A 576,716-nucleotide genomic window follows, 5' to 3' on the forward strand; every position below is an offset into this window, starting at 1 on the left:
AATATTTTAGTTAATTGTGTACAGTGTGGGAATTATTAAAATTTAATTGATTTTCAGAGAAATACCTGTTTATCTTGCTGTTTGATTTTCATAAAACCACAGAACTGAAGTTTTCAATGCTGATGCTGTACGTTCAGTAGCAGTGATATGGCTGTTCTTCCCTTTTCCTGGCTTTTACCAACCTGATCCTTTTTCTGTTAGGCAAACATTCCTCCCTCTCGTTCTGTAGGATGCTGATCAGAATGTTCATATTCATTAGACATTTAAATTATTTTGAACTTTTGCAAGCAAACAAAATATCTTACCATAATGAAGTACTAAGATAGAGTTGGGAGTTTATTTCAATTAGAGTTTATTTCAATTATATGAACTTTTGCAGTAATTGTATTTTTTAGATCTGTAAATTTAGTCCAACCCACATGAAGAAAAAATATGCCCATCTTACATATTTCTTAATAAAGTCTTGACTATGCCAATGAAAAGAAATAGTGTGGGAAAATCTTGGTGTGTGTATTTTTTTAAGTACTTTGCAAGCACAAACAGTAATTACATCCAGACAAAAGTTGAGACCAATTAGCTGGTTTAAATATATAAAAAAAAAAGGTAACAAAACAAACTATCACCTTTTTTTTTTTTTAAAATACTGTTTGGTCAGATAAACTGTGATAACTAGCTATGAAATCTATTAAGGATAGCTTTTGGGGGACAAATTTCACTTAAGACTTTTATTTTATTTTTATAAATGAAATACGTTTACTCTGTAAACTGAGTTTATAAGGGAGGAGGAAGAAATCCAATCTACATTAGAATGTAAATCCATAATTTGTGAGACTGTGTGGAGTGTTGGGGTAATATTTCTGTAATACAATAAGAATTAAATGAAAGACTCTTTTGGCTCAGACACCAGGGGCCTATGTGCTCCTGGGGAAACTCCAGCATTTTATCTCAGTTGCAGCCTAGATGACCAGAAAGTTACTCATTTTATATATATTCAGTACATCTCTCTCCTATTTATGCAAGCATAGAACAGTTTTAGTGCAGAATTTGTCATCTTAAAAAAGACAATTCCTGTAATCTACAAGAATGAAGCAAAATTTTGGTATTGCCCCACTAAAATTTGGAGAAGAATTCAAACAATAACTGGATTTGTCCTCCCTGAGGTCTGAATGAAAGGAATGTTCTTAATTCTCTAAAACACCTGGATTTTTAAGTATTAGTGACAAAGAAATCACAAGGAAACCATAGAGATGCCCTAACTCAGACAGCCCTTTCTTAGTACTAACTTAAGGATAGTTCTGTACTATACTCATAGCTCTTCTCTTTTCTAGAACTGTATTTTATTTTAAATGAATCCAAATACCTAATATGAGTGACCCTTTTACACTACATCTCCATTTACTAAAGGTATATGAGATAACATTAACATGTATCTTTTCTTTAGGACACATACAAACAGCTATGTTAACTATAAGAAAACCTGTGGCTTCTATTCTGTCCTCCAAGAAGGGGAAGCACAAGTTATTTTTGTAAGACTAGTGCTGAATAGCAATACAACTAAATTAAAATGGAATGGAAAATTTTAATAAAATAAAAATACCGTCCTAATACAATACATACATTGACATATATTTAATTCTATACATACAGCTAGAAAATTTTCAGTTTAAAATAGCAATTTTTCTTTGATTTAAATATTAAAAAAAAAAAATCCAGCTTTACTGCAAGAAAAGGAAATACACATTCTTGTTCTGTCAGCTATAACCCTGTCAAATTTCATGGGAATTCTGCCAGAGTAACAGTTGCAAGACTAGTTTCCTCAATCTTACATTTGTCCCAAATGACCTTTTAAATCTCACCTGCAAACTCAGAAGCAAAGTGGAAGAAATTTCATGGCTTAGCATGAAATGCCAACTGCTGGGTGTATTCTGGGGCCAAGACATTAAGCAAAACGGATACAACTTTTTATGAGAATTAGTACATTCCAAGTGGGTGGAAATCAGTAACTAGGAGCCTCTTCTTGTAGCTCTCATTTATGCACAACTCCCTACTGACTTGAACAAAGACAGCTGAATCAGGCCCTACATTCCTTCAGACATTGTGTCAGCAAGCGATTGGGTGGCTCTGCCTCTGTTTTCCATCCCAGTGTTCCTCTAGCTATGAGATGTCTCAGTTCATAGGGAGTTCCCCCATGATGCAGTTGAAATAATAAAATAGGTAATAAGAGACCAGGGATTAGACTCAACCCACCGCATTCCATTTACAAAGCCCTTCCGTTGAGAAATAACACTATCATAGCATCACTTAGGGACCTCTCGTAGAATCAAATATGAATTTAGATGGTAGTGACTTGTGGAGGTCACCTGGTCCAGATCCCTGCAAAGAGCAGGCCCAAATCAAGAGCAGGCCATTCAGGCCCAATCCAGCCAAGTTCTGAGCATCTCCAAGGATGGAGACTCCACAGCCTCTCTGGCAGAACCTATTACAGTGTTTGACAGCTCTTACTGTGATGAATTTTCCTCATTATAACTTGTGCCTGTGGCCTCTCATCCTATCACTGCTCACAATCACCCAGAAGGCAGGCTCTGTCTCCTCTAAAGGCATCACTAAGATCCTCCTTAACCTTTGCTTCTTAATGTTGAATGAGCCCTCCCCTAAGAGGTTCTTGCTTTAGCTCCTAACCATCCTGGTGGCCCTCCACAAGGCTCACTCCAGGTGCCAATGCTTTTGTTTTGTTCTGTATTACTGGGGTGCCCAGCACTGAGTGCACTACTGCAGATACCACTGCAGATCCCAAAAGCCAAAGGAGGGGAAGAATCAATTCTCTCCACCACCTGGTTATGTTCCCGCTAACACAGCCCTGTCTGCAGTTGGCCTTCTTCACTGCAAGGGCACACTGCTGACTCACGTATGAGTGACTCCAGCCAGTGAAAAGTTCAGTACAGCTCTGCTCTGCACTTTCCTTTATTCAGTAACTTTCCAAAAGGCTGACTTCATTTCCTCGGGTTTTCTAGATACCAGTAAACTAAATGAGACAACCTCATCTGGAGTCTGTGACTCCTTACAGGGTATAATATCATTCAGGAATTACTTTTTTTTCCACCCTGTCCATTCAAAGTACTAAGATTTACTTACTGAGAATCATTGAGGCAGCTGCTCACAAGTAGCAGCAGCCAGTCTTCATTGCTTCAAAATGCCCACCAGCTGTAAAGTCTTTTATACATCACACTGTATAGAACACAATCCATTTGTTAGCGTATACTTCTTTAATATATTGCATGCCACAGTTCCAGCACTATTACTTGGGTATATTCAGCCCACAAAAGTCAATAGAAAACATCCTATTACCTTTAAAATTATTTCATTATAAGCCCCTTCTCATTTATGTACTGGCTCAGCGGGCAACAAGCTGATCATGTCCTAAGCAATCAGCTATAAAGCACATAAATAATGCAAATAATCTAGTTGCCTTTCCTTGTAAGGAAACACAGGAAATAATAATTTCAGTTAAGTCAAAACCATATTCATTTTCCAAGTAACCAAAAGAAGTTAAGGAAGCCATTTGAGTAGGAAATTGCAATAAATTCCAAATACTGCAGCTCAAATTGGAAACAAGAAGGGACAGGAGGAAAGCTCTGTATGTTTTTGAAATAATTTTTTCCTTTCCTACAAGGAGGATTAAGATAGAAGGATAATTTAAAATTCATTATTTACAACACTTGAAAGTGAATGTTTACTTACGTTTCTAGTATCAATTACAATAGACTACAATTTAAAAAGGGGAAGCAATTCTAATATTAAAAAAAAAAATCTTTAAAGCTTCTTTTGTTTGTTTGCGAGTTATCAACACCAGTCCACCCAAATTTGTTTGCTACTGTGGTGAATGGGGTGGAGTTTAGAAAAGATTGATTTGCTACTTTTTTTTTTTTTTTAATAAGGTACAAGCTTTTGACACTACAAATTTTAAGTAAAAATGTTGAAAACCATTTTTAGCTATGTGAACCACACAAAAAAAAATCCACACAACTTCAGACAAATAAGAACAGAGGTCGAACAGGCACACAGTCAAGTAGAGGAAATGTCATCTGACACCCATAAGGGAGAGCCAAGGAAAAATATTCATGGACAGGAGATGCTTGGGAAAAAATGGTATCTATATCTATCTATCTAGAGATACATGGATATATAGTAAGGCTGACTTTTCCCACTCCTGTTCATCAGTAAGAGGAAGGAAGTCTAATTTTATGGATGAAACAGTGAGTGATGTAAATAAGGAGATTCGTGCTGCCTTTTCAAGATAAGGAAATCTTTCAGAGGCTCCAGCCTAGATGCATTTTATGATAAACTATTGGGAAAACAGTTCCCCTGCACTGCAATGATCTGGAGAAACTTCCGTTGACAGTACAAGCCTAGTCCAAAGCCTGAGATCATTTTTTTCCCTCCATTTATTTCAGTGGACTACAGAGAATGCCCTGACTTCAGTGTGGTGAATGCCATTCCATCCAGTTAAGCTAAAATACAGCAGTAAAGTTTCTGAAAACAGCATTACATGGATTCTGATGCATTACGGAGAACTGGAAAAAATTCCCTTCACACAATTGGCTACAAAATCTTTCTTCCTTTTCAAAATATGCATTTCTCTACATTTTTTGGTCTACAGATGAGACTCTTTACCTACCTGACTTTTTGTCACTAATAGCAAAATAGCAACAAATCCACACAGTCCTGCTGACTAAATATTGAGAGTTCTGCATGGTGAAAATACAGAGAGAAATATTTGCAATGTTGTCTAAAACAATAAATTAATTTTTTTTTTGAATTTACTCCAACTCATAAAACTCAAGTCTTTAGAGCATGATACATACGCACATTCTAATACATGTTTGACAATAACAAATTCAGAGCTAAATGTGTTATAAAAACAACTGCACCTTTATATCAGTTGGATGGATCTCTGATAAGCATATGTGTTGACAATGATCATTCCCCATGGAAAGCTGAAAAGGGTTGCTTTTTCTAGGGAATCTCAGCATTTGAAATCTTATTAGCGTTTTCCCATTTCTGTTTGCTTATTTTCCCCGCCTTTTTTTTTGGGGGGGGGGGGGGGGGCAGGTATTGTTATTCTCCCAACAGTACAATAAATTGCATTTTAAGGGTAAGTTAGCCTAAGCAATACCGGTAAGCTGCTTACCCTCCTTTGATATGTTTGTTTCACAAATTGTCCTTCCTCTTCCTGTGGTGAAGAACTTTATCATGCTATTTGCAAGAGAAGGATGAAAAACAAAAATTAAATGTTTTCAATAAATTATTGTAATTTATGGCACTAGCTAAACCCCATTGCAAGGGAAAGGTTAGCCCCATGCTTAACCCCAGTAACATTCTGGAGAAGACAGCTCTTCTAGCTTATTTAGAACTAAGTTCTGTGTTCTGTTAACTGTGGTAGAAGGATTGTAATAGAAAATGTATGGAACTTCTTCCACTTATGTGAAATGCATGTGAGATTTAGCCCAGGAAGATGCTAGGAAGTGCAACAATGTGTTAATCTGCAAATCCCAGCTATAAACCTGTTGAGTCTGCTTTGTTCAACCCTACCACGGAGCCATCAGCAAATAGCCATGTTTCAAGAAAACCAGCTGCCAGGTGTATAAGTTGCTGTTCTTCAGGTGATCAGCAAAATACATTCCACAGTTGCCAGCACTTCTGCAAGAAAGCATTTAGCAGGCAGTGTGGAGATTTAATTTATAGGGTTGTTCATATTCCAGAAGCTCTAGGAAACCCCAAGTGAAACTGTGACTCTATTGTATTATACCAGTACCATGGAAAGGAAGCTCCAAGTAGCAATTGCTGTTTGATACCAGGTCTAGGCAAACTGTAGCAGTGGTGGAAAGACACTTCGACAGCAAGGCAGAAGCATATGCAGTCACCTCTAGCACGACTACAGAATTCATTTACCATAACTAGATCTTACAGCTTTAGGAAATAAGGACTTGCAAAGTCATTTTTAAAACCTGCTTTCCTTATCAGCAGTCTCATTCCTCTGAAACTACAGAAAAGGATGAGAATACTCAGCTTTTTATGTTGCTCCTTTTTCCCCTCTTCTGGTAGCAAGAATTTTAGCAAGTGTTTTGTAACATATTTTTCCCCCACAATTGTTTTCTCCTCATTCCTCCCCTCTACTTTCTAAGTTTAAGGTCAGCTTAATCCATACTTCAACAGCAGGAAACATGGTGACCTAAGTCATAATCTGTAGGAATAAGGTATAAACTGCTGGGGGTTGGACAAGGTGACTTCTTGAGGTCCCTTCCAACCTCAACCATTCTGTGACTCTGTGAATCTGGTAGGAACTCATTTGATAAATCTAAGTCTGCCCAAAATAAAAGAAACCCACCTTACAACTCACATATATCTGACAGGTGGTTTCTTAGCCCAGATGAAACCTTCCTTAACTATTACAGAGATATGAGAAGGTGACTGAGCACTGGATCAGGGCGCATCAGAAAGGCTGTATAGTATCCATCCTTGGAGATATTCAAAAGCCTGTACAACTGGCTCTGGATGGCCCTGCTTGAGCAGGGGGTTGGACCAGATGACCTCCAGAGCTCCCTGCCAACCTCAACCATTCTGTGATTGCGACCTGACAAGCAAGGTTACAGGGATTATGAGCTTCATACTTCCTCTTTGATACTTCTAAGGCACAGCGTTTCAGTAGATTTTTCTCTCCTTTGGAGGCCTAGAGTCACTGAGTCTGAATCCATACTGACCAAGTTCCCACTTCTATCTAAGCACAGAAACCCAAAAGTCCTACTTGGACTTGTGTGCAGAGCTCTTAAGTAACCATTTGTTTCTAGGAAGAGGGTAACTGGAGCACATGTGTGCCTGAAATTGCAATGTTATGGAACTCCTACATGGATTTGATGCAGAAAGCTGCAGAGAATAACAGCAGCACTACCAAAGGAGACAGGGAAACTTGTTTCAGCTGTCAAGCCCAAGTGCCCACACTGCAACATTGGAGTGGCACAGCTAGGACTAGCCCATCTGCAGAATTGCCAGGTGTCAGGCAGGACACACCACGTGGCCATGGACCTTTCTCTACACAGACTTCTGCACATCCTTCAGCTAGACCCCAGCAGCTAATTTGAGTAAAAAAATCTTATGTATCAGCTGCCTGCTTGTGTGGTTTCTACAGATGTAGATATGATTTTATTTAATATGAAATATCTTACCTGCTTTCTACATGCAAACGTGAATGATTTTTATTTCGTTTGAAGAAGAGTTGAGAACAAGTTAAAATCCCTGGCTGGTGAATCGGTCACAACTTCCCCCAGGGACTGCTCAGGCGTCCACAACAATAAATAGAGTCAAAGCCTCTACTTGCTCAGCTCATGTTTATTAGAACTATCTGCTAATGACCTAAAGGCAACAATGTCGAGAAACGTAGGAAATAGCTTCACCAGCTATTGGATATTATAACATACATCACTGATAGGCAAAGCATCTCTTGCAAGAGCAGGGCAGGAAGACAGAAGTTACGTTTTATGATGAATTTTACTTTCTACATTTGATTTCCTTCCACCTTGGAAGGAAACTGAGGTATTTAAGTTTTCCACAAAAGAAAAATCATGAAGGAAAAGAAGATGGCTGTGGGTCTCTTAAACTGACTCATTTCAATTTTGACTTTTTTAAATTTGCAAAAGTTTACAAGTTGAGACTCATTTTAAAACAAAAGGTTTCACTCAGATCACGTTAAAATGTTTTGATACTTGGAATGTTTCAATTTTTTTCATAACTAAATATGAAGACAAACAATTTTGTGAAGTATTTTAAGAGAACTGTATTTTCTATTGCTAAACTGACAACATTTTCTTTATTGACACGATGCCCCTTTAATGCCCCCATATTTTCTTCCAAATAATAGTCCAAGACAGTCTAGAAAAAAATGGAAAAGTTCCAAATGGATAGTTTGAAAAGAGCAGCTAACTTCTGAAAACCAATCCTCTACATACATTTTTCTTAATATATTCCTGATCAGAAAAAGGAGAAAAGAGACAAATGTTTGATGACGTACCCTATCCTGTAATAGCAAGTCATTTCAAAGCCTTTAAAAAACAGACTCTAGAATGCAAAGCACTTAACCATTAACTATTGCTTAATTAAGTCTGTGCTGCAGAACTCCATCGTGTTGATTACAACATCAGCAACCTGAACAAAGAGCAGCAGTTTCCATTCTGATCTCAGCTGTTTTCCAGCTAGTAGAAGCGACATCCTACATGAAAATAGCTATTGGGTAGCTTAAAGGCAGATCCCACTCCTTCAACAGCCTCTATATGTCCCACAACTTGCACAGGCCCAAACAGTATTGGGTGCACCACAGAACTGGCATGTCCCTCAGAACAACCGTACAGCACTACAGATGTGATTAGTTTCAGCTGATGTAAATCCTTGGCTGCAGTTTGAGTAACTAACACGGACACCAACACCCCTTTGGAACAGGTTTGAGGGCACAGAAAGAAATAAAATAAAATAAAATAAAATAAAATAAAATAAAATAAAATAAAATAAAATAAAATAAAATAAAATAAAATAAAATAAAATAAAATAAAATAAAATAAAATGTTTAGTACACAGATTTAAGATATTTTAATACATTTATTTTAAGGCTATGGGTATAGTTTGGCCTTTAACTAAAGTCAACATATAAAGAACAGTTAGGTTTAGTGATTTACAGTGGCAAGAAATCCTGTCACTATGAACTGGTTTCTCTATTGAAAGAGAAGATGAGTGGAAGGAAGAAGTTACCAGAAGACTTTTTTTTTTCTTAACAGATTATTAACACTGTCCTTAAACCTATTGTGATGAAGTGTTATATAAAAGTACATATGGTAAAAGACCACTAGAGGGGAGTAAAGTAACTTAAAAGTGAGTATTTCCTCTACTCGGTTTTGCTGTACAAATTGCATTTGCACATGTTAATTAACAGCTATAGTAAAACCAGAGTATTAAAGAACTGCATTTGCTTAACATTTTAAAGCACAGTTGATTAGATAATTACAGTATTTCTGTACCTCTGTCCCTTCTCACTAGGCTGCGGGCTGACAGGGAACATTCATCATCTGGATGAAGCCAGAACACCAGGGATGGCATTGAGCCAGAACATTTGGCAATAGACATGAATTTCTTTATTTGTATTCAGATTTACAAAGGAGCATCATTACATGATGGAAACAGGCTCATTTTTATCAAGTGTTAAAAAGGCACTGAGCTTAAAAGCTCTCTTGGTAGGTAAGCATGTACAAGAGGCAGGAAAACAAGAACCTTGGTTCTCACATAGATCACTGCCCCAAATCTATACAACACTGAAATATTTGCCCAAGCAAAAGGAACAGAGAGAGAAGCATGATTAATTTTAAAGTGTGAAGTATTCTGCATCAGAATGCTGGGTGAAATCTCACTACAGCTGCAAGTAATGTGCTCCTGTATCACTGCCAGGTTACCATAGTCTGTCTCCATTGTAACCCATCTACACCGTGGGAGACAAGACTGTGCAGTGAATCTGCACAAAAGAGAAAATGTTTAAAATAAATTTCAATGGGAAATCTTAGCAACTCCTGCAGAACAAAGGGAAACATGAGAACAGAGTTCCAAAAGCAGAAGAATGGCTTTGACAGCAAATTTTAAGCATGAATGACTGAAATATATATATGTGACTGTGTATCTTACTACTGCTGGGAAGTATACCCAGCTTGAGATTTTATGGGAAAAGAGATACTGTATGGTATTAAGTAGATCTCCAAACTTCACTGGAAAGTACCAACTTACCAATAAAAAAGTAAAATAAATGATGAGGGGGCAATGAGATACAAAATTCCAAAGGTGCTAAGAAAAGCCTGTAAATGCAAGCTGGAGTTCTCCTTAGTCACATACCCACAGATAATACTTACTGAACCTTGATTTAATCATAGCAATCTTGAAAGATTTTCATCATCACAGATGGGTGTTTTTCTAGCATTGTAGTAATTCTGCAGAAGAACTGACCATCAGTTGAAACAGTCTGAAAACTATCAAGCATGGCTGGATCAATACTGTTGGGTCTAATTTTTTTCCATTTACTCTTTGCTGTCATTTGGACTCTTTCCACATTTGCGTGCAACAACAGACCTATACATCTTAAAAGCTGACTTACGCAATAAAGATTGATGTTACTTAAGTGAAAGAAAACTGAGGAGAGTAACAGCAGTTTTTAAACATGTGACATACTGACATATAAAAGAAATCCCTATTCCTTGTACTTGGTACATTGCAGAAGTAGTAACAGGCTTAAACTGCAGTGGAAGAGCTCAGGTAAGACACAAAGGGAAAGGGGAAGCAGAGGCAGCCTTCCAGCATTAAGGATAATGAGATACTGAAAAGCATTTGTCTGGGCAGTTGTAGAGTCTCCGTTACTGGAGAACTTGAACACCATATTGGACAAACATCCATTAGGACCAACATAACAACAGCTGATTAAGTATTGTGGCAGGAAAAAGGACTGGACAACTCTTTCAGTATGCTAAAGGTAGAAATCTGTGATATGTAATCATAATTCATGAATATGACAAATCATGAATCTTTTAAGACAAGAAAAAATGGTATCTATCACTCTGGTGAAGAAGTTTATAATGATGAATGTATTTCCCACAACAAAAGGTGGAACAAGAGGATGAGGAGGGGGCCAGAGAAGGAGGAGCAGGGGGCAAGAAATTTTAGAAACTACACGATGTTCAAGCAAACTAAAAAAAAGAGTCCATACAAAGCCAAAGACAGGCTAAGATTAAAATTAGAAAAGAAAAAAAAAAAGAGGGTAACAAAAAAAAGAGCCAAATAAAACTGGCAGATGTAAGGTCTAAGAATTAATAAAAAGTAAAGAAGATAAACTCAAATAGAACAGAATATGAATCAAAGAAATATAAAAGCATAGTTAAGTGTTGAAGAAATTAAAAAATGAAGGTAATTTAGTGGTTAAAGCACTAACCTACAATTTAAAATACCTGTTTTTAATTCCCTGTTCAGGCTTCCTAACTTTCTGAACAAGCTACCTAAATTCTCATGGCCTCAGTTCCTACTGAGGCTACTGCCGTTAAAGACAACAAAAAATCCTTTTACAAATATATCAACGCGAAACGGAGGACTAAGGAGAATCTCCATCCTTCACTGGATGCAAGGGGAAACCTAGTTACTAAGGATGAGGAAAAGGCTGAGGTGCTTAATGCCGCCTTTGCCTCAGTCTTTAGCGGCAATACCGGTTGTTCTCTGGATACCCAGTGCCCTGAGCTGGTGGAAGGGGATGGGGAGCAGGATGTGGCCTTCGCTATCCATGAGGAAATGGTTGGCGACCTGCTACGGAGCTTGGATGTGCACAAGTCGATGGGGCTGGATGGGATGCACCCGAGGGTACTGAAAGAACTGGCGGAGGAGCTGGCCGAGCCGCTTTCCATCATTTATTGGCAGTCCTGGCTATCGGGGGAGGTCCCAGTTGACTGGCGGCTAGCCAATGTGACACCCATCTATAAGAAGGGCTGGAGGGCAGACCCGGGGAACTATAGGCCTGTTAGTTTGACCTCAGTGCCAGGGAAGCTCATGGAGCAGATTATCTTGAGGGTCATCACGCGGCACTTGCAGGGCAAGCAGGCGATCAGGCCCAGTCAGCATGGGTTTATGAAAGGCAGGTCCTGCTTGACGAACCTGATCTCCTTCTATGACAAAGTGACGCGCTTGGTGGATGAGGGAAAGGCTGTGGATGTGGTTTACCTTGACCTCAGTAAGGCTTTTGACACCGTTCCCCACAACATTCTCCTCAAGAAACTGGCTGCTCGGGGCTTGAACTGGCGTACGCTTCGCTGGGTTAGAAACTGGCTGGATAGCCGGGCCCAGAGAGTTGTGGTGAATGGAGTCAAATCTGGTTGGAGGCCAGTCACTAGTGGTGTCCCCCAGGGCTCGGTACTGGGGCCGGTCCTCTTTAATATCTTTATCGATGATCTGGATGAGGGTGTCCAGTGCACCCTCAGTAAGTTTGCAGATGACACCAAGCTAAGTGCGTGTGTCGATCTGCTCGAGGGCAGGAAGGCTCTGCAGGAGGATCTGGATAGGCTGGAGCGATGGGCTGAGGCCAACTGTATGAAGTTCAACAAGGCCAAGTGCCGGGTCCTGCACCTGGGGCGCAACAACACCAAGCAGAGCTACAGGCTGGGAGATGAGTGGTTGGAAAGCTTCCTGGCCGAGAAGGACCTGGGAGTATTGGTTGATAGTCGGCTGAATATGAGCCAGCAGTGTGCCCAGGTGGCCAAGAAGGCCAACAGCATCCTGGCCTGCATAAGAAGCAGTGTGGCCAGCAGGTCTAGGGGAGTGATTGTCCCCCTGTACTCGGCTCTGGTGAGGCCGCACCTTGAGTACTGTGTTCAGTTTTGGGCCCCTCGCTACAAGAAGGACATGGAGGTGCTCGAGCGAGTCCAGAGAAGGGCGACCAAGCTGGTGAGGGGTCTTGAGAACAAGTCTTACGAGGAGCGGCTGAGGGAGCTGGGGTTGTTCAGCCTGGAGAAGAGGAGGCTCAGGGTCGACCTTATCGCTCTCTACAGTTACCTTAAAGGAGGCTGTAGAGAGGTGGGGGTTGGTCTGTTCTCCCACGTGCCTGGTGACAGGACGAGGGGGAATGGGCAAAAGTTGCGACAGGGGAGTTTTAGGTTGGATGTTAGGAAGTACTTCTTTACCGAAAGGGTTATTAAGCATTGGAACGGGCTGCCCAGGGAAGTGGTGGAGTCACAATCCCTGGAGGTCTTTAAAAGACGTTTAGATGTAGAGCTTAGCGATATGGTTTAGTGGAGTACTTAGTGTTAGGTCGGAGGTTGGACTCGATGATCTTGAGGTCTCTTCCAACCTAGAAATCTGTGATACTGTGATACTCATAACTACTCTTGTACATAGAAACTTGCTGCGGTAGGAGACAAGGTTTCAGTTGTGCACAACTGTTAAAACTTGAGTAAAATAGTATTGAATTGCAACATCATTAGAATAAAAACAGAACTCAAGCTAATGCAGCATAAATACAATATTAAAACAAGGAACCATCTGAATGAAAAAGACATAATAATATATGATGAATTCTTGAACAAAATAGGTAAGTTCTTTTAGAGTATGACTGAGTTTGTGAAAATAAATGGCAAATTTATTTTAAAATATTTATTTAGTGGCTATGTTACAGTCCTGAGTCAACTACACAAGTCCAACAACATAGCTTGTGAAAGTACACATCCCCCATTCCTAATGTCAGCTATCCAATTTCAGGAGTTGCCACCCCTTATGCTAGCCTGTCCTAGCTTCGTTCTCTCCTACTGATGTTAGAAGAAGGAGGGTTGAGAAATGCTTTTGACTAAGTTGTTGATTCTTGGGCTAAGTAACTAAAACTTAACTCACCAGAGAAAGACTGACAAAGTTTGGGTATGGATCTTCCCATCAGGCATCTGGAGATGATTTTCATTTTGAAATTCCCTCTGCAACTTCAGAGCTCTCTGCAGACAGACAATAAATATTAGGTGAGCAAGGATTTAACTGTTTTTTGCAATCTACATCCACATTCTCACATGCATTGATGCACTGGTCACTGATGTTGCCTGGTACTGTGATGCAATACAAATAAAACAGCAAGTGTCTAGATTTAAACATTATCCCTTTTACTAGGTGGGAGTGGAAGGACTCCACCCCTCCTCCCTCCTTCACGTGTCTGTTTAACATCTTCTACCTGTCCCACAGGAGAGGAAGGGACCACAAACCCAGCAAGTTTTTTAAAAGCTACAGTGAAACAACAAAATAAAGACACACTTACAAAGAACACTGAGCAAGACAACAGACGGAAAACATACAAAGGAAAACGTACCTTAAAAGGTTACGTTCCAGAAAAATTTTAAGAGCAGTTCATGTATAGGCACAAAGCTCGGCACATTATGGAGCAGCTACAGAGAAGCTACTGAACCCATCTGGGGTGAAGGATTACATGGAAAAGTGTGCTCTGTACACACCAGAGAGATCTGGGGGCCTCAGCTGCTCCATCTGAGCCATCGGTGGTGTCTGACAGGATGGCTGCATGGTTTCTTCTGCAAGCTTTCTTCACCTGGCAAAGGTTTCTGGACAAGGCCAAAGGAATGAGTCTGTCTGATCAGTTCAAGCACCTGTTCAAGCACCTCTTAAACAGCAATAAAAGCGTCTCTTTTCCTTAGCTTCTGCTACTCGGAAAAATGCTTGAGCAAACCAGAAAAGCCATTCCACGTTGGAAAAAGAAGCCTCCACTCAGGGATTAGAGGACAACCAGCAAAAGCTTCCCCCTGCACACAAGGCCACAGCTATTTCCTCAACTTAGAGCTGGGAATTTGGCCCTTGAACTTAACCACTGCCCGTGTTTGTTCAGGTACGAGCCGTCTCTCGTGGCCTTGTTTTGCTCCCACTGATGATGACAAACCCCACCTTCACTAAAGAGGAAGTGGGGTTGCATTTATTGGCAACATTAAAGGCCACCAAGAAATGCAGAGCTCTCTCACTCGATCACCTTACAAAGTCTCCAGACACAAACCAGTCTTGCAGACCAAGAGCTGTAACGCATTCTGTCTTGCCAGCTGGCCTAAAATATAAACAGGCAAGGCAGTTTGGTAAAGGAAGTTAAATACATTTTTCTCCATATGATCTCTCCTCAGTCTTGCTCTGTTTTCCTCTTAAAGGAAAAGGTAAACAGAAGTCTGCATTGCTATTTCAAGGGATAGCAAAGAATTTATTTCATGCAGCAGTCTCAAATTTTGTAACATGAATCATGAAATGGAGTCAGTAAAACAGATTTCCAGCATTTCCTCAGATTTTTATGTAATATTTCTTTTCCTTCAAACATGGGATTGCTGGTATTGCTTCAGGATGGAAAAAGGCACATCAAACAATGTTGCTGAAGTGACTTGGGATCACACATCATTCTTCTCCAAATATTTGTTGCAGCATTTTCCTACGTTTGAGTTCGGTGATACACTGAGTTGTGCAACAGCAGAATTTAATTTCTCAGAGTAGAGGCATGAATTAGGCTCTTGGTTTGTTAACAGTTGGCCCCCATTGCCAACATTAATACTATGTTTTGTGCTGAGTATCTTCCCTTTGCTGTTATTAAGTTCTCTCCAAGAAAGAACAAAATTTTCAACTGCAGTAGAAAATGACTTCACTTAAGGAACCACTTGCAGCATACATCTGTTGAAGAGACTTTATTTACTTTTATTTATAACTTTTATTCCCATTCTGAATATTTGAAGCATCTGTTTCAGGAAGCATATGTTGTGTTTCAGTCTGCATTGCATCAAATTGCTGTCTCAAGTCACGTGAAACGCACTTATGAACAACTTTATCATTAGCTTTCTCGGTAATACTTTCGCCACAAGATTTGCTTTCCATGCGGTTTAGCCGACTTTGAGATAGGCCATCTCTTTTTGAGTACTCTCCTCTGGTTGGCAGATCAGAATTTAGCAGCAGAGCTACAAGGCCAGGGAAGGAAACAGATTAACGGAAGGAAATGTTAACACTGGAAGAAAAAAAGGGCAGGGGGTTATTTGTTTGTATGCCTTTTTAAATAAAGATTTGTCAGTATTAGCACTGTCAAAATGAGCAGCATATGTTTACATATCTGTTCAGAGGCTTGTCGAGAACCAGTGCATCACCATACGCCTGCCTTTTCATTACTGCATCCATTAAATGTGCATTGTTAAGAAGGAAACAGCTATAAATCGCGACTAACCTGAGCGGGTAGTTTTGCTCTGGGATGTGTGTTGAAGAGGTGTTTCAAGTCCTTTAGCCATTGTAACAAGCTTGCTGGCAGCGTTCATTATTTTCTCCTCAGCTCTGACGAGAATCACAGAACATGAGAAAAAACTAAAAACCAATTCCTTTCAGATTGTACTTGAAAGTATTGCTAGCAAGAGCCAACAAACACTGAGAAGACAATATGTCAGACTGCTCAGCAATTCTCAGGCATCAAGCTCGGCAGTGACCCCGTGCCAGCCTCACCAGACCGGCAGCACTTCAGGCTGCACCACTGATGCTCCAACATAGCCCGAATTGCCAGTGGACTAACAGCATTATGCTAAAATTTACATAGCTCTTTCAAAAATAAATTTCCAAACATGCTTAAGCTTACCCTTCATAGTTCCCATTATCAGTGAGAAGTTGCTGAAGACATGTCAAATAGTATTTCCGCATTTTCCGTGCTGTCTCTTGGCGCGCTCTTAAAACCTCCGCTCTAATCATAGCGGCAGCCCTCTCCTTACTTCCATGGATATAATTAAGCATATCACCTACACAAACACACTTCATTAGCGCTAGTTTAACCCAGGATGGGAAGGGAACAAAAAACAAGCAAACAAAGAGGACATTTGAGCCAGTACCAAATATCAGACACAGGAATTTAATTGGCTCGCTCCGCATCTTCAGCACTATTTCACCAGCAGAAGGGGCAGGGACCAGAGAGGAATGTTGGCTGGCATATCCAGCACCAGGAATTCTTCCACAGAGGTACAGCTGGCACTCGGGGACCCACTGCCCTCCAGTAAGAGTTGGAGCTGCACTCGAATCCTCTCCTCAGCCAGATGCCTGCTGACTAAGCCAAAAGGGCCAGAAAGCAGGACACAGCACAAGAGAAAAGCAGGTGCTCCCTCACAACAAGTTGCTGGGCTGGCAGCTGCTTTGCGGGAGAAACAAGGTCAGCGCTCCAAATTGCCTTTACCATTTAACAACACATAATGTAGTACTACAAAGAAATTAAGGCAAAACGAGGCTTCGCCCCTCCAAATGAAGCTTGCCCAGCATCATGCCAACAACTCCATTTCTCACATTCACTCCAGCAAGAAAGCAAACAGCAGTTCTTAGGTGACTTGGCTGTCAGACTCCTGTGCGAGCTGGCTCAAGGACGAGGAAGCAACTGAGGGAATTATTTTGCTCTCTTAACATTTTAGCTAAGACTCTAGAACTTAACTCTTAATCTTGCTCACGGTTGTAATGTACAGAGCACGCACTTCTTCCAGCCCTTTCACAGAGCAGCAGGACGTACAGGGTTTTGAGACACCTCCATCGGACAGTGACCTGAAAAGCATACAAGTCACACACCACAATATGAGTAGCTTAGACCTGGTGAGCATCAGCTATTAAATCCCTTAAAAAGATCCCTTTTAAATACCTTGGCGGTGTTCCCAGGTCTCTCAGTTTAGCCTTCACCTCAGAGTTTTTGACAGTTAGAGCTTCAAGAAACTTCTCATTTCCTAGAAAAGCAAGTAACAAACCATAAAACACTGTACTTGCCTACACTCCAGTCAAGTTCAACATCGGACATCACAAAAACTGCTGCCTCTGGTAGAAGAGCTCCAGGTCACAAAGCTTCACCAGACAACATTCAGCTATGGCAGTAACTACCATGCAGAAATCAAACATAACACATTTTAGTAAAGCCTCAATACAAAATCATCTCAGACTAATTGTCACTGGCCCTCAGCACGCAGCCAGCACAGCCAAGCCGTTCTGAACTTCCCTTAGCTGACTCCCAGTGTGAACCTTTGCACCGTGCTGATCTTCAACAGCAATTCCTAAACGTCACACATCACCCACGTGCCCAAAATGAATCTAACCCAACCCGCGTACTTCCAGAGCTCTACTGCGACCTCCTTTTGCTGAGAAAGCATGCGCTGTCTTCAGCTAATTAAACTAACCACATGAGGCTGGAACCCCGTTACAGAATGGGGCGGCAGCACCGATCGAGTCACTGACCCCTCGCAGTCTCAGCAAACTCCCGTCCGCGATCATCTGAGTCTCCACAGAGGTCTCCAAACAGGCAGCAGCAGGAGACTCCTAGGCTGAATTCTCAACTGTTCACTTATTTATTTATTTTCCAAACCAACAGCCAAACAGGGGCTTCTGGAGTCAGCTGAAGGAAACTCTCCCAGCTGGGAAGACTCACATGCGGCTGACTTAAGTTAAGAAACTCACAAAGACTGGGCCACTTCCAGGAGAGCAACGGCTTCTTTCCATAGCCAGGACAGGGAGCTCTAGAGACAGAAGGGCTGCACTGCTTGCATTGTTTGGTGTTTAATAGATGGTTTGTTATTTTGGTGTTGAAGGAATTCAAGCCACATTACAGGCATAAAGCCAAAGGCTCTCTTGGGCTTTCTCACTCGATGTTTTGTGGTTGCACAAGAACTCAAACTAAACAGAAAGCCCCAGAGAGACTTTCATGCCTCCCATGAAGTTTTGCCACAGCTACACAGTCTCTGGCTTAGCCGTAGCACGTGACAGCTTTGAGAACAGCTACAACGCTCAACCATACACAGATTACACAGATTACAAAAGAGAAGGGAACAGGGGAAGGTGAAAGGGAGAAGCATTGCCCAGGCGAGTCACATTTCCTCAACTAAACTCTTCATCAAAACAATCAGAAAAACTACCAGGCCAGGTGAAGTACCATTCCCAATACAACCGTGTCCTTGACATGATGGCAGAATTCCCTGTCTTGTCTAACAGCAGCAGCAGCAGCAGCAGCAAGGAGTACGATTTGGTCGTCAAAGCTCTTGCTGAGTACTTACCCATTTCAAGACAGCATCTAGACCATACCCTGCTCAGCAGTCTCAACACCGGCTTGCTCACGGAACTATCACACCCCAAAGGTTGTCACATTCCTCCATCTACAACGTTAGTCGGAACAGCTACCTCTCCCTCTACCAGCCAGAGGCTCACCAGCCAAGACTGCTACTAACAAGCTTAGTTGGATGGCACAATCTGCCAGAGTGAAAACAAGCCCAATACCTCCATCTGTTCCAGCTCTCTGCAGGGGTGGACATCTTCTCGGCTTTCTTTGTGTTTCTGCCTGCTGACCAATGCCGTACGAAGGAGGTGTTGCCAGGTCTCCAGTTTCTCCTGTGTCTCGGGGCATGCTAGGGTATGCATTTTTATTGACGCTACTCAGTAGCTCTTCATATTTCTGCAATTGAAAAACACCCTCTGAAAACCCAGCACAGAGCCACACAAAGAAGAAATAAAGGCGTGCCACAGCATACTGCTTAATTGCTTTAACTTAGCAGGAATAAAAGCAAGCAACCCAAAGGAGACCAGTAGACCTAGTAATTGCATCCCAGGTGCTTTAGCCCTGCAAAAGAACTGAAGACAGCAGCTCAAATCAGGACATGATGAGTTTTGAACAGGCTCCCAGACTTAAGATGGCAGGTGCACCTCCTTAATTTATCTGTCTCGGTGCTAAAAAGGAATGCTCCTAACCTGCTATTCCTCTTCTTCAAACACTGAGAGTGTTAGAGATATGCTTAGCCTCTTCCTTTTCACTTGCTAGCCGTGCCTTAGCCCTCCCTCACAGGTCTAAAGGACTCTTCCTACCAGTAAACGTAGGTAGGAGTCTGACTTCTCAAAACCCTCTTCTGGTTGGCACTTACCACTTACAGAAAAATTACCTCTTTCCGTTCTTGCTTGTCCTTTTCCAGAATTGTGTGAACTGTTCTTCTGTAGGCTTTCTGTAAGCATGCCTTCAGTTTGCCTTTGCATCGATTATTTAATTGATCGGGAGCATCAGAACACCTGTCCTCCCAGGAACACTTACTAGCTGCGCACTCAACTAGCTCTTCATGGACTTCTTGCAACAAGTGCTCAAGCTCAACCAGAATCTTCTCCTCACAACGACTGATCTCATCCTGAAGTCTCTTCGTTTCCTGAGCCTCCCACTCCCGATGCTTCTGGTCTAGTAACATCTTCATTTCCGCCTCTTTCTGGGCGGAGAGATTGTTCTTCTGCTTTGCAAGATCCTCCTTTGCGGTGGCAAGTACCTCGTTAATCTTGTTTCTGTGGTCATCCAAGAAAAAACGGTAGTCTCTCTCATTCTGCTCTTGTATCCGCAAGATTTCTTCTTGCTTTTCTTTGTTCCACTGAGCACGGGCTCTGGCTAGTTCTGCTTTGATAGCCGCAGGCATTTCTTCTTTCTTTAGCTCCAACTCCTTCCTGAGAGAAACCACCTTTTCCTCCAGTTCTTTCATTCTTGCTCCAGACCTCTCTGTATTCTCATGTTCTTTCTTCCACTTCTCTTCGGCAGCTGAGAGAATCAGGGCTAACTGATCAACATATAAAACAGACCCGATCAACAAACACAGAATTCATATTAAAGCGTAACTGAGTAAATAATTAAGTGTACCTCAAAGTAAAGGAATAGCTCAATACCACCACCCATATGAAAGTGTTTTCAGCTACCTGCTTTGCTGCAGTCCCTTGGTGTTCCCTTTCACATTTTTCTTGTTCCGTCTTTACATTTACTTTATACTCTCTGAGGTCTCTTAATACTTGCAGCCACTTGTCACGAGCTTGGGTTAAAGCTTCCTCTACCTGTAAACAGGTAAAGAGCCTGCTTCAGTCACCATCCCTGGGAACATTTTTATTATTACTTTCACATGGCAGTGAAAGTTGTGCATGGCAGTTACAATGGATCCAGGCAAACTGAACTATTTTTTTGTTACCTGGATGGCAAGGTGTTTACAGTATTTATTTTCCAGTTCTATTTCAAATTCTCTTAAGGCCTCTCCGGAGGACATATTTTCTTTCAGAGCCTTCTCGATCTGCAGCTTCTGATCTGCAATGATCCCTGCTAACTCTTTGAATGAATCATCATCCACTACTGTCACTCTGTCAGTTTGGCTGCCGCAGTCATTGCAGTCAGCTACAGTTCTTCTCATTTCTTCCAGCCTATTTCGCCATTCTCTTTCTATCTCTCCAATGACTTGTTCTATATTCTAAGGAAAAAAATACATATATTTTTAAGACAATCTGCCCATTGTTCAAATATAAACACAGCTGCACTGGCATTTAACAAGCAAAAGTCAGCTTACACTAGTAAGCTTCCCTGATAGCAGAACACCAAAACCATGCTCTGAGAGCACCGAGGTTCTTCCAAGCCACGTCTCTACATTTCTGAAAAGCATCAAAACCTAACGCTTTGAGGTGCTTCTTAGTCAGTGGGTCCCCTCACGCTCTCCCACTCCCCTGCACCCTCCAAATACACACTTCCCACTATCTGTTTGTTAAAGGAGATGATTTTTCTTCCTCCTCCCAGCTTTATTCTGCATGGAAGGAGACAAAAGAAGACGTTCTCAGGATGACCAAATCAAACAGAATACAAAGCATAAACATTCAACACCCAATTAGTGTGGAAAACTCCAGCATGCTGTAGCTGTGATTACGGTCTGTATGCTGCTTTACAAGGTCTAATTTTGCAAAGATCCCAAGCATACGTCATACCTACTGACTTCATCAGAAGCGCCTGAAACAGCAGACCCTTAACAACCACCTCAAATGGCAGAAGCACAATGAGTAAGTCTAGTGTACATACATACAAGTCCTCCTTCTGAAAATAAATTGGTTGCTTCACTTGGTTCATTTGAAATCCCCAGGTAAAAGCTCCATACCTTTTTTTCTTCCTTCTCCCAGTGGACTTTGGCTAACGCGACTTCCTTTTCAACCTGCTCTCCTTTTTCTTTCAGCCACTGCTGCTTTGCTGCTCTCATAGAATCACTGTATTTCTCTTCAAGCTTGCTCCTCAGAAGGTTAAGAGACTCTTCTTTTTCTTCTAGAAGCCATTTCTTGAGCTTGGCCAAAAAAAAAAAAAGTGGCAATAATACTAAAAACACACCACGGATGAAGCATTCTCCAACATACAGGATGAAGCATTCTCCAACATACAGCAAATTGCCAAATTGCTCTGGTACAAAGCAATGAGAATGCATGAGATGCACGATGCACTCTCTAGAGCCTGACTTTACCAACAACCCCTAGGACAGGAGATTTAGCTCTCAGAAAGAGGTGTTGTAAGGCACAATATCAGAGGTTACTACAGCCTATTGCTCTAAAGCACATTCTCTTATCTAGCATCCGCATCTCCCAGCACTTTTTCAGCTGCATCTCTTTGCTGTGCTGGACTAAGCAAGACAGCTGACCTCCCTTCAGTCATTCTGCACTCATAGCTTCAGGAAAGCAACGCTCTTAATCAATGCTGCAGACTCCATTCGTTATTACTTAAAAAGAAAAAAAAAAAAACACAGCATTTGCACATCAGGTTTCTACAGGGAGAAGAAAACTTGCACTGTCACTAAGGTCTTTTGGAAACAAGCTCGAGATTGCAATAGCTCACGCTGCTGGCTGAATGGTCTCCAGGAGTCCACTTTATAAGAAGGACAACTGCGGGAAAAGGCATTGCCATTGGAAAGGGTTACTGCCACTGTATGTTAAACCACACAACACAGCAGTAGGCTAACTTAACAATCAATAGGTCACACTGCTTATCTTTCTGATACGGCTGCATCTCTTCCAAGGTTCTGCTCCAGACAAAGTTCAAGCCACTCCTGCACATTACATTTTTAAAACACGATGAACTGAGAGTGGTGTGTAGGTATGTCCAGTAGTACCTTCTCTTCTTTCAGCTGCTGCTCTTGCTCAAATTTCTGCCTTAAAGTAGCTTCCAAGGTGTCCTTCTCACCACAGACCGCTATGTAACATTCCTTCACCGCAGTCATCTCTCTGTTCAGCTCCTCTATGGTAGCCCTTCACAGCACAGATTACTCATTAGCAAACAGTCTTTACACTCACAGGACACTCAGTCTGTTTTAAAAAAGCATAACTGGCACCAAGGGCCAGACAGGAGCGGGAATGCTTCAGGAACAATGACAAAAAAGAAGAAAAAGAAAAGAAAAAGAAAAGCCTTACTTCAGCTGCGAGACCCTCTCTTCGTGACTTTGTAGAAGCTGCTGGTTTTCTGCAGCATACTTCTCGATCAGCTCTTTCTCAAACTGGGCTTTCATATCCTCATGATGGCGCTGATACGTTCTTTCACACCTACAGTTCCAGGAAAGGAAAGGAAAACACTCTTTAGTCCCCCTTGTAAATGGAGTTCTGCTCTTCTTTAAGCAAGAAACCAGATTTCCAGTGCAGACCCCTCCCCACAAACAGCTGGTACACAAACACACATGCAGGATAAAAATATCACAAAAGAAACAAAACAGAGTTAACAGACCTACCTGTCAAGCGCTTCTTGCTTATTCTCATCAAAATCTTGAACAATCTTTCTCATCTGACAGCAGAGATCCAGGTTTGAGTTTTTCAGTTTTTTCTCATTTTCTTTCAGTTCTTCAATAGTCAAAGTATGTTTCTGAACAAAGAGAAGTCAAGTAACAGGCAGGTTTTAAGGAACCTTTTATAATGCAGGCTTTGGCACTTTTTTTTTTGGGGTGGGGGAGTAAGGAGAGGGATGCTACTTAGAAAAAACAAAATGGAGAAAAGAACAAAGAAGAAAATTACTGCTGTGCAAAACATAAGCGGTATAATTAAATATTCTCTTTCAAAACTTATATTTTTTTTTTCTTTGTGGAGTTACCAGCCCTCAAGGTCAAAATACTTCAGATAAATAGCAAAGTATGCCACCAACATAAGAACTCCTCTAGTGAATTCAGAGAATATTTAGCATGTTACTACTGACAAGCAGTTCCTACTCATTACACCTCTATTTAGACAAACTTACGTTTTGAGGATCAACGATATCAACGATCAATGGATGATCATTCCACCGTCCATCAGGCTTCTGAGGCTCAACTGATCTAGAGAAAGAGAAGACGCTTACCTAGGGTACTCACGACCTCAATCAAGCAAAACAAACAAACAAACAAAAAACTACTTCATTAAAGTAACTGGCATCTACTTTATTTCTCAAAGAGCCCCTGCCATACTGCCTACTGCAGTACAGCACGCCTTTTACGTGGATTACTCTCATTTACCCCATCAGCTGAGATTTGGCTCTGCTCTCAACAGCACAACTTAAGTAAGAATAACAAAAAATAAAGTACAAAGGGACTTACTGCTCCTCACTCTCGTGAATGCTACAGTCTGAATAGCTGGAGAGCTGGTCTCCACTGTCCTCCAGCATATCATGGGGAAGGTCTGTCAAGAGTTGTTGCAGCTGAAGCAGAACAAACCATATGCATTAGACGCTTTTCAAAAGAACCCATAGGACTTCATGCAAAGACAGGCAGACACAGATGAAAGAGGCCACTTGCACAAAACCCTGACTTTCTTCCTCCATTGAAAAGGACATCATTCCTTGACAACACTGGAATTCACAGAGATTTGCACCACGCAATGCTTAAGAGACTACAGTTACCAACCTAGGAATTTTTCTGGGAAAAACAAACAAACAAACAAAAAAAACTTATCTAATGTTCCCTGGTGTATAAGAAACAGGCAGGATTTCTCTGAAGGGTCATATTATATAAATAACATCTATATGGCCTGAAACTCCATTTTAGACTTTGGTGAGGGCAAAAACAACGGTCACAAATTGACTGGCTACCTTTACTAGTTCAAATGGATTTTATAGTCAATATGCACAGTGACTGGTGAATAATCAATTTGATTATTTGATTAAACTAACAACGTAAACTAGGATAAAGGAATTTTATTTTCATATGAACGTATATAGCAGCCTAACCAAAAGTATACTTCAAAACTATTAATTCATGGCTTTTGTATTAGTGCAGAGTTCAGGACTGATAAACACTCATGCAGTGCTTTAAAACTACTAGAAGCACATCTGAATGACTGCACTGAAATAAGACAATTCCTTTTTTTAAAAACTGTTGCCATCTTTGGGATCATGGGAACATTCTGGAGGAAACGTTTCGAGCAAATCTATTTCAAAGCTTTTTAAGAAAAGGAACCAAATCATATTTTTGCATGCTAACATACACTATTCCAGAGTAGTTTAAACTGCCTTACAGAAAGCTAGTCATATTTTTTTTTGCTTAGAAAGTTATTTTAGAATATAAAGATAGCAATAATAATTTAAAAAAGCAACAATCAAAAAGACTTCTCAACTTACTTGTTGTAATGACTCCTGTATAGTATGTACCTCTTCTTCCAGGTTTTCATAGAGGCTTTGATATGGGGCCACGTGCTGCACTTCTAGACCTGAGTAGTCCATTCCATTTTTCTCATTGGGCAACTCAGGATCTACACAATATATTCAGTTATTACATGCAATGTCTGTGACCCAACCCAGTTTTTCTCTGAAGTTTCAGGCAAAGCACATGTTCATTAGAGCAAAAACATGAACTGCCTCTTCTTAAATATTCCTTTAGTTTTTCAGTTGCAACTATGTCAGAACATAAATTATCATCTACAAAAACTTTATCTTAAAAGTATCATATTTTCTCAGATGCTACAGTAGATAATCTCTAAAAATCAAAGAATAGACTACGAGTTAAAGACATTTTTTCTAAACATCTACAGAACACCACCAGAGCACCAAAGGTTTGTTCCTAGAAATTTACCAGCAGCAAAAAGTCATTACTTTGGGGATGCGAGCTAGAGAGAGAACAAGAATAAATACACAAACACTTTCCACCACATAGTTACAACATTTCGGTCTAAACTTGTTGGCACAGCTGTTACAATACCAAAGAACAGGAGAAGAAATTAAATTGTTATCTACAGAGTTTTAATGTATTTGACAAGTTTTTCCCAATCATTAGGGTATTCCCTAGATTTACTATATCTCAGCTCCAGGAAGCAGGAAAGGAAAGGCAACATCACTCGCTGAAGACCACCTCTCCTTTGTGCTACTAGCAACTAAAGACACATGAAATCATAGGTTTCACTCCTCCACTGCCTTGGAATGAGTCAAAAAGAAAGCAGCACATCCACATCATCAGGAGGGGTCGTATTTAAACTGAGCTCAGTCTACCAGTTTAGCTAGCAGGACTCCAAGTGTGGGTAAGGGCTAAGCACTTCTAAAAGTGACATCAAATCACTCTTCTAATATGTAAATCTCTTCAATTTCCAGGAAAACAAATTGTTTTACTGTAACAGAAGACTTAAATGAATGCAAAAAGTCTTAAAACATCTTGACCAGTGAACACAGCATAGCCTCCATTCAGTGAGCTTAATAAACATCACATCCCACTGATGCTGTCTCCACATCTGCTCTTCCTCATGAGGAAAACACACAAAATGTTTTTCCATAGACAAAGGTGACACAGATCCTGAACTTTTTTTAATAGGTGATTAAGTTTTAACTTGCACAAATGTACTTCAATCATTCCATGTTTGCTCTCAGCAGAAGCCTTGACAGGCTGGGCAAGCAGCCCTGTTCCCAAACCATTCAGTTCCCCATTCCATCAAAAGCAACAAACCTTCAGCAGAAGTGCATTTTCCAGTTCAGTCCAACCATACAAGTAAGACTTTAGAGGCTGCTCTGATTGCAGCAGAGGGTCAGCTCCCGCTGACCCCAGCACTCCGAAGGCTCCTCAAGCAGTTGGTGAGGTCGCTAAGGACTCTCCCCCCTCACGGCAACACGGAATGTTTCCGTGCGCACCCACGGCCTCTTGTCCCACCACTGGGCACCACTAAGAAGAGCGTGGCTTTGGCTTCTTTACACCCTCCCTCCGTACATATTGGCAGTACATGTTTGGCCTCTTTACACCTCCCCATCCATACATATTTATGTACGTGGATAAGATCACCCCTGAGCCTTCTCTTCTCCCGGCTAAACTGGCCCACCTCATGGCCTTTCCTCACAGGAGAGATGTTCCTCTCAACTCCCTAAACTTATAATCCTACTTACGCACATATACTTTCTCTTTCCCTCTCTCTGAGCAATAACTCCACAATTATTCACTGCTTGTTCACTGTTGTGTGCACAAGCACAACGTTCTTCATCCAAGTAGAAAGTTTTGGAACAGATATCAGATCCCACACCACGTTTGCAACAACATCTTAACAAGTCCTACAGCTGTTGTTCTACAACACATTTTTGCAAATATTTTTTACGTTACCTATGCTCCAGAAAGTGATCTGTTAAGTCAATGTTGGGCAGATTACTGTACAAGAAAATGATTTTATCAACCTATAGGAAACCACTCTGAACAGTCACATTAAACACATTTTTGCAAATTCCCTTGACAAAACAATAGGAACATCCAAAAAAAAATCTACTAAAAAAAGAACATCAGCTTTTGTAGATATTAAAATTTGTAATTTATAATCCAAAGTGTTCCTCGTTCTTTTCGAAATTAGACGGATTTTTGAAGAAAGACAGCTGTTGCTTTCTAATTAAAAAAAAAAATAAATTACAAGGCTGAGAAATAAATGTCTCAGCAGCTGCAGAGCTCTCTGGAGTTGTAAGCGCACCTAGATATAAAATAAATATTAGGTGAGCAAGGATTTAACTGTTTTTTGCAATCTACATCCACATTCTCACATGCATTGATGCACTGGTCACTGATGTTGCCTGGTACTGTGATGCAATACAAATAAAACAGCAAGTGTCTAGATTTAAACATTATCCCTTTTACTAGGTGGGATTGGAAGGACTCCACCCCTCCTCCCTCCTTCACGTGTCTGTTTAACATCTTCTACCTGTCCCACAGGAGAGGAAGGGACCACAAACCCAGCAAGTTTTTTAAAAGCTACAGTGAAACAACAAAATAAAGACACACTTACAAAGAACACTGAGCAAGACAACAGACGGAAAACATACAAAGGAAAACGTACCGTAAAAGGTTACGTTCCAGAAAAATTTTAAGAGCAGTTCATGTATAGGCACAAAGCTCAGCACATTATGGAGCAGCTACAGCGAAGCTACTGAACCCATCTGGGGTGAAGGATTACATGGAAAAGTGTGCTCTGTACACACCAGAGAGATCTGGGGGCCTCAGCTGCTCCATCTGAGCCATCGGTGGTGTCTGACAGGATGGCTGCATGGTTTCTTCTGCAAGCTTTCTTCACCTGGCAAAGGTTTCTGGATGAGGCCAAGGAATGAGTCTGTCTGATCAGTTGGTTCAAGCACCTGTTCAAGCACCTCTTAAACAGCAATAAAAGCGTCTCTTTTCCTTAGCTTCTGCTACTCGGAAAAATGCTTGAGCAAACCAGAAAAGCCATTCCACGTTGGAAAAAGAAGCCTCCACTCAGGGATTAGAGGACAACCAGCAAAAGCCTTCCCCTGCACACTAGGCCACAGCTATTTCCTCAACTTAGGGCGGGGAATTTGGATCCCCCACAGCCAGCAGCAGCTCCTGCCAGGTCACCTGCTCCCACATGGTCTCCTCTGCATGGGCTACAGCTCCAGCCTGGGGTCTGCTCTGGTGGGGGTCCTCCACAGGCCGCAGCCTCCGTCAGTGCAGGTCCACCTGCTCCACCGTGGTGTCCTCCACGGACTGCAGCATGGAACCCTGCTCCACCGTGGTACTCCATGGACTGCAGGGGGACAGTCTGCTTCACCATGGTCCTCACCCACAGGCCGCAGGGGACTTCTGCTCTGGTGCCTGGCGCACCTCTCCCCCTCCCTCTTCACTGACCTTGGTGCCTGCAAGGCTGTTTCTCACGCCTCTCTCTCTCCCAGCTGCTGATCCCTAGCATTTTTTTTCTCCTTTCTTAAAAATGCTCACACAGAGGCACAGATGTTGCTTATTGGCTCAGCTCTGGCCAACAGCAGGGCCCTTATCTAACATGGGGCAGCTTTTGGATTCTTCTCGCAGAATCCACCGCTATGGCCCCCCCCCGCTACCAAAACCTTGCCATGTAAACCCACTACACCTGCACACAAGGCCACAGCTATTTCCTCAACTTAGAGCTGGGAATTTGGCCCTTGAACTTAACCACTGCCCGTGTTTGTTCAGGTACGAGCAGTCTCTCGTGGCCTTGTTTTGCTCCCACTGATGATGACAAACCCCACCTTCACTAAAGAGGAAGTGGGGTTGCATTTATTGGCAACATTAAAGGCCACCAAGAAATGCAGAGCTCTCTCACTCGATCACCTTACAAAGTCTCCAGACACAAACCAGTCTTGCAGACCAAGAGCTGTAACGCATTCTGTCTTGCCAGCTGGCCTAAAATATAAACAGGCAAGGCAGTTTGGTAAAGGAAGTTAAATACATTTTTCTCCATATGATCTCTCCTCAATCTTGCTCTGTTTTCCTCTTAAACACTGAGAAGATTCTCCGATTAAGCGTTGCTGTTTGACTGTGAGAGACCATCCTTATAAGAGTTAAACGTTGTCACACATGAAATGCTTATGTATCATGGAGGAGAATATTGTGGAAGAAGTAAGGCTAGTAGCAGGATTGCTACCCTGGACTTTCAAAGAGCCAACTTCGACCTCTTCCGGTACCTGCTTGGGAGTATCTCATGGGCTAGGTTGCTAGAAGGCAAGAGTACTTGTGAGAGCTGGGCTACATTTAAACAGCACTTCTTCCAAGCTCAGGATCGGTGCATCCCTAAGAGTAGGAAATCAGGAAAGGGGGGCAGGAAACCTGCATGGATGAGCAAGGAGCTCATCGATAAGATCAAAAGGAAGAGGAAGGTCTATGAAATGTGGAAAAAGGGCCTGTCCTCTTGGGAGGAGTATAGAAGTGTTGTCAGGGCCTGCAGGGACTCGATGAGGAAGGCTAAAGCCCACCTAGAGATGAGGCTTTCAAAAGAGATAAAAGATAATAAGTTTTTTTTTAAGTATGTAAACAGTAAAAGGAAGACTAGGGATAATGTGGGTCCCTTGCTGAATGAGCGGGGTGTCCTGGTAACGGGAGACGCCGAGAAGCCGGAGATACTGAATGCTTTCTTTGCTTCAGTCTTTGCTTCCGGGACTCCCCCCCAGGACTCCTCAACCCTGGCGGGAAGAGAAAGGGTCTGGGAAATGGAGGGCTCCCCCCTGTTTGACAAGAGAGTGGTTTGGGAGCGCTTGAGTGGGCTCGACGCACACAGATCCATGGGTCCTGATGGGATGCATCTGCGTGTGCTAAGGGAGTTGGTAGAAGTGATCGCTGAACCACTCTATCATCTTTGAAAGGTCCTGGAGAACAGGAGAGGTGCCTGAAGGTTGGAGGATAGCCAATGTCACTCCGGTCTTCAAGAAGGGCAAGAAGGAGGATCCAGGAAACTATAGGCCAGTCAGTCTCACCTCTGTCCCTGGAAAGGTGTTGGAACAGTTTGTTCTGGATGCCATCTCCAAGCAAGTGGAAGAGAAGAATGTTATGAGGAGTAGTCAGCATGGATTCACCAAGGGGAAGTTGTGCTCAACCAACCTCGTTGCCTTCTATGATGGCATCACCAGCTGGGTAGATGGCAGGAGAGCAATGGATGTCATCTACCTTGACTTTAGCAAGGCTTTCGATACTGTCTCCCATGACATCCTGATAGCAAAGCTGAGAAAGTGTGGGATGGAGGAGTGGACAGTAAGGTGGGTTGAGAACTGGCTGACTGGCCGAGCTCAGAAAGTGGTGATCGGCAGCGCAGAGTCTGACTGGAGACCTGTGACTAGCAGTGTTCCCCAGGGGTCGGTGCTGGGTCCGGTCTTGTTCAACATCTTCATCGACAATCTTGATGAGGGAATAGTGTCTGCCCTCAGCAAGTACGCCGATGACACAAAGCTGGGAGGAGTGGCTGACATGCCAGAAGGCTGTGCTGCCATTCAGCAAGACCTGGACCAGCTGGAGAGATGGGCAGGAAGAAACCAAATGAGGTTTAATAAGAGCAAGCGTAGAGTCCTGCACCTGGGAAGGAACAACCGCACGTATCAGTACAGGCTGGGGGACGACCTGCTGAAGAGGAGCTCTGAGGAGAAGGACCCAGGGGTCCTGGTGGACGACAGGTTGACCATGAGTCAGCAGTGTGCCCTCGTGGCCAAGAGGGCCAATGGGATGCATGGGATGCATTAAAAGGAGTGTGGCCAGCAGGTCAAAGGAGGTGATCCTCCCCCTCTACTCTGCCCTGGTCAGGCCTCACCTGGAGTACTGTGCCCAGTTCTGGGCTCCCCGGTACAAAAAAGACAGGGATCTCCTGGAAAGAGTCCAGTGGAGGGCCACAAAGATGATAGGGGGCCTGGAGCATCTTCCCTATGAAGAAAGGCTGAGACCTGGGTCTGTTCAGCCTGGAGAAAAGAAGACAGAGAGGGGATCTCATCAACATGTATAAATACCTGAGGTGTGGGAGACAGAGGGATTTGGCCAACCTCTTTTCAGTGGTTTGTGGGGACAGGACAAAGGGTAATGGCCACAAGATGGAACACAGGAAGTTCCGCACCAACATGCAAAAGAACTTCTTCACGCTGACGGTGACGGAGCACTAGAACAGGCTGCCCAGGGAGGTTGTGGAGTCTCCTTCTCTGGAGATACTCAAGGCCCCTCTGGACACCTACCTGGGCAGCCTGCTCTAAGGAACCTGCTTTAGCAGGGGGGTTGGACCCGATGATCTCTGGAGGTCCCTTCCAACCCCTTCGATTCTGTGATTCAACCTTGGTTTTGTTTCTTCTAATAACACACAAGTATAACAGGCCAAATAGGAGGATGGTTTTTTTTGTGTGTGTTGTATTACCGGTGATGTGATTTGCTGAGCCATAACCATACAATTAATTGCAACAAGCTTTAACCACACCTTGTGCAAGCAACACAGACGGAGCCAATAAAGAAAGCAGAAAAATGCTTGTTTTCATTACTGTATCCCTAGAAATGAAATCCCACTCCAAGAAAAATAGTGTTAAGACACAGGCAAAACATCTAAAACACCCATCTCTTCTCTCAAATATGAACAGGCTTTTAAAGGGAAGTTTTGAAACCATCAAAAGAAAAATTACTACATTTTCAGTTTAAATTGATAGCTATTTAAGAAACACCTCCTTGTGGTTAATTTAACCTATACTTTCTTTCATCCAGTAGAAGCTTTTTTTTTTGTTGTATCCAACAGAAGAATACATGACAGTTTACTTGATAGTTGATTTGTTTTAATAATTTAAGGTAAGTATTTACACTTTTATTATGAAGAGACATACAGAGGAACAAGGGGGGGTTCTCCAAAATGGAAAGCTCCATTGAAAAACTTGTTTCAAACATTTCTCATTGAGCACTGAAGGAATTTTCACAAGCATTTAAAAAGATTACCACAAGTTAAAGTAGCTTTGTTTTATATAAACACTGCACACTTAATATAAAAATAGATTCTATTTAATAAACATACATAATACACTATAAACAGCTGTGAAAGTGTTATTCCAAAAGTAAACAGAAGTCTGCATTTATATTTCAAGCAATTGCATAGAATTTGTTCATGCAACACTCAAATTCTGTAACATTGATCATGAAACAGTTTTTTCCCCTTTCCTCACACTTACATATATATTTTTTCCTTCAAATGAGGAATCATTGTTATTGGCTCAAGTTAAAAAAAATCAAAACCACTATCTTGCTGAAGAGACTGGGGATCCCATGACATTCTTTTCCAAGTATTTCTTGCAGCATTTTCGTGCATTTGAGTTTGGCAACACGCTGAGCTGTGTGACAGCAGAATTTGATTTGTCAGACCCAAGGAATGAAGTACGCTCTGGATTTGTTTTCATCTGGCCTCTACTGTAAAACTTACTACTGTTTTTCACTTTGAGATTCTTGACACGGCCATTGGTAAGTTCTCTCCAAGTACCACGAACACTTTCATCGACAGTGGAAAAAGATTCTTCACAGGATACAAACTTTGCCTGGACATTCGCATTGGGTTTTTGTTCAGGATGCACCACAGGCATATTACTACTATCCAGACACAGACTTCCATTCACAGAATTCCATTTACTGCAGCTACTTTCATCCCTTCCAGGGATTTTGTGAAAATCTGAGTCTTGAGTTCTTTCAGCTGTAGTTTTCCAGTTTCCACACGATGGTATACATTCATCTTCTTTCAAAACTAATCTTTCATTTTGATTCTTCAGCATGTGATGAGATGGCCCTGAGACACCAAGGCCATCTGTAAGGCTGACTGCATGCATATTTTCTAACTTGACATGAAAGGCAGATGGAGAGGCATTCTGATGTCCTAAATTACTAGTTGCACACAGGAGTGGTTTACTTACATTTATGATGGGGCTGTATTCTTCTCTGCTTCCATCTTCATTTAGATAAAACTCTAACAGATGATCTCTTGTAAAGTCAACCAGATTTTTAGTATTATTCCCATTCTGAATATTTGAAGCATCTGTTTCAGGAAGCATATGTTGTGTTTCAGTCTGCATTGCATCAAATTGCTGTCTCAAGTCACGTGAAACGCACTTATGAACAACTTTATCATTAGCTTTCTCGGTAATACTTTCGCCACAAGATTTGCTTTCCATGCGGTTTAGCCGACTTTGAGATAGGCCATCTCTTTTTGAGTACTCTCCTCTGGTTGGCAGATCAGAATTTAGCAGCAGAGCTACAAGGCCAGGGAAGGAAACAGATTAACGGAAGGAAATGTTAACACTGGAAGAAAAAAAGGGCAGGGGGTTATTTGTTTGTATGCCTTTTTAAATAAAGATTTGTCAGTATTAGCACTGTCAAAATGAGCAGCATATGTTTACATATCTGTTCAGAGGCTTGTCGAGAACCAGTGCATCACCATACGCCTGCCTTTTCATTACTGCATCCATTAAATGTGCATTGTTAAGAAGGAAACAGCTATAAATCGCGACTAACCTGAGCGGGTAGTTTTGCTCTGGGATGTGTGTTGAAGAGGTGTTTCAAGTCCTTTAGCCATTGTAACAAGCTTGCTGGCAGCGTTCATTATTTTCTCCTCAGCTCTGACGAGAATCACAGAACATGAGAAAAAACTAAAAACCAATTCCTTTCAGATTGTACTTGAAAGTATTGCTAGCAAGAGCCAACAAACACTGAGAAGACAATATGTCAGACTGCTCAGCAATTCTCAGGCATCAAGCTCGGCAGTGACCCCGTGCCAGCCTCACCAGACCGGCAGCACTTCAGGCTGCACCACTGATGCTCCAACATAGCCCGAATTGCCAGTGGACTAACAGCATTATGCTAAAATTTACATAGCTCTTTCAAAAATAAATTTCCAAACATGCTTAAGCTTACCCTTCATAGTTCCCATTATCAGTGAGAAGTTGCTGAAGACATGTCAAATAGTATTTCCGCATTTTCCGTGCTGTCTCTTGGCGCGCTCTTAAAACCTCCGCTCTAATCATAGCGGCAGCCCTCTCCTTACTTCCATGGATATAATTAAGCATATCACCTACACAAACACACTTCATTAGCGCTAGTTTAACCCAGGATGGGAAGGGAACAAAAAACAAGCAAACAAAGAGGACATTTGAGCCAGTACCAAATATCAGACACAGGAATTTAATTGGCTCGCTCCGCATCTTCAGCACTATTTCGCCAGCAGAAGAGGCAGGGACCAGAGAGGAATGTTGGCTGGCATATCCAGCACCAGGAATTCTTCCACAGAGGTACAGCTGGCACTCGGGGACCCACTGCCCTCCAGTAAGAGTTGGAGCTGCACTCGAATCCTCTCCTCAGCCAGATGCCTGCTGACTAAGCCAAAAGGGCCAGAAAGCAGGACACAGCACAAGAGAAAAGCAGGTGCTCCCTCACAACAAGTTGCTGGGCTGGCAGCTGCTTTGCGGGAGAAACAAGGTCAGCGCTCCAAATTGCCTTTACCATTTAACAACACATAATGTAGTACTACAAAGAAATTAAGGCAAAACGAGGCTTCGCCCCTCCAAATGAAGCTTGCCCAGCATCATGCCAACAACTCCATTTCTCACATTCACTCCAGCAAGAAAGCAAACAGCAGTTCTTAGGTGACTTGGCTGTCAGACTCCTGTGCGAGCTGGCTCAAGGACGAGGAAGCAACTGAGGGAATTATTTTGCTCTCTTAACATTTTAGCTAAGACTCTAGAACTTAACTCTTAATCTTGCTCACGGTTGTAATGTACAGAGCACGCACTTCTTCCAGCCCTTTCACAGAGCAGCAGGACGTACAGGGTTTTGAGACACCTCCATCGGACAGTGACCTGAAAAGCATACAAGTCACACACCACAATATGAGTAGCTTAGACCTGGTGAGCATCAGCTATTAAATCCCTTAAAAAGATCCCTTTTAAATACCTTGGCGGTGTTCCCAGGTCTCTCAGTTTAGCCTTCACCTCAGAGTTTTTGACAGTTAGAGCTTCAAGAAACTTCTCATTTCCTAGAAAAGCAAGTAACAAACCATAAAACACTGTACTTGCCTACACTCCAGTCAAGTTCAACATCGGACATCACAAAAACTGCTGCCTCTGGTAGAAGAGCTCCAGGTCACAAAGCTTCACCAGACAACATTCAGCTATGGCAGTAACTACCATGCAGAAATCAAACATAACACATTTTAGTAAAGCCTCAATACAAAATCATCTCAGACTAATTGTCACTGGCCCTCAGCACGCAGCCAGCACAGCCAAGCCGTTCTGAACTTCCCTTAGCTGACTCCCAGTGTGAACCTTTGCACCGTGCTGATCTTCAACAGCAATTCCTAAACGTCACACATCACCCACGTGCCCAAAATGAATCTAACCCAACCCGCGTACTTCCAGAGCTCTACTGCGACCTCCTTTTGCTGAGAAAGCATGCGCTGTCTTCAGCTAATTAAACTAACCACATGAGGCTGGAACCCCGTTACAGAATGGGGCGGCAGCACCGATCGAGTCACTGACCCCTCGCAGTCTCAGCAAACTCCCGTCCGCGATCATCTGAGTCTCCACAGAGGTCTCCAAACAGGCAGCAGCAGGAGACTCCTAGGCTGAATTCTCAACTGTTCACTTATTTATTTATTTTCCAAACCAACAGCCAAACAGGGGCTTCTGGAGTCAGCTGAAGGAAACTCTCCCAGCTGGGAAGACTCACATGCGGCTGACTTAAGTTAAGAAACTCACAAAGACTGGGCCACTTCCAGGAGAGCAACGGCTTCTTTCCATAGCCAGGACAGGGAGCTCTAGAGACAGAAGGGCTGCACTGCTTGCATTGTTTGGTGTTTAATAGATGGTTTGTTATTTTGGTGTTGAAGGAATTCAAGCCACATTACAGGCATAAAGCCAAAGGCTCTCTTGGGCTTTCTCACTCGATGTTTTGTGGTTGCACAAGAACTCAAACTAAACAGAAAGCCCCAGAGAGACTTTCATGCCTCCCATGAAGTTTTGCCACAGCTACACAGTCTCTGGCTTAGCCGTAGCACGTGACAGCTTTGAGAACAGCTACAACGCTCAACCATACACAGATTACACAGATTACAAAAGAGAAGGGAACAGGGGAAGGTGAAAGGGAGAAGCATTGCCCAGGCGAGTCACATTTCCTCAACTAAACTCTTCATCAAAACAATCAGAAAAACTACCAGGCCAGGTGAAGTACCATTCCCAATACAACCGTGTCCTTGACATGATGGCAGAATTCCCTGTCTTGTCTAACAGCAGCAGCAGCAGCAGCAGCAAGGAGTACGATTTGGTCGTCAAAGCTCTTGCTGAGTACTTACCCATTTCAAGACAGCATCTAGACCATACCCTGCTCAGCAGTCTCAACACCGGCTTGCTCACGGAACTATCACACCCCAAAGGTTGTCACATTCCTCCATCTACAACGTTAGTCGGAACAGCTACCTCTCCCTCTACCAGCCAGAGGCTCACCAGCCAAGACTGCTACTAACAAGCTTAGTTGGATGGCACAATCTGCCAGAGTGAAAACAAGCCCAATACCTCCATCTGTTCCAGCTCTCTGCAGGGGTGGACATCTTCTCGGCTTTCTTTGTGTTTCTGCCTGCTGACCAATGCCGTACGAAGGAGGTGTTGCCAGGTCTCCAGTTTCTCCTGTGTCTCGGGGCATGCTAGGGTATGCATTTTTATTGACGCTACTCAGTAGCTCTTCATATTTCTGCAATTGAAAAACACCCTCTGAAAACCCAGCACAGAGCCACACAAAGAAGAAATAAAGGCGTGCCACAGCATACTGCTTAATTGCTTTAACTTAGCAGGAATAAAAGCAAGCAACCCAAAGGAGACCAGTAGACCTAGTAATTGCATCCCAGGTGCTTTAGCCCTGCAAAAGAACTGAAGACAGCAGCTCAAATCAGGACATGATGAGTTTTGAACAGGCTCCCAGACTTAAGATGGCAGGTGCACCTCCTTAATTTATCTGTCTCGGTGCTAAAAAGGAATGCTCCTAACCTGCTATTCCTCTTCTTCAAACACTGAGAGTGTTAGAGATATGCTTAGCCTCTTCCTTTTCACTTGCTAGCCGTGCCTTAGCCCTCCCTCACAGGTCTAAAGGACTCTTCCTACCAGTAAACGTAGGTAGGAGTCTGACTTCTCAAAACCCTCTTCTGGTTGGCACTTACCACTTACAGAAAAATTACCTCTTTCCGTTCTTGCTTGTCCTTTTCCAGAATTGTGTGAACTGTTCTTCTGTAGGCTTTCTGTAAGCATGCCTTCAGCTTGCCTTTGCATCGATTATTTAATTGATCGGGAGCATCAGAACACCTGTCCTCCCAGGAACACTTACTAGCTGCGCACTCAACTAGCTCTTCATGGACTTCTTGCAACAAGTGCTCAAGCTCAACCAGAATCTTCTCCTCACAACGACTGATCTCATCCTGAAGTCTCTTCGTTTCCTGAGCCTCCCACTCCCGATGCTTCTGGTCTAGTAACATCTTCATTTCCGCCTCTTTCTGGGCGGAGAGATTGTTCTTCTGCTTTGCAAGATCCTCCTTTGCGGTGGCAAGTACCTCGTTAATCTTGTTTCTGTGGTCATCCAAGAAAAAACGGTAGTCTCTCTCATTCTGCTCTTGTATCCGCAAGATTTCTTCTTGCTTTTCTTTGTTCCACTGAGCACGGGCTCTGGCTAGTTCTGCTTTGATAGCTGCAGGCATTTCTTCTTTCTTTAGCTCCAACTCCTTCCTGAGAGAAACCACCTTTTCCTCCAGTTCTTTCATTCTTGCTCCAGACCTCTCTGTATTCTCATGTTCTTTCTTCCACTTCTCTTCGGCAGCTGAGAGAATCAGGGCTAACTGATCAACATATAAAACAGACCCGATCAACAAACACAGAATTCATATTAAAGCGTAACTGAGTAAATAATTAAGTGTACCTCAAAGTAAAGGAATAGCTCAATACCACCACCCATATGAAAGTGTTTTCAGCTACCTGCTTTGCTGCAGTCCCTTGGTGTTCCCTTTCACATTTTTCTTGTTCCGTCTTTACATTTACTTTATACTCTCTGAGGTCTCTTAATACTTGCAGCCACTTGTCACGAGCTTGGGTTAAAGCTTCCTCTACCTGTAAACAGGTAAAGAGCCTGCTTCAGTCACCATCCCTGGGAACATTTTTATTATTACTTTCACATGGCAGTGAAAGTTGTGCATGGCAGTTACAATGGATCCAGGCAAACTGAACTATTTTTTTGTTACCTGGATGGCAAGGTGTTTACAGTATTTATTTTCCAGTTCTATTTCAAATTCTCTTAAGGCCTCTCCGGAGGACATATTTTCTTTCAGAGCCTTCTCGATCTGCAGCTTCTGATCTGCAATGATCCCTGCTAACTCTTTGAATGAATCATCATCCACTACTGTCACTCTGTCAGTTTGGCTGCCGCAGTCATTGCAGTCAGCTACAGTTCTTCTCATTTCTTCCAGCCTATTTCGCCATTCTCTTTCTATCTCTCCAATGACTTGTTCTATATTCTAAGGAAAAAAATACATATATTTTTAAGACAATCTGCCCATTGTTCAAATATAAACACAGCTGCACTGGCATTTAACAAGCAAAAGTCAGCTTACACTAGTAAGCTTCCCTGATAGCAGAACACCAAAACCATGCTCTGAGAGCACCGAGGTTCTTCCAAGCCACGTCTCTACATTTCTGAAAAGCATCAAAACCTAACGCTTTGAGGCGCTTCTTAGTCAGTGGGTCCCCTCACGCTCTCCCACTCCCCTGCACCCTCCAAATACACACTTCCCACTATCTGTTTGTTAAAGGAGATGATTTTTCTTCCTCCTCCCAGCTTTATTCTGCATGGAAGGAGACAAAAGAAGACGTTCTCAGGATGACCAAATCAAACAGAATACAAAGCATAAACATTCAACACCCAATTAGTGTGGAAAACTCCAGCATGCTGTAGCTGTGATTACGGTCTGTATGCTGCTTTACAAGGTCTAATTTTGCAAAGATCCCAAGCATACGTCATACCTACTGACTTCATCAGAAGCGCCTGAAACAGCAGACCCTTAACAACCACCTCAAATGGCAGAAGCACAATGAGTAAGTCTAGTGTACATACATACAAGTCCTCCTTCTGAAAATAAATTGGTTGCTTCACTTGGTTCATTTGAAATCCCCAGGTAAAAGCTCCATACCTTTTTTTCTTCCTTCTCCCAGTGGACTTTGGCTAACGCGACTTCCTTTTCAACCTGCTCTCCTTTTTCTTTCAGCCACTGCTGCTTTGCTGCTCTCATAGAATCACTGTATTTCTCTTCAAGCTTGCTCCTCAGAAGGTTAAGAGACTCTTCTTTTTCTTCTAGAAGCCATTTCTTGAGCTTGGCCAAAAAAAAAAAAGTGGCAATAATACTAAAAACACACCACGGATGAAGCATTCTCCAACATACAGGATGAAGCATTCTCCAACATACAGCAAATTGCCAAATTGCTCTGGTACAAAGCAATGAGAATGCATGAGATGCACGATGCACTCTCTAGAGCCTGACTTTACCAACAACCCCTAGGACAGGAGATTTAGCTCTCAGAAAGAGGTGTTGTAAGGCACAATATCAGAGGTTACTACAGCCTATTGCTCTAAAGCACATTCTCTTATCTAGCATCCGCATCTCCCAGCACTTTTTCAGCTGCATCTCTTTGCTGTGCTGGACTAAGCAAGACAGCTGACCTCCCTTCAGTCATTCGGCACTCATAGCTTCAGGAAAGCAACGCTCTTAATCAATGCTGCAGACTCCATTCGTTATTACTTAAAAAGAAAAAAAAAAAAACACAGCATTTGCACATCAGGTTTCTACAGGGAGAAGAAAACTTGCACTGTCACTAAGGTCTTTTGGAAACAAGCTCGAGATTGCAATAGCTCACGCTGCTGGCTGAATGGTCTCCAGGAGTCCACTTTATAAGAAGGACAACTGCGGGAAAAGGCATTGCCATTGGAAAGGGTTACTGCCACTGTATGTTAAACCACACAACACAGCAGTAGGCTAACTTAACAATCAATAGGTCACAATGCTTATCTTTCTGATACGGCTGCATCTCTTCCAAGGTTCTGCTCCAGACAAAGTTCAAGCCACTCCTGCACATTACATTTTTAAAACACGATGAACTGAGAGTGGTGTGTAGGTATGTCCAGTAGTACCTTCTCTTCTTTCAGCTGCTGCTCTTGCTCAAATTTCTGCCTTAAAGTAGCTTCCAAGGTGTCCTTCTCACCACAGACCGCTATGTAACATTCCTTCACCGCAGTCATCTCTCTGTTCAGCTCCTCTATGGTAGCCCTTCACAGCACAGATTACTCATTAGCAAACAGTCTTTACACTCACAGGACACTCAGTCTGTTTTAAAAAAGCATAACTGGCACCAAGGGCCAGACAGGAGCGGGAATGCTTCAGGAACAATGACAAAAAAGAAGAAAAAGAAAAGAAAAAGAAAAGCCTTACTTCAGCTGCGAGACCCTCTCTTCGTGACTTTGTAGAAGCTGCTGGTTTTCTGCAGCATACTTCTCGATCAGCTCTTTCTCAAACTGGGCTTTCATATCCTCATGATGGCGCTGATACGTTCTTTCACACCTACAGTTCCAGGAAAGGAAAGGAAAACACTCTTTAGTCCCCCTTGTAAATGGAGTTCTGCTCTTCTTTAAGCAAGAAACCAGATTTCCAGTGCAGACCCCTCCCCACAAACAGCTGGTACACAAACACACATGCAGGATAAAAATATCACAAAAGAAACAAAACAGAGTTAACAGACCTACCTGTCAAGCGCTTCTTGCTTATTCTCATCAAAATCTTGAACAATCTTTCTCATCTGACAGCAGAGATCCAGGTTTGAGTTTTTCAGTTTTTCCTCATTTTCTTTCAGTTCTTCAATAGTCAAAGTATGTTTCTGAACAAAGAGAAGTCAAGTAACAGGCAGGTTTTAAGGAACCTTTTATAATGCAGGCTTTGGCACTTTTTTTTTTTAATGGAATACACAACATTTTTGTCTCACCTGAACTTCTTGCAGCAAAGTTTCATTTTCCTTTCTGAGTCTCCAAACTTCTTCTTTAAGATTATCAAGAACTAACGGATTGGCCACCAAAGGATCATTTGTATTCTTCACTGCCTAAAAGTAAAAAAAACATTATTATGATAACTTTCAAGATTTATATGCTTTGAAAATTGATACTTTAAAAACAGTTACAACTGTTGAATAAGTATTTTACTTAGAGAAACTAAAAAACAAAAAACCCGAAGTAAAGTATTGCCGTGCAAATATAACAGCATCACTGTTATCTTTGAGAAACAGCACTACAAAATTTTTTTTAAAAAGCACGTACTGAACATTGAGCTCAATGAGTGTTGCTATCCAATCAAGAGAGTATGCCTATGAAGCATACTATATTCCTGTCCCACATCCCGGTCACAATGTACAGATTACAAACGCAGAAATTATGAATCCAATCATATTACAGTTGGAATTAATTAAGTGGTCAAGAGGGGCATAGTATCAGTGATTTTTCATGGATCACAGAATGGTTTGCATTAGAAGGGACCTTTAAAGATCATCTAGTCCAACCTGCTGCCATGAGCAGGGACACCTTCCACTAGACCAGGCGGCTCAAATCACAGCACTCTCAGACGTAATAGTTTGATTTTGGGGTGGTCTTGTTTGGAGTTGGATTTCATGATCCTTGTGGGTTCCTTCCAACTCAGGATATTCTGTGACTTCCAAGGATGAGACATCCACAACTTTCTGGGGCAACCTGTTCCAGTGCCTCTCCACCTTCATAAACAGAGAATTTCTTCATTACATCTAACCTCAGTCAACCCTCTTTCCAGTTCAAAACAGTTATCCCTTGTCCTATCACTACATACCCTTGTAAAAAGTCTCTCCATCTTTCTTATGAGCTCCCTTTATGTATTTGGAAGGCTCCAATAAGGTTTCCCTGGAGCCTTCTCTGCTCCAGGCTAGGAATTGCCAGCTCGCTCAGCCCTTCTTCATAGGAGAGGTGCTCCAGGCCTCTGAGCATTTTTGTGGCCCACCCTAACAGGTTCGCATCTTTCTCGTGCTGGGGGCCCCAGAGCTGGATCCAGTACTTCATCCAGTAGTGGAGCAGAGGGGGAGAATCACCTCCTGGGACCTGCTGGCCACACTTTTTATGCAGCCCAGCATATGATTGATCAAATTACGGCGTGAATGCAATGAGAAGGCAATCTATTTAATGTCTCATCCATGATACCATCGGCTTTCTCAAAGAAATTACAAGTCTTTTGGGATAAAGAAAACCTACTTTCTCCAGTGAAATACAGTTCTTGAAGAAAAGCAAAGTGGTTATTAAGTGTTATCAAGCAAATAATCCATCATATCAGAACTGACCTAGTAAGATATATTCTGCCCAAGTTCTGCTATTCAATTCGTTTCTTTTTCACCAAAGATACGAAACAAGACATCATGAAAATGACTATTTTCCTTAAGATCAAAGACAGATCTGCTTAATTGCTGTGACCACAGCTCTCATTAAATTCTTTTACCTGTTTTCATAGTAAGTTTAAATGATGGTTTGGCTTGCTAAAACCCAGTACATCTTTACAAGGACTTAAAAACGTGTAAAAAGAACAAACCTCTGATTCTTTTGATGCTTTTTCTGCTTTCAACAACTGCTTGAATTCCTCTAATGTCTTCTGGCAATCCTTAAGATCATTTTGTAATTGAGTAATCTGGTTTCTCTTCATTTTATTACTGCTCAATAAGCGTTCCAATTCAGCTTTTAATTCTACAATAATTTCGTCTTTAGAGAGTTCTTCGTCCATGCCTCTGTTCTGTATTATACTATTAGGAAAGACATAACCAGATCAGCATTTAAAAGACAAAACACACTTATCTGAAAGGTAGTGCTAGCAGAAGAGCAACTAACAGTACCAGAAATACAGAGGAAAAAAGAATGAAGGAACACAAATACAAAAGCCATATGTTTTCTCATCAAGCTGCAATTAACAGCAGAAAGAACAAACTTTCTGTATGTTTCCACAAAAGATCCATTCTCACATGACAAAGTACTTCAAGACAACTTGATCGGTTGTTTTAAAAACAGCTTGAGCATTAAGTAACTATGTGGAATCTTTGAGCAAATAGGTATCCATGCAATAACCCCTACAACCAGCAAGAAAATCAAGTATTTCCACAGGCAAAGATATGGCTGCTTCTTATTGAGAAATTACGTTACACTCCATATGCAGTTAAATTGCCCAAATATATATACATATATATCATCGAATATATATATATATACACATACACACACACATATATGTATGTTCTCTACTACATTCCAGATTTTACCCACATAGAGCTACAGTTAAAGCAGGGTTCAAGTCTTGAAGAACACCAGGCTATTCTCACATGCCATGCAATGCTGACTAGGCATAGTAAGTGAAAGTCCTCCTTACTTTGCTACACATGTTAAATGCTTTCTAATGTATTCTCATGGCAATTGGTTAAAAAAAAATGGTTAGGGGTGTTGTTTCTTAGCATAGGCTTCTAACTTATACCATGAAGACAAATCTATTTCATTTCTACAACTTCCCCTTCGCTCCAGAAAAACACCAAAAAGGAACAATAACATAGTCCTTATGAAACCTGAAAATTTATTAAAGCAGAAATTAGGTATCTAATTTATGGTATTAGTTCAGTTTCCTATTGCCCAGATTACCTGGCAATACAAGCAGTATTTCAAGTATTTACCAGGAAACCTACATATTGATCCAGTAACACCATCTTTTACTAAAGAAACTGAACTCGCGCATTACTTGCATAATTTCTTGGGGATTTTAGATTTGTCTTTCAGTAAGAATCATTCAATACCTGCAGAACCTTGAGTTTTTCTGGGTGATTTTTTTAATTCCCAAATCTACACAGGAATCACTGAGGTTTGTATGCAGCTCTCCACCTGCATCATTCAAAAATACTCCATATTTGGCAGCAGATTCATAAAAAGTTATTTCTTCTTTCAGTTCCATTAATTCTTCCTTAAAGTAAGAGACAGAAAAAATGATACTCAAAGAAACTACAAGTAAACATATTAAGACCATGGTAACTCTTCTACAGAAAACAAATACATGGAGCTATTCTTTCTAAATATTACCTAATTATTATTCATTACTTGAATGATCTAGCTTTAGGTGGTGTTTTTTTTACACCATTATTGTTAATACCTCTAGCAATGCATATGTTAAGACTACAAATTAATTAGGTAATATTTTCTGTCAATTAGTACATACTATTGTTTCTTTCACAGTTGATACATGAAACGATTATTTTTTCTTCCCTCCTGACACCCTGTTGTCATCCATTTTATTATACCAGAAACATATATAGCTTATTACTCTAGCACATACTAGGATTCATTACTTCAAGATGATAGATTTAGACAAGTCAAATACCTGAGCTGAACTGGAAAAACAGATTTTCACTGATATTTTAGAGGACTCCCTAGCATTCCCTCTTGTTGGCAAAAGGTAAGGTTCAGAAGGTAATAACTCCAAACATCCGTATAGGCCCCCTATATGATATCCAGCACACTGAATTTACATTCTTTTTTCAGAAGCAAGTTAGACAGATGTATGATATGATTTGTGCTGATATACTCCCCCACGTTTTAATTACAAAAATAAAAAATAGAGTTCCAGACATAATACTGGGAGATAAAGTAGTAGGTAGTTGTTTACTGAAGGGAGTTGTGCTAGCTTCCCCAACAAATGAATAAGAATTTCAACTACCAACCTGTTAGCTATAACGCCCTTCCCTCTAAAATCCAAACCAAATTAAAATCAAACTAAACATTACATATTTTATAAAATAAATTAACCTGCAAAGCCTTGTTCATGTTATTGCTTATCATATGCGCAGACTGAGCTTGTTGCAGCTGAAACCGTAACTGATTTGTCTCCTGTATTGAGCCTATTGCAAGGGGGGAAAAAAGGAGAGAGAAGGTAAATCGAAAACTTGCAAGAAAGACTATGCAATCTGAAAAAAGATCACTGTTAAAAATAGCCACGTTGACTCTGGTAGTAAGTGTTACTCTTTCTCTTTCCCTGAACTCGCTAATACAAAATACAAAGAACAAAGGCAAGAATACTTCTCACTATATCAAACAGGTGAACTTGGATTACTACAGTTCTCCAATTTAAACAGCAATTTGTTTTAAACTTTGGGAACTATGGTAACTCTGTTTTTTCAAAAATTTTATAGTCACTTTAAAATTAATGACATCAGGAACAAGATTTGCCAGATGTTTGGTGTACCAGGAAGTTAGCAAAAACAGGACCATCTTAGAAAACAGGCCACTTTCACTTCCTCCACAGGCAAGGAGTTTAGCTTTATGAGTTTGCAAATTTATTATTGGTCTAAGGCATTTGATAAATATAGCATGGAGAAAAGTCATGGTGATTGGACAATTGGCAGCTATATCTTAAATATCATATGTATTACTTATTTGCTACATAGTACAGATCTAATAAGATTTTTCTCCTCCTTTCTCACTACCAGGCTCTCTCTAGAGACTTTTCTTCTAGACTACCACAGTTCTCAAGCAGAACACACACTTAATCCAGGATCCATTAAGAAAGACATTTTATTTACTTAAGATGTTTGGATTCTAAGAAAGGACATACCTAACTATTAGAAGACTTCAGTGTCTAAAGGTAGGCACAAGTCCCATACAAAAATCAGCAAAAAATCCCACACACTATTGCTACTGATATAAATTCTCAAGAACCAGTCTCCGTCCACAAAAGCAATTATTTTCAAATTCAAATCTCTCAGATTTGAATTTTGAATGGCAATTCAGGGTTGTTTTTTTACTGTACAAGAAAACAGCAAAGCTCTGCTTCTCAAAGACCTATCTATTGAAAACCACTTTATGTCTGTTTATACTGAAACTTCACAAAATTAGGAGCTTTAATTCTGCTACTGCTGTATTTAAATTGTTGGTTTCCTATTTCAATAGGAACACAGATTTGCAGTTTCATACTTCAGAAAACTTGAGTCATATCTGCAAGAAAAGATAAGGTATGAGTACAAGGCTGACCTGTTTGCAGTAAGTTTGCACACTGCTTTTGGCTTTCTTCTAGACTTCTTGTCAATCTATTTATTATTTCAGTTTTTTCACATTTGGTTTCTTCAAGCATTTTCTCAAGTTGCTTAATGTGCTCTCCTAGATTTTTGCAGAGTTCTTTCTAGGAAGAAACATTATTTTTATTCATGTTATAAACATCTACCCATCCAGGACAGCTCCAGATACAGAGAAAGAGGCAACACACAAAAGACGTGAGAAAAAAAATATCAGTCCTAAGGGGAAAGAAAGGCCAGCCAAATTAACCACAGCAGAAATGCTATCCTTGGCTGACAAGTCATCTCTTACAGCATCTAAGTTTTCACTAAGAGACAGTAAGTATACCCATATATAAACATACATGGATGTGAACCATTTTGTGCTTCCTAGAGCAGTTCGTTTTCGACATGTCGGATAGGCCCTGCAATTAGTGACGTATACTTAGCTCACTGCAGAGAAATCAAGCCTTCACATTATTTACCTTAAGCCTGAGCTTAAATCATCTTGTGTCTACTGAGCTTAAGACAAGCTAGTAAGTTTCAATGCTCCCACAAGAGGAATTGTAGTTTTTTACACGATATTAAAGTAGACATTCATCTAGCACTGCTTAGCTAGGTGTAAAGATGAGGTATTCTATTTCCTTCTGACTTTTCTATTTTCTTTTAAAATCAGGAGTTCTCCCTCTAAAGACCCCAAACATAACACCATAAAAACATTTTTTTTTTAGTAGTTGTATAAGCAGTGCTAAAAAGTAGTGCTTAAAGACAGAAATTTAGCAGTGTTTTCTCATTTGCAAAGATGATTCAATTCAAACATACAGCCCATTTATTTTTATGCATATTTATGTTACGACAAAAAATTATAGAAAGTTCTTTAATTCTATTTCTTTCATGGGAAAGAAGATGACAATTTGTCAAGGTCTGCCGACAGTACATTGTTTAAATATATTAAATAGCATGATGGACTCTTATGACATAAGAGGTAGAGTAAGTTGTATAACTATGTGACACAAGGTTAATTCTTTTCTTTCCCGGAGAGATTCCTAGGTAGTCAATTCAAGAAAAGTTGCTCACAGAATGAAAGCTCAAGAGGGATGCTAAAACACTGAATTCTTGCCTCCTCCAGTAAAACAGAGCCTCTTTTGCATCTGCTATATTAACAGTTTCAAGTTGCAACTGCCTGGAGATGTTTACAAACACATACACATAGACTTCATAATATTGAGACTTACATAGAATCTTCTTCCCATTCAGCAAACACCTTCCATAAGGAGTTATTTGGATTATAGGCCAAGAAGTGCGGTTTTGGAAATGTGGAGTTCTGCAGCTTCTGCCGCAAAGTACTCAGTGTCCTATAACAATTTCTCACCTGCTCTTGGAGTGCAGATTTTGTAGCATCAAGGTTCTGCTCTAATGACAATACTTGCTTTTCATGCTTCTGCTTGAGTGCTGAAATAATGGCGTCATGCTGTTCTCTGGCTCGCTGAAGGGCATCTGATCGCTGAAGTTCTAGCAGCTGCTTCTGCATGCTTTCCATGGCTACCTCTGCCACTTTGGATTGCTTCAATATCTGTATGAAGAGTATTAGAGTAGCTCCCAATTACATTTATTTCACCTTTGCTCCAATATTCTGTATGTCAAATCAGTTTTTCATGCAAGAGTTGCTAAAAATCCTCAGATACTGCCTGGATTTTAATACAAGTTATTTTTCCACCAATACATTCCATTCATTCACCATATATTCATGCTTCTGCAAGGATTATGAACAGTGTGCTGTGAGATTAGCAATGATATTTAATGCAAATGCACTACAAATATCCTGTATAGATCTTCTACAATAAACAGTTTAAAAATATTTATAGTACCTGCTCTTCCTTGGCAGTAAGAGTCTGAATTTGAGTCTCAAGTGCCTTTATTTGACCTTCAAGATGCACTTCCCGTTCTTTTCCATTCTGATAGAGTTTTTGAGATTCAAGAAGGCTAACAGCCAAACCATCCTTTTCATCTGCAGTGAGAAACATAGTAATTGCGTGAGAAACACAACCACACACACAGCAACTACATGGAACATGACTGTTCAGTATCCTTGCTCTACAGAACTATTCTGTGAGCCCTCTGTCTCATACTATAGGCAACAAGCAGAAAACAGAACACAGAGGTTCATTTAGTCTCCATCTAGCAACCACTTTCTTCCTCTGATAGCTGGAAGCACTCTGATACGTTGTACCCTCAGAAGTCAGGTGGAAACCGTCCTGTTAGCACTCAGAACTATCATCATCCCTTAACACTTCTTAAGGGAGAAATAAAATAATTCCCCCACAGAAACAGTCAAGACATCAAAGTGGTTGACAAATAAAGTCTTCTCTCTCCTGCACTCTAAAAATTACATTCTTAATTCTATAAGATCTTAGCATGTTTCTGTAAGAAAACAAGAGAACAAGACAACCACTAATCTCCACTATAGCTCTGATCACTTCGGAAGGCACATTTCTCCTGTTCTTTGTTGTTGTTGTTTCTTTGTACTTTTAGCACATTACTTTTGCAAACTTCTCATTTTTCTGAGAATTTCTGATGCCAAACACATGGGAACTCTGAAGTACAATGGTAGTCTTGAGAAACAACGCATTATAAGTTCAGACAGTTACGCAGCCAAGCACTAATGAAGGGAATTTTCTTTAAAATAGTGTTGTGCGAGAGGGTTAGGTCCCCATAATCCTGAGTTGAGTTTGTAAACATGATCAATACTTGCAGAGACACTATGTAAATCATAGTTGCTAGATATAATAAATAAGTTCACTATAAAAAAGTTGCTAGATATGGATAAAAGCTAAAAATCAGAGATCAGTACAATATTTTACCTTTGACCATTGAAAGCTGATGACTCAGATACCTAATCTGCTGTGCACTCTTTTCTAGCTTTTCATTAAGTTCTTCCAGTTGTCTTTCTCTTGCTTTATTTAGAGCTCGAAGCTGAAGAATCTGCATATTCTCTGAAGAATCTGCCAAATTTCAAATACAGTATTCTGACAAGTCAGCACAGTCAATGAGCCAACCAAGTTGTGACCATAAGTAATTATTGCCCCAAGGTATTTCTTCCACGTAGTGCCAAATTCAATGTTAGTTCACAGCAGTATATCATGTTTTATACACGTTTGATTCACATCACCTGAGTTGCTCTGTTAGGTTTGAATTTCTTTGTTAGCACCTACAATTCTCCAGCCATCAATAACAACAAACCCAGAAAAATGTTTGCATGATGTGAATTCATGCCCAGTTTAGTGGCAACTGTAAATTTTCAAGATGGCCAACAAGCAAAGTAGTTCTGTCATTTTAAGTGGACTTAGCAGAAAAGCCTCAATCTGGTGTCGATCAACGCATGACTCATACGGTACAGCACTTCATTATTTTCCAGTATTATCAAGACATAGAGCACCAGCACAACTTGAGATCAAGCCATCAGAAGGATGAAATGTGTTGTTTTTTGTTCTTGGTCTTTTTTGTTCTTGTTGTTCAGTCTCACCAGTCAAAACTACATTTAAGTTGTCTGAAATTCAAATACCCCAAAGAAAAGCTGATTTCTAAATAAAGAGGAAAAAATCAAATAAAAATAGGCTATCCCAATATAAGTCCAGAACAAAATAAAAGATCATATATATACACACATATCTCAAAATACTGCTAGCTGTTCTCTAAAATTTACTGAAACCAACAGGTTTTCTGCTGATGATTTCCCATGGACTTTTCACACAAGCTTATTTCAAGTCTAAATAAGAAGCACTTACTTTCATCATTGCCCAAGAATTCATTCTGCAAATCTTCAAACATTTCATTTCTTCTCATTCCTTCCGAGGTTACTGGAATTTTTTGGTGAATTCCATTTTGGTATGGTTTATATGTTACTTTGTAAGTTTCCGCTGACTGGCCGCTAACAACTTCAGATGCAATGAACTGCTGTTTTGACAATATATAAGAACAAAGAAATGAAAGCTACAACTGTAGTTTTCCATCAATGAAAATATTTTTCCTTTTTGCTTTACAGGCTGACATTAAAAGCAGCTCTATTAACTCCTCTTCCTATTTTCAGGCTCCAATTCAGCACACATCATTCAACTGAGATGGAAATTTCAATGAAGGTTTCTGCTTTAGCAGATTGGTGAGGCATCAGCTTCAAAGTCATCACACACTTAAGTGCATCACATTCATTCTACCTCATGGACTTTTAGCTAGCCAAAAAGAGCAATAAAAAAATAACACAAACACACACACACAAATCTAGATATCTAATGCTTTCTTGTTTTCATACACAAAATTAATTACAGAAGCCTCCCATTGCTGTTTTAACTGATAACAACAGACTGAAAACATTTGGAAATATTACTACCAGCAGCTAAAGACCTATGAAAATTTTCACAAGGACAGAAAAATACACAAGCTTCTGAAATACCTTAAGATGTTCCTTTGAAGCATCTGGAAAGTTTATTATTTTACTTTGTTGACAGTTAAATTCTGGTTTATGGCCATTTGTATACTGTCTAAAGTTTTCAGGAAGATGATACAAATTGTTCTGTTGGTAGCACCTTGGACCATTAAACCCATCTCTACCAAGAAAGACATTATCTGGATCCTCTTGACTGTTCTGGCCACAGTAATCTTCTTTAGCATCATATAAACGTTTCTTCTCTTCATTATGTAGGCCATTCCAATTCTTGGCACGTTTTTCAGCATGATCATCTTGCTGGTCACACAGAAATTGCTCAGGATACAGATTTTGTCCTTCCTTATAATTCTATAAATGAATAAGGGGTTTAGAATTTGCTCTCTGAAAACTCAGATTTTTCTTTGTGGAGTTACCAGCCCTCAAGGTCAAAATACTTCAGATAAATAGCAAAGTATGCCACCAACATAAGAACTCCTCTAGTGAATTCAGAGAATATTTAGCATGTTACTACTGACAAGCAGTTCCTACTCATTACACCTCTATTTAGACAAACTTACGTTTTGAGGATCAACGATATCAACGATCAATGGATGATCATTCCACCGTCCATCAGGCTTCTGAGGCTCAACTGATCTAGAGAAAGAGAAGACGCTTACCTAGGGTACTCACGACCTCAATCAAGCAAAACAAACAAACAAACAAAAAACTACTTCATTAAAGTAACTGGCATCTACTTTATTTCTCAAAGAGCCCCTGCCATACTGCCTACTGCAGTACAGCACGCCTTTTACGTGGATTACTCTCATTTACCCCATCAGCTGAGATTTGGCTCTGCTCTCAACAGCACAACTTAAGTAAGAATAACAAAAAATAAAGTACAAAGGGACTTACTGCTCCTCACTCTCGTGAATGCTACAGTCTGAATAGCTGGAGAGCTGGTCTCCACTGTCCTCCAGCATATCATGGGGAAGGTCTGTCAAGAGTTGTTGCAGCTGAAGCAGAACAAACCATATGCATTAGACGCTTTTCAAAAGAACCCATAGGACTTCATGCAAAGACAGGCAGACACAGATGAAAGAGGCCACTTGCACAAAACCCTGACTTTCTTCCTCCATTGAAAAGGACATCATTCCTTGACAACACTGGAATTCACAGAGATTTGCACCACGCAATGCTTAAGAGACTACAGTTACCAACCTAGGAATTTTTCTGGGAAAATCCTGTGACAAAAAGAACCACACCCAGAACAGTTAAGGGAGAGGCTACTGGACAGATGTGTCCTAGGATAATCTGTTACTTATCATGCTGAGATTTCTCCTCCCTATACACCAGGTAAGAGGTACTGGACATTCAAAACCTGCTCTTACTGAGAGAAATACACATGTAAAAAAACATTTCCTTACTCTTAGAAACTCATGTGCTTCAGTTTGTGCTCATTGCCTCTTGTTCTGTCACTGGGCAGCACTAAGAGCGCGGCTATGTCTTCTTTACACCTTCCCTTCAGGTATTTACGAACACTGATGAGATCTTTCTCATCCAAAACTTTCTCATCCAAAACTTTCCCAAACTTTCTCCTCTCCAGGCTGAACACTCTGCTCCCAGCATTTCCTCACAGGGGAGCTGCTTCTCTCAACTCCCTGAACAACATTCTTTATCTGAGTAGAATGTTTTGGATCTGAAGTAAGGTTCTCTACTATATTTGCAATAGCAACTTTACAAGTTATGCATCTATTGTTCTGCTACATGTTTTTGTGAATTTGTCTTTACATTACCTATGCTAAAGAAAGGGATACCTTAAGCAGATCTCAGGGAAGTTACCTCATGTGAACATGATTTACCAACCCACACAAAACCACTCTGCACATTCATATCAAATGCACATTTTTGCTAGTTTCCTTTATGAAACAAAGAGTATAGAAACACCTAAAATATTTCCACTAAAAAAAAAGGAATATATTTTTCTAGGTATTAGAGTATCTATTTTATAATCAGTAGCTTATAAAAGTGGTTCCTTGTTCTTTTCTGGGCTAAGTAGATTGTCATAGAGAGCAACAGTTTTCTTTCATAAATAATTACAGTAAGTATAAAAGCTGTAAAAAAAAAAGACCAGAAAAAGTAAGTGACTGCACCTTTTGGCACTCTATCTACTGCCTCAGCAACAGATCACAGACTTTCAGCCTCTACATATGCCATTGCTTAAAATGCACCATCTTATCATCTCATACTTTATATGCTGCTTTTGCAAAAGTCTGTACCCTGTGTTTTGCTCATATCAAAGAGAATATAAATCTAAACCAAAATGGTGGTACACTAGTTATGAAAACCTTCACATAAACTTTCTTTTTTTTTCAACCTCTTGTTCTCTTGCATAGTCCTCTTGGTCATAGTCTTCTTCATCATGTTGAGTTTGTAGAGCTCCACTATCAAAGTCAAGGGACATCGTGGTCTAGCAGTGTTTTTGGGCATCCAGCAAAGCCTATCACAAGACAAGAAAACATCATACACGAGTAAAAGTAGGGAGGAAGAAGGTGTATACCGTAAAGTACCACGCTCCCTTCCTAAATTAAGGAACCAAACACGAATATTTTTGGCGCAAACGCTGCAAGTTATCTGTGTGGTTCGCTTGAGTGACTTTTTGTTTCTAGGTGAGAGGGGTATTTTTCGTTTCTAAGCACCTTCTAGGTGACGCCATGAAACGACGCCAACTCGCGTAAGGCGCGGTACCTCACTTGGTGCCCTAACGCTGCGTTACAGGAGCCCTGCGGTGACGACCACGGCCCCTTCCCGCCTTGCCCCGCATGGAGCTGTGAGAACACAAGCGCCGGGCCGGCTCCCCACCGAGCTGTGTGACGACGAGGCTCTGCCTCCCGGGAGCTCGCTCACCCCCGCCGGCAGCGCCCTCCTCACGGCACCGGGAGCAGCGCGGGGCGGCGACAGCCTCAGACCCGTCCCCTCAGCGCGGCCCCCGCCGGCCATACCCGCCGGCCATACCCGCCGGCCATACCCGCCGGCCATACCCGCCGGCCATACCCGCCGGCCATACCCGCCGGCCATACCCGCCGGCCATACCCGCCGGCCATACCCGCCGGCCATACCCGCCGGCCATACCCGCCGGCCATACCCGCCGGCCATACCCGCCGGCCATACCCGCCGGGCCTCACAGCCGCCGCCAGCCCCGCCGCTCTTCCGCGTGACAACCTGCCATGCGCCCTCCGCCTCGACTGACAGGCGAGCGGGCCAATCACCGCCAGGCTGCGCAGGAAGGAGGCGGGCACACGCGCCCGCCCCCAGTAGAGTTGGGCTGCGCCGCAGAGCTCCCGCCCCGCTCGTTCGAAAGCAGGCGCGGAAGGAGGCGGGAAGGAGGACGGCGCGCCGATTGGCTACGCGGTCGGCCAATGGCTCGTGGCGGTTTGCGGAGGGGGCGGGGCTTTTGCGGTGCGCGCGCGCGTGGTGCGGGGCTTTGGGGGGGGGGCCGGGCGCCATCTCGCAGCGAGCCGGGGTGGTTGCCTGGCAACGCGCCATGGCGTCGCCGGAGCGCAGCTCCCGGAGCCTCCAGGCAGGCCCAACGGCGCTATCGCGACTTATGTCGTGACGGCAGCGCAGCCCCGAGGGGGGATCTGGAGGGCCTGTCGTCGTCCCGCTCCTTGCACGGGCGTGCCAGAGCCGTCCTCTGGCCGTGCCCGCGCCCACAGAGCGCGGCGGGCACAAGATGGCCGCGGCGCCCGGCGGGGGGAGCAGGCCCCTGCCCCCCCAAGCCCCAGCCGGGGGGCCTGTGTGGGCTCCCAGGCTTCCCAGTATTGTAATCTGCTTCAAATAAAATAAAATAAAATAATAAAATAAAGTTTCTGGGCTCCCAAACTCCTTCCACAGAATAGCCTGTAGCAAACATTCAGAAAAAAAAAAATCAGGAAGGTTTCTCAAACAATGAGCGTTTGTTCAGTGATGAGGAAGATATGTAACAGCTCCATCTGGTGACAGCCTCAGCTCTAAAAGTGCTTCCTGCCCTAGCAGCTGAAAATGGAAGTTCTGGTTGGAGAGAGGCGATTGAATCATTTGTTGTAATGTTTTTATTCATGGGAGCAAACAGATACGTGTGATAATGCGTTTCAGTGAAATTTCTAGGCGCCTTGAAAAAGAATTAACATGCTAAGCCTTGTAAATGTGGCAAAATTTCCCACAGCATTCTCCTCAAGAAACTGGCTGCTCGGGGCTTGGACTGGCGTATGCTTCGTTGGGTTAGAAACTGGCTGGGTAGTTGGGCCCAAAGAGTCGTGGTGAATGGAGTTAAATCCAGTTGGAGGCCGGTCACTAGTGGAGTCCCCCAGGGCTCAGTACTGGGGCCAGTCCTCTTTAATATCTTTATCGATGAGCTGGATGAGGGCGTCCAGTGCACCCTCAGTAAGTTTGCAGGTGACACCAAGTTAGGTGCGTGTGTCGACCTGCTCGAGGGCAGGAAGGCTCTGCAGGAGGATCTGGATAGGATGAGGCCAACTGTATGAAGTTCAACAAGGCCAAGTGCCGGGTCCTGCACCTGGGACACAACAACCCCAAGTAGCACTACAGGCTGGGAGATGAGTGGTTGGAAAGCTGCCTGGCAGAGAAGGACCTGGGAGTGTTGGTTGATAGTCAACTGAATATGAGCCAGCAGTGTGCTCAGGTGGCCAAGAAGGCCAACAGCATCCTGGCTTGCATAAGAAGCAGTGTGGCCAGCAGGTCTAGGGAAGTGATTGTGCCCCTGTACTCGGCTCTGGTGAGGCCGCACCTTGAGTACTGTGTTCAGTTTTGGGCCCCTCACTACAAGAAGGACATGGAGGTGCTCGAGAGAGTCCAGAGAAGGGCGATCAAGCTGGTGAGGGGTCTGGAGAACAAGTCTTACTTGTTACAGGAGCAGCTGAGGGAGCTGGGATTGTTCAGCCTGGAGAAGAGGAGGCTCAGGGGCGACCTTATCGCACTCTACAGATATCTTAAAGGAGGCTGTAGCGAGGTGGGGGTTGGTATATTCTCCCACGTGCCTGGTGACAGGACGAGGGGGAATGGGCTAAAGTTGCGCCAGGGGAGGTTTAGGTTGGATATTAGGAAGAACTTCTTTACTGAAAGGGTTGTTAGACATTGGAATAGGCTGCCCAGGGAAGTGGTTGAGTCACCATCCCTGGAGGTCTTTGAAAGACGTTTAGATGTAGAGCTTAGTGATACAGTTTAGTGGAGGACTTCTTAGTGTTAGGTCAGAGGTTGGACTAGGTGATCTTGGAGGTCTCTTCCAACCTAGATGATTCTGTGATTCTGTGAAATTAGCTATTATTCCCAGGGTGTACTAGTAACCAGTACAACTGAGATTAACCAGTTCTTACTATTTCCTCAACATCTTCACAAGCATTTTTAAATGAAGTTTAAATTGTTTTTAAAAGAAGTCTATATGTGCCTGAAGGTCATATTAACCTTCTCAAAACCAATACTTTTTTAAACTTTTCAGAATTGAAAGTATTTTAATATAGCATGATTAATTCTAAGACTTCCACATGGGAGATAAGATAGTGTAGTTTACATGAGATGGCTGGTCCATGGAGAAGAAGCTGAGTAAAGGTGAAGCCAGGGATAGAAGAATGGGGGCTTGTTTAATCACATTAATGATTTCTAAATAAAACAATCATTATTATTAAAGCCAGGAATGGAAGAATGGGAGCTTGCTTAATCGCATTAAAATAGATGTTGCTGAGTGTCTTTGCTTACTACTGTGCAAATTAACCGAAACAAGGAGTCACGGGGCCCCTCACAGAGGATGTTTCCTGACAAAAATGGGGGACCTGTCTCAAAAACCAGCTGAGACCGACCTTGTGGTTTGGGCAAGAGCCAAGGAGCAGCTGAGTCTGGTGGGGGGTCAACTAGTGGTGATGAAGAAAAGTTATCAGCCTTCATCCCCATGACCCTCCGACAACCACCACCAGAAGGCACTGTGCAAGTACCAACGGGAGGAGTTTATGGAAATGACTTCTTGGAGCTAATTTTAATACAAAGCGGGGATAGGTTATGCATATATATAGGTGTATTGGGAAACATCATGCATATGTAACTCTTTACTGCATGTAACCAAAGCAAGTTGCCACGTTAGGGTGTGCATGCCTTTGGGAGCTATCCCACATGCGCCCAGCGCTGAAATAAACCATATACCTACTTTATAACTCATTTGCTTTGAATTGTAGAGTTCTTCCATGAATCAAAGGCACATAAAAGTTAGAAACTCCAAACCAAGTTCCTAGTTCCATTCCAGAAAAAAATGGATGGAATTTAGTCTAGGAGAATGCCTGTAATTGTTTGGATTCTTTGCTTTCTCTCTTTTGCATCAAGAGATTTTGAGTTACTTGTTTATTTGTATTGGGTTTATGTGGTAAGGTTCTGGTAGCAGGAGGTTGCAGGTGTTGCCTCCGTGAGAAGAGTCCAGAAGCTGCCCCATGTCAGATCAGAGCCAGCTCCAAAAGGAACCCACCACTAGCCAAAGTTGAGCCAGTGAGCAATGCTGTTTGCACCTCTGTGAGAGCAGATTTAAGAAAGGGAAATGGCACTGTGCAACAGCAGCTAGGAGAGAGGAGTGAGAAACTCTAGAGAAACAACCCTGCAGTCACCAAGCAGGGCAGGAGGTGCTGCAGATGTTGGAGCAGAAGTTCCCCTGCAGCCCATGGGTCCCACATGGAGCAGATCTCCACGCTGCAGCCCGTGGAGGAGCCCCTGGTGGAGCAGGTGGATGTGGCCTGGAGGAGGCTGCGACCCATGGAGAGCCCCCGCAGAAGCACACCCCAGGCCATAGTTGCAGCCTGTGGAGAAGAGCCCCCACACAGGCAGGGAATCTGGGGGGAGCTGTGGCCCATGGGGGAACTCATGCCGGAGCAGTTTGCTCCTGAATGATGGACCCTGTGGTGTGGACGCATACGGGAGCAGCTCTTGAAGAGCTGCTGCCTGTGGGAAGCCTCCGCAGGATTAGTTCATGAAGGACAGCATCCTGTGGGAGGAATTGCATGCTGGAACAGGGGCAGAGAGTGACCACAAAGGAGCAGCACAGATGAAGTGTTATGGACTGACTGTAACCACCATTTCCCAACATCAGACAGGGATGTAGAAGAGGGCAGATGGAAGGAAGGCGTTTTTAGTTTGCTTTTAGTTCTCACTGCTGTAGCCTGTTATGAACAGGCAATAAATTACATTAATCTCCCTTATGTTGAGTCTGTTTTGCCCATGACAGTAATTGGTGAGCAGTTTCCCTCTCCTTATCTCAATCCATGAGCTTTTTTTTCCATTGATTTTTTTTTCATTCCCTCATTCTGTTGAGGAGGAGTGAGAGAGCAGCAAGATGGTGTTTAGCTGCCCATCAGTTAAATCACCACATTATTACATTAGCACCCAGTTAATTCATTTTTCTTCCCTTTTTCCTTCAGCGTGTTACTTCACATACAAAAGAATTGGGAACAAAACAAAGATTCCGGTCTTGCTTCTGTTAAAGTTAGTGATATTCAAAGAGAGAGACTTGGACTGTATTGTACTGTAATCCAAACATCACATAATTGCTGTGGCTGTTTTTACCCATTGGTAAACTGAAAATGGTGAAATGAAAAAAGTCAGTATCAGCCAAATTCATACAACTTCGATCTCATGCTATCACAACTCCAAACACTATTATTCTAGTTGTCAGTAGCTTTGATTTATACTAAAAATAGAGATGGAGTTTCATACATTTGCTTTCTATGACCTGTCATAAAATTCAGCTTTGATGAAAATATCAAAACTACCTTATGCAAGTCATTCTCTTCCCTTGACATGCCAGAGAAATAGCTATTTTTGTTTCATAGTTTGCTCAATAAAGTCATGTCAAGCGTTGTACACTATATGAAGTTTGGTAAGATGTATGAAAATGTATACTATGCAGGCACTTTGTATTCCACTCACTTACAGTTTCTTGCCACCTGTCCTTGCAGTGGCACAAAATTTGAACATGAATTTCTACTGGGGGCCTTTTTTGCAGGTGGGAACCTTGGATATGATGGAACAGGCATAAGCTTAATCTGTTCTAAAGCCTTGAAATATCAGTAATGCCAGACTATTATCAAGGGAATGAGTTACCAACGTTTTAGAGCTTCTCACCACTTCAGTATATGTAATTGAGTATTTTAATCATGTTGTTATTAAAGAATGAAATATATTTTGTGCGTATTAGCTAAGGAAGAGAATAAAGCTGGTTTTAGACAGCTCTGAATGTGGCTCTTTACATCATATTCTCCCCTCTAAGAAAGCATGTGTCTTAAATTATTTTATTTTATGCGTATGACCCCTTTTGTTTTCCAGAGGAAAGAGCTCTTACTATACTATCCCATGTAACATGAACACAGGCAAAATAACAGAATTTATTCTTTTACAGTCAAATCTTTTCTTCCAGCAATTGGTGACTATCCACAATTGTCTGCCTTATGGAACTAAGTTGGTGGGCTGGGAGACAGAGAGAATGTCCCTGCTGGTGCCAGAAGACATCACTTATCTTAAAGGGACAACTTTCTCAGGATATCACCCAGGCTACCAGTCTCATTCTCCAGATCCTCCTTCCCTTTCTTAAGCTACTTACTAAATCACCGTTTCTTCAACAGGAAGCCCAAGAAACCTCTGTTAACTCTGAATATAGGATTGTTCATATTGAGAGTATTTATTGTGACCAAACAATTCATAGGTTTCCTTTAAAAGGCTTTTTGGGAACAAATGGACTCCACATGATTACAAGTAAAATCATATATTGTTTTGGAAAGAACACTGAATAAGGGCACATGCGAAATTCAAACAGTCTTTTAAATAGGTTTCTCTCAAAATGTATCATTAGTTTTGTTCAGCTTTTCTAGTTTGTAAACAACTATTTAAGCAGTGAAAATATATTTTAGCCTACCTTTAAAAAGGGATGTCTCCAGTATTAATTAGTAGTAATACTAAAATCATATGCAAGACAAAAATATTAGGATCTAGCATGCTTGTCCTTGTAACAAGTTCTATTCCAAAATTATATTACATGTATTAATTTCAACTTCGTAAATGTTGCATAATCTCAAATTTTTGAGTAGTCAGCGATAAAAAAACAATTAAGAAACCAGACAAACCTTTCTGTATTGTGAATGCCATTCATTTCAAACATTACTTGCTAGTAAAGTGCTGTTACAAGCAAAGTGAAATTGTTAGTGTCTCTCGAAAGCAGGTGACATTTTAGTAATATTCAAATCGTATTTGTTTTTGGCAAACAGTTAAAAGCTTTGACATGTTTGTTTAACCACCCAAAATTAATTCAGTATAAATAATATTGGTTTCCAATAATTCTATGCTAAAAGGCACATACTAATGTTCCAGTAGTTCATTCAAGTGAGCTTTTGCATGTAGAGGTTTAATTGTGCTTTTAAATAGTTACTGATTCAGTATGACCTTGAAAGTGACATTTGTGCATGTCTAAAATACCTTCTCACAAATGAATCTCACACTCTGAAGGTGTAATTTTGTTAAGATTATATATATCTATATAACTATGCTTATTGATCTCTATAGATCTACATAGATATACACATATACATATATTCATACATACATACACAAAAGAATACCTTCTGGAACAGCAGCAAAAAATGCAGTCTATACTTTTTGAATTGGCTTCATAATATAAAGTTTTATAATAGTCAATGCAATTTTCAGATACAAATTGTCTTGGGATTTGTGAGATCCAAGGGATCATAGGTGATATTGCATGTGTCCCATATTATTCTCTTTCCTTACAGGCTGTTTCAAGCTCACTTCACTTCCAGAAGAGATGATTGGCAAATTATTTTCCATGTGATACTGAATAAGATGACTCACACTATCAAATATATGGTCTTTGGTTCTCACCTAATGAAAGAAGCAAAAGAATTTAAGGTTATATTGTGCTTGTAAGTAGTTGGACATGAGCCTAGCCCATTGAAGTCAAAAAAACATTTAAGCTACTGAATTCAATGGAGCAGGATCATTAGGCTATAGCAGTAATTCAGACTTATCCTTTGACTTACCATTAACTGACGTGAAAATTGGAGGACCAAGTTAAAGGAAACAAAACCTTTTTTTTTTCTTCCTCCACAGAAGAGAGATATTTTTCCCTAAATCCTACTAAGAATTTTGTTTTCTGATTTACTGTCTCCTCTGAGAAACGTCACTCAAGAGCGCTCTTCTAGTCCTGAGCAGAAGCAGGTAGAATATAAAAGACATCAAACCTCCTCTACCTTTTCTGTATCCAGAAGCATGTTAGTAAATCAACTTCATTATTTAACATTAGGGCTATTTTTCCGGAAATTTAATAATGAATCAAAGGATATATTAAGTTTGTACACTAATTATCAGCACCTGGACTAACAATTATATTTAAGCACCTCACTTCTATTTCCACGGTGCTTAGGTGCTTGTAAGTTCTTGAATTGAACTTTTAAACCTACTTTAGTCACTGGCTCAATTTAAATTAACCTGAAGGGAATCAGATCAGTTCCACGTCCAGAAATGCACCCATGCATTCTGACTGAAATACCTCAGCAGCCTTGAAATTTCCATGTATGAAATGTTCATACCTTGCCCTCAGGATCCACCAAGAGAAGATGCTTTGCTTGCCCTCCCTGAAGCCCACTGAGGACGTACTGCCCAGGTGATGTTGCGCTCTCTCGCACCAAAAAATCCCCATCGTTGACTAAGAGGCTCTCTGCTGCTTTCCTGTTTAATTTGCCATGGTAACAATCTTCATTCTTTAGCTGTTTTTTTATTTGTGGCAGAACACAGGCACCAGCTGTGTTGCTTGTGGCACTCTGCTGAACAGCTTCTGGTAACTCTGAAATGAAAGGGAACATACTGGATACTTCACCTAGAACTTCACCCTAAAAGGAAGTAAGAGGATATTTCTGTAGCTTTTAAAAATTCAAATAATTCAGTCTTGAAGCTGTGATCAGGCCAACCATACAGCCTGTAATAATACACATACATGAATGCTCACAACCCTCCAGAGCATTAGGTAATGTTATCATAAGATCTCCTCCCATACCTTAGATGGGTAAACCTTGGGTTGCTAGGCAACAGGGATTGGAAAAAATTTTTTTTCTGATGCTCTCATGCTTTGGTTTTGTATTTCTTTGGTTTTATTAAAAAGTCAAATCTTCCCCATAAAAACCAAGACTGCTGTTGTTTTTAGCCTTTAAGATCTAGTTTTTCCTTCTTCCTTAACAAGCTCTGAAGAGATTGTCACGGCTCATTGGGAGAGTTGTGTTGAGTGGCTCCAGCTATGTGCAGGAATGTCAGACAACATGGCCAGTGTAGCCAGAAGGGAAGGATTACAGCATGATGCATCTGCTGTGAAAAAACGAACAATTACTGAATGTACTAACAAAACTGGGTGGTTTGGGATATAGCCAGTCAGACTGCAAATGATTCACAGGCAGGATTTTTCTGAGGAAAATAAGAGGATACCACTTCTTCAATGAAATTGTGCAACATAAGGCTCCTCAGGATATAGCCAGTTCCTTTTAGAGCGTAATACAGCCCTGGGTTGGAAATGTCTCAGTGGTCACAGATTTCCTTTGCTGTAGATAGATCTGTCCAGTCCTTAGCCCACTGTTTTGTACGGAGCCAACTCTGACAGAGAAAACACTCAGTGGGAAACCATAAAAGGTAAAAGCTCTTTCAAAAAGTGTTTTCAATAATAAGAAAAATCAGTAGCAACGGTATAGTCACCTAATGGATATCCACCACTTGGAATCTTTAAATCAAGACTTAATCGGACATATATTTAATAGATACTGCTGATCAAACAATTTGATTTAGAAGTTATTGGATGAGATTCAATGGTCACTTATGCAAGAATTGAGATCAAGTGTTCATAACAATCCCATATTGACCTTGCATGCTATTGCCTGGGAAACAAAAGAATCTGAGGTCATTTCCAGATTACAACAGGTGAGATAAGCACAGAGGGGAGCCCTCTCCCTTAAAGCACAGTGCAGTCCTAAGCTTCCATAATATCTTAAATACTTGCTTATTACCACCTGTGGAATATGTGACACTATTTGTTGTCATCAAGCAACTACAGATGATGAAAGGTTATTCTACATGCTCACGCTCGCTGTCAGCACTTTTCATCTTTGCCTTGAATTTAAGAAGCGAAAAAAGAAGAAAAAAACAGGAAGGACCCTTTCCACACACAAACTCTGTATTTCTTATGGGAAAACCAAAAGCTTTCTCTTTGCCCATGGCTGACAAGTCCCCTCTTTTCAAAGCATAGAAAGATACCATATAGCAACAAGCACCTACTTCCATGATGCAGTGGGCTCCCGTGGCCATGTGCTGCTGCTGTACCACGGGCTGTACAGGCTGCAGACTGCAGGGCCTGTGTGTTGATGTAACACGGATCATCAAAAAGATCTGTTTTGTAGGCAGGCTTCAATAATGTCGCATCTCTCTTTGTCTTCTGTGATCTTTCACCACAATGACCTGCAATTAATAAACAGTATGCATAGATTTAAAAAAAAAAACTCAAAATAACTGCAAAAGCTGAAATATGAATACTGTTGTTCTTGTATATCCTATTAAAATCACTCAGAAGGGAAACAGAAATTGGCAGATGAACTGTTCTTTTCTTTCCTTTTTTCCCCCCTTATGGCTACAAGGCACAAGGTACGCTATTCAGAATCAGTTAAAATGATGTTTTCAAAAATGTTCCACACTGGTTCAGTTCTGCTTCAATTAATGTCAGCAGTAAAACCCCCACTGATTGAAAAGAAATTAATACATACGACTCTACAGAGACACAAGCTGTAAGCATTGTTTGTTGCAAAACCCCTTCCTTCCCCTCTGCACCACAAGCTTCGTGGGAAGCTGAACAATTCTCTCTCTTGCTGTTCTGGTGGAGCATGGAGATGGAGGAGGTTGGTGCTTTGCGGCTCTGTCTACAGAGCCAGAGCCACATCTGTCAGGTTAGGATCCAAGCCTAGGAAGAGACTAACAGAATATCCCCTGCAGTGTATGAAAATAATGCCGCTTCAGCTAGCCAAATACACACATACTTTTGCTCTTTAGCAAACATTTTAGTCATAGATCTATTCATTCATTCATTATTTGTTCACCCTCTCTTTGTAGAAACCATTTGATTTTTCCTTTCCTTAAATCAGAAATAACACAAGAAATTGCAGTATCCCCTGTAGACAGTGTAATTGATCTCCTTATAATAGTGGAGGTGGGAATTCAAAAAAGGATGTCATTTTGCAGTGAGAGAGATGAGCTGAGGAAACATGCTTAGGGCATTAGCTGTGGCAGGCAAAGTCCAGAAAGGGATGTAGGGTGGTAATCCCTTGGGGACCCAGAGAGCAGATTTTGCTAAAGCAGGATTGGGGGCACAAAGCTCCCCAAGGGAAGGGAAGGACACGGTTAAACGCAGAAGCCAGTGACACTGGAATCAAGGCCACAGACTCCACTGGAACAGCAACCCAACGCTGACAGCTGGGTCTCCTAGTGTATTTGTAGGGGGAAGGGGTATTTTCAGAGACTGTTAAAGCAAAGAAATATCCTCCTTCTTCAAAGAGTGGGAAAGAATAAAACAACAAAGAGCTACTGTACAGTATCATGACAAGTAAAATGAGTAAGTCTGCCAGAAGACATGAAGACAGATTAGTGCCCTTTTGAAAAGCTGTAAGGCTTTGTTGTCCGCCCTTCATCTAGGAAACCAGAAATGACCCACTAAGCAGGACACTTTTCACCATTGTATGGAAAGCAAAGGCACAGCCCTTCCAGTCAGGTTGCCTTGGTTACTTTTTGCATACACAAGTGAAGGAAAATAGAGTACATACCCACAGTTTTGTTTTCTTCTGGGCAATTTTCATATATATTGATGAATGTTGGGCTGCCTGTCTGCACAAAAATCATAAAAAGAGTCACATACAATAGTCCCTTGGAAACCTCCGATAACTTCATAACATCCATGTACTAGTTAACTGTGATCCAGTTAACAAATCTTCACAAAAAAATCCCATCTCCTCAATATTTCATGCTGATACTTTCTCCAGGATATCACATCTGGACATACTCAACCCCCACTGAGACTGTTAATTGCCCAGTAATGTATCTACGGCTTAATGTACCTAAATCCTATGCCCTAACTGCCAGTCCTGTGCAGATGCACCAGGTGTGGGTTTCAGCAGCTGAACTGAGCCCCAATTCTTTAATGGACAACTCATTTTTTCACTGTCATTTCTACAGATGTTATCATGAAGGTGAACTCTGACGCCAGGTCTGATTGAGCTGGAGGCACTTTTTTTTTTTTTAATCAAAGTCACAAAAGTAACAGTTTCAAGGGAGATAGTTTTGAAGTCATAAACTGAAATATGATGATGACGTATAAAGAACATGCAGCAGGAACAGATTAACTCCTAGGTAAAGTTCATATTTCCTTATAACTGTTCCTTGCAATAAAAAAACAAGGAAGAAGAACTACAGACATCATGGTAAAACAGTCACCAAGAATCCCTAAAAGAACTGAAGGGAACTAAGAAGAAAAAGTTAACACCCCATGGAAAGAAGACAATTGCAATTACATGTTGCAGGGTAGTTTCTTGCAACCCTGGAGAGCTTTGAATGCAAACTCAGGATAGAGCCACATACCATTTAGAGAATTGTTTGGGGGCCAGGGATGGAGTCTACCAGACCCACAGCAGACGTGGACTATGGTTTAAATTAACATACTCGAAAATTGATGGAGTGGTTGCTGCCAGAGACAAACCACCACTGGGAGAAGCAACTTCTGAAGTGGCACCAACTTGCTGCCGGCAGGCATGGCTGAGTGTACACCCCCTTAGCAAAGTGATAGTGCCTGCCTGCTTCCCTGAATGAGGAAATGACGGTGTTTCCTGATTTATTTATTTTTTAATTTGTGACTATCCCAGGCAAAAGCCATGGATATTTGCATTTTTGCTGTCCTTGAAAGCTGTGGCTAATTTGACAGAATCTCTTCAAACATTCCAAATGTAATTAATGTTGCATATACATTGCAATCAGTTAATGTTGCATGTATAGATTGTAGAACATAATGGACAAGATGAAATACTTATCAGATCACAGAATTTGGAGCCAGGAAGTCCCAGATTTTATAAATGTTCTGTTAGATAAGCTATTCAAGTCTGTATCTATTTCCTTCTCACAACTAAAAAGTGAACAAGGGAATCCTTGGTCTCCTAAAAGTACTCTAAAGACAAACCAGTTAATCTTCAGAAAGTGCTTTGGGATTTAATTATGTACTAAGCATCATTAAATCTTGCCTAAAAAACCTTTCCCAGGATAATCAGGACCTGGTTCTGATGTTAACACCATGCTTTATACCACAATAACACTTTATTATTCATTCCCATAATAGGTAGTGAATAGTTATTCCAGAAGATGATGTACTTACTGAGCAAGGCTGCTTTCTGCACTGTATAAGACAGCAAGCCCTTTGGCCTGTTTGCACTTTCATTCGCATGTCTAATACTCCACCAGTGGGAGGCTCTTTCCCTGGAATTTCATTGTAATATTCATGATCTTCCCTCTCCTGTAAATTCCCAGCTGATCCATTAGTATTCGCTGCCTCACTGAAAAAATATGGGAAAAAAAAGAAACTAATGTTACCAACTGCTTTCTAATGCAGGCAAACATCCCAAGTGTTTGTGCATCACACGATATACAGATTAGCCATACAGAGGCTATAAAGGGGTTTGGGTCTAAACTTTTAGAGTTGTTTATTTTTCCAGGTACGTCTCTCCAGATTAAAAATGGAGTCACCATAGTTCAGGCTGCCATGAGATGATCTTAGCACCAGACAGCCCAGATCCCTGAGATGCCAATGTGTTGTTCATTAAGGTATCCAAATTGTTGACCATAAAATTGATTCCTCTGGCTTCTCATCTCACCTGTATAAATCTAGGGATTGGGGGACGGGAGAGAGACATGACTTACAAAAGAAAATTAAAACCTCATGCATTTAGGCATGACACTGTTTTAGAAAAATCAAACATTGCTACAAAAAAAAAAGTTTTCCCAAGTGGAATGCACTCTGATTTTAATAATCAGAATCAATACAACTATTCTGTTTCTGCTTGAAGAAAACACTGAATGACATGAAGGATGGTGGCCGAAGTTTTTCTTGAGCTAAAACAGAATGATGATAGCTTAAATGTACAGCTGATACACTGCAAAATAACTAGGCGCTTCCTGTACTGTCTCCGGTCCCGAAATAAAAAGCTCATCTCAAATCTTACTTCTCTGTTTAACAAGAATATAATTGGATAAAAGGCCTCGAGCAGGAAAGAGATAAAGTTCAAGTAGCTGATTATGTGATATGCAGTGCAAGTATTTGATTATGTGATTCATAGTAGTTTGGAGGTGGGTGACTCATTCACACAGCAATATCCGAGTTCTCTGTCTGAGGACCACTCTCCAAGAATGGCTGTGGTTTTGGCTCAAGGAGGGAATTTAATTAGCATCTTCCATTTCTCCTTTCTGCAATTTACTTGTGGCATAACCTAGCAGACTTTCATAGCACAGACTCTTCCTCTGGCTATTGTCTCCAGTGTAAACAGACTAGTATTAGCAGTTGAATGGCTAGAAACACTATATAATGAGATAAATATAACCTGAAGGTGGTACCACTGTCATGGAATAAAACCAGTTTTGTTCCATTGTGTCAGGTGCTGTAGCAGTGACACCACCTGCACACTGACTCCAGGGTTTCAGGAAGCAGCTAAGCAGCTTTACAGGTTTACCTGCTTGTGGGAGGTAGCAAGGGATCCAATTCAGCATCACTAAAGAAAAGCCTGAGAAAAATAGACATGGCTAACCTGTGAGGATAGCCATAAGTCAAAGCAAGAATTGTGTGTCCAGTGCAATGGGAAAAGGGTAGTTGAAATGGGGAATTGCAGTCTGAAATTTAATGTAGGTCCTGTAATTTGAACAATGTGCAGAGGACAGGACTGCATACTTTAAAATGCCAAATAGTGGCTGGGCTTATTTCAGTAGGTGATGCTGATTCAAGTCATACCAGGTGGAACTGCAGGCCCCTGCCAGGACACAAGCAGAACAGCACAAAGGTGAACTACAACTGCTTTTTTCCCCCACCACATAATTTCCACAGCTGCAGTGAATTTAAACTTGGCATGGCTCGGGACTGAGCTCAGTGTGTGTTCATCATATTTATACAGCAGAACTTCTCCACTTCATTTACTCTGCCCTTGCTTGGGCAGAATAATTTGAACATTTGCTCAATTTACTTGCATCATTTAAAATAAGGCTGTTCCAGCTAAGAAACAATACAGCTGAATTCTATCTTGTTATGCACCTGTACAAATGTCACTGGAATCAGTGGCATTTACTGGAATAAGCTAATTTTCATCTATTATACTCTGTACATGCAGCATATATTACAATTAGCATATGTCCAGAATGCATATCCAAAGCATCTTATATATGGAGTATACTGTTTTCTTGAAAAGTAGTAAGAGAAGAAAATTGCCAGTGAAGTGACTGAGAATATACTGACCTTTCATTAGAAGTAACCAGGCTGGAGGGATTCTTCAGGTACTGCTTAAACCGGAGCTCAAAAGCCTGCCCTATGGTGTTTATTACTTCCTGTGCCATCCTGTTGGGACATTCCAGTATGTGGCATGCTGCAAAGAGACACCTTGCTTTAATTAGGTAAATGCACTTTATACCAGAAAATAGAGCCAAGCTGTAATGCTTACAGCAGAAAAGCTGAGCGTGAAATTATGCATCTGGATAACTTTAGGACATTATGTGCTAAGGAAGTTGCACTGGGGGTATTTTAATCATAATACCAACTTATACCTCAATAAAAGAAACTCTCCGTTTATGGTTTCTTCATGGAGTGCTCCTGCACCTTCCTCCCCAAGCAAGGCAGAGCCCTGATTTTTGGCTGCCTGGGGAAGAATCCTGCCCCAGCGCAGGGCCAGCACCTGGCACAGGTGTATCCTGTGTATCTGACCCATGGATCCTCACTTAATTGCACAAAGAGTATGACATCTAAAGCCACAGTCTGCATACCATCACTCCCATCCATACATGGAAGATGGAAACTGTATAGACTATTGGGCTATTCAGTAGTTCTGATTTTAAAACTCAAGCAATTCCTTGGTACAGATAAAGCAATTGTAAAAACATGCATAACAATCTGGAAATTGTTTCCATACCTCTCTGATTAACGGGATCTTTTGCTACGTATGCAACATAGTCTGTCGTATCCTTTAGGAAAGAAGAACACAAATATTTTAAAATTATCATCATGGACAGTAGGATTGTTCAGCTACCGCCATAACAAAGCAACTGAGTGTACACAGAGAGATTTTCAGCTTTCAAAAAATACTTCATTCAGGAAAAATTAGAGGTTCTAGCAAAGGGGGCTAAGGATTAGTGATACACTGGTGGATATTGACACAGTCATTGTGCAGGAATGTTTTTCTTGTAATAAATGCAGTAGACCATTTTGCATTCTTTGGGTTTCCAATAAACTGTGTTTTCAGTTCCAAACTCTGCAACAGAAGAAACTCAGCTGGTGCCTCATCAGCAGACAATACTGCTCTCTTCTGCTGCTCCCACAAAGCTCAAAGCCTCTCCTGTGGAAAGCATCAGAGCTGCGTGACTTCCAGTCACATCTTTTAGCTGGAACAGTCCTTATCAATATCTATGGAATATTAAAAAGTGCAAAAATAATGCAAAGGGCAAGTTAGAATTTTCCCAATCTGTAGCCTGAAGATTGACTTTCAAAGGCATCTTAGAGAAAAAGCTGATCTTTACAAAGTTGCAGAACACAATAGGGATCTGATCTCAATCACTGCTGCCTGATTTTAGTCTGGCTAACATCAGGTTAAATTACTCTGGACCTCAAGGCTGCCGCTGAGATCAGACAACCTCAGTATAATCAGTTGTCTGTTTCAGATTTCTTTTTCCAGCCAGCACTGAAATAATGATCACTTTTTCTTGTGAAACTGAAAAGGGAACTGGCATGGAAAAAATAAAATTTCTGGTCATATTGCAAAAGCAAAGAGTCACTTGATGATTTAGTGTTATAGTAAAAATGGAGAGGTAATGAATAACATTCTTTTAATAATTAAAGATGCATTTTGTTATTTTGGATCTTTAAGGCGGAATGGGGAAAGCGCAATTCGCAGCTTAAAGGCATGGCTCTCTTGAGGGAAGATGCAATCAGCTGGCAGGAAACAAAGGCAATTTGCAATATGCACAAGAACAATCATTTAATAATTCACAATGAATGACACAGGAGGCAGATCTCAGGGTCAGCAGATCTTGTCCTAGATCATTAAAAGAAAAAAAATCTCCAAACTTAATATCATTAAAGCAAAGAAAGCTAAATATTTCTCATGCATTTATTGAGCTCAATTTCCTTCCTTTTCCTCTCAGGTTTTTCTTAAGGCTCATAAATATTTTAGCATACACTTTCAAAATAAATTAGATCTTGAGAGCAACTGGAAAACTAAAGCAACTACAGTAGTACCTGCTATTTTTATATCTTTACAATGTTTAAGTACTTGCATGGATGGCTTTGCTTTAAAATAAAGCCCCCTCTAGAGCAGAATACTGCCATTCCGTAACAGTGAAGAGCAACACTGAACTGTGTTCAGGCCGTGAATGTGGAGACAGGTGGAGAGACATGTCCTATGGAAACCATAGCACATTTTATATGTAAGGGGAATTTCTGAAAAAAGCTCAACAAGCCACCAGGATTGCCCTGTGTGAAGTGCCACTAGATTCATAGTTCCCGCCCATACCGAGACCTCTGTTTTACACATTCTCTCAGCTGCACCACCAAGAGCAATCCCTGCAGCACATTGTTGTGCTAGCACATTCCTTGGAGGTCCTACCACTTAAGCACTGACCCAGCCCTTGTGTATCCTGTGAGATCTGATGGGATCACTATGTAGGACCGGTGCAGGATAATGATAACAATAATAGTAATAAAAACACCACCACTAAAAAAAGGTAAACAAGCCCTGTGGAATTACCCATCCAGCCCACTGCGCATAAGTCACTAAGCGTAAGTCTGAAAATGTATCCCTGAATTTTCCAAAGTGGAGATGGTACATAAAGACAAACTATTTACACAGCCAGCATCTAGGACATAGTACATACTTCAGAGGCAAGACAGATTAAGTGACTGCACACATGCTCCCTCCTCACTTCCCACCCCAGCTCCAGAAAGCTCCTGTTTTCAGGCAACTTTGGGCAAAACCTCTCAGAGGGCTTCTTACATCACCACGATGGCCCTCCAGAGAAGATCCATCAGTCACACAGGCCTGGTTCCCAGCTATTTTCCCTTGGTTGGTCCCAAATCCAGAGGGGCCGATTTGCTATTTTCCACTCAAAGCTAGGCCTGGCGTCAGCCCCCACGTTATCAAGAACATGACCCAGAGCCTTCTATATTCCCTGTTTCATAACACAAGAACAAGGAGACATTTCACAAAACTGAAGGGCAGAAAATTCAAAACTGATTAAAAAAATACTGTTTTCACAGCACATGGAGTATGAAATTTAGAACACTGGCAGGGCTAGGAACTTGCTGACATTGGAGGAGTGAATAGGTCATGTTTATGGATGACAGATTCCTCACTTACAATCATTTCCAATAAAGGATTTGGAAGAGAATAGAAAACTTCTTGCATGACATCAATGAGTTTGTAACTATAATACTAGGAGAAAACTGCATGTCTGCAAGCAAAATAATGCCATGCTTGTCTTGTAGGAGCTTTGTCTGACTTAAAATATGTTTAAAATTTACAGGCACTGGTGCTGACCACTTTTGTGACTCAGCATGGGATTACATAGAACTGATATAATTCCTATGTTTGTGTGTTCTTACACTTCGGTCCCCAGGTCTGGGGACTTCTGAGTGAACTGAGGCTCACTGATGGACAGTGAGAAAAGTAACTCTACCTAGCTATCAAACAGCCACTGAATCTCTGTTCCAAGCGTCCTTTCCCATCTCAGGCCCACTGTTTTATTGTTATCCTAGTCACGATGCAGAAGCATGGCATACTGTTAGTGCTTGTGGATAGGACAGGATGAAATAAAGTATTTGCAGGTACTTCTGTTCTGATAATAATTTCATTATACCTGCGGAAGTATATCTTATAAATCAATACTTACTGGGTCACCTCCAGAAGCAAATGAGATGGACTGCATGTGATGGTTGGCAATAATCTGAAAAGCATGACAAAGTAGTTAAACATGCTTATGTGCCACGCATTTGGAAAACAGCAGAGCAAGCAATTAAGTTCATCACAACCCAATCTATTAATACATGGACACATCATTTGTGAATGAAGAAACTAAAAATAGGAGTATTTTTAGAGACAACCTGTTCACGCTTGGAAACATCTGATCAAACTTCCTTAAAGGGTTTTCAGAATGAATTCAGCCAACAGCTTCTAACCTGGTCTGTATAAAGCTACATGAGTCTCTGACAGGAGAAAACTGGAAACACTGGATGCTTTTACAAATTCTTGAGAAATTAATTCAGTTTAAAATGACCAAAATTTTTGTTTAAATGCATGAAGTATATAACAGTTGCATTTTTACAAACAGTAACTGACAGTAACAGTACAAATACTGATACTCTGATCACGTTCTCTCTCAGCACTAGCACCAAACTGTTATCTGGTAGAAATGTTGGTGGCCAGATCATGCATCAACTTTTCTTCATTTCAAACACTACCTCATCTCTGGAGACAAACTGCAATTTATTATAAAATCAAGTGCACAAGATTACACAAGTGGGAACACAATGAAATATGGCAGCAGTGCAGGAACGGAATAAACAGGATTTCCAACTTGCAAAGGCATAGCAAGAAAAGATCTAGAAAGAGCTTTAAGACAGTCCCCCGAACACCCCCATCTGCAGCAACAGGGCACGCGAGTGCATTTGCAAAGAGATCCGTCTGTCCGGTTTAGTCCTGTATCAAACAGGAACAGCTTAGAAGGCCATACGTTAGCTGCCAGCCCCCAGAGCTTTGTCTGGCATAGGGAAGCCCTTTGCTGCTATAGCTGAAAGGAGGGGAAGCCTCAGGCCATGGACCCTTGCTCCTCCTAGCACAGGAGAGCTCAGTGCTGCAGGAAAGTCCCAAGAGCTGCCCGATGCTCGGCCTGGCCTCGGGGCCGTGCAACAGGTCCTTAGAGTCAGTGAATCAAAACTACCTCCCCGATGCTCCCCTGCTCCAGCTTGGAAGGAAACCCGCTGCTGGCCCTGGGTGAGATCATGCTGGGAGCTGAAGCCAGCAGCTGAAGGAGGAATTAGGTGGGCAACGCGAAGCTCCCAGCTGCATCTGCCACGAAGGGTGCACGCCCCAGTCCCAGGGCAGACCCAGGCTCTCAGGAACATGCCTCAACAGAGCCCAGGGAATCTGTGTAGTGTAACTGATATATGCACATATATTACCCAGCTGTAAAATAGCTTTGAACCACTGCAAAGCCAAGCTCTGACTCATAATTTATGTCAATTTTTTCTTTCCCCTAGGATTTGTCAGAAACTCCAGTCAGGACTAGTGCCTTGTTTATTAGGCACAGTACAGACAGTGACACATGGAGAGAAACAGTTTGCCAAGTGCTTAGAGATCCCTGGGCACAAAGGACACTATCACAAACAAAAAGAGCATGTGCCATATCTTGAATTCCTCCAAAATACTCTAATTTTTAAATTCAGAGGAATCACACAGTTCAGCTTTATCAGGCATACATGGGAAGACTAGAGGGTGCTGCTTTCCACTCAAGCACCCAGCCTTTCTTACAGATATCACAAAAAGAGGAGAATATGGTAGCACAGAGAGAAGGACACTGATTTACATGTATCCTACCTGCTGTGTGTCAACATTAATCAACGTGAGGCTGTTTGTTGAAATGGTCAGCTTTATATTCATGCCAGAAAACTGAAGGTTACTTTTGCCAAGTACAGGAGACAGAAACTTAACTGGAGGCTTTGAACATAAACAAAAGAAAGAGACTGTCAACTGGGTTTGTCAGGGGCAGAAGTATATCAGAGTCAAGTAGATTTTATAGCATTTTGTTGAGAATTTAAAGGGAACAGGGATAATGTCATGATCAAACACAAGTAGACTTTCTAACAAATATCAGCTTTGAGTATGACTCATGTACATGTTTATTATGTCAATAATGTGGAAAAGTGTTAAAGAAACAAAAACCCAGGGAGCTAAATATTATAGCTGGCTCAGGAGCTCAGAATGTGTAACTTTCCCACCAAACTCCGCTTCGTTTCCTGAGGATGAAGTGTTTCGGAGTAAATCAAGACACTCTCTCATGCATTCATTTTTCAGGAGCATGTTGGTTCACCTTGAGCTCCACGGTTACACAAGGAAACCAATAACCTCCCGTGAACACTGCCCCACAGCAGCCACTTGCATTGACCCCCTCTGCATGCCAGCTATTAAATAAATGACAGGCCCATTAAACACTGCCTTTCTCATTGTGCTTATTTTTTTCAATATAAATAAAAATCGGGTATTCCTCCAGTGAAGGACCTCCCTTTCACTATTCAAAAGACCTCCTACATCTTACCTGCCAGAACCTAGGATTTGCTAAGCACTGAGCACTGCAAAGGCTGGTAGGAACAGGAGCGCTGGGCAGAGCACTAACCCTGGTGAGAAGAGGTCCAGCGCAACCTGAGCACCCAGAACAAGCAGGCTATGCATCCTGCTACAAACGCTTTTGTGTTATACCAAGCTCAGATGAATTAACATGCACTCCACCATGGGCTGAATCCTGTTGGGGAATCATGTATCAGGCTTATCAGAAGCAGATATAAAAAAATAATCATTCAGCTAAAACTGTATTTACCTTCCGCTTCTTTATCGCTCCATTTGTACCTGATACGGCTTCACACAGTCGACTTATTGCTTCCCTACAAATAGAAAAATACAGCACAAACTGTTGGATCATTTAACATGCATCAGCTGTAACAGGGCCAGCAACCTTGTGATTTATTGTTATAATTCCACTTAGAAACACTTAAATCTTCCGGAAAGCCTTTCACAGTTGTTTTTCCATTTTTATCCCTCCCAGTGTTAAAAAAGGAAAAAAAAAAAAAAAAGTATTTAATGAAACACAATAATTCAACAGCCTGCTTTGGGTTGATTCTTTTTCTTCACAAAATGTACCAGCGTCACCTAATGAAAATTATTTGTTTAAAAAAAATAAAATAAAATCAGCTAACCACAATGAAACTCCAAGGACCTCATGCCTTCAAGTCCTTTTTCTCAGTAAGGTTGGCAGGGCTCTTATTGGCAGGGAGGGCTCCTACCTGCCTTAATCCATTTTATTTAGAGCACCAGGGGTGTGCTGAGTGAGGCCAGCTGGGTGCTCTTATAGGCTTCCTGGTGTTTGGGGGTTCTCTTTAAAAAAAATAAATATTTCATCTGCACTTCAGCCAATTTCCCACACTTTTCTCTCACAGGAACATTCTTGCTTCCCAGCCTACCCTGTTTGGGAGTTATGCATGGACATTTCCCAGCACTGCCCTTGCTAGGCGTGACAGTCATTCCAGGATTTGGTACCTGGGCTGCTGATAACACATCTCTTTGCCAAACTGTGACATTCTTGGTCAAACCACTGGTTAGACATATACATGCACACAAAAAAAAGATCTTTGAGTGTTGCTGTCAACAGTTCTGTATCCCTCCATGCAGAAGGCTTTTCTCGGGGAATACTGCATAAATCTTTCCCTTTTTAAGGTGCAGGTGCATGGTTTGCTCAGCTGAAGCTGGATTTCAAGGCCACTTCTCGTAGGCAAGGGGTTTTATCATAGTGTTTTGGAAAGTCATGGTTCAGGGGAGAAGTTTGGTGCTGTAATCAGCTTCGCAACTTCTTTTCCAAATCTGAGGTCTCAGTTTCATATCTTTCCATCTCTAGCAGGTATTTCCCAAATCAGATGTCCTTTCCCAGACACACAGTCATCTCTGTGGTGCTTCTTACTTAGGAAAACAGAAGCGTAAGGCATAAAGTACCAATGGTCTGTATCAGAGACAGCTAAATTACTCAATATAACCAAGTGTCGTGCTGCATCTATTTCCCACACTTCATGAAAGCAAGTTCTGATATACAATCAGTCAGGTGACTGGTTTCCACATATAGAGCACATATAGAGCACTCAACAGTCCTGATGGAGGTTAGCATGGCAGCTGGGAAAAAAATCTTTTATTGGCAGCCATAGACTTTTCCCTGACTGACACTTACTGTTTTGAAGCCAATGGAAAAATGGTGACTGACTGGGTTGGGATGTGCTTAGCAGATTTCCTTAACTTTCCTGGACATCCTGGAGATAAGGAAAGGCCAGGTCTGCTGCAGCATGCCACGAATTCCAGGATCCAACCCGATAGCCTTATCTTGATAATCCAGCAATCGCAGGTGTTACTGGCGCAAATTTTCCATTTTCCAAATTTTCCCTTGGACGATGTCCTGGGGAGCCAGACACACTGCTAACAGCACAAAGCCACCGTGCAGGGTCTGGCCTGCAGCCCGTAACCCTTCTGGCCACCCGGGACCTGTGCCGGGGGTGTGGGGGGCATCCCTCAGCCCCATCCCGCAGCCAGCGCTTCACGCTGTACCTCCTGTATGGGCCGCCTTGGCCTGAGTTCAGACTTGGGCTTTCAAGGGTTTGGATTTCATTTAATGCTTGAGGGGAAAGGAATTAATTTGTTTAATTTTTTGCTTATTTTACTGCGTTATTACCCAACGAGCTAATTAGGAAACAAGCTAGTTAAGAAAGTCCGTCTATTTTCAGATACTGGCGGGTGTGTGGGTGGAACACGCTGCTGGGCTTTAATTCCAGAGAAAGTTTCCTTCAGAAAGGCTAAAAATTGCCAGAGACAGAGCCGGGACAGGAGGCTCCCAGCCAGGTACATCCCAAGCAGCACAGTCAGCCTGGGGCCTGTGCTGGGCCTGAGGAGCAGGGGTGGGCCGCAAGCACCCAGCATGGCGCCGCTGACCCCTGGCATCTCTGCTGGCCCCAGCATGGTGCCCCACAGATGTTGCTGAATTATGTGAGCATAAAGCACTGGAGATTGCTGATATTAAATGGAGTCTTCCTGTCAGACAAAGTCCTGAGAACCTGGAGACCTCACCAAGGGCAAAGTAACAAAAATGTAGTGAATATGTTCTGAGTGAAACCAGCAGGGAAGAAGACGAGCATTATAGTGGGCTACACAAGATGTTTCAGATTCAGTTTACAAACACAGCCTTTTTTTACCCTTTCAAAGCAAAGCATTTCCCCCTGCACAACTAAAAATATGCTTTTGAAATGAAATCCTGGCATCCCTCATTTAGCTCCTTTTTTATTTCAGTGTTACCCATAGAAAGGCCAAAGCTAAACAAAATGGGAACGGCATCCTGCAGGATGATCTTGCAGATTCCAATGATTCGTTTGGAAAATGAGAGCTCATCTTCTCATTCAATATTAAAGGAAATTAAAATTAGAGCCAAGACATTAAGGCTACCTGGAGCCTTCAAGTCTAGCTCTACCTAGAAAGAAAACCAGATACCGAAAAAATTGGAAAAACAGGGAAGTCTTCTATTTTGGTGACAAATGAGTTCCTGCATGCTTCAAGCAGCCTGTGCGGAAAAAGTAGTTGCAGGCAAAGCTGTCCACAGCGGATTCCATTCTGCTACAAGCACATCTTGTCACTGCCCACTTCACCCTGCTCTGAAGCAATTGTCCAGCAAACAGGAACAAAAACATAGGCAACTCATTTCTACTTAATAGTTTCTATTTCCTCTCTTTAGTAGGGGAAGTCATCTTCTCACAGCTATTCCTTCCTATGTATCTCTGGATGGTTTTCCAGATGATCTAACAAACCTCAAATATTATTTTAAAGATGTGAGGAGCAGCCATTTGATAACACCTTGCTGCTATAACTGAACACCTCTACATTTCAGTCACTCCTATGGGGCAGGCAGACCTGACCTGGAAACTGCACACTAGGAAGAAAAGAAACTCTGGAAATAACCGTGATAAACTGAAATAGGATTTTCTGTATCTGTGCCTTCTTCCTGTAAACCTGCTATTAACTCCTTCGTACAGCTGTTCGTTTTCAGTCACTTGCTTGGGCAAGTCTCTGCTTTCAGATCTGCCAGACGGCATAGACCTGTGTAGGCCTTGTAGTTAATCTTGTTCTCAGATGAATGTGCAGCTTCATGCGTTCAGGCATTTGCTTGTCCATTTTACACTTGCCATTCCAGTCATGTTGTTATTCCAGTCATGTTGCTGCTTTTCATTTCTCTCCTCCTTGTCACTCATCCCAAAGCAAAGCACTTTGGGTTTGTTTGTTTGTTTTTCTTTTAAATCACACTGAATTAGATAACTCCACTGCCATACTCTGTGGCAATTCCTCTTGACCCTGGGAGCCACAGAATGAAATCAGGAGAGCTGTGAGGAATTTAAATCGTTCTTCTCGGCTTAGGCTAAGAAAACCTTGCTCCTCGACACCTCAGGCATCTCTTGCCATGTGAAGTGGCATCACTGTCTGTCAGTCTTGTGGTGCCCGTGCAGAAACCATAAACCAACCACTGGTAATTTGCACGGAAAGTTTTTGCTTTCCATAACAAAAGGGAGAGATTTGGGTCAGCTCCTGAGCAAGCAGCCATGGTCAGCTCCACAGCTCCGGGGCTGGGCTGGACCAGCACCACAACCCCTTACAGCCAGTGGGTGCTGCAGAAGCCGAGGACAGAGGGGACTTGTGGTTGCTCGCCCAGGCCCAAGGGCTCTGTGGCCCTTGTCACCCCCATTTTTGGCACCCGTAACCTTTAAATCAGCTCAGCTGTACAGTCAAATCCAGACTTCTTCTCTGGGCCTGCACCTCTGGAATAAGCCCCACCACAGATGCTCCTTCGAGTGTGCGTGCAGGAGGGGAAGCACAGCGCTGACAGAGAGACGCTTTGTTGATTATTTCCCCAAATGAGAGCAAAAGAAGAGCGAGGGGCTGATGTAAGCAAGTAAGCATGCTGCTGAAGATTTGCTTTTAAGCATCAAGGGCTCTGCCTACACTATCTAACAGAAGGGGATTGTGTGTCTCAACAAAGTTGAAATTAATCTCCCAAACAAAGTCAGCCTTCTTCGACCGGCTGCCCCACCAGCCCATTTCAGACACCCCTCGCCCCAGCCTCGCTGCCTGACCACTTCCAAGTTTGCAAGTCAGTGCCCTGACCTGGGATACAGAATCCCCTTTCCCATAAATGTCCAGACACCAAGCTTGATTTAACAGAACTGGAAGATGTGTAAAAGGAAAAAAGCCAAGGGGCTGGACAAGGGGAGGACAGGTCAGGGTCCAGTGCAGGCGTGGGACCGGCAGAGCTGCCACCTCCACAGTACAGGGGCTCCAGCCCCAGCGCCTCGTGCTGTCAGCAGCAAGCACGGCGTGCTCACAATAAACACCCTGTTGTGGTTTAACCCGGCTGGCAGCTAAACACCACACAGCCGTTCGCTCACCCTCCCCCCTCCCTCTCTGGGATGGGGGAGAGAAACGGGAAAGTGAAGCCGGTGAGTTGAGATAAAGACAGTTTATTAAGACAGGAATATAAGGAATATAAGGAATATAATAATAACAATAATAATAATAATAGTGATAATGATAATAGTATTAACAATAATAATGTGTAAGAAAACAAGTGATGCACAACGCAATTGCTCACCACCCGCTGACCGATGCCCAGCCTATTCCCGAGCAGCCGGCCCCCCCACCCCGGCCAGCCACCCCTATATATTGTTTAGCATGAGGTCAGATGGTATGGAATAACCCTTTGGCCAGTTTGGGTCAGCTGTCCTGGGTCTGTCCCCTCCCAGCTCCTGCTGCACCCCCAGCCTGCTCGCTGGCAGGACAGAGCAAGAAGCCGAAAAGTCCTTGGCCTGGTGTAAACACTGCTCTGCAACAATTAAAACATCAGCATGTTATCAGCGCTCTTCTCATCCTAATCCAAAACATAGCACCCTACCAGCTACTATGAGCTACTTAACTCTGTCCTAACTGGAACCAGGACACACCCTTAAAAATAAAAAGTCTCTCGAGCAGAGGAGCCTGCTACCCTTACTGTTATTTGTTGGCATTGCTCTTGTCATCTCCATGTAACTTGGGATCACACATTTCTGAGAAACGGAAGGGATATAATAAGAGCAAGAGAGTGCTATGATGAGTCTCCCACCCCCTGGTTAAACAAAGATGTGTGGCACAGTGAAGATGTCAGCAAACCGCCTGGGCAGGGCTGACCTGGAAAATCGACAGCATCAGCTCCACATCGTAGCCCTGGGAACCAAGCACACAACTCGTGGCTGGTTTTGACATGGTGTCTCCCTGCACAGCACTCAGCAGTGCTACATGTGGGTCTAGCCCACCCCAGCAAGGCTTCAGCTGAATGCAAATGACCCTGAGTTTACTACAGACTGGATTTAAAACCAGCTGATTCAACTGGTGCAGAAGGGAGCAGGGACTTTCTTAAATTCATCTCAATCTGGATTATATTTTCCCACAATGGACAACAGCGAGGTATACATCACAGCGAGATGATTCAGAGCCACCCACCCTTGTCATTAGGTCTTGCAGCACTGGCGGGTGAGTTCTGTGAGCTTTAGCTGCAGGACTTCAGGATGTTGTCACCCCAGTGCTTGGACCAGCCTGTCTGCCAGAAGTCACCAGCCCAGACTGCAGCTCTCCTGCACCACAGGTGAGGGCAGCATCTCAGTACTGCATTAACCTGCTAATTTGGGTTGCAGACTGTCAGAAAGCTAGAAGAGAAAACTGCTGCAGCGAAACCTCCTCTGCCAAGCTCCTCACCACACAACTGCCAGGGCCAAGGGTAAAGAGCACCCCAGTGCCTGGCTCTTCCCTTGCTGTGCTGCGGTCATTCAGCCTGAAGGCCCCTACGGTCTCACAAGTCATTCACAGTGCTGGGGAGGCCACTTCTACCTTCCCCAGCCCCATGCCAGGTCTGAAGGACCTCTCCAGGTCAGCCGTACGGGTGGTAGGTCTGCATGCTGCCTGAAACATCACACTTATGTGCCCAGACAGAACACATTTTGGAAGCCCCAGTTCTTACCATCTCTGGTAAGTGACTCTGAAAGTGCAAGTATGGCAATAAACTGGAAAATAAATCCTTCACACTCAACTCCTTTGACTCCTCACAGCACTTCGACAAACATCAGCTTGTTGATTTTTCCAACATGCATGTGAGGTAGGTAAAAAATAGCTTTAATTTTAGAGATCAGGAGACTAAGAATGCAAATAGACATGCAGCAGGACAGGGAAGAGACATAATTAGAGATCTTGTCTGCATCGCTTTAAAACAGAGCATGGCCCTTTGTTTACTGAAATGCCATCAGAGAAAAATATGGTTTTCCCCCAGTACAAATAACACAGATTATTAAAATGGAACAATTTCCAATAAGTCTTTGGTTGTTGTATTGAGCAGGCCATCTATAAAGTTACTCGCCTGGGAGAACAATAGAATAATCAATGCTATTGTCACTTAGTTTGTAATCGATCAAACTTTAAAGTTCACATGCATGAGCTCAGCACTTCAACATTCAGTTTGCAAACAGTTTAATTTTGAATTTCTCATACACAAAAGAGCCTCTTAAGGTCAGCAGTGGCATTTTTTTTAGGTGATGGAAATATTTCCATTGTTAAGTTTTCACATAGCCCTGGTTAACAAAACCTTATTATTTGGGCCAAATTTAAGTTGGCAACTTCTCTTTAGGCAGTAATTCATACTCATTATTTTCCAGACAAACCGTCCAAATCTCTGTTTTGTAAGTCTAGCAACACACAGAGTCAATATCTTACAAACAGGAGATAACCTCACTTTCTGGCTGATGCTGTTGATGAATACGAGTGGGTCTGAACACGCCAGCCTGATTACTCTGGGCAAAAAAATACCACATTTCTGGTTTTGGTCAGTAAACAATTAGGGTGAGGGACATATATTTGTATCTCAGGCACTTCTTTGTACACACGTGCAGGAACTGGGTGAGTGTGTGCTTGTGCTGATTTTAATTGTCAACAACTGCTGATTGAGTGCAATATATAGGCATTTAAGGACTCCAGTTTTTCTGTTTCTTCATTTTAGCTGATAACTCAGGGAGCCAATAGGTAGAAGTTTAACGCTTATCTCTTCGTGCTCCATTCCTGTCTCCAGACAGTTTGATATGAACACTTCAGGAAGCAAAAGAGCATCTGTAAATCATCTGCCAGCAGGAAGGAAGAGCTGGGCAGCCACAAGAAGCCTAAACCACACTTCTGGCATCCTCAGCATGAGCCATGCCAGAAAAATGGCTGAGGGGAGGAGGGAACACATCCAAGGCAGGGCAAAAATACTCTGCATGCAGACAGCCCTCCAAGAGGCATTTGGAGGCACAGGGGCCAGGGTGCTGGGAGCCATGCTGCAGGACCATGAGTGCACCCCAGCAGCACGCAGCTCTGAGCTGGGAAGAAGGTGTTTCTTTGGAAAAGCACTATTGCACGCACTTACAGACACAAGGACTATATGGGTAAAAATAAAGCTGGGCTGTTCTGTTCCTGACAGGACGTTTCAACAACCCCACACATGCATATATTGATAGTCTACACCCAACGACTGGCAGCGATGCAATCTGCAGCAGAAGTAGCAAGCTTCTTTAAAGACCACCAAAATATTTCATGTTTAAACTAATTTCCATTGTATCTGAGACCAAAATATTCATCTTTTTCTGATTTGCAGCCTGGAAGCTTAGGCTCAAAGTACTGCTGGAAATGACTGCATTTCAGCATGTTTTCCCTGTGTCTCCACTTCCAGCTGAGCCTGGCCTTGGTGCAAACAGGGCCAAGCAATGTCACATCTGACAAAAATTCATTAGCCACTCTGCATCAGGTGTGAAGCAGAGAGAAGGCAGCAGAAGAGATGCCTGTGAGCACCCAGGCTCACTGCCTTGGCCACCCACAGCAGCAGCGGGGCTGTAGCGGCACCCACAAATTCACCCTGCACCCTGGGTGAGCCAAGGGGCAGTGCTGAGCCCACGCTCACGGCCTGGCTGCCGCCAGAACCCAAGTCGCTGGGGATGTCTGTACCGTGCTGCGACTGCAGGGGCATTCTCTCTGCATCCAAAGCAAGAACTGAGAGAGAAATGAGGTCTGTGGCTGAAACAATTCAGTCCCCAATGCAAATAGCCTATTGTAATGATCAAATATTTCAAGTCATCACTTGGGAAAAAGAAAAACAAAGCATGCAAACTCCTATTCAAAAGAGTATATGAGCTTGGCATGAGCCTGTGGCTTTGTATAGAAATCAGCACTCAGGCTTTTAATTCTTGTGCTGAATTTCAGTTTGACAGTGCCTACCTGGTGACCTGCGTTCGTGTGCCAAAGTCCAGGGACCTCATTGACTGCAGCACTTCAATGCAGCCCATGTACTAGGGAAAACAAAGAGACAGAGAGAAATGATGACTGTGTTTATATCTGCAAAACAGGCAAGAGGAGGGTCACAGAAGAAAGCAAATGTGATTTCAGTCCACTGACTATATGCAGAATCAGAGTCTAAATGGAAAATCAAATCAGCCATTCTAAAGCAACTTCCTAAACCTATCTAGTTTTACTGAAAAGTGTACAGAACAGCAATGAAGATATCAGCAACTTCAACAACATAGCACAAAAAAGAAGAGGTAAAGCACTCTGGATACACAAAATTCAATCCTTCCTTTTTCCTAATTCAGGTTATTCTCACTGATTAGCCTGTGTCACTGAGCTGGGAGGAATACATGAACGCTGGAGTGAAATTCTCCCACGAGCAGAGGATGCCTGGGTGTCTGCAGGAACACTGCACTCAGCCTCTGTGCACAAGAGCTGAACGTCCCTTTGGGCAGCTTACTAGGCATGACGAAAACCACTGGCTCCATGCTGCTGCAGGTCTGATGACAAATAACCTCTGCAGAAGATGAAGGAGGTAGGGTTGCAATTCAGGATCACAGTAACAGCTCTTAAGAGCCTGCACTATAAACCAACAACCTGCTTTGAATTAGAGGCTGAGTCCCACACTTCTCTTGTATGGGGCACAGCTGGGGGCTCTTTCTATACTCATTTGGGATTTGCATAGGACAAATTTTCAGAAACATTGAGACTGTGACGATGTGTGAGCCCAGACTCCTTTGACATTATGCACAAACCTGTGGAACATTTTCATCTCAATGAAGTGCACCAGGCTAAATCTATGTGCTGAGTTTACCTCTCCTAAAGCATAGCTTACTAGTTCCTTCAGCATTTTTGTTGATAGCCATCTCTGTTATTAAAGTGCTCATATGTCTCCATTCCACAGGGTCGACATAGATCTGTGCTTCCCAGTTGGCATCCCCTGCTCCATTATGAAATATTTGCCTGGGAATGGAGCTTTGGGGAGCATCCCATCCTGACCGTGGGCTGCAGCAACAGCCCACCCCTGCAGACCTGTCCTGCAGAGAGTCAAAGCTTCTGGGATACATCAGAGAGACTGGAAATCCCAGGCAGGCATGTGCACACTCCATCCTCTTGTTTTGAATGGACAGAGGAAGCACTGTCTGTCCAGAGAAAGGCCCTGTATCTACCTCCTCTGCACCAGGCTGCCCGTGAATTGATTCTTTTGCTGGGGCATTCGGGGGGGTTGGATTTAGGTATCTGTTTCAGCTTTGGAGATTTTCAGAAATGACTGTGTTAAAAAGAGAACGTATGTGTGCAGTCAAGCAGGGATTCCACAACAATGGTATTATCCCTGTTTTGGTTTCTTTCCAAATAGCAATGCAACCCTTGGGAGAACTCCAGAATTAGGTCAGAGCCCTGGAAGGACATCAATAAGAATCTGAAGGGTTTGCAGAACTGCTTCCCTAATGAACATTTAATGACTTTGTAAAGGACTCGGAGAGCTATCTTACTTGTTAAAGATATTCCTGCTTAATGGGAACAAAGCAAACATGGAAAATACGTCTAGAGCCTCAGCTTATAGCATGGCAGAGACCTCTGATCCTACAGGATAAGGTCAAGCATCCTGTGAGCTGGTTGGGTGCTCCTTGAGAACAGAAAGATTTAGAGGATTAGGTGAGTCATATGCTGATAAGTGAGTCCCCACTGCAGCCTGAGCAGATGCGTGGGAAGCTACTCTAAGCAAAGACATAAAATCGATATTGTTTTTTTTGCATAAGTGACCCTTAGTGAAGCTGAACTTATCAATGATTCACAGAAGACCTTTTTTTTTTTCCCCTTAAAAGCCTAAGTAGGGGAGTGCATTAACATGGCACCTCACTGCATCTCTCATTTATTTTTGTTGCCACCGGTTATCTAAACCAGCACAGCCAGTAACAGCCGCAGCTCCCCATCCCAGCAGAAGGGGTACAGCAGAACCACAGAGCCCTGCGCAGGGGGAAACCGGGCTCACAGAGCTGGGGAGATGCCTGGGGAGAGCTTAGAAAACACAATGGGATACTGGAAGCCTATTAAAGAAAACAAAAGACATCTCTGAGGAAGAAAGAAGAATTAAAAAACACAGAAGGACAAGATTAACCCCGCTGCAGAAGGCCCTGCAGAGACCAGCAACACGACCAACGTACCAGAGCGGGGCAGGCAGATGCAGCAGTGCTCAGCCGCACAAGAGCCGTCTGCCCCATGAGGGGCCACAGCTACCTGCAAGGCATTTTTGTAACACGGGGACAGCGGTATCGAGGGTTCGACCATGGTTTGAGAGGGGAGGGAAAGGTGACTCGTGCCTGGGCTCCTGAGCACATGAAGTGTGGTGTCCAAGCAAGGTGTTTTGCCTTCCAAAGCCCACAGATCTGACAGCAGTGGGATCAAGAGGTCTTGCCAGGATGAGCGATGGCTCTCAGGAGAGAGAGGAGACACTCACTGGTCCCTGCTGGCAAGGGAACAGCTCCTCTAATGGCGACATGTGCCAAGCTCTGTTCCCCGTCTCCCTGCAGGGGCTGGGGAGAGCATCTGCACTGGGGGAGCTTCGTCTCTCAGGCTCTGAAGGGGAGGATGATCTGGGGATGTTTCTGTTTCATCATGCTGCAGGGTCGAGGGGGGAGCAGGGTGGTTCCTGGAGATGTACATCTTTTCACATCTCTTTGCAAGAGATGACAGAGAGTGACTGCAGGCAGGATGAGGGCTGTGTGGGAGGAGATGTGAATGCACCAGGCACGGCTCGTGTGAATAAGCTCTTGAGGCACCCTCTAATAGAGCCCCACATCTCGTTTCATTCCTTTCCATAACACAGTGGCTCCAGCTCCAGCCCAAATGTCAGCCAGTGATTCACCAGCACCAACGATACTGGGAGCAGCTCACGGAGCTCCTGATTAAACAACACGGCTGCAGCCGTGCAATTAGACCTACTAGTTAACAGGCGCTAATTCATAAGTAATGCCTACGGCAGGTCCTACAGACCCCAGAGCCATCTAACGAGGAATCCAGGTGATAGGATTTGCTAGCAGAGGCAACGAGGTAACACACTGCTGCTAAACAGCCTCTGCCCAAATGTAGGTTAGGCTGCAGTCAAATTCCCTAAAAACAGTACAGATGCCAGGGCAGAAACCCATCTCAAGCAGCAGCACTGTGTGCAAATGAGCATAGCAGGAATCCCACTCCCATCCAAACATTTCTTTTCCCAGCACTGCTTCAACAAGGCACTTCTGAAGTAATGGGACAGGATTTCTGAGCCACCTACCCTCCTTTTTCCTTGCAGGGTGAGGGCTGCCAGGTGGGGAGCGCCTGGGGGTGCCCCTGGGCAGGGGCTCTCTGCTTTCCAGGGCTGGGCCTGTGTTCTGCTGTGATGTTTTTGGGCAACTCACCGAGCTTGTAATGGATCCGGCAGGAAGGGAAACCGGGCATAAACGAGCAGCAGCCAGCAGCACATGGCAGGAGCGTGGTGCTGGAATTGAGACTGGCCTCTGCCTCTCACACCAAGGAGAAATGGCCCGTGCCTCTAACAGTAAGAGTGTGGCATGCTTGGTTCACTTTGGCACTTGCTGCTGGCGTGAATCCCACCACGCTTCTGCCTCCGTTTCCCTTCCTTCTGATGGGGTGCCCCAGGTCGTGGAGGGGCCGGCTGCCAGCTGGGGAGCAACACAAATTGCTGCATACGAGCACCTCGCTCCCCGGCATCAAGCACACTGCCTTCCCCCAGCAGGCAGCAACCCCTCCCCGAGCTGGGAGCAAACTCTGCTCTCCCATCCCTCCTGAAACCACCGGAGAGGAAAAGGCAGCCCAGGGCAGCAGCCATGCACAGCAGGGCATTGGTACCCTCTGGGACAGAGAGCATGAAAACTCTAGCAGAAAGAGATGGGAAACAGCCTGGACAATGTCATGGGAGAAAAAAGCCCATTAAACACACCAAAAGCCACAAACTGGTTTGTCAGTGTTGGCTTAAGCTCCTGCACTACAGAAGTTTCTGGGGCTGGCGACTGCTGAAGGACCGCCTTGCGTGCCTGTCCTGTGTTCATCTTCTTCCTGCTAGCAGCACGTGTGGACAGACAGACAGACAGGTCTGTCCCACTCCTCCTGGCCATGCAGCACTCTTTCTTCAGGGGCAGCAAGCTGCAGCTTTTTTATCAAAGAGTGGCTTTTGCTAAACAGAAAATTTGCTGGAGAGTTTGACCCTTCCGTTCAAGGGTTTTCAATTTTTAAATAAGTGTTGAGAAAAAAAACAGGGAAATTTTCATGAATGCATATATGTGTGTGTGCGCATATATATACACACACATTTTAAATGTATGCACACACTTTTTTTTTTTTAATATACACAAACACATTTTTCCCTTTCTTCTTAGTTTTGTGCTGAAAAAGCACTTTCTGCACTGGGGCCAGGCTGTGACAGACGTGGTTCAAAAGGAACCTGACCCAGCAAATGAGCATGGGCTATGAAGGTGCTGTTTGCTGTTAAGGAACGATTACCCAGAGAAGAGCATCAGTCTTGGAGGCGGTTACGGCTGTGTGATGCGGGGTGCCCCGGCGAGTGCTGCACCCCTGAGCCCCCAGCCTAGCCCAGCATCACTGTCCCAGCACCCCGAGCCCACGGCTCACGATTCACGGCTGCGGCCCTGAAGCCACAAGCCAGCAGAGCTGATCCTTCCTGCAAGAGGAGCACAAGCACAAGTCCAAGATCTGTTTTTAAAGGTAACTGCACGGGGATAACTGCACTGGCTCTGTTAAAATACCGATATTTGGGCTCTTTATTATTCACACGAGCGGTTCAGGGGAGCAGGCACAGTCAGGGGTCTCGACATCCTTGCCAGAGCCCAGGTGACATGTGGCCAAAACACAAGGGGCCAAGACACCGGTGGCCATCTCCACCTGCCCCGCACAGCTGCAGCCGCCTCTTGGGGAATACAACAAATCCAGTCACCGCCACCCCTCAAAACCAGCCCCAGAAAGATGATTTCTGCTTCGCTCTAGTCTGTAGGTGACAGCTTTTGATCTTTTTGTTACTTCAGCAGATCATTGTTTTTCCAAGATACCTACAGATGCTCTCCCTGTAAGTGCCAAATCCTCTTCAGACTCCACTCAAGCTTCTAAAGCCAAAGATCTCTGGGGAAAGGAAGCTCGGGGAAAGGAGTTTAGCATCCCTTGCTGTGATGCTACGGCCCTGAAGCCCCCAAGCTGCTTCCTTACCTAGCTGCTTGTCATTAAAGGGGCTGGTTGAAAAACCACAGTGTTTTGCCACAATGCATTTTGACGCACATTAGCAGTGCTCCTGCAGCTCTCCTGGGCTGGCTCGTGCAGCCCCGCGCCATCCCCCTAGCAGCAGCAGCAAGTTGCAGCAGAGCTGCAGGAAAACATTTCCCTGCTGTCCTGGGAGGTCCCTGCCAGCAAAACCCCTTCAGAGAGATTTCCCCATGAAACATCATGACCCCAGAAAGACCAGCAGAAAAACGTACTGGAACTGCAGCCTGGGGAGCAGCAGGAGGGGATGACCCCCTTCCCCACATCTCTTGACCTTCCTGTGAAGCTAGGCTCTGTTTTTGCTTCTCCTTCTGCCGTTTTTTGTTTGCGTGGTCCCCCGCGGGTAACACCTCACTACCTCTGCTCTCGGGTCTGGGCCACCACAGAGATCTGGGAAATCCCCCTGTGTGTTACCTTCTCCTCCCCGCGCCAGAAACCTCTTTCTGTAGGTGCGCCTGTGCCAGTAGCACCTCAGCATCTGAATCCCTGCAGCTACTTCAAAGCCTCAGTTGCGACCGCTGCAATATCCACATCACGGACAGGCAGGTGCCACAAGCTGGGCATCGTGACACCACGACACGACACCGTGACACCACTCGGCAGCACAATACTTCTGGTCAGCTGAGCGAAAGCCCAGCACCAGGAGCCACGTTTGGCACTTGTGCTGTCAAGTCAAGTATTAGACTTTAAAGAAAAATAAACACAAGAGGACAACCACGATGATAGTTCAGTTCGTGAGAGACTCCCCCCAAGCGCAGGCTCTCTCCTACTTCTGTCTTTAACAAGAAGACAAATGCAAACGACAGCGCTTTATTTGCCATTTCCCATGGCTGGTTTTCTGCTGGTGCCAGTCTCACAACTAACGCAAACCAGAGCGACAGGAGCCTTTGGCCTGCCTAGCCATTACGCTGGTATTTCTGAAGTAGTTTCAGACCACGCTCTCTGTGCCGCACTGGCTCCAATTCCCCCATGTGAGCAGCAGGCAGTTTTCACCTGGCAGTGCCTTTGTCAGATGAGGCACAAGCACTGAAGTGTGCAGGGTTGGACGTTCCAAGCACAGAGCACGGGCAGTGGTTTTCCAAATGGTCAGTTCTGGATGCAGAAACGTAAAGCCCAGTGAGAAGAAAACAAGAAAGCTCCTGAGTGTCGCATGGGCAGAGGGAGTGAAACCCTGAGCCCAGGGACTCATTCAGGCAACCTGGTCCCCTCTTGGGCAGCCACTGCTGCTCAGAAGGTGGCACGTACCAGTGCCAGCACACGGTGTGAGAAATAACCAGGAAGTCTATTCCAGGGTGTCTCATGAAGGAACAGGCAGGGTTTTCCATACTCGGAGAATCAGACGCAGCCCTACAACACCAAAGGAGGTGGGCAGCTGGGGCACCCTGCACCCCAGGAAGGTGCTGCAGGGAACAGCAAGGGCCCTAGAACCCGCCCTGACAAACATTTCAGTGCTGCCAGCCAGCACCCACCTGGTGCCTTGGAGCTGCTGGAAGGGCTGGGAAGCCCTCACTGCAGTCCTTTCCACTCCAACATGCATTTTATGTCAGAGCAACCCCAGTCTGAGCTGCAGCTTGGCTGTGTTCCTCAAAGAGTCTGAGGATATTCTTTTGGAAATGGATGTGGTGTTAGCTCTGGGGGTGACCGCTCCTTTTAACTCCATCACGTCAATGACATAGCCCTACATCCATCAGGAAACAGGAGATACAAGGGATGGGGCAGTGGCTTGGGGCTGCAGATGTGGGAACACAGAGTTCACAGTGCAGCCTCCTGCCACGTTTGCCCCAGAGAATGGCAACCCCATGCCAAGTACTCACCCGCACGCTGTACGTCGCACCTGGCTCCCCCGTGTTCTCACTGCTGCACACGAGGGCCCCATCCTGCCTGCCCGCAGGAGTGGCCTCCTCCGCTCCCCGCCCGGCGCAGTCCCCCGCAGGCTTTGGGTCCGGGTGCAGCTTGTCCAGGTCAGGCTGCGGGTACGATGCTGAGAGGCAGCTGATCTCGGGTGAGGTGGGGCTGCTGGGGATGGTAACGCACTCCGTGAGCTTAATCCTTGGCACCTCTTTCATTCCCAGGCAGAAGCTTTTCAGCACGGGCAGGCTGGAGGGGTTGGCGAGTTTAATGTTCGCCATGCGGGGGATCAGCGTGCACAGGGTGGTGCAGGTGTCCTGCGGCCCCAGAAGGCCATCTTCCGCCAGCAAGTTAGGTGATGAAGAATGGGAAGAGGAGGAAGAACCTTTGATGTTTAAAGATGTATTTTGTGGGCCTTCATCTAGAGATGTTATCGAGTCATTCCTGAATCGGCTGTACTTAGCCCTGTGCAGCATTCCTGAATGTCTGAACAGTCCTACATACAGGACGTGTCCACTGAGGCTCTGCTGGCTGCGTTCTCTCATAGCCTTGACAGTTCTGTAACTGGACACTTTTGCATAAATTGCTCTTGTAGATAAATGATATGGAAATTAGGCAAGTCAACCAATTTTAAAAACAGAAACCTATTGGATATTTTTGCTGACTCCCTCTTGAGTGGCTTATTTTCCTCAATGCGCGAGGCTTAAAACTGCACAGACATCTGGTATTCTGTAAGCAGGAATAAAAGCAGTGTACAGGAAAGCACATCGGTGGCACCACAGCTTAAGCCAAAGTGCTGCTACCCCAACCTGCCTTCGTTCCTGCCTCAAGCCGGACACTAAAATCACAGCCAGCTCTGGAGACTCACAGTTGTAGCTTCACTGATCGCGGAGTCCTGGCTGCAGCCCAAGCATATTCCACACAACGCAGAGCAAGACTACAAGCTACAAGCTCAAACACATTTTCAGACCAGCAAGAACCCCAGAAGGTACCCAGTTCTTGGCATCTTCAACCTCGGCTGCCCCAATGGAAAAAAAAAAAAAAAAAGAAAAGCAAGCATCCGTGTGCTGCATTGCTCCCGCCTGGCAGGCAAGCAGCAAGCCGGGTGTATTTCAAGAGAGGCACTGGTGTGAGCAGCGGCAGCGCTTCTCAGCATCGCCCTCACTAATTCTTGCTCCAAAGTCCTTCAGCGCCGGAATCCGGAGCGCAGGGACCGGCGCCGGGACCATCGCTGTCCTGTCCCGTGCTCTCCTATCCCGTGCTGGCCCGGCCCGGCCCGCCCGAGGCAGCAGCTCCGCAGCGCGGGGCCGCCGCGGCTTTTATGAATGAAGTTGTTGGGTTTTTTTATGAATGAGCCTCGGCGCGTGCAGGCGAGCAGCGCCGTGAATGGCGCTCGGCGGGCAGCCGGGCCCGGCGGCCCCTGGGGTGCTGCCGGCAGCCAATCGCCGCCCGCCGCCGGCTCACGCGCCCTTGGCGCGCGCGGGTTTTGGGGAGGGGGAGAGCGGGCGGGGCCCCGCGGGGGGCGCTGCAGGGTTCGGGCCCGGCCCCGGCGGAGCGGCGGCCGTGGGGCCGTTGGGCTTGGTTCGGCCCCGCCTCTGCCATGCAGGCACCGGGGGGCCCCGCACCTGCCGCCCCCCCCGCCCGCAGCCTTAAGCCTCAGCCTTGCAGTTTCCACGGCCCGGATGCGCGCAGAGGGGCTGAGCGAGGCCGCGGTGTCCGTGCAGGTGAGCGGGGCCTGGGGCTCGGCTGCTGCCAGCAGGGGTGCAGGTTGCTCAGGGAAGCCCGAAAGACTGCAGCCAGCCCGCCCAGGCCTCTGCTTCCTGCGAGACTGGCCTCCCCGTCCTTCCCACCAGTGAGGGGCTTCCTGCCTTCCAGCAGCCCCCCAGTGTAGACGATGGCACCAGGAAAGGGGCTCGGGGACTGGGATGCTGCCCCGTGCCTTCGCTCAGGCAGGGATGGATCCATGGGCCATGGGATGGCCTTAGCCAGTGCTGGTCCTCATCTCAGCCCTCCCTCCTGCTGCCTGGGGAGACTGGAGCACCTTAAACCAGCCTTTCTGGGATGCAACTGGAGCACCTTACTGAGGTGTGAGGTCCTTGCGTGCTGCAGCAGAGGTGCATGAACACCTCCAACCCTGCTAATGGAGGCTGGGGAACCTGGAAGTTGAAAGTGCTGACAGGACTGGCCCTAAACCAGTGTGGCAGAAGGGGACACTCTCAAGAAAAAGATCCCCCAATGCTGCAGCCCACCCGTTATGAGGAGCCTGAGATCTGTGTCCCAAGGCATGCCTGGGGCTGGGGGCTCCCCATGGAGGTGCAATGTAGCACTTGGCAGCCCACCAGTGTGGTGGTGGTGTGGGAGGCAAAGAACGCGGCGTGGCTGTTTTACAGCAAGTCCCGGCCGTGCAAAGCTCTGGTTTCAGCAGCACTACAGAAACACAAGCTCGAGAACAGAAGCCAGCAAAGAGCAGCATTGTCCAAGGAATATTAGCAATGGCAGGGAGGGGGAGGAGGAAGAAAGAAAAACGCCGTGCCTTTGTAAATTAAAAAGCTTTTTCTTGAGGCTAAAAACAAGATTTCTGTTTAAGATACTGGGAAATCAGCCTCTAACCAGCACAGAGAACAAAGCTCCTTTATGCACTGGTGAAACTGAGCCTACAGCCTTGCATGAAGCCCACAAGGAGCCTGTGTTCCTTGCTCATGGCTTCAGTTCCCGGTTGACCCAGGGCCTGGGAGCTTCAGGTGCTGCCCCAGCTCGCTGCCCAGCCCCGTGCTGCCAGGAAAGCACGAGGAAGCAGCATTTTGCCCCTTTGCACAGGTGTTGATGTGCAATATGCGTGCTCCTAAGAGGCTGGAGTCTGTGTGTTTTCTCAGGCTACGGGAACTGCCTCCTGGCATGCAGATAGGAACCCAAACCTCCCTTGGTTAAGAGTGGCAGCAGCCCCAACACACCCCGCAGCGGCTACAGCCCCAAGCCCCCGAATACCCTGCAAGAAAAAAACTGTGAGCAGCCCCCACCGCATGTCACTGCGGGGACCAGGAGCTTTGGCAGGTGCCACCACATCGAGAGGGGCAGCAGCGTTCAGGGGAGGGACCAGGCACCAACGCCAGGCACCTCCATCATCCCTCCACAACAGCTGCAGAGGCGGCAGCGAGACAGCATGGAGCAAACAGTGCTCACAGGAGCCAGGAGGAAGCTGCTACGTGCTTCTTGCACCTGGCAGCCTGCCCACCAGAGCTCTGCATTTCTGTCAGAACATGGAATATATGGGGGATGTTTTTTCCCCTGTATAAATAGCAGCAGCAGCATTAATTGGTGCTGAGGTGCACCGAGCTCACCCGCTCGCTTCCTCTTTGACATGCCTGGCTGGTGCAGGCAGAAAGCAGCCAAGTGCTGCGGGGTGGCAGGAAAGCCCCCAGCCCAGCAGCCTGGGCGCAGGGAGCTTTGGGAAGCCCTGGAGCTCACTTTGCATGAGCGAGAGTCACGTACTACCACTGCACCCCTTCAGTCGAGAGAAATGGGTTTTCCCACCTACTGACTCATTCCCACTGCTTTATCTTCTACAAGCACCTTGGTCGTGGTGTCAAAGGCCAAGCCCAGGCACCTTTGCCAGCTGCAGCCCACTTCCCTCGTTTCGGAGGGGTCAAAAGAGGGGTGTGGGTTGAAGACAGGGAGCTGAGAGCTGGCGGGCTGGAGGAGGGCAGAGGCAGGGCTGCCAACATGTCCCACCATGCAGGAGGGGAGCCAGGGATGAGGCTGTCACTGCTCTTCTGCTCCAGCTCTGGAGGGTCTGCCCCAGGAAACACCTCCTGGGGGAGTTAAGGACAAGTTGCCCTTCTAGAGCACCACACTGCGTTACCCAGCCCTGTGTAACCAGTCACAGCAACGCTGCCTTGCCCCAAACCAGGCGGTCCCTGTGGCACAGCCATCCCTTCTGCGAGGGGGCAATGCCAGCCTCTGCAAGGCCCTACAAGGGAGCCGCACCAAAGGGATCTGAGTTACAGGCAAGCTGCTGCGAGCCTTCAGGAACCCAGCGTACCCAAAGGGCAGGCACAGTGCCCAAGCTGCTGCTTTCTGAAAGGGGAGATGCAGCCAAGGAGCCCCAAGGGGTGTCCTGTGGCACTTGCTGGCCTGCCCAGCACTGCTTGCAAGGACAAGCCCACGAGAAGTCATGAGAAGCCCACCAGGCAAACAGCTCAAGATTAAAACAGTTTCTGATGGCCGTTGTCCCACAAAGTGCTGGCAGCAAAGCAGATGCAGCATCGCCTGCCTGGCTCTGGCTGCCAGCACAGCCCTGCAGCAGGAAGGATGCGAAGACAAATCTTGGCTGATCCTAAAATAGCCTAAAGCTCCAGCTCTGCACAACCACCCTCCATGTGAACCAAGTTTCAGCAGCAGCACCACAAAACTGCAGTCAGCTCTCAAGGAAGTTGGAAATAATCGTGCTTTAGCAGCATCAGGCGGGTGGTATCTCTGCGATAGTGTGCAGGGAACATTCCTTCCTGCACTGCAGCTTGTAAGTGGATTTTTGTAGGGCAATTCACGAGCACATGTTTGGAGAGAATAACTCCGGCAACAAGTTGAACCTCTCCCAGTAGCTCCTCAGCATGCAGAGGCTACCCAAGGAACCACCAAGATCGTACCCGCGCTATCTCCCACCTCCACCTTCAGTGGTTGGTTAGCTGTAATTTGGCATTATGTTGTCATAGCAAATCTGAAAGGAAACTGTGACGCAGGGACATTTCTTATTGCTTTTTTCCTGTCAGTTTGCTCTGTTCTCTACCACCATCTGAAGATGTGTCCTTCCCTTGCTTGAAATGCATTATAAGGATTTCAGTGCTCTAAATGCCTTTTGTCTATTTTTTTTAATGTAAGATGCCACCCAACAGAACTTTTACTGCAGGTGTTGTTTTCTATTATTTTTTATTTTTAAATGTACAAACCCCCCACCAGTTTAGAAGGCCTATATTTAGCACTGCTTTATGCCTCTGCAAGAAATGTGTAGCCTACTACATAAGCACGCAACACATAAAAACACAAAGTTGGTTTAAATTTAGCATGGACATACGTTAGCTCTCCCTATAAATACAAACTGCCTGCATGAATGGTGTCACCGCATCCTCCAGGGGAAGCCGAGCACAAACAGAGCTGTGACACCGATAACTGCAGGAAATGCAGCTTGCTCCAGCCCCCCGCTCCTGCTTGTCTTTATATAACAGTAAGTCTGTTATCAGTGTTAGATGATTACTAAATTCCTCGTTACTCATTTAAGCGCTATCCTTGGAAAAAAAAGGACATGATAGATAGCTGAGCATTTCAGAGAGCGCCCAGATGGACACCCACACACATCCACCTCTCAGCCAGCGCTCACCAAACCTCAGTGGAAAACTGCAAGGAACCAGCTATGAGCACACCAGCGTCCTGTTGCTGTTGCCAGAAGGCACGTTCCTGCTCAGGTTTGCCTGATTTTTGTACTGTTTGCTAAGTCATAAAACACCTGGGAAGGTACAGTCTTCAGTTGCAGTATTGCCTTTGTCCAACACTACCAAAAAAATCCCAACCAAAAGCAAAAATCCAAACAAACATCTCTTAAAAAAAAAATAATTGTACCTTTCTACACTGTGATCCTAAAAATCTGAAAGCAAATCTGAAGAGCAGTCTTTGTTGCCCTGAGTGCAATTTGAGTGGCTGGGGTCTTTTCTGATGCAGATTCTTCAGCTCCCACCATTAAACCTGGTGTCTGAGAGTTCAGGTCGCTCTGCATGTGTGGGCAGCGCTAGTGCTTGCTCCCACGAACTTCAGTGCAGCAGAGCAGGAAAACAAACTTGCATATGACACTGTGTAGCAGTGCAAAATGTAGTTGCCATCTATAGTTTCATTGACGAAACTTTTCAACGGAAGCTGGGAAATTTCCTCAGGGGAACTACAAATTGTGCAATGCTTTTTCTACAGTAGAGAAATGGGGATGGAGAGAAAAAAATCATAAGGCTTTAGGGTAATTAATTATTACTTTCATAGCACATCACACAATGCCACCTGATTCTTCTTGTACTTTCCAGAATTCGCATCAGGTTGAGATGTGTGCAAAACTCAGACATGAAGAGTGATTTTGAGGTAATCTCACCTGCTGTGCTGTCTAAGGCAGATCACAAAAGCACTTTCTATGGAGACGACAACGCCAATAGCAGAATTCAAACATGAAGCTAAGGCACAGAAATAGAAAACTCAAAATTAGAGGATGAAGCTGCATCCTTTTTGAGTTGCTCCAAATATTCTCACCTGTAGGAGTTGCAAAACCACATAATGACACTGTTACTAGAAATGCGGAAGCGTGAGCAGCTCCAGTGAGTCACTGGGGAACTGGGGGCAAGATGCTCCCAATGCCCTGCTGTTGTTTGCCAAAGGAAATTTAGCACCCAAATATAGCAACAGAGGGAGGTCGACTTCAACTCTCATACATTAGCAGTATGCAGGAAATCCACCGTTTCGGAGGTGTCTGTGGTTATTCTCACTCTTCTGCTCTTAAATAAAATGTTACTTCCAACACGATATGCTGGACCTACTTCAGCCCCAGGATGCCTGTAGAATGGTAGCATTTTTCTCTCACGTGGTTTTATGGTTATGGTACAGGGTGGTGCATGAGTGACAACAGGGAACTGGACTCCCCGCTGCCAAAATCCCCAGCTGATCCCCAGCCCCTCTGCCAGTGACCACGCTACCAAGGTGACTGCCCAGGCCCCAAGCTCACGGTGTGAGACCGGGGCACAGGGCGCTGCCCTGACCCAGCACGGACTCGCAGGTAGCGCTCTGCAGTCCCCTGTCCTGCCCGGGTCACCTTTGGCAACCCGAACTCAGGATACAGCAGTGAGGAACAAACACATCGCTAATAACACCATACATTTCTACAATCGTTTTTATTAGTTATGGAAGAATCCCCCACTAGTATTTACATAGTGCAAAAAAGCTGTTGTTACTCCAAAAAGTACGGTAGACAGAACAATTATCCTTCATACAGCAAAAAAGAAATGGAACAAAACCCTTCATATCGTATTTCGTAATAGTTTTTCTACTGCTTTAACCTAAGTATTACCATAAATTTTAAGACATCAAAGATTAAACAGCTTTCCTAATTAGGATCTATTTAAAAGTAAGATACATGAACTATTGATGAACATTTAGAAGGTGGGCTGTGCCAACTGGGTTTCTACTTTCAGTGTTACCATTCACTGGAGTGGAAGTTTTAGGTTAGACACACGTTTCCTTACTTGAGGCAGGGTGGGTCGGAAACCCATGTTGTTTGTTTCTATGGCTTGCTTCTGCTGGTTTTTGTTTCACAAACAAGTCGCCATGTCTACTTTTTGAATGGCTAACATTGAACTCAAGTTTCATTAGTTGGCACAACTTCACAGAAAATACTTAATGACAGTTTCAGCAAACAGCAGCTTTCCAAACAGTAATACTTTTTACATACGTTTTTAAAGTAACATTATTAAAATTTAAGCTTCTGTTAAAGAACTGGACAGAATCACACTGTGTAAGCTCCCACCCACCCCAATGAGCATAAAGACACCTCTTATCTTTACCATAAGAATACCAACAAGTGCATCATCGAACGTTTTCTATAATGAATTTTTAAAACACAGGTCAACACCCTCAGTCACTGTTTAGCTCCAATCTTACAAATACCTGCACACAACTGAGGCAGATAAATAGGCCACTGACCTTGGCCAGTGGAAGTAATGCTGTCAAGCGTGTGTTAGCAGGATCAGGTCCTTAACCTTAGTCATTTTTACTTGGTCCAACTAAGGACAAAAGTTCTTCAGAATTCTTCCCTTTTACATATTTGCAATCCATGTTTTATTATTTTTACAGAGATACTTAAAGTATTTATATAAATAGGTTGTATACATAGCCACCTCTATCAGCTTTAAAGATCCCTACCCCTACCACAGATACATTATTTTTGATTTTACCAGATAAATTAAGTGGTGAAATCATTTCTATAAAGAATGTCTTAAGAAAAGTAGATTAATTTTCTGAATAATCATTTGCACAACAAAAATATCTATACACCTATAACTACAGAAACATCTTTTCTTGGGAACCATAACAACCTGTATAATAAACTGCATACTTTTATACCGAAATAGAAATTCAGCTAAAAAAAATCATGGTATTGTAAAACATTTTTATGCTTTTTTTTTTTTTTTAAATCCTGGTGATAACAGAATTCAAAATTACCACAGTGAGATACTCTTCTCAAGTGCTTTAAGTGGTAAGGAACTTCCTTAAATTTAGATGCAAATGGATCACTCTCAAGGGAATTGCAATTACATTCTCACAGTTATTGCTCATTCCCAGCTTATCAAAAAAGGAAGCACTAAAAACATTTTCCTTAACTCATTTTCAGTTTGCTCCTCTACGGGTGATCTGCCACATTTTTTAAAAAAGAGACTAGTTCCTCATTTGCTGGCAAACAGAGACATTAGAAGTGCTGTATCATCTTCAAGAGCTCTATTAAACCTGTAGCAAAATCATTTTTTTTTTTTAATAAATGTCAAAAAACCTTAAAATGACAGTCCAAGTTCAGAAAAGACATACAAAAAGATGCGTCTGATGCTAATACTTCAAGATCAAAAGTTATTTGAATCACTGGCACTGAAAAAGCAAATGGAAAAGTTACAAGCTTTTTTTTTTTTGATGTTCCAGTAAAGTTTTGTCCTCAGTGTATACACTGATCTCAGCGAATGTTAAGACATGCTTACACATCCAAGGGCAAGTTTTGCTTGTCAGCAGTTCAAACACCTATCATTTCCTAAAGCAAAAACTATTTCCAAACACACGGACAGTAGAAGTCTGCCATATGTACAGTAAAAGGTTTAACAATCAGGAGGCATCGATCCTTAGTCTTTGTTTTCCTACAAAACGCCTGTTCTAATATCTAGGAAGAGTACATTAAAGAACTAAGAACGTGACAGGACAGCCAGTTGTCCTAGCAGCTCTCTACACTGCTTATCTACATAGTCTTTGCTATGCCTTTATCTATCAAAACACTATTTACATAACACACGCAGTTTCTACTATTGTCATTAGCATCCAAAAAACCCAGGGCTAGATGATTTCTAAACCTGGAGTCTTATTTTCCCAGTGCAACCTAAAATGCCAGCATTGCTAATACTATAAGCGCTGGTCCCATGTTAATAAGTGTGGACTAAATATCTAACTAAGCTATCGATTTCTTGTGTTTTTCTTTCAGCCAACCCAAAGTATTTAAATGCATTTTGATACAAGTGATCAAGAGAAATGAAGTGGAATTAAAACACACGTTTGCTATAAAAGTGTATTTGTGTGAGTTACCCTTTGGCTCTTGTAGTGAAGCTCCTGCTGCTGGCAGTTTCAGTACATTTCTCACCAATATAAGACAAGGATGGAAAACAGATTCCTTGCATGCAAGGTTTAAATATACACTCAATCTGAAATCTGAAATCAATTAACCATCAGTTAACAGATTTTACTTCATATTCAGAATAAAATTAAGGAACAAGTCTGTAGCAACATGTATGTTTCAAGAGCGTGGGGGTCATTCCTTTTACCTCAGGACCACTGCAATACCTCCCCAAACTACAGGGCACTTCCCCCTTTCCTGGACAAACTACTTCCTTTTCTACTCTCGAGGTCAACTCCTAAGGCTGCTACAACTGAGAACAGACAAAAAGAGGTCACATTTTGAATAGAAATTGTTAAGATCCATCCTGAACTCAACATGAAGGTGACCAGGACCAAAGCATGCAGATGAACTTATCAAGAAATTGAGCCACTGTGTCATTTGCACTTGCTGTTAAATAATTACTCTTCCTTTTTGCAATGTTATAGATTACAATATGCAAAAAACAGCATTCCTGAGGTAAGTGACAGCAGAAAAAGGAAGTCATCAGTTTACTAAAAGTCCTGGATAGGGATTATGGTTAATGATTCACTTAGTGTGGTTTGGCAGGCAGCAACTGTGGAGAGCATGGGGAATTTGTTTTCTTTTCCTGCTTTTATGTAATATTTCCACTTTGTAAACAGACTAATAACAACAATAAATACGTAATACCCCTGGTATAGCTTATTGTAACAACTGCAACCATCTCAACTATCAGCAGCTTAAAAAAGCTGCATCTATCTTAGCATAAGAACCATGTACAGATTTCTCTATTTACTCTTCATGAAGACTGCAAACAGGGTTTTCCAGCTTTTTTTTTTTTTAAATGAAGATAACCAACACCTTACTTCTATTTCTAGACAGAACTAGAATAATCACAGCCAAATACATTGACATGCCTGGCATAACACCAATGTGAAGTGCTGGTAACTTGTCAGTCTTAAAATGTATGTTATCTGTTTGAAAATGAGCTAAATGGTCACATAAAATAATTTTGCTTAAAACTGGTCAGTTATAAAGTGTTTCCTTTTACAAAAGATTGAATGAATACTCACTGACAGATTTTCCACACAGTTTCTATTCTGGGAAATAGATACTGATTAAAAGCTAAGCTAGTTTTTAAATCAACCAAGTAATGGACAGCTACAAAAATATTGTGAATTAAATACACATTAAATGTTTAACAGTGCAAAACGTTGAGATGAAGCGTATGAAATAATGGCTGCAACTTTTACAACAATTAGTTTTAATATAATTTCTAAAAAGTTCCTGAGTTCCTGCTGATTTTTATGGCATGTAGATGGAATCTGTGTGTTCTTTATTCAAAGAAGTACAGATGGTGGGCTTATGTTGAGTGTTACTTGCATGCTTGTCATTTGTCCATTCCTCACCATCAACGACTGGATCAACCTGCTCAGAAGTCTCTATTTCCTCCTCCTCACTTTGTTCTGCATTGTCTTCTTCCGCGCCACTAAGGGTCTTCCCAAGCTGAAGGGTCTCCATAGTTCTCTGGGTCTCTGAAACCCAGGATTCAATTCTGCTATTAAGCTGAACTTCAACAGAAATCGGTTCATGGGCATAATCCTCATCATCTTCCTCATCTTCCTCGTCCTCCTCTTCTAGCATTCCTGGCACAAGAGTACTGGTGGTACTGGTCATGGAGGAATTCAAAAGATCTTGGCAGCTGCCATCCAGTGATCCTGTCTCTGTACTCTGCTGTGAGGCCCATTCCAGATTGTCATCTGGTTTCACCTCCTCCTTCTCACCTGGTATGGATTTTCCGTGATTTGTTGCTGAGGTAGTGCTGGATGTAGCCAGTGGTGGTTGTTTATTAAGGGTAGATTTTTCAGTTTGACCATTACCAGCTTTTTCTGGTACTGCAGCCTTGGATGAGGATTCTCTCTCATTTTCAGAGGTTTCTAACCCATCAGATGTTTCTACCATATTTCTCCAGTTTGTTTCTACAAGTTTCAAAAGAAATTTAGGTAGGAAACAGATTAATTCTTTCTGTATAAAAATATTTCTCCTCAACATCCTCAAATTGTTTAAATAGCAGTTGAAGGTAAATCACTTTAATATTGTTCTACACTTGCTATAACAATTTGAACTAGAAAATGGGGGAAGAAGAGGAAGGGAGAGAGAGAAAAAGAAAAGCTGTTTTGTTAATAGGATTTTAAGACACATTATGAAGTTGAAAGTTCGTGCACTTAGCTTTCTATGTAAACTCTGGAAGCGCTAAATATAACAGTGAGTATAATCAAAGAGGTAAGACTAAATACTTTTATGCTCAAGTATAAATTAAAAACAGACTGCCACAATGTTAAGTCATCTGTTTAATGATTTCTCAGAAAACACTCAAGTGAAGTAAGTTTAAGACACCACAAAAGAATTAAAACAAGACAGTTTCTTGCAAACTAAAAAGGATACTAAAAAAGAAGTTTCTGACTTCAAATAAACATTCTCCATTTTCTCCCCGTCAACTGCACCTATGCAACCTGTTAAATAAATCTATTACTCACAATACATTCATTCATTATCTCATATTTCAAAATTTAAGCTACATGTCCTCTCTTCAGAGATCTCAATAATTTCCTAACCTGTCATTTTCAGCCTCAGTCACAATCAATTCTGTGTTTGGTACAGTCTTGTTACTATACATTTCTGTGTTAGTTCAATAAAACTAGAAAATAAACCTCCACTAATGCAAGTAAGTTAACTGTAACACTTACGAAGTTTAGAACTTTGAATTATGATCTTCTGTATAGTTCAGGAAAAATTACTTACAAAACTAGCCAATTCTGTATTACTCCCAAAAGCTGTAGAAGACTAATGAAGAAGTATTATATTTTTAGCTGCATTTTCCAATAAGTAGCATTTGGAAAGCTCCAGCTTCTGATTACTAAATTAAGTTTTTAAACACTTACCATATTCTTTCTCATTCACTTCAGATATGGGTTCGGAAATAACACTACAGAATGAGATAGCACTTGCTGCAGAGGGATTACGAGAATGACCCATATGATGGGGCGCCTTCTTGACATTCTTCAAAGCTTCTTCTGCCTGTTCCTGTTCCATTGCAGCAACCATATCTCTGTATGCTTTTCGGGCCTCTTCAGTCAGCGATACCAGCTTATTAAATAGATCCTAAGTATGAAGACAGATTTATTTTGTTTTAAATAATCAGCAGTTCTTAATGATAATTTTCACTTTAAACTACTTCTTTTAATCAATGGTATACCACGTAATGAATCTGAAGCCTACTAACACCAAATACCTTTACTTCAACCGAAAACTAACTCTGCTCTGTATTACATGTAAAAAAATGCCACTCCGCATATACGCAACTCTAAAATGTGCTTACTTTAAAACACTGTTTTCCTTACAATTGTAAGCCTACTAGAAAATTTCAGATGGCTTTTCAAGTCTATGAAAGCTACAGAAATGTCGTGACCAACATTTCAATGCATAAACCTCTCAGTTCCATAAAAAATGCTGAATTTCAAAGAATAGATCAAGGATCAGGGCTGGGCCATTATCAAATGGGTAGTAGTTTGACGTGCTGCTCTCCATGTCAAAATAACTCTTAACTACAAGGAACATACATTGTTTATTCCAGCCATACATTAAGTGAATTACTCACCTCAGCACCCGAGTAGTTGAAGATACCCACTACACTAACAGGGACCAGCTTGTTCACACAACGGCCAAGAGCTTTACGGCCAAGAGCAAAGACAAAAGGAATTTCCTGTTCCCGTGCCATGGCTATTACATTATACAGAGCTTCATCCAATCCACCTTGAAGACAGCAAATTTTTAATGGATATCTAGTCAGAGCCATAATACAGCGAGACATTCTGTACCCCAACTTTAATTGTAATTAGTCAGCAAAGTCTCAATACACACAAATCACCAGCTACTATGTATCACAGGATAACAGATTATAAATTATGAGTATAGCCCGTGAGTATATATCAAGACACTTCTGTTCAGTGATATTCTATATTCTCTGTTAGTCCTGCAAACACATAGTTTTTTTTTCCACTCTCTTTTTCTTCCATTGAATAGATCTTTACTCTTTTGATATCTCAGGAAGAGTCTCTCTGCATTTCTGGTAGAGGCAAAATGTGTTGTTTGGCTAACTAACATATTTCCTCATGAGGAATCCTCCTTAAGAGCACCCAGAACTTAGGACATTAGGTATATTACAGATATAATGGAATAAAATTAAAGTCTACGGTATCTATTATATCATCTATTATTCTTCAGCTATTTGTTCCTCATGAACCAGTTTCTTCCAGAATGGAAGATGAAAAGAATGAATTAAGTATAGACTGACAATTGTACAATGGATCCATGAAGTGTTACATCCTGCATAAAAATGCTGTTAACCTTGCTATTCAGTGCTACACAGTGGCACAAAAAAATAAAAAGGAATGAAATTAAGTGCATCACTTGCTTTTTATGAATTATACCTTTTGACTGGATTTTTTCACAGTTGGGAGATATGATTACACACTTGATCTTGTTTAGCTTCATATGCTTAGTAACCTCACGCAGTCCCATAACAAGTCTTCTCCTTGCTTTAGCTCTCATGGGATCCTTTTGATAAATCCGTTCTTGAAAGCTTACAAGCTCTTGCAATAACAGAGTCACACATTCATCTATTTCTTTACTCAGAACTTGGTTACAGTACCTGTTGTCAATTCAAAGAAATATGAAATATTAGCATAGTACACACTCACTGTTTCCACTGAGCCTCTCTTTAACCAAAAACATGTTATTTTTTACCATAAGTTTTATGGAATTAAAGCTATTTGAAGTTGTTAAAAGGGACTTAGAAATCAGACTGTATAAGCAAAGTTTAAAAAAATCTTGACATTTCCAGTAATATCTGTTACCTCACAAAGTCAGACAAACGGAATATTAAGAAATGCACAGAAATATTCCAGTAAGTGCCAAAAGAAACAGTTCTTTTCCTTAATTTTATACTCTTAAAAATACAGAATTCACAACTAACGTACTAAGAGCAAATACTACAGTATTTTCAGCATTCTTAAGTATTCCTCCTCTTTCCCATCCACAAAGCAGATCATACTCCTTTAAATAAAAATCTTCCACAGAATACTTTAAACTAGCTTATTTGTTGCAGCAAATGAAGAAAATCTAAAGCGTGTATATACATACACAATATATATACACCCGTGTGTGCACACACACCTGACATATATATGTAGCCATCCATCTATAGGACGGTAAGTAGTAAGAAAATACTTGCACAAACTTGTATTGATGAAAGGCTAGTTTATGTTTATTCAGCTCCTAAAACTATTAAACCTATCCATGCTTAAAAAATGAGGGGGACTGAAGTGCAGAACTTGAATTTAAATTAATAATGCAAGACTCTTACTCTCTGAATCTCTTGCTGTGAATTTTGGTTATTGCAGAAGATGCCATTGGACTACCTATTCCAGAACTAGCAGGTGAGCCTTGTGACACCGGGGTCATACAGTAGGGAGAATTCTGACTTGCTGGTGAAAGTGAAGTATCACTAGGCATACTGAATCCAGTTTCTGAAAGACAGTTTTGAAACATTATAAAGCGCAAGGACATTTTCACATAGAAGAAAGAGCACTGCAATTCCTATGCACCTCTCTCACTTATGCCAAATTACATTTTGAAAAACACTAAACAGTATTCTTCTCTAGATGGGTAATTGAAAGGCAGAAAGAAAAATAAGCACATAGCAGATGCTTTGCATGGGGTCAGGTAACCAAGCAATATTTGAGCATTCATAATCAAACATCTAATGCCGAGTTTAGGAATACAACAGAATAGAAAACCTACCTAAATGCTACAACTTCTTTCAAGAACTCTTTACTATATGATGTCTAACTACTTTATTCATAGAGTATTTAAGATTTTCACACTTATCTTCAGTCATGTGAAGTCAGGAAGATCAAGCAGAAGAAAAGTTCTGAAGCAGGACATCTGGAGACTTGTTAGACAACCTGCTTCCCTCCCTTCCCTCAATCAAGAACATGGAAAATTCTTTGGAACTTCCCAGTTGCTCAGGGCTGTTGCTGCAAACTGACAATCCAGACACTACAGTTTATTGACAAAGTGTTCAGTGAACTGGAAACCCCTTTTGACAGTTTAACTTCTAGAAAAGTTTCAGTTTGCAAAAATTAACACACACTGTGACCAATGTGGCATGGCTGAAAAAAGACAGCGTTTTGATAAATGGACAAGAAGTTATCAACTCTGAGAGGTTTCAAGTAACCACTCAAGAGAAATTTATTAAAAGGCTATATGGAGATTATCAACCTAGAACACATACTGCACTGAGGCTTCCACAAATGAGGGACAGACAAGTCATTTTAAAAAAGGATCCTATTTTCTAGTATTTCATGATGTTAAGAAAAATCGCAAGATAACACCAGTAGATTGTATTGTATGAAAGAGAGACAAAATAAGTAGGTTAGTAAAACTGGGGTGGAGTGGGCAAGGGGAAGGAAGAAAGAGACTGACCTTCTTGAGAGGCCAACTCCTGAGACTGATCGGTAGTCAAACTTATATGAACCTCTTTCTGTTCGTCAGATCCCAAAAGACTGTGGTCTACTGACAAACGGCCTTTCTTCTCTTCTCTTTCTTTCAAAATAATCTAGGAACAAAACCAGCAGCTATTAACATTAAAAATAAACAGGATACCTTTAAAGAAAAAGGCCCACTTGATTAAACAAAACAAAATAATCCACTAATTTCAAACCTTCCTACTCTCAGTGGTATAAAGAAAGCTGAAGTCATCTGTGTTTCCTCACTGATCACAAACAGTACTTCATTCTAGCATTTTACAGATGGTATATTCCATGCTCCTGTACTTCCACATAAACAGTACTTCCAACAGTTTTAAATATTAAGCACTTTTACAGTTTCTTTCTCGTACACAATACTCACTCATTAAGAATTCCTCATTTCCATTTTTGTAAAAAGATTCTTATGCAAGAATATTAGTTGTCTTCAGGAAGACAACGTATGAAATACAAATAGAATCATTTCTTTTGCATTGAAAAAGTGCAGAGAGAAGCAGCTATGGATGTACTGCCATTACTATGATAAACAATAAGATAAAGACCTTAAGAGAGATGCTCTTTTCCACAGGAGCTGTGGATTTCTATCTTATGTAAATCACAGATAAGTTGGGGGGGGAGTTACCAGTGAGAGAAAAAAGGCAACTTAGCCTCTGTCAACCTTTGCAGGTACACAGCTTTACCAGATTCCAACTGCCCATCTCATCAGGTAGGCAAATCTTGATTAAGATCTGTGGTGCATTAGCACCAGTAGCTACCACTTCTTTAATGCTTCCCCACTGTCCTTTTTTTAAGGCTAGCTTTTCTGTGTTTTACCTTCTAATTTCAGAACATACTGTATACATACCTATTTAATATATGCACATACATATACAAACAATTAGTTCTAAATTCACTCAAAACCTATGTGTTTGCTTCAAGTTATACAACCATTTCTAAAAAAAGGGTACAGTAATCTAGCATACTACTTTGCATTACAAACTAGGATTCAGCGACGTGGAAAGAACTACACAAACTTGTCCATATGTTCTAGTGCTTATAGTTAAAATATCCTCAAAACTCCTATTAAGATAAATTTGCACACCCCCAACTAGTTACAGGAGTAGAAAAGTTATGCATGTTACATGTCTATATCCAAAGGACAGGACATCAGCATAATAAAAACTAGAGGTAGAAGTTCATGAGTCCTTCCTCAAGGAACAGTGACCATGAGTACATGGTAAGAAAATTTTTATTTTTGAAATATGAGTGCAGATCAGAACAACCTACAGTTGACACATTTACCTTTTTAAGTGCAGTAGGGCGTTTCAGTTTTGAAATCTCTCTTTCTTTTCCTCTTTTCACTTTTGGAGCAGTTGAATCCAAAGGATTAAGGCAACCCATAGATGGCTGTCCTTTTGTTAAAGATTTTCTGCTGGCAGATTCTTTGGTATGAAAGGGAGCAGCACTGCCAACTAAACACAAGAAAGATAATAGTTTCACTAAAAGACATGTCAGCTTTATTTCAACACTACTTTCAGAATTTCCACTGATGAGTTCTCAAAGTGCATTTTCCTTCCTTGGAAAAAAAGCAGTTCATAATGACAGGAAAATTACATCATCAGATATTGTCAATTCCAGATGGTTTTAAGCTTTCTACAGTTTAGCCTCATGCTTTAGGAAGCTACAGATGCCAGGAAAATAATTACTTTACAACACTTAAAATGGATCTCTCAAATGACTGACTACATGTAACATTATTAGTAAGATCATAATAGTAAGATAGAATGCAAATATCTATCCTTTTTCCCCCCCTGACAAAGACTTGGTTAGTTGAAGGAGAGAACAGAAGAGAGTACAGCATGTAGTTAAGTATCTTCTGTGAGAAACAGAATAAAATAAATAGTCTCAAATGAAAATGCCAACTGTTCTTTGCTGAGCTTTGTTTGATGTAACTTTGCCAACTTTAATTAACGTTTGAACACAGCTGAAACTCAAAGCAGGTAAATGAAGTAAACATGGTAACTATGTGCATAACAATGTACTCTAGGCTACATACTACTGCTCAGGAATGAGATTCAGGGGGTTGTAATAGATAACTATGAAAGTGTCAGTTCTGTACTCAGCAGCAAACATAAAAAAGTTAATTTAGCGTTAGGGGTTGATAAAGAAATAAGGAATAAGAAGTATAATTAAGTTGGTGCATACATTTGTGATAGAACTATAACTTAATATTTTGTGTACATGTGACCTCCTGCATTTCCAAGTGGATATTGTAGAACCAAAAACAGATACAGAGCGGGCAATAAGGATGATCAGAAAGACCAACTTCCACACATGAAATAAAGAGACTAGAACTCTACACACTAGAAAACAGAAGACATCTCTAAGCATCATAGAGAAGGAGAGGCAGAGAATGACTGCTCAATCTCTTTGTCATACAAAGGTTATAAAGGCTAACAAAATTGAGTGGAGTGCAAAAACCCCAACCTCCCACCCCAAAAACAAAGGAAAATGAAGAGCTTCTCCACATAGCAAGTAGTAAGGTCAGAATTCACTGCTGTTGGACTTTATGGACAGTAAAAGCATGCAATAGAAGTGATGGATAGCTTCGGAAGCAAATTTGGTTTGAGAAAACCTTGGGTCAGCAGGCACTGAACTACAGTAGAGGTTTGAAGAATATCCTGGAGAGGTATCCCTCTGTATCACAGTCACAGGTATCTTTTCGAAGCTGCTTTCAAGGAGAATTAGGTAATATTCTGTAATAAACTTAATACACTTATTTTCACACATTCACTTTAACACTGAATCACTCTTAAGACAAATACTGCATTTTACTAAGTGTTTATCTTCAGTTCTAATATGGACTTTCAGTATTACATACTGCAGCTCAAAGGAAGTTAGCACAGGTGAATTTTTGGAGAAATAAATGCATCGAGTAGGTCTTCCCAGGTTTTTGTTATGTTTATATTCCAAAATAAGAACTGTCAGGAAAAAGCACACTTAAGATGCTCAGAACAATGACATTTCACACTTATATTGTCACAAAATACATTCTGTGATAGTCAAGATGAGAAGTACCTGTGTATGAAAGAGGCCTGGTGTTGGTGATCTGACGAGCTTTCATTGCTTGCTGCTGCTTTTCAAGAGCTGCTAACATGTCCCCCAAATCTAACTGAACAGGGGTCTTACTCTTCTTTCCAGCTGCTTTTGATAAAGCCTCCTATAAGGTGAGCATCACATACTGATAAATACAGAGAAATAGTGCCTGCAGAACAGTCTTTGAAAGAGATTCTTGCTTTTACAGAATAGAAAGGAGTAGCTGCTATAAGATATTCCTCTTTACCAATCTCTGGGAGGTGGGGGTAGGGGCACACCTGAAGTTTTTTCTGTTCCATGCTTATCTCTGAATACTCTTGAGCTGTTGCAAGCGCTGCCGCCAAGGCCTTCTTCTTCTGACTTTTTGCACGCTTTGGTACGGAAGTCGTAATGGGAATTGGAGTTTGGACTATATTGATTGGAGAATTCTCTGGTAAGTCATCCAACTAGGATTTTAAACAGCGCGAAAGACACCATTAAAGACCTTTCTCTTGAGACCATAGGAAGTGTGACGCTGATGAAGCCAAACGAACCATTGCTTTGGTCAGCAGTATGACAACCCAATAATTAAACACAACCAGATGAACCAGTAAGGTCATAGAACAAGTTCCGTGTATTTCATTTTTGTAAGAAAAACATTATTTTATTTATCTCCAATTACATCTTCAGAGGGTTTTCCAGTCTGATTGCTAAATAAGGGAAATTTTTTTCCCCCAGAAGATTTCATGTAGGACTTGATTTTCTTGGAGATCAGCCCAATAGATTAAATAGTTTACATGTACGATTCTGCAACAAAACATTTAAGAAAATCACATAAAAGAGCATCTTCACGACACTTATTTCTACAGTCTAGATGCACATATGTTTAGCTTATTGTCTTTTCAGAACAAATTAGGCAAACTGTAGTTATTTTGGAGAATTGAAACTATAACTATGCATTTGCAGATTTAACAATTCTGCATCAAAGCTTCAGTCTGAATGCAAGTCCTTTTGAGTCAGAAAGAATAACCAGGATGTGATCTAGGTATTAGCACAAAGACAGACAGATAAACCTCCAAATCAGTTTTAATATCAGAAATCTGTCTGTATCTACTGTTCATCCAAAATTCAGCATACAACTTCAAAAAGCACAAAATTCGTAAGAAACTATTAGTGAAATGAAGAAGCGTTCGTATCTCTTACAGTCTCTCCCATTAACAGACTCATTAGAAGCCAACAGCAGTCTTTTCAAGATGGTTTCTCTGCACCACTTAATTGGCATTTCTTTAACATCTAAAACCGGTAATGCAAATAGCCTAAGAACATCATAATTTCCACATCATAAATATTGTAATATGGCTTCATAAAAAAAAGACAAATATATGTTACCTCAAAATAACTTCCCTTAATTTAAAAATATTTTGCAAAACAAAAGAGTTACTTACTACTTTGGGTGAAATCTTTTGTTGGATGTTACTACTTTTGCTGCTACCATTGTCACTATTTAGCTCTGGGAATTCATCCTCATCCTAAACAGTAGAAAAAATTAAGAATGAAGAGCACGGAACCAGAAGTCACATGAAAAGCATCAACTAAAATAGCTGGAAGTACAAGAATGGACTTAATCCTGAAGTTCCACAAACTAGAAGAGCTTAATAATGACACAAATAGAAAATGACAAAGTTAAAATAGTATTTCTGTATCTGCATAACCTGTTTCAAAAAAGAACAAAAGAATTTACTAACACCTTAAAGAAATTCAGCTATATTAAGAAAGTAAAAAATATCAGAGAACAGTATTTTTTATTTGCAGGAAAAAAAAAGTTTTTCACTTTCTCCCTTTTCATAAAATCACTTATTTCACAATTATTTCACTAATGCATAAACAGTTTTCATACAACACTACCTCAAAATACAGAGGTTCAGGACTCTGTTCTGTTCTGCTTGACTGACTTGGAGTCAGAGGCTTTTCATGTCGTTTCTGCAAATTCTGCTTTCTTTCTGAAGATGTGCTGTGGCCTCTGCATCTGAAACCAGACTAAAAAAAATAACGAATATGGTCAGTGTTCTGCAATTTTGATTTTTCAAGGTGTGTGCGCAAAATTGTAAGGCATTCATGTCCGTTAATTAGAAACAAAGAAGGAGCAGTTTGTATGTAATTAGATTTAATAAGTAGTTTCTTCTTTTAATGCAAAAACTATTCAACAGATAATACCTACTCCATTTCAAATTCCTTATTTTCATGTGTTACATGAAACAAAATACTTTAGTTTAGAACCATTAACAACATACCTGTGAACTATTTCTTTGCTCAGCTTGTCTTCCACCTCTAGAAAACGTCTGAGTTTTTTCAGCCCAAGGTTTTTTTTGAGTTGCCTGGGAATTTACATTAGTCCAACTTACACCAGCTGAAAGGGAAGTGTCAGCTATGACAAAAGAATCAGTATGACAGAATGCATCAGTGACATGCATACCACCAGAGCTAGAAATTCAAGTTTGATACAAACACAGTTCTCTGAGAAGGTCTAATTCTCCTCTTATAATATTAACTTCTGTTAATAGCTACAGAAATAATGAGAATCACCTTTATGGAAGAGTCCCATGACAGATATTCAAATTGCTAAAAACTGATCACTAGGAAGCAGTCAGACAAAGGAAACATCAGATTTGCATCCCTAGCAATTTCAGTCCAGCCATAAATAATAGTCACTAGCATTATCAACTACTATCAGAGCAATCACAACATTTTTTTGTGTTACAGTACTTCTAAAAAATGTATGAGCACTTCTTAAATAGTTAACAGAGTTCTTCAGCTCCAAGTGTAGAGTAATGTAATTAGCACCCTTATATGAACTGCAGTCCAATAGAGTAAGGAAAGAAGATAAAATACAATGCAAACACAGCTTTGTCTGAACGTTTCCATTGGAAAATTTAGCTTTTTTTCCCTCATTTGAAGACACAGTTGATAAATTATTAGCAACAGCTACTTAGATACTTTCATTCAACCAGCAGCAGGGAGGCATTGGTGGGGGTGGTAGAAGTCACAGTACAGAAAAATCTTCAGAAGTATTTGATCAGTTACAACAGCATCCTGGAAGCAGATCAACTGTTCCCAGCAAAACGTCAAGCAAAAATACAGAAGTAGCCCAGCAAAATATGATATAGCTCACTAGGAAAATACTTACTTGTATTTACTGATGGTTCTACAACCTGAAAAGGAAAAAACATGTTAGATGTTTTCTTTTCTAGTCTGCAGGATACAAATATAGTTAAATTATTCAGTTATGTTTACATACATTCACTGCACAAGAATCTGTATTCCTTGAAGTCATGGCTGCAGCCTGGTTATTGCCATGCTTAGGACTACAATATCCACTATCGCTGTCAATGTCTGCTTCACTTGCACCTTGTTCACTAGATGACTCTGCAGCAGGGTGAGAAGCTCTTCTGCGCCTGCCTTTTGATTTCCAAAGCATGGTAGAGGTGCTCTCAGAAAGTGACTTATTAGCTATATCTGAAGGAAAGTCTGCAAGACAGAAGTTAACAATTCCTGCATAAGTAATTAATTATAAAACATGAAAAAAACATACATGATAAAAAACAAAAGAAACAAGCCAGTGTCTTTGCACATGACCAATTCCCTTTAATAAAATTAATGATGGCACTGATTTTTTTTATTTTCTTAAAGATGATTATTAGTTGGATCTAGACAACTCCCTCAACAAGGGACGAGTTCGTTTTTGACAATGGCAAGATCTCTGCAGAAGCACCAGATCATTGCAACATTATAATCTGACACATTAAATAGGTCTCTGCAAACACCAGCACCTTTTCTTCATTATCTTACTGATCTGCAAAAATCACTCTCAAAAGCTACCTCTGAAACAGGTCCACCTTCTTTTAGGAAAGACAACAAGTGAAATATAGTTCTAGTTATTTTGTACACCCAGAAAATAACAAGAAATTACCTGTTTGCTGTGATGCATCAACCAACAAAACAATCTTTGATCTGCTCTCAGGACCTGATGAGCTAGTCTCCTTTTGAGTAGCTACATTTTTCACTGGGGGACGTTTATTTCTTATGTGCGTCTGTAACTGCTGTTGCTGTTTTAAAAGATTAACCATACATACTCATAAGCCATGTGATTTGACTTCATAGTTATAATCAAACTGAAGAAACAAATTGAAAGTTCTAATGCTCTTTACAGAAGCCACGTATTTGAAGACAAGAGATTAAGGGAAATATTCATAAAGTACTTGTAAGAACATTTTCTGTACTAACTCTTTTTTGATGCTTCCAGCTCATTACAGTAAACAAAGTCTGAGGATATTTTATTCTCTAAGGAAGTAATTCTAAACTCAGACCAAACTAGCAGAGAGACAGCAGGAATCTCCCATATTACACTTACAGATTTGATAAGCTCATCACATATTTTAACCACAAAATTGTCTCTGCATACAGTTAAATGTCTCTCTAAATAACACCTTTTCTGCCCACCTTTCCTTCCTTTTATATAGGCCATACCTGTTTTTGCTCAAATGAGAGGCATGCTTCCGTGCAAAGACACTTTCTTTCTACAATTCTACTTATCCTGTTAACAAAGGGACAGCATCATGCTTACTTTTTGTATGATGGATCCCCTGTTACTGCTTCTGCTCCGCTGACTGGATAATGGAAAGACCTGGCCCGATGGGTTGGGACGCTCAGTGCATTCTGTAGTAACTGCATTTACAGCATTCGCTGTTTGGAAGGGTGCAGAATAGGGAGTAGGGAAAGGATGATAGAAACCCATGACCTGAGCACATGGTGCTGGCATCAACTGATAGTATGTGTATTCTGTAGAAACAGGTGGTTGCGCAGGTATTATAGGATAAGCAAGGTATGGTCCTGCAGGATTTGTGTTGGGTTGCTGCCATCTGATGTCACTGTTATATAATGGAAACTGTCTGTAAAAAAAAAAAAAAAATCAAAAGGAAAGAAAAAAGAGTGGTCCTTAAGTTTTTCCCTCAAGAAAATTCAGAACATGAAAACACCGCCCCCTTAAAAAAACATTTCATAGGCTATTAGCTTATAGTAACTGAACTTAAATTTACTAAGACTTCTTAGAAATTCCAGTTAAATGATGTTCACCAGCTCAAATTACATTCAAGAGCAAAATAAAGAAATAGTTTTGTTTATCTTGGCATCTGTGTGAAGTTATTTTCTAATATTAAATTTAGAAATTAAGCATAGGCATCTCCCTTGTCAAGTACTTTGGACCTACTACAAATTGAATTGTTTCGACATCTCAGAAAGCATATATAACTTTAAAGACAGAAGTTTAAACAAGGTAAGCTAGCAGAGAGATGTAACAGTGAAGTTCACCAGCTTACTCAGGGCCAAGTACTTGAGTATACCAAGAAGTTGCCAACTCACCCTTGTTCAAAATTCCTTTGAAATGCAGGCCTCCACAAGCACACATGAAGACAGGCATTTACAAACTCAAACTTTCAAACTCATTTCAAGAGAGATTATCTTCCATGAAGACCACAAACATGTATTACCTATTGGATTGATTTTCCTGTACAAATGGATAGCAAGTGATCAGGTAGCTGGGGATAGGAGTTGGTTCCACACCATTAATTCCTCCGCTGTCGTTAGGAAGCGCCATTGGGATCATTAGTGTTTCTGGACCCTTTTTTTGAGGAATAAATGGTTCTACTTCAGCTGACAGCTTGACATTCTTAAGAAAGAGAAAAAGAATCAATGACTTCATTAAGTACAGAAAAGTATAAATTGTTTGGAAAACTTAGATTCATGAAGTTGTATGGCAACCATCACAAACAGCAGGCAAAAGGACGACAAGGCTACAAGCCTTCTGCAGTAAACTGAAAGACATGGAAAATAGTTGGCAAGCATTTGTTGGGTCCTTCCACTCAACACAGGCTGTAACACAGATCACCAACACCTAGCGTTTATGTTAAACTTTACATAGTGCTGTACAAACACCAACTAATTTAAAAAGGGGCTGAAGTTCAGATCTTGCAGAGGAAATACTAGTCTCAACACAGAAAGAAATAGACTTAGCACTGTAGGTGGAGCACGGTCATGTAGGCTTGCATAATTGAAATCAACACATGGAAGATGTAGTAATGCCTGGTCTGCACTACAAAACTGACCATGTTTCTAGGCAATTATAGAACAGGTTTTTCAGCCACCATAAGTTTACTGCTAAAATGGATGGAACACTTGTGGGGTTTTCTTCTGTGATACACCATCTGCACAAGTTGAACGTACTTTAAAGTGTTAAGAATGATTACTTTTTGCCACAAAGAGGGAATTAAAGACTGCTTAGAAGTAAGTTTTAAATTGTGCTCTTAAAGGAAAAGATCACCCCCAGCCCCAAAGGTAGCCTCAGCAGTTTATGGCTTTTTACCCACAGTTTTCATCTTTGTTTGTAATAGACTAGCTAGATTTATGCTTCAGCAATGAATAACGCTCTGTTCAGCCAGCCAAAGAAGCCTTAGTCTGAGACAAATGCAGATCCAAAATACCCTGAAATTCCATGCTCCGATATATGTTATAATTAGCCAAAAAAAGATTTTTTTGTTCAAACATTTCAGCTTCAATATGCTTGCCTCACATTAGTTGCTAAGTAGATTCTTTCTAAAACAGGCAAGGAGTCCAGAAATGTTTCTTTCCATTTAGCCAGGAAACAATTCCAAAGGCAATGTATAACCTGTAGGAGGACGTGGTCTTATTTTACAAAAAGAAGCTTGAAGGTTTGCTGTGCAGTGGACAGTTTTACATCCTTGCCACTACCTCTACAATGTCCACACAAGCAAAATCAGTTAAATAATGTGAGTTCTGAAAACATCATGACAAGTAGTCATGTCTACCATGTGCCTCACAGTCCACATCTTTGCTCTGTGTCAAGCCCCCAGCCCATACAGAAACACTTCAGCCTTACTGTTCAGAATCTGAAACTAAATGCTTGTTATACCCTCCCCTCCATTTATTTTTGGAAACAAAGCACGTGAGCAGATCATGTATTTCTTTATCAGCACGTGGTGGGGAAGTGGGTAGAAGTTGGAAGGGGAAAGTCCAAAAATGTTTAGAAAATACAGTTATCCTAAGTCAGTAGGAGACTACTTTTTTCTTGATGAATAGGCACATTTAATGTAATAGACTGAACAAGAAAAAATCCTAGCTTAAACTAGGAGTTAAATTTATTTGAGCAACAGTAAGGTCAAGACCCACTTGTGCAGAGTACTGGTTCTTCATTTATTTAGTCTGATACACTTAAATACAATGAAGTTTAATTAACCAGTGAAAGGCAGAATCATCATCATCAACTAAACGACTAAGAGCATGAGTTACACTGTAATCCACCAAACGAGTTAAAAACCAAGTTATTTAATTACTTCGTTGTCACATACTCTTAAGAGAAAAAAACATAGTTGAGTAAAAGCTCCTAAGAAATATACTCACTATTAAGTCATCATAACTGCCAATGATCAATGCAATGTTTTTATAATATAGAAATATTTTCTCTGCCTCTATCAAACTGGATCTGAATTCCCTGCCAATCTCGAAAATAAAGCCAAAAATTTTGCTCACTGAATTCATTCTGTTAATCTCCAAACACGACACTCAAACTAATTGCAAAGAGTCTCTAAGAGCTATTCTAATGACTTGCACAAGTGGAACCAAACTATTCCTCCAGGTGTAAATCTTTTATTAAAAAAATCACCTGCCTGTTTTTAATTTTATCCTTCCATTGTCAAATCTGCTAATTCATAATCCTTCCATGAGATTTTCTGTAATATTGGCTCAAATTTCACCATTAGCTATTCCCTGTAAACATCATCTCACTTCCTCGAAGAGCCACTGGGTAGCTCCAGGGCGCAGCAGTGCTCTACTCTTTGACCTCAGGCATATCGCAGAGCTCCCCGGTGACGGTGACTCACGTACCCACCTGCCAAATTCCAAGGCATCTGCTCCAACGCAGCACTGCAGCAACAAAAGCTTTTTTTTAAATTATCAAATGCTTTCATACAGCGATCACATCATAAGCAACAAATACCTACGCTCAATTCCCCCTCTGAAAAGCAAGAGATTTTGTCCATGATACAAAAAGACTTCCAGACAGAATTACTTGCAGAAGAATTGATTCAGTTGTGGGCTGGCCTACACACCCAGATGGCAAACGTGTTAGAGCACCACGCTAAGGCTGTCTCACCCACAGAAGACTCAACAGCGTAACGGGGATGAGCTCTTTACAAATACAGCATTCTTATGAAGCACTGAAAACTTCCAAAAAAGTATTCCTAATCTGCTGGTCACCAGCTTCCAGCAGTATGTCAACTCAACTTTAGCCAAGACACTAATTATAAACCACTCAAGAACTGGCTAGGAAAACAGTCAAAATATTTTATATTTGTGATTCAGGTGGTACAAGATTCCTTATTTTGAAGGGCTTTCTAGTCTGTCTGCTCTTTCCCTATATTACTTTGGAAGACTGATGTGGAAATACAAACAAACACACACACACACACACATTTCTTAATGGTTGTAATAAAATGGTTGTTAATAAATGGTTGTTAATAGTTATATAATAAAATAAATGGTTATAAATATATATAAATAAATATTATATATGTAATATAAAATAAATGGTTGTTAATAGTTCACTTGCAGAACTGTCTTATCACAATAATTTGTGCTATTGTATTATATCATCATTATTACTCTTACGAAGGAATATTCTTTCACTTTTTTTTTTTTTTTTTTTAAACACACGATAACTGATCAAAGCAGGAGCTGAATGACTCCCATCAGCAAGGCTGCCACAGCAGAAGTATTTCTTGCCATTTGGCAAAGATAACCCCTGCCTGTTAAGGTAGATTTTTTCTTCCTTTTTCTCCCTCCCCGCCACCCCCCCCCCTTTTTTTTTTAAAGGGATTTTAAACATTGCTGAGAATGTACAATCCTTTATTATTCTAGTAGTAACATTTTCAAGATAATGTGTTATCCAAACTGCTTTTGCAAAATCAAGAAAAGTGACCTTGGTTTTCCCTCCAAGTATTTTGGATAAAATGTATTGGATCTCTTTAAATCTTTCTAGTAAAAACAGGTTTCTCTCCTCATTTTTTCTTTAAATAAAAAGCAGATATTTTGTAAATTCATAAATTTAGCAAAATTTCATTAAATTATTGTGCTTAATTTTGGTACTTCATACAACTCAGAGATACCCGAAGTAGAAGGACAACGTCAATGGTTCTTTTCCTGTTGCCCTGCCTCTTATGCAGGTAATGATTAACTAACGCTGTGACAGAGCAATTGCCTGATATATTTAATTACCATTTTCTGTACAACTCGTCATATTTATATTATTTATAGGAGTAAGATAAACATAGAAAATATCCTGTAATCATAAACAGGTATGAGTGCATTTGAAAATTAATGCCTTTTTTTGCCTGCAGAACGTTAACCGTGTCTGTTATTAAAAGTAATCAAAGTAACACTTCAGAAGTCTTTTACATGTATGATAGCATAAACACTGCTTTCTTTTGCAATCTAATCTGTATGAGTAGACTTTTTTCATTTTAGTTTTTAAGTATTTCCAAGATGTTTGCTTCAGCAAAAAGAATTCAGGGTAAATCTTATTTTATTTTTTAAGTTTTACATTCTGTTCTGTACACACTTTGCATGCTAACTCACCAAAAGAGCAACTGAAAACTTAACCTTAATGCAGGTGTTTCAAAAACCATTCTGCAAGCATAATACATGCAATCCCCTGAAGGACTGATACATCTAGTCAGACAACAAAGCTCTATTTTCACTTCAGGGTAGAAAATAGAGACAACTTAATTGTATTACTATCTAAGCAAAGTTGACTTCAACATATTACTTCCTTAAGTATTTCAGAGGGACTGGTAAAATACTACAGAAGTTCCTTTTTACAGGGCATACATCTACAGAAGAGGACACTAAAGTTCATTAAACCTAAAGCAGAAAGTGGAAACAGACGTAGTGAGGCAGGTCAGACTGCTAACCAAACCAAAATAAAAGTAGAATTAACTCTCCAATGTTATTATCCAGACATTTCAGTACATTCCAGGGAGGGCTGGTGGTTTCAGTTGATAGGCAAAGAAAACAAAATAGCAAAGTTAGGTAATTTGCCCAAAATTATCTAAGCAAGATTTTTTGGGTCTGTGATATTCTTGGCTAGAAGGAAGGACTGGTAAAGACAGAGAGCAAAATAACTTTTTAGTAAGAGGCATTTTAGGTCACCTGGTTCCCAATATGTTGCAGAACAACTGAAATTATATTCTCATTAATAGTGTAAGAAGAGAGTGAAACAAAAATTAAAAATAAACAATCAGTTAAAAGGTAAGGATGTTGCTAACTTCTCATTGTACTGGACAAGCAAAAATATCTCAGACGGAGCCTTTGTATTTTGTTTACATGGTCATCTCCTGTGCTTCTTTCGCTAGATACTGAAATAATAATGCCAAGTAAAACAGTTCATCGTTGTTTTTTGTTTTATTTTTGAATACCATGTTGACATATTTGAGACTCAGTAGAAAACATAACCAACTACAACTTCAGTAAACTCTAGAAGAGGAGATCCCTTTTTTAAGTGACTATTTGCTTCCAAAACAAAATGAAGTGCACAAATCAGACCATGCAGATACGTACTAAAGCAACTCCTCAAAGACTACAGCCACACGGTACGGCAGGAGTGACAAGTGCAGATGAACACAACACAGCAGGACTGATCACGTAGCTGATTTACAACCATATGCAAACAAAAGGAATTGAAAAGAAAGACCTAGACCAATTGCCAGAAAACTGGAGGAAGGCACCTAGACTTCTGGTAAAAACAACAGAACACTTGCAATAGTAATTTATGCTATGATTGCTCTCACAACATAGACATTTACATCACCCTGCACACACTAAAAATCAGCATTTTGCTGCTGACATCAATAAACACAGGGTCAGGCCCTCAATAGTTAATATAACAAAAAAGTATGTTTTTGGCTGGGCAATCTAAAGGCAAACATTGCAAGACCAAGTCTAATTTTATTCTGGCGTGTAACTTTTTCATGTTTATTCAACCCTTCACATCATAAAGCTGAACAAAGCTTTACTGAAATTGACCTCCGACAACCAAACTCAATCCTAAATATAAATTTAAGCCATGATGAAACACCAGATTTTCAGTCAGTTGCCCATTAACGCAAGCAGACCCCTTCAAATGAAACCAAGATATATACACAAGTCGCTTTTGTAGATACCCCTAGTTTCAATTTGTGAAATGTTTTGCAGTATCTCATTACATATTTCAGTCCAACAATTACAACTCTCAAGACAGCATATATACTGAAGAGATCCTTTGTTTCCTATATAAAAGCTACTGTAGTCATCAACAGCTGCAAAGACAGAAGATGACACAAGCAGGAACAGACTGGTAAACTTTGCCCTCTAGTTGTAATACTGTATGTTTAATCTTAGAAAAGTTTTTGTTCATTGTAGCTTAATGCCATTCAGCGCTTTCCATTAAAAGGGATCTCTGTCAGCTTGCTGTCTTAGAAGAGAACACTTGGGTATCTATCTCACCATTTACAGGGGGAGAAAATAGGCACAGATGCTGCATTTCAGAAGGCTATAATGAAATCAGCTGCTTTGCTGCCTCGAAGTCTGGAAACAAGAAGTCTCATCACAAATGCGATACCCAAACATAGCTCAAGTATCTTTAAAAAAAAATCCTGATTCTGAATTTTGGATTTCAAAATGCAATAATCGTTTTAGTAGTAAGACAGGTCACATTTTGTCTGTTTAAGATAAACTTTACAAACATGGAAGTCATTGTTTCTATAATTAGTTGCTTCTAAGTGGCAGATACTTCAGGAATGGTAAATATGCAGTCCAACTGGAAACACCAGCAGCAAGCCATTTAACAAAGCACAAAATTTAAGCCTACCCTATTTAGATTAAACATAATAATTCTAATTCAACACTTAAAGCAAACACGCTAGGAAGTTAGCCTTTCCCTTAGCTCACGTACACAATTCTTTTTCCTTTTGCAAAAAGGAAACCCTACTCAGAAGCAAATAAGTTAATATTAAAATTTTAAAGATACTGAAATTTTTCTGCATATGCTGAACGTAAACAAGTGGCACAACATGACAAGTTGGCTGGAGTTTTTAACATTCAAGACCAGAATATTAAAAAAAAAAAAAAAAAGAAAGAAAACTAAACTGCAGTATTTACAGTTACAAAGCTTGTCCAAAAGATAAAAAGCTATGGACAGGATCCTCTTCACTTATCTAGTTTACAGCACTTAACAGGGCATGTAAACTTGTAAAGTATGACTGCTTCGTAGTCTGTATACTAAAGGTGTTAGTACAAACCAGTCATGTATCTCTGCTTCCTCATCATAAACTAGTCAATGATAAATAAAATCTGTGATCAGAAGGCTTAGAAGACCTTCACATGTCATATCAATAACATTTTAGATGGACTGAAGAACACATTCTATAATAAAATATAAACCATAAACAAAACTCAAATTCTTCTGCACTTGCAGGGTTCAAGACAAAGTAAGATGCAAAACATAGAACCCAGAAAAACTGACCTTTTTCAGTCTGATGACAGTTGAAAATTCTGCCATGCAAGAAACATGGAAGGATATTCAGTATGATAAGGAGCACAAAACACTAATCTAGATCTATAGCGTTTTATCAAGCCAACTGTTGAACAGTCAAAAAGAGTAGAGGCAAGCAGAACAGGCAGTATTTAAGCAACAGTAATACAAAACACAGGTCATCGATTTCACAACTTCACCTAATTTCTCAACTGCACTAATAGAATCAAATACCTTAAGCATAGCGATAGACAAGTGTCTAGCACTTGGAAAATCAAAACACAGCAGTGCCCTTGAGAGGGGAAGTTGATTCTCTTTAGGTTTCTACCACAATCAGCTTCAACAGAAAGAGTGACAAAGGTCACATGCTGAATCTTCTCTTTTGTAGAGAAAGCCAACACTTTACAACCACTGAAAGCCTTATGCTTCTCAATGGAAGCAGTTTCAGTTCAAAAATAATTATTTTATAGGAGGATACATTACAAACAGCTTTATTCTGTTTTCCTCTTTGTTAGCTGCCAAAAAGATCACTGGGAATACCATAACAAGCAAAGTCACACCAGAATTCAGGTAACAGAAACCTGAAGAGCAACGTGCAAGTGACACCTTTTTCCTCATATGGGTGCCCAGATGTTCTTGGTGCATGACAAAAACTCTGTTCAAATGTATCCTCCACCAAAAGCATTTGCAATCCCCCTCTACCCTTGAAATACCATACTTTAACACAGCACAATATTCTACTTGCTCACGTTCTAGTTCCACACTAGTTATTCCTATCTGCAGGGACAGTGGCTGACTATTGTGGCTGACTGAGTAATCTGTGGAAAAGGGAAGAAGAGAATTAAGTACTGTTATCATACATCTACATGCTTGAAGATTCATTTATCAGATGTCATGCAATACATGTGCCCAAAGCAGACCAACTCAAAGAAAACGTGGAACAGCACCCAGAACTGATGCAACCTTACCAAACGCTTGCACAGATAAAGGAGATTACATTCGATCTCACTGCACAAAAGGTTCAAACCCAAAGCATTTAGGAATCTCCTAATCAAGATGTTACTGCATAATGAGAAGACAAAGGCAACAAGATAATTTAATAATTTTAGAAACTCATCAGCTATTAATTTGTCTGCCTAGAAGCCTTACTGGCAGATGAGGAACACACAGGACGAGATATGCTGCAAACAGAATAAGCAAGAAGACTGTTCCTGCTTCAGAGAGCTTAACTGCACCTCTGAGTTGAAATATTACACAGTTAAGATAATCATACGGACAGATTAAACACATTATGTTGCGAGTAACTCAGCGATTCTAGGCTTTCCTGAGCTATTTCCAACAAACAAAAAGAGACTGGTTTGACAGTGGCATGAGCATAAGCCTCTGGTAATGAAGAGTTCAAGCAACAAGGAATAAATATTTCAGAAGGGTGCCACAGTCCTAGTTACAGATGAACCGAAGGAGAAAGATACAAGATTTTAAAGTAAAGAGTACAACAGGCAAATTCAGTAAGCTAATGTAAATTTTTACAGAGTGAGATCAGTTTCTCTAAATGAAATAGACAGTGGGATCCATAAGGTAGTAAAGTGCACTGTCCACTAACTTCTTTAGACATATGTACAAAATAAAAAGCAATATGTCTTTACAGAGTGCATTGTTACCATCTAAAGGAGCTTGTGCTATTTTATTGATTGACCTTCCTATGAGAACCCCTGGACATACCAAACCTCAAGCTACAAGGAAGGAATATCTGAATTCAATGCATGAGTTTTGAAAATGTTTTGCTCAATCAGAAGCTTAAAAATAAAGTCATGTTGTTACGGAGAGCAACATTCACTTCAGATCCACCTTTTAGAAGTGCCTCCTGCCCGTGAAAGATTTTATTGCGCGGATGTAAACAAATCACGTGAGCTCTTAAGTCCCAGCTAAAGCTTCTTCATACCTATAATTTGAAGGGTGCTAAGAATAATGCAGGCTGATTACTTGGAGAACACCAAGTTAACTATTACAGAAAAAAAAAAAATGGTTTCTAGAATTAGTGACCTATACCCAAATCTCCCCACTCAGCTGACCGGCCTAAGACCTATCAGCAGTGGCCTAACCCTGAAAACTTCACCCAAACTCTTGTGTTTACGTTACTCCAACTGGCGACAGGTCTCACATGTTGCCAAGTTCTCAAGAAACCCGCACAGGACTCTTCCAGTGACCACGGAGCTTTAAGTCACATGCCACCGACCGTAACCACCCCACAAACATGAAGCAAAGCCTGTCAGCAGAAACAAGGAGAGGGGTGGAAGAATCCCATAACAGAGCCCCTCGGCCCTACAGGAACACAGGACCAGCCCCAAGCCCCGTAACAGAGCTCTTCAGCCCTGCAGGAACACGTTGACAGCCCCACAGCCCCCCGAGGCTCTCACGGAAGCCAGGGCCCAGTCTCCAGCCGGACTCCCGCTCGGAGCCTCCAACAAACCCGGCTGAAACCGCTCCTGCGGCCGAAGAGGGGTCGGGAGCAGCCACCCCAAACACCTCCCGGTCCCCCCAACTCCCCCCCCCGGCCTCGTCAGGCCTCGCAAGCGTCCCCCCCGCACCGCCGGGCCGCGCCCTGCCCCTCCGCGGGATGCCGGGGCGACACGAGAGTACAGAAGGGACAGGGGGCGGCCGCCCCCCCTCACCGCGGTGGCCACCGGCTCCCCTCAGCGCCCCCCGGCCCACACCTTGTCGGCTTTGTCCATGGCTCCGGCGGGCCTGGGCGGCGGCTCTACCGAGGGCGGCGGAGGCTCGGAGCCGCCTCCTCCATGGCGCTCGCTTCTTCCCCCGCCCGCCGCCTCAGCGGGCTACGCCGCTCTCCCGCACACGCCCAGGGCGGCGCTGGCCCCGCTCCGGCTCTCACGGGAACCGGGCCCGGCTGCGCCACGGCCGAGGGCGGGCACCGGAGGGGAGGGGAAGGGAAAGGGGGAGGTGGCGGAGCGAGAGCGGCGGGGAGGGCTCATCTAGGACGGAAGCCGGGCGGGCCCAAGCGGCGCCGAAAGGCTTGTTTCTCCTCAGGGCTGGGGGGATGGTAGAAGCGTCCTTGAAATTAAAATATTAAAAAAAAATAATAAAAATACTGTGAGTTATTTAGTCGGAAAGCTGAAAATGTACAGGAGGGGCCGGGCCCATGCCCCGTTCTTTGCCCGTCCCCGGGTCCCCACAGGGTCGGGCCCGTCTTTGGGTGCTCCTCGGGGCCGCTGCGGAGCCCCCAGCCTCCAGGGAGAGCCCGCGTCAGGGAGCTGCAAGGTTGGCTCTAGGGCTTTCACTGATACTTCTGGAGTATGGTGGAAAAAATAGACTAAATGCCTATGTAAAATAGAATCAATTGCAAAAGATATGCTGGAGCAGAGTTGAGTACTTCCAGGTGAAATCCTGAAATCCATATATAAAATGTATTAATGCAAGAGGCGGGTTTCTGATTGATCTTTTTGTTTTTATTTTTATTTTTATTTTTTGTGAGAAATAAGGGCATACCTAAGGGGAAAGGTAAGTAAGCCTGTATTTTGACACAGTTAAAATTAAAACTACCAACGTTTCTACAGAGCAATCTTGATAGAGCTTCATAGATTTAACCTTTACTTTCCAATTCACTCTTTCTCACTTTATGTTCAGCATGCTATGTAACAAGCTGTTAGACTTTACAAAATTTTTGTTGGATTAATCCATGTTATCCCTTTGTTTGTATTCTCTTAGTGTAGCTCTCCACCATTAGAACTTTATAAGTAACATATAGTATTTTGAAGATGGCTATTGCACTGCACAGTAAGATCTCATCTTGCAAACAGATGACATGAATACAGAACTTGTGCAGACAGACTGTCACTGCCTTTTGTGCTATTTCACATCAGCGGGATCTCCAGTTAAGTGTAACTTTTGCCTAGATGCCTGCAACATTACTTACGTTCTGTGAATTAAGTTTTCATGGGGTTGCAGCCAACAAAATCGTAGGTCCCATGGATCATATGGGAAAGGGAGAAAGGTTAAATTGTAATCCCAATGAAATGTAACTGTAGGATTTCTGTTGACTTCATTGAGGCCACTGTTTTACCACAAGTGAAGAGAACAGGAGGGCTGTTCCTGGCCCCTAATTGCTATAGAAACCTCTCTTAGCTGGAAAAACTGCAGCACTCGCCCACTTTGCTTGCACTTCCATATCCCAACACTTTCCTTGACAAGATTAATAGAAATCTTCATGGTCAGTGTTGACATACACCATCCTGTCTTTCAACAGTATACAGCAGTAGCATGGTAAAGTTCTTCAGCAGAACGCACATGTTCACAGCCTTAGGAAGCTATTTAAAAGTAGCAATACTGATCTAAATTTGAGGTTATGATGTTATGCTCCCAGCGGCTTTTACACAATGACATTTCTTATTTTGACACAAGAAGTCAGGAAAGTAAAACCAGGGATTAAGCTGGTTATATCAAGAACTTTCAGCTGATGCAACTGAACACCGTTTCGTCAGTCACTGCTGAACTTAAATATGAGATGTAAATCTACAGATAAATAATGATGAAACATTGAATAAGCCACCTGAACCTTAGTCTTCATAAATTGAACAATGCATCTCTACTGAGTGAAGTGTATTTTATTCCCAATTGTTGAATATGTTTCACTTAAGTCAATACAATTTTGCTCAATTATTTAAAATCTAGTCACTTTTCATCTCCCAAGTAATGTGGGAGAACTTGCCTGACTGGACAGAAAACAGTGAAAAAAACCCACTGAAACCACCACAACAATTGTCTTCTTGTATTAGCACACCAGCATTTTAGCATGGAATGCAGCTTAATTTGTCTAAATTGGTGCTGACCACAGAATATATATTATGACATTTGCTTAAGATACTTGCTGTATTTTTTTTTTAAATAATGACTCATTATGGCAAGGCTGTTCATTATGAAATCCTTCTTTTGTTCCCAAGATACATACCAACAGAAAGGTCACACTTGAAAGGTCTGTTATGCATACTTAAACAACAATAACAAGAAGTTCTAAGATCTAAATTGAGCAGTGATTAAATAGGCATCAGATCTACACAACTTATACAATATACATAATACAGAAAGTTATGTTGCGTGACCTAAGTGGCCACTTGGGTGAAAAGAATTCAAGTCTCCCATAAAATTTAACTCTGTATTATCACACAACAAACAAACAAACAAAAAAACATGCCAAAGCACTTAGAACCAGTTATGTTAGATCCTCTATCCACAGCTATTTACAACTAAGCTAGGCTATCTGGTTACATCATCATCTTCTTGATCAAGTGTTGTGTAAGTGAACTCAACAGCGTTACTGGCCTTAAAGAAGCCATGAGGAAAAAAAAAAGGCAACCAAAACAAGCAAAAAAACCTGTCCAGTTTAAACACACTAGTAATTGCAGTAGCTGCTTTAGAATATTCAGTCCTAAAGGTCCACTTCTCAAATCAGTCAATATGTAAACAATTATTGCTACTTCTCTATCACAACATAGAGTAAATAATAAATAGTTGGGAAGCAAAAATGATGCCTGAAACTAGTGGGTGCTAATTGCAATTTTGCTAATAAGTTGTTGGGTTTATTGATGCAGCTGCTGGATAGTGGAGTTATCCTTCCTGAATACAATGAAGAACGCCAATCAAATGAAAATCTAAGTTGACATAAAAATAAAATAAAACAAGGAGCCTAAACCAAGCTATCTCAGCAGTATGGAAAGGCACTTCATAATGGCTGCGTTCAGATCACAAGCAAGTCTAACAGCCCACATGTAGCTACTCATGCTCCCTACTTACAAAGGCTCTACTTACACCCAGTGAGTGGAAAGCCTCACAGAACGTGTAAGGAGGCAATTAAGCACATCTCACTGAAATCATGGTAGTTTCTTCTACTGAAAGCTGAACATACACATACAAGCTTAATTGCAATGGCAGAGGAATATGAAGTAAGGGTTGCTTGCTCAATGACACCCCCTCTGACTCCAGGTCTCAGCAGGCTCAGGCTGAGCTCTGTGGCAGCACGGCCTGAACGTCAACCACAGTGGAGGCTGCACAGTGAGAAAGAGGCAGCAGGAATGAAGCTGACTCCAAAATGACACAGCTTTATTGGACTGGAACTAAAATCTTCAGTATAATTATAGAAAAAGAGAGGTAGAGAACAAAGCAGAACTTGGCAAATAAACATTTGTATGTGATGGGAGATGCACGTGTCACGTCCTGCACAGGCAGCTAAAGGCAAATACAACAGGGAACACACTGCAACCAAGGTGGGAGCTCATCCACAGATCTGAGAACCACGAATCCAATAGCAACAAGCAATTACCACCTGGCAGCAGTCAGAGCAAGCACAGCACTCCCACTGAGCCCAGCTGCAAAGTGGCGTTAGAGCCAACGAGGACAGATCCTGCCTTGCATCTCCTCATAGCATGGCCACAAAGGGATTAGCCGTTACTCTTGCTGTAAGGCTTACAGTTATTACATCTCAAACATAGTGCTAAGTATGCAACTATTTAATGCAGATATAGTTTGCAATCTACCCTTGCACTGATTTAGAAGCATTAGAAGGTGATAAACCTTTTTTGTCAACATCTTGATCAAGATTTAACTATGACAATGTAGCTGTAATGTAGTTTATCTAGTTCTCTAATTTAGGCATTTTCTAGATCTATAATGGTATGTTCAGCAATTTGAAAATAATACAGTAACAGCTAAATTTTTATGATTAAAATCAGTACAGATGAATATATATATAGAGAAATTTAAGTCAAATAACTGCTGTGTTTTTAAGAAAGCCTGGGGTACTGTCCAGAGTAATATCATTTTACTATTAATACAAACATACATGCTTCCTGCTCAACCAAATTAATCCCTCCCCCCCCCGAAATTAAATGTGAAAATAGAGTCTTCAAATACAGACATGTTTTACAGCTGACAATTTCTGAGTAGCTACAAGAATGACAGTGTTTGTTATCAGACTGCAATTCAAATCTCTCTATTATATTATTCTGCCAGGTGCATTTCAACCTGTTTTTTTTTGTTGTTGTTTTCTGTTCAATAAACTTATAAGCCTAGTTAAAATGAAAAGAAATTAAACTACTCTCTACATCAGGGTTTCAGATCAAACCCATGATAGAACCTTAAGATGAGAAATGAATTCCTCCAAAGTATGTTTGCTAATTAATAAAAATTTGCTAATTAATAAAAAATCTAAAATGCATCAGACATATCCTCCCAGATTTCATTCGTGTGACATTCAGTTTTAATGCATAAGCTGCCAACAGCTCAGATGAGGGGTTTATATACACAGCTTAAATCACACTATTGTAACCCTATTTACACTCAAATTTTCTTTTGCAAATTGACAGTTATTTGTACAAACCAAGGTGCCAGTTTGTCTTGTGTCTACAGCAGCAAAACTAAAGGTATATAAAAACAACCAAAAATTGTGAAAAGCATGGCTTAACAATTGGAACTGAGAATGGAGAATGTAGTGAGGTCACTTAGTGCTTCCTGAACCTGCAGGGCAACATTTCTTGAAAAAAGAAATTGTCATTCACCGTCCTTCCTTTCAACTGCTTGTTTGGTTTTCCTGAGGAGGCAGAAATTGCATCTGAGACAGATCTACCATGTGGACTAATGTCAACTACTAGCACTTTCTGTTGCAGCTTTATGACAACGCATCTCCCTCATACTTCCTCAAACATGATTCTCATTTTTGAGTTTAAGAATTATGAAAAATTGAAAAAAGGTTAGAATCCCTTAGGGATTATATAAACCTTCATTATCTGCCTAGAGCACAGATGCTAAGAGCTGAAGTATGAGTAAGAACTAAAGTATGCCAAAAATGCACAACAATTTATAAGAGGTAGACTGATACTCTTTCAGTTTAAAAACACAGTTATCTCTCACTTTTCAAGGTAATAGTCCTTTACTAGTCGGCCTAGGCCTACTATTAGTCTTTGTGAGCAAAACCTTAAAATGGAGACTAACTGGATAGGACAATATTTCCTACAGTATTCCCATTTCCTTCCAGGAAGCTCCAAATATGCCTCTCCAACAGACATACTTCGGATGGGAAAGGTTACATCAGTTAGAACAGGCAGAAAGGCAGGAAGACTTTTTTTTTTTTTAACAATATTAAGTTCACAGTTCTTTTTTTTTCCTTTTTTTTTTTTTCCTCCTTTAGAGGAGAGTAGTTGTTCCTACCCACAGCAAGAGTGGCAGGAAACGGCAGAGAAGGGAAACACACTGAAACAGCTGTCATAGTTCCCTGTCCCCATGGAAGACTGGCTCCTCAAATGAAAGTCTCTGGTTCTGTAGCTGAGGGGCCCAATGCTTGCAGAGGATGATGCTGGACATCTATTTCACTTACTGTGAAGCACTGGCATACCAATTTGTTTTTGCTAAGTTCAATTTGACATCACCAGATCTCAGTGGAATTTTCCAAGCAAAAGCTATGTTATACATCACAGCACTTTAAGGAAGCATGATACAATGTCTTTCAGTGAATGTCACCTAGAGATTTTTTGAAGGGAAAAAAAAAAAAAAAAGAAAACAAAACTTTGCCTCTACTTAAAAAACTAAGTTCAATTTATATTCATGTTTTACTATTACTTTAAGACTTCGGGTAAATTAGAAACACCGATTTGTAAAAATATGCATCAGTGAAGGAGAAATGTTCATCCAACATTCAGTGCCTTGCTATTCCTGCAACACATTAAGTTTTAAAGTTTTACTGTGTAAAGGAAAAAAAGAAATCGCTCACTTCGACAACTATAGAGCAAAATAATTTTCTAAGGAAAGTAACTATCCTTCAAATGAAAGTTAATTTTATCCCATTTAATTATACACTGTTACTGATTTAAATCCTGCTCTACAACATTCAGTTTACCATGCCATCTTGCACATACATGATGGAAGTATCATTTATTAGGTGCTTTTTTTGTGTGTGTTAATTGCTCTACTTACGTATTTTTCCTTTTACTCTAACAATGATTGTCTGTGGCACTGCTTTGTACACCACATCATACCCTTAGCTTTAAATTGGAGTACTTGCAGTTATGGAAGATGTTAACCCTACAAAATTTCTTCAACATTTCTGAAACCTGCAAGAGAATTTCTCTGTCAACACAAAACAAGCTACCACAGAAAGAAAAATTGCTGTGGCCAGTACTGCAGATCTGTATTTCAAATGGATCTGATGATCCCAAAATCTTAGGACATGAGGGGTATGTACCTACTATGTAGTACGACTTCAGCACTTGAATAGTGTCTCTGAAGGGATTACAATACAATCAAACATTTGGGAAAGAATGTATTCTATTATTCCTGAGGTTACTGTACTGGGTACCCACAGTGTCTTTCTATATACACTGAATTTGGTCAAAAAGACCACAGATTAGGCAAAGAGATATAACAATCAGGGTCTGCGTTTCTATTCCCAGGGTGTGTGAAAACCCTGTATTCTTAGAGTACCAGAATCAAAAATGAGCATATTCGTGAGAAATGCCAACTGTCCACTAACATCAACCAGACAGGACAAATAGTTCAGCATCTTGCAAGATAAAAATGTTAGCCAGACTGCTAAATGTCAGCTTTTGAACTTTTTAGTATTTATATTTAACTACTTCAAGGAAAAAAAAAAAAAACGGCACGCATACCAAGGTTTAGACTTAAAATCTCCATATTGTCCTTCATATCTGAGGTGAGAATGAAGTAACCCCTATCTTCTTTTAACAATTAAACAAAGTAAAAATCAAGTATAATGAAACCACATCAAGAAACAAACTGTACAATTTCTGAACTGCACTGTTTATTTTGCTGCTTGAAACCTAAGTGACAGTATGCCACTATAATTATGGGGTTTCTTCTAAACCTTTACTACACTGCAGGTACAGAAAAAAACGGACACATTTTTGGAGAATTGACATTTTGCAAAATGCAGCAAACATTTCAATTTATACATGAGAAAAGGAAGTGTTCAAAAGGGTATGCATTTCAAGTTATTGCAGGTTATTTCTGTGAGAGAATTTCTGCAGGTAAAACATGTTTAAATTTAACCAACAGTAACATGTCAGTGTTTTTAAAATCATGACAAAAATCTTCTCTCTGGTCATTAATTGCCCTTTGACAAATTACTAGGATGTTGTGTGTTTAGGGCAAGATGTCAATACAGCACAAATCCCGTGGCATTTTGGTTTTCTTCTGGAGATTAAAGCTGTTTTTTTCTTGGGATAAATGCAGCAGCAAAACACAAACCAGCTGATCAAAAAAGCACTTCTGCCATAACTCCAATAATTTCAGGGCACACCAACCGACAGTAGTTTTGCCATTCCCAGTTCTTTTAAGGTTTACATCACTGCACTGTTGCCTTAAGTACGTTTGTGAAAGCTTGTTTTCTGTTAGGCCAGCTTGCTGACTACAGCCTGGTTGAGAGAATTTAGTTGGTTGGTCCATTTATCTAACGCAGTATACCGTGCACCACCTCTCTTCTGATGATCCAGTTCTAGGAGCTGGTTGACTTGATCAATTCGGCCATGTATAGTGCTAGAAGGAAATAAATAAATAACTATAAATCATTAATGCACATGAAAATAGGAGCAAACAATAATCAAGAGGTAAAATAAGAGGTCTTACATAAGAGGGAGATGCAGTGTCCATTTCAGAATTCAACTATCCCGTGTAGTAACGCCTTTTATAGTTGTCATCACGTTTAGAAACCAATTTAACTAATTCATTGAGCAATGTGTATCTTACTTGCCTAGCCATGACCCACATACAAAGTCTGATGCAATATGAGGTAAACTTTTCTTCAATGACAAGGAATCACAAATTATGGAGATGTATGTAAAAAGAAATTAAAATACGAACCCACATATGGATCGTATTTACCTAGTAGATGTAACAAGCTACCCTCCAAAAAAAGATTTTACAAATTGTAGTTGAGCTTTTCCAGTTAGGGAAAACAGACTACTAAAAAAAATTGTCAGCTTGAAAGTATACTTGAAAATATACATGGGTGTAAGCAGCATTTACTAATAATATATCATTTTCATAATCTCATTACAATCCAAGTAATTTCTTGTGTAATTTAAAATTAAAGTAAAAAGCATGCTACTCAATCTCTGTACATAATTAATTCTCTTGGCTCACATCTTACAAATATACTTTATTGCTTGTAAGCCAAGCAAATAATAGTCAGCATCATTACTTTTTGGTTTTAGAGTCAAACAGTATTGTCATAAAGCACAGTAATATTTTGTTGTTTATAATATTCTTTAATTATTTTAAAGTAACCAAAGATCAGTAAACAAGAAGAAAGTACATACTTATCCAATATGCACTGCACAAGCAAGCTTTCCACATCAGCTACATCTATGTTTAACTCCTAAAAGAAAAAGAAATCTCATTGTGTTGGTATTCTGGTTTGCAACATTAAATCCTTCCAGTCTTTATTTTCTTATGTAGAATTTGGTTTGACTTATGTTTATTAATGTTTGAAAGTATTAATTCAACAATGATCCGTCAAGCAAAAGAACTCCACTCAAAGTATATATGGCCAATGATCAAGAGAAAGTAACCTCTCAAATAAGGCTGAAGAGGCTAAAGCAACATTTTTGGAAGCTCCAGAAAACAGTTCTTTGCTGACTGTATTTAAAACAAACAAAACAAAAACACACCGCAAGATGAAATAAGGCAATAACCATCGGAAAAGAATTAGCCTGTGCTCAAAACTATTTACAGGGCTAAATGGATCTTCTGCTCAAGTAAATTCTGGAAATGAAAAAGTTCTGACAGGATATTATGCTATTACAAGTTAAACATAACTATTAGGTTTCTTTCATATTTTATGAAATATTTTGGAATGCTGTGAATTTTTGCAAGAAAAATCAGACAAAGTCTGAGAAAAATCAGTCTCACAGGAGATAGAAACGTAATCTATTGTCATTTATTGCTTTTGTTCCTTCCAGATTAGAGAATGAAATCAGTAGTTCTAGTCTTATAGCCTTAAAATACAGACATCTGAAAATATCTTTTGAACAAAAGATTAAAATTTGGATTTTTGTATCAGTAGAATTAATTTTCATAATTATGCAATTTTCACTTTTTATACTTTCCTTCAGAAAAGTACTTTTCTACACCAAGTAGAATATGGTAATTGAGTATTTTAGAAATATATCATAGTGCATTATTATAAAAAAGCATTTGGAAGATGCCTGAAATTTACATTTGCACACTGCAAAGCTGCCAGGAGTGCATCAGTACAATGTTACAGTTTAGATTATATTTTAGATGTTCTATTTCTGGAACCACTGTATTTAAGAACTTTTATTCATAATTAATCATTTACTTAAGCAAATGTAAGGCTCCACTAACACATACCTTAGAAATAAAAGGAATATGTATTCTTGTGTAAGGCTTAATTAATTTTATAAGCACTTGTGTTCTGATGTTTCGCAAAAGCTCTGTAAGAAAAGAAAAACAAAACTGTAAAAACAATGGCATTTGTAAGGGTGCAATACAACTCCTTATAGAAATATATCCTAAATTCTAAGACCTTTTTAGGTCATAGGTACTTTCAAATTTAGTGAGGTGGAGAAGCACAGCAAAATAGAGATCCTCTTTCCTTCAGGGACAGTATGGCAATACACAACTCTGACGATGGATAAAGCTGAAAATTGTTCAACCAGGGAGCAATATATTCCCTAGTAAAAACTTTAATGATTCAAATTAATTGCCTAAGTCATGAAGGTTACTACATAGTACGTTTGCCCCTCTAATTTATGGCTGTAATGCTTGCACTGTACTAAAGTAAAAAGAGGTATTCTTAAAGCTCTGAAATTTAAGCCTGCGTGCGTTTAACTTCATGAGAAATATTAATATTGTAAGATAAAGGTCAGAGTCTAATGGCATAATTACGATGAGGAACAGAAGAAGAATGATAAAAACAGAGCCTTCATAAAGTGACTGATTTTGGTTAGGTATGATACTGCAGCTATTGTTTTAGTAATTTTTTACATTAAAGAAATTTTGTATAAAATGAAAGCATGAATTACCGTTGTAAATTAATAGAAAAAAAGCTAGATCCATTTTTTAGCTAATTTTTTAGGTAATAAAAAAAGCTAGTTCCATTTTTACCTAACCGGTTACACAAGTATTGTTTATATAATGAAAAATAATACTGAAGACCAGATTACGCATCTCAATAAAACCAAAGAGATTAAACAACAACACAAGGTATGGAAGCATTACAAACATAAACATGCACTATGTATCACTACAGACTGAAAAAGATGAGCGTCTTTTTTTTTTTTCCCTGCAGATCATTGTTATAGAAGGGGTGAAATTCAAGTTCCCTCGCCCTTTAATTTGACTGTCCTCCTTTTCTTGCTTTCCAGTTCTGTTATACTCCCTTCTTTAAGAATCCATCTCTCTAATCTTACTGAGTTTCCCTACAAGACTTTGAAGCTTACCAGCAGTCGACATGTAACAGCAGTAGAGGGATTATATTTAGTTTCCCCTGCTGTTTGCCGTGTTCTCTTTTACAAACAAGAAGCGTAAGAAAACCAGGTCTCTGGATTTAACTCTTTTCTTTTCGTGTAGCTATCCAGCTAACTGATCTGGCAATCCCACAGTAAGTCCTACTCTTGATGAAAACAGTAGTTACTTGAAAAATGAACGCTGCATTCAAGTAGAGAGACTTTTACATTCTCAAGATACTAGTGTAAGATACTTAGCACTTATCTAAGTGCTGGGGATAATTTTATTTTGTCATGGCAATGAAATGGATGGGCATGTTTTAGTGTGTTCCCGTTTTATTAAGTATAGGTATTATAAATCCAACCACTGTTTTCAACATATACATTAGAATTATGTACATATACGTTAGAATGTATTGTTACATATTTTGTTGCTACACATTTATTAATCCAACTTTCATTACATTGTCTACATGTTATATCTTTCATCTGAAGCAGAAAATTTCCCTTATAAACTAGTGAACATCTAACTGTTGAGACTGACACAACCTTTACAACTAAGGGTTGCTGTTACTTAATTCTTTATCAGTAGGGGTGGACACACCTCAAAATATTCAGTGCCTAAAACCACTGTAGATATTATCTTAGAACACCCTCTCTTGCTAGAAGTTTATTCATTATTCCTGCAATTCTTAACATTCCTCTGTATGCCTGTTGGCCATGACCAACTTGAAACTGGAAACAGTAAAGGAATTGTCCATAAGCAGCATGGATGTAAGCAGTAATTGTCTGCAAGTAGAATCACAAAGAATTCTCATTCTGCCAAAGAGAAAATAAACCATAAAAAAAATCTTACCAAGCAGTGAAAAAAGGATTAAAATAGCCTGCAAAAATACCTTCAATGTGCTCCCTTATGAAGGGATCATCCATGATGTTGCTGTGATTTGTTTTCAGAATCTTCTCAAATTCAGCGATGTCGTTATTCTGATAGGCACTTCAGAAAAATGGGAGACTGAATTATTGTCTTTAAAATTAAAACCAGACTCATAAGGCTTCATTCTGCATCTTCTAAAAATCTATATTAAGTTATTTAGTGTTGGTGATAATTATATTCAGAATCTGTGTAAAGAAAAGCTATTTCAAGTTGAGATGCCACACAAATGACCTTTCTCCAGTTCTAATTTTTGGTAACATTTACAAAACTATAGTAAGAATATTTAGTTCTTCTGCAAGTGTGCTCTGTTTTCCAAATCTTTGTACTAAAAAATATAATCTTATAAAAATCCTAAGCCCAGCCAGTTTTGGACAGTATAATTCCTTGTATTTTGGCTTCATGAAGCCCTATTTTATGTAAAAAATAAGAGGTAAAAAAATTTCAGGGGAGGTGTTGTTCTTTCTAGAATGTCTTAATCTGAATTCTGAAAATACTGGAAGATGGAAGAAATGCCTGACTTCCAGGATTAACCATCGGTAATTTTGGCCTATTACTATTTTTATTTATAGTGTATTTTTAGTTTAATTGCTCAGTTGTTATCTGAGAAAAGGTGAGTAAACAAAGGTAGATTTAGACATCATAACTGTTCAATAGTGGTACCATGACATCATTTAATGGTAAGAGCTGTAACCACTGAAACAAGGCCTTTTTCTTGAAATATAATGGTCTTAAAATTCCCATCTATTAACTTTTCTTAGAGGAACTGTCAGCTGTAACAGGGACTATCTATTCACCAATCAAACTTCCAGGCTTAGTTATACTAAGCTACTGGCTAACAGTATTTAACCTCAAAGACATACTGGTCAATACATGTTTTCAGTTTCTGCTTAATACTAAGATAAAACACTTTAAAAACAACGTCTATTTTGCTTTTATGGTCCCTGTATATTTTCAATTGTACAAATTTGCCAAAAAATAAAAGTAATCCCTGATTATCAGTAAAAGGGGAAAGAAAAAGACCAGTTAAATTTAAGGCAGAACTTGAGGAATTTATAAACGTAGTCATATGAGTGTACGGGATTCTATCACATGAAACCATTAACTGTACTTCACAATTAAATAGAATCTCAGTTAAGTATATATTATTGTTTATTCCAGAAGTCTCTTTTATAGCATACGTAACACATTCAAGTTCCCAATGTAGAATATAAGAAGAATGAAAAACATAATTGTAATATTTGGAATTTATTTTATCTTCTGCATATTTCTTCTCCACACCACTTTAATTGCATTATTAACTTTAAAGAAGCAGTTATACTCAAATGTCAAGATAAAAGTTATAAATTAGGAATATGAATAAAATCAGATTGGGTAAGGCCATCTGGAGTTCCTTATGCCTCAAATTCACAGGAAACTATGAAAGTGAAATAGACAAGTCTGAAGTGGAATTACTGGAAATATTCCCTTAATGATGAGTAAACGATTTGGCAGTTTATTATGTCAATAATGAATGAACTTTCAGAAACCATTTGTACACATACAATGGTGCAGCACCATAGCAGTATCACAGCAAGGTTCGTTCCAACATGAGATTGACCATGTATTTCAAAATGCAAGCACATGTTACTTCTTACACAATAAAAAGGTAGGAAGTTTTCCTATGCTTTTTTTTTTCTTTTTTACTTGATAAAGCAAAGGCAGGGTAAAGTGGATGGAACAGGTTAGCTTCGTAGCACGATATAGAAAGACTGTCTCAGTTCATTTTATTTCGTCTGATGATCTTAATACCCTAAAAGTCCTCACTTCACAGTTGCCTCAAAGAGGTAATGAAACATTCTTTTGATATTTATGTGTATTTGAAGGATGCTGGAGAACACCTGAGAAATTCACTTCGTATTCCTCAATTATGAACCCCCTTTAGTAATCGCGAAATATCCGTGCATTCAATTATTCTATTGTCTTTAGTATGAGCTATCAATCACTTCAGTTTCTCATGTCTAATCAGCCAAACCTGAAAGTGCAGTTGCAGTACTACATAACACAACTATCTTGAAGGAAAAAAATGAGTTTTGTGATTGCACAAGAAACTCATCATAGTAGAGGATAACAGCACGTTTCTGGTACAGTATAGATACTTGGATATGTCATGGTAAATAAAAGTTTCTCAAGAAAAACAACCAATCCACAAATATTTGCCCCATATTTATATATAAAAAAAGAAAAAAGTGTTTATTGTGCAGAGAAAACCACCTCTAAAAATATTCCATTCCTGCTTTGGACACTACGGTTCCCCCATCCCCATCCTCAGCCTCGCCCCCCCCTCCCCCCCCCTAAAAATCTTACCTTACTAAATTCGTCATTGCTAGAATCTCTGGATCATTTTTGTATGGTTTAGCCTACAAAGAACAGAAAGCAAGATACAATGTTCAGATTTAAAATATTTTTTCTGCTGTCATCTTTAGGGTAACATCCCTATCAATTCAACAAAGACAAAAAAAAAAGGCAAAAATAAGACAATATGTCTAATTGACTTAATCATATCTCTAAAAGTACCTCCTGAGAATCAAACGGATTTATTCCAGATTTCATCAGCATGTTTGCTAAGACCAAATATTTTAAGCAAGTGGTTCTTCTGGGGCTCCCTGATTCATCATAATTCTTGAATGCTTCAAAAAAATCAGTATGTGCCTTTTCAAACTCTCCTTCTCTTAAGTGCATTTTGCCTCCACATTCTGAAAAGAAAACACAGATGAAGAGAAAAAGAACACTGCGTGCTTGTTGCAGACTACAATAATTGTACTAAAAAGTTCCACGCTATTTCTAAATAGATTACTGAAATATTTTGGGGAGTCTTTTCATTCTCTAAAATTTCTAGAAAAAAAAAGCACTAGGGCCTTCACATACAGCATTGCCATTTCAACAAACCTTTTCCAAAGAAGAAAAAAAATAAAGCCCAACCCACACCATAAATGTAAAAGAACACTAATCCTCACAGCCAATAATTATTTTAACCTTATGTTAAAATACTGTAAAAAAATAAGTAATGGAATCTATCTTGATTTTAAAGGCAACGTACTTCCTATATTTATGGAATTTTCCCAACATATTAAACAAAACTATACATAAAAATTGAGAAACGCTCTTCATTTCCTTTTATTTTTGAAGCACCCACTACTGCTAGATTGTTTATGCAAGTACCTATACCAGAGTAAGATGATGGCACACAAATTTACAAAAGGGAACTACAGAAATAGCAGTCCCTTCCACTTAACAGCCCTGTCAAGCCTTGTGCATTTATCCTTTGGTGCCTGCCACGGAGTCAAACAGCTCAGCTCTTCCCCATGTTCTCTGTTGCTTCTCTCCTGCACTATATGTAGTCAACTGTTCTGTCTGGCTGAGCAGTGCATCTGGTACTTAGGCACCAGAGCAGCAAAGCTGGAAGTCCTACAGAAGGTAAGCATTAAACAATGAGCCCATAGTCTCAGCATTTGTAGTCCCTTATTCCCATAGGGTTTGTCTGCCTATGAACCTACAAGATCCTTTGTCTTTGTAGTTGAAACTGAAAAAACATTAATTATCAGATTTTCATTAAGCTTATCTACAACAAATTAAATGAAAGATTCAAGATTAACTTGCCTCTGATAACTCCCATGATCAGCGGATGAGGAATGGCTGACTTGATGTGCAATGACTGTTCATATAGTGCTTTAAGTTTTTTGTTATTCTTCTGTGCTGTATACATTTGAATTTCCAAAGCATAGATTTCCAATAGTTGAGTACCTTTTTTTAGATCATCTTCCCCATCATCAGTCTAGGATAGATTAAGTAATAAATACTGTGAAATTTTAAGAGAACAGTGATTTCAGTTTTACACTGACAGAAAACTCATTACCAAATACTCTCACTAATTTCCTGTCAAAAATAAGGATTTGCCTAAAAACTTGAAATTTTGATATAAATATAAAACACAAAACATAATACTCAAGCCACTTGCAGTATGCCAAATTCTCAAGCCCTTTCTTTAATAAAGTCAGTATTTTTGTTTAATTGTTTGCCTTAAAACAACTTTGAGAACTTTGTTCTTTATTCTTTTCCACTCTCCTTAAAACAAACAAAACACAAAAAAACCCACACTCTCTCAGTATACAAACATGATGACTGATACAGACAAACATATATATATATATATTATATATAGTATATATATGAGATACATACAACTCTTCTACTGCCTATGACAGAAACAATTCCCAGATATTTGTAACCCATTTTCCATGCTGGAGGAAGAAAAGGGGACACAAACAGGCACAGCAGGCTGCACAACTATTTTTTTCCCTTCCAACATGGAAAATAATAACTGTAGCTTCAGTTTGCAGTAATGCTCGTTTGGAATCTTTGCTATATTTTCAACTAAACATCTATAATTTTAGATTATTTGTATGTGCTTCTCCTTCCTGTACATGGCCAAGATGAAACTTAATCAATAGTTGCGAATTATTTTTTAAAATCATCCTTAAGTAAGGAATAATGCATTTTTCAAATCACTTTTCATTCATGTTATCAAACAGAAAAATAAAGCAAATATAACATTTTTTTCCTCTGTACTAAAAAAGCTTAACAACATGCCTCAAAGGCCAACAACTGATGTAACAAAATCAATGCTGTTTACAAAGCTACAGTGATTAGACTATAAAGGTACCTGGCATGACTGATGCAGCTGGCGCAAAATCTTTTGTAACTTTCCATATTCTTCTCGTTCTAAATATAATTTGCCAAGCTGTAATAAAAAAAAAAAAATCAAGTACTAAGATCTACTAAGATTTCATAATTATCATTTATTAAATTTAGCTGAAAGTGTCACAAAGCAAAGCAAAAAATGAGTTATGTTTTACCTTTGTATTTGTCTTAAACCACAATCTATCGTTCTTAGCATCTTTCAGAGCTTCAAGTGTTGTTTCATAAAATTCCTGAAGCAAATCCATCTGACATAAAAAATCAGAATTCTATAATTGTAAACAGCAAATTTGTACCTGTTAATAATGTCAATCTGAACAAACTAAATGTGCATGCTTGAACTTCAAAACAAGAAAGGTATCTGCATTTTACTGAATTGTAAAAAGAGCACAAGTAACAACACTAAGAAAATTTCCTTTTCTTATATAAAATAAGATATTAAAAAGCATTCACATTTTAAGATCTGCAATCATCCTTCATGCTAGTTCAAAATGAAAGCTACCTTACAGAAGCCAGTCTTACATAATAAAGTCTTACATTGTGTAACAAAAGACAAACATTAATGGGCATTGCTGCTACTTAAAAAAAAATAAATAGTAATTTACATATCATATAGAAAATAAATTTATAAAGAGAAATAGACAAAGATGCTTTCTCCTTTCTATGCTACCAACACCATGTGAAAGAAAGCTCTCCAGCACATCAAACTATTTCTTTGCTTAAAAATACAAAAATACAGTATCCAAAACGGAAATCTAACTGCTGAATGCGACCTTTAACAAAGGTCCTACAGAGAATTCAGTAGTATTGTTTCTGGCCATTATTCTTTTTTGGAATAGCACATCTGCAGCTATGAATGAATTTGAATTGAAGTTCACACTTCCCGATTGTCCCTCCAGGTCTGGCTCCAAGTGCATTCCGACCAAAAACTCCACCAACAACGTACAGCCCAAGTCAATCCTTTAGACCTTAAAAGTAAACCATCCTTCATCTATTAAACTTCCCTTTCTTGTAAGTGGCAGGACGGGAAGGACTGGGATAATGACAGAGGATTCATCCCTGAAGACCAATGATCTTCTATATGCAGGTACTACTTCAAAGTAGTAATTTAGGTGAGTTTTCTGTAAATCTGTACACACCATTAAAGGAGCTGGACTGTCTCTCTATAAACATGTACCTAGCTTGAACAGCACGCTCAAAGGGAAATGATATTTAACACCAACACCTTACTGCAAAATTTTTCAGGTTTTTTCCCCCCAAAATAAAGCATCTTTTAATTGCAAGTTATATTTGAAAAGACACTTAGTGTGTAGCTACTATGCTGAAAAGTTATTTACTTTACTTATTAGCATCAAAATTCCAGATAAAAACTGCCAAAAAATAATTCAACCTGCTTGAACAAAAATATGAATTTTTGAAAAGTTATGTATATTCATAGAAACCATTAGATGTGGGAAATACAGTCTAAAATACGATGAAAAATTAATATTGTGAACACTCTCTAATAAGGTCAAAAAACAAACAAACATGACTACCGTATATACAAATAAGTCCACAATTAAGAACGTAAAAAGGAAAACCACCAAATGGAAGAACTGATGATCTAACCTGCTTGGAAGTAGAGATATAATCAAGAATAGAATTGATGGATTTTTCAGAGTAATTCCTTGTAACTGCACTCCGTATGTAGGTCAATAGCTGTTTATATCTGTTCATCATTTCAGGAAAGTTAGTCTATAAAGAAAACCAAAATTGTTATATTTTTGTCTTAATGATTAAAAACTGAGTTACATCTTGCAACACACACAGAAATCAAAGCATAACAGAAAGGCTAGGCAGTAATGGTTGCTGCGAGGAACTTTTACAACAGCACTTCATCCATAAGCAGCAGAATCAGGAATAACTTAAGCAAGACTCCATAGAATAGATATTTAAAATATTTATCATGATTAGGAAAATAGAAATGGCTACACAACCTTTTGGAATGGTCACATACGTAGCATAAAAATACTTTGCACTTATTTGTTCTGGTGAAGTACACACATATAGAAATGTTCGAGTTTGCAATGGTGTGATACCTGAGGATAGCAAGGGCTGAGTGTCAGATACTCAAGAGTCTCAGCTGACTACAGCAGCTATTTTGCATCGGACTTGCAACCACCACATAATCTCTCTGCCATGCCTGTAGTAGCTATTAAAGTATGTGAATGACAAGTTCTGGCAGATTTAGTTGTCATAGCCATAAATTTGAACAATAATTTAAGACCTCTGGATCAAATCTGTATTTAAACCATTTCTTCTCAAGTGACAGCTGAAATTCTTACCAATTTAAAGTTTATTTTGATCATCTGTTTCAGAGCTTTGAATCCCCATTCTCCTTTTTCACCTTCGAGCTCCAAAACCTGAAATAGAAGAATTTTTTAAACAATCTTTATAAATCTTTCATAAAAAGAAATGTTTTACTCTGCCATGTTCTTCAGTTCCACTCTCCACTGATATTACTGAGGAAGTTAGAGAGAGGTAGGTATCTTATTATTTTTCATACCTTAGGTGATGTAGGGATGGTGAATTGTTATTAATAGATTTTTTTTTTTGTTATCTAACATCAAACAATAAACTTTAGCACCATTCCATGAAAATATATGGACAAAAAAGTTTTAACACTCCCCAAAATTGACTCAAACAACTCCCCAACTAAACTATTCAAAGAATGCACGCTTCTGAATTGCTATACTTTCTTTACACATCAGGAAGACTCCTAGGCTGCAGTCTTTAATAATACCATAGACAAGTCAAGTTCTGTAAGTTTTTTTGGTTTTGAAATCATGTATATAAATACTGTTACACACTATAAATAAGCCAAAAGATGCAGAATTCTACTTTTTCCTTTCCAAGGAAAAATTCTACTTTTCCAAGGAAAAATTCTACTTTTCCCTTTTTCCAAGCTAACGTATTGCTTTCTGGTGACGGTGTTTGCACGTTAAAAATTTAATACTGACGTGAAGGAAAGAAACAGTCATTCAGTATTTACACATTTAAAGTTTTGAATTCAGATAGCAACCCAAACACTGTGTAAAACACTGAGGAAAATGCCACTTCATTTTAAAACACAAATTGATCTAGTTTCTATAGTTGACACATGAAAACACACTTAGGACTAATTAACTTAGTAAATTCTGAAGATTAAAAACTCAGTTCTGTAAAAAATAGGACTAGCCTATTGTCCTATTTATACTCCCTAAGCATGATCCTGAAAGGCAGTCAGCTAGGAATCCAAGTAGTCCAGTGATAAACTTAGCACATTAGCAAGTTAAAATATAAACATTACTCTTACAATTAGAGAAAATATCTCAAATCATAAGCAAATATTTTAAAATATGTATGGAATATACTTGCAGTCTACAGAATCAATATAAAAATAAGAGATAATATAAAGAAAAAAACCTTCTGAAAACTGCTTAGTGCCGCTTTTGGATCATCTTCCTTCAAAGCTTTGGAATTGTAGTATTGATTTTCCAGATCCACATTTGGTTCAGAATTACTGTCTTCAGAATATTCCTACATAAAAAAATGGGAAAAAAACAAACATTATAAAACAGGAAAAAAATAAGGTTTGGAACATCTAATATTTCACTGAAAATAGGTAAACTGTAGTAGGATGTATGATACGGAAGGCCTGTATACTAAAATCTTGGGTTTCAAAGCAGGTATCAGGTACATACTCCTGAGATGATTCTCTCTCCTCCGTCACCAGGTCTGCCTCGCCATCCACCACCACTTGCCTGTCAACATATTTGTTTCTGAACTAATGAACTGACTTTGCCTTTCTGACAAGTACAGTCTGTATTATTAAAATTCAGCCAATTTTGCTGTTTAAGGCCAGATGCCTAATAGTATATGCCATTTCTGTACGGAGGAAGCAAACACGAAGGCCACTAGTCTCCTAAAAGGTGCTCTGTTACGTGACCTTTGCTACCCACAGTGAAGATGCTGGCTGAGCTGCCAAACAAGTAATGATTCAGCAACAGAGGGTATAACAGGCCTCCACGAATCTCTCATCTGCCTTTTTACATCCTAAAGATCCATACTCATCTGAGAAAATAGGAACAGTAACACCAGCTGTTTCTTTGCTGAGCAGCAGAAACTGACTGGGAAAAATGCTAATGATACTTCCAGCGGGGCCAGTAGGCATTAAGCAACAGTTTAATCAATTGCCCCTCATGTACACCACCACTGAATAAATTGAAGAACTTATTTCTACCGTTCCTTTTTTTTTTTTTTTTTAGCACCCTGGGGCTTTTCTGATGAAAAAACCCAAGCCAACAAGCAATTATTTTATCTTTTTATGCTGAAGGACTATTGCTGTGTGTAAATTACGGACTGCTAACAAAGTCAAATCTCAAGTAATAATTCTGAGGCTTAGATGAATCGAAAATATTTCAAAACGCTGCATTTTCAAGCCAACTTCTGTCAACAGAGTGCTCAGCTATTAGGAGATGATCTGTTTAACAGAATCTGCTTAAACCTCCAAAGTTACTGTCGGAGTACCTTTCCCTTCTAACAACAGAAACAATATTCAGGTGCCCTTCTTTAAGTTGCCATTTCTTCTTTTCCTGTACTTCTTCATCTACACACACCTGTTCTTTCATTCACCCATATATTGCCAACTCCTTCTTCAAAGCCATGGCCGAAGAGAAGTTTTAAATTAACTCTTTAGTCTTCTGAAATTCTAATGGAAAAATTAATTCTGGAAACTCACGGTTGGCCCAAATTTTAATAAACATGGTCCTTGAGCTATTGATCCAACCTTCAGAACACATTGCTCACGTTTCCACTCGTTACATGCGGACAAGGTGCTCACGTACGCGTTTATTTGTACTCGCAAACATCAACAGTCTGGAAAGCATAGGGAGGGCCACAAGCCTGTTTTCTGCATTCCCATACTTAATATGGAAAACTCCAAAGAAAACAGCAAGCAACTATCTTATTTCACCGGGGAGACTTTCCTTGTAGTTTGCTTATTTTCCCTATTGATCCAGCACTGATGGAGCAATGCAACACGTACAGCCTGTCGACAGCTGGAAGTGTACAGGGCACCTCAGGAAGGCAGCTGCTGCCAAAGCTTAAGCAACCTCGCATTTAAGGTACGTGAGGTCAGTCGATGCCTTGTTTATTCTGCATTGTTCAAGTTTAGAGTATTTTTGGCAGAAGTATCTATTTTTAAAGATAAAAGGTAGGCAAACTAAATTAATTCCTTTTAGGAAGCAATGGGTTCTGTGAGGCTGAAGCCAGAAACATCTAATTTTCATCTTGGCTCTGGCAGTGATTCTGGATGTGGACTCCTGCAGGAAGCCCTTTTTCAGATCATTTTTCTTAATGCTACTTAAATATTCCATAAAGCTATTTTCATACTAATATTAATACATAATAAAGAATAAGTGTAAGTTTATAGATTATTTTTTCCTAATGGAATCACTTTGAAATGCATCAAAGGAAGCGTTTTATACCCTCATAGCTCCGTTTTTCCTTCAGTTGATGCCTATTTGCCTCACATCAATTTAGGATGTTGATAGTGACTCAAAGCTTAAGGGAGATAGGCCTTTCCTATCTTTGGAAACATGCTTTTCTTAATGACACGTTCCTAAAAACAGAGGTCAGAGACCCTGGACTGGAATCATTTGCAATTTAAAAGAGAATTCATACTGGAGTTCCTGCTGGAAGCAATGCTTGCTCCTGAATGTGGTTTACCTAGAAGCAGGATGCATCTATCTGGGAAGGCAACCCATGGCATGAGTTATGTATGCCTAGACAGGTGATGTATTTGGGAAGGTTTAGCTTTTATAGGTACTAGGCTGCTGATTAAATCACCATTTTAATGTCTGTCTGGGGCACCTACAACTCCGTAGTGGCAACCCTATCTATCTTTTCCAATTTTGCAATACTAGTTTTTTTATTACTGCTGGAAAAAAAAAAAAGCCAAATGCCAAGATTGAGGGATTTTCTTTTTCTTCAACAAAAAACATTCATTCAACTGAGTGAAAAAATAATGCTACATCCAGAGACTCACCAGGTATTTTACAATTAACTTCACTGTACCCTTGGGGAGGGCTCAGAGGTAACCATATGAATTATGCCAGTGCTGAACAGTTCAGAAGGACCAGCACTCTACTCTGTCTTCTTTTGATGCAGAGATGGCTTAGTGCAGTATGGAATGAATGTAGGGGCATTCAGCTTTTGCCAAGAACAAGGGGAAAGAAGAAAGAAAAGTGTGAAGCTGTCTCCTCAAAGTTCGAACTAAGAAAAAGATGCATTTCCTTCAACTACTGAAAACTGAAAACAGTGAAAAGTTCCACTTTTGAAAGTACTGAAAACAGAAAAGTTTTTTAAACAATAAATTCAGATCCTGTACACCTAACCTTTCCTCTTCATTACTGTTGACTTCCCTGCCTCCTGCCCGAACAACTTTCCCAAATCAACATCTTGCACCTAGAAAGTTTGTTTCCCCAGCAAATGCAGTACCAAAACAGAAGTGCACAAGACTCTATGTTGAGTAGCTAGACATAATTCTAAAAATCTCAACTATATCATCTAGATCTAACATTCTGCACAGCCAAGAATACTCTTAATTATAACTTACAGACAGAAAAGCACCTGCACAGCATCTTAGCTGTACGAGTCTTGGGCGATGGCTCGCCCTGCTGGGTTAAGAGAACAGGCCCACCAACACAGGGACACAACGCTGAGGCTGGCGAGTGCTGGCAGAGGAGCAAGCGGCCAGGGAGGTTAGAAAACCAGCCATGGCTTCAGCAAACCATAGCAGGAGCCTTCGCCAATGGCTTGAGAAATTGCATAAAGCTCTTGAAGCACGGCACCTCTCCTCACAGGCAGAGGAACGTCAACTCGGCAACTCTTAACACTCCATCAGCCACATTTAACAGCAGATTGTGGCATTCCAGCAGAACAGAGTGGCACACTAACCTGATAAAGTTAAAAGCAAAGAAAGCAGTATGTTGTGAAAACCACCTTTGACTAGCTGTTAATCCTCCTCTCCTGCCTACAGTACTTCCCTGAATTCTATATTACATGTGGAGCGATAACCTGAACTTTTGCTTTCTATATATTGTTCAGCAAGCGAACTACTTTGCAAACCTTTTTTCAATAAAAAGGGAAAGTAGCTATGCAGAGGATATGCTCCTCACAAAAGACACAATACAAAGAGCTCTATTTCTGTAGAAATTAATCCTCTAAGTATTGTTAACAACAAAGCCCTTATTATCGTCATTTTCAATTGCTGGTAATTTTACCAAATTTCAACCATTGGGATGACTCAAAGCATTCTTTTTTGTGAAGTTCAATTGTTTCTGAGAACAAGTCTGGTAAAAATTTGATTTTACTTCAACTAACTTTGTTTCATAACCATTGCATTTAGGAGGTCTAACTCTAGGATTTGGAGCAAGGACCTGATATTTTGCAAGAGCACTAGTGATGTGGGTTTGGTTTGTTGTTGTTTTTTTTTTTTCCCCCAAACACAAAAATGCCAAAATGAGGCCAACTGAAAAAACTCTGAAAACAACTGCTCAATACATTAATCTATTAGCTTGCCAGCTAAATTTTGTGAACATTTCATCTAAAATGAACATGCACTATTTTCACACAGATCATGGGCACTGTCCCCAATGGTGACCAACCAAACACACGAGCTGCAAGCCCCAGGCCAGAAAGCAAAGAACAGTTTCTGTGTGCATTTACCACTGGCATCCAGGCAGATGAATAAAAAGAAAGCAACCACACCGCAGTGCAAAAAAAGTAAGGAGGACAAAACTCCGAGACAAACCATGAGGGTAAAAACAACAGTGATTTGTGTAACAAGCCTGCAACTACTCAGCCACATGTTGGTAGTCCTGGTTTTCGTTTCCACGTTCCGAACCTCAGTATTCTTCTGCTCCTACTTGCTACCTCTGCAAGCCATCTAGTGCCTGCTGGCTCACATCAGGGCTCGTAACAGCCCGTTACTGACACCAGGAATAATTAGGCTGTGAAGCCAGAGATTCGCAGTGGGGCCACTGCAGTTCCACAGAAAGGCAGTATTCTGCCTTTGTGTTGTCTCAAGCAGAAGTTGGAAGATGCAGAGAAATGAGACAGAAGACTGCAGAAAGAAAAAAAAATGGTATTACGACATGTAAACTGTATCAGAAAAAAGTGCCTTTTCTTCCCACCGCTATCTTACAGCTCTCCTATAGTTCTGGGCATCCTAAGAGTCCATGTCGGGGTAACTGACATCTAATTTACTTCATTTTAACACCGAACTGCATATCAGATCCTAGGGAGCTCTGTTCTGAACAGAGCGATAAATACTTTCTCTAAAATAATTACAGTAATAATAATCAAAACTTACATCAAACCTATCAATGTTCAGTTGGAAAGAATGTACTAATTATTCTCATGCTTTTTGCCTCGATACTTCCTTTTGAGACATTATGGTAATGAGGAAAATAAGCCCTGACTTTATTAATTCTGTGTTTGTGGACGAGTCCAAAGAGAACTGCATAAAAGAAAGTACCAGGACACACACATTGAATCCATATTAAATATGAAATGGTAATGAATTCAGAGAACAGTGTATCCCATGTCCTTTGTAAAGCACACTGAATGTTTTTTCAGTCACATACTAATGTAATTAAATATAACAAAGAAATAGAAGAGCATAAACTGGAGCTGCCTGATTTGGTATTTCCCTAGTTATGAATGCTTGGTTTTGCCACCTTATCACTATCTTGCTTGCAATATATATTTACACATACGTAACAAAAATAACAGCAATACTGAAACGTAAAGACCTGGAAGAGGTAACTATCTGCATGAAATTTCAACTGTATCTATTATAAATGCATCAATGTAAAGTAGGAAAATTTCCTTCTTTACTGATGAGACTGCTTATCAAGTCTGAGAGCATACAGAAATTCTTTCTGAAATGGAGTATGTTTCTCAGGGTTGGAAAGAAACAGTGAACCAATTCTGCCTTTCTGATAGCCTGAAATAAAAAGCATGACCACATACTTCTTAATATAGATACAGCATGAAAAGGGAATCCCTCAGTAATCTGAAAGCATGTTGCCCGTATTTGAGCCATGCTGATCCTCATGAACCTGTGGCGATCTCACCGGAGTGAAAACTGATGGCTCTTCACACGAATTGTACAAAGCTCTTCTCCTGAAGTCAATGAAATAATACAACTACATAACAGACAAGTTGTTCAGCAAACAGATTTGGCTACCTTCCCCCAGATTAATTTTGAAGTTGAATAATAAGCATAATAATAATGAGCATAATAAGATGTCTCATTAAGAACGCCACAGACAAATTCCTTATGTATCTAAAACAAAAAAATTAAGTCAAGGGATTACAATAACTGCCAATGTGCTAACATTTTGACTGCAAGAATCAATTTCTCGAGAAAGGCTGAGTTTAGTCTCAAAGACAATTCTAAACACAGTTCTCTGTCTGAGGCTGAAAACAAAAATGGTAGTTACAATGGTCTTTCCCTCTCCACCCTCAAGCTGAAACAATAAAAAGAACCTGGGCTGAAATCAGGAGGTACCTAACAGCATCAAACTGGAAATTAAAATTCAGCGGCTTTCATAATGACCAGTAAACATTATTCTGTTTACTAAGGCATAAAGTGCAATAATCCGTGTTATAATCAAAGCTGTCAGTATATATTATTAGCAACTTCTGAGGTAGGCTCATCCACCCATAAAAATAAATGATTTTTTGTTGTTGATAGAAAGATCTCCAACAGATAAAGTTAACTTCTGTATGAGTGGCTAAGGTCATCCATTTACATGAAAAACCTTGCCTTTTATCCCAGTGAACAACTAGGCTGAAGCAGTAAACTATGGTCTGTGTAACAGGCAGTCTTCAGTTGTCTGGCAGTGTAGTAACTCCTCCAGTTATACAAAAATCCAAGATGATGAAGCTGGGAAAGAGCTGGGCCTTCAGAACATCAGCTGAGTTTCAGTTCAAATGCAAAACATTTGCATACTAAAGGAAACATAACTGACTGGGTGTACTCAATGGGAAGGTCAAAAGCACATTTAAAGAGGCACAGCCATAACCACCTTAAGTAAAAACTGACAAAAACTTTTTTTTCCCCACTATTTTTACGCTAGCAGTTACCCTAGGACACCTGAATGTACTGTATTTTGACAAAATAGCTATCTATTTCTGAATCCATTAGTGCGTTCTGCAATTTCTGCCACTCTTCCTATTTGTTACAAAACATTCACCAAAGCTCAGGTATGCTCTTTGTTTTCAGTTCTGTACTTGTCTGAGTATTGTCTTGTACTCAGTTTTTCGTTCCACATCCTTCTGCAGCTGCTTTTACGCTGAACTTGAGAACCAACCACCCCCTTATAGTCTTCTGTTAATTTAATTAGATTTATATCTACATGAAAGGAAGAAATCGGGCCCTGTCTTAGGAAGAGGTTTATTTAACTATTTTCCAAAACAATTTTGTTGAACACTGCAATTACAGTCTCAAGAACATCTGAAAACATCATACAATCATGGTTTGTCATTGCAAGAATGTAGAAACTAGTTCAGCTATCTTTATTCTTAAATTGTTTTTTTCCTTCATTTGTTATAAATCAAACTAAACAAAAAAAAACCTGTTTTATTTAATGATGCAGTGTAAGTATTCTTTAATGTTTTACCTGGAAGTTACATACTGAAAAGAAATGAACATGCTCCTAACAAGAAGTATTTTTAAATTTGGGAAGGTCTGGCCTAGGGGCAATAAATGACAATAAAAATGTTCCATGAGAGCTAGCTGCAGTCATGGGCAGAAAAGTGCCCTAAGCAAGAAGTTTCAGGAAGGTTTTTCCAATAATGGAGTAAACACTTAACACAGGAAGAAGAAAAAGCATCACACCAGCAATTATTCTTGGTGAAAGTTGACTGAATGTATTTTGAGCACAGAGTTGCACTGACTTATTCAAATTTATTTGTGACAGATGCATTTAAATATTGAAAAATGTAATTCCAATGATTTCTCTACACATCCAGTTCTCACATTATGCGTATTCAACATGAATTCTGCTGTTTAGTATTACTTTGATTGTATCACATGGAAAAATAACCATGGTATTTTATACCAGTACATGGATTTAAGTGTTAATAAAAATGGATGGAAATTGACGTTGGAATAAACTGACACAAAATATGTTTAATGGTCTCAGGGTATTTCCTTCAGGGAGCTCGTTTATAAAAATCTGTGGATTCATTCAGGGAGTTAAGTGGAAGATCATTGGGAGCGTTAAGTGAAGACTGATTTTGGAATACTGACACGGGTACATGACAACGCCTCTCAGCCAAGCACTCTCATCTGAACTTGAAACTCAAAAACAAAACCACTTTTTCCTTTTCTTTCTGTGTTCAGTGTCATCCAGTCGTTCTGGGCAGTTCATAATAAAAAACTGACCAGAATCTATTTCAAATGAAAGCAAATAAGTCTTTTAAGTTAACTTGTAAGTAACAATGGTCATCAAATAATTCATCACAAGACAAGCCTTCCATAAGCAAGCAGCTGGGGTTTTCAGTGAGAGTGCAGCACTGTGAGTACAAGCTCAACTGAAAAAGATGAAATAGACTCTTAATCCTCAACTATATGGAGTGTTTTAAGAAATGTGTCAGTTCTAAGAACTTATGCAAAGTTCGGAAAAACAAAAACAACAGAATCTCAAGCCCCAATATATGATTATGGCAACGGGATTATAACTGATCAGAGAGCACAGCAAAGATTTTTTGTTTCAGATGACAACTATTTCGTTTATTAACCCATCTTGAAATCGCTTTGCTAATTGTAAAACGTAATTAGCTTTAATAATTAAAAAGAGACTTGTTACATCCAATCTCATTATGTTCTCCAATTTTCCTGGACAAATTGCTCTGTCTGCTGCTAATTGCAAGCAGCACTTACACTTTATTTTTACCTGCAAGAGCTCAGAGCAAAACCTGATGTGAAAACACACCTAGACACGCCACAGGAACCCCGAACCCTGCAACGCAGGTACCACAAGAGCAAAAACCTCGCTAACACCCGAAGCCCCAGCAGTTGAGCACGAGGACCGGGCTGCTGGGCCGTGTCCCCTCACTCCCCGCTCCCCTCCCCGCACTTTCCCTCCGTTCGCCGCCGCGGCCCGCAGGGGGCTGGCAGCTCCGTGCCCCGCGGGCAGCGAGCAGGGGCCGCAGCTGGCCGGGCCCGAAACCGGCCCGTTCGTCTGGGGAGGGGCGGCGGGAGCCCGGCGGGGCCTGCTCCGAGCGCAGCGCCCGCCCCCGGCAGCCGTGGGGCGGAGGAGGGCGCCCGGCGGCCCGGGGGGGCCCGGCCCAGGGCTGCGGCACCACGTGGCCGGCGCCGCGCCCCCCGCAGGCCGCCGCGGAGCCCCGCGCCCTACCAGGTCGTAGTCCTCCTCGTCGTCGCACATGAAATCATCCTCCATGTCAGACATCTTGGCCGCAGGATGGGCGGCGGGGGCCGGCTCAGGGAGGAGACGCCGGGGCCGGCCCCTTCTCCCACAACACCGCGCGGCACGGAAGCGCGCGGCCCCGGAACCCGCCGCCGCCCGCGCGCGGGGAGCCCGGAGCCCGATCGGCGCTGCACCGCCGCCGGGTTCCTGTCCCCGTCCGCCCCCCCCCCCCAGCGATCGGCCCTTAGCAAACGCGGCCCCCCCCCTGCGGCGCCGCCTCCTACCCGTACCGCACAGCGGGTCTGGGAGCCATGCCGCTTTGTGTCCCTGATGGGGAATTTGAAAAGTCCGGCCGCTGTGCTGCCGCAGCCCTACAGGCCTTAGCACGTCGTCCTGCCGTGTTCAGTGCCTCTGAGCACTTTCCTTGCGCTACCATTACCATATCCAAATATCACCCAACCACCCGCCCTAACAGGGTTTTTACCTGTGAAAAGCAGGGGCCCCGCAAGGTGCAGAGTCGCTGGCTTTCTAAAGACTTTAACAAAGTAATTGCTGCTGCCTTCAGGTGAATGAGGGGAAAAAGGCTGGACATGCAAGCGTTGCCCTCCCACACTGCGAGGCTGGTGGATCCTGCAAGCTCCTAGACAAGTTTGCAATATTTATTGTCTCCATTCTTTTCTGCGGGTCGTTTTATGTTACAGTTTTTGATCATTTTTTTCCTCTCCTGTGGCTACTTCTATTTCAATTCTGCCCCTGGGAAATTGCTTCAGAAAGGCATTAATCATAGAATGGAATATTACTATATTTTTCTTAGTCCAGGCATTTAAAACTTCCTGAGGTGATTATTAGCAGCCTTGAACAGCAAAATGGACAACAATGAGCTGGGCTTGTAAACACATTGGAAAAGCTCCAGCTCCTCAAAGTCACTGCTGCCATTAATCGTGAGGGATAATGGGATCTGTGAAGCTACTTGTTTGAGGGAAAGCAGCAAACCCACATGCCAGAAAACCCAAAGGAGAAAAATAATGCCGGGGGGAAGCACTGCTGATTGCCCTGCCATTGCATGACCGCGCTGCCTCAGTGCACCGTGCCGAGGGCAGCTCTGGCCTCAACACCCCGCACCGCGCTGGGGGCTGTTTTTGATCTTTGTTGCCAGCTAAATTCCGACAGGAACGAAGTAAAAGATCGCCTTCTGCACGCGTTGCAACAGCTTTTCAGCCACCTGCGGACCGCCTTGGGCCAGGAGCTGAGCGGCCCCGCCGCCGGGAGGGCTGCGGGGCGCCGACCCCCCGCGGCACCGGCCTGGGGGCTGCACGGAGGGGCCGGGACCGGGACCAGGACCGGAGCCGGAGCCGTGCCAGGGAGGAAGAGGAGGAGGAGGAGGAGGCCGTGCCGGCAGCCCCGCCACCCGGAAGGCTGGTGCCTGCCCGTCCCGTGACCGCGAGCCCGCCAAAGCCACCGCCCGCCTCCAGCAGGGGCCGGCGGGGGGGAGCCGCCATGGCGGGGGACGCCCCCAGCAGCCTCCCGGTGCAGTTGGTGGAGCAGCCCAGGTGGGTGCCTGCCTGGCTGGGTGAGTGGGGACGTGCCAGGGTGGCAGCACCCAGCCACCGCCCTGCAGCCGCCGTGGCAGCGGGGGGGGGTGGTGAGCAGGGGGGCTGGGGTGGGGGCGGGCCGGCCGTGTGAGGGACGGGTAGCCTGTGGGCGTCGTGGCCTGACCCGGCTCGGCTCGGCTCGGCTCCGACAGCAGGGGCCCCGTGGCCCCAGTGTGCCCCGGTCCCCCGCCGGCAAGCAGGGCGCGGCCCCCCGGTCCCCTCCCGAGGCAGCCGACGCAGCCCTGCTGCCCCTCGCCCAGTGCGGCGGGAGGAGGAATGGCGCCTTCAGTTCTCCCCCCGACGTTTTCTCTTCGCAGAGTTTTGGGGATATTCGGTTATCCTCTCGTCTTGTGGGCTGTAATGAATGGCCTTTGCGATTCGCTGGGACGACGTGTGCTCTTGCCCGCGGTGCTGCACCTGGTGTGTGGCAGTAGAACACGCGGACAGTTGAATGAGCCCTTTTACCCGTGTTAGCACTGGCAAGGGGCGTTTTCTAAATTTGTGATCCCCGCAGCAGAGTGCACTGTTTCAGTGTAAGTCACGTGGAAAGGACAAGCTCAGCTTTTCTAGATTTGGAGGTGAGAAGTTGCGAGGGATGCGTTTGCTTAACACTTCTGACAATCAGCTCTGATGTAGGTGCTTACATTGCAGCATGCGTGTTGAAACAAAAAGGCCAAAGCGTGTAAATAGCCTTTCATCAGTCTTGTTTGTAAAACCCACATTAAGAGATCAATCAGCACTTCGATAAACATGCCCCTATGACTGCTCTGTTTGTACTTAGTCTCTTGGTACTAGCACCACTATGAAATTATCTGTGAAACAAAGAAGCATTCTAAATACTGACAGAAAAAGGGCTAAAGTTAACATCTAAAACTCTGCTAACAGATTTATTTCACCATGGACTACAATATTATCATTAATGGGATCTAGGAAAGGGATTGTACAATGAAATGGCAGAAATTGCTTCTGCTAATTGGAAGAGTGATAAACTAGTCAATACTAGGGAAGATTGTAAGCAAGTTAAAGAGGGCCCCAACACAGCTTTGTTAGTGGGCTCCAAGGCAGAAATGTACAGAAAGATGTGTTACAAAAATTCACAACAAATAATGTTTTGTAGCTTTCCATTTAGAGAAATCTTACAAAACATTTGAATATATATAGTTGGACAATAACACAGCTTTTACAGAGAAGTACAAACTAAATAATTGACTGTGAAATTTTGTAACATCTGTTCCTCATTGCTGTCTTCTTACTTAAGTTTTGCATTAACTAGGCTTCCAGTTTTAGTTTTAGACTGAATGTAAAAGGCTTAGCAGCCTGGATTTTTCTTAGTGGACTAAAAACCAAATAATAATAACAACAATAACAACACTAATAATTTGGTACATGTTTTAAAATCACCAGGGTATGCTGGTGAGATATTATAAGACTTGTTTTAATTTTTCTTTTCTTCTTACTTCTTGTTTATCATTTTAGTGTCTTGCTTACGTTAAAGAAAGTTAATGGGTTAGTGTGTACGCTAAATCGCTTTAAGGTAGTTTTGAAGTGAATCACTATCAAATCACTTATGTTTCACTAAGATAACAGCTTAATTTCTTCTCAGTCTCTGTTTACCCACTGTTCCAGCATGACATGCTGAAGCATCCCAAGTTTGCAAGCACTGTGTGGAAGCTAAATATCTTTACGGCCTTATGAAACAAAAGAATATGCCAAATCTTCCTCTGTTTTGGAATTTTCAGTGACACGTCTAGAACCTCCAAATGGAAAATCTGAAGAACTTTCTTGGAACTGTTGCAGTAAAACTGTAAATACTGTCTAAATAAGTCACAGGGATAATCGAAGGTTTGGAATTTTAGTTCTCTTCACCGTACAGAAACGGTGCTCATACAAAGGCTCATACGAAGTTTGAAAAAGTCAAAATTTAGAAGAAAATCAATTTGTTCAGGTCTGGTGTAATCAAATCTGACTTTGAAGAGGGTGCCTTCATGTGTGTTTATGTGACAAACCCCAGTGCCACAAACAAGCCATTGATCTGCACTGCTGCACGTCTTCCTTACCTGCAAACAGTTTTACAGAGCTGTGGCATAGGAAAGGTGGGTGGAGGCCATGGAGTTTTGTTACACAAGGCAACTGCCTTCTCTGCTTCTGGCTAGAGCCAGCCAAGGTGGAGGAATTAAGTAAAAGCGGGTCCCTTTCATCCTTTTCAAGGGAACGTACAAACAATACTTTACCATTGGACATCTGACTCCTGAATTAGTTTATGACTACTTGTATTTAAAACAAAATTCTTATCAATTAGGATATCTTAATCTTATCTGTCATGTGTTAGGTGAAGAGCAGGAAGAAGCAGCTTAATGTAGCTCCTGATATAGGAGAGAAAACCCGTTGTACTTCAAAAAGTTAAACCAAAATTACTTTAGAACACATTTTAGACAAGAGGCTTCCCATCTTTTATGCAAATATAGTCCTTCTAAAGGTTTCCAACCTGCCTTTCAGATTGCTGAAGCTGAAGGAGAGCTTTATAGCAAAATTTGGATCAGCTCCCAAGTTTTATGTTCGTGCACCAGGGCGAGTCAACTTAATAGGTAAGAGAAATATTAATATTTTATTATTTTATTTTATCTGACGTCACAGAAGCCTACTAATTTAAAACACAGAATCTAAAATAATGTTGGATTTTATTTTATTTCTTATTTTATTTTATATTATTTTATTTTATTTTTATTTTTTATTAGAAAAGTTGCATGTGATAAAAGGAAAGTAGAATATAATACTTTCCTAGCTTTTACAACACCTTATTATAAAGAATTTCACACTCAAATATCAGTTTTGGAAAAAATCATAGAGAGCAGCAATAATTTTGAAAACTGGAGTAACATTCCAATTTATGGTTGGTTACAATTCTTTTGAAAAGCTTTGCAAATCTAATCAAAGTAGTTGCTGAACAGTGCATCCATAAATGAAATCATTATATTTTTTTCTCATTCATTATAATTTAAGTTACCAGATATAGCTAGCCAAACAGGAATACATATGAAGGTATGAAATGATTCTACCAGGATCTCAGCCATAGAGATGCATCCACAGAACAGTTGGTTGTGATTCACATGCTGCCTGGAGAGACACAAATACTGTTTATCTAGGACTTACCTGTGTTTCTGTGGCTGCCTTATTTTTTAGATTTGTCTGTCCATGTTAGGATTGTGCTCTCCCTAGAGCTCAATTTCTTGTATATGCATAGAGGAACCATACACATTTGAAGACTTCGTAAGTAAAAGGAACCTGGAAAACAGAGCTTTAAAATTAATTAGTCCATTGTGCAGTTAATGATGATTTTCAACTTGGTGTTCTTACTGTTGCACCTATATGTATTAGTTGTTATTTACATATAATTATAACCTTCTTGGAAAAAAGCCCAGAAATTTTATGAAAATAAATCCACCACAAGCCTTATCCAGTGGTCAATGAATCTGCCACATGAGCAGAGGAAATCACATAATGGGAAGTCATGTACTGACTATCTCTTCCAGTCATCAGTTAAATGTAATTGATTAGAATTATTTTTCCATACCGACACAAAAGTTTACAGTTAATGTAGGTAGTTGTTCTCATTCTGGACAATAATATACATAGTGTTTTTTAAATTTTTATAAGCCAATGTTAAAACATGAAGATTTATAAACAGGTGCAATAGATAAAATCATTAAAGAATAAAATATTTGTGTAGTAATACAAAATGGAGGAAACGCACCCTAAACTTTCAAGTGTACTTTAAATAGTAAGAATTGAGACTATACTCAGAAGCTGTCTAGTATGGTAAACAACACTGAACTCCCGTAGGAGCCCTGTTTCTGTTACTCAAGAAAGACTTACTCAAAAATATTTTTAATCATCTGTTTCTTCGGTAGGAGAACATATAGACTACTGTGGTTATGCTGTGCTCCCCATGGCTATAGAACAAGATATACTGATTGCAGTAGAACCTGTAAATAATGATGTTGTGCAACTGGCCAATACAAATTCTTTGTACTTGTAAGTAATTGTTTATTTATGAACCTCTTTATGCAGTCGCAATACAGATTAACTTTTGTGAGGTTTGACAAACTTACATTGCAGTATGGATTTTAATTGTGTACATTGAATGATACAAGCAAATGGAATCCCATTTGACCAACTCTGTGCATATTAGTTTAGAGCAGTAGGTTCACTGCTCCTGTCTGCCACCTGTTTGGATTTCTCTTGTGAAGCCTCTGATTTTTCAATCTTTCTAAAAGTGCAACCCACTCACCTCTTTTAGCCCATCTTTCTTGTAACCCTCTCAGCTGGCAGCAATTCAGTTTCTCCTGGGGAAGGGAGTGAAATGTTTTGTAATCAATTGCTGCATATGTAAGCTAACACTCCCCTGCTCTTGTCTTTGGGACTACACTCTGGAGAACCTGGGGCTGTATTTTCACAACACAAGGGCTTTAGCAACAATCCTGTCTCAAAGAGCCTGTATTCCCTCTTCTACTTCCTCCACAGCTGCTTGTTCACAGAATCATAGAATAATTTAGGTTGTAAGGGACCTTTGGAGATTATCTGGTCCAATCTAGGACTAACTTCAAAGTTACAGCAGGTTTTACAGGGCCTTTTACATTCAAATTTTGAGTATCTCTAAAGACAGAAACTCTATAACCTCTTTGAGCAACCAGTTCTCTAGTTTGGACACCTTTGCTGTGAAGAATATTTTCTTCATGTCTGATTGTTTTTTTCTTGCTGCAGATTGCCTGTTTCCTCTTATGCTTCCTTCATATACCTCTAAGAAGAGTCTGGCTTCATCTTCTGTGGAGCCATGTGATGAGTGGTCAAAGACTCAAATGAGATTCTCCCATTCAATTTTCTTCTGCAGGCTGAATAAAACCAGCTCTCCTAGTCTGTCCTTACACATGATGTGCTGTAGTAGCCTTGTAGCCATCTTGGTGGCCTTCTGCTGGACTGTTTGACACTTTGTCAATGTCTTTCTCTACTGGGAAGCCCAAAACTGGAGACAGTATTCCAGATATGGTCTCACAAGTGCTGAATGTATGGAAATATTCCTGCCATTCCTTTCAACTCCAGCCACATTTTTCTGCCTTCTCCTTGCAACTGACTGATATTTGTGTGATAGCCTGATAGTTCAGAGCAGGTCACTCATTGACATGAACTTTATTGGGCATTTTGCAAAAATCAAATCAGCACCAACTTAGTTGGCTTAAGCCAATGATAAATTACTCCCTGAAGGTGCAACATATGGCAGGCAGCACAGGGACATATAGGTTGGAAAAGACCTCTAAGATCATCTGGTCCAACCTTTAAGCTAGCACTGCCAAGTCTGCCATTAAACCATGTCACTAAGCACTACATCTACACATTTTTTGAAGACCTCCAGGGATGGTGACTCAGTGACTTCCCTGGGCAGCCTGTTCCAATACTACACAACGCTTTGAGTGAAGAAATTTTCCCCAAGGAACATACTGCCAAGAGTGGGAACTAGTTAAGCACATATTCCTGGTTAAAGCTCAGATCTTGTGAAACACGTTCTGAGCTGCTACCTGCAAGTTAGGCAGTTAAGAGGAATTTTCACTTCCATGCAAAGTATAAATACGCAAATACTTTACAGTCTGCGGAGTATGTTCTCACAATATGGCTGGGCTGAATTAAGAGCTCACCACTCCCGAAGGGGGGGTGACTTCCTTCTTTTACCCCTGGTCTCCCTATTCCCGCTTCCAACATCGTTTCATCCTCTGCCTTTTCCCTGGTGTAGTAACAATCTTAAGGTAAAGTGTGCCCTGATTAATTTTCGGTCATTTTAGTGAATTGAATTGTGATGGATTCAGCACAAAAGCTGACTCAGGGTAAACAGTGGGAACATACAGTGATGAGTGGGGGGAAGGAAGTGGAAGACTTTACTTTTCTGTGATAGAAACCTGCAATGGGGCTTCAACTTTGTTGCAAAACCATTTTGCAAGAGACAAGAGTTTCAGAATTGTAACAGCTTTGATTAGGGAAAGTTATTACAAAGGCTGCTAAATAAAGCAGTAACCAAAAGGTAAATATATTTATGTGGTTTTTGAGCTTTGGCTCATTACATGGCAATTAAAATAGCCTTCTGAGGCACATACAGTTCTTACCAGATCTAGAATTACAGCCTTTGAATTCAAATTGTGTGCACAGTCACTGTATTTTTATGTATGCCTTGTTTTCAGTTTAAAATCATATGTTTTAAACCATAAACCAAGAAAAGGTTTCAGATTATGGCATTAAGCATTCTCTGTTTTGTTGAGACACTGTTGCTTAAAAACAAAGCTAAAACATGCCCATAATTTCATAACAAAGAAATATTTTTCAATACTTTGAATGTTATACCACATAACAAAATTGTTGACAATATATCTTTTTTTCCCCCAGCCTGTTCCACTGCTAGATGTTTATGCCTGTAGTGAATGCATGCATATATATAGGCCTTTGGCTAGCAAGGGCTAACCATAAGCCTCTGTAGAATCACTGTTACCTATTTCATTCTTGTTTTGTGAACTGTTTACCAGTTCATGTAACATGTAACAGTTCTGTAGCCCTCATCCACCCTGATTATTCATATTAACTTTAGGAAAAACAGAACAGAGAATAGGTGGCAAAAACAAAACAAACAAACAAAAACTTTGTTTTTCATCATAAAGCATCTCAACTGATCAGATGCTTTTAAATATTATTTGGGCTAAAATGGTATTCAAAAGTTAAAGTCTCTTGAAGATCCAGATAACTCCTCTTCACACAGCACCTTTTTAATTGAGAAAGACTTGTACAGAGAGTATCTGACATCACACATCTCAAAATGCTTTCAGAAATGTCAAAGCACGATAATTATCAATTACCATTCCATCTCACAGAATGACCTGAAAATCTTTAAAAAAAAAATTAGATTTTTTACAGAGAGTTCAAACAGAAAAACTAAGAAACTGCTGAGACAATGAGGCTCTGTGTGAAAAAGCCAAATTGGTCTCCCAGAAGTAAGGATTAATTACTACTCAAGCAAGGAAAAACATCTCAACCACATTTTTTTTTCCACATTATTCAAGAAACTCACCTCTTCTAATTATACAGACCAATTAAAATGCTTATATCTAGCCCTGGAGGAGGGAAAGCCTTACCACAAGTCCTTTAAAATGGAAAGGTTGGGACAGACAATATCAAGGTATTTTTATCTCAAGGGGATGTTTTCCCCTATTTTTTATTCTACTTGTTTTCACAAAGTACTTATATCAAACTTCCTACCTTCCAGTAGGAGGGCTGAAGGCAAGATTGAAAATTTTCTGATTTAAGATAGCTCGGGCATTTAGGAATGAGTTTTTGTAACAAATTGAATGTGATAACAACAGCAAAAAGACTTAAGGTTTCTGGGGACCTTGCCAATTCCACATCCTGTGTTTGTATGAATTATGTGCATGTGAAACTTGCCAAGTTCACAGCCAACTTTTCTTTCTTTTTCTATGTGAGATTACAGAAATCTACAAAATGCACTTTAAGAAGTAGTTATTTTCATTTATCCACAGAACCAGCAAATATATACCATAGTATATGTCTTTTTGTTCATTACATTCTAACTTTGTCTGATTGCATGCAAAGAATTATGCAGATAAAATATTTTAGGACCCTTTTTTGAGGAAAAGAGGACTTTAAATTCACTGTATGATAATCACTTTTACACATTGATTTCCAGCATCTTACTTTTTTAAAATAATAATTTAAGGTTATTGTAGAAAACAAACATAAGTAAACAGAGGATTATTTTATTCTTCATTACTTTTGACAGTCATTTTCTACTGTACTTCTGCTTTTTGATTATATTCAAAAGCCGTAACAAAAACAATTTGTTTTATTCTCTGGAAGATTGTTCCGAAGACACGTGAATCTCAAATTGGAAGAATTTACTGCTATCCTTGAACTTTACTTGTATTGTAATCTCCACACTCCCTTTCAGATCTTTTTGTTACTCTACAATCCCCAGTATTTTGCAGTTAACTTGCTACAATTCTTCAGTGCTGCATTGTTGATGAAGTCCTGTAAGTGGCACTATTTTGAACAATTTGGATGGGAAGATAGCAACTTATATGTTAAACTGTATAGCAATCTCTGATGTTTCTGCACTGTACTGAATATTGAAAGTGAATGTATAACTGAGAAAATATTAATTCTAAGTTGATATTTGAAATGTGATATCTGTCTTGTAGCATTTACCTGGGAATAGGCTGTAGATTGGCAATACAAGTGGAGTATCTTACTACAACACAGCTAGCATTAGAACCTATGTTTGCATAAACACAAAAATTGCAGCCTTTAACTGCATCACAATAAAGTGAAGTTTTCAGCCATTATTTGAAGACAATTATATCATTGTAAGATGCTTTATATTAGTATGACTAACAGGTTCTCTATAGGGAACAGAATACTTTACTGATAAAGACACCTTCACACTGGTATTTTTTTACAGGTAGTAACTAGCAGTATTATTTTGGACAAAAATAAAAACAGCACGTCACCAACCTATATAGCTTACAGATACAGACTGGGACTAGCATAAGAAAGAAAATTTGTTCTCTTAAAAGCTGCGAAGTGTCTCCTTGCATGTAATTTCTTGAAAGTTTTTTTTTTCTTTTTTTCCTTCCATTAAGAAGGATATTTCCAATATCCCAATATTCCAGGATATTTCCCAATATTTCCAGGGAATCCAGCTGCCTCTTTTCATATTGTTTGGCAGACCTTGCCTTGTAAAGCACAACTTAGCCTACAAGGTTTGAATAATTTTTGTTAGCTTTGCTTGACATTCTCAGTGCCTTTACTCTTTCTTTGTTGGACATCTGCTGTACTGGCATCAGGTAGATACAGTTATTGGGTGTTTGACAGTATAGACTTCTAAACAATCTACCCTTCCTGATGATTAATGCATGCCCCTCCAAGGCGTCTGCACATCACTCCATGTATATTTTTAAAGCACCTATCTGTAGCATTAGTTTCTTTAGGAACATTCAGGTTTACCATTTTTATTATTTTGAAATGCAGTATCAGCATTATCCTGGAGGAAATAGATAAAGTGTTATTTTAATTATATCTTGTAACATACATAATACAATTTTACAGCATTAGGCCTGTTTTAATGAGCTGCCATTCACAGTGAAGGTAATGAAGATGAATTCCTCAGCAGGGATTACAAGAAAGCCCAAAGTGTATTTATCTCTACTCTAGGCTTGACATGTATGATTAGTTAGATTTATACTTTTCTAAGAGATTTAAGAGAGTGTGTACATGTGATGGAAGCCATGCTGCCTTGATTACGGGTGCTAAGGGCAGTTTAATCTCTGAATTTGTGTAATAAATTCTGTTACTTTAGGAAATACTATTATGCTTCTATCTAAAATATAGAATTGATTAATAAAGAAGATCTGTACAATAGAACATTGTACTGAAAAAAATGGTTAACAGAAATGTTTTTGTTCATCAGCAGGTGGCAGTAATAAGCCATGTTTTTTCAGACTAGATTTACTGACAAGTTAAAGCCTCAAGGTTTTTCTGTTTTTGCAGGGATTTCAGTACTAGTGTTAATGACATTCAGATTAACAAAACCAAACCTCAGTGGCATAACTACTTCCTATGTGGACTGAAGGGTATTCAGGTAAGCCAAAACTATTTAACTTATGAAATTAATGTGGAAGTAAAATATGACATGCATATCCGTTCACCCTGAAACTACTTTCCTGCATTCTCTGTCGTTTCTTGATATACAGTTATTTAACGATGAGATATGAGTGGTTTTGTTTTAAAATATTTGCACAGCACTATATTCATATTTATTACATAAATTATGATACCAAATAATCACTTATTTAGTAAAGTCATGATCAAACTCGTGTCAAGATGACATTTTTGTATTTTAAAGTTAAAAAGAATGCTTCCCACTGGACTCATGCAATTAAAATTTGTTTTTTAAAAAGGTCTGGAGTCATGTCTGTCAGGATACAAAGGTCATATTTTAGTCCTTTTCTTCCTATGGAAACATTTTTAAAAAACATAGTTTCCATTAATGTTGGAAACATACAAGTCACGCACAGCAACTGAGCAAAACTGACTCATGCAGTAGGCAAAAGAAATCTCAGAAAGTATATAAACCACATACAGAAGGAATTATCCAGTAAGAACCATTACTTATCCAGACTTTCAGTGTGTGGAATCTGAATGGGAATTTCAAAATTTCCTAAGTGAGTTAAGAGTAGAGCTATGCAGGAAACGGCGCGCTTACGGTAAAGGCTGGAACAGTGAACAGACAGACGTTTTCCTGTCTGATCATTTGAGCTTTATCTTCTCCTCTGTGAGCTAGCCTGTCTCCGGACTGACTTGAAGACTGAACTGCTTGTGAAACCAACTGCTGATCATCAGTATTGTCCTGGGAGGCAGCCTGAACTCAGAATTGAGGCATCCTATAAATCTCACCTGTCCTTTCCAGGTGATTCATGGTCCTTTGAGTAAAAAAAACACACAGTGACTTCTCAGCCCAGTGACATTTCTTGAAGGGTAGATGGGATAAACAGCGACGGCAAGGTAAGGTCACCACAGCCAGCCCAAATTATGGGTAAATGTGCTTCTGAAAGCACATGAAGCTTGTCTCTAGTTAGGCCATCTGGGTCACCCCACAGGGTGATCTAGTAGATAAGCACTGCGGGCAGCCAAGAAAGCATGCTTTAGACCTGGCACTGATGTCTTCAAAATACGATATTTGGAACAATCAGTGCCACGAATCACTTCATTACGATCCATAGTTCCTAAACAGACCCCCCGCTATGTTTAGATCCCAATAAATTACTTACATTTGCAGTAACGTATTTTCAATTCTATATAGCTCAGTAACACATGCATTTAAATTGCATTGACCGTAGATATATAGATTAAGTTTCTTTGCAATATATCTTTTCTTATGTTAAGGCTAGCATGACCAATTGAGTTTCCTTATTTTGCAGTCTGCTACTGAGATTTGTTTCCTAAGGACAAGCTTTTATACTAGAAGGTTAATTTACAAAGCAGGTTTTCAGACTCAAGCACTGGCAGAAAATAAGCATGAATGTTACAGACTTAAACACTGAAATACAAGTATTTAGAGGGTCCAGCGGGATAATCTGTTTATATTAAGTTGAACATGCTATCCTTTTGGGACAGAACTATTGCAGAACTTGGCAAAGTCCATTTTCATTTTTGAAACCAAAATACGTTTTCTATTTAAACATTGCGTGATAAGTTTGCAAGCCTGATTCACATTCAAGACAGTCCAGAAACTGTGGATCAGTTTCTGGTTACTCAAGCATTTTCTGTTTTTGAACAAGCCTGTCTAGTGTTCTTCATGAAGGGCAGCAGTAGTATTTCAGGTATGAATTCCCTTCTGTTTGTAGAAAGGGAAATTTAAAATTTGGAGTGATGCTAGAAAACATTAAAGGAGGTGCTTTGTGTTTGCTGATCTCTACCAGTGGTATTTATGGTTGAAGTTATTTCAGGAAAAGTAGTAGAAATCTTTTGAAGGTGGGCGCTTCTGTATGGAAACACTGTCATTTTTCTCATTATTGACTATTTTTCTGATTATTTTGATGTAGTTCATTGACATATAAGTCCATATCAGAATATAGTTGTTCATATACCCCCCATATACGTGCAAAGCTTTTTTAGTATGTACTGCATGTTTACTTCTAATTAACAAAAGAGAGAAATTTATATTAAAGTTATGCTAGATAAAAAGACACAACAACTAAAGAGTAATTAAAAGAATATGTGCACGATGATTTATGACTTCTCTATTAAATATATTATCTGTGATATTTGTCATGTATGTAAAAATGTCTCAAATTTTATTCTAAAAGTAGCATGACAGATCTATCATTGCTGGTGCCTCCTAAAGCGTAGTGTCCTTCAAATACCGGTATGGTTTTTTCAGTGCCAGTCCTGTGGGTGCTTCAGGAGATGCAAGTATCTGGCTTTGAACACAGCTGCATGGCCACTAGTTCCTGATCAACGTGATGTGGCTCCCTAATACCACATGCCAGCATTAAAAGTGAGGCATGAAGTGGACTGCAAGCTCTTTGGGATGCATTTAGTGAGGAGCTGAGGAAAAAAAGATGAAAGGAGGGTGTAAAATGATTGGTAACCTCCGGTACTGTCACCATGACAGCTCAGAGCTGAGCCAGTGCTGTAAAACCCACCCACGAAGCTTGGTAAATTCTTGGACACTTAGCCCACACTGAATTCTGCTTGGGGTACAGTTCTGTCAGCCCATGTATGTTTTTATACAGGAACTGCAGACATACCTTTGGCTGAAGCCTTACCGTTGGCTTTGTTCTTAAAGAATAGCATGAAAATTTTGCTTTATTTTGGAGATACCAGAAGCAGGTCTTTGGTTCCAACAACTCAGCAGAAAGATTCTCTTTCTAAGTATCAGATAATTGCAAGCCTGAGCCTGTCAGTACTTGAAACTGAGATTGTTTATTTTTTCATTGTTAGGAACATTTTGGTCTTAATAACCCAACTGGAATGAATTGTCTGCTAGATGGAACCATCCCTCCAAGTTCTGGTCTTTCTAGCTCCAGTGCTTTGGTGTGCTGTGCAGGACTCGTGACACTAAGAGCTAATGGAAAAACCCTCTCTAAGGTAATTTACTGTAAAACACAAGAGTGTCAGCAGTAAAATTCTACTTAAAATTAAATATTGTTAATGCCTGTAAACATTAAAAACACGATACAATTGTTTTTGCAAAGAGTTGTTGGATATAAACTTAAGATATTGCACAATTGAGCAAATATCTTTGGCCAAATTTTGGCAGGATTTGATTTTGGCAAGAAAACAGGCTTACATTAAAGCTGAAAAAAGGAGCATTATTGTAAGCCTGTGTTTTGGCCAACCATCAGGTCCATGCCTGGACCAGATGTACTATCTGCAGGCCAGGACTGGGGATATATGTGCTAAAGCATGTGGACCACACCCCCGAGGCCTTTACCCTCTCCCTGAATGACTTTTCATGGCTGCAACAGCACAGCATCTGTTGGAGGCCTGTGGAACAATTTCTTGATAAATTATATAATCAGTACAAAGTAGAGGTAAAATTCTTCCATCTGACCCTCCTTATTCTTTTCACAGTTTTTTTGGAATGAACATACTTATAATCTAAAATGTATTCCTCACTTTTTTAAACAAACATTAGTCTAAAACCAAACCCCAAGTATGTGACCTGTTACCAATACAAGTGTTAGCAGAATTTGGCTCGTGTAATAAAATTTTCTGGAGGAGTCATGGTCCTTGAAAGTGCTGTATGGGAATGAAGTTCTCTCCAGTAAAAATGTCTGGTTAAGTGAAACTAGGATCTTAAATTAGAACATTGTCAGGAAGAGAAAAAAACAGATCTAAATGTGACTGTTACACATATTTGTGCCTATTGTCTAATTAAGTCAGACATTCCCACGTTGTGGTACAAAGCCAACTTAAAGTGGTACATGGTGATGGCTGCTGTTAACAGTGCTTGTATACAAGCACTTATCTGAGCCATAAGGTAAACAGCTCCACACAGAAAGCTTTTTCTGATCCATTGTGGCTTGCTCCTCGATATTGCTGCAGCTGCAGCAATCTGCTCAACAGTAAGTTCTCCAAGCCACGTTGCACAACTCAAAGTGCTTCAGGAAGGTATCAAGCAGGGCTAAGGCAGCAAGAAGCAGGGTTGGTAAGGTGTGCTGGCTTTCCATGTAGGAGGATGTGGCTACAGTCATTGTCACCCTGCTTTGTGTTGGTGCAGCATGTGGTCAAAGGGTAAGTAAGGGACTGGGCGTTTAACAGAGGCTGTAGTTTGTGGGGTGAGATGTAGTGCAATGGTAGAGGAAGACATGGAACTGGGGACCCCAGTTTGATGAGCGCAGCTTTGCAGGAAGAGGGTTGGAGGTGACAGTTGTGCTTCTTTATAGTATAGATGTGTACCTGGCCTGCCAAGAAGCTTTTGGTTTTGCATAGATGGTCTTATCACACAGGTCAGCACCATCTCTGATGGTGGTAACCAAAGGAGCTAAGCTGGGGAACTCCTGATCAAAGTCACTGGAGTGCGTGTGTTCAGAGAGGAACTGGGTATCTGCAAAACCCATAAAACAGACAGAAGTCAGAAAGTCCAAGTTTTGCTAGGTAGTAGAAATCTGTAACTGGAAAACCAGAAGCCAGGTTTTCATTATTCCAAGAAATACTGCTTTCTCCAGAGAATAAATGATACAGTGTGTATCTTGAGGTAAATTTACACATGGCCTGGGAGTACTGGTTGGCATTATGCCAGACCTTTTTCTAAAGAAAGGTGCAAAACTCTTTTGGCATTTTTATAGAAACTTGTGGAGGGACAAAAGGAAGACAGAGACTACTGAATGTCTTTCCTTCTCTTCATGAGTCCTGTTCAATCAAACCAAAATTCCTTCTGCTTGCTGGTTGGAAAAGGTGCTGAAAGTTAATGTTGCGTCTCAAATACAGTTGCACAAACACAAGAGACACAATTTCACATTTTTGCCAGGAACTCCGGCTGTCTGCAGCCAAGTATTTTGCACTTGTGATGAAAAATGAGCAATTAATGTACAGATGAGAATTCCCAATAACTAACACAGGAGCAGTTAAGAACATGTCCAAGATTTTGTGTGCTTGTATAGACAGAGACACCTGGTTGTGCTGGGTAAGACAGAGGATGGCAGCTCTGCAAACTGATTACTTTTGTTTAGGCTCAAACTTTCCCCAAATCTGTCCTGTGTTCTTGGATAATTTATGATTTAACGTTAAGAGACCTCTTATGTCTAGCCAGATCCAGGTTTGCTGTTGCACTGAACTTCTGCTTAGCCTCGCGGAACTGCCTCGTATAAGGCAGTGTTAGTCTGAGTATAAATTAGAGCAATCTAGGCATGTTAGCCCTCAGAAGTATAAAATGTGCTCTTGTGACTTCTTTACAGCTCCTAATACATCCTTTGCTGGTGTCAAATGGTATCTGTGCAGGATCCAGTAATACTGGCTTGTATCAGCTGGGAGCTCCCTCATGGCAGGGGAATTTTTAGCTGAACAGAAATAGGGGTATTCCAGATCCTTTCTGCTAGAAAGCAAACCAGGATCTTGCATTTTTAGGGCTCTGGATATTTGTTTTTGTTTAGTTTTAAGTAAGAAATAATCACTTTATCTTGTCCCCCCGTCTTTTTTTTTTTTTTTTTCAAATGCTTAGATTTGCAAAAGTTGTAAATGGTAGCATTTATAAGTAACAACATTTGGTCATTAGAGTAGGCTGTCTTGGTAATTTTATGAGAAAAGATTGACTTTTTGCCCCTCATTAGTCCGATGGACTTTGCAAAATCTTAATACTATGGTCTGTAGCAGCAGGACATAGAAACTTTTGGCTTTGGAATCAAATTTGGCTGAATGGTAGGGCTTCTGTAGCCAAAGGTATGAAAAATTGACCTTTTACTGAATGGAACATTTATCTGTTTTGCTTCTGTGCAACTATTTTTATTAGAATATTTGAGTTACATGCTCTCTCTTTCCTGATAAATCGATGTTTAAAATAGTAGCTGTAGACTAAAAACTGCTGAAATTTAGAGCTTTTGTGAGACAACACTTCCAGTGTGATGTTTGGGCCTGTGAGATTAAGACACCAAAAAAAAAGCAAACCCCTAAAAGAAAAATACTGTACAAACATAGTTAGAATCTCATGGTGGCTTGATTTAAAAATAGCTTTTTTTTTTTTTTCCTGACGTTGAAAACAAAATCAGGAAAAAAATATGCTCTCTAATTATTGTGTGTAGCAGTCTGCAATAGGGCATTGTTTCAGTTTGCATACAGTATTTTTTTAAAAACCCATCACACACATACACAATAGTTTAGGGAGAATACTAGTCCAAGACAATTCAGCCAGATGTGCAGTGCTAACCAGTTGCAGCAGTGCAACAGTATTGAAATAGCAAGATGGAAAATTTAGAATGCGATCCTTAAAAAGAATCCATTTTTCTTCTCCAAACAGGATACCAGTCTAAGACTCTGCTGGCATCTCTCAAAGAACAGCAATGCTCAGTATTAGCTTTTGATTTTAAAGTGATTTTTATTTTACTGTTACAAAATCAATCTTTTGCACAAGTTTTCATCAGGAAAAGATACTTTTTGTAAAGGAAATGGAATAATGCTCTAAATTGTCCCAGCTTTGTGTTTCATGGTAGGAATTAATAAGTACAGATATTCATTTAGTACGTTTGAATAACTATATTTACTTGAAAGATGTGATGATAGTGTTGCTGTCCAAATGTTAAATCTTGTGGTACTAAGTTCTCTTCAGCCACCCTAATATTTTTTTCTGTTGCTCAAGACTGGGCGGCTGTGCACATACCTATTGGCAAAAATAGATATAAAGCCATTAGGGTTTATTTAATTTAATGTGAAATGTTGAGCATAGGAAGTTAAATTATATTTGGCTCTATCTAGTCTGAGAAAAATCTAAGTCAGACAGAAATTTGAGTAAAGGACCTAAATCTAGTCTGTAGTGGCGCAGTGTCTGTTGGCTTCAATATTATCACACTACAGCTCAGTTGAATTAGAATGTGGGATTGTCAAAACATTCAGTGTTGTCCTGTATTTAAGCAACTACATTACGTGGTAATGTCATTGATTCTATCCTCTTTTGATAGTCCAAGCTGGCAGTGATAATATTGAAGATAGAAGCCTGAAGGCTATCAAATGGGACTTTAGGGGACTGGGACAGTTAGTGGATGGAGCGGGAGTACAGGTGGTGTTTTTGTCTATCCCTACAGTGGCAGGGAGGGGTACAGAGAGGACATGGAAAGCCCACCTGATAAACACGTGGCTCAGAGGCTGGTGCCAACACAGAAATTTTGTTTTTTTTGACCATGGGGCACTTTACTCGGCACCCGGCCTGATGGCCACAGACGGGTCCCACCTATCTCTAAGGGGAAAACGGATCCTAGCCCAGGAGCTGGCAGGGCTCATTGAGAGGGCTTTAAACTAGGTAAGAAGGGGGACGGGGCTGAAATAAGGCTTGTTAGAGGTGTGCCAGGAGGAACAATGGCAAGGCCAGGGGAGAAGGCAATGGCCCAACTGAAGTGCATCTACACTAATGCACGCAGCATGGGTAACAAACAAGAGGAGCTGGAAGCCATCGTGCAGCAGGCAGGCTATGACTTGGTTGCCATCACGGAAACGTGGTGGGACCACTCTCATGACTGGAGTGCTGCAATGTCTGGCTATAGGCTCTTCAGAAGGGACAGGCAGCACAGAAGGGGTGGTGGTGTGGCTCTCTATATTAGAGAGTGTTTTGATGCTGTGGAACTTGAGACTGAGACTGGGAATGATAAGGTTGAGTCCCTATGGGTTAGGATCAGTGGGAAGGCCAACAAGGCAAGCATCCTGGTGGGGGTCTGTTATAGACCACCGAACCAGGATGAGGAGATGGATGAGGAGTTCTACAGGCAGCTGGCAGAAGTTGCGAAATCATCAGCGCTTGTTCTCGTGGGGGACTTCAACTTCCCAGACATATCCTGGAAGCACAACACAGCCCAGAGAAAGCAGTCTAGGAGGTTTCTGGAGAGCGTGGAAGATAGCTTCCTGACACAGCTGGTTAGAGAGCCTACCAGGGGAGGTGCCCCGCTAGACCTTCTGTTCACAAACAGAGAAGGACTGGTGGGAGATGTGGTGGTTAGAAGCTGTCTTGGGCAGAGTGACCATGAAATGGTAGAGTTCTCTATTCTTGGTGAAGTCAGGAGGGGGACCAGTAAAACCGCTGTCTTGGACTTCCAGAGGGCATACTTTGAGCTGTTCAGGACACTGGTTGGCAGAGTCCCTTGGGAGGCAGTTCTGAAGGGCAGAGGAGTCCAGGAAGGCTGGGCACTCTTCAAGAAGGACATTTTAATGGCTCAGGAGCGATCTGTCCCCACGTGCCCAAAGACAAGCCGGCGTGGAAGAAGACTGGCCTGGTTGAACAGAGAGTTGTGGCTTGAGCTTAGGAGAAAAAAGAGGGTTTATAATCTTTGGAAAAGAGGGCGGGCCACTCAGGAGGACTATAAGGATGTTGCGAGGCTGTGGAGGGACAAAATTAGAAAGGCCAAAGCTCATCCGGAGCTCAATCTGGCTACTGCCGTTAAAGATAACAAAAAATGTTTTTATAAATACATCAACGCAAAAAGGAGGACTAAGGAGAATCTCCAGCCTTTACTGGATGCGGGGGGAAACTTAGTGATGAGAGATGAGGAAAAGGCTGAGGTCAACATCCAGTTGTTCTCTGGATACCCAGTACCCTGAGCTGGTGGAAGGGGATGGGGAGCAGAATGTGGCCCTCATAATCCACGAGAAAATGGTAGGCAACCTGCTACAGCACTTGGATGTACGCAAGTCGATGGGGCCGGATGGGATCCACCCGAGGGTACTGAGAGAACTGGCGGAAGAGCTGGCCAAGCCGCTTTCCATCATTTATCGGCAGTCCTGGCTATCAGGGGAGGTCCCAGTGGACTGGCGGCTAGCAAATGTGACGCCCATCTACAAGAAGGGCCGGAGGGTAGACCCGGGGAACTATAGGCCTGTTAGTTTGACCTCAGTGCCAGGGAAGCTCATGGAGCAGATTATCTTGAGTGTCATCACGCGGCACTTACAGGGCAACCAGGCGATCAGGCCCAGTCAGCATGGGTTTATGAAAGGCAGGTCCTGCTTGACGAACCTGATCTCCTTTTATGACAAAGTGACACGCTTAGTGGATGAGGGAAAGGCTGTGGATGTGGTCTACCTTGACTTCAGTAAGGCCTTTGACACCGTTTCCCACAACATTCTCCTCAAGAAACTGGCTGCCCATGGCTTGGACTGGCGTATGCTTCGTTGGGTTAGAAACTGGCTGGGTAGTTGGGCCCACAGAGTTGTGGTGAATGGAGTTAAATCCAGTTGGAGGCCGGTCACTAGTGGAGTCCCCCAGGGCTCAGTACTGGGGCCAGTCCTCTTTAATATATTTATCGATGATCTGGATGAGGGGATCGAGTGCACCCTCAGTAAGTTTGCAGACGACACCAAGTTAGGTGCGTGTGTCGATCTGCTCAAGGGAAGGAAGGCTCTGCAGGAGGATCTGGATAGGATGAGGCCAACTGTATGAAGTTCAACAAGGCCAAGTGCCGGGTCCTGCACCTGGGACACAACAACCCCAAGTAGCACTACAGGCTGGGAGATGAGTGGTTGGAAAGCTGCCTGGCAGAGAAGGACCAGTACTGTGTTCAGTTTTGGGCCCCTCACTACAAGAAGGACATGGAGGTGCTCGAGAGAGTCCAGAGAAGGACAATGAAGCTGGTGACGGGTCTGGAGAACAAGTCTTACGAGGAGCGGCTGAGGGAGCTGGGGTTGTTTAGCCTGGAGAAGAGGAGGCTCAGGGGTGACCTTATCGTTCTCTATAGGTACCTTAAAGGAGGCTGTAGAGAGGTGGGGGTTGGTCTGTTCTCCCATGTGCCTGGTGACAGGATGAGGGGGAATGGGCTGAAGTTGCGCCAGGGGAGGTTTAGGTTGGATATTAGGAAGAACTTCTTTACCGAAAGGGTTGTTAGGCACTGGAATGGGCTGCCCAGGGAGGTGGTTGAGTCACCATCCCTGGAGGTCTTTAAAAGACGTTTAGATGTAGAGCTTAGTGATATGGTTTAGTGAAGGACTTGTTAGTGTTAGGTCAGAGGTTGGACTAGGTGATCTTGGAGGTCTCTTCCAACCTAGACGATTCTGTGATTCTGTGATTTTAGTGGGAGAGGGACCAACATGAATCATCGCTACTTTATTTCTGAAGCCTGTGTAGGGTAAGAAAAGGACATGAATTGGTTACTTTACCCCTTCCTGATAATTTTCCTGATATGCAGTAGGGCTTTAATATTTGAGAAGAAAATCTGTGAGTAGTCATACTGATAGTGTGACTTTGAAATTATTAATGTGTGCTGATAATTCTGATCAGGATCATTTTATAATATTGCTGCATCAGAAACGTTTGATAGATTCATGCTCAGATGATTTATGTAAGAACCTCAGGTTGCTTACACAGAAAATGGTACCTAGATGCTGTATTTTAAAGTACTCTTAATATTGAGGAATGTTAAAGATCTTTTCTTTCCCTATGGAATTAGAACTTGTGGTTTTTTAAGTTGCTAAATTTGACTGTGTGTTTGTAATCAAGGGGAAACGGAGTACTTCAGAGCAGCGGTAATCAAAGGCCATAATCTCTCATCAACCAAATTGATAACCTTTTATTTGAGCATGTTAGAGGGCAGACGAAGTCAAGCTAAGATTGCTGTGGTTATGAGGACATTCAGATCCTATCTGACAAATACTTTCCTATTTCTGAAAAAAGTAAGGATAATTACCTTGCAAAACATATATGAAGTTTAGCTAATTGGGATTTTGTATGCAAACTGGAAGCAGATGGTAACTTTCAACAATCTATCCCTAGTCAAGACCAGATATTAAAAATAAGGACATTCCTGGTCACAGAAATAACCTCAAAATTTGGGCATAATTTTATGCCCTAATAAATGAAACATGATGCTGTATATTTCAGAAGTTATTTTCATGCATATATATATATTTACATATAAAACATGCAAAGATAGAAATAAAAGATCAACATCTAACTTAACTTTAAATATGACTTAAGTGATGGAAAATGTTTTCTTACTCTTAGATGTGTCTTCTCACTTTTCAGTCCTGTACGCTGTGAGCCCCAAAGGATTTCACAGAAAATCTCCCGGGTCCTAAATTTGCCATAAAATGACCAACATTCTGTAAAGAGAAGTAACAGAGTCTGACTTTTCAGATTAAACCAGACAAGGCATTAATGAAAGTGCATTGCAGAGCCATTATTGTATTGCTGTAGAGAGACTAAATGTACATGCAGGACTTTGGGCTCAATAGATATTTAAATACTCCAGTTAGTTAAATTTGCATGCTGAATAGATTTTTGGAGCACTGAAAATGACAGTCTAAAAATAACTCTCATTAATGAATTCTTCTCTTCGTAGAGCTTCCTTTCGTGAACGGTAAACTTTAAAACAGGAAAAAAATGTGTTTTTTTTTTTTTTTTCCATTTTGAACATTAGCTGTCACTATTCCTACCTTGTTATACATAGAAAATCTAGCATGTTTAACTTCGGCTGGAATGAACTTACATAAAACCACTGAGGTAGATGTAATTTAATACTATCATTTTATAGAGAAGGCTGCTTTATTTTGGTTGCTGTCATTCTGGATTTGTATATATCAAGTTTCTGGGTAATGTAGAGTAAGCTGTTCCAAAAAAGTACTAAGCAACACTAATTCTGTTTTACTAACAAATATTTGCCTGTCTCCTACTCACTAATTGTCTTACTCTTTTAAGGGGTTTAAGCTTACACAAGTTTACTTCTTTAAAGGTCTGTGTGAGATTGAAAGGGATTGATCAGTGGTATGGAACATATTGACAATGACAGTTATATAGGGACAAATTCTGTCACAGTTCACATACTGTCCAGACCCATTGCACTGAGTGAAAATCAGAGCAGTTGGCCCTTGGCCTCTTTGTGAGCAAGGGGACTATTGAAGTTGAAACTCCCTTATCTGTTCTTACTCAGATAATTCCTTAGGAGGTTGCTATTTTTAGGAAAACTTCTGTAAGTGATTTTTTGTTCATTTTTATTACACATTTTATACCTAAATACCTTTGTCTGTCCACATCTTCATAGTCATACCAATAGCATCAAACTGAAAGAAACTAAAATAAATGATAAGACAATAGAGAATCAAATGAGCTGTACTGGGTGGTTCATGAGTTGTCATGCTGCTGAAGTATCAGGGTATAAAAGGTCAAATGTAATACAGTGGTGGATTATGCCTGGAAATAGAGAAATACTCTTCTATCAGTTCTTCAGCATTTCTGAAATATTCATTTGAAAATGAAAACCTGAATTTTAGGTGTTTCATACTGAAAAGTAAACATACAGAGAAAAATACACACTAGTGAAAAGTATCATTTTACTGACAATCCACTTTTTCCATTAAAAAACAACAAAATAAGGTAACATGATGCAGCGCTATTGATGAGGGCTTATTACAAGTAATCTCTCTATCTAGAGTAACTACACGTAAGGCAACTAATAATAAAAAATCACAACCCTTCTTTGTCAGACTAAATTATATCTCCACTAATATGATTTCCCAGATTAGACTTTCTGCATGCTGGATAGGAAGCCTCGTGGCTCAAAGATAAAAAAAAAAGGTTTAAGTGTTAGTAATTTCTTTCCTTGTAACCCAAGATTGACTTGCTCCTTATCAGGGAGAACCTTAAACTGTTTCAAACAAAAAGCAGAGTTAGGTAGTAGAGCTCTTAGATCAAAGGCTAGCCTACGCCTGCACATGGGGGCCAGCTGTTTGATACACAGTGGTAAGTGCTGCCTCCTGCAATAGGATATGTTCTGAGCATAATTTAGAATTAAGCTTCTGAAAAGAGTGCAGAAGTAAGGAACAGCCTGAAAAAGGTTTTGTATATTGTTAGTTTTCGCTTTGTCCAAATGCTCCAACTAAAGGTGTCTAAAACCTGAACTGAGTTTTGAAACCCTTAAGAGACAGGAGCTTCCTTGGTAGGTTATTGCTTCGTTTATATTTCTAAATGCCTAATTGCTTATCAGGCAAGTGAGTGAAATGTATGCACAGAGATCTGACTCCTAATGATGTTGCTTTGTATTGTTTTAATTAGGGATATTCTCATTTATTGTGCTGTATCTTTTATATTGGATAAACAACAAAAATGTTAAACTTGGCATCTTATGTAACTCCCTGATACTAAACATCCTCCACGCGCACACAGCCAATCTGGCATGTGTACTTGCCAACAGATATAAAAGTACTGCTTGTTTGTGTGTATCACAGCGGGTCTGGCATTCAAGAGCTACAATATTTAGTGTTTCCTGACAGATCAGCAGGGAGATTTCAAGGTTTAATTCACTACCAGCTACTATTACTGTCATGTTTTGCTCGACCCTCTCACGTGCTCAGAGCCTAAACAAACCAACTGTACAAAATAGCTCTGGGTCTTGCTAGACTAACTTTCGATGTTTAAGTTTCCATTCCAGCTTCCCTGCTTATTATGGCTCATGTTTACAGACTTCACTGTGGTCTGCAGAAAGTAGCAGTGTGCTTCACCCATCCCACTGCAAAACACGTTTAGGCAAAGGGATTTTGCCATGGCTGACATGGTTGCATAACCTGTCCTGTTGACTGGGGTGTCAGGACAGTAACCTCAGTGAAAGGGGTGGAAGAGTTGAGGTTGCTAACTGGTAGAGGTTGCATTACCATACGTACCATATGAGCCACCATTTTGTGGCTCGTTTGCCACATAAAAATACCAAAAAATACAGTGAATTTTTCTCCCAGATAGTCTTAGAAAAGCTGGAAGTCTGCCTCTGTCCTTTCTTATAAATCAAGATAATTAGACTGGAAAAGGTTCAGGAAAAAGCCACAGGGACGATTAAAGGTACAGAATGAACTCCATAAAAGTAAGCTAGGACTAGGAAGAAGGCGCTTGAGGAAGAGGTGAGAGATAAATGATAAGGTGAAATGATTAATACAATTGATATAGTGAATAGGAATCAATTGTTCATTACCCCTGACAATGCCAGAGGGTATCAAATGAAGCTAGTCAGGTGTATGTTCAAAACAGACACAGGAGATGCTTATTTACCTGAGAAGTTGTGGAAGTCCCTGTTACTGGATGTTCCACATGCTAAAACTGTGAATGGGTTAAAGGGGAGTTTGGACAAGTTCATATATAAGAAATCCATTATTGGTTACTAAGCGTATAGAATTCATGTTCAGCTCAGGAAGCCGTGCATCAAAAAAAATGTTTTGGGGAAATGTCTTCTATACTTGGCCTTTGCTCCATACTAAGAGGCTACTTTCTGATATGAGATACAGTACAAGATGTGGCTTTGGTCTGACCCACTGTGTCTCTTTTTTGTTAATATAGTCTACATTTTTCTACATTTTTATTCTGACCCAAGGCTTTTAGTGGATTTTATGTAACTGACAACCCATTACTTACTCAGGAGCATTATATATACCTCCATTCTTGGCTAGGGTTAGGATTTAGTGGGGAGGGAATTTGAGGGTGGGATGAAATCAAAGAAAACATCTCCTGGTGTTTGAGCTTTACTTTTTGAAGTATGTTAAATGTATCACTTTGCTTGTTCAAAAATGTAGGTGACAGTTTAGGACTTACTGTCTTCACCATAGATGTTATTCACAAATGATGTCCTAGTCTAGCCTGCCCTGTTGGAACAACTTTCCTGGAACAATAATAAAGAAATATGGAGGGCAGTAGCATATGTAGATCACAGACAGCTGGGACATCTGATTAATGATATCATTTGTTTTCTAGTTGTAATGCTGCTGTTCAGACCCATTTGTACTTTGATTTTGGTATCTTTTTGTACCACTTTTCATTACCATCATCTTAAAATGATTTTAAACCCATTCTGCAGTGGTTTCCCTGAGACCATATTCTTTGGAGAAATAAACTGCAATACTGGAAAAAAGGAGTTTTTTGAATTCTTACTTGGGCTTTGTATGACTTTGAACAAATCATGTAAATATCTGTACTGTATCTAAATTGAAGATAACAGCAGCCTTATAGGAATGCTTTTAAAGTAAAGTATGTAAAAATCTATAAAGACTTAAATGATGATTTATTAATGTTTTTGAAATAGTGCTTTAGGGATGGCATGAGACACACTCATGAGTCTCAGGTGCATAGAACTATTTATATTTTGTGATTAGCAGAAGGTGATCTTACATATGGATCATAATTTAAGGGATGAAAGTGTAGTCTATGTGCAGATGGGGTTTAGTCTTTCAATGCTATTTCCCATAGTGAGTCATGAAGAACAAATGTCTCCTTTCATGTAGCTCTACAAGAACACCTGTTTAGGGCTTCTTTCTGCTACTGTAAAACTCAATAGGAATTATGTTGTTTATTTTATATGCCTGATAGTTGTACTTTTAGCCCTACTGAGGAGTGGCTGGCAGCCTCTGAACGTAACTGCCTGGCAGGTGATGCCACAGTGGAGCCTGGGGTGCGGTTCCCCTAAACCTGGCTATGAGAATGCTCCAAGTTAACTCTGCAGGAACCATGGTGTAGCCAGGGGGAAGTAAATGCTGTATGCCGAGGTACTGTTCAGACATACACTTGAGATGTTGCCAAACTGTGCAGTGAAATCTGGGATCTGAGAAGCTCAGTATTTTCACAGGTGAGACAAACCCTGTAGTGAGATGCAAATAACAGACAATTCATACAGGCCCTGCCTTAAGGAGCTTCTACGTGCTGCATGTTAAATGGAAACAAGGCATTGCTCTGGGACAGGCACTCGTTATTTCCTTTTATTACACAGTTCTAGCAATTTTTTCCTTTGCGCAGTTTTATGTCAAAGCCTTAAGTCAGAGAACTCGTGTAGCAAAATGTTCTTTCAGTTTCTAGTAATGAAGTCACACATATTTACATCATTACCATCTAAGAATCCCAAGTAGTAATTACTAATTACCAAGAAGGGGAAGATACTTCTCATTTTATTGAGGAAATAGAGCGATGATGAGTTAAAGGGACTTTCCCTGAATCACAAGAAACTTAATGCGGAGCTAGAAACTGAGCCCAGACCTTCTGACATTCAGCTCACTGCTTCAGCCATATGACCATCCTTTTCGAAGTATCAAATATGTACACAAGGCTCTCCAATTTAGTCTTCACATTAACTTCCAATGCTACAATTCAGTTTCTCTGAACTTTGCCCTCTCATTTGTTTTAGCAAAAAGGCGAACATTTGCCCATTTGTTTCAATAGTAAGTAGAAACTGTTTTATATACAGATGACGCTTTCCCCTCCACTCACATGCTTCTCATCCTAGTATTAGAAGGCAGCCTGTGTCAGTGAGGGCCTTTTTAAATTAGAAACCAAATCGTGTTTCAGGGATGCCTTGGGCTGTCTTGTGGAGAGGGTTCTTCTCAACCCTTGCCAGTTACAACTTGGTGGTCCTGCCAATCACTGCTGAGTTTCAAAACAGAAGTTGCTCAAGCTCAGGCAGCGCTGTTACCCAGCGTACGCAGCTGGACAGCTGGTGAGCTGGGACAGAGCAAGGCCCAGCGCTTAACCAGGCACAATTCACCAGACCATGTAAAGGGACAGGGGAGTGGCACTGTCCTAATTGCTAACATTTCTCCTCTGCAAGACTTCTCCTGATATGTATTTAATAAGCCCAGGCTCATAAAGTCTAAACGATTTGAGCAATCAAGTGGTAGCTGATTTGTATATGGAGATGACATGCAGTCAGACTAAGTGGAGGGTGACACGCTCAATTTCTGACTTCTGCAAAGCTTTAGCTGGCAATTGCAAATGAAATAATACCTCAGGCAGCTGTGCCCGAGAGTGGAACATACAGTGAGAGTACCTAGGAGCTGTATTTCAGGCCAGGTTTGCAAAGCCACAGCTCCTATTTGAGTGTGCATGACCAGTGTGCTGGCATGGTTTTTCCAGCCACTGTGGAGAAGTTCCTGCTGCTGCCAGTGAGTAATATTCATGAACTCCAGTGTGATGTCTCCTGCCAGTGGCTGCAAAAGTCAGGGATGTGGTATCGCTCAGTTCTCAGAAGGCTGAAAGGCAGGTTCAGCAGAACTGGCTGGAACACGCCTGCATTTCCACAGTTTGGCAACAGATGTTTGTAAATAGGCACTCCTTCACATGTAGAATGGAGTTCATCTAGAGACTGCCACATGTGAAAATTTGTTCTTTCTTTCTGTGGAACCGTTGCTGAGAGTTTTAGCATTAAGTGGGGAAAAAAGCAGCATTACATTCATTAGCATTTCATTCAGAATTATTCCCAATTTGTAGTGAAGCAGGGACACATGGTAGACTTCCAGGTTCAAACTGGAAATGGGACTTACTGCAGTGGATGTGGGACAAGAGAAAGAACAATTTTGAGGAACCTGTTCTTCAGTAAAAGGCACTGGCAGATGGTTTTTGTTTAAAAAAAATCAAAATGAGCAATGTTGCTATATGTTATATATATTTATATATATAAAAGAAGTATTATCTCCTTTTCAGCTCATTTTTAAAATACACAAAGGAAAGGCAGAGTAGAAAAGGAGAGTGTTTTTGCTGTTTGTTCTTTCCATTTTCTCTCATTAATGGTGTTACAAGTGGCCGTTTACCCTATACAGCACCCATATAAGCTGAACAAATCCTTTGGTCTTTTCACCTGTATAACAGGATCCACTTAAACAGAAACACCAACATGGGTCTCTGATGACAACCTGAACTCCCTTGATGTATTATTCAAAGAGAGGTAGTTTGCATAGTTTTAGAGTAATTTGTTAATGTTCTTTTGATAGCTTTTGCTTATCAGTCTGAGGCTTATTGACCATAACTGTATTGGGAACTGAGTAAATTGGTTGTTACTGTGTTTGCAAGCAGTTCAGCCTGATTATACTGATGTAAGCACCATTTTTACAACGTTGTCTACGGTGCCATTACAGAAATTAAGCAAGCAAGCAGGCAGGCACACTGCACATACCTTGTTCTTAGTATGGTGATTTACTGCATCTATCTGCTGCCTTTTACAGTTGTGTACTGGCTAATGTCCCTGCCCTGCTGCTTAGCTTAAGTCATGTGGTGCTACATCCTCAGTGTGGAATCTGAATCTGACTTTGCTACCAGACTGAGAAGCAGGATGCAGCTTTTCTAAAGTTCTTTTCTCATCTTCCTGTGGTTACCTTGTGCTTAGAAAAACGAACTGGTAGGGGTTATGGTGCGAGGACATATGCTTTTGACCTACTTCCTTTTGAGAAGTTTATGTTCTTCAGCCATTCTCCATGGCTTCTCTGTGTTCTGTTTTGACTTGGCCTGATGGCTGAAAGCTTTCCTGTAAATTATTACTTTTGACAGTTATGATAGTGATATTCCACACTCCCATAGTATCCTCTGACCTGCAAGTATCAGAATGCACAAAGATATGCCTAAAATGTCACAAAAGAATGTGAATCACATATAATTACAAATGATGTCAGATAAACAATGTAAGTGGAGTACAGTATCTCAAAGAGAACTGACAAGCACCACTGATTAGAGCATTTACAGTGAGAAAGGGTTTTTGAGTTAGCTTCAATCCATAATTTCTAATTATTGAGTCAGTGCATTAAAATAGTATAAAGTAACAATTTACCATAATTCTGTAAGCTAACAAGATAAGTGCATATATGGATTCAACTAATAAATCATCAAAATATTGGCTATTGGGGTGGGGGAGTGTGAGGCAAATAAGGAAGGTGGGCAGAGTGACAGCTACCAATGTTAATCATTTAAACAAAGTTACTCTGAAAAACATCTGGCTGCAGTGGGTCTAGTGGAGGCTGCATAGTTGATTCTCTTCTGCTTCAGAACAAAAGGAAAAAGGGGACATGTGGCATCCTGGCTGATACCAACTTATAGTGCTTGGTGTGTGAGAGAGAATGGTCTCACAGCTCTGTCATTTATCTCCTTCATTTTCTCACTAGTTCCTATGTAAGCAGTGTAAAAGTATCATAATTAATCTTGGCTGAAGGTTCACATTTATTGTTTTTTCAGGTGGAACTTGCAGAAATTTGCACAAAGAGTGAACGTTACATTGGCACAGAAGGTGGAGGAATGGACCAGTCAATCTCTTTTCTGGCAGAAGAAGGAACTGTATGTGGATCTTTCTAATCTAAACCAACAATGTGATATTCATTAATGTAAACGATGTCTTCATATCTAGCAGAAAGGCAAAAAACTAGAATAACTCGGCAAGCAGGCAAGTGCCATTGCAAACAAAACAGGAGTTATATGTATAAACTTGTGCACAATTGGGTACAACAGGTTTGAAAGAATAAGATGGTGAAAAGTAGAAATGGAAGGAAGGAGAAAAGAAAAGATGTGGGGAAAGATGCACCCTAGAAGAGCTCCAGGTTTCACACTATTTGGCTAATTGATCACTGAACTTAGAAGATTTCCCATATAATGAAATCTGAATGGCTGGTATGCCTTGTATTCAGTGCAAATGGGATAATTATTACAAAAATGCTTTCTTGAAACTTCTTATAACCAAAGAGTTCTAGGAAGTTTTGCCAGGTCAAGTTAGAAAGACAATAGAGATATTTTTTTTCCCCAGTTTTGGTAATTCCAGACAATTCTGTGGCTGAATTCTGATGTAGAAGGTATTTAGCTGTCTTAAACATGGTGACAGAAGGTGGACTAGCAATGATATACAGGACCTGCCAAGTTATGCATGAGTGCTCGCAGTGGAATTTACAATGGAGTTCATCCACTGTCTCAGAAGGTGCACAGGACTGTGAGCGTTCAAACCTAAAAGGTGTCAAAATACATTTACTGAAATTAATGCAGCTTTTCATGGGAGACCTTTACTCTGCTTATAAACTGTTTGAAGTGATTTTATAACTCTACCGATTTTGTGCTTTATTACCCTATCTTGGATGAGCTTATACAGAAAATAAGCTATTTCCTAGAACTACACCAAATGTTTAGTGCCTGCATGACACATTTATTTTCAATTTCACATCACCTGTGCCTACTCTACACCTTTCCTTCACGCTTTATACTGTTAGTAGTAAACATACAGCTAAACTAACGCTGAAGAAAGTTGCATATTTTCCTGGCATACACACAGAGGATCTTGTAAGTGGAGACTTTTCAGATACGTATAGGTGGTGGTCAGAAAAGCAAAGAAAATTCTAGGAAAGATTAAAAAAGAAATCATAAACCGAACACAAAACATCCTTGCTTCAGTATACTTGCAGCTGAATGCAGTTCTGGCACCCGTGTCAAAAAAAATAAAAATAAAATAATTAGAACAATTTGAGCACTGACTGAATAATTTAAAACTTCAGCTTGGAAAAACAGTATCTTTGAGGGTGAAATTTTGAAGCTTTGTAAAATACTGAAAGGGTTAGAGAAGGTAAATTGAGAATTCAGTGTTTTTCATAACTGAAGAGCTAATAGAAACACAATAACATTAGCAAGCAGCTTATTTAAAAACAAACAAGTTGTTTTTCAAAACATTCATTGTTAAATTGAGAAATACTGTACAAAGTGGAAGGCAAAAGTTTAAAAAGGGTTCAAAAAGGATTTTCTTGGATACGCTGATAGATTATTAGTCTATTTGTGGCTATTAAACATAATAGTATGATGTATATTACAGTGTCAGTATAACTGCCATAATCTTCCATTATGAGAAGCTGGAAAAGTATACCAGAAGAAAAGATTGCTTTGTATATGTCTTATTTATATATTTCCTCTAAATATCCATTTAAGGCTACTGTCAGACACAGGACACCGGACCAGGTCAGTGGTACATTCTGATCTAATGTAGCAGTTCCTAAAGAGTATATTGAAATGTAAGCAAGCCTTTCTGTCTTGATAGTAGTTTTGTGACTTGGTCCAGAATCTCAATGGTAGGGTGTAATACACATGCTGTACATAATGTACAAGCAGATTTGTCATTGTTTATTTAGCACTCTAGCTGCTCAAGGAACTCTCTGGGGGTGAACAATGCCAAAACCAGTAAGACGTCCCTGCTTGCAGAATAACAATCTATTCTAAGGAGCGAAAGCAGGGCACATGATTTACGACTTATCCCACTGAAAAGCCAGATGTGAGTTTAATCTCTTGATTACATTACATCCTGAATTATTTAATTAATGCATGCCTAGCTTATTCCACGAAAAGGTCACAAAATGTTGGGAACGTCTTACACAGCCTGTGTAAGGCATCTGTGAGGCAAGACAGTCTCTTATCTTAGAAGAAAGGAGACAGTAACTACTTTTTATATATCATTTTATTTCATTTCTCTGATTGTTGGTATGTAACATGATCACTGTCTCCAGTCAACCCTAAAATTTTGGTAATACTTAGTACCTCAGTGAACTAAATCTTGATTTAGTGGAAAATTAGAAAAATAAGGGGGAGATGGACACTGGTGGAGGGGAAGGGAATGTGAAACTGCTTGTTTCTAGTAGCACATGCATTAGCTTCAGCCAGGCCTGGTGCTTTTCTGTAGATCAAAGAAAAACTGTTGTCTTAAACAGGCAAGAAAAATAGGTTAGGTGGGATTCTGTGAAACCCTGAAAAAAAACAAAGACTTAATGGAAACATTTTAAAATCCAGCTTACAAGGGAAGGGTTTGAAATCTATGTGCAGCTTGGCCAATGAGGTTAAATCTCTTTTCTTGCTGTTTCATGTCAGTTTCCTTCATTAACTGTCCCTGGATTTCCAAGAGAAAAAACATGCAAATTTGCATATGATTTATAGAACTAAGTGCACTGCTAGCTAGCAGTAAATTAAAACTAACCATTCATTTTTCTTCTGATAGGCCAAGTTGATAGAGTTCAGTCCTCTGAGGGCAACTGATGTTAGACTTCCAAGTGGAGCAGCGTTTGTTATTGCTAACAGTTGTGTTGAAATGAATAAAGCAGCAACTTCTTATTACAATATTAGGGTAATGGAGTGTCGTCTGGCTACAAAGGTAACGTATGGCTTATGTCAAAGTCTAATGAAACCTTCATCTAAATATGTGCTTTTCTCCACTTCTGACCAATAGTATCTTTAACACCTGGCTAGGTGCTACTTTAAGTAGCGTTTTTCTTTCCAGAACCAGACACTTCCATCTCTGCAGAAACAGGACTCCTGCCGAATTTAATGGAAGTGCAGGGACAGTGCCCTTATATAGAAGATTATGTGATTTAATTCTATTTATTTTGTATTATATTTGAATGGAGGAAATATGTCTATTTTTCAGCAAATAAATATTCTCAGTTAATGAGATAGTCTGTTTCTAATTAAAGCTGAATAATGATAAATAATGGAAAGCAACCAGTGTGGTCACATGTTTATATGTATGTATGGCAGTAGATGTGTACTTTCAAGGATTTAGAGGACATCAAAGCTACTAGTTGGAGGCCTGGAAGTAATATTGGAAACGCTGAATAGCAGCATGCATGTTAGTGCGAAGTTTAAAAACAGGCTTGAATCAAACCCCAGCATTTAGGTTGCGCTGCCAGTTTGTAGTTTGCAATTATCTCTAAAATACATGGAATCTGAACATGACAAATCTAAGTTCCACTTTAATTATAGATTTTGCCGACCATACGTTTAGGAATATGTAGATGTAGGGTTTGATTTAAGTCTGTTATAAAAATACAGTGAATTTTTCTTTGATTAAATTAAAGGACTTAGGATTAAATTAAAGTATAAAGATTCAAAATTATACCCAACATAGAGTGCTGTGTGAAAGAAGAAAAATTGGGTCACAAAGTGTAGATGAAAGTTTTAAAAAGTGCTGCGTGCAACTCCTTGCCACAAAACATTTGGCCTAAGTCTAAGCAACACTCTAATACCCAATCTAAACAAACAGGTAATTTGAGCACCTGTTGGCATAATAATTCTATGAAAAAATACCATAGTTAATGCTAAAAAAAAAGTGAGAGTTGAAGAAATTATCAGACAAAAATAATATAAAATATGCTAGCTGGGATATTTTTCCAGGAGGGAAGCTAAACTTCAGGTGACTTTTAAAATGGGCTTTCAACCGGAGTATAAAAAACAGCTGCATTTTAGGTGGTATGTTAGATATTAAAGCTGTTGTTATTGAAGTTAATGAAGACTCCTATGCCTTTAAGCAAATCAAGATAAGTGTGATGGTTCTGGCATAACTGATAAACCTCTAATTTAGGATAGCTGATCAACTAACCAGGTCTTTTAGGGTCCAAAATGATCTATTTTGAAAAGCAAACTGTAATAATAAGTGCTTTACGATGTAAGACCTTTTAAAGTATTGTCCCATATGCCAGCTTTTGCAAATTGAATCATAGTTTTCTAAATTGCTTTAAATTACTGAACCTGTGTAGTAAACTGCAAAAGGTGGCAAGGAAGAATGATTTTTTACACTCCTGTTAGCTATGATGCAATCCCTAAATAGGTGCCTTTAGCAGATCCATGATTTTAAGTAGACTAACAACATACACCTGTCTATTTTTAAACATATGCTACCCAGATGGAAAGCTGCACACACTATAAAAATACGTTTAGCCAGGAAAGATTGTCTTTAGGAACAGGTCACAGTGGGGTGAAGGAGGGCAGGTATGTAAGTGGAAGCAGGGAAGTCTTTTATGCACCATTAAGCTAATGGAATTATGAAATAACATGCAGAGCTTCACAATAATATTTTACAAGAAATGCCCATTGTGCCCATAAGTGCCTTAGGATGGGCTTTTTCCCCCCTCTTCCACCTTAGGCCATTCTCATATTTCTTACTCCTTGCGGAAATCTGTGTAAGTAAAGATACCAGTACAACATGTCTCTGCTGGCATTAGTACAGAACGTTTTGATATCAGTCTGTCTTACAGCAAATGAAATCTTGAGCATCCTCACAAAATTGCCTGTCTCTGGTTCCATGCCTTTCCCTTCTAGAAAGCCATTTATTTGATTGAATTTTTGCTGTTCTTGTTGTTCTGTTTTTTCTTCTTTTTCAATTTTTGCTTTAGTTTCTGAGTGCTTTCCTGTACACCATTAAACAGCATGTTTAAAGTCAGTTACATTCCTCGGAACATTCTCAGTTCCACAGGAAATTAACATGTACTTTATACCTTAGAACACTTGCGCAGTAGGTGTTGCAGGATGAGTATGAACATCAGTGAACATTCTGCTATCCCCATGTTTCGTAGCGTGTGCTTCAGTTCAGTTTCAGCTGTAGTGGTGCCAAGAATGTCTGCAAATGGGATGCCATGTAGTTAATCAGCCAATGTGCGTTAAGTGTGGGAAGACACTCAGATGGTATATAGAAATGTAAAGTGTAAGAAAATGATGTTGTTATATAAGGGCTAAGTATCCCAATACTCCTTAGTCAGGCTTTCTTTTATTTAGATTTGTCCCATCATTCACTGAGTATGTTTTACTGTTAGTTGCATACCGTGCTCCAGCGTGCCAGTGTTGAACAGTAAGACAGTAAAGGCTACAGATCCTATATCCTGACAGTTAAGAGCCAGCTGGATAATGTCCACATCTTTAATCCATCTAGTCAGAGATCATGAAGAAAATATCCAACTGTGGGGATCAGTGCTGGGATTACATTTGTACGTTTAATAGATAGGATTTTTCCCATTTCTGTTCTGTGTCCATTACAATTTGAGCTGCTGCAGCTAGATAATAAAAAAATATATATTAAAAAAATCTTTCTGCCCATAACATTTTTCCCAGTGCTGTTACAATTGAAACTTCGCTATAAGCAATATGAAATTTTACAAAAAAGCCCTGCCCACAGGCCCGAAGGGGTCAGTTTCCATTTGGAAGATCTGACCTGTAAAACTCAATGTAGTTAGCTCATCTAAAATACAGCATCTCCACTCAAGAATAGAAATTAGAATAGATGACACAGTGCGTGTGACAAATACTTCTAGCTGGATTATTTATTTTACAAGTAAGTAGAAGGACTTTTGTTGCCTTAGAGAGCATTATATTTTTTTTTTCTAAATTCTTAGTTCTATTTAAATTCTGGTAATAAAGTTTAGGGGATGCTGAACATTAGGATTAAATTATGAGGGGGAAAATTTCCATTAATTTAGCATCTTGAAACAGATCTAAGTTCGTGTCATAAACATGCACCAACACAGGAGTTATTGAATATTTAAATGAAATAACTGAAGCAATAATTACTACTGTACCTGATCAATAAGTAAGCCAAAATACAAGTACATTAAAGCAATGGAGGTCTACATGCTCAGTGCCTTTGAAAAGCAGTCCAGAAGAGGCTTAAGAAGTCTTTCACCAGAAAATTTTCTCACCTTGATTTCTGCATTAGCCACTAGACACAGCTGTTTCTTTCTCCACCACCACATACAACACTGTTTTAAATGACAGCAGTGTCATATGATTGGGATTTTGATTGGATTTTGTTTGTTCTGCTCTGCTAAGCTTCATATAAATTTTAGCAATTCACTAGATGGCACCAAAAGTAGTTAACTTTTATGTGCCGTAATAAAGTAAAATTAGAAAAGCCCCTGCAGAAGCGTTGTTGGAGGAGAGCAGGAAGGTGAGAATCTATAGCAGATAGCTGGACAGTAGATCTGCTTAAACATCCAGTTCATGCTCTAACTTTACACAAAGCAACGCAAATACTTTTCAGGCATGTATGTATGTAAAACCCCTGACTTTCTTAATGCAGGAAGTTACACACGTACTGAATTGCTTTGCTGGATTGAGACCTAAATGACTTCAAAACAATCTCACTCAAAACCAGTGTTTATTGAAAAGAATAGCAAGACACACTGGGCGAAGTTTTGGCCTGGTTGATAGGGGTTTTAGCATGGATTTGAATGGGAAAAGGAATTCATTCCCAGATTTTGCTGCACTACTTTAAACTCTCTGCAAACGTAAAGCCTAATCTGGCATATATGGAAATCTTAATCTCAATCTAAATGGTGCAGAATTAGAGGCATGTCGTGTACTTATCAATCCAGTAAAGTGACGTTGGCACGTCCCTGCTAATCTGTCTCTTGGTAGTGATCTGTTGCAATTAAGGTGTTGTATCAGTAGGCTCCCACAACAACCACTTAATATCATTCCATCATTAATAACATTAAAAATATTCCACCTCATGGAAGCATAAGGAAAGCTGCTTTGCTCAGGTGTTTTCATTAGGCACAGGGGAGCATCATCACACGCAGCAGCCTTCTGGAGAAGAGCCTCTTTGACGTATTTCCTTTTAGGATTCTGGTGTGTTTGTCAATTGCCAAAACATCACAAAGATACATAACACATGACATCATCATCTGGAGCAGGAGAAACACATTTATCTAGAACTAATTAGCATAATGGCAATCCTTTAGGAACGGAACAGATTCTGACTAACACATCGTAACCTTGTAGGGCTCAAAATCTTAAATTTTACGTTAAAAGAATGTGCTTATTTATAATTTACCCTAAACACTAGACACTAAGAAAGAATACAGTTAATTCTCCAGCACAAATCTTATGCCTACCTACTTTCGTATTTTTAGGAATATTATGAGAAAGGTTTGTAGTGACAACGGTCATTAGGAGACTGCAGGAGCATCTTAGAAAGATCAAGCTGTGTTTTCAATGTTAGAGCAAATTAGTGCAGAAAGAGACTTCTTGGGGACTTGCAGTGTTACAACATTGTAGCATTTGTATAAACAATAGTCTGAATGTGGTTTTGAAATATTAACAATTGTTTGAAGTAATAACGTCCATGGAAAGGGATGAATCACTGATTTGATATCACACAATGTCAGTAGGGCTTTCATGGACAATGCCTCATGTAGGGGAGCGTATCTGTCATTCATAGAGCTTTTATATAAAAATATAGTAATTATCTGCTCTGTATGGATTGAAAGTGGCTATTGATGATTCCCAATTAAGAAGTGAAAAAGAACAAATGGGTCTTAAAGATGCTAATGGACAATTTAATGTTAGTTTTAAACTGGAAAACACAATATGTTTTATTTTTTAATTCTTAGCTTCTCTCGAAGTCAAAAGGCCTGGACTGGAAAAAAATGTTGAGACTCCAAGATGTGCAAGCCAAGCTAGGAGTTAGCCTAGAGGAAATGCTGACCATTGTCGAGGAGGTATTACATCCTGAGCCTTACAGCACAGAGGAAATTTGTAAATGCCTGGGAATTAGCCTGGAGGACCTCCGCTCTCAGATCCTTAGTCAAAACACTCAAGACGGTAAGCATATATGAAATGGCGTTTTTTACTGCATGATGTTTGTGTTATATAAAATAGTTCTGCGTTAATATTAGTAAGTAGTGCACAAGTCTTGCCAGAATACTTCTCCAGAATCTTAGATGGCAAGATGCTAAATGGCAGAATGGTTTCTTAAATGGTAGAAGTAGCAGATCACTTACTATTTTAGATTAGTCTGTAATATTTTAGAGTCATCTCTAAATAACCCAGGCTTTATTCTAGAGAAAAGACTAAGCTAGGCTTCCTTTTTAAGCCATAGCTGCAACAAAACCAAACATTTTGGATGGTTACAGCATCGATCAAATGAGTCCTGTTTGCAGTCCTTTAACTGGTGTTCAGGGCTAGCACAAGTGGAGGAGCTTGTGCTTCTGTTTTCGAATTGATAAACACATGGTCACTTCATAAAACATGAAGCAAATCTTCTGGGCCACTCTTTCCTGAGAAAGAAGTTTCTGTTACTGCCAATATATATATATTTTTTATTTTACAAAAATGTTGGTGCAGGTAAACAATTTACTACTAAATGTATTTCCCACATATTCTCGCATATAATTATACCATGTAGTCTTGAGTATTGGTGTATATGACTTTTGAAAGACTGACTGGCGTCTGAAAGAATTGTCTTGGATGTATACAGTAGGGTTGCTAATAGTACTTAATAGAGCATTTATGAAATTGTTAATTTGCCTACATAGTCATTTCCAATTGAGATTAGAATCTTTCTTTATGCATTTAAAATAATCCATACTTCCTTGTTTCTATTCTGTGGCTTTAATACCTCTGCTGTTCTCCACAGTGAAATTATATCCTTGCCAAGACTGCTTTCAGGAAGGTATATATTTTATGCATATAAATTAGTAACATATATATATGCATACTGGTGCACATATTTAAATAATATGTATATCTGGAACAATTGTAAATGTTATATATTGAGCTGAGATCAGGCCTGAATCTATAACCTGTTTTGCAAGACAGTGATATCAGAGAGCATAAAATTATCTTACTGTCTAATTACACTGCCAGAGGGGTACCAGCATGGAATATGGTATCTTACTCCAGCTCTTGATCTTCACAGAAAGAGCTATGATCATTCTGTGCTGTATGTACAAGACTGAACTCTGTAGATGCACTCTGCAGCATTTTCATGGGGAACTACAAAGTTCTAACTCTTTTATGCTGTCCCCTAACTCCCCTTTATGAAGCAGTACAAGACTTACAGATGTTTATAATTTATAGACCTGGTTTATAAAATAAAATTCTACAGCTCTGTAGAACTGAATTGTTTATCCAGGTTATGTTTTGTTGTCCATCCCTCCCTCCCCCAAAACCTGGATAAAAAATTTAAACTCAAAAGCTATAGAAGAAACTCAAAGGAAATGCTATACTGTGGCTCTGAATAGTGTTTGCAGATGTTTGCTGAACGGAATCTCTTAAACTTGCGTGACCATGATTTCATTTGATAAGGCCAATTACAATGGGTTATGCTGGAAGTCTCTTTGCATGTACAATATAAAATCAAATAACAGATTTCTGTAAAACTATATACAAAGAAGAAACAAGACAGACACAGAAAGAAAATCTAAATGCACAGTGTTTTTTTCTTTTTTATTAACACACTCGACAAATTTCATTTTATGTTGGCTTTGGAAAACCAGAGGGTGTTTGACAAAAATATTTTCCTTATCTCCCCTCTACTTTCCCACTATACTTTAATGACAAAGCCTGGCTTCTTTATGTGAGAAAACCCACCAAGAAATAAATGATCTCTGCAGAGGATTTCAGAATGTTGAACTCATGTTCAACAAGAACAAAGAGAGCTCTAACATTTAGGGTACCTTTTATTCCTTTGTATAGGTTTTATCAACTTTTCTGATAAAATATTACAACGTTAAGTGTAAAATATGTGCATGAGAAGTACTACTTAGATCATTTACCAGAATCTGAATTTTCTCTGTGGCTGAATATAAATTGTCAGTAGTTTTAATTCTTTTGTATTACTCAAAGCCCAGTGATAGTTAACGTTATTACTGATGCTGTATCTCCTGTTTAAGGATCTGACAGTACTATGTATATTATTTTAGCCTTCAGTCCAGCTTTCCTTCCTCTACTGCTCCAGTGATGGTACTGTATACTTGCACAAAGTTCTGTGTGTATGTAAGGCTGACCAAAGAAAATATCCAGATCCCAAAGAAAAATCACGTTGGACAGGCTTTGGGCAAGTCCCAGGCTGTGGCTGATGCACAGCAACTTTGTATCCCTTTTATAGGCAGGTACTCAGGGATTCCTGCAGTGTCTCACTGTACAGCCCCACTTGTTCCCCAGGTTTGGAGAAGCACAGACGATGCATAAAGCCTTTGTAAACTTATTGCAGTTGTTCCTTGGCCAACTCAAAATCCTGAGTTTAAATCCCCCTTCCAGATGTTTACACATGGATTGTCCTTGTGGCTTCTGAACATCTCTAGAGCAAATAATATTTCTTACATTCTAAGGTGCACTATGCCATAATTTTGTCTTGGACTTGAGCACTTCACAGAACATTTAGTGTGTGGTTATTGTGGGACATTAAGTATTTATAAGCCTCACCACAAAAGGATACTCTCCTGTAAAAGTGTATTCCTTTAACTATAAAAAGTTTTTTTTGTTCTTAAGTGAGTTATTTTTAAACTGATTTTTCCTTTTCACATATAAAATTGTTAATCTAATTGTGGCATTTAAACCTGGGAAGTGAGTTGTCATGGGAATAACAGGTATCCAGTTGTTGTTGGGATTTGGCTGTTGAACTGCCCTCCTATTTGTCTCCTGGAACGATAATTCTAAAACCGTCCTGTAGCTTGAAGGAGTGGTGTTTGAATAGCCTTTCATTCGCATTGCCAAGTTATCTGTATTAATGGTGATCAACACAAGAACAATTTTTACTTTATTTGCACAGAAACTAAGGCATGGCTGTACGTGAAGGTGGACTCTCAGATGTGCTCCTCGGCCACACCTAAGAGTTTTGTTGTGTGTGGCCATAGAGTGCTCCTGTCTTACAAGAACAGAAGCTACCTCCAAATTGGTGAACCTAAGAGCACTTCCCAGCTTTGGGGTCTGGGTGCCTATCACAGCCTCAGCCTGATCCCTGTCATGGCCAAATTGGGGCACACTTCATCTCCTTCCATAAAACTACAGCTTCCTTGGGATGAACCCCAGGACATGTCCGCTCCAGGCAGACCCCATACAGGTACTCAGCCGAAGCAGGCCTTTCGGGACTGCCACAGGTCAGGCACGGGCAGTGAATGTTCTAGGTCAGTCACAACAGCCTTGCTAAAGCTCGCATGTCTCTCGAGAAAAAACAGCTCAAAATTGGTAGTTACCATACTCTCAAAGCAGGTGTCTACTAAAAGGGTCACTGAATCCAGCAACAGCTGGTCCCTCGTTTATTTTCAGAAAGCTGGATTACAAACAGTCACTTGAGCAGTCCCAGTAGAGTAACAGTTCCCCACTTTGAGTAGGGGGGTTCACAATCTGGCTCAAATTAAAGCCATCTGGCAGCATTTTCTTATATACATTATGAACCAGAAACCTTCACCCTCTTCATGTTCAATCAGCAGGATGCCTAACAGAGAAAGGTACTATTTCACATGAGTAATGGTGGTAGAAACTGTCCCCTCCATGATTTTGCATTGGTGAGTTTTTCCTGTTGTAAATTTTTAACAGTTCCATCAGCCATGTGTAGCTCATTAATCTACAGTGAAACACATCATAAGAAGCTGCCAAAGCAGCCAGAAAAAAATATACAGCCTGAAGAGGCTGGTCTTTAGCTAAAGATCAGATAGAATTGTACAGGAAGTCCCTAAAGAAAGGAATCTGCTGAAACTGAAGTTACAACAAATCATATGAGTTGCTGGGAAGCCACAACGTTTAATTATAGAGAAAAAAATCCATGTAAGTGGAGTGGACAGGTTTACACAATTTTTAATAAAGTTAAAACAAAAAATATGACCATACAGTTGCAAACCCACAGTAAACTTCTCTGTTACATATAACTAACTGATGTTTTTGTTTGGAACAAATAGCCCGGGATTTTTGTTTAAGAGATTCTGTACGGATTTTGAATGAGCTTTCATTAATGTTAGTTGTGTCTTAACAAATTGCAAGGTTCTTGCTGCAGTGTGAACTATTAGTGCACTGGAAAATGTCACTGCTTCTTTCAAGGGCCTTTGGTGGTTGCTAAGTGAGTTAAGTCTAGCTGCTCACAGATGGTATTACAGAGATCCTGTGCAGAGGAGCAAAGCCTGGGTACAGAGAATGCACAAAGGGTCAGCAAGAGTCACTGACATTCCCTGAAAAATGGATGTTGACTGGAAACACAAAGCAGTTAACAGTGGATGAGATTCCTTGAGGACTGTGTCCTCTTTGAAGCTTCAGAAATAATTACTGAGGCCATGACTTGAAAGGTGGATTAGCTCTGCCAGTTATAGGCTGACTGCAGGTGAACGTGTTAAAAACTTAGTGACAAAGCATCACTAAGAGTGGACTTGTGTGTAAGATTCCTTGTCCTCCCCAAAGTTTTCTTTGGTCTCATTTTGACTTTTCATGTTCATTGTAACAACTTCTGATCTGTATTTCTTTCAGCCTATAGAAGGTATAGCTCACTCTTACTTCAGTCTACAAGAAACTTTTTGTGTGTGCAGCTGATACCATACAACATAAATCACAATCTCCACATTGACTCTTCAGAAAGGGACAACAAAGCCCCCAAGATTCTGATTGTGCCAGCATGTCTAGGTCTAAAATCAAACAACTTTTTCTTGCATGGCAGTGAGCTACACAGAAAGCAGCAGAGAGGAAACACACAGCAGTGTGAACAAACAGCTTTTGACAGCATGTTTCTGATCAGAGACGTGATCCTTAGTTGATATGAATCCCCATTGATGCAAACGGTGCTCCGGCATTTTAAACAAGCTGAACAACAGGACTGGATATTGCACAGATCCCTTTATGGGAGAAACTTTACTTAAGACACGTGCTGGACAACTGCTCTTATGTCAGCATGGCAGTCAGCAAGCATCATTGCAGCAAAGATTTTAACTTCCTCTCTAGTCACAGAAATGGGTGCTGTAGGGCAATTCACATCTCAGGTGAGATGAACAGTTACCTGAACTGCCCCTTCCACTGACAGCAGAGTGAGCTGAGTACGTCCGTACCCCTCAGCTGGAAATAAATATAAGTGGGTGAAACCAGGGCTTAATAGTTTAAAGGTTTAGGAAAATATATTTACATTTTTAGTCTGCTTGAGTACCTAATTTCCATATACAATAATAGATTTAAGGACCCAAATACTTTTAAGAATGGGGCATTATTTCCCTAAATCCTACCTTTTTGCTCTCCTTTGAGCCCCGCAGAGGGCAAGACCTTACAGCCCAAGTACTGTGCAACACCACCCACTTTACTTTGAGGGCTTCAGTTTCTCTTCTTTCAGAGCCCCTCCAGCCCTAGCTCAGATATAAACTAAGCAGTTGTGCACACTTAAGTTTTCTTTTAACCATGACAAAGTGTGGCATATGAAATCATTCTTTTTTAATTGTAAGAAATGTGGTTGCTTTCCCATGAAACACACAGATTTTGATCAGTTCCTGCACTCTTCTAAAATCATGGGCTCTGTAGCTCTTTGGCATGGCCTGGCCTGTTAATTCAGATCTGCTTGCATAGATTCAGTATACAGGCTGTGATAGAGTAGGAAGGTTCAAATATAGATGTAGTCTTGGGGAATATCATGTGTGCTCTGCTATCTTTTATTATATGGAGATGGTTTGTTGGACCACCCATCCAAACAGAAGAGATCCAACAGGGTTTCTCTATTACCAGAAGCATTTGGTGTTGATAGCTGAAAATATGAGAATCATTTGATTGTTATAGAATAGCACTCAGAGAGTACAGAGGTGTTTGCCATCCTGAAGATAACTCTACCTGAACAGTAAACATGCTGCCAGAGAGGAAAAGCAAATTAAGTGGAACCTTTTCTAAACACAAACATAATTTTCCGAAATAAAACGCTGCCCATAAACAACTAACAGCTAATGTAATGATGCCAGGCTTTACCTGATACCAGTTCTGTAAACAGCCACAAAGGACTCTGAAAATAACATACAGCCACGCTCTCATTTGAGAACTGCTTGTCAGGGTTGCTTTCACAGAGAGAAAGCCAGCGTCAAGGTAGTGAATTCTCCCCCGCGCCGCGGGGCTCTCCACCAAGCAGACACTGTCAAGGGCTTAGCCCAGAGTTGCTGGCTGACAGCCAGGGGCTGGAGTGCCCATTTCCATTCCAATTCATAACATGACGAGCATAACACAACCCCAGAGATTTTAAAGGTAATCTGGCCAGTAGAGCATTGCTCTACCAAAGGGTGGTCTCTGAATCAATCACAGCCTTTGGCAAGTCTGTTGCCTTACAATTGAAAACAGACATGTTTTCCGTTCATTCTTTGGGTTACTACTGTTCAATGGTGATTTACAAGAGAGTGTGAGCTATGGCAATCTCTCACGCAACTTTAGATATTCCCTAAACAAATGCACATTTATAAATCTCCTTGCTGTAAAACAATGGCTTATAAGAAAAGAATATTTAAAGAGAAACCATCCTTAAAAAATGCCACGCAGCCATTCTCCAACATTCAGAAATACCGAGGTGTTGCTCTGCAAAACACAGTGCAAGTAACTTCAGCAGCAACAAAATACAGTGGTGCAGAACACACCTCTAAGTGGGAAAGCAGAACATGCTCTTCCTGTGTGGTGTTTCTGGGGGGCTCTCAATTTTGTCATTTCTATCCTAATTTTAAATACATTTAGAAGGCCTCCTCACAAGACAGCAACACAGTGTTTCTCAGTAGCAGGCTGTATTGAGTTACAAAATAAATATCACTAGAAGCAATATCATCAATAGCAGAAAACTTCTGTGTTCCATGTTGCTCTGTCATTTTAGACTGTTTTTGTCTATCAGCTCTGTGTTTTCAGCATTTATAGGTGTGATTTACACTTATTCTGGAAAGATACAGAGATTGTATAGACACTGTTGAAGTTTTAGTAGGGGGTGCAATCTGGAGTGTATGTATACATACATATATATATATATATATGAGAGACTACTTCATACTGGACAGAGTTTCATTTCCAGTCTTTCAAGGAAGACTTCTACGTACAATTGCAAATGTAGACTGCCAAAATTATCAGAAGTGGTTCCAGAACTCGGTCTCCACAGAACGGCCCAGTAGGAAGTGCATGTGTCTGGGTCAGACAGCAAGTTCTGTTAGGAATACAGGGGCTTGCCCATCTTCTCATCCTTTTGCCTGTGTTTGACTATTTCATCAGCAATTTTAAAAAGTGAGAGAGACCAGAAGCTGACAGGAGGAAAGAGTCCTTGTTACAAAGGAGAATTCATGTGTAGAAAGAAAATGAGGGATATTCTGAGGTGCTTGAGTTGTAATGATGAAACATACTGCAGTAGGTGCTCCCAATAAAGAATAAGGTTCACTTGCTAATATAAAAAAGCTCAAACAATCCAGTTTTATCATAAACTAAATTGTCATGCATACTTCTGTAACACTTCCTCAATAACAGCAACAAGTCCGTAGTATTGAAACGAACAGAACTCTGGTGGCTGAGGAAAACAATGGACTTAACAGCCTAACCTTGGAGTAGCTCAAGGAGCCTTTAACCACAGACATGCCCTTCCTGGTTTTGCCCCACTGTCCAGGCTTGGTAAACAAACCCTGAAAACCAAACTGAAAGCACCTGTGTTCTTCAGCATACCTTTAACCTAGTGGTATTTGCAGTCACGTTGAGCCAGCATTGAGGAAATACCTGAGAGGGCTTCCTTACCTATGCACCAGGAAGTATGGCCAACGGCATTTTTATTAACCTCAGTTTCAAAATAAACATTAAATTTTTATTTTTATTTTTTTAAAGATCTATCTGTGACACAATGGATGCAAATTAGGCCTGGAGCAGTTGCACACAATGTCCTGGGCCAGCAGGTGCTGGCAGCTATCAGCCTGCAGGGCACTGGGCACCTCTCTGGTGTTCTCATGACTCAGTTTGGCTCCTGTCTGAAAACCTGAAAGCATTTGCTTAATGCCCTAATGCACGTGAGCGCTTTCTGTCAGCACGTCACTGCTAACTTGGGAACGTGTGGCTTGTATCTGCAAAGTAAGAGAGAAGAATGAGTCTGTCCAGCGACACAGCAACGAACTAATGCTGGGGCTGACCTGCAAAGCTGGGTATACATATGTCTGGTTTCATATTTCACGTATCAGTTCAGTGCATTAAAATCTCTTCCTATAGAGAGAAGTTTTAATCTTGTATATTTTTTTAAATTATACTCTTTTTGTTATGTGCATAATGTTATAAAAATGTGCCCATCATATTTTGATGAATTCTGAATATTACTTTATTAGCTCTTTTAAAGATGTAGGTGAGCTTTTGCAGAAGACTTTTAGCTTAGAGTGTTCTGATATGAAATAGGAATTAGTAAAAATAACAATTCTATGTTTTTATGTTCCTTTTGAATTAAATAACAATGGATAACTGTACTACTTAATGTTTTCATTTTGTTTAGTTTCCACCTTCAAGTTACACCAGCGTGCAAAGCACGTGTATAGTGAAGCTGCCAGAGTGCTGGAATTTAAGAAGATATGCAACGAAGCACCTGCCAATGCAATCCAGCTGCTGGGAGAATTAATGAACCAGAGCTATATCAGCTGCAGGGAAATGTATGAATGCAGCTGTCCTGAACTGGATCGGCTGGTAGACATCTGCCTGTAAGTCTTGACCACAAGGAAGAGTAATCGCCTGTTGAGAATATTGTTTGAATTGATGAGAAAATATGACATCGTTGGCTATTGCAATTTTAAAATGAAAGTATTCTTGTCTCTTATTACAAAATTAATCTCCTGCAGGGACATTACATGGTCAATTGTTTCCCTGCTGACATCTGTGTAATACTTTCAGATGAAAGCTGCAGTTTATGGCTTTATTACTGACTTTGCTTTTGGATTGACTCATCATCACAAGTGTTATGTTAGGCTGTGTTGGCTATTCTTTTTTTAAAAAATGTAGAAGTCATAACTGGTTTTCTTAAAACATCATTTTAGTTGTTTTATTTGAACTCTCTTACTTTTTGTGTATTTCTTTAACCATGGGAATTCTAGAGAGTAAGTGAACTGTTCTACATTCCTAGGTTACCTTGAAATTGTAATGGTATATTGGGAAATGCTAAGGATTTTTTTTTCTTTTTACTTAGAAATTTTATCTACAGCACCAGATAGGTTGGAAAGCAGTTTACCATTTAAATGATGAGCATATTAACTATTACAATGTCTGACCCTGCTTCTACTCTCCACACTGTGTGTCTGAGCCTTCTCTACATTATTCAGTCTCTGTCCCTCTCCCAGCCTTGTTCTTTTAGCTGGGTTCCCTCACTCAGTTGGGCTGCCGTAAAACAAGACCTATGAACTCCAAAACATATACCTTGTCATTTTGTCCCTTCTTTTCCCCCTTTATTCCTCCCCAGTTTCATATCCTCTGGCCAGAATAAATGGAGTTTGAAAAGTGGAATGAAGTGAGCTGGAAATCACAGGTGGTTGCATGTAGCAGGCCATTATTTTCCTAACTCTTTTACAGTGGATGATGAGATCTGGTATAACCATGTGTTAACAACAGAGAAAGTGAAAATGAATACTTACTACTCACATTTAACGTAGTATTTCATCCATACCACAGCACTGGCATGAAAGGATATACACGTTTCAGCCCCTCAACTTCCATTTTTCTGGTACATTTAATCATGGGACAGACTTCTTGTGCTAACTTTGATCTAAATTCAGTGCCCGTAAAAAGAATTCAGTGGTTGGTAATTATTTTAACACAGGCATAGGGGAATAAATAGTTGCCCACCCAAGCCTTCCCACCACTATTTCATCCCTGCCACTGCCCCAGCCACCTCTCCTGGCTGCTTCCCTCATTCGATTCATCACAAATCCTGGTGGTGCCCACTTCATACTGCTGCTCACCTTTAACAGTTCTTGCTTCTCCTTGGAGAAGGGTGCGCATAGTTTGGGAAACTGGCCTAAGATAGAGCATTAAAAGGTTAAAGGTTATTGCCCTACCAGAAGGGAAATACAGTGTGCCTTAAGTGTTTGTAAACCTGAGGTCAAGGAATGTTGTTTCACTGTCTTTTCAGAAGTAGGGACTCTATAAAAAGTATAGAGTTCTTTTCTCTAAATCTTCGAGTCTTGAAGACGACAGAAACTGCCTCAGTTTGAAGTTAAAAAAAGGAAGGTTACAAAAATACTTTACCAGCTTTTTTTTTTTTTGACTAGGAAATTAGTCTGGTTTATAACAAAAATATGAATTTTTATAAACTGGCAATGCCATATGCATTCTTACTTTTATAGTCATATGCATTCAGTAATACCCATTTACCAAGTTTGTAAATAGATACAGTATGATACAGATGATTATTTACTAAGCTAGGTTAGTCTCATTAATTTTGCAGACAAGATGGAATGGCTTCTAAGCCAGAAAACTACAAACTCAAAAACCAAATGCAAGACTTCTGGACATTCACAGATTATTTTGCATATGGGATACGCATGCTGTTTTGTGATAAAACACAGAGAAGCCCTAATAGCCATTGGACAGTCTGATAGTAATTTAACAATGTAATTTTTGCTCTTTCCCTTGGAAGCCAATCCTGTATGTAACTCGCAGGCCACATTCAGTTTACTGGATCACATAATGGAGTAAGCTACGACAGTCCCTCAGTTAGTGGGGTCATTCCAGCAAGGTTGTCCCAGCTACTCAAAGGGGAACCGTCTATCCACGTGCGAGAAGGGAGAGCTGTCTCCAGAGCCAGCTGAAGACAAAAACTATGCTCTCCTCAGTTTTGCAAAATCATGGGCTGCGAAGTCTTGATCCAGTGCCAGGTACCAGCAGCCTCTTCTGGGACCCCATTGACAGAGGAAAAACCCTGCAAATTAACATCTGCATTATTTTTAGTTACAGTAACTACCCAGCATTGATGCCTCGGTCGGAAGTACCCAATGACTGCGCCCTGCAGAAGCGACTAGCCATTTCAAGTGTCTGCACTTAGGGCATGCAGCTGGAGTCATACTAGAAGGGCTGGTTCTCAGAAATGCTGAGAGATAACTACCCTGTTTCAAGTAGAGGAAAACAAATAGGTATAAGCTAGTAAGTTTTATACTACAGCATAGAGTTACCTGTGCTACACTGAATAAGCTGGCATGGATGCTAGTAGCAGTGTCTTGCAGCATGAAGCTTAGCACTGGGATGGAAATTCTCTGTTTCTGATTTGTGCTGAGCTCTGTGCTTTCACAGCTAGGCAGCTGCTGCTCTCTGAGCTAGCTTGGGTATTGTGACACTAACTCATAGGCAGCAGCATAGACATAGCCACAGAACCAAAAGGAAAGGAGCACACAGGATTTTACTAAATTGAATTAAAATTAATCAGAGCGTTTCAGTTCCATGGACCAAAACATAAATAGTGAAGAAAAAAAGTGACGTGTGTGCCCATGTTACTTCAGATTTCTAACTTGCCAACAGAAGCACCTATGGCTAGTATGATGAACGTAACTATGCTTCACAGTGGAGCAAAATAATTTTAATCGGTATTTTTAAATGATTGTAACTGTTCTATTATATTAATTGCACAAAGTAAATAAGTTATTAGTTCATTATTCCTTACAGTCTTGTCCCACTAAGAATATTTCTTAAGAAATATATCCTTCTTCAGAAGTTTCATATTCATGAAGGATTTTTCTAATGCTATGATTAGATTTGTAGAAGTGTATAGCTATTCAAGATGAATACAGCTTAATCCAGCATGTAAGTTTTGAAAACTATTGGGGAAAAAAAGCTTTAAACTTTTCTCGAGTTGTGCATTAAAAAACTAGGGCACGTAAAAATCACTAGTCACTCTAGGAAAACTTGGCTGATGTGATTATAGAAATGGCCAGGAACTACATAAATTACATTCTTTTCTTACAATGATATACAGCTGCCCTGTAACTTTAAAAAGCCCTTCCAAAAATACATTCCACAGAATTGCCCAAGTCTACTGCTGTTCTCTCCTTACAAGGTTTAAACTGTGAAGAATAATCTGCATATCCAGATGTTTTCTGTTTTGCCTAGATCTTTATGTTTTACTGTACAGCATCTGCCAAGAAAGAAAGGGATCCATACTTGCTGTGGTTTGTAGTGCTGAAAAGAGTAACCACCGGTTGGTCAGTATTTTATTTTTTGCAAAGACAAAAGACTTGTTCTTTCTCTAACCTTTCTCATGCTATTAATAGCTGTTTTACCTGTTAGCCTTTTAAAACACAAGAGGTTTACTAAACAGTTAAGGAACAAAACATTGGAACTGAGCTCCTGAATTCCTTAGGTACTTTCTCCCCGAGTCCCCAAATTTTACAAATAACTTTCATTCCCTTATTCTCCGTATCTTGGGGGTATAAAACCCAACAATTTTTGTGTTACCAGCCATGCCCCTTACAGCTGAAGATGGCTGAATCCTCTCTGATCACTTTAAAATGCAATTTTTACATTACATCCAGGTACATTATGGTACAGAGACAACTCTGTGTTTTATCAAGACTCTTATCACTGATGATTTTCCTAAAGCTGCAAGGCCTGGACAGGTTCATGGTATAGTTTGAAAAATCAACAAACAAAAACCAATGAAAAAGTTTGCAGCTCCAAAAAAACTTAAAGATGTTACTCAAATGCATGCTAAGCTATGAAACAGAAGTATGCACCATACCACCACCCCCAATTTATATTTAAATCTCATGTTAATTCCATACTTTCTGAATAGCTGGTTCATAATTTTGAGTATTTCAAATTAACAATATTGCTGATTTTTTCATCTCTCACAACAGAACTATTTTCAAAATGTGGTACTGCAGTGTCTTACCTATCACTTCTATATACCAACTGTGCAACTTTCATTCTTGATCTTTCCATTCTTACTCATCTTTTCTTTGCTGTAGCATTCGTGTTTTCGCTCTCATTTACACACGCACACACACACTCACAATTCTCTCTTTATCCTGTGAATACGGGAACAAGGTATGTAAGCTCTTCAAGGAAATGACGAGCAGACCCCAAGACTCAGCACCAAGTGCCTCTTAACACTGGACTGTAGAGATACATTGCCTTTTTTTTTTCTTTTTTTTTTTTTAAATGTGCTCCTTCTCACCCTATTACTTGTGCTCATGGGTGCACTATAGCCCAGGTAGTGCACATACTCTCCCACATGTTAAATCCATGTCACTCACTGTGTAAGTGCTCTGTCTGCAAGACTGTCAAAAGAGTGACTCTCTGCTTACTGCTCTTTTCTTCATAAATGCATAATTTAGATGCTGGTGCACAAGAAGAGAGTGTTTGGCTATGAATCCCACTTTACCAGAAGAGTAAGTCCAAGCTTAGGACTGAATTGACTGAGACTTAATGAAAAAGAGTTTCAGACCTGTTCCAAAATCACTTCCTTGTGTTTGACCTAGATACTTCCCATGCGCCAACCACACCTCCAGTATCAGCAGAATTAGGTGCTCGCTGAAAGAATTCTTTCAATCTCAGATACCTAACTTTCAGGTGTTGCAGCACTGCCTGTCAAAATGCCAAGTTCCTCAGCATTACGCCCCGAGCACCTAATTGTATCACCACATTTGAAACTGGTAGCCACAGTATTTTGAAACACAGTGACTTCAGCTCTGAAACAGGCACATTTTCTGCCTACTTTACACTTTATTTCAAATAAGTATTTTAAAATGACTCAGTAAAAATGAGGCATGAGCATGACCACAGAGAATTATGAAATCAATAAAAGGTTCAGAACAATTCTAAGGGGATTTCAGTTACCCACCAAAATAAAAGCCAGACACCATGTGAAATACAAAATTCTGACTGAGGTAACAGGCCAGATGAACACAGACAGTTGATTTACCACTTTGAAAATTGGATTGGGCATTATGAAGTCAATGGGAATTTCCCTATTGATTGCAATTGAGACTGGATTGTATCTTGCTCATTTAGGAGGTTGCTCCATGGGCCAGAAACTACCAAAAATTGCATCAGAGAATGAGTGGCTTACAGGAATCATAAGTAAAATAAAACACCAACAGGAAATAAAGAAGGAACATAAAATCGAGTCAATATGCAGGGTGGCACTACACAGACACTGAAGAAAGTGTTTCTATTCAAGAAGATATGTAAGCATGTTTAGAATGAAACACATATGTAAATACTTGCTTGAAATACGACCTAAACTTCTTCTAACCCAGCAGTATACCAGACTCATTTAACATAAAATGTACATGCAAAAAATCACAACAGCCTACACTCAGAATGAGCTGTCATTTTCTAATATATTATTCGCATGATGCTCACTCTTCCTAAAACCCATTCTATGACTAGTAAGTCACAAATGCGTGGATATTGAAAACATCAAAAATACTTGTTGCAAATCTGATTAGACCTCTCATGAGGATTAAGATTTCAAATGAGTTTTCTAAACCATCCAAAAGAAATTCATTACATGGTATTTTCCTACTCTTTCTGAATCTAACTAAAGATAAGGAACACAGGCAAACAAAGTAATGAAAGTAATTCATCTAAATTCTAATGAGGTGGCATCTGAATCTTGCATGGTAACGACATGAGATTTGCTGTAGGACACTTCTAGCAGGCCAGTATCTTGAGGGTGGGAATGATTTTATCTTTTCATGTCTTTTCTTTATCATTGTTTTTTTCTCTTTGCCCCCATTATTAAAGGCATTTTGTTCTTTTGAGACTATATTCTTATTTTAGCTCTACTGCTGTAAGTCTGTTACGTTCATGTGGCTCCTTTAAAGATAGATACCTAGCTCTGTCCATTCAGCATAAACAGATGTTTGAGTGCAAAAGACTTTTTTCTTTCTTTTTTTCTTTAAAAAAAGTTTATGAACTCTCCTTTTATTGACCAGCACTCTCTGTAGTCCTGCAGAAGCCTGTGAATCTTCAGCATGTTTTAGATCTGCCCTGGAAGAATAGAGCTATTCATCTTTGCCACATTAGAAAATGGCTTGCATGCCTACATCCTGTGCAATTAGTTTATGAACCCTCTTGTTGTTTTTGTCATGTATTTCTGTTTTCACTTTTGATGTCTTATGAACGTTGCTAACACAATCCCTTTTCTTCTCCTGCTTTCTTCATCTCAGATGTACTGTGATCCTTAAAACAGTTGATGCTGAAGCACTGTAAAAGACAGTATCTTAGAATTGACAGAAATGACTACATTGCAGCTTAAAGTGACAGATTTTTTTCTGTACAAAATGGTAAATACAAATTGTTGGCATATATACAACCAAGTGAACTTCAGCAAGTCAGATAACACGGATGTATTTTGAGTTCAGTATTCACTAGTTTTCTATAGGTATTTAATATATGACAGATTACTCCCTTCTGGCTTATTTTTTTTTTTTTTTTTTGTTTGTTTGTTTTTTTTAGGCAATTTGGGGCCGTTGGGTCACGTCTGACTGGAGCTGGATGGGGTGGCTGCACTGTGTCAATGGTGCCTACTGACAAGCTGAATACTTTCCTAAAAAATGTTAAAAAAGCTTATTACCAAAATGATGTCCAAAGGTTAGCATTGGAGAATAATAGTCTGTTTGCTACCAAACCTGGAAGAGGAGCTTTGGTTTTTGTTGAGGCCTAAAGAACATAAATTTTTTTAAAGAAACTATGTAGGGCATTTAGAACTGGCAGGACTTCCAATGCCACAGTAAATGAAAGCCTTCTCTGTTTTTTATTATAGTGAGCAGTTGCTATTATCAAAATACATTTCTGAAGAAGTGATTAAAAGAACACTAAGATCTATTTTTTCCCAATACTAAAAATAGATTTCAGTGTAAACATCGATTTACAAAAACCTATTGACACAGAAAACTGAAATTGAAATAAAGATGATGGTTTGTTATAGCAGATCTCTTTTCTTTTCCTTTTTCTGTCATGAAAGTAAGACCAGGTGGAGCAATGAACCATTTTATTGTAGGATAGGAACCTTGCAGTGTTTGCAGAGTGTTCAGTGCTTACTCACTTCAGCTACTGGATGTTGTTTTGTTTATAGAATCCTGTAAAGATGAAAGATCAAACTAAGGAATTGAACAAACCAAACAATGGAAGGACCTTGCTAAACATTACAAGTTTCATGCTAGTCTCAAATATGATTATTTCTGTTGCAACTAATGATAATATTGGAGGAGCACCTGCAAGCCAAGTAAATCATCAGGAGCACACTATGTTAAGCAGGAAAACATTCCTCCTAGCTATATTCTTCTGTAGCATGGTGCAAGGGTGACTTAATATGAAAGTTTTAGTGAAAATCAATGCTATCTGTGAGCTGTACGATACAACATACTCCCCTTACTAAATAAATGAACAAATAGTGAAACAAAGTTTGGGTCTGAGTTGTCCAAATACTGTATTTTAATTGTTAAATCCTAGTCGTGCATCTCTATATGGTGAATGAATTTGCATTTTCATGCAAGACTGTTACAAAGGATTAGATGTAACTCGTTCACCATGGTAAAAAAAAAAAAATCTATAAGGAATAACTAAGGAGAGAATTCACTCAGTTGTACTAAGTAAAAGTTAAGTAGGTATGACCAAGAGTTAGTATCATTAACTTCTTTCTGACAAACTGCACTCTCTCCCCTACTTTATGCAGTGCCTAAGGAAGTTCCTAGCAGTCTCAAGATTGTAACTTCAATGCATTGAACTGTAACATCCACGATTCATAGCCCATCTCCTCAGTAGGAGAAAAGATTATGATTACCCAAAGAGATGACTGTACGTTAAGATACCCCAATAATATTCTAGCCGTGCTTCTAAGTACAAGATTAATTTCCTGTGCCCACACTAATTTGCGCTTCTCTGCCATCTACAATGAGAACTCAGGAGAAGTTTTGCTCATGTCATAACCCTTTTGGCCATAAAAGATATAACAAGATTTGTCCCTCTGCACATTTTTATGATGCTAAGCACATGTGGATGTCCAGATGTCTGCATCAAATTAGAGATCTCTCAGAAGAGATACTCTGGATATTACCCATGCTAATTCAGGCCAAATAGGAATTCTTAGAGGCTACTAATTCTGTGAGATGACTCTGCCAAATTTGAACACAGCCAGTGTAGACTGCCAGGTCTTTTCAGGAACGTCAGAGGGGACATATAATGGTAATATTATTGCTAGAGAACATTTTTTTGTATTTTGACAACCAAGAAAAATTGAACAGAGAATGCTGTAGATCAAGCAAATCAAGTAGTCAAGAGGAAAAGGACAGGGTCTGGACACAAAGGGGAGAAATGAAGAGACAGGATTTGGAGGGAAGACAGTTAAAAGATGTATTTGACAAGAGAAAAGCAAGGGATAAGGGAAACAGTAAAGAACGGGATCTAGAACTACAGAAAGGTTTAATCTCAAAACATTCACTAATACTATTGATGGAAATGTAGTATCTTGTAGCCTGTTTGTAATGTACAGCAGATGTGCTGTACGTGCAACCAAATCTGTAAACAGGACTCCAAAAATTAAATAACAATAGCTAAATATCTTCAAGAATTTTCAAATTAACCCCAGAGATTTTAAAGAAAAATAATGCCATGGCTTTATTATCACTGGTCTTAATAAATACAGTCCTTAGTTTGAGTGAGTCTCTCCTTATAATCCTGTCATAAAAGCAGCGTACTCCTTCATATATTTGAGTTGAACTTTAGTTCAGCTGTATTCGTGGAAGCTCTAACCAGTCTATGAGAAGAATAAAGATACTTTAGATTCATTTTTTCAAGTTGAACATATCACACAGTCATGGAACCTTCCCAAAAACATGCATGTAAGCTTTTGGGCTGCAGCACTTTTCAATGAATCTTATAAATGATATTCTCATAAACAAACTGGCACAATAATAAAAGAATAAAAACAAACGTTCTAAACTTCTGATTAATTTATTTCCTTTCCTTTTTTATTGCTTCATTTTTTTGCCATACTTTTGCTGTAATCTGCAAATAAAATTGTGACATAACTAATTGAAAGATTTATGGTATTCAGAGTATATAAATTAAAGTTTGTTTGTTTGTTTTTTTAATTACCAGTAGGAGATAATTGTTTCTTTTTAAATAAATTTAAAAAAGAATGAATCAGTGTCTGTTTTTTATTATTATTTGCTTTTGAAGACATTTCTATACATTAGTAATAAATAAAAGAGCATGAGAACGATATACCAACAACGTGTAAAGTAAGCAGCAAGGACATTAGTAGCTACTTAACAACAAAGCAAGAAGGTTTAGGATAAGAATTTCTACATATAAAGCTCCAACATCTAAACGTGTTAAGTCTTTCCAGATCTGCATTTTAATAACTGTAATGCAGCAATGCTGCGTTAATTAATAACTGTAATGCATTTTAATAACTACTCTAACTGTATTTTCAGTCTAAATAAGCTACATCTTCTGCAACTAAAATAATGCGAATCAGTATACACACACACACAGAAAACTAACAACAAAAAACGTCAGAGACTATATGCAGAGGTGATGCATGCTTTAAGCACAAGCTGTGATTATCAGTGGAGTGTGATTTCATCTTACTATAACATCTGCCTGTAATTCATTCAATTGTGGGTTTAATCTTACTGTGCAGTAAATGGGTTCTAAACCTTTCCAAAAAGGATTTGGAATGGAGACACTCAGACATCTAAGTGCAACAACACTGCCTGGTGCCATATTAATACTCTGCATTATCTTAATCCCATTGACATGTACTTCTTCATCATGATAATGCAGTCAGCAAATATCTTGTATGTAGGAACATGTTCATGCTCCCAAATAGAAGGAGAGTAACTTTATCATTCACTTGATGGGAGGGGATCATGACTTTATGTTTGACTTTTGCTCTCTTGGACTCAATATACACGAACACACGCACGTCAACCTAATATATAGTAATGACTTGCATAACACCTTCACAATCATTAGTTTCTAGATTAATATGATCTGAATGTCAACTTTTATTTTAGTAACTGCTGTATACTTACTCAGTGTAATCCTTCTGAAATTCCTCTCTGAGTCCATGCGTCTCTTTAATAACATCTTGATATGTCAGAGCAACTGCTGTGCTACAATTTCAGTCAAGTGAAAGGTTTGCATTTTCAGCTAAGAAGGAAATTTATTTGTGTACTAAATCCCAACTGGATATAGCAAAAGATAAACACAGAACAACATTCACAAGATCTATCTTGTTCTAAAAAGAGATACTATGCAAATCACTTCTGTTATGGAAAGATCTCAGGTAGTTCTTTCTGATCCTTGTGACTATGCTTCAGTGAGAAAAATGAACTACAAAGGACTTACATTGTACACATAGCATGAAAGCCAGACAAGCAAGGCTTGACATCACTAAACCTGTGAATCTCACAGCATATGATATTATATTTTAAATGCTAATTTTGAAATAGAAGCCTAGGTATTAGTAAGAGACTAGTTGACGTTGAGTCTGTGATACAGAAAGCAGTACAAGGACAACGTAAAACACTCATGCATATTGCTCCCTGTGATGCAGCCTAGTCTGACAGGTTTTCCCAGCTTACACAGGATGGGCAGTGAAAGCACTGCCATGCAAGCATTATTGCCATCACATTTGTGCTACCTCAGCTTTTCTATTCTTTGCTGAATGTTCTTCTAAGATTCAATAACACAAAATAAGCACAGATGACTAATTGTGTTCTTGATCTTCTCTCCTATGCTCTGCCCTCTTGTTTGGGACTTGGATCAAAGTAATTAACTACAAGTTAACGCTAGACCCCCCATCATAGCCTATAACAACAGCACAGCGTTTACCAGGAGACAGAATCTGCCCCTGTCCTGTCAAGAGTACCTCACCACCTCTGTAATGTCATCCACTTCAACGGGACTGCAATACTCACTCTAAGATAGTAAGACCATGTTGTAATCAATACACTGGGAATCTGGACAGATGTTTTTCCCTCAGGCTAGCCACTCTCATTTTACCACTAAAACCTGTAGATGAACATTTCCTAGAGCCACTCAAGTCTCTGCAAATCTGGCCATTGAGTTCAGCAGAACCTGGATTCCCCCCAGCTCATACTCCCTAGCAAACAGTTCATTCCATAGGATAACACGTAGTGTGAGTTTGCAAATAAGACTAACTTGCCCCCAATCTTAATTAAACAAAAACGTAATTAAGACATTAGTGCCAAATTCATGTGTAAGACTTACTAATGGAAAAACTGCAAAGGATTAAAAAAACAACAACAAAAGAAAACAACCTTGAAGCTAACCAAATAAGAAGACACTAAGAAGCTTTTGAAAACTAATTGCCAAATAAAATGTTTGAGATTGATTCCCAGTAGCAGTGGTTCCTGCAGAAGCAACAAACAAGATGAGGATTTATACTGAAGTATTTGGTGTATTTATTGGATTCTAAGTCTAATGCGTTTAGAGAATTTCTGTTGTCTCCTAAGCTCTACTTTGTTGGGCAAAATCAGTCATTAATATTAAAAGAAAAAAAATCTCCCCACAAAAGCATGCCTTTCTGCAGTTGGTACATGGGGCTCAAATAACTCAATAAAGATTAGATATACTTCAAACTGAAATACACTAGTGCCCAAGCAGCTGTCTTCTTTCCACCCAAGCTATGTGTGATTCAGGGAGGCAATAAAAATATGTTCTATAAGCAAATGATCAAGAAAAGTGTGTTGTTTTTTTGTTTTTGTTTTGTTTTTATCCAAACTAATTGTTCAAGTACCACTGAAGCAGGTGTGTGTGAAACTCTTACTGTGGTATCTGATGATTATTACCGAAGGCCTTATTTTTGATGGATTTCATGTAACAAAGGGTTTTATTCATGTTGTTTTACGTTTTCTGTACTCTTACCTGTCCCTTATGTGACATACACATATTTAATATTGGCTAAGCTGCTCTGACTTTGAGTGTTGTGTGCGCATTTCCACTGACAAGTATCAGTAGCAATAAAATTAAATCATTCGGATTAAATGTTTAAGAGTTTTCTGTTGTTTTTTCCCAGCGAACATCCATTCTTTCTTGTAACTTTTTCCTTCCTGTCCAGGTATCTGTCTAAAGAATTAAGACAACAGTTTTACAAGAACCTATCCCTGAGGAAGAATTTAGTGAGCCACTTTCAAGCAGTTTCAGAAATCATAGTTCTTAAGGAGGTCTAAACCTAATTTTATGACATTAGAAACATTTAGCTCTAACTTTCATAGCTGTGTTTAAAAGACGAACAGAAAACAGGAGCTAAAATCAGAACCAAAAGAGTCCAGCAAGGATTTACAGAACTTCTGCTGGAAAAAGTTAAAGCTCCGCAGTTGAATCACAAACTTCATCAGAGCCAAAGATAAGAAGAAATTTTGGAAGACAAAGGGTTAAAGATCAAGTGAAAAATACCTACTGAGCTGTTTTTAAAGTCAGTTGTAGTCAGGCATGGACTCTGTAAAGAGATATTCAGTTAAATTCCTGTGTAACTCTTGGTAGAGCAAATCCAACAGTATCAGCAACAGAACTGATGATAGGCTTTCAAAAGACTTTTCTCTCCCCCCCCTTCAGAAGTCCCTTTGAAAAAGTGAGAGGAAGCCTGTGAAGCTTTTGTTTCTGAAGATCTATAACTTGATGATGGCGAATGGGGAGAGAGTGGGGCACTGCTGGAACTGATTTTCAATGCTTCCTCTAGAGGGAATATGATGGCTAGTGTAAGCAGCTTCAGAAGTCGGACTTACAGGCCTCTCACTGTTGTTGAAAAATTCCAGAATTTATTGTCTTGTCTGAAATTCATAAGATATTTAACTTTCTTGATGATGACATTTCAGTGTGCTATCTTCAAGAAAGCTGATTTTTGTTAAGAACTTGTTAGGGGGCGCAGATTAAGCAGTCAGGCTCAGTCGCAAAGGCTGATCAGTTCACAGCACGAGTACTGCTGAGCACTGAGCTCCATGGGGCTGGATGGACAGGCTCCAGCACTTTCTAGAGAAATATCAGAAAACCAGTTCTGAAGCACTGTTCCTCTAACCCATAGGCTGTCTGAAGATGCTACAGGAAATTCCTTTTCTATCATAAAACTCTTGATACTTTGAAAATAAGCTACTGCTTAGTTAGTGATAATAAATTGAGATTTCATGTCTGAAGATGATTTCTATGACGTGTCAGCTGGTTAAATAAAATTTTATGGACAGAAAAATGTAATGATTTATGGGATTTATTAGCACTACACTAAACTAGCAGCCTCACACAACCTTTTCTTGGTGGCATCCTTTCTCCCTGGGGTACAGGGCACAGTTTCGTTGTGAGGGCACGATGTGCCAAGAAATGCACATGAACTTACCATAGCATGCTGGAGCTGGAAGACTTGAGATGCCTGTGCACATTTTATACTTCTGTTCCGGCACAAAGAAAATGACTAAGGCATTGTAAGCTCTTTCAAGCAAGCCTAAGGGGTTGGGTTAAGAGAGTCTGAATCTCAACTATCTACTGTAGCTCCACTAATGAGATTTTTTCCCCCCCTACGTAGGTGGTCTTTAATTTCTTAAATGCAATTAGAATACAGTTGTTGCCTGATTTTTTTATTATTATTTTTGAAAGTGCCGACTACTGCACTTAGTTTCATAGTTACAACGTTTCCAGAATTGACTTCTGTGCTCTGCAGCCTATTTTCAGGAAACATTTTGTAAGAGGGATGATATTTGGAACTCTACTTTTATGGTTGCAAAGGCCTCTCTCTGCCTCTCTTTTTTTTTTCTTTTTTTTTCTTTTTTGCTTCCTTTGTTCATGAGGGGCCACTTTTAATTCCTAGATGTGCTTTTGGAGATAAGTTCCTTTCCTTTGAAATACATACTAGTAAAACAAAACATTAGAAATACTTTTTACGTCTTTAGACAAAATAAGGGATTTACTTTATGAGATTCTATGCTGTGTACTTTTAATGTACTGCTCAGAACATTAAGATATTTGTTCATTTCTAGTTTTTTTCTAGACATTTCATGACATGTTCATTAGATGCATTTTGCTCATTATGTAAAGGCATGAAAGACCATCTGGCTTATTCTGTTTTAGCTAAGTGAAATGGAGGGTTTTAGGCTTTTAATCAAATTACAAAAAATTTCAACATTTCCCCCCCCCCCCCCCCCCTTTTCTTTTTAAGGATGACATAGATGTGCTGTGTAGTGTTTCCAGCTTGTAAGTTTTATTACAGTTTTGCTTTCTTGTGATTCATGAATTTATAACTCATACTTTCAAAAAAGAAAATGGAACATTTTTGCAAATCAACATCATGCATATTGCAAATTACAATAAACATGTCAGCAAAACTGGATATACTAACAGTTTATGGTGGCTAATTTGCTAATTTATTCTTTTTATATAAATGGACAAGTTACAACTGCCCATTGTGATCACATTAAAGGGAGAATGGTGTGGAAATTTCTGTTCTCAATCAACCCATAAAGAAGTGGACCCAACTTATTTTTAGACAGAATTCTGCTCATAATGTGAACAGTCACCTAAAATCTGCTGAGAAAAACAATCAGTTTCACAAGAAGTCTAAAATTTTCCTTTTATCCCATTAGTCAGCTTAATAACAAGTTTTACAATTTTTTCCTTGTAAAGTTTGTAAAAAGAATTTGACAAATACAAAAATAACACACTGAAAAGTTGAAAATAACGTTTTCCATTCTTCAGTATTATGATTTGTTGAAGCCAGTGAAATTAAATTACTATGATACAGAACATGATACCTAAATACACTGATCTAATAGGAGTTGCCCTATTCTAACAAAAGCTGCAGAGGTTTGACAGTATTTTTTAAGTTGTGGTTTCCCTGTGCTGAATACCCTACCCTGAAAAGCAGCGGAAAAGTAGTTTTTCTTGAACATGTTGTGTTCAAGTGCTTCTTTATACAGAAAATCAAAATCCTGAGAATTCCCACCAGAAAATGTCTGAAAATGTTTACTCGAGTAAATCTTCATTAAAATCACCAAACGCTGTCTAGGTAGAACAATTTGATATACATCAGGAAAAGAATAGAATTGATTAGGAAATTGTTGATTCTGAAACCCCTTAGTTTAAGATATAAACACAAAAGGACTCTGAATATCTGTACTACACAACACATAAATCTTATGTACATTCAGAAAGATAAATGTGAGGCAGAAATATGTCCAAATTCAGAACAGACTCAAAACTTCCTTAAGATTTATAGATGTTTGGATCCAAAGAGGACAATTCAGGACCATAATAGAACCAAGTCTATATATATATAAAGTTCGAATCCAGATATGATAGGAGCTTCATTACATTTTGTGAGGTTTGATTTACATTTCTTGCTCAGCTTTATTCCCCTAAAATCTAACAGATGTAAAATAAAGTAACCAAGTTGAAGTGCAGTCTTACTTAAGACACTTTAAATCACATGTTAGGTTAAAGGAATAACAAGATGAAGAACCAATCAAATCTTGTTTCTGCATTTCTAAGTTTCTCTCTTTTGGGCAAACCACTTGCTGAGATTGTCTGCATTACTGTGGTCTGTCTCAGTCTAGAAAAAAGAAAACTGTCCCAGATATTGTGATCATAACAGAAAAAGGAAACAAACTAAATGGGTGAGACTTCAGTAAGGCATTCCTCTCCTCCTTGCCCCAGCTGATTTAAAACCAATTTGGCAAAAAGTTTCGAAGCAAGGTCTTAAAATAAAACACAGGTTGGGAGTCGAAAAGGATATGGTAGTTTGTAAACTTCAGTACGATCAGTTCTGCAAGTCAAGGAATATGGAACAGCATTATCAATTTTATGCTTCCTCAGATAGTAGGAGACCAAGGGACATTGGCCACCAAATCTGAGGAGCACACACTTGCATTCTGGATCTGAGCCAATATGAGAAGACTGTAAAAATGGGAGAAAAGTCAGTAAGGCATACTATTTGCAGACAGTTTGATAATAGAACAGAATAGAAACTTCTACACAGACTAAATATTTCTGCTGAGAATGTTTTGTTGAAAAAACCTTAGTTTTAAAGAAAATGTATAGTATATACTGGTGCTATCAGTATAAGGGGGGATCAGAATCTCTAACGAAGACTGGTGGCAATGATCTAATGTTATGGGAGATTTTTGTTCTTGATTTCAAACAGGAAAACTGCAGGAAACTAAAACATACATAAGACCAAATTCTTGGCATGGAACATAAACACCTGCAACTAAGCTTGAATTATTTCAAATCAATGCAGTATTTTATGCACAACAATTAAAAACAAAATAAAATAAAGTAAATCAAGGTGTGTGATAAATTAGTTCTATCAAGATACCTAGTAAATCCCATTTTAAACTGCAGTTTACCACATGGATGCTCTTACCTAATTAATTCTAGTGTAAGGCTAAAGTCTTTTCCTTTCGTTAACACTGAAAGATTTAAAATACAGTAGAAAGAAGAATTGAATAAAATCACATAAAACACATAAAAACAACCCAGCACAAATACAGTTAGTAAAAGAAAAGTATAACAAACACATCAGTATTCAAAGCCACTGATAGTATAATCTATACAATTTAAAGATAGCATTTATGTCTGATTTTGTCATTTTTTTAAACAAATCACACCTAAAATTACTGCAATTACAAATTGGAGGAGAAAAATCCCCTTCCTTTTTTTCCTTATTTTCTCCCTGCATTCCTCTGTATTCTGATGTTGCCTCTGTGTAGATAACTTTGTTGTGTAGAGCATTTTAGTAGTGTATTTCATAAACATTAACAGAAATGTGGCTCTTGTGAGTAAGCTACACTTACTACTCTCCTTTTAACATCAGAAGTGTGTAAAGCAAACCTCTGTTATGGTTTCAGATTCCTTTGGCATATCATTTGTATGTTCAGAATCTTCACTTATTTTTTCATCTGCCACATATTTCCTATCTTCAAGTAGGTCTTTGCTAACAAAAACAGAAAGATCATACTGTTTCATTTACTGGCCATACATCGATACTGCTGTCTTCCTATTGTTATGACATCCCTTTTCATCACATAGCATTTTCTTGGTACTGTAGGATACACATCATTCTTTCGGTGAAAGATGAATAAGCCTATTCCTTAAGACACAAAAATGCATTTTTCACATGCATTTTTCCAGCCAAAAAGCTATGCAAACAGATATCACTGCAGGTAGTGAATCAGTTAATGAAAAATGGTGCTAAGAAGGCTATTTAATCCAGCTACTACATTATTAGAGGCATACTGATCTGTCAATTCATTGGAAATTAGACAACGTCTTACTAATGCTGGCAATAAAACACAGATCCTTAGCTCTGCCTATCTCATGTGTTTTTAGAAGTGTATAATTAATAATCCTAGATTCCTAAGGTTGCACAAAATAGAGAGTAAATATCCAGTCTCACAAGGCTGATGCCCTTCTGCCTGCCTACTGAAGTAAAAAAATAAGCTATACAACACTGGAGAGTATTCAGCTTTGTGCAGTTTGAACAGGAAGCAGGCTAATGGGATTTTGACTGTGCACATGTAGAAACATTATACTTCATGTAGTGCACACATACACACACACGTTGTCCAAGTGCAAGCCTGCTGTCTTGCAAAGTTCCCCTTGTAATTTTCTGTTGCAGTAATAAAGGAATAAAACAATTACTGAGCAAATAGTATATGTAAGAATGACATGCTGAATTTTTTTAGATAGATCTTCAATACCTTCAAGATCCTTTAGAATAGTTCTTAAGGAAGAATAAAGCCATTCGCTTCTTGAAGGTTTTTAAACAAACTAGCAGTTTTACAGTAAATTGTCAGGCATCCATGAAGGCAAAGCCAGATCTTAACTGGGCAAGTACATCTTAGCCACAGGTTATAAAACAGACACAGATGTACAAAACTATCAAGCCAGGAAAATGAAACTTTGGAAGAACAGTGAGAAAAGCTTTACATTTTTGCACAACAGGAAATCCACTGAACAAGAAGAATTACAAATAACCACTAACATGCCTTATTTGCCTTAAATACAAAAGCTCCTAAAATGAGAAATAACATAACCAAATAAGAATAACCACAAAGTGAAGAATTTTATTTAATTTAAAAAAAAAAGAAAAAAGAAAACCTCTTTGAACACAGCAACTTAGTGCACAGAGAGGATGATGGAAGAGAAGACACAGAACTGCTAAAAAAGAACTGAAATGAAGTAACCTCTTTGTGTTCTGATGCCAGCAGACAAATACGAACACTAAAGGTTTCCTGCAATGACAATTACCCCATAGGCTTTCAAAACAGTTTATATACTTGCAAGCAAAATATGTGCAGGAATAAGGTTCCAGACTCCAAAAAGTTAGCAAAATGGAGAATGATGTACTAAGCACTTCTATATCAGTTAATCTGAATTTTTAGAAAGATGTTTACAATACTAACAGGAAGGTTAACTGAGATATACTGACTTATGGGTAAACATCTACTTTGGAAGCTTGCATTTAATGACTTTTCTTTCTGCCTTAGTAATACAGACAGATTATGTAGAGCCATCCACCTTTTGCAAGCCCTCCTTTGTGCAGTAGCATTTAAGAGAGACTTGAAGAAAAAGAGAGAAATGTCTGTGGACAGTCAATGTGCAGTTGGACAACATATCTAAAATCTGTAATTATGGAAAATGCTTTATCCTTTTTTAACTTGCCCTTTTCTACTCTGTCACTGGAGATGCAATACTCCACTCCAGAAGCTCAATAATAATTTCAAAGGATGTCTGAGAGTTCTCTTAGCAAAGCTACGATTCAAGGAGTGTGAACGTTCAAGCACAGAGCTTCATAAAAATGAGCGTGTAACTCTAGCTAGCTGCGCTGCAGAGATGGGACTTGGAACAATTATTTGGACACATTCTTAGCTTAAACTCTTCCTGGAGTAGGTCTAATCACCAATGAAGAAAGTCATTTTGAATGCCTCATAGCATTTTTTTTTCCATAGCCATCAGTTAAGTTGACATTCCCTCTGCAGAGATACGCACTTATGTTGCAGAGAAAAACAAACAATCGAAAAGGCTTGGTTTTACAGATATAGATCAGGACTTTCTGAAACCAATAAGCATAGTTACACTTTAGCCCTAAGATCTGAATTTAGTAAAGAAAATTAATAAATTAGTCTCCTACCTCAAACTGGATTATAATCTAACCTTGTTCATAAAAAGGTGCCAGACACATGCTATCTGGGAATAACATCTGTGTGCTGTAAGAAAACCTCTCACTGCTTGCAGAAGTGACAAGCATAAATAAAAATACTTTAATGGAAATGTGCAGCAGCAAACAGGTGGACAAGGACCTGAAAGGATAATCCAAAAAATTTAGCTAGTATCAAATTCAGATTTTACTGGCATGGAACATTTCTGAGGAGGAAATACACAGCAGGAATAGAGAAGACTTAGAACTCCTCTGGTGGCGTGCTGAGGGCAGAAGTTATATTGCTCAATAAACCAGGAGTGATTTCAAATCCTGGTGGTCTCCTGCCATAGAGTAGTGTTCTCTCTGGAAAAAAGAAAGTGGACAAAGTGGAAAAAGATTTGGTAACTAACAAGATGAGGCTAGAGATAAGCTACTCATAAAGGTGATGCCAAAAGATTGGAAAGGAGGAAAAACAAGAGAAAAACAAAGCCAAAGAACAAGAACACTTTCTCCTCCTACCTTAGTCCCCAAAGAATCCCAGTGTCCCAGGATGAGTGAGACAGGGAAAGGCAGTACGCAGCCCAGATTGCCACCCTAGTGAGAACTACAGTGGAAAAGCCATGTCCCAGAACATGGCTCAGCCCTGCAGCCTGACATGTCAGTAATGTCTTTGTTGACAAGATGGGAGTACAAACTGAATGACTGAATATCTGGCAGAAAGAGGAAGGAAGGAGCAAAGTGTTACTGCTTTTGTCCCTTTTCCCTTTACCGTAATGACCAAGACCACTGGTGTCATAAAAGCATTGTCAGAGGCCATGCTTAAACAAATCCCAGCATTCTTTGAATTGCAGGCTCCGTTTCTGATAACATTATGATTACAACTGGATCTAAAGGACCTGCATGTCTGAAACTGCTGTTTTCCAAACTACACCATTTAGTTTAATTAAAATACCACTTCTTCCCACACACTTGTCTCATTTGTGTTACACATGAACACCACAGACTCAAATCCTTGAGAAATGTAAACTCAACAAGATGGTCACTATGTCAGGACTTTTTATAACTCCTGTGACCTTACCTATCATTCCTAAGACCAATGCAAAATTAATAGCTCTAGGGTTTATTCCTCTTCCTTCAACATTTCTCCACAGGAGGTAAGTCCAGAAACCTCTTACACAGACATAAGTTTTTAGACAGTTCATAAGGAAGAATTAATCAAGAATAACCAGTACTAGACAGATCCTGATTTTGACAGACTTCTCATCATCACAAGAATTAACATTCATTTACAGTCCACTGATGGACAGTTTAACTAAAGACACACTGTACCCTGAAGAACCTTTTTATTGCTGACAGTAATACTTGGGTTAGAATTAGCACAGCATGATTTCTAAATCCCAAATTGAGCCTGCAGAGAATGTAGTTAAAAAAGGGTTGTTTGTTGGGTGTGGTTTTTGTGTTTTTTATTTTTTTTAAACTTGCAAACTGAGCCAACTTGATCTGGAAATCATTAACAGATAATAAACATAACCTTCCCTCACTCACTCCCAAGACGCCATCTCTACAGTCACTTTTCAGAATACAATCATATTTTTACAACATGTCATCCTACAGAGGAGAGCCACACAGGCTTTCATTTTATCTGATTTCTCCCTTACTGCTAAGGAATTAGTGCCTTCTCTTCAACAGGACTCTGTTCCTGGCAAGGAGAAAGAACTGGAGTGAAAAGAGAAGGAAGTTGGAAAAAGAAGAAAAGTAAGAGACTTTCAGGAGTAAGTTACATCTTTGCAAAATTCTCACATTGATTCTTCATTTTGACAGGTCATTAGGCATTTGTACACACTTGATGAATTTACCGCTGATAGTAACACCGTGGTGAATGTTTTTGTTTCATCATTGTACATGCTAAATCTTTACCGTTCACGAGATAGTAGTGGTGGCAGATATTTATCTAATGTGCACAAGAGATCTGTGGTCTGCCATGTTGCGTTTACTGCTGTGTAACTGTAACACTATCTACAAACAGTTGTATTTTTAGCATGATTGCAAAAGTGAAAAATACAGAACTGTTATCTGTTTAAAAGAAATTCAGAATCATATTTTGATTTTGAATCAGCTGAAACATATTAAGCCTTGATGTTCTCATTAACATCTAGCTGTTAAGATTATTATAGTCACTTTTTTTTTTTTAGCCTTTCTTCATGAGGTCTGAATAATGAAGACCTTACACAGATGAAACTCCCACCGACGTCAACTAGTATTTTGTCTGTATACAGCCTTTACTGTTTTATTATTATATAGGTTCAGGTGTTTGGAAAACAATCACTAAAAACATTCACACTTAAAAATTAATTGCTTTGCCATTGTCTTCCACACCAGTGAATTATTAGCGATTGCCTAAATTAAGACTTCCAGCGTAGCTGTCAGTGGTTGTGAATAACAGTGCAGAACTTCTCTAATTTTGTAGCCCTTTGCTGTTTTCATGAGCACAGACATCATTATTTTTTGTAAAGTACTTTAGTTTAGTCACGAAGTTGCAAATAGAGTTGTATTTCAAAGGTGGTGTGTAGAATTAGTTTAATTATTCCTTTTCTTTAGTAACCTAATATGATAATCACCTCTTGCTTTACTATATGCATATCTGAAACTAACACTGTTCTTATTACCTTTTAAATACAAAGCTGAAACATTTTAATGTAGTTTTCTAAACTACAGATTATGTTAATTAAGATAATTACGAAAGTTCTACAGTTTTTGGAGCACACTGATATTTGTCAAAAGATCTCTAAACTTGCTCGTGATTCTGAATGTAATCAAACATCTTTTGAACAATTTTTTGGATGTATTTCAAAAAAATCATTGAAGAATCAAAAACGTAGTTTTGAACATCAATGAAGTCTGTGCATGTATGCTTGTATATAAGTATGCGCAAAGTATGGATATTTATTTAATGATTCTACATTATATTACAATATATTATTGTACTATCAGGTTTCAACATATATATATATTCACAGCTTATTATGAAAATAAGGAGTTTCAGGCAGCTTCTTCATTAAAAAGCATTTTAAATAATATTTGTTAAATAGTGGTGAGACAGAATGAATATATATTCTGAACAGTTATATAGCCAAAAATTATCCACCAACAAGTCCAAGTTAAATGAAAGTTGTTTTGCTCAGTGAGATATTTTACTAAATTCTCTCGAATGACAAAGGCCATTCTGAAAAGCAAGCCAAAAAACACAGCAGGTCAGCTTTAAAGTGTGCTGCAACAATCAATCAGCCTTAAACAGATACCTAATACTGCTAGCCCATTGTGTAGTAGACTTGACGATAAGCAGAGAGACCAGACATTACTTCTTATAAAGTCATTTCTTAAAGAAATCTTTAAAAGCATATTTGGAGATTTTTAACAATTCTTATCATGTGAAACAAACACCTGCATCCTTTTGGTGCTCGTAAGAAATGGCTTATTTTCACGACAGCCTTGTAAACTATGTTGTAATCTGTTTTTCTACATGACAGGTGACAGATTTTGATCCACGCAGTACTATCACAAGGCTAGGCTTGGAGATGCACCTCTTTTCACTCCTTGCTTTCCAAAGTAATCATTTGAAAATAGTAATGTTAATAGGCTTTTTAATTATTCTGTTAACCCCACAAGGAATCTAATTTAGTGTCTCAGATCTGTGCAAATTCTTGACAGCCAAGAAAAACTAGTCCAATCTTTGTCATTAAAATTAGAAATGCTGCCTCTAATTATCTGAACAGAGAACAGTTTTGCCATCTAAAGCGCTGTAATTTTTAACTTCTGAAGTTTTGTTTTTTTTTTTTTTTAACTTTCCAGATATACATGAAATTAAAAAAAAAAAAAAAAAGCTTTTCAAAACGACCTCAATTTAAAAAGAAGGAAAAAGGAGATCTTTATAGCAGAGTAATGCTACTGCCATCCTGACCCAAAGATGTGAAGAAAGGTTTCTGAAGAGGAGAATCTGTTCTACTGCACTAAGATCAATGACCTTGTATTTTATCATTGAAGAGAAAACACCTTCTCTCTTCCCTCACTGAAAAAGGAACTCAAAATTAGACATGCTGCAAATACCACATGACCTGCTTCTCTGATATGAAATTACCTACATGACTGGTCCTATGAGCCTTGGAGAAAATGAATTTTTTAAAGGAAGTGTAAAGGAACACTTCTGAAGGGACAAAGCACAGAATAAGTAGACCCCAAGACAAGGCGTCAGACAGAGGCTAAAGATTCAAAAATTAAAAATTCAAGAAGAGGTCGATGATGGGAGGATTGTTTAAATGTCATTCTAACATCAACACAAACAACAACTTTGAAAATCATCAGATACCACTTATTTCCCTTGAAACTTCTCCAAAAGTTAAGGAAAATGAGAAAAAGATGTCTTTCTAATCAAGCTTGTGAAGCAAAGCACTGCAGGCTGTGAGTAAGAATGGAATTGAGCAATCTAAAAATTCAAGAAGATTTGCTATTGATTCCTACTTATTTAAATATAGAATATAGATTAGGCTTTCTGCTCACATGAGAAAATTGTAAAAGACAAAATGAACATATGGAGATCTCATCATCAGAGAGCTAATTGCTGAATCTGCTATATTGTGCTTGAAAATCTGACTTCTTTTAATAGAAAAAATAAGACTTATCCGGATTGTTTCATTTTATGACAGAATACAAGAATAGCTGTACTCAATCAAGCCAAAGGTACACAGAGTGCAGTATCCTATTTCCAACTCTGACCAATATGAGATGCCTAAGGAAGACTGTAAGAGCACAGCAAGCACAGTGATATTTCCACAAAAATCTCTCCTGGCCACAAGCATTTTGTGGCTTAGGAACCACAGGTGGTGACTCTGTATTAAATAGTCCTCTATGAATTTTCCTACTAATTAGCTCAGTAATCTTTGAAGTTTAAAAAAAAAAAATCTAGTGTCTTTTGGTGCTTAGCAATACTGTATGAAGAGCCATCTCTATTTTGTATTTATTTTTCTTTCTAAGTTTAATCTGATGTTCTGCTAGTCTTATTTGCTTTAAAGTTAGGAAATAATCAGAAAACTCATAACATGAACTCTTACAATAGACAGCTGAAGATTTTTATATATTAAGACATCTTGCAAACAGAAAGCTCTTCTCCCAAAACGTCATCTGGCAAAAGGAACTGAGGTTTCTTTTCCTGATTCTGCTCATTTAATAATCCCAAACTACTGGATAACAGTTTCTGTTTCCTGGATTCAATATTCTCAAGTTTGTATACTATAACCAAAACTTCTACTAGAAGTTTTGTCAAATATTTTATGTTTATAGTATAACATTCTTAGAGATGATTTTACAACATAGTTTAACCAGATGAAGATCAGCTGTTCTCCCTACTTTTTTTTTTTTTAATCACTGCAAAAATGAATTTGTCTGCAGACCAAGTTACCAAGACGTTCAACAGTTAGCGTGTACCTCACATTTCTCAGTCCTTAAATAAAACAAGTGCTTATTGGTGGGGCACACCAGGCATGAACCTATGGACAACAATCACACCTTGATTCTTGAAAAAATCCTGCCTCCCAGGGAGCATGGGATATCTTTCACCTCAGGTTATTTTAGATATGTATTAATTTAGTTTTAGATTTGTAGCTGGACACAGCTACTGAGGAATCAATACGAAGGCTGCTAGAATAACACAGCTTCATGAAGCACATCTTGTTAGTGCCTTCAAATATATATATATTTTCATTTTCTTATCAAATAACTAATCCAACCCATTTTCAGTCTGCAAAACAAAAAACTGGATTGATGCCCTCATTACAAGAGTGTCAAATCTTTATACACATTTAGACAACTGCAGCACAGCAGAAGACATTAAAGTGTCTGACTTCATCTAAAAACAGATAGATGCACATAGGATTGAATAGAACAGTTCAGTTGGAACGGACCTAAAAAGTTCATCAAGTCCCAATGCCAGCATAATGACATAGAAGAGTTCTTGAATATTATTATTTCAGCACATAAAAAGTCTATTTCCATGATTAGCATTAGCATCTATAGAAGCATATTGTTTAGAGTATGCCTAGTGTTGATGACAGGGCACAAGCAGGATTGCAGCCTCCAGCATCCCTAATCAACTAATGGAATATTTTATTTAAACATCTGCAAAAAATAGAACTATTTTTCATTAACTTTTCCTTTTATTTGTACCCTCTTATGCACTTGCAGCACATGAACAGAATTTTACAGCTTACAAGTATACAACATGATTAAAGATATATTTTTTTTAAATATGCATGCAAACTATTAAAACAGTTTTTGATTTCTCTCTTCCTCATATTAATTAAAGCACTGTGTTCTTGATGGCTTTAACATACTAGCAGAATTGTTTGGTAGATTTCTTTCCTTTAAAATAAGCTTTATGAATATTCAGCTGTGACTGTAACCTCTACTGTCAGACTAATCTTAGTTATCATCACCATTACCACATCATCCAGTATGCCAGACATGCTCGCAAGTGGAGAGCAATTGTAGGAATAGGGACAGGACAGTTTTATAAGGTGGCTAAAGCCTTCAGACACTGCAAACTATACCCAGCATAATTTATAGGTGTTACTCACATGACCAATACATACTCCTTATCTCATGAATGAATGCCTAAATAAACACTACCAGCTGTTGATCCTTTCATCACATGAGAAAAATCTGTAATAACTAAAAGCACATACAAAATGGTTAGCATCCAGGCCTTTGAATCTGCTGCCTCTGGTGAACAAGGAAAAGTTATGGAAGTTTCTGTTCTTTCAATATTATTTATTGTATATCATCCTCAATATTAGCTTGCACACACAATTAGGAAATAGCACAGAAACTTCCCAAATAGCTGTGTTACATCCTAACAAAATACAGCAGTAAAAACTTAAAAAAAACCTGTTTCTATCAGCTCAGACACTATCTTTCTCAATATCTTACCAACATCTTATTTCACTAATATCTTCATGTGTGGCAGGAAGGAATGAAATTTTCCATTGCTAGCTCAATGACCTGAAAGCATCTTCAGTAAAATTTAGAATATATTGGTTGAAGAAAAGACAAGCAGGCCACCCAGAAAGACTAAGTATCATAACTGGCCTCCAAAACATTTCTCCTCTTTTGCAGTGCAAGGTAATAATTGGATCAGAGTCTGTCTTTAACATCTGCTGCTGGTTGAAATCTCTGACGGGCTTTTCCAACTTCAACCTGAGATACATTTTGAACATTATTAATTCCCATGACCTAGTGTCAAAGTCTGATAGAGAAAGTGATCTGGTTGCCTTATCTTCCAGTATTTAATAACAGTTCTGGGTAGAAACAGCTGGAAACAATATCACATTAGCTACAATAAATTTTCAGAGGATTTTTTTGAAAATATCTCAGACCTTGTAGAGCCAATTCAGAAAACACACGTATAAATCAATGGCATGTAAAGGACTAGCCACACAAGCAAACTGCTCAAGATGATTACCTAATCAGATTACATAAAACATAATCAGAAGTAAAATGACATCTTACATAGTCATATGGAAATCTAGGTACAATTTTGTCCCAAACTCAGAATCCAAATTTTCTCAATTAAAATAAAATCAGATTAATTTGCATTTATTTCTTTAGCAATCATTAAACTGTGAATGGGCCCTGAAATGCCTCTTCACATGCAGCTTTTGTTGATTTTAGTAGAAACTTAGCATGCAGAAAATTAGAACAAGCTCTGAGCCTGCTCTAATATCACACAGAAGCTGTACTCTTTAAACTTTTACTCTGCTGTTTTGCCTTTTTTTTCTTTTTTTTTTCTTTTCTTTCAGCTTAAATGAAAGCATTTAACCACTAAAAATGCTTTTGGTTATTTTGATGTAAAAAACAGAATATCTGGACTGTCATTAGTTATTTTAGCATGTCATGAAATGCCCACAAATGAAAGTGGGAAGGGAAGAATCAATTGAAAGTTACACTTTATTTATAATTAACATAGACAAAAAGTATGGCACAATTTCAGTGTCCTCCCCTCCCCAGCCTTTCTATGAGACGAGGCAAATGTCTGTTGCATGCATATCTAGGAAATTCCACTAGTAGTGTGTGTGCTGTCAGAGAGATTACATAGTGGATGAATGCTTCCAGAACCTTTCTGTTTGCATGTGGGAAGAAAAAAAAAAATCTCTATTTTCAGCTATGGAGATACTAGCAAAATATCTCAACAATCTTGAGCAGCACAATTTAGGGAACTGAAACAGTTCTACAATGAAAATAAGTTTGCTCTCCTTTATACTGACCACCAAAGGATCCAACTACATTGAAGTTAACTTTTTTTTTTTATATTGAAACAATTGTCTAGTTTAAATATTTATAAATTTCAAATAAAATATTTTAATTTCAAGCCTAGGTAAGGAAATATTACATTCATATTGCATTTGCATGTGGAAGAGAAGAATTGAAAACATACATACATTATATCTGCCCTTCTAATTAAATACTGCGTGTAACCCTGTCACTAACAACAGAAAGTGTATTGGCAGGAAAAAGCCAATAGATTTTTAACATGGTGGCAAACTCTTAAGAAATGGTAACTGATATCTTGATCATTCAAATCAATGCATGCATACAAAAAACCACCACCATTACGAGCCAAAAAACACAGGCACAGAAGTTCTGTTCCCTGTTACTGTTAGGCAGATTTCAAGATACTCTTAATTGAAAGAGCAGCTTCCAAGAGGCTTTAGGAGTTGTGGTTGCTTACTCCCCCCCCCCAATAAAGGATGAAACACTTCAAGGCCTTTCTACTCTCTGAATCTATTTGAGGCTTAGAAAGAGGAAGGAGGTAAGATTCTGATTCTAATTATTACAGTAGTTTTGAATATCAGGTGATGAGGCCCTGATAAACACCTTAATATGTTTCCTGATTTTTGGACTAGTGCTGTAGCTAGAACTCAGATTTTTCTGAGATCCATTTTACTTATTTGATGTAAATACATAAAAACACCTAAAACTGTTTCCAGACTTGAATACCACTTTCAGGAAGTTAAATTTGGTCTTACATATAATTTTCTCTTTCATAGTAATGGCAAATTTTTCTTTGTCCCTCTCTGAATACCAGAGGATATCTTATAATTCCTAATAGTTCATAAATTAAATAAATATAACCAGTTACACAGCAATCTGAATGCTTCTAGAACTCTTCTAGAACTTCATCATAGTGGAATTTCCTAAATATATATACTCTTAGGATGCATCTCAGTTGAACACTACAAGTTTATCCATATTGTTTTGGGGCTCTAATACTTAAGTTCCTATGTAACTCAATTCTGAATATACACATCAATATTTGAGCTAAAATAACATTTCTGCATCCTTATTACTGGGCCTCATGCTTGAAAAGTGTTAGGCACCTAAATAAAATACTGTGTTTGTGTTCATTGTCAAAGTAAAGGAAAAGCATTGGAATAAAGTGAATCAGCAAAGATTTATGGTCTTGCAAATGATAGTATCTCTGGATGTGACAATTAGAAGCTTAATTAGTGTAATTATCAGTAGGGACAACTGAAAGGAACAACACATTTCCCCGGAGAGAAAACAGGATTCCCTTTGATCTCTACTTTGACTTAAGAGTAAATTGCAAAACAGCAGCATTAGAAAATCCTTTTACCAAATACTAGGACCAGTACTGAGAAAATAACTTTGAATAAAAACTATCACAATAAATCTCCTATGAATTTATTAAAACAAGTTCTGCATTTTCATTAAATTGAACTGCATGTACTTTTCATTTTTCCCCTAAATTTTTTCTACATCCTTTTTTTGCAGCAATTCAGGATATCAATGTAAAACAACAGACTGAACGCAATTATAGTATACACCTCAGCTGATCGTATTCATAATATCCTTTAAAACACAAACGTCCACATACAATTGAGATACTGTGTTTATTATTATTTATTGTGAGGTCCTTTACCCAGTACACGTATCTACCAGAAAAAGAGGACTAGACAAGGACATTTCCTTTCATCTAGACCATTAAATGATAAACACTGTTGACTCTAATTGACCATTAAGTGACAACGTAAAGAAAAAGAGATGATTAACACTGCTATTCCTACAAACTCTTTCACCTTCAGACTTGACTCAGACTTGGAACATATTGAATCCACTTAGCATACCTTAGGAAGCACAGTGGAGAGGAGAGAGAGGCAGTTTCAGTGACAGAAAAACCTCTCTTGAACACGTATGTTGGCTCTGCTTTCCTATTTGAATTAATCTTAAGTTATGAGACTGTGAATGTTATACAAGGCTGAGATTCTTCCATACAATCTACCAACATCCTGTTAATTAGCTCCAATAGAGTTGTCTCTAGCTCTATAGAACATAACAATGCTTCCAGAACAAATATTTTCTTATCATAGAATCATTAGGGTTGGAAAAGACCTGCAAGATCATCTGGTCCAGCCATAACCCTACTACCAATGTCACCCACTAAACCACATCCCTAAGCACCACGTCCAACCTTTATAGCCAAAAAATACAGTAGATTGTTATATCTGAAGAAAAGATAGTTTACTTCAGGCTGACTAGAAATACATCACAAACACCAATTTTTTTCTTGAATTAAATGTAACTACTTTTACAGCCTTCCTAGTTCTCATGATTAAATTTGGACACCTGCAAAGAAGCACTTTTCCTGAAAATTGTTACACGAAAGTCAGGTGAAACTGAGGAAAAAAATGAGTAGGATAATTCCTTGAAACCCTAGTACAGCTTTCTCTGTTCCTCAGAAGTCATGTAGACTGCACCAGTTTCATTCAATGTAACTTCTAGTAATATACCTTATTATCCAATCTTACCCCAAATTTAGACAGTCAAGACTGATGTTATTTCCTAGTATTCCTGGGAGGTTCTGCTCCCCTCTTGCAGACTGACCATCTTTTTTGGTTTCTCCCATACTTTCCAACAAATCAAATTGATGCTGAATGGAGTATATAGCAACGCACTTGTATAATTTCCTAACCATTTAGAATTATTGTATTTTTATTGGGGGGAAAAATACTGTAAGCCCTGTGTACACTGCTCTCCAGAAAGTTCCTTGACAGGAAGATCAGTACCTTTAAAACTTAAGTCCTGCTTTTGCAGAACAGAGTGAGATTTCCACTGTGGTATGATCAAAACTCCATGGGAGACAAAACAACAGTAGCTCTTCTCAGCTTGAAAATCGACTGAGGGGAACGTGATAGTGGCCATAAGCAGCACAAATAAGTCACTAATTATTCACTGTTCTTCACATCATGAGAAAGGGGAAGGGGCATCTAGGAAAATGATCAGGCAACAGGTTCAAAATAAACACAGGAAAATTATCTTCTCTCACCCCACCCCACTGCTGGACTGATACTACAGAAAGTCTGTGCTGTACTGGTCATTGTCAAGAATAGTACTGGGTTAGATGTGACACTATGCCTTCTCTCACCTTTTCCAACTTTTATTTTAGTACACAGGAACGCCCTCTTTGTCTCTGCTTCTGAGTTAGTTGGAAAGTCGGAACTGTAATTCTTCCACTGATGGGCAATAAACTACAAAGCAGTCTTTTTTTTTTTTTTCAGATTTAAGTATTGCCTTTAGTCACCTAAAATACTTTTTAAGCCATATGCTTGTTGTTAATAAAAATAATGGCTAAAAATAGGGTTATGAATGAGCAGTCACTTGAGCAGTACTAGAGAAAAGGAGCAAAGCTAACTAAATAGTGCCATCAATTTACAGATTAAAACATCTGAATTCCCAAAACTTAGGGTAAATTTGCAGCAAGGGGAAGAATGACGGAGTACTTAAAAAAAAAAAAAAAAAAAGACTGGAAAAGTGCCATGCTATCACTGTCTTTGAATACACTGGTTACTGTTGCCCAGAAGGCACTAGAAATGGATCTCCATTTAAAAAGCAGACTAGTTGCCACACACAGATGGACGCTCAGAATAGCAAAAAGCTTGAACAGGTGCAGTCATGCAGGGAATTGCATGTGTATGCAGGCATGTGGTGAAGGATCTAGCGGGAGCTCAAACATCAGGCATTTTCCTACTTTTTGAAACTCTATCTCCAAATATTTAATTTTTTTAAAAAATTTGCAGAAGTAAACATAAAACAAGGAAAACCAAAACAAAACACTAGGTCAAACTCCCAGACTGACTCATCTCTTCAGGAAGGTGCTGGAATAATTTTTCCTGGCAAGCAATAGAACCAACTGAATCCATACCAGCCTCTGTTTATTTGTCATTCTTGTAAATAGATTAAAACAAGCAGGAGAAAAAGAAAAATAGAAAAGCTAGGTTACAAATTCCTTACTCTGTGAGGAAGGGCAAAGGTAAAATTCTAACTTAAGTTACAAAAGACTTCCCATATTATGAAATAAGCTGTTAAATATAGAATTAATTATGTATTAACCTGAATTCCCTTGGACTAAGTATGAAAATACATTGATTTTAGAAACTCATTCTGTGATAGTTTAATTTTAAAGTAAATCTGGTCTACTCCAAGAGCACTTAGACAAGAGGGATTGATTCCTAACAGCTGTTATTGTTCAAAAAGTTAATATCTAGGAATTTTGTATTGATTTGAAGGGGCATCTGTTTCTAGAATGTGTAAAGCTTTGATAAAGCAGAGATAATTTATCTGCTTTCATTTTGTACAATAAAGCTGCTCTTAATATTCTTATCTTCTAATACTGAATTTTAAATAGAATGACTTTATCATGCCATCAGCTTTTAAGGAAAATCATTGAAGTCAGGTGGGTTTTCTGCTCCAAAACAGAGGAATTATATGATCCAGTATCATCATCATCATCTTTGTTATAGTGAGAAAGTGAAAGAAAACTAGTGATTTAGAACTATACATGATGAAGCAGCAAGGGCTGCTTATTCCATGATTATTATGACACTGATTAATAGTTTGCTTATTGATAAAAAATGTTAAATTCTACTTTATAAACTATTGCTGACATTTATATTTCATACTCTCATGGACTTAGTGAAACTAACCTTGCTTGACTAAATACTTGGAGATGGCAGATTCATGCCAAAGATCTCTTCCAGCCTCTCTCCCACCTACCGTGCATCTTATTTACCCGTTTATTCTGGAAAATTCCAAACAGACACTACACACACAAGAAAACAAATTTTGTGAGTTAGCTGTTTCTCCAGCCAAAGGCGAAATTGAACTGCCTTGTGTAAACAAGACAGTAGCATCTTCCAAAATGAAAGGCGAATCTTATGATTTTTACTGGGGAGAAGGGGAAGGGCAAGTATTCTGATGAATTTTGGCAAAATAAATATATAAAACAAGACCCACTACCACCTGTTCTGGTACCGAGGTCCAGGATAGAGTTGTGAGGAACTACATGTTGGAGTTCTGACTAGCTGAGCAATAGACTGGTGGGAGAAATAAAATGAATATATATATATATTATATATATATATCTCTCTCTAAAAAGTCAAAAAAGTTCTATGACCCCTCATCATTTACTGAACCTTTATCCCACTCTGGGAATGTTTTTTGTTTGACAATTCATACACTGTTTCTAAACACATGTACAAAGACAACTGTGTAAACTTGCATGCACTGTTTTGTATATGGTACAAAATAAAGGAAAAACATGATGACAAGAGGTAGAAACTAGAAAGCAAATCATATTCCAAGATACAAACGAAGTGCTTGTTCTCATTCTGCAAGCTCCTGCAGTGAAGTCACTTAAATTGCATTCTTAGATCTATGGCTGCCTTATTTCATAGCCTTGGAAAATGTACATCTCTTCACACATCAGTTTCCCCACCTGTGATCCCAAGATCAAGGATTCTCTCTACTATTTATTCACAATGGCTGCCATGTGAATATGCCTTTTTGTATGGAGTTCGTAAATTTTTTCTCTGAAGAATACTGCCAAGTTTCAGAAACTGTATATTAGCATATCAGTGAGATTTTTTTTTTTAACCTAAACAGTTATACTGTATCCTGAAAGCAATTATGCAGATCACATAGAAGTTAAATTTAAATACATACAACACACTACAGGAAAGAACTTTAAATCAGACAAAAGGATATAGAAATTAAACTAAGGAACTCGAAAGAAAAATTTGATTTGTATTCATGGTATAACTTCAACACTAGAAACATCAGCCAGTGCAAACCCTCTATGAGCTGAAAAACATTCCAGGTTGGAATCCTGTTTCAGTACCCATAACTTGAAATTGGCTACTAGGGAAATCTCAGAATGCCAAACAGGCAGTAAAGTATTTCTCTTCTTTAAGAGAATTCTCTTCTTTCTCTTCTATAACCTCTTCTTTCAGTAGAAGCAAAAATATGTTTGACTCATGAAAATACTTCCAAAACAGAACATACTAAAGATCAGAACAGTTTATGAAATACAGCTGAAATATCTGAAATTATAGAGTGGCAAAATAGGAATAAAAAGTCAAAGAAATAGAATCCAGTTCATGAAAGTAACATTTCAGATAATATTCCACCTTTCCATTCTTTTCCATTCTCTAATTCCCCTCCCCCCCTTCAAAAAAAAGGTGTGGTGTTTCTTAATTTTTTTTTTTATAATACCTGGCATAGAAATAGAATAGCTCTGCAATATCATGAGGGTTCCAAAGTTCCTTTGTATGTCGTAGGTAGTAATATTTCCACATATCTACCACTGAAATGCACCTATGTCTATCAGGAATGTAGCATCACTTCAAATGTGTGCAGCAGAAATAAGCAGTTCAATAATTGGAGTGAAGGAAATTTTACCTGACAGAAATTCTGCAAATAGAACTTCACCAGCAGAAGGAACAGTACCACAGTGCATAATGCCAAGGAATAGCACTTCACAATCTTATGGAAATTCTGTCATGCAAGTGGGTAGTTAAAAATATAACATTTCATTAGCTTAACTAACTGCACTTCAAGATGATGGAACAAACAATTCAAGACATTTCCTCTGTCAACATAGGGATGTAATACCATGTATACCCTGCACTTGTTTCTGATTTATTTAAAAATGCAAAACACAAACCTGGTGATGATAGATACTATTGCTTCCCCCACTTTACTGTGTAGTCACTGGATATCCCTGGCTTGATATTTTGAGCTTAACTACAGATTATTTACAGAAATTCAGATAAAATTTTATAATTTTCTGTTCTAAAAGTTCTGGAATTTTCATTGAATTGCTTTGATGTTTTATATAATTCACTCTTTCAGAACTTTGAGAAAAATAGCTTATTTTGCTCCAAAGAATGAAATCGTGGAAGTGCTAAAAAGATTAATAATTTGTTGCTCACTTTCATATCTTAATTTATTCTATTAATACAAGTTTTCTTAAGCAGGCGCTTCTTAAAAAAATTGAGACTCTAACTGCTGAATTTCATTTCTGTACCGCCTTCGTGCTGCCTTACCAAGAACACAGATTTTTAGGTGAATTCCATTAATGGTAACTGCAATTATAGTTGCAGTTATATATATATATAACTGTCTAAATATATTCCCATTTAAAAACTGAATTTGCAAGTTTTTTCTTTTTTTTTTTCCCCCTTACCCCCAGGCTTAACTTTTTCTTAAAACCAGATTATAGCAGGAAGGACTAGAGGTTGTGAATGCCAACTTTCACTTGGAAATTTAGTCTCTGCAGTAATTAACGTATGACACTTATCCTGCCAAGTATGTCACTTCTAGTTTGACCATACTGGTATGAAATTTGGCCTTCCATTTTAAAATATGCCACATCCTGCTTCAGTGATAAACTTTGCTAAACCTGAGTCAAGGGACAAGGAGGAATATATTAGAGTGACAGTTCCAAGAAATATTTTGAAGGCAGAATGAAAGGTTCCAATAGAGCCTTCTCAATAAATAAGTGTACATTCTCCCCACCTGCCAAAGTTATTTCTAATTAGCTTCTTTAGATTATTCTGCAATACTGTGAAAGTCTAGCTTGGAGATGGCATCAGAGTGGACATATTTTAAAGTGACACTGCAATGAGGCAAATACAAATGTAAGTGAGGTAGGTCCGCACATTAACAAGCCTTACCATGTCGCATAAAGGATTGGGAGTCTGCTGTTTTACTGACTATTGTGATCTCATGAAAATTTCATAGATACCATGTTTTAGTTGCTAAATAATTGCTAAAAGTACACATGTATGCATAAGTCAGAGAAATTATAGCAGTCTCTCCACTTTGTTGCTGGCTCAAACCAAGAAACGTACAAAACAAATACTACCACCTGAAGGCTGTTTGGCAGCCTAGCTGAAATAACAGGTTTCTGTTCAGCTGCTAGCACACAGTGTTGTAATAAAACAATCACTGTCACTTTCTGGCAGTCTTAGTGTATAGGCCAAGTACTGAATCAACTAATGAAGTAAAGAAAAACATGACAAAGACCTCCAACCCTATCATCTCTAAAAGCAGAACTGCATCAAATAAAAGACAGAACAAGTTTACATGTAAACTAGCACTGGGGCTGCTTTACCAAATTTCTTTGTCAACAGATTGATTTAGTTTCCACAACTGTTGGTTTGGCACTTTCTATAAATACTAAAATGCTCAGACACTTAAAAAACAGAACACCACACCAGGAATTCCTGAGAGTTCGAAGGGTTTGCCTATGTGGATGTCAGACATTTCTCTGCTAGTAGGACCCAGGGTGAATTTAATCTACAAAGAGATCAGTTGGCCTACATCATTAACACACTTCTACAAACAGTGGATAAAACAGTTTTAAATTACCAGAAGTTGCATCATTATGGATTATTATTTTAGCATTGTTAGCCTTCTATAATATGATGTTGCTCCCCCTGGAATACTGATTAAAATAGGAACCAGATGTGCTTTTCATGACCAGATTGAAAAAGATAAACAACCAGAAAATCAATTCAAATAAAAAGGATGCCCTGGGGGTGTTTCTCAAAACTGAAGAGGGAGAGCATATGTATCTTTCAGAAGGGTGGAGCAGGAACTGAAAAACACTCAAAAACAGACCTCTCCTCTTTCACAAAAAGCCCTAAGAAACATGGAACAATCTGGTCCTTCAGATACCTATTTGGATTATATTCCAGTGCACCATTATCTTAAAATTGCGTGCACTGGCAACACTGAAAGAAAAAAAAAAAAATCAGTATTTTCAGTTTTGCTTATAAATCAACAAGAAATAAATCTTGTATTAAAAAAAGACCTTTTTACATCTAGATCTCTGTATTTTACAGGAATACCACTTTAGTTTACTGGCCTGTAAATATGATATGAAAGTTCCAAAAGAAGTGATCTATCACCAACTCCAGTGAGCCACTAAATGGAAGCCTTATCTTTTGCCAATCCTGATGGTAGCACTTTTTATACTAAATGCAGGCCTGTATCTAGAAACTTGAAAACTATGACTACAATACAATGGCATGGTGGACCAGCAGAGTAGACCAGCTGTTTCTCCACAACAGAGCAGGGATCACAAATCACAAAGGAAATTTCAGGACCAATTCTCAATGCTTCAGCTTTTACTGCAGATTTCAGTGTGGCCCTACTGAAGCTAGATTTTTTCCTCTGCACCTTTGCATCTAGGTAAAGTCCACTGAAGAGGGAATGTCTCTGTTTCCTTTGAAAAACAAGGAGTTGAACAGTATTCTTCATTTGGGCAGGAAACAGTCTTTGTCCTTTATCTACCTTAATTTCAGAAGAGCTAGAAAGACCTAGCTTGAACCTGCTCAGCACCTATTCTCATAGCTAGTGTTCAGGTTGCACCAGCCCGCTTTGCTTCAGCTGAGAGTCACTTCCACTGGGAAGAGCACAGGCCACACAATAGCACAGTATATAATGGCAAAACAGACAACTTATGTCTAGCTTTTATGAGCAAACGATTTTGGATATCAGTATCTCACTTTTTGTGTGAGCAAAGCTTTGTTACTATATGATACAATAGTTACTCCATCCCTAGAAGTCTTTCACTGCAGATTATCAAAGTCAAAAAACATTGAGTATTCAATCTATTCACACTAAATTTAGAAATGAAAGATTCCATGCAGTAGAGCTTAGTACATATTTGATTTGCCAGGTGACGTTACTTCTCTTAGCTGAGTTTTAGGGGAAAAACAAACAAACAAAAAAAACCCAACCAACCAAGAAAATCCACCACAAAAAAATAATTAGACAGGAGAAGAGGTTTTATATGAGAAATTCCTTGGTCCCACCCTGCACTTTCTTAAAATGACTCTTAAGTTATTAGAGTTTATTTTCAGGGGATCCCCTATTTTGCAGCTCCTATTTCTTCTGATTCACTGCATACATTAGGAGCTCATTACTTTCCTTTGTTCCTCCTCTATGCCTCACATCTCTCCCCCTTTTCCTCAAATTTGCCAAAATTTTTCCCGTTTTTCTCCTCTTCCACTGTTTTTAATGCCCTTTAATTTCTTTCTTCTCATAGCTGGTTTTCTGTTCTCTTCCACATGCCAACACTAGTTGGTACATTATCAGGTTCCTTTGGATACTTGAGGATACTCATCACTCTCCTTACGCAAAAGCTTAACCAAGCTTGCCAACTCAGACAATAAGCTGCATGAGAAGAAGTATTTGTAGATGTTGAAAGATTGGTATTGGATCAAAGTTTCATTCTTTGAGACACCTGCCATGTTTGAGATACTGGTGCCTATTACAGAAATGGTTTGGTTAGAAGAGCCTAAAGTAAAATTCTTTGCCTCTCACATTGAAGAAAGTGGTGTGCAAACACACCTTTGTAGGCCTAAGAAACAATAGTTCCACTGAGCAAAATATTTCTAATGGAATAAATGGTAGCTTTTTCGTATTTATAAATGTTGTGATCCTACTCCTCCTACTGCCTCACACTACAAATTGAGAAAATCAACTATAAATTTTCTAACTTCAATTTTTTTTTTCACTGAAGTGATTTTTTATTATTATTTTTCCATAATCATGTATTTTTTTTTTCCACAGTTGCACAAATATCAACTCCTATCCTATTTTCTTCTTGTTGTTGAAGTAATGGTTATCAAAATCATGTTGGTTGCAAGCCCATGGAAAAACGAAGGCAAAAGCAAAGGGAATCACTGATAAAATCTCACAGTCCTCATACTAGAAGTGTAACAAGATTTTAGAATGCTTTAAGAGAGCTGTCCTTTCTCCCATAGGCTTCTCAATAAAGAAGAGATAAAGCATTGTAGTCACCAGTAGGAACAATCAGGAAGGGGCACAGACCACTTACTTGAGCAGAAAAATTCATCTGTAACTGAAGGTTATAGAACACATGTTAAATTTGATAAACTATTCACCAGAGACATCTTAGAGACCAAGAATTTATACCAGACACTGCCAATGTATTGTTCATGCCTAACAATGCTATGAAACAAGCAAATAAACAAAGGCATGATCTTCAGAGAGGAATTTTATTGAAATGCAGTTAACTAGCGAAATACTGCTTGTCAAAATTCTTTGGAAAAAAAAACTTTAATATTGATATTTTCTTATTCTGTGGTTTTCTAACAACTGGATTAAGAAAATAATACTCATTCAGTTGGCTGCCATGGGAAGGGACTGACACATTCTGTACCTCAGCATGATATATTTTAGTGACGTAACTTTTTCACTGGAGCTGTTACACCTACTCACTGAAAAATAAGTGTTCACAAAACATTTTTCTCCTGAAAAAAAAGTGTTTTTTTTTTTTCCCCCATTTAGAAAGTACCTGGAAAAATCAAAATCTTGCATGTATATGGAATCGTTTTAAAAATAATTTTCAGGGTATTGGGTATTTACTAATCATTACATATGCACTTATTTTTTGTGGTCAGCAGTCTCCAAAATCACATAATTCCTACGTCCCAAGTGAATAATGAACATTCTTAGGAACAGTTATTCCTCAAACATGCTGCATGTGCTTTTCAAATATATGCCACAGTTTTTCATCCATGATGTACAATATGCAAGGAAATATGTACCATTTAAGTCCTTGAAGCAAAAGACCTGTACTCATACTCTGCTGACAAAGTCAGGTCAAAAAAATGTGTGTTTGTTTTACTGCAGAAAAGGTTTCTGTTGCAGTAACGCAGTCAACTACATCAGAGCCAACAGAGACACAACAGGTCGAAAGCAGACATGATGCAGATTCATTCAATCCAATATCATAAAAAGCTGATAATGACAAGTTGCCATTACACTATACTAATTAGGGAATCAAGTTTTCTCTCCTCTTTAATAGGTTTAAAATGTTATCTGCTATGGGGGCAAAGGGAATACAGATGCCTTAGTCTTAGGGTTCCCCCGCTCCTCCATCTCCTTTTTCTCTATCACTTCCCAAATGTTCTGCATTCCATTTTCACTTAACAGCACTATTTAGGTTTGGTTGAAGAAAATTTAGTTACAATGGACAATCTCTGTCAAAAATAAGTGTGAAAAACTAGTGACTGAAAAAGGGTAGAAACGATTTTAGTAATGCTATAATTATGATAAGCAAAGGAAGCCAAGAGTGAAGAGGCAGATCAGACCTATCTCAGTTGAGACTCAGATCTGTTTCAAAGCCTGACCTTCATCAATTTGCTGGCAAAATTCAATCCTTGTTCATGCCACAAGCCAATCAAATAATCTAACAACAGCTGCAATAGCAGACATTTGAACTTGTGGAAGCACAGCTGTTCACAGATAGAAGGGTTCACTCCTTGAATCTACAAAAGAGCTACATATACAGTGAAGTGCAATGCTGCTATTACCTTGGAATATAAACTACTCTAGTAATCTTAATTCTAGGCATCTTTAAATGCTGGTCAGTTTGAAAATAATAATTATATTATTATTCATATAATAAGTCATAATCTTAAAAAAGATAAGTCATAAAGATAAGTACTAAGACTTAAAGAATATGACTTATCTTAAAGATAAGACATATCTTGCCTAAACTCTCTTGCTGGAGCTCTGAAAGAAGCTCTCCAATTTTGACATTCTCAATTTGCCTTACTACTTTCAGTGCAAAGGTATCTTGAAACTTTTTCTCTCTCTTTGTAATCAGGCCACAGAAAAACTAGTCCTCTGATCCATAGCCATTCTAGATGCCTCAGGAATGATGCTGACATGCTTGATCTAACCCTACGCTTGTGCTAGACATCTGAGTGCATTTCACATTATCTTTAAATCCTCCTTTCACACTCTTACTAGATTATCAAATGACTGTCCTGGACTGAAGGATATCATGGACTTGATTATCAGTGAGGAAACGTGGTGTAACACACTTGTAAGCCAATTATTAACACAGTTTTTCTATTAAAGGCACCTTTTTATTAAGTTCCCTCAGTTCTGCAAATGCTTATCTATCATCCAAATGGTAAACAACTGGCAAACCCTACAACTGTGACTAAACGGTGTCCCTGTCTCTGACAGGTGAGTAATAAATAATGCAACCATTACAAACAATTACACTTGTTCTGAATTTATTCATGAGTTTTTATTCATGAAAAATTCTGCTTGAAAAAAAAAAAGAAAAAGAAGAATGAAACATGCGCATTGCAGGAGCAAAGACTATGAACAAACTCCAGGAAAACCAAGCTACCTACCCAGAATACATTTCTATGATTGAAATCTAGATGCTCAGCTATGTAAATCACTGCAGTATGATAGAAATCTGCCTCATACACCATTCTGATTTATGTAAGAATATACTAACGATAATTTTATAACCTTAAAGTTAGTTAAAATGTAAGTATATGTCAGGAGATGACAAGAGCTTACTTGGATAACATTTGTTTGGCTGTCTCTGTAAGTATGTAGTATGATACAGACTGTAATCTGTGCCATTATTCTTTTCTTCACAAGTTCCCTGCCTAATTTAATGCATGAGATAACTAGTGTTTTGTGCCCTTCGAGTACTTTACTACATAGTGCTAACGATGTTTCAATGTAGAGTGTGTATGTGCATATGACTAGGTTTTTGGAATTCCACCCCATTGTTACACCTAGAGAACTCAATAGGGACAGTACCCTTTGAATTTATCATGCCTGTTTAATTAGAGAAACTCACAGCTGTAGAAGTCTGTAAGCAAATGAAGGTGCCTAATATTTTAAGGCCATGCCAAAAGATTTGCAGTGTAGGTCCATTGTTTCTGTGTAAACCTGTGTTCCACTTTAGGTTTTGGAAATGTTCCTGTTGTATTTTCCATGTCTATCGACTCTCAACCTCCATACTTTGGTTCCTTTTCCCTTGCTTAAATTTCTGCAGTTGCCTTTCTGAACCATCTTCCTCTCTTCAGTGCCAACCCCTTCACTTTCCTGGAAGCATCCAATCCCACTCCCCTAACTAAATCCTTGAGCTTTCTCACTCAAAGTATTTTATCCCAAATTCTGACCAATTGCCATCTCTTCTTGTTGCATAGCCAGTTCACTTTCAGATGAGTTAAGGACCATCTTATAGATATAAGATCATCCACTGCTATGTGATATTGCCAGTTCTTTCATTACGTACAGGTACGTATCTATGTAAGATGGTAAGTCATGTGCCATTATACTTGCTGGACATTTTTACTAATCCTTTTAACAGTGTTTTCATTCTGACTTTAACTGGTAACATCTTTACATAAGAAAATGCAGTGCTTTATGCACTGCCATCTAACTAGATGCCAACAGGTGTTAGTAGACTGTAAGACTACTAATAATTTCCCCTTTATTGTGGTTTAATCAAAGAGTGCAAATTGTAGTGCAAGTCTAAGAGAGGACCATATAATTTGCACAATATAGTTCTTTTCTATGACAAGAGTAATTAGAGATATAAAGAAATATTCGAATAAGAGGATAATTTTCCATTCTCAATCAACCTTTGTTCAATGAAGTATATAGGCAGTATTAGAAGATCAATGAAGCCACAGTTTGAAAACTAGAAAAAAAAAAAGGCTGAAAACTGTCCTCCAAAAATCTGCCTTCAGATGGGCTCCAATTAAAAAGAACTAAAATTGTTTTCTAAGATGAAAAGACTAGCAGATGGACAGGCTAATAATGGGTATGTACTATCATGGCAACAAAGCTTTATTCTTGTTTTAAGCTTTATTCACAAATTATATTTTCCTTATGGTCAATAAAATGTTTAACCATCAAGTAAATTACAATAATGATTATGCTATATATGGAACTACGTGAAGTGTTAAAAATTGCTAGCTTGAGCACTTAAACAGAAATCAGTATTTCATACTGAAATTTCATACAGAAATCAATATTTCATAGCACATTTCAGTTTGGGATTATATGTAATATATGTAATATTAATATCTGTATATTTTTATTCTGAGTTAAAAGCAAACCTTGAAGACCTTATTTCATATTTATTGCTACTAATGTAAAATGTAATAATTACAAGTGAATCCCATTTTAGCTATATCAGCAGGGTACTGACACCCAACATCTTAGGTTTGAAGTCTGATACTAAGACTATATTCCTACTGTTCTGAGAATTTTGGGACATGTTCTAAAGCAAATTCAGGGATCAAGAATGATAGTTTCTTAGCAATAGAAATGTTAGTTTCTTAGCAGGTATGTTTTGTCCAACTTGCCTTCAGGGCAACATGGAAGGTTTTGTTGTTGTTTTGTTTTTTTAAAATCACCTTCATGACCCAATACCAAACCTGAACGATACAGATTACAGTAGGTCAGCCTGGAGATTAAGAAAGCATAGATCTCTGTTGTTTTAGATGAAAACATGACTGCAAAAAGTAATGGCCTATGGGAGTGAAGAGAATGAAGACTTTATTAAGCTGTTTCTATTTGAAATGGAGGCCTATGCACAGCCTTCATAACCGGAAGCAAAGTTCTTGCCCTTCATTTTCACTTTTTCCTTTTCAGCACTGCACGGTAGCAGTGCTCTGGACAACTGTTGACTATCAAGCAGGAGCCAATGCATGGGTTAATGTAAAGGGGACAAGGTTTATATATTAAAGGATATGTTAAAGAATGTGTATTTTGCACATTTTTATGTTTCATGTGGTCATGATACCTCAAATACATTACTTCAAATACAAACTTGCTCAAGAAATGGCAAACTGCTAGCATTTCAGATCAACAGTTTCCCTATATCATTAAAAATTTGCTTGGGATTTGATTTGCAAAGCCCGAAGTATACAAGTTTGTAAGAAACTAGAGGAAGAAGTGCCAGACAAGCTAAATCTTCCATAAAACTAACATAAAGCAATATGATAGAAATATTAGCTAAATCTTCCAAAAAACTAACATAAAGCAATCTGATAGAAATATTAGCTACACTTGGTTTAAACAGAAGCAGGTTGGACTTATGTAAAAAAAAATCCTGATTAGTATATGCAGATCAAGATGGCATCCTTTCATTAAAAATTAAGCAGTTGTATAGCAAAACAAACTGTGTGATTAAATAAAACTACAGTTAAAGTATTTAATAAAAGTTATTCTATAATTAGAAAATGTGACAATGCGGAAGCTAGCAGCAGTAATTAAAGGTTAATTATATTGTTCACTGACTGAACTTACAGCTAGAGTTTTATTTAAAGCGTTTTTTGTTTATTCTAAACACAAAACTTCATAAAGATCTGAACTGAAGCACTACATAAAAACACACTTACAGAAAATTACTTATTTTTCAGAGCCAAGAGAAACACATGCATATGCCTGGATCACAAGTAGCTCCAGCTTTCTGGAACCAAAACTCAGGTATGTATATATATATATTTTTCTCCTGTAACTAACTGTCAGAACAAATAAGTTAGCGAGGAAAAAGGAAAAATTAAAACCAGTATGGATCTGAAAGTGAAAGTTGTTACTGCTCATTAAAAAAAAAAAAAAAGGAAAGAAAGGAGTATTTAAAAAAAACACATTTCTGCTTGCGTCCTATTTTGCTGAGTTTACATTTTATCCTCAATTGCTTTCTTTATAATACACAACAGATAAGCCTCTTGAATGCCACAAATTTTTTTCATTGCTATCATTCTGAATTCAGACTGTGGAATAGATCTGAGAAGGCACTGACATAAATCCAGCAAATGCGCTGGCAGAAACATAACTGGCATAAAACACTACAGTCCCACTTCACGTCAGAATGGTAGTCAGGGGCTGACAAAACACAAAGTCAAGGTCGAAATAGCTGTAATCACAGTTTACGAGGGCTAACTCAATGAAAGCTGCTTCTTTGTATATCTACTGTAGGCATGAGGTCTTTGAAAGCCATGGTGTCATATCTTTCATATCACAAAAAAGCATATATTGAGCCCTTGCTGAACTAGGAAACTTATGTTGAGTCACAGAATATAGGGAACAGTCCAATACACTGAAATGGAGATAAAGACATTAAAAGTTGATTAGCTTTGGATTATGAGTATAAATAGTTAAAAAAGATAATTTAAAGCAAGTGACAAATTGGATTAGCCCAGCTGAACACTAAGAAGGAAGCTGAGGACTTGAAGGAAGGAAACGACTCATTCTCTGTGTTTGTGTACGGAAAAGCCTGAGTAATACAAGGTTGCCTGGTCTTGTACACCTTTGATGATTATTTTGGGCCATTCCAGTGAAAAGAACATTTCACTTATGTCCCCCTCACCACAAGGTGGCACGTATGTACTCTGTTATTTAACTGCCTCTACAGTTTGCTTCAATTTCTAAGAAGTAACTGTTACCTATTTCTACAGAGTGGGAGGAGTGGCGATGGAAGAAAAGCAGGTAATGATAAACAGCATTATTATATCAAGTACAGGCAATTAAAGGTAGGTAAACCATTCTTGATTCATGAATTAATTCCAAACTTTCCTTCTTACTAGTATTCTGCAGAAGGGTCTGAAGCGTATTCACATTAAGCGTGGAAATTAGACAAGATAAAGAGCTATTGAAAACCTAGCTTCTATATGTTTTACAAATACATTCATCAGAATTTCGACAGAATTTAAGGGTGAAACAGAACATAGACTTCGGATAGCAGACTGATGCCAAAGATGGATATAAGCACAGAGAAGCAGAAAGCCGGGCACATCTACCCATGTCTTTGACTCTGGGAAGTTTAAGCCTCCTGGTTATCCATTGGTTGAAGTATGAGGCTTTACTTCCATCACTGCACCTTTTCATTCTCATGTTGTGAGTTTCAGAAACCAGTAACTACTTCAATGATCCTTGTGGGTCCCCACCAACTCAGATATTCTATGATTCTACCTATGTTAAGGAAGGCTGTTTCCTAGTAGCACTTTTTCCTTCATGCTAATAAAAGTTGTGCTTAAATGTCAGGCTTTCAAACATCCACATATGCATTCTCATTTTCCCCTAGTGGCTAATCAAGTGAAAGTCTCAGTGATTTTTTTGCAGTCGTTCCTCTTTTCAAGTCCATGATATAAAAATATGCAGCACAATCTATAATGGTCACAGCACACTCTCCACAATACATAATGTACCCACATGTTTCATATACCCACCAGAAATACAATAAGCAGACTATGAATCCACCAAGCTGCACAAAAGATTTCAAAGAAAACAGATAAATGTGTGTGTATGAAAGAGAGGAGGAGAAATTTTTTTAAAGACAGAAAAATACTGAACTAAACCAAAGCACAGAAACACTAAGTAGCACGCAAAGCAATTCTATCCACACATCATGGGATGTGTACTTTTAGAAAGTAGATTCTTGGAGATTTAAAGTATAAACTATGTACATAGCTCCCTCTGATGACCATTGGACACGATACAATGCAAGTCTCCTTTTATTTTTGTTCGTGCATTCAACTGACAGCTGACTGGTTAAATTCTAATTGCTTCCAAGTGAGGTCAGCAAAGGTATTTATCGAAAAGGACTGAACAACAGACTCAACACACACATGCACGCGCACTCATAAGCACACACATCTCTCTAGCGTGTTGATTTATGGAAACAATTACAATTTTGGTGGAGTCTTTCTGAGCTGAGAAAGTTTGTAGCTACAACAGAGTATCTCATGTTGCAAAAAGCAGACAACAGAAATGGAATACTTGGGTATCCAGCTCTTATCAACAGGAACAAGTAAGTTATCTATCCTTTACAGAAACATTCAGCAGTTTCTAACAGCTAATAACCTTTATCTTCATTTGTATATGCTAGATGCTAAAAAACATTATGAAAACTATTTCTTTTAATAAACTGAAAAATGTAGGAATAAAAATACAGGCTAAGACTGTGAAGTCTGTCTTGAAATTTGAACTAGAGAAATGTTATCTGATAGATTGTGCTAATAGTGAAGATATATGTATGAAGTAATCAGCAGAATTTTACCATGCATGATAAAGTCGTTCAACTGAATCAATATGGGATTTTTGGACTGATTTAAGACTGAGACAGAACTATGTTTACAATCAGTTTAAATGTCTGTTTACGTAAATTGTTATGAGAGATATCTATTGTATATATATATTTGCATATTTGTAAAAGTCAGCTTAGCGTGTTATACATTTATGTATAGTACTTTTCAGTAGCATAATGTGTCCTTGCACGTTTGTAACAATTGAGCATAAAGACTTACACTTGAACCTTTTCTCACAGATCTTTTACTTTCAGTGCAAGCAGCAAATTCAAGTAGTACAGAAGGTCACAACAACAAAGGTTTTTATAACTTGTGTCTTTAAAGGATATTCTGACTGCAGAGATTTTTAAGAAGCTCTTCTATTTCACCATTAACTATTAAGGAATAAACGATCAGAATTCTAGAAGAGGGAACTATCTCATTTAAATGAATCTGTAACTCGTAAAGACAGAAGGCAGGTCGGTGACCTAAGAGCAACAGTCTACTTGAGATTTAATTTTCATTATGTTGTTCATGAACACCCAGAACACTGCACTATAATGCACAAATGGATACTGACATGGATCCTGCCAATTTTGCTCTACAGATCATACTTTTACATTATCTTTCTAATGGGCACTATATCTTTAGCTTGCAATGACATGACTCCAGAGCAAATGGCTACAAATGTGAACTGTTCCAGCCCTGAGCGACATACCAGAAGCTATGATTATATGGAAGGGGGGGATGTAAGAGTAAGAAGACTTTTCTGTCGAACTCAGTGGTATATGAGGATTGATAAGCGAGGCAAAGTAAAAGGGACAAGAGAAGCAAACAACAACTACAGTAAGTAATATCTTTGCTTTTCCTATTTGACTTCTAAGTTTTTAGGCATTTACACACCATTGTTTCCCCATTCCTTGATTTATAGTCATTTCAAAAGAATTTTGTATAACGTACTGACCATTGTATAAGACAAGTTTTCCAATTAATCCTACAGCAGGACATTTGTTATTGATTTTGAAATGCGTCATTTTAAATACTACATTGTAGATCTGCTAATGTATTAGTTACAGCTGGTAATTATTAGCAAACAGAGAGCCTATTTTAACAAGTGAATTAAGGTTTAAGTATGAAAATGTATAACCACAAACTCTGCTCATAAAATACTTATGAAACATTAAGCCACGCTTATATAGTCCACAAACTACCTAAAAGTTCTGTATATTTGAGATCACAATTAAAATATATGCAATACTAGAAAGTTCAATGGAAAGAATTATGTAAACTGTCTTGCAAAATCTTTTAGATAGCTTGCCAAGCCAGGAACAAAATCTATTATAGTTTCTGCAGTTCATTATTACAATGATCATGATGAAGAAAAAATATTCTCTACTCTTTCTTCCAAAAAGATGACTCATCTACAGAGAATGGACATATAATATTTTGCAAAGCTGTACCAAATACAACTTTTGAACTGGCAAAAGAATTGTACTAATCTGTGTTTTTCACACATATACTATATAACTTCCATTTACAACTACTTGAAGGCATCAGTCTTACAATCACTATTTCTGAGACTTTGGCTTTCATGGTATTACAGATATACTACATATTTAGAGAAATATGACATTCACTTTAAAAGACATTACTTTTTTTTAAAGATACAACAAAAATACTTAAGATTATATTGCGTGTTTCAAAATAAAATTAAAGGAAGAAGTGCCAGAGACTTGCTGGTCTAGTGTTTATAGTCATCTGAAAAGATCAAACTTCTTTCCAAAGATGCTATTAAATACAGTTTTAATATAGGTTGCATGTCACTGCACTTTTTAATAACAGTAGCAAAATATAAATAAAAAATAAACTTCAAGAACTGTTGTTAGTGTGATTCAGCTTTCAGCTGAACTTGACTGCATATTTTCTATAAAAACAGCACTCCTCCATGTTATGCACCTAGATAGTGAGCTTCGAAGTTTATTTCTTTACTTCATGACTACATTAAGTATTTGCCAACTTGTGTGGCTAAAACTTCACTGATTAATGTTACCATTTCTTTTAAAATTTGTTTCCATATGTCTCCTTTCTTCCTACTTTATTACGTAGTGCAAACCCTATTGCTCTGAAAGACAACACATGGCCAGCAGCCAAATGAATTATTTGGTCCATATTCAAGAAGACTCCCATTGAGATTCAGGAAAACATTGTTACAATAGAGATCCATAGGGGTAGTTTGGAAGTGAAATGTTGCTCCCATAAAAATAACTGGAAAAACTATTACTGACTGTTGAAGTAATTTCTTCTAAATTTTTGCACAGAATTGAATATCCACTGTACCCATTTTTTTTTCTGTTATTATTTACAAATACTTTGAAAAGATTATGGCAGCATATAGAGCTGAATAATTTCATACGTTTGCTCTTTTGCGGTTCCATTCTACTTAACTAAGAACTTGGTTAGTAATTTAGCATTATTTGAAATTCAAGTAAAGTTTCTCAATTCTCTGCAGGATTCCATGTTGCTGAAGCACTCTAATGATACCCTGAAACGTTCTGTAGTAAAACCACTAGAGAATATCAGATCATCTTGTGCTAAAGGCACAACTTCTACAACTTCTTGTAGAGTTTTCTGAGCACTTTGTTAAGATTTACTGATGGCAAAAAAACTATCATGAATTATAGAAACACAACCTTGAGTCATTAAACCCTTACATAGATATTGCAGAGAAAAAACTTTGAACACTTCCTGGTAAATGTAAAGAGAATCAGGAGAAAAATAACAATCAATACTTGAATGGTTTATCTGGTAACTGAGATACACTACAATGAAATGTCTCCATTAAATTTAACTGAAGTATATGGGAAAACTCCCACCGTCTTAAATTTAGGTCTCTTGCTTGAATTTAGCTATTCTGCATTAGGAAATAATATCTGAATGCTTCTGTTGGATAAGTAGAATAGGGAAATATAAGCAAAAGGAACTTGAAAGAGAACACATTCTCTAAGAAACTCAAAAACTATCATAAAAAACATTTTTTGTCATATCCTCTAATCAACAGAGTATGTAAAAGACCTTTTTGAAGATGTGTTTATGGTTCTATACTAAAATACACTTAACAAAAGTGATATGAGGGGAAAAAAAGACACTAACCTGCTTTCCCTATTTTTTTTTTTTAAACATTAGAAGACCAAACTGGATATTTTTATCCAGGGCTTCTGAAAATCAACATTTAAAAATTATATCCATTACTAAGATGAATCAATTTGTATGTTCAAGCATTCTTGTTCTGTGAACTTCAGTTCTGGAAGTTTTAAATTAGTAAAATGTAAATTAAATCTATTTCACAGGATTGAATCCCAGAACAGTTGCAGCCAAATTGATAAAGACAGTATGAAAAACACTGCTCTTAGGAGTATCTTCGTATTTTATCCTAGTTTTCCACTAATAAGTTCCATTTTGAATCATTTACATGTGTTACTAAAATAAAAACATGAAAAAAATCACATTTTTAACCATAACGACTTCATAAAAGAAGCTGCATTGACAGTCTTGCAGATGGAGTACATTACTTGTTTTCAGCCCATGAATTGTGAAACAAGAACAATCTTCACAATTAGAAACGTCTGTAGAATGATAGCCTCATCATTCTACATCATAACCTTGGCAAGTGCCAAAAATTTGCAGAGCTTGTCTCATCAGTCAGAACCATGAATATAAGAATGCAAAGATAGTGAGGAATTAAAGTCTTTGTGTTTTAAATTTCTCTATTAAGTTACAGAATAAATATATACGTATACATATTTTATAGATATCTTATAAAAGTAAAACCTGAAAAAAATTCTTAAGATGTTAATTTAAGAGCCACTGTATTAAATGTATATGGACTGAAATTCTCAAACATAATACTGGAAGAAATCTTTACTGACTGTAATTAACCTGTACTCATCATACACTTGTTTAAAAATACATTCGAAGTTAACTGTTTTGTCCCAAAAAAAAGTGTGTACTGTGTCAATAAAAGCAAATTGATGAGTCCTGTTTACAACAGTGATGACCTCATTAGTTACCCAAAGAAAATTATTCTGTGCACATTTCAAAAAGCAATAGAGCCTTCTGGTGAACACAAAACTGATATAATACAAGAGTAAAATAAACAAATAACTCAAGAGTAAACTAAGCAAATTTCCAATAAGCAGAGGAAATCCCCTTGCACCTGACAGAAACAGATCTGCTTTCAGTCTGAAAACTAAGTTGCAGAGTGAGAACTGACACACACTGAAAAACTAAAGCAAAAATTCGGAAGCAGCCAAGAGACAAGGCCATCCAGAAAAATCTGTCATTACTCATAACACTTTTTTTCTTTGACAATCACTTCTTATACCTTGTCCAAACATAAACTATTGGCTTTTTATTCAAAATTAAATTTTGTATCTTGTTCACATAACATAATCTAAGTGGGCACACAAAATAGACTTTCAGAATTCATGATAGTAAGAAGAGCGCCTGAGCAGATCATGAAGATACTACGGCATTTCGTTAATTCTCCATCTCTGACAGAAAATAAATCTCTCTGTATTGCTGCTTAGTTTTTAATTCCATTTTGCACATGAATTGAATTTCACATGATCTTATTTGGTTTTGTTCCGGAAAAAGGAAAGCAAAAATCAGAGTTCATTTTGCTTCTATCTGAGAGGATTTAAAACTACAACTGGATGATGTGTTTAGGACTTTCCACGCTCTGTTGCCTTTGGAATCTCATTTTAAAGACTTCAAAGGGCCTCTTAGTTACAAGAAAAGCCTTCCTGGAACCTGAATCCTAACATGTCTGATCCTATCATATTCCATGTGTGCTCTAAACCCAGAAAGTGCCTATTTCTTCCTCTTTTCGGTGGTGACAACCAACCAAAAATATAAGAAAATAAAAGATAGCCTAGTGACATCTTGGCACAAAATGGCTGAAATCTTGGAATAAAATTCTATTGAAAACTACTTCTCTTTTGATCAAAATCCAACAAAGAAGTGTTCAGCATCATTAAATGAACTCTAACTCAGTTTTGTTCAAACAAACTGCAAACTGCTGACAAAATGCACTTTATATGCATCTTAGTGGTTAAATACTCAAACTTTCTTAGAAATCAAAAGTACTTCCAATAGCATTTTATATATACTTAGGGAAAAACTGATGTCAGGCTATGTATTCTACGCTGTTGCATCAAATTTTATTTCTGTTGTTTATATACACATTAAATAAAGGAACAAGAAGATTAAATATTTGAAAATTAGATAACTCAAGGCAGGTATTGATGCACTAGATTCAATTAAGGGTTAGCATGCTCCAGCTGTAAAGTCTTCCTTTGCAGCTGCATTCCTGATTTCTCAAGAGTTTGTTGGTTCAGCCAATGAATTGGTCTTAGTAGAAGACAAACCCACACTAAAGTGAAAGTGCTTTTGCTTCACTGCTAATCTTTTCAACCATTATAATAGAAAGAGATTTTGTTCAAATGACAACATATACATACCCTCTAATAACAGCCAACAGTGCCAAGGATGACATTCTCTCTTACAGGGGATTAATTAGATCTAAATATAACATATTTCCCTACTCTTTCCCTACCTCTTGCTCTTTGTCTAGCACTGTTGGTAATTACTGCCCCTCAAGTTTGAACCTGCAGAAGAGACACTGTCTATTCCTTGCCCATATCTTATCACAAATCCCAGCTTTTCACTATCAACTGCTGCTGAAGATGGTTAAGTTTAAGCAAAGATGTAGTTAACAGAAACAGCTGGGGCATGGCTGTCTTCCTGCTTCTGCTGACTTGTTTGATAACAGTACCCTCTGGGGGAAGTGAGGAGAAGAAAGGAGGGAATTAAGTCGAACTACTGCAGCAAGATTATTGAGAGCTCACTTATCAATGCCCAGACCAGAGCTCAACTGACATTGTGCCATGAAACACATTAAAAAGTGTTCATTACTTCTGAATTTACCTCCTGAATCTTCATCACCTTGTCTATGGTGTGGTATTTACCAGAGGAAAAATAGGCATGAAGTCAGAACAGTAGCAGATCATACTCAACATTCTTCTCACTCTGAACACGAGGTGATTGCATAAGCTTTGTGAGGGGAGAATCAAGCCTCTGGGCTCAGGCACAGTCAGCAGCTTCAGAAGCTAGAATATACTGACAGGGCCATGTCTGTCTGTCTGTGCTTCAAAAGGATGAGCTGAGAGATGTGATTAGCAGAAAAAAATTAGGTTGAGTTTACATACATTGTACTTAAAATGATTCATGTGTCTCTGATACAACTTTATAATTCAGCCGTGTATTGAGTTTTTCTGAATCTCTCAATATTGAGATTTATCAGAAGTGAGAAATGTTACATTTTTATGGAACCATCAATTAAGTCTAGCAGCTGGCTGCATAAGCTGGTAATGGATATATTTAAGAAGATAAAAATGCAGTTTTTCTCCCCCACATTTTCCTCCACTATCTACAATTTATCAATGAAAAAAAACAGACAACACGCACACAAACAGTATTGTATTGCTAAGTATGTTATTGCTCCATCCTGAAGAAAATTTACTGAAGTGGCCCTGACCTGAGACTCAAGAGACTTGAGGCTAATCCAAGTTTTTAAGCAACTTGCTTACAGACTCTGGGAAAATTCTTCAACCTCTCTGGGCCTCTACAAAAGACAAATTTTACACCACTGTATTAAGAGCTTCAAAAATGATTAGTGAAAAAACTTCCAAGCCTACAAAAGAATTATGTGCTAATGTTATAGACATTAAATACTTTTATTATAGAATATTGACTAATAAAATATTAATTAACTAAAATAAACAAAGGCAGCAGCTAGACAGGAAAACAGAACTCAAATCTTAATGAAGCAATTTTCCTTGTAGGTAAAAAGATTTTGGTACACAGTTCCTTATACAGCCTTTCTTACAACACAAAACCAAACTCCAGACACATCCCTTCACAGCTTCAAGCTTTCTGTATTGTTTGAGTATCTGAAAGCAATTTTTTTTTTTAGATTTCTAGGATTCCGGAGTACTATGCAAAGCTGTTTTATCCCCCTCCATCTTTCTTAAAGCTCAGGAAAATCAAGACATCCTAAAGCATGTAATTATACCATTCCACACTGCAAGATACATCAGCTAGTAGTATATTTTGGAATGTTTTCTCCATTAAAACAGAAGTTTAGGCAAATGAAGGCTGTTACTCTCCTTGGGTGGCACACTGCTTTCATTGCATAATTGGCTGTCTATGACTATATTTGGCAACTGTATTTCAATTGTCTTTTTTGACCTTTGACTTTATTTTTACTTCTGGATATGAGCTGATGGAAAGGTCAAGTTAGCCTTCTGGTGTATGTAATTTAGAAACAGTACTAAGGAAAAGTTAACAGTGAAGATTCCTGTGGCAGTAACAGAGGTTAACAATCATAGCACTGAATTGTCACACTTTAAAACTTTCATAACACATGACATCATTTATACAAATGGAAAAAATTCTTTGTAACAATTGGTGTTGAAAAGTTGGAAATGGATATTCACAGATGTGACCCACAACTTCATGAAAACACACAAAAAAAGCAATAAAAATACCAATGCAATCAATACATTCTCTTGACTATTATTTAGCTTTGGAAACAAAGAATAAGATGAGGATTAAATTATAGTGGGATTTGTTTACAGTATACACACACTGTCTATGACCTGAACATTTTATCAACAGAACACTGAAGTATTCTAAAACAGGCTGAATCAGACAAAGAGACAAGTAAATCCAAGTTAATCCAAGTCCAAGCAGAACTATTTCAATTAATTCCAAGTGAACACTTGCTCTTTTAAAGTTATAGCAGGAATCTGACAATTCAAACTAAAAACAACAGGCTGAAATGATATAAGAATACGGATATTCCATTAAAAGCACTGACAGCTTCCTACAAGATGTCACCTTTCAAATTTAACCACAGTCAGAACATTGACAGATCAACACAAAACCATAAATGAAAACACAGATAACATGTCCATTTCATAGCACCAAACTAACTTCTAAAACAGGGGGAGTAACAAATAGCACTCAAGTCCACCACTTCAACCAAAATATCTTGTGAATACCTCTATTACTTGTAGTTTTTTTTCTGAGTCTTGTAGCATTAGTACTTTAACATTTAATTGCATATATGCCATGCCTAACTTCTACTTTTGGTAAGCTGGTTCGCTTTTCTTAAATGTGTTAATAAACACTGGGAGGTGCTATAGACTAAAAAGATGATGATCAGACTTGTCCTTGGTCATTTTGATACTCAGGAATTTTGATATTTGTCTAACTAGAAAGTAATGTCTTCAAAATAAAAAAAAGCCCATGCTAACAAGATCATATTTTTATTGATCGTGTGTGCTAATTTTATAAGCTTTTATTATGACCTTTAAATGTCAAGTGTGATTTGATGCTTCGGTCAGAAGGGACTGTTTACAGTAAATACATGTAAATTGACAAATTTGTGACTATTACAGACAGAAATGATTATAGATGAACACACAGTTGAAGATATTAGTCAGAAAACTCACACTCAACATCAGATCTTGAAAAGGTCGGATATGGATCTGTGCTAGTCTGAAGTCCCAGAGCTGCTCAGGTGCCATAGTTCTATGGGCTGTTTGCATGCACAGCTGTAAGCAATACAGTGGCAAATGTAAAGTATCATGTGCTTGTCAGGTGTGTGGAAATGCCCACTACAGGAGCTTTCTGGCCCCTTTGAATAACAGGTACACAATGTTGCGTGATAGTAGATTTGAATTTGAGTGGCCTACATGAACTCTGAGGGGGACAATGGTCAGGCTTTCTAGCTAGCCATTAAGCCAATGGATTTGGGTGAAAATTGGGGTGTTTGCTAACTCAAGAGAAGAAGGCAACACAGAGCAGGGAATGAACAGATTCCATTCACTCCCCCTGTAGCTTCTGCAGCAAGGGCTTTGTGAAAACAAGAGTTGTACACCCTGACAGACACTCAGAAGGAAAACGGTAAAGATAACTGAATCCTAGGGAGCGCAGACAGTACTAATACAATTGGAGAGTACACCTTTTACCAGCAAAAGCAACTTCAGTTCCACTATGCTAACTTACTTCCCCTGGAACAGCCTCTGCAGCTTAGGGGCTGCATGATGAAACAGAAATCCAAACAATTGAGTCCTCATTGGTGAGATTTTACGGGGATTTAGGAAACAGCTACGTGAATCTAGTAAAGAGATTCAAACCGTGAGATTTGCTTGTTAGGGCTGCTTTGCAAGCAAATACAGATTTTCAGTGTGGGCAAGGGCAGTACAAGATCTTCCTCATCAACAGTCCTTCATATTTGCTTATGAGGGGAAACTGCACCTGAGAAGCATTCAAGAAAAAAAACAAAAAAAAAAAAAAAAAAAAACACAAAAACTAACCTGTAACCAGCCTCACATGAGGACAGGAACAAAGACATGGGTCGACAGTGAGATTCACCGTACCCCACCCAGCACTATTGCTTGTATTAGTTTAGCACAACTTACCAATATCATTCCATAACAGTACAAAAAGAAAATCTCTACCACATAATAAACACCTCTGACAACATATGAACCACAAGCATGACAAATAAACAATATTCGTGGACAGGGTATTGGTATTCAGCAAAAGAGGCTACTTGTAAATTAGCTGGTGACAAAAAAGGATTTTCGCATTTCAAGCAAGCTCCATTCTTGTAAGTGAACCTTCTACTTCTTTAACTAAACATGGAGATCCTGGCCAATATTTCCAACACAGATTTATAGCCAAAACCAAAGAGAAGGTACATAACACCTACAGCAAGTGAATATTTCTTTAGAACACTCTAGAATACTGTACAAGTCAGAAAAAAAGGTTTTTTTTTTTAATACTTTATCATAATTATGATTCCAAAAAAACTATTCATCGACTCAAGAAACAAATACTACCACCTACCTCATCAGATAAGAAATGCAGAGAAAGCCATGAAGAGATCCAATGGGGGAGCCTTTTCCCTGTAACAACCCCCCCTTGCTCACTGTTAGCCTCTCCTTCCTGCCACCTACTAATGTAATCAACTACACAGGTGTTTTGAGCCTTTTGCTCTCTTTCACATCCTGCCACCCCTACAGTAGTGGTACTCTCTTTTAGAGTGTTGCTATTCAGTCTAAGCATCTGTTTCAGCAGTCAGGAGACAAGTTTTCTTATTGAGGCTCTACAGTACAAGTGGTCTGGCATATTCTTCTACTTTACTACCAATGTAACAGCCATACATTGGGTGAACTGGTGGTGGAGTTTGTAGTTAATATTCATTAGCTCAAAGGAAAACAACTGTTACATGAATTTTGAGTGTAACCTAAGGAGAGTCTACATAAATTATAAGCGGCAAGAATCGTAGGCCACTTACACACGTCCCTTTAAATGCATCTAATCTTGAGCAGCAAAAATAATACACCATTAGTAAAGCTATTCTTCTAAATTATTGTACACGCATTTCAGTCAGAATGTTCAAATGAGCAAACTGGTGCTCAGACTACTTGATTGCAAACATCAAATTAAAATTACTTAGTGTGCCTTCTATTTTGTCTGCTTCTCTGTGTGGCTTGAGAAATTTAGTCTATAATACTGCAAATAACTGTCATGCAACAAAATTAAAGAAAAAAAAGATTGCCACATTTTTCTAGGAAACTATTACCACATCATTCAAGGAAATCACGCTCTGCTAATTTTTTTAACTAAGTAATCCAATGTTTTGAATTTGAATACATCTATTTTAATCATATTGGTTTAGGGCATGTTCTGAATGATTTAATTATGATTTCTGAAATGGCACTTTCATCCAGAAGGGACACTGGAAGCAAAACCGGTCTATACTAAGATGGTAAAACTAGCATCACTTAGACAAAAAGCATGTGATTTTTCATATGATTCATAAAACAGGAGGCATAAAAATCCTAATTTAGTAAGGTGAACAGCCTACCTCTGATCCAACCAGACTATTTAAGAGAATGTGATGAGTTCCAATGCCTATATCATTTAAGCACAAAATGATCTAGTGATAGAAGATGTATTTATGACAATTATTGTGGAGAAATTATTCAAAATTGTTTTAACATTTGGAATGTAATAAATACCTATCTTGGGCAAAAGATAAATGAAAATTAATCCCATTTTTTCTTCTTATATAGCAAAATATTTTATAAATATGAGCAGGTATTATGTACATACTTTCTCCTTTTCAGACAAGATCTGTAGACATCTCAAAGACAATTTTCTAAAAGTGATGACAAGCACTTGAGTGACATTTCAAGTTACATTTCCAAAAGAAATACTTAAGCCTAAACCTCACAGCATATATATGATACTTACATTTCTAAATTACTTCAGGTGATATTTTCAAAAGAGTGCAAGTAGCCACTGTTATCCACTGAGACAAAATAAGTAATAAAACCTGCATTTCCTGGCCTCCTAATCACTTGCAAGTGACCATCTTGTATCCATAAGATACACTTTTTTTTTTTTTTCTGCTGGGGCTAAATTAAAATGCATGACTATCATTAAAACAAACAAACAAACCACTTTCCTTCCCTTTCCACCTCTTCACATTAGCTGTTCACTACTTGTTTCTATCTGTGATGCATTTTTGTTTGGGGTATATCAGAAAATATAACAAACTTCAGTTTTGTACAAGTTACAAAAGAAGGTAATTATGCTTGTTTCCTCAAAGAATTAACTATGTGAATTCCAAAACTAGAATGTGTCCTCATCCCACTCTAGGTGATGCAGGAAAATGCACAGTATTTCTGCCTGTATATAGCACTATAAATAATGATGGCCTTGGCTCACAACTTAGTATACTGTCTTCTCATTCACACTTCAACAGTGCAGGTATGGATACTTTCAGATGACTTCAACTTAAGTGTAATTACTAGTTAAAGCTCCTGTTCCTAGGAGTTAGTTACAGCTCCTAGAAAAAATTGACTCTATTCCAGCTCTAGACCCATCACAGGGGGATGCTGCTTTCTTTGTTTTCCCCTTAGCCTCTGTTAGGTACCCCTGGCAAATTATATATATGTTATCTATGGTGTGCTGCAATTTATCTGATAGGTGGTATTGTACAAATAAAATAAAGTAAATAAAAAATACTGATTTAGTTTCTGTTGAGCAGTGCCATGTTTATTTCATTAACACAGGTTTCTGCCTAAAAAAATACACCTTTCATAGTGTTCATGGTATTTGAAACATTCTCAACAATGCAGAGATGTAATCAACATGAGAAAGTAATTGTAGAGAAGTACAGCATTAACTCTTTTCAACATATAGTCAAGATATGGATGTTCTACTCTTACTTACACTGATAAACTATAAGGAACTATCAATAGCAGTCTAAATAGTTGCTTTTGAAAGTAGGAAAAAAATTGCACAGCTGTGAAGGAGTTAAGTTACTGACTAGTGGAAAAGCTATCTAACCCTGTGATTCATCAGGAAAAGTTTACTCAGGAGTTTAAAGACCCATATTAGGAAAGAGAAAAATACAGGCAGTTTGTAAAAGCCTGGCTCTATTGAAATCCGCAAGAGTTTTGATACTGATGCCTGCTAATGGACTGAGGAGTTAATCTGAAGGATGCCAAATAGTAACTATTGCTTCTGCAAATCCATGTGCTTTTACTTTAAAATAGAGTTTCATAAAATTGGCAATACAGACTAGGCATAAAGAAAAATGAAATTCTTCTTCCACCATTAATCTTTTCTTGACTTTTAAGTCAGAATTACTTATCTAGCTTACCAACAGCTGTCTAGTAGAAATCTTGCTATCTCTGTTATTCTACTGAAGGTACAGGCTTAAGGGCACAGTACATCATAATATACCCAATTGATGATATTAAATTTGAAAAATATCTGGCTATAACTCTTCAAATATATGTTGAAAAGTATATTTCTGCATAGAAGATATAAATGGAAATTTATACTAAGTTTTTAGACCTATATTAAAACCACAGGTCCACATATCTATACTGAGTAGAAACTGATTGGATTATTTATGCTGAATACATTTAATAGTAGAAATATAATCTATTTTTGTACGCAACTTTCTGCAGTGTAACATTTGCATTCAGATATGAGTCAAGTATACATTTATATTCATGCAGGTGGCAAAAAAGGAGCAAGTTAAGAACAGCAGTAGTACTTTGTTTCATTCTGTATGGTAAAAACAGATCTTCTCGGTCAATTTTGGTACTATTTCTCCAGCTTCTTGTTGCTATACAGGTGAAGTCACAAATATTTTTAAAAAGAAAAGGTTTATTCACCACATTAAGTGCTTGGAATAGACATAATTGTTTCAGTCACAGCAAATAGCATAACAAATTCTTTACCAAGAACAAGTATTTATATATAACTTTAGAAAGTATTAGTATGGTTACAGCCAAGCTCTGTGCTGGTATAACTTCATGGTCTTCAACTTAGTTCTAAAATTTCCTGTTGAGTTTAATATTACACAGTAACTTTTTCTTTTACGTTACAATCACGAGTAAGACCAGTACCATAAGGAGAAGAAATAATCATAAATACAATGCAGAACCAAAAAAAAAGACCTGTAAACCGAGTTTCATAAATACGAATTTATAAAAACTTAATGCAAATCATCGACAAAAGAAAAATTAAACTGAGGCAAACCCTTTACTTGTATGTATAGCTTCAGCTTCCCAGCTCACATACTAATATTAAAAACCCACCAAGATTCATCTGAGTCCTCTAGCATTATGAACCTATAGTAGAAATCTCTGCCATGTTACTCTGCTTCCTTACAGAGAACATTTTACTTTTCTTGCTTGAACAAGGTCCTTGTTTAAACCTATTAGCTGAAATGCATTTTCAAACATCTACGTATTATAGGCCAGCTGCTTTCCAGATTTTAAAGTGTTCCATATATTCTGGTACAGATTGCTTATGTATTACTTCTGTGGAGCTCACCAAACTTCAAGACATCGATACATATAAAAGCAAAATAAGAATTATGTAAATCGTCACAGAGAAATTAAAAAGTGAGGCATTCCCAAAGGCTGCTGTCTAAAGCTGTTATCAAATGCTTAAGTGGCATGAAATCTCCCATTTGTCTCAAGATCAAGAGAAAAGTACGTCTTTATGCTTATGCCAGTGACTGCACTGTAGTTTATCAAATTCGCTGTTTGATATTGTCACAGATGGAAATTTGGAATTCTACCAATATAATAATATGGCTGCCAGCATGAATCTCAATTTAAGATATTAAATATTTTAACAGACTGGTCACAGACAACTTTATTATCAGCAGTCACAAAATAGCAATATAGTAGTATCTGTGTGCTGAGAGCCAAGAAAACTACTGCAGGCACAGAAAAACTCACATCCTTCCTTCTGCAGTTCAGGGCCACAGAACACATTCCTTAGTTGGTAAAGAAATTGAAGTAGTTTCTATCCCATTTTAAATAGTTTTACATGGTTTATTGAGAGACCACTGTTATGGCATTCAATTTTACTAATGTTTTAAAATTGAACTTTTGTTTCAACAAAAACAATTGTTTTGGTTTAATTTCTGTCAAAGTGATTAAAGAATTTTTTAAAGGGACTTGATCACTAAGAGCTAGGTTTTTAAGGATGTTTCAGTAACAAAAGGTGGAGTTTGGCAGCAGTACATTCATGAAAATCCTCCGTTTAAACAAGCCTGTAGGTGGGGCTATCGGGGGCAATGCAAAGGACGGCTGATAACAACACAAGGCAGCTTTCTAGCTTCATAGTTTCCCTTAAATATATCCTTAGCTGATTTAAACAATCATAAGGTAATTGAAATAAAGGTAACTGCACTTGGCATATAACAATTAGAACAAAAGCAAGGGAAACTTTTTTTTTTTAATATATACTAACAAATAATGCATAATAAAAATGTGTTGTGCTTTAAAGAAATTTTTTCATATAATTTGGTTAAACCTATGCTCTGTTAACTGTTTAGTCTGCTATCTTTATTCTATGACATTTTACATTTTAGCTGTGACCGATAAATTCTCTTCAGAAGATAATATCACTATATCACAACACACTGGAGCGTGTGCAGCCCTTAGTTCTTTCTTTCTACTTTTAAGGGTACAAGTAACTTCAACGAAAATTCTAGGACATTATTTACATGCAACACTTGAGAAGACCAAAGCACAGAAAGGCTGTGGACCTGTGACAGATGATGCTTATTACCTTCTACAATGTAATGAGCAATCCCAGTTGCTACTGGAATCAGGTTTCATGGCCACCACAAGTACTGTTATGACACAATCGTTCTGGAAAATAAGATCTGTCAGCACATTCTACTAAAATAAAAATAATTAGTTATATAGCCAAGGCATCTGTGTACAAACCAACCCCATATCAGAATCTGCTACAAATAACTGCATTATAATGGATTCACCATAGAAAATATTTACATGACATTAGCTGCAATAGTTTTCGCACTTACTTCATGATAATATGCACGTGAGCAAAACTAAATGTATGCATAAACATTTCTATCACCAAACTCAAAATGGTTAACACCTCATTTCCCTCTATATCCTAAGATTTGAAGTCAAAACTGAAAAAAAGAAAAAAAAAGGAAAAAAATGGGTTTTGATGTGGCATCATAAAGCTAGAAGAGAACTAAAGATTAACAAGAGGAAAGCAAAACATTTATAAACATTTGATCGTGTAAATAAAAACAGAGGTTTAAAAAATCTGCCTGTGTGTAAATGAATGGCAAATATCCCACTGATTTTCTTAAGAGTCAGGTTTATATCTTAGACAAAATTTTTAGACTGGTAAAATGGTGTGTAAATAGAAGTAAATTAATGATATCAGATTAAATAAAGACAAGGAGTTATTAAGCTATTTAGAAAAAAAAGATTATTGGATAATTGACACATATTTTGATCCATATACTGAGTAAGACGGGAGAATATCAGGTAAAAAAGGTATGAAAAAAAGATTTATTTATTGGAATTAGATTAGATGATTTGGTTGATTTTGATTTTGAGGTGTTTTGATTTGTTTTTTCATTTTCTCTTTCCGCTTGCTTAGTGTTCAGTGTTTGGTCTAATATACATTTTTTGAATTCAACAAAAATCTAAATTATTTGTCAGCAGCAAACCAGAACAATTTGAGAGGCTATATCATATAAATATATGTCCAGCAATGTTTTGAAGGCACGAAGAATGAGCCAGATGGTTTTTATCACTTCCCACTCTGTGGTGCAGCAAGGGGTTAGAATGGTTTTCTTATCAGATTCCTACATTTTGTACCTTGAAAGGAATTATGTACTGCCTACTTGTGTTCTTGTAGACGCTGTAATTGATGTATTTAGATGTCTTTTGTCAGCTATTCCTGCCCCAGGTAGTAGATCTGATTTAGAAATCTAACTAAAATGTATTCAGTTGGGTAGTGCTTGCCCTACATTTTATATACGTAGTTAGAGGAGGAAAAGATGTGTATCTATTCCAATGGGGATTGCAGTGTTTATGAATTAAATCCTCTCCTAACTGTGTGAAACAAAATCTTACAGTTCAAAATTTAAAATCATCTAAAACCATTTGCTCCTATGCCAGAGGCCCTTAAGTATAAAATTAAGCTCTGGAATACTGCAGCCAGCTTCTCTCTTGTGCGTTTACTTTCTCAATTTTACTTATTTTAAGTAATTCAGTTCCTAGTCACATTGGGAAACATTTTCACTACTAAAAATGTATTTTAATACAGTTCTAAATAATCCTGAAAAATAAGGAGGGAGTTTTTTCATTATTTGTCCTCAGCATCTAGCTACACCACTCATTCTCCCAAGCACGTCAGTGACTGGAAAAGCTGCCACAGGAGCAGCTAGAGAAACTACACGATGCAGAACAAAACAGCTAGACCTTGAGGGTGATGGGATACTTCATTCAGAAAAAATGAGTCCACAGCACAGTACCATGTTATGCTATCTTTACTACTGCCTGCAACCACTTCATACCAGTGTTAAGCTGTAATATCACATAAAATGCACTTGGAGTTTAAATTTTTCAGAACATAGAACAGATAATGTATCATTCCATTTCTTATACACACAAAAGATATCTGAATGTGGACTACATTCCTTAGAAAACCAGAAAAAAAAAGTCTTCCACAGAAAAGACGTGACTAATTTTATGACAACTATAATGCCTAATTCTACACAGGAAAGAGGGAAGGAAATTTAATTGGCAGTGGCACAGGAATAATATCAAGACACCACCTCTTTATTAGATAAAAATATTGGATAGTGACAAATATCGAAGAACAAGGTAATTTATTTGTAGCTTTACCTTACAGAAAAATTTGGAGAGACCTGTGGCTCTGGTCTTATGTGGAATTTTTCCAAATATTAGATTATTAAAATAGCTGTAGGAACTGAAACTCTAAATTTGGGAAGTTTTGTACCACTAAACGAATGTATCTCATTTTGCTGTAAAAAGGTTAATCAGCAGAGTTTTACATACAGTTTCACTATTCTGAAGCTAGATCCAATAAATCTGCAAAACTAAGAGATCATTTATTCTAGTGAAATTACCATAACAGACTTAAGAGATATCGTTGATTTGAGTTTGATTTGTTGTACACATTCAGCTCTAAACTATTAAATCATTAATTTTCATAGTGGTTTGAAACAGTTTTGTTTTGTTTTTGTGAACAGGCTTATCACACTTTTTTCCATTTTTAATATCAGTAAATATTAATTTTAATATCAAGAAATATTAATACTGTAATAAAAGAGTGCTTTTTAAGACAGGGGATTAAGATTTGGATTTTATAGGACACTATTAATTCTAAAAAAATAATATTTTTTCATTGTAACCATACGTTTAGCTCCAAGGCAATTTTTATTGAAGGGAAACAGTTTCCAGCAAAAATGAGAAATGACTATGTGTTATATTAGAAGCTGATCAAGAAAATATTTTTATGAAATGCACAGCAGAGATCAGCAAAAGTGACAGGTTCTAAATAAGTTTAACAAGAAATCCATAAGTGAGTGACTGACTGGGACAGCACGTTATTCAGTTGTTGATACTATATCCTACTGTTCACGTCAGACCTTTAAATTGAAAAGTTCCATAGTTTCACAATCTAAAGAAAATTGTCACATCCTTTTGGTTTTGAAGATCAAATCAACAGAAATATTGGAAAGACAGTGATCCCAAGCATTAATGTTCCGAAGTGACATTTAGAGGAGAGGAGGCAATTTAGAGTCAGAATAGCTAAGATCAATTCTTCTTATTCTGTCATTTAGGATGAAAAAGGAAGCATTTGTTTTACAATCCTATCTAACCCACCAACATGAGCAGAAAGCCAATATAAAACCAAAGCCAAACAATACAGTGTAACAAGGGAAAACACCCTTAGAAATTCTAAGCTATTTCCCTTCAGTTCTCTATTCATTACAATATGGTTACTAAAATCCACACTACTCCACTACTGCACGTAGCGGAGGTAAGCTTTACTGAGTGTTGTAAAACATTGAGCACTGCTTTACATTTATCATTCTGAACAGACATTTCAGTTCCCTACTCTATCTTCTCTCCTCTGTTTGGTTCTCATCTTACATGTTTTATGCTATCTTCATGAAATTATCAAGTTAGCAGTTTCTTTCAGATACCTTGACACGGCACAAATCCTGTAACTAACTTAACTGTCAGCTGCTGAATACCCCCAGGACAATGGTTTATTATGAAGTTGCTCTATCTAGCAATTAACTGTATCTAGCAATAAACTGTTTTAATCAGTTTTTAGTATTAACAGTGGAGAAATTTATGAACCATATAATGTCAAGTAAGAAATCTTTAAAATAACCAATACATGAAAATCCAACAAAGTACGAAAATATTTTGATGAACTTCTGTTTAGCAATTAGTGCATTATTTTTATATAGTATGCCTACTGTTCTTGTGCCCAATGAACTGCAAAACAAACAAAAAAAAACCTAATTAAACATCAGCCACTGATGCTTAACCAAACAGATGTTCTGCATGCAGGCTGTCTTATAAATAAATTTTGCTTCTTGAGGATGCTTGACCTGAAAATAAGCTGTATCAGGTCCTCTAGGAATACCTCTCCATCGTTAGTCATGCTTCCTCAGACAATTACAGCTTTCCTGTCTGGAAATTACAAACGGGAGTGAAGCGGGAGTTTTAAGTGCTCTGGTTATTTGTCCATGGTATCCAGATGTCTGGCACCTCACTGAAGCAGTAGCTTCAACTGTTCTACTGAAAGTCCTTGACAGACCTGCACATTGTTTATGTGCAGGTCATTTTTACAGCCGTCTTCATACCTAGAGTGCTTCAGATAGTCCATGCATGCATGGAAACAGCACAAAGACTTGAAATAACAGCTTTTTTAGTCTTTCATATTGGTCTCTGCCATAAATAGCAACATAATTTACATGTGTTTACACCATAAAATCCAGATTCTGAGTATCATAAGGAGAAGCAAGAGCATTACAGTGGGAAAAAAAAAAAAGATAATGAATGTATGAATGTATGTACCTGATAAGACATGTATGACACCTTGTTTTCTGTTACCATAACTAATGGTATATTCAAAACATATATACAGACAGAAAACTCCTGAGTGGGGAGGGACCAATTTCATCTCTGCTGTGAAAATTATTATGATACACACTTTTTTTACCTATTTCTACTTACAGAGCATAAGAACATGTGTTCTATGAGGTACCACCTCAGAGACTCTTTTACTCTCTTGTTAAGGAGAGTACAAAATACAAATGAAAATTTGACATTCTATCAATTGTAATTTAATAACGGGGGGATAGTAGAAAAAGACTTAAATATTACAATATCTCTTAAATCAATAGCTTTGTTTGTCGTGAATTTTTTACCATTAGATTTGAGACAGAATGAGCACAGAAATTGCTCTACCTGAAAACAAACTTTAAAACATATACGTTTAAAAATATTACTGGGAACTAAAATAGCAAGCACAAACTAATATTTTGCATATACATATATTTCTTTTTTTCTTTTAAGAAATACAAGGGGGTAATGCTTCTTGAAACCAGTAACTTGCAAAACTACCCTATGAAATTATTCATTCACTTTCAGAAAAAAAATACCAGTAGACTCCTCTGGAAAAACATTTCAAGTGCAATAAGCCAGCTAATGTATTTATTGTGCTCCCTCACTCAATGCACACATGCACTAATAACACCATGAAAGTTTTCCAGAATTCTCAGTGATTGACAATCATGATTTGTACTTTCTTGCTTTAAGAGGCACAAATATTAACTTATTAAATACCAAATCAAAAGAACAAATTGCATTAAATACCATAAAATACCGTCTTGTAAGCAATGATGAGAGCATTTTTCTTGGCCTTAAATCATCTCTCTAAAGGTCACTTGAATTCATAAATATGTACTCCAAATCTAATTAGAAACACAAGTCAGACATATTTTAGAAGTTTCATTTTGTTTTGACTTATTCTCCATCCAAGTTTTTTCTACCCCCTCTTTCTGTATTTGAGATTTCACGTACTTTATCTCAAGACAATCCTGCCTAGGAAAGGGTGTTTCACAAACACATTCCTTGCAAGTGCTTAGCTGTCAGTGCCAGCCTCCTAACCCCTAAAAATTAGTAACAGAATGTTTTTTTCCACTTCACTGCACAGAGAGGCCACAAGAAATAAAGAACTGCAAATATTAAAAAAAAAAAAAAAAAGGTAGATTAAAAAATGGTAATTTAAAACATTTAGAATATTTTAAAAACCAGTCTTAGGTATAATATGTTAGCTAGTTCCTTAAAATGAAATTATAAGAATATAGAATAATAACTAGTTTCTGGACTTTTGATGTTACTTTTCTTTTGTTAAAAATCCTAATTTCCCTTTTCTTCTTCCCTTTTTTCCAGCATTTAGAAGACTACAGAAGTCTTATTAGCAGTAGGCAAAATTTCATCTTACTCTTGTAAGAAAGAATATCACATATTCATATATAATACATATGAAACATATGTACCCAACAGAACATCCCAAAAAACACTGGGATGAAATTGCTGTTGGCCTTACTGAAAAATGTACTGAATACCAAAATTTCTCTTTGTATTAATGTCTACAGGAATTCTGATACTAACAAATAGAGAAGTAGTGACCAGAAACACGAGACGTTCAGAGGATATCAGCAACATACGAAACATTTAGAAAAAACTCCAGCTGATGAGGGACTGAATACAGTGTACTTTAAAAACTCCTCCTAAATCTTCCTGAACAATCTTATCACCCATCATACTGAGGCAGTTCCCTAGCATGTGAAAAGATATCTATCTAGCTCAGTAGTTTTGTTCTCTGTTCTCTTCCAAAGAAGCCCCAGGTGATTCAAAACAAAACTATCAAATGCCACTGGCCCAGGAAAAATAAATAAATAAATAAATAAAAATCTCGCATGAGAATGCTCAATTTTGTATCAGTGATATAGCTAAATGCCAATTTTTCCACATAAATTTCCAGCCCAAGATACTGTCCTGTCTTCCAGGTCACAGTCATGAAATAAGTCCATAAGTACAAGTGTCTATAGCACTGAGAGAAACTGTTATTCTAGACCACAATGCAGGGAAACTCACCTAATTTATTATGCAATTGTTGCCAAAAAAAAAAAAAAAGAAAAAAAAAAGAAAAAAAAAGAAATATATTCTACCTACTAAAACTTCTGTGTCAACTTAAAGGGTTGCTTCGTGTCTTTTTTTTTTTTTTTTCCTAACATGTTTTATATCAACTGTCTGATACTTCATTTTCCCCAAGTGGTTAAAAAGACTGTTGCCAGCACCCATAATCACCTTCTTCTAAAGAGAAATTATAGTCCATCTCAGCTGAGTGTCCTTTAAGTACAGCAGACAAAATTTCATCTCTTCAGGAAACTTCATTCACTCCAGGAATTTTAAGCTGTATTGGATACACTGACCATACAACCATATAAAATTGTTTGGAATTTCATGCTGATTTAATAGAAATTACAGTTGTTTTCAGTTTTATATGCCCATTTTCTTTCTTTTTTATTTTTTTTTCTCTTTCTGGCTTTAATTTGATTTTTTCCCAGCTAGTTTATGGTGTATTCAAGTCTTCTTTTAAGCCCGTTCTAAACTTTTATAGATCCTTTAGAAAGTAAAAACTGAAAAACTTAGTTTACATTTTCATTTTTATCTGATGATATATAAGACCTCTTTGTAGTTTGGCCATGTTGACTTCTCATCAGCAGCATCTTACCAATTTAAGCATATCTTTAAATAAATTTTGAATTTATTGAAGTATCAAAAGAGTACTTAAATGGAACGATTTACATATAAGAATTTTCTCTTTCCTATACTAGATTGGAGACTTTTTTCCTTTTTCATGAATAGAGATTGAAAGGATGAGAACTTTTTACTTCAAAAGGAAGCATCTAAGAATGGACTTGCTAAAATATGACAATGAATTGTATACTATTACAATGAGGAGAAGAGGTTATCCTTACAAGGTCTGACTGTACATTTTAGTTCTTCATCATTTCTCCGAAGAATCTGATGCTACATAAACATTTAGAAACTGACAAAGATAAATCCCGCATATAAGCCAGTTTAGTATTTTTTCTATTTGTGTGGTGTATACCCTTTAGGTGTAAAAGTGCCTACAAATGTTACATGACATAGTAGGTTTACTGGTTTACTTCTATTATCATTTTTCTGTGGATACAGAGATTTACTTCCTTCCAGTCAACCAGCTAACTACAATTAAGCATGAAGACTTAAAGGTCAGCTACACTGTTCATAGCAGAGGAGCAATGAAAGTAATAGGTTTTCATTCATGTAAATTCATGTCTTAAGGGCAGTTAAAAATGGTGTATTAGAAAAAACATTCTTTAGCTTTGGAGAGATTTGCTTGACTCAGGTTACCATCCTCGCAAAGCTAATAAAGCTAATCTTTAGAGTATACTGATATTTTGTTGCTAATTTTAAAACTATCAGTTACTCAGAATCAAAGATCTTCTTGCATTTGTAGAAAAATGAGATTATTAGGTTACTTCCCAGTAAACTAAATGTCGTTACTGTTGAGTCCCATTAAAGACTTAATAATGGTACAGAATTAAAAAAAAAAAAAAGAGGAAAAAAGGAGAGTTTAAAACAAAAGAAGAAGAATGAAAGAAAACCTGAAAAGACCTCATAAAAATATCTTATTCACAGATTTGGCTGAATGTAACAGTCAAAACTGTATTATGAAACATATACACTAAGGATATAACCATATCAGCTCAGATTCAAATTTAATTTAGCCCCACATCCTGTTGGCAAGAATCACCAGTAGCAGATGATACAGAACAGACAGAAGAAACAGGAAATATTGGTAGTTGACCAAAACTCTGGTTGAACAGATTTATTACCTCTTGATACCTACTGACATATTAGGTTCCCATTTGCAAAAAAAATAAAAATAAAAAAAATAGTACTGTCTCTTTACTATTATGTAATTTTTCTTGTAGTAATGGAGTATCAGGAACACATACAAAATAAAGACAGACCAATGCGACTACAATGCCATATGGTGTAATATAATGTGATATGTTGGCTTAATACAGATTCTGAATGAAAATTAAATGAGGAAGGACAAATACAAATCACTTTCTCTATTTTAGGGATTTTATATTTTATTCTTTGGTATATTCTCTAGCAATTCCCTGCTTTAGTGATAAAATTATTAATAATATAAAAGCTCATTTTTATATTTAAATACATTATAAAATTATAATTTGAAGAGACAATGATTTCCATTATGCACATCTCTTTAAACTCAATGTTTATGCTGTGTTTAAATCAAGCTGAGTATTAAAAAGGAGTTTAGAAGTTTCACAGTGATAGTATCTTGTTAATAAGTATTAAAGATTCCTTTAACTATTTCATCAAAGAACTTGTGCTTTGAGAAAGTATGCAGTGCATAATAGGTCTAGAGGAAATAGCTGGTTACCTTATGAATCTAGTATGTTCAGAAGCACCATGTTAAAGTAGTGAAAGCTCTTTCCGTATTAAATTTAATATTACTCAAATATCATTCTTCCTGGTGGGAGACCTTCGATATTGGATGAGAAATTTACGTATGTGATACAAGAAATGCTGATACAGATAAACTAAGAAACTTCCAGTATATGACTTCTCAACCGTAAAAGTCTCTATAGCTTCTGTATGTAAAGGAAAGCATTTTGACTTCATTTATGTACATGATGGCACTTTGTAATTAACAGAACAAGAGAGTTCCACACAAAAGACTATATACTGAAAGACCACTAATGAAATTCTCAGTTAATATCAGCTATCACAGTTATAAATACACCATAATGTCATACTTTTCCCAAAGTTTCCTAGAAATATTTCATTTTCCTATATGCTTTTATTTAAAAATATAATTAATTGTAGTAGTTCTACATTTCTGAAATGAACAGAATTACTGAGGCAGAGACTCAAGAAGAAGAAAAGGGGACTTACAATATGCTGTCTTATTGCTAAGTAACTTGGGTCGCATGCCTTAAAATAGAATGAGGAACTTAGTGATGATTCACTTGCACATCGAGTAAGAAAGTGCATGTGAGATGCTGCTTGAGAGACCTAAATCACAAAAATGCTTTGCTGGAAAGGGAAAATTCATGGTAGTTTCTCCTTTGAGGATTGATTAAGACACAACAGAACAGAAGAGACATGATCTAGATCTGGGAACAGAAAAACGGGTACTTGCATTTCTTGTGATAGGCCAGAGCATTCTGTGAAGAGAATCACAAGTACACAAGCAATATTTCCACTGAACTCCTTATGGTCTCTTTTCTTGGTCTTTAACTTTGCTAATAGTACAACATTTTTTATGTTACATATATATTAGAGAGTTCATGTCATGTTCCCTCTCTAAACTTTATGGAAAGATGCACAGAGGGAACACCTTAGAGAAGTGCCATTAAAAAACCTAAAAACATCTTTGGATGAGAATAAAGCAGAAAAAACAAGTACCCCAAACCAAAATATAGTAATTCCTACAAGTAGTATGTCAACTTCCACTTCATCAAAAAAAAAAAAAACAAACAAAAGCAAAAGCTAAAATAATATAAAAATTCTAATAATAATATTGCTTTAGGCAAAAGCTTTTGGCATTTCCTTTTTAAAAGTAGTAGTATTTCTTAATTCTGTAACTTCAGCCAACAGCAGCTTACTGAAGGAAACCCGGTTGCTATTAGCATGACTTGTTTTACAAAGTTATTCTGAATCTTTCATTTTTTTAGTTCTGTATAAATAGAAAATTCAAACACAGACTTAAAAAAAAAAAAAAAAAACTCTCCTTAAGATAATGGCCAGCACAGGCAGAAGAAAAAATGGATATAAACTGTCGCTGAAAAAATGCAGATTGCAAATTACTACAGAGTCTCTAGCCATTAAAATAAATCAAACTCTGGAACAGCCTTTGGCGGAAACACTGGAGGCAAAGAAATAACAACTCCAATTTAGTATTGGCAAAGTTTATGAAAAGAGAATTATCTGATGCAATTCCCAGACTAGCAGAGCACTGGACTTGATGACCCAGAGATCCCTTCCACTCTTATGTTCTTTGTTTGGCTAGATGCAGATGTTCATCTGGTTTTCAGCCTCACTGTGGTTTCTCTAAAGAGAAATTTAAATGAAAGTTAATATAATTTTTGTAAGTTTCAGTTAGAAAATGCCCTTTTTAAGAATTGTTGCTAGGCCTGCAGCAGAGTGGAACTTGTCAAGGAATTCTGAAAGCTTTACTTAAATTTGGCTTAGCATAAAGAAGTAAATGTGTTCAGAGAGATGAATGCCCAGCAGGGGACACACCAAGAGTAAGCAATAACAAGCTAGGACTGATACATCAGTAATACCAAGGAAAAGGAAGAAAAGCAAAACAGAAGAGAAAGGAAAGGACAATAGGATATAGTAAAAAAAAATATAGGGGAAGAGAAATACCAGCAATTTTCATGCCTTTAAAAAAACAAAACAAAACAACAAACTAATTAATGAAAAAAAATCTTATGTGGTAGCTGTAATGAGTCAATAAAAAAGTAAAAGAGAAAGAAAGGAAATGTTTTATTTTGAAGGAAGGTCATCTTTCAGGTGACAAACTAACACCACTCTCTCTTGCTCCCCCTTCCTCACAAGTATAATTCTAAACTATTGCTTAAATCAAAAAATAATAATATTTAAGCTTGAAGACAACCTGGCATTCCTTAATACCATGTACCAACTCCCTGCCTTTTCTGTCTTTTTTTTTTTTTTTTTTAACCTAAATATACTTTTATATTGCAGGTAACTTATACCTATTGTAGGAACTTTAGAAAGGTGTTGCAGATTTATATCATCCACATGAAAATAAAGTAATTTATAGAAATTTATAGAAAAACACCAAATGTTTTCTGGTTTTGAATAAATAAGTTCTTGGTGAAACTTTTAATTATTTTCAAATACAGGTAACTTTGCCATTTCTATCAGTCATAAAAGCATACAAAGGTCAAGCAAATACTTTATCTTATTTAAGTCACTGTGGTCTGTTTTCTATCACTTGCAAGTTCTAAGGTTTACACTTGTTCAAGGCGGTGATACAGCTACACCAGTCTTCAAAATCAAGGCTTTACACAAATTCTGTGAACCTTGATGGCTATGTATATAATTCTTCCAAATGAATCCTGAGTATAATAAATTCTAAGATACAATGGTTCTTTGAAAATATAAATGTTGCTTATATTAACATGGCAATTTCAGTAGACATTTAAAATTTATCATATAATTTTTAAGTGGCCGTATGCAGATGTGATCTCATAAAGAAGATTTAAAAAATCTAGCCCTTTCTTCACATGAATAAATACACGTTTTTTCTGTTTTCTAAGAACTATTGATGTGGATTTTCAATAAGCACAGAAGCATATTAATTTAAATAAATCTTATAAATTGACTAGAGAATAAACAGGCATTTTACAGTCCTTACTGTGTAACTTTGCAGGTATTCTAGAAATCAGAACAGTGGCAGTTGGAATAGTGGCAATCAAAGGAGTGGAAAGTGAATACTTTCTAGCAATGAACAAGTCAGGAAGACTCTATGGAAAGGTATGGATGCTAAATTCTCTTCAATCATCTAACAATCATGCTGACTTTTCCAACAATCATCATGTACAATCTTTAAAAACATATTTTTAGCTGTAGCACCTACAGCTTTGTATGAAATACTTTGTATAAAATACAGGTTGTATAAAATAAATTTCTAACATCTTAAAATGTACCCAACACATACCTAACTTTCATGCCCACTTAAAAAATCAGTGATCAGAGTTTGTATACTTTTTAAAAATGTGAAATATTAATGGGGAATATACAAAGCTATAGTATCCAATGCTCAGATTTCCAAAGCCAAAGTTACTTATACTGAAGTAAAAGTAACATTTTCCAAAGTTACTTAAGTAACTAATATTACTACTAATATTATTATTTAATTAGCATTCTTATTCAATTAATATATGGTAATAATACTAATATGTGGATTGTATGATGCATATTCTTCTCCCATGTTCCCCAATCTAATTATTGTATGATTCTTTTTAAGAAACACGTGTACTTATTTTACTCTAAATTATTTGCTCTCAACAGAAAGTATGCAATGAGGATTGCAACTTCATAGAACTAATTGAAGAAAACCATTATAATACATATGCTTCTGCAAAATGGACACACAAAGGAAAAGAGATGTTTGTTACACTAAACCACAAAGGTGTTCCTATGAAAGGTAAAAAAACAAAGAAAGAACACAGAGCATCCCACTTTCTTCCTCTGGCAATATCCTAATCAAACATGATCTATAAAGAACTAGTTCCAGCAGGAAGTTTATTTTTAAAGAAGACTATTTGACAAGGTATCAAGAGAGGCTGGAATACTACTGAGAAACTGAACAAGCTGGACTTGCGCATTTATGTTTATTTTTAAGAGACTACATGGAAAAAGATTTGAAAATATACACAAAACCAGATTTGCTAACTAAAAGCTGTAAAGAATTCTAAAGAGTTGTACAATCATTATCTTAGTCATTTTAACTGGGTAGTTTCTTAAATTAATTTACCCTGAAGAATAAGTCATGACTTGATTATCTGATAATATTTTATTTAAAAAAAATAAAATAATTAAAAAAAACTATCTGCTTCTTAAATATGGCTGCTATAATAATAATAAGCAGATGATAATGTTGTGTAAAATATGTCAGACTTTAAGGCTGCTGGAATGAGCTGTCAGATTATCAAGTCAATAGTAAGTGTGAAGGCTGAGCAGTATTTTAAATACTTCCCCCAAGAAACTGATATCCTATACATAAACTATATGATCAGAAAAATATATAATCCTGTAAATGTCTATTGTTGTATTCAGATAAAAGAGTTAGTTTGGGAAAAAAAAAAGTTTACTCTACTACAAAATGTTCCTATCTATTAATGAAACAAATACTTAATGCTGCTCTAAAAGATGTTTCAAAATAGTGTATGTAAAATAAGAATAGGAATAAATAATGTACTTCATCTCACTTTTCACAAAGTAACATTTTATATAACGATGAAGCAAAAATTCAGACATATTAGGGTATTTTATGTAACATATCCTATCGTTTGTATAATTTTTGTTAGGGCATACAGCTTTTAATGTTTTGTTTTTGTTTTTGTTTTGTTTTCATCCTTATACATGCTTTTTCTGTTGTTACAGCATTAAACTTTATTTTAAGTTGTATTTGAACTTTATTGTTTTAAGTTATTTAAATGTTATTTATAAAAAAGAAACAAAAACTTATTAAGCTGCATCTGTTTCATATGCTTTTAATTCTAAAGGAATAACAAAATGGTCTGGCTGAGATGCATGAATTTTTTTCTGTGACCAGACACAAAGTCTAGTACACAACCCTCTTGCCAACATACATTGGATGGCAGACAAAAATGACAGCCTGCAGCAAATCGCACAATGGACATCTCAAAAGAAACAATGCAAAAACGTAAAAAATCTTCGCCACATGCTCATGCTAACTGAATTTAATAGCAAGCTCAGAGTTATACTAGGTAAAAGATAGTTGCAACAGGTACTGAATAAATCCTCAAATGGTGGAACCTATACTCACGAGTACAGAACTATGTTAAGAGCCTGTATAACTGATCTGAACCTTCAGCCAAGATCCATGTGACCTGATGAAGAAGAGACATTTTACTTTTCTAGCTATTAAAGTGTTCAGCTAAGCCCTACATGACTAAAGAGTTATATCGTTTCATCCTGTTCTGTTTGCCTACAAGTTTTCTTGGTATTGCAATTTCTGCTTAAAGATCACCAAAACTTAGCTAAAACAGCTTATGGATGATCACTACAAATTTGGGATGGAGTCAAGTCAATTACCAATGGATTTATATGCTCTACTTTTCATTACAAGTGACAAGAGCCAACCATTTTTTTTTCTACATATCAAGTCACTTTCTTTGTAACTGCACTCAAGCAAAACTGTCTGCAACAATTCTCTTTAACAAATATGTACTTTTAAACAAGTACTTGTTTAACAGATACCATGATTTGGAAATTATTTGCGATTTTTGACTTGCTAATATCAAACATCAAAGTGTAGATATAAACTAGTCTGAGCAGAAAAAATTGTCAACACAGCTACATCTGTAAAGCTTCACTATGCTTTTGCCAGTTTATCTATTACTTGTTCACTGAACACAAGACTGTGCTATCAAAGAAACTAAGAAATTTCTTTCAACTTTTGAACAGTCTTAAAGGTTAGGACATATCCTTGTTTGTTTTATTCCAGTATCTCATGGAAAAGGTGAACAGAAAAGCTGGATCAGATCATCTCGATCAATTTTCAGAGTACTTTTAACTTAGAAAATCTCTTCTAGAAGCAAATAAATTTTCAGCTGCCTCCATAAAAAAGGGTCTAGTGCTAAAAAGAGAGCATGTTCATAGTGATGACCAACAGTAGCAAACTATTAAAAGATAAGGATGAATAAAACAAAGGAGAGATTCTACTAGAGTTTAACAAGTATTATTCAAATAGATGTCAGAAATCCCCATAAAAGCCTTTCATATCCATTATACTACGATCCAGTCTCAACTTCCATCACACAATATACCATATGGGAGGTAAAATGATTCATATGAAAAGAAACAGATATACCTTTGGGGATATGATTTGGTATTAACCTTTATAACACTAAAAGTTCAAGAAAACCCAAAGAAAATGGTATACAAAAACCATTGTACACTGTAATTTCTTTGTTATTGCTACAGATACCTTGGTTTTAATCTAGCTTGTTTGTTTGTTTGTTTACCACAGATATTACAAAGTATAAATAGACTGTGTTTCAGAACTGAAATATGAACTCCTGTGGTTTAAACAGCCATTCTATTTAGCTACCTTCAACAACTATTCACATTTCCCAGAAACTGTTCCATTACACAGGCTCTGAATTTTAATTAACAAGGTTTTTCTTATTTCTTATCTTTTGTATTAGTGTTGATAAATACTCTGCGACACAGAAATGAGCTAATCTCACTTGGGGAATCTTACAGAAGACCGCAGAATCTCTATCCTTGGAGGCTTTCAAGACCTGACTGGATAAAGATTAAGCAAATTGGTCTGAATTCAGTGTGGGCCCCGCTTTGAGCAGTAGATTGACCAAAGCGACCTCTCTCATCCTTCCAACCCAAATAAGCCCATGATTCTAGATGAAAGTTATTTTTCTTAAAATAGCCATATAGAATTCAACAATTCAACCTATTTGAGCAACTACATAAAACATGTTTTCTATGTTAGGAAGATAATTACACATTTGCCTTGTAGTAGATCTAGAATAATTTGTATACCTTTATAGGTATGCAAAGCGATGTAAATACATTCCATAAAACAAGAGATAACGACAATTGGACAATTTCCATGACCTGTAAAAGATGTGATATGGTACAATACAGTCTCACATTTAGTTTTCTGTATCTGTACTTTTCTGTACTTTAAACCAACATCATGCATGTCATCTGCAACAATCAGACTACTAAATGATTAATGAAGTTGGTAATAACTGAAATACACTTGCCTACATTTTAAATGACTTTCTGAAGAAAAGAGGCATTCTCTTTATAAATAAGGTGGAGCAAAATTTAAGTTCACATTAAATCAATAAAGTAATAAGAGAACAACAGCATCTCACACTCAACAACCAGTATTTGAGTGGTCTAAACATTTCATAAGACTATGTAATTTAACTCCTCAACATTTTTTTAAAAAACATACAAATTTCATAACGTTTAACATATGTAGAAAATGAAAGTGACAGGTTAGTTGATTCTCACAAAATCAGGGAAACTCTCCTCATCAGAGTAGAGATACATACTCATACATAACTATTATACTTTTTATATTAACATTTAATAACAAGAACCAAAAATTCAACTGTTTACATCACTAGATGAGTTTTAAAAGGTTAACAGTTATTTAAGTTTTTATTTAAAACAGGAAAGAAGCTGAACTTATTAGGAGAAAAGAATTAATTTCTCTGTGCTGTTAGCAGAAGATTAGGACTGTCTTTAACCAGAAACTCAGAAGGGAAAATATTTTAACATGACGTTCTATTAACTTTAATGATATACAGATAGTAAAATTTCTGAAAAAGCTTTTTAGCAGTGTACATTTAAATTAACAGTCTTACATAAAATACAGTTGCAGAATTTAATTATAAAAATTGTCAAAAAATCAAGCATTAAAGCTACCATGTATTAAAACTTGAGCTCTGTAAATAGCTTTGCAATACCTGGCTAAGGAAAACTAACTTGTAAATCTCATTCCAGACAGTGAAATTCTGTAACTGCTTACTTTCCAGACCTAAATAAAGAAGACTATTTCCTTCAATTCTGTTTAGAAGGCAGATCCTAGTTTACCAATATTGGTTTGTTTTGTTAGGAAATGCTTTTACTAAGAGGCCCAGCGCTTGACAAGTTTGACTCATAACACAGAGAGGAAAAGAAGAACTCAACTCAGAGGAAATTACTTCCTGATGAGAATAATGTTCCTTCAGCAGTAACCAGAAAAGAAGATTACTTTGAATGAAGATGCATATGCTTGTCACATAAAGTTTACAGTGTTTTCAGACTGAAGTCCAACACAAAATCACAGAATGGTTGAGGCATGGTGGAAGGCACCTCTGGAGGTCATCTGGCCCAATGCCCCCACTACAGCAGGTTGCCCACAACCATGTCCACAGGGCTTTTGAAGATCTCCAGGGAGGGAGACCCCAAGGAGAGCTCCATTGCTCTGTCACCTACACAATAAGGAAGCGCTTCCTGATGTTCAGGCAGAACATCCCGTGTTTCAGTTTGTGCCCACTGCCTGACACCGGGCACCATTAAAGAGCCTGGAGCCAGCTTCTTTGCACACTCCCTTCAGGTTTTTATAAATATTGATAAAATCCTCCAGAAGCCTTGTCTTCTCCAGGCTGAAGAGTGCCAGTTCTCTCATCCTTTCCTCATATAAGATGCTCCAGTCCCTTTATCATCTATGTGACCTGTCATTGTCTCTCTTTGGTCCACGTCTCCCTTGTCCTAGGGAGCTCAGAACTGGATGCAGTACTCCAGGGCAAGGATCACCCTCCCTGTTCTGCCTAATTCAGTATTATCTTCATGTCCACATTCCCACTATAAACATGTTGCTTTTTTTTTTTTTAATAATAATGTTACATGCTATAGATTTAGTCAGAACTCAGGACAGACTCCCTTCACAGTTACAACAGGTTGTCTACGCATAAACACCATTTACTATTACCTTGGACAGCACCAGTTTTGATGCACATAAAGCAAGTCACTGGCTAGTGGCTGCTGAGTTATGATTCATCTACCAGCCTTTGAAACTTGGTTCTGCTACAGATTTCTCATATAACTTTAAGCAAGTCACTCTCGATGTCCTATTCCCTACATAAGAAAAAGAGGTACGAGTCTGATATGTGCTGCTAATACATTAAAAAATATGGCCACACTAGTTTTACATCGCCATAATAATCTCAACAGGGCTCTAGTCAGCAAAGAGGATGTTGCTGGATGACCCAGACTCACATTTCTGTCACCGTACAGGACACCATTCTGTCACAGCCAGATTGTTGTCTGTTTTCACGCTAGCTAACAAGGCTAGCTTGTTACGTCTAAATGAGTTGCTGTGTATGCATAGTACAGGAACATAGTAATATGTGTATTGCACAGTACAGGAACACTACATGCAACCTCCAGAGGAAAGAGAATGTGGAAACCACAGACACTCAATTCTTGTGTAAGATGCTAAATTCTTGTGTAAGATAGCTAACTTGCCTATACAACCAATTCCTGTTGATCTCACTGGAAATTAGGCAACAGAGAGGATCTGGGAAAGCAAGAAGCTTCTCAGCAGTCGTGAGAACAAGAGATTATTAAACAAAAGTGAGAGCGTCCTGCAAGCCTAAAGCAATGTGGTAGAGCACAGAACAGGATATTAATAGGAAGAGCTAAAATAGTAAGGCTGCTCCCTTTTATTTTATTTTCATAGGAAAAAACAAGTCATTCTATCTTCTTTTGGAGAGAAGCATTAACACCACAATAGCTTCAGTGACTTCAAAAATTATTGCCATTAAAACAACCTCAGGCTAGAAGTATTATTATAATCAACAGCTGAGGTGATTTATTGAACCTGCTCCACAAATAATCACTTTCTACTCAGTTTCATATTGTTGTTTTCATATACTAGCAAAGTACTATAAGGTTCAAAGGGCAAAGGAAATATGATTATACCAGAACAAAACCATTGGAATTTATAAGTCATGCAGATGTTTCCACTGGTTTTAGGTTTTGTAAAAGCATATTGTATTTTATACCCAAATGTTTCTCTGACAATTGTCTTCAACAACATAGATACATTTCTGTTTCTAAAAACTGTACTGCAAATGGAGCAACACACCAGAAATGGATTTGGTAAACAAGAATTTCCTTTCAAGACCGCAACTTGATGAAAGTAACACAGACTTTCAATTTAAAAGAAACAGCAGTTTTTGTTTTATTTTTTCCCGATTGTACTTGAGAAGAACTACTAAAGTAAAAAAGGAAAATGATTCAGGAAAGCTAACAGACAATATATAAATGAAAGTGAAATTGTTCACTTTATTAAGCCACAGGTGTATGTAGCCAATCCATACAAAGATTCTACAAAGCTGTAATTTGTACAGGCCAAATCCTTCAGATAGTTCTCAAGCAACTCTCCTTGTTGCTTAGATAGTCCACTTCACTAGGAAAAATCCACACCGTTCTCTTACATCTACATTACAAGAGAAAGCTTTGTGGGAATGATGGCACACACTAGAACACTTCCCTGTCTCTTACATGTCCACAGAATTTCACTAATTCAAGGTTTCCTGAGTACAGCACGTTCCAAACTTTCTCTCCTAAACGTTAATGAGTACAAACCACTACCTTTTCTTAAATGTTTAGTATAACTTTAAAGAAAACTTGTCAGTGTAATATCATTGAAAATGATAGAGGCTGGGGAGCAGGAAAAAAATTGCACAGAGATATCTTAGCCCATTCAGGTAGATTCCATCACTAAAGAATTCCTAAAACCATTCTTCAGCTTAACTTTAAGACTGGCTATGAATATTTCTATTTTATATAGCCAATTATACACTAGAAAATGCAAAACCAAGGAATCTCAGACTTCACTGCCTTAAATGATACCTTTGATGCAAATTTATGAGTTTTCATCTGAATTATTTTGCAACAAAAATAAGGTTTCCTTACCTTGGTGATTGGATAGTGATCTAAATCCAGAATTAGGATAAGCCCATGAAAAAAAGGAGGGGGAAAAAAAAGGCAAAGATGGGAAAAGTTGGGGCAGAAGGAAGACTAAAAGTAGCAAGAGAAGACTGGTAGCCTAAAACAATGGCTGTAGCTGCCAGAAGGAAAATAGAAACTTTAGACATGGGGAATATGATAGAAGAATCTAGCCAGCTTGAAGAAATAAAGCGTCGGATCACACGTTCCAAAAGGGAGCAAGCTAGAAGCATCAGCACAAAAAGCTTGAGATAAGATGTTAATACAGAAGTAGTGAGAAAAAACAGCAGTCTAATATCAAAGAATAATACAGCCAAAGATCTGGTCCACCAGGACAGGGAAGACAAAGGGGAAGACAAAGGGGAAGACAAAGGGGAAGACAAAGGGGAAGACAAAGGGGAAGACAAAGGGGAAGACAAAGGGGAAGACAAAGGGGAAGACAAAGGGGAAGACAAAGGGGAAGACAAAGGGGAAGACAAAGGGGAAGACAAAGGGGAAGACAAAGGGGAAGACAAAGGGGAAGACAAAGGGGAAGACAAAGGGGAAGACAAAGGGGAAGACAAAGGGGAAGACAAAGAAAGTGAGAGCCAGCAGCCAGAGAAAGGAATAGGAAAAAAAGCAAAAGTCATTAGTAGTAGAGGACGTGACCAATTGAAACCATCAGATTTTACTAGATGAGTCTTAGCATCAGCAGCTTCTTTAAATACCTTGTAAAATTGTTTACAATAAAATACAAGTGTCAGTATACGGGAGGATATATGCTTAGAGTTGATCCACAATTTATCATAAATCTCTACGACATTTTGATTCTGTGCAAAATAAAATGAAATTATTACTAGTAATTTATGTTGACAATTAGATTTTGCAATCTACTATAAGTTACATTCCAATATTCACAAAGTAACATGCATTATGAGATAAAAAATGTTTACAAGACTTACAGGCTGCTGCGGAACTGGCAGATCCACGAGCCTGTATGTTAGCAGTAGCACCTTCACTATTAGGATTTACTGTGGTAGCCTTAAAGCTCTCAAGATTCCATTTCTCCCATACACATTTCCTTGGTTTCAGACCTGGAAAACAAAAATTAAATTTAGAAAAATGTTGGTGTTATTTTTGAAAATTACCCTATGAATCTTTCCAAATTAAATTAAAATTATTTTATTTCTTTCCTGACTCCAATGTTCAAATTTTTATGCCCATGCTCAACCTTAAGCTTAGGAGCCATGCCTATTTAACTGAAATATAGTCATATATTTAAAGTAAACCAGCATTTTTATGGACAGATTTTGCTATCTCCTTTCTACTTCTGCTTGGTTTTGCACATGAACAAATATCCGTATTTTGTGGTTTTTCCAATTTCAGTAATTTAATACATTTGCATATTTTTTGGTGAGGTTGTGAATTACTTTGGCAGCAATACATAATTTACTTTACTCGGTGGTTTTCAGAATTCATTCCAGTAGAATTTTGCACAGCTCCCACACTATAAATTTCATGCAGATACAGAATCTCTGCCATAGCAAGGGTTTTGTTGTTGTTGTTGTTGTTTTTTGTTGTTGGTTTTTTTTTTTTTTCAGTCTGACTAAATTTTGGTTAATTCTGTCCATTATCTCTTTATAGTGGTTACACATTACAGACTCTACTGTGGGTTTATCCAGCTCTTCCAAGTTAAAGGCCCACTTGAGGTTTGGTGCACATAACCTTGAAATATATAAACCTTCCCTAAATTAGATTTTTCAGGGTATTTTTTTCTATATATAATTTTCTCTGTCTGTAACTAAAAAGAAAATTCTGCCCAAGAAACAGTGACTGACATAGAGAAAGGTTCTGAGAAAATATTTTTGTATTTTGTGTCTACTTCAAAAACATATTTCTATTGCATTTGTCAATCAGCTTCAACATGCAAGATAATGAATTCCACATTGTTATGAAACCTGAATAAATGAGCACTGAAGATAGAAATCTGCTCTAAATCTAAGTTTTGGAATGGATATTAAGTAACGTACACAATCTAAGAATCATAAACTCTTACTGTTAAGACAGTAAATACAGATATTTAATCACAATACTATCGCAAGAGAAGCTTCTAGTATAGGTACAGTCAGAGCACTGTAAGAATACTTATACAAACTGACAGTTTTTTCTATAGGGAGATCAAGGAATGATCTCCTAGTCTTCTGTTTAACTAAAAATATATATATATCTATGATCACTATGTTCAGCAGCTTTTCTGGTAATTAGTACAGTTTTTCTTAGGGCTTGACTTTTTAAGACTTGTATCCTGACTGCATTTATGTGCTTACCATAGCTTCTTCCAAAATATTTCTCCTACAGGATATCATAAAGAAAGCAGTGAAATTAAATCTGCATTCATCAGTTCAATTATAAGCTATGTCTCCAGATACGATTATATCCTTGCTGGATAATTCTGCAATAGTTAAGCACTTTTACAGTTAAAAAGAGCTATTCCGGAACAGAGTCACTGCAGTAAAGCAATCACTGGGCTGGATTACAGACTATATATAATCTTAAAAATAGAGTACTTTCTTTTCAGCATCATCCTGATAATCACCAGCTCTAAAGAGATTATCAACTCCTATCCACTCAAACTTTGAGACACACAAGCTTTGAAAGACAGAGACATCAGAGCTCATATAGTTCTAATACAACACGAATAAGGGGGGCTGGACTTTCAGATTTGACTTTGCCCTTGAAATAGCTTCATTTAATGGGGAAAATATTTAATTCTCAATCATCTTATACAGGAACATTTCCAAAAGTGTAGGTAGTTTGTATCATGATAGAGAGAGAGAAAGACAAGCAGGTTCTATGAAACGTCTCACATTCTCAGCAAGACTTCCTCATTATTGAACACTGGAAGGTCCAGTCCAGCTTATCTCGCTATGCAAATAAATAATTAGAATGTAGTATGCTTCCACAGTATCAGCTGCATTCAGACAACAGAATACTAAACAGCTTTGCCAAGACACTTATACAGCATAGTTTAAAGTAGGTTACGTACTTTGTTTGACATGGTTTTGCCAAAAACACTTTGAAATGTCAGATCCAGTTTTTTTTTCTTAAACTAGAAAGAGAAATAATGCCATGGATAGCCAGCTCAGATTCTTTGTCTTCTTTCCAGGCTACTGTTTTACACTGTTTATTCATATTTATATATATTTATATACCAATAATCAAAAATAAGATATTGTTATCAGTGCTATTATCAACATTATCACCTGAGCACAGACTGGCAGCTTTGACAATAGTATTCCCAGTACTGAATTTTCTATATATGTATATCATTACTAGGGAAAAAAGCGTTAGATTCTCACTGAAATGTACATCTGGTGGCCTGGACAAAATATGTCTCATAAAAAATTAAAACCAACCAAAAAAAATAAAAAACCAACTACCAGTACCTGATATCCACTGAAAGATTAAGTCTACCAATCCATCCTTAAAATGATCATCAAAACTTTCAATGGATTCAGGAAACACTTCGCAGAACGTGACATAGATGACTTGTGACAAACAGTCAGGATACACCTACCAAAATAAGAATAACATTGTATCTACCCAGGTGACAAGAAGAGCTTTCATATTACATTTTTTTAAGTTAATGTAAAAATATTAAAGTGAAGTGTAGTAATTGCAAAGCCATTCTGCTAAAAAAAATAGTACAACTTTTTATTACTTCTGTGAAACTTTAGGCAACTGTATCATCAGTAAGGGAATGCATTTCTCAATAATTTGCTTAGCCAATGTATAAGTCAAAGTCCCCAGTTAAGACTGAGCTAGACAAGAATGATTTAAACAAATTATGTACTTTGAATGAGTTGCTTAGGGCTAAAATTAGGATGCAGAATAAAGCATTATATTAATAACATATTAAGTATATTAATTTGTTAATATTTAGCTAATCACAATAGTTAACGAAAAACAAGAACATTGGAAATATCTCATCTTTTAATATTGTTGTATTATTCATACATTATGTGAGCCAAAATTTGACTTTTGATACAGAAGTGATAATTTCTAGCTTTTCCTCAATATTTCTGATTGTTTCCTCTCTTCTACTTACATGCATGTATCTCCAGTTCTATTTTGTACCAAATGCTGCCAAACTGATTATATGTAAATTCGTTTATGTGATGTGTTAATAGTTTTATGAGCACGAATACAGTATCTATATATATATCATTGAAAATACTACCTAAGTGTTCATTTACCTGAAAAAAAGGTATCTTCAGACTCCCTGGGAACAAGAAGAAAAAGCACCACAAAGTTTTCTGCAATTCTATCAAAAAAGTGGTCTTGATCTTCTTGGTTAGGCTTCAAAGGGAAAAAACAAATCAGGAGAGAAGACATCAGAGTAAATTCAGATATTGTTGTGTGCTAATATACTGATGCAAGAGATTACTGAAGCTCATGTTTATTCACCCTATGATGGGAGGCACATTCAAATATAAGAACTCATTTATGCCTGATTATGCCCAGAGTTCAACCAACAACCAAGACCTACCAGGGTTGAGACATTCCAAACAATCAAGAGACACACTTGTTCTCCTTCAAGTCCCTCACCTAGCACACTGGAAAGTCACAGACACTAGTCTCCAAAGATGTGACTGTAATATGTCAAATGAATAATATTAATCGCCATATTTATACTATGTGGAATTTCCATTATGCAATATATCTAAAGTCATATAGTCTAGAAAAATTGATACTGAATTCTGAATGAGTGAATCTCAAAAGTTTTCTTTCCCTTTGTTTGGTATCAGAGGTATTTCTTTGATTTCCAGTTTGAAGAATATTCATAAGACAAAATGCTATGTAGTTTTAAAAATATAATTAATGTAATAAAGCTCACCTCTACATTTATACCTTTTGATTCTTCAACAATGTATTTGGCAACCTGAAAAATGTTTAAATTCATAATTCAAAATTAATGATATTTCACAGAATTATATAAATAATATTTTCAGCTAAGACAATTCATACAATGAAATGCGAATTTACTTCAGATTAGGAGCAATGGTTTAAAACTGAAAGTTTGTGACACATATATTACAAAATATCCTTGGAGATAACAAAGAAAAAACATTTTTCAAGTTTTTTCTTGTTGTTGTTGTTGTTTTGTTTTGTTTTTCCCACAAGCATACAGAGATAAGTGTAATCTCACTTCAGGATCCAAGGAAAAGATTTGTAAATTTTGTCTTTCTCATCTAACCCATAAATAGAATTAAATATAAAGAATATACCTTTACTTTCTGCATCTCACTTGTCTGAATCAGTAGTTTTTCTGCATCAGTTTGCTCAGAAGTAATCTCTTTAAAAAAAATAGCAAGTTTTAGCTAGTAATAGGGTCTGGATTGATGACTTTATGGATTAAAATTTAATCTGGCAAAGACTTTTCATATATCTGGATCTACATCTAAATGTGTACATGCATAAAACTTAACACACTGTATCATCCCACTGCATCACTGGAATAATTGGAAAGCTTAAAAATACCTGTTTTTATCTTTCTATATGTCTCATATTTTCTTTATAACACCAACATCTGTGGAGAACAACATGTTTTTATAGTCACTTTGGTTAGGCATGAAACAAAATGTTCATAAGATCTAGGCAGAACTGGGACTTTAGCTTATTAGATTTTTTTTAATTACAGATTTGACACTTCACACTTACAAACTGAGGAAAAGCTGAAAACAATGATCTGGAAAAATGCCTTTCATTTAAGTAGTACCTAGAAAATTTCTAATGTGCACATTTTATTTTACTTAAATTTCTAGAATTTAGCAAGCTGTTAATCTACAATTTATATCTACATATGCAGTCTTAATTTCTTTGGCTATTACTCCAAGCTGTTTCCAAGAAGTAGGCAGAAATCACCAGTTACATAGGCCTTTTAAAGGGATTAGGATTTTTTTTCCTCATTTTCTAATTATAGCTGCTATTTGAAAAATATAAAATGACTGTTACTTTGTTCAAGGTCAATAAGCTGTTCCTCTAGATATGCTGGTCCACATTGTAATGAACATATTTTTTCAGCATGTTTCTTTAGTTCAGTGATGCATGAGTTTATTCTGTTCTCCAAATCTGAGAGTGAACTGATGTTCAACAGAACATGTTCATACAGAGACTTAGATAGAGCATTGAAGGAACAGTCTTTTTGTAACTTATCCACCAAAGAATGAGGCTCATCCAGAGAGACGCACCTTGGCCAGCTCTTCTGTAATCAGTACATAGTAAAAATAGTTATTTTTGAATATAATACAAATGAAAAGATTAAATCAGATAACCTGTGAAAATTATTTTGGATAAAGAGTTGTAATACTGGCATAAATGCATTTTATGTATACCTTGTAAGAACTTCTAATTTTGGCAACGTTATTAACATAGACTGCAATTTCCTCCTGTCCCATGTTCTGCATCCAGAGGTGATTATATCATCTCAAAAAGAGAGAAAAACAGAAATAGGCCAGGGAGGCCCATTAGAGCATACACAGAGTAATTAAAAAGACTATAACTTTGAGTTAGAAAATGAGATAACTGAAGGAAAAAAGGGTTGTTATGTTTCTAAACAGACAAATAAAATCATGTGCAATTTAAGTTCTCTGAAGGGACAGTAATGCCTTCCATCTGTTGAGAACAGCCTTGGAATAATAAGAAGAAATTCTGCTCCTTGGTCTAGCAAAGAATTTAAACTAGTAGCTTAAATATTTGAACAAATTGTTGAAACCAATAGTAGTCATTTGAAGTTAATCATCAACTTGGTTACTTTCCTGAAATAACTTAGGAAGTGTTAATGCAGAGTAATCAATCTGTTTTTAAAACCTCTAATACAGCTGAAAGACAATGATATGTTCTACCATAATAGTAGGACAGCAAGACAAATTATGCACCACTACCACCCCCAAATCAAATGGAAAGCAAACTGTTAATACATGTGTTCATTTTACTGTAAAAAGGGAAAAGGTAAGTAAAACCAGTTAGAAAATTAAAATTTAATCATATTTTGTTTTGATGTTATCCCGAATTAAAATGTTTCCATTTTTTTAACGTAAGATTGCTCTTCTTAAAAACATGTCTTTTAAATAAAAATTAAATTCTTATAATGAAATGTTCCACCTGTCAAAATATTTTTTACACATTATTGTGTCATTGTTTCTGTAAGAGAAAAAGTTTTGGTTCGATGCAGAAGATCAATTTTTCTCATAGTTCTGTAGTTAAAGGCTTTGAGTGAGGCTTTGATTTGCAAATAATGTAGGTAGGTCAAAAGGAATTTTCTGTTTCCTCCAAAAATACTGTAATTTGGAAGAATCACTGATACCCACATTATATTAAATTCTTTAACAAAATATAAAGTCATATTGAAAGATTTCCTAACAGTCTTATCAGTACAAGAAAACAAAGAAAGCTCATTAAAAAACAAAACTAGCTATTCCCCTTGTCATACTCATCAGAATGTTTTGCCTCAGGGCTCAGGACTTTGTGTTATGTTAGTAATGCTGTGGACCAATCAAATATTTTAAACAAAGCTTGGGTCAGTGTCATCACTCAAGCATGATTCCAACAGTACAAAACTTCTATACAGCAGACAAAAACTTTCTCCATGGTTTACCTATGAGAAAAAGGAAAGTTAACAACAGAAAGGTTGCTCTGTTGAAGATTTGCCATTTCTACAGACCTCTTAGTTTCCAGTGCCTGAGGGTCTAGGAAATACAATCTATGTTCTAACTCAATTCTCAGTATTTATATTCACATGGCTTTGCTCACGACCCCACTCCTGCACATTCACTTCACCATACACATGGGTAGTTAAAATAATAAGCACTCAGACTCACCAAACCTTGAGACTGTAAGAATTCTTCAAAAGTCAAAGGAGGCTTTTGCGTTTTTCTACTGACATACGGTAAGAATTGTCCTTACCAGAATGCCTTAAAAAAAACTAAGATAACACATATCAGCACATATTTAAGCTTTAGATAGTTAAAATTGACAGTCAAAGCAATCACTGTAGCTTACATAGAGCAAGTTCATGGTCATTTCTTGCAATAAACAGAAGAATCACCACACATTCTTAATAGAAACATGCTGAAAATGTGAAAAATATTCAATTTTTCAGTAATCATAAAAAATAATCATAAAAGCAAAAGTTCCATTTTCTTCTAAATATCTCCACACAAAATATGTATGATATTATGTATTTCTAAAATGCACATACACACAGACACGCACACACAAAAAAGTGAATGTCCCCATAACCTGGTCTTGCTGTTTTTATATATTCAGTTTTTGTTCAGGAGTTGCAAGCAATGTGAGGGCTGCAGATTAGCAGAAGTCTTACTGAAATCAGTCGACTAGTATATCCTGGCTTCAGCACAATTAAAAACACAAACACAAATTTACACTGTTACTATGTCTGAGCAGAAACCAAATTTGAGAAATACCTGTTTAAAAAATATATATATATACAAATATATTTTTAATAAATTGTGAAATTAAGAACTTGAAATAAAAACAATGTAACAACAGTTCCGAAGAATGGTTTTGTTTTGTTAATATCAGAGCTTTCAGGTGCACATAACTGCACAGTATAAAATACAAAGCAGTAATTCAGATTTCAGATCCAGTCTTTAAATGATGAGCTCTGTTGTTACCAAAAATTTCCTCTCTGGATTAACCATCCAGAGAAATCATTTAAGCAAAGTAGGAAATAGGACGTTTAGTAAAACCTACTATAAATAATTTTGGCAAGCAAGAATTTTAGAAGCTATTGCAAAAGTTGTCTTTGTGTCAAACATTTTGTCATTCCAACATAATTAACAACTGCACATCAAGAGGTGTTGTCACAGCATGAGAAGAAAAAAATACATGCATCGTGAAAGGTAGACTTTTTCTTACTACTGCAATGTATTACATACTGCTAGCATGAAAAACAAATCAACTCAAAGCAAAACAAATAACAGAATTCTGGTAGATATCCTCTGCCATTGAATGCAATACCACTGAGGTCAGTGAGGTTTTAGAGCTGTAACTGAGATCAAAGTTTGGCATAAAATCTGCCTATAACATTATTTTTTTTCCCCTAAGGCTATTATAACTAATATATCACAGACTTTATTTGACTGAGTCAAAAGAAATATTCTCTATACCGAAATTACTGCTTTAGTTCAGTCATTTCAACCTAAAAATGCGGTTACTAAACGCAGAATATTGGATGTTACTGTAGAGCAACATCCTTAATCAGGTCAAGGAGTTCCACAGAAAAGGTCCCAAGTCCCATTTAGAGAAAGATGTAAAACAACAAAAAAGAAATACCACAGCAAAATTCTTCAGCGCTTGACACAACCACAAGTATGAATTAAGTACACTAGGTGAAAAAAGTTCAGGGTAAAAAAATGCAAAGTAAACTAGCTTTCCTGGATTTAACAAAGGACCAAAAACCTTCCGACATCCACCACAAACAGCGGTGCCAGGGAGCGACCAGAGCCCACAGGGCAGTACAGCCTCCCCTGGAGACACCGCCTCAAGGCGATTAAAACGAGGACGTCAATTTCATAGGGGGTGCAAAACCCTGGAATAAAAACAAGCAGAAAAATGCATATTCCCTCCCTGCAGGTAATGGGATGTGGTTTCTGTTCACGTTTTTTTAGCACAAAACATAGAAACGGGGCAGAACCCTTTCAGGGCAGGAGGCCTGGCCGTTAAAAGCGACACCTCCGTGTTTGGGCTGCTAAGATGGTCCCGCTCTGCTGCTGCTCACAAACGGGGCAAAGCCCTGAGCTGGAGCCTGCTGAAGGGCCAGGGAGGTGTGCGAAGACCTCGAGCCTTCAGGCCGCGGTGGGGACACGGTTATGTGGGAAGGAGTCAGTGAGCCAGACAGACAGCTAGTCAGACAGTCTGCCAGTCAGTCAGACTGCGCTGCCCACCGTCCCGCGCGTGCCGTTGCTAAGGCCCCTTAGCAACCGCTCCCCGCCACCGCCCTGCCGCTCACGTCCTTCCGTCCCCGCACCCCGCGGCGGCCGCAGCCGGGCACTTTCGTTCCGGGGCTTCTGGGGGCCGCGGAGGCCGCGCGGGGCCGCAGCGGAGGGAGCGGCGAGGCGCGGAGCGGGGCCGGACCGGGCCCTGCGCGGGTGAGGATCGCCGCGGGGCCGAGGCCCTCGCCTCGCCGCCCGGGACTGGGGAGGGAGCGCGGCGCGGGGCAGCTCCAGGCCGCGGCCGCCCTCCGAGGCCTTTGCGGGCTCCGCGGGGCCGGGGGAGGCGGTGGCAAAAAACCTGCGAGAGTTAAATTCCGAATTGCAAGGGGGATGTGGAGGGAGCCCCCCCGCAAGTGATATTTCCCGGGTTTTGGAGGTTAACTACAGATGGAGTGGTTATTTTCATTCTTGCAACTTTCTGTCTCAGTCAGAATTTGGATCTTACAGGTGGTGTAAACTGCATTGCTGTCTTGTTCTTTTTTTTTTTTCCTCCTTTAGAGAAGTCTGCTGTACGTATACTGCTGTAACTTTCTGAACAGCTATTATTCTGAGACAACAAAGGTTTTCCCGTGCCATTACAGCAGCACAGCTCTTGGCAGTAGCAATAATGAAGGTGCTTTGGGGCATCATAATTAAACACTGCAGTTCTGTAAGGCATCCTATTGAAAAGAATCGGTTTGCAGGTAGGGAATGCCTGTCAAATTACAGGGCCTTTTTGCTTCTTGAAGATAATTACACATGTTAGTAGAAGCACAGCAAGCTATCACTGAGACATAGTGGATATTTCTCCCTTGGCTTTCTCTGAGATACTTGAAAGCAAATTGCACTAAGGAATGTGTATGCTTATTGGATTTGGTGTTTATTGGAATGGCCATCCCTGATCTTTCAAAAGTTAAAACTTGTCAGTGAGGCAAGGGGGGATACCAAAGCATGCATAAGTATTTAATTTTATCAGAAAATAGCAACTAATTTTTCTGGGATTAGTTAATTTAAATTTATAATGGAAGTTAGCTATTTTGTCGTTTTTCAAGTAAATTACATTTATTTTTATCTAAACAATTCATTTTGGATCACATCTCAGGAATTATTGTTTGTTTTTGTTAAGCATAACTGTTTTGTTAGATCATTTCACAAGTGTGATTCCTGACATAAAAGGCAATCTAAAGTAGCCATAAGCAAATATGAGGGATTACTGCTTTCATTGTGAGTGGTGCAGCACGAAGCGCAGAAGGCAGTTTATAACTACTGAAGGCTGCTCAAGGTCATGAATGTGGACTGCTTTGAAGACCAGGGAGGACCTTGAGTAACGTAGTCAAAAGGGTTTCACTAAAGCTGTGCCTGTGAACACAAACCTCTGCACACAGAAATACTGATTCCGCCTGGATCAGGTATACAGTCGAGCTTCTGATAAGTTATTCAGAGCACACAGAGAAAATGTTATGCCAGCTTCAAAGGGTGAGACAATGTCATGAAGAAAGCCTGAAAAAAAATTATTCTGTCAGTGTTATTAAATCAATATGAACCTGCAGAATGAATCTAGACTGTCAGCACTTACTGTCTAGGATATGGAGTACCAAAGCCATGTGTTTGCTTTTGCAAAAAAATTTTCAGCCTCAAGCCTTGCTCCTGAAAAGCTTCTTTTATCTCACAAAGCTCTGTCAAGAGGGATTTCATTCAGATAGTTGGCCTGCCCATGCACAATAAATTTCAGCATAGAGATCCAAATCTGTATAGTTAACTTATCTCTTATGGCTTTCCGTCCTGTAGACATTTAATTCCTTGTCAGTAGTCATGCTGATAAGTAATGGAACTGCTCATGCAGGTAACAATTGTCAACCAGTGCTTTTACAAGCTTTTAGACAGATCCTACCAACAGAACAAAAATATAATCCTGCACATGTTAAGTGAATAGAATTAGTTATCTGGGTAAAATTATGAATGTATGTACATTAAGAACACGGAGCTCAAGTTCTTTCTAGCTGTGTACATTATCCTCTCCTGAAATCTGTTTGAAGTTCTTGGTACTATAATTACTGAACCAGATGATTATTTTTTTTCTGTTATAGAAAATACCTTTAAGTATTTTTTTGTTAAGTAGGATCATATAGAATCATTTTCTATAAATTTGTGCATAGTATAATGGATTTTTATTTAACAGGTACATCATATCGTCTGTTTCAGCTAAGCATGTCTTTAAATTCATCTAAGTTTTTAAATGAAGAAAACTCTCAAGGACCAAAAAGAAATAGAGAATGTTTGGAAAGTCTAGAATCGCAGACTCCATCATCATTTCGAGATAACCCACTTCAACAATTACAGTTGGCATCACAGGAAGTACTTGAAAAGGCAAAAAAAAGTGGGAGATCGAAATGCCCACGATGCAATAGTTCAAGGATGTTTTATTGTTATACATGCTTTGTTCCTGTTGAAACTGTCCCTACCAAAGAAATTCCGACTGTGAAGGTTAATATTTCTTACGCATCTTTTTTAATATTCTTGTGCCTTTTAGTTACCAGGGACGGAGAACAGACTGTCCCTGACCATTTCTTTTCTGATTCAATCTTTTTGAACAGTAATCTTTAACACAGTAGTGGTCATATATGAACAAGCTACAGTTAGATAAAATTACTGTTTTTGAGGAATTACATGTACAAGCACTGACAATGTTCCACTCTTCCCATAAATGTTTATGTACCTAACAGATAGAAGATAAGCTGAAGTCACTCAGCCTCTCATGCAAATGGCTGTTTATAGTTAGTTTTTAAGTTTCTTTACCTTCATTCTTCAGTTTATAAGAACACTGGCCAGAACACAGTGTATTGTGAACATGTGTTATTTGTTCATAAGCAAGAATAAATGTCACATAAAATGTGTGCTAGAAGGCATATCTAAATGTCATGGTTATAATTCAGATAACTGCTCTTAAAATATAAATAATCGTAACAGTCTTCAGTTACAATATTTGGGGAAACCATCAAAGGTGATAGAGATACATTTTCCAAAATCATTTAGGAACTAAAATGCATTTTGAAGACACTACTCTGAAAGCTTTGTGGAAGAACTTTAGAAGTACTATGGAAATTTGAGCTATTGGCTTTAGGTGTGTTTCAATTAAATGGCCGTTTTTGTGATAGGTTGAATACCTAATACAGATGAGTATTCATATTTAGGGCCATTATATTGCTAAACTTAAGCCCATATTTTGTTTATCATTTGATCCTATTTCTAGGGCTTTTAACCACACTACTGTTGCAGCGTTCCAAATTGCATTCATTGTGTACTTAGGTATTTATACAAATTGAGAGAAAGTAACAAGTGAGTCTTGTCACTTGTCTCTAGTTTAGTACTAAATTGACTAAAAAAATATCATGGTAAAACTATTTAAAGGAAATACGTTAATTACATGCCCATAGGATTTCTCCTGGATTTTGTATAAACTTTTGTGTATACATATGTGATTATAAATATTTTTCTTTCTTACTATAGTTACCTTTGAAGATTGACATTATTAAACACCCAAATGAAACAGATGGCAAAAGCACCGCTGTGCATGCTAAGCTCCTGGCACCTGATGATGTTACAATCTATAAATACCCTTGCATTCCAGAATACAAAGAAAAAAGACATGAAGTAAGAAATTCCATATAAATAACAAGGGTTTGTGCTGGGGAAATACAGAGGTATCTTATGCACTTCCTCCTGCAGCTGATATTACACTCACGTGGAAGGGAAGCACTATTCTGTTAATCCAGTCCCCTCCATTTTGAGCAACTCAAAGCCTGCAAATGTATAATAGTTATGGACTGGCCTCCAAAGCTTGGAACTACTGTAGCACCACCTAACTACCTTGGATTTCCTATGTCCATGGTGGATAATTTGTCCAGTGGATAATTTGATTTGCTGCATACTATAAGGAATATTTTACACAGACATATGAAGATATTCAGTTGGGTGTTCTGCTTATCATACTTAGCATCTGCCAGACTTAAAACTTCCTTAATTTTTTAACATTTGTTATTTATAGAAAAAAACTACCAAATGTAATATTGTCTGTCACAGTTGTCATAGAGCCTGAAAAAAAGTGAGATATTAACTTGGATTTATATGCTAATTTAAATTGAAGTTAATCTGAAATTTAAGATTTACACATCCAATCCATTATTATTTGACTACATGAAAAGGAAAAATGTGTATGTATCTCAAAGAGATGTTATTTTCCTCAAGGAATGAGACATCAAGGAAGGAATAGGTGGTACAGAGGTAGAGAGATGGAAAAAAAAAAAGAAAAGCAGAACGAACAATGGAGAAGGCAGGCAAAAATGAGAAGAGACTGCAGTGACTTCATATTCCAGGCTTTCCAAGCCACAAATTCTGAATGCCACAAGAAGCTACTGAAAAAAAAATTAAGTAAAGCAAATCACTTTCTGTTGTAAAGTATTTGTGGGACCTACAATAGACAGAAGGAAAGAAGTGATTATTTCTTCTGATCTAAAATCTGTGAATGAAATCAAGGTAGAAACTATTCTTTATGGCCTTCTTGCCCCATATACTGCAGCAACATGTGAAATTGAGCTTCTTCGGATATGACACCATTCATTGTCTTTGATGAAAAAACTTTTGTGCAGAAGCATTAGAATTGGTACTAAAGGCACAGATGTGACATTTAATTAAAGATTTTTAATGTTTTTATTCTTTATTTTAATACCATCCTTTATCCTTTTAGATAAAAAAAAGATAAAATATTTCTAAAATATTAAAATATTTGAAAAGATACTCTCCTCTTCTACTTCCTTAAATGTTTGTGGGTGGGAACGGAAAGTTTCGGTGCTTCAATGAAACAATTCCTGGTGTTCTATTAGCATACTAGATTTTGGTAATACTGAGATTTCTTTGTTTTCTTCATTTAGATAGCGCTTATCTTTCCTGGCCCCAATTCAGTTTCAGTAAAAGATATTGCTTTCCATCTCCAAAAATACAGTAAGAAAGCTGTTTGTGACAATGACGATGACTGTTCCAGAGAGCCATTTCTTAAGCAAGCAAAAATAGAACCTAAAGAAGAAAAAAATCTAGGTGAATGTATCGCAAGCAACAGGAATGAGAGCACTGGACTGAAGAAAATAATATTTATTGACAGTACCTGGAATCAAACTAACAAAATAATAACTGATGAACGACTTCAAGGTAATAAATAAATAAGTAGTTACTGCTATGGAAATGGTTTAATGAAGTACCTGTGTATGTAAATCATAAATGATATGAAAATGCTAACAAATAATATAAATCTTATAAATGCAGACAATCGTATGCTGGGCTGCATCAAAAGAAGTGTAGCCCTTAGGTCAAGGGGGGGTGATTCTTCCCCTCTGATCTACCCTGGTGGGACCCATGTGCAGCACTGCATTCAGCTCTGGAGCTGCCAGCACAAGAAAGACATGGACCTGTTAGAGCAGGTCCAGAAGAGGGTCACAAAAATGATCAGAGGGCTGGAACACTGTCTTCTGTGAAGACAGGATGAAAAAGTTAGGGTTGTTCTGTCTGGAGAAGAGAAGTCTCTATGGAGAGAGCAGCCTTCCAGTCCCTAAAAGGGGACAACAGGAAAGATGAGAGGGACTCTCTGTCGGGGAGTGTAGTGATAGGAAAGGGGGTAACTAAACTAAAGAGGGTAGTAGACCTGGATGAAATACTAGGAATGAGTTCTTTACTGTGAGGGTGGTGAGGCACTGGAACAGGTTGCCCAGAGAAATTGTGGATGCCCCGTCCCTGGCATTGTTCAAGGCCAGGCTGGATGGGGAGGGCAGTCTCTCATCTACCCCCAGGGGAAAATTTTACCCGGGTATATGTAGTGTGCACAGCCCACATATTCATTGCTTATTACCACTTAGTGTCTGTCACACAGGACGTAAGTTGCGTTCATACTCCTTTTAGAGGTAACAGTTTTGCCTTCCAAGATGGATGGGGCAGGGTTTTCCCAGGCATAAGCTGTGTTGTATATACATGAAAAAGAGAACTGTTGTCATTTTTCCAGATGAAGTCATCATCCAGCAAAGTATTCCTCATATATTGAAGTTCATAATTCCAAATAAAAAGTGATTACAGTACTTATTCAAACAGATGAAGTTACAGGAAGTACTGGATGGAAACATTTGTGAAGTAAGCCAAGAAAATGTAAAGAAAAGCCTTGTGGTTTGTAAGCCTGCATTCATATATGAAGTAAATCTAGCTAATTGTACTGCAAGAGAAAGCAATTGAGTCCATTAATCTTAAAATCAGATAGCCTTAAAAACTTGGACAAAAAATACTTCTGTATCTTCTTGGAAAAGTGGTATAATGTATCTTTAGAAACCAAAACCAACCCAGTTGCATTAAAAGCAGGAAATACTTGAAAGTATTGTAATAGTAATGTCTAGGATTGATTATTTCATTACAAATGATCACTAGACCCCAAGAGGAACAGTTGCATCTAATGTTAATGATTACTTTCTCATGAGAGTGATGAAGCATATTGGCAACATCAAGATGGCTGTTACAGGAACAGATTGCTTTGGTATTTTTTCTGTAAGTTTGATTCATTTTGTATTAGCAAAATGTCTTACTTTATTAGCTTATTCCCTTGTACAAGGCTGAATCATAGATCTATTTTTTGTTGTTTGTTTTTTTTAAGTTTCTGTGCTTGCTTTCATTTCTTCAAGAAAATGGTAGCCTTTGCCAGCACTGGGGTTTCTTGAACTAGTGAATGTCCCAGTCCACTGAATACAAGCTGTAGGGACAAAGAGGTGACTGAAGGCTCAGAGAGGCTTCAGCACATACGAAAACCTTACAACTTACATGCATTTTGTTGATAAGTCTCTTAGATGTAAAATAAGTGACTAAGTATGATTAATGCAGGATTAACAAAACGGTGAGCATTCTGTTATTACTATAGTGGAGGGAGCACAGGGACTATTTTGTGATCATAGGATGCAGCATATGGGAAAAAACAGAGTCTTAAGGGAAGGTGGAAGATCTCTCGAAAAGGTATTGCCTGCTAGAAGACACAGGAGAATAATTTTGTAAAGGAAGTTAGGTTATATTCAGTATCTAACCAGATTTAAAGGTTATTTTGCTTGATCTCAGATTCACAGAAACATTCATTTCTAATGAGCTTAAAGTATGTGGTTGCTAAAAACGCAAAACCAACATGTTGATTTCCCCAGTAGTTTCAACTTTCTTATGAACAACCATTGTTTATAAGAAAACATTGCCTTTGGCTATACAGATACAGTACAGATGACAGAAACATGCTTAGTAAACTGTAACCCTTAACCCTCTCTAAATTTTTTTTTCCTAAAACTCTTAGAATTCAGTGTTTGAAAGTAACTGATCGTGCATTTGTTACATTCAGTAGCATCAGTGGTTTTGCCTTCACTGAAGCTATGTTTATATTCAAACCACAAATAGGTGGGAATTTATACTTGAGGAATCATCCCCTAAATTTAGTTCACTGCTGTTAAAGTGGAAACTTCACTGGATTCTATGAAAGTTTTCACTTTGATTAGGTCTGAGACTTCACTTTTTTTCCTTCATGCATAATGGAATAAGGGCTACCCTTATTCAAAATAAGGAAAGGCAAGCAATGAAACCTTTTTAGGGAAACAAACAACAAATATAATTACTATTTTAAATACATATGTATAGTATACTAAGATGCAATAATTAGACTACCTTGTTTTGCATTTGGACTTTACTGAAACTTCTGTCCAAACTTACCTGTCCATAACCTCCAAGCACAGACCATAATGTTTTTACTTACACTATTACTTATACCAAACCACCCCATGACACAAACTTCGTATCTGATTTTAACGTTTAGAAAAAGATAAATTTTATAACACAATTATTATTGCCTGGTGTATATGCTATTTCTTTATAATCTCATTGTCCACCCTGTATACAGAGTGATTACACATTAAAGTGTTTTTTGCTTTAAATAGCTTACACATTTTAAGGAGCATAAAAATGAAGATAATTGTTTAAAATTTATCTGATTAAAAAAAACATTTACAGACAGACTGCAGTAGATAAAAAAAATTTCATATGCCACACAGACACCAAATTTCCTGCTTTCATCTCAAGTGGAAATACTTTTAGTTTCTAATAAAATTAATGACCAGATTCTGTCATTCTTTCTCCTGAGTAGTCCCAGGAACATTACAGTTACTTAACAAACATTAATTACAAGAATCTGGCTTTTAGCAAACAGATATTCCTCTGAGTTCAGCAAAACTGACAGTTAGAGATCGTTTTACACTTGAAAGTTACTAACTTTGCAAGAGATGAAGTTAATCATTTTGTGAATACTAAGTCTTTGTAGGTGTGAGATTCACTTTTGCTATCTGATCAGACTGCATCCAAACTTCAGTTTCCTAAATGCTGTGAGGCTGAAAGAAGCAGAAGAATATCCTTTAAGTTTTACTTGCAAGTCTGGGGACTGTAACCTAGATTTTACAGCACTTTTTCATCGAGTTTCAAAGTGGTCCATGAAGAAGGATAAAATTATCACCCCCATTTTTAAAACAAAAATGACAGTAGAGGGAGGGAAATTATTTGCATGAAGGCATCTAGCAGGTTAGCAGCAAAGCCAAAACCAGAAGAACTGAAGGCTTTGTTTGACATCCTGTCTACCAATCCATTTTGTCTAACGTATCAGGTTTTTTTTCTTAACAGGGTTGCTACAAATTGAGTTGAAAACAAGGAAAACTTGCTTTTGGCGTCATCAGAAAGGAAAGCCAGATACATATCTTTCCACGATAGAAGCAATTTATTACTTCTTTGTGGACTATCACCAGGAGGTTTTGAAAGAGAACTACAAGGGACAATATGATAATCTGCTTTTTTTCTTTTCATTTATGTACTCATTGATTAAAAATGCCAAGTGTTGTAAAGGAAAAGAATAAATTAAGATGTCTCTGTCTATAGGTAACAACATTTAATTTTGTTTCTTTTGTAATGAACTGAACACATGTAACTATTTTTATCTTACTGAAATGTGGAAATAGATTGTACTCTTAGAAACATGTATAGTGCTGCTCCAAAAGCAAGCTAAAGACCTCATGTCATACACACAAGACTGTAGAACTACTTAGATGAGCAGTCTGATTAAAATTACTTAAAACACTCATTCTTTACTAAATACTACTGTGTTAGAAGCTCAGACCTCATCTGGTAATCACAATGAGAGTATTTCATGAGATGGGGATTGGAGTACTTGGCCCTCATCCCATAAGGATTTACCTAACCGTAAAAAAAAAAAAAGTAATTATCATGCTAGCTTTTTATTATTAATTTTGTTTTAGATGCTTTGTGTGTTTTACACAGTATGTCTGATTTCAGTTTTGTAACATTAAAATCTTACTGAAATGATTAGGATGATACTTAATTGGGGTTAGGGAACAGCAGAAAAATGAAAGGCAACATTAAGTGAATGGAGTATAATTGATGTACTTTGTGATGATGTACTTAACTCTGGAAAATTGTTCTAGTAATAGAAAAGAGCCATCTCTTTAAACATTATTGTGCGTGTGTACACAAATCACAGTGCATGATTGCTGTATTGCCATCCACATACCGTTGTATTAAGAGTACTCTCAACTTTCTGGATAATTTTAGGCTTCTTCAAACAGAATTTAATATCAAGTAAGATTATTATAGACATTATTATTTTGGGAAACACTAACCTCTGTCATTATGGCATATCATAGTAAAATTTTGTAGAAGCCACATGCTTGTATTCTAAGCAGCAGAAAGGGCTCATTGCATTGTTGGAATTACCTGAAAATGTAGATATTTTTGCAGGACCTAAGCCAAAGTAATTTACAGAGACAAGAAATATGAGAGACAGTGGTTCTGACCGCAACATTTCTGACAGGACTTCCTTAAATTAGGTAGACCGTGAATCTGCAGTGTTATTTCTTTTGCAGTAATAGTGCAAATTTGCACAGCATAAATAAAACTTCAATTGTGCTGATTTAATTTTGGTTGGTATGTGTAGCACTGCTGGCAGAGTTATCGTGTGTGAATGTAACTACGTGTGTGTGCCTTTGCCAGGCTCTATCAGTACAGGTAATGCCGGCAGAGGTAAAAGACCTAAGTTACACCTTTACAAGTAGAGTTGTATCAATACATTTTATCATGCTAAATTTATCATGGATGTTCTGCCAAAAATTTATGTTGGTAAAAATTCTAACCTTAAGATAGCAAAAAATGTTTGATTACAAGTACAATATAAGATGGATAAATATTTTGGAATACTGTTACTGAAGAAAAACTAAATCTTGTCAAAGTGACCCAGATGGAAAATAATAATAATAATAATAATTTTTAAACAAAAGTTCCAAAGTCTTTGATTGTTTTCCTCTACAAATCTGGCTATATTACCATCTGTAGCATACTCTCCAGGAGAGTACCCTCTCAGCCTGGTAAACATAGAAACACTGCCTTGAAAAAACTTCAAGGAACTATTTTTACACTTACACAGCATTCTATACAGGCTTAAACAACTGATTCATTGCCTTTTTTTTCTTTTTTAATGCTTCAAGGTATTGAAGAAATCAAAGTAAACATTGCTTAAAACAAGGTACAGATTATATACTCTTTGCAAGTTGTACTTATCTTCAGATTCGTAATCTCATCTGCACAAGTAAATGCATATAAAAACGTGATTCAATGAACAACCAAAACACATCGCCCCCATTTGCAAGAAGAAATGCTAGTTAAGTTATATGAGTACATATGAAGTATGTGAACTACAACAGCACTACAGGAAACACGTACTTGAAGTCAGAAAAAGAAAGCGCACTTAAATGTTTGTATATGTGTGTGCATGCGTGTATATATCTAAATGGCACAACTGTAATGTGAGTTCGTGTGCCAGGCAGTGAGAAAAATCAGTCATGTCTCAGTGCTATTGAAACAACACATTTCTTATTCATTTAGCTCTTATTACTATTGGGTTATTTTGGCTTTTTACAATGATTAATACTATTTCCTTTGGTATGAATTTTGATAGTCTTTTGACATTTCCATCTGTTCTTTTATTAAAGATTGCTGTAATATTTTTTAAAAATCATACAAGTGATTTTAAATCACACAAGCTTGAGGAGGAAACTTTCACCCACATTAAGCAAACGAAAATAAAATGAACACACTGACCTAATGTTTTACAAGAACCAGAGAGAAAAATCTTGGGGGAAGGGGAAGTTACTTCCAAGACACATTTCCCTGAAAACATGTTTTTTTATTTAAGTAGAGGTCAGATAAAAGCCTATATAAGCTGTTCTTTGTTACTTTTGGAAAACAGTTTCATACAGTTAAAGATGGTTTCCAAATTTAAGTTTTGTATACCTCTTTATTTGAACAATGGGAATTAAGAATCTATTCCAAAAGTAAATTAATTTTAATTCTCAGGTGGAATCAATGTGCAGAAAAGATTTTAAATCTGGACGCTGTATCCAAGAACTGCATTCAGATTCTTCCATTGTGACTCTAGCATTACACTGAGGTTCTTCTCATACCAAGTGATACATCTAATATCCATAATTAATAGCCTATTGATTCGTGTGATAACCTTTTATAAGGGCAGGAGGGTAGTTATTGTCGCTTCTGCTGCAAATCTGTTCTGTCTGAGCAGCAAATGTACTTTCCCTTCTTCCGCTCTCCCCTCTCTAAAAAGATTTAAAACTTCTATTTAAATTCAAAACTGGTATAAGCCAAACTAACCAGGTCATCCACTTCACACTGAAAATGTCTCAATACCTCTTACACATTTTTCCAGCTGTTAGATTAACAAATGGTTTTGTTCCACCAAAGGAAAGTAATCAAGTGGTTAATCCTTTCAAGTGCAATTAGCAACACTGACCTCCCTGTTCTTTAAAATGAGGGTCATGGGGAGGTAAAGGCCAGTTCTGGGCCTTTCATATCAGAATACCCCTTCACTAACTATCTTGTCTGTTTCCAAAAACATCAGAGAGCAAGGGGGAAAACAGGCTTCTACTTCCATTAGCAGTAACTTAAACAGCCATAAGTTAAAGGGGGAGGAAAAGGAAGAGCATCTCTATCTATCTCCCTTCACAACAGAAGACATCTGGCCTCCTGTGGGGAGGCCCCAGATAACAAAGAACCTGTCATTACAAACCTCTGAGATGTGTTCAGAGAGCCATTTTACCTGCAGTCTGGCTCATTCATTTCCTGCCACTGAAGCCATCTGCTTTTGCTTATTGTGGGTATTATTGTTCTTTGTTTGGCCAGGAGCGTGAAGTGGTTTCACTTTAACATGCCTGTATGCTTGGTCAGAGGGAAGATTTAATCCTTTTCTCAAAATGAATAAGAAGGAGCCCAGAAAACAATTCCTTTCCTGGAAGGTAGCACAAAAGTCATCCAAACCTAGGTTGAATAAAGGGTCATGGTAGTGCATTGGATAAAGATACACTGAGATGGAAAAGAGATGACAACTTTGAATCTACAGCAAAAACCTTCCAAAGAACTTGTAATCCTACCTGATTTAACTCCTTTGCCACTGCTTCTGGAAATTTTTTTCAGGTCAGGTCCATTAGGTTTTCACGTTTCACATTGGCTTCTTCAGCTCCAATTGCACAGTTACGAAGTAATCCATTCTCACCTTCCTTTTACATTGAGTTTCAGTACTTACACTCAGGCTTTTGTCTTAATGCTTTGCTTTAAAAACCATTTCTTTCCTAGTAAGCAAAGATTATATAAAACAGAAATTGGCCTGAAAATCCACCCACCTATCCCTATCTTTGAGAGTACCAAAATAAGGGGGGAAAAAATTAAAATTATTTTCCCGTCATTTACCATAATGTAGTTACTACACTCTCAGGTACCATTAACTTCTGCGTCTCAAAGTATTTCAAAAAGTTGTGCATCAGCTGAATTCATCCAAATTGTTTTGCAACAAAACTTAATGGTGACTGTAGCAATTGTAAAACAGGAAAGCTTTCCCACTAAAATGGAAAGATTATGTGACATTAAGGTGCTGATCTATTGATAACCAGAATATGAGGTTACCATTAAGGTAATGAATGACTCAACATAATCTCTAAAATGTTATCCCTTGTCTCAAGAGACATTATTTTGATGCAAACCCAATGCTTTCAAACTTCGTCATTAGTAAGAATGCTGATTTTGGCTGGTGACACTTAGTAATACCAACATTCAAAGTATTTATGTGAAAAAAATACAGCATTCTTCCTGTTCACTTGTGATCACATATTCCTGCCATTTTTAGATGGCTTCTGAAGAGAAATCAGATGCTGTAGAATTTAAGTTGCGTAACACATTAAACTTTAAAAACACTTATAACAGTGTGGTTTCTTTACCACTACCTGCCAGAGGAAAAAAATAAATATTTCTTAAGCATCACAGCAAGAGGTGGAAACTGCTTCTGTAACGCAAACCAGATTTTGTTTTCTCATGTCACTGAAAATGGAGATCTTTGTCTAACTTCAGCAATAGCGGTGATATCATCAGATTCAAATCAACTATGACTTTACTGTTAACTTTTCAGACCACTGGTGTTGCAATGGAACATTTAGAAACATACCACAGAAAAGCAGATAGAACATATCAGTATTCCTGAGACTGAGTTACTACTCTACCCATGATCCCATGTGCTCCACTTTCCCCACCTGTAATGTTAAGTCTCTTAATAACATCTCTGCTTATATAATATTGGTCCCATAAGACAGCTAAACCCAGCATGGAACCTAAAGGCTAAGTGTTACTTCAAAGGTTCTGATGGCAAAATTTCTACTTCCAACACAGGGACAGAAGAGCTATATAGAAGTATACATATATGTATATATTCATATTTATGCATCTCCTTTCTAGTGATAAATATACTGGGACAAAGGCTACAGATTTTTTCCTATGCTACTAATGTCTTAGGGAACATGAAAGACAAAGCAAAAATGAAGTATCAGAGATAGCAAGATTCAGGAGTAATCTGTTACATATAGAAAGCAAGTATATACTTTAATTAGATACAGTCGCATATCTGAGGCACACAGATGAATAGCCTGACTAGGAATTCATTTGTAAAGTTTGGATGGGCTTTTTTTTATTTTATTTTAAATAGTTGTATACAAGCAGAGTGGTGGATATGCCTCCAAACAATACACTGAAAGCAAGTGATATTTCATACCTTTTAACCATTCTGATTATCACTGCTAGTGAGCCCAGTGGAGTTCCCTACTCTTGTCTTGTGAAGTATCACATTTTCTTTGCATCTCTAAGCATTGGATTTGGGGAAAAAAGCTAAACACTGTTGCAGAAAACAGCTCCCTGCATGCAGATAATTCAGATGACCTGCAAGATACATCAGTGTGAAATAGACAAGCTGCATTAAACAACATCATATCTGTTTTGAATAAATGCATCATTGTGTAAAAAATGTACTCAATAATTCATACTTATCTACAAACTCATGTAACAGCGGTAGTAGCATACTACTGGGTGCATTTGGTTTTTCATTTGTTTTGACCCTAGAACAAACTATGGACGTTTGTCTTAAAAAACCTTAATGGAATCTTTCAAGTAATGGAAACTGCACAAAAATCTTATCTTGCAACTTTTCAACCATGATTCAATAAAAAGTTGTAGCTATTTGAATTACATAAAAATACTTTGGAACAATTAGATTACACTAAAAGTTCAATAGCAAATTAAATAGATAAAATGGGTATACAAATCTACTTTGCATGTCAATACATATCAGCATTGATGACTGCTAATAGATGGTCATTAGATCTTAGAATGAACTAAACATTTATAACTTGTTCTCCAAATCACTAAGAAGAGACAGTAGTAATGATTTTCAAGCTAGAATATGGATTTAATATACATATCACTCACTGAATGAAAGATATTGATCTTATAATTATGAAATTATGAAGCCCCAGCACCAATATAACAGTGCCTCAAACATCAAGCTCTGGACTTAGACTAATACCAGGCATGAACGTGAGCACCTTTGATGCAGGCCTTTTTTCTCCTCAGGTGTCTTCTGTCCACCTCTTGCCTTTTCCTTGAACATGTATATTCCCAAATTCAGTTAATTCATGCCTCTGAGTGTATCATTCTCTGGTAAAAAGACCAGTTAGTTATGATGAATACAGCAAGAACACTAATCAGTTACTCCCCCAAACAAATGCAAGCATATTAAGTTTGTGAAATTAGTACCAATTAGCACAGTTATTATGGCTTGCAATATTGTTAAATTATAAAGGAACACTTCCTACTAATTGAAAGGTCTTTGAGATGTGTTGTCTTTGCGCATTCACAACTGTAAATATAGAGTATGGCTTAAATCAGAACCCTTTTCGCTCTGCTGCTATTGGAAAGCATATACATATATTTCTTTTGTGTCTTGCAAAAGATATGAGCTCAAAAAGACTTTGCACACCAATACATCTCAAAAAACCCCCAATTTCAGATAGGTAATCTTCCTTTCTTCAAGTGATTCCTGCAAACTGGGCATGACATTCATGCAGACTGGGTATTATGACTGTTAGCATGCTGACAGAGTGACTGGTATTTTACTTCAGTTCTAACTCAGCTGAACCCACATGAAACCCAACAACTGAGAGGCCAGAATCATCCATTCATGACAAGGCACAGCTGTACAGCTCATGGACATGGCATGCCATAACGTGGAAGACAAAACATCTTGCACACATTTCAAACAGTTCAGGGTTCTGGCACTACACATACATCAGTCTGTTGCAGGGACTGGAGACATTGTGCCCTGAATCTGCAGGGAGGGAGTCTGGGCATTGCAAAAACGTTTATCACTGTAGCTTTGGACAGGGGTTAAAAGGGTATTTCCCTGCAGGCAAAAAGTTAAATACATACATCCAGGCATAACAGGGCATGCCAAAAGAGGCCAAAGGGCTATACAGGTCATTACAAACTAATTCAAGAATAAAAATGCAAAGAAAGAAATTAAGCATTGAATTACACAAATTCTGAGTCACCTGCACAGAGGAATGCAATGGGTCAAAATCCACCATTTGCTTATCAGAGAAGAGGACAAAGGAGCAAGAGCACACCCACTCTGATGTTAAGGAAAATGCATTTGTCTCATGATCATGTTCATGACGACCCACAGTGAATCTGCAAATGCATGGCCCTCTATGGAAAATCGATGTGATGGATGGTGATGTTTGCACTGCTGCCTTTTGACTACTGAATGAAGAACAATATAACCAAACCAGTGTTACGCTGTTTCTCTGATGCTTTGGTTTTTGACTAACAATATTTTACTAGTTTACAAATTCCTGGTTTTATGCTAGCATTTACAATATTTTAATTTTGTTACAAACAGCATGAAAAACTATTACTACGATTGTATATTTCATAATATGCCTTCTGTCCTATAAAACTGAGATAAGACTTGGCCTTTACTCTGCAAGAATGCATTTTTGTCCACATGATCTGGATATCACGCAACTTCAATAAAACAAGTTGTCTGCAAGGTAAATGACAGACTCTTCATTTTGTTCTACACTTCATTTTGTTAAAAAAAAAAAAAAAGAACATTTTGTGTCTCAATATAATCTTCAGTGTATTATCACATTGATTGGATATAACTTCTGATCAAATTACTGTCTATATCTGTTAATGTCTAAAAGTCTTGGTTTCAAACATACTTTAGGACTCCTGAGTCCTAATGAGTTAAAGAAGCTGAGTTCCATATGGAAAACCTTACTTTTTCTCAATTAAAAACTGAATTTCATAAAACATTCCTAGTATGTACTCCATTTTAAGTGTGTCTCCTATAATCAATGAGTTGTTTTGTTGTGTGATTTTTTTTTTTAAACCATGCATGAATGCTATCCTCCCAGCCTAAAGATCAGCCTTAGTACAATTTCTGAAACTCTGTATTTGCTTTGGAGTTAGATGCTAACGAATTGTGCAGAATCAGGCTCTTTGTCAGTTTAAATATATATATACATATATATGTGTGTGTGTATATATATATAGTGTCTTTTCTGAAAAAGGATACTACTGTGGATTCCAGAAAAATAAGTTTGCTCAAGTTAAAACCACATGCTTCATCTCAAATGTTGTTGCTAATGCTAACTAAAAATACTGTATTTCAAAAACACCAGAAAAGTTTTATTTCTTTTAAAAATTTTCAGAGATTTAGTTTCACGACTAAATTGCTTGCCAAACGCAGCATGAATTCCAGCTGACCTGAAACTGTATTTTAGAGTGATCACTGTGCAATTGAAACATTCTATCTAGCTTTCTCTGTTCACAGGTTTTCCTTAGGAAAAAGCAATACTGCAGAGTCTTTTTATTATTATTATTTACAGCAGACAAGGAAGTAATTTGATACAGCTTCAATTTTCAGAAAACTCATGTAAAGCACCTCAGTCTACTTCTTGAAGCAGTTGGATTGTGGTACTTCCTCTCTTAACCTCACACAAGTCTAAGTATGTTTAGAGTTGTTAGCAATTTGCATACCTATGTCAGTTACAAGTACAAAAATGCTTGCATTCTTTTCCATCAAAATTGCATTGGCAAAGAACATAGCATAGAAATTTTTGCATTGCCCAAATCTTTCCCTTTTCGTTGAACATGGCTTACTTTATCTGGGGAACTGGTTTAAACTTAACGACTGGAGCAGCTGCCAGGGTATTTGACAGTAAAACTACTCTGCCAAACTCTTAAATGCACAATAATTTCTAATATGGACAAAGCCTAACAGTGATTTTGCTCATTTTAAAAGGAGAACACATTAAAAAAATATAAGGGGTAAGAAACAGGATAATCTTGAATCTCTTGAAGTCCATGAAATCATAACACTGTAGACTCAAGGAAGCAAGGCAATATGCAATATTGTAGCAGTTCATCGTATGAATGGTCCTATGGAAATGGCCAAGATTTCTTTTCCTAGGACCCTGCAATGTTCTGCCTTCTCTATGTAGGCAATGGACATTTTCAGTTAAACTTGCATTTACATATATTCATCTTCCATATGAGGCATCAATTCAGAAAAGACATTTCTTGTTCATCTTTCTACATGTTGGCATTTGCCTTGTGAGAAGAAACATCCTATAACTAATAGAGTTCTGTCACTGTTTTCTAGTACCTTTTTTTGCTTTCCAGAGTTCCAGTACTGGCATTCCAGCAATAATAGAGTTGGGATCTTCCTGTGCTGCTGAGTTCACTGGGTCACTTGCACCAATACTCAGAGCCAAATCTACATCTGAGACAAAAAAGGAAGTATACTACAAAATGTATTATTTATGAAAGAAAAGCCACTGCTTCAAGTTATCAAGACAACACCAAAGCACGTTAATCAAGCATACAATAAATGATGACAGTTTGTTGTTTCATCTAAATGAAAAAATTAGGTCCATCTGTTGGTGTTCAAATCTAGAATTGAATCTTGGCAGTTACATGTGTTAATGAAAACTATTAAAAAAATTGTGCATTCTCTGTGTAAGATATGAAAATAAACACTAAAGATTTAAGAGGCAGTCTTACACAAGGCACATTTGAGGCTAAATAGAGTGCATATGTGGAATTTGAGGATGACGTCCATGATGTTATAACATGTAGCTTATTTCAACACTACTCACTTATGTTTCAAATCTACAATCCCTATTTTGTTTAGTTCCTCAGTTCGATTGCTCTGCATGTGAGAAGTACTCCATTCACACACAATCCATTGTATATCCAGGAATTAACATTTTTAGTAATCAAAGAGATTCCACAGCTTGGGTTAAGATGGTAGAACACAGCTCTAAAACTTGCTAGTAATTCCTAAAACCTCAAGCCACAGTGATCATGAATGGCTGGTGTATTTCTAGTGTAACTCTACTAATGAAAAAAGAGTCTTAGTTTGGAGCTGTAGTACCAACAGTATCAACTAGATCACCCTTATACTCACGCTCATCGAATCCATCAAAAACTGTTAGTGGGTTTGTGAAATGTAACTTTTGCAAAAGCAGCAGTGATTTTCTGCCAAGCATACTTATCCATGTTCCTGCCAATTCCTCCTTTTTTTTTTTCTTCTTTCTTCAGTTTGCATAGTGAAAACCGGTTTTCACAGTTAAAGTTAATCTTGATGGTCTGTAGTTCTGTTCATTCTCCTGGAGTCCATATTAAAACAGCATCACGTTCTAGTTTCCTTTCCTCCAAACCTTCTTAACCAATAGACCATACCCTCAACAACAGTTCAGCAATTTAATGTTTGAGTTCCCTTAGTATGTCTGTGTGAATATTGTCTGGTCCTAGTATCTTGTTGCTTATTCATTTAACGAATTTGCTCTAACAGCTTATACATTCTGACATATCAATTCAAGACCATTGTTCAACCATCCATGCATAAACAAAAGTTCCAGGAAACAGCCGTAAGAAATTACCTCACAGCAATGGGAAGAACACAAAAAAATACTTACTATATCCACCAACATGGATGAAAAAATAGATGGCATTTGGGTTGCTGGAATGACGCTCTGCATTCATTAACGAACTGCAGTTCCTTTTCCAGTAAAATCAGTAGCATAATTCTCAGCAACTACTGCAACATCAAGAGTGTACACACTTTTTTCTGGTATTCCAGAATGTTATATGAATGCAGTAAATTTGTTACCAATACAGTATATTTGATGAAAAATTATGTTTTATGCATACCAAGCAAAACTCAGTAGGTATTATCCATGCAAAACATTTGATTCTTTTCATTGTAGTTTTTAATTCTTTAATAATTACTCAATAACTCATATATTAAAAATACTACTTAATTCATCAAATCTAGGCAAACTACCAAGTAACAAACCTTAAGCTAGAAGAAAATTTTAAATTGTTCAGCATAAGAAAATACAAGTTTAATTACTAGTACAGCTTGACTACAAGAGAGGCTGATAATGTTTTAAGCCTTAACCGGAAAACCGTATCTTGTCCATTTCTGAAACATCACAAGGTACAGCAGTTTCTGCCCTGGCATATAGCCTGCTACAGTGTGAATACCAAACCAGGAAAACAAGAAAAGGGAAAAAGAGCTGTAAAAAAAAAATAAAAATCTGCAAGTGTAGAAGCAGTCTTGTTTCTGTGTACCAGATGCAAAGAGAAAACCAAGGAAACACTACTAGAAATACTACTTGAACAGCCCGTAACAGATATTCTTACAATGAGAGAGAGAGAAAGGATTGAAATAATTGAAAAACTTTCTTTACATTATCCTCTATCTTTTAAATACTACTTGAGAATGTACTTGACAAAATTGTTCAACACAGAAGGCTCTATACAGATCATTCACTGAGACCACCCGTCGTATGTACTGCACATATACAGAGCACAAAAAGGATTTAGATCTGAAGGCAAATAGAACTTACATTTACAGCAAAGTAAGGATTGTTTTGAAATAACTAAGTTATGGTTCAATCAGTATCAAAGGAGCCACTTTCTCTCTCGTTGAATACAGAAGGAACAACTGTCCCAATTTACTCACCTTTTTAAGAAAATGTCCATATTGTTACCAAATCAATAAAAACAGGAAAAAAAAACCTCAAAATTCTTATTGATCTTTTTTTTTTTTTTTTAATGAAAATATATTTTCTGTGAGCAGTTTATTTAAATAAGATAGCATTGTGGCTCAACTCCCTAGCTGGTGTAATTTGTCTTCCTTCTGTTGAGGTAAGATTCTGTTGTCTGTTGATCAAAGCAGTCATGGCAGTTTCTGCTAGTTTAAGAACAGAATTCTTATTACAATAACATTGATATTTTTCCCTTGTTCATTAAACATTTTTATTTTGCCAGCAGTGGTATGTTTTACCTTGGTTGACAAAGACCAACCTAAATTGTCAAAAACCTCATGGTTACATAAAAGCAGCCACTCATTTCTCCTGAAGCACCAAATAGCTTTTCACATTTCTCTGACTTACCAACTTGGAAAACAACAAAATTCAGATATTGGTGGCATACAAGAGAGAACTAAATTACAAAGAGGCATGTTAATCCAAACCCTAAAATTTACATTACATCCTTGGCAGGTTTTGTTTAGTTTCCTTTGTTTATTTTTGTTATGTTTTAAGTGACCTGAAAAAGTTATAGGTAGTGGTTGGAATCAATTTCTCTGCAGAAACCCATTTCATTCATTGTATCTGCATATGGCTACCTGTGGCTCCCAGGAACCCAGCAAAAAGAGAGGGCAAGGATGTTCTGGCCACACCATTTTTATGCCTTCTTCAAGAGTCCTCCAAGTGACTGAGAGGCATGAGCCAAAGGAATTTAGCGTACTGGTACATAGAGAACAGCCTCCAGTTGCTGCTGCATAGGTTTGTTTTGAGCAAAGAGGGGAAATAATAGCAATCTAATACAGATTTGTCTGGTTTCCCTGGTGTTTCTAAGAGATTCTAAAATGCAGACAAATATAATGTCAAGCTTGCAGCACCAAATACAACTCTACAAGCAGATTAGCCTCATTACAACCATGAAGTTACACCTATTTCAGCCACCTTGATAAAAAGTATATGCACCGCCTTGTCTTTCCAGACTGAGTTTACAGGGTGGACAATGAGTCAGAAAAACTAAGACTGTCAGCTGGAAAGATTTGACTTGGAAATCTCCGGGTGAGCAAGACACCATAGTGCTGTTTTACTACAGTTAACTCATAAACATTTTATCAGCTATCCCCTCTGCTTTTCCTTGGAACAAAAGCACATAGCTTGAATCCCATCTTCTAAGCTTGGCCCAAAGGAGCAGAACAGCTCTACAACAGATAAAACAGTGAAGAATTTTTACATGATGAAAACACAGCCAGCACAAGGTGACAAAAAAATCTGAAAAGGCGCTGTTGAAATTACCAGATTACCTGTTGTTAGTGTCCTCTGGAGCCTCTGGTTTAAAAGTCAGCAGCCTCAGAGGAAGGGGGAAGGCCGAGAAGCAGCAAAGACACATTTTTGTCTTTCTTCCTGATGTTATAGGTCACATCCACCCCCAGAGAATTGGTCTTCCTTATTTATGTAGTATGGAATATATTTGGAAAGATTTGTCATCCTACAAACTCAGGATTTATGCAGGAAAAAAGAAGAAATCCAAAACAGACAACTGACTGAAAATTAAAACCACAAATCATTAGCAACCTGAACATTGATTATTTTAATTATTTTTTTCATGTTTAATACTGCAGCATTCTATTTGGAATTCATTATTTTAATGCACATAAAATCTCTGACCCTTTAAAATATAATTTTTTTGATCTTCAGGGGAAGAGTATATAAATATCTTGACTAATAACAAATTTCTAGATCTTGAGTGTTTTCTGTGGGATTTTAATGTGACTATGCAAAACCAGCAGCTCTTGACATTATGTTCTACAGCAGCCTGCTTTGCTGAGGGAAGCACTTTGGCAGTTCTCTTCCTTTTCTCTGTATCATCTCCTCTCCTTTCAGAGGCCCCTCATCAGATGACCTATCCATTTGGCTAAGGGCTGCATGCAGCTGCATCTGAAAGAAGCCAACAGTATTCTTGGGTCAGCTGAGGAAGTCTGCTCAATTACAACTGCAGGTATAAACCATGCTTCTACCTCCTGTAACTTAGGGGAGAAAAGACCTAGGCCTCAACTCAGGTTCCAGCTGAGGTACAAAACGTATTGACTGGCTACACAGCAAATGCCGAGCAGCTTCATTGTAATGAAGAATGAATGATTTCAACTCACTGGCTCTGCTATCCTGCAGATATGAGATATGTGAAAACTGAATGTTTCCTTATCTCTGTAAATATTTTCAGTTTATAGTTATCCTACAGATATCAGACTCTCCTAGAATATCACGATACAAACTTTTTTTGTTGTTGTTATTGTTGCAAAATGAAAATGAATGTTGGCCAAGATCTGTCATTCTCTGAGAAATCTCTCAGACTGAATAGCTGATTACCCCCCAAAAACCTTGGCAGTGTTGAGTTACCCATTTTTAGGAAGAGACATTTTTAATTTTATGAGAATTAGCATGAAGAGGGAGACTCAATGAAGTAACTTCACCTCATACTTCTTTGCAATAAACAGTACTATTCCAAAGGTAAAAATCTATTTAAGGTCTGTGCCTAAGTTGTCTGCCTTTCCACTGTCCTCAGCTCTATGTTAGAGGACTTCATTATTTTTTCAGATGAGGAGAAAGACTCACAAAAAGTGTTCACAGATGTGAAGTTATGAACTTGTTTATTAGGATCTAATCATAATGAACAGGTCTAACTTTTATTGTAGCAGAAATATACAAGACTAAATCCTTAAAATTTCAGGATATGACAGATGGTGTAGGCCTCATGAAATTATGATTAGTGTTGTCTGTGTCTAGGGCCTTGGTATATTTTTCCCCTATGCTACAGCATTACAAAAAGATGGGGAGTGTAGTACTGCCAAGATGTACACTGTATTATCAAACGGGATACTTCTAGTGAGCCAAGGCTTCTTATTAGAACGATAAGATAACCTGTGGTTGCAACTCACTTCATCACAAAGTATTCAGCTTTCAATAATGTCACATACCTCCAAGACACTATTAAATGGGTTTAGTGTAAAATGCCAACTCATTACCATTCTCTACAGGCAGTCACAAAAATGCACTTTTTGAAAACATCTGAACACAAGGTTTCATTGCAAACATAGGAAAGAAAAAGCACAGCTTTGTATTTTATTATCAATCATTTTGTTATAACCCCCATTCTTAGCTTATATTTTTAATTTCTCTAATGCAAATTTTCAAGTCTTGCAAGTTTGTACAAGTTCTAGCACAATACTGCTACTTCATTAGAATAATTTAATACTCCACACTGCTATGCAACAGACACAAAAGCAAAATCACTGTCCTCAGACACTTAAAAAGGATAAAGTTAGTGTCAAAAGTAGGTTTTGTCAAGGGGAAGCTGGGCAAATGCTTTCAATAGCGTGGGCTCAGGTAGTTCGCATGTAAATGACTTGGCATGCTTAGGCTTTCAAAACACATTTCAAGGTAATGGAAAACACAGTCAGAAAGCCCAGGACACTAGCTTTTCTTGAGGAAGCACAGCATATACATAGGAACAGAGACAATTTGGTGTGAAGTTTACTAATAATTGTAGGGAGCTGTAATTATTAGCAAAGCCCAGAGGGGAACGACTGCTAACATCAAATGAGACAGGTGACATATAAAGGAGAGGAAGAGCTATTTAATAATATCAGTATTTGGATAACAAGCATGAATTTAATTGTGAATTGGATTGATGCAAATAAATTAGAAAGTATATTAGTTTGACATAATTAAAGTGACAGTGAAGAGTGAAATACACAGAATGTTATGCATGACCTGATGTAGCTTGAAAAGCCTGCTATTGAATAACTGAATAACAAGTATCTGAACTCTCATCTGGGCTAATGAAGATAGAATTCAACTCCTTTATCATTCCAATAGCTTGGTCTAATCCAATTTCAGTTTGAGTTCCGACAATTTCCATAGGTTTACCTCCTGTAGGTAGATGCTGTGCCATATCCACCCCAAATGACATCTGGCAAAGATATGCCCTAAATGTGAATGTACTAAATGAGCATATTGGTCAGAACAACAGTTCTGATTCCATTAAAAGAAAGCCAAAATAAATAGTTCATTTGCTGTAAATACCCATGTAGTTTGTTTGGGAAGGCAGACTGCATTACTCTTCAGTTCATTAAGGTTTACTTTAACAAGCTGTGAAGCTGATACAGCAATGGTTCAACAGTTCAATGTTGCATTGCCTTTTTCTTTTTTCTTTCTTTTTTTTTTTTTTGGAAAGCTTCAGCATCCCTCTTGGCACAAAAATCATACATTTTGAAGACATTTTTGGAAATGCCTTTGAGAAAACCTTGTTTTTCAGCCATTTATTTTTTTTTCTTCTCCTCCCAGAAGTACCTTAATATTTTTTCCCTAGCAAAACAAAGATGTTCTTTGTTTAAATAACATCTCCCTTCTTGCTTGTTATGAAACAGCACATTTCCCCAAAAGTGGTTGCTGGGTGAGATCCTTAAGTGAAGACTATTCACCTTTTGTTTAAAAAAAAAAAAAAAAAAAGCTTACATTATTGGTTTTACAAATAAATCACATTGCTGTTATTTCTTTTTCTAATTGTTTTTTTAAGTTCAAGTGCCAGATTTAGTGTACTAGAAACTGTTTACATGCAGAATGGTTACAGCTCATGCAATGCTATGCAAGTTCTCTTATACCCCAAGATGACTGCTATGATCTGAAAGAATCAACTCTCTCAAGAGCAGTATTTTAATCTCCATGCCTACATGTGAGTGCCAGTCAATGCCCACTCCACCATGCCTGTTACCAGCAGGAACTGTTTGCATGTTTACACTGTACAATGAAGCAGCATGTGAAAGTGTTGAGCTGTGGGTAAAGGAATTATTAAAAAAGCAGGGTAAAAATGGTTGAGTGCTGCCCTATACTGCTTGCAGTCCTTGAGTAGGCTGGATATCTTTACACAGCTCCATACCATCTCTGAGTGTGGTTTGTGGGATTCTGCAGGGCCTTGCAGCCTTGTTACAGAATTCTATAGGGCTAGATAAACATTCTGCAGAGTGCTTTGTGATTCCTCATAATTTATGCCAAATTTTTTCAGCTAATGTGCAAGACAGCATTATGGCTGGCAATCAGCAGATGCTGGATGTGCATGCAAAAGCCTTACATTATTTTTATTTGCAAGTGAAGAAGTTCAAGAATTGCTCTCTTGATAATATTACCATAACTGAGTAGAATGTTGTAACACAAAGACTGCACGCTAATCCAGGAGCATAGCTTGGATACAACATATTGTACCAGTCATGGATGCTGTCAGCAAGCCAGCATCTTCAATTAGTGGTGCCCAGGTAGAAGTGGTGCCAAGTTCAGCAAACTTGGAAGCAATCTTGGCTGCTCTAACACTGTACTGAGTTTAGTACTAAAGTATTTTTTAATGCTGATGCACTGAAAATTAAGATAAGCTACAGATACAGAATAAAAATACCAAAGATATTGCTCTCCATGGAAATTAATATATATAGAAGGAAAACATATATTGAAGGTACAAGTCAAAAATGTAGAATATTTTTTCAAGGAGTTCTCCAAAATGGAAATGCTCCATCTCCTGCCATACTCCACAATTCACAGAATCACAGAAAGATTTAGGTTGGAAGGGACCTCTGGAGGTCATCTGGTCCAACTCCCCCAACTCAAGTAGGGACACCTAGAGCAGGTTGTCCAAGGACCATGTTCAGACAGTTTTTTAACATCTCCAAGCAGGAAGATCTTTTTAGGCAACCTATTCCACTACTCTGTCACCCACGCAGTAAAGTGCTTCCTGATATTTAGACAGAGCCTCTTGTATTTCAGTTGGTGCTCACTGCCTCTTGTCCTGGCACTAGGTACCAATGAAAAGAGCTTGGGTTCCTTCTATTTGAACCTTATGATAGAAATTATGACAAAACAAAAGCAGTTGGATATATGATTACTTTGTGGTAGCAAATAGAACACAATAATTCAAAATACAAAACATCAGTAGCTGTATATTATTATAAAGTGGAAATAACTGATACAGAAGGACCTAGAAGACCTCTTACTGCAATGTCTCTAGCCACTAGTTATTCACATCAGAATCTTAGGATTAAGGCTCTATGGAATTTACATGAGACTTAAGCTCTAGAAAATCCAACAAAAGAAATCCTTGAGACCATCAACATCTCTCCTAATCAATGCTAAAGCCAAGATCACTAAAATTCTCTTCTTTGTTTTCCAGTGTTAACAAATTCATTAGATTAGGTTGTATAGGTCTACTTCCCATCTCAAAGGAACTAGAGAATCAGGCAGCTGCCACCTCCTTAAACTGCCTTTTGAGAGGTGGGTAGGCCTCTCAGGAACTTGCTCCTAAATTTCATATGACAGACTGACGAGTACCTAACAGTTTTTCATAAGCCACTAAACAAGCAGTGAAAGTTGCACTCCAATATAGGGCCCAGATTTTGAGAACATTGGCTGAAGGCTGAATGTCAAGGTGTGGATATTCAGTCACGTATTCGGCAATACATGTAAGACTCGCTGCCAAACCAACCAGACTGTGAAATGCAGCTACAAACCGAGGAAAGTCAGAGATTTCAATTTGTTTCGCAATGGTAAGACCTGCAAAATGAGATGATTTGGATCCAAGATAAAACATTACATTGTGTTTCATACTCAAAGCATAAACAGACTGTTGAGCAAGAAAGGACTGTTTACTTTTTAATGTTGTTTTCCTTTTCCTACAATGGAATAGAAATATAATAGTTATAGGAAACTTTAACCTAATTAAGTCTTTTCCAAAAATGCATTGCTAGAACATTTTAGGATGACAGCTTATAAGAAAGTGAGCCAGAACGGCACTTCTGAAGTGACAGTTTCTTATGTAGGGCAGAGAGTTGCGTGGATGCACCCATCGGAGTTTGCAAACACATTTTGCCTACAGGGAATCAAGGCATGCAAAATGCCTCTGGAGGCATTAGAAGACTGCCACAATGTAATAATAAACTGGCAAAGTACTGCCTTTCCCTCTTCTCTCTTACTGGGTTTCAACCTCAACCTTTGAGGATTTCTATTGGCTTCCACAGTATCAGATACAAAATCCTCCTTATAGAATCAATTTTGAAATTGAAATCTTCTTCCCCTGTAAATTCAAATTCAGATTAACTGAGTCACTTGATGGCTATAGATAACTGTTCAAGCACTTCTGGCTGAGGATTTCAGTGCTCCTACTACTGCTCATGCCTGACCCTCCAGCAATCCCAATCACAACAAGAATATTTTCCAAATCCAGATCAGAGATATTCTGGCTAGACAACTCTGCCAGCACACCTGCACAACACACACCTGAGCCAAAATGCATCATCTGAAAAAACAATGAAAAAGTGAACATGTAGCACAGCTGTGCTTCAAGCTTTATTCTTTGTAAAGGAATATAAAGGCATTGAAAGACTTTTATAATCTCCTGAAAGACTGAGAACTAATAGTTAATATTTCATCTTTAAATAAAAGACACATTTCTTCTTTTGTTTATTAATGCAACTGAATATCCTTTTCTGATTATAAGACTTACGCAAATTGCTTCCTTTCACATTTTCTGGTTTCTATATTTCTTTATGACACCAATCCACCAAACAACCATGAAACTAATTAGAATCCCAGCAACTCAGCTCCAGGACCCATTGACACATATTTGAGTAAGTTTTCAATTATCATAAACAGTGACATATTGTTTTCTAATATTAGTCTACAATGCCTGAATTATTGCCTTAGTCGTTATTGTTTTCAGGCCTAGTTCTTAATATTCTGTCCCAAGAGAAAAATACTTATCACATTAGTTCAAACTAAAAGTTATCATACCTTTGGTAGATTTGCCCTTCACCCAACCTAAAACTGTTTTAGCCAGAACATTCTTTATGCGTAGAAAAAGGCATATTTTAATCAAGCTAAATATAAAGTTCTGATTTTCTCATATATTGAATTCTAAAAAGTTTTGCTATAAAAAACATCCTGAAAGTTCTATATGATCAGATTTAGTGGTCTTCCTTCTGATATTTAAGAAGTACAATGTGACTTTTTCAAACAATAAATTCTTTTAACCTGCATCACTGAATATCTTGAAAGTATGATTCAAAATAATACAATCAGAAAAACCTATGATGCTCAAACCATACAACAGACAGGTTTGCCCATTCAACAACATCTTTAGAACATTCGTAAAGGCCAAAGACCATGTATTGGCTTATATCTTCAAGAAATATTTATGGGCTTTTCAGAAGTCTAAGTACAAAGACTTAGGTTTGATGAAAGGCAAGCTGTCATGTAAGGACATTAATGACACTGAGATGAAGCAAATTTATAGATACTGTAACCTGAGAAGATTTGGTGTTAAACAGAACAGCTGAATGACTGTATTGCCATGGCTTTTATTATGGCCAGTGGAAGAGAAGTGACATAATGAAGCAAAAAGCAACATAACAAGCGTCCCAGAATATGTACTCAAGTACTCATCTGTACAACTAGAAAAAAATACTAGCTTCAGTGATCTTGTCTTTAAGGAGGAACAATGCAGCACATAACTTTGACCCAGTATTTATCTAATTGTTAATCCAGTCCTCACAATTAATCAGGTAAAAGTTTAAGTGTAAGAATTTGAGAGTCCTGTGTTTGTGTGTAGAAGGTAAACTGAAAATATCTGATACTGTTTTCAGTTCACTCTGAGGCATTTATTACGTGTAAGATTTAACTGATCAGGTGTATTACTGCACAGAGGGAAATGTTTTACTTACCTCTTTTAATACACATTATGAGCTATTCTAGTTTGTTAATACCATTGCAAAGAAAGGGGTTTCAATACAAAACTGTGAAACAAACATTTAGAAGACAAGCTGTTATGATGTATATCGACTGCCATATGAACTTCTGTTAAGTTCCAGGACATTCATCAGTTTGTTTTTTTTTTCAGTTACGGTTTTATATTAAAAAAAAAAAAAAACAAAATGTAAAGAATTAATGAAATCTGACTTCTCATTTCTTCCAGACTTGGTATTGAACAGTTTTCTAGAATGTAGGAAGCCTCAAGGGCAGGTAAGAGACCCAGTTCAGTTCTGATTACTATGAGATTGTTTTCTTCACAAAATCCTTCCTTTCTGTGTCTTTAGCAAAGACAATTGCTGATGAAATTCTACCTCCAAAAAGAAATAGCTCAGTTTTAGTAAGTTCTGAACACACGTATCTGGAGGTAGAATAAAAAAATAACAAGTGAAAGTAGAGATGGTATCTCTCCTGATGTACTTATACTAGATACAGCTTGGTACTTCTGCAAATGAATTAGGTTATATGATGAATTAGTTGTCACTTTGTAACTGACTGAATGTCATGGAACTGGAAATGCAAAGTTGTTTTCTCTTGAATTAAACATAGCGCAGTCACAAAGGACTATGCTCAAATAAGGACAGTAGAAGACAAAAAACCTATAAAATTATCTCCCTGGCCCTAGGGATAAGAGATTCCATGATCTAATAAAGAGGGATGACATATTTGCCCATATAAGCGAAGAGTTTTCCTGGAAGGCCTGATCCTGTACATACCCCTCATTCTTCACTGCTTATAGCATTAATGTTTCAGCCAGAATCTAGCCCTTTGCTTGCTGGTGTGAATTGTTTTGCTAGCCAAGACCACCCTGCTAGCTACGGATTACTTAACTATTGAACAAAAGAAAACATTGACTAACCTGCTTAATATTATGTCCAATAGTATAGAGAGGTATCATGCCTGTTACAAACACTGCTTCAGGGAGAAGGCAGAGATAATTATATTCTGGAGGATTGTAGTTCACTTGAACATATGTAACATTCTTTGTGTAATTAAGAAACTACCTGTTGGCATATATAAATTTTACATGTAAGAATGAGCAAGTAAAAATTATTGAGTACTTCTTATTTTTACATCCCTTTAAGTTAAAACTGGTATGACTGTCTAATTTTGTGTTCTGCAACTTATTCCACTTGCAAATTCAGTTCTCATATTGTGTCAAACTTTATCTTCTTTCAGTAGAAACATTCTTGATTTTAGAAAATATTTGTACTCTCTTTAAACGTCTTTCTTATTCACTTTCAAAGTCAGGCCTTCCTGATCCATTGTATTTATTTCCTAATCTTGTAGCATGGCTATGGTACTGCATGTGGTATGTTTGGTTAATTTTTTCATGTTTTACTTAGAAGGGACTTTGTGTTGACTGTTTATGCCTTTTTTTTTTATATTAAATATATCAATTTCTACTTCTTTTTTCTTCAAAGCTACAGAACTTCATTTTAGATGATGCCATCTGTTTTCGTTAGTCTTTAGTTTTTAAAACTCCCTTATAATCGTTTTAATAATTGTCAATAGCTTTTCGTCTTCAATTAGGTGGAACCCATCCTTCTGTTGTAAGCTGTGTGTATTCCATAGGTTTCCCAGTTCCTAATAAATCTAAACATGTTTTTCATTCCTATCCATGCAGACATGGTATTTGGAAATATTTTAGAAAATACTAGCATGAAGATTCTCGTCTTTCATCATTGAATAAATTAAACTGTGCTTCCAGCACGTCTCTTCCACTTTATCATGCCACTGGTTGACCACTCAGAACTAAGAAAGTGACTAGCTGGCTTATAAGACCTGCTACCTTTGCACCCACAAAGAAGTTACCATGAGGTCCTAACCACCATGACAAACCCACTGATTGAAACAACTGTTAAACAAATTACCCAGCACTAGAGAAGTTTCCAGATGGAAATCCTCTCTATAGAGGGGTCAGTCTCAGTAGAAGTGTGATCAAACTAAAATAAGAAAATGCATTTTATTCTTATTTTGTTAAGCATCATCTCTGGTCATCCTATTGCTCACAGAAATATCTATATTTGCTACAGATACAATGGGTATAGACATAAGGCTGATATCTATATTGGCTTTCCTATATTTAAAAGCAATGATCATTATACAATCCTTTGGTTGCCAGTAAAATTTCTGTGTATGAACATGCATCATGAATCTAAGTAAAGATGAAAACAGCATTGCTTAGTACCTGGGAAAGAAATTTTGAGGTACAACTCTTAATCTCATTTGTAATTCACTTTGGGTGAATCATTAACCTCTTTCTGTTCAAAATTCCTATAGGTCTCCCCTAATGAAATTCAACTCAAAATCTGTCATAACGAAGCACACAAGGGAAGAAAGAAGCAGACAGTACATGTACCAGAAATTGCACTTGTGACTGATACGAGAAGCAAATGGAGGGCAGGTGTGATTCCCTGGGTAGTGTGATAACCACTATTTCAAGCAAGAACAAATCTGGTCATCATTTCAGTAAAAGGAGGATTTGCAGAAAAGTGTCAGTCCTAAAATACCTACCAACCTTATAAACACTCAAAAGAATAAAAAGCACTTTTCTTCATAAATCATAAAATAAAAGCAGGCACAGAATCCAAGACCTACTCCCACTGGAGCTGTGTTACTGACACCCGTTTCCTACCCATGCTTTTACATGCCTAACTTGTATACCCTGCTTTTGCCAGAAAACTAGTTTTGGAATAACAGAATCTTTGTCAACCTGGGTATGAGGCGGGGACTGCAGAGTCCTACAAATGCATATGGGGCTACCAAACAACTTCTCTTCAGTTGGGCAAATATGGAGAAATTGTTCTGTTCATTTAAATTAAAAAAAAAAAAAAAAGGGAAGAAGAAGAAGAAGAAATATGCCAAATTCCCCAGTGACTTCTCACAATCTTTACTGCTTTAGTAGGAATACAGACTACAGTGTATCATCTGAACATTATTAAAACATGCAGACCACACAAATAGTTCAACAATACTTCCTTGGGAGAAAATATTATTGGTCCCAGAACTAGTCTCTTTGACCATATGTGTCGGGGGTTTAAGGAAATGTTTTTCCCTCTTTAGGAAAAGACTAGATCATTTCATTAATCCAAAATAAGACAATATTTTACTTGGAGACATATTTTGTCATCACTTGCACAATGTTTTGTTAAAATATACCCAAGTATACTCTAAGCAAATGAATATACCAAAGACAAAACCCAATGTAGAAATAATACCAGAGTCTGTCTATCTCACATGAGATTAATTTTCAGTTAGATTATCATTTTAGGAAGTTGTAATCAAAACTTTAAAACTTGTACAAAATTTGTCTGATATTAATCAAATAAAATAGATCTTGAAACTCAGGCATGAAAAAGATGATACCTTGGATGACACATTCCAAGTCAGTGACATCAGGAGGAGGCAGTAAGAAAGGTCTTTCAGATACAATGCAAAATTTGGCTATAGAATGATTCACTAACTGAAATGAACTTCTTTTACTCTTTTATTCCTTTAAGATCAAGGTCCTGTACCAAATGGAAAAAAATTGCTTTTCTTGAGCTAATAGACATTTCTACTGTTACTCACTCACTTTGTACAGGAGCTTTGAAGGTCACGAACTCTTGACAAGATGTGCCACATGCATGCTTTTCTGTTATCATTTATATTACTTTTTTTTCCATTCTGTTATTGTTTTTAAAGGGAGTTAGTGTGAAAAGACTTAATCTTGTTTATGAGGAAAATGTTATTCAACATAATCAAAACCTTGCTATATGATTCATTTTCATTTCATATATGCATTTCAACACAGATAATGATATCTGGAGTTATGCAGCATATACAGGCCCTGACTCAAAAGCTTTTGAAAACAGTATGTTAATTTCAATTGGCCCTGGATTGGATTGCTAACCTATATTGTATTGGCTCTTTATTGCACATATAATTAATATCAGAAGTTTCTTGGTAACAAGAGGTATACAATGATTCACCAAGGAACTTGAAAAGTTGAATTTTAAGTCTTTCAATGAGTTGGAAAACAACATGATGTACTAGCAACCCTGGCTTACCACTGTCTGCTACTTTTCAATGTTAAGCCACATTACCTTTCGAAGCTCATTTTATTACTACGTAATTATTTGTAACATGGCTCATATTTAAATGCCAAACTGACTACAACAAAGATCAATGAATTCCTTTGTACCTTCTATATAAATTCCAGCCATGGTCATCATCTTCCTAGATTAAAAGTGTGGCTATTTTATTTATTTATTTTTTAACATTAGTACAGAACGGGATGTTGTTTTGGGGAAAGGCTCTAGAAATCAGACCCTATCTTCTTGCTACAGAACAACACAATCATTGTGATGGATTTCTACAGCATCTTCCTTTTCTTTATATCATGACTGACTGACCGTTCAGACAAAGTTATCATGGCTACTCATTTATCCTTCTGAAATTAGTAGGATTACTCACATGAGTAAATAGAACCAGATTTGGCCCTTACCTTATACCAATAAAAATAACCTTTTCCTGTAAAATAGCACTGATCATTGAAGTCAGTCAGTTGTAAAAAACATCATGTTCTTACTCCACCAAATTTGGCTTGGTATGTGTCAGACATAGTATACTTGATGCTTCAGAGAAAAAGAACAAACCCCATCATGCCTTGTTCTGCCCTCCCAAAGATTAAACAAGAAAAATGAAGTCCTGTGCTACATTCCTTAAAAGCTGACATGAATATGCTTCTCCTTACAAACACTTCCTTAGCCAAACAGTAATTCCAGCCTGCCAACATTTGTTTAGCATGAACGTACTTTGGTTTAATGCTACCTGCAGGCAGATACAGATTCCTGTCAATCTTAACTCGCCATGACAACAGAAATTAAAGCTTGCTTTCTATTACATCCAGAATAAACATAACTGAGAAGGTCTGTCTGTCTAAAGAAACATCTTGCATTTGGAAAGTCACAGCCATCATAAGAGCAAACCTAATTTTTCATATATTTCAAGGCTGACTCCCATATTAACTGCATATCTATTTCCTTTTCTATTCCCCAGAATAAGGGATCAAAGGATGTAGGAAGGTATAAGGGCTACTGCTACTACAGAGACTACGCAGAACCTAGCTTAACGATGTCAGATTGGGGTTGAAATCCATTTCATATTCTGAGGCCAAACACCTGCTTGCTTCAATAGAAGAACACTATACCCTTATAAGCAACGATGCTCTACCTTTCCTGACCTTGGCAGAAAGATAAAAGTGTCAAACCATTTGGCCTTTCTGGTACTTACACTACTTCAAATCCTTTTGAGCATCGCATGCAGCTCACCTATTTCTACTTGCCATAGCACCTTTGTTCAACACATTGTTGAGTCCATAAACTATCTGGCACTTGAAGTTAAGTTTCTTAAAGCACCGCTTAGTAGCTCAGCAGATGGGCCGACTCTCAGTAATGTATTCTTTAAAAAACACAAGTTCAAAGTGCAACATTGATTTTTATATTTTTGCCCTATTTCAGTGTTCGAAACATGCAAGAAACTCAGTTCATGTTATCATATGGACAAGTAATGTTTTTTCATGGAATGGCTAAACTCACTAGCAAAATCTCTGCTTTCATACAACACATCTAATTTTATAATCAAAAAATTTTAAGTGGTGTTGAAACTCACCTTCATTACCAAAATTCTTCTAATGACATGATAAATAGCCCCATAATCGAAATCATCCTTTTGTTCAAACTGAAAATATTCTTTATCAGGAGAAATAGCTTTAATAATTTCAAGATGTTATTGGAATAAATGCTACTGGCCTGAGTAGCCATTCTACTTGGCAAGTCTGTGTAACCAGTGTTCACCACGCCCTGATGAGAAAGAAAAATAAATAGTTGTCAAAGCTTTCATGTATTATCTTGGAAAAATTTCACATGTTCTCCACAGATCTGATGCCTGTTTTATACATGCTAGTAAATTAAATTTGCATATTACTGTAGACATGAGTTACTAAAGCTTTGTTTTACAAGTTCTGTTTAAAACTAATAGCTTACTCTGATGCATGACCAAAGAAAGCCAGCAATTTTGTCAGGAAGCCAGAGACCAAATGAGCTGGGAGGCCAGTCAGGGAACTAGTCACAAAACCATATGGTCCTTATTTTTGAGAATAAGAAATCAACTACTACTTCGAATTTGAAAACACCTCACGATTGTCTGATAAGAATCACATTGCACAATGTGTTTCCCAGATTAACTGTACTCCAGTCAACCCTAAGGAAGAAGATATAGGTACCTTCACATTTAAAGTCTTTGCAAGTATATCTGGATGAAGATCATGTTTCTTTAACATCCTTTCATATTATTATGAATGCAGACCTGACGGTCTGAAAACACTGAAGAATTCTAATGCCATGCTCTGAAAACAACTTAAACAACTTACACTGAATTCTGATCTTGAACAGGATACTCTAAATGATTATTTCTTCCTTTCATTGCATCATTCCATGATAGCCATCTGGACACTGCAGTTGCAAGTTCATCCCATATGCAGCCACACATGTTGGCTTCAACACACATCTTAAAGGAAGTCAAGACAATATCATGATGATAAGCAAGTATGGCAACCACAGAAGTCAAAACAATGTAAAATTGAAAAGGTTTTAGTTGGAATGGTCTGAACTTTTGGGTAGACCTGTGCGGTGTCAAGAGTTGGACTTGATGATCCTTAAGGGTCCCTTCCAACTCAGGATATTCTATGATTCTATGATTCTATGAATGTTCTTTTCATCTAGATTGCCAGAATAGGCCGGTGCATATATCTGCTATCTGAAGGAAAACAGACAATGAATGCTGCAAGTATTTTGCTACTGCTTTATGCCCCACTTCCCAAGTTGGTTCCTAACAAGAAATGCCTTAGCTTTTCCCCCTCAGGAAAATTAGTGCACACAGCATTTTTAGTTGCTTCAAATAATGGCTCTTTACAAAGGAAAACAAATGACAGTACTACAAAGAAGAAAAAGTAAAGCATTACAGCTATTACCAATGAGAGTAAGGCAGAGAATAGCAGGTGTCTAGAAGATTTTTCCTCATTATGCATAATAGTATTTGGCTTATTTGCATGCTGGAATCCCACAGCTTGTGTAAATTTTCCCACTATGTAAGCTGGATATTTAAACGATAGAGCAAGCCATTGAGCCATATGGCATACAAGCAGACCACCTGTGTGCCTAAAAAGCCCAGTGCTATACGAACACCAACAGAGCAACATGGCACATGAAGTCTAGGCAGAAAAATCTAGGCAGCACACATGGGCAGAAGATGCAAGCAATATCCAAACTGTTGATTATATGTGATACTAGATGAATGTCAACAGAAACAACCTGACCCAGAACGACATACTTGGAAATGGTTCAGTAAGAGAAATACTTAAGCTTGGAAAAATCTACATGAAAACTAAGTATTTCAAATTTTAAATAGAAAAATAACAGAAATATTTCTTTCCCCCAGAGGAAAAGACAAAACTGGCCTTTTTCCATTAAATTAAACACCGATAGCAAATTTCTCATCAGTTCTGCAAACTGTAGAGTTGGGAATTATGCAAACTTCACTATCTTTAATCAAGCCCAAGCGTTACTGATTTAAAACTCTTTTGACAAACAATTTAGCACAAAGCCCTGGGGATGCAAAATCAAGGGACAAAGGTAGGCCCTTCTAGAACATCACTGTAACCCAGCAAGTTTATTAACAGCCTTGATTTCATCAGTTTCATTATATCTGCCATTCTTCAGGTTTTAACTGTTTGAACCAGATCATTACAGAAAAAATAATCTTCCATTTAAAAGAAAAATATCCATGTAACTAAGTTGGATATGTGACCCCTGAAGGGATAATGACAGAAAAGTTTAAGATTGATTACCCCTTCACATTTTTTTGAAAACAGTCTCACATTTAGGACAGCATTGTTCTGGAAAAAAACAAGTAAAATGCAAATTGTTTAGACAATATTTCAACAGACAAATAATTATACCTTTATATCATGTCACCAATATATATGGCATGACTTTTCCAATTCACATCTGAACTTCATCTAAAAACGATAATCTTGAGTTGAAATTTATCATTTATATTATAAAACTGTAAAACAGTGACACTGAACAATATCTTTTAAAAATTTACTCTTTTCTGTATTTGGAAGTGGACAGCTCAAAAGTTTTATTAATAAAGCTCTAGGGATGAATTTATGGGCATTTTTGGTATTATTGTTAAAAATGATGTTACCATGCTTATAAAAGTCACAATGCATAAAACATTCAAAGATGGAATGTTGGTGTGGGGATAATATTCCAAGTTGTGGTTTCATTACTTAGGAAAGAAAAAACTCTGCTTTAGTACTCCACAACACATAGGTAAGAATTCCATGACAGGTCGACTGTATCTTCATGGAAAAAGACTGTCTTCATTACTGTAACAGATTACTTTTTAATTTCGTAAAGCAACACTGATATTGCTTGTATTTCCCCTGCATGTCAGTTATTTCTAAATGCTGCAGTGCAATCTACACACATTACAAATGTAAAGTTATCCAGGATAAGTCATTTCTGCTGTACCTCCAGCCTCAGCTTCACAGTTACTCATCATTCTTTCAACCCCTTAGTGATTAGAATTGGAGCTTTCCTCCCCACCTACATATTTAAGAAAGTAAACCAAACAAGGTTAATAATTCTAACTAGAAACAAAGACAACAACTGAGTAGATATATAATACTTCTGATGCTTCCAGAAGAAAATATAAAATAATAATCATATTGTGTATGAATATCTAGGTAAGTGCTTATTTCACTAAGCATATTATATTGGCAGGGACAGAGATATGTTTAAGCTCTGCAATAGTTATAAGCAATATCTAACGTGGTATAAGAGCTGTACTAATATCAATATCAAAGCTGTACTAATATCAATATAAAAGTCTTTATACTGTTTGGTAAATAATACCAGTTCTGCTTCAATATGTTCTTGAGGCTTTTTTTTTTTTTTTTTTTTGCTTGACTCCTGCTGCTGGGGAGATGATCTTGGAAGCAGGCAATCCATGCCAGGGGCAACCCTGAGTGACTGCAGCCCAGGGGTGACTGCTGCTGAGGCAGGGATAGCCACAAGGAGCTATGGCCTGTGGGTGACCCTAGTAGACAGAACCAGTTACACACAACCCTATACTCAAAGGAAATGAGAAGGACCAAGCATAAATGTGGGAAAAAAGAGGGAACTTGAGACTAGGAAGGGGACAGGAGGAAGGAGGTGTTTGGCTTAAGCTGAGCCTGGGAATTCAAGAAGAAACATATTCCAGTGTTTAATTATTTGTGTTTTCTTTCTTCTGAATACCCAAATCAGTGATCAGAAATGTATGATAATTCACAATAAATCAAGTAAAAATTCTCTAAGTCACAACTCCTGACTGCAATACATTAGACAAACCTGACAAATTGTTTTCAAAGGATATTCTTCAGTGCAAATGAGAGCAGAACTTTGACCATAATATTTTAGTGTTAAACAGTATTTTAGATTCTAAGCCATATTTTCTTACTCTGCCTACTATCAGATCCTCTAACACCCCTTGCTTTGTAACTCCTGCTGCATCCAGCCCAGTAACGTCACTGGTGATTATCAGCATCTAGAGAGATCAAACGGATAGTAAAGTGTATTCAATGACCACTTCTTCCATCACTTGTTGTGTCTGCAATATGCCTTATCTTCAAAAGCACTTGAACTTTAAAAGAGCATCAGTGGCTACAAACTACAGTACTTCACGGAAGTAAAAATAGTATATATAAAAACTTATCTCAATAATGCAACACAGTTAAACAGCTGATTTAGGTAATAAGAGCAGGTGGTCATCCATATTCCATATAACGTGTGCTATATGTAGAAAATAGATAAGGTAGAAATAAGTTGGATAAAAAGTTAAACAAAACATTGCTAGAGTCACTATATCACAGGATATAGACCTTAATATAAACTTTGTTAACAAAAGATGCTAATCCTGATTTGTCCAGGTATCTAACTGTTTTCTTTTACTAAAGCTCTTCTCAGACATGAATTGACAGCTACACTGAGAAGGGTATCAGAATGCAGAGCTCAGCCTTAGAATGAAAAAAATAGACTGTTTTAAGATCCTTAAAAATCACCGAATGTCCCTCTAAGGTATGATGTGATTTAATGCATTTTTACACTTAAAATTATTGCAATTGATCAAGCACTTGCCAAAAATAAATGAATAAATAAATAAACAGGGCAGAACTCAAAACACAAATGTAATACATTCACTCACAAATTTTATTTCCCTCACATACACTGTATTAAGGCAGGTGAGAACAGACAGTTTGAGTCCTATACTGTGGTGTCCTGCCAAGCAGAAGATCTTGTACAACATCCTCCTGGGGACCACCGTAGGAACACTCCAATCCTGAGCCCTTGGGGAAAGCTTAAAGGTACTGATCAAAAAAAAAAACGTATTCAGAAATGCTCAAGTGCAGTTAAAATTAAATTGTACAGGATGGCACAGATTTCTAAAGCCGGTACATTCACACAAGCAAAAAATAGCACAACGATTCAAACAGTTATTTCTTGGACTGATCACTTGGGAGACTTGAACAACCTTATTACACTAGTAGTCCAGGTTTCCAGCACAGAAACCTACTCTGTAAACAGCATCAGTAGCAACTATACCTTCACAGGAGCAACTTGTTCTGCCACCATTATCTCACCAGTAAAATACCTGCCGAATACAACTGACAGCGCTACTGATTTGTAGCTACAACATGTAAAAAGAATGGCAAAAGTACGCACATGAAATGTCACATACTCCTGAGCTCAGATGCCAGCACACAGATCACAGGAGCAAAGCCAAAACTTCTTGAGATAAATATGTAAACCAATTAGATAATTAATAGAAGCCTCATAAAATAAACAATAGCTATAATTGACATCTTAAAGCAATAAATCTAGAAACAATACATTCAAACATCAATCCAATTTTTACCAGTGGTTTGAAGATGAAAGGTTTGGTGGAAAACAATTGCTGGGAAAAGAATGCATACCAAAGGTGCAGGCTCATAGCATAAAGTGCTTCCTGCAACTGCAATATCTTATTTTTCTTTCTGTGGATCAGCTAACATGCCTATACTTCAGTGTCGACACGCTTGCACAGAACATGGACAGTGCACAGATCTGCTCCCAGCTATTCCAGGAATTCGCAGCATAGATTCCCCTGCTAAAGTAACCAGTTGATGATTATATGAACTTTACATGAACTAGGAAACAGGGTAAACCTTTCAGTTACCTTCAGAAGGAAGTAAAACCTTTGAAGTATAAGCTGCATTCATAATTATGTGCTTCTTAAGCACTCCTCTATTACTTACTCCTCCCAATAAGCTACTGCTCAAAAGCCTTCTCAATTTATTGTTTGTTCAGAGAACAGGAGGTGGACCAGAAAATATTCTTGAAAATGTTTTGCATCAACTTTCTGTAACTATATGGACCACACTAGAATAAAGATGACATAGAAAAAATAAAGAATATATATCTTTGTTACAGCAGGTTCTCTTTTTTTGTTAGCAGCATCTAAGGCTTGGTTTGGCTTGTTTGGTTTTGATTTACTAGGGAATTAAGGAAAGAACCACTGATTTTTTCCAAATTGCTGCAGATATTTGTTAATATGAAAGGGAAGGTTGTTTTATTAAGGTTGTTTTGCTTCCACCTTTCTTTTTTTTTTCTTTCACCTCAAAGAAAGTTTTTCAGGCTAGTTAACTATAGGTTTCTTAGAGCATTACAGCATTTGGCCAAACAACTTCTGCTTAGCAAAATTTAACAATCTGAAAACTTTTCCATCTTTATAGCTTCCCTATTTAAAACATTTTTTTCCTCCTTCCTTCAAAATTTAAAATAAAACGAAGCTCTAGCACATAGTAAAATCCCCTTTAATCTAAAAGCAACTGATATAAGACCAACCTAATGTCACTGGTCTAAACGTTACTGCAAGGTGCATCCAGTGCAACTCTCTTGTCTATCTGGATATGGATGGCAAAACAGCTGGTCCATTATCAGTAGCACAAGGCAAGATGGACAGTCAATCTGGGAATTCCTATACAACTCTACAAAATAAGTATTTTGTAGCTAACAAAAAAGGAGCGATAATTTATCCCCACTGCAGTTAATGGCAAAATTTCCACTGGCTTCACTGAAGTGAAATTTTACCCAGTGGATGAAAATTAAAGACTGGCAAAACTGAGAGTTGCCGATATGTATGTTGATCCAGGGCAAAACATGTTTTCCGTATTAGTTAAAAAACTGTTTTCCTCCTGTGGGTACCATGTGCTTTGTTATCACAGCCATACAGTCCTGAGGTAATAATTTATTTTGGTCTACAGGCAAATAAAAAACATTAAAAACAAATATTTTAAGAGAAGCTTATATATATAAAAAAATCAGCATTATTTAGAGTCCTGTGTTAGGCTATTGGAGGGAAACCAGAGGGTTTGACACTAGGTTAATTAGATTTGAATAGCTTCACAGACAGAAAGAGAGGTGGAATATGCAACAGGAAAATACTATTCATCTTTGTAGCCAGATTGTTTAAATTTACCAGAGCTGTCATCGAGACCTTTTAGAGACTAGTTTCATGATTTTGTTTATAGTTCTGTAAAGAGAAACAATACTGACTGCTGACATTATCATGACTTGTAATTTTTTCCCCCTTAACTTCACTGTGGCTGAACCCATAAAAACTGATTTAACTTCATTTCCTTCTGACAACAAAAGAAAAAAAAATGCTTTTAGTAAGGTACAAAGATACAAAACTGAAAGGCACAATTTAAGTCGTAAGTCCTGTGTCCTTCAGCTGCAAGCACCACACATAATCTTTTTGTAAACCTAGTTTGGCTTCAGAAATATCTAAGTAGGAAATGTTTCCTATCAAGTGCAATTTGAAGTGTAAGGTCACAGCAGTAATTTTCTTATAGATACAAATGAAGGAAAAAATCCACTGGACCAAGTTGTTACGCTGTGGATGAAGATCTTTCTTCATCTATATCTGATCTGATTCAAATCTTACCGATGTCAGATTAAAAACTGTTCAAAGATGGAAAGAGGAGACCACTTGCTTTTTTCGAAGGTACAGGACAAAGTCTTGTTCTGCATCCCTAAAGATACAGGACAAAGCAGTAACTGCAGCAGTGGACACAGTTAAGAAAGCAAGACAGTTCCAGCATAGCTACAGATCAGTGTACTCTGTATTACTTATTATGTTTATATAAAGAGAACTATACTTATTTACATAATCATCACAAGACAGCTTGATATTTAGCTTACTGTTTGCATAGAGATGCATCAACCAATTATCATCTTTTTACTTTATTCTTCAGCACAGACATGATACAGTTAAAGGATTTTATTCACCTCTACAGTACAGTTATTCTTCTGATGGAACTGAACTAGGATCACTTTCCTCTGGAAAAGTGGAAATCCCCAGTTGCTGTCAGCTAACTCCCAGCTTGTCTTCAATCTACTTTACTGCTCGCCAACTTACGTCACCTCACATTTTTTTTCCTTTCTCAAATATGGAGAGAAACTGAAAAGGTAATTTCTGGATTGTACACAATGCTTCAGTTTATTCTGACCACAAATGTTTAAAAACCATCAGGGAATGAAAAGGTCACATCAAAGCTCTCTACCAGCATGTGAGTTCTGTACTCTTTTCCTTCTTTTGTAATCATTACTGAATCTTATTCTGTGCTTTCTTTGATATTGAGGTGGTAGCAGTACCATAAGCTTACTTTTTTCCTACACTGCTAATGGGTGTTTTACTCATTTTAGATTATCTCAGTTTGGATAGACAGACAATAATCCAGATCATATTAACTGCTTATTTCTGCACAGTTTTGTTCATTAGCCACTTGTGTTTTCTCAATAAACAAAAGAGACTGATAATTTGTATTTTGCAAGCAAGAATAATAATAAAAGTTTTAGTCCAAGGGGGCTGGAGGGCTGGAAAAATGAAACAGTGGCATAATCCACACTTTTTCTCTCTCTTTTTTTTTTTTTTTTAAATCATAAACAGGGGCTTCTAATTTATTTAGCTTTCACTTGCTCCCACAGTTAATTCGTCTTAGATACTCACTGCCAGGAGGTGAGATAAAGAGAAATTTGAGGACTGGCATTTTATAAGATATTTAACAGGTGTGTTAAAAGGTCCATAGACTGTATGGCTATAGGAAGTATGGAAATATGAAATACTGGGAGATGGACCTCTCTACTGGGTCACTATTATTCTAAGAGGGAAAAATTACTGGTAGATGATTTCCTGAAAGCATGAGAGCAAAACCTGGTAGGGTACATAACAAAGCAACCTCTTCCCATCCACCTCTAAGTAGACAGGGGTCACAAAGTAGCTGGTTTTCATCTTTGTGCTAAGCCTGCCAACCAGACTTAGGGTTGGTACTTGCACAAAGGTGTCACTGTTACCATCTGTCTGGATCTGGTTTCATTACAACCAGAGTGAGGTTTTTCATTGGAATAATGTCAGAAGCCTTGACATAAAAAAGCTTAAAACATAAGATATTAACCCTTTCTGTTCTTCCCTACCACATTCTTAAAACAGCTTCCTAGTATAGTTCCAGCTTTCTCAGTGTAGGATGTGAAGTTGAGAATCTCAAGAAACTCTAGGAACTGAATCATCATTGGAAAACAGTTGTGACAGCACTGTGAAAGAAAAGTGGGAAATAGGACAAATGGCAGGGGGGACTGAATCTCTCTTAGCTCCTCTTCCTTTGGCATATCTAAGCCCGCATATACACAGCACAAAAGAAAATAAACTTGCACATGAGGCAGTTATAAAGGAATCAAGGCAGGGACTGGTTGAAAGCTGATGTGATGTCAAGACTTACAGGGCACTCCAAGCAGTAGCAGCATGAGAACATAGGTATCAGAGAGGGTGTTCTCTCATATGATAGCAGCAGAAAGAAGGGAGGACAAACTGTTGCTCTGCAGACCTCCGTAAGTGCTGAGCCTCTGTATTGAACAAGTCTTCTGTAAAACAATATGAGATCTTGGTTTGGATTGTTGTTCAGATTCAAAAAAGCCAACCACTAGTGGTTTGATTCAGCTTACATATCCTGTTGCTGTTTTCCTAGATGTACAATGGTAAAAGCATTAATCTCCGAGTGTCAGGAAAGAAATGCATAAAATTACTTCATTATAGCATGTTATACACAATGCAGAAAACATAGGACTACATTTGCTCTATACCTCCATAGTGGAATGTTATAAAATCATAAGCAGTGTTATGAAAAGTTGTTTTCAAGATGACTTCTGAAGAAAATATCAGTGGCAAGCAGCAAGTGACAGTGAAAATGTCTATTTCAATGAAGCACCAGTGTTTGATATCTTTACCAAATTGATTCTGCTTGAGATGAACTGCTACAAATTTTAACTATTTCAATGTGTAGCCTATGTACGTAAATAACTGATAGAGTATTTAGTTTGTGGGGGTTTTAGTTTTGTTTGTTTGTTTTTTAAACGAGTTCCTTATATAAATCTAACTGGCTCTGAAATCATTTCCAAATCTGAATTGTTTCAAAACGCGTCTTATACTGAAAGATGGTTTGGCCAGTAATGCAACATGATACTATGTGGGGAGCTGGAGTTCAAAACTAGCAGGGAGAATTTTGCACCTTTACTTGTCAGAGACTGTAAGTTTAGGAGGAGTAACAGATTCTGTTACCCAATTCATACTGTCCCCAGGGCTAGGCCTCAAAATAAACACAGAAACTTCAAAGACAGCTTGGAGTGGAACATATAATACCGAAGACAATCCTGTTTGCATGTTGTGATCAGTTCACACTTTCCTTTGCAAATAATCTTATGTTACCCTTCTATTTATATGAGAGATTATCATGGAAAAATAATAAAAAGTGGTATGTTAAAGCTAAGCCAAATGCAAGACACATTTATTGATAGAATTTCTTACCATATGTTTCAATAGATTTACTAAAACTGGTTTTCTTTTATACCTATTATTGTTCTTAGAAAGGACACATTTAGTGTATTTTACAAAAGGGTAATACTTAAGGAGCAAAAAAAAAAAAGAAAAACTGATACACAAGACATAGTGTTCAATTCTTTGGTAAAGAGGTCACAACCAGTTGTTTAGGACTGCTTGTGTAAAGCAGAAGTCAGAAAAAGGGGTAGTATTCCTAGAGTTCAAAGTGCTCCAATTTCTAAATTGAAGATCACTTCACTGACACAGATTAGGTTAATTCAGGTTTTGTCAATCCCTTCTTTGGGTTGCACTGGATGCCCCTGTTGGTGAGAAAAAAACATCTTTTGCTAGCTCTGTTTTTACTTCATATAAGGAAGACTTCAGCCCATCTGGAAAGCAGGTTCTAGAATCTCCCAACAGTGTTCAAGTCTTCCTTCTATAAGATTATTCTACTGGTGTAGTACAGCCTACTGCAGGACAAACAACACTCCAGATCACACTAGATTATAAGAATATCAGTAGTGCACTAATGCTGTAGTCTGGTAGTACCCTGCAAACACTGGCCGTCATGCTAAGGGCATCATATCCTTCAGCAACTTACTCCATTGCTAGAACTGTAACTTTGCATTGAGTAAGTCTTTCTAGAAGGTGTGGGTTCTGAGCCGGATGGACAATACTGGCAAGAGTTGCATTTTTCTTGAACAAAGTTGCATCATGCACTCATGGTTCCTCATTTAAGCTTGGACACAAGACATATCATGCTTGGTTAATTAAATTTACTGCTAATAATAATTTAAGCTAGAATTTCATTCAAGATTCAGCTTCAAATAATTGTATGAAATCTCTTTCCTTATGCTGACCTCTACTATGATTTCAGTATGTTCACTATAAAAAGTACAGATAGAACAGGTCCTAGCACATGATTTAGACTGCAGGACCAGTGATGGTAAAAGAATAAATAAATAAACAAATAAGATGCTAAATCCATTTGAATTGAGTGACCAGAATTCTATCAGTTGGACAGGTGATGCATCTGGCTAAAAGTTACATAAATCAAAATCTCTAATTCCAAAGAAAGTACAAGTCTACATAGCACTGGCATACAAAATATTCAGTCCTTTACTGCAAATTTATCAAGTTATATCTGCTTGGCATATGATTTCATATCACAGATAATTCATCTAATATGGTGCAAATACAAAAAGAAACTTCAGGTCATCAGAATAAATAAGGTTTCAGAGTATTCACATAAAATGCAAAACTTACCATTAGAACAGCACCTAAACCTAATATTGTTTTCACAACATTAATTACTGCTCCAGCTCCTTAGTATTGCTCATCAGAAATCTTTTCTTCTTTGCCAATTTTATGTTCTATTTGCACTTTAAACCCTTGTTTTTAAAAATGACTTAACACCACTAGGAGAAGCTACCACCCACTTCTCACCTTTATTTTTCTTCGGTAACTCCCACAATCAGGTTCTTACAGTGTATAGCTACAAAATAAATGATACAACTAAATACAAAGACTTTTCCTCTAATTCATACTAACTTAATCTTTATTTAATTCCAAAGGCACAGATAGCATTTCAACTTCCAGTTGATGTCAGTGGATACAGGTTATCTAATCACCTAAGTCTGAAAACTCCATCCGTATATCAATGTCAGTAAAGTTTTATGCACATAAGTCATCCCTAAAGAAATATAATCACTGGCTGACCTCAGTGAGATTGTTAGCGTGAGAGAAGGTGGCAGGATTGGGCCCTAAGTTTTCATAAATAACACAGACCATCTCCAGATGGACATTCCACTGTTAGTTTTTATAGTGTCTTCCACAGCCAGCCCACATGGTCTCACAAACACATTCATAGATGCCAAAACAATAACAAATTAAAGTTTGGTTTATAGAAAGGCCTTGGCTCAGATGCTGCATATACAAGTTCACATGCTGTTTACCCTGAAAAAGGTGTGGAACTAACCACAGTGAGGTGACAACCTCAATTCCACTCACACATGAGGTGGGAAAACCAATAACACAACTGCAGGATTAGGAAAGGACACTATTTTTCCTGGCTCGTGTGTGAATAAATCATGCTTTGTTAATAAAGAAATGAAGTCATTTTATAAAGCAGAGTAAGGAACAGCTGTCTCTTCCCCCTTAGCACATATATGTGCATGTAAATAATATATTTACATATAAATATATTTTTTATATATATATAATTATATGCCTGACTGCACACACATTTCCACGCTAATTATGCTTATTCACAGAGGAAGGAAGTCCTAGATTATTATTCTCTGAGCTCTCTATCCCTTGCAGGCAGTAAAATATTTTCACAGAAAATCAGCTCCCCTGAAGTCAAAGCATTACATCCACCTTGTGCTAAGCACTGGTCCAGGGATGACACGTCACCTAAATCCTGCTTGTACTTTCAAGATAGGGTTTAAGCGATAGAAAGGTTATATATTGCCCTTCTATCTCTAATTACTCTCCTGAATCTATTATGTTTACCTTTATGGCTTACCTGCTATGTAGATTTACCTTTTATGGTCAAGATCTTCCAGAACACTGTCAAAACCCAATGCTGCCTGAGAAAGTAACATGCATATAATACCAGGGAGATGCCCTGAAGGATGAATCAGTTTCACCCAAATACCATTCCTTTCCATTTTAACAGTAAGGTTCTCACAGACCTGATATTTTGACCCAAAATAGAAGGAAAAAAGGAATGAAATGTTTCATCTTACCCATACCCATGTTATTTTACAAAAGTTCCGTTTCTGCAAATAATGTTTTTCTCAAATATTATACATAATTATATCAAATGCCTGATTGTATAGATGTCATTAAAACTTGGTTATCCCTGTAATTAACTGGAAATAGTCCAAAGCTATATATTAATTATTAACACAGATGCAAAAACTAAAGCATATTTGCTTAAACATACACTGTCAATTCAATGCCAGAAAACAATCTACAAGAGATTACACAGACAAAGCAGATACATGTGGCAGGGACATTCCTATTAGTAAGACTCTGAACAAAGCCATTTAGTATAGTGCACATCTTGCTTAAGAGATACACATGGCCTTAAAGCAAAGCTGAGAACAGCTATAAGAACTTTGAGAATAAGGAAACAACTGCCAGTATTTATAACTGTCCAAAAAAAGTGTCATAAGGAGTTCACTGGAAAAATCTCAGTTCCATCCTGCATGCACATGTATCTTTTCAGGCCATTAAGATAACAAAAACCTAAAGAATTTTTTTTTTTAAACTGAAAAGGAAAGCCTTTCTACATAAAGTGATACAGAAAATCATAGCTTTTTGGTACAAACCTGGGAAGACACACAACTGATTCTGTTGAAGAAAGAAAATACACTCCTCACATTAATGGCCCTTCTTTGTCCTTTGGGAGAAAGACAGCAATTCATCACTGTTGACAGTTACTACACACAGTCCACTTGCAGTATCTCAGGCACTTAGTTAATGAGTAGGAGGTAAGGTAAAGCAAAACCTCCCTCTAATCCTTGCCCATTTACTCTAGGAAGGAAGGAAGAAAGGAAGAACAGAATACCTCTGATGTAAGATCTAAGGAATCCAAAGGAGAAGCAAAAATGGATTCTGGAAATGCTTAACCTGTATCCTGTTCTACCCCATATGGCTAATGGAATTATACAAATATAAGAAAAAAAGATTTAACCCATGGTAATTTTTGTTTCACAGATTTTTCTAAGGTCAAAAAAAAAACCATACTTCAATTTTATTTTACTTTTCCTTCCCATAAGAACATCCTGATACTTGCATATTGGTTGCACAACTTAGGAAGAACAGGTTTTCACCACTACCTCTCAATCTGTAGTCAGTTCTATAGCTCATGGTATCATCTTCCACTCTTTGATATTATGACAGCAGTACAATACGTTCTTTGAGACTTTGAGTTTTATATTGGAAATGATATTTTCATTTATACACATAGTTTGAAAAGGCTGAATCCTCAAGTTTCGTGTATGACCTATCACTTCTCCATTATCATGCAAGCAACTATGATCATTACCTTGAAGAAGAATATTATTCTAAAAGTTTTTGTGATATAGACGGCTTTGATTTTTAAAAATATTCTTAACCTGTAATTTCTGTTAATATAATTCTTCCCATAGTTACTTTGGGGGGAGATTATAAAGTCATCTTTTTATTATCTCTACATACACAAAAGCAGTAAAAGTTCTGGCAGCCCAAAAATCAATAGGATCCAAATCTCTTTAATACTTTTCTGAAAATTGGCAGTTTAGCATGAGGTTAAGCCTGCGAAGCAGATATGTTGAGACTGACATTCTTCCCCTCCTGGTGAAATAGTCATTGGAACACCTATATTCTCATCTTAAACTTTTATGCCTTTCAAAGCCTACTGCTGTAACCGTCCCCCAAATGGAAAGAAGTTCCTTATTTATTTATTTATAGACAGGCTGGAATCAAGCAGAATAAGATCTGGAACTGAATGTTAATCCTTTCCCCTATACACCTTCATTTAATTTGCTAATCTTGTGATTAATTTCAAGTTGTGCTAATGAAACCCAGCACTGTCATACTTCTGGAACTGCATGAGTTTCTATGAACATAGCTCAGTAACTCACAATCCATGCCTATTTCAAACTCAGTCCTCCTTTGGCACATTTTACCAAAAGTGCAAAGGTATGTTGTGTATTACTACATACAAGACAACAGATTACAGACGGTAAATTAGTGAATGAGCTTATAGAAAATAATACACTTGAATGTAGAATGCTTGCCTAAGAATAATGCATATAGACTTTTTTTTTTTCCCTCTAGTCCTAGAGGAGGATGATTTACCTTGACATTTGGAATTTAATTTTCAGAGACATCTCTAGTAGATATCCACTCATGTATACAGAGTGCTTGGGCAATGCTTGCACAGACATTTTTCTGATACGGGAACATATGTGATGAAAGCTAACTACTCTGACAGCATATTTACACATTAAGTCCAATTGAAGAAACCATCTTAGTAAAACCACATTTCACTGATTGCACGTACAGATTTGAATGTTGGAAGAATACATGCCAAAACTACAAGAACTTAAAAACTGAAGGAAAAAATGAGTAAATAATGTACACCCGAGGTTTAAACATTAAGATCAACAGACAGAAAATTAAACAAAAGAAAAGCAAGATCACGATTTTGTTTTCCTCTTTAGAGCTGTGCAAGATTATTTCAAGGGACAGTACGGAAATACAGCAGTTTTTGCAAGGTTCCAAACTTAAAATTACTAATTCTTAAATGTTAAAGCAATTGGTGAATATACTATAGAACGATATATACAATCACAGAATCATCTAGGTTGGAAGAGACCTCCAAGATCACCTAGTCCAACCTCTAACCTAACACTAACAAGTCCTTCACTAAACCATATCACTAAGCTCTACATCTAAACGTCTTTTAAAGACCTCCAGGGATGGTTGACTCAACCACTTCCCTGGGCAGCCCATTCCAATGCCTAACAACCCTTTCAGTAAAGAAGTTCTTCCTAATATCCAACCTAAACCTCCCCTGGTGCAACTTTAGCCCATTCCCCCTCGTCCTGTCACCAGGCAATTGGGAGAATAGACCAACCCCCACCTTGCTACAGCCTCCTATACGGAACCTGTAGAGTGCAATAAGGTCACACCCGAGCCTCCTCTTCTCCAGGCTGAACAATCCCAGCTCCCTCAGCTGCTCCTCATAAGACTTGTTCTCCAGACCCATCACCAGCTTTGTTGCCCTTCTCTGGACTCGCTCGAGCACCTCCATGTCCTTCCTGCAGTTAGGGGCCCAAAACTGAACACAGTACTTGAGGTGCGGCCCCACCAGAGCCGAGTACAGGGGAACAATCACTTCCCTAGACCTGCTGGCCACACTGCTTCTTATGCAAGCCAGGATGCTGTTGGCCTTCTTGGCCACCTGAATACACTGCTGGTTCATATTCAGCCGACTATCAACCAACACTCCCAGGTCCTTCTCTACCAGGCAGTTTTCTAACCACTCATCTCCCAGCCTGTAGTGCTGCTTGGGGTTGTTGTGCCCCAGGTGCAGGACCTGGCACTTGGCCTTGTTGATCTTCATACAGTTGGCCTCAGCCTATCGGTCCAGCCTATCCAGATCATCCTGCAGAGCCTTCCTACCCTCGAGCAGATTGACACACGCACCTAACTTGGTGTCGTCTGCAAACGTACTGAGGGTGCACTCGATCCCCTCATCCAGGTCATCGATAAAGATATTAAAGAGGACTGGCCCCAGTACTGAGCCCTGGGGGACTCCACTAGTGACCGGCCTCCAACTGGATTTAACTCTATTCACCACGACTCTTCGGGCGTGGCTACCCAGCCAGTTTCTAACCCAACAAAGCGTATACCAGTCCAAGCCAAGAGAAGCCAGTTTCTTGAAGAGAATGCTGTGGGAAACAGTGTCAAAGGCCTTACTGAAGTCAAGGTAGACCACATCCACAGCCTTTCCCTCATCCACTAAGCATGTCACTTTGTCATAAAAGGAGATCAGGTTCGTCAAGCAGGACCTGCCTTTCATAAATCCATGCTGACTGGGCCTGATCGCCTGGTTGCCCTGCAAATGCCGTGTGATGACACTCAAGATAATCTGCTCCATGAGCTTCTCTGGCACTGAGGTCAAACTAACAGGCCTATAGTTTCCTGGGTCTACCTTCCAGCCCTTGTAGATTGGCGTCACGTTTGCCAGCCACCAGTCAACTGGGACCTCCCCTGATAGCCAGGACTGCCGATAAATGATGGAAAGCAGCTTGGCCAGCTCTTCCGCCAGTTCTCTCAGTACCCTTGGGTGGATCCCATCCGGCCCCATCAACTTGAGTACATCTAAGTGCTGTAGCAGCTCGCCAACCATTTCCGTGTGGATTGTGAGGGCCACAATCAGAACAACAGAACAACTGGTCTTGCTCCTAAAGACTGAGGCAAAGAAGGCATTAAGCTCCTCAGCCTTTTCCTCATCTCTCATCACTAAGTTTCCCCCTGCGTCCAGTAAAATATGGAGATTCTCCTTAGTTCTCCTTTTCATGTTAATGTAGTTATAAAAACATTTTCTGTCATCTTTAACAGCAGTAGCCAGACTGAGCTCCAGATGAGCTTTGGCCTTTCTAATTTTGTCCCTACACATCCTTACAATCCTTCTGAGTGGCCTGCCCTCTTTTCCAAGGATCATAAACTTTTTTTTTTTGTTTTGTTTTCCTAAGCTCTAGACACAAGCTCTCTGTTCAGCCAGGCCGGTCTTCTTCCACCCCGGCTTTTGGCACGTGGGGACAGATCGCTCCTGAGCCATTAAGATTTCCTTCTTGAGGAGTGCCCAGCCTTCCTGTACTCCTCTGCCCTTCAGAACTGCCTCCCAAGGGACTCTGCCAACCAGTGTCCTGAACTGCTCAAAGTATGCCTTCCGGAAGTCCAAGACAGCGGTTTTACTGGTCCCCGTCCTGACTTCACCAAGAATAGAGAACTCTACCATTTCGTGGTTACTCTGCCCAAGACAGCTTCTAACCACCACATCTCCCACCAGTCCTTCTCTGTTTGTGAACAGAAGGTCTAGCGGGGCACCTCCCCTGGTAGGCTCTCTAACCAGCTGTGTCAGGAAGCTATCTTCCACGCTCTCCAGAAACCTCCTAGACTGCTTCCTCTGAGCTGTATTGCATTTCCAGGATATGTCTGGGAAATTGAAGTCCCCCACGAGGACAAGAGCTGATGATTTCTCAACTTTTGCCAGCTGCCTGTAGAACTCCTCATCCGTCTCCTCATCCTGGTTTGGCGGGGTCTATAACAGACCCCCACCAGGATGCTTGCCTTGTTGGCCTTCCCGCTGATCCTAACCCATAGGGATTCAACCTTATCGTTCCCAGTCTCAGTTTCGAGTTCCACAGCATCAAAACACTCTCTAATATAGAGAGCCACACCACCACCCCTTCTGTGCTGCCTGTCCCTTCTGAAGAGCCTATAGCCAGACATTGCAGCACTCCAGTCATGGGAGTGGTCCCACCACATTTCAGTGATGGCAACCAAGTCATAGTTAGCCTGCTCCAGCTCCTCCTGTTTGTTGCCCATGCTGCATGCATTAGTGTAAATGCACTTCAGCTAGGCCATTGCCTGCTCCCCAGACCCTGACATTGTTCCCCCTGGCACACCTCTAACGAGCCTTATTCCCTCCCCGTCCCCCTTCCTACCTAGTTTAAAACCCTCTCAATGAGCCCTGCCAGCTCCTGCACTAGTGTCCGTTTTCCCCTTAGAGACAGGTGGGACCCATCTGCAGTTAGCGGGCCGGGTGCCGAGTAAAGTGCCCCATGGTCAATAATGCTGTATCATGGTCACCACAAATGCATTATAATGAATTACATATATTTCTATAAGAAAATTCAGATCATAATTAACATGTTGCAAGACACTGAGTGTTAATGAGCAGGCATCCTACATTGTCTGCTTTTTAAAATATATATGTATATATCTGATACCTTTTGGGATATCAGAAAAGAGACAATACTTAATATATTTCAGGTGCCATGAGCAAAACCACAGGAATATTTCTGAATTTTACTCTGCTGGGACTTTCTAATGCATAATGCCCTAAAACAAATTTACAACCTCGTGAAGACTATAAGCCAGTGCACATGTACAAGATTAACAGTGATGCTCCTTTCTGCAGGTCAGTAAGGGGAATATAGTTACATACTTTTGCTGTACAGACGAGCTTTATGTTCTTCTAATAGGAAAGAAAAGAGATTGTAAATTACTGAAACAGCATTTGTACAATTATTTTGTTTTAAAATCTTTAGCTGTCTTTTATGTAATAGGCCTGACATATAATTCAACATACTGTCAAATGTGGACATTTGTTTTCAGTAGACACTGTTTTATATGTTTACATTCATTATCCTAGTAATAACATCACTAGTGGTTTTTTTTAATCCATAGATATCATGAGTTCATGCTAACCATTTATAGAAGTTGTCCTTTTCTGACATAATCTGTCAGACACTTAAAGTTTTAAAATTACTTTACAACAAGCACTTTGTGCATCCAAGTCAAACCTGCTCCAGAAAATTAGTTTTCCACAGCTCTTCTCAGTCTGGATATAATTGGCAGCAACCTAAACCACATCTTTGTTTTCTCATACTCTAAAGAAACACCAACAGCTTAGTTAAGGACACTCAAAAAAGTATAACACACACACCAGTCTAGGCCCAAGCTCATTGGCAAAATACTTTTTGCAATATGCCATAAAATCTATTAAAATTGTGTCTGTTCAGGAATTATTTTCCAGAACTGAGTTGTGAAATCAAGCTCAATAGCTTTGTCAATCAAATAGAGTTCGAAGTAAAAATGACCCAATGAATTTTATCATCCAGAAAAAACTGCAAGAAGAAACAAATTAGAAACGTAAATTGTGTTTTTGCTTTAATGACATAATTTAATTAATTAAAAGTATTAACATATAAGCATCTGAAAACCCAGCAAAATTTTAGCCCTATTATAGGCATTGGAAGGCCATGTTATTTTTACTGTGACTGGAGGAAGGTAGTTGTAACAGTTCATTATTTTAGGTTTTAGTTTTGCAGTTTTTTCCATTGGCAAGATGCCAAGTGATTTTTTAGTTTGGTTCATAGCCTCTTATTTTCTGTTATTTATTCATAACAATTCACAAAATATACTGCTAGTAAAAGCTTTCTAGGAATCCAAGAATGGATAGCCTAAGAGAAATTCAGTGTCACAAAACAGGAGAATCAAATAGAAAGTGTGAGAAGGAAAAAAATAAGCATTTTTTGAACATTTTCATTCTAGCTGAATGGTGATATCCAACAATTTACCAGGATAGTCTTTGGGGTTTTGCTATTGTTTTCAGTCAGAAGACAAGATATCTGAGGTATGTATAGTGAGACTGAGAACCTTTATAACTCATTTAGATACATGTAGAGTATTCAGCAGGGGAAAGCACTATCTGTTCAACCATGACATAATTTAAAGAGCTAAATACAGAATTATTAGTGGTATGAAGCGTGATGTATAGTTTCCACTCTGCTTTAGAGAAAGGTTAGCATATCTTACTGTTGTTTTGTTTTCATTATTTGTATGGTGAGAGACTGAGAGGCCTCACATAGAAACAAAAATTAGTGTGATACATTAGATTTCTAAGACTTTCCAACTAATCACAAAATTAGCTCAATCAGCTAGCAGAGTCTGTGGCAGTAAGCCTCATAACAGGCATTATGTTTGTATACTTACTCTGTCTTTCAGAAGCCTTCATTATAGTAAAAATGCTTCTGTTATACTGCTAGCAGTACGTGCCAAATTAATCTAGTTTAACAATGTCTACAGTAGGCTGAACAAAAAAGTTGCATACACATGCATACATAAGAGCACATACCTTTAACACCATTTTTTAAGAGCCCAGCTTATTTGATTTCTTATAGCACAAACAGCACTTGAGCAATATTTCTCACATGATTCAAGTCATGCTTGAAAGACAGGAAGCTTTAAAGGTTTCCTATCAGATGTAAATACTAAAAGATTTCCTTGCATTTAATTCTGTATACTCTCTAAGCACTTTGAATTAAATATACCAACCAAACATTCTTTTATGACATGTTTTCCATATTTTATGGATTTCTCTTTGTGTTTTCTCAACATTTTCATTGCAACTTTCAAAGAAAGTCCCTATGGAAACGATGGCATATTAGTTGTTTAGTTTATTCTTAGAAGAACGGTAGTTTAGATTATTTTATTATGTTCCAGATGATGATTGCTCAACCAGATAATGTAAACAAAGTAAACTGGAAACAGTTTAATTACAAAAAACCATTCCTCGGAACGTTGTAGCGATCCATTTGTAGCTGAGAGATACTCAACAATTCAGTGCACAGTGCAGGGAAGATTATTGCCATATTAGAGATGAACAAATAATGCATAAAGAAAAGAAAAAAACTTTAGCCAAGGAGTAAATAACGCAATTTAGGAAAGAATACAAAAAGGTAATGTAGCATCACTGTTCTTAATCTTGAGCTTATATGTGCAAGATTGTTTCCCAGATGGAAATATTACAATGGCAAAATGACTTTTAACTTATACCAGATGCATTTCTTGGGAGGTAGCATGGCATTTAGGATTCAGACAGACAAATATGCTCGCATCCTTACTGGTATCTATCCTGTATGGATGTGGAAAAGAAAAAATAAATCATAAAATACAAAACCTGCTGCTAGATGTGTTTTTTTGTTGTTGTCATTTCTTTGTTGGTGGAGTTGTTCATTTATTAAAGAAAATGTTGAGAAGTTTTGACTATGCACGTCTCCAGTGTTTTCCTCATATTAAAATAAAATCATCAGAATTGAAGAAAGGTTTGTTGTTTTTTTTTTTATGTATGTTGGCTGGTCACTTACATGTAACTGATCTTTTATTTTCTGTGAATTTAAGAGGTGCTGGCAAAAGAACTGTTGAGATTTTAGATTTGTTTTACTTGCTTAAATAGAAATTAACATTCCTTATACTGTAACTTCCTCTTTAAATCAAATAGGTTACAGGTTTTCTGGAAACTGACATCACTGTCAGAAATTACAGTCAGAAACAGCCTACAAAAAAGGTAAATAAGTCAACCTTTGTGTGCATCTCTAAAACATCCATGCTGTCTGTACTAAACATATAAAGTATGCCATCATGGAATTTGTTCAGAGACCTGCAAACGGGGATTCTTCATTTTTCCAGATAATTGCACACCTTAATGAAGTTCCTTGGAAAATGAAAAAATAGGGAAATGATTTGGGGTTCTTGCCATTACACTTTCACCTTTATTCTTGCAGTAGTAATTCAAGGTAATTTCTGGAATATAAGGCATGAGGGTTTGTAGAGACATTATTAGCCCAACTAATAATCCATTTCAATTTGTCTAAAAACAGACAACCAGACACTGCAAACCCTTCTTTCACTCTAAAACAGAAGTAGCCAGAACCAAGAAAAGACCACAATACTGTAAGAAAGCCTTTGCACTCAGAGTTACATCAGACATAGCATACCTTTCGCAGTCTGTCAACTTCTCAAGGTTGAAAAATCACTTAGATTGCCATCCAGCTTCTGGGTGTAATGTTTCAGCAACCCTGAAAAAAGTATTCAGCAACTGATAAGACAATGCACTAAAAATTCAGCCATCACATTTACCCTAGGTGAAATAAGACTCTTCCATGCCCTTTATATTGTTCCAATTGTCCTGTAAGAATAAAAACATTAATATAACAAGCTGATTGGTAAACCCAGATCACATCCGTATATATTTCATTGCCAAAAAGCATATGTTACATGCAGAGGTACGTATAGGAAAATCCATCACGATCCTTTTAATTGTAAAATAACAGAATAAAAGACCTTCACATCAAGTGAGGCCCAAGGAACTGAAAATTAATAACTCGATTAAACACTCTGCCAAGTCACAGAAGTGACTCAAGCAAGATAAACAAATTGAATGAAAGTTTGCAGAAAAAAAATCTTAATTTTCAAGTCTATCCAGTGTAGTTGCTTTATTTCTAGCTATAGTTTATTCAGACTTCAGAAAGATTATACGTGCAAAGAAATAAACTTTTCACATGAGAGAAGTTCTTGCTCTTTTACTGAGCTCCTCTTACACAATTTTTGAGACAAGTCAAACAATAAAAGCCACCTGCCCACCACATTTCCAAATAAAAACTTTCTGCTGCTTCATGGCTAGTAACTTGCTCAATCTTTACAGTCTGTAAATCAGTGTTTGGTGTTTTAATATCAGCTAATGTCATGGAGGCACATACTGTCCTTGATATATTATAGTTATATGCATTTGTTGCACTTCTAGTGACTCTCTCATGTGGGTTTTTCTACCTTAAATCAGCAGTTTTTAGTTTATTTAATAACTACCAGAGAAAAGAACAAGAAAAAACCAGGTACACAAAACCAAAACCAATAGCAAAACATTTCTAGGTATCACTAAATTTCTAGAGTAGGAAGATACGTTCAGTCACAGTAGATACAAGGGTCAAGATCAGGAGTATCCGTACATAGAATGATAACAAAGAAATAGCACAGAGAGGAACATTCTTGGAGCTTCATTCTTTTTAATCAGATCAGAGATTGTTATATATTTCCATAGGTGCAGAAGTGCAGGCTAAAGTGCTAAGTTTTCTACATTTTGTACTAAAAATGAAATCTTTAGAGCTGACAAAAGACATTCCTTAGGGTACTATTGCCTTTCTAACATTGGCGCTACCAATGAAAAGGCAAAGTCTTTTCACACTCACATGCCGTCTGAGTGATCTTCCTCTGCACAGAAGCATCCTGTCCAATTATCTTGCCATAGTGTTACTATTTTACTACTCCTGTTGTGCTCTTGGACTTATTTATACACCTGCATCATTAGTAAGGAGGCAAATCATTTCCATATTTTATTAACAATAAACAATTCAGTTACATTAAAGACTTAAAAGAATTACCATCTCAGTATGCAAGTTTCTTGTTTTCTAGGTGCCCAATCAGACACACATGGGTGGAATTCATTTTACAGTTCCTTCAGAGAAAAATGTTCTTCACAGGGTATTTCAATTGCCCTATCTCAGACTTTTTTTTTTTTTTTTTTTTGGAGAGAGAAGTTATCCTCTGGAGGGAAATGGTGAGCATAAATGTCTGCAAAAAAAGGAAACACACTGAAAATAATAGGATAAAAATGAGTACTCTATGAGCAATGTTCATCTGAAAGAACAAGTAATATGCAAACACAAAGCTATGTTCTAAGGCAAATATCTAGACATTAAAGATGAAATACTGCAGCTTCTTAAAATGTTAATTTAAAATTCTTAATGCACCCTCACTTCTTCAAATATCTATGAGCAAATCCACAGTGAAAGCAATTTCTTTAGAGAACAATATCTCTTCATAATGAGTACCAAAACCACATGGACAATGACTCTGAGTGGAAATTCTTAAAGCATTCATCTTTACATGACAGAACATTACTCAGCCACTTAAAAATGAAATAATTGACTGAAATCAATCTGCTTTGCAGCAATAATGGAACTCTTGACCTATGAAGAAAAAGGCATGATTGTGTTTTTTGTTGTTTTCTTTTGTAATTATATTGGGTAAGGCTTTTCTCAGACTTTCCAAAGAGTAATGAATAATACCTTATTACAACATCACCACATCTTGTATATTATTGTACAAGTTAACTTCTGAGATGTCATAGATGTATTTTATGAAAATGAACTCTAGCAAGTTTATTTTTTGTTTATACCACAATAAGTTTTCCTTTCAAAATATTTTAAGTATACATATTAAGTATACACGTTTCATAGCAAATGGTAAAGTTAAAGTCATGTTTTCCGTGGGTATGGTGATGATACAACCATCTTAAAAACAAAAATATTGACTTGCTTTCTTACCCATTATAAATTCGATGGAGAATTTTAATATATATCAAAATGAAAACATAGTGCATAAGATTAATTACATTTCAGTCAGTACATTATTTGATACAATGTACAAGTGACATGGATTACATAAAGATCTTTAAAGTAATTTACCCTGATTTATAAATGGCTTTTGGCTAAAGCTGTTATTTGGACATCCAGAAGCTGTTATAGATATAGCAAGATTACAGGATTATGAATGGTAGCACATCAAGAAGCTCAACATCCTACCCATGTTTCTATAACTAAAATTTTTTTCCCCTCCTTTTTTTTTTTTTTTCTTTTTTTTTTTTCCCCCAGTACTTCCATTTATTGATGTAAATATTCTACTTTCTGGAAGTAGTGACCAACCTGACACAGTTCATCTTTATTTCGTTTTAGCAAGCACTCCAGATCTTATCCAGGTGTATACTGATACATCATACAGCTATGCATCTATATCACTACCACTTAAATGTATTTTCATTGACCTGGGGAGCTAAGTTGGTTATAAACGATCATTACATTACTACAGGTGTTTCTTGCCCTGAGATATGCAAGAACCATTAAACATTTTCAAATGAAACAGCTTTTCCAAAAAAAACACACTCACAAGACTGAAACCAAATGTTAATAAGTAAAATCAATAAGTAAATAAATAAAACAGTTTTTCAAGGAATCTTATGACTTGAAAGGATACAGGACTTCCTCTAGAAAACCTACCCCAAAATAGTATGAAGTCTACCTGAAAAATTGTTGTCAATGTCAAGAATGATGAATATTCCACCATCTCAGGAAATGCATTCAGCTCCCCATTATTTTTATTTACTGAGCATCTAATTTAATTCAGCTGCATTTACACATGCCTTACTCACAAGAGACATGATAAATCAATTTTGGTTTTGCATCAGCCTTTTACATGCCCAAGAACTGATATCAAAATTTACCTTTCAGCAAAAAACACCCAATTTCACTCCTATTTCCTTTTAAGTCATAACTTCTAAACATTTAATCATTCTCATTCTTCATCTTAGTATTCTCTTCAACTGCTCCACATCTTCCCTCAGTGTAATAACCAAAACTGATCATACTAATTGGGCCATACCAATCTTAATAGACTGGACAGATTACTCCACTTTATGCAGGCTGTCTTATTATGCACCTTACATAACATCTCCTTTTTCTTACAACTTTAAAGCACTTTTAACTCACATTAAAACTTGGCACACTATGACACCAAAATCTTTTTCTACAGAAGAGTTAAAGGCTCAATTGGTAGTTAAAGACATCACGGTAGTTAGGCAACAGATTTCTCCTAAACTAAGTGCCAGAGCTTGCTGTGATCCTTGTTCCTTATATTCAACTTTGTTTCCTCAAAGTACCTCCCAGCTTGCAAAGTAACCCTGTCATAGAAGGCCACCAAATTTATCAGGCACTGTTTGCCCTTGGCGAGGCCATGCTGGCTGTCGCCAATCACCTCTGTTTTCCAAGTGCCTTAGCATAACCAGGAGCATCTGCTCCATGATCTTGCCAGGCATGCAGATGAGACTGATTGGACTGTAGGTCCCCAGGCCTTCCTTTTTCCCTTTTTAAAAAATGGGGGATCCCCTTTTCCAGTCACTGGGAACTTCAGACTGCCATGACTCTTTCTGGAGTCTGAGTTGTTGACCTGACATTAATCCTGCACAGCTGCTTTACACAGCAAAAGGAATTTGTTACAGACAGCTGCTTTAAAACTAAAAGGAACCAATTAATAAGCAAGTGTATAATTTAGCAAAAACCTTACTAAATGCTTGAAGTCTTTCTTGACACAGTCACACATTAATTTTGATTAAGTTTTTTTATTCTGCAGAAAGTGCTGAATTATTTATCCAACTTCATTTCTCATGAAACAGGACTATAGCACTAGAGCATGAAGCCTAAGATATCAGAAAGTACAGGAGGAACCTAAATATAGCTCATAATGCTATACAGGTTATTGATAATTATGACTGCTGTGGAGTATAGGTGTATCCACCATGTAGTCCTATTTAGAAACTATTGGCTGTCATTTAATCTTGGAAAGTCAAATTGAAATTATTTTATTAGAAAGCATATGCAGCAAATATGCTAAATCAGGGAGTAGGACATCCAGTTTAGGACTCTGGGGGAAGAATACAGCCACTGAAGTGTAGCTGCTAGAGGAAGCAATATATCTTGTTCAGCACAGAGTAATTAAATAGGATATATTGTATTATTCTGAAAGAAAATTTACATTACGTTTTACAAATAAGGTCCTGAAAATGAATTGCAAAGCATAAAGTTGTGGATTTAGAAAATTCAAGCAGAAAAGGTTAGGCTTCAGATGTTTATGTAGGTCTCATATTGCAAAGCTCAACAGTATTGCAATTTACTCTTTAAAAACAGATTAACAGATTCAAAACAGATCAACAGATCACTTAACTGAATCAAAATATAATCAGCCACATACCTGCCTCTTCTTAAAGGACAGTATTTAAGGTAGTGCCTCGGAAACATTCCCACGAGAAGAAAGGAAATATAAAAGTCTTTTTGAGGGCTAGGAGAAAGCAAACTGCGAAGGTATGATGGCACATTTCTGTGGAACTGAATGGGAAAAGTTTCTGAGGCACAACTGAACATTATCAAGGGCACCTTTTGGTTTCCCTTAAATGAAAATATCCCAGTTATTCAAGAAACCTGATTGTACTAGACAAAAAGAAATGATGTCAGAAAATATATTGGTTAATTGATACGGCATTCACCTTTTAGTATGGTAGAAAATTATCCATTCAATGCTTTGCCTCTTTAATAAGCAATGCATGTCATTTTGTTAAGGCAATTTATTTTCAGAAAAACAAAGGTAAAAAAGGAATAGCCTCTGGAATAACCTTCATTGTCACCATACTGCTGAACACATCACAAAAACGCAGATGATTAGTCATCTGAATGCAGTCGCAAACAGTAAAATTGAGATCAATGCTGTCAAAATAGCAAACCCTGTTTGCAATAACTTTAGAAAAGAGATGAACTTTAGAACTTTTTTTCTTTTGACTCAGTTTCAAAATTTCTGTCACTATTAAAATTACTCATTGTCCACTGTCTCCTTAAGTAAACTGTCAATCCAACTGGTGCTTATACGTATGATTCTCAATAACCCTGGTGAAAAAAGTGACCTACTGATGTGCATATTCCTTCCAGATGTTATAAGTTTCCCATAGCCTTCTTGATGTGAAAAAGTATAAGCAGATCTTATTGAACTTGTTAAGTGCACCTGATATACGTTTCTGATAATGGGCTGTTTCCTTCCAGCCCTTTGAGCCTCCATACCTGGCAGGAGACACACTTTTATTCGGATGTGAAATTTTAGCAACTAAAAATTCTAAAATGCTAAAGCTGACTTCAGAACCTCCCTACATTTATATGGCTTTTGTAAATTAAAAACTAATATAAAAACCTTAGCCCTCTAATAAAATGGAGAAATGAAAGCAGAGAAAATTGTTGAATGAAAGGGGAATATTTCTACTGACCTCACAAACAAAAATACCGAGAGACCAGTGATTATAGAAACATTCCCTTAAAATAGAGAGAAAACATTAAGACTTGATTTGTTTCTTGAAAGAATGTCAAAAAGCTTAAAGTCCAGCAACACCAGTGTTTTTAATGTACTTCTTGTACAAAAAAAGCATTAACCCCAAAATATAACTTTTAAATCATATTTCATAGTTTGCACATATGAAAGGGTAAATGATGATGCTTAAAAGATGTATTTTCCACAGAAATAAAATTTCATTAATTATGCCAAGTTTCACCTATTCCTTTGTGGGATGTGTAACAACAAAAAGGAAATCTTATACTATAAATGATCAGGTATGCCTTAATTTAATGTTGGATTTAAGTATATGCTAAAAAATCAAAATGTTGTAACAAGAATTATGGAAACAACAAAAGTCAAGAGAATGACAAGAGAATGACTAGCCAAACATCTATCTGGCACAGAGAATTATGAGCATTTCCTGTTGAAATTATTAGAAGTAGGAAAATAACATCTGTAGATCACATTAAAGTGACATTTTTATATTAACCTATTTACTATGAAAGCTTTGATATTTTTCTACACTCTTGAAAAAATAATCAGGTAAAGTTTAAAATTTGACATAATTAAACTATAATAATTTAAACTTAATAATTGTACAGTTTGGATTGTTATATATATGAACTGAATTTAGTTGATGTTTCTTCTTTGTCTACCTTCTCCCATTGTTCAACCACAAACCTGACTACAAAGATTTTCAAGTATGAGTATTTTTAATTAAGTTGTTTTACCTACTTGAAGTTCTAGAGGGCTTTTTTTTTTTTTTACAGTAAGAATGTTAATGTCTGAATATAAATGAGTAAAATAGAGTGAATTCCAACCTTGCACTATTATAAAGACTAGTTTTATATTTGAGCAATTATAGGTATTTTTCTAAGATACTTCTTTTGTCACTTCCAACTATTTCAGATTAATACCAGCTGGTTCCAGCTGTCTTTGTTGGCGTAAACAAACATCTGAAATCATCATGAGTTGTTGCTTATCAATTCCAACCAATACTAGAAAAGTTCTTCCTCTTGCAGAAAGTGTCCAGCTGCTAAAAAAATACTGTGAAATGCATTCAGCCATCATCCAGCTTTATTAAAACACTTGTATGTCTTAATAAATACAGGATGGCTTCAAATACATGCATCCAATGATGCCACTACATCCTCAGCAAACCCTTCTGATCTCATACATGGGGCTTTATGGATTCCTAAAAGAACAGAGTTTCTGCCAATGTTTTAATAATGGCCAGAAAGAAAATCATACAATCAAAATTACAGAATCACAGAATCACAGAATCGTCTAGGTTGGAAGAGACCTCCAAGATCACCTAGTCCAACCTCTGACCTAACACTAACAAGTACTTCACTAAACCATATCACTAAGCTCTACATCTAAACGTCTTTTCAAGACCTCCAGGGATGGTGACTCAACCACTTCCCTGGGCAGCCCATTCCAGTGCCTAACAACCCTTTCAGTAAAGAAGTTCTTCCTAATATCCAACCTAAACCTCCCCTGGCGCAACTTTAGCCCATTCCCCCTCATCCTGTCACCAGGCACGTGGGAGAATAGACCAACCCCTACCTCGCTACAGCCTCCTTTAAGGTACCTATAGAGAGCGATAAGGTCACCCTATTCAAATATATTAAATCACTTAACCCTCATAAATTATTTTGAGCACAACTGGAACGTTTCTGTAAATCTAAAAATAATATTACTTGATTCAAAACAATTCTCTTCCAAAACTTTTTAAGTAAGCTACATATACTGCATATATTACAATTAGTAAAAACAAAACATAACCAAAAAAAAAATATCTATGAAAGGGAAGTGACTTGACTATATGAAAAGTCTCTTTAATATGCACTGCAAATAATAATATACACAGATATGCTACTACAAATGAAAAAAAACAACATTTGATACCACTAACTGGTTTCCAAGACAATCTGCAAGTGAAACAAGATGAATAAATGAAACTAGGATTTTCATGGAATCATTCTATACAGGGGTTCCAATGTCATATATTATATACATATAGCTTAAATTATATATGTATATATAAGGAAAGGAAGGAGAAGCCAAATCTCCAGTGCTAAGGAGCATGGAGCACCATGAATAAAAACCTATTTTAAAATAACAGAACAAAACAGACAAGATCAAAAAGTTAAGCAGGTCTCTATAAAGGTGCTAGAGTTACACAAGAAAAATGAGAAGGGAACTAAAATTACTCTTTTCAGAAAAAGAACATTGCTGCAAAGGCACACCTGAGACTTTACAGAAGGAAAACATGGGGATATGGTAAATAAAGCTTTGAAGTATATAGGGAAGACAAATACAGAGCTCAAGAACTGATCCTCTATACTAAAGTTTTGAGTTCATGGCCCCTTGGAAAGCTATGCTGAAGGTAAGATTTTAGATACCATAAATGGTTCCGGTACTAAACAGCTAACTGAGAAACCCAGAAGTAGTAACCAATTCTTTAGTTTGTACTGAGCAATGTGCAGAAGCTGGTTCAAAATGTTACAACAGAAACTGCTCTAACATTCTTCTAAGACCCAAATGGAAAACTTGCTAAAGGCTGCTATGGAAAGGTCATTTAATTCTGACAGTTACACAAAGAGTAAGAATAAGCAGTTTTCACCGGGTGTTTGACTACATGCTAAACATTTTCTGTAATTTTATTCTATAGACTTCCATTTTATGCATGATCACAACTGAAGTCTAAACCCCAAATCCAAGCCCTTTCATTTTAAAATGCTATGTCTTCGATATCACACAATGCACAACTTATCAAGAATTTGACAGATTAAGGTATGCTCAAGGCAGACACAAACACGTCTTTAAACTTCTACAAATCTGAATCAACCCAGAACTCTAGAAAAACCCACACTCGTGTATCACATTGATTAAGATGAGGCAAGATAGCAAAAATACCCATGTGAAGCATACTGTTTTTTCTAGTGTTCATTAAAAGCTTTCCAATACCATGTAATTCTAGAAATTTAATTGCTGCAATTATTGAAAAACATCCCCTTCTACAGACACAGAAAGGGTCAGAACGCTAACGTATTTTCACAATTATTCATGCTTTCACACAATCCTTGAGTCTCTCTTTTCTGGAACCATGCCAACATCATTAGGAGTGGTTTCCTCTTCTAAAGTTACCACTGTATGGCTTTTGGAATGCACATTGTACAGTTCAGAGTTTTTCTTCAATTCCCCTACCTGGTTTCAGAAGTTAAATGTGGACAGAAAAAAAACACGCTTCAAGGTATTCAGGGAAGACTTGCTTCTTTTTTCATTCTTTCTACCTGCTAGATCAATCCACTTTAGTAACCAAAGCTACTTAATTGCTACTTAATTATTTCTTGTCTAATTACTTTTCAGTGTCTCACATGAGGAGATCCTAATCAGCATTTAATTTATCAGACACTAAATAAGTAGACTAGGACTCTTCAGCTGGAATAGAGGTGAGTATGGAGGAATGGTCTGTAAAATCATGATGAACTCAATGGCAAGAGCTAAGGAGCATTAAATGAAAGTAGCAGACAGCAGGTGCAACAGGGAAGGGAGTCTTAAATTGTAAAACTCCTTGCTACAGGATATTGTAAATGTCGGAAGACAAAGCCTTTGACAGGTATCAAAGAACCATATTTTGTTCATAAAGCCCTTCAGCCGCAAATTGCTGGAAGCAAGGAAAGTAACATGAGAAAGCATCATTACATGTTTCCCCTGGTTTTATGGTCTTCTATAGCTGTTTGCTCTCGGACACTTGAAAATAGGCTTCAGACAAGACAAGGTGACTGGTCTGACTACCGTGGCCATTTTTAAGGTCTAATAAAAGCTTCCAAGCAGGAGATGGAAGAAATAAATTACAGGACACAGATCAATGCCACTGCTTGCTTAGATACTATTCAATCATGCATACAAATCCTAAAAGAAAAAAAAAATCTAATAAATATTAAAAGGCTGACATTTTTTCTATTGGACATATAATGTCCAATAATGTCACTAATTAAATAAATTCAGAAATTGAGATCCTTTTGGCTTATCAACTAAGTTGGTGAAAAAGATTAGAGACCATAGTTCAAGTCATCATTCTCAATACCTCAGTAGACAAAATTTAGGATTTGTGGATTAAACAGCTCCAAATACAGTTTCCCATAAAACTGTCCCTTAGCAACATATTATTAACTTAAAACATGTTGTTTAACTTGCAAGGACTCCACTCTTGGCCCTCCTCACTGCTTCTTAAATCACCAACTTGTTTCCTGAAGAAAAAGGCTGACCGATCAAGCATTAGAAAAAGATACGAAATCTAGGTTGTGACTAAGAAAGTGCAAAACTCCAAGACAGCTCTTTAGCTTTATATGATTATATGACTACTATATGGCCACCCTTTGTGGTGGATGTACATAGTTGGGAGCAGTAATTTTGTCACTGCTTATCTACACACACCTTATAGCCACAAAGAGAAGCCCTGGGATTTACCATTAAACCAGGACATGCTGAAAGACAGCTGTCAGCTTATTAAGCTACCAAATAGACCATTTCAGACAATAGGTATAATTCCTGTAAATGGAAAACATTAGCCTATACTAAACCAAATTTGAAATGGAAGCCAGACATGTTCAAAGAGGGAATGGTTTCACATTAACATCTGTTTTCAGTGCTTACACAATCCCTCCAGTCCCAGTAGCTTAAGAAACTCCCTATGCAAGCTAATTTTTTATTATGATTATTTTTATATAATCAACTGTTTCTCTTTGCTCCTTCCACATCCTCTTCATTTTTTTCCTTTTCCACTGATGTCTCTAGAAGACCACTTCCCCATTCTTGACACCAAAATAGGTAAGAAATGCATCTTAATACTAACTATAAGTTTTGCTGGGTTTAGACGGCAACAGTAAAACTGTTAAAATAAGTAGAACTGTTACAGAACAATCTATTTTGTGAATATTTAGAGGAGTCCTATTCTGCTTTTTTTTTTTTTCCTGCTTCAACACTATGCCATTGCAATATGGGGTTCTGACAGGACAAGGCTGGTAGCAGCAAGATGATAATGTAAACAAGCTGCTCAGACCATTATTAATCATAAAGTCATCTTACTACACAATTCTATGACTGCCCACCAATTAAAGGATTACATTAACTGTACAGTCTCACATAGCCATAGTATGTTAAAAGGGAACTTATAAGTATCTGATAATACTCTAAACTAAGAAATTGGGAAATTCAGCAGAACATCAAAACAACATTTAGTGCAATAATATTCTACTTTCTTGAAACATTAATTCTGATTAACTGAGATGTCCGCATGCAGATAAATGAAACTGAAACAAGGATATCCTCTCTTGTGTTCCATGACTGATGGTACAGTAGGGGTTCTGTCAGGTCCTGCAGACTGAGTAAAATAAGTACAATTGTGAAAAAAAAGTATTATCTTTATTCCATCTAACACCCAGCTATGAACAAAATAAACCAATGAAAGAAATATTCCAGCTAACAGCAGAAGATGCACCATCTGTTATTCAAAAACTCTCCTCAGAGCAGGATGAAAGGTGAGCTTTCAGGATGGCAGTTAATAGAGCTCAATGTGGTATTTAGTTCCTTGAAAAGGAAGTCCATGAAGAAATTCTACTCCTATCATCAGTTGCTACACAGGATGTACTCTACACTTAACTGACAGGCCATGAAAACAATGCTAGATAGTAACAGCTATCAGCCTCCCTCTTATACAACAGCTATACAACCTCCCTGAAATACAACCAAATTGTTCAAGTCCTTCAGTCATATCCTATTATCAGTACATCATGATGTGAACATTTTTAACTGTAACAGCAACCTTGCATTTCAGGGAAAAAAAAAAAAAGAAAAAAATTTGGAGGGCATTGTGAAAGATGCACTTTTCTACAGATCTGAAAGCTGACCAAAGTTATAGGACAAAAAAGCTAGTAAATGCAAAGATAACATATTCCCATGAAACAGATAGAGTAGACAAAGCTGCACAAGCAAATTTGAACAATTGCCTTATCCTTTTGCTCTTTCCCAGGCATCTGCTTTTGGTCACTGATGAAGATAGGACTCTGGATTAGACAGACATTTGGTATGACTCAGTTTAAGTCCACCCCACGCAAACAAATTTGTTTCTTTATCACAGTTCTTTCCAAGTTCCAAATAGTGGTATAAAGGCTGGTCTGGTTTTTCTTCTCCCTCAGAAATGGATGAGTAATTCTTCAAATAACGAAGGTATAGTAGCATTTTTCTAAGTAAAAGTGTTGCTATAAATACAAATTCATTAATAAAACAGTATTTTTATTTCCAAATTTACCCTTACTTTTGATCATGCTGATGTCATTAGTTCCATCTCCTATTGCCAATGTGACTGCCTTCCTGTGTTTCCTAATCAGCTCTACAACTCATGCTTTTTTATAAACTAGTGACTCAACAGCACATCAGTTTTACACATACAGTCAAGTTCCAAAAATTATCGCCAAAGTGGTTTCAACAGCAGGATCCTGAAGGTTTCTGGTAAGTCAGCTGGTTTTGTAACTACAATAAGGAGAAGACATGATGTAGGTCATTCCTTGCATTTAATGAGTGGGGTATCCTCTTTTGTAGCACACAAAGGCAAAGGAATTTTAAGCAACTGAAACATTTAGCAGAAAATCTCATTTCTACTCAGCATCATAACTCACCCTCTTACGTATATATAAACACATACATAGCATACATAATCTCAATACACACAATGAGATTATAAAACACATTTTCTTGTAAAAATATTTGATTTCACTTTTACCTACTAAATGCTAAAAGAAAACAACTCCCTAAAATTGGCTACTTGAGAAAAACATTGAGCTTTCCAGCTGACACTGAGGATTAAAAAGTAAACAAAAAGCATTAATAAATTGAACTATCAACTTAAAAAGCATTTAGTACAGGAATGTGCATTTCTCTAAGTCAGTACTTGGAAGCATGTCCTAGTGTTAACTTCTGCAATTATCATTGCCTAATGTTCAGCCATACCATCCAACAGTTGTATTTTGCTTTTATATTTAATGTTATAGCCAACCACATATGCAACCTAGTCAGGAACACAAATTCTGCACTTGCATATATATCTTAGAATTCAATTTATTGTGAAAACTGTTACATTCAAACTAATGTAAGGAGAAAATACTTCTGAAAATTAGGAATCACACAGAAGTTCCGGAGTGCTATAAATTTTTGGATACTGCATGAAAGTAAGGAAAGTGGGCATTGCAGACTCAAAAAGTCAGAACAGGTGAAGTCTAAAGCTACTAAACTTGTATCTTCTAAAGCAGCTATATTCTCATGAATGAAGCCTGAAGCTCTATTAAATTAGTAAGTCTAAAAACATTGATTTCTATTCAAGAGTTCAAATCTCAAATACATGAAAGCAATACAAGTTTGTTACTATGAGAGGAACCACATTTCTAATTAAAGCAAATTGTTTTGGCATTCCAGTAAAATACTGATATTTAGAAAATCTCCTGGAGGTAATTTAATGACATTAATTTGATGCAGTAATGATTTTAAGGTCAAGTTGTGATCTTCAACAAAATCAGGAAAAAGAGTTGTACTACATCTGCCTACTTGCATTTCAGTTAATTGGCACTGATCCTGTGCTACTCCTCTCATACAATAGCAGTAATGGTACATTTCTAAGAATGGCTAAGAAACATTTCTGACATCACCCTCTTCAGTAAAGATTTTTATTTTAAAAAGGCTGTACAGAATACTAATTTGGTTTCTTCTCCAAACAAATATAAAAACAAAAATGAGATATTGGGTTTTGGTTCGTTGATTTTTAAGCTTAGAGCTTTTATATTATGGAGTAAAGAGGAAAAACTTTTTTCATGGAACAGAACACATACTACTGAAGAGGGAATAAAAAAAGAAAACATGAGAAACCTACTTATCAGGCTATAATGATTTAACTGAGGTGTAAACATCAATGATGGCCTTGTCTGAAAATGAGCTCTGGATTGACTTTCACACTTCTTCCATAGAATAGTTGAGAAATGGGAAGTTCATCACTGTACCTACACAAGTGTTCTTTTGCTTTCTTTGAAGAAAAAAAGAGAGGGTAAGAAAGGAACACAGTCACTTAGCAATGACTGGAGGTGTCACCAGAAAGTGTTGCTACACATCTGCTCATCTTTAAATCTAAAGATATTTTTTAGTATTATTTACATATATATATATTTTGGGGGGTGGATTTCTGTTCTTGCTTTCTAAGCATTCTACAAAATCATGCTGGTACGCTTACATATCGTAGTCTTACTTAGAAGATCTCCCTGAATGGGACAGAAATAGGTAGCGGGTTTTGGCGGTGGTAGTGTTTTTTTGTTTTATTAACTGTCTTCCAAATGTCTTATTCCTATAACATAAAAGAAAAAGCGTTTTGTTATTTAAGGTTTTGTCACAATACGTGCTATATGACCTACTATAAAGGCAAGTAGCTGGTATATAATAGCAGTAGGACATTTGAGAGCGCTCAAGTATCTCATAACAGATCTTTATTAACCTAAATGGATATCCTATTTTCCCTTTTTTGCCCTTTTAGCTGTTAGCTAGAATGTAACTGTTAGCATTGGAATAACTAATACATTGTTTTATATAACTTATTTTATTTTAGGAAATACTTGATTTTCTTAAATTTTAATAATAGAGGTTTATTTTAAAATAAACTAGTCTCAGCACATCCGAATTCTAGAAATGGCCACAACACAATACAGATCTGAGTTTCATAGATCATGTCTTGATGTTTTATTCAAAAAAAAAACAAATTGTCTTCTTAACAAAAGGTGGCATAGTTACTGATTTAAAGAATAAGCTTGCACAAAAACAAACAGTGACAACAGTAAAAGCAGCAGTCAACAGCTCGGCAGTAATGAAAACAGTAACAACAGTCAAGAAACCTCAGAATAAGCGTTGGTAAGCAGAAGCAAGCCTATTCTTCTCCCCTCCATCCATACTCACCCCGGAGGTGGCCCACAGCAATGATGTAACTGCCACCCAAGGAAAGGCCGAATTCTGCTCGTTGAAGGCCACCTGGTGGTTGAATTTGTGATGGAGGATAACAAGTGCATTCCAGTTCAAAATCACCTGGGAGTAAAGACAACGTGCTAACAGGGAAACAAATTGACCTCTGCACATGAAGGTGTACAACTAGGCAAGCCTTGACACAAAATACAGCACTAAGGTTATTAACGGAAGGAGGAAACTACTTTGCAAAAAATCTGCATATTTCCACAGGCACAAGTTTTGTGTTGCAGTACAAGTTACTTAAGGAATTTCATATCCAAGATGTACACTCATTTATTAACAAGTTCAGTGTGTAAAAACAGTCTTTATGGCAACCCTAATCCAGTAGAAGTTACAACAGAATTACAAACATTATTAGAAGTTTCACACTGAATGAGGTAGGGAAGGGAATTAGTAACACCCAAGTCAGAAGTCACTTGTCCATTCAGAGTCTCTACAACCTCACTGATTCTAAACTTTTTTGGGGTTTCAGTAATACAAAAACTGTTTAAGTGATGCCTCAGGAATAATTAGTATGAATTCTGGATTTAAGCTCCATTCTTTTATATTTAGTATAAATGACTGAATCTCTCTTCTTTTTTCTTTAAAAGTTGCTCCTTCCAAAGAGGAGCGAAGTGCAAATCAGGCTAACTTACATGCGGAAGTATGACCACCCTCCAAAGCTGGTAATTCAGACATCTTAAAAACAGAAACTGTAGACAAGACATTAATGATTGCATTTAGAAAGAGGTAGAACTCAAACCTTATTTAGGCAATGACAAAGGCTGACAATTTTTGAAGCTGTCTTTGCATCACTAATATCCTTTTAATATAATCTTTGTAATTTTAAGGACCCTTGCAAAGAAGCAAATTTCAGGGCCATACGGACTTCAAGACACTTCAATACATATGTGCTTTTTTTTTTCCTTTTTTTTTTTTCCATGTATTTATAATAGCAGAAAGGGAAACTTTCTCCAGAAAGCAAAATAAGACAAGGTAAGTCTGCATAGATATACCTCAACTGACAACAGATACTCTTAGTAAAAGGAACTTGTTCTCCTCCAAAAGAAGAGCATTTATTTGGGATATTTGGTCTGGAAGGACAGAAAAAAAATGTTCTAATATTTACTTATCCATGTTCTTCATGTACTTCCCTCACCAGTTATTGTGAAAGTCTCCTCCATCACATCTGTCAGCTTGTGACGGGAATAATTGGTATTCATGACAGTCTGAGAGACATTGATGGCAGTTTAATTTAAGCTGATAGCAAATACAGTGTCCATTCACTTCTAAGGTAATTTATTATGATAATTAAATATAAATTCTCCAATATAGTTACACTGTTTTTGATACTTAAAGGCTGAAGGTGCCCTTTCATCCAAAGTACATAATCATTTATAGTACATCAGTTAAAGTACAACACTGAAATTAGGTTCCTCTTATAATACCCACTGTACAAGAAAGTACAAAAATGAAAATTTAAGAAATAACAGATTAAAACCTAGGTAACCTTACCATTTTGGACCCTTACAAGCCCCATTCATTCTCACAAAATACACTGTCATGACACAGATGGTTGGTTAGAATCACAAAAAAATAAATAAAATAAAATCTATGGAATCAGACTTACAATAAACTGCTTCATTTTTTAAATTTAGTGATTTAGAGTTTGCTATTAAAGTTTAATACACAATTCCAAACATGAGTTCCAAGAACATTCATCATAACCCAACGTCACCATAATTTCCAGGAAATGTAAAACAAAACTTGTAATATTCAAAATGGCAAAATTAAATTTCATTTTATATCACGTATATTCTCTGAAGATACATTACAATCTTACTGAAAGAACTCAGCCCCCAGAAGCGCTGATGAGCAGCCTCTGAAAATATTATACATGCTTACATAGATATACCAACTAGACTGGTACCTTTCTCTGAAGAAACCTACATACAGCTCCATATGGCCATCAGCACAGTGTCAGATTTGCATTTTTTTAATCAAACAATGCTACAATAATAGCGATAACAATCATAATAAAAATGTTCAAGGAAAACTTCTGTTCACGTGCTTGATAACCTTTACATAGGAAGAATATTAACTTTGAAAAATCAGGAAATTCGTATTAGAACACAAGAAAAAAATTGCAACTTCAAACCTGAAATCATCGTTAAGCCATCAAAATAAAATTCTGATGCCCAAGTTCTGATGCCTAAGTGTTAGGAGAACCGTAAGAAATTATATTAAATATTTGGGAAAAGTCAAAATGATGTGCAATTAACGCAGTTCCACGTTACTGTTTCATGGCCAAAAGACTTATATTTTCCTTGCAATAAGCCCTGAGGTAATTTTGAACTTTAGTTAACACCTAGGAAAATAAGGATATAATTAGGTAAATATTGGCCAGTACACACAGATTTGTATACACATACTTCACTGCCAAATTACAAGACTTCCAAAAACATTTTAAGAAACAGTTGGGATGATTATCATCATCCTTCATATTGGTATTTCAAAGACTCACGTCATTACAACTGCACTGGGGAAGGTCCTAAGACAGACCAATGGAGTGAGAGATCCACAGATAACTATTAATACTGATATTCAAGAAATATGTTATGTGATAGGATTCAAAACTTGTACATATATTGTACTCTTCTGCATATGAGGAACTTTTATTAAGCAAAATAATGCATCATGTCTTAAAATTTTAGTGACTATTTCTTTAAGCTCATGGACATTTTCTTTGTTAAAATGCAAAAGCATTTTATGAAATGTTTTTCACCTTAAACACATCAACAAAACAAATTTGTGTGCTTCACCAGAATAGCTCGATCATTCCCTGTGTTCTGGTATAAAATATTACAAAGGGAAAAAGGAGGAACATTAAGTCAAAAAAAATGATGGACTATGAAGTAACAAAGTTTGTAACCAAATAAATGAAATATTAAGGGAAAATTATCTGAGGAAAAAGTGGGGAGAAGGAAGAGAGAGGGATAAGGAGGAAAGAGACAGACTGAGTAACTACAAAAACAGGTGCACTCTGACTGAAAGAGGTTAAACAAACAAGTCTTCCCAGCCATCATCACCTAATTCAGTGTGTGCATGCATACTGCAAAATACGCGGTGGTTTCAGCAATACCGCTGGGTTGTTGCCTTATCCAGATGGCAGCTGTACCTCAGCCACACACACAAACATACATGCAACTGTTAAACTTGTAGAATAAGTATGGAAACTTAAGGTTTTAGCATCTAAGCAACTAGAAAAAAAATCAGATGTTTATGATTCCACTTATGCTTTTATAAAAAACATGTTGGCCTTCTGGAAAACATTAAAAGAAAGCCAAGAAAGCTCTATTACAGAGAGAAAAACAATAGTTATATTCATAACCAATGTTAAATATACATTATGATGGTTTAGTAACGTCACAGGCTTTTTTAAAATCATGAAATGGTTTGTATTAAATGAACATTTACACAATGTGAATTCATAAAAAAGAGAGAATTCACCCAGCTTCTCTAACTTCACACTATGTGAAATTCCCCAAAACAAAGAGTGAATACTTTTAATTACATTGAACTGAATAATTTGCATTCACATTCTGTGACTTGCACTGATTTTAAGCTGGGAATTCTAAGATATGGATTACTTGCACTCTAAACATTCTAAGTGTTTCAAGTATTAGCGTAAAACCTCAGAACTCATATTATTTAAGTAGATTAAATTCTGTGATCAGCTGTGGGAACACAAAATACTTAGAACATTTGGCTATCTTTAGAGCAATAAAACATTCCAGTGTTGACTTAGGAAGTGCTCCTGCATTTAAGTGTCTGCTTACACTAAAAATAATATTCAAACCACGCAATTTTAAGCACCTAATTGAGATATCTTTTCATTGGAAAATAAATATGCTGAATGTTTATGCATATAGTTAAGTAATTTTCTGAATTAATATCTCAAGTAGAAACACTTACACCAAAACAGTTGGATGCCTAAAATATTCAAATAGACTGTCATCTGCCCCTTTACATTAAAGCTTTATCTGACCATCTGGATTTCTAATAGTAGGATATAAAAGAAAATGTTTGTTTTGCTTTAAAGGTTTGTTTTTTCCCCAAGGTCTAATTACAAATTTATCGTACATTCCGATAAAAATAGCCATTGCATAGGAACAGAAAAATAACCATCACACAGAAATAGTCCTACTGTACTTTTAGAAGAAAGAAGATATAATTATGAAAATATATATTTCAGCATTAGAGAGAAAGGATGTTAAGCATCCTTAACCGGAAACTTTGGTTTAAGCTTACTGTTCTTTCAAAGCAAATACTGAAGCTCAGACCATCGTCAGTTTCTCTACAAACCCTGCTTTCACAAGTCTCTTATTTCTGTTCTTGGGTATTTCCTCCCTAGTTTTCCAATATTCTTCTTTCTGTTCTCTTCTTCCTTGTTGAAGGGAATTAGACAGTTTGTCTTGAATCACCATCATCTGTTTCTGTGTAATTGTCTTTTGCTCTGAACCTCAAAGTCAGAGGAAGAAAGCAAGAGAGCAAAAATTCTAGAAGACTGAAATAAACATCTTCATATGTTAATGAATATGAATTAACAGACTACTCTTATTTCTCTACTGACTACAATAGAAAGGATTTTATTATTTTAAACACTTACTTACCTATCTGAATTTTCAATAAAGTTGGAAACTTACCTATTGCTGAACTTTTTAAAAATACCTTCTGAAATCCATGGCAATTAAAGTTCAAAAAAGAACCACTTAATTATTAGTGTAGTCTTTACTTCAGCCTAATTAAGAGGTGTATCATCAGCAGCAATAAAATTACTCCTTCCAAAATGTTAAGCAGTTTCTTTTTGTTGTTGTTTCTAATTAGAACAAGCTGTATGAATAATGAAACTAAGATGGCCCACCTGAATTTTTTCAGTATATATAGCAGTATATAAAAGATTGCCTGCAGTTGACTTACGTGATGCAAAACCAAGACATCTTTCTTGAGTAGAAACAACATAATCTGAGCACTTCAGAGATCAACATCATAATAGCATATGGGGCCAGTACATGTTTGTAGGTTTTTATCCTCTAATCATGCCTTCCACATAACTTTTTAATAATGGTGTAAAACAATGGGTAGATAAATTATCTGAAATAGTGGTTTGTACTATGTGCTTAGCATGCAACATCACTGGCAAGAGCAGAAGAGTCATAAAAGATGTAAAGTTTTACATCCAACTGGAATTTACTAAGACAGCTCACCAAAATAAAAAAAAAAACTTTTCATAGAAGAGCTAATATTTTATTTACTATTCCACAGTAACTACTTAAATTTATTATAAATGATCTTGAAAGCTTAGAAAAACTAGCTGTAAAGTTTCTTATTAGTGAGTTTGAGAGTAAATGCTTATTACATAAGGACTATGTAACATAACTTTCTCATTTCTAAATATCATCCTATACCTCATTAATTTTCCAGCCAAGGCTATCACGTCATCTAAAAAAAAAAAAAAGTTATCAAAAATATGAAACAGAACTCAATTTTATGAATATACGGTTTGCGGGGTAATTTTCAGATTAAAGTAGACAAAGATGTAACAAGTACTTGCTGCAGCAAGATTAAAAGAACAAAATACAAGTAAAATTCAACATCAAACAGACACAATCCTATATGTGAGGCAGCTGGCAAAACAGCAGCCCTGATCAACTTTCTGTATATTGACGTTAATGGAGCACTTAAGCATTATCACATTTTGAGTAAGAATCACTGTTTTCTCTGGGAAAATATATTCTGTTTACCCAAATTGTTCATTGAGTGTTGTAGCCAGAACTTCAGCAGGTAGGTTTTGTTTGGAGTAATTCATTTTATAATCCAAATCTATGAAGTAACTGTGACCAAGACAAATGATTTCCACTCAGAGTAAAACACAAAAACAGTCTTCAAAAAACTTAACTACTTTGGAAAAAATCCAGGTCAAAATAGTAACTGTATTTGTGCTTAGAGTTTAGTACAAAAGGTGTGAACATCACAAGAACGTTAAGCACAATCCTTAAAAGATTTTTCTAGAAGTACAACAAACTGATTTTTCAATCTCTGAAGCAAATTGAGATTATATATAATCAAACTTAAAAAAAAAAAATACAGATTTTGAAATGCCAATTGTTTCCGTACTGCCTTAGGAGAGGCAATAGAAGCTTCTGTAATTTATTAACTCTTCAAATATTCATAGCATTCTCTGCACTGATATAAATCATGCAGAAGCCTGATTTATCAGGTGCACCTTCCAAAAAATCATGCGTATACAGAGAACTAGGTATCTGCACTACTATGACCACTTATCCTCTGCTCAGGGCATGAAACTGTTGACTCACAGGTGTTTTACATTACACTCAAAATGCAAAACATGCATATGTAAGGAGTTGAAAGATTAATGAGAAGTAGAATTTGTTGTTTCAGGATTTTTTTAAAAACAACCTGTAAAACTAATCATACCAACACCAATCTATTTCAACAAAACCTTGAAGTAGCATATCTCCATTATTCAGAGAGTGCCTACTACCTTCCCAAATGAGAGCTCCTATGGATTTACCTAACTTCTTGTTAGGAGTTTCACTCACAACTCTCCTCTTTTCAGGGAAAAGAGAACCCTCATCACTAACATTCAATATGGACAGGGTGCAGTAACATTTTTTTTTTTTTTTTTTTTTTTGACACCGAGCATCAGACTCTGGAATAACATTTCCCTCTATGCAGAGCACAAGCAAACCTTTACTTATGATAAAAATCAAGTTAGACTAACATCTATGAAGTGACATTCTGTAGATACATATATAATTGTTAAAATGATTTTAACAGTGGTGGTGCAGTCAGCCTTCACTGAAATCAGAGCCACAGCATGCCAGGCATTTTACAAAGGCGTAGCAAAAAATTTAGCAATACAAATATACAAGTGGGAAGCAGGTAAACAAAAGTCAGAGCTAGAAGATATTGCTGGATGTGACACAAGTTCTGCCAGGACGAGCTACATTAAAACTTTAGATTGCTTGTCAAAAATGAAGGAATCAATATTGATGTTAATCTTACTGTATGAAGTTACTGTCCTGTAACAGAATTGTTGTGGCAGTCATCACATTTCAGCTGTTGGGGGCTCAAACACAAGCTGAGTCTACGCAGAGGAGAGAAAAGGCAATATTCAAAACAACTTTGGGCACCTGAATTGAACACGCAGGTTCTTCAAGCTACAGCTACAGCCGTTAGAGACAAGTCAGACAAGTGAGACTTCTCTGAATCACTTGTTAGAGGACCTTACAATTTATCTTCACTGACTTCAGGGGAAAACTGGGGAGACTTCCTAGCCTAGTTTTAGCTAATTACATCAGGTGCCAAACTTGACTCATGTGAATACCTCCAAGGCTGCTGGCATTGGTTGGCTCAGAGAAGCAAAACAGCCTTCTGCACTACAAATAAAGACCTATAATTAAATCCACAGATAATAAAATAGACTAAAACAGAAAACTGGCCAGTAAGATCCATATCTTTCCTTTAAAGAAAGATCACACATAGGAAAGAACATGACTCATTACTCTTTAGAGCTAAGGTTCCAGGTTCACCCGATAAGAATTGTTTTCCCCTCCCTATAGAGGGACATCACTGTAAAGCTATCACAGTAAAAAGCTATCATAGTAAACAAACAAATCTGCTCTTAGGATCAAGTGTAGGGCATTAAGAGTGGAAGGATGCTACCTATCCTTTGAAACATTCACCTATCAAGCATTTCCTTAAAACCTTGTCACCGTTAAATACTTTGATTTTCAAAAAAATAGGAAGGGAGGAGAGAAAAAAAAATCATATTTCCAGTCTTTGCATGGGATGGAGCTTCTATAAGCCAGGCTGTATTTTCAGTGGCATTACGACAGAATATTTTTTTATTTCTGTAAATGTTTTGGCAAAAATAGAAATGATCCTCTGGCTAAATGTTGTATACCGCAGACAGAAAACTGTGGCTCAGGAGAAGTACAGCGCATGTTTAACCATGGAACACAGCTTGTGTTTATTTAAAGAGTGTATTGGAATGCCAATGATTCTTTTCAGCTGTCCCATTGCTTTTTTCCCCCCTCAACTTTTGTTTAATTTTTTCCATGGACGTAATTAGGCAATGCTCAAATTTGGAAAAACCAGCAAACATACAGTACTGTGAGGCAGATGGCAAGATATTCCAAAGAGATTCCATTAACAGCATCTTGGACATCATGTGATGTAAGACAAAAGCGAACACTTGTAGCAGCCAACTGGAATTAATTGTTCTACAGTGACAACAGAGGTTGCAACCTACAGCTTGCAGGAACAGAAAGCTGAGAGTGAAATCAGAGGCCACCCACATATACAGAGGTGATATAAATCAAGTGTCCCAAGTTTGGTCACTGGTTCCAAATTAACAAAGCATCTGTACTTAATTCACATACCCTGAAGGTTAAGAATAAAGCACAATATATAATGTCAAAACTGAGCTGCACTGGTTAAGAGAAGATTGCCAAACTGCGCAGCTCAGTGCAGTGTGCAGTAAGTGCCTATTACACAACCTAAAAGCACATTTGGTTTCACCCAAATATGTATTCAGTTTTGACAGAAAAAAGTTCTTTCGTACTAAAGCCATTCATAGAAATGTCATCTAAGATCTCCCACCAGACTTGAAATACATCACACAAACATTTCTTTTCCTGGAAGATTTTGTTTTCACTTTGAAAAAATTTCTCTAGCATGAGCCATATGCTATAAGTATGCCACTGGCTACTTATTTTCTTCATCATTATTTTATGCCACTGGTTACTTATTTTCTTCATCGCTATTTTCAATGTTTTAAAGCTGATCTTAAGTTTTCCACTATGCTGATAGTTATAATAATATATGCATAATTCACATGAAATCTAATAAGTAAATATTTGAGGAAATAGGGTAGGAACTTTTAGCTGGATGATCTGATTTACCTCTTGGAATGAGAATACAAAAGGCCAGGTTTTTATAATTTTTTGCACTGCTAGGTCCAGAACTGAATTGTATTTGCTCTTTGCTTCACAACCTCAGGTGGCTCAAATAAAAACACCAAAACAGAACACCAGGTTTTTATACTCTTAAATCAAAACCATCAATTACTAAAAATCTTACTACAAATTCTTATCGCAAGCTTTTTGAACCAATGCTGTTTTGTGTCTGTCCCCTATTCCCGTGGCTCAGACAGATAAATGCTCGTCTTAATATTGATTTTTTTTTCAGTTTAATTCACTGTTTAGTCTATTTTACTGATACAATCTATGTGTTCCATGCTCATCGCAATTAAATCTGAATCACTGCTTTGATCTCCTTGCTTTGGCTATCATTGACTAATACCCGCTACTGGTCTTTCAGGCTGGTAATGACGAGGTAGCAACGAGAAGTCTGAGAGCAATCAAAAGGGACTTTAGGGCTTTGGGGCGACTACTTAAAGGATCAGGGGCACAGGTTGTGTTTGCCTCTGTCCTTCCAATAGGGGGGATTGATGCTGACAAGCAGACTCATCACATTAACATGTGGCTTCGGGACTGGTACAACCGAGAGAACTTTGGGGTTTTTCGATCACGGGAAGGTCTACGCGACACCAGGCCTGCTGTCACCAGATGGGATGCGCCTCTCTCAGAGAGGGGTGAGGATTTTTCCTCATGAGTTGGCAGGGCTGATAGATAGGGCTTTAAACTAGAGTTGAAGGGGGAAGGGGATAAAACCAGGCACGCCGGTGGTGAGCTAAGCGATGGTGTGCTAGAATCAGAGGGACTGTGTGCTAGTGAGGCCCTTCGGTCAGCTACACAAGGTGCTGCATGTAGGGAGGCGCATTTAAAGTGCTTCTACACAAACACACGCAGTATGAGGAATACAATGGATGAGCTAGAAGTCTTGGCCCAGTCCCACAGCTATGACATCATCGGCATAAGCGAAACCTGGTGGGATGAGTCCTGTGGCTGGTGTGCTGCAATGGATGGTTACAGGCTCTTCAGGAGGGACAGGCAGGGTAGGCGAGGTGGTGGGGTGGCGATGTATGTGAAGAATGGGCTGGACTGTGTGGAACTTCAAGTTGGCGATGGCAAAGTTGAGAGCCTCTGGGTAAGGATTAAGGGACGAACAAATAAAGGGGATGTCGTTGTGGGAGTCTATTACAGACCACCTGGCCAGGACGACAATGCCGATGAATTATTCTTTGCAGAACTAAGAGATGCCTCAAGATCAAATCCCCTTGTCCTTATGGGGGATTTCAACTTGCCAGACATCAACTGGGATCACCACACGGCTGACATGAGCAAGTCCAGGAGGTTCATAAAGCACCTAGATGATAACTTCTTGGTGCAGGTGCTAAGGGAGCCAACTAGGAAAGGTGCCCTCCTTGATCTGTTGCTGGAGAACAGAGAGGGTCTTGTGGGAGACATGGCAATTGGCGGCCGTCTCAGTCATAGTGACCATGAAGTGGTTGAGTTTAGAATTTATGGTGACAGAAGGAAAACTGCCACCAAAACTTCAGCCCTGGATATGGGGAAAGCAGACTTCAGGCTGCTCAGGGAACTAGTCAGCAAGGTCCCCTGGGAAGCTGCTTTTGAAGGCATAGGCGTCCATCAGTGCTGGTCAATCTTTAAGCACTGCCTCCTAAAAGCACAAGATCAGGCAATTCCAAAATATCGGAAGGCAGGCAGGCGGGGCAGAAGGCTGGCGTGGCTGACCAGAGATCTTCTACTGGAGCTTAGGCAGAAAAAGAAAGTGTACGGCTGCCGGAAGTAGGGTTAGGCAACGAGGAAGGAATACAGGGATGCTGTTCATGTTTGTAGGGAGAAAATTTGTGTGGCCAAAGCCCAACTAGAGTTGAAGCTGGCCATGTCTGTGGGAGACAATAAAAAAGGGTTTTTTACATATATGAACAGAAAAAGGAGAACCAAAGAAAACATAGGTCCGCTACTTGATGGGGAAGGTCTCCTCACAGACAATGACATAGGCAAAGCAGAGATGTTTAATGCCTTCTTCGCTTCTGTCTTCAACACTGATGATGGGCTTCGGGACCCAGGGTACCCTGAGCTGGAGGACCATGACGGTGGGAATGACAAACTCCCAACTGACCCTGAACGTGTGCGGGATTTGCTGCTCCACCTGGATCCATACAAGTCCATGGGTCTGGATGGGATTCATCCCAGGGTGCTTAAAGAGCTGGCTGACATCATCGCGGGACCTCTCTCAATTATTTTTCAACGATCTTGGGAATCTGGAGAGGTCCCAGTGGACTGGAAGCTGGCAAATGTTGTGCCAATTTTCAAGAAAGACAAGAAAGAAGACACTAGCAATTACAGGCCTGTCAGTCTCACGTCAGTGCCTGGTAAAATTATGGAGAGGATGATCCTTGAAGTTATTGAAGCGCACCTGGGGGAAAATGCAGTCATTGGTCCCAGCCAACATGGTTTCATGAGGGGTAGGTCCTGCCTAACAAATTTGATTTCCTTTTATAAGATCACCCATCTAGTCGATCAAGGTAAACCAGCTGATGTGATCTTTTTGGACTTCAGCAAAGCTTTTGACATGGTTTCCCATAGGATCCTACTGGACAAAATGTCCAGCATACAACTTAACAAAACCATCATACAATGGGTGAGCAATTGGCTGACGGGCAGGGCTCAAAGGGTTGTGGTAAATGGGACCACATCTGGCTGGCGGATGGTCACTAGTGGGGTCCCTCAAGGCTCCATTTTAGGGCCAGTCCTCTTCAGTGTTTTTATAAATGATTTGGATGTAGGACTAGAAGGTGTTCTGAGCAGATTTGCTGACAACACCAAAATTGGAGGAGTTGTGGACTCGGATGAGTGTGGAAGGGCCTTGCAGAGAGATCTGGACAGATTGGAGAGCTGAGCAATCACCAACCACATGAAGTTTAACAAAAGCAAGTGCCGGGTCCTGCACCTGGGACAGGACAACCCTGGCTATATGTACAGACTGGGCGACGAGATGCTGGAGAGCAGCCCCGCAGAGAAGGATCTGGTGGTTGTGGTTGACAGCAACTTGAATATGAGCCAGCAGTGTGCCCTGGCAGCCAGGAGGGCCAACCGTATCCTGGGATGCATCAAGCACAGCATTGCTAGTCGGTCTAGGGAAGTGATTGTCCCACTCTACTCTGCGCTGGTGCAGCCTTACCTCGAGTACTGTGTGCAGTTCTGGGCACCACAGTACAAAAAGGACATTAAACTGTTGGAGAGTGTCCAGAGGAGGACTACGAAGATGGAAAAGGAAGGGCCTAGAGGGGAAGACATATGAGGAGCGGCTGAGGTCACTGGGCCTGTTCAGCCTGGAGAAGAGGAGGCTGAGGGGAGACCTCATCACAGTCTACAACTTCATCACGAGGGGGATTGGAGGAGCAGGGGACCTATTCTCTGTAAACACCAGTGATAGGACCTGCAGGAACGGTGTTAAGCTGAGGCAGGGGAAGTTTAGGCTGGACATCAGGAAGAGGTTCTTCACTGAGAGGGTGGTTGCACACTGGAACAGGCTCCCCAGTGAAGCAGTCACTGCACCAAGCCTGTCTGAATTTAAGAAGCGATTGGACTGTGCACTTAGTCACATGGTCTAAACTTTTGGGTAGACCTGCGTGGTGCCAGGAGTTGGACTTGATGATCCTTATGGGTCCCTTCCAAGTCGGGATATTCTATGATTCTATGATCATTTATCTACTTGCCTGTGATGGCCAACCTGTTAACATATCACAACATTTCCCTCAAATATTACAATTTGCACTGAATAATTACAGTAAAAGAAAACCATAAGTTTTCAGAGAGTTGTTGTTCAAAAGAGATGAGTGGATCACTCCTCAGTGACACCCCTTTTGGTTGTCTCTTTTGTCATAGTATAAAAGAATATAAGTGTAAGAAACTGTCATTTGGTCAACATAAAGAAATAAGCCTCAGTTAATTAGTGGCTTGTTTTAACACCAGCTTAAAACAAATGTGAATTATGAAAACAATTTTTTAAACCGTCAACACTTAAGGACTCTGTAGGATTATAGTACATGTAATGGGGTCTGTTCACAGCTACCTCATGCTGACTACAAGCTAGAATTCCTATATTTTATCTCCATTTCTTTTATATGACTAACCTATTTTTTCTTTAGACTATTCATTTGTAAAATGGTTTTACTAATTTATAGCCCAAAAGACATTGAACATGGGAAGCTAAGTCTTTTACCATGGAAAAGCAAAGAATCAACAATGAATTCTTGCAGGTTAGGGAATGCAACATCAACATAAAGTAGCATTTCATATGTCACTTAACACAAAGCACCATGGTGATTGCAGGTAATAGGGTAGTGGATTTGCATCTAACCTCTTGCTAAATACACGAGTTTGGCTACTCTATGGTTTCATTTTTTTAAATAAAGATTAGTGTTTGAAGTCTTTGATTTCAGCTCCTCATTTCATGAACTCTTTTAAATTAAACTAAACATGAATACATTTCCAGCCATTCACACTATCAGGAGAATTAAGTACTAAAACATGGGTAGATATTTTGCTAAACAGATTTTATTTTTCTCCTTTTCCATTTCCTGATAAGCTGTCACGATGACCACATAGTACTGGATGTTTCCTTGCAAAGGACTCTTAAACCTTTTCCTAGTATAGAATTAATATTAACAGTCATGAAAAATATGTAAACTTGCCATAAGTTACATAAAACAGATCACAACAGCAGTCAAAAATCAGACTGCTAGGCAAAACTATTAAACGCAAAATGGCCTATATGGTACTTTCATTCACAAAAAAAGACTGAAATATATGCAGATTCTGATATTTTTAGACTACCCTTACCTGGAAAAATTGTAATGCCTATAAAATTCTAGTAAGACACTAAAGAAATGAATGCTGGTTTAGTATAAATATTTGTCCCACTGTTAGAAGTATTTGCATTAATTTAATAACTGTATAAAGTTAGGCAAATTACCCTTTTTGTCTTGTAGACAAAAGAATGAGTTTTATTCAAGGTAGCAAGCTAATATTTTCACTGTTTTATAAGCTTTTAAATACACTATTACAAAAAGAGCCTCTGTAATGTCCGGCATAACCTCTGTGCTTAGTAAGTCCAAGGACCTAAACTTAATATTCTTCCCACAAAACATTTGTTTGTGAAGTCATGCATGAGTTTAGAAATAAATACCATGTAATGTCTAAACAGAGCTTTAGGAAACATACCCACATAGCAAGAAAGGGTATAATATTCCCTAAAATTCATCCCCTTAACATCAAACAACTTTGACAAAAATACAAATGTTTCATTCAAGCTACAAGCATCCCCAACACAAATATAAAAGCAATTATAAAGCATGGATATGCTACCATGTATTCATGATGTTAAAAAAATCTTTCTAAATTCAACATACAGATGAGTCAAAATAAGCTTTTACATTTATAATAAATGATACCCCAAATATGAAATGGATTATTGTAACCCTCCAAATGAAGGTTAAAATCTCACCTATGCCATTGTTCTGCTGCTACATCCTTAATTGCTTACTAAATAACTAACAATCTCCCTCTGTTTATCAAAATACATAAGTGAATGAAATAAATGCAGATTAAATGGAATGCTACACATTAATTTAAATGTAACTAGCTTCTAGAATATATGCCATGACTCCAAATGGACTGTTTTAAGTCTAAACACAGGTTTCTGTTCATTCACTTGAATAGACTGAATAGAAATCCTCCGGAGGAGGAGAAAGAAGGATATCAAACATACCTGTGAAAACTTTCAGTATCTTCTCCCATTGGTACCAGAACTGTTAAAGTCACCTTCAGTTCTAGAAATATCACATACCCTCTTTACATTGGGCAAAACCCTTCCATTCACATGAATGGGAAAGACAAAAACAAAATGCAAATCCCAGTTTAGTCTTTGCAGGAAAATTTCCTGAGTCTCCCTCTGACAACAGATGATTAGTCAGTGTCTTGAACAAAATCTGTACTCTATAAGAAATAAGGAGGGGGGAGATGGTTTTTAAAAAAGATAAGACTCCTAAAGAATTGGGTAGGACTTTACAATAAGGAAAAATAACAAGATGCTAACAAGCTCCTATTGCGAATCACTCAGTGGAAAGTGCCAACAGGGTAATCAACCCTTACTTGTGTTCTCTAATGGGGACCTCCATGTCAGGAGATAAGTTTCTAGTACTCTCACGCCCCTACATATGAATTCCCTTAATCTGCTAATCCAGAATATATGCTCATAATGACCTCCATACAATAAGTGGGATCACTTATTGTCAATACAAAAGTCAAACTCTCATTCCGCTACCATCCATATCTACCCAGCGAAACACACACTTGCAATTTCTTGTCCTTTTTCTTGGCAGCCTGCAGAATAACACTGGTCATTTGCTAGCAGCTAATAAGTAGCAGTATATACAAGCGTCAGACCTTAAACAAGAAATTTGTGAGTCAATCTTATAATAAACTGTTGTAATTTACCCCCAGCCAGAAACAGTCAAAAGTCACTTCAGAAAGGGGATATTTTTAGAAGCTGTTTATTGTGTTCAGGATATAACCAGAGCAGCAGTTCTTACAATCATATTTAACTGCTCAAGCAAGAATTTTGATTCTACCTGAATTTTTTTTCTCTTTCACAAAGATACATATAATATTTATTGTGGAAGAAATAATCTTGCAGATTTAATAGAGGGCTACAGTACTGCAATTCATGGATATAAAGATGATTTTAATTAGAAATCAGTATTGCATTGCCTGGAAAATACTAGAAGTGTCACATCACCTATGGAAAAATGACGATTTATCAGTTGCAACCCTAAAACAGATGGCTACTACTCTGACCTAAGCAACTTTTTCTCTTTTGAGTTAGAAGCACTCAAAGTTTGAGTAATATTGCTTGTGTTAATATTGTTACAGTGAAAGGTCACCAAACTTTCCAGAAAGCAGTTTCATTAAGAGAAGCACATAACAAATATAAGACTATAATCTGGACTTTTGAGACATGACAAAACATTAAGACTGAACTTAAATAGAAATAAAGATTTCTTGTTTTTACTGTTTCTCTACAAAATAATTGAGGAGAATAACTGAGGGAACAGGATAAAGAAAAACAAAAATATTGCTTAAGTGCTTGAAATTAAAGAATAACAAAATCCTGTTTGTTGACAGAGCGATTAGTAGGTCATATTTCAAAATGCACACATAATGGTAGGGGACTCTTCAGAACAGTGAAGGCTGAAGGGTTTGTTTCCTATTTCTCAGGGTCACATGGCTACAGCTCAGAGTGTTTTAAGAAGCTGCACTTGAGTGAAGGGAAGGTTGCTTCAGATTATTAATGGAAAACGAAAACGGGGATTAACGCTGAAGACAATGGGTAGGAATAGCATGTGTGAAAATTCCACAGTTTTATTCTCCTCCACTGCTGATGCGGAATAAAGGCTTCTTTTTCATTCATCAGGTTAGCCTAGTTGACCTAACCGGCCTGTAGGATACCTCGTCACTTCCAAAAGTTGCTAGCTTTTTAAAATATTTAAGTCATTAGTTGGGTATGATATCAGACTAGTACAAAATAATATAAACAAATATGATGATAACCTAGGATGTTAGAGTATTTTTAGTTCTTAAGCAGTCATTCTTAAACTTCACAAGTAACACAGCTTTTAATATTTAGAATCATTCATCCCTTCTCTCCAAACTAATGTAAAAGGAGGAAAACAAAAGGAAAGGAAAGAGAAATAAAGCTAAAACTCTTTTAGTCTTCCTGAATGAACTTTATCATTACTTATCATCAAATCCTGTAAGTCTGCTAAGATTGACTCCAAGTTCAGAAGTAACAGGTGAAACCTGATGGACTTACAAGTTAGTCTCACTGTAAATTAACATGAAAATGTTCCCTTTGACACACTAATTTTACTTTATTCTCATCCCTGACATGCCTTATTTTGTACAACAGATGGAATTATGTAACTATTTTTTTAAGTATATCTTTCACAAACAGGTTAATAACTAATTTAGGAGATGAAGGTCTGTTAGCAGCTAAAAAAGGGATTTTCAAAGTCAGATTCCTGAATTAAATTCCTTTTCATTCCACTGATGCAAATCCTCATCTAAAAGTTGCAAACCACAAAGGTCACGATGGAAAGAATAAGTATACGTCTACTCAATCTAAGTACAATAGACTCAGGCACACTACACTAATCAAATTTCTTACCAAATTAAGTCTTACCCATTTAGTTCAACAGTTTCACGCAGAGCCTGACATAAATTTGTGAACTAAGCACAAAACAATCAGGTAGTGGGAAAATAGATGCAATAAAGCAGCGTGAAAGATGGTGATAAATTAAAAGTGAGACAAAAGTGTATTGAGACAATAGGCTTTTTTCTTCCACTTCCTTGAACAATATTTCCTGTCCAGAGCTTGCAACAATCTATACAGCATTTGTTGTAATGGAGGGAAAAGCCCTGTTCATCAGTAAATATTACTTTAACTTGAAGGACTGAAATAAAGTGGAAGCCCATTTATATTTTTACCTAAAGGCACATTGGGTAAAAATGCGGCTTGGAGGGGTTCTTTGACATTAAATAGAGGAGCATTTCACATATCTAGTTTCCTAAAGTCATTAAGAGTTAGAGTGTTTCTCTGCAACAGTGATATAGCAGTACTGAGCTACTGGAGTCAATCTAAGAACAAAAATACTTAGGAGAGGCAGGTTTGTTTGCTTTTAGCTTAGATTTTGATGTACTCGTTTTATGGACTGAAACACAATTTAGGTATTTGTGTAACTGCAAAATATGCCCTACACTATCAATGTGCTAGGTCATTTGGCCTAGACATTCACAATACTTCTCTTTAATACTGATCCAAGTACATGTTGTTCTGGAAAGAGTTCAACAGCAGCATTTTCATCTAGAGCCAGAATGCACTCGTTTTCCATTTCTATTGTCTTCTGTACTTTATCTTAAGTGGGGAAATGTATATTAGTTGCAGCATATTTTACTTAATTTTATTTAGTCTTACAGGTGCGCTAATGCATTTGGATAATCTTTAAAGAAAACAGTTGTAGGAAATGTAATTATCTGCAGTATTATTTCTCCAGCTAATTTGTAGAACAAAGCTTAGGTCAAGATACAAGTTGATCAAGATGGAAGTTTTAATCTTTACTAGCAATCTAAATGGAATCTTAGATCCACGGTCTTCAGAGTTTTATACTCCAAACGAACACTATATATCATAGTTGACTCTCATATATAAATGACACTGCCTAGACAATCTACTGTTTATCTACTAAGTATGAAATCAATGATTAAAGAGTATTAATCCCAAGAAGAGCTTGGCTACCAAGTTGTGCTCAAAACAAATTCAGGTGTTCCAGTTAATCAGTATGAAGACGTCCTTAGAAGGAAAGTCACCATGATATGTAATAGACAACACTCAAAAGGAAAAAAACAAGCAGCATTAAAAATTCCAACTACTTGCTAGCAACATGCTTCCATGACAGATTCAGGTAATTTGAAGTTGTGGTTCCATACTTGGTACTGAAATTATTTTCTTATGGGTAGAAAAAAGGAGAGAACTCTTAAGCAAAGAAAATTCATCTGGCTTTGTATGAATATGATTTGCAAACAGTAATATATCTCTGTGATTTATAAAGCCCTGTTTTTTTTTTTTTTATTATTTCTAAAGACTCCAGCTTGAGAAACGTTTCAAACAAGGCTTTTAAAGGACCACTAAAGTAGCCTGATCTTTCCATAAAGAAAAACAATCATAAAACCTTTTACTTTACGTCTATGAAAAAGCTTTCTCTTTCAAGGCCTTTTGAGTTAACAGCAAAAAGAATCAACGTAAGACTTTTACATGCACAAGTTTGGTGCTACAACTCTAAGAATTAAACCTGCGATAACAATTATGGTCACTCAAGCAAGTAAACTCTTCTCAGGATATGGAAATGCTGCCCACTGAAGCCACAAATCCTAAAGATCACTTCCTTAAAACAAATATGTTTTCTATATAGGCAAGTATTTTGCATGGCAATTCCACATATCTTAAGTTCATGTAAAAATGTGTTCATGTACATGCATTTGGTTGCTCATATAGATGCATCTAAGTCATAAAATTACAAATCACTAACTACAGTGGCTTTACACAGGAAACATTCACTTAATTTGTGCAGCAATTAAAAAAAAAAAAACCACACTGGGGAGGACGATAGTGGGGATGAAGAGGGAGAAGGGAAGGATTATTTTAGAGCTTAACAACGTTATCTATCTCCCTGATCAAACAGCAATGAATAAGATCTCAACCAGTTTCCACAGAAGCAGCTGAACTCCAGGCAGTCCAAGTCACTGTTCCAAGTAACATGTTCCTGCTTCTTTCCTAGAAAGCCCCTAATATTATTCCCTAAAATTATGAGGATTACCATGGAAAGGAACCTGATGCTTCTTTCACAGGAATAGGAACATCAGCAGTTTGTGCCACAGACAACTTACAGACAGCAATATAAACCTAAATCAGAAAGTGTAAAACTAAATGAGCCACCTAAGAAGCAGGTTAAGTACTACAATATGATTGTAAGTGAACAGTGTAGCAGAACTTTTCCCATCTTCTCCACTAGTTGATGCAGAAGGCATTGTAATATATTTCCAAAAAGTCCTAGAGTCAGTCTGCATGGTCTAATGGTATTAAAAGCACTGATCATTGTTTATATGGAGAGCTGATAAAAAATAAACTTTAAATTCATCTGTAAGAGATCATGGTGACAGAATCTTGATGAACAGAATCACATTCATGTACTACGCTCTTGATGACAGCATAATATTGTCCTTTTCATTGCAAATCTTATTTTATCTCCATCAGAGAAATTGCTTGGGGCTTATCTATTTTAAAGTAGCTTAGATTACAAAGGTTACAAGTAATTCTTTATGCACTGAGTGTTAAGCCATACTGTCAGAGCCTCAGAAAATACTCATGAAGCAGAACTCCTTAAAAACATTGTATTTGTTTTATAACTTTTTTGTGTGTGTTTTTTTTTTTCCATTTACAAACTCTAAAGTAAACCTTTCTTTATATAGAAGAGAATAGAGATCAACAGTTACACATCTCAGCAAGTCACCATTAAAAGAGCCATTCACTTGCTTCTAGTAGAGTTCCATCTATATCTGACAAGGTCAAGAGACCACACAATACTTGTTGAATAAGAAAAAGCAGCGATCTTTTTCATGGAACATAACGCCATGTGTGACACAGAAAAAACAGAGCACTGTTTCTCTATGGTTTTCTCCAGCTGACAAAGATAAGTTGCATTGCTAGAAGTCTTATGGGAGATGAGCAAGCCCGGACTTCAGTACATTCAGTAGAAACAGGTGCCTGAAACACTATTTTTTTTTTGCTCCTTCCTATCTACATGCACTTTTGCCACAAGTCACCTAATATCTTCCCCAAGTCTGTCATGGGTGGGGATAGAATTTCAAGGTAAGCCCTAAGCAGGTATTCATACATTAAAATTATGTTACCAAGGAAACTCTTTGTAAACATGTGGCTTCAACACAAATAAAAGTCAATGTCTGAAGTTCTTATGAAACCCATTTCATAACATCTTCTCCCTTTATAATGTAAAATTCCACAGAACAGTCTGCCTGGAAAGCAAGCATCACCAAAGCATTCACATTTACTTAGAATAGACTCAGAGTTGGACACAGCAGCTGAAGTAAACAGAAAACGAGTATTTATACATGTGAAATACCAAATACTTTAAGTATTTCCACAGAGGAAATTAATGGGCTCTTGAATAAGACATTCATAGCTCAACATAAACCATCCATTACTTTTTGTAAGGGACAACACAATACAGTGCCAAGTAGAGGTACCCTAATTAGCTGCTAATGTGCTGACCCATATTTACAAGCAGTACAAGTTAGAATGATCTGCACAGGCCAGTCAGCCGATCCCCAGCATTGTGCTGTGTACCCATACCCCTCCCTGCAGCCTCTACAGTTGTTCTTTTCTGTTTGGCATGACTTTTTCAAAGCTTCTTTGCTCCTCCTGGCTGTAAAAATTCTTTGCTTACTGAAAAGTAAGCGTTCTTTTAAATCAAGTTCCCAACTGACTAGCATTTCCCCTGTCTACAGTACTTGGAGGATATACTCAAAAATTAAACTTGAGTTCTGTAAGAAACACCTGATGAGTTCCAATTGTTTTATAGCTTTTAACTAGCTTCATGTTAAATACATGCAGATCAATTCTGAAATCTCTTATCTGTTTATAGCAGTGATCTTTCTGCACAAGTGCCACTACTATCTGTTACAACTGAGATTCTATTATAAAGTAGCAATAAGCAAAACACAATTTCATGAGCTCTTACAAAATGATAGTGTTGCAGTACTTAAACAGTCAGAAAATTATGTAGAATGGCTTTTTATTCCTTTTCTGGTGAGGAAATAAAAAAGCTCCGTGCATTTTATTTATTTGGGTATGTTTTCATTTATATTATGTATATAGTTCCTCCTATTACTTTGAACAAACCTACTCTAATACATCAAGAGAACAGGATCCAAATTTACAGGAGAAAGCATCAGTTCCATAAGACAAAACAGTCTTCTCCTAAGTTTCCAAAACAGGCTATATTTTCTGTGGTTTATTATTAATTCCCCAAAGATATCTGAGGCCCATCAGCCTCCTACAAACCATTGAAGTAGGTCCTCTATTCCAAAAGAAACGGGAAAAGCATTAGGAGAGTACTAGTGATACTCTGACCGTGATAAAGTTATTCTTTTCATTTCTCTTATAGCACGACCAGGCAGTCTAAAGCTGTTGGGGAGTTGGAATCCATGAGTGAAAACATAACAGTTAATGTGAAACTGAAAAATAAATGTTGTTGTCTCATAAGCTAAGAATTTGGATCAAAGAAAACCCAAAAGTATCAACAAAGCTGTCTATCTATCATCAAGACTTCCGTGGACGTATCTGCCCCCTACATTTCACTCTGTGTTTCAAGCAAATACCCACAATAATTCTGTCTTTCCTCAAAACACCATCTTCTCTATAGTCATAGAGAAAAAAATAAAGCAATAAACTCTTAATCTATGCAAAAAGCTTTTGTCAAATCAAACTCCTTACTATATAAACCACAATCAAAGCAGGACTAGTGTTTCCAGACACTCAGGACCTCGTAAAACAAAAGCAATAATTTAGTGTTTTGCTGAACATAAATATTTTTAAAAATAGAAAAGGCCAAAAAGGCTGAAAAAAATAGGATCTTTTAGTTTGAAGCTGGACAAATCAGGAAAATATTGGCATCTGTTATTAGTAGAAGAAAACCTCTCCCGTTCATTCTAAGTGCCAAAGAGTGCAACACTTAAGAGGTCTGCAAATGGTCATTTGAGTCATTAAAAAAAAAAAAAAAAAGCTAAGAGAATTACAAAATAGCAGTGGAATAAAATTTCAAAGCCCAATTCAGTTTTTGCCAGTTCAGTAATCAATTCCAGACTGAATCCTCTCACCTTTCCTCATTTCTCTAATATGCATTTTACAAGGTTTTGGGGAAAGATCAGCAAAAGGACATTACTTTAGTTTTCCTTTTTTGGGCATACTTTCATAGTCAAAAATTCTAGCTACATATTTTGAACATTTGTTTTAAGACATAATAACCCTAAAATAGCATGTCAGAAGAGCTATGACAGATGATTACAAAAATGTTTTCAAAGCTGCCAGTACTACTTATCTTTTAGAGAAAAGCTTTCAGATCCAAACATAATGTGATGAACAGCAAAAACTTTCAGTTAGGCTGGAGTTGTAAAGAATAAAATAATCTAATTTTAACAAGAATAAAAAAATACAAGTTTAAATATTTGTATTCACAAATTGTAAATTGTAGTGATCACCCTTTTTATACTTCAGAGTTCTTAAACAGAGAAAGCCAAGAAAAAAAATAAAGGGATTTAAATGATTTTTTTTTTTTTAAGAATGCTTGTAGTTTAATTCAAAGCTTCTTAAACACCTGAAACATTCAGGGGAACCAATATGAATAAGTGTTCATTCTCCATATAAACTCACTATGAATACTTTTAGGCAAACCCAAAGGAAGCTACTGTGAACACCAAAAAGAACTCAAGGAATCCATAATCTGCAGAATTAGTTTGTTTATGGTGGCTGTTGTGAGGATGGGGAAAGATGTTTGTAAGGAAAAGGACTCAGGTATTACTACATTACTGTATAGTCCACTGAGAGGAATACTAAGGAAAAGAAATCATCAGGAAGTTAGCTGTGCAATTCAGAGATCATCCTCTTAGCCCTGCGCTATGCCAGACATGGTCAACCTGCATCACCACGTGATGTCTAATATTGCAGAACTGCTCAGTCCAAATAAGCATCTGGTAACTACACATGCATACCTGAACCATATTAGCCTTCCACAGGTAGGCTACAGTACAAAATTTTGAACGCAAAATTGGTAGTGAGTCCTTCTGCTATCTCTCCTAGCTATTCTTTCGGCATGATATACTTTTTTTGTAGGATCTGGCTCTATTCTTATATTGTATACAGTATTTATTGCGACAAATTATGCAAAAAATGCTATTGTTCTAACAAACATGTTAATACATTTCTCACTTAATTCTTTAGCCTGTTATGAAGTCCACCAAAAAAACACAAACATGACTTTCACACCGAACTATGTATTTGCAGCTATTTCCCAGAGGTTTTACAAGCAAATTAAAGAGAAACAAAGCACAAACTAAGAATACAAAACTTACTTATTGTATCAACAGAAAGACTCCAGCCATTAAAAGAGAACTGCTTACCCCAGGCAGGGGTTCTCAGAGATGTGCTGTGCCCAGTCACTTAGGTGAATTCTTTGCCCATGTTGAGCACATCAGGGTGAAGTGAACCAGGCACTACCTCAGGCCTCTCTCCAAAGAAACATTTGGAAACAAAGATCCAAGAAAGATTCAGAAAGACTCTGAAGGACAAAATGGAACATACATGTGTACAACATCTTGAAGGATTCCTGCAACTAGTAACTTCCATTCCTGTCTTAAGTGGTTGTAAGCCTGTGATGGCCATGCAAGAAATAACACCTCCCCACACACACAGTCAAAATCTGAAGTAGCATGGAAGTCCCCCATGTGAACAGAAACTGCTGAGCCACTTTTCCAAATGCAAAACCATTTGTGTGGATCTCTGTAATGATCATACCCTACAAAAAATCGCATGGAGCTCCAGTAGGCTACACTCAGACTCTCATCGTCTTATGATAGATTTTGATCCAATAATTATTCAGTGAAACAGAATGAGACCATTATCTAGGGTATTCATCTAGGGTATTTAGGGAGCCTGATTGTCTAAACACAGTCCTGCAGCAGAAAGACCATCTCAGATTGATTCCAGCATGTTTACTGGGAAGTCTAACGCCAAATGAACTGCTGCTACAACTCACAGACCTCATGAGGTGTCTTGGTTCTCCAGGAAAAGTACTTAGCTCTGGAAATGTTTCTGTGCCACTGCAAATTTAAAATTTAAGGTATCCGATCTAAAAGCAGTAAGACCTAGAAACAGGAATCCTGAAAGTCAGGAAGTATAAATCCATTCCCTTTTTGTGAAGCCAAAGATCATCATTTTGAACTTTGTGCAAATTGAAAATAGTTTTGATAAGCTCATCATTGCTATCTTCTTGGCATAACATAAAATGCCTGTTGAGAGACTGGAGAACCAGGAAGGTAAGATATCAGTTATTCTGCTCTTGTTCTGCTTCACTGTATCAAAGACAGACACCTTTACAAGAAGGCACCAAGAATACCCTGCCAAGCATAAACAGGTTCAAGCCCGTTGCAAGTGTACAGAGGGAGGGGACGATACAAAAAAGAGCTCCAGCAAGAATCTCTGGTCATCTTAACAGCCAAACATCAGTTCAGCTTCCACAGGTATAGATCTGGTAATCCATCTCATTCCTCACAGGAGGAGAAAGAAAGACCAGAAAGGGAGCCCCAATCTCAGAACATCATGTTATAGAAAAGTCCTAGGATAGATTACAATGAAGAGAAACAAATTAACCTGTGTGTGATTATAAACTTATAGTCGTATCCTACAGATGCCTGTTGCCAATATCATTGTATATGGATAGAATAAAACTTGCTCACACTTAAAATGGATGAGATGGACACTGCTATTTAACACCTTCCCATCAACAGTGACAGGGTGTAGTTCAGAAGGAGAAATCCAAAGAAACTGATGGTGTGCATCTCACTGAGAACACATCCTTACCGGAGAGGAAGTCCCTCAAATGAATGACCACAGAGTCATCTCAAAAACTACTGAGCATGAAATCCATTATGCAAGCTATTAAAGGGTGTTTTGTGTCCTGAGGGGTAAAATAATAGAGTTGGGAGCAAACGTAAATTGAACCATTTTTCAGAAAATACAACATAATCTTTTCAACTGCTGAAGTGAACTACCACAGATCACTATGGTAAGAGAAGAAGTGAGGGTCCTCCCTTCTCCATGGTAACAGCTAGTTGGTCTGTGCAGCATCTCTGTCACTTAATTCCAAAAAGCTTCAGATCCCTACATTATACCACCTTTGCTGTGTATTAAGCCCACTAGTAGCATCCCTCTGTTATGTGGTCCATTATAAACAACATCTTCCATTATAAAACAACTCTCCTGCAGTTTGCCAACAGTTTAAGTTTTTAGAACAATAACAGAAGTGACATTACTTTTTACAAGACTTGAAAAAATGAAATTACGAAGTTCTAGTCTCGTTTACATAGTAACTGTGCCAAATATTAGAATTAAGACAGAAGCTGAGAAATACAACATTATAACTGTCTTCACAATGGGACAGGTACCTTATTCCAGGGATCAAAGGATTATCTTACAAAGTACAGACTGATTGGAGACCCACCAGCACCTTAACACCATACTCCTGTGTTTGGAAAAAAAGAAACTACCGGAAAAACCCCAGCCAAGGAGAATCACCGGCTTCAGACATTCTCAGTCATAACAAGGAGAGGAAATGAGAACCCATCTGCATGACGCCACTCAGACATATATAGTATTACCAAATTTGCACATCTAAAATATAAAAGGAAAAGCAAATTTTTTTTCTTTTTTCAAACTGGAACAATGGAATAATCTGTCTGTACTGGACAGCAGAAATAAAATGGTAGTAACATCCGTGCTTTGAAAGAGAAGGAATGTAGTTACAAAGGACAAATCTTTCTGTCTTGAATGCCTGGGCAAATGCATCTAAAGCACATATGCATATCGACGGATATTCAAACATAGAACTGCTTTGAAGACTGAGGATTAGCCACATCATTTACTATATAAGGACAGCAGACCTAAGCTCTGTATTATTCAATTTTCAAACTTTTTAATAACAGAAACTTTTATTAATGAAAAAACAAAAATGTTGCCAGTTTTGTCAAATCTATTAGGAGAGATGTTGTAGGAACATAGGGAAAGAAAGAAAAGTACATTAATGCAGGCTGTCTATAATATCCTTACCAGTAAGGATCCTATTTATTCAAATTTCACTTGTATAATGCAAAGTATATAATTGTAATTATGACAGCATACAAAATTCAGAAGTGACTGGACTGCTTTTCATTACTGCTCTGTGTGCGACTTACATGTGCCACTAATAGCAGCATGATTTTAATATTGTGTGCTATGCAAAGACATTTTAAGAGATTTGAATAAGAACTGTTGTTATCTGTTTATTTTCAAAAAATCACTTGAGAGAAATGCTGAAGATAAAATGAGGAATTTTTATCTCACCTAGTTATGACTAACTGCACCGATTGATGCTTTGGTCCATTTGGTGGACAAGTGGAGCAAGATTAAGGGCAAGACATCAGAGAGGACAGAAAAAAAAACTTACAGAACATCATGCAGTCCATCTGCTTTGGCCATACAACAGATACTATCAAGTAACTGAGTGGCCAAATTTTAGTCTGCTTCAGCAGTTGGGTGATCTAAAAAGCACTTTCAAATTCTACTCACTAATGCACTTTTGAGACTTCTGTGAATTCTCTTCAGGTACATTGTTTCACTTAAAACACAGCAAGACAAAAGTAGGAGTTTATTTTTAAGCACAGGTTTAAATACCACTTTAAGATGGGATGTGTTTTATTTTTATACTTGTAAAATTATCTGAATTACTTTTCTGACTATGAATCTCACACTACATACTTCAGCCCCTCATCCTCCTAGTTTTCATCTCCTTGATTTAAAATGTATTTATAAACACACTGATGTTAATTGTCATATTGGTTATTTGCTAGACCTCTTCACGTGAGCACTAGCATTCATTATTACACACACACAAATCACTAAGAATGAAGGACAGCTGATGAAGGAATGATGGTATCACCTAGTTCAACAGGCTTGCTGAGCAACTTCTGAAGTTCCCTCTTTAGACCACACTAAAGTACCTCAGTTAAGTACCTATACTGCATGGTTTTCTAGTTATGAAATGCCATAATGAAGATTAGGATTGGTCCATAAATAAAAAGCTACAAATAACTTGGGATAATAGCTTCTTTGCTCTACATAGTATTACTTCTGAGGAGATAGCCTCTCATTGCCAGGTTAGGAGCAAATCTCTTGTTTGCAAGTGGAACACAGTTTTATCCTGCAAAAGTTACTTTTCTAGAAAAACTTCCTTGCATTTCTACCTACCTTGGGGTAAAAAAAAAAAAAAAAAAAAAAAAAAGGAAGTTAACTAGATGATTGATTTTTTTTTAAATCAAAAAATGTGTTCTGTATGGATTTCACACTTATAGCTTAGATTTAGTGCAAGGATTTTCAAAGTAGTATTTAAAAATGAAGTAAATGAATTAGCTGCAATAGACAATTCCAGTTATCTGTGTAAAACTCCATGCAGTTTTAATTCAGAAGAATCATAACTTACTTTGATATAGTATCAGTCAATATCCACTATTAACCACTAACAACCGCTTTTGGTTCTTAGAAACCAGAAACAAGGTGTGAGACTGGTTCTAGCTGATTTCTTCTACTTCAGACCTACTTATCTGAAGAAATTACCGGAGTGTGGCACAAAGATGAGTAGAAAGTGAGCAGCAACAGGCTAAACCTTAAAATGAAGTAAGGTTTCCCACAACAGACCAGACTGCTGCTGAGAGTCAGGCCACATTAGCAGTACCAGACAGATTTACTGCTTCTTAGAACTTAACTATCTTTCTTACGCACAGCCCTCTGAATGAACATGTATTAAAAACAAATAATTTCCAGAGCTCTTTTTTAGCCAATAGAGTAAATTAAAATGTAAACACAAAGATATGAAAATCTAATAAGATATTTAATGAGTCAGGGAGAAATGCTGAAAATGATTTCACTTACCCAAATTAAGTTAGAAGATAGTTCAATGACACAGTACTACTGTGTCATGTGGGAAGAACTAACAGTTAAACTAAAATATCTTGAAATCTATTCATATAGAGGTAGTTCTCAGCACATTTTTTTTTCTGAACTTTTTTAAAAAAAGTAAAACAGGAAATACCAGTCAGTGTTTCAAATTCATAACTCAACATTATGAAAACACAGTAGTGTCATTAGATTTCAGTAAAATAATTTTGTAGTTAAAACTGCAGTGATCAACTGTAATATTGTATTCTTACTTGTCACCAATTAATTCTTCAGATTTTCTGTTATTCACCCAGTTATTAATTTTATGGCAAAACCAAAACATCAAACAAAGGTAATGTGTGTGCCAGCAAAAGATTTAAGGAGGATATACCATCTTTGCTAAAGAAATTGACATGCTACAAAGCCCTGGTCTTTGAGGTAAAAGGAATTCAATCGGAATGTAACCCTAGACATCAAGAAGTATTCTATGAAATTATTTAGCATTTTTCAGTTCATTAAAAAGCATATCTGATTTCAATTAACATGCAAACAACTCCAAGCTATTGTTTAAAGTATGCAAGTCTGCCATGAGCCTCAAAATTCCTCCTGCTGCAGCTTCCACCAATTCAATGTACTTCCAGTTAGGATTAATAAATTGTTTGCAGTCCTTCATTTAATTGCCAACTCAAAAAATGTTAAATTACCTCTGTAAATGAATTGTCTATACTTTCTTCAGCATTCATAATTCTGTGACTCAAGATCCCAATTTACCAAATATTTGGAACACACCTTGCACAAATCCTATGAAGGATACACCTATTTTAAGTATTTTCTGAACTACAGTTTACAGCTACCACTTAGAAAGCATCTAGACATTTCTCACAAATTGTTTTCCGTTGATCGAGCAGCCCAGTTACATATTAAAGGGCTAAATTCTGTACCATTCAAGCTATAAGCTTATTTTCCTGAACTGCTCCATCTAAGTTTGAAGAACCTTGCCCAGCATTCTTGGTTTTGAACTCTTTGGCTAGATTAAGTTCTTTCCATTTCTGAAACACATATGGCCAATACTTATGTTAAAAAAATACCATTCTCAGCCCAACATTCAAGAACCATTACATTCTTTATTACTTTCTTTGAAGCTGGGACATGTAAAATAAAGTTATTTTTGAGAAACCACTTGCTAAAACAAGTTTTTACCCCCAAAGTGATCTATTACTGCCAATGTTTTTACATTACTGTTTCACATTAAAGAAATGCAAAGCAACCTAGCTTTTCAAATCAGATGTCTTACTTTAGGTAAATAGTACAAAGAACATGATTTCCTCTAATTTATTGTTTTCTCATTTAAATGTTTCCCTTGAATGCCAATGGTTCAAGCTCCCCAAAGATTTTATATATTGTCTCAAATAACTTGTATTCTACGTAATTCTGGAAGTAGTATTTGTTCAGTTATTAGAATAACATTTTACTAGATGACTTTAAGCAAAGCCTTGAACCAGAAACTTGACAGTAGCAGTCAGGAGATCACCAAGACTACTCACTATTGCTTTCAGAATCTAGCACCGCAGCTGCAAGCTTCTAAGAACACTCTCTGTGACTTTTGTCACTTGTAGTTGTTCAGCAACACTTTAACAGCACCCCCGTGAATGCTAAAGATTTTTCATGACTCCTACATGAAAAATAATGCTGTTACTTGTACTTACTCATGGCTCCCCATCATATACATTAAAAGGTCTTAAGGGAAGCCTGCATTATAAATGTACTTTATTATTTAATTTTGCACTAAAATAACCATCTTAGACACATTAAGCTCTGAGCTATGAAATGTGAGATAAATATATTAATGACTATAGAGTACTCTGATACCACAGCCATTGCAGTTGTAAGAGTGGGAGCTTAAGTTAGTTTCATGCCAAGTTGCATCTGCGTGTTCTCTGAGCCAACGCAATCTGGTAGAGTGGAGCTCTGTTCAGGCAGCTAGGGTAGTTGAATACCTGTAGTGAACAATACAACTTCCTAACTAAGTTGCAAGTTAGACAACAAGATTTTGTTGCTTATGGAGTTTGTGAGCATCTACACTGTATGTGAGGAGAACTGAGAACTGCTGCTGGTTTCAATTTTGTGTGCTCTACTGAGTTCTATGCTGCCACAGCAAACCAACTACTTCTACGTATTTTAAGATTAAAACTAGCTTTAGTTTATGACACACGTCATGTGCTCAACTTTCTTAAGTCTTGCTGTGTTTTGCTACACATTGTTACACCTTTTAGAGGAGCTCAAGAGGAAACAATGGAGAAGAAATCTCAACTTATAAAAATATCTCAAACACTGAAAAATTGGAACAAAGAGAGCTACCTGTTTATATAAAGCCTATAAAGCTCTGTTATGATCACACAACCCAGGCACGGCCAATCTGTGGTTCTGAGCCATGTGCAACTTTCAAATAGTTCAAGTGAAGCTCTGATAATGGGGCTAAGTCATCTCACTAGCACACAGCTGCCCTTAGCCACTGAGTAATACAGACATACAGTTCTGTCTCTTGGTTTATATTCAATAAAATCCACCTCTCTCATCAGCTGATAGATGTATTTTTCTATCTCTAAAGAAGGAAAAAGATTTAAGAACCCAAGCTTCTGTATAGTCAAGTTCAAAGCATTTTCACAATGTTACTTCTTAACACTATTGAAAACATTTGCTTCATTCTCTTTTGCAAAACTTCCTCTTTTTAAATATTTGCAGCACCACTTTTATTTCATCGGGTTACTTGAGGACAGAGACCACTCAGCTTGTCCTGTCTCCATCTCTGCACAATGCCTCACTACCAAACAGGGCATTTCTTTCACTGAATAGTTTACTGTTCCAAATGCTTATTTTCATTGTTGTTCAAATAATTTCTTGTGTACTTTAAGGATTTGTTGAGGATTTAAACCCAAACCTTTATATTCTTATACTTCTTCCTGACACCATACCTCATGAATCTATGAGGTGATGATCATGCTGACTTTTTTTATTATTATTATTTTTAACCAAAACTAAGCAGCTGATGTCTAATTCCTCCCAGTAAAGTGCCTTCTCTCTTCTTTCTCCACCTTTTAATTTTCCTGCCATCAATTTCATAACCTTTAAAGACGTCTAATCTAGAGCTTAATTTCATATTTTAGTTACTATAATCATGGAAAAAACAGTCCGTATCTATTTATTGGAATACCACAATTCTTAACTATATCCATATCATACTCTAGTATATTTAAAATTAATCATTGGTAACTATTTTTAACTATTTAACTCAGTCACTCAGCAGCTGGGCTGTCAGAAACAGCTATACCTTATTTAAGAACACTGTGCTAGTTGCTAGTCCACTCTGAAACATTAGCTATTAAAATGATCCAGAGATGATTTCGATTTCCATTCAAGAATAATCTGTGAAATTAATTAGGCTAATATTGGAAGCAAGGTATAACTCCCAACTTTATGTAATTGTGTTGGTAAATATTTCAGCAATACTTGTGTGTAATTCACCAGTATAAAAATAAAAGAGTATACAACATTACAGAGTACTTTTAAGGATCCGAAGAACCTTGGTACTGAGTTTAATGGACATACATATTTATATGCTGGTTTTACACAAGTTTCCTAATGTTCAAGTGAGAAGTCTGTGCAAAAAATCCTATTTCCCTCTCCCATCATATGCACATACAATTTCCTCCTGTTTTTTCTGTGTTTGGGGTTTTGTGTTCTTTTGGTATTTTGTTATATTTTATATGACAAAAGTGTTTTATATAGGTTAAAAGTCACTAATGAAGCATAAAAGATTGAACCACGATAGCTTCAATTAGCAGACTGAAGGCCTATGAAGAAGAGACAAGTTTACAAAAGACTTAATACTTTGTTTAATGTAGCATACACAAGTTTTGGTATTAAAATCTGTGTTTTAACTTCTTTAGTGATAAATGTGTTGCTACTCCAATGTGAGAACTGTTTATGGAATACTTAAAAAAAAAAAAAACTGTTGGATACGGTACTGAATACTCTACACTGTACTGGATATACAGTATTTATGTCCACGTATTAGACTGCAAAATTAGGATATCATCTCTTTTCTTAATTTGACTTATGTTAGAAGACTCAGCAGGAAAAGTCTTTGCTGACTAGATAAACGAAAGCAGTATTTAAATATATATATATATATATATACACACACACTATCAAGCTACTGTAATTGTAGAGAGATGCTAAAAGCATAGCACAAAGTTGGAAGATTTACCAGTAAGTTGGAAACACCTCCGGTAATACACATTCAGATGACCAAAAGCTTTCTAAAACTGCATTATTAAAAGTACTGAGACATCTGTGGCATCTTTGACTGCGACAATAATCACTAATACTAGGGCTAAACACATAGAAGTAGTGAAGCAAGATAATGAGGATATTTCTGGAATCAACCATAAAAAAGCATGATTCCAATTTTAAAATGCATTATAAAGTTCCATTATATAAAATCAGCACATCGCCATGAAATTTCATGACATTTTCATATACAATATGCATATAATGATAAAAAAACAGACGATTGAGAAACTGTCATCTACTTTTCTGCTTTCTATGAGCTCCAAATAAGAGACTAAAAGAGGAAAACTAAAAACACCCACAAAGATAAGCAAATGAAGAAAAATGAACTCCAAATCAAGGGGGAAACAGAAGAGAAACTGCAGAACTGGAATCACGTTTTCTTAGTATTTTAAGAGTTTTCCTCAGTGCAGAAAAAATACTCATTTCTAAGTACGAAATACTGATATGGTAAGGCAGAAAAATAGAAATCAAGGCAAAAGGAAACAAAATAAAAAAACTTAGAGAAATATAGAGCATAAAAAACAGTAGCAAGTAAAGACCCATGTAAGCGAGCTAGAATTAAATGCAACACAAGTAACACAAAACAAAGAAGTGAGAAAATAACTGATAATCATGCATAAACAAAAATGCAAAAAATCAAAATTTCAGAACAAACTATATTTTAGAAAGGATCTAGCAGTGAACTGCTTTATGATATCGTGATTTTTAAATATCACTATCTATTCTAGGTGTGTCTCAGATCATCATGATTTGTTCAGTTTTTCAACCAATGTTAATATATTAAAGGAGCTAGGCAGGGACTTTGAGGTTTCTCATCTAACCACCAGACTCTTTCTACCACCTCTGAAATTCTGAAAGAACATGTGGTTTCTCCTCTACATTTTCCCTATTTCTCAAGTCTTTTCAGTGTTTACACAGTAAAAGTACCACCATGTACCAGGAACTGGATTTACATATCACATAGAAGAAAAAAATAGGTATTTATTTCGAATATACATCAGTATAATACTTCAGGTATTTATGTTACAAGTTTGGTATTATGAGTATTTTGTAATTATTCCTTAATACATTAACAATATATACCGCTGTAGCTAAGAAAGTAGCAATTATAATTCTATTTTTTTTAATAGTAAAAAAAAATGAAAAATTGAATCCTATATTACCTACATCTTATTGGTAGCACTAGATTTGAGCATAGAGCAATATACACGTTTGGAAAAAGAATAGTTGCACGCTATATTTGAGGTTAACTTTCATTCTACACTGCTACAATTACAATAAAGGCTTCCTGCTTTTCCCAGCAGATGTCACTGCAAGGCAGGTGCAGAGACTAAAGACACGTTGAAATGATTGCAAAGTGCAGCAACGAACCAAACAGGTTCACTTGCATATACAACAAAAGCACTTTCTGGAACATTTAAACTCACTATAATTTTCTAACTGATAGGACAATGCAACACAAGATAATTTTAGCTTAACTACTACAAAAGCTGTAAGTTCTAATTTGGAAAAAAGAAAAAGAGACCTGTAAATGAAACTTTTCTATTTCCTTATAGAATGTACATTTCATTATCTTATTATTCTACTACACATTATCCTCACTACTGTAATTTTATTTTTTTCCAGTAAATTGTCTTTTCAAATCTTTAACAAAGCCATAAAACAAAAAAAAAAGTTATTCACAAATCCTTTCACAGTGCACATTAGAAAAAATAACAACAAAGTTAATCTCAGATTTGTTCTTTTCCAATTCTTGCAAAAACATGCCTGTTATAATGCACAAAAACATCAGCCAAACTATTGCTATGAAAAGGAAATGAGACACAGAAGCTCTCGACAAATCGTTAAGCTCTCCTGGTGAGGCACTCACATGCGCCCCCAAGGGTAACACTCTGGACCCTATGTATTCTTGGTTCAAAAGGCTTGAACAATGTGTCTGGATCTGAGCTGATAAATCATTATGATATTCTTTGTCAAATATTTTCTCATGGATGACTTTCCTTTGTAAAACTCCTTAGGCCTTAAAACATTTTTCTATTCCATGTCTGCTGCACAAAGGATGTTGTGATGGGTTTACATGCATAAGGTTTTATTTTCAGTCCCTAAACTGATGCCACGCATCAGAGGGGGGCAGAGGCGGGGGAGACACAAAGAAGTCTCCCCTGGGGCCAGCTGGCAAGAGAAGCAATGGGAGTTCCCAAAAAAACATCATCCCTCCGGCATTTTCTCCAGTGCAGCAGGAGATAGTGACAATGATCACTTTCACCATGCCTGTCCCTATTGCTATATGCTTTTCAGCAGAACCCTCTCAAGCTCCCTAGTGGACGTTATTACACAACCAATGCAGATCAAAGCATGCTTTAATAACATGAAAGGTCTGCACATATTCTATTGCTAAACATCATCCATGTATATTATTAATATTTACTGGAAATATAAATGACTAATCTGCAACATTATTCCAGTTGACCATTAAAGCTAAAAGAAAACAGAGGTGTACAAACATTTTGACCAAAGGTGCATAGGCACTGGCCCAACAAGAAAAGTCTGGAGAAAGCATATGACAGAAGAAAGGTTTCCTTACAAGGACGAAGAGAAATGATCTGATGGAAGAACATTTTATCTAAATAGCTGAAGAGAGACACAATATGGGTGAAGTGTAATGTGATTTCGAAACAGAACAGTCCCATTGAGGAAACATTTACTTCCAAAACTATAGTTGGCATTTTTCAATACTGCCTTCTTATGTAAGTAAGTTCATTTTTAAAGATTACACTAGTAAAGACATGCTTTTAATTAGTCTCAGATAATGTAACAGAGTAAAAAGAGGCAAAAGTGTCTAAATTACTCTGAAATGTGTATTTTTATTTGGCAGAGGTATATTTTTCAGTCAAACACTGAGAGATTCCGAGGAATCTGAAGCCGGGACACTATGTATCTACTCTGTCCTGAACGTGGAATGTAGTAAGAACGGACAGCTACTTTGGGTAGGTGTTCTCACAAGGTGTCTGTACCAGCCCACTATTTACTCTCTCTTACCTTGTCAATGTCATTCTTATAGATATCACATGATTAACAGAACAGATCCTCAGCTCCTCCTTAAAAGAACAAGAAAATATTTTAATCACCGTTTTCAACTCTTGCAAGAATACTTCCTTCCCCTTTGTAAATACAAAGGCAGTATCATTTTGGACCACAAATTCTAACCAGCAGACAGAGGACAATACATCCATAGGAGCTGAAAAATAGAACCTTGATTAGTGACATGGATGAACTGCAACTATTCTAGATAGACTTTCAAACCTCAAAGTCTAGAACAGAGCCTTTAGCAGAGCAAATGCTTAAAAATGCACTCAGTCTTAAACACAATTTGATCGGCCAATATTAATTTGAGAACTAAATGCATAGTCATTTTCACAGGCACTTCCACAGTAGGAATCCACAAGCTTCATGCAAATATGAATGGCTACATTCTGTTCTGCGCAATGTAGGCATTGTTCCTAGTTTGGCTGCCAGGGCTCCGGCCAACCCTCGCTGAAGTCTGTGACATTTTTCTGATGAATTCTCTGGGAGAAATGATCACCAACTGAGCAGCTGCTTCTACTGTAAAAAAAAAAAAATTTGTCTATAAGCAGTGGAGCAAATAGACTGCTACGGATTTTGACCTTATGTCTCAACCTCTTGCTGAGTTTGCTAAAGGTAATAGTCGATGGCTGGTTCAGAGCAAGCTACTACTCAGCCCCATAACTTGTAGGAAGCAACTATGGCTGAATCATCCAGCTGTGGAGTTCAATGGAGTGAATTTAATCTTGAAAGGGGTACAGAAGACAGTCTGATCCCTTGTTTTCTTAAGAGGGGAAAATAAAAACCCTAGCACAACCTCGAAGAGCTTTGAAAGACTAACAAAAAGCTTAAAAATGGAAAAAAACTAACTGGGTAAAACATATACTTCATGTCTCAGGGAAAAGCGTTTCTGAGATCTTTCATTTTATTTTTCCAATCTTTTCTGAAAGAACTTTTAGTTTTCTGAGTGTTGTTTCAATAACCAAATTTACTTAGATCATTCAAACCAAAATAATTAATTTTCAAGTCTATTCAATTATCCCTTTCAGTCCTTTGGAGCTATGGGAGAGCACCAGTACTTATGTCTCATGAGTGTAGTTCCCTAGTCATAATTTACATACATAAATTAACATGCTTTAAGAATACGCTCTAGACATTTTCACTAAAAATGCCTTTACTAAGTATACTCAGCAACACATCTTACTCCACTGGATTGCAATTCTGGACTCTATAAACTGTGGGTCAGATGAAAGCTAAATATAATTTACAAGTTATTTATCTTAGAAGTTCTGATTCTGTAGAATTTCCTGGGGAAAAAGTTTCCTTTGAGATAAGTTTAGATGCCATAAAATTTCTTCTTACTTTGAAGGGCAAACACTTTGGCAAGAGTTTTCTGAACTACAGAATCTGTTTTATTCAAGAGAACAGAGCGGGACGTTTATATTAATCTATCAACAATTTTAATAGTTCTACTTCTATGGTTACACCTTTATATAATAAACAAATACAGTTTTTAACCAGTTGTATTCTAGGGAGGAATATATTCATATTTTATTAACTATCATATACAAGGACGTTTGAAGTTAAATTCAGATCTGCTGTGACAGGATGCAGCTCCACCAACCTCAGCAGGTGAATTTCACTAATGTTGCTTCAGAGACCATACTTCAGCACAATGGTAACAAAAAGCTGTTTACCACTAGCAAGATTCTGTTTGACAGGTAACTTTATTGCTTTTTAATTATGCACTTTAATCTTTCACAAACTTTAATCATCATTTTCAATTGCAAATGAAACTACTCTTGACAGGAACCTCCTTTGGGAGATATTTTGGAAATGCAACATTTCCTTCAAGCTACTAATATTCAAGATGCTTTTCAAGTTGCTACAGCAGTTTGGGTGATGCAGGAGATTACCATAAGCTCATGTGGATAGCTTGATAGATGGAAATAAAAATCAGTCCCCCTTCTCTTGTCTATTTTTGATTTCTTTGGGAAGACAATGAAAACACAACAGGTACATAATATTTCCACTGCTGATGACTGTTATAGCGACCATCCACATATGGCAAAGTTGGAGTAATATTCTTACGCTTCAGCCCTTCCACCTCAAGGGGATTATTCATTGCAGAAGTTAAACAGAGGCCTAACCTTTGGAGGAAGAGGTATTTCTACTGCAAATACTTCTAGCCTCTTTTTTAGTTCTGCTAGATGTATTCCTACTTGAATATATAATTGAGATTTCAAACTATCAAGGTATCTGAATCAAATCATCTTTTGCATGGGCTTAGTCAGCTGACTCCCTGAAGCACCTTCAAAGCACCAGGTAAGATCTCAAAAGAGTCTCTCAGTAGAACATTGTTCAGTTACTTCAGTGAAAAAGCTAACTTAAGATCAAAGTCAAATTATGACATCTGCATCATAGCACTAAGTAGATCTCATACAAAGGACCAATTCATAATTCTTCCATCAGGAAAAGTTATCAAAGAAAAAGCTACTTTCTATTAGTCAAAAGAGACCTTCCAGCAATTATTTCTCAAAATGAGATACAGCTATAATACTTGCAAAAGAATCAAGGTGATCTTGATAACACCGGAAAACTCATGTAAATTCAAGGCATTCTTGATCCTTTTCAGTCATCAACATCTCTGAATTGTTAACGTGGGTAGTAGCAGGATAATCACCTTTTCTGACCAGCTGGCTGTGCGGTTTAATGCACCCCAAAATGCTGTTTGCCCTCCTAGCTGCCAGGGCATGCTGCTGACTCATGTTGATCCTACAGTCTACCAGCACCCCTAGATCCCTTTCTGCAGAACTGCTCTCCAGTCACCTGTCTCCCAGTCTGTATCTGGGTTTGGCATTATTGTGCCCCAGGTGCAGCACCCAGCACTTTCTTTTGTTGAATTTGATGCCATTGCTAATTGCCCAATGTAAACCAGAACACTGGTTTCCAATTATTTGGTAATTATGAAATTCAATTAATCTTCCACAGCACTATCTAAAGGAAAAGGGGAATTGTTTTAAGCAGCTTGCTCTTTAGAAGAGTATTGGGTCTGCGAGACCCTTAATAATTAGGTATCAGCCATTGCTAAATTATGCACTTACGTATTCGTTTACTTCTACTACAGATGTTTTTTTTTACTTTTAATGTAAATTTTACTTGCTTGGAAAGAAACTACTGCACTTATTCAAAGGATGAAGCAATTGACACCATTTTCTACTTGTTTTGGCTAGCAACACACTATTCAAAGGTGGCTAATATTTTCAGACTATATTATTGTGAAATAAATCAACTCTTCTCCAGATAGTAGTTATATGCTGAGAGACCTATTGAACACATAAGATGACTGCCATTAAAGGATTCAAAAAACAAGGTCCTTGCAAATAATAGTGTAAATTCAATTCATACTAATTGAAGCTAGATGTAATGATGTTTGAAAAAGTCTGTTGTCACATCCCTAAAGATTATAAAGGAGGAATGGCAGATTGCAGCAAGCATCAGATGCTTTCATCAAACCAGTGCAACATTCATGATAAATGTAGTATACAGCCTGAGAAACCAAAAATGTCCAATTTCCATTAAGAGACTGACAAACCAATTTTTAGAAGTGAGTGTATAGGCATGACTCATCTTAAGTGCTTCATCATTTTTCTGTAATGCCCTGTTCCAACAACGCAAAAAAAAGACAGCAACATAACATTTCATAAAGTGTTTTTTGAAACACCAACAATTCAAAGAGATAACTGTTTGAACACCCCTAGGGTGCTACATTAAACAGTAGGAAAGTTGTAAACCATGATTTTCAATTTTCAGTTTAATAACTTGTTTTGTAGATAATATCCCAGCCAGAGATTCAGCCCCTTGGAGCCCATACACAGGATTTTTTTAAACAATAAAAACCATACACAGTTAACTAGTGAGATTGTTTTTGGTTTTGGTAAGTTTTTTTTTTCAGTAGAAGGAATTCTATTAGGCAAGAAAGTGATGTTATGAATTCATAAGAGTGCTCAAATCCCAGTTTTGAGCATCTGAAGCTGAATTTTTCAAGTGATCTCTTGTTTTGGATCAAAACAAAACTACAGAAAGAATATGCTGCTTTGGGTTATTATGTAGTTTGGTATCTTAAACTTAAAATCATTTCTGGTGTTTGGACAGTAATAGATCTGTACGTGCCAGACTGAATAACTTGAAATCACCATGAAAATGAACGAATTCATTAACTCACAATAATTAAATGAAGTGTGGTTATTTCAGTTTCTGCAATATCTGAGCTTCTATAGTAACTAAACTTAATGATAGAACAGCAATAATATTCATATGAAACACTAAGGAAACATAACCAGCACAGATTACACCAATTTCAGTAACAAAGACAAGTGACAGATTCAAAATATTGCTACTTAGTATTTGACTTTAAAAGAAAAGTGAAAAAGCAAGCACGTCATCAAGGAGAATTTCATTATATATCTGATTGCCTGCACAGCATGATGTAAGTCCTATAAGCACAAATAGAAACAAAGAAATTAAAGATGGAGCAGTGTGAGAAGTAATATAACCACTTTCTGTTCATGCCCAGTCCACTGAACTTCACACCTGGAAATCTAGGAATATGGCTTTGTCATTGAATTTGTGAACCTTCAACCTTGACTTGTTCAAAGAAAAAATCTCAAATTCTATAGTCCAGCATAACAGAAGCTAAGGAAAATTCTTGAAAAATCACTGAAAATTCTCATTATCTTCTTTCATTACTGTTCATTAGAGTACTTGGATTGCATTTCTTAACCACCAGGCAATTGAAAGTCAGTATGTTTTAAAAGAGTATTTAGTTCTCTGAAATATTTTGCACTGCAACATTTTCTGAGATACGGAACTCTTCTGATGGTGTTGTAATCATTTCCACTTCCTCTGTAAATCGTAATTATCTCACATCAGTCAGATCAGTAATCAAACACTGGGATGGGAAGTAGAAAAGGTGACTCATTCCAGAAGCATTAAAAATTACAAAACAGCAATAAGTGAAAATAGCAGCTTGAAAACAGAAAGGCAAAAACACAGACACAGAAGTGACAATTCATACAAGTCCAGAATAATTAATCTAATTTTAAGGGATGATGACAAGGGAAAAAATGTTGATATTTGTACATGACTGTGTTCCAAGATCTTTGTTTTAGGGAAGAGGAATGCTGAAGGCAGAAGACTCCTCCTAAAGGCAGAGGAAAAAAATATCATACTACCAAAAGACAATTACTCCTACCAGCAGTTGGACTGATTGTCTCCAAGGATTTTCAGAAGCTTTTCTTCAGCTGGAGTATAAGATGTGCCTAAACATGGAGAAAATGCATGACTATTCTGATGTTTCATACTCAGTTAATAGCTGTAGAATCATTCACACTCCCATAAGAAGTAAACATCTATCACCATAAGGACAGAAAAATGGCAGGTTTCTGTTCAAAGGACTACTGGATTTCCCTTCAGTCTTTCCTCCACTATACTGCCCTCACAGAACCTATTCCAAGATTCCTGACCTTTCTTTGCTGTCTTGGTCCCTTTCTACTTTGATTGTCATTTCTTCCTTTTGAGGAACACAGATGACTTCTATTAATACTGTAGCGTATTTGATGCATGAAAGACAATTGGTATAGCAGAAAAGCTAAATACATTGTACTCAGTACAGAACACAATAGTTTAACAGAATTCAAGATTTAACACTGCGTGTGGTATATCTGTATCAAATTACTGGTAATAAGTTGAAGTCAAATTTTCCAACATAATTGGCATTTCTTAGGTAATGCCAAGACCTCAGTTGTCTTGGGAAGTTAAGGTGCTTGTACACCTCCCACAATTAGGCTGCTTGTTTGTTTTTGGTTTGTTTTTGTTTGTTTGTTTTGTTTTGGTTTTTTTTCCCTCTATTTTTTTTTCTATTTCTGTCTAAACCACATGCTTAATTCTCTTCCTGCAGTGAACAACTGTTGCCTCATTTCCATAAGGATACATGGCAGTAATACAACCTTTAAAAAATCCTCATTTTCAACCCTCTCAATATTAGGCTATATGAGAGGTGTGAATTTGAACTTGCCGAGGCAATCGGCTCCGGGGCAGACGCGTTCTGCAGCGGAGCGGGGGATCGGGACAGCTAGGGCTTTTTTTCCGACATCGAGGCCGCTCGAGCTAGGCGCCAGGACCCCGCAGCCCCCGCGAGGGAGGCTGACGAGGCGTAGGCGGAGCCAGCAGCGCCCCCTCCCCGGCCGTTCAAAAGCAGCCCCTAGGGAGCGCGGCGACCAGGGCGGGCAAACAGGGCGTGGCGCGGCAGTTTGCGCGGCAGTTCGCGCAGGCAGGGCGAGCAGGGAGGGCGGAGAGGGCAGAGTTTCCCCCCGCCCATAAGAACAACATCTTATAACGGCTGTCGACTGCTAGCCGGGCTGCGATGGTCTTCACCAGGCAGAGCACTTTCTCTAGAAAGTCTGTAGCCACCCAGACTGACTGCCTGCTCAACAATGCGGCAGTTCAGGTCTCTGGGTGCAGGGACTGCCTGAGCCTGTTTCTGCCATCTGAGGGAGGCAAAGGCGCCGTGTGTGTGAGGTGCGAGCAGGTGGATGACCTGGTCCGCCTGGTGGCAGAACTCAAAGAGGAGGTGGAGAGGTTGAGGGCTATTAGGGAGTGTGAGCGGGAGATAGACTGGTGGAGTGACTCCCTGCAGGGCCTGAAGGAGAGGTACCGGGGTGAGACACCCCAAATGGGGATGGACCCCCTGCCTGTCACTGTCGGGCAGAGGGAGGCGACTTAGGAGTTGAGGAGGGATGGAGACAGGTCCCTGCTCGACCTTTCAGGCAACGCCCCCCCCTACCGGCCCCACCTTCCCAGGTGCCCTTACGCAACAGATTTGAGGCCCTGGAGATTGAGAGACCGGTGGGTGAGGATGAGGTAGAAAGTCTACCCAGGAGGATGCCTAGGGCGAGGAAGCCGACGCCACGCCTCAAGACTGCCTCCACCAAGAAAGACAGAAGGGTGATCGTAGTAGGCGACTCCCTTCTCAGGGGAACAGAGGGCCCTGTTTGTCGACCTGACCCTACCCGTAGGGAAGCCTGCTGCCTCCCTGGGGCCAGGGTCAGGGATATTGCCAGGAAGCTTCCCAACCTGGTTCGCCCCTCTGACTACTACCCTCTTTTGATAGTCCAGGCTGGCAGTGATGATATTGATGAGAGAAGCCTGAAGGCTATCAAATGGGACTTTAGGGGACTGGGACGGTTAGTGGCTGGAGCGGGAGTGCAGGTGGTGTTTTCATCTATCCCTGCAGTAGCAGGGAGGGGTACCGAGAGGACACGGAAAGCCCACCTGATTAACATGTGGCTCAGAGGCTGGTGCCAACACAGAAATTTTGGGTTTTTTGACCATGGGGCGCTTTACTCGGCACTCGGCCTGATGGCCGCAGACGGGTCCCTATCTCTAAGGGGAAAACGGATCCTAGCCCAGGAGCTGGCAGGGCTCGTTGAGAGGGCTTTAAACTAGGAAAGAAGGGGGACGGGGCTGAAAGAAGGCCTGTTGGAGCTGTGCCGGGGGGAACAATGGCAAAGCCGGGGAAGAAGGCAATGGCCCGACTGAAGTGCATCTACACTAATGCACGCAGCATGGGCAACAAACAGGAGGAGCTGGAAGCCATCGTGCAGCGGGAAGGCTATGACTTGGTTGCCATCACGGAAACGTGGTGGGACCACTCATGACTGGAGTGCTGCAATGTCTGGCTATAGGCTCTTCAGAAGGGACAGGCAGCACAGAAGGGGTGGTGGTGTGGCTCTCTATATTAGAGAGTGTTTAGATGTTGAGGAACTTGAGGCTGGGAATGATAAGGTTGAGTCCCTATGGGTTAGGATCAGCGGGAAGGCCAACAAGGCAAGCATCCTGGTGGGGGTCTGTTATAGACCCCGCCAAACCAGGATGAGGAGATGGATGAGGAGTTCTACAGGCAGCTGGCAAAAGCCGCGAAATCGTCAGCGCTTGTTCTCGTGGGGGACCTCAACTTCCCAGACATATCCTGGAAACACAACACAGCCCAGAGAAAGCAGTCTAGGAGGTTTCTGGAGAGCGTGGAAGATAGCTTCCTGATGCAGCTGGTTAGAGAGCCTACCAGGGGAGGTGCCCCGCTAGACCTTCTGTTCACAAACAGAGAAGGACTGGTGGGAGATGTGGTGGTTAGAAGCTGTCTTGGGCAGAGTGACCACGAAATGGTAGAGTTCTCTATTCTTGGTGAAGTCAGGACGGGGACCAGTAAAACCGCTGTCTTGGACTTCCGGAAGGCATACTTTGAGCTGTTCAGGACACTGGTTGGCAGAGTCCCTTGGGAGGAGGTTCTGAAGGGCAAAGGAGTCCAGGAAGGCTGGGCACTCCTCAAGAAGGAAATCTTAATGGCTCAGGAGCGATCTGTCCTCACGTGCCCAAAGACGAGCTGACGCGGAACTAGACCGGCCTGGCTGAGCAGAGAGTTGTGGCTCGAGCTTAGGAGAAAAAGGAGGGTTTATAATCTCTGGAAAAGAGGGGGGGCTACTCAGGAGAACTATAAGGATGTTGCGAGGCTGTGCAGAGACAAAATTAGAAAGGCCAAAGCTCATCTGGAGCTCAATCTGGCTACTGCCATTAAAGATAACAAAAAACGATTTTACAAATACATGAACGCAAAAAGGAGGACTAAGGAGAATCTCCATCCTTTACTGGATGTGGGGGGAAACTTAGTTACAAAAGATGAGGAAAAGGCTGAGGTGCTCAATGCTTTCTTTGCCTCAGTCTTTAGCGGCAAGACTGGTTGTTCTACGGATACCTGGTACCCTGAGCTGGTGGAAGGGGATGGGGAGCAGGATGTAGCCCTCACTATCCATGAGGAAATGGTTGGCGACCTGCTACAACACTTGGATGTATGCAAGTCGATGGGGCCAGATGGGATCCACCCGAGGGTACTGAGCGAACTGGCGGAAGAGCTGGCCAAGCCGCTTTCCATTATTTATCAGCAGTCCTGGCTATCAGGGGAGGTCCCAGTCGACTGGCGGCTAGCAAATGTGACGCCCATCTACAAGAAGGACCGGAGGGTAGACCTGGGGAACTATAGGCCTGTTAGTTTGACCTCAGTGCCAGGGAAGCTCATGGAGCAGATTATCTTGAATGTCATCACGCGGCATTTGCAGGGCAACCAGGCGATCAGGCCCAGTCAGCATGGGCTTATGAAAGGTAGGTCCTGCTTGACAAAACTGATCTCCTTCCATGACCAAGCGACGCGCTTGGTGGATGAGGGGAAGGCTGTGGATGTGGTCTACCTTGACTTCAGTAAGGCTTTTGACACCGTTTCCCACAACATTCTCCTCAAGAAACTGGCTGCTCGTGGCTTGGACTGGCGTATGCTTTGCTGGGTTAGAAACTGGCTGGATGGCCGGGCCCAAAGAGTTGTGGTAAATGGAGCCAAATCCAGTTGGAGGCCGGTCACTAGTGGAGTCCTCCAGGGCTCAGTGCTGGGGCCAGTCCTCTTTAATATCTTTATCGATGATCTGGATGAGGGGATCGAGTGCACCCTCAGTAAGTTTGCAGATGACACCAAGTTAGGTGCGTGTGTCGATCTGCTCGAGGGAAGGAAGGCTCTGCAGGAGGATCTGGATAGGCTGGAGCGATGGGCTGAGGTCAACTGCATGAAGTTCAACAAGGCCAAGTGCCGGGACCTGCATCTGGGGCGTAACAACCCCAAGCAGCGCTACAGGCTGGGAGAAGAGTGGTTGGAAAGCTGCCTGGTAGAGAAGGACCTGGGAGTACTGGTTGATAGGCAGCTGAATATGAGCCAGCAGTGTGCTCAGGTGGCCAAGAAGGCCAACAGCATCCTGGCTTGTATAAGAAGCAGTGTGGCCAGCAGGTCTAGGGAAGTGATTGTCCCCCTGTACTCGGCTCTGGTGAGGCCGCACCTTGAGTACTGTGTTCAGTTTTGGGCCCTCGCTACAAGAAGGACATGGAGGTGCTTGAGAGAGTCCAGAGAAGGACAATGAAGCTGGTGACAGGTCTGGAGAACAAGTCTTACGAGGAGCGGCTGAGGGAGCTGGGGTTGTTTAGCCTCGAGAAGAGGAGGCTCAGGGGAGACCTCATCGCTCTCTACAGCTACCTTAAAGGAGGCTGTAGCGAGGTGGGGGTTAGTCTATTCTCCCACGTGCCTGGTGACAGGACGAGGGGGAATGGGCTAAAGTTGTGCCAGGGGAGGTTTAGGTTGGATGTTAGGAAGAACTTCTTTGCTGAAAGGGTTGTTAGGCACTGGAATGGGCTGCCCATGGAGGTGGTTGAGTCACCATCCCTGGAGGTCTTTAAAAGACGTTTAGATGTAGCCCTTAGTGATACAGTTTAGTGTAGGACTTGTTAGTGTTAGGGCTGAGGTTGGACTAGATGATCTTGGAGGTCTCTTCCAACCTAGACGATTCTGTGATTCTGTGAATTAATATAACTATCTTTAATCAACATACTCATAATTAAGTATACTGAATAGAGAAAATAAACATTATTAAAACTAAATCCTAGTATTACCTCTCCGAGAATTCTTGTCCTCCTTTTACAAGGAAAATCAGTGAAAGCATGTGCAGGAATTTTATTAAATCTTATGCAGTTTAGAACTGTTCTAACAAATATTTTAATATGTTTCTGTGTGAGCCACCAAAACAGGAATAAGGGAAGTAATTTATAACTGAATTTCCAAGCAAGGACAGAGTAAATATTTTTTCTAGAAGTACATCCATGTGATAGAATGATCATTAAACCAAACAAACTACATGAACATTTTTATCCAGTCTACTGTTTTATAAAAGAAAACAGCTTATCCATTTTACTGGAAATACATATCAGCAATAAAATTAACTGCTTACCATCCAGTAATTTAAACGGAAGACAGTATCTGTTCAAACTGCATACATATCACTCATGTGAAAGAACTTAGCTAAAAATTTCGTCTGCAAAGCATTATTGCATCAAGCTAGTTTTCACAGAAGCAGAGCTGAAAACTTGCATAAATGAAAAACAAAACCCACTGAAAATTGACTAATGGAGTACAGCGCCATTCTTCTGCTTCAGAATTTCAGATGATGAAATATTCTTAAAAGCACTTCAGAAACCGTGAACTAGAACTTAAACTGTCCTATGACATTTAGACATTATGTCATTGTAATTATCCTTTTAAGACCATTAAACTGATGTTTTAACCTTGCTAAAATTACAAATTTGATAATTTTATAGAGGAGTGGAAACAGTTTTGTAGAGCTTCACATATAGCTAAATTCAAAAAGTAAAGAACATCATTACACACAAGCAAGCTCTGTGTTAAAGTACCAGAACTTGTAGTGGCCCTAAGTACAAACTGTTTTGACAAGAGAACTGACTAATTCATGAGGAATAGTCCCATCCAGCGTTTATTCCAAATGACAATCAATATGCAAATTCTGATTACATCCCTTGCCTTTGGCTAGCAAACGTGATGCCCATCTATAAGAAGGGCCGGAGGGTAGACCCGGGGAACTATAGGCCTGTTAGTTTGACCTCAGTGCCAGGGAAGCTCATGGAGCAGATTATCTTGAGTGTCATCACACGGCATTTGCAGGGCAACCAGGCGATCAGGCCCAGTCAGCATGGGTTTATGAAAGGCAGGTCCTGCTTGACGAACCTGATCTCCTTTTATGACAAAGTGACGTGCTTGGTGGATGAGGGAAAGGCTGTGGATGTGGTCTACCTTGACTTCAGTAAGGCTTTTGACACCCTTTCTCACAGCATTCTCTTCAAGAAACTGGCTTCTCTTGGCTTGGACTGGCATACGCTTTGTTGGGTTAGAAACTGGCTGGGTAGCCAGGCCCAAAGAGTTGTGGTAAATGGAGCCAAATCCAGTTGGAGGCCGGTCACTAGTGGAGTCCCCCAGGGCTCAGTACTGGGGCCAGTTCTCTTTAATATCTTTATCGATGATCTGGATGAGGGGATCGAGTGCACCCTCAGTACGTTTGCAGACGACACCAAGTTAGGTGCATGTGTCAATCTGCTCGAGGGTAGGAAGGCTCTGCAGGATGATCTGGATAGGCTGGACCGATGGGCTGAGGCCAACTGTATGAAGTTCAACAAGGCCAAGTGCCGGGACCTGCACCTGGGGCACAACAACCCCAAGTAGCGCTACAGGCTGGGAGATGAGTGGTTGGAAAGCTGCCTGGTAGAGAAGGACCTGGGAGTGTTGGTTGATAGTCGGCTGAATATGAGCCAGCAGTGTGCTCAGGTGGCCAAGAAGGCCAACAGCATCCTGGCTTGTATAAGAAGCAGTGTGGCCAGCAGGTCTAGGGAAGTGATTGTCCCCCTGTACTCGGCTCTGGTGAGGCCGCACCTCAAGTACTGTGTTCAGTTTTGGGCCCCTCATTACAAGAAGGACATGGAGGTGCTCGAGCGAGTCCAGAGAAGGGCAACGAAACTGGTGACAGGTCTGGAGAACAAGTCTTACGAGGAGCGGCTGAGGGAGCTGGGATTGTTCAGTCTGGAAAAGAGGAGGCTCAGGGGCAACCTTATCGCACTCTACAGCTACCTTAAAGGAGGCTGTAGCGAGGTAGGGGTTGGTCTATTCTCCCACGTGCCTGGTGACAGGATGAGGGGGAATGGGCTAAAGTTGCGCCAGGGGAGGTTTAGTTTGGATATTAGGAAGAACTTCTTTACTGAAAAGGTTATTAGGCATTGGAATGGGCTGCCCAGGGAAGTGGTTGAGTCACCATCCCTGGAGGTCTTTGAAAGACATTTAGATGTAGAGCTTAGTGATATGGGTTAGTGGAGGACTTGTTAGTATTAGGTCAGAGGTTGGACTAGGTAATCTTGGAGGTCTCTTTCAACCTAGATGATTCTGTGATCCTGTGAATAAAACACTACAGGATTGCTATTGCAATATTAATATGCTTTGAAAGGACACTATATGTTACGTAAATCACCTAAGTTCCAGTGCATTTCCAAAAATTATTTTCTAATGGGAAGAATTAGTAATAACCATTGCTAATCACAAGAAATGCTCAGAGTATTGTTTCCTTGTTTTAAAACTGGAAGCAAATATTCTGCATTCCATTCAATGAGAATTAGACAGCTGTCCCAATTCTGTTTCTCTGACAAGCAGTAAAAAAAAAAATATAAATGGTATTGGACTGGCTGCCTTTTGGAAGCATGCAATGGAAATGTAGTAATGGTAACTATTAACATTGTGCCTAACATACAATTTGTGCCAATTAGACTAGTGTCCAAAAGAAAACCCTAGATCAAAAAGCTTCTTCTACATAAACCCTCTATATACCTGGTGAGATATTACTGCCAAAATATATTTACTGAAGTGAAAATATTCCATGGAAAGTACTGATTTCCACAAAAACTTCCTGGGACTTTTAGAACAAGAGAGCAGCTTTCCTCCCTTGTACTGACCCTGTTCTCTAACAAACCGATTCATCTCACCACACACGCACACATCACAAAATTAAAGAGAAGTTTTCTGTCAGGTTAGCATGTTGAACTGAGGGACAAAGGAATCAGACAACTACTAGGGATGACTATATGGGATTTTCTAAGAGGAAGAATGTTGGTACAGAGCACGTACCTACCATTTTACATGTCTGAAGCAAATTACCTTTGTAGAATTCTTTGCAGAATTTAAGGAATAAACATGATACTTTAAGAATGTGCCTTTAAACAGAAAAAAACTGTGAACAATGGTCAGAAATGGACAGTCAGAATAAGTGCGCATGACACTTTCTTTTTCATAGACTCCCAATTTCCAGCCGTTTCAGCTTGCAGAAGTTTCTGACACCAGTGTGAGCATGGCTCTTCAGCAATCCTCTGAGCTCTCTTCTCACACAGACCTTCTCAACCCTGAGAACTCTCATGAGCAGCAGTCTTTTCTAAATACTTGTCCAGTCTCCCCATGTACCAACAGTTTTCCATCCACAGCATCCTTCAGAGAAGTTCTACAGATCTACTACCCACCATATGATGGATGACCTCTTTTTCTTTGTTTTGAACGTAGGTTTAAGTACCATCAGTTATTCTGGCATTGGAAGAGACCCTTAAAGCTGGCATTTGCTATCCAAGTCACAATTTTGCAGATCTCTTCCATAGTCACCTCAAAGTTTTCTCTTTTTATGTTGAGTAGTTACAGCCTACTTCTAGTCATTCCTTGCTCAGAAGCCATTCCATACCTTTGATCATTCTTATTGCCTTCTATCCCACTTCTATAAAGGGCACTCTAGGAGGGCTATTCCCTTTGTGCATCACTTCACATTAATGTAAACTAAATTTCATCTGCCATTTTATTGCTAAGTCTCTCAGTCTTGTACGGTTCTTCTGTCATTCTCCACAGTCTGCTCTCATTCCTATATTGAATAGCATAAAATCATTTACTTGCCAACTTAAGCAAAGACACCAGACTCTCCTCTGAAATAATTCAGGTGCAGGCACATATTCTTTTCTGATACTGAGGGCAGTAACTTCCAGCAGAGGTGCAACGTGAATGTTACCTAAGGTGCAGTAATGTCATGATAACAGTTTGGCAGCAGTCAGAGATTTTCCACACTTTCTTCGAGAAATGCAGGGCCTAACGTCTCCTGCCTTGTACATCCAAAATTACTACTAAATGCAATGAGAACATTTTCCTTATAAAGATACAAGGCTGGATGCTCACTGGAAAGTTAAGTGAACAAATTGAGGGTGGCCCTCCCATAAAAACATGCGGACATACAAGAGCTCATTTTACTCCTTTAAGCACATCTTTACAAATTATCTATGAAGTTTTGTTAAAACTGAACCTGGTGCTTTAAATGCACAATATCTAGCATAATTACAATACAGCATTTATATTTGGCCAGAAGACCTCCACTAGACACTAAAATCCTGCTCTAAAGTATATACATGCCATCTACCCACTCTGAGCTATCTTTATTTGATTTATAGACAATTAACAAACATTTCAAAATTCATTTGTCATTAAGAAAAACTACATTAAAGACACTGTTAATTTGTTAACTATTATGATACATACAAGATATAATCAAACTTACCAAAAATATATTCAGCTTAATATCTTATTTACTTTGTATGCAGATAATTATTGTAGCAAGACACAGCTATTTTTATTTTGTGAGCTATAATAAATTGGGAATGATGAACAATATTTTATTCTACCAAAAATCAACAGGTATATCCAAAAGAAAAACAGAAATATTATTCCATCTCTTTAGAATATCATTCAAGTATTTTAAGTTGTCCTTAAAAAGAAGTACACCTGGCCCACTAAATATAAAAGTAAACAGTAAAAGAACATTCTTTCCCAGAAATAAACAGCAATAAACCCAATACAAAAAAGCGGAAACAGTAATGAAGCTGAAAATGATCTGAACACTCACTGTGCTGGTATTTCAGTTTGATATTTGAAACAGAGTGAAGACAATGCTGGACTACAATCAGTTTCTCCAAGAACCGATGACTTGAAATTATCAGATCTGCAAGGAGAAATACAGCCATTCTTGAAGATCAGCTGCCATCTAGTGAATATTAAGAAAATTGTTTAAAATATCGTGTTTGTTTTTGTTTTTGTTTTTTGACAATTTAACTAGATTCTTGGTGGAACACCTTCTTGCCACTTTGTCACTGCTGATTTTGAGGCCTGTAAAAGTTTCAGGAGCATGAGTACTCAAAGTGACGCATTCCAAACCAGAATAGTCATTCAGCTATGTTTTCTGCAAAAGTATATAAATAAGGTCGTGGTACTACAGTTTGGTCAAAAAAGGAACACGCTTTCAAAGAGTTGAATTAGTGACTTTTGGACTCCACTTCATTATATTGAATTCGTATGCATATTTAAAATTAGCTGAACTAATTGGTGATGAACTGAAGGCGATGTTCACATTGCCCGTTTTTGTTCATATTGCTTACTGTTTTGTATACAGCCCTTGGTTCATCAAGGAATGTGATAAAACAGGACACCACCAAAGAGATCTCCTCATGTTTTCCTCATGAGACCTTCAAAGCGCATGCTGGACAGCTTGTAGGCATGCCGTAAACCCCTCCCTGGCTGTCTATGAATGTACCAGTCTGACCAGTGCCGTGTGTTTGAGATGCCAATCCTTGTACATACGAGGTCTCAAACAGAGCTTGTGTGTATTAAGTACATGTGTAACTGCACTCATAGTGAAGCTACTTCCAGGAGTAAAACTGTGCACTTTCTAAATCTCACAGATCGTGGCTTTATATTGCATCCTACAATGCTGGCAGATCTGAAAGGTTTTTATAGAACTATTGCACAATTCATGGCACAATTTGAGAAGATCATGGGCCAAACAGTTATAAAATTGTTTTTTCTCAAACACTGACTGAATATTTGTCAGAACAATGCATTACGACAGATTTATCCATTCCTGAATAAATTTCTGCCTCCTATTCACCTGTACCAGCAGCTGCTCAAGGCAATTCTGTGGCTCCCCACTTCCTTCTCTTACTTAGCACCTAGGGTTGACTCAACCCCAGCTGATGGCACTGCCTTGAGCCAGGGGAACCACCGGAAAAAGGGAGCCCAACTTTTGGGAATGCACTTGGGAAGCACCCACCCGGCGAGCAGGTGGCGCTGTGGAGACGACCTGAGGGAGGCGAGGGATCCCCGGCGTGTCCAGCGGTGAGAACAAGGTGGCTGGCCACGACAAGGGGTATATTAGCCCTATTTCGGCTGGGAATGGAGGATGTGAAAGGCTGAGATGGGGCTGTGAGCCAGGGGCTCGCCTCACAGTGCCCTGACAGCCCTGAGGGGGGCAACAGCGTAGGCGGGAGCGGGAGGGATGGCGAAGTCCCGCCCTGGTGCTCTCCCTCAGTGCGCTTGCTCCGAGGCGGTGCATGCGCGGGGCTCTGAGGAATGGCCGCCGGCTGCGAGTGAAGGGAACTGTCGGGTGAGGGGTGAGTAGGGAGCCCCCGCGGCGCTGCGGTCGCTGCCCATGATGGAGACGGCTCCCTTAAAGCTGCTCCCGCCCGAGCCCGGCGACGAGGGTACGCAGAGGTGCAGGCTGGGCCCTGCCGCCCTCTCCTTCCTGGGTGCGCCGCTTGGGGCCCCGCTGAGGATCTCCCTGCCCGGCGGGAGCTGCTTGTGCACGGCCTGGCCCAGGGCGGACCTGGCGGACGGTTACTTGCAGGTTGACCTGGCCTCCAGGACCGCGGGGGTGGCGGTGGCGGCGCTGAGGGGCCTGACGCTGAGTCTCGGACGGCTGCAGCTGCTGCCCCGTTGCCGCCTAAAGAAGGCGACCGTGAACGTGGTCCTGAGGAGCTCAGCGCTGCGAAAGTCCATGCCCCGAGCAGTGCTTCAGGAGACGATCAGGGACCTGCTAAGAAATGTTTATGTTTCCCATCATTACGTTGTTACTCTTGCCCCAAATCTCGAAACTCCCGTGGTACACATTGAAATGCTCTCTGTAGACCCTTTGACAGAGGAAGCAGGACTGATAACCCCCCAAACAAGCATAAAAATTAAAGAGGTGGTCACTCTGGAAAGGTACAGGCACTTATCGGAGGACACAGGAAAAATTTCAGTTGCAGGACTGGATGATGTGGGAAGGACTTTGAAAGAAATGATTGATTTGCCTTTGCGTTTTCCAAAAACTTTTAAGAAGCTGGGGCTCTCTGTCCCTAATGGGGTGCTACTAATAGGCCCTCCAGGTGTGGGGAAAACTCTTATGGTAAAGGCAGTAGCAAAAGAAGTGGGTGCGTACCTGCTTTGCATCAGTGGCCCAGCCCTGTATGGTTCCAGGCCAGGAGAAAGTGAAGAGAATTTGCAAAGAGTCTTTGAAAAGGGCAGAGAAATGTCCCATGAAGGCCCGACTATTCTCTTTATTGATGAGATTGACTCCTTATGCCCAAAGCGAGGAAGTTCAAACAATGCTCCTGAAGATCGTATTGTTGCTCAGCTGCTAACGCTACTGGATGGTGTAGGTAGTGAAGGCAAGATGGTCCTCATGGCAGCAACAAACAGGCCTGATGCCTTAGACCCTGCACTGAGAAGAGCTGGCAGATTTGACAGAGAGGTAAGCAAACCCTGTTAGACATAATGAATTTCCTTTCTTTTCCAGGGGGACACTTAATAAAGTAATTCATTTTTTTAGAAGAAAAAATGGCTACTAGTCATGTTCTGTAGTGGGATTCCACAGATTTGAGACATATGTCTTGTTTCTCTGTTGTCAACACTGAAATAACATCTTTGCCTAAGACTTATGTTTACATTACCTTAAAACAGTATTTGGTGAACAGTAGCTGACAGTGTCTTATGAACAACTGTTTATACAACACTGTTCACTTGGAAAGTAAGCATAAATGAAAGGTGCTTTAAAAATTTATCATTTGTATGCTGCTGCTAGTAAGTTTCTTGTAAAACTCTTTAGTTGCAATACAGGTAGGTAAATTTTCAGAAAACAGTATAAAGCAGAGACAAAGTTGCTTGCCTAGGTCTACAAAATAAGAGGAATATAGCAAAATATCTCCTTAAAATTTGTATTGTATTTGTTTTAGGTTATTATTGGGACACCAACACTTATGCAAAGAAGATCCATCCTGCAGTTGCTTACATTTAGTATGCCGATTTCTACGGAAGTTGATTTGATTAAACTGGCGGAAATTACAACTGGGTATGTTGGAGCTGACCTTACAGCACTCTGCAGAGAAGCTGCTATGCAGGCTATGTTCCACAGCTCTTTGGTATGCTTGCAAATTAATCAAGAAGAATGTAATTATTATGTACCACACTTTCTCCATTAATACTTAGTTTTCCTGGAAATTCTCAAGATGAAAAAGTCAGAACCTAAAATACTAAAAAGCACCAAATGTGTTATAAATGTAAATATACCAATGCTTTTACTGCATTTGTGGTTTAATAACTGCACTTTGCAGACTTCTTGAGAGTTACGAATGTTAGACCGTTTGTATTCAAGAGAATCAAGGCATTTATGTGTAGTAACCCTGAATCTAGCAACTATTTGATTTTGTAGGTCACTCTGTAATGGAAAAGTAATTTGGGGAAAAACAGTAGTTTTCCCTAAAATATGCGTTTCTGATAAAACTGTGTTGTTTTTTTTTCTTATAAAAACTTTCCAATAAAGAGAATATATTCTACTTTGTGCTACATCTTTTTGTATGCAGTGCTTAAGCTTGTTAGGGCAGGAATTTAATTGATTATTGATTGCATTCGTCCTTTTGTGAAGTGTTTGGCATACTAATAGAGCATTGTAAATTATTATGTAAAAACATTATTAATGTGCTTTATTTGGTTTTCTTCAGGATTCAACTGAAATGGTGATTAACATGGCAAGTTTCCAAGAAGCTTTTAAAAAAATTCAACCATCCTCTTTTCGAAGTGTAATTGGACTAAAAGAGTGTAAGCCAGTCACTTGGGAGCAAATAGGTGGTCTTGAAGATGTAAAACTGAAGTTAAAACAGGTAATGTATAACATGTATTTAGATAAAAAGGCAGTTTCTAATAACCATGTGCTCCAAGGTGTTCTATGTGCTACATTATAGAAATGTATTCTCTTGCAAATTACATGATTCTAAATTGTATTCTAAACATTATTTTCTACTACATTAAGTTATTGCAGTGCTTGTGATTTAAAAACCTTCCTCTCCCAGGATAACAGCAATAATACCATGGAATAATTGTCATGCTTTCCAGTATCTGAAAAACTCTGCAGCAGTACATTTCTGAGTTTGTAGCCAGATGTGGCTCTTGCATGTCATTCCTCAAGGATTGCCTTTTATTCTGTTTGAGACTGAGAGGAAACTTCAAGAAGGAGGGAAAGGGAACGAGGGGGGTCTGTCTTTTTATACCAAGAAAGACCATATTAGTATTCTGCGTTGATTTCAAATTAATGCATGAGCAAAAGAGAGAAATATTTTGCTTAGCTGCTTTATTGAATGGCTGTGAACTCTAGTTCCTTTACTGAGAATTTCATCCCTTTTTTATGTATTGACAGTGCATTGAGTGGCCTATGAAATTTCCTCATGCATTTGCTAGGATGGGCCTGTCTCATCCAAAGGGTGTTCTTCTCTATGGGCCATCAGGGTGTGCCAAAACCACACTGGTGAGGGCTGTGGCCACAAGTTGTCACTGTTCCTTTCTTTCTGTAAGTGGTGCTGACCTTTTCTCACCTTACATTGGAGATTCAGAGAAGATTTTGTCTCAGGTACAGTTTTTAATTTATATGAGATCTAAAGTTTATTTTTGCCTGATTTTTATGAAGTGTAAGTTAGGCCTAAATTTTGCTATTGGAAAAATTATAGTTAAAACTTACCTAGTTTTGAAATAGAAAAAGATAATGCGTTCACATTTATATAAATGGAGAATCTAACCCTAAAATTATACCAGTTTTAAACTTTGAAAGTATTTCTACCCTCTTGTTGTTAGTTCACATAAGAATTTAATTAAAAAGCAGAATCTGTCTGTAGTAAATGTAAGCCAGAATGGCTTTTTGAATGAATGCATCTCTTTTTGTGAACGAATTTATCTTTAAAGTTGCATAATTAAGTCAAAATACAGAGTGAATGTAAACAGGTGATTTCGCCTTACCCAGTAGAAAGTATGCATTAACATTTTATTCTATCAATCCAAAAATAGGTTTTCCGCCAAGCAAGAGCAAGTACTCCAGCAATAATATTCTTAGATGAGATTGACTGTATCTTAGGGTCTCGGTCACACCATAAAACTGGCTATGGTGTCTCAGAACGCGTTCTTTCTGTTCTTCTTAATGAGTTGGATGGCATTGGACTGAAAGTCATAGAAAGAAGAGGAAATAAACTACAGCTTGAGGGCCAATGTCAAGAATTAAGTGACGAGGAAAGACAGGTAATTTTTTAGTTGTTGGCATTCACGTTTTTAAACTTAAAATCCTTAAGCTTAAAAATGTGCTATTCTATTCTGTCATTGTTTCTGATTTTTATAAAATACCATTTATAGATTGCTGATTTTGTATATGCTGTTCATCAATGAGACTTTGTCCAAACAAAATACCCATAAGCAAAGTATTAATGTATAATAATGCTATATATAATAATAATATATAAATTATTAATATTAAAAGGAAAATAGACTAATACAGAGATGCGTTTTCTTCTTTCCCCTTTTATTTTCTTACTAGTAGTTAACAAATGTCTTTAGATAATATCTATCTGAACCACGTTGCACTAACTTGTTCATATAATCTCTTTACTCAGCTAGAGTTTCAGGAAACTTTGAACAAAGATTTCATGGTAGTTGCTGCAACAAATAGACCAGATATGTTGGATGATGCTTTACTGCGTCCTGGAAGGCTAGACAGGGTGATCTATATTCCACCTCCGGATCTGAAGGTGATGTATTACAAATCCATATGTGGCTTCAAATGGAGAGAGAGAAATTGGCAGCATACTTTAATTCAGGAGTAAAGGGGAAATATTCCAAAAATATAAATATATTATAGGAATATATATTAATTATATATTAAAAAATTGATGGATGGTTCACTGAAAATGAGTCACCAGATTCAAAGTACATGAAGTTTAAAAAGGAATAATCCTGTTTGTAATTTAAATACCAGTTATTTTTGAAACGGTGCATGTAGTTACACTATTGCATATAGAAAACATCCAAAAATCTGAAATAATTATTTACAGAATCAAGCTGCAGTTTAGGAAGTATCATAACAAGTTGGCTGTCCTTGCTTCAGATCTCTCTTGTGCCCTGTAAATGCTCAGTGGTATAAATGTTTGTCCTGAGCCCCTCAAAAAAAGAGATGACCCACAGCAGGACAAATATAGAACCTTCAGTGTAAAATAGCATTTTCATGAAGTAGTGAGCAACTCTGAATACCAGACTTTAATATATGAGGTAACCGCAAGAGTGAATATTTCCATTAATTGTATTTTCTTTACTCTTTCGCCAAAAATATGGTACTTCTGCTTTTGGTAATTTCCTAGATCTTTCTTAGTTCTGATTTCAGATTTTTTACTGCTTTGGAGTGGGAGCAATTGTTACTTTGTTTGGTTTTGTTTTCTCATTTAATATATACCAACTTACAGGGAAGGCTTTCCATTTTGAAAATTTGCACAGAAAAAATTCCGTTAGATTCTGATGTGTCACTGCAAGACTTAGCAGTCCTAACAGACCTCTTCTCTGGAGCTGATGTTGAAAATCTATGCAAGGAGGTATGAAATATTCATGGTTAATCTGCGAAATAAACTATAAATTAAACCTTTCAATGAAAATAGTTAACTTCTGGAGGTTACCAAGTCATCTGTAGTACAGATTATTCCACCACTGAAAATAAAGAGAATGAATAAAACAGGAGGACTGAACAAGAATTAATTCTTTAAATAAAAAGCCAAGTAAGTATAAAGGGTTTCTGTGATAATTTACTGGTGGAAGTTATTCTACTGGCAGAAGTGGGAGCTGTACTACCTTTTATTTCATGTGGCTCTTTGTAATTCAGGCTTACATCTGGAGGAATCATATTTTGTGTACTGCAAGCAACTGCAGCATTCTTAGCTGAAAGCAGCATGTACTGTCAAGGCTAGAGTGGAAAAAAAATAGAACAGTCCATAAATACTTGAGCAAAGTTATACTGAAGGCAGAAAAAAATGGGAAGAAAATCCAATATGTAAATGATCAAGGATATGTTTTCTAATGCAGACAAAAAGTAAATGTGAAATTTACACTAGTCTTACCTGATGGTGTGTCTAGTGATAAATATAATTCATAGAATGCTGTTCTCAGATACTTTGTCTCAAATTTGGTTTCATGTAAAATATTTTAAAATACTTACAGTTACTTCTTTGTGACTTAATATTGTAAGCCTTTCAAGCTTTTTTTTTTTTCTTTTCTAAAGGCTGCTTTGTTGGCATTGCAAGAGAATGGACTTGAAGCAACTACTGTAAAACATGAGCATTTTGTAAAATCACTGAGGACTGTAAAACCATCTTTAAGCACAAAAGACTTGGAATTTTATGAAAAATTTTATAATCAAGAATTAACGTCTTGAATCAAAAAGGAGTGATGTGGCATAAGTTTTTTTAAATATATCACGAAGACTGAGCTTTGAAGTGTTTTGTATCTTTCCTGCTTTTTCATACTGTACTTACTGTAGTTTTCAATCTGTATGAAATACAGTAAAATTTCACTAATGAAAAATATGTAATGTCAGTAATGAATAAACTGAAATCATGGTTGCTTGGGCTAGGTTTCCACTGGATGAAATGGGTAATTGAGATAGTACTCCACGTAACTACAGAACAGCTTTGTTTTACTATACATTTCCTAGTTTTGATTACAAACACTGGCACAGTAAGAATATTTAATTTAAAATGTGAAGTCTGAAAAGGACAGAGTGACTACTGAAGGCAGAAAAGCTTTCAGAATGTGAAGTATGAGAAACCAAGTCCCGTACTATCCAAAAAGATAAGCCATTCCATATGTGCATCTCTAAAGGCTTGCTTTCTCAAAGGCAGGTTTCCAAAGCCCACACAGTTAAAAACTTAGGGCCACGGTTAAGTTTTTGCTGCAGCAACTGGGCCAGACTTCAGCTGGGCTCCATTTTCGGTCCATAAACCGCTCGCCAAGCCCTGAGGCGAGGCAGGCCGAGGCCTTTGCCCTGACGTGCTGTTCCTCAGGCAGCAGGGCTCGAGCGACGCGAGCCTCCAATCAGCGGCCGGCGTCGCTCCCCTCAGGAGCCGGGGACGCCCGGCGGGGGGCGCCCGCGCTTCTTGCGCCGTTGCGGGAGCGAGGCGGCGGGGGCCCCCCGCGCTTATATAAAGCGGGGAGCGCGGCGCCCCGTGCAGGTGTCCCGCTGCAGCGCTGCCCGGTCGCACCGTCGCCGTCTCGTCAGGTAACGCTGCGCCCTGCTCGGGAGTCCCGCGGCCGGGGGGTGCCCAGGTTTGGTGACGGCCCCGTTTGTTCATCCAGGTCCGCAGCCGCAGCGAGGATGAACACGAATTTCTTCCACATAATCAAATCGAAAAAAGAAGTAAGTGCCTCGGGTCGGTTCTGAGCCCCGGCGGCGGCTGTGCTGAGGTGGGCGCCCCGAGCCCGGGGGCTGCCACCTGAGGTGCGGCCCCTGAGGGCTTGGGGAGCACGGGGGGCAGCTCAGCCTGCCACCGGCCCCCCTGCCTGTACAAATCCCTCCCGAGCTCAGCCGGGACAGGGAGCTCTTCAACTCTTCTGCACTTCGTGTCTTTCAGCTCATTCCCCTGGTTGGAGTCGTGTCTTTTGCAGCAGTTGGGGCTGTTGCTTTCTCTGCCTATTCCCTCTTCAGCAAGTCTGATGTGATGTAAGCGAAATACTGCTTGGAGTTTATGCTGGTTTGTTCATCTCAACGGAGGCAGTTGACAGTTAAATTTTCCTGAAAAAAAAACAGAAAATCCAAGTGCATGTTCCAAAGTACTAGGAAAGATTAAGATATCTGCACACTTTAAATACTGAAAAATTAATAAATATAGTGTAATGCAGATGGCTTCCCCACTTAAGATTTAATAGGTAATATTTATTTTTCTTGTCTTTAGGTGTAATAGGTTTTAGTTGTTCTCAGACAATTGGGTAGAGGCCATTCAGATATGGGGTGAGCAGGCTGTATCTAAAGAACAGTATTTGCAAATACGAACCTACAATAAGTTAATATAAAATACTGGAGCCAAGTCCTTCACTCTCTAAGCTTTTGGGATATTTTGTGTTTACTTTAAAGTGACTGAAATAGACAATTTTAGCCATCAGGATCAGAATCCCCTTTTTATTTGCATCTTTATTCAGTTTTGATTTTCAGCTTTTTTTGCCTAATGTTAGGTAATACATTTGTACTCAGACAATATTGGCGTGTTGGTGCTTTGGAAGTTACAAATAAAGCAAGCTGTAATTGATGCCTAACCAGAATTTAAAATACAGAGTTGACCAAACCTGTAAACGTGTTTCAAGGAGCTACTTATGTGGACAGTTCTATTGCTAATAGACTCCTCATGTAAGAAAAGTATGTGCAAGTTCACACCCTAAAACGTAGTACCTAGTTTGCTTTCTTCTCTTAAAGCATTAACAAGACTGGCAATCCAGAGCCATGGGAAACTATTGATCCTACCCGGCCTCAGAAGGTAATTAATGTAAATAATACAGTCAGTGTAAATAGCATATTTTTTTCCAATACAATAACTATAATGTGTAAGAACTAGCAAAATACTGATGAGGAAAAAATGTAAAGCTGACATCTATTTAAAAGTGGAACTGATTGCATAGCTCATTACTTTATCTAAAGAATTTCCCCTACCTTACTTAATGATAGTAATTAAGGTATTTCCTTCTTGGTCGGCTGCTGAATTTGTGGTCTGATTGTTGGTGTTGGCCCCCACAACATCTACTTAACTCAATTCCATTGATAACAGTAGATACACAGACTGTAGAGGAAATGCTGTTTACATTTGCATTGTTCCTGAATTACAAAATTGACTGAGAATGGTTCATTGCGTATTACAGCTGTAAGGAAAAAAAAAAAAAAAGTTTAGTAGAGCACCTAGGACAGGGAAAAATACAATTATCTGGGAATAATATTTGGGTTTATTATTAATATCAAAGTGATTTTGTTCAACAAATCATTGGATGTGATATTAGTTATTATTTTTGCTTACTTCTACTAGGAAAATATAAAGCTATCAGAAATCCTTCATCACCAATAAGTTGATATATGGTGTTGTGGGGAGAAGACTAACATTTTATTGAGAGTGAACTTAAATACTGAGGGTTTACTAATTTCTTCCATGTTTTCCTTTGAATCCAGCTATTAACAATCCATCAGAAATGGAAACCCATAGAAGACTTGGAAAATGTCAAAAAACTTACGAAGTGACAAGTTTCTGTTGGCTCTAAAAGGTACTCTATGAATCTAGCGGAATCACTTCTGCACAAACTTGACTACTGAAATCAGTGTGCGGAAATGCTTCTGCTATGTTTTTAGGGTCTCCCTACATTTTTTGGACTCTGGATGAGGAGTTTCATTTTGCCTTAGAAGTTGGCATACAACATCCACATAGTCCAAAAATCTGTTTCAAAGCTCATTTTCAGGTTGCATTTGATGTCAAATGTTGAATATTCAGATGGTAATTACATATGGAAGAAGACTTCGCCCTTTTTGTAGAATTTTGTTTTCTCAAAATACATCAGTTTTGTAATTTTACAATGTTTTTTAATAAAATTGTTTAACTTTTGCAATGTTATATGTAAATTCCATCAATGGGAATTACCCAAAAGCTTTTCTAAATTAAGATTCTTGGTCTGCTCCCTCTTTATCCTATATTTTAATGCGCTATGCGTATTGTATGCAGACTAAATAGTCATCATAGCCAGAGAATGTCTATGGATGGCAACATATGTCATCATAAAATACACTTGTATTTATTTCCTACATTAGACGTGATGACAACGTAAGATGAAGTTAAGATAAGGTTCTATTCCAAATACTAAAACTTGCACGTGTGCTCAGCTTAATCCACCAGGGAGTTTTATATGTTACTTGAGACTGCAGGGTTAAAACATAAGACTTCAGCATGGCTAAAAGGGATTTAGAAATGAGAGAATTTCTGTTATATTTAAATATTGCTCCTGTTTAAACTTAGGAAAAAATGCTAGAATTGGGAAATACACTACCCAAAACCACTTATAATGTTAATTTCTTCATCTTGTGGTAGGTTGTTCAAGCTTAAATTTGCAGCACAGTTAACAGTTTTGGTGTTTGTTTTGTTGTTGTTGTTGTTTGTTTGTTTGTTTTGTTTGTTTTTAAATAGATATTAGGACCTCTGCTTTAAGAAAGAGAAAATAACACAGATTAAAGTTAGGAATGACTCCACAGAAAGACACTTTCTCTTTAGTTTGTTTACTGATGGATTGGCTAGGGAAAGGACGCCATAATCCCAACAAATTAATAAGGGGATATATGTACATCCAATGGTGAAACAGTCCTTATGTGGGTATTTTCTGTATGTTTTCCTTGCAAGCCTTTTCATATATATTACATAATTTCTTCTACACTGGATGATCAGAATGCATGTTACTTGAAGGAAGAAAGCAAAACTGAAACAAGTTGATTTGAAGAAGTCCCCCTTCAAGTGCGTAATAATGAACCTAGTGCTGTAGCTTCCTCTGCTGCAGCAAAGACAAAACAAGTTAGTAAAGCTGTCTCCAAACTTTTAAGGTAGTTCGATGCTGAGAAGAAAAAGTTATTTATCCCACACTTGTGTGCAGATACAGCATAAATATTTAATAAGTAAGTATGATTCAGCAGCATTTATATTTAAGAGTGAGAGGAACAACAGGACTTCAGAATACACGCTTAGCTTTCATTTTAAGGAATGACGTTACAAAACAATCAGGTAGTATATAACCACAAAAAACAGTGCTCTGGGGAATAAACTTTTAATCATTTAAATAGAGAAATGTTTTAAAATATTTTCTGTAAGTTACAGTGTATTTACATATGTTGCTCTATTACATTAAAAGATGTGCTGTGTTGTGCTCTAAGTTGATGCATGAATTAAATGAGTTTGTCTTTAAGTAAATCACGTGTATGGTCTATGAATACTATTACTTCTTTTGACATAAGTATGTCAACATAAGGGAAACAAGTCATTTTTACGTGATTTTTGTACTTAAATACTTTTCACTGGTGTCTTCCCGTAGTGCATTAGGCAGCGCGACTACGATCAGTCCCAGGTTATTGCTTCTCATTTTCTCCTAGGGCATAATAGCAAAGGTAATAATACAATGTTTTGCTTGTTACTTGCTTCCTTTAAAAAAACAAAAACAAACAAACAAACAAAAAAAAACAAAAAAAAAAAAAAAACAAAAAAAAAAAAAAACAAAAAAAAACCAAAGGTTTGAGGAAAGGGTTTTCACATAATGTAAGAAATCATCATCTCTTTGTATACTTCAAAAAGATCATGAGGGTTGTTCAAGTCCTTGGGAAAACTTTCTGAGTGCTCAGACCATTCCTAAGAATATTCTGTCTGCTGTATTGATGAGATTACTCCTGTAAGTAGGGAATACCAAGGCCAGTTGCTGTATCTACCATCAGTACTGCTCAACATAAAGCAATAAAGTGATGTACAAATTATTTCCTTATTCTGCAAACATCAGAGTTAAGACAGTAAAGATTTAATCCGTTGAATTTTATGAGTTTACTTTTATGAGAACAGTAAGATTTCCTTGTCCTGTGTAATGCAAACCCATGACTTTTTATTCTTTGTGCAATTTAGAGACTGTTGAAATAAATTTCACTTCTTTCTTCCTTCTCTCCATTCTTTTCTACTTCTGCGTCCTACTTAATCTTCTGTTCAAGGTTTTGTTTTTTTAAACAATCGCTGTCTTCACTCACCCTGTCTAGTACTTTTCCATTGAGCTATATCACTTCCAACTATCATATTAATTACAAAGTTTCATTAAAATGCTCACTGGCTTGTTAAAATTTCAAATATGGATTAAAAACCATTAGCAATGATTTTTAATGGTGCTAATCACAATTTGAAATCATTAGAATCTATACATAAAGTTATGCTTTTCTAACTGCAGCTGGCTGATTATTATTAAAGCCCATTTGTAAATAGTTTTCTGGAAGAATAGAAGGTTGCTTTCTGCAGTATGCATGCAAACTGAAGCAATAATTGTGTCCCCCCAAAAAATAAAATTCGGAGCAAGAAAAGTTTATGTAATTTTGTAAATAAATGGACAAATCCATCAGTTCAAACAATCCGCAGAAACTTAACAAATGTTTAAAACCTTGCTTTCATGGAGCAGTAACATACAGGGGAACCTGAGTGCTACTGCCTGTTCTGGGGTCTGATTCAGGCTTTATAAAATGCCAGCTCTTTCAGCCTTCTAAAATATTTCCTTTTTGTTTTAGGAGTCATTTAAAAATTCCTGATCTGTATTTCACTTACTGTCTCCCAGCCTTTCACTAAGATCTTTTCTTGAGTTAATAAAAGAGCTAGGCTCCAAGAAGGATAAAACCTAATTGTCGACCTCATTTTAGCCTCTACCCTTTCTCCAGCTTATCTGATACACCTTTAAACATACGTATCCTTAAAGGAGCCATGACATGGGACAAGCTTGATGGCCTGGCTGTAAGGACCATTAATGCATGTATTAACTCTGTAAGTTCACAAAATCTTTGAGCAAAATTTCAAATACTCTGAATTCATTTTAACTTCCAGAAAGTGAAGCCTGTCAATCAAAAAAACCCACAACTTTATATTCTTTGCTATGTACCTTTATTTTAATTGCAAGTCTTTGTTATTACAGTAGTACTTAAAGGCTTAAACAGAATGATGCAAGATTTGTGGGATCCAAGACCTGTGCTGAGTTTCTCCTTTGGTTTTCTTTGCATATGATAGCCTCTGTGTCAGCATTTCTCTGCCTGACATCCCTACCCCTCCATGTTTCTCCACTGCAAATAGTTTACTACCTAGTTATTTCATTGGTGCATGTGATTTCTGTAGTAAGTAGTTATTTACAGTGGGGCCTGGTGCAATCATTAAAGGAAATTGTTCATCCTCCAGTTGTCATCTGTCTCAGTGCAGAGGGCTCTTGCCCCTAGGACTAACTGTAGAAAACAAACAAGAGTAATGGGAATGATTCACGTGTTCTGGCCAGTGTTTGGTGTTGGATGCTTCCCAAAAAAGCTTTCAGATTAAACAAACATGGCCACACTACTCAGCACAGTTTTAATTCATTGTCTGAAGTCTTCAGTGTATAGCACATGCCTGCCATACAGGCAGCACACAAGATAACACGATCACCTAAAAGCCTGACTGAAATGGAAATAGAGAAGCATTAGTGAGGAAGAGGACCTGGGGAGCTGTGGCTGGACTCAGCAACTATTTACCTTCAGGTGTTGATTTGAATAGACAGCAGGCAGATAGTTTGCTGAAAGCACTCTGCCATCATAAAATAGCCATCACCACAAATTACACCCTTCAGAGAAAGTCCAAAGAGTGAACAGGCACCTACGGGCCTCGCCCTGTGCAAAGATCAGACACCTTTCTGGCATTTCATGGAGGCTCTATCAACCCTATTCATTCTGTACTTTGGCCTAGCGATCAAAGGATTTCGGTTTAATAATGTGTTACTTTCAGATAACATTATTATATGTCAATTCTTGCCAGCTCTGGTACTGGAGATGCAATGTCCTCCTGTAGAATTAATGAGGGATTTGTGGTGCCCTCCGAGGACCCCTCACAGAGACAAACTCCTTTACATGTTAAGCCAACAGGAGAGAGCAGCTGTCCAGTGGCTGTTACCCGCCACCACACTGAAGGGGAAATCCTGAGGGATCCCCTGGGCCACATGGCTGCCGTCTCCCTCAGCCACCTCTCAGTGGAGAAGAGGGAGCACAGAGCTGCCCACAGCTGGCGGGTAATGGAGCGACAGGGGGCTTTCGTTAGCACCTCATTAAGGAGGTGCAGTAAGTGCCACGTGGGTTCTTCCCTTCTCTGCGAGGCAGGGGAGGGCAGGATAAGCCTCGATGTGCATTGCTGTCAGACCACCTGCGGGAGCACTGGAAGGCTGTGAGCCCTCAGCAGAGCTGATGATTGCAGCAAGGAGAAAAGAGGTACAAAGAGAGTAAACTTGCCACACCTGGGCTTTGTGTAAATACACCATTTTTAGGTGGGAGGAGTGAGGAGGTGAGCTTCCTCTCTGTGGTGGTGTGCTGTCTCAAGTAGTTCGTGAGGTGAAGGATTTCTCTGTATAGCAAATGAGGGAGATTCTAGAAAGTAGTAACTGTGGTGTTAGGGGATGACAGGGTTTTATTTGGTGTGATGGAGCGGAGTTAGCAAGTCAGAGTCCCAGAAGTAATTTCTCTGGGCTTGTCACATGCTGGTCTGAAAAAAACAACAGAAGTCTCATCAAACAGCAGTGGGAGCATGCACAGAAGCGCTTGGTTTTGTTTTGCTCTTGTCTACACCTAAGACTAGCAAGGTCAGGCCACCTGCGTGGTGCAAGTGCTGTGGGGCTGGGCTGAGGCCACCTGCCTGGCTGTGTGCCTCATGGCACGGCAGGCCGATGCTGCTCAAGTCATCTCTTGTACTCAGGCCACAGCTCCCACCCTGCGGCTTGTGGCTCCTCACGAAATGGCCAGGCCGGACTGGAAACACCAGGGCCTACTGTGGTATATGGCTATGCCAGCTGTCTGGGTGATGGGCCTTGTTGCCTGTGTGTGGCTGGGCACCTGCTCTGGGGAGCAGATCCGCTGCTGCTGGTGGCCAGGGTTTGGCCAATGTGTGTAACACTTCCTAAAATCTTTTTGTCTAAATACATTAGACTTCACAGTGTGATATTATAAGATAAAGCCAGTCATCCTTGTGACCTTGGTCCTGTAATACTTAAAGTGCTTGTGCTAGTCTGTTAAAATTCAGATGTGTTTCCAGCTTTATAAGCTGTCAAGCAGTTGAAAACAAATCTCTTCAACTTCAAACATTTGATCCCTACTATATCAGAAACCTGGTATTACTTGATTTCTGCCTCTCACACCCTCCTATTTGCTGCAGAAACTCCTTCCTTATTTTCCTTGCTGACACACTTTTTTTCCTCATGCTATGTCTCTCTTTCATCCACCAAAACAAATACATCAGAAAAACGTAGAATTTTCTTGGTCTAACTTGCTTATACTGTTAGTATTGTTTATTAGTGTATACCTGTACTGTGTTATAGAAAGTTAAACTTCTAAAATGATTAGATCAATTTATAATTAGGCTGGTGATTTAAACTCAGAAATTATGCAAAAAAAAAAAAAAGACATTGATGATATCAGATGGTGTCAAATTGGGTATCTACAGACTTGGGACAAAATGTCAGTAGGATACAGCACCAAAACCAGACTGGGGGGACCAGAGGTCTGTAGCGACCCACTCAGCGTTGCCTGAAGGAACTTCTGTGAAGTGATGCAGTCAGAAGGCAGATCTGTTGCTCTCCCACTTCATGGTTACAACCATTTTCTAGAACTCTCCAGTGTTCAAGCCACTTCCTGTCATTCTACTCCTTTTGTATGGTATCTGGCATGAGATCAGTCTTTTCTGGTAGACCAGAGGTAGCCTGCTAGTGTCTGAGGCCTACTGTGGTTCCTCAGCCTTTTTCACAGAGCTACGTTTCATCTTCTGACAGGACTGGTGCATCTTGTGAGGTGTAAGCAAGGAATGCCAACCTTATCCTGCTGGATTGTTACATGGATTGGCAACATCCCCATGTTCTGAAAAGCTGCAGTTCCTTGTATTCCTGCTCTGGTGTCTTAGAATATGCAGATTTTTACTGCAAAATTCACATAGGATCAATATGATGCATTACCAAGTGTACCTTATTTCAGTACTTTCATTACACTGCATGATATGTTGGGAGCAAATGAGGTAGCTGTAGATGCAGATAGATTAGCTGAGAGGTCAGAAAGCCATACAAGTTTGAAAAACTTAAGTAAATGTATTTAAGCTTTCATTTTTAGCAAGACTTTTTCATTCTTGGTTGCTTTTTGTATGACATATCTTTTTTTTTTTAATTCAAATAAATGTATTTGCAGTAAGTAGGTGACTGAATGCCGTCCTGTACCAGACTTGCTGCTGCTGCTGCAGCACAGACAAGGAAGTAAGTGCTGAAAAAACACATTGCTTGTAATCCCTGGTAGTAACGGGGAAATGTTATCAGTTTGCCAAAGAAAGCAAAGTCACATACGTGTCATAAATCACTGATTCATTACATAAAAAAAAAAAGCTGTTCTTATATTAAAGATGTTTCATGTAATGATTCATCTCTCTTACCTGTTGTAAGACTCTTACAATTCATTGAAGCCTGAAATATGAAGGAAAAAAAAAGGCTGTCCTTTTCAAGTCATGTTGGGTGACTTTGTAAGTGTTTAGAATAGTCAGGTAGGACTTGGATGAGATCTTAGTTATGTATCTGGGAAAACATATGTTAACATTATGCTGCCTTTACAGAGTTTATTTTTCCCCTTGTGAAATGCTTTGAATGGAACATGTTTAATCAGAAGACAGAATTTGGCTTAAAGACTGCAATATCCACCCTACTCCTACTCCCAGAAGCAGAAATACATTGCGAAATCATAGTCATAATGACTTGCAGTTCTGTTCATTGCCAAACTAAGCCATAATTTTAATGTTATCATAGCACGCTGTGTGAAGTAGATGTAAAACAAATTGATTTTGAAGTTACAGATTTCAGGGAGACATGGAATTATCACAGAACTTGTAGTGGTTGTGTAAATACGCAAGTACATGTTTGTTTTTTAAAATTGCCTCTTAAGAGAAATAATGAGTTTATAATTAATGGAATTATTAAATATATAATAAGTTTATAATTATTACAAGTTTAATAGTAAGGGTGTGTCTGAAGTTTCTGTATCCTCATTAGTTCAAAGAGGAAGTTTTTGTAGTATGCAAAACAGGGTGATAGGTAGAAGTTTGAGCTATGTGTTGAGCCTATTACTTCTTGATGCACATAAAGGACAAAGAGTATACACCCTCTATGGGCCAATGCTTTAAAAAAGCCAAATTCCCACCTAAGTTATAGGTAGAGTCACTCAGTAAAGATCCTGCACGTTTGACCTATCCGCCTGTTCTCAGAAATCTTCACAGCTGTCTGTTTGGCAGTACCACAGACATAATACACATTCCTCAATAAGAAAAACTAAAACACAAAGTTATTACTGTAGCTAGAGATGAGCATTTGTTGGAGCAACCTGTAATCAGAGGTACCAAAATCATGAGCCAAGGCAACATCTTTACCTATTGGATTTTCTTCTTCATGAAACAGGTAAAAAGGGTATGTGGCAACCCAACAAAGGAAGGGGATGTGGGCAACTCTCCAACTGTTTTTATTATCAGGGATGAATGGGTGTGGTATGCACGAGATGGGTAATACATTCCCTTGCTTAAGAGAAAAATTGTAAAGCCAGCTATCAAACATTCTAGCTTAACAGCACAACAGATCAACTAATGTTGCAATCTGTAAACAAAATTGGTGTTGGCTTAATTTGTGACCACTGCAGTTTGGCCCAGAAATATCGGTATGCTCCAGAGTTGGCTGCATGGTAATGTAAAGGCATCTAATGCTTTTCAGTTGCTTTCTGGAGTAGCTATGTACTCTGGCTTTATCTGTGGGTTTTTGTGTGTGTTTTTTTTTTCCCCAACTCCCTCCTTTGTACACAAACACACCTTATATGATCAATAAAGTATGAACTATTTAAGGGAAAAAAAAAAAACACTTTCTGCAGTTCGAATATCCTTACTCAGCCATAGCAGTTGGTGGATCCAGTAGTAAGATTTCATTTTGTTGTGTTACTCTTGCTCTGTGGGCTGCTTCTTTCTATCTCTGATGGCTAAAATTAGGGACTACCTCTTCCCTCTATCCTTTCTCCAGAGAAACATTAACTGTAATAATTCTGAGGGAAGAATAATGTTCTGGTTTCACTGCTGATTTACTGAGATAGTTAATTGATCTAATGTAATATGATATCCTGCATGGCTATCAACAGGTATGTGGATCTAGAAACATATCTTCATTTACTGCTTACTGTAAATGACCATTTAACTTTTGATATGCAAAGAGTTGCTTGCTTTTATATTTTCTATGATATGACTTGACCTTTGCTCCATGGCAAGTCCAGGCAGCAAGGTTACCTGAAAAACATAACAACTTGTTCCATCTAGGCTACGCTTAAAGCAGATGTCAAAGCACCAAGAAAATACTCTGTGTAACTGGGTTGGGTGATTTCACTTTCTAGTTGATGGTAGGTGTTTTTTTGCAGAAGCATAGAAAATACAGAATTGCTTAATAGCTTGAAAAAATGAAAGAAGACTTTACTGGAAGGAAGTTGTGGTTGTGAGTTGCTCAGCCTCTACATGAAGCCTGTTCAACCAGCTTAAAAGACAGCAGTAGCAATTGCAGCACTGTGGTATTTTCTACTTAATTTTGTATCTCCCTGATTTGAAGCAAAAATGCTTCCTTCAGTGTATGTTTTTGATTCAAAGTGTCATCAAATCCTTTATCTTAAAAAAAGTCCTCTTACTTCGAATTCAGCACCATACAGAAACAGTACTTATTTTCATAGAAACTTATGGCTTTGCATGATGGATATTGTTGTTTACATTAATGAATGTAATTTGTTCTAATTGCATTTGATAGCCACAGCTGACTTACAGTCATAGAACATTTTTTATTGCATACCTGGGACTGGCAGGAGGTAATTTATCTCTGTATTCCATGGATATTTTCTGTACAGACCTTTAAGAAGTACCTTAAATATTTCCCAGTAATTGATTAGCAAATCCGTGGTAGGCTTGTGCTTTTCCTTATTACATGTGTGTTTCCACAGGGGGGAAAAAAAACCAACTTTTTTTTGCTTACTAACAAGACATTTGAAAGAGTTGTGGCAGAATACATTCCTCTGACACCTAAACCAGCAAGTCCCAGCGATTATACTTGGAGCACAACTCTTTTTATTAACGCTGGGCCTAATGCCCCCTCTGCTGGTAAATTTGGGCAGGACTTGCTCCTTAGTGCAAGGGGCAGCCTGTCCATGCAGTTTGTCAGACCTGTTCTTACACTTGGCTTGGAGAAAAAAAAAAAACATAGGAAATCTATAAAAAACAATGAGTAACGGTATACAAGTTTCAAAAGTTTACTATCGTCTGAATTATGAAGAAGTTTAAATATAGTATTTACATTCAAATAGAGGGTTTTTTTTGGGGGGGAAAGGCTGGTTACTATCATTAAATGTTTTTGTTTACATTTCATCAACTTATTTGAGAGCTTATTAGCTTATTTCTGTGTGCATTGTGAGAAAAAGAAACCAGAGGAATGCGGGAGTTGGGTGCTCTTAATGTGTGTGAGCCAAGGAGAATTTATTGCTTGCGTGCCATTTGGCTGCTGTTATGAGTTCAGCTGTGGCTAAGATCCCTGTCTGTATTGGCCCTGAGTGCAGTGGAGTGTTTGCTGGGCAGACAGCCTTAACTGTTCTCATATGCTACTCCCAACCCTGGAACAACCACTGATCTTTCCAGCAGGTATAACAGTAAGAAAATCATAAAGCAGTCATCGTATGGATAAAGCTATACTTGTGTTCATGAAATGGCTTGTTTTTCTGCAGAAATTGGTGCCACAAAAGGTGTACATGCTTCATAACCTTAATAGAAGTGACTAAATTATGTCATGCATTTTATCACTGGCAGTTTTCAACGGAAGAAACTGTGAAAATAAGGAAAAAGAATACATGGAGAAAAGGAAAATAGATAAAGGAGTAAAAATATAGATTTGGATTATCATTATTTTACAGCTGTAAAAGTAGAAAGCAGGCATGCATGCGTTCTAAGAGCAGATTGCTGTCATAACTGCATAGAAGTAAATGGAGAGGATAAGCATTTATTTCAGCAGCTTCCAAAGTTGTCAGGTATTTCACAGAATGGAAGGGCAAGTATTGTCCTTCCTAGAGCATTCAGCTGTGGAGAATTAAATGAGAAGAGTAAAACCAAAGGGGATTTGCCATCCCCAGAGCACAGAGTGGCAGTTAGTGCCCAGTGTAATTTCTTACCAAGAATGAGGGTGAGGAGAAGCTGGGAAGTGGATTAAGGGGTATAGGGAAGGGGGGAAAATACATGTTATTTCTTAATGTACAAAGAAAATCAATAAAAAGATTTTTGGCAGTGCCATTTTGGATGTTCAAGACCAAGTTCAGGTATGACATTTTACATGGTAATCCTGCTAGTATAGAAAAAAGTGCTGCTAGTATTGAAAGGAGTGTCAACACAATTTTGAAAAGAAAAATCTTCATTAAGCAAGGAAAACACTAATTCAGAAATAAAATTGGTCTCTGTTAAGTTTTATCTTAGCATAAGAACACTTAAGAATATGAGCAGAATGCGAGGGTTTGCAGTCCATTCCTTATAAAAACACTTGACTCATATGAGTAGTCATTGAAGTTGTATCTATACTTAGGGAGAAGATTAGTAAAATCACAGATTAAAATTTCTTCCCAATGTAGACTGTTAGAGATGGCAGAATTTTCACAGAATTTTAGCTGTTCGATCAGCAATAGCATTTTGGCACATCTCTGGAAAGCAGGAATACTAGCTGTGGAAGCCTCAAATTTTAGGTGCCTATTGGGTAGGGACAACTCAAAAAGTAAAGGCATTCTCATTTCAAGCAGAAGGGTTTACAATGATGAATAGAGAGGTATGAAGACATGTGAATGATCTTGTGATAACCAGGTGAAATAATCTGGATGTGCTGCAGAGCTGCTTGGAAAGGCACTACATGATTCTTGTTTATACCAATGCCATTTTCCTCTAAGGTGATGACTGAAAAATGATCTTACAATATCTATAACTTGCCTTCTTTTATAGCCACTTTACACTTACCAGAGCACTGCTAATGCATGTTAGATTATATATTCCCTGTAGTTTATTTGTGAATAAACTTTCTCAAGAGTTCTCTATTCATTTTAAGTAAGTGTGCTAACTATTTCAATTTGTTTATTTTTAGAGTTCTGTTGTACTCTTTTATTCCATCACTAGGAGTGTTATCAATTGTGTATTCCTTTTGTTGTGGATTAATAACAGATTCAGAAGAGTACTGAGATCTTATGTGAAATGCAACACTGCCAGACAACTTCTGTCCTAATTTATAAAGACTAAGAAAAGGGTTAGAGGTAGGCCACACAGATACCAATTGCTATGTGAGACCTTACAACCTTAAAATAGCGAATCTCCACTTCAGAGTCTCCCTGATACAGATGCATGGATTCTTTTATTTTAGATTGTATTCTGTTGTTTTTTTCTCTGGACTCCTTCCAGTTAGTCCATAGGCCTTGATAACAAGGGCACCTCTGGGGTGATTGAAGGGCTTCAAGGCTGCCTTGCCAGTTGCTTTATGGCTGTTCCTTCACCATACTTTGTCAGTTTATATTTTCCAGAGTACAATTATTGCATAGGAAATAACAAGACTTAAGTTGTCCTGACTAAAGAGGGAGCCATAATTTATTTTAAACATAGTGTCACCAAACTGAGTTAAGCTTCAAAAAACAACTGCTGTAAGAATCAAAGAAAAAGACGAGATAGCAATACAAATAAATTTTATATGACAACAATGTGAAGTTTAATTATTGATTTAATAAAACCCACAATAAAGCAACACTTTTGCTTTTTCTTAATTAAACAAACGTAGTAAATCATTACAATAAAAAACTCCAAATACAATAAATGTCTACTGTACTTCAACTTCTAATTACATCAACTGTAAACCCCAAGTTAATTAAAACCTATTTGAGTATTAGTATGTGCAAAATACCTGTTGTGGTTTCTTTTTTTGTTGTTAGGAAGTTTGTAAGGATGGGATGAACGCTTTTCATGAACTGTGATATGGCTTAATTAATGATGGTGTTTGTATTGAAGCATTAACTTTCCATGTATGGTGCTCCTTTGCCTCTGAGCTATATCTACTTGTATGTTGTACTTGTGTTCCCATTTCATGCCAGAACAGATACAAACATAATACAGTGTTATGAGTACTTTGTCCAAAATAATACTGTTGTCAGTTTTCACCTTTGCAAATACATTGTGATAGCTACCTCCAAAAAAAAAAAGAGAAAACAAGCCAAGACTATTATTACCAATTGCAGATAGAGATCACCCTGATAATTATGTGAGACTCCGGCAAGTTTCAAGACAGACACTAGCTTAAGTATTCACAGCTGAGTATCACAATATCCATTATTGGGCCAAAATTTTCCTTTCTGATCCACGTATGGAACTACTTCTGATGTCAGTGGAAGTTCTGCATAAAGATCAAAGTGCAGAATAAACAAAAAATACTTGAAGTTCTGTTTATTGAACTCCACAGGTCATATTCCTGTTGCCCTTGGCTTCTTCAATGTAACTAACTTCAGAAACAGGCGTAAATCTGAGCTTGGATGTATGATAGCTTAGGGACAGGTAAAAGGGTTGTGTTTTATTATCCTCTGTACATTCAAAGTACAGGGATCAACACCGTGAGCGAAAGCAATTCAGTTTTGTGGACTTTGAAGTGTCAGGATGAAAAAACAGTCTTTTCCAATTGCTTTGTCTCTCAACCAATAAGAGAAAGCAACCTACAGAGACAGGCTACAATAGCGTTGCCCAATGTACATTAGGTTACTGAGCTTGCTTGGGTTTCATTTTATTCATAAAGCTAAGTAGGGGGGGACTGCTATTGCAGTAGCTCTTCTGTGAGGATACCACTTCAAAGCAAAGATGAAAAAGAGATCTGAGACTGAGGGAATAGTACACCTAAAACTTCTGCTCCCTGCTTTCCTTTTAGTAGATCTAAGTAACTTGCATGTCTGTAGAATGAATTTGAGAGTAACTTCATGTCAGGCTAGCATTTGATTTTCTTTTTTAACAAAAAAAATCATAGAAAATGTTTGAATTATAGCACATGTGTTAATTGGAATACATGCTAATTAACTGGCCTTTTAATGTGAATCAAATGTTGGTTTAGACAATCAAAATTATTAATAATAAATTTAATCTTACAAGTCAAAACTCTGTAAAATAAATAACCTGTTTCTAAAGTATAAACCCTATTCTATAATACATCAAAGATAACTGATCATTTAAAACACTTTGGGTCCAGTGTTGGGTACGTAGTTGAACACCAGAAGTCTGGGCAAGGATCTTCCTGTCTGGATCTCTGAATGCCCAGATTAAAGCTAAGTTTCTGGTCTGGTTACAGTAAATTCTGTATTTTGCCATGTCTCCAAAAAGACCGTTTATAAAAGAGGTCAGCTAGCACTGCATGCATCATAATTTAAGAGACTGTATGAAAATGACTATTGTAAAAATACTGTATAATGAGTTTGAGGTTCATGGTGCATGGAACCCTGGCATGATTTTAATTGAAATACTGAATACTTGATGCTCCGTTTGGAGTGCAGCTATTTTGTGGTGCACAGTCATTAAAGGACAATCTCAAACTGTAATTTGTGAGGTATCTGCAGAACCACGCTTCAGTTTGTAAACGACCTGAAAACAACTTTGTCTCAAAATCATAACAAATTGAATAAACCAGTACAAGGGAAAGAATGAAATACATGTTCTGTAGGGCAACCACTGCACTTTTTGCAGCACTAGCTCTCCCTGCTGCATGTTATATGGTACAAATCCACATATTAATTGTTATTTGATCATTTTCATTTTGCATTTATTGCTCTCAGTCTTTGACTACAAGATAAAGAATAAGGCAGCAGTTCCCAAAACATATGAAATTAGGCACTGGAACTCTGACAACTTGCACAGGTTTTGCTTGTTTCTTGTTTGTAACTCTGAAGCTGGACAGAGCACTTGTACATTCCGAATGTGTTCAGCAGCAGTTGTCTGGCCTTGAACTGAACTTCTTCCCATTTAGATGAACTACCAGGAACTGCAAAATCAAGAAAATATTTAATAGAATTCAGTTGTTAAGAAAACTGGACATCTAGCTGTTTTCATATTTATCACACTGAGCTACCAACTCAAGTAATTGTTCACTCTCAAATATATATATGAGAAAAAATAATATATATATATATATATATTATTTTACACCTTTAGGCCTATATCCTGCAACCAGAACTCCAGAACTATATCTTGATAAAAATAAGTAATTTAGATGGGAGGATGAGGGGGTAGAACTTCTGTCCTGAGAAGTGATAGGCACGGCAATATATTAGATCCCTAAATCAGCATTTTTTGACAAAGCATACAATCTTCCATGTGTCAGACTGTTCCACATGCTGGTTTAGAACTTCACCTGGCTTTTCCCTAGACAAAATATGGGAATTTCTGAAGAGAAATTCTTTCCCACACCAAAGTATATATCATTCCATACTGGATGTTTCAGTATAAATATATTTTCTTTGCATGACTTTCATTTATATTTTGTCCTTCTTGGCTAATGGTTTCTATACCTCACTGTACAAAAGCATAGTTAGTTGTTTTTTTTCCACCAGAATGGTATTTTCTGGATCTACTTAAATGAGAATATAAAGAAGATAAAGAGGAAAAAGTGGTTGGTTTTTGCTTCCCCCACCCAAGTTGGACTTGATCTGAAATGATGCTGTACAGCAGCTTACCTAATTGCAAGTGGACTATGGCGTTTGTTTTTCCTGCAGTGAGAGACCAAACATTTAAATCTTCTATAGAATAAACATCTTCAATTTTCAGCAAGTCTTCCTTAATGCGATCCACATTTAAATGCCTGGGAACTCCTGTGATACCAAATACGAGACAAAATTAATTCAGTCTTTTTCAAACTCTGTGGCCTTTCAAATAAACTGTCAGGACAAATCTCAAAACATTGAAAGAGTTTATAATTTGTGTTGTTTAAAATGTTTAGTATCTTTAAGTTACCAAAAGAGAAGAATATGCAAACTGCCATATTAAGTCAGTATGTATACTGAGGTAGTACAGGAGTTATGCTGTTGTCTCAAATGTGATGTGTCCATTCCAGAATCCAGTCTCTTGACAGTAGCCAACATCACATCCTTTAGAGCAATGCACTCGTGGAGATACAAATTTTACCACATCTCCTAGTAACTGCTTAGCTCAAACTCTTCAAAGAAAAACTTGTATCATTATCCAGTTTTTTTCATCCTAAAAAGCTCTTTGTTGTGTTACTAAAACTTGACAAAAATATGCATGAGGGTAGGTTTCCGATTTCTAAATCAGTTATAGCTCTGAATCAGAACTGCGAGTTAAATTGTTGAAGAATTTCATAGAAATAAGTATTTGAATAAGCTTCAAACTGCATATATCAGAGTAGGGTTTTGTTGTTTTGGAGTATTTTTTGAATGCTTCAACAAGCTAGATGTTTTGTTTCTAAATGAAAAGTTTATTTAAAATATTCATTTAAAATTGAAATGTTAATTTTGAAAGGCTGCCTTAAAAAGGTTTTATGTAGATTCCTTGGAAGTTCGTTTGCTGGAGATCCTTGAAAAAGGACCATTTGGAAAAATTCTCTAGCATACATTAAAATGACCTATCATCACTTTTAATAGCACCGTTAATTCTGACATTTTTATGATAGTTGGGATACCTATGCAAAGAGCTACAACTCAAAGATCTGGAATTTGATACACCATTAGTTTGCCTTATCTGTTTTGCCCAGCTAAATCTCAGCTGTTGCCTTGGAGCTAATTCAGGTTTCTTAATTCAGGTTTCACTATTTTTGCCTTCAAGGTAAAGGTTGTTTTTGTTTGTTTGTTTGTTTTTGCTTTTTCCTAAATGTCAAGAAAAGCACTTGACATCAAATATTCCGAGGTCCTTGACTTTACCTTGTAGTAAAAGTCAACAGTAATTCGTATGAAACAGATGGGAAGGTGCAGGTAAAAACAAAGATTTTTTTCTTCATCCCTACATTCTCACTTTCATAACATGGAAGTACTAGATAGAGTAGTCGTAGTGGGCATGTCAGTTACAATAATGCAAAAAATGTTGCTGGCATTTTCCCCTCTGTACCAGAGTTTACCAGTATTTGACATGTAAAGCAATGCAAACTGTGTGGATCTTACCTTCCAGAATGATAACTCCTGTGTCACACAGAATTCGGACTGTTGTCAAAACCACCAGTATGGAAAATACGTATGTACATATAGGATCAGCAATCTTGTATTCTGGCTGGAAGGGAAGTTACAAAGTATTAAAGGATGTACAAAAATAAGATCATTTTTTAAAATGTGACTCACAAAATGCAGTTACTTAGAGCTCTGACTTATATGAAGATTTCTTTTTGGATAATTACAAAATATAAAATAGTCCTTGCTCGTTTTACATAACTATATGAAGCTTCTAATAGGACATCACAAAGTATATCATTTTCATAACTTAGAAAAACAAGTCTCTTTTTAATTTAATCACTTCAGGTTAAATTTAAAAAATATATATCCCACCCTACCTCAAAGATTAGCCATTCTTTACCTTGAAACGTATGATGTATGCAGCTACCAGCACGCCAATACTTTGTACCAAGTCCCCAAGGGCATGTACAAATGCTGCTCTCACTGCAAGGCTGCTGTGTCCGTGGCTGTTGCTGTGGGCTGTGCTGGGAGAGTTTGACTGAGGTATGTGGGAGTGAGGGTGGGAATGGGAGTGAGAATGAAGGTGTCCAGACTGGTTCAGCAAAAAACCCATTCTGAAAGGGAAAGAAGAAAAACATTACAAGAAACAGGCTTTAGGGTTTGGTGTGTGTTTGGTGGGTTTTTGTTTCAACGGAAAGAAATTATAAAGAATTGAGAAAGTAAAACTCAACATCATTTCCAGTCTTATTTTATGAGAATGAAGAGGTCCAGCAAAATGATGTCCTGTGAGAAAACTACAGGCCATGAATGAATTAACAGTTTATTCAGAAATGCATTTATGAGCATTAATGGAGAGAAAGGGAGGTCTTACATTAAGTTAACTGCAACACCAACGGCTGCTGTAATCAGCATGATATCGCCATTTATTTCATAGTCCATATGGATAGTTCTTTGAACAGCTTCATACAAAAGGAATGCCATAAGGATATAGACCAGCAATACACTAATGATGGCCGACAATACTTCTGCAAACAGAAAGGAAACAACATTACAAAAATGAGTCTTGGATCTATTTCCTAATTATAACATGTACAGAGCCTTAATTATTTTAAGTTTTTTTTGTGTATTATAGCACTAATGCACAACTAGTAAGTTGTAAATATAATTCACAAATACACCTAATAAATGGTGTAGCTTGTTTCAGTCAACACCTTCACACAGCCCTGTCAGTATGTTCCAGAAGTCATGTTTTCTCCAATTATGCTAAAAACAGGCAATGATGGTGACTCAATCAGACTACCTGAAACTTTTGTCAGAGAAGTCACAGACAAAAGCCCTGCCTGAAGGAGAGGAAAATATGTGGGCTGGTGGTGTTTGAGATCTCCTACAAACAAGGCTTGACTTCAAATGTCTACAGTGTTAAGCTAGATTTAGAGATGACTTTTATGTATCCTCTTGTATTTAGAAGGGGAAAAAGTTGTAAGATTAAGGAACTGAACCATACAAACTTGTCAGACATCAGTTCTGAGCTTGTTGACGTGTATGTGTACATGTGTACATTTCAGCTATGAAGCATTGCTTAATGTAAGTCTCAGTATTGACGTGATGTTTTAACACTACTGAACGATTACCAAATCCTCGTATTTCACAAAGGTAGGAGTGTTATGACCAACACTGTAGTATAAGAATTCTATCTGATCATCCAGACTTTCAAAAGGGCACATGCATCAGTATAAAGAAAGTAAATTAAAAAAATATCGTCCCAGAATGTCTGCTGCCATTTGCATCTGTGATAAATAGTTATAGCTCCCCACAAGGCTCCCGCTGCTCTGATGGAAAGAGGCCTGAATATTTTACGGGTCTGGACCTTAATGCTGTCTGCCTCAGTGCCCAGGTAATGAAACAGGGCTGGTGACAGTACACGTAAAACCTGAGGATGATGAGTCCATCCTGTGGTTTTAGTACTCTATTTTAAATAACATAGGGGTCACTAGATTTCTTTTAACATAAATGTACACTTTTTCACTCTAGCGTCATATACCAAAAATGATTGACCTGTTGTGGCTTTCTGGCTTTCCCAGATAAGACTGTCTCAGTTATAAGCACGTTAATGCAGGTCTTTATAAAACGTACTGGGAAAATCTTAAAGTTAGCTCCATTGTATTGCAAGTAAATCTGCAGCCATGCCTGAGTAATTTTTAATCACTATGCATAAGGCTTACTATTGTCACGTCAGATGGATCACTGGGATCTTAGTCTTCCTCTGTGAGTTCAAAGATCAGGGTTGGAAGTTATTTGCATTGAATTATAACTGTTGTTCTTTCCCCTTGTCCCATACCTCTTGCCCTGATTTATTCCTGAGGAAGGGCAAAATTCAGCTCCTGGCTATGTGACAGCTGTAGGAAGATTGATCTCAGAATTGCCTCCCTTCTCCCTCTGCTTTAAATCTGCCAGTGTGCAAAACAGCTTTGGCTACTGGAGGTGTCGTTTCTAATAAAGAATTGCCTTTATTTATTGAATATCACAGTAAAGAACATGCAGGTATAAAAGCTGCTCATACCACCAAAGTCACTTGATCCATACAGTGAATTTGTCACATTGTTATGGGAGAAGAAACTCATGCCAATGCACTCAGCCCTAATGTGTCAATGCCTGGATGAGTGCCAGCATTACCAGGTGGTAACAAGGCTCTGAATGGCAACTGTCACAACTTCTGACTTCAGAGCAATAATGAAGTCCTAGAAATATCCATGCAAGTGGTAGCTTTCTTTACAATGCCCGCAGATTACTTAGGATAACAGCCTTCCCCCCTCCCCCTCTTTGGTTTTCCAGAATGCTTTTTTTTTAATTCCTATTTGTGAAACTGTAGCACGTTAGCTTTTAACAGAGAATAACATTGTGAATACTAGAAAACTCTGTTTTCTGCAACAGAAACCAGTGTTTTCCTTGCAGTCTTTTTCACATTGTCATGTTGACACTATAGATTTGTGCTGAGATCTTTCACTTGTGAAATGAAGTATGCACTGTGTCAGTAGCCTGACTGATCTGTCATTACTGACGTTGTCTCTGCAGTAGTGGAAAGATGCCAAGTTTCATATCTGTGTTTAAATCTGCTCACTGTCTTGCTGAGAAGGAGGTAGCTCCACTTGGTGAAACAGAATTATATTTGGCTTCAAGCATATATAACCCTTTTCAGATAAGACTGCAAGCTTCATTATTTTGTATTCACTTCTCTAACTCATTCCTGAATCTGTCAGCTTCCCTTTCACCACTGAAAAGGGAATACACTAAAGATGGAGCATACATATTATATATTCAAAGAGAATTAAAATGGATGAAAACCAGTGCTTTCTTCTGGAATTTGACTAGACAATCAACAAATGTTTTCTTTACAATGCAACGCTTATGTGTACAAGTATGAAAATTCATGGTTCTGCAAACAAAACTGATAATGAACACATAGAAGCACTTGATTGTCATGTTTTTGTGCTTAGTGTATGTATAGATTATCTTAAAATTTAATGCAAAGCAGATTGGCCATTAAAGTTCTTGTACATACACCTAGCTTCAAACAACTGTTCTACATTTTTTTTCTGTGACAGATGCTCAATCTCTATTTTTAACATTGTCATGTTTTACCATCTCATGAAATTCAGGCTATTGTTGAGCTCATATTATTTTGCTGACGAACTTCCTACAGCATAGGATATTTGGAAAAATGTGTTATAACAAGAATATAGCCCAGAAGTAGCTTTGTTCCATAGACAGCATTCACTGAAGTGTGAAACTGGGTCCTAAGGCCACAAAGTTCAGAAAGGGTGCCTGAAATCGGCAAATAAACTTTACAAATATGACTTTAAAAAAAATGCATAGGTTCATTTTCAACAATCCCATCTTCAGTACTTGCAGAGCCTGGATCAAGGTTTTGAGAATTTCTTGCAGGATCTTTACCAACTTCCCCTTTTTCATTGCAACCACAGGAACTCTGTTCCCACCCCCACAGGCTCTAGTTCTCCCCTACTGATCGCTACGCTGCTGCTAACATGTAATCTCATGGAATGGTTGAGTAGAAAGGTGCCTTTGGAGGTAGTCTAGTCCAATCCCCTGCTCAAAGCGGGATCTAGAACTAGAGCAGGTTGCTCAGGGCTGTGTCCAGCCAGGTTTTGAGTATTTCCAACAACAGAGGCTCTACAACCTATCTGGGTAACCTATTGCTGTGTTTGATAGCCTGGACTCACTGGGCAGCAGAAAGAAAGGAGGAATTGCTGCTGATCGCTCTCTTCTCCAGGGAGAAGATGATGGGTGATACAGACTGATTGTACAGGCCAGATCCGGCCACAAGTCACGAAATGGATCGATCAGTCTGATCAGTATTTTTCTTGGCAGTAAAATGGGGCAAAAATAATGCAAAAAGTGAGGTGGCAGGAATCCTGAGGGATTCCTCTTTGCAGAGTGCTATGGAACCCCTGAATTAATTAGTAAGTGAAAAATTATATAATTGGGTAATATTTGATGGTTAAACAAAAGTTTATTTTTTTCTTAAGAACAGTTCCTGTTTTAAGTTGTCATGTTCATTCTATTTATATTTTGGTTTTAGAAGAATTGTAAAGATGTATAAACTACTGTTTTTGTTTTTTTTTTTAAATGAGATTAAGGTATGTTTAAATGCTAGCAAACATCCTTGTGGAGAATATGAGCCAAGTGCCAGAAGCATACCTGCAAGGTCAGGTTTCAGTATTAGGGGGGACTCCTATCACAAAATTAAAACTTCTTGAAAGAAAAGTTTGTGATGGGAAATGCTGGCACTGTTAATGCCTTTTTGCTAAAGCCCAAAGATCTTTGCTAGTGTACAGAGTTATGCATTCATGCATTAGTGACTAACTGATGACAAATGACTAGGAGTGATGGAGTTGTTGGATTCTGCTGCTGTCTGGCAGTCAGTATAAGAATGAAATATAATGACTATACAAGACTATGAAATTCCTTGAAAAAATATACACTATAGAAAGTATAGAGGAGAGGTAGCAAGCTGTAACGCTAGAAATGATCTATTTCGTGAAGCATAAATTGAAGCTTTTGGGAAAATATCTGCAAGTCCAGAACTGCAACTGTATATTATAAACTATTAATAACCAATACAGATAGCAACCACGTGAAAGCACCCTTTAGCATCATTACACTTCCAGACATGAAGTAAAATGAATCCTGAAAAAGCCATTCCAAGGTTTAGTATATAATTCTGCTTGTTTCTTTTTTACAAACACCTAAAACAGGCAGAGGTGAAGTAACTTACTGTACTGGATACAAGGGGACATTTTAATCTCTGTTTCATGTGGTTTGGGGAGTGCAAGAGGAATAGTGATTTCTGAGACACCTGGCAGAGCTATCTGGTCCTATACTCTACAGAACTTTTTAGTTCTGGATTAAAGTATCAATATTCATATTGTATAGGTTTTTTTTTCCAGTGTCATAATGCTAGTGAAGTCACTGGGACTTCATAAATCCAGCGCACTGGCAACAAACTGTTGTAGAAAACAGCTGACTGACACACACAGCTCCTGCACCACCAAGCTCCTCAGTGTAGCTGTCACACAGACAGTAATAGTGATATACCAGTGAACGTACCCCTCCTGCTCAACAGACCTCCATTCCACAGCACAAAGGTGCACAGGCACCTGACTTAATGCAGCAGCCCGCTAACTATGGGTGAGCTATGAAACACAGCTGAATACCCACTCATGTTTTTGCTGGGGATAGCTTTCCTCCTCTGAACCCTTTTTAAACTTTCTAGGCAATGGTTCATTTGTAGGAAGTCTTACTTACAGTGTCTCAGTGTATCCAATTCCCCAATAGTCTGAAAACTTTCCTCGTGAAGATGAAAGATAAATCAAACATTCAGAATTTAACTCTGAATCTAATTAATCCTTGTTCCACAGAGACTGAGAGACTAATCCTACTCCCAGTGAGTGAAACTCTGAAGTTTGATAACTTGAATTTGGCTGAGGTTTAAAGTTCAATAAAAAGGTCTGATGCAATGACCTAATGATGAAGGTCAGTAGTAATCAAAAGGAGCATTTGCCTAAACCTGTGAAGAGGCCAGGCCAGACTTTCAGCCACAACTGGTCACCTTTAATTGTTTTTATGCCTCCTTGCCAGTTTCCCCACTGCGGATCAAGTTGGTTTACGGCACAGTAGATACCAGACTGTGACCTAACATGGACAACTCAAGAGTTCAGGCTCACTGCTGCCTCAAGCTCAGTACAGTACAGTACGGATTACAATTCTGCTCAAGTGATTTATTCTCTTGTGGCAATACAACCCATGTAGTGGATCCAAAATAGCCAGAGCAGTGAAAGGACATTACAGGCAAGGTGTCAAAGTTACTTTTGTTTGTTACTGTTTTCCTTCTAGTTATCTCTTCTTCTATAATTAGATATTCTTTTCAATTGTTGCTTAAAATACTCTGTTAATAGCAAAAGCTGTTATCTACATACCTAAGCGATGAAATCCAAAAGTGAACCTCTTTGTGGGAGACTTTGCAGACAGCCAGACAGCAAGCAGGGTCAAAATAATACCGCTAAGGTCAGTTAACATGTGAAGTGCATCTGTCATAATTGCTAGACTGTTAGCAACATATCCACCTGAAAAGAAAGTTGGAAAAGTCAAGACACATGATCTTTGTGATTCTGGATCCTCTTTGCACAATCTCCAGTTACTTATTTTCAGAACACCGCATTAAGTGCGTGAGAGTACTTCTTAAAATCACTGAACAGGGATATTTTTTTGCCACTACAATCAACATGCCATGCTATAATTTAAAGCTATCATAGTTAGAAATGCAGTGAAGCGTGCCTTCTATTAGAGTAACATAGAAAGGATTCAGTCCTGTTATTTTCACTGACACTGTTTGCTTCATAGCATTTGCAAGATCAGGCCCAAAATAGTTCACTGTCTTTTCTCTATAGATAATTGTGTATGTTTAATCAACTGATCCTTTTTTTTTCTTAATTAAATTACAGCTGTTAAATGTTTTGATTTTATGGAACAGGGACAGAAATACAATGACTGAATGACAAAGTAATTCACACTGCCCCCTTTTTATTTTTATTACATTATCTTTTAACCTTCATCATTCCCTGTCCTGGAAAGGGCATATAAATTCTGCTAATATATATTGCTGACAGTAACTTTCACTTGCACAGCATTTTTCTTTATTACTGTAATTTTTTTCTCATAGTTATGAGATGCATTGAGACAAATAACCACAGAGCAAAGGTTAATACCTTTGTTCCATTTCAATTGCTAATGCTATTGTTAGATGGGTGACGGAGATTTAAACAATGTGCCTCTCTTAGGCATCCCTTATCCAAATGTGGAATCAAGGACAGACTACGGTGTCTTCCATACGCAGGAGGATAAGCCCATTTTCTCAGAAAAGATTACATCTTTAGTGTCAGTTCTTCTATGATTTAGTTTCTCACTTTACCTTGAGACCCATTCAAACCGTAGATTCTACCAAGCAGAGTGTGCAGCTGGCACGCCATTTGGCAGGCTTGAGGCTCCAACTAACATTTCGAGAAAAGGTATCTTTGTATATAATTAAAAGCCTCTTAGTGAAGAGGTTGACCGTGAGGAAATAGCAAAGGCAAATTCACAACAGGCTGATTGCTTTCAAGATCTGTTATAAAATTTGTGTGTCCCTGTCCATCCATGAGTGTGCCCATCTGCAGATCGAGCCGTACTCTTCCCCCAGCCATACAAGCAGAAAAACTGATAATATAGTTGCTTGCACTGCCTGTAACTACTGAAAATACCACGGTTCAAACAGTTCCTTCCCCCCAACCCCTGTCTTTAGTTGTTCCTAAGTCAAATTCTTTAGAGGCTGAAATTCTCCAAAGGCTCAAAGATAATGAGGTTTTTAAACCTCAGCAATTCAGCAGCTTTTTTTAATTATTATTTATTAAAATGGGTAATGTCTTGCTGTTCAGAGTTAATTTGTTTTCGCACATAATTAAAAAAAATATGACTTAGAAATGTGCAACTCAGCCAGTTTTACAGTCAACACAAAAGAAAATTTCTGTTCAAGGCCATTCCCTTCAAGAGTTTACATGTATGATCATTTAAAGTATGTATGTTAATTCACATGTATTAAATTGTGAGAGGTACTTCAGTCCAAGATGAGTCAATTCCATTTCAGCTAGTCTCTTAGGACTTCAAAAATAAAATTGTAAGGAAGGAATTCAGATACTGAAGGTAGTCTTAATATAGCACATGGGTTAAGAAAATAACATCGAGATGAATGAAATTCTGAAATTGAAGGTTCTCTGTGTTCCAAACATACTGGTTCATTGCTTGGTGAAGTACTACCCAGGGGCTGTTTAAACACAGACAGCAACTGCTGGGGGAGACATCTACATTCTTTACAAATAGAAGGCCTGATGGCTTACCGCTGTTTTCACTGACCCGTGAAGGACAGCAATCCTCCTCATGAACAATCAATCAGAAATCTCTGAACATAACTGAACGCATCAAACCCTGTCAGGAAAGATAACTAGGAGCTGTAGTGTTTTTCATTTCTTCATGCAAAATGGTTCCCAGGGAGTGTAAATTATCTTATCTGACTTTTACAATGACTGTTCATCAAATACAACAACAAACACTGAAGTGGGCTGGATTAATGAGCTTAGCTATAGTTGAAAAAAAAAAAAAAAGCCAATCAAGATTTCACAAATCAGCTGCTCAAACAAGATTTCCTGCATCTTGACACAGTAGCAGGAAGATTTTTACTGAACAAATTAATCATCTGATAAGGTGTTCTGCCTTTTCTGCAGAAACTCGTATCTGTCAAAGATCACAGAAATCAGTTAAAGTCCTACACGACCAGAGTTTCACAAATATCTGAACTACAGATTTGTTCAAAAAGTTCCAAAGTTTCAAACCAAATGGGACAGAACACAGTGCGGGGCTGGACTGAAATACATTAAATAGGGACAGTGCTGAGCCAGGACTTGAAGGCTCCATCTTCACTTATTTTGGTACTGATTATCTGCCTTAAGGCAAGTCATTCAGGTCAAGATCCACAAAAGTAAACAGATACCTAAGTCAGATTTATTCTCTTTGAAAGTTGGATGCTTGAATATTTTAATGGTCTAGGTGCTGTCCGTGTCCGTGCCCAAATCCTGAAATAGGACTGGTAACAGCATACATGAACCTGAGAATGGTGAGTACTACTACAGTAGTAATGCTTTGTACAGACAAATCAGTCACTCTGACCTGAGCTTGCAGAAGTCCTGGCTGCACAGGAGAAACAGCGGATGATGTGTCAGCGAGGAGAGTATTTTTACTCTCAACACCTATTGTTTCCAGAGCTGTCCCTGCACTAGCTATGGAGATGTCTACAATACAGCGAATCAGATCAGAAGCCCCCAAATAGAGAATGTCTGTGACTTCAGCATAAAGCTGCCAGGAATATTACTCAGTAAAGCTTCCTTCAGATAGACTAAATTTGGTGTGTATCAGAGTTCTGATATAAGTACAATGAAGTCACACGCTAAAGGACACCTACATCCGAGACATAACACTATGTCCCTCATCAAATTTGCCTGAGTTCACGCTGAACCAAAATCTCATCCAGAGAGAAAACAGAGCCAGAGGACAAACTCAGGCATTCAGCTACATCTCTGCAAGTCTGAAGCTAAGTGCTAAACCATGATGAGTTGATGTATTGTGGCAGTATTATTAAAGACTAACCAGAGCGAGGTGTTCAGAGACAAAGCCACTATTTTCTACTAACCCACATTCCTGAAATAAGGTTCCAAATAAAACTGTAGTGCACATGCAGCCAGTTATCTGGTCTCTCTGAAACAAATGACCATTTCTGTCTCCTATGAATGTGTGACACGCTGTATTATTTATACTCAGTGATTCTGAGTATACAGTATACTCCCTACACATATTGTTGAAGTTTGTCTTAAAGATACAATGCACAACTGCACTAGAAAAAGTGATCCAAGAGCACTAGCTTACTTCACATGAGCAATCATCAGCCCTTCAGTCAGACTGACCTAATTTAGATAGGGGAGAAGGAAGAGGTAAGTCCTGTGTTGCTACATCTGAAGCATCTATTCCTTACTTCAAGAAAGTTTTTGTGACTTCTTTTTTGCTGGTGAATTATGGGCAGTAGATTCTCTGTGATTTAGACTTGTATGTTAAAATGCAAGCAATTTAAAAGAAACTGTCATTAATTGTCTGTTGCTAGATACACCTGGCTCAACATAACAGGCTGTCCGGTGTCTGACAGATGCATTCATGTGCTGACCATGTGTCACTCCCCACTGCTTTAAATCAGGAAAGTGGATGAGAGAGTTTCAGCATTCTGCAGGAGGCTGAGGAGCACCAAGCACTTACACTGAATGTCATGGACATATCCAAAGGACAGATGGTAACAGGACACTAATAGGAAATTAACAAGTGAACAGTGATAAATATTATGCTTTGTAAAAATTGTTACATAATGGCAAAGGCATAACATTTAAGAGCTTATCTACACATCCAAGGGACTTTCAACTTTAGATTTTATCTCAAGCCCATGTCACTATAGGCTATAAATACAGTCATATTTTGTACAGACTGATGTATCATGTACAGGTTCTATTCAACCTGAATAGTAAATGATAGCATGTCTTTATGAGGGAGTAATAAAAGCTGAACTTGAGCACCAGATGCATTCTGCTAACCAACAACAGTTGAATGCTCATATAGGAACAAATTTCCAGGTTAAAAAAAAACAGCTTTCTTCTGAGTACCAACAAATAGAAACCACAAATACTTTAACTCAATCGAACTACTTGGTATTCTGAACTGTTCTAATAGGAAGTGTTAAAATACCTATTATTTTCATTTACTTTGATCATGCGGTTTGTGTCTGGATGGAGTATGTGCTAGTTCAGAGCACAGCAGGACTTCAGGAAGTTGTCAAGAGAGTGGTTTCTGGACTGCACTGTTGCGCAGGATTTGTCTTTTTGGATGTAAAAAACTAGAATGCATTGCCATATCTGATAGCTAAGGATAAGCACCCCCCAGATATTAGAGTTTTGGTACAAGGTCAGTGTCACCCTTCGGAACTATATTTCCCTCTTCCCGTTGCAAACAGCAAGATTTTGTGGCAGAATTAGAAAATACTGAGGATGAAATTATTCATCTTTTATTTCTGTTTGTACAACACCATGCAGTTTCTCCCTCGCTACACCTTAGAAGCTTACAGAGCAGGCAAAAATACAAAGCCACTAGACAGACAACAAAAAGCCTGCTTTCTGCCAGTCTGGGGAACTGATGAGATTCAGGGAACTAAAGTTGAAATACCCCTTGCTTTTCTTGCACGAAAAATACAGGTGGACTTCGCTCCTTCTCACTCTCTGGCCTTACTGCTAAGGGCACTGATCTCTCCACACAACCAGCAGACAGATGGCTTCTCTGGGTAAATAATTAAAGGCTGATGCCAGAGCATCGAGCCAGGCCAGAAGGAGAGAGACGACACAGGCCAGCGACTCACCTACGAGCTCCCCCGTCATGAAGAGCAGGTAGAGGACAGCGGCGAGGGTCAGCCGCTTCTTCACCTTCCTCTGCTTGCAGAGCTCCCTCCGGGCGCTGCAGCCGCCGCAGGGGCCCGGCGCCATGCCCCCGGCGCCCCACAGAGCGCTGCCCCGCTCCGGCAGCGAGTCCTCGTCGGGCTGCAGGCCCAGGTGCACCCCGTTCCCCGGCGGCTCGGGGGCCGCATCCGACGGGTCGTCCGCCACCACCACCCGCAGCTTGTTAAACCTGGGGAAGTCGTCGTCGGCCGCCTCGTCCGAGAAGTCGAAGGCACTGGAATCATTAAGGAACAACGACGGGTCCCCGCTCCTCCAAAGCGCAGACTTGAGGCTCGTCCACAGGCCAGCCCCCGCCATAGCGGCGGAGCCCGGGGGCCGTCCGTGGAGCTCCCCCCGGGCCGTCCCGTCAGGGCATGGCCCCCGCCTCGCGCCCCGGGCCCCACCGAGGCCGGCCGGGACGCCCCCGGCTCCCCGCCGCGCTCCCCAGCTCACGGAGCGGCCGGGCGGGCGGCGCCGGGCGCGGGGCCGCCTCCCTGCCGGCGCAGGGGGAGCAGCGCCGCCGCCATGCGCGGCAGGCAGGCGGTCGGTCGGTCGGTCAGTCACACCGACCGGCGCCGCGCTCCGGGCATAGCCGCACCTCAACCCCACTTCCAGCCCCAGACCCAGCCGCAGCCCTAATCCCGGCGCGCTCCGGCGGCGCGGGGCAGGGCGGCCGCTGAGGGGCCGGGCCGGGCGCTGCCAGTCCCCGCCGCGCCTGCGCCGCCCGCACGCTCGCACACGGACTCCGGGTTCGAGCCCCGTCGAGGGGGCAGGCCCGCAGTGTCCGGCGAGCCGCGTGAGGGAAGAGTTCTGGTTTAAGAAGCCATGAAGTCACAGCGTGGTCTGTTGGTACATAAGCAGCGATTTTCACGTAGGCTGGATGACCCTTCTGTCCCTGGCTTCAAATCTTGAAGTCACAAATTTGCATTGTGCAGCTTTTTCTCTCTTCCCTTCCCCTTTCCCGATCCCTCCCCTTCCCCTTCCCCACAAAAGGCACAGTTCTTTGCACCATTTCCAATAGTTCCTATAGTTCCTGTGAGGGTGGCACTGTGTTCTAGGAAGCCGTATGTGCCTGTCTTAACATTCCTTCAAGGATGTCAGAAGAAACAAACCTCAAAGGCCCAGTAGCCATGTGATTCCTTCCATAGCCATGTTCTAACTTAAAAGTAATGAGACTGCCTCTAGTAATTCTGTCAAAACGTTACTCCCCCTCCTCACTGGTCTGATAGCTATACATTTTCTTCTAATTGCCAGCCTACAATACTTGGGGCCAGTTTGTACCCATGGCTAAATTTTGTTACTGTTAGGTTCCTAAGTGATAAACATTTCATATGCCCAAGGGGTAAGTGCATATCCTGTTTTTGACCTGGTTGATGGAAGTTGCCTAGATCAGAGAGTTGTGTAAAACTGCTAGATTTTGGAGAAAGGCACTCCCTTTCTGCGCAAGGGCTGAGAGCAGATTCTGGCACACATTGGAGCGCTCAGGCGGCTCTGCAGAGCTTGGGGCAAGCGCCTGCTTGGAACAGACCCTGCTGGAGGGGACACGAGTATGGTAAATGGGCCTTGGGTGGAGGCTTAGCATTGTTGTTCTCTGCAGTGACGTTCTCCAAAAATAAACACTACCATGCTTTGTTATATTACAGTGGGTTCATTTTCCTGAGCATGTAATCTCATGTCACTCTTCCTCAGGTGGATGAAGAGGTGCCATCCCCTGCACCTTTCACGCAGTTCATAATTCCCTAGCAGGGTTATCAGCATGAAGGCTTTGGGGCCACAAAATGAATTGGGTTCCTGAAATGGGCCAAAATTAAAAAATACTATGTGAGGAGGGTGAGATATTTTTGTATGTGTAGCTGAAACTGTTTCCATGATCACAATTTGCATAGACTTCCATATGTCAACTGAGGGGGCAGTGAGCAGTGTGGGAGTTGGAATGAGCAGTTGAAGCTGGGGCCCTGTTAAGCCAGCATTGCTGCCTAAGAAAACACTCCCAGGTATGTTCCAGTTCAACTGTTCTTAGTGCTCTTGTGCTCCTCTCTGAGTCATTTGACTCACTCTGTGTTTCACCAATTGAACCAGCACAAGTGCGAGAGGGCACACAAGCATGAATGACCAGCCAGGGAAGAGAGGGAAACCCACTGCTTATAAAACTGTGTCTGAAAATGTGGCGTTGTACCGGGGGATTGAAGAGTGGGTTCACGCTCCATTTTGCTGCCCCTCCTGCAGGGACAGAAATATCTAGCGCTGAGTAAGGACAGTTGGCTGGGGGGACTTATTGCCCTCAGCAGTGCACCAGGGCTTGCCAGTTTGCCTGTCACTGAATAACTATGACCAGATTTTTTGGAAATGTCAAGAATCAAGTCATGTGTTATCAAGATGAAATTCTGTTGAACAGAGCTTTTTGTAATGCCCTGTTTTACTCCATTTATTTATTATGACAGTCAAGGCTGTACTCTCTCTGTAGTCATGTTTACTTAATCAGGACAGAGAGTTTTTAAGAAGTAACCTATTAATGCAAAGTATTTCCTTTTCATGCTGTCATCCCTGAAGTCATACAGCACTTTCAAAGCTGATGGCTTCAAACATACTATTTGCTATACAACTCAAGCTAATTTATTCTAGCTTTACTCAGATTTCTGTGGGGGGGAACTACTTTCCATGTAGGTGTGCTTACATCAGTTACAGCAATAAAATCCAGAATGTGTAGGTGAGTGTTGCATGAAAAGTTTCTGAACACAGTTGCTACAATGCAGCTGAAAAGCAGCCTTGATTATTTGGTGTTACAGTGACATATAACAGTGTACAGTGGCACTTGCATAGTCAGTAGTCCAAAATTTAACAGCTTGCTAGCATATGAGTCTGCAATCTTGCTGGGAGGCTAAAACCTCAAAAAGAAAGCTAGAAAGTTGTATACAAACTTTAGACAAGCATCTGGAGATAGAAAATAAACATTGCATTGCTGTGGGATTAGGAGCAGCAAGTAAGCGCAGGAATCCAACAGAGGACAGGAAGAGGACAGAGAGAAAGACAGGAAGCGTATGAGGATATTAAACACAGATTCACAAACGTTGCCCCTGGATGGATAGAAGTGCAATCAGCTTTTAGGTTCTTTGTAGTCTCCTTTCTGTAGCTCAGCTGCTATCTAGGGACTAAAAGACCAATTAACCTAATTATATAGAAATATCCTCAGCATGATTTTCCTTCTGTTTAACTAAATTTGTTTTATCGTACATACAGTTCCATGGGTCATGGGGGTTGTTGTTGTGCAGTATCCTATTTTTGGATAACAATGGTAATATTAGTACTTCCCCCCCCCCCCCCCCAACTCCTTGAAACCAAATATTTAGACCAGCAGGTAAGTATGCTTTTCAGCCAACCATTTATGTTCTTCATTATAGGTTTCACTTAACTTCCTTTTCAAATATCGTTATCTATTAGAAGAAATCTTCATTTAGTCCTTCACAGGATAATGTACTTGGTAACGAACCTGGGAAGCAGTTACTTCCCGCCCCCAAACTTGTAACAGAATTCCCAGTGCTGAGTGAAATACAGATCACTTTACACAGGAAAATGAGACACTTGCTATCAGTCTTGGTTTTGCAGTATTTGGTTTGATAACTAGCTACATTTTAAGTGCTGTAGACACAGATACCAGTTTTAAATTCCAATCGTCAGTCTATTTCTGTGAGGTGTGGGAGGGCCTGGAACAGGCAAAGCAGCAGCACAAATCTGAAACTCCCACACCTCACGTGTGCCTGTTTTGGGATGATGATCTCCCTTGTTCTCCCTAGAAATCCCTCCTGGGAAGTAGCACTGCTAAGCAGGCTGAACTTAGCTCAGGCTGAACCTGAGCTGGTTCAGGGCTGTTCAGGCTCAACGACAGTGTCCTGTGGGTGCAGCCCGTCTTCGGGCCATGTTTCTTTCTTAACGTGAAAACAGAACAAGAGACAGAAAGAACAAGAAGGGAAAGCAGGTGTGTTTTTAATCAGGTGGCAGCGCCACAGTTGCCATCGCGCTACAAAGACGAACACGACCTTGACGAGACGCACGCCGCTTACAGCGCGCTGTGCCGCCTCACTGAGGGCACAGCTCTCTGAGGGCACGACTCACCCTAGCCCGGCCCGGCCCCAGGGCTCTGAGGCCCGGCCCTTCCACAGCGGCCCTTCTAGCCGAGCGCGGCAGTGGAGACTCTATGGTGCGGCTTGGCGCGGCGGCCCTTCTAGCCGGGCGGAGCTGTGGAGACTCTATGGTGCGGCAGCCATGAGCGGCGCTGGGTGGACTCGGGAGGAGGCGGAGGTGGTGGCCGACGGCGGCCCCGAGCGGCCGCTGGGTACGTGAGGGGGACGGCAGGGCCGGGGGCTCACCCACCCGCAGCTCCGGCACGGGAACCGGCCCTGGGTGGTCCGGGGAAGGAGCAGGCGGCGGAGATTTAGGGGCCTGGGCTGCGGATTCGGGAGTGGTGTTCTACGGGGGGCTTCCAGGAAGGCAGTTCTGAATATATATATATATATATATATATATATATATATATATATGTATATAGTCATAGGTTTGCTCGTTGACCTTGAGAGGGAGGTGTGCGTTCCTGTTTAGGTTATTCGTGATACATAGCCCAAATAATTGATGCAGTCCCTCTCTGTTTTCCTCAGTACATTTTAGTATTTAACACTGTTTAACAACGTGTTTTTGGAATATTCTCATTCCCTCTGCCCGTTTTCTCACTGTTCAGCTGTGGGATAACCACACACCAGGAAGCTCATGATATATGGCTGTGAACAATGGAAGGGTAAAGAGGGAGGGAAAAGGAAGGGAAAAAGAAGCACCATTCAGCAGATAAAGGGTGAAGAACTACAACTTGAGGCTGAAATGCCTTTAATTTTTAACCAGGAAAATGCAGTTGCTCTAGGTGAAACTTAGTAAATGCTGACCTGCCCCATTCACCCTTGTTCCTCCCTGTGTAGGTTCCATTGATGCATCTCCAGATGAAGGAGTAGTAGAAGATCTGCCTATAATAGATGAGAAAGCTGTGGAGCAGTTAACTGAAGGATTGATTTCTCATTATTTGCCTGATCTTCAGCGATCAAAATCAGCTCTACATGAACTTACGTAAGCAAGTTTTTAAAAGCAGCTCCAAACATACTGGTTTGCCTTTTTTTTTTTTTCAGTGCAATGTTCTAGCAGTCCTTAACTGAAATATTTGATAGTAGCACTGTGGTATTCCAACTGTGACGTTCAGGTTAGTTAAGTGATATGCAGGAGTACTGGGAGGTGTGTAAGCTGTGATGTTGCCTATTGGAAATCTGACTGAAGAACATATAATACTAAAATCCTCTGAGCCAGACATAGCAGAAGACATGCAAGTATCTTATGTAGTTGTTCACTTCTATAGTGGAAAGTCTGCCAAAAAGTATAGACTTTTTTTGCAGTGATGACCTTCATATTGAAAGCAGCTTGTGCAGTAGATTGCTTGTTGTCCAGTCTTTAAACTGTGTTGCAAAAGATGCACCGAGAAAACACAGTTAAGTTGCTAAACTGATAGGGATTCTTTGTATATTGGTATCTCACTGATAATTGAGAGCAGTTTGTTTCAAATGCAGACTGGACCTGCCACAGGGGCAATGTTGCGGGAGAAGGCTTTACATAGAGCCATCTCAGGTCTTTAGGGTACATTGATTTGAGTTTCGTGATGCATAATGTGTGCCTGCCAAGGACAGCCTGTGTCTGAGAAGAATTTAGCTGATTTGTGTGGGGTAGAAGATTCTTAATAAGCACCATGGATCCACGCAAGTTCCATACAGAAATATCTTTGTTCTGCAGCATGACTCAGAGGCAACTGAGTGGAAAGTCAAGAGCTAATAGGTTTTCCCCCCACATTCAACCTCACCTCCCAAAGAGTTGTTTAGTCACTGCAACCTGCCTAGTGCCTATATCATCAAGGGTTTTCAACTGTTCATCCTGTATAATGTTAGGTAGCAAAAAGCTGATTTTGTGTGTGCTTGGCTGGGGTTTTGCAAAAACCATTTACTTGTATTGTTATTGAAATCAGCTGGCAATCCATAAGAAGAGTCTGATACTGAGAAGCATGTATTTATGCCTCTATGATCAAAGCCAGTATTTATTTAAAGGGCTAGTTGAAAAAATTGTAAAATACAAAATTCTCTCCAAAGTTTAACGCTACAAGAGCTTGCCATCACGGATGTTACTGATTTACTGAACTAGAAATAAGTGCTCTGAAAACCTGTCTTGCGCAGTATATCCTTACACTCCTTCATCTCTGCTGCTTTACTCTGGGTTTATGGATCTTTTCTTGTTTCAGACAGAACCAAGTGGTATTACTAGAAACATTAGAACAAGAAATTACAAAATTTAAAGAATGTAACTACATTCTTGATGTCGATGCCTTGGTAAGTACTATGAATGCTTTTCTAAATCTCTGCTAGTATGGATTCTCCTCCTACCCAAGGAGCAACTTGTGTATTTTCATTGTTCTTAATGACCTACAGGAAGGTTACCAACCAGTGCAGATATGAGATAAATTCCTCCTGGAGATGGGTGCAGAACCAGCATGTTTTCATTAAATAGAAAAGGCACTGGGAGGAAAGAACACACTCAATCTGCCAGTGGTAGTAAGTCTAGTTCAAATCCAATAGCCAAAGCAAATGCAGTTTTTCCAGTAGGACTGAGGTGAGCTTTGTGCACTTCTCTAGACTAGCAGAAAGGATGCTTGAAACACTGATATGTGGAGCATAAATTGGCAAGACTTTTATTCCGTTCTAGTGAATGTTAATTCAGTAGGCTACCAGGTGTACCTGTTGGGATATGGTGGTTTTCTGTATTGATGTATGTAAACTGTATATAAAAACTCCAATATGTTTAATCCATTATCAAATTGTTGTGGTAATTGCTATGTTTGTGTTTGCTGTTTTCATGTGTAGCTTTATTAAAAAACCCAAACTATTCCAACTTGACAGTCAGTATCTTAACTGTTATGTTTTTAAAGTTTTCAGAAGCTAAAAACTATCACAGCAAGTTAGTGAATATTAGAAACGAAATGATGATGCTCCATGAGAAGACATCCAAGTTAAAAGTGAGTGGGGTAACTTTTCTACTTTGTAACATAGCTATTGAATTACATATTATTGACTTAGTTTTTATTTTGGATGCATGCTCACGGTTCTGATGAAAATAGAATCTATGTTAAATTCCATTCTTAAATGTTTTTTCCCATGTTTTTGGTAGCACCAAACCATGTATGTTTTTAAACTTTCGCTTACTGCTTTCTTTGCTTAAACTTAAACATCCGAACTATTAGTAAATCTCAGTGCTGTCATTGTGCTTAGGCAGTATGAGAAAGAAAAAAGCATCAATCTCTTAATCAACTCCATGCCAACTAATTGTCTTTATTGTTTCAGTTTCTGTGCCTATTCTAATGAAAACTAGGTTGTCATAACTGTAAGATTTTCTCCTTCTCTTTAATGTAGTATTGAGTGGCATAAGTTTACTGACTTCATGCTATATAGGCAGTCTCTGGTTACGTTCTGTCAAGATTAGTCCTTCAGTGTGTTCAGTGAAGAGAATTTTCTCTCAGAGGCAATACAATGCACAGTACACGCTCTGTCTGGTAAATGCAGATGATGACTTTTAGTGAGACCAAGGAGAAAATGGTTTGTCTTTTCTCCCCTGTGTAGATCACAGAGTTGCTCTTTCTAAAAGGAATGATGAAAGGAGAAGGGATGAAGAAAAGATAAATTGTTTATGGAACATTTGATCATAACCAGAGTAGACTGGAGAAGAGAATTTTAAAAGAATGGGAGGGATGTTGTTTACAGTTCCAAATTAAATACAGCCATAACATTTTTCTTTTCTGTTTAGAAAAGAGCACTTAAGCTGCAACAGAAGAGGCAGAAAGAAGAACTAGAACAAGAACAACAACGTGAGAAGGAACTTGAAAGAGAGAAGCAATTAACAGCGAAACCTGCTAGGAGGACATGAAAGCAGAGCATGCAATAACTTGTACAAATGAATCATTTCTGCATTCTCTGGAATGAAGGCAGACTTTGATTAAATTGGGCTATAGTTGTTACTAGCAACAGTCTACTCTGCTATTATAAATTCCAGAATGTTCATAATCAGTTAGAAACATTGACATTTTTCATTTCAGCCATTCAAGTTGCCTTCTTTTGTAATGCTATGCAGTTTGATACTATTATAATGTAAGTTCTTTTCTTTTTTTTTTTTTAAAATATATATATATATATATAGGAGAACCTAATAATCACAGTTCTTTGAATACCTCTAATTTTTCCATCTGTTCTTTTGGTACTGAGAACTCTTAAGAGTTGTTTGGTGTCTGGCATACATGATTTTCAGACAGCGTACAGAATGGTAGTTGTCAAAGTTCGGTTCTGGTCCCCACACTGAGAGCCTGACTGTTTCACTGAAACTGCTTTGATTCAGGAAATTGTGGTCTCCTTTCAATGCCATGGATCTGATGAGATTTCTGGTGTGTTTGCCTGAAAGTTGACCTTACTGAAGCAGCTTTTTTTATGTTGTTGTCAGGTAACTTAAGAACAGCTTCAAAGTAACTTTTGAATCACTTTCCAGCTGAATGGGTTGCGGAGCAATCATTAAAAAAACAAAAAAATAAAATAAAGCAGAACACAAGATTCTCAGAACTGATGTGTGCACAATACAAAGATTATTGACTTTGTGCTTCTACAAACGTTTAAGTCAGATGAATGAACTGTCGCTTCTGTAATGGTTCAACTGGAATACTCTGGTCTAGGCAGATTTCTACAGGACTGAAAGTTATAGTTTCTTCACATTGTGTGACTAGTTGAAGCATAACCAAAACTAAACAGCTTCTACTTCGTGTGAAATTTAGTTCTCTGTAGGAAAAACTACATTTAACTTTTTTCCTAAACAAATTATTCATGTGTGCTTTGGGGCTATGTGAGATAATCTGTGTGAGGGCTGCATAACGAACTATTATTGGTGAATACTGATGATAAATGTTGTATGGAGGTTGATATCCATTTCTGTGAGTTTAGTTAATTGCAGTACTCGGTGTGAGTTCCCATTCAAAGGAACATACATCTGGTTTAGACTGGCAAAAGAGCTTTAAACTGTTTGGTCCTACAGTCTAACAAACTAGTTGTGTTGTGTCTGTTATTTTTAAGTAGTAATGTAAATGCCATGTATTGAAGTAAGACGAAGGGTAGGCTGTGTGAAACTTTCCACAAAACACATACGGTAAGGCACCAGAGGGGTGCCTCATTTTTAATTTTTCTTCAATTTTAGATGATTTACATGTTGTATACATGCCTGGACTCATAACTTTCTGAAGTCCTAATTTCCCACTGCTAATATTCATCTTTTTCTGTGAAAGACCTACTGTAACAAGTAGTCATCCAACACAGAAAGTCAACTGCATTGATCTTTTGGAGCAAAAAGAACAAATTCCTTAAAGTAGTCTGAAGGGACACTGAAATGCTATTACCGAAGTAGTAACAGATTAAAACTTTCCACGGGTGTACTTTCTTTAGGTTGAATTTGTCTTGTCTTAATTGCCAGTGGATTGTTGACCTGTGCTGTGGTTTATGTGTATTTCTAAAAGAAATGTAAAGAATTTTCTACAGTCCATTTTTGGAGCAGAATGTACATAAATACTGTTTTAAGGTTTTTTTTTTTTTGTATTTTGTAATGTAACTACAAAACTAGATTCTAGGAATTTAAACTGTTCTTATTGAAGTATAATATGGAATTAGATGCCTCCGTGAAGTATACTAGTCAGAATTAATTTCTGCTAATATTTCTTGTTTTCTGTTGCCTCATGTAGTATCCAATTTAGTTTTTCAAGTTGGAGTCTCTTGTTTTCTGTTTTTTTTTTTTAAGTTTGCTTGTTTCTTCTTTGGAGTGTTTTTTTTTTTTTTTTTTTCAAAAAAAATCATGCCCACTTTTACTGAAAATGTAGAATTCTAAGCATAGAAATTGATGCTTTTGCAATTGCATGTTTCAGCATTTCTTTGGAATTCCTGATCAAATGAAGAAAAGCTTGCAGTGCTTGCCTGAGGAATCACAAACACATGTAAAAATATAGTTGATAGTTTTCCCTTAAAATTGTATTAAGTTCTGTTCTTGTATGCATAAGAAACTTCTAGAGAGATTTTATTAAAATTAAAGGGGGGAAAAACAAATTGGGGAAAGTTTGGGCAGCTTATATAATGTCTTTATTAATTCCGTGAACTCTTAATTATGTCAGTTAAAGCTATAATTTGTCTCCATTAGATACTAGTCTTTCAAATGCTACTCTTTTATGTCTTAATGCATAAGAAGTAAATGCCATGTTGGATTAATATAACCACAGTGTACTGGCATCTAGTACATGTACAGCTAGATTGAATAATCTTATTACTGTATGCATTTAGTCTTGCTTGGCTTTAGGAAAAAATGATTTATCAGTTAGATAAATGTAGTGTTGGACACTTTCTTACTGATTTTTTTTTTTTAATCCGGGTGAAGAGTTACAGTTAAATGTATTGTTTAGAGAAACAGATAAAATTACACTCTAAAACAATCTCATTGTACTGTTTCATACTTGGTATGCGACTTATTTTTAAGTTAGCAAGTCACTGTGGTGGAATTAATACTTAAATGTGCAGTATTGCTTTGAATTTCTGCTGAGTGGATTAATATGTGGATAGTCAGTGCTGACTGGGGAATCTTGGTTTCCTGGGCTTCTATCATTAGTATTGTTAACCTGGACACTTAATTTGGTTACCCCCTCCCATCAGGAACCGTTCAGGTTCACATTAGATAATTTTTTAATTCAGTGAAATCTGGCCTTTTCACTGGCAGTAGTAACTCTGCCATGTTCATAAGACGTATGTTTCCCTTGGAAAATGGCAACAGAATATTTGATCTGTTTTTAGGCTGTATCATGATCTGAGTGATAAGGGCATAAATAATACGAAGGTTGTTTCTTTAACTGTGCTGTTGGGATTCTTGCACCTGAGTGAGTTCCCTGGCTGATTTATTCCCAACTATGCTTTAATAGATGCTTTCTGCCACCTACTGTTTGCTTTGCAGCACTGCTCTTCTCCCTATATTTTAATTTTAAACTTGGCTTTCTAATGCCCTGACCCGCAGGAGAAAATATTTTTAAAATTCCATTAAATCTAAGTAGTCTAATTGATTTTTTTCTTTTTATTGGGTTAGTCGTGTGAATGCTATATATTGAAGAACTGGGGTTTAGTGATGTAAACCTGTAGGACCACAATATAACAGCATGAATATTAATATGGCTATTGATTCTAGGCAAGATAGTATGCACTAAGTTTCAGTAAGACAGTATGTCAAGGTAGCAAAGATGTATGTATATATATATTGTTTAAATCAAAGTGTCAGCTGAAATCCCAGTAGTTTTGGCACAAGTAGTACTGATGGTCAGAAATTTGAAGTGCACGTGTACATATTTCACTTGCCTCAGCCCTCAATGAAGCTATTTGTAATCACAGACACCAAAACCTGACACCCCCATCCCTGCCACTACCATAATACATCTTAATACATCTTCTAACCAGTCCTTTGTGATACCAAGGCAGCCCATAGCTCTATGGTGTGACATGTGATTTGATAGTCTACATGAAGAATATCTGAAATTACTAAAAGTGACGGGGAAGATCTGTGCTACTGGTACCTGACACTGTCACAACAGTGCTCGTGTGAAGAAACTGTTTTCCTTCCAGTAGTAACTGTTGGCAATGACATCTGGGGGATAACGAGTCTACCTCCAGTCTGTATATTGAAGTGTTGCTCATGATATGCCACATAGCGTTAAATCATAGATGTTGGCTGCACCTGCTAACTCAGGGTTTCCGTTCCTTCTAGTTTGTGCTCCCATCTATCAATTTAATTCTATGATGTCAAGCCATGGGCCTTAAGAAAGGAAATCAAACACCCTGCTTGGCAAATGTGAACAGCAGTGGGGGGGGCAGTGTGTAGAAAAGTTGCAGCAGACTTCAGCTTTCACAGGCTTGCATCTAAATGCAACAAATCACTTTAAAACTTGATTTTGAAACCATTCTATATCTGTACACATTCAAAGGCATTATTTCTAAAATAGTAATGTACAGAAGGAATTAAGTGTGCGCTGTCATTAACATGGCTATGTCAGACAATAGATAAGGTTGAGCTATTTTGTTTCACGTGGTGAAATGAATATATACCCCAGCACAGCTGTGAAAGCAAGACCATGTGTACATTGGTAAGGAGAACACTATGCCTGTAAAATAACAATACAGCTTATTGCTGTGATGAGCAAGACTTTTTCCCCTGTCACCTGAGACTCGTGTAAAGAGTAATATCCTGTGTAAATACAGTCTACCAGAGTAATTATAGAACAGTTAATCTGAGCCCTTTGTCTCCTCCCCACCTGAAAACAATGCTGCTGTCCTCCAGCAGCCTAATGGAAGTTGCTAGTTTTCCAGTGTTTAAAGTCAGGTGGAAAACATGCTGGTGAACATCTTTTGTGAAGACACTGTGTGCTCTCCCAGTATGCTTTCCCTTTGGTAACATCCATGCAAGTATATGTGTTTGTTGAAACCTGTCGAAAGGTGTTTACTGTCCTGTTGAAATTAATACCTGTTGGCTAAACGGGCTTTTTGGATTTATTCTGTGTATTTATGTGGGAGCAGCCACTGACCATGTTTGGTGGGGGTTTTCACAAGCAGGCAGAAGGAGTTGTTCTGTTTCAGGTGCTAAAGTACTGCAGCCTCACCTCCAACACCCTTCCTACCTGGCAAGGAACATCTCTGAGAACAGAGGTAAATTGACGTTACGCTTATCAGCCTTCAGCCATAAGTTGAGAAAAGCAACTGAAGTTTCTTTCCTAGAAGCAGAAGTAACAAAGCACACAAAATAACACAGAACGTAGACAAGCAGTTCAAGCAAATGAAGGATACTTGCTACTGGTTGGCCACGAGGAGGGGCGGATGTGCTTGTGCTGGGTGAATGACAACTGGGGAACAGAGACAAATACTGTTCCTACTCTTCTGCGTGGGATCTGATTGCAGTGCACGTGCCTGGATGCTCCTGGATGTGTGAAAAGCACACAATGCTTTTCAAATTGGCACTCTGCAGACTGTCTCATCCCCATCTTTTGCTTTTTACTTGCAGACAGTGGAAAATCTTTGTGGTATTTTTCAGTTGAACTTCTCCACATATTTTGCCTATTCTTTATATCTTTCTACAATTGCTTGTTTATCAGCTGAGCTGCTTTACTTATGCAGAAACTTTGTGCCAAGAGGGGAAGGTCAAACCTGAGAAGGAAATGGCCTTACACATGATTTGGATTTACTGGTTGCTCAATGCCTATCATGGTTTGGCATAAGTACCTTTGCCTGTGTATTTACTCTCAGCTCTAATCTTTGCATGGATTTTCTTGGCTTGACAAATATGATTCAGTGGATTAACAACTGTTATTACTTCACCCTGTCAGCATGCCATAAATCAAAGGCCCTATAAGTTGTAGGGAGAAGTATTTTAAGGTCTGGCTCAGCAGCATGCTGCAGTTGGCGGAACAAGAGCAGCCTGGCACTGGGGCTGGGAGGCTCCTCTTCCTCCATGCATGCAGGTGAGCTACAGCCTGCTTTCCCAAGGGCACTTTGCTTTTTATTTTTCACACATTTTTAACGTGTTGCGACTCCAGCCTTACGTGTGGCGAGCTGTAAGAGCACTTGGTTTACAATACAAAGAAACCTAGGGGGAGAAAAAACAAAAAAAAGAAAAAAGTTTCCCTAAGCCGGCGACTCCGGGAGGCAGGGACGGGGCTGGCTCCGGCCGGGCAGCAGCCGCCCCTTATCGCGCAGGGGCGGCCCAGCCTGGCCCGGCCTCCCTGCCTCCCTCCCCGCCTCTCCCTCCCTCCCCGCGGGGCCCGGCTGGCGGCGCACCAGGAAGGCGAGTGCGGGGCTGGGGGGGTAGGCGAGAGCGGTGGGGAGGGGGAGATAAGGGTGTGCGGGTTCCCCCCCCCCGCGCCATCGCAGCTGACAGCTGCCGTGTCTTGCCCATGCAGGGGCGCCGGGCTGCTGGCCCCTTGGCTTCTGGGCGAGCCCGCACGGCTGCCGGGCGACCGGCTTGTGAGGCCCGGGCCGTGTTTGCCGGGGCCCGGGGATGTACCCGCGCCGAGCGAGTGGTGAGGTGCTGGGTCGGCTGGCGGAGCTGGGAAGTGAGAACGCACCTTTGAGCCTCGGTGCCCCTCTTTAGCCGCTCTGGCTGTGGTTACCAGCCTTGTTTCGGACTTACTGTCCGTGTCTTTATCCATTAGAGGTTGGTTTTATTTAATTGCGGCCATTAATACATGCAGAACCGTAACCCAAGACAACTTTCACCCTCGGAGCTTGTTCGTTGGCTGGGGGGAGGTTGAGGTTGTAGCCGAAACTTTAATGCACATGGGTGGGTTGTAGCTGCTCTGCGCTGGGTTCTGCACAGAACTAGCTGAGGAGCGCTTGTCCTGTTCTGCTGAATCTGCTTTCTTGTGTGGAGATGGCAGTTAGCTAAAATGCACAAAAATATTCAATTATAATGCATCAATTAATAAGCCCATTTTAGCAAGGTTTATCTTTAAAGCAAATTAAAAAAAAAAAAAAGCTGGCAATCGTTTTCTCCATGATGCTTGTAGAAATGTTATTTGTTTGCTTTTTAAGAGCAGCTTAATGAAGATGGTTCTTGTGTTTTGTTTTCTCGGTCTCTTAAAGGTACATAGGTCACTAATTCTGGAGAGGTGCTTCCTATATTTGTTAGTTTTTACCTGGGAAGTCAGTGTTCTTCTGTTGATACTACCTTAACCTGCTCGATGGCATGCAAGCACCAGATAATATGGAGCTCTTCGGCTCAGTCTGATCTTTAATCACGTTTTCTTCAGTATTAAATAGATTTATTCCAAAGGCATGCAGCATGCAATCTTTGATTATCATATCAATACATTTTTCTTTTGTGAATCTAATTTTTCTACAAATAGCCTTACAGTAAAAGGGACAGGAGATTTATGAGTGGAGTTAGTGACTACCTTCAAGCTTAGTCTGTTTAAAAAAAAAAAAAAGAAAAGAAAAAAAGCTTAGATATGCTACCTCTCCTGGTAGAAATGCCATTTTTGTGAACTTCAGAGTCACAGTGTGACCTGATTTTTACGTGTGCTACACAAGTTGTACTGCAGTAGCATTACTCAAGCTGTCGATGCTGTAACAAACCGTGCTTTGCAAGCAATAGGAATACAGTTCTACTTGCTGTGACAGAACTAGTTTGAAACAGCAGAATTGGCTCAGGCAAAGTGCAGCCCTCGCTAAATGGAGAAGTGCTGTGGGCTTTACCTTTCTAGCCAGAGCTCCAAGACTTGCATTCAATCCTTCATCAGGAATGTGATTTCGTGCGATACAAGGCTAGTGCCAGCCGGGATGTTCTGTTATATATAGTTTAAAGGACACTAGATGAGCATGCTGTATGTTACAAAGGTCTTGGAAAAGCTTAAGACTTCAGCTCAATTCAGTAGGCTGATTACTAATTTTCTATTTTTTCTTTCACTTTTGTTCTGCGATTCCTTCGTCCCTTTTACTGTACCCAAATTAGAGGACTGGTGTGTTGTTGACAGACCTGTTAATTTGAGAGTTTAATATGAAGGATTTTGCTGTTTGTTTTTAAACACCTGTCTGCAAATGGCACTTCAGGTTGTTTGTGTGCTCTAAAACAACTTAAAAGCAACATAATGTTGCATTCTCATCTGTTAGACTGCTTGTAGTTAGGGTACGTCTTTGTGTGTTTGTAAGTATGCTTACAAACGTGCTTACTTCAAGATCTGTTTGGTCAGAGAGGATAATTATTCCTTACTTAGAACTACAAACATGAAGTCTTGTTCTGGACATGCTGTGTACTGTCAACCAGCAGGCCACAGTGCCTGCTCTGCTGGTTTAATAAAACCAAACCAAAACCCTTTGTTCATGAGCTTGGGGAAACAGGATGTACCTCTTAAAACTGTGTCACAAATGGAAGTTGCAGAAATTACTCATCACAAAAATTCCTCTTTCTGACTTGAAGAGAGCATGACACATCTCTACTGGGTAACTTACTTCTAGGGCTACAACTTCCTCTGCATGCTTGAGCAGGTTGTCCACTTCTTTAAAGAACAGCCTGCACGAGATAAACAATAAACATCCTTCTAAAGTGAAACTAACTCACTCGAGAGTTGCTGTTTTTTTACAGGGAAGAGGATGAGAAGAGTATGTCTGTATCTTGGAAACTTCCTTTAAAACAAAGTGAATAAAATTGTTTTTGCAGAGGACACCTCACATGTTTTCTCTCTCCTTCCCAAACTAGTTATACTCTGAGAGGTAATAATGGGACTTCCTAAAGAATTTAGGGTACACAGAGGTGAGGCTAAGATAACACAGAAGGTGCAGAATGAACTGCTCAGCTATGTCTAGTGTAGCAGAGAGTTCTTGGAGTTGTCCTTGGATTTTATTTATTTATTTTTTAATATTTGAAATTTCTGGTCTAGATTTCAAACTCCTCTCTGTAAATGCCATAAAGGAATTTTACCCTTTAGAAGTGAAAAAGCTGCAGTTCTTGCCTGGTGATTCAAGGGATTAAATAAAGGGGGTCAGGTGAAAGTACACATGAAAATCTTGTCATAAGTTGATTTTCAGGTTATAATGCTTACTCATTCTTTATTGGCAATGCTGCAATAAGGAAATGAATTAAAATGAGTTTATACCTGTTTTATCGCTGAGAAGCTAAAAACTGATATTCAACATGTGCAGGCAATGTATTCAGAAAACGAAAAGTTCTTGTTCACTCTAGCACAGGGAGAGAAACATGTTTGGAGATTAACATTAACTGACATTTAGGTAAAACAGTTGCACTATCCACTTGACTACAGTTGTCAAGATTCCACCACCTCCTGGTTCTGACTCTTCCTTGTCACGTGAAAAGGTGCAGCTCTAGCAAGGGTAAGGACTGGTTTCTGACCTTTGCTTCCAGCTGCTTTACTGATATAAATGCTAAGAGGTGATCATGGACAGAGAAATAAGTATTTTAGGTGTACTTAAAGATCCCAAATGTAGGAAGATGTAAACTCTTGTTTCATGGAACTTTGTTTTCCTGTGAAGCCTAGGGCTCCTTACTTCTCCTGCAACAGCAGATTAGTACACATGCCCTTGCTCATAGCACTGGAAAACTTGGCATGCTTGCCATCATGGCCTGCACCCCCGAGAGGTGGGGAGAAGGGGAACGTCTGCTGTACGCATATGCTGGTCTATGTTGGCATTCAAATACAAATGTAATGATTTATTTTCCAACAGTGGAATGGCACTCAGTATGTTTGCACAACTCGCTTATTCAGTATTTCAGTGATCTTCAACATTAAATCCTACAACCGCACCACACTGCAACCTAGGAAATCCTTTTCTTTCTTGTGGCACTCATCTCTTCAGGGTGTAGTGATATTACAGCTGGTGTAACAGTAAATGTTACAGCAAATGCATCAGCTATGCTACAGCATCAGATGCACTTTCCTGCCAAAATAAGCTGAAAAACTTATTACCCTTTGTTAGAATTCATTTGCTTGTAGGAAATTTTGATTTCCTGGCAGAGGCCATGATTAATTTTTATGTTTTTCCCAAATTGCTTGCAATCAGTCTGCAAACTTAGTGTCTTGGCTGCAACAGAGGTTTAGTATTACAATTCGTGCCTTGGAGACTCATCTAGCCACATAAATAAATAGGAACTCTGCCTTCTGTCATTAACTGGTGCCTTTCCTTATCTTGCAGCTTCCTGCTTACTGAAAGATGGCAGCAATTGGAGTAGCGCTGTCCTGTTCCTGTCTCCGTCCTGGCGTATGGCTGCTGAAACCAGGAGCGCAGAAGATGAGCTCCCTCGGTTTACATACAGCTGCCAGGTGTGCTGCCAAGGATTATTATGAAGTACTTGTTCTGGGTGGAGGCTCTGGTGGAATCACCATGAGTGCTCGGATGAAGAGGAAAGTGGGGGCAGAAAATGTGGCTGTTGTTGAACCAAGTAAGGTAAGACTTCTCACAGTGAAAGCAATAAGCATTTTACATATGTGACCAGTTTGATCTGGTTCTCATCCTTCTTCAGCCCCACATATTTTTAACTGTGGAGAAGAAGCCAACTAACATGCCTTCAGTAAGCTTCACTTGAAATTTGTTGCTCCGTCATAGAGATGCATGCATCCGTTCAGCTTTGTCAGGCAAAACTCTTGGTTATTTATACAGCTCTTTGGTTGAGAATAGCACATTACTTCCTATTTGAAGTGATGTACCTGCATCTTAAAGTTCAAGTAAACTCTTCTTAAATAGTCATTTAAACATTTCTTTCAGACTCATTACTATCAGCCATTGTGGACCCTGGTTGGTGCTGGTGCAAAGCAGCTGGAAACGTCTGCACGTCCAACAGAAAGTGTAATGCCTAAAGGTGTTGAGTGGATTAAGTCTCGAGTTATGGCACTGGATCCAGATAAGAACTGCATCAGGCTAGAGAATGATGTCAAGGTAATAACATCAGAAAAATGTTAATCTCAGTCACTTATTTGGTGTCTGTCCACCACTTGCAGATATCCTTGGAACTACCTATGGAGCAAAACCTTCCCAAGCACTGAGGAGGCTAGGAAATTTGCTTAGTCTTATGAGAAGTACTTGATTCTAAAATCTGTTTCTAATAATTGTTACAGATAACTAGGTTAGAATAACCTCAACTTAAGACATTGTCATCATGAGTCTTTTTCCTCTTTATAGAGAACTGAATACAAAAGGTGGAATAGTTTGCTCAAAACACTTGGTTTCCTGTATAGCAAAGCTTGTGTGTAGAACCCTTAATGCAGTTAGCATTTTAACGATAAATTATTATTACAGCTTAACATTTACTTTCATAATGCCTGCCCTTATGACTCGATTGCTGTCAGATATCTTAAATTTTCTTTGAGATAATGTTTTGTTTGTTGGTTTTGTTCTTCTCTAAAATACTTTTTTTTCCCCTCTCTACAACAGATATCTTACAAGTATCTGATAATTGCCCTTGGGATTAGTCTGCATTACGAAAAGGTACTTCTTTTGTAGTAATCATGTTTTTATTAGTTTTAATGGCATCATATGCCCTCATGATTCACTAATGTAAATGGTTTTTTGGTATACTTTTTTTTTTTTTTTTTACTGCAGGATACTGAATGCTAGTATGAATCAAAGAGTCAGAAGGCAGCCTAATGTATCAAGTGTGTCCCGCCACAGATTTGTGTGTAAAAACTCAAATTACCCATGAGGAGGTCTTTTAGGATAGCTTTGTGGCACCTCTATGGCAACACCAGGTGATGGGACAGCAAGTTAAATCTGAACATCAAGTGTAGTCTGTGATGAGACAATGAGGTATGCAGACTGCAGTCTGAGGCATCTCTAATGTAAGCAGAAATGAGGAACACAGAGCAGTTAGTAAAATGTGTCCTGAAGAATCAATTTGAACCCTCTCTACCACCTTTTTTTAAAGGGTACACTTCAGAAGTAACCAGCTGTTACATCTGTGTGTGAATATGCCTTTGGACCCTTCCCATCTATTAGTTTTCTTGTACTTTTCTACAGTGGCACTCAAACTCATGGTATGGCACCAGAATAATCATAGCACTGCATAGGAAGAGGAAAACACAAAGGCAAGGTGTTGGAGAGATTTGACACTCCTGGCTTTAACCTGCCCAGCATATGATGTAGTAACTAATAATGTATTTGACTCTCCTTTTGAATAGCTCCTAATGCATACACAAAGCAAGAGTTAGTCTTAGTTAACTAGAGTCACACAAGATGAATTCAGCTGATTATATCAGCAGAGTGAGGAATTGCATTGTGCTCAGTGTCTCTCTTAGTCTTCATTTAAATTTCTGCTTGAAAAAAATAAATAGAGTGTTGAGAAATTTGGTATTTGGTAGTGGAATCCATGTAATACAGTTAATCGCTATTACACTCTGGTGAATTTAGTGAATAAAATTCATAGTAACAGGCTTATATGGCGTTAAAACCAAAGTGGCCATTTTAAAAAGGATGGTTGCTTTCATTTGTCTTCACCAGCAGCATAGTTCCTGGTGTAGACTGTAATCTCTCAAGCACATTGCAGTGATGTAACGTGACTCAGTTTTCTCTCAGAAGTTCTGCAATCAATTATTTTGAAAGAGGGACAACTGCCTTTCTCATAAACAGATGCTCTGGCGTACGAGTAGGAAAATAATTATTGGAGACAGAGCTGCAGCAAAACAACCTCAGGAAATACAGATATCTGCAACTAAGTATTGTGAGAAGTTTCAATCGCTTTATAAACTTTCATAATGTTTTTTTAGCGTGATTTTTTTTTTTACTTAAAATGATGTGGCAGTGACTTTTTCTGTTCTTACTCTGAATTTTGTGCTCTAGTCTACAAAAACTTGGGTCTGGTTCTGCACTGAACAGTTAGAGTACAGATGTTGCAGACCACAGTCATTTCAGTAAATATTGCAACTACTAAATTTTGATGGAAATAGCTGTTTGGTTGGTAAACTTATTTTCAAAAATACCAACTAGCAGGTTTGTATGAGCTTTCTTTTTTTCTTCAATAGCTGTTTCTTAAGTCTCCATTTAATACTTGATGATGAAGACAAAATTCTTGCTGTCTGTACTTTAAACCTTTGTTTTTTTTCCTTAGATCAAAGGCTTGCCTGAGGGTTTTCATCACCCTAAAATAGGTTCCAATTATTCAGTTCATACGGTAGAGAAAACATGGAAAGCTTTGCAAGATTTCAAGGAAGGAAATGCTATCTTCACTTTCCCAAACACTCCAGTGAAATGTGCAGGGGCTCCTCAGAAAATCATGTATTTATCAGAGGCCTACTGGAGGAAAGTAAGTATTTTCCTCTCTCTGACAATGTCTCTTACCACATATGGAAGGCTTTTTCTAAGAGGTTTTTATTATCTGTAAAACAAATAAAAAAAACACATGGGAGAAATGTGACTCGGGATTATTAAATGAAAGTGACCAAGTTGCCTTTTCTGTTTTTAATGTTTACTAAATGAAGCTAACTGAATTGTGCATAAGCATTTTGCATTTATTTATTACTGGAGAAACTTGCAGAATTCAGAATTCATAAGGAATGAACTGCTTAACCTGCTTCTGGTGAGCTACTGATACAACTGTTCTCAGCCTAATTTACAACTGCAGGAGGTACACTAAAATCACGCTGGCTTACATTGTCATTCTTTTTGCTTTAAGTAGCCAGTGCCTACTAAAGCAAGCTTAGTGGCTAAATAAAGCAAGCTTAGTGGGAACAGAAGACAGCTTCAAGTAGAAGCGTCAGGCTCCATATGTTTTAAAATTACATGACCAGCCTACTGGGTATCTGAATAATGCATAGAATTGACAGTTTCAGAATGCTACTACAGATGTTTAACCTGCATACAGCATCGTTGTTCAACAAATTGCAGCCATCTCTTTTCCCTAGCAATTTGTGTGGGGGACATCTTCAGTACCTTACTCTGAAGGGGTAAAGTATCGTAGGAATTAAGGTACAAGGATGTATCCTGTCTGGCTTCTAACATGCTGTGAAATACTGTATCTGAAGAGTTCTGATGTTAGTACTACACTAATTATTGAACTGCACTGTTCTGTTAACTTTTCAGTAGTGTGGCATAGTTCTCTTGCATCTGCTAGCTTATCTTTGTAAATAGAAAAGGCTCACTTGATTTTTCTGTGCAGACAGGAAAACGACCCAAAGCAAACATACTGTTCAACACTTCACTCGGTGTCATATTTGGTGTTAAGAAGTATGCTGATGCGTTGACAGAAATAATAAAAGAGAGGAATATTTCTGTTAACTATAAGCGGAACCTTGTTGAAGTTCGAGCAGACAAGCAGGAAGCTGTGTTTGAAAACCTGGACAAACCTGGAGTGACTGAAGTTTATCAGGTGAGAAGCTTTCAGGCCTCTGGTTTTGTCCTTTTTCTTTGTATATACTGTAATGTAACTGCCACAGTATAACAATGTAATCTGTTGCTCTATTGTATACTGCCATTTCCTCCATGTAGTATGTTGTAGTACTTTAATTTCAGAAGATTCAGGTTTGAAACTAAGGTGGAAAGAAGCGGGGGCGGGGGGAATGACTTAATAAACCATGCCTGAAGTCCTGTATACCTTGTTAGTATAATTTGGGAATGTCTCAGGCATATATATGGAGGAAAGAAAACTTCTGTTAGGCCAGTTTACATGGAGTTGACTGATAAGGTTCATGTTAATAAGGAATTTGGAAAAGATGCACTTCAAATTTGAGATCAAAGTTTCACTCTGTATGCCCACGTTTAAAATAAAAAAGAATTCTTCATACTGTTTTTAATTCCTTACATCAATACAAGTATGATTTGCTCTGATAAACTAGACATTTAGTGTCTTTTCTGTCTGCCTAGTATGAAATGCTTCATGTCACGCCTCCAATGGGGCCACCTGATGTACTCATCAACAGCCCTGTCTCGGATGAAATCGGCTGGGTAGATGTAAATAAGGAAACTCTACAACATACAAAGTATCCTAATGTTTTTGGTATTGGAGACTGCACCAACCTCCCAACATCAAAAACTGCTGCAGCTGTAGGTAAAGGCCTATGTGTGTTTGTGTGTGCAGTGCGAAGTGTGGGAGTGACAGTAAGCTTTTAAAACAGATGGATTGTTTCGTTTGTTACTCTTGAGGCCTGAACTTCAATTTTTTTCCATCTTTCTAAAGGACTTAAGTCTCATGGGCCAACTGACGAGCTAAAGACTGTACTGATGCCATTAACCCCCAGTTCTCATTTCAGATGCCTGACAGCTTTACTAATCCTATTTTCTGTGTTCACAGAATGGCATAAAATGAATGTGCTACCCTTGCATTGTCATTATTCAGCAACCAGACTTTCTACTCTATCTTAGCAGCTCATGCATGTGTGTCAGCTGATAAGTCTCTACTGAGGAATCACGTGTTCATTCTTGTAGTTACAGGGTCCAATATAAAAATGCTTTACATGGTCTTGTAACTTTAAAAGAAAGAAAATCAAATCCAAGGGTCTGTAGAGTAATGTGAAGAGTGGTATAGGCAACTATTGCAGCAAACTTCAGTGTGCTGGAATCTTCAGTGTTTGGGAAGACTCGACAAGTATAATTCAGCATGGGAGAATGGGTATAGGCTAGAAACATATAGCTCAAGTTTTGTTAAGCCTTCGCATATTGGAAACAATGAGGCCAAAGTGTTACTGCAAGTATGATTTTTTTTTTTCCTTTACCTGGGACTGTAAAATTTGCAGACTGATTTGACATATATGTTCAATTACAGCTCAATTATCTAACATACCCAGCTACTACTGTTTGCTCAGCAGTATGACAGTAATTGCTGTCTAAAGCAAAGCCTTAATAAACTTTTTTTTCTTCTTCTCTTCGTTATGTAGCTGCCCAGTCTGGAGTGCTTGATAAAACTATTTCCCTGGTAATGAAGAACCAGTTGCCAACTAAAAAGGTACCTACAGCTTTTGTCTTAGGGGGAAGTTGTCTTGAATGTTACACCCACTCTCATGCAGGAATTTCTGCTAAGACAATCAGTTAAACTGCATGAACTGAAGACAGAAAGGGCTTCATGTCAGCAGTAGAGGTGCTAAATGGCTAATTACTTATGTCATAGTAGTAATTTAGTAGCACAATTCATATTCGTGGTATTGTCTCTAAAAACGTGATCTATTTCCTTCCTTCCGAGTTGGAAGAAGTTGAAAAGCTGATTGGGCTGGGTTCGTTGACAGTGCAGGTGGACTTATTTGGAGTAAGACTGTTGGCTAGTATAATCCCTACTCCAGGAAAACCCTCACAAACCCTATATATCTGTACTATGTTCAGCTTGTCTCACGTGTACAGAACACGATCTTCTAAGGAGTTAAATGGAAGTTTTTGTACTCCAGAAGCTGTTAAGCCTGTGACTGTTTTTTTTTTTTTTTTCCTCTGAGACAGCTCTCATTTTAGGCACAGCTCCTCAGTTAATATTCCTGGGGTACTGACCTGAGTATCAGTCCATACTGCTGCGATCCCCTGGAAATTCTTAAGACTATATTTAAGAACCTGTTCATATTCTGTCCCTTAAAGCCAGCACCAGCTCTTGTCCTTATCTACTGGTCATCTTTGCTGCTGGTTACAGTAATAGCCAGCAATTAATAACACAAAGCCCTTTAGGCAATTGTTTAGGTACATTCTAATTTAAGTAGTGTCATTATGTAAATATACAATCTGCAACTGAAAGAAAATAGCTTGGTTATGATGATTATCAGCTCATAACTGTCAGCCTTTTAAGCCTGCTAGAATTAACACTAAGTGCAGAAACCTCCTAGAACCTTACTTTGGTATATTAATGTTAATCATATAACTCGCAATACTTGAGAATCTAGCCTTTACTCAGATTAATCTAAATGGTGTATTCTTCCTTCCAGTATGATGGATATACTTCCTGCCCACTAGTAACAGGCTATAACAAGGTCATTCTAGCAGAGTTTGACTACAATGCTCAGCCTTTGGAGACCTTTCCCATTGACCAGAGTAAGGAGAGGATAACCATGTACCATATGAAAGCTGATATGATGCCCTTTCTCTATTGGAATGCACTACTCAAGTAAGTATTTTAAGTCTGAGGAGGCATAGGTAGTATGATCGTGCAGAACAAAGCCAGGTACAGGTACCAGTACCTGTTCTGGATAACAAGATCTTTTAAGAACAGTAATTGTACAGTGAACTTTAAACTTTTTGAGCATTCTTTGCTACTAACGGGGGCTTGTGCAGGAAAAGTATTGAACTTCACAGAAGGACAACCCTTGGGCAAGTTGAAACAACCTAGCTGAAGCAAAACTGATTCTCCAAGACAAACCCCTAGCATTCCTCTCTTAGTAAATGAAAGTATCATAAGGGAGTAAAACATCCCCCTCCCCCCCCCCCTTACACCTATTCTGACAGCATGTGCAGATATGACTTTGATGTGATGAAACAACTTTCTCCCTTTCTAGGGGCTACTGGGGAGGACCAGCTCCTATCAGGAAACTAATGCATCTGGGCTTGAAGTAAAGTAACAGCTCACAGCCAAAACTCTTGAAACATAAGGACTGGCCATAGTGCATGAGTACTCATACTCCCTCTTGGACAACCACTTAATAGACTGACTTTTTAAAAGGAAGCTTTTATCCCAAATTTACTTTCTATCTACTAGGGGCTAAGCCTTACTATACACTCAATGCTCTTCTATGTAAACCAAAGCCTTAAACTAATTCTGTATGTACACTGGAGGTTGAAATTAAGTTTGAGCTTGCCTTGAGCTACAGGATGCTACTGAAATTTTCTACAGCAATCATTGACCATAAACTTATATAATGGAAGAGTTCTTCAGTGACTCTACACGCTAGTAAAAGTCTGAAAACCACCTCATTCTCTCATTTTTGAGTCACCCCCTCAGTCCTAATTTCTTCATCAAAAAGCACTGCAGATGGACTATAGAAATTAGTGCAGGTTATTGAAAGGAAAATACTCTCACTTTTCCAGATTTTTTTTTTAAGACATATCACTATACCCTAAACCTTTTTCCTCAGATAAGACTCAGCACAGTTGCATTATTCAGCTTCTCTCTTACCCTGTCAATTACAGGAACTTGTTTCTCCAACTAATGAAAGCAGATGTGTTCATAAAAGCCTCATACATGCTAATTCCCCATATAAAGCTTTGTGTTTTACATATACCTGTGTCACATAAATATGCATTATGTACACTAGCAGCATTGTGCCACTTAGCATCACCTTTGTTATGTTTTACTATAGTTTATGAACATAACAAATGGAATTTTCAATAGGAGATTGTGAGAAGACTTAAATCAGCTGGGGACACCTACTAGGTTCAAACACAAATTAAGATGACAGCTGAGGGGGAAATACTTTTTTTTATTATGACCATACATAGCTCAGTTTCAGGGGAAATTGAACAAAGTCAGATCCAATAATTGAGTCTTCACAGAAGCTGGAACTTTAGTGGCAGTCAGGTAGACAGCTCAGAGCAAACAGGAATCATCTTCAGTCCCAAGAATCAGCAACTTATTTCTAAACACAAAGATAGACACAAACGTATTTCAAGTTATAGCTTCATGGTTTTAAACATAGCCTTTTAAAAGGTTGCTTTTGAGTTCCAATTACAAGCATGAACACATACCTGCATATTAACTAATTCTTCAATCTTATTTTGGATCTGCCCATACACCTCATTGAACAGCTCCTCCCTTGATTTTGTTCCATTCAAGTGCACTTAAGAATGTAAAATAAGAGAGCTATAATAGAATCCTATAATAGAATCATGCTTCTGTAAGCCTGCCAGATCCTGATTTAAAGGGCATGCACCTGACTTTCTAGAAAAATACACTCCATGCAGTAGAGTTTCAACTCTTCTCTTACACTTAACTAGCATGTATATCCTAAACTTGACAAACATTTTCCTCAAACAATCTTACAGAAGTACTTTTGTTATTGAAGGCTTACCCACATCAACACCAAGATCTTCCATTATCTTCCTGTGCTTTACATACATAGGCCAAACGTGGCCATCAAACAATCCAGGTGGATCTGGTACAGTATAATTCCTTGAACTGCAAATTAAGACATTATTATTCAAGAGTAGTCTAATTACCATTTAGGCAAATGACATATCATGCACTCAGTTCTTCTACACCCTAGCCTGAATCTGTAGCATTCAGAGTAGTTTTTGAGGTTAAAAGTTAGTCTTTAGCATCTCTTTAGCAACAGCTGAAAACAGATACAGCTGCAGAGATACAAAAAAAAAGTTGGAACTTGATGGGCTGGTCCAAAGCATGCAAGATGTGGAAAGGATTCCAAGACTGATCTTACACTGAGCACTGGTGTCATGTACACAATAGTTTGTTAGAAACCTTTTGGGCTTGTCCAGTGGAAGAAGCTACAGTTTTTCAATACAGTAGCTGCATTAGTGTTAATCCTTTCTTATCTAAAAAAACTTTAAAGAGAAACAAAGTCTTGAGCTGCTTAAGACGTTATCAGGGTAGCAAAGGAACTTACACAGATAAACTTACCTTCTTCTCCTTTTACACTCTTCATATGGAATGGAAAGAAAGTACCGATGGTGGAAAATATCAATCAGTGGCCTGAAAGAGACACATTTGGTTGCAGCTAGTCTGTTTCATTAGTAGCAAGAAACAGAAAGGTAACACTACATCTGTGTTCTCTGTCTGGAGCTATCTTCAGACTAGTAACACCATTAGTCAATATCAGCTGCTAACTCTTGGTTTAGAACAACACTTTATTGTGTTAAGTCACATAATTCATATAAAAATCAAGATATATGAAATCATAACTTGATTACCTGTAGGTGTAAAGTAGGAAGCCTTCAACAATAAGAATGTGGATTGTTTTATCTCCTCCCTCCCTGTCTGGTGAGATTTGGGCATCCAGCGTGTTGTTGATCCCATGAGAACGTTCGAACTTGACTGGGTTTTTTACCCAAGCATTGATGGTATTCATCATAGCCTCCATATCTAATGCACTAATCACTGAGACAAAACACACAACTACCATTAACCAGCCACTAAGCATCATCTAGCAACAAAGTCAGTACACAGAAAAATGCATGTAAAGGATTAAAGCACTTAAGTTTTTTGAGTTACACTTTGTTTTGGTAACACTGTAACAAAGCCTTACCATCATACTGTTTAAACCCATCTTCAACTTCTATTTCATCTTGAGGCTGAAACAGTGATAAGAAAACATCTGCTTGGTCAGCACATCTACCAGAGAGCTAGATCCCCATTTCAAAGCAAGAAAAAAAAAAACAACAAAAAAACTGAAGCTTGAAGCTAAACAACAGCAATCTTAACCCTCCACCAGGTTTCTCTGCATGCAGATAACGAGCAGAAGCAGTCCTAGATAACCAGGCCAGCTCTGCCGTCTCCCCACCAACACGGCCACTCGCCTCCTCCTCCTCCAGCAGCACCGCCGAGCCCGAAGCGGGACCAGCCGCCTTCCGCGCCCCGCAGCAGGCAGCCGAGCACCGCCTCACCTTGAAGAAGTCATCCTGGTGCACCACGCTGCAGTTGGGCAGGGCCTGCATCAGCTTGCGGGTGAGCGTGGTCTTGCCGCCATTGGTGACCCTGAGAGAGAGCGACGGGGACAGCTCAGCCCCGGGGACCCCCCGCCCCGTCCCCTCAGAGCCCCGGCGACCCCTCAAAGCCCCGGGGACCCCTCAGCCTCGTCCCTTCGGCGCCAGGCCGCCACAAAGCGCCGCCTCCCCCCCGCGGCCGCGCCTCAGCCCGCGCCCCGCCGCCGCGCTCACCCGCCGATGCCGATGACGATGCTCATGGCGCGGCCGGGAGCCGCCCGGCCCGACTGCTGAAGCCTGAAGGGGACGGGGCTGGGGAAGCCGGCGCCGCCGGGAGCGGCCGCCTACGAGCCGGGGCCCGGGGGAGGGGGAGGAGGCGGAGGAGAGGGGCCGGGAGCCCGCCGTCAGCTGCGGGGCCGCGCCATGGCGGCGGGAGCAGGGAGCGGCAGGGCTGGTGCGCGCCGCGCCGCAGCGCTCCGCAAAGGGGCCTAGGCGCCCGCTGCACGCGGCTCCCCTCCTCCGCCCGCGCGCCCATTGGGCGGCCTCCGCCCCGCCGCGGCCAATGGGGAGCGGCGCGGCGCTGGGAGCCCCACGCCCATTGGGCGGGGAGAGCTCCACTCGCGCCCGATAGGGCCGCGGCTCGGCCGCTCGGCGGCGTTCATTGGAGGGGTAGGCGGCCGCGCCTGGGGCTGCACCAACGCGCCCTAAAGGCGGGGGGCGGAGGAAACTCGGGGGAATGCGGTGGTTCGGTCAGCGGGGCGACCTGACACTGTGTAATTACGGGCCTGCAATTAGCTAATGAAGGGCTGTCCCCGCTCCTCTAGAGCAGCGTTTCAGCTGCGTGGCTCCGAGGTCCTTCCAAAGCCAGGTTCTGGTGTGCTGGGTCTGTTTGGTTGGTTAAATCTTCACCTGTCATCGAGCAAGGTGACTTTGAGGCACCTCGAGTTTCACGCCATGCTCAAAGCTAATTAAACCAAGTTTTATCTACAAGTTCCACTGTCTTTTTTTTTTTTTTTTTTTCCCCAGACCTTGCTAGTCAGCTATGTAACCATACAGCCATTTCAGGATTTTAGCACAATATAAGTAAACCAAGCAAAGCCAGGATAATGCTCAAATTACAGGCACAGAACAATGAGATCTTAGAAAGGCAGTCAGCCTGAAATACTGTTCACCCCATCAATCCAGTGCTGACAGAGCCGGAGGAATTAAAAGGACAACTGGGCTAAGAAGTTGCCAGGATTTAACAACTTGGTGTGGGCAGGACAAGTGAGTGAGGGAGTTAAGAGAATCTTATCAAGTAGAGATAGAGTGCTGATGGCATTAAACTAGGATGCTACCTAGTGTCTTTGCTAACTATTGTGCATTGTGCAAATTAACTAAAGCAAGAAGCCTTGGGCCCCTTACCAAGGTCAGTCTCCTAATAAGAGTGTGAGCCTGTCTTAAGAAAGTGGCAGAAACTGGTCCTGCGGATGGACAAGAGCCAAGCAGCAACTGAGTCTGTGCAAAGACAAGAGGTCAACTAGCGGTGACGAGGAAGAGTCTTCAATCTTCATCCCCACGACCCCTGACAACCACCACCAGAATACACTGTGCAAGCGCAGATGGGAGGAGTTTATGGAAATGACTCCTTGGAACTAATTTTAATATGAAGCGGGGACAGGTTATGAATATGTATAGGCGTATTGTGAAACTTCATGCATATGTAACTCTTTGCTGCATGTAACCATGGCAAATTGCTGCGTCAGGTGCGCACGACTTCAGTGGGACTAACCCCCGTGCTGCCCAGTGCTGAATAAATATACCTACTTTACAATCTTATTGATTGTGGAGTCCGTTTTCCGCAAGTCACAAGGGCAACCAGCCTGCAGCTGAGGTGAGGTAGCAGCTGCTAACTTTGCACTCATTGCCTTTCACCAGCAGCTTGAGCCAAGGATTCACCATGACCAGACCTTGAGTCTGTAGGCCAGTTGTGGAGAATAGATGCATTTAGTTTGTTATTAAGATTATGGTGATCATTTCCTGTCAATGGAAAGGGGAGATCCTTTTAATTTCATTCAGGAGAATGTTCTACACTTCATATAGAATTAGTATAAGTAAAACAGATATATTTTCAATACTTCTTAATGCATAGCAATGGTGGGACAAATTGACTGTTACATTCAGTGAAATATATCTAAACGTTCATAAAGCTCTGGGGCTCTTTAACTCCACGGACTGCAGCATGGCTGTGTATCCTGCCCATCGCATTCAACATCTGTGTCTGTGTGTGCTAGCCATTTCCCCGGCCCTTTGTCTCTCTCTTCTTGATGCTGCTGCTGCTATGGGGAAAAACAGAGAGAAAGAACAACAGGATATTGTCTGGTTCTGGTCTGTGTGCCAACAGTGACAAAATGTTGTTTTCTCCTCAGTTTTGGGATTCTTGTTGGCTTTTATTAGTCTTTAGTGAGCCTGAGCACGTTAAGAAGTTTTTTAAATTCTTCCAGTTACTGTGGAAACCTTGAGTCTCCAGGAGGAAGGCGGTGTCCTGTGCCCTTGTGCGGACATTCCTGTTCTGGAGGATGACACCCTGACTCATGCAGGGGAAAAGAAGAGCACTGTTGCAGAACACAACAGGAAGACATTTAGCGCTGCTCTTTGCCAGGATGACACCTGCAGGGCTGCTGCAGGAGTGGAAGTGAGCCATGGACTGGAGGGATAGTGCTGAGAAAACTGAATTGCTGTACAAATCTCACGCCAAACTGGAGCACCATTTTGGCTTCCATTCTCCTTTTCTGACACCTGTAGGTAAGCATGAAGTGTACTGCCAGATAGACTTCTGCAGCAAGTTACCGAGCAAAGGAATCATCCTGGGGTGCGGGTTCATACCAAAGTGATCTAGTTTAGCTGTCAGGATTATAATCAAGGAATATCAACTGTAAATGTGCTGGGGTTGCCAAGGCAGGAGCTGGCTGCTGGCCAGTGCTTGAGTGAGGAGGTGGCACCCGGCAGGACACCTGAAGCCACGGGTGACACGCAGGTATGTGCTGCTGAGGCTGAAGGCTGCAGGGTACAGCAGGAGGAGAGTGGGTGTACGGCCGCTATTTTGGGATGGGGATGTTCCCATGTCTAATTTGACTCTGGTAAACTCATTTCACCCCCCAGTAATTCTGCTTTCAAAATAGGTTATTAGGGTACAGTGACACACTTTGTGATTTTTAAGAAAATCTTAGCTTTGATAATCTTCTTAACATGCAATAAACCCAAATAGTCTGCAACTTCTATGAAGTGTGGGCAAAAGCTTTGGTTTCTGCGTGTTCTTGCGGTTGTGGGGACCACTGTCCCTTCTTTGCTGCACCCATACAAGGCACCAGTGGTGATAAAGGCCTTTGTGAGAGGATGAAGTGGGGTGAAAAATGATAATTTTGGCAGCTAGTGAGTTGTATTAAAACCACACAGGATAAAATGGAAGTTTTTATTTCTGCAATAATGTATCATACAGAACACCTAAAGCTAGGACACAAATGTCGCAAACACTTTGAAAGATAAATGGCAGAAATTAAAAAAATCCGCTTGAAGTGTGAGAAGTGACAAAGTGGAATAAAACTACAAAGGTGAAAGAAATTGATGTGCTAATTATGTAATTGTGGGACTACATAAGTAAGAAATGCCTGTGATGGGGGAGTTTATGCAGTTTGTGAAGACTTTGGTATTGATTTAGAAAGGCTGAATTTAGGGTGTTGCAACTTCTGTTAAGCTGTAAGCTTTTTAAAGAACTTCGTAATAAATTGGCCTGTTATTACATTGTTTTAGTGTTCTAAGATGTGAAAAAGCTTATATGGAAGGCTACTATAGATGCCTGAGGGGATGTATCTTAAAAAAAAAAAAAGTCACTAAGACTACACTGTTGGGTTTTATCATAGCTTTAGGACATGTGAGAGAGGGAGTTAGGAGAATCTTATCAAGTAGAGACAGAGCGCTGACGGCATTAAACTAGGATGCTACTTAGTGTCTTTGCTAACTATGGTGCATTGTGCAAATTAACTAAAGCAAGAAGCCTTGGGCCCCTTACCAAGGTCAGTCTCCTAATAAGAGAGTGAGCCTATCTTAAGAAACTGGTAGAAACTGGTCCTGCAGATGGGCAAGAGCCAAGCAGCAACTGAGTCTGTGCAAAGACAAGAGGTCAACTAGCGGTGACAAGGAAGAGTCATCAGTCTTCATCCCCACGACCCCTGACGACCACCACCAGAATACACTGTGCAAGCGCAGATGGGAGGAGTTTATGGAAATGACTCCTTGGAACTAATTTTAATATGAAGCGGGGACAGGTTATGAATATGTATAGGCGTATTGTGAAACTTCATGCATATGTAACTCTTTACTGCATATAACAAAGGCAAGTTGCCGCATCAGGCCTGCACGACTTTGGCGGGACTACCCCCGTGCTGCCCAGTGCTGAATAAACATACCTACTTTACAATCTTACTGATTGTGGAGTCCATTTTCTGCAAGTCACATGTATAGTCTGTGAGTTTCCTCTTTGTGATTCTGATTTGTGATTGCTGTGTTAATAGTTCTCTGTGTTCTGGGAAGGTCTGGGCTCTGTCTGATGAACTGGTTCTGTTGCCGATATAAAAAGCTCTTTTTTTCTGGTTTAATGGCTTTTTGGAGTTGTAGAGTTCTCTTTACTTTGAACTTCTCTGTGTCTGTGAAGAGCAACTATGTAAGACATAAGAATACTTTGTTTTGCAAATACATGTGAAGCTTAAGCGTTCAATCTGTTGTGCTGTTCTTTCTGGAAATACTAAATAGTTAAGAAGCTTTGGCCAGCTCTAGTTAGAACAGGGTCTATGACTATTAAACAAGACTTAGTTTAGTTCTTGTTTTGCTTTAATTACACTTCTTTACAGAAACCAGAATATATTCTACTTTCTGTCTGGAAATAAATGTGCATGCTTCTTCATGGTGTTTTCTGATGTGAACATACTGATTTTTAAATTGATACTGCTGCTCTATGTAGGTATGTCTAAAACAGTTCTCTTACAGACCTGTTTCAGCTTGTTGAAATGTCTGTTGCTCAATAACTATTACCAAAATTTTAGATATTTTAGTATAAATTAAATAACTTTTTTCTAGGTATACTCATCAGATGCTTTCTGTGATCTTTTTTCTGTGAATCTGCTCAACCAATTCCTTCCTAAATTCACTTTAGGAACCGCATCTTGGTCTTTGTACTGCTTTAACTCCCAGAGAAATAATTAAATAACAAGGTTGTATGACCTACTGAAAGCATATAATGACTGAATTCCTCGTTTGTTTTAACTGGTGCAATGGTGAACAACCCAAGCTGCTAGGTAGATGCACACTGCCATCTTTTATCACATTTGTAATTTTATCTTTTGGTTATAATATAAAACACTTTTACTATCATGTTGTTTTGATTAAATTGGACTAAGTAATGGAAAAGCTAAGAATGTATGTGTTATGCTGTGTTTAAGCTTTATATGTTTTTTGCCAGAAACTTTGCCTGTATGATTGTTTGCAGTTCTCAGACCCTGTATGTAGGGGACCGACTTTTCCAAAATTCAAGAAAGCTATTGCTAAAAATCAAGTAGCAGTAATAAAGGTGAGTTTGACCCTCTCATAGTGTGACCAGCATGAAGCTTCAGCCTTGTGGTGCAATTGCCTAAAGTAACTAGGAAAATAAAACTAATATTCACATTTTAAAGAAAATGTACAGCATTGAAGAGGCTTTCAGGGTAGGGTGTAGCTGCATTACCTGAGCGTTCCCTAGGCTTCCAATCTTACATGCTATCGCACTGGGGGAACCTGGTGTGCTGACTGAGGAACAGTACGGAGCATAGAGTGGAGTGGAGACACCACGGCTAGGCTCTGTGACTAGATGGGGACTCGATTGTTCTTGTGCACACCGAGACCGGTAAGCTGCACTTTTTGCTACCCTGAGCCAACGACCTGTCATGTTTTGACAAATGCTGTACTCTAGTGTACTTTTGCTCATTATAATGTCATTATAATACCAAAACACACCTCCATCCCAAAAGCTACCTGCCTCCAAGGTGCGACCATCCCTCACTGAGTACGTGCTCTGAATTTCTCGGAGCCTATACCTTTAAACAGAGACGGGAAAACTTTTCACCAATCATAACTAAGATATGCTTGACTAGAGTCACTCAAGCTCCACCTAAAAGATAGAAAATAATATAAATTGGCCTAAGAGAGATACCATTGTCAGGGAAGATACCATCATGAGGGAATACACCATCCTGAGGACCTCCTGTCCCCTGGGATCAGTCGATGGGCTGAGCCTCTCTTCCCCCCACATTGGGACGCCTTTGGGTGAGATTTGAACACTTGGTTATACTGTGTGACTCCGTGGAAACTTAGAAATCTCTACAGAGTCTTTGTGCCTTTTAATGCGTTAATTTCCAGGCTGCACACCTGTGTATTTCATGCATGCTAGCTTGCATTTGCAGACAGTAAATTATCACCAGCAATCCAAAGAACCTGTGTACCTGTTGCTGTAATAAATTGCACTTAACTGCATTGTTCCTAGCCATGATAGTTCTCACTGAACGCGACTAGAATAAGGATGGTTATACGTTATTGGTGAATCCGTGACCGTGGTAGTTCAGTAGCCTGTAGAGCCACTAGATACTAAAATACTAGATAATATCACGGAAGGAAAAAACATCTGTCTACATGTTCACCCAACCCCCCCAGAACAACTTCAGAACAGAATTGCCCCTTGGTCTGTAAGCATAAAATTATGTAGAAGTTATGTTCCACAAGACAGTCTGACTTCCCCAGTGTCTCTACATGTGAAGAGAACCTTTTGTGATAATGATTCTGTGGGTAGAAGCATTTAATACTAGGTCTAGATTTCACATCACCCAAAATGAAAGTTGTGCCAAGGTGAGAGATGTAAGAATAGTTTGACTTTGGACAGCAATACCCATTTCGTATACTGACTTAACACAGAACTTCGAGGTTGTTGGTTTTTTTTTAGTTGCTATTTCTCCCCATTGCTGTTGGGACCTAGCACTGTCTGCTTCTTCAAATTTATGCTTTTAGAAATTGCTCTGACAACCAGACTTTGTAAGATGAATGTTTTAATTCTAACTCACTCTACCCCTTCTTCTTCTAGACTGCATCAATTCAGGACCACATGAAGTCTAAAGGTGATTACACAAATGGCACTTCGGCAACTGCTGAGCTATAGGAAATTGAAAGAATTCTGACATTTGCCCTGTTTTAAGAAGATCTCCTGGGCTGTGCTTTCATCTTCTCTAAAGCCTCTTTATCATGAAGTAGAGAGAGTACTTGAATTATAATAGGTCAGTGTGAGCTTTTGCATTCTTCGCACAATAGCTTCTGAAGGAGTTACTGGAAATTATCCTTAAAATGGTCTGTCGCGGTAGTGTTGTAGTAGCAACAGTAATTTGTCACTGGATGACTTCCTGGCTGTTCCAAAAACCTCAAAGTTTTCTTGTAGGATGGGATTGGAAGCTGGCATGAATTGCCTGGGGTTTTGGTCTCTCTCTTCCCCTCAAGAAACAAGATTGATTTTTAATTGGAAGATAACATATTTGCACTTCCTATGTGGGCTAAATTGAATTTCTAAGTAGGATTTTGTAGCCTATAACATTTGACCTAATTTTTGGATGGCTTACATTTAAGGCGTTAATTTACTGAGCTATAGTTTAGTATTTTTTTCCATGACTTTCAATAGCGAACCAACTCTAATGTGATGTAACTAGCTGAGTCTGCAAAACCCAGTGAAACTTCTGTCTTGCTGTGATAACGCTTTTGTAGCTAAAAAGGCAGGTTTTACAGACCTGCCCACTCCCAAATGAGGCTTAGAAAAACAAGCATTTCTCTCAGTTACTGGCCTGCCTCCCCTCTGTATGTGCACTAGTATAACTGACAGGTATTAATACAACAAAACTGATGATATCAGGTATCAGTTAATTTGAAGTGGTGCTACAACATGCTCAAAACTTTATGCTAATTTTGCATGAATACTATGGAATTTTAAGCTAAATATATTTAAGATCTCTCTGTATTACCTATCTGTAATGATAACTGCACAGAACTGGAAGGGGTATCTCTTGCTTCTGTCTCCTTAATTTCAAAACCATTTTCTTAGATGAACTGAAGTCTTTCTTGTATATGATTTTAAATGATATGGGTTAAATAAAGTATGGTTTAAATGATAGAGCCAGGAGAATATTAAATGGAAACTGTCTCTTAGAGTTCCAGCACTTCAAAAAATATGGACATTTAGCCATACCCAAACTACAGTTTCTCTCTTATATCACTGAATAGAAAAATTAATAAGAACTGACAAAACTGCTGAAATAGAGATTTTCCTTTTATTATATCACTGACAACTGTTCTCTGACTTAAAATTATGAATGACTGCCAGTGCAAAAACTTTTTAAGTTTGCTGTCATGGGATTAACTAAATACAATTGTTAAAATTACTGCCAAATCAGCACCAGTTATACCACAAGTCAGTGCAACTCTCCCTTTCTTGCTCTAGGCATAAGATCATCTATTAAAATTTTTCATTAAAAATAAGAAACCAAAAGATTTGCCAGCTAGATTTTTGGAAGGCAGATTTTTAACTTCTATGATACTTTATGGCTTATGATACTTTTGGCTTTATGATTTTATGATTTATGATTTTTTTGATTTTTATGATTTTTATTGATTTTTTATGATTTTCGATTTTTTATTTGATTTTTTATTCTGATTTTTTTTTTAAATTGATTTTTATGATACAATTGGCTTTGCTGAAGTCTTAGGCTGCCTGTTCTGAGTATATTAGGTAACTTAAAACATGAAAGGTAGATTTCTGTATGCATTATAAAAAGAAATATTTTCCCCATGCTTCCTTCCCATATTTCATCTTTAAGGGCCAAAGAGGAAGAGAATGCTACTTTCTGTAATAGTTAACAGCTGATCATCGCATTCAGCAACCACATCAAAGAGAAAATCTAATGTCCCACGTCTTTCTAGATCCTTGCTTTTGATTTAAATACATGCCATATTTTAATACCTTTTAAAATTAGCACATTAACTGTAAACTTAGCTTTTTAAACACTTCCATATTTTTGTCTTCTAACTTCAGACTTATTCCAACAACCTAGTTAGGATGCAGAGTTCAAAGAAGTTAAATTCTGTATACTGTTGAGGAAGCATAAAGTGGCCAAATTATTCTTTAAATTGGCCAATTATTCTTTAAAAATACATTCTAATTCATCTGCTATTAAGTTGAATTCATGTGTTCATTAGTCCATACCTGCCCAGAAAAAATAAACATAGGACAGCAGTGATGAAGAAAATGGGTTATATTTTTCTTAACACTACAAGAAAAGCTAGAGAGTGAGTATTTCCTGAAGACTCATCCAGTATATTTAAGAATAGAGTGGTGTATGCATGACTACAAATTAAGAAGTTGGGGATCATGATAGTTCTTCTTCCTATAAATAAATCAACAGAGATCATTCTGTTATTCAGCTTATTTGTAGAAAAATCCTACTCCTTATTCTGTAAACCAAACAGCATTACCTAGTGTAAATACACAGTATACAGACTATACAGTATTATCTAGGACTACATTAAAATTAACCAAGTAGTCATGTTACTAAAAAAAAAAAAAAGAAAAACATGTTTTATTATTGCATTACGTGCCACTTTTTAAAATGTAAACAAGCATAAAAGCATGTCTCAGGTATTTTCTTTGTATAATTAGAAGCCTTATTTAGCTCTGGTCTGTCATGTAACTCGGTATAAACCTATCTTGGTTATAATAAATCTGCAAGTGCCTCGTTCAACACTCTTTTCATGTTGTCCAAATCTTGATATTTTTCTCTGCACTGAAGATGCGTTGGTCAGGTGGATGAATCAGCATGGTTTGAAACTTTATTGTGCAAAATCACATTTATCCACTAGAGAGCACAATTTTCCATCAAGTCTCTGTCAACTGTTCTATACAGGTTGTTACTTCAGTGTGGGGTGTTTTTTTTTTTTCTTTTTTTTTTTTTTTTTTTTGCGGGGCTTCTTGTTTATTTTATTCCAGTCAAGTTGAAAACAGCAAATGACACCAAAGGGTCAAACCTTTTAATCTACCCCATCTAAGAGTTGATGGGGCTTTTCCTCAGTGTTGGTGTTGGAAAGGAATGGGCTTTTCTCAGTGTTGGGGCCGGAGGGGAGGTGGTTTTTCCTCACAGTTGGGGCTTCATGGGACGGGGCTTTTCCTCAGGGTTGGGGCCAGAGGGGAAGGGGTTTTTCCTGAAGGTTGGTGCTGGAGGGGAAGGGGCTTTTACTCAGGGTTGGAAGTTTTTCCTCAGGGTTGGGGCAGGATGGGAAGGGTCTTTTACTCAGGATTGAGGCTGGAGGGAAGGGGCTTTTTCTCAGGTTTGGGACAGGGGTGGAAGTGGCTTTTCCTCAGTGTTGGTGGCAGAGAGGAATGGGCTTTTCTCAGGGTTGGGGCTGGAGGGGAAGGGGTTTTCCCTCAGGGTTGGGGCTTCATGGGAAGGTGCTTTTCCTCAGAGTTGGGTCAGGAGTTGATGGGGCTTTTCCTCAGGCTTAGGGCTGGAGGGGAAGGCTCTTTTCCTCAGGGCTGGGGATTTTCCTCAGGGTTGCTGCCGGAGGGGAAGGGGTTTTTCTTTATGCTTGGCGCTGGATGGGAAGGGGCTTTTCCTCAGGGTTCGGGCCGGAGGCGAAGGGGCTGTTCCTCATGTTTGGTGCCAGACAGGAAGGGGCTTTTCTTCAGGGTTAGGTCCGGAGCGGAAAGGGACTTTTCCTCAGGTTTGGGGCCAGAGGTGAAGGGGCTTTTCCTCAGCGTTGGGGCCGGAAGGAAAGGGACTTTTCCTCAGGGTTGGGGCCACAGGGAAAGGGGTTGTTCCTCAGGGTTGGGGCCGGAGAGGAAGGGGCTTTTTCTTAGCGTTCGGGCCGGAGGGGAAGGGGCTTTTCCTCAGCGTTGGGGCTGGAGGGGAAGGGACTTTTCCTCAGGGTTGAGGCCAGAGTTGAAGGGGCTTTTCCTCAGGTTTTGGGCCGGAGGCGAAGGGGCTTTTCCTCAGGGTTGGGGCCAGAGTTGATGGAGCTTTTCCTCAGGGTTGGGGCCAAAGGGGAAAGGGTTTTACCTCAGGGTAGGGGCCAGAGTTGATGGGGCTTTTCCTCAGTGTTGGCGTTGGAAAGGAATGGGCTTTTCTCAGTGTTGGGGCAGGAGGGGAAGGGGTTTTTCCTCATAGTTGGGGCTTCATGGGACGGGGCTTTTCCTCAGAGTTGGGTCAGGAGTTGATGGGGCTTTTCCTCAGGCTTAGGGCCGGAGGGGAAAGGCACTTTTCCTCAGGATTGGGGTTTTTCCTCAGGGTTGCTGCCGGAGGGGAAGGGGTTTTTCTTTATGCTTGGCGCTGGAGGCGAAGGGGCTTTTCCTCAGGGTTGGGGCTGGACGGTCAGGGGCTGTTCCTCATGTTTGGGGCTGGACGGTCAGGGGCTGTTCCTCATGTTTGGTGCCAGACAGGAAGGGGCTTTTCCTCAGGGTTGGGCTGAATTTGATAGGGCTTTTCCTCAGGGTTGGGGCCGGAGCGGAAAGGCTTTTCCTCAGGGTTGGGGCTGGAGGGGAAGAGGCTTTTCCTCAGGTTTGGGGCCGGATGCGAAGGGGCTTTTCCTCAGGGTTGGGGCCAGAGTTGATGGGGCTTTTCCTGAGGGTTGGGGCCGAAGGAAAAAGGGTTTTACTTTAGGGTAGGGGCCAGAGTTGATGGGGCTTTTCCTAAGTGTTGGCGTTGGAAAGGAATGGGCTTTTCTCAGTGTTGGGGCTGGAGGGGAAGGGGTTTTTCCTCATAGTTGGGGCTTCATGGGACGGGGCTTTTCCTCAGGGTTGGGTCCGGAGTTGATGGGGCTTTTCCTCAGGGTTGGGGTCGGAGGGGAAGGAGTTTTTCCTCAGGGTTGGGGCTTCATGGGTTGATTGGGCTTTTCCTAGGGTTGGGTGTGGAGTTGATGGGGCTTTTCCTCAGGTTTTGGGCCAGAGGGGAATGGGCTATTTCTCAGGGTTGGTGCAGGAGAGGAATGGGCTTTTGCTTAGTGTTGGGGCCTGAGGGGAAGGGGATTTTGTTTGGGGTTGGGGCCAGAGGTGAAGGGGCTTTTCCTCAGGGTTGGGGCCAGAGGGGAAGGGGTTTCTCCTCAGGGTTGGGGCCGGACCTGAAGGGCCTTTTCCTCAGGCTTGGGGCCGGACCTGAAGGGCCTTTTCCTCAGGATTGGGCCTCATGGATAGTGGTTTTTCCTCAGGGTTGGGGATTTTGAAGAAAATGGGTTATATTTTTCTTAACACTACAAGAAAAGCTAGAGAGTTAGTATTTCCTGAAGACTCATCCAGTATATTTAAGAATAGAGTGGTGTATGCATGACTACAAATTAAGAAGTTGGGGATCATGATAGTTCTTCTTGGGTCAGGAGTTGATGGGGCTTTTCCTCAGGCTTAGGGCTGGAGGGGAAGGCGCTTTTCCTCAGGGTTGGGGATTTTCCTCAGGGTTGCTGCCGGAGGGGAAGGGTTTTTTCTTTATGCTTGGCGCTGGATGGGAAGGGATTTTTCCTCAGGGTTCGGGCTGGAGGCGAAGGGGCTTTTCCTCAGGGTTGGGGCTGGAGGGGAAGGGGCTTTTCCTTAGCGTTCGGGCCGGAGGGGAAGGGGCTTTTCCTCAGGGTTGTGGCTGGAGCGGAAGGGGCTTTTCCTCAGTGTTGGGGCTGGAGGGGAAGGGGTTTTCCGTCAGGGTTGGGGATTTTCCTCAGAGTTGCTGCCGGAGGGGAAGGGGTTTTTCCTGAGCGTTGGCGCTGGATGGGAAGGGGCTCTTCCTCAGGGTTGGGGCTGGAATGAAAGGGGCTTTTCCTGAGGGTTGGGGCCGGACGGGAAGGGGCTGTTCCTCATGTTTGGGGCCGGACGGTCAGGGGCTGTTCCTCAGGGTTGGGCCGAATTTGATTGGGCTTTTCCTCAGGGTTGGGTCTGGAGCAGAAAGGGTTTTCCTCAGGGTTGGGGCTGGAGGCGAAGGGGCTTTTCCTCAGGGTTGGGGCCGGAGCGGAAAGGGTTTTCCTCAGGGTTTGGGCTGGAGGGGAATGGGCTTTTCCTCAGGTTTGGGGCCGGAGGCGAAGGGGCTTTTCCTCAGGGTTCGGGCCGAAGGGGAAAGGGTTTTACCTCAGGGTAGGGGCCAGAGTTGATGGGGCTTTTCCTCAGTGTTGGCGTTGGAAAGGAATGGGATTTCTCAGTGTTGGGGCCGGAGGGGAAAGGGTTTTTCCTCACAGCTGGGGTTTAATGGGATGGGGCTTTTCCTCAGGGTTGGGTCCGGAGTTGATGGGGCTTTTCCTCAGGGTTGGGGTCAGAGGGGAAGGTCATTTTGTCCTTTTGTGTTGCCATGTGGCATGGGTGATGCTGTCTACTCCTTTTGAGCTTGGATCTAATTTCCAGGTACAGAGGCAAGTGGACTGGTGTTTTAAAATGATAAAATGAACTATGGAGTCACTTCTGTTGTTGAGGGATGGGTGCTAATGGTGGCAGCTGAATGTTTATCTTCTGTTTTTCTTTGTTCAGGTGGAAATGCAGTGTGCGATACAGGATGTCATGAGCCGAGCTGCCTCTGGAGTGACTCTGGTGGGCGATGAAGAGATGTAGCAGTCGCTTTTGGGGTGCGGTTGTCACTGCAGTTATTTTACGACATGAAATAGAGGAAAATTCCAGTTTGCCTTTTCGAGGTGCTGTAAGTGGCTCAAGAGAACAGATGGAAGCATCTGCTCTGTGGGGTAGGTAAGCTGCTGAGGTAAAGGAGGGGATGAGAGTAACTGACCTAAGGGTCGGTCAGGGCTTTTGCTGCTGTGGTTGCTTTCTCTTCTGTTTCTCAGGTGCCACAGGCAAGGTGGACTGTGATAGTCTTCAGAATAGGAGCAAAGCAGGTCACTTGAATGCTGCCTGTTTCCTGAGAAAGGGGTTGTAGAGGAGAGAAGCTTTCAACATGCAAAGCTGAAGCAAAAGCATGGGCATTGCTGCTTCTAGAAACACCCCAGTTCTCTTGTCTGCACTCTGCATGGTGTTGAGCTGAAATCCAGATGAAAAACAAAAAACCACAGCTGCTGCTTATCCTGCTCTGTCTACTTTGTTGTTTTTTGCCCCTCCCCTTTCCCAGGTGATTGGGTTTGGGTGCTGGGCGGGGCCAAATGGTATATAAGCCCCAGGCAAGGCCTGAGGGGGAGCTCATTGTGCCTGGGCTGCTCTTAGGGGTAAGTGCTTTGTTTTTCCTTCTGTCAGTTGCAGGGTTCTTTAGGTGGGTCAGAGTCTCTGGAGTGCTTGGAATTCACTTGATAGAGGGCTATTTAGCAGAGGTTGCCGGCTTGCTCATTTTTGGGATGGTGGGGTACACTTCTGTTTTGGGGTTATATTTAAATCTCTAGATGTATCAAACCACTTGTGTAACTCTCCAGAGGACTAAAAAGAGCTTGATTACATGCTGCAAGAAGCTTGAGCACAGGCACAGCATTACCAAGAGACTGAGCAGGGTCATATCAGAGTTACCTTTTTCATCTGTAAAGGGTAAGTCTGTGATTACTTCTGCTGGGGCTGTTGTGTGTGCATGGCTTTCTGGCATTTGTGGAGCTCAGTTGTTTTTTGTGTGTGTATGTTCTTACTTTTTTTTTTGAAGTGCAAGTAGTGTGTGTGCTGAGTGTGGTTGGCAAGAGGAGGTGGGGAGTTGTCTGGCAGGGGAGCTGTTCAGGACTGGTAGGTTTGGTTTCTAGGAGCGTGCGGCATCCTCCCTGAAGTGAGATGTGACTGATTGTTGGGCAGGAATGTTCCAGCTGTGGTGTGTCTTAAACAATGTAGCTTGTGTAGTGTGTGTTGTGTAGCCCAGGCAGAGTTTGCTGCGGTGCTGTGAGTGAAGAATCTCAGTTAGAGCTGGTGAGCAGCTGAAGTAAAGGAGCTGGGAAGAGAGAGGTATTGCAGCAGGTATGCTGTGGCTGTGAGGTGCCTCAGTATGGGTGACGCGTTTGGTGACAAACTGGAGCTGATTGATATGGTGATGCACTAAGGGTTAAGAAGAAGGTTACTCAGAGGCATAGAGTGGTAACCAGGCTAGAATAAGAGAAAGTGGGAACCAATAAGGAGGAGTTGTTAGGCTCAGACGGGCCTACAGAGGGCTATGCGTGATCAAAAGGAATGCACCAATCAGAAGCCTGTAACTATGTTTGCCAGCCATATGCAGCGCGTGTAGGGGCCCAGAAAAACTACGTAAGATCTAGCATCGGGACAATAAAGGGTCTCCATTTCTTGACTATCTTGGAGTCCTTGTCATCATTCCCTTCAAATGGTGACCTCGACATGATAAGGGGTAGAGGAGCAATGCTGTACGGGCATCCGGAGGGAACCCAGCCGAATGAATCAAGCTTGCAGCTTGACTGCAGCTTCAACCCCGGGACATCGCCTGAAGGACAGGTGAGCGGCTGGGCATTCAGGATGGGAGCCAATATCTCAGCAGAAGAGGCAATAGTAAAACTATTAATGCAATTATTAATAAAAAGGGCAGTAAAATGTGACCCATTGAAGCTAAAGCTACTGTCGAAGGTTTTGCTAAAACAAGGGGTCCCCTCGATGGTCTCAGCTGTGTTTGATGTAAAGACTTGGGAACAAGGGGGGAGGCAGTGTGGGAGGCAGCATCCAGTGGGGATACAAACGCTGCTGGGCTGCGGGCCCTCACCTTGTTCCTCCCTGGTGCCGGAGGGCACCCGTGGCGGTCCCGGGCACCCGTGGCACAGAGCTGACAAGTTAAGACTACCTTCATCAAGGCCTTCCAGTGTTATTCGCCGGACTTCCTCGTTGGACACACTTGCTGCTCCCTATCTTGCTGGACAGTGGCCTCGTGATAATCGTGGCCAAGCTGTTCCATGTATGAGAGACAAAGCCACTCAGACTGAAAGGGCCTGGGCTGAATCATCTTTAGAAAAGAAGAGAAGCTCACACAAACGTTCAGCATCGTGGGGCAATCAAATGGTTTTGCAAGATGTCTTTTGTATGAAAAGGTGTATTTTATAACAAAGACTTTTGTGGTGTTTAGCAGATAGTGTTTAAAAGACACTTTCCCCAGTGACGATTGTCTCCCCCCTTTCCCCCCCCCCCCCCCCCCCCCCCCCCCCCACTTCTTTTAGTAGGGAAGTTTCTTTTTACTTGGCTGTTTTACAGCTACTGGGACCAAAGGATTGCTGAAGTACTTCAGCAGTCTCAAATTATGTGACGTTGCTGAAGAGCCTCAGCCCTAAACAAAATAAGACAAGTTAACGTGTTTGAAAATTTTAAAACTGAAGAGTATCTAAAAAGCAGTGTTAGTATGTGGTGTGCTTTTTTTGTTGATATCATAATTTGTGCTTCAGGTAAGTCCCATGTAAATAACTGTCTTATAGCAATAAACTTTACTGAGCAAGTAAGTGTAAATCACACTGGCCTGTACGAGTCCTGCGTTCAGGGTGAATTGAGCCCCTCTTTAAAACATTCTGCAAAAGTTCAGCAAATGAAAAATGTACCAGGAGGTATTAAAATGTTAGGTCTGTTAAACTAGTAAATGAGCAGAATTTGATTTGCTATCTTTCTTCCCATTAAAATAGATAGATGTGTGCAGATGGGACCGGAGAGCTCTGTTTTCAAGTAACAGCTCTGATTTACACTGAAGAAGTTGTTGAGGGGGAGGAGCTTTTAAAATGAGTGGGTGTGCGCATCAGAGTTGCGTAATATGACCAGTTGATGGTTCTTCTCTAGGTTTTGCGGATATTAATTTCTTCTGAAACAGTTGCAGAGAACGTTGAAGTCTAAGATATACTGCTTTAGATAGGTCGTTTAAAACTGGTATGACTGGATTCACAGAAGATGGGATCATTCAGGTGAAGGAAGGCTGTGATTCTGTTGATTGCTGTGGCAGCTCTACTTGAATGTGAATTCGCACTACAGACTCAGAATTAAGTAAATACGACAGCTCTTGTTTTAAGACCAGCTTTGACATGTATGCACCCAAAAATTAGCCTTAAATTTCACATGTGCTGTCTTGTGCCATAGCAGAGCTGCAAGGTAAAGTATTTAAATCAATTTCAAAATCTCTTTGAGAGTGTGTAGAACTTTTTTAAAAAAAAAAACCTCTTATGTATAGAGTTGGAATATTCGGCTTTATGGGGGGTTAATCTGTGCGTTGTTCAAGCACAGTCTTAGTGAAAGAGTTCAAGTTCTTTTAGCACACTTTAAAACCTAACTGTGCATAGACCTAGTCAGTTCCTTGATTAACTACTTTGGAGCTTAAAAAAAAAAACCCCTTAATGTGGTTCAGCTGTCCCTTCCTTGCTTGATGCTGTAGTCCTGTAGCAACAAATTTAAGTACTTGAGAAAGTAAAAGATAATGATTATTTTGTTTATCGTGTTTGTTGCAATTATAATGGTTACACCATGCCTGCTGCAACAATTGCAAAAAATGATTAATTGTTCGTGGCACACAATTTGGCTTGTAGAAACAAAGAAAGGGGGAATTATGGGTGACGCGTTCGGTGACAAACTGGAGCTGATTGATATGGTGATGCACTAAGGGTTAAGAAGAAGGTTACTCAGAGGCATAGAGTGGTAACCAGGCTAGAATAAGAGAAAGTGGGAACCAATAAGGAGGAGTTGTTAGGCTCGGACGGGCCTATAGCGGGCTATGCGTGATCAAAAGGAATGCACCAATCAGAAGCCTGTAACTGTTTGCCAGCCATATGCAGCGCGTGTAGGGGCTCAGAAAAACTACATAAGATCTGGCATTGGGACAATAAAGGGTCCCCATTTCTCGACTGTCTTGGAGTCCGTGTTGTCATTCCCTTCATATGGTGACCCCGACGTGATAAGGGGTAGAGCAATGCTGTACGGGCATCCGGAAGGAACCCAGCCGAATGAATCAAGCTTGCAACTTGACTGCAGCTTCAACCCCGGGACATCGCCTGAAGGACAGGTGAGCGGCTGGGCATTCAGGATGGGAGCCAATATCTCAGCAGAAGAGGCAATAGTAAAACTATTAATGCAATTATTAATAAAAAGGGCTGTAAAATGTGACCCATTGAAGCTAAAGCTACTGTCGAAGTTTTTGCAAAAACAAGGGGTCCCCTCGATGGTCTCAGCTGTGTTTGATGTAAAGACTTGGGAACAAGGGGGGAGGCAGTGTGGGAGGCAGCATCCAGTGGGGATACAAACGCTGCTGGGCTGCGGGCCCTCACCTTGTTCCTCCCTGGTGCCGGAGGGCACCCGTGGCGGTCCCGGGCACCCGTGGCACAGAGCTGACAAGTTAAGACTACCTTCATCAAGGCCTTCCAGTGTTATTCGCCGGACTTCCTCGTTGGACACACTTGCTGCTCCCTATCTTGCTGGACAGTGGCCTCGTGATAATCGTGGCCAAGCTGTTCCATGTATGAGAGACAAAGCCACTCAGACTGAAAGGGCCTGGGCTGAATCATCTTTAGAAAAGAAGAGAAGCTCACACAAACGTTCAGCATCGTGGGGCAATCAAATGGTTTTGCAAGATGTCTTTTGTATGAAAAGGTGTATTTTATAACAAAGACTTTTGTGGTGTTTAGCAGATAGTGTTTAAAAGACACTTTCCCCAGTGACGATTGTCTCCCCCCTTCCCCCCCCCCCCCCCCCCCCCACACTTCTTTTAGTAGGGAAGTTTCTTTTTACTTGGCTGTTTTACAGCTACTGGGACCAAAGGATTGCTGAAGTACTTCAGCAGTCTCAAATTATGTGACGTTGCTGAAGAGCCTCAGCCCTAAACAAAATAAGACAAGTTAACGTGTTTGAAAATTTTAAAACTGAAGAGTATCTAAAAAGCAGTGTTAGTATGTGGTGTGCTTTTTTTGTTGATATCATAATTTGTGCTTCAGGTAAGTCCCATGTAAATAACTGTCTTATAGCAATAAACTTTACTGAGCAAGTAAGTGTAAATCACACTGGCCTGTACGAGTCCTGCGTTCAGGGTGAATTGAGCCCCTCTTTAAAACATTCTGCAAAAGTTCAGCAAATGAAAAATGTACCAGGAGGTATTAAAATGTTAGGTCTGTTAAACTAGTAAATGAGCAGAATTTGATTTGCTATCTTTCTTCCCATTAAAATAGATAGATGTGTGCAGATGGGACTGGAGAGCTCTGTTTTCAAGTAACAGCTCTGATTTACACTGAAGAAGTTGTTGAGGGGGAGGAGCTTTTAAAATGAGTGGGTGTGCGCATCAGAGTTGCGTAATATGACCAGTTGATGGTTCTTCTCTAGGTTTTGCGGATATTAATTTCTTCTGAAACAGTTGCAGAGAACGTTGAAGTCTAAGATATACTGCTTTAGATAGGTCGTTTAAAACTGGTATGACTGGATTCACAGAAGATGGGATCATTCAGGTGAAGGAAGGCTGTGATTCTGTTGATTGCTGTGGCAGCTCTACTTGAATGTGAATTCGCACTACAGACTCAGAATTAAGTAAATACGACAGCTCTTGTTTTAAGACCAGCTTTGACATGTATGCACCCAAAAATTAGCCTTAAATTTCACATGTGCTGTCTTGTGCCATAGCAGAGCTGCAAGGTAAAGTATTTAAATCAATTTCAAAATCTCTTTGAGAGTGTGTAGAACTTTTTTAAAAAAAAAAACCTCTTATGTATAGAGTTGGAATATTCGGCTTTATGGGGGGTTAATCTGTGCGTTGTTCAAGCACAGTCTTAGTGAAAGAGTTCAAGTTCTTTTAGCACACTTTAAAACCTAACTGTGCATAGACCTAGTCAGTTCCTTGATTAACTACTTTGGAGCTTAAAAAAAAAACCCCTTAATGTGGTTCAGCTGTCCCTTCCTTGCTTGATGCTGTAGTCCTGTAGCAACAAATTTAAGTACTTGAGAAAGTAAAAGATAATGATTATTTTGTTTATCGTGTTTGTTGCAATTATAATGGTTACACCATGCCTGCTGCAACAATTGCAAAAAATGATTAATTGTTCGTGGCACACAATTTGGCTTGTAGAAACAAAGAAAGGGGGAATTATGGGTGACGCGTTCGGTGACAAACTGGAGCTGATTGATATGGTGATGCACTAAGGGTTAAGAAGAAGGTTACTCAGAGGCATAGAGTGGTAACCAGGCTAGAATAAGAGAAAGTGGGAACCAATAAGGAGGAGTTGTTAGGCTCGGACGGGCCTATAGCGGGCTATGCGTGATCAAAAGGAATGCACCAATCAGAAGCCTGTAACTGTTTGCCAGCCATATGCAGCGCGTGTAGGGGCTCAGAAAAACTACATAAGATCTGGCATTGGGACAATAAAGGGTCCCCATTTCTCGACTGTCTTGGAGTCCGTGTTGTCATTCCCTTCATATGGTGACCCCGACGTGATAAGGGGTAGAGCAATGCTGTACGGGCATCCGGAAGGAACCCAGCCGAATGAATCAAGCTTGCAACTTGACTGCAGCTTCAACCCCGGGACATCGCCTGAAGGACAGGTGAGCGGCTGGGCATTCAGGATGGGAGCCAATATCTCAGCAGAAGAGGCAATAGTAAAACTATTAATGCAATTATTAATAAAAAGGGCTGTAAAATGTGACCCATTGAAGCTAAAGCTACTGTCGAAGTTTTTGCAAAAACAAGGGGTCCCCTCGATGGTCTCAGCTGTGTTTGATGTAAAGACTTGGGAACAAGGGGGGAGGCAGTGTGGGAGGCAGCATCCAGTGGGGATACAAACGCTGCTGGGCTGCGGGCCCTCACCTTGTTCCTCCCTGGTGCCGGAGGGCACCCGTGGCGGTCCCGGGCACCCGTGGCACAGAGCTGACAAGTTAAGACTACCTTCATCAAGGCCTTCCAGTGTTATTCGCCGGACTTCCTCGTTGGACACACTTGCTGCTCCCTATCTTGCTGGACAGTGGCCTCGTGATAATCGTGGCCAAGCTGTTCCATGTATGAGAGACAAAGCCACTCAGACTGAAAGGGCCTGGGCTGAATCATCTTTAGAAAAGAAGAGAAGCTCACACAAACGTTCAGCATCGTGGGGCAATCAAATGGTTTTGCAAGATGTCTTTTGTATGAAAAGGTGTATTTTATAACAAAGACTTTTGTGGTGTTTAGCAGATAGTGTTTAAAAGACACTTTCCCCAGTGACGATTGTCTCCCCCCTTCCCCCCCCCCCCCCCCCCACACTTCTTTTAGTAGGGAAGTTTCTTTTTACTTGGCTGTTTTACAGCTACTGGGACCAAAGGATTGCTGAAGTACTTCAGCAGTCTCAAATTATGTGACGTTGCTGAAGAGCCTCAGCCCTAAACAAAATAAGACAAGTTAACGTGTTTGAAAATTTTAAAACTGAAGAGTATCTAAAAAGCAGTGTTAGTATGTGGTGTGCTTTTTTTGTTGATATCATAATTTGTGCTTCAGGTAAGTCCCATGTAAATAACTGTCTTATAGCAATAAACTTTACTGAGCAAGTAAGTGTAAATCACACTGGCCTGTACGAGTCCTGCGTTCAGGGTGAATTGAGCCCCTCTTTAAAACATTCTGCAAAAGTTCAGCAAATGAAAAATGTACCAGGAGGTATTAAAATGTTAGGTCTGTTAAACTAGTAAATGAGCAGAATTTGATTTGCTATCTTTCTTCCCATTAAAATAGATAGATGTGTGCAGATGGGACCGGAGAGCTCTGTTTTCAAGTAACAGCTCTGATTTACACTGAAGAAGTTGTTGAGGGGGAGGAGCTTTTAAAATGAGTGGGTGTGCGCATCAGAGTTGCGTAATATGACCAGTTGATGGTTCTTCTCTAGGTTTTGCGGATATTAATTTCTTCTGAAACAGTTGCAGAGAACGTTGAAGTCTAAGATATACTGCTTTAGATAGGTCGTTTAAAACTGGTATGACTGGATTCACAGAAGATGGGATCATTCAGGTGAAGGAAGGCTGTGATTCTGTTGATTGCTGTGGCAGCTCTACTTGAATGTGAATTCGCACTACAGACTCAGAATTAAGTAAATACGACAGCTCTTGTTTTAAGACCAGCTTTGACATGTATGCACCCAAAAATTAGCCTTAAATTTCACATGTGCTGTCTTGTGCCATAGCAGAGCTGCAAGGTAAAGTATTTAAATCAATTTCAAAATCTCTTTGAGAGTGTGTAGAACTTTTTTAAAAAAAAAAACCTCTTATGTATAGAGTTGGAATATTTGGCTTTATGGGGGGTTAATCTGTGCGTTGTTCAAGCACAGTCTTAGTGAAAGAGTTCAAGTTCTTTTAGCACACTTTAAAACCTAACTGTGCATAGACCTAGTCAGTTCCTTGATTAACTACTTTGGAGCTTAAAAAAAAACCCCTTAATGTGGTTCAGCTGTCCCTTCCTTGCTTGATGCTGTAGTCCTGTAGCAACAAATTTAAGTACTTGAGAAAGTAAAAGATAATGATTATTTTGTTTATCGTGTTTGTTGCAATTATAATGGTTACACCATGCCTGCTGCAACAATTGCAAAAAATGATTAATTGTTCGTGGCACACAATTTGGCTTGTAGAAACAAAGAAAGGGGGAATTATGGGTGACACGTTCGGTGACAAACTGGAGCTGATTGATATGGTGATGCACTAAGGGTTAAGAAGAAGGTTACTCAGAGGCATAGAGTGGTAACCAGGCTAGAATAAGAGAAAGTGGGAACCAATAAGGAGGAGTTGTTAGGCTCGGACGGGCCTATAGCGGGCTATGCGTGATCAAAAGGAATGCACCAATCAGAAGCCTGTAACTGTTTGCCAGCCATATGCAGCGCGTGTAGGGGCTCAGAAAAACTACATAAGATCCGGCATTGGGACAATAAAGGGTCTCCATTTCTCGACTGTCTTGGAGTCCGTGTTGTCATTCCCTTCATATGGTGACCCCGACGTGATAAGGGGTAGAGCAATGCTGTACGGGCATCCGGAAGGAACCCAGCCGAATGAATCAAGCTTGCAGCTTGACTGCAGCTTCAACCCCGGGACATCGCCTGAAGGACAGGTGAGCGGCTGGGCATTCAGGATGGGAGCCAATATCTCAGCAGAAGAGGCAATAGTAAAACTATTAATGCAATTATTAATAAAAAGGGCTGTAAAATGTGACCCATTGAAGCTAAAGCTACTGTCGAAGTTTTTGCAAAAACAAGGGGTCCCCTCGATGGTCTCAGCTGTGTTTGATGTAAAGACTTGGGAACAAGGGGGGAGACAGTGTGGGAGGCAGCATCCAGTGGGGATACAAATGCTGCTGGGCTGCGGGCCCTCACCTTGTTCCTCCCTGGTGCCGGAGGGCACCCGTGGCGGTCCCGGGCACCCGTGGCGGTCCCGGGCCTTTTGGCCTTTGTGGACCTGAGGGTGGTTTTTTTCTGGCTCTGGTCTCTGTGCTTGAGACCTCTGCAAGGAGCTGTACTGTTTGCGTGTCCATCATGGGCGTCGCCTTCTCTCTGGTTCTTGTAGGCCAGGTCATGGGCATGGACTAAGCTGGAAACTTGAAAGAGGCACGAGGGTGAGTGGATGGCAGTGTGGGCCCTGAGTTGGTGGGTGCATTGTGTTGGTCTGTTTGGCCTGTCGGGCAGGCTTTGCAAGCACTTGTGACAGCATTGTGCATCTCCTGCCATGTTCCTGAGGGGCGTCAGCGGGTCCAGTTCCTGAAATGCTGAGCCATCAGCATAGCCTTTTGGCTTTCAGATAGCCTACTCAAGTGTGTGATTTTTCCTGTGAGTGATGTTATTTCATGGAATTGGTTTTTCTTTTTTGGTGTGTCATCTGTGGTGCTCCTAGATTTTTCTTCCTGTGCAGAAAGAAAGCTTTAATGCCAGCTGAAGAAGATCAGTTACTTGCTTGGTTGTATGGTCCTCTCAATATTCAAAGCTGAAGCAAAAGCCTGGGGATTGTTGCTTCTAGAAACACCCCAGTTCTCTTGTCTGCACTCTGCATGGTGTTGAGCTAAAAACCATATGGGAAAAAAAAAACACCACACCTGTTGCTTGTCCTACTCTGTCTACTTTGTTGGTTTTTGCCCCTCCCCTTTCCCAGGTGACTGAGTTTGGGTGCTGGGCGGGGCCAAATGGTATATGAGCCCCAGGCAAGGCCTGAGGGGGAGCTCATTCTGCCTGGGTTGCTCTTAGGGGTAAGTGCTTTGTTTTTCCTTCTGTCAGTTGCAGGGTCCTTTGGGTGGGTTGGAGTCTATGGACTGATGCGTACCGGTCTCTACTTGGAAATTCACATCTCTTTGAGGTAAGGGCTAGAAGGATCTGTTAGAGGAAAGCAATCTATATAGTAGGAGCAGGTGCCCTTATTGCATGCAGCTCTTCTTCAGGTGAGTAATTGTTAGAGCGTGTTTACGGATAGGGTGGTAATGTTAGCTTGTGTGTTCTAGGTCCCTTAGGATTTTGACTGATTGATTGGGGCTTCCTGTGAGTCTTGGCCTGTATGTCAAATATTATCCAAGTTAGGGAGTTAGAGCTGTGGTGGTAAAGTGATGGAGCAGGCTTTAGGAGAACTGGATCCTGGAAGCTCCCTGTGCAAGCATGTATCTGAAAAGAGCAGCAGGAGGCAGGTAAGGTGTAGTCTTTTCCAGGGTTGGGGGCAGTTTGTTATATTTCTGGAGCTTTTGCCTGTGGTTTGTCTGGCTGTGGAGTCTTTAGACCTTGCAGCCTTCCAGATGTTAAGTGCTTGGAATTCACGTCCTAGAGGTATGTTTGAGGAGGGGTTGCTGGCTAACTTGTGTTTGGGAAATCGTGGGGTACGGTTCCTTTTTTGGGGTTCTATTTTAATCTCTAGGTATATCAAGGCATTTGCGTAACTGTCCAGAGGATTCCCAAAGAGCCTCAGTATGCATGGCAAGGGCCTTGACTGCATGAGGGCAGTATGAGGAAGAGGCTGAGCAGGGTCACCTTCCTCATCTGTAGAGGATAAGTCTGTGATTACCCTTGCAGGGGCTGCTGTGCATTCCTGGCCTTTTGGCCTTTGTGGACCTGAGGGTGGTTTTTTTCTGGCTCTGGTCTCTGTGCTTGAGACCTCTGCAAGGAGCTGTACTGTTTGTGTGTCCGTCATGGGCGTGGCCTTCTCTCTGGTTCTTGTAGGCCAGGTCATGGGCATGGACTAAGCTGGTGTTGTGGTTTAACCCGGCTGGCAGCTAAACACCACACAGCCGTTCGCTCACCCTCCCCCCTCCCTCTCTGGGATGGGGGAGAGAAACGGGAAAGTGAAGCTGGTGAGTTGAGATAAAGACAGTTTATTAAGACAGGAATATAATAATATAAGGAATATAATAATAACAATAATAATAGTGATAATGATAATAGTATTAACAATAATAATGTGTAAGAAAACAAGTGATGCACAATGCAATTGCTCACCACCCGCTGACCGATGCCCAGCCTATCCCCGAGCAGCCGGCCCCCCACCCCGGCCAGCCACCCCTATATATTGTTTAGCATGACGTCAGATGGTATGGAATACCCCTTTGGCCAGTTTGGGTCAGCTGTCCTGGGTCTGTCCCCTCCCAGCTCCTGCTGCACCCCCAGCCTGCTCGCTGGCAGGACAGAGCGAGAAGCCGAAAAGTCCTTGGCCTGGTGTAAACACTGCTCTGCAACAATTAAAACATCAGCATGTTATCAGTGCTCTTCTCATCCTAATCCAAAACATAGCACCCTACCAGCTACTATGAGCTACTTAACTCTGTCCTAACTGGAAGCAGGACAGATATCCACCCCTTATTCCATACCATTTATGTCATGCTCAGGTTACACTCTGTCCAATACATTCTAATTAATCCCCATTTTCATCTATGATATATAGCAATCATGGTAGTGATGACATACATTATTATATAATAATTAACATACTACAATTCAACTCATGGGCTATTCTCACCCAGTATCAAATCCCCTTGAGGTACACACCGGACCTCCCCATTCTTTTGCATTACCCACCAAGTGCATCCAGGTCCCTGAGCAAAAGCAATTCCACGAATGGGTTTGCCTTTTCCTGAGGCAGAAGTAGCCCAGACTGTTTTACCCATCATGTTTCTTACGTGCACTACAGGAACTTTATCCCCTTCTACAGTGCGTAACAGGTTTGATTTGGCAGGTCCAGCTCCGTTGGCAGATCCCCTGGTATTGACTAACCAGGTGGCCTTTGCCAAATGTGTATCCCAATTTTTGAATGTCCCAGCACCCATTGCTTTCAGTGTAGTCTTCAACAGTCCATTGTATCGTTCAACTTTTCCAGAGGCTGGTGCATGATAGGGGATGTGATACACCCACTCAATACCATGTTCTTTGGCCCAAGTGTCTATAAGGTTGTTTCGGAAATGAGTCCCGTTGTCGGACTCAATTCTCTCTGGGGTGCCATGTCGCCATAAGACTTGCTTTTCAAGGCCCAGGATAGTGTTCCGGGCGGTGGCATGGGGCACAGGATATGTTTCCAGCCATCCGGTGGTTGCTTCCACCATTGTAAGTACGTGGCGCTTGCCGTTGCGGGTTTGAGGGAGTGTGATGTAATCAATCTGCCAGGCCTCTCCATATTTATATTTCAGCCATCGTCCTCCATACCAAAGAGGTTTTGACTGTTTGGCTTGCTTGATTGCAGCACATGTTTCACAGTCATGAATAACCTGTGCTATAGTGTCCATGGTCAGGTCCACCCCTCGATCATGAGCCCATCTGTAGGTTGCATCTCTACCTTGATGGCCTGAGGTGTCATGGGCCCGTCGGGCTATAAATAATTCACCTTTATGTTGCCAGTCCAGGTCCAGCTGAGCCACTTCAATCTTAGCAGCCTGATCCACCTGCTGGTTGTTTTGATGTTCTTCAGTAGCCCGATTCTTGGGCACATGAGCATCTACATGGCGTACCTTTACAACCAGGTTCTCTACCCGGGCAGCAATATCTTGCCACAATGCCGCAGCCCAGATGGGCTTGCCCCTGCGCTGCCAGTTGTTCTGCTTCCATTGCTGTAACCACCCCCACAGGGCATTTGCTACCATCCATGAATCAGTATAGAGATAGAGAACTGGCCACTTTTCTCGTTCAGCAATATCTAAAGCCAGCTGAATGGCTTTCACTTCTGCAAACTGACTCGATTCACCTTCTCCCTCAGCAGCTTCTGCAACTCATCGTGTAGGACTCCATACAGCAGCTTTCCATCTCCGATGCTTTCCCACAATACGACAGGACCCGTCAGTGAACAAGGCATATTTCTTCTCATTTTCCGGTAGCTTGTTGTACAGTGGGGCTTCTTCAGCACGAACCACCTCCTCCTCTGATGATATCCCAAAGTATTTGCCTTCTGGCCAGTCCATAATCACCTCCAAGATTCCTGGGCGACTGGGGTTTCCTATTCGAGCTCGCTGAGTAATCAGTGCAACCCACTTGCTCCATGTAGCATCAGTTGCATGATGTGTAGAGGGGACCCTTCCTTTGAACATCCAGCCTAGTACCGGCAGTCGGGGTGCCAGGAGGAGCTGCGCTTCAGTACCGACCACTTCCGAAGCAGATCGAACTCCTTCATATGCTGCCAATATCTCCTTTTCAGTTGGAGTATAGCGGGCTTCAGATCCTCTGTATCCCTGACTCCAAAACCCCAGGGGTCGACCTCGAGTTTCCCCAGGTTCTTTCTGCCAGAGGCTCCAGGTGGGACCATTCTCCCTGGCTGCGGTGTAGAGCACATTCTTTACATCTGGTCCTGTTCGGACTGGCCCGAGGGCTACTGCATGAACTATTTCCTGCTTAATTTGTTCAAAGGCTTGTCGTTGCTCAGGGCCCCATTCAAAAGCATTCTTCTTACGGGTTACTTGGTAGAGCGGGTTTACAATCAGACTGTAATTTGGAATATGCATTCTCCAAAACCCCACGACACCTAGGAAAGTTTGTGTTTCTTTTTTGCTAGTTGGTGGAGACATAGCTTTTATCTTGTTGATTACATCTATTGGGATTTGACGGCGTCCATCTTGCCATTTTATTCCTAAAAACTGGATCTCTCGTGCAGGTCCTTTAACTTTATTCTGTTTTATGGCAAAACCGGCCTTCAGAAGGATTTGGACTATTTTCTTCCCTTTCTCGAAAACTTCTTCTGCAGTGTCACCCCACACAATGATGTCATCGATGTACTGCAGGTGTTCAGGAGCTTCCCCCTGCTCCAGCGCAGACTGGATCAGTCCATGGCAAATGGTAGGGCTGTGTTTCCACCCCTGGGGCAGCCGATTCCAAGTATATTGGACTCCCCTCCAAGTGAAAGCAAACTGTGGCCTGCACTGTGCTGCTAGAGGGATGGAGAAAAATGCATTAGCGATATCAATTGTGGCATACCACTTGGCTGCCTTTGATTCCAGTTCATACTGGAGTTCTAGCATGTCCGGCACTGCAGCACTCAGTGGTGGCGTGACTTCGTTCAGGCCACGATAGTCCACTGTTAGTCTCCACTCACCATTAGACTTTTGCACTGGCCATATGGGACTATTAAAAGGTGAATGAGTCTTGCTGATCACTCCTTGGCTCTCCAGTTGACGAATTAGCTTATGGATGGGACTCAGGGAGTCTCGGTTGGTGCGATATTGCCGCCGGTGCACAGTTGTGGTAGCGATCGGCACTTGCTGTTCTTCAACCCTCAGCAACCCCACAACAGAAGGGTCCTCTGAGAGACCAGGCAAGGTAGACAACTGTATAATGTCCTCTGTCTCCAAGGCAGCTATGCCAAAAGCCCAGCGGAACCCTTTTGGGTCCTTGAAATATCCTCTTCTAAGATAGTCTATGCCAAGGATGCACGGAGCATCTGGGCCAGTCACAATACGGTGCTTTTGCCACTCATTACCGGTTAGACTCACTTCAGCCTCCAATACAGTTAACTGCTGGGATCCCCCCATCACACCATAAATACAGATGGGCTCTGGCCCTTTATAGCTTGATGGCATTAGAGTACATTGTGCACTGGTGTCTACCAAAGCCTTATACTTCTGTGCGTCTGACGTGCCAGGCCATCGAATCCACACAGTCCAATAAACTCGATTGTCCCTTTCCTCCCCCTGGCTGGAGGCAGGGCCCCTCTAGTCCTGGTCAGAATCTTCGTTTCTGTGTCTAAAGGACTACTTGCTGGAAGTTGGAGCAGCAAACTTTTCAGAGAATTCCTTTTTCCCACTTGTTTTCCTTTGCAATTCACGTACCCGTGCCTCTAGGGTCGCAGTAGATTTTCCATCCCATTTTCTCATGTCCTCTCCATGGTCACGTAGGTAAAACCACAGGGTGGCGCGGTGTGTGTGCCCACCATATTGTCTTCCTTGCATAGATGAACGTTTACCCCTAATAGCTGAGACACTGGTTTGTACAGGTGGGGAGGAAAATAATCTCTCTTCAAGTTGGTGGATCTTTTCAGAAAGTTTCTCCAAAGTATTCTCTTTTAGCTGGTGGACACTGTTTCGTTCAGGTGGAGGGGAAGATAATCTTTCTTCAAGTTGGTGGATCTTTTCAGAAAGTTTCTCCAAAGCATTCTCTTTTAGCTGGTGGACACTGGTTCGTTCAGGTGGAGGGGAAGATAAATTCTCTTTAAGTTGGTGGACCTCTTCAGAGAGTTTCTCCACAGCCGAGACACAGGCCTGTAGGGAAGAGGAGAGATTTCCTTCGTACTGCCGGAGTAATTTAGCCACTTCATTCACTGGGGGATTCTCCTCCGCTTTCCAGGCTATTATTGCCAATGAGCTGGCATATGATGATGGTGCACTCCGTACAAACTTCTGCCACATAGGTGGTGTACACTGGACTGCATCTGGATCTGCGGATGTTTGTGCGTCGTCTAGGTCCTTATAAATTACTTCCCGTACGGCCAATTCCCTCAGGTACTGAATTCCCTTCTCCAGGGTGGTCCATTTGCCTGGTAGACATACAAGTTCTTCCTTGAAGGGATACCTTTCCTGCACAGCTGACAGGAGACGCCTCCAGAGACTGCGAGATCGTGCTCCATCTCCAATTGCTTTGTCAATGCATGCGTCCCTAGCAAGGGATCCCAGCCGCCTGGCTTCCTTGCCATCTAATTCCACATAATTGGCTCCAGTGTCCCAGCACCGGAGCAGCCAGGTGACAAGCTGCTCGCCTATACAGCGACCAAAATCTTTTCGCACATCTCGTAGCTCACGCTGGTATAGAGTCCGGGTAGTTACTGTTGATTTTTCGACACCCTCATCCTCATCTTCAGTCTCCTGCACCTTTGATGGCTGGTGTAGAGTCCGGGTAGTTACAGTTGATTTTTCGACATCCTCATCTTCAGTCTCCTGCACCTTTGATGGCCCAGCCTCGTCTTCACTATGCCCAGACTTAGCAGAAGACTGTTTGCGTTGTAAACGACCTGAGCCTCTATACCATTTCTTCACCTTGTCTACAGGGGCAACTTGCACTGCTACAGCTCGTTTCTCTAATCCAGACACAGGGTCTGCCACAGGGGTTGGAATACCCTCTGCAGGGTCAACTGGCACTGCTACAGCTCGTTTCTCTGACCCAGACACAGGAGCTGGAGCGGCTGCAGGAGCTGGAGCTGGAGCGGCTGCAGGAGCTGGAGCTAGGTTGCTGGTAGCATCAATTGCAGCTTGATAGGCACAAGCCAGACCCCAGCACGCTACAGTGATTTGTGTCACTTTGGAACTGTCAGAGTCATGACACCTTTTTTTCAAGCATTCTGCCAGCTTTTTAGGATTTTGCAGTTGTTCAGGGGTGAATGTCCAAAACACTGGAGGTGACCACTGCTCTAGAAACCTGCCCATATCCTCCCACACTCCCTGCCACTCGCAACTATCCCGCCTCAAGACAGATCTCCGGATGAGATTCCTAAGTAGTTGTTTAACCCTCCACAAAATCTGAAGCACATTCAGGAGACATAACAACAAGAGCAGGCTGGTCTGAGTATCCCAAGGATATTCAACATCTCGGAGAACCACCGTAACTAGCTCGGGGGATAAGAGGGTGGTGGTGAAGGAGAAAGGGAGAGTGAACAGGTAGGGAAACATGTCTTCCCCTGTCCCCTTCACAGATTGGCTCCCTAACGAAAACAGGCAATAGGTGTAATTGCTAATAGTTTCCGAGATATGGTTTCCAAAGTATAGAGTCGACGTCAGTGCTGAGTACAAATACCAGGTTAAAGTCGTGACCAGATATTTCATCATTTCATAAGCCATTGTTACACCGCACAGTACCATAACAATCTTAAACCAGGGCCCGGAAAGGATAAACAGTGCAACAGGGAGCACATACAGAAAGTAACGCACCATAAAACTCAATTTGGAATACAGGTACAGCAGACTGGAGATTAAGGCAATCAACATCGTGACTAGCAACTATTAAGCAGGTCCAATACTTATACCAATTTTAGTTTAACACACTCTGGTCAGATTTGTCGATATCTCAACCCTTCGGGCCCCACGTTGGGTGCCAAAAGGACTGTTGTGGTTTAACCCGGCTGGCAGCTAAACACCACACAGCCGTTCGCTCACCCTCCCCCCTCCCTCTCTGGGATGGGGGAGAGAAACGGGAAAGTGAAGCCGGTGAGCTGAGATAAAGACAGTTTATTAAGACAGGAATATAATAATATAAGGAATATAAGGAATATAATAATAACAATAATAATAGTGATAATGATAATAGTATTAACAATAATAATGTGTAAGAAAACAAGTGATGCACAATGCAATTGCTCACCACCCGCTGACCGATGCCCAGCCTATTCCCGAGCAGCCGGCCCCCCCACCCCGGCCAGCCACCCCTATATATTGTTTAGCATGACGTCAGATGGTATGGAATACCCCTTTGGCCAGTTTGGGTCAGCTGTCCTGGGTCTGACCCCTCCCAGCTCCTGCTGCACCCCCAGCCTGCTCGCTGGCAGGACAGAGCGAGAAGCCGAAAAGTCCTTGGCCTGGTGTAAACACTGCTCTGCAACAATTAAAACATCAGCATGTTATCAGTGCTCTTCTCATCCTAATCCAAAACATAGCACCCTACCAGCTACTATGAGCTACTTAACTCTGTCCTAACTGGAACCAGGACAGCTGGAAACTTGAAAGAGGCACGAGGGTGAGTGGATGGCAGTGTGGGCCCTGAGTTGGTGGGTGCATTGTGTTAGTCTGTTTGGCCTGTCGGGCAGGCTTTGCAAGCACTTGTGACAGCATTGTGCATCTCCTGCCATGTTCCTGCGGGGCGTCAGCGGGTCCAGTTCCTGAAATGCTGAGCCATCAGCATAGCCTTTTGGCTTTCAGATAGCCTACTCAAGTGTGTGATTTTTCCTGTGAGTGATGTTATTTCATGGAATTGGTTTTTCTTTTTTGGTGTGTCATCTGTGGTGCTCCTAGATTTTTCTTCCTGTGCAGAAAGAAAGCTTTAATGCCAGCTGAAGAAGATCAGTTACTTGCTTGGTTGTATGGTCCTCTCAATATTCAAAGCTGAAGCAAAAGCCTGGGGATTGTTGCTTCTAGAAACACCCCAGTTCTCTTGTCTGCACTCTGCATGGTGTTGAGCTAAAAACCATATGGAAAAAAGAAAACCCATACCTGTTGCTTGTCCTGCTCTGTCTACTTTGTTGTTTTTTGCCCCTCCCCTTTCCCAGGTGATTGGGTTTGGGTGCTGGGCGGGGCCAAATGGTATATGAGCCCCAGGCAAGGCCTGAGGGGGAGCTCATTGTGCCTGGGCTGCTCTTAGGGGTAAGTGCTTTGTTTTTCCTTCTGTCAGTTGCAGGGTCCTTTGGGTGGGTTGGAGTCTATGGACTGATGCGTACCGGTCTCTACTTGGAAATTCACATCTCTTTGAGGTAAGGGCTAGAAGGATCTGTTAGAGGAAAGCGATCTATATAGTAGGAGCAGGTGCCCCTATTGCATGCAGCTCTTCTTCAGGTGAGTAATTGTTAGAGCGTGTTTACGGATAGGGTGGTAATGTTAGCTTGTGTGTTCTAGGTCCCTTAGGATATTCACAGATTGATTGGGGCTTCCTGTGAGTCTTGGCCTGTATGTCAAATATTATCCAAGTTAGAGCTGTGGTGGTAAAGTGATGGAGCAGGCTTTAGGAGAACTGGATCCTGGAAGCTCCCTGTGCAAGCATGTATCTGAAAAGAGCAGCAGGAGGCAGGTAAGGTGTAGTCTTTTCCACGGTTGGGGCAGTTTGTTATGTTTCTGGAGCTGCTGGCTGTGGAGTCTTTAGACCTTGCAGCCTTCCAGATGTTAAGTGCTTGGAATTCACGTCCTAGAGGTATGTTTGAGGAGGGGTTGCTGGCTAACTTGTGTTTGGGAAATCGTGGGGTACGGTTCCTTTTTTGGGGTTCTATTTTAATCTCTAGGTATATCAAGGCATTTGCGTAACTGTCCAGAGGATTCCCAAAGAGCCTCGGTATGCATGGCAAGGGCCTTGACTGCATGAGGGCAGTATGAGGAAGAGGCTGAGCAGGGTCACCTTCCTCATCTGTAGAGGATAAGTCTGTGATTACCCTTGCAGGGGCTGCTGTGCATTCCTGAACTTTTGGCCTTTGTGGACCTGAGGGTGGTTTTTTTCTGGCTCTGGTCTCTGTGCTTGAGACCTCTGCAAGGAGCTGTACTGTTTGTGTGTCCGTCATGGGCGTGGCCTTCTCTCTGGTTCTTGTAGGCCAGGTCATGGGCATGGACTAAGCTGGAAACTTGAAAGAGGCACGAGGGTGAGTGGATGGCAGTGTGGGCCCTGAGTTGGTGGGTGCATTGTGTTGGTCTGTTTGGCCTGTCGGGCAGGCTTTGCAAGCACTTGTGACAGCATTGTGCATCTCCTGCCATGTTCCTGCGGGGCGTCAGCGGGTCCAGTTCCTGAAATGCTGAGCCATCAGCATAGCCTTTTGGTTTTCAGATAGCCTACTCAAGTGTGTGATTTTCCCTGTGAGTGATGTTATTTCATGGAATTGGTTTTTTCTTTGTTGGTGTGTCATCTGTGGTGCTCCTAGATTTTTCTTCCTATGCAGAAAGAAAGCTTTAATGCCAGCTGAAGAAGATCAGTTACTTGCTTGGTTGTATGGTCCTCTCAATATTCAAAGCTGAAGCAAAAGCCTGGGGATTGTTGCTTCTAGAAACACCCCAGTTCTCTTGTCTGCACTCTGCATGGTGTTGAGCTAAAAGCCATATGGAAAAAAAAAAAACCCACACCTGTTGCTTGTCCTACTCTGTCTACTTTGTTGTGCTTTGCCCCTCCCCTTTCCCAGGTGATTGGGTTTGGGTGCTGGGCGGGGCCAAATGGTATATGAGCCCCAGGCAAGGCCTGAGGGGGAGCTCTTTCTTCCTGGGCTGCTCTTAGGGGTAAGTGCTTTGTTTTTCCTTCTGTCAGTTGCAGGGTTCTTTGGGTGGGTTGGAGTCTATGGACTGATGCGTACCGGTCTCTACTTGGAAATGCACATCTCTTTGAGGTAAGGGCTAGAAGGATCTGTTAGAGGAAAGCAATCTATATAGTAGGAGCAGGTGCCCTTATTGCATGCAGCTCTTCTTCAGGTGAGTAATTGTTAGAGCGTGTTTACGGATAGGGTGGTAATGTTAGCTTGTGTGTTCTAGGTCCCTTAGGATTTTGACAGATTGATTGGGGCTTCCTGTGAGTCTTGGCCTGTATGTCAAATATTATCCAAGTTAGAGCTGTGGTGGTAAAGTGATGGAGCAGGGTTTAGGAGAACTGGATCCTGGAAGCTCCCTGTGCAAGCATGTATCTGAAAAGAGCAGCAGGAGGCAGGTAAGGTGTAGTCTTTCGAGGGTTGGGGGCAGTTTGTTATGTTTCTGGAGCTGCTGGCTGTGGAGTCTTTAGACCTTGCAGCCTTCCAGATGTTAAGTGCTTGGAATTCACGTCCTAGAGGTATGTTTGAGGAGGGGTTGCTGGCTAGCTTGTGTTTGGGAAATCGTGGGGTACGATTCCTTTTTTGGGGTTCTATTTTAATCTCTAGGTATATCAAGGCATTTGCGTAACTGTCCAGAGGATTCCCAAAGAGCCTCAGTATGCATGGCAAGGGCCTTGACTGCATAAGGGCAGTATGAGGAAGAGGCTGAGCAGGGTCACCTTCCTCATCTGTAGAGGATAAGTCTGTGATTACCCTTGCAGGGGCTGCTGTGCATTCCTGGCCTTTTGGCCTTTGTGGACCTGAGGGTGGTTTTTTTCTGGCTCTGGTCTCTGTGCTTGAGACCTCTGCAAGGAGCTGTACTGTTTGTGTGTCTGTCATGGGCGTGGCCTTCTCTCTGGTTCTTGTAGGCCAGGTCATGGGCATGGACTAAGCTGGAAACTTGAAGGAGGCACGAGGGTGAGTGGATGGCAGTGTGGGCCCTGAGTTGGTGGGTGCGTTTTGTTAGTCTGTTTGGCCTGTCGGGCAGGCTTTGCAAGCACTTGTGACAGCATTGTGCATCTCCTGCCATGTTCCTGCGGGGCGTCAGCGGGTCCAGTTCCTGAAATGCTGAGCCATCAGCATAGCCTTTTGCTTTTCAGATAGCCTACTCAAGTGTGTGGTTTTCCCTGTGAGTGATGTTATTTCATGGAATTGGTTTTTCTTTGTTGGTGTGTCATCTGTGGTGCTCCTAGATTTTTCTTCCTATGCAGAAAGAAAGCTTTAATGCCAGCTGAAGAAGATCAGTTACTTGCTTGGTTGTATGGTCATCTCAATATTCAAAGCTGAAGCAAAAGCCTGGGGATTGTTGCTTCTAGAAACACCCCAGTTCTCTTGTCTGCACTCTGCATGGTGTTGAGCAAAAAACCATATGGAAAAAAAAACCCACACCTGTGGCTTGTCCTGCTCTGTCTACTTTGTTGTTTTTTGTCCCTCCCCTTTCCCAGGTGATTGGGTTTGGGTGCTGGGCGGGGCCAAATGGTATATGAGCCCCAGGCAAGGCCTGAGGGGGAGCTCATTGTGCCTGGGCTGCTCTTAGGGGTAAGTGCTTTGTTTTTCCTTCTGTGTCAGTTGCAGGGTTCTTTGGGTGGGTTGGAGTCTATGGACTGATGCGTACCGGTCTCTACTTGGAAATGCACATCTCTTTGAGGTAAGGGCTAGAAGGATCTGTTAGAGGAAAGCAATCTATATAGTAGGACCAGGCGCCCTTACTGCATGCAGCTCTTCTTCAGGTGAGTAATTGTTAGAGCGTGTTTACGGATAGGGTGGTAATGTTAGCTTGTGTGTTCTAGGTCCCTTAGCATTTTGACAGATTGATTGGGGCTTCCTGTGAGTCTTGGCCTGTATGTCAAATATTATCCAAGTTAGAGCTGTGGTGGTAAAGTGATGGAGCAGGGTTTAGGAGAACTGGATCCTGGAAGCTCCCTGTGCAAGCATGTATCTGAAAAGAGCAGCAGGAGGCAGGTAAGGTGTAGTCTTTCGAGGGTTGGGATGGGGATGAACTGCAGTGAGTCCAGAGAGTGCACTTTCACCACTGGGGATGCAGTGCAGTGAGTCCAGAGAGTGCACTGGCACCACTGGGGATGCGCCGCAGTGAGTCCAGAGAGTGCACTGGCACCACTGGGGATGCGCCGCAGTGAGTCCAGAGAGTGAACTGGCACCACTGGGGATGCAGTGCAGTGATTCCAGAGAGTGCACTGGAACCACTGGGGATGCAGTGCAGTGAGTCCAGAGAGTGCCCTGGCACCACTGGGGATGCACTGCAGTGACTCCAGAGAGGTCACTGGCACCACTGGGGATGCACTGCAGTGACTCCAGAGAGGTCACTGGCACCACTGGGGATGCACTGCAGTGACTCCAGAGAGGTCACTGGCACCACTGGGGATGCACTGCAGTGACTCCAGAGAGGTCACTGGCACCACTGGGGATGCAGTGGAGTGAGTCCAGAGAGTGCACTGGCACCACTGGGGATGCAGTGGAGTGAGTCCAGAGAGTGCACTGGCACCCCTGGGGATGCACTGCAGTGAGTCGAGAGAGTGCACTGGCACCCCTGGGGATGCACCCCGGTGAGTCCAGAGAGTGCACTGGCACCCCTGGGGATGCACCCCGGTGAGTCCAGAGAGTGCACTGGCACCCCTGGGGATGCACCCCGGTGAGTCCAGAGAGTGCACTGGCACCCCTGGGGATGCACCCCGGTGAGTCCAGAGAGTGCACTGGCACCCCTGGGGATGCACCCCGGTGAGTCCAGAGAGTGCACTGGCACCCCTGGGGATGCACCCCGGTGAGTCCAGAGAGTGCACTGGCACCGCTGGAGATGCACCCCAGTGAGTCCAGAGAGTGCACTGGCACCACTGGGCATGCACTGCAGTGAGTCCAGAGAGTGCACTGGCACCACTGGGCATGCACTGCAGTGAGTCCAGAGAGTGCACTGGCACCACTGGGGATGCACTGCAGTGAGTCCAGAGAGTGCACTGGCACCACTGGGGATGCAGTGCAGTGAGTCCTGAGAGTGCACTGGCATCACTGGGATGCACCCCGGTGAGTCTGGAGAGTGCACTGGCACCACTGGGGATGCACTGCAGTGACTGCAGAGAGTGCACTGGCACCACTGTGGATGCCGTGCAGTGAGTCCAGAGAGTGCACTGGCACCCCTTGGGATGCAGTGCAGTGAGTCCGGAGATTGCACTGGCACCACTGGGGATGCAGTGCAGTGAGTCCGGAGAGTGCACTGGCACCACTGGGGATGCAGTGCAGTGAGTCCAGAGAGTGCACTGGCACCACTGGGGGTGCACCGCAGTGAGTCCAGAGAGTGCACTGGCACCACTGGGGATGCTCTGCAGTGACTCCGGAGAGTGCACTGGCACCACTGGGGATGCAGCGCAGTGAGTCCAGAGAGTGCACTGCAACCACTGGGGATGCACTGCAGTGAGTCCAGAGAGTGCACTGGCACCAGTGGGGATGCACTGCAGTGAGTCCAGAGAGTGCACTGGCACCACTGGGGATGCAGTGGAGTGAGTCCAGAGAGTGCACTGGCACTACTGGGGATGCACTGCAGTGACTCGAGAGAGTGCACTGGCACCACTGGGGATGCACTGCAGTGACTCGAGAGAGTGCACTGGCACCACTGGGCATGCACTGCAGTGACTCGAGAGAGTGCACTGGCACCACTGGGGATGCAGTGCAGTGAGTCCAGAGAGTGCACTGGCACCACTGGGGATGCAGTGCAGTGAGTCCAGAGAGTGCACTGGCACCACTGGGGATGCAGTGCAGTGAGTCCAGAGAGTGCACTGGCACCACTGGGGATGCACCCCGGTGAGTCCGGAGAGTGCACTGGCACCACTGGGGATGCACTGCAGTGAGTCCAGTGAGTGCAGTGGTACCACTGGGGATGCAGTGCAGTGAGTCCAGAGAGTGCACTGGCACCCCTGGGGATGCAGTGCAGTGAGTCCAGAGAGTGCACTGGCACCACTGGGGATGCAGTGCAGTGAGTCCAGAGAGTGCACTGGCACCACTGGGATGCACCCCGGTGAGTATGGAGAGTTAACTGGCACCACTGGGGATGCAGTGCAGTGAGTCCAGAGAGTGCACTGGCACCACAGGGGATGCAGTGCAGTGAGTCCAGAGAGTGCACTGGCACCCCTGGGGATGCAGTGCAGTGAGTCCAGAGAGTGCACTGGCACCACTGGGATGCACCCCGGTGAGTCCGGAGAGTGCACTGGCACCACTGGGGATGCGTTGCAGTGACTCGAGAGAGTGCAGTGATACCACTGGGGATGTAATGCAGTGAGTCCAGAAGGTGCACTGGCACCATTGGGCATGCACTGCAGTGAGTCCAGAGAGTGCACTGGCACCAATGGGGGTGCAGTGGAGTGAGTCCAGAGAGTGCACTGGCACCCCTGGGGATGCACCCCGGTGAGTCCAGCGAGTGCACTGGCACCACTGGGTATGCACTGCAGTGACTAGAGAGAGTGCACTGGCACTACTGGGGATGCAGTGCAGTGAGTCCGGAGAATGCACTGGCACCACTGGGGATGCAGTGCAGTGATTCCGGAGAGTGAACTGGCAGCACTGGGCATGCAGCGCAGTGAGTCCGGAGAGTGCACTGGCACCACTGGGCACGCACTGCACTGAGTCCGGAGAGTGCACTGGCACCACTGGGGATGCACCCCGGTGAGTCTGGAGAGTGCACTGGCACCACTGGGGATGCACTTCAGTGACTCGAGAGAGTGCAGTGGTAGCACTGGGGATGTAATGCAGTGAGTCCAGAAGGTGCACTGGCACCACTGGGCATGCACTGCAGTGAGTCCAGAGAGTGCACTGGCACCAATGGGGGTGCAGTGGAGTGAGTCCAGAGAGTGCACTGGCACCCCTGGGGATGCACCCCGGTGAGTCCGGAGAGTGCACTGGCACCACTGGGGATGCACTGCAGTGACTCGAGAGAGTGCACTGGCACTACTGGGGATGCAGTGCAGTGAGTCCGGAGAGTGCACTGGCACCACTGGGGATGCAGTGCAGTGAGTCCAGAGAGTGCACTGGCACCACTGGGGATGCACCCCGGGGAGTCCGGAGAGTGCACTGGCACCACTGGGGATGCAGTGCAGTGAGTCCAGAGAGTGCACTGGCACCACTGGGGATGCAGTGCAGTGAGTCCAGAGAGTGCACTGTCAGCACTGGGGATGCAGTGCAGTGAGTCCAGAGAGTGCACTGGCACCACTGGGGATGCACCCCGGGGAGTCCGGAGAGTGCACTGGCACCACTGGGAATGAACTGCAGTGATTCCAGAGAGTGCACTGGCACCACTGGGGGTGCACCGCAGTGAGTCCAGAGAGTGCACTGGCACCACTGGGGATGCAGTGCAGTGAGTCCAGAGAGTGCACTGGCACCACTGGGGATGCACCCCGGGGAGTCCGGAGAGTGCACTGGCACCACTGGGGATGCAGTGCAGTGAGTCCAGAGAGTGCACTGGCACCACTGGGGATGCAGTGCAGTGAGTCCAGAGAGTGCACTGTCAGCACTGGGGATGCAGTGCAGTGAGTCCAGAGAGTGCACTGGCACCACTGGGGATGCAGTGCAGTGAGTCCAGAGAGTGCACTGGCACCACTGGGGATGCACCCCGGGGAGTCCGGAGAGTGCACAGGCACCACTGGGGATGCACCGCAGTGAGTCCAGAGAGTGCACTGGCACCACTGAGAATGAACTGCAGTTAGTCCAGAGAGTGCACTGGCACCACTGGGTATGCACTGCAGTGACTCGAGAGAGTGCACTGGCACCACTGGGGATGCACCCTGGTGAGTCCAGAGAGTGCACTGGCACCACTGGGGATGCACCCTGGTGAGACCAGAGAGTGCACTGGCACCACTGGGGATGCAGTGCAGTGAGTCCAGAGAGTGCACTGGCACCACTGGGGATGCAGTGCAGTGAGTCCAGAGAGTGCACTGGCACCTCTGGGGATGCAGTGCAGTGAGTCCAGAGAGTGCACTGGCACCTCTGGGGATGCAGTGCAGTGAGTCCAGAGAGTGCACTGGCACCACTGGGAATGCACTGCAGTGAGTTCAGAGAGTGCACTGGCACCACTGGTAATGCACTGCAGTGAGTTCAGAGAGTGCACTGGCACCACTGGGCATGCAGTGCAGTGAGTCCAGAGTTTGCACTGGCACCACTCGGGATGCAGTGCAGTGAGTCCAGAGAGTGCACTGGCACCACTGGGGATGCAGTGGAGTGCGTCCAGAGAGTGCACTGGCACCACTGGGAATGCACTGCAGTGACTCCAGAGAGTGCACTAGCACCACTGGGCATGCACTGCAGTGAGTCCAGAGAGTGCACTGGCACCACTCGGGATGCAGTGCAGTGAGTCCAGAGAGTGCACTGGCACCACTCGGGATGCAGTGCAGTGAGTCCATAGAGAGCACTGGCACCACTGGGGATGCAGCGCAGTGAGTCCAGAGAGTGCACTGCCACCACTGGGGATGCAGCGCAGTGAGTCCAGAGAGTGCACTGGCACCACTGGGGATGCAACCCGGTGACTCTAGAGAGTGCACTGGCACCACTGGGGATGCACTGCAGTGAGTCCAGAGAGTGCACTGGCACCACTGGGAATGCACTGCAGTGAGTATAGAGAGTGCACTGGCACCTCTGGGGATGCAGTGCAGTGAGTCCAGAGAGTGCACTGGCACCACTAGCGATGCAGTGCAGTGAGTCCAGAGAGTGCACTGGCACCACTGGGGATGCACTGCAGTGACTCGAGAGAGTGCACTGACACCAATGGGGATGCAGTCCAGTGAGTCCAGAGAGTGCACTGACACCAATGGGGATGCAGTGCAGTGAGTCCAGAGAGTGCACTGGCACCACTGGGGATGCACTGCAGTGAGTCCAGGGAGTGCACTGGCACCACTGGGGATGAAGTGCAGTGAGTCCAGAGAGTGCACTGGCACCACTGGGGATGCACTGCAGTGAGTCCAGAGAGTGCACTGGCACCACTGGGGATGCACTGCAGTGAGTCCAGAGAGTGCACTGGCACCACTGGGGATGCACTGCAGTCAGTCCAGAGAGTGCACTGGCACCACTGGGGATGCAGTGCAGTGAGTCCAGAGAGTGCACTGGCACCACTGGGGATGCAGTGCAGTGAGTCCAGAGAGTGCACTGGCACCACTGGGGATGCACTGCAGTGAGTCCAGAGAGTGCACTGGCACCACGGGGGATGCACCCCGGTGAGTCCAGAGAGTGCACTGGCACCACGGGGGATGCACCCCGGTGAGTCCAGAGAGTGCACTGGCACCCCTGGGGATGCACCCCGGTGAGTCCAGAGAGTGCACTGGCACCCCTGGGGATGCACCCCGGTGAGTCCAGAGAGTGCACTGGCACCCCTGGGGATGAACCCCGGTGAGTCCAGAGAGTGCACTGGCACCCCTGGGGATGAACCCCGGTGAGTCCAGAGAGTGCACTGGCACCGCTGGAGATGCACTGCAGTGAGTCCAGAGAGTGCACTGGCACCACTGGGAATTCACTGCAGTGAGTCCAGAGAGTGCACTGGCACCACTGGGGATGCAGTGCAGTGAGTGCAGAGAGTGCACTGGCACCACTGGGGATGCAGTGCAGTGAGTCCAGAGAGTGCACTGGCACCACTGGGGATGCACTGCAGTGAGTCCAGAGAGTACACTGGCACCAGTGGGGATGCAATGCAGTGAGTCCAGAGAGTGCACTGTCAGCACTGGGGATGCACTGCAGTGAGTCCAGAGAGTGCACTGGCACCACTGGGGATGCACTGCAGTGAGTCCAGAGAGTGCACTGGCACCACTGGGGATGCACTGCAGTGAGTCCAGAGAGTGCACTGGCACCACTGGGGATGCACTGCAGTGAGTCCAGAGAGTGCACTGGCACCACTGGGGATGCAGTGCAGTGAGTCCAGAGAGTGCACTGGCACCACTGGGGATGCAGTGCAGTGAGTCCAGAGAGTGCGCTGGCACCACTGGGGATGCACCCCGGTGAGTCGAGAGAGTGCGCTGGCACCCCTGGGGATGAACCCCGGTGAGTCGAGAGAGTGCACTGGCACCCCTGGGGATGAACCCCGGTGAGTCCAGAGAGTGCACTGGCACCGCTGGAGATGCACTGCAGTGAGTCCAGAGGGTGCACTGGCACCACTGGGGATGCAGTGGAGTGAGTCCAGAGAGTGCAGTGTCACCACTGGGGATGCAGCGCAGTGACTACAGAGAGTGCACTGGCACCACTGGGGATGCACCCCGGTGAGTCTGGAGAGTGCACTGGCACCACTGGGGATGCACTGCAGTGAGTCTAGAGAGTGAACTGGCACCACTGGGGATGCAGTGCAGTGAGTCCAGAGCGTGCACTGGCACCACTGGGATGCACCCCGGTGAGTCCAGAGAGTGCACTGGCACCACTGGGGATGCAGTGGAGTGAGTCCAGAGAGTGCACTGGTAGCACTGGGGATGCACCCCGGTGAGTCCGGAGAGTGCACTGGCACCACTGGGGATGCACTGCAGTGGGTCCAGTGAGTGCACTGGTACCACTGGGGATGCAGTGCAGTGAGTCCAGAGAGTGCACTGGCACCACTGGGATGCACCCCGGTGAGTCTGGAGAGTGAACTGGCACCACTGGGGATGCACTGCAGTGAGTCCAGAGAGTGCACTGGCACCACCGGGGATGCAGTGCAATGAGTCCAGAGAGTGCACTGGCACCCCTGGGGATGCACCCCGGTGAGTCCAGAGAGTGCACTGGCACCCCTGGGGATGCACCCCGGTGAGTCGAGAGAGTGCACTGGCACCACTGGGAATTCACTGCAGTGAGTCCAGAGAGTGCAGTGGCACCACTGGGCATGCACTGCACTGAGTCCAGAGAGTGCACTGGCACCACTGGGGATGCAGTGGAGTGAGTCCAGAGAGTGCACTGGCACCCCTGGGGATGCACCCCGGTGAGTCGAGAGAGTGCACTGGCACTACTGGGGATGCAGTGCAGTGAGTCCAGAGAGTGCACTGGCACCACTGGGGATGCAGTGCAGTGATTCCAGAGAGTGCACTGGCACCACTGGGGGTGCACCGCAGTGAGTCCAGAGAGTGCATTGGCACGACTGGGCATGCAGTGCAGTGACTCGAGAGAGTGCAGTGGCACCCCTGGGCATGCACTGCAGTGAGTCCAGAGAGTGCAGTGGCACCCCTGGGGATGCAGTGCAGTGAGTCCAGAGAGTGCACTGGCACCACTGGGGATGCAGTGCAGTGAGTCCAGAGAGTGCACTGGCACCACTGGGGATGCAGTGCAGTGAGTCCGGAGAGTGCACTGGCACCACTGGGGATGCACTGCAGTGAGTCCAGAGAGTGCACTGGCACCACTGGGGATGAACTGCAGTTAGTCCAGAGAGTGCACTGGCACAACTGGGAATGAACTGCAGTGAGTCCAGAGAGTGCACTGGCACCACTGGGCATGAACTGCAGTGAGTCCAGAGAGTGCACTGGCACCACTGGGGATGCACTGCAGTGACTCCAGAGAGTGCACTGGCACCACTGGGGATGCAGTGCAGTGACTCTAGAGAGTGCACTGGCACCACTGGGGATGCACCCCGGTGAGTCCAGAGAGTGCACTGGCACCACTGGGGATGCAGTGCAGTGAGTCCAGAGAGTGCACTGTCAGCACTGGGGATGCACTGCAGTGAGTCCAGATGCACTGCAGTGAGTCCAGAGAGTGCACTGGCACCACTGGGAATTCACTGCAGTGAGTCCAGAGAGTGTACTGGCAGCACTGGGGATGCAGTGCAGTGAGTCCAGAGAGTGCACTGGCACCACTGGGGATGCAGTGCAGTGAGTCCAGAGAGTGCACTGGCACCACTGGGCATGTAGTGCAGTGACTCGAGAGAGTACAGTGGCACCACTGGGGATGCACTGCAGTGAGTCCAGAGAGTGCACTGGCACCACTGGGCTCGCACTGCAGTGAGTCCAGAGAGTGCACTGGCACCACTGGGGATGCAGTGCAGTGAGTCCAGAGAGTGCACTGGCACCACTGGGGATGCAGTGCAGTGAGTCCAGAGAGTGCACTGGCACCACTGGGGATGCACCCCGGGGAGTCCGGAGAGTGCACTGGCACCACTGGGGATGCACCGCAGTGAGTCCAGAGAGTGCACTGGCACCACTGGGAATGAACTGCAGTTAGTCCAGAGAGTGCACTGGCACCACTGGGGATGCACTGCAGTGACTCGAGAGAGGTCACTGGCACCACTGGGGATGCACTGCAGTGAGTCCAGAGAGTGCACTGGCACCACTGGGGATGCACCCCGGTGAGACCAGAGAGTGCACTGGCACCACTGGGGATGCAGTGCAGTGAGTCCAGAGAGTGCACTGGCACCAGTGGGGATGAACAGCAGTGAGTCCAGAGAGTGCACTGGCACCACTGGGCATGCTCTGCAGTGACTCCGGAGAGTGCACTGGCACCACTGGGGATGCACCACAGTGAGTCCAGAGAGTGCACTGGCACCACTGGGCATGCAGTGCAGTGAGTCCAGAGAGTGCACTGGCACCACGCGGGATGCAGTGCAGTGAGTCCAGAGAGTGCACTGGCACCACTGGGGATGCACTGCAGTGAGTCCAGAGAGTGCACTGGCACCACTGGGGATGCAGTGCAGTGAGTCCAGAGAGTGCACTGGCACCTCTGGGGATGCAGTGCAGTGAGTCCAGAGAGTGCACTGGCACCACTGGGAATGCACTGCAGTGAGTCCAGCGAGTGCACGGGCACCACTGGGCATGCACCACAGTTTGTCCAGAGAGTGCACTGGCACCACTGGGCATGCAGTGCAGTGAGTCCAGAGTTTGCACTGGCACCACACGGGATGCAGTGCAGTGAGTCCAGAGAGTGCACTGGCACCACTGGGGATGCAGTGGAGTGCGTCCAGAGAGTGCACTGGCACCACTGGGGATGCACTGCAGTGACTCCAGAGAGTGCACTAGCACCACTGGGCATGCACTGCAGTGACTCGAGAGAGAGTACTGGCACCACTGGGGATGCAGCGCAGTGAGTCCAGAGAGTGCACTGGCACCACTGGGGATGCACTGCAGTGAGTCCAGAGAGTGCACTGGCACCACTGGGGATGCACCGCAGTGACTCCAGAGAGTGCACTGGCCCCACTGGGGATGAGTTCAGTGAGTCCAGAGAGTGCACTGGCAGCTCTGGGGATGCACTGCAGTGAGTCCAGAGAATGCACTGGCAGCAGTGGTGATGCACTGCAGTGAGTCCAGAGAGTGCACTGCAACCACTGGGGATGCACTGCAGTGAGTCCAGAGAGTGCACTGGCACCACTGGGGATGTAACCCGGTGACTCTAGAGAGTGCACTGGCACCACTGGGGATGCACTGCAGTGAGTCCAGAGAGTGCACTGGCACCACTGGGAATGCACTGCAATGAGTCCAGAGAGTGCACTGGCACCACTGGGGATGCACTGCAGTGACTCGAGAGAGTGCAATGGCACCACTGGGGATGCAGTGCAGTGAGTCCAGAGAGTGCACTGGCACCACTGGGGATGCAACCTGGTGACTCTAGAGAGTGTACTGGCACCTCTGGGGATGCAGTGCAGTGAGTCCGGAGAGTGCACTGGCACCACTAGGGATGCACTGCAGTGAGTCCAGAGAGTGAACTGGAACCACTGGGGATGCACTGCAGTGAGTCCAGAGAGTGCACTGGCACCACTGGGGATGCAACCCGGTGACTCTAGAGAGTGCACTGGCACCTCTGGGATGCAGTGCAGTGAGTCCGGAGAGTGCACTGGCACCACTGGGGATGCAGTGCAGTGAGTCCGGAGAGTGCACTGGCACCACTGGGGATGCAGTGCAGTGATTCCAGAGAGTGCACTGGCACCACTGGGGGTGCACCGCAGTGAGTCCAGAGAGTGCACTGGCAGCACTGGGCATGCAGTGCAGTGACTCGAGAGAGTGCAGTGGCACCACTGGGCACGCACTGCAGTGAGTCCAGAGAGTGCCCTGGCACCACTGGGGATGCAGTGCAGTGAGTCCAGAGTGTGCACTGGCACCACTGGGAATGAACTGCAGTTAGTCCAGAGAGTGCACTGGCACAACTGGGAATGAACTGCAGTGACTCCAGAGAGTGCACTAGCACCACTGGGGATGCACTGCAGTGACTCCAGAGAGTGCACTGGCACCACTGGGGATGCACCCCGGTGAGTCCAGATAGTGCACTGGCACCACTGGGGATGCAGTGCAGTGAGTCCAGAGAGTGCACTGGCAGCACTGGGGATGCACTGCAGTGAGTCCAGATGCACTGCAGTGAGTCCAGAGAGTACACTGGCACCACTGGGAATTCACTGCAGTGAGTCCAGAGGGTGCACTGGCAGCACTGGGGATGCAGTGCAGTGAGTCCAGAGGGTGCACTGGCACCACTGGGGATGCAGTGCAGTGAGTCCAGAGAGTGCACTGGCACCACTGGGGATGCACTGCAGTGAGTCCAGAGAGTACACTGGCACCCCTGGGGATGCACTGCAGTGAGTCCAGAGAGTGCACTGACACCACTGGGGATGCAATGCAGTGAGTCCAGAGAGTGCACTGTCAGCACTGGGGATGCAGTGCAGGGAGTCCAGAGAGTGCACTGGCAGCACTGGGGACGCACTGCAGTGAGTCCAGAGAGTGCACTGGCACCACTGGGGATGCACCCTGGTGAGTCCAGAGAGTGCACTGGCACCCCTGGGGATGCACCCCGGTGAGTCCAGAGAGTGCACTGGCACCGCTGGAGATGCACTGCAGTGAGTCCAGAGAGTGCACTGGTACCGCTGGGGATGCAGTGGAGTGAGTCCAGAGAGTGCACTGTCACCACTGGGGATGCAGCGCAGTGACTACAGAGAGTGCACTGGCACCACTGGGGATGCACCCCGGTGAGTCCGGAGAGTGCACTGGCAGCACGGGGCATGCACTGCAGTGAGTCCAGAGAGTAAACTGGCACCACTGGGGATGCAGTGCAGTGAGTCCAGAGCGTGCACTGGCACCACTGGGATGCACCCCGGTGAGTCCAGAGAGTGCACTGGCACCACTGGGCTCGCACTGCAGTGAGTCCAGAGAGTGCACTGGCACCTCTGGGGATGCAGTGCAGTGAGTCCAGAGCGTGCACTGGCACCACTGGGATGCACCCCGGTGAGTCCAGAGAGTGCACTGGCACCACTGGGGATGCAGTGCAGTGAGTGCAGAGAGTGCACTGGCACCACTGGGGATGCACCCCGGTGAGTCCGGAGAGTGCACTGGCACCACTGGGGATGCACTGCAGTGAGTCCAGAGAGTGCCCTGGCACCACTGGGATGCACCCCCGTGAGTCTGGAGAGTGAACTGGCACCACTGGGGATGCAGTGCAGTGAGTCCAGAGAGTGCACTGGCACCACCGGGGATGCAGTGCAGTGAGTCCAGAGAGTGCACTGGCACCCCTGGGGATGTACCCCGGTGAGTCGAGAGTGCACTGGCACCACTGGGGATGCACTGCAGTGACTCGAGAGAGTGCAGTGGTACCACTGGGGATGTAATGCAGTGAGTCCAGAAGGTGCACTGGCACCACTGGGCATGCACTGCAGTGAGTCCAGAGAGTGCACTGGCACCACTGGGGATGCAGTGGAGTGAGTCCAGAGAGTGCACTGGCACCCCTGGGGATGCAGTGCAGTGAGTCCAGAGAGTGCACTGGCACCACTGGGGATGCAGTGGAGTGAGTCCAGAGAGTGCACTGGCACCCCTGGGGATGCAGTGCAGTGAGTCCAGAGAGTGCACTGGCACCACTGGGGATGCACTGCAGTGAGTCCAGAGAGTGCACTGGCACCACTGGGGATGCAGTGCAGTGAGTCCAGAGAGTGCACTGGCACCTCTGGGGATGCAGTGCAGTGAGTCCAGAGAGTGCACTGGCACCACTGGGAATGCACTGCAGTGAGTCCAGAGAGTGCACTGTCAGCACTGGGGATGCAGTGCAGTGAGTCCAGAGAGTGCTCTGGCACCACTGGGGATGCAGTGCAGTGAGTCCAGAGAGTGCACTGGCACCACTGGGGATGCACCCCGGGGAGTCCGGAGAGTGCACAGGCACCACTGGGGATGCACCGCAGTGAGTCCAGAGAGTGCACTGGCACCACTGAGAATGAACTGCAGTTAGTCCAGAGAGTGCACTGGCACCACTGGGCATGCACTGCAGTGACTCGAGAGAGTGCACTGGCACCACTGGGGATGCACTGCAGTGAGTCCAGAGAGTGCACTGGCACCACTGGGGATGCACCCTGGTGAGACCAGAGAGTGCACTGGCACCACTGGGGATGCAGTGCAGTGACTCGAGAGAGTGGAGTGGCACCACTGGGCATGCACTGCAGTGAGTCCAGAGAGTGCACTGGCACCTCTGGGGATGCAGTGCAGTGAGTCCAGAGAGTGCACTGGCACCTCTGGGGATGCAGTGCAGTGAGTCCAGAGAGTGCACTGGCACCACTGGGAATGCACTGCAGTGAGTTCAGAGAGTGCACTGGCACCACTGGGCATGCACCAGAGTGAGTCCAGAGAGTGCACTGGCACCACTGGGCATGCAGTGCAGTGAGTCCAGAGTTTGCACTGGCACCACTCGGGATGCAGTGCAGTGAGTCCAGAGAGTGCACTGGCACCACTGGGGATGCAGTGGAGTGCATCCAGAGAGTGCACTGGCACCACTGGGAATGCACTGCAGTGAGTCCAGAGAGTGCACTAGCACCACTGGGCATGCACTGCAGTGAGTCCAGAGAGTGCACTGGCACCACTCGGGATGCAGTGCAGTGAGTCCAGAGAGTGCACTGGCACCACTGGGGATGCAACCCAGTGACTCTAGAGAGTGCACTGGCACCACTGGGGATGCACTGCAGTGAGTCCAGAGAGTGCACTGGCACCACTGGGAATGCACTGCAGTGAGTCCAGAGAGTGCACTGGCACCTCTGGGGATGCAGTGCAGTGAGTCCAGAGAGTGCACTGGCACCACTAGGGATGCAGTGCAGTGAGTCCAGAGAGTGCACTGGCACCACTGGGGATGCACTGCAGTGACTCGAGAGAGTGCACTGACACCACTGGGGATGCAGTGCAGTGAGTCCAGAGAGTGCACTGGCACCACTGGGGATGCAGTTCAGTGAGTCCAGAGAGTGCACTGGCACCACTGGGGATGAAGTGCAGTGAGTCCAGAGAGTGCACTGGCACCACTGGGGATGCAGTGCAGTGAGTCCAGAGAGTGCACTGGCACCACTGGGGATGCACTGCAGTCAGTCCAGAGAGTGCACTGGCACCACTGGGGATGCACTGCAGTGAGTCCAGAGAGTGCACTGGCACCACTGGGGATGCACTGCAGTGAGTCCAGAGAGTGCACTGGAACCACTGGGGATGCAGTGCAGTGAGTCCAGAGAGTGCACTGGCACCACTGGGGATGCAGTGCAGTGAGTCCAGAGAGTGCACTGGCACCACTGGGGATGTATCCCAGTGAGTCCAGAGAGTGCACTGGCACCACTGGGGATGCACTGCAGTGAGTCCAGAGAGTGCACTGGCACCACGGGGGATGCAGTGCAGTGAGTCCAGAGAGTGCACTGGCACCACTGGGGATGCAGTGCAGTGAGTCCAGAGAGTGCACTGGCACCACTGGGGATGCACCGCGGTGAGTCCAGAGAGTGCACTGGCACCACTGGGGATGCACTGCGGTGAGTCCAGAGAGTGCACTGGCACCACTGGGGATGAACCCCGGTGAGTCCAGAGAGTGCACTGGCACCACTGGGGATGCACTGCAGTGAGTCCAGAGAGTGCACTGGCACCACTGGGAATGCACTGCAGTGAGTCCAGAGAGTGCACTGGCACCACTGGGGATGCAGTGCAGTGAGTCCAGAGAGTGCACTGGCACCACTGGGGATGCAGTGCAGTGAGTCCAGAGAGTGCACTGGCACCACTGGGGATGCACTGCAGTGAGTCCAGAGAGTGCACTGGCACCAATGGGGATGCAGTGCAGTGAGTCCAGAGAGTGCACTGGCACCACTGGGGATGCACTGCAGTGAGTCCAGAGAGTGCACTGGCACCACTGGGGATGCAGTGCAGTGAGTCCAGAGAGTGCACTGGCACCACTGCGGATGCACTGCAGTGAGTCCAGAGAGTGCACTGGCACCACTGGGGATGCACTGCAGTGAGTCCAGAGAGTGCACTGGCACCACTGGGGATGCACTGCAGTGAGTCCAGAGAGTGCACTGGCACCACTGGGGATGCACTGCAGTGAGTCCAGAGAGTGCACTGGCACCACTGGGGATGCAGTGCAGTGAGTCCAGAGAGTGCACTGGCACCACTGGGGATGCAGTGCAGTGAGTCCAGAGAGTGCACTGGCACCACTGGGGATGCACTGCAGTGAGTCCAGAGAGTGCACTGGCACCACTGGGGATGCAGTGCAGTGAGTCCAGAGAGTGCACTGGCACCGCTGGAGATGCACTGCAGTGAGTCCAGAGAGTGCACTGGCACCACTGGGGATGCAGTGGAGTGAGTCCAGAGAGTGCACTGGCACCACTGGGGATGCAGCCAGTGAGTCCAGAGAGTGCACTGGCACCACTGGGGATGCACTGCGGTGAGTCCAGAGAGTGCACTGGCACCACTGGGGATGCACTGCAGTGAGTCCAGAGAGTGCACTGGCACCACTGGGGATGCAGTGCAGTGAGTCCAGAGAGTGCACTGGCACCACTGGGGATGCAGTGCAGTGAGTCCAGAGAGTGCACTGGCACCACTGGGGATGCACTGCAGTGAGTCCAGAGAGTGCACTGGCACCACTGGGGATGCAATGCAGTGAGTCCAGAGAGTGCACTGGCACCACTGGGGATGCACTGCAGTGAGTCCAGAGAGTGCACTGGCACCACTGGGGATGCAGTGCAGTGAGTCCAGAGAGTGCACTGGCACCACTGGGATGCACTGCAGTGAGTCCAGAGAGTGCACTGGCACCACTGGGGATGCAGTGCAGTGAGTCCAGAGAGTGCACTGGCACCACTGGGGATGCACTGCAGTGAGTCCAGAGAGTGCACTGGCACCACTGGGGATGCACTGCAGTGAGTCCAGAGAGTGCACTGGCACCCCTGGGGATGCACCCCGGTGAGTCGAGAGAGTGCACTGGCACCACTGGGAATTCACGGCAGTGAGTCCAGAGAGTGCACTGGCACCACTGGGAGATGCACTGCAGTGAGTCCAGAGAGTGCACTGGCACCACTGGGGATGCAGTGGAGTGAGTCCAGAGAGTGCACTGGCACCACTGGGGATGCACCGCAGTGAGTACAGAGAGTGCACTGGCACCACTGGGGATGCAGTGCAGTGAGTCCAGAGAGTGCACTGGCACCACTGGGGATGCAGTGCAGTGAGTCCAGAGAGTGCACTGGCACCACTGGGGATGCAGTGCAGTGAGTCCAGAGAGTGCACTGGCACCACTGGGGATGCAGTGCAGTGAGTCCAGAGAGTGCACTGGCACCACTGGGGATGCAGTGGAGTGAGTCCAGAGAGTGCACTGGCACCACTGGGGATGCACCTGCGGTGAGTCCAGAGAGTGCACTGGCACCACTGGGGATGCACTGCAGTTAGTCCAGAGAGTGCACTGGCACCACTGGGGATGCAGTGCAGTGAGTCCAGAGAGTGCACTGGCACCACTGGGATGCACCCCGGTGAGTCAGGAGAGTGAACTGGCACCACTGGGGATGCACTGCAGTGAGTCCAGAGAGTGCACTGGCACCACCGGGGATGCACTGCAGTGAGTCCAGAGAGTGCACTGGCACCACTGGGGATGCACCCCGGTGAGTCCAGAGAGTGCACTGGCACCACTGGGGATGCACCCCGGTGAGTCGAGAGAGTGCACTGTCACCACTGGGGGAAGTTCACGCACTGCAGTGAGTCCAGAGAGTGCACTGGCACCACTGGGCATGCACTGCAGTGAGTCCAGAGAGTGCACTGGCACCACTGGGGATGCAGTGCAGTGAGTCCAGAGAGTGCACTGGCACCACTGGGGATGCACCCCAGTGAGTCCAGAGAGTGCACTGGCACTACTGGGGATGCAGTGCAGTGAGTCCAGAGAGTGCACTGGCACCACTGGGGATGCAGTGCAGTGAGTCCAGAGAGTGCACTGGCACCACTGGGGATGCAGTGCAGTGAGTCCAGAGAGTGCACTGGCACCACTGGGCATGCAGTGCAGTGAGTCGAGAGAGTGCACTGGCACCACTGGGCATGCACTGCAGTGAGTCCAGAGAGTGCACTGGCACCACTGGGGATGCAGTGCAGTGAGTCCAGAGAGTGCACTGGCACCACTGGGGATGCAGTGCAGTGAGTCCAGAGAGTGCACTGGCACCACTGGGGATGCACTGCAGTGAGTCCGGAGAGTGCACTGGCACCACTGGGGATGCACTGCAGTGAGTCCAGAGAGTGCACTGGCACCACTGGGGATGCACTGCAGTGAGTCCAGAGAGTGCACTGGCACCACTGGGGATGCACCTGCAGTGAGTCCAGAGAGTGCACTGGCACCACTGGGGATGAACTGCAGTGAGTCCAGAGAGTGCACTGGCACCACTGGGGATGCACTGCAGTGAGTCCAGAGAGTGCACTGGCACCACTGGGGATGCAGTGCAGTGACTCTAGAGAGTGCACTGGCACCACTGGGGATGCACCCCGGTGAGTCCAGAGAGTGCACTGGCACCACTGGGCATGCAGTGCAGTGAGTCCAGAGAGTGCACTGTCAGCACTGGGGATGCACTGCAGTGAGTCCAGATGCACTGCAGTGAGTCCAGAGAGTGCACTGGCACCACTGGGAATTCACTGCAGTGAGTCCAGAGAGTGTACTGGCAGCACTGGGGATGCAGTGCAGTGAGTCCAGAGAGTGCACTGGCACCACTGGGGATGCAGTGCAGTGAGTCCAGAGAGTGCACTGGCACCACTGGGGATGCAGTGCAGTGAGTCCAGAGAGTGCACTGGCACCACTGGGGATGCACCCCGGGGAGTCCGGAGAGTGCACTGGCACCACTGGGGATGCACCGCAGTGAGTCCAGAGAGTGCACTGGCACCACTGGGAATGAACTGCAGTGAGTCCAGAGAGTGCACTGGCACCACTGGGGATGCACTGCAGTGACTCGAGAGAGGTCACTGGCACCACTGGGGATGCACTGCAGTGAGTCCAGAGAGTGCACTGGCACCACTGGGGATGCACCCCGGTGAGACCAGAGAGTGCACTGGCACCACTGGGGATGCAGTGCAGTGAGTCCAGAGAGTGCACTGGCACCACTGGGGATGAACTGCAGTGAGTCCAGAGAGTGCACTGGCACCACTGGGCATGCTCTGCAGTGACTCCAGAGAGTGCACTGGCACCACTGGGGATGCACCACAGTGAGTCCAGAGAGTGCACTGGCACCACTGGGCATGCAGTGCAGTGAGTCCAGAGAGTGCACTGGCACCACGCGGGATGCAGTGCAGTGAGTCCAGAGAGTGCACTGGCACCACTGGGGATGCACTGCAGTGAGTCCAGAGAGTGCACTGGCACCACTGGGGATGCAGTGCAGTGAGTCCAGAGAGTGCACTGGCACCTCTGGGGATGCAGTGCAGTGAGTCCAGAGAGTGCACTGGCACCACTGGGAATGCACTGCAGTGAGTCCAGAGAGTGCACTGGCACCACTGGGCATGCACCACAGTGAGTCCAGAGAGTGCACTGGCACCACTGGGCATGCAGTGCAGTGAGTCCAGAGAGTGCACTGGCACCACGCGGGATGCAGTGCAGTGAGTCCAGAGAGTGCACTGGCACCACTGGGGATGCAGTGGAGTGCGTCCAGAGAGTGCACTGGCACCACTGGGGATGCACTGCAGTGACTCCAGAGAGTGCACTAGCACCACTGGGCATGCACTGCAGTGACTCGAGAGAGAGTACTGGCACCACTGGGGATGCAGCGCAGTGAGTCCAGAGAGTGCACTGGCACCACTGGGGATGCACTGCAGTGAGTCCAGAGAGTGCACTGGCACCACTGGGGATGCACCGCAGTGACTCCAGAGAGTGCACTGGCCCCACTGGGGATGAGTTCAGTGAGTCCAGAGAGTGCACTGGCACCACTGGGGATGCACCGCAGTGACTCCAGAGAGTGCACTGGCCCCACTGGGGATGAGTTCAGTGAGTCCAGAGAGTGCACTGCAACCACTGGGGATGCACTGCAGTGAGTCCAGAGAGTGCACTGGCACCACTGGGGATGTAACCCGGTGACTCTAGAGAGTGCACTGGCACCACTGGGGATGCACTGCAGTGAGTCCAGAGAGTGCACTGGCACCACTGGGAATGCACTGCAATGAGTCCAGAGAGTGCACTGGCTCCACTGGGGATGCACTGCAGTGACTCGAGAGAGTGCAATGGCACCACTGGGGATGCAGTGCAGTGAGTCCAGAGAGTGCACTGGCACCACTGGGGATGCAACCCGGTGACTCTAGAGAGTGTACTGGCACCTCTGGGGATGCAGTGCAGTGAGTCCAGAGAGTGCACTGGCACCACTAGGGATGCACTGCAGTGAGTCCAGAGAGTGAACTGGAACCACTGGGGATGCACTGCAGTGAGTCCAGAGAGTGCACTGGCACCACTGGGGATGCAACCCGGTGACCCTAGAGAGTGCACTGGCACCTCTGGGATGCAGTGCAGTGAGTCCGGAGAGTGCACTGGCACCACTGGGGATGCAGTGCAGTGAGTCCGGAGAGTGCACTGGCACCACTGGGGATGCAGTGCAGTGATTCCAGAGAGTGCACTGGCACCACTGGGGGTGCACCGCAGTGAGTCCAGAGAGTGCACTGGCAGCACTGGGCATGCAGTGCAGTGACTCGAGAGAGTGCAGTGGCACCACTGGGCACGCACTGCAGTGAGTCCAGAGAGTGCCCTGGCACCACTGGGGATGCAGTGCAGTGAGTCCAGAGTGTGCACTGGCACCACTGGGAATGAACTGCAGTTAGTCCAGAGAGTGCACTGGCACAACTGGGAATGAACTGCAGTGACTCCAGAGAGTGCACTAGCACCACTGGGGATGCACTGCAGTGACTCCAGAGAGTGCACTGGCACCACTGGGGATGCACCCCGGTGAGTCCAGAGAGTGCACTGGCACCACTGGGCATGCACCACAGTGAGTCCAGAGAGTGCACTGGCACCACTGGGCATGCAGTGCAGTGAGTCCAGATGCACTGCAGTGAGTCCAGAGAGTACACTGGCACCACTGGGAATTCACTGCAGTGAGTCCAGAGAGTGCACTGGCAGCACTGGGGATGCAGTGCAGTGAGTCCAGAGGGTGCACTGGCACCACTGGGGATGCAGTGCAGTGAGTCCAGAGAGTGCACTGGCACCACTGGGGATGCACTGCAGTGAGTCCAGAGAGTACACTGGCACCCCTGGGGATGCACTGCAGTGAGTCCAGAGAGTGCACTGACACCACTGGGGATGCAATGCAGTGAGTCCAGAGAGTGCACTGTCAGCACTGGGGATGCAGTGCAGGGAGTCCAGAGAGTGCACTGGCAGCACTGGGGACGCACTGCAGTGAGTCCAGAGAGTGCACTGGCACCACTGGGGATGCACCCTGGTGAGTCCAGAGAGTGCACTGGCACCCCTGGGGATGCACCCCGGTGAGTCCAGAGAGTGCACTGGCACCGCTGGAGATGCACTGCAGTGAGTCCAGAGAGTGCACTGGTACCGCTGGGGATGCAGTGGAGTGAGTCCAGAGAGTGCACTGTCACCACTGGGGATGCAGCGCAGTGACTACAGAGAGTGCACTGGCACCACTGGGGATGCACCCCGGTGAGTCCGGAGAGTGCACTGGCACCACTGGGGATGCACTGCAGTGAGTCCAGAGAGTGCCCTGGCACCACTGGGATGCACCCCCGTGAGTCTGGAGAGTGAACTGGCACCACTGGGGATGCACTGCAGTGAGTCCAGAGAGTGCACTGGCACCACGGGGGATGTAGTGCAGTGAGTCCAGAGAGTGCACTGGCACCCCTGGGGATGTACCCCGGTGAGTCGAGAGTGCAGTGGCACCACTGGGGATGCACTGCAGTGACTCGAGAGAGTGCAGTGGTACCACTGGGGATGTAATGCAGTGAGTCCAGAAGGTGCACTGGCACCACTGGGCATGCACTGCAGTGAGTCCAGAGAGTGCAGTGGCACCACTGGGGATGCAGTGGAGTGAGTCCAGAGAGTGCACTGGCACCCCTGGGGATGCACCCCGGTGAGTCCGGAGAGTGCACTGGCACCACTGGGGATGCAGTGCAGTGAGTCCAGAGAGTGCACTGGCACCACTTGGCATGCAGTGCAGTGACTCGAGAGAGTGCAGTGGCACCACTGGGCATGCACTGCAGTGAGTCCAGAGAGTGCACTGGCACCACTGGGCTCGCACTGCAGTGAGTCCAGAGAGTGCACTGGCACCACTGGGGATGCAGTGCAGTGAGTCCAGAGAGTGCACTGGCACCACTGGGGATGCACCCCGGTGAGTCCAGAGAGTGCACTGGCACCCCTGGGGATGCAGTGCAGTGAGTCCAGAGAGTGCACTGGCACCACTGGGGATACACCCCGGGGAGTCCGGAGAGTGCACTGGTACCACTGGGGATGCACCGCAGTGAGTCCAGAGAGTGCACTGGCACCACTGGGGATGCAGTGCAGTGAGTCCAGAGAGTGCACTGGCACCCCTGGGGATGCACCCCGGTGAGTCCAGAGAGTGCACTGGCACCGCTGGAGATGCACTGCAGTGAGTCCAGAGAGTGCACTGGTACCGCTGGGGATGCAGTGGAGTGAGTCCAGAGAGTGCACTGTCACCACTGGGGATGCAGCGCAGTGACTACAGAGAGTGCACTGGCACCACTGGGGATGCACCCCGGTGAGTCCGGAGAGTGCACTGGCAGCACGGGGCATGCACTGCAGTGAGTCCAGAGAGTAAACTGGCACCACTGGGGATGCAGTGCAGTGAGTCCAGAGCGTGCACTGGCACCACTGGGATGCACCCCGGTGAGTCCAGAGAGTGCACTGGCACCACTGGGGATGCAGTGCAGTGAGTGCAGAGAGTGCACTGGCACCACTGGGGATGCACCCCGGTGAGTCCGGAGAGTGCACTGGCACCACTGGGGATGCACTGCAGTGAGTCCAGAGAGTGCACTGGCACCACTGGGCATGCAGTGCAGTGACTCGAGAGAGTGCAGTGGCACCACTGGGCATGCACTGCACTGAGTCCAGAGAGTGCACTGGCACCACTGGGGATGCAGTGCAGTGAGTCCAGAGAGTGCACTGGCACCACTGGGGATGCACCCCGGTGAGTCCAGAGAGTGCACTGGCACCCCTGGGGATGCAGTGCAGTGAGTCCAGAGAGTGCACTGGCACCACTGGGGATGCACCCCGGGGAGTCCGGGGAGTGCACTGGTACCACTGGGGATGCAGTGCAGTGAGTCCAGAGAGTGCACTGGCACCACTGGGAATGAACGGCAGTGACTCGAGAGAGTGCACTGGCACCACTGGGCATGCACTGCAGTGACTCGAGAGAGTGCACTGGCACCACTGGGGATGCACTGCAGTGAGTCCAGAGAGTGCACTGGCACCACAGGGGATGCACCCCGGTGAGAACAGAGAGTGCACTGGCACCACTGGGGATGCAGTGCAGTGAGTCCAGAGAGTGCACTGGCACCACTGGGAATGCACTGCAGTGAGTTCAGAGAGTGCACTGGCACCACTGGGCATGCACCACAGTGAGTCCAGAGAGTGCACTGGCACCACTGGGCATGCAGTGCAGTGAGTCCAGAGTTTGCACTGGCACCACACGGGATGCAGTGCAGTGAGTCCAGAGAGTGCACTGGCACCACTGGGGATGCAGTGGAGTGCGTCCAGAGAGTGCACTGGCACCACTGGGAATGCACTGCAGTGACTCCAGAGAGTGTACTAGCACCACTGGGCATGCACTGCAGTGACTCGGGAGAGAGCACTGGCACCACTGGGGATGCAGTGCAGTGAGTCCAGAGAGTGCACTGGCACCACTGGGGATGCACTGCAGTGAGTCCAGAGAGTGCACTGGCACCACTGGGGATGCACCGCAGTGACTCCAGAGAGTGCACTGGCCCCACTGGGGATGAGTTCAGTGAGTCCAGAGAGTACACTGGCAGCACTGGGGATGCACTGCAGTGAGTCCAGAGAATGCACTGGCAGCAGTGGTGATGCACTGCAGTGAGTCCAGAGAGTGCACTGGCACCACTGGAGATGCACTGCAGTGAGTCCAGAGAGTGCACTGGCACCACTGGGGATGCAACCCGGTGACTCTAGAGAGTGCACTGGCACCACTGGGGATGCACTGCAGTGAGTCCAGAGAGTGCACTGGCACCACTGGGAATGCACTGCAATGAGTCAAGAGAGTGCACTGGCACCTCTGGGGATGCAGTGCAGTGAGTCCAGAGAGTGCACTGGCACCACTAGGGATGCAGTGCAGTGAGTCCAGAGAGTGCACTGGCACCACTGGGGATGCACTGCAGTGACTCGAGAGAGTGCACTGGCACCACTGGGGATGCAGTGCAGTGAGTCCAGAGAGTGCACTGGCACCACTGTGGATGCAGTTCAGTGAGTCCAGAGAGTGCACTGACAGCACTGGGGATGCACTGCAGTGAGTCCAGGGAGTGCACTGGCACCACTGGGGATGCACTGCAGTGAGTCCAGAGAGTGCACTGGCACCACTGGGGATGCAGTGCAGTGAGTCCAGAGAGTGCACTGGCACCACTGGGGATGCACTGCAGTGAGTGCAGAGAGTGCACTGGCACCACTGGGGATGCACTGCAGTGAGTCCAGAGAGTGCACTGGCACCACTGGGGATGCACCGCAGTGACTCCAGAGAGTGCACTGGCCCCACTGGGGATGAGTTCAGTGAGTCCAGAGAGTACACTGGCAGCACTGGGGATGCACTGCAGTGAGTCCAGAGAATGCACTGGCAGCAGTGGTGATGCACTGCAGTGAGTCCAGAGAGTGCACTGGCACCACTGGAGATGCACTGCAGTGAGTCCAGAGAGTGCACTGGCACCACTGGGGATGCAACCCGGTGACTCTAGAGAGTGCACTGGCACCACTGGGGATGCACTGCAGTGAGTCCAGAGAGTGCACTGGCACCACTGGGAATGCACTGCAATGAGTCAAGAGAGTGCACTGGCACCTCTGGGGATGAAGTGCAGTGAGTCCAGAGAGTGCACTGGCACCACTAGGGATGCAGTGCAGTGAGTCCAGAGAGTGCACTGGCACCACTGGGGATGCAGCGCAGTGAGTCCGGAGAGTGCACTGGCACCACTGGGGATGCAGCGCAGTGAGTCCAGAGAGTGCACTGGCACCACTGGGGATGCAGCGCAGTGAGTCCAGAGAGTGCACTGGCACCACTGGGGATGCAGTGCAGTGAGTCCAGAGAGTGCAGTGGCACCACTGGGGATGCACTGCAGTGAGTCCAGAGAGTGCACTGGCACCACTGGGGATGCAGTGCAGTGAGTCCAGAGAGTGCACTGGCACCACTGGGGATGCACTGCAGTGAGTCCAGAGAGTGCACTGGCACTACTGGGGATGCACTGCAGTGAGTCCAGAGAGTGCGCTGGCACCACTGGGGATGCAGTGCAGTGAGTCCAGAGAGTGTACTGGCACCACTGGTGATGCACTGCAGTGAGTCCAGAGAGTGCACTGGCACCACTGGGGATGCAGTGCAGTGAGCCTAGAGAGTGCACTGGCACCACTGGGGATGCAGTGCAGTGAGTGCAGAGAGTGCTCTGGCACCACTGGGGATGCACTGCAGTGAGTCCAGAGAGTACACTGGCACCAGTGGGGATGCAATGCAGTGAGTCCAGAGAGTGCACTGACACCACTGGGGATGCACTGCAGCGAGTCCAGAGAGTGCACTGGCACCACTGGGGATGCACTGCAGTGAGTCCAGAGAGTGCACTGGCACCACTGGGGATGCAGTGCAGTGAGTCCAGAGAGTGCACTGGCACCACTGGGGATGCACCCCGGTGAGTCCAGAGTGTGCACTGGCACCCCTGGGGATGCACCCCGGTGAGTCCAGAGAGTGCACTGGCACCGCTGGAGATGCACTGCGGTGAGTCCAGAGAGTGCACTGGCACCACTGGGAATTCACTGCAGTGAGTCCAGAGAGTGCACTGGCAGCACTGGGGATGCAGTGCAGTGAGTCCAGAGAGTGCACTGGCCCCACTGGGGATGCAGTGGAGTGAGTCCAGAGAGTGCACTGTCACCACTGGGGATGCACTGCAGTGAGTCCAGAGAGTACACTGGCACCAGTGGGGATGCAATGCAGTGAGTCCAGAGAGTGCACTGACACCACTGGGGATGCACTGCAGTGAGTCCAGAGAGTGCACTGACACCACTGGGGATGAACCCCGGTGAGTCGAGAGAGTGCACTGGCACCCCTGGGGATGAACCCCGGTGAGTCCAGAGAGTGCACTGGCACCGCTGGAGATGCACTGCAGTGAGTCCAGAGAGTGCACTGGCACCACTGGGGATGCAGTGGAGTGAGTCCAGAGAGTGCACTGTCACCACTGGGGATGCAGCGCAGTGACTACAGAGAGTGCACTGGCACCCCTGGGGATGCACTGCACTGAGTCCAGAGAGTGCACTGGCACCACTGGGGATGCACTGCAGTGAGTCCAGAGAGTGTAGTGGCACCACTGGGGATGCAGTGCAGTGAGTCCAGAGAGTGCCCTGGCACCACTGGGGATGCACCGCAGTGAGTCCAGAGAGTGCACTGGCACCACTGGCGATGCAGTGCAGTGAGTCCAGAGAGTGCACTGGCACCACTGGGGATGCACTGCAGTGAGTCCAGAGAGTGCACTGCCACCACTGGGGATGCAGCGCAGTGAGTCCGGAGAGTGCACTGGCACCACTGGGGATGCAGCGCAGTGAATCCAGAGAGTGCACTGGCACCACTGGGGATGTAGTGCAGTGAGTCCAGAGAGTGCAGTGGCACCACTGGGGATGCACTGCAGTGAGTCCAGAGAGTGCACTGGCACCACTGGGGATGCAGTGCAGTGAGTCCAGAGAGTGCACTGGCACCACTGGGGATGCACTGCAGTGAGTCCAGAGAGTGCACTGGCACTACTGGGGATGCACTGCAGTGACTCCAGAGAGTGCACTGGCACCACTGGGGATGCAGTGCAGTGAGTCCAGAGAGTGCACTGGCACCACTGGGGATGCACCCCGGTGAGTCCAGAGAGTGCACTGGCACACCTGGGGATGAACCCCGGTGAGTCCAGAGAGTGCACTGGCAGCCCTGGGGATGCACCCCGGTGAGTCCAGAGAGTGCACTGGCACCACTGGGGATGCAGTGGAGTGCGTCCAGAGAGTGCACTGGCACCCCTGGGGATGCACTGCACTGAGTCCAGAGAGTGCACTGGCACCACTGGGGATGCACTGCAGTGAGTCCAGAGAGTGTAGTGGCACCACTGGGGATGCAGTGCAGTGAGTCCAGAGAGTGCACTGGCACCACTGGGGATGCAGTGCAGTGAGTCCAGAGAGTGCACTGGCACCACTGGCGATGCAGTGCAGTGAGTCCAGAGAGTGCACTGGCACCACTGGGGATGCACCCCGGTGAGTCCAGAGAGTGCACTGCCACCACTGGGGATGCAGCGCAGTGAGTCCGGAGAGTGCACTGGCACCACTGGGGATGCAGCGCAGTGAGTCCAGAGAGTGCACTGGCACCACTGGGGATGCAGTGCAGTGAGTCCAGAGAGTGCAGTGGCACCACTGGGGATGCACTGCAGTGAGTCCAGAGAGTGCACTGGTACCACTGGGGATGCAGTGCAGTGAGTCCAGAGAGTGCACTGGCACCACTGGGGATGCACTGCAGTGAGTCCAGAGAGTGCACTGGCACTACTGGGGATGCAGTGCAGTGAGTCCAGAGAGTGCACTGTCAGCACTGGGGATGCAGTGCAGTCAGTCCAGAGAGTGTACTGGCACCACTGGGGATGCACTGCAGTGAGTCCAGAGAGTGCACTGGCACCACTGTGGATGCACTGCAGTGAGCCTAGAGAGTGCACTGGCACCACTGGGGATGCAGTGCAGTGAGTCCAGAGAGTGCACTGGCACCACTGGGGATGCACTGCAGTGAGTCCAGAGAGTACACTGGCACCAGTGGGCATGCAATGCAGTGAGTCCAGAGAGTGCACTGACACCACTGGGGATGCACTGCAGTGAGTCCAGAGAGTGCACTGGCACCACTGGGGATGCACTGCAGTGAGTCCAGAGAGTGTACTGGCACCACTGGGGATGCAGTGCAGTGAGTCCAGAGAGTGCACTGGCACCACTGGGGATGCACCCCGGTGAGTCCAGAGAGTGCACTGGCACACCTGGGGATGAACCCCGGTGAGTCCAGAGAGTGCACTGGCACCCCTGGGGATGCACCCCGGTGAGTCCAGAGAGTGCACTGGCACCGCTGGAGATGCACTGCGGTGAGTCCAGAGAGTGCACTGGCACCACTGGGAATTCACTGCAGTGAGTGCAGAGAGTGCACTGGCAGCACTGGGGATGCAGTGCAGTGAGTGCAGAGAGTGCACTGGCACCACTGGGGATGCAGTGCAGTGAGTCCAGAGAGTGCACTGGCACCACTGGGGATGCAACCCGGTGACTCTAGAGAGTGCACTGGCACCAGTGGGGATGCACTGCAGTGAGTCCAGAGAGTGCACTGGCACCACTGGGGATGCAGTGCAGTGAGTCCAGAGAGTGCCCTGGCACCACTGGGGATGCAGTGCAGTGAGTCCAGAGAGTGCCCTGGCACCACTGGGGATGCACTGCAGTGACTCCAGAGAGTGCACTGGCACCACTGGGGATGCACTGCAGTGACTCCAGAGAGTGCACTGGCACCACTGGGGATGCACTGCAGTGACTCCAGAGAGTGCACTGGCACCACTGGGGATGCAGTGGAGTGAGTCCAGAGAGTGCACTGGCACCCCTGGGGATGCACCCCGGTGAGTCCAGAGAGTGCACTGGCACCCCTGGGGATGCACCCCGGTGAGTCCAGAGAGTGCACTGGCACCCCTGGGGATGCACCCCGGTGAGTCCAGAGAGTGCACTGGCACCGCTGGAGATGCACTGCAGTGAGTCCAGAGAGTGCACTGGCACCACTGGGGATGCACCCCGGTGAGTCCGGAGAGTGCACTGGCACCACTGGGCATGCACTGCAGTGACTCGAGAGAGTGCACTGGCACCACTGGGGATGCACTGCAGTGAGTCCAGAGAGTGCACTGGCATCACTGGGGATGCACCCCTGTGAGTCCAGAGAGTGCACTGGCACCACTGGGGATGCAGTGCAGTGAGTCCTGAGAGTGCACTGGCATCACTGGGATGCACCCCGGTGAGTCCGGAGAGTGCACTGGCTCCACTGGGGATGCACTGCAGTGACTGCAGAGAGTGCCCTGGCACCACTGTGGATGCAGTGCAGTGAGTCCAGAGAGTGCACTGGCACCACTGGGGATGCAGTGCAGTGAGTCCGGAGAGTGCACTGGCACCACTGGGGATGCAGTGCAGTGAGTCCAGAGAGTGCACTGGCACCACTGGGGGTGCACCGCAGTGAGTCCAGAGAGTGCACTGGCACCACTGGGGATGCTCTGCAGTGACTCGGGAGAGTGCACTGGCACCACTGGGGATGCAGCGCAGTGAGTCCAGAGAGTGCACTGCAACCACTGGGGAAGCACTGCAGTGAGTCCAGAGAGTGCACTGGCACCAGTGGGGATGCACTGCAGTGAGTCCAGAGAGTGCAGTGGCACCCCTGGGGATGAACCCCGGTGAGTCCGGAGAGTGCACTGGCACCACTGGGGATGCAGTGCAGTGAGTCCAGAGAGTGCACTGGTACCACTGGGGATGCAGTGGAGTGAGTCCAGAGAGTGCACTGGCACCACTGGGGATGCACTGCAGTGACTCGAGAGAGTGCACTGGCACCACTGGGCATGCACTGCAGTGACTCGAGAGAGTGCACTGGCACCACTGGGGATGCAGTGCAGTGAGTCCAGAGAGTGCACTGGCACCACTGGGGATGCAGTGCAGTGAGTCCAGAGAGTGCACTGGCACCTCTGGGATGCACCCCGGTGAGTCCAGAGAGTGCACTGGCACCACTGGGGATGCAGTGCAGTGAGTCCAGAGAGTGCACTGGCACCACTGGGGATGCACCCCGGTGAGTCCGGAGAGTGCACTGGCACCACTGGGGATGCACTGCAGTGAGTCCAGTGAGTGCACTGGTACCACTCGGGATGCAGTGCAGTGAGTCCAGAGAGTGCACTGGCACCACTGGGATGCACCCAGGTGAGTCTGGAGAGTGAACTGGCACCACTGGGGATGCACTGCAGTGAGTCCAGAGAGTGCAGTGGCACCCCTGGGGATGCACCCCTGCGGATGTACCCCGGTGAGTCGAGAGAGTGCAGTGGCACCACTGGGGATGCACTGCAGTGAGTCCAGAGAGTGCACTGGCACCACGGTGGATGTAGTGCAGTGAGTCCAGAGAGTGCACTGGCACCCCTGGGGATGTACCCCGGTGAGTCGAGAGTGCAGTGGCACCACTGGGGATGCACTGCAGTGACTCGAGAGAGTGCAGTGGTACCACTGGGGATGTAATGCAGTGAGTCCAGAAGGTGCACTGGCACCACTGGGCATGCACTGCAGTGAGTCCAGAGAGTGCAGTGGCACCACTGGGGATGCAGTGGAGTGAGTCCAGAGAGTGCACTGGCACCCCTGGGGATGCACCCCGGTGAGTCCGGAGAGTGCACTGGCACCACTGGGGATGCAGTGCAGTGAGTCCAGAGAGTGCACTGGCACCACTGGGCTCGCACTGCAGTGAGTCCAGAGAGTGCACTGGCACCACTGGGGATGCAGTGCAGTGAGTCCAGAGAGTGCACTGGCACCACTGGGGATGCACCCCGGTGAGTCCAGAGAGTGCACTGGCACCCCTGGGGATGCAGTGCAGTGAGTCCAGAGAGTGCACTGGCACCACTGGGGATACACCCCGGGGAGTCCGGAGAGTGCACTGGTACCACTGGGGATGCACCGCAGTGAGTCCAGAGAGTGCACTGGCACCACTGGGGATGCAGTGCAGTGAGTCCAGAGAGTGCACTGGCACCCCTGGGGATGCACCCCGGTGAGTCCAGAGAGTGCACTGGCACCGCTGGAGATGCACTGCAGTGAGTCCAGAGAGTGCACTGGTACCGCTGGGGATGCAGTGGAGTGAGTCCAGAGAGTGCACTGTCACCACTGGGGATGCAGCGCAGTGACTACAGAGAGTGCACTGGCACCACTGGGGATGCACCCCGGTGAGTCCGGAGAGTGCACTGGCAGCACGGGGCATGCACTGCAGTGAGTCCAGAGAGTAAACTGGCACCACTGGGGATGCAGTGCAGTGAGTCCAGAGCGTGCACTGGCACCACTGGGATGCACCCCGGTGAGTCCAGAGAGTGCACTGGCACCACTGGGGATGCAGTGCAGTGAGTGCAGAGAGTGCACTGGCACCACTGGGGATGCACCCCGGTGAGTCCGGAGAGTGCACTGGCACCACTGGGGATGCACTGCAGTGAGTCCAGAGAGTGCACTGGCACCACTGGGCATGCAGTGCAGTGACTCGAGAGAGTGCAGTGGCACCACTGGGCATGCACTGCACTGAGTCCAGAGAGTGCACTGGCACCACTGGGGATGCAGTGCAGTGAGTCCAGAGAGTGCACTGGCACCACTGGGGATGCACCCCGGTGAGTCCAGAGAGTGCACTGGCACCCCTGGGGATGCAGTGCAGTGAGTCCAGAGAGTGCACTGGCACCACTGGGGATGCACCCCGGGGAGTTCGGGGAGTGCACTGGTACCACTGGGGATGCACCGCAGTGAGTCCAGAGAGTGCACTGGCACCACTGGGAATGAACGGCAGTGACTCGAGAGAGTGCACTGGCACCACTGGGCATGCACTGCAGTGACTCGAGAGAGTGCACTGGCACCACTGGGGATGCACTGCAGTGAGTCCAGAGAGTGCACTGGCACCACAGGGGATGCACCCCGGTGAGAACAGAGAGTGCACTGGCACCACTGGGGATGCAGTGCAGTGAGTCCAGAGAGTGCACTGGCACCACTGGGAATGCACTGCAGTGAGTTCAGAGAGTGCACTGGCACCACTGGGCATGCACCACAGTGAGTCCAGAGAGTGCACTGGCACCACTGGGCATGCAGTGCAGTGAGTCCAGAGTTTGCACTGGCACCACACGGGATGCAGTGCAGTGAGTCCAGAGAGTGCACTGGCACCACTGGGGATGCAGTGGAGTGCGTCCAGAGAGTGCACTGGCACCACTGGGAATGCACTGCAGTGACTCCAGAGAGTGTACTAGCACCACTGGGCATGCACTGCAGTGACTCGGGAGAGAGCACTGGCACCACTGGGGATGCAGTGCAGTGAGTCCAGAGAGTGCACTGGCACCACTGGGGATGCACTGCAGTGAGTCCAGAGAGTGCACTGGCACCACTGGGGATGCACCGCAGTGACTCCAGAGAGTGCACTGGCCCCACTGGGGATGAGTTCAGTGAGTCCAGAGAGTACACTGGCAGCACTGGGGATGCACTGCAGTGAGTCCAGAGAATGCACTGGCAGCAGTGATGATGCACTGCAGTGAGTCCAGAGAGTGCACTGGCACCACTGGAGATGCACTGCAGTGAGTCCAGAGAGTGCACTGGCACCACTGGGGATGCAACCCGGTGACTCTAGAGAGTGCACTGGCACCACTGGGGATGCACTGCAGTGAGTCCAGAGAGTGCACTGGCACCACTGGGGATGCACTGCAGTGAGTCCAGAGAGTGCACTGGCACCACTGGGAATGCACTGCAATGAGTCAAGAGAGTGCACTGGCACCTCTGGGGATGCAGTGCAGTGAGTCCAGAGAGTGCACTGGCACCACTAGGGATGCAGTGCAGTGAGTCCAGAGAGTGCACTGGCACCACTGGGGATGCACTGCAGTGACTCGAGAGAGTGCACTGGCACCACTGGGGATGCAGTGCAGTGAGTCCAGAGAGTGCACTGGCACCACTGTGGATGCAGTTCAGTGAGTCCAGAGAGTGCACTGACAGCACTGGGGATGCACTGCAGTGAGTCCAGGGAGTGCACTGGCACCACTGGGGATGCAGTTCAGTGAGTCCAGAGAGTGCACTGGCACCACTGGGGATGCAGTGCAGTGAGTCCAGAGAGTGCACTGGCACCACTGGGGATGCACTGCAGTGAGTGCAGAGAGTGCACTGGCACCACTGGGGATGCACTGCAGTGAGTGCAGAGAGTGCACTGGCACCACTGGGGATGCACTGCAGTGAGTCCAGAGAGTGCACTGGCACCACTGGGGATGCACCGCAGTGACTCCAGAGAGTGCACTGGCCCCACTGGGGATGAGTTCAGTGAGTCCAGAGAGTACACTGGCAGCACTGGGGATGCACTGCAGTGAGTCCAGAGAATGCACTGGCAGCAGTGGTGATGCACTGCAGTGAGTCCAGAGAGTGCACTGGCACCACTGGAGATGCACTGCAGTGAGTCCAGAGAGTGCACTGGCACCACTGGGGATGCAACCCGGTGACTCTAGAGAGTGCACTGGCACCACTGGGGATGCACTGCAGTGAGTCCAGAGAGTGCACTGGCACCACTGGGAATGCACTGCAATGAGTCAAGAGAGTGCACTGGCACCTCTGGGGATGAAGTGCAGTGAGTCCAGAGAGTGCACTGGCACCACTAGTGATGCAGTGCAGTGAGTCCAGAGAGTGCACTGGCACCACTGGGGATGCACTGCAGTGACTCGAGAGAGTGCACTGGCACCACTGGGGATGCAGTGCAGTGAGTCCAGAGAGTGCACTGGCACCACTGTGGATGCAGTTCAGTGAGTCCAGAGAGTGCACTGACAGCACTGGGGATGCACTGCAGTGAGTCCAGGGAGTGCACTGGCACCACTGGGGATGCACTGCAGTGAGTCCAGAGAGTGCACTGGCACCACTGGGGATGCAGTGCAGTGAGTCCAGAGAGTGCACTGGCACCACTGGGGATGCACTGCAGTGAGTGCAGAGAGTGCACTGGCACCACTGGGGATGCACTGCAGTGAGTCCAGAGAGTGCACTGGCACCACTGGGGATGCACTGCAGTGAGTCCAGAGAGTGAACTGGAAACACTGGGGATGCAGTGCAGTGAGTCCAGAGAGTGCACTGGTACCACTGGGGATGCACCGCAGTGAGTCCAGAGAGCGCACGGGTACAACTGGCGATGCAGTGCAGTGAGTCCAGAGAGCGCACTGGCACCACTGGGGATGCAGTGCAGTGAGTCCAGAGAGTGCACTGGCACCACTGGGGATGCAGTGGAGTGCGTCCAGAGAGTGCACTGGCACCCCTGGGGATGCACTGCACTGAGTCCAGAGAGTGCACTGGCACCACTGGGGATGCACTGCAGTGAGTCCAGAGAGTGTAGTGGCACCACTGGGGATGCAGTGCAGTGAGTCCAGAGAGTGCCCTGGCACCACTGGGGATGCACCGCAGTGAGTCCAGAGAGTGCACTGGCACCACTGGCGATGCAGTGCAGTGAGTCCAGAGAGTGCACTGGCACCACTGGGGATGCACCCCGGTGAGTCCAGAGAGTGCACTGGCACCACTGGGGATGCAGCGCAGTGAGTCCGGAGAGTGCACTGGCACCACTGGGGATGCAGCGCAGTGAGTCCAGAGAGTGCACTGGCACCACTGGGGATGCAGCGCAGTGAGTCCAGAGAGTGCACTGGCACCACTGGGGATGCAGTGCAGTGAGTCCAGAGAGTGCAGTGGCACCACTGGGGATGCACTGCAGTGAGTCCAGAGAGTGCACTGGCACCACTGGGGATGCAGTGCAGTGAGTCCAGAGAGTGCACTGGCACCACTGGGGATGCACTGCAGTGAGTCCAGAGAGTGCACTGGCACTACTGGGGATGCAGTGCAGTGAGTCCAGAGAGTGCGCTGGCACCACTGGGGATGCAGTGCAGTGAGTCCAGAGAGTGTACTGGCACCACTGGTGATGCACTGCAGTGAGTCCAGAGAGTGCACTGGCACCACTGGGGATGCAGTGCAGTGAGCCTAGAGAGTGCACTGGCACCACTGGGGATGCAGTGCAGTGAGTGCAGAGAGTGCTCTGGCACCACTGGGGATGCACTGCAGTGAGTCCAGAGAGTACACTGGCACCAGTGGGGATGCAATGCAGTGAGTCCAGAGAGTGCACTGACACCACTGGGGATGCACTGCAGCGAGTCCAGAGAGTGCACTGGCACCACTGGGGATGCACTGCAGTGAGTCCAGAGAGTGCACTGGCACCACTGGGGATGCAGTGCAGTGAGTCCAGAGAGTGCACTGGCACCACTGGGGATGCACCCCGGTGAGTCCAGAGTGTGCACTGGCACCCCTGGGGATGCACCCCGGTGAGTCCAGAGAGTGCACTGGCACCGCTGGAGATGCACTGCGGTGAGTCCAGAGAGTGCACTGGCACCACTGGGAATTCACTGCAGTGAGTCCAGAGAGTGCACTGGCAGCACTGGGGATGCAGTGCAGTGAGTCCAGAGAGTGCACTGGCACCACTGGGGATGCAGTGGAGTGAGTCCAGAGAGTGCACTGTCACCACTGGGGATGCACTGCAGTGAGTCCAGAGAGTACACTGGCACCAGTGGGGATGCAATGCAGTGAGTCCAGAGAGTGCACTGACACCACTGGGGATGCACTGCAGTGAGTCCAGAGAGTGCACTGACACCACTGGGGATGAACCCCGGTGAGTCGAGAGAGTGCACTGGCACCCCTGGGGATGAACCCCGGTGAGTCCAGAGAGTGCACTGGCACCGCTGGAGATGCACTGCAGTGAGTCCAGAGAGTGCACTGGCACCACTGGGGATGCAGTGGAGTGAGTCCAGAGAGTGCACTGTCACCACTGGGGATGCAGCGCAGTGACTACAGAGAGTGCACTGGCACCCCTGGGGATGCACTGCACTGAGTCCAGAGAGTGCACTGGCACCACTGGGGATGCACTGCAGTGAGTCCAGAGAGTGTAGTGGCACCACTGGGGATGCAGTGCAGTGAGTCCAGAGAGTGCCCTGGCACCACTGGGGATGCACCGCAGTGAGTCCAGAGAGTGCACTGGCACCACTGGCGATGCAGTGCAGTGAGTCCAGAGAGTGCACTGGCACCACTGGGGATGCACTGCAGTGAGTCCAGAGAGTGCACTGCCACCACTGGGGATGCAGCGCAGTGAGTCCGGAGAGTGCACTGGCACCACTGGGGATGCAGCGCAGTGAGTCCAGAGAGTGCACTGGCACCACTGGGGATGTAGTGCAGTGAGTCCAGAGAGTGCAGTGGCACCACTGGGGATGCACTGCAGTGAGTCCAGAGAGTGCACTGGCACCACTGGGGATGCAGTGCAGTGAGTCCAGAGAGTGCACTGGCACCACTGGGGATGCACTGCAGTGAGTCCAGAGAGTGCACTGGCACTACTGGGGATGCACTGCAGTGACTCCAGAGAGTGCACTGGCACCACTGGGGATGCAGTGCAGTGAGTCCAGAGAGTGCACTGGCACCACTGGGGATGCACCCCGGTGAGTCCAGAGAGTGCACTGGCACACCTGGGGATGAACCCCGGTGAGTCCAGAGAGTGCACTGGCAGCCCTGGGGATGCACCCCGGTGAGTCCAGAGAGTGCACTGGCACCACTGGGGATGCAGTGGAGTGCGTCCAGAGACTGCACTGGCACCCCTGGGGATGCACTGCACTGAGTCCAGAGAGTGCACTGGCACCACTGGGGATGCACTGCAGTGAGTCCAGAGAGTGTAGTGGCACCACTGGGGATGCAGTGCAGTGAGTCCAGAGAGTGCACTGGCACCAGTGGGGATGCAGTGCAGTGAGTCCAGAGAGTGCACTGGCACCACTGGCGATGCAGTGCAGTGAGTCCAGAGAGTGCACTGGCACCACTGGGGATGCACCCCGGTGAGTCCAGAGAGTGCACTGCCACCACTGGGGATGCAGCGCAGTGAGTCCGGAGAGTGCACTGGCACCACTGGGGATGCAGCGCAGTGAGTCCAGAGAGTGCACTGGCACCACTGGGGATGCAGTGCAGTGAGTCCAGAGAGTGCAGTGGCACCACTGGGGATGCACTGCAGTGAGTCCAGAGAGTGCACTGGCACCACTGGGGATGCAGTGCAGTGAGTCCAGAGAGTGCACTGGCACCACTGGGGATGCACTGCAGTGAGTCCAGAGAGTGCACTGGCACTACTGGGGATGCAGTGCAGTGAGTCCAGAGAGTGCACTGTCAGCACTGGGGATGCAGTGCAGTCAGTCCAGAGAGTGTACTGGCACCACTGGTGATGCACTGCAGTGAGTCCAGAGAGTGCACTGGCACCACTGTGGATGCACTGCAGTGAGCCTAGAGAGTGCACTGGCACCACTGGGGATGCAGTGCAGTGAGTCCAGAGAGTGCACTGGCACCACTGGGGATGCACTGCAGTGAGTCCCACTGGCACCAGTGGGGATGCAATGCAGTGAGTCCAGAGAGTGCACTGACACCACTGGGGATGCACTGCAGTGAGTCCAGAGAGTGCACTGGCACCACTGGGGATGCACTGCAGTGAGTCCAGAGAGTGTACTGGCACCACTGGGGATGCAGTGCAGTGAGTCCAGAGAGTGCACTGGCACCACTGGGGATGCACCCCGGTGAGTCCAGAGAGTGCACTGGCACACCTGGGGATGAACCCCGGTGAGTCCAGAGAGTGCACTGGCACCCCTGGGGATGCACCCCGGTGAGTCCAGAGAGTGCACTGGCACCGCTGGAGATGCACTGCGGTGAGTCCAGAGAGTGCACTGGCACCACTGGGAATTCACTGCAGTGAGTGCAGAGAGTGCACTGGCAGCACTGGGGATGCAGTGCAGTGAGTGCAGAGAGTGCACTGGCACCACTGGGGATGCAGTGCAGTGAGTCCAGAGAGTGCACTGGCACCACTGGGGATGCAACCCGGTGACTCTAGAGAGTGCACTGGCACCAGTGGGGATGCACTGCAGTGAGTCCAGAGAGTGCACTGGCACCACTGGGGATGCAGTGCAGTGAGTCCAGAGAGTGCCCTGGCACCACTGGGGATGCAGTGCAGTGAGTCCAGAGAGTGCCCTGGCACCACTGGGGATGCACTGCAGTGACTCCAGAGAGTGCACTGGCACCACTGGGGATGCACTGCAGTGACTCCAGAGAGTGCACTGGCACCACTGGGGATGCACTGCAGTGACTCCAGAGAGTGCACTGGCACCACTGGGGATGCAGTGGAGTGAGTCCAGAGAGTGCACTGGCACCCCTGGGGATGCACCCCAGTGAGTCCAGAGAGTGCACTGGCACCCCTGGGGATGCACCCCGGTGAGTCCAGAGAGTGCACTGGCACCCCTGGGGATGCACCCCGGTGAGTCCAGAGAGTGCACTGGCACCGCTGGGGATGCACTGCAGTGAGTCCAGAGAGTGCACTGGCACCACTGGGGATGCACCCCGGTGAGTCCGGAGAGTGCACTGGCACCACTGGGCATGCACTGCAGTGACTCGAGAGAGTGCACTGGCACCACTGGGGATGCACTGCAGTGAGTCCAGAGAGTGCACTGGCATCACTGGGGATGCACCCCTGTGAGTCCAGAGAGTGCACTGGCACCACTGGGGATGCAGTGCAGTGAGTCCTGAGAGTGCACTGGCATCACTGGGATGCACCCCGGTGAGTCCGGAGAGTGCACTGGCACCACTGGGGATGCACTGCAGTGACTGCAGAGAGTGCCCTGGCACCACTGTGGATGCAGTGCAGTGAGTCCAGAGAGTGCACTGGCACCACTGGGGATGCAGTGCAGTGAGTCCGGAGAGTGCACTGGCACCACTGGGGATGCAGTGCAGTGAGTCCAGAGAGTGCACTGGCACCACTGGGGTGCACCGCAGTGAGTCCAGAGAGTGCACTGGCACCACTGGGGATGCTCTGCAGTGACTCGGGAGAGTGCACTGGCACCACTGGGGATGCAGCGCAGTGAGTCCAGAGAGTGCACTGCAACCACTGGGGAAGCACTGCAGTGAGTCCAGAGAGTGCACTGGCACCAGTGGGGATGCACTGCAGTGAGTCCAGAGAGTGCAGTGGCACCCCTGGGGATGAACCCCGGTGAGTCCGGAGAGTGCACTGGCACCACTGGGGATGCAGTGCAGTGAGTCCAGAGAGTGCACTGGTACCACTGGGGATGCAGTGGAGTGAGTCCAGAGAGTGCACTGGCACTACTGGGGATGCACTGCAGTGACTCGAGAGAGTGCACTGGCACCACTGGGCATGCACTGCAGTGACTCGAGAGAGTGCACTGGCACCACTGGGGATGCAGTGCAGTGAGTCCAGAGAGTGCACTGGCACCACTGGGGATGCAGTGCAGTGAGTCCAGAGAGTGCACTGGCACCTCTGGGATGCACCCCGGTGAGTCCAGAGAGTGCACTGGCACCACTGGGGATGCAGTGCAGTGAGTCCAGAGAGTGCACTGGCACCACTGGGGATGCACCCCGGTGAGTCCGGAGAGTGCACTGGCACCACTGGGGATGCACTGCAGTGAGTCCAGTGAGTGCACTGGTACCACTGGGGATGCAGTGCAGTGAGTCCAGAGAGTGCACTGGCACCACTGGGATGCACCCAGGTGAGTCTGGAGAGTGAACTGGCACCACTGGGGATGCACTGCAGTGAGTCCAGAGAGTGCAGTGGCACCCCTGGGGATGCACCCCTGCGGATGTACCCCGGTGAGTCGAGAGAGTGCAGTGGCACCACTGGGGATGCACTGCAGTGAGTCCAGAGAGTGCACTGGCCCCACTGGGGATGCACCCCGGGGAGTCCAGAGAGTGCACTGGCACCACTGGGGATGCATTGCAGTGACTCGAGAGAGTGCAGTGATACCACTGGGGATGTAATGCAGTGAGTCCAGAAGGTGCACTGGCACCACTGGGGATGCACTGCACTGAGTCCAGAGAGTGCACTGGCACCACTGGGGATGCAGTGCAGTGAGTCCAGAGAGTGCACTGGCACCACTGGGGATGCAGTGCAGTGAGTGCAGAGAGTGCACTGGCACCACTGGGGATGCAGTGCAGTGAGTCCAGAGAGTGCACTGGCACCACTGGGGATGCAGTGCGGTGAGTCCAGAGAGTGCACTGGCACCCCTGGGGATGCACCCCGGTGAGTCCAGAGAGTGCACTGGCACCACTGGGGATGCACCCTGGTGAGTCCAGAGAGTGCACTGGCACCGCTGGAGATGCACTGCAGTGAGTCCAGAGAGTGCACTGGCACCGCTGGGGATGCAGTGCAGTGAGTCCAGAGAGTGCACTGGCACCTCTGGGATGCACCCCGGTGAGTCCAGAGAGTGCACTGGCACCCCTGGGGATGCAGTGGAGTGAGTCCAGAGAGTGCACTGGCACCACTGGGGATGCAGTGCAGTGAGTCCAGAGAGTGCACTGGCACCACTGGGGATGCACCCCGGTGAGTCCGGAGAGTGCACTGGCACCACTGGGGATGCAGTGCAGTGATTCCAGAGAGTGCACTGGCACCACTGGGCATGCAGTGCAGTGACTCGAGAGAGTGCAGTGGCACCACTGGGCATGCACTGCAGTGAGTCCAGAGAGTGCACTGGCACCACTGGGGATGCACCCCGGGGAGTCCGGAGAGTGCACTGGCAACACTGGGGATGCACTGCAGTGAGTCCAGAGAGTGCACTGGCACCACTGGGAATGAACTGCAGTTAGTCCAGAGAGTGTACTGGCACCACTGGGCATGCACTGCAGTGACTCGAGAGAGTGCTCTGGCACCACTGGGGATGCACTGCAGTGAGTCCAGAGAGTGCACTGGCACCACTGGGGATGCAATGCAGTGAGTCCAGAGAGTGCACTGGCCCCACTGGGGATGCACCCCGGTGAGTCCAGAGAGTGCACTGGCACCACTGGGGATGCAGTGCAGTGAGTCCAGAGAGTGCACTGGCACCTCTGGGGATGCAGTGCAGTGAGTCCAGAGAGTGCACTGGCACCACTGGGAATGCAGCGCAGTGAGTCCAGAGAGTGCACTGGCACCACTGGGAATGCAGTGCAGTGACTCCGGAGAGTGCACTGGCACCACTGGGCATGCAGTGCAGTGACTCCGGAGAGTGCACTGGCACCACTGGGGATGCAGTGCAGTGAGTCCGGAGAGTGCACTGGCACCACTGGGGATGCAGTGCAGTGAGTCCAGAGAGTGCACTGGCACCACTGGGGATGCAGTGCAGTGAGTCCAGAGAGTGCACTGGCACCACTGGGGGTGCACCGCAGTGAGTCCAGAGAGTGCACTGGCACCACTGGGGATGCCTTGCAGTGACTCGGGAGAGTGCACTGGCACCACTGGGGATGCAGCGCAGTGAGTCCAGAGAGTGCACTGCAACCACTGGGGAAGCACTGCAGTGAGTCCAGAGAGTGCACTGGCACCAGTGGGGATGCACTGCAGTGAGTCCAGAGAGTGCAGTGGCACCCCTGGGGATGAACCCCGGTGAGTCCGGAGAGTGCACTGGCACCACTGGGGATGCAGTGCAGTGAGTCCAGAGAGTGCACTGGTACCACTGGGGATGCAGTGGAGTGAGTCCAGAGAGTGCACTGGCACCCCTGGGGATGCACCCCAGTGAGTCCAGAGAGTGCACTGGCACCCCTGGGGATGCACCCCAGTGAGTCCGGAGAGTGTACTGGCACCCCTGGGGATGCACTGCAGTGAGTCCAGAGAGTGCACTGGCACCACTGGGGATGCAGTGCAGTGAGTCCAGAACGTGCACTGGCACCACTGGGATGCACCCCGGTGAGTCCAGAGAGTGCACTGGCACCACTGGGATGCACCCCGGTGAATCTGGAGAGGGAACTGGCACCACTGGGGATGCACTGCAGTGAGTCCAGAGAGTGCACTGGCACCACCGGGGATGCACCCCGGTGAGTCCAGAGAGTGCACTGGCACCCCTGGGGATGCACCCCGGTGAGTCCAGAGAGTGCACTGGCACCCCTGGGGATGCAGCCTGGTGAGTCGAGAGAGTGCACTGGCACCACTGGGGATGCACTGCAGTGAGTGCAGAGAGTGCACTGGCACCACTGGGGATGCACCCTGGTGAGTCCGGAGAGTGCACTGGCACCAGTGGGGATGCACTGCAGTGACTCGAGAGAGTGCAGTGGTACCACTGGGGATGTAATGCAGTGAGTCCAGAAGGTGCACTGGCACCCCTGGGGATGCACCCCGGTGAGTCGAGAGAGTGCACTGGCACCACTGGGGATGCAGTGGAGTGAGGGCAGAGAGTGCACTGGCACCCCTGGTGATGCACCCCGGTGAGTCCGGAGAGTGCACTGGCACCTCTGGGGATGCACTGGAGTGACTCGAGAGAGTGCACTGGCACCACTGGGGGTGCACCGCAGTGAGTCCAGAGAGTGCACTGGCACCACTGGGCATGCAGTGCAGTGATTCGAGAGAGTGCAGTGGCACCACTGGGGATGCACTGCAGTGAGTCCAGAGAGTGCACTGGCACCACTGGGGATGCAGTGCAGTGAGTCCAGAGAGTGCACTGGCACCACTGGGGATGCACCCCGGGGAGTCCAGAGAGTGCACTGGCACCACTGGGGATGCACTGCAGTGAGTCCAGAGAGTGCACTGGCACCACTGGGAATGAACTGCAGTTAGTCCAGAGAGTGCACTGGCACCACTGGGCATGCACTGCAGTGACTCGAGAGAGTGCACTGGCACCACTGGGGATGCAGTGCAGTGAGTCCAGAGAGTGCACTGGCATCACTGGGGATGCACCACAGTGAGTCCAGAGAGTGCACTGGCACCACTGGGGATGCAGTGCAGTGAGTCCAGAGAGTGCACTGGCACCACTGGGGATGCAGTGGAGTGCGTCCAGAGAGTGCACTGGCACCACTGGGAATGCACTGCAGTGACTCCAGAGAGTGCACTAGCACCACTGGGCATGCAGTGCAGTGACTACAGAGAGTGTACTGGCACCACTGGGGATGCACCCCGGTGAGTCCGGAGAGTGCACTGGCGCCCCTGGGGATGCACTGCAGTGAGTCCAGAGAGTGAACTGGCACCACTGGGGATGCAGTGCAGTGAGTCCAGAGCGTGCACTGGCACCACTGGGATGCACCCCGGTGAGTCCAGAGAGTGCACTGGTAGCACTGGGGATGCACCCCGGTGAGTCCGGAGAGTGCACTGGCACCACTGGGGATGCACTGCAGTGAGTCCAGTGAGTGCACTGGTACCACTGGGGATGCAGTGCAGTGAGTCCAGAGAGTGCACTGGCACCACTGGGATGTACCCCGGTGAGTCTGGAGAGTGAACTGGCACCACTGGGGATGCACTGCAGTGAGTCCAGAGAGTGCACTGGCACCACCGAGGATGCACCCCGGTGAGTCCAGAGAGTGCACTGGCACCCCTGCTGATGCACCCCGGTGAGTCCAGAGAGTGCACTGGCACCCCTGGGGATGCACCCCGGTGAGTCGAGAGAGTGCACTGGCACCACTGGGGATGCAGTGCAGTGAGTCCAGAGAATGCACTGGCACCACTGGGCATGCACTGCACTGAGTCCAGAGAGTGCACTGGCACCACTGGGGATGCACCCCGGTGAGTCCGGAGAGTGCACTGGCACCACTGGGGATGCACTGCAGTGACTCGAGAGAGTGCAGTGGTACCACTGGGGATGTAATGCAGTGAGTCCAGAAGGTGCACTGGCACCACTGGGCATGCACTGCAGTGAGTCCAGAGAGTGCACTGGCACCACTGGGGATGCAATGGAGTGAGTCCAGAGAGTGCACTGGCACCCCTGGGGATGCACCCCGGTGAGTCCGGAGAGTGCACTGGCACCACTGGGGATGCACTGCAGTGACTCGAGAGAGTGCACTGGCACTACTGGGGATGCAGTGCAGTGAGTCCGGTAAGTGCACTGGCACCACTGGGGATGCAGTGCAGTGATTCCAGAGAGTGCACTGGCACCACTGGGGGTGCACCGCAGTGAGTCCAGAGAGTGCATTGGCACGACTGGGCATGCAGTGCAGTGACTCGAGAGAGTGCAGTGGCACCACTGGGCATGCACTGCAGTGAGTCCAGAGAGTGCACTGGCACCACTGGGGATGCAGTGCAGTGAGTCCAGAGAGTGCACTGGCACCACTGGGGATGCACTGCAGTGAGTCCAGAGAGTGCACTGGCACCACTGGGGATGCACCCCGGGGAGTCCGGAGAGTGCACTGGCACCACTGGGGATGCAGTGCAGTGAGTCCAGAGAGTGCACTGGCACCACTGGGAATGAACTGCAGTTAGTCCAGAGAGTGCACTGGCACAACTGGGAATGAACTGCAGTGAGTCCAGAGAGTGCACTGGCACCACTGGGCATGAACTGCAGTGAGTCCAGAGAGTGCACTGGCACCACTGGGGATGCAGTGCAGTGAGTCCAGAGAGTGCACTGGCACCCCTGGGGATGCACCCCGGTGAGTCCAGAGAGTGCACTGGCACCACTGGGGATGCAGTGCAGTGAGTCCAGAGAGTGCACTGGCACCACTGGGGATGCACTGCAGTGAGTCCAGATGCACTGCAGTGAGTCCAGAGAGTGCACTGGCACCACTGGGAATTCACTGCAGTGAGTCCAGAGAGTGTACTGGCAGCACTGGGGATGCAGTGCAGCGAGTCCAGAGAGTGCACTGGCACCACTGGGGATGCAGTGCAGTGAGTCCAGAGAGTGCACTGGCACCACTGGGGATGCAGTGCAGTGACTCGAGAGAGTGCAGTGGCACCACTGGGCATGCACTGCAGTGAGTCCAGAGAGTGCACTGGCACCACTGGGCTCGCACTGCAGTGAGTCCAGAGAGTGCACTGGCACCACTGGGGATGCAGTGCAGTGAGTCCAGAGAGTGCACTGGCACCACTGGGGATGCAGTGCAGTGAGTCCAGAGAGTGCACTGGCACCACTGGGGATGCACCCCGGGGAGTCCGGAGAGTGCACTGGCACCACTGGGGATGCACCGCAGTGAGTCCAGAGAGTGCACTGGCACCACTGGGAATGAACTGCAGTAAGTCCAGAGAGTGCACTGGCACCACTGGGCATGCACTGCAGTGACTCGAGAGAGTGCACTGGCACCACTGGGGATGCACTGCAGTGAGTCCAGAGAGTGCTCTGGCACCACTGGGGATACACTGCAGTGACTCCAGAGAGTGCACTGGCACCACTGGGGATGCACTGCAGTGAGTCCAGAGAGTGCACTGGCACCACTGGGGATGCAGTGCAGTGAGTCCAGAGACTGCACTGGCACCAACTGGAGCTGCACTGCAGTGAGTCCTGAGATTGCACTGGCACCACTGGGGATGCACTACAGTGAGTCCAGAGACTACACTGGCACCACTGGGGATGCAGTGCAGTGAGTCCAGAGAGTGCACTGGCACCACTGGGGATGCAGTGCAGTGAGTCCAAAGAGTGCACTGGCACCAGTGGGGATGCAGTGCACTCAGTCCAGAGAGTGCACTGGCACCACTGGGGATGCAGTGCATTGAGTGCAGAGAGTGCACTGGCACCACTGGGGATGCAGTGCAGTGAGTCCAGAGAGTGCACTGGCTCCACTGGGGATGCACTGTAGTGAGTCCAGAGAGTGCACTGGCACCACTGGGGATGCAGTGCAGTGACTCCAGAGAGTGCACTGGCACCACTGGGGATGCAGTGCAGTGAGTCCAGAGAGTGCACTGGCACCACTGGGGATGCAGTGCAGTGAGCCCAGAGATTGCACTGGCACCACTGGGGATGCACTGCAGTGAGTGCAGAGAGTGCACTGGCACCACTGGGGATGCACTGCAGTGAGTCCAGAGAGTGCACTGGCACCACTGGGGATGCAGTGCACTGAGTCCAGAGAGTGCACTCTCAGTACTGGGGATGCACTGCAGTGAGTCCAAAGAGTGCACTGGCACCACTGGGGATGCAGTGCAGTGAGTCCAGAGAGTGCACTGGCACCACTGGGGATGCAATGCGGTGAGTCCAGAGAGTGCACTGGCACCACTGGGGATGCACTGCAGTGAGGGCAGAGAGTGCACTGGCACCACTGGGGATGCAGTGCAGTGAGTCCAGAGAGTGCACTGGCACCACTGGGGATGCAATGCGATGAGTCCACAGAGTGCACTGGCACCACTGGGGATGCAGTGCAGTGAGTCCAGAGAGTGCACTGACACCACTGGGGATGCAGTGCAGTGAGTTCAGAGAGTGCACTGGCACCACTGGCGATGCAGTGCAGTGAGTCCAGAGAGTGCACTGGCACCACAGGGGATGCACTGCAGTGATTCCAGAGAGTGCACTGGCACCACTGGGGATGCAGTGCAGTGAGTCCAGAGAGTGCACTGGCACCACTGGGGATGCACTGCAGTGAGTCCAGAGAGTGCACTGGCACCACTGGGGATGCACTGCAGTGAGTCCAGAGAGTGCACTGGCACTTCTGGGGATGCAGTGCAGTGACTCCAGAGAGTGCACTGGCACCACTGGGGATGCAGTGCAGTGAGTCCAGAGAGTGCACTGGCACCACTGGGGATGCAGTACAGTGAGTCCAGAGAGTGCACTGGCACCACTGGGGATGCACTGCAGTGAGTCCAGAGAGTGCACTGGCACCACTGGGGATGCACTGCAGTGAGTCCAGAGAGTGCACTGGCACCACTGGGGATGCAGTGCAGTGAGTCCAGAGAGTGCACTGGCACCACTGGGGATGCAGTGCAGTGAGTCCAGAGAGTGCACTGGCAACACTGGGGATGCACTGCAGTGAGTCCAGAGAGTGCACTGGCACCACTGGGGATGCACCCCGGTGAGTCCAGAGAGTGCACTGGCACCACTTGGGATGTAGTGCAGTGAGTCCACAGAGGGCACTGGCACCACTGGGGATGCAGCGCAGTGACTCCAGAGTGTGCACTGGCACCAGTGGGGATGCAGTGCAGTGAGTCCAGAGAGTGCACTGGCACCACTGGGGATGCAGTGCAGTGAGTCCAGAGAGTGCACTGGCACCACTGGGGATGCAGTGCAGTGAGTCCAGAGAGTGCACTGGCACCACTGGGGATGCAGTGCAGTGAGTGCAGAGAGTGCACTGGCACAAAAGGGGATGCACTGCAGTGAGTCCAGAGAGTGCACTGGCACCACTGGGGATGCAGTGCAGTGAGTCCAGAGAGTGCACTGGCACCACTGGGGATGCACTGCAGTGAGTCCAGAGAGTGCAGTGGCACCAGTGGGGATGCACTGCACTGAGTCCAGAGAGTACACTGGCACCACTGGGGATGCAGTGCAGTGAGTCCAGAGAGTGCACTGTCAGCACTGGGGATGCAGTGCAGTGAGTCCAGAGAGTGCACTGGCACCACTGGGGATGCACTGCAGTGAGTCCAGAGACTGCACTGGCACCACTGGGGATGCACTGCAGTGAGTCCAGAGAAAGCACTGGCACCACTGGGGATGCAGTGCAGTGACTCGAAAGAGTGCACTGGCACCACTGGGGATGCACTGCAGTGAGTCCGGAGAGTGCCCTGGCACCAATGGTGATGCAGTGCAGTGAGTCCAGAGAGTGCAGTGGCACCACTGGGGATGCAGTGCAGTGAGTCCAGAGAGTGCACTGGCACCACTGGGGATGCAGTGCAGTGAGTCCAGAGAGTGCACTGGCACCACTGGGGATGCACTGCAGTGAGTCCAGAGAGTGCTCTGGGAACACTGGGGATGCAGTGCAGTGAGTGCAGAGAGTGCACTGGCAGCACTGGGGATGCAGTGCAGTGAGTCCAGAGAGTGCACTGGCACCACTGGGGATGCACTGCAGTGACTCGAAAGAGTGCACTGGCACCACTGCGGATGCACTGCAGTGAGTCCGGAGAGTGCCCTGGCACCAATGGTGATGCAGGGCAGTGACTCCAGAGAGTGCAGAGGCACCACTGTTGATGCAGTGCAGTGAGTCCAGAGAGTGCACTGGCACCACTGGGGATGCAGCACAGTGAGTCCAGAGAGTGCACTGGCACCACAGGGGATGCACTGCAGTGAGTCCAGAGAGTGCACTCCACCACTGGTGATGCAGTGCAGTGAGTGCAGAGAGTGCACTGGCACCACTGGGGATGCACTGCAGTGAGTCCAGAGAGTGCACTGGCACCACTGGGGATGCACTGCAGTGACTCGAAAGAGTGCACTGGCACCACTGCGGATGCACTGCAGTGAGTCCGGAGAGTGCACTGGCACCAATGGTGATGCAGTGCAGTGAGTCCAGAGAGTGCAGTGGCACCACTGGGGATGCAGTGCAGTGAGTCCAGAGAGTGCACTGGCACCACTGGGGATGCAATGCAGTGAGTGCAGAGAGTGAACTGGCACCACTGGGCATGCAGTGCAGTGAGTCCAGAGAGTGCACTGGCACCACTGGGGATGCACTGCAGTGATTCCAGAGAGTGCACTGGCACCACTGGGGATGCAGTGCAGTGAGTCCAGAGAGTGCACTGGCACCACTGGGGATGCACTGCAGTGAGTCCAGAGAGTGCACTGGCACCACTGGGGATGCAGTGCAGTGACTCCAGAGAGTGCAGAGGCACCACTGTTGATGCAGTGCTCTGACTCCAGAGAGTGCACTGGCACCACTGGGGATGCAGTGCAGTGAGTCCAGAGAGTGCAGTGGCACCACTGGGGATGCAGTGCACTGAGTCCAGAGAGTGCACTGGCACCACTGGGGATGCAGTGCAGTGAGTGCAGAGAGTGCACTGGCACCACTGGCGATGCAGTGTAGTGAGTCCAGAGAGTGCACTGGCACCACTGCGGATGCACTGCAGTGAGTCCAGAGAGTGCTCTGGCACCACTGGGGATGCAGTTCAGTGAGTCCAGAGAGTGCACTGGCACCACTGGGGATACACTGCAGTGACTCCAGAGAGTGCACTGGCACCACTGGGGATGCACTGCAGTGAGTCCAGAGAGTTCACTGGCACCACTGGGGATGCAGTGCAGTGAGTCCAGAGACTGCACTGGCACCAACTGGAGCTGCACTGCAGTGAGTCCTGAGATTGCACTGGCACCACTGGGGATGCACTACAGTGAGTCCAGAGACTACACTGGCACCACTGGGGATGCAGTGCAGTGAGTCCAGAGAGTGCACTGGCACCACTGGGGATGCAGTGCAGTGAGTCCAAAGAGTGCACTGGCACCAGTGGGGATGCAGTGCACTGAGTCCAGAGAGTGCACTGGCACCACTGGGGATGAAGTGCAGTGAGTCCAGAGAGTGGACTGGCACCACTGGGGATGGAGTGCAGTGAGTCCAAAGAGTGCACTGGCACCACTGGGGATGCAGTGCATTGAGTGCAGAGAGTGCACTGGCACCACTGGGGATGCAGTGCAGTGAGTCCAGAGAGTGCACTGGCTTCACTGGGGATGCACTGTAGTGAGTCCAGAGACTGCACAGGCACCACTGGGGATGCACTGTAGTGAGTCCAGAGAGTGCACTGGCACCACTGGGGATGCAGTGCAGTGAGTCCAGAGAGTGCACTGGCACCACTGGGGAAGCAGTGCAGTGAGCCCAGAGATTGCACTGGCACCACTGGGGATGCACTGCAGTGAGTGCAGAGAGTGCACTGGCACCACTGGGGATGCACTGCAGTGAGTCCAGAGAGTGCACTGGCACCACTGGGGATGCAGTGCACTGAGTCCAGAGAGTGCACTCTCAGTACTGGGGATGCACTGCAGTGAGTCCAAAGAGTGCACTGGCACCAGTGGGGATGCAGTGCAGTGAGACCAGAGATTGCACTGGCACCACTGGGGATGCAGTGCAGTGAGTCCAGAGAGTGCACTGGCACCACTGGGGATGCAATGCGGTGAGTCCAGAGAGTGCACTGGCACCAGTGGGGATGCAATGCAGTGAGTCCAGAGAGTGCACTGGCACCACTGGGGATGCACTGCAGTGAGGGCAGAGAGTGCACTGGCACCACTGGGGATGCAGTGCAGTGAGGGCAGAGAGTGCACTGGCACCACTGGGGATGCAGTGCAGTGAGTCCAGAGAGTGCACTGGCACCACTGGGGATGCAATGCGATGAGTCCACAGAGTGCACTGGCACCACTGGGGATGCAGTGCAGTGAGTCCAGAGAGTGCACTGACACCACTGGGGATGCAGTGCGGTGAGTTCAGAGAGTGCACTGGCACCACTGGGGATGCAGTGCAGTGAGTCCAGAGAGTGCACTGGCACCACTGGGGATGCACCCCGGGGAGTCCGGAGAGTGCACAGGCACCACTGGGGATGCAATGCAGTGACTCGAGAGAGTGCACTGGCACTACTGGGGATGCAGTGCAGTGAGTCCGGAGAGTGCACTGGCACCACTGGGGATGCACCCTGGGGAGTCCGGAGAGTGCACAGGCACCACTGGGGATGCACTGCAGTGAGTCCAGAGAGTGCACTGGCACCACTGGGGATGCAGTGCAGTGAGTCCGGAGAGTGCACTGGCACCACTGGGGATGCACCCCGGTGAGTCCAGAGAGTGCACTGGCACCACTGGGGATGCACTGCAGTGAGTCCAGAGAGTGCACTGGCACCACTGGGGATGCACTGCAGTGAGTCCAGAGAGTGCACTGGCACCACTGGGAATGAACTGCAGTTAGTCCAGAGAGTGCACTGGCACCACTGGGCATGCACTGCAGTGACTCGAGAGAGTGCACTGGCACCACTGGGGATGCAGTGCAGTGAGTCCAGAGAGTGCACTGGCATCACTGGGGATGCACCACAGTGAGTCCAGAGAGTGCACTGGCACCACTGGGGATGCAGTGCAGTGAGTCCAGAGAGTGCACTGGCACCACTGGGGATGCAGTGGAGTGCGTCCAGAGAGTGCACTGGCACCACTGGGAATGCACTGCAGTGACTCCAGAGAGTGCACTAGCACCACTGGGCATGCAGTGCAGTGACTACAGAGAGTGTACTGGCACCACTGGGGATGTACCCTGGTGAGTCCGGAGAGTGCACTGGCGCCCCTGGGGATGCACTGCAGTGAGTCCAGAGAGTGAACTGGCACCACTGGGGATGCAGTGCAGTGAGTCCAGAGCGTGCACTGGCACCACTGGGATGCACCCTGGTGAGTCCAGAGAGTGCACTGGTAGCACTGGGGATGCACCCCGGTGAGTCCGGAGAGTGCACTGGCACCACTGGGGATGCACTGCAGTGAGTCCAGTGAGTGCACTGGTACCACTGGGGATGCAGTGCAGTGAGTCCAGAGAGTGCACTGGCACCACTGGGATGTACCCCGGTGAGTCTGGAGAGTGAACTGGCACCACTGGGGATGCACTGCAGTGAGTCCAGAGAGTGCGCTGGCACCACCGAGGATGCACCCCGGTGAGTCCAGAGAGTGCACTGGCACCCCTGCTGATGCACCCCGGTGAGTCCAGAGAGTGCACTGGCACCCCTGGGGATGCACCCCGGTGAGTCGAGAGAGTGCACTGGCACTGCACTGGGGATGCAGTGCAGTGAGTCCAGAGAATGCACTGGCACCACTGGGCATGCACTGCACTGAGTCCAGAGAGTGCACTGGCACCACTGGGGATGCAATGGAGTGAGTCCAGAGAGTGCACTGGCACCCCTGGGGATGCACCCCGGTGAGTCCGGAGAGTGCACTGGCACCACTGGGGATGCACTGCAGTGACTCGAGAGAGTGCACTGGCACTACTGGGGATGCAGTGCAGTGAGTCCGGTAAGTGCACTGGCACCACTGGGGATGCAGTGCAGTGATTCCAGAGAGTGCACTGGCACCACTGGGGGTGCACCGCAGTGAGTCCAGAGAGTGCATTGGCACGACTGGGCATGCAGTGCAGTGACTCGAGAGAGTGCAGTGGCACCACTGGGCATGCACTGCAGTGAGTCCAGAGAGTGCACTGGCACCACTGGGGATGCAGTGCAGTGAGTCCAGAGAGTGCACTGGCACCACTGGGGATGCAGTGCAGTGAGTCCAGAGAGTGCACTGGCACCACTGGGGATGCACCCCGGGGAGTCCGGAGAGTGCACTGGCACCACTGGGGATGCACTGCAGTGAGTCCAGAGAGTGCACTGGCACCACTGGGAATGAACTGCAGTTAGTCCAGAGAGTGCACTGGCACAACTGGGAATGAACTGCAGTGAGTCCAGAGAGTGCACTGGCACCACTGGGCATGAACTGCAGTGAGTCCAGAGAGTGCACTGGCACCACTGGGGATGCAGTGCAGTGAGTCCAGAGAGTGCACTGGCACCCCTGGGGATGCACCCCGGTGAGTCCAGAGAGTGCACTGGCACCACTGGGGATGCAGTGCAGTGAGTCCAGAGAGTGCACTGGCACCACTGGGGATGCACTGCAGTGAGTCCAGATGCACTGCAGTGAGTCCAGAGAGTGCACTGGTACCACTGGGAATTCACTGCAGTGAGTCCAGAGAGTGTACTGGCAGCACTGGGGATGCAGTGCAGCGAGTCCAGAGAGTGCACTGGCACCACTGGGGATGCAGTGCAGTGAGTCCAGAGAGTGCACTGGCACCACTGGGGATGCAGTGCAGTGACTCGAGAGAGTGCAGTGGCACCACTGGGCATGCACTGCAGTGAGTCCAGAGAGTGCACTGGCACCACTGGGCTCGCACTGCAGTGAGTCCAGAGAGTGCACTGGCACCACTGGGCTCGCACTGCAGTGAGTCCAGAGAGTGCACTGGCACCACTGGGGATGCAGTGCAGTGAGTCCAGAGAGTGCACTGGCACCACTGGGGATGCAGTGCAGTGAGTCCAGAGAGTGCACTGGCACCACTGGGGATGCACCCCGGGGAGTCCGGAGAGTGCACTGGCACCACTGGGGATGCACCGCAGTGAGTCCAGAGAGTGCACTGGCACCACTGGGAATGAACTGCAGTAAGTCCAGAGAGTGCACTGGCACCACTGGGCATGCACTGCAGTGACTCGAGAGAGTGCACTGGCACCACTGGGGATGCACTGCAGTGAGTCCAGAGAGTGCTCTGGCACCACTGGGGATGCAGTTCAGTGAGTCCAGAGAGTGCACTGGCACCACTGGGGATACACTGCAGTGACTCCAGAGAGTGCACTGGCACCACTGGGGATGCACTGCAGTGAGTCCAGAGAGTGCACTGGCACCACTGGGGATGCAGTGCAGTGAGTCCAGAGACTGCACTGGCACCAACTGGAGCTGCACTGCAGTGAGTCCTGAGATTGCACTGGCACCACTGGGGATGCAGTGCAGTGAGTCCAGAGAGTGCACTGGCACCACTGGGGATGCAGTGCAGTGAGTCCAAAGAGTGCACTGGCACCAGTGGGGATGCAGTGCACTCAGTCCAGAGAGTGCACTGGCACCACTGGGGATGAAGTGCAGTGAGTCCAGAGAGTGGACTGGCACCACTGGGGATGGAGTGCAGTGAGTCCAAAGAGTGCACTGGCACCACTGGGGATGCAGTGCATTGAGTGCAGAGAGTGCACTGGCACCACTGGGGATGCAGTGCAGTGAGTCCAGAGAGTGCACTGGCTCCACTGGGGATGCACTGTAGTGAGTCCAGAGAGTGCACTGGCACCACTGGGGATGCAGTGCAGTGACTCCAGAGAGTGCACTGGCACCACTGGGGATGCAGTGCAGTGAGTCCAGAGAGTGCACTGGCACCACTGGGGATGCAGTGCAGTGAGCCCAGAGATTGCACTGGCACCACTGGGGATGCACTGCAGTGAGTGCAGAGAGTGCACTGGCACCACTGGGGATGCACTGCAGTGAGTCCAGAGAGTGCACTGGCACCACTGGGGATGCAGTGCACTGAGTCCAGAGAGTGCACTCTCAGTACTGGGGATGCACTGCAGTGAGTCCAAAGAGTGCACTGGCACCAGTGGGGATGCAGTGCAGTGAGTCCAGAGAGTGCACTGGCACCACTGGGGATGCAATGCGGTGAGTCCAGAGAGTGCACTGGCACCACTGGGGATGCACTGCAGTGAGTCCAGAGAGTGCACTGGCACCACTGGGGATGCACTGCAGTGAGTCCAGAGAGTGCACTGGCACCACTGGGGATGCAATGCGATGAGTCCAGAGAGTGCACTGGCACCACTGGGGATGCAGTGCAGTGAGTCCAGAGAGTGCACTGACACCACTGGGGATGCAGTGCGGTGAGTTCAGAGAGTGCACTGGCACCACTGGGAATGCACTGCAGTGAGTCCAGAGAGTGCACTGGCACCACAGGGGATGCACTGCAGTGATTCCAGAGAGTGCACTGGCACCACTGGGGATGCAGTGCAGTGAGTCCAGAGAGTGCACTGGCACCACTGGGGATGCACTGCAGTGAGTCCAGAGAGTGCACTGGCACCACTGGGGATGCAGTGCAGTGAGTCCAGAGAGTGCACTGGCACTTCTGGGGATGCAGTGCAGTGACTCCAGAGAGTGCACTGGCACCACTGGGGATGCAGTGCAGTGAGTCCAGAGAGTGCACTGGCACCACTGGGGATGCAGTACAGTGAGTCCAGAGAGTGCACTGGCACCACTGGGGATGCACTGCAGTGAGTCCAGAGAGTGCACTGGCACCACTGGGGATGCACTGCAGTGAGTCCAGAGAGTGCACTGGCACCACTGGGGATGCACTGCAGTGAGTCCAGAGAGTGCACTGGCACCACTGGGGATGCAGTGCAGTGAGTCCAGAGAGTGCACTGGCACCACTGGGGATGCAGTGCAGTGAGTCCAGAGAGTGCACTGGCAACACTGGGGATGCACTGCAGTGAGTCCAGAGAGTGCACTGGCACCACTGGGGATGCACCCCGGTGAGTCCAGAGAGTGCACTGGCACCACTTGGGATGTAGTGCAGTGAGTCCACAGAGGGCACTGGCACCACTGGGGATGCAGCGCAGTGACTCCAGAGTGTGCACTGGCACCAGTGGGGATGCAGTGCAGTGAGTCCAGAGAGTGCACTGGCACCACTGGGGATGCAGTGCAGTGAGTCCAGAGAGTGCACTGGCACCACTGGGGATGCAGTGCAGTGAGTCCAGAGAGTGCACTGGCACCACTGGGGATGCAGTGCAGTGAGTGCAGAGAGTGCACTGGCACAAAAGGGGATGCACTGCAGTGAGTCCAGAGAGTGCACTGGCACCACTGGGGATGCAGTGCAGTGAGTCCAGAGAGTGCACTGGCACCACTGGGGATGCACTGCAGTGAGTCCAGAGAGTGCAGTGGCACCAGTGGGGATGCACTGCACTGAGTCCAGAGAGTACACTGGCACCACTGGGGATGCAGTGCAGTGAGTCCAGAGAGTGCACTGTCAGCACTGGGGATGCAGTGCAGTGAGTCCAGAGAGTGCACTGGCACCACTGGGGATGCACTGCAGTGAGTCCAGAGACTGCACTGGCACCACTGGGGATGCACTGCAGTGAGTCCAGAGAAAGCACTGGCACCACTGGGGATGCAGTGCAGTGACTCGAAAGAGTGCACTGGCACCACTGGGAATGCACTGCAGTGAGTCCGGAGAGTGCCCTGGCACCAATGGTGATGCAGTGCAGTGAGTCCAGAGAGTGCAGTGGCACCACTGGGGATGCAGTGCAGTGAGTCCAGAGAGTGCACTGGCACCACTGGGGATGCAGTGCAGTGAGTCCAGAGAGTGCACTGGCACCACTGGGGATGCACTGCAGTGAGTCCAGAGAGTGCTCTGGGAACACTGGGGATGCAGTGCAGTGAGTGCAGAGAGTGCACTGGCAGCACTGGGGATGCAGTGCAGTGAGTCCAGAGAGTGCACTGGCACCACTGGGGATGCACTGCAGTGACTCGAAAGAGTGCACTGGCACCACTGCGGATGCACTGCAGTGAGTCCGGAGAGTGCCCTGGCACCAATGGTGATGCAGGGCAGTGACTCCAGAGAGTGCAGAGGCACCACTGTTGATGCAGTGCAGTGAGTCCAGAGAGTGCACTGGCACCACTGGGGATGCAGCACAGTGAGTCCAGAGAGTGCACTGGCACCACAGGGGATGCACTGCAGTGAGTCCAGAGAGTGCACTGGCACCACTGGTGATGCAGTGCAGTGAGTGCAGAGAGTGCACTGGCACCACTGGGGATGCACTGCAGTGAGTCCAGAGAGTGCACTGGCACCACAGGGGATGCACTGCAGTGAGTCCAGGGAGTGCACTGGCACCACTGGGGATGCACTGCAGTGACTCGAAAGAGTGCACTGGCACCACTGCGGATGCACTGCAGTGAGTCCGGAGAGTGCACTGGCACCAATGGTGATGCAGTGCAGTGAGTCCAGAGAGTGCAGTGGCACCACTGGGGATGCAGTGCAGTGAGTCCAGAGAGTGCACTGGCACCACTGGGGATGCAATGCAGTGAGTGCAGAGAGTGAACTGGCACCACTGGGCATGCAGTGCAGTGAGTCCAGAGAGTGCACTGGCACCACTGGGGATGCACTGCAGTGATTCCAGAGAGTGCACTGGCACCACTGGGGATGCAGTGCAGTGAGTCCAGAGAGTGCACTGGCACCACTGGGGATGCACTGCAGTGAGTCCAGAGAGTGCACTGGCACCACTGGGGATGCAGTGCAGTGACTCCAGAGAGTGCAGAGGCACCACTGTTGATGCAGTGCTCTGACTCCAGAGAGTGCACTGGCACCACTGGGGATGCAGTGCAGTGAGTCCAGAGAGTGCAGTGGCACCACTGGGGATGCAGTGCACTGAGTCCAGAGAGTGCACTGGCACCACTGGGGATGCAGTGCAGTGAGTGCAGAGAGTGCACTGGCACCACTGGCGATGCAGTGTAGTGAGTCCAGAGAGTGCACTGGCACCACTGGGGATGCAGTGCAGTGAGTCCAGAGAGTGCTCTGGCACCACTGGGGATGCAGTTCAGTGAGTCCAGAGAGTGCACTGGCACCACTGGGGATACACTGCAGTGACTCCAGAGAGTGCACTGGCACCACTGGGGATGCACTGCAGTGAGTCCAGAGAGTTCACTGGCACCACTGGGGATGCAGTGCAGTGAGTCCAGAGACTGCACTGGCACCAACTGGAGCTGAACTGCAGTGAGTCCTGAGATTGCACTGGCACCACTGGGGATGCACTACAGTGAGTCCAGAGACTACACTGGCACCACTGGGGATGCAGTGCAGTGAGTCCAGAGAGTGCACTGGCACCACTGGGGATGCAGTGCAGTGAGTCCAAAGAGTGCACTGGCACCAGTGGGGATGCAGTGCACTGAGTCCAGAGAGTGCACTGGCACCACTGGGGATGAAGTGCAGTGAGTCCAGAGAGTGGACTGGCACCACTGGGGATGGAGTGCAGTGAGTCCAAAGAGTGCACTGGCACCACTGGGGATGCAGTGCATTGAGTGCAGAGAGTGCACTGGCACCACTGGGGATGCAGTGCAGTGAGTCCAGAGAGTGCACTGGCTTCACTGGGGATGCACTGTAGTGAGTCCAGAGACTGCACAGGCACCACTGGGGATGCACTGTAGTGAGTCCAGAGAGTGCACTGGCACCACTGGGGATGCAGTGCAGTGAGTCCAGAGAGTGCACTGGCACCACTGGGGAAGCAGTGCAGTGAGCCCAGAGATTGCACTGGCACCACTGGGGATGCACTGCAGTGAGTGCAGAGAGTGCACTGGCACCACTGGGGATGCACTGCAGTGAGTCCAGAGAGTGCACTGGCACCACTGGGGATGCAGTGCACTGAGTCCAGAGAGTGCACTCTCAGTACTGGGGATGCACTGCAGTGAGTCCAAAGAGTGCACTGGCACCAGTGGGGATGCAGTGCAGTGAGACCAGAGATTGCACTGGCACCACTGGGGATGCAGTGCAGTGAGTCCAGAGAGTGCACTGGCACCACTGGGGATGCAATGCGGTGAGTCCAGAGAGTGCACTGGCACCACTGGGGATGCAATGCAGTGAGTCCAGAGAGTGCACTGGCACCACTGGGGATGCACTGCAGTGAGGGCAGAGAGTGCACTGGCACCACTGGGGATGCAGTGCAGTGAGGGCAGAGAGTGCACTGGCACCACTGGGGATGCAGTGCAGTGAGTCCAGAGAGTGCACTGGCACCACTGGGGATGCAATGCGATGAGTCCACAGAGTGCACTGGCACCACTGGGGATGCAGTGCAGTGAGTCCAGAGAGTGCACTGACACCACTGGGGATGCAGTGCGGTGAGTTCAGAGAGTGCACTGGCACCACTGGGGATGCAGTGCAGTGAGTCCAGAGAGTGCACTGGCACCACAGGGGATGCACTGCAGTGACTCCAGAGAGTGCACTGGCACCACTGGGGATGCAGTGCAGTGAGTCCAGAGAGTGCACTGGCACCACTGGGGATGCACTGCAGCGAGTCCAGAGAGTGCACTGGCACCACTGGGGATGCAGTGCAGTGACTCCAGAGAGTGCACTGGCACTTCTGGGGATGCAGTGCAGTGACTCCAGAGAGTGCACTGGCACCACTGGGGATGCAGTGCAGTGAGTCCAGAGAGTGCACTGGCACCACTGGGGATGCAGTACAGTGAGTCCAGAGAGTGCACAGGCACCACTGGGGATGTACTGCAGTGAGTCCAGAGAGTGCACTGGCACCAATGGAATGCAGTGCAGTGAGTCCAGAGAGTGCACTGGCACCACTGGGGATGCACTGCAGTGAGTCCAGAGAGTGCACTGGCACCACTGGGGATGCAGTGCAGTGAGTCCAGAGAGTGCACTGTCACCACTGGGGATGCAGTGCAGTGAGTCCAGAGAGTGCACTGGCACCACTGGGGATGCACTGCAGTGAGTCCACAGAGTTCACTGGCACCACTGGGGATGCACTGCAGTGAGTCCAGAGAGTGCACTGGCACCACTGGGGATGCACCCCAGTGAGTCCAGAGAGTGCACTGGCACCACTGGGGATGTAGTGCAGTGAGTCCACAGAGGGCACTGGCACCACTGGGGATGCAGCGCAGTGACTCCAGAGTGTGCACTGGCACCACTGGGGATGCAGTGCAGTGAGTCCAGAGAGTGCACTGGCACCACTGGAGTTGCAGTGCAGTGAGTCGAGAGAGTGCCCTGGAACCGCTGGGGATGCAGCGCAGTGACTACAGAGAGTGCACTGTCTCCACTGGGGATGCAGTGCAGTGAGTCCAGAGAGTGCACTGCCACCACTGGTGATGCAGTGCAGTGAGTCCAGAGAGTGCACTGGCACCACTGGGGATGCGGTGCAATGAGTCCAGAGAGTGCACTGGCACCACTGGGGATGCACTGCAGTGA

At 41.2% G+C, this 576,716-nt stretch overlaps 14 protein-coding genes and 2 long non-coding RNA genes across 56 annotated transcripts; 8 read left to right on the top strand and 8 right to left on the bottom strand.

The window, feature by feature from the left end:
- Positions 1-15,242: 15,242 nt before the first annotated feature.
- Positions 15,243-26,413, bottom strand: LOC136791728 (centrosomal protein of 152 kDa-like). 2 transcript variants are annotated; one of them, XM_067004151.1, is made up of 17 exons: positions 26,256-26,413; positions 24,944-25,074; positions 23,925-24,025; positions 23,591-23,666; positions 23,091-23,221; positions 22,780-22,908; positions 22,482-22,617; positions 21,486-21,665; positions 20,541-20,813; positions 20,278-20,409; positions 19,491-20,141; positions 18,835-19,009; positions 17,219-17,300; positions 17,018-17,124; positions 16,184-16,340; positions 15,785-15,888; positions 15,243-15,571 (listed from the first exon to the last, which is right to left on the bottom strand). In XM_067004151.1, the coding sequence occupies exons 2-17, from the start codon at positions 25,043-25,045 to the stop codon at positions 15,525-15,527; spliced, it is 2,583 nt and encodes an 860-aa protein (XP_066860252.1). In that variant the 5' UTR covers positions 25,046-25,074; positions 26,256-26,413; the 3' UTR covers positions 15,243-15,524. The 2 variants fall into 2 exon arrangements, with proteins under 2 accessions (XP_066860252.1, XP_066860251.1); XM_067004150.1 differs by having other exon boundaries at positions 15,243-15,524; positions 26,256-26,412.
- Positions 26,414-31,812: 5,399 nt separating this feature from the next.
- CEP152 (centrosomal protein 152) lies at positions 31,813-53,911 on the bottom strand. 7 transcript variants are annotated; one of them, XM_048052375.2, is made up of 27 exons: positions 53,775-53,911; positions 52,981-53,103; positions 51,519-51,619; positions 51,185-51,260; positions 50,634-50,975; positions 49,972-50,137; positions 49,048-49,188; positions 48,055-48,194; positions 47,559-47,759; positions 46,167-46,314; positions 44,946-45,037; positions 43,943-44,106; positions 42,703-42,910; positions 41,090-41,203; positions 40,854-40,984; positions 40,543-40,671; positions 40,245-40,380; positions 39,250-39,429; positions 38,305-38,577; positions 38,042-38,173; positions 37,255-37,905; positions 36,599-36,773; positions 34,983-35,064; positions 34,782-34,888; positions 33,948-34,104; positions 33,549-33,652; positions 31,813-33,288 (listed from the first exon to the last, which is right to left on the bottom strand). In XM_048052375.2, the coding sequence occupies exons 2-27, from the start codon at positions 53,065-53,067 to the stop codon at positions 32,288-32,290; spliced, it is 5,238 nt and encodes a 1,745-aa protein (XP_047908332.2). In that variant the 5' UTR covers positions 53,068-53,103; positions 53,775-53,911; the 3' UTR covers positions 31,813-32,287. The 7 variants fall into 7 exon arrangements, with proteins under 7 accessions (XP_047908332.2, XP_047908329.2, XP_047908330.2 ...); XM_048052372.2 differs by having other exon boundaries at positions 49,972-50,140; XM_048052373.2 differs by having other exon boundaries at positions 49,972-50,140; positions 53,762-53,847.
- A 5,372-nt stretch (positions 53,912-59,283) lies between these two features.
- SHC4 (SHC adaptor protein 4) lies at positions 59,284-91,674 on the bottom strand. Of its 3 annotated transcripts, XM_013177560.3 has the most exons (12): positions 90,208-91,673; positions 83,060-83,130; positions 74,541-74,604; positions 73,544-73,663; positions 71,841-71,894; positions 68,870-68,921; positions 68,203-68,329; positions 66,082-66,259; positions 64,487-64,547; positions 62,955-63,134; positions 61,229-61,482; positions 59,284-60,521 (listed from the first exon to the last, which is right to left on the bottom strand). In XM_013177560.3, the coding sequence occupies exons 1-12, from the start codon at positions 90,784-90,786 to the stop codon at positions 60,366-60,368; spliced, it is 1,896 nt and encodes a 631-aa protein (XP_013033014.2). In that variant the 5' UTR covers positions 90,787-91,673; the 3' UTR covers positions 59,284-60,365. The 3 variants fall into 3 exon arrangements, with proteins under 3 accessions (XP_013033014.2, XP_047908281.1, XP_047908282.1); XM_048052324.2 differs by lacking the exon at positions 73,544-73,663 and having other exon boundaries at positions 90,208-91,674; XM_048052325.2 differs by lacking the exons at positions 71,841-71,894; positions 73,544-73,663; positions 74,541-74,604; positions 83,060-83,130 and having other exon boundaries at positions 90,208-91,674.
- A 5,462-nt stretch (positions 91,675-97,136) lies between these two features.
- SECISBP2L (SECIS binding protein 2 like) lies at positions 97,137-124,896 on the bottom strand. Of its 2 annotated transcripts, none has more exons than XM_048052322.2 (18): positions 124,658-124,896; positions 114,853-115,031; positions 113,931-114,255; positions 113,277-113,412; positions 112,605-112,834; positions 112,494-112,518; positions 111,601-111,716; positions 111,215-111,346; positions 110,755-110,838; positions 109,609-109,776; positions 109,313-109,454; positions 107,537-107,706; positions 106,194-106,326; positions 105,073-105,235; positions 104,138-104,358; positions 103,306-103,460; positions 102,590-102,809; positions 97,137-101,626 (listed from the first exon to the last, which is right to left on the bottom strand). In XM_048052322.2, the coding sequence occupies exons 1-18, from the start codon at positions 124,673-124,675 to the stop codon at positions 100,953-100,955; spliced, it is 3,291 nt and encodes a 1,096-aa protein (XP_047908279.1). In that variant the 5' UTR covers positions 124,676-124,896; the 3' UTR covers positions 97,137-100,952. The 2 variants fall into 2 exon arrangements, with proteins under 2 accessions (XP_047908279.1, XP_047908278.1); XM_048052321.2 differs by having other exon boundaries at positions 111,601-111,734.
- A 6,845-nt stretch (positions 124,897-131,741) lies between these two features.
- COPS2 (COP9 signalosome subunit 2) lies at positions 131,742-154,377 on the bottom strand. Of its 4 annotated transcripts, none has more exons than XM_048052327.2 (13): positions 154,047-154,377; positions 144,543-144,656; positions 143,423-143,500; positions 142,707-142,832; positions 141,257-141,346; positions 141,064-141,141; positions 140,001-140,175; positions 138,918-139,096; positions 138,708-138,760; positions 136,327-136,424; positions 134,334-134,416; positions 133,280-133,338; positions 131,742-132,497 (listed from the first exon to the last, which is right to left on the bottom strand). In XM_048052327.2, the coding sequence occupies exons 1-13, from the start codon at positions 154,152-154,154 to the stop codon at positions 132,353-132,355; spliced, it is 1,386 nt and encodes a 461-aa protein (XP_047908284.1). In that variant the 5' UTR covers positions 154,155-154,377; the 3' UTR covers positions 131,742-132,352. The 4 variants fall into 4 exon arrangements, with proteins under 4 accessions (XP_047908284.1, XP_047908283.1, XP_047908286.1 ...); XM_048052326.2 differs by having other exon boundaries at positions 141,257-141,367; XM_048052329.2 differs by lacking the exon at positions 154,047-154,377 and adding an exon at positions 153,551-153,707.
- Positions 154,378-154,919: 542 nt separating this feature from the next.
- GALK2 (galactokinase 2) lies at positions 154,920-208,036 on the top strand. Of its 6 annotated transcripts, XM_067003797.1 has the most exons (11): positions 155,092-155,112; positions 155,472-155,732; positions 157,651-157,739; positions 159,063-159,186; positions 164,749-164,839; positions 167,704-167,850; positions 183,851-183,949; positions 186,630-186,782; positions 191,791-192,001; positions 200,616-200,817; positions 207,563-208,036. In XM_067003797.1, the coding sequence occupies exons 4-11, from the start codon at positions 159,101-159,103 to the stop codon at positions 207,768-207,770; spliced, it is 1,197 nt and encodes a 398-aa protein (XP_066859898.1). In that variant the 5' UTR covers positions 155,092-155,112; positions 155,472-155,732; positions 157,651-157,739; positions 159,063-159,100; the 3' UTR covers positions 207,771-208,036. The 6 variants fall into 6 exon arrangements, with proteins under 6 accessions (XP_047908288.2, XP_047908293.1, XP_047908291.2 ...); XM_048052331.2 differs by lacking the exon at positions 155,472-155,732 and having other exon boundaries at positions 154,920-155,112; XM_048052336.2 differs by lacking the exons at positions 155,472-155,732; positions 186,630-186,782 and having other exon boundaries at positions 154,920-155,112.
- FAM227B (family with sequence similarity 227 member B) lies at positions 167,090-291,959 on the bottom strand. Of its 7 annotated transcripts, XM_048052349.2 has the most exons (13): positions 291,781-291,959; positions 290,485-290,553; positions 290,304-290,407; positions 288,819-288,909; positions 287,965-288,013; positions 287,712-287,779; positions 287,335-287,365; positions 286,680-286,705; positions 285,870-285,996; positions 283,386-283,517; positions 188,902-189,023; positions 175,889-175,992; positions 171,357-171,577 (listed from the first exon to the last, which is right to left on the bottom strand). In XM_048052349.2, the coding sequence occupies exons 6-12, from the start codon at positions 287,724-287,726 to the stop codon at positions 175,912-175,914; spliced, it is 534 nt and encodes a 177-aa protein (XP_047908306.2). In that variant the 5' UTR covers positions 287,727-287,779; positions 287,965-288,013; positions 288,819-288,909; positions 290,304-290,407; positions 290,485-290,553; positions 291,781-291,959; the 3' UTR covers positions 171,357-171,577; positions 175,889-175,911. The 7 variants fall into 7 exon arrangements, 6 of the variants coding, with proteins under 6 accessions (XP_047908304.2, XP_047908306.2, XP_066859904.1 ...); XM_067003803.1 differs by lacking the exon at positions 287,965-288,013; XM_048052347.2 differs by lacking the exons at positions 171,357-171,577; positions 290,304-290,407; positions 290,485-290,553; positions 291,781-291,959 and adding an exon at positions 167,090-167,307 and having other exon boundaries at positions 288,819-289,262.
- Positions 221,650-226,647, top strand: LOC125180698 (uncharacterized). Its single transcript, XR_007159491.2, has 2 exons — positions 221,650-222,034; positions 224,112-226,647. It is a non-coding gene; the product is annotated as an uncharacterized lncRNA (long non-coding RNA).
- LOC125180699 (uncharacterized) lies at positions 241,789-246,229 on the top strand. Its single transcript, XR_007159493.2, has 4 exons — positions 241,789-242,386; positions 242,676-242,762; positions 244,898-244,964; positions 245,936-246,229. It is a non-coding gene; the product is annotated as an uncharacterized lncRNA (long non-coding RNA).
- Positions 247,089-303,409, top strand: FGF7 (fibroblast growth factor 7). 10 transcript variants are annotated; one of them, XM_067003800.1, is made up of 6 exons: positions 247,089-247,287; positions 248,195-248,389; positions 294,598-294,902; positions 295,926-296,069; positions 297,347-297,620; positions 301,143-303,409. In XM_067003800.1, the coding sequence occupies exons 1-6, from the start codon at positions 247,248-247,250 to the stop codon at positions 301,370-301,372; spliced, it is 1,188 nt and encodes a 395-aa protein (XP_066859901.1). In that variant the 5' UTR covers positions 247,089-247,247; the 3' UTR covers positions 301,373-303,409. The 10 variants fall into 10 exon arrangements, 8 of the variants coding, with proteins under 8 accessions (XP_066859901.1, XP_066859900.1, XP_047908301.1 ...); XR_010834202.1 differs by lacking the exon at positions 247,089-247,287 and adding an exon at positions 298,465-298,626 and having other exon boundaries at positions 247,843-248,389; positions 301,143-301,203; XR_010834201.1 differs by lacking the exon at positions 247,089-247,287 and adding an exon at positions 298,465-298,589 and having other exon boundaries at positions 247,843-248,389; positions 301,143-301,203.
- A 113,974-nt stretch (positions 303,410-417,383) lies between these two features.
- On the top strand, positions 417,384-423,997 carry AFG2B (AFG2 AAA ATPase homolog B). Of its 2 annotated transcripts, XM_013177572.3 has the most exons (8): positions 417,388-418,827; positions 419,309-419,494; positions 420,074-420,232; positions 420,766-420,975; positions 421,407-421,634; positions 422,003-422,137; positions 422,846-422,971; positions 423,652-423,997. In XM_013177572.3, the coding sequence occupies exons 1-8, from the start codon at positions 417,748-417,750 to the stop codon at positions 423,802-423,804; spliced, it is 2,277 nt and encodes a 758-aa protein (XP_013033026.3). In that variant the 5' UTR covers positions 417,388-417,747; the 3' UTR covers positions 423,805-423,997. The 2 variants fall into 2 exon arrangements, with proteins under 2 accessions (XP_013033027.3, XP_013033026.3); XM_013177573.3 differs by lacking the exon at positions 420,766-420,975 and having other exon boundaries at positions 417,384-418,827.
- A 492-nt stretch (positions 423,998-424,489) lies between these two features.
- On the top strand, positions 424,490-428,350 carry C11H15orf48 (chromosome 11 C15orf48 homolog). Its single transcript, XM_013177255.3, has 5 exons — positions 424,490-424,647; positions 424,725-424,785; positions 425,000-425,088; positions 425,836-425,896; positions 426,577-428,350. The coding sequence occupies exons 2-5, from the start codon at positions 424,744-424,746 to the stop codon at positions 426,643-426,645; spliced, it is 261 nt and encodes an 86-aa protein (XP_013032709.1). The 5' UTR covers positions 424,490-424,647; positions 424,725-424,743; the 3' UTR covers positions 426,646-428,350.
- A 10,551-nt stretch (positions 428,351-438,901) lies between these two features.
- SLC30A4 (solute carrier family 30 member 4) lies at positions 438,902-455,700 on the bottom strand. The gene is made up of 7 exons (XM_013177254.3): positions 454,928-455,700; positions 449,871-450,017; positions 444,248-444,401; positions 443,777-443,990; positions 443,371-443,476; positions 441,934-442,068; positions 438,902-441,242 (listed from the first exon to the last, which is right to left on the bottom strand). Exons 1-7 carry the CDS (start codon positions 455,319-455,321, stop codon positions 441,088-441,090), a joined length of 1,305 nt encoding a protein of 434 aa, XP_013032708.2. The 5' UTR covers positions 455,322-455,700; the 3' UTR covers positions 438,902-441,087.
- Positions 455,701-459,176: 3,476 nt separating this feature from the next.
- BLOC1S6 (biogenesis of lysosomal organelles complex 1 subunit 6) lies at positions 459,177-466,197 on the top strand. The gene is made up of 5 exons (XM_048052380.2): positions 459,177-459,333; positions 459,965-460,109; positions 461,320-461,407; positions 462,004-462,090; positions 462,876-466,197. Exons 1-5 carry the CDS (start codon positions 459,264-459,266, stop codon positions 462,993-462,995), a joined length of 510 nt encoding a protein of 169 aa, XP_047908337.2. The 5' UTR covers positions 459,177-459,263; the 3' UTR covers positions 462,996-466,197.
- Positions 466,198-468,839: 2,642 nt separating this feature from the next.
- On the top strand, positions 468,840-483,655 carry SQOR (sulfide quinone oxidoreductase). 3 transcript variants are annotated; one of them, XM_067004039.1, is made up of 10 exons: positions 468,840-468,959; positions 472,820-473,071; positions 473,390-473,560; positions 474,056-474,109; positions 475,725-475,919; positions 476,772-476,981; positions 477,476-477,659; positions 478,486-478,553; positions 479,509-479,687; positions 482,962-483,655. In XM_067004039.1, exons 2-10 carry the CDS (start codon positions 472,838-472,840, stop codon positions 483,002-483,004), a joined length of 1,338 nt encoding a protein of 445 aa, XP_066860140.1. In that variant the 5' UTR covers positions 468,840-468,959; positions 472,820-472,837; the 3' UTR covers positions 483,005-483,655. The 3 variants fall into 3 exon arrangements, with proteins under 3 accessions (XP_066860140.1, XP_047908325.1, XP_013033015.1); XM_048052368.2 differs by lacking the exon at positions 482,962-483,655 and adding an exon at positions 480,076-480,485 and having other exon boundaries at positions 468,841-468,959; XM_013177561.3 differs by lacking the exons at positions 468,840-468,959; positions 482,962-483,655 and adding exons at positions 469,304-469,328; positions 480,076-480,485.
- Positions 480,977-483,613, bottom strand: LOC106033802 (nicotinamide riboside kinase 2-like). Of its 5 annotated transcripts, none has more exons than XM_048052370.2 (8): positions 483,407-483,613; positions 483,134-483,224; positions 482,776-482,821; positions 482,441-482,627; positions 482,151-482,222; positions 481,585-481,691; positions 481,262-481,353; positions 480,977-481,152 (listed from the first exon to the last, which is right to left on the bottom strand). In XM_048052370.2, the coding sequence occupies exons 1-8, from the start codon at positions 483,430-483,432 to the stop codon at positions 481,147-481,149; spliced, it is 627 nt and encodes a 208-aa protein (XP_047908327.1). In that variant the 5' UTR covers positions 483,433-483,613; the 3' UTR covers positions 480,977-481,146. The 5 variants fall into 5 exon arrangements, with proteins under 5 accessions (XP_047908327.1, XP_047908326.1, XP_066860143.1 ...); XM_048052369.2 differs by having other exon boundaries at positions 482,441-482,645; XM_067004042.1 differs by having other exon boundaries at positions 482,776-482,872.
- Positions 483,656-576,716: the final 93,061 nt, after the last annotated feature.

The sequence above is a fragment of the Anser cygnoides genome, chromosome 11, assembly GCF_040182565.1.
Source record: "Anser cygnoides isolate HZ-2024a breed goose chromosome 11, Taihu_goose_T2T_genome, whole genome shotgun sequence".
Taxonomy (NCBI): Eukaryota; Metazoa; Chordata; class Aves; order Anseriformes; family Anatidae; genus Anser; species Anser cygnoides.

Coding starts and splice junctions, on each gene's coding strand:
- LOC136791728 (XM_067004150.1), bottom strand. CDS start 25,045: ATGGACTACTCAGGTCTAGAAGTGCAGCACGTGGCCCCATATCAAAGC. Junction 23,222..23,590: donor ATATCGTTGATCCTCAAAAC/GTAAGTTTGTCT, acceptor CTCTTTGTTCAG/AAACATACTTTGACTATTGA. Junction 21,666..22,481: donor AGCAGCTGAAAGAAGAGAAG/GTACTACTGGAC, acceptor TTTTTGGCCAAG/CTCAAGAAATGGCTTCTAGA.
- CEP152 (XM_048052372.2), bottom strand. CDS start 53,067: ATGTCCCTTGACTTTGATAGTGGAGCTCTACAAACTCAACATGATGAA. Junction 40,985..41,089: donor CTTTGCTGCAAGAAGTTCAG/GTGAGACAAAAA, acceptor CTCTTTGTTCAG/AAACATACTTTGACTATTGA. Junction 36,774..37,254: donor ACAAGCAAGAACGGAAAGAG/GTAATTTTTCTG, acceptor TTTCAATTGCAG/AAATATGAAGAGCTACTGAG.
- SHC4 (XM_013177560.3), bottom strand. CDS start 90,786: ATGAGAGAACGCAGCCAGCAGAGCCTCAGTGGACACGTCCTGTATGTA. Junction 83,131..90,207: donor GTGCGACGTACAGCGTGCGG/GTGAGTACTTGG, acceptor TGTTTTCCCTAG/TACATGGGCTGCATTGAAGT. Junction 66,260..68,202: donor CTGGTTACTTCTAATGAAAG/GTCAGTATATTC, acceptor ATATTTTTTCAG/TGAGGCAGCGAATACTAATG.
- SECISBP2L (XM_048052321.2), bottom strand. Junction 102,810..103,305: donor TCAACTACTCGGGTGCTGAG/GTGAGTAATTCA, acceptor CTTCATACTTAG/GATCTATTTAATAAGCTGGT. Junction 101,627..102,589: donor AGTGAATGAGAAAGAATATG/GTAAGTGTTTAA, acceptor TGAAACTTGTAG/AAACAAACTGGAGAAATATG.
- COPS2 (XM_048052326.2), bottom strand. CDS start 154,154: ATGTCCAGCCTTTTTCCCCTCATTCACCTGAAGGCAGCAGCAATTACT. Junction 143,501..144,542: donor CACTAAGCAGTTTTCAGAAG/GTTTTTTTCTTT, acceptor CTTCTATTTCAG/GTTTTGGAGCTCGAAGGTGA. Junction 133,339..134,333: donor ATATTCCTTTTATTTCTAAG/GTATGTGTTAGT, acceptor TTTTTCTTTTAG/GAGTTAAACATAGATGTAGC.
- GALK2 (XM_048052331.2), top strand. CDS start 155,060: ATGGCGGGGGACGCCCCCAGCAGCCTCCCGGTGCAGTTGGTGGAGCAG. Junction 192,002..200,615: donor TAGTCAAAACACTCAAGACG/GTAAGCATATAT, acceptor CATTTTGTTTAG/TTTCCACCTTCAAGTTACAC. Junction 200,818..207,562: donor CGGCTGGTAGACATCTGCCT/GTAAGTCTTGAC, acceptor TGTTTTTTTTAG/GCAATTTGGGGCCGTTGGGT.
- FGF7 (XM_067003799.1), top strand. CDS start 248,104: ATGCACAAATGGATACTGACATGGATCCTGCCAATTTTGCTCTACAGA. Junction 294,903..295,925: donor AAGAAATTCCGACTGTGAAG/GTTAATATTTCT, acceptor TTCTTACTATAG/TTACCTTTGAAGATTGACAT. Junction 297,621..301,142: donor AACTGATGAACGACTTCAAG/GTAATAAATAAA, acceptor TTTTCTTAACAG/GGTTGCTACAAATTGAGTTG.
- FAM227B (XM_048052347.2), bottom strand. Junction 285,997..286,679: donor TGAAGATACCTTTTTTTCAG/GTAAATGAACAC, acceptor TTATTTTGGTAG/GTGTATCCTGACTGTTTGTC. Junction 175,993..188,901: donor TACTGCGCAAGTGTTCTAAG/GTATAAAGTACA, acceptor TTCTCTTTACAG/AATGTTGGTCATTTTATGGC.
- AFG2B (XM_013177572.3), top strand. CDS start 417,748: ATGATGGAGACGGCTCCCTTAAAGCTGCTCCCGCCCGAGCCCGGCGAC. Junction 418,828..419,308: donor CTGGCAGATTTGACAGAGAG/GTAAGCAAACCC, acceptor TATTTGTTTTAG/GTTATTATTGGGACACCAAC. Junction 420,976..421,406: donor CAGAGAAGATTTTGTCTCAG/GTACAGTTTTTA, acceptor ATCCAAAAATAG/GTTTTCCGCCAAGCAAGAGC.
- C11H15orf48 (XM_013177255.3), top strand. CDS start 424,744: ATGAACACGAATTTCTTCCACATAATCAAATCGAAAAAAGAA. Junction 424,786..424,999: donor TAATCAAATCGAAAAAAGAA/GTAAGTGCCTCG, acceptor CGTGTCTTTCAG/CTCATTCCCCTGGTTGGAGT. Junction 425,897..426,576: donor ATCCTACCCGGCCTCAGAAG/GTAATTAATGTA, acceptor CTTTGAATCCAG/CTATTAACAATCCATCAGAA.
- SLC30A4 (XM_013177254.3), bottom strand. CDS start 455,321: ATGGCGGGGGCTGGCCTGTGGACGAGCCTCAAGTCTGCGCTTTGGAGG. Junction 450,018..454,927: donor CATGACGGGGGAGCTCGTAG/GTGAGTCGCTGG, acceptor CTTTCTTTTCAG/GTGGATATGTTGCTAACAGT. Junction 444,402..449,870: donor TTTTGGATTTCATCGCTTAG/GTATGTAGATAA, acceptor TTCTGTTTGCAG/AAGTATTGTCGGCCATCATT.
- BLOC1S6 (XM_048052380.2), top strand. CDS start 459,264: ATGAGCGGCGCTGGGTGGACTCGGGAGGAGGCGGAGGTGGTGGCCGAC. Junction 461,408..462,003: donor TTCTTGATGTCGATGCCTTG/GTAAGTACTATG, acceptor ATGTTTTTAAAG/TTTTCAGAAGCTAAAAACTA. Junction 462,091..462,875: donor AGAAGACATCCAAGTTAAAA/GTGAGTGGGGTA, acceptor TTTTCTGTTTAG/AAAAGAGCACTTAAGCTGCA.
- SQOR (XM_048052368.2), top strand. CDS start 472,838: ATGGCAGCAATTGGAGTAGCGCTGTCCTGTTCCTGTCTCCGTCCTGGC. Junction 473,561..474,055: donor GGCTAGAGAATGATGTCAAG/GTAATAACATCA, acceptor TCTCTACAACAG/ATATCTTACAAGTATCTGAT. Junction 476,982..477,475: donor GAGTGACTGAAGTTTATCAG/GTGAGAAGCTTT, acceptor CTGTCTGCCTAG/TATGAAATGCTTCATGTCAC.
- LOC106033802 (XM_067004040.1), bottom strand. CDS start 483,432: ATGAGCATCGTCATCGGCATCGGCGG. Junction 482,646..482,775: donor TGGGTTTAAACAGTATGATG/GTAAGGCTTTGT, acceptor GGTTAATGGTAG/TTGTGTGTTTTGTCTCAGTG. Junction 481,354..481,584: donor AGATCTTGGTGTTGATGTGG/GTAAGCCTTCAA, acceptor TACATTCTTAAG/TGCACTTGAATGGAACAAAA.